Below are 576716 nucleotides of genomic sequence, written 5' to 3'. Positions count from 1 at the left end.
AAGTGGCCCTCTGTTAGGTCACTCAAGAAATCATTCCTTCATGTTAGACCCATGGTTTAAAAGCTGTGCTATAACTATAACACAGAGACATACCATGTTCCTCATAACAGTTTGTGTAAATATTAATCACAAATATGTGTTAATCTGACTTGCTTTCTTGTAGAAGAAATCTGCCTCATGTAGTTTGGTGAATAGACTTTTGTGTTTTCTATATTTATTAGAAGGCATTCAGTGCTAATTAGCCCTGGGATGTGCGATGTACTAACTGAGAAACCTCTGAGCCTAAGCAAAGTTCACTTCCCAGGTAACAATGGCCTGTCCTCTCACACTTGGATTTAACAGGACCAGGTATGCAGGTGAGAGGTGTGGTTCTAAGCAGGATCGAGGCCTAGCACTCTTTAGAACAGGAGTCAGAAACTTGCAGCCCTAGGACCACATGGGGCTGTTAGTCTTAATTTCAAAAGGTATCTGCAGCTAATCAGTTCAAGTCTAGAAACAGCAGCCTGTCCCTCCCCTGGCAGCCTGCCCATAAGCTGAAGTGGGGGGAGGTAGCATAAAGACCAAGGGAGGGGGGGAAATAGCATAACAGAGAAACAGGATGGTTCCAGGGGTCTTCTTGGTTGATGGAGCATTTGGTTTAAAAGGACATGGAGAGATGGAGCATAATTGCTGTAAACCGCCCAGAGAGCTTCGGCTATGGGGCTGTATATAAATGTAATAGATAAATAAATAAATATTGAGACATCCTGGCATGCGAGCTCCATTTTGTTTTTTCTTTATTGCATTACTATGGGACAGCTTTACCTGATTGTAGCAGCCACACGTGGTGGTGGCTGTTTTCTGTTATGTCTTAATTTGTTTTTAAATAAACTTTTTCAAAACAAAAAAAAAGGTGGCCCCACCCAGTGTTGACTTTGCCCTCACTCAATATTAGTATACGTCGGGGGGGGGAGGTTGTTCTCCCCTTCTTTTAGAAATTCACTGGAAATTGACTTGCTGAATCGGGCCAAAAGTCCACTTGAGCCAGCATTCTGTTTCCCAGGGGATCGTCGCTGGTGCTCCCATTCTGTGTTGAAATAGTAACTTGCAATGCGATGATAGAGCAACAGTGTCACAAAACCACTTTAACAGGTGAAAATGCAAGGGAAGCATCTCCCCGGAATGACTTTTGAACTATGGTGCGGATTGGCCCCAAAGGCATGGTAATGCCAATATGTAACGGAAGAGCAAGTCATCCATCGTGGAAAGCAGGCTGGGGTGCCCAGGGTTACCAACGTAGGTCCAGAAGTGAGCGGAAAAGAAAGTGGGGGCACTTCTGGGTGCGAGACAAAAGGTCTAATACAGCAGAATGTAAAGGGAAATGTAAGTTGGAGACACTCCACTCGCCACATTGTGTACATCATTTGGAAATGGTGTGGCCATTACTTATTTCTGCTTTGATCCCTGCATTAGAGTAACTGATTGCAGGACCAAATAGGGGAGGAGGATGGATGAATGAACCGCTGCAGGACAAATCTCTATGACTTGGATCTGTAAAAGCAGGGATGGGAAGGGCCTTGGTTCGGTGGCAGAGCATCTGCTTTCCATGCAGCAGGTCCCAGGTTCAAGCCACAGCATCTCAAGATGAGGGTAGGAATGTCTCCTGGGCTGCAACCTGTTGCCATCAGTGTGGTGCCCAGCCTTTCCCAGCCTTTGGGTCTCCAGATGTTGCTGGACTACAGTTCCCATAATTCCTGACCATTGGCCATGCTGTCTGGGGCTGATGAGAGTTGTAGTCCAGCAACATGGGGGGGGGGGAAACCAACAGTTGGGAAAGGCTGGTGTAGACAATACTGAGCTAGATTGAAAAATGGTTGAAGTCAGTATAAGGCACCTCCCTATGCTCCAGATGGCATTGGACTACAACTCCCATCATCCTTGACCATTGGCCATGCAGGCTGGGGATGATACGAGCTACAGTCCAAGAACATCTGGAGGGCCATAGGTTCCCCATCCTTGTGTTAAAGCAACAATCACAGTTTTCAGGTCAAGTGTTGGCAACCCCACTGGCTCAGCCACATTGGCTCCCTAGTGCTCTGCACAAGCATTTCATGAGGTATCAAAAGAATCAGGAGTGTTTCTGTTTCTTGCCATTGGGATGGAGCGGGTAAGAGAAGATGCCTTTCATTCTTTGGGTTCTGTTTTATTATTGAATGGAACCCTCATTTTACAGCAACTCCAGAGGAAGTTGTTCTTTGGAATGTTTGGTGTGCAGCATAGACTAGTCCCCAGGCGGACTCTGTAAAAAACTGCCAAGTTACTTCATATTCCTACACTATTGCTGTGTTTTTTAAAAAGTGCTCAGCCTGGCTTGGCAGTGTGCCAGTGCCGAAGTTGCTGCTGCTGCAATAAACTATAGAAGTATGAAAGGACAACATTTCCGTCTCTTTTGGCTGCTGAAGTTGAAGAAGGGAAGTGGGGGCTAACCCTCCCTCCCCAAATAAGCAAGGGGTGCACATGGGCTTTCCCGTCAGTTCAGATTATGGGCCGGAGCCAGAGTTCTGAGGCTGGGGGTAGCACTTTGTAGGTGGAAGCCCCACCTGCATTAGTAAGCTTTCCAGCGGTTTATAAGCCTGTCTGGAAATGCCCGCTGCCTCCCGGCAACTGCTCTAGCTTAGCAATCCGATCTCCTGGCAGTGGTGTAGATGATATCACCCCAATCAAGGGCTTAAAAGAAAGCTAAGCAACTGTGCGACTCACGTGTCCGGCAGGAGTGTATGTGTGCGTGCGCGTGCTCGTGGGGAGCTGTTAGAGATAAGGGTAGAACTACAGACACTGGCGCCATTGAACATGAGATAACGAGACAAAACAAGCACCTTTTCCTCCTCTGTGCATGCCACCATAGGTTACGGCAGAACATGTAAAAAGATGCTGTAGTGGTTAGAAGTCTTTGTGCGCATCATGCTATTTCAGCGATCCTCATCTTGTATCTTTGGAGTGCAAAGCCACCTGGTGTTGTCCAGAGTTGAAGTTGAAACGTCCAGTTCGTTGTGTGTGTGTATGTATGTATATATATATATACATATATGTATGTGTGTGTGTGTATATATATATATATATATATATATATATATATATATAGACACACACACTGCAGTGGTAAAAGCTGGCTGGCTGTTCTGGGTCCAGGGGAGGAGCCGCTGTTGCTAAGGTAATGCTAAAACAAATATTGACTGACTGCCCTGGCTCGGCAGGCCCTGACAGTGTTGCCTTTGGGATAGAAAGAGGCCCATGGTTTTGTGCAGCTACCCTTTGACTCTTCCTTAGCAGGAGCGGTTGCAAAATATTTCTGAGCCCAACGTCTGCAAGATAAATGCCAATGTGAACTTACGAGGAGCTGACTTTGTGTGCAGACAACAATGGTAAAGTGAAGCTGGCCTTTAACTACAGTGAACTTGCTAGCTGCCATGCGTACAGTACAATTCTTCTATTTGCACTTGCATCGCTAGAGCATTGGGGCATAAACAAAAGGATAGGAAGCCAGCAATGCAGGCACCCACCAAATCTGGGTACCTTTTTGCACTCTTCTGCCATGTGGACCGTAGGGTCCACTTGTTTCATAGGTGTTCCTGTGGTGAGGGCAGGCAGTCAAGGACCACCTAGGCAAGGAGTGGGGAACCTATGGCTTCTCCAGATGTTGTTGGACTCCATCTCCTGTCAGCCCCAGCCAGTACGGCCAATGGCAAGGGAAGATGGGAGTTGGAATCCGACAGCATCTAGAGGGCCATACGTTCCTCATCTCTGATCTAGGCACTCAGTGCATAAGCCCTAATGGATCAGGCAAAAGGCCCATCTAGTCCCAGCATCCTGTCCTCACGGTGGCCAAGCAGATGCCTGGGGGTACCCACACACAGAAGCAAGTACAGGGGTGTGTGTGAGCAAGTGAGTGGAAGAACACTGGAAGCCGAGGCATACTCCTTTAAAACTGTCACCTTTGCATATTTGGTCTTCCCTCCGGCCCCTGCACATGCAGATAATTTTCCTTTGGTCTGATATGAAAAGTAGCAAAAATAAAAGTTTGTGAATAAGCCAAACCTGGTATGGCATTTAGCAGAAAAATTAACTTGCATTCATTCTGCCTGGAGATGAGTTGTCTTGTAAGCTGCATGTTTACACAATCTTTTGCCAGTCCGATAAAAGGTACCAGCCCTGCCCATGTTGTACCACACCCTTTGGGACCAAAGGTGCAACATCCTTCTGTAGCTACGGCAGCTAAATGTTTCAAAAACAAGGGACGTTATAAATCTGCCACATCTTATTTTGAGGAATTGTGTGAAGCTGAAATAAGGTATGTCCATTACTCTAAGGGTGCATTACAGTGAAGTGCTTTAAAATAGTGACCAAGCAGCACAGGGAATAAAGTGTTGGGCATCTACTGGGAAGGGAAATCTTATGATTGTGCTAAACAGTAAAGAAAAGGGCCCGGATTGAAAAACCCAATCTGCCCCATCCTGTGGAGGGCGATGCACATTTATCTGTCCTCACCACCCACTCACCACCCACACAGAGCACTAGTCCTGCCTACACCATTCCCACATCCATATGAGGATAGAACATCTGCGTAGGGCCTATGTGCATATGCCAAATATGGCATGGTTGATTAGTGGGCTTCCCACCCACAGAATTGGTTTGGATGATTTTGGCCTAAGTGTGTCAGCCGTATGCAGATGTTCTGTCCATGTAGGAGCAGTAAGCACTGGGTGGACTAGGCAGAGACCCACCCAGTTGGCCAGACGGGGAGGGGAAGATACATTTGGGGAGAAGGATAAGCATTGTCCAACACGGTCCAAATTCTTTGGCCAGACAGTCCAGTAAAGGAGTGTGATTCATATGGCCATTATACTTCTCCTCCCACACAGGAAATATATGCAGGGATGAAATTTCCCTGGGTGCTGTCCTGTAGTTCCCTGAAGTGTTCCGGGAAAACCCCTCAGCTGAACAGGAAGTACGGATGAAGAGGTTTTCTGGTAGTCATGGCCATGCTGGCTGGGGCTGATGGGAGTTGTAGTCTAAAACATCTGGAAGGCACCAGCTTGGGGAAGGCTGGTCTAGTTGCTGCAAGGGAGCTCACTTCCCAGTGAATGCCTTCCTTGCACATTTCATTCTACTCTTCAAATCTAGATTTTCTGGCTTAATGGTTTTGAATGTTTACTACAGAAATGTATCTCATTTATTTGTATAGTGTGTTTATTGGTAATCACTGAGCATTTACTATGTTTTTAAAGTATAAGTTGATGTTCAGTTGAACCTTCCCCTCCCATCTTGCAATGAAAAGTGAATGGAGGCCCTGCAGCAAGAGGAAATGTGAGGTGGCTTCATGCATGATCAATTTCCAGGGGAAGGACTGGTGGAGCATTTGCTTTGTATGCAGAAGGCCCCAGGTTCAATCTCCGGCATCTCCATGTAGGGTTGGGAGAGATCCCTGCCTGAAAACCTGGAGAGCTGCTGCCAGTCAGTGTAGACAGTATGAGCTAGATGGACCAATGATCTGACTTGCTTTAAGGCAGCTTTCTATGTTCTGCACACACATGTAGGAAACTTTGTGTTTTGCTTTGTGGTTATCCCACCTTTCAGCTCAAAAGACTTCCCTGTGTAAAGACAGCACATTACAAGACTGTAAAATGCATATAAAATTCTCACAGGATACTTAATAAATTTTTAAAAACCAGAACAGCCGCAAGAAGAGCAGGACACCAACCTTATGGAATGGAAAGACTTTGGCCTCCTTTCTAAAGGCTGAAATTGATGTAGCCAAGTGGGCCTTCCTGTGGAGCAATTCCTACAACATAGGGTCCATCACAGAAAAGGCCCTCATTGTAAAAATCAAGCTTCTGCACGATGGAGCTTGGAGCAGAGGCTAATTAGACAGGGGACCTATAACTGAGAAGGCATTCTGCAGATAAGGACATATAAGCCAGTGATCTGTTTGAATTTTTCTGTGTTCATGGACAGGGAGTGAAACTGTTTTGTAATTTACAAACTCCTGTTCCTGCAAAACTAAAATTGACATACACCTAATAGGACATACACCTCTTGGAGGCTGGGCCTGGCAACAAAGAGGTCTTCTGTATCTTTACAGGGGGAAGGGAGAATTCCATCTTGTGGTTTTTCTCATTACAGTGTTGCAAGAACACCTGCACTTGGCTGACTTTCTCTTCTAAAGATACAGGATCAGTCTCAGGCCATGAACCTGGCAACCCTAACACCTGAGAATCAAAGTTTTTATCAGTAAAAAGTAACAGTTTGAAGCCATCCTGAAGACATTCAGAACAAGAAAAGAGAGCCAATGCGGTAGTGGGGTTGGACCAGGGGTGTAGTCATCTAGTCATCATAGACCCATTATTTTTTGGGGAGCAGAGTCTCAGCCAGGTCCCTATGAATGAGCCAATCAGCATGAAAAGGGAGCATGTCAGCCATTGATAAGAGTTCTTGTCCTTTCGTGCTGATTGGAGCCAATCAGACTGAAAGGAGCTGAGTCAGCCACTGAGAAGGCTGTTCTCAGTAGCTAACACACACCCTCCCCTTTCATGCTGACTGACTCCTAGGGGCATTTGTTGTAGTGGAGCATGGGCTTGGAAGACAACAGAGAGAGCATGGGAGATGAAGGAAATTGGAAAGGGGGCGTGGCTATGACTATCATGAAGGGACCCTGCACTTCTGAATTTGCCACTACACTACTGGGTTGGACTGAGTGTTGGACTAGAATCAGGGAGATCAGGGTGCAAATCCCCACTCAGCCATGAAGCTCACTGGGTGACCTTGAATCAGTCGTTATGGACTACAACTCCCATCAGCATTGGCCAGATGGCCATTGATCAGGGTTATAGCAATCTTTATTGCTTAGTCCAAAGACCATTGCAGACAAGAACTAAATACAAAACATTAAGACATTAAATGACTTTCATACAAAGTCAATAATCACAATTATATTAATAAAATTAATAAATAAAACATATGTCTTAAAATAGAGCTTTACAGGCAGAGCAGTTAAACAGGAAATGATATTTGACATTTAATACTATGTCAGAAAGCCTTTTATGCACTTTATGCTAGGGAAAGTTGACTAAAGCATTAAATTTCAGTCTTGATTTTAAGAACTTCCACTTGTATTGGCAGATCGCTGCCTCTTTTAAATCTGCCCCTTTTGTAAGTTTATTTATTTTATTTAATTTTTACAGTCAACCGACCACAATACAATATACAATATTTACATAAGACTACTTGGTAACAGAGCTATGGCAGACATCAAGCAATACGATAGATTAAATGCAATACACTATCATACAGGGTCTGTTCACTATGGGCAAGTTCAAGAATTTGGTTACTTGAGCAGTAATTGCTTTATCAGAACCCTCTAAGAGAACAGTCAAAAGAGCCTCCGGGGAACAACCTGGGAGGGATTGCAAAATGGGGTATAAAAGATCTTTTCTGGCCCCATCATAATATCTACAGTTAAACAGGACATGTAAGACCGACTCCACATCAGCCATCACAGGGGCAGTATCTATTATTCCTCAGGGTTTTATCATATCTGCCCTCCAAAAGTTTAGAGGGTAGGGCATTGAATAGGGCCAAAGAGAATGCCCTCCTGTACTTGGGTACAGATAACCAGCTTAAATAGTGCATCCCGTCTTTACAAGGGAAACCTGTTAGACCCAGTGAACGAGGGGATCAGGAGGATTGATCAGGGTTGAAGGGAGTTGTAGTTCAAAACATCTGGAGGGCATCTCATTGGCTTTTCCTATCTTAAACCTTTGACTGCCAGAAAAGGAAAGGGAGTGATGTATTGCCATTACCGATCTGCACCTTGGTGAACTTTTTGTAACATTTCATACTGGCAACAATCACATTAAATTCTGCTCTACCAAGCCTTTGATTTCATTACAGCCACCACCACCATCACTGTTCGGCTTCTGCATCCCCAATCTTTCTGCCTGTTTGTGGCCCTCATTATCCATTTAGCTTCCCCCTTGACTAATCCACAGTTCAAAATAACACACGAGATACACCCAGCAAATTATTGTGCAGTTGGGAACATCTTGCTAACATCATCCTGACAAAAATAATTCAAGGATATGATTTAGTATGCCTACCTGCAAAGATAACTAACAGTGCAATCCTGTACATGTCTACTGAGAAATAAGCCCTATTCAGTTCAGTGAGATTTACTCCAAGGTAAGTGAGTTTTTGTTTACAGCCTAAATCAGATATTGCCAATTAAAATCTCATTGCCTGTGCGACAACCACTGTATTGTCTATTATCTGTAGAAGTTAAAACGTTTTTGAAATCCTCCGTTAACTATTGCCACAGATAGGAGTTGCATAGTCTCAGGATTCTCCTTCGCCTTGGATAATGTCACCTCCAAAAATTATTAGTCAGTCAGAAAGTAATCTACCAAATCAAGTAGCTAGGTTTTGCTTAAGTAAGTATTCTGAGACATGCAAGACACTGGGATGTTCTTTAATGATAGATATCCATCAGCTCCTGCTGTTTTTCTTCTCTGTAATCACCTTGAAAATGAGGCTTCACCTCCCCCCCAATTTCTGTAGATTATTGCCAGTGATGCATCTGTCTTCCATAATAATTTTTGAATTTAACTACAGCACTACAGGAAGAGCTGTACCACAGCAGAGGAGTAGCATGATCAAGGTGTTGAAGTGACTCCCCTATGAGAAAAGGTTGCAGCATTTGAGGCTTTTTTGTTTAGAGAAAAGGCGAGTCAGAGGTGATATGATAGAAGTGCATAAAATTATGCATGGCATGGAGAAAGTGGATAGAGAAAAGTTTTTCTCCCTCTCATAGCACTAGAACTCGTGTACATCCAATGAAGCTGAATGTTGGAAGATTCAGGACAGACAAAAGAAAGTACTTCTTCACATAGTTAAACTATGGAATTTGCTCCCACAAGAGGCAATGATGGCCACCAACTTGCATGGCTCTAAAAGAGGATTGGACACATTTTATTTTTTATTTTTATTATTATTACATTTATATCCAAGGAGCTCAAGGTGGCATACATAGTTCTCCTCCCTCTTCATTTTATCCTCACAACCACCCTGTGAGGTAGGTTAGGCTGAGAGACTATGACTGGCCCAAGGTCACCCAGGAAGCTTCATGGCCGAGTGAGGATTTGAATCTTGGTCTCCCAGGTCCTAGTCCAACACTCTAACCACTACACCACACACGGCAGATAACAGTATCTAAGATTACTAGCCATGATGGCTATGCTCTTCCTCCACAGTCATAGGCAGTGTTCTTCCAAATACCAGTTACTGGAAACTGCAGGGGAGGAGAGTGCTGTTGCACTCAGGTCCTGCTTGTGGGCTTCCCATCGGCATCTGGTTGGCCATTGGGAGAACAGGATATCGACTAGATGGGCCATTGGCCTGATCCAGAAGGCTCTTCTTGTGTTCTTATGAGTACACGTTTTCCATCCAAAAGGTCCCAGGTTCAATCCTGTCATCTCCAAGCAGGGCTCGGAAGGACACTTCCCTTAAACTCTGGCGAGCTGCTGCCAGTCTGTATCAGCAACACTGAGCTAGATGGACCATCTGTCTGACTCAATATAAGGCAGCTTCCTATGTTCCTAGTAATAATGTTCATAACAACACATAGCACTGCGGTTCACAAGTTACTGCTGCTTCTTTGTCAATGAAATAGCTGCTTTTGAAAGACCAGCTGCATGTCGGTTTAATGCAATATCACTAGCACCTTCCTATAATGAAAGAGTCAATAACAGCTCTTCTTTTTGTTCACATTCATCAATCTATATCTTCACCACCTGATGCCTTCTTTTAAAGCTAAGGCAAACAGGATTAGGATTGTTTTTTTAAAGAAATTAGGTAGCTAAAGCCAATCTACCATGTTTGCATGTAACACCCCCATCCTACAAACAAGGTTAATCTTCCTGGGAAATATTTTGTATGTAGTCTCTCTTGTACTCAGGGAGGATGCTTTCACATTTCTCCATTGTATTGTGGTTGAAACTGACCTGCTATGTTCTAATGGATGCAGAAGTACCAAGGGAACTGCTTGTATATAGTTTCTCTGGACCAGCCTTCCTTTACCTGATGCCTTCCAGATGTTTGGACTACAACTCCCATTAGCCCCAGCCTGCATGGCCAATGACAGAGGAAATGGGAGTTGCAATCCAGAACATCTGGAGGGCATCAGGTTGGGAGAGCTTACTCCAGACCGTCACTTAATCTGGCCACCACTAACATGCTGCTCATCCAGATTCATTGTACTTTCAAATAACTGTGAAATCACACCGAGGTTTGACCCATGTGCATGAGAACTGTGGCTAAGTCCCACCCCTGACCAATACCTATACGGATTGGGTGTCTGAAGGTATGGAATAGGATTCCCTCCATGCTTGTGCTATGGCTTTGGAATTCCCATCTCCAAAAGGCCCACTAGGCAACAACATTGTACAGTATTAGATCGCATGTTATATTTATTTATTTATTTGTTGGTTGGTTGGTTTTATTAATTTTATATTCCACCATTCCTTCCAAATGAGTTAGAAAAAAATCTGAAAAACAATTCCAATCCAGATGCAGATGTATATTAAAGTTTTTTTATTCTACCTAGGTTTTTAGCTCACTTCTACTTTGAGAATGCAAGACAGTTGTTGTTTGTTTTAATTTATTACCCGCCCTTCACCCTGAGTTCTCAAGGGTGGGTTACAACAGTTTTAAATATATCCTTAAAAACAATTAAAAACAACTTAAAACCACAAACATCACATGTTTCTTAATTACTACGTTTTATGTTTGGGAATTTTAGTTGTTATTTTAAATTATGATTTTGTTAGTATTAACTTAAGTATTATATTATAATATGCTCTTAGGTAGAAAAGTGTTCTTGAAAATGTGAAAGTAAATAATAAAATAACTCAAGGAAGTGACATCAACTGCCCACTGCACCAGAGATCTAGCTTCTGCAGAGTGACTGCAGAAAGGAAGAACCTAACAGACTGACAGCGCAATCTACACTTGTCTTCTCAGAAGTAAGTCCCATTGTGTTCAATGGGGCTCACTCCAAAATAAATAAGTATAGGATTGCAACCCGATTCATTGGGATCCATTAGATCAGCCTCCCCCAACCTGGGGCCTTCTAAATGTTCTGGACTACAACTCCCATCAGCCCCACCCATCACAGCAAAGCTGACTGGGACTGATGGGAGTTGTACTCCAAAACAACTGGAGGGCACCAGGTTGGGGAAGACAGGATAAGACAATCTAGTCCAGTTCATTATCCCATGATCAGAAATCCACGTGCAGAAATCCAGAGCACTTCAGAAACATTTCTCATTCCAAACACTGGGGTCCATCTACAAGAGCCTCACGCTCTTCTGTAAGTCAACTGAAAGGCTTCCTCACTAACGTGTGGAAGAGAGTGACCCTCCTGGGGATCTTAGCTTAGATAGAGACATAATAATCAAATGGAGGTTATGCCGCATATCCAGTTACAATGACCACATGCCTGACACTCAGCTTTCCTTGTTCACCCTTCTCTCTGGTACTATGTAAGTTCGCATTCCAGTAATGCCTACCCCTTTTTTGTATCAGCCACTCTCAAGCATCTCTCCACCCCACCCCTCTAAAGCGAGTTGGAGTTAATTATCATCCAGATATTCAGTTGGGGATTCACAAACAGTAATCCAACTATCATTTGCACAACTCATTTTGGACGTACCTCTGCAAAAAACAGGCATTTGCCCATGTCCATGCAGGCTTGTAAAATGTTCGTATTGAAAGTTAGTTTAGTCAGCTGGTGAAGTGAGTGAGCGGGGGCCTAAGGATGCATATTGATTTACTGCACACACACCCCATCTTTGTCCTCTCCATCTGAAGCAATTGCCTTATTTTGCCTCTTGTTTGAACCAGCTCTGGGCTAGAAGCGTGTTGTTGTTTTTTAAGTGAGTGCTGAGGAGTCTATGGGCCTATCCCTTGCTGCCTGCTATCCAGTGGAGTATTTACAGTATAACTCTGAATGAAGACCAGATATCCATTCCCAGAGAATCCCACACAGAAGATAATTCATAGGCTAATGCCAATGCTTAATGGTGATGTAAATGGGGGCATGTACGTCAGGGAATCTGGCTGCAATACTTTTGTCTCACAGTTAAATCTTGCCTGTAGCAATGGCAGTGGGGTCCTATCCTAGGCTACTGCTGTGGGTACTGAAGGCCCAGTACCATTGTGCTAATAACATGGACAGCCCATCTGCTACCTCCCTGTGACCAGAAATCTAGCGGACACAGTTACTGAAGCTGATGCAGTTCTCAGCCAGAGGCCTGCAAAGGATGGCCTCCAATTGCTGTCCACTTGGCAACAGGTCACATTCTAAAGAAAAATCTGCCGAGCAGCTATTGTGTTCTAGTCAAGCACCCTGGTTCCTCATAGAGCCCACAGCGACTGATTGGCACACGTGAGTTGCATATACCCGGCAATGTGCTCCTTCAAGTGCTCATGCAGCCCTAGGAAAGGTACGCCTTGTTTCCTCGCACACGGCTGCCAATTCCCTGAACTAATGCTCTATTTCTCCCTCATAACCCTCAGAGCTCTGTGTCTTGGAGCATCTGTTTCCTTTTCTATATTTAGCAGCACTTGCTGGCTTCCACATAGAGCTATGTTTTATGGTTGCTTCCCCCCCCCTTCAACCCAAGTCTGGACTTGGGGCAAAGATGGTTTTGCCAAGAGAGCCCTTTCCCCCCTCCTTTGGTCATTGGGTTTCTCACGAAATCACACAAAAAACAAGCCTTTCTGGAAGTGCCATCGTCCTGGAGCTCAGAAGGAATCAGGGCTGAGGTCAGGTCCTGCTTCCTCCTGTTAGATGTCTTGTCAACAAAGGTTGGCTTCTTCCTCTTCAGGTGTTGAAGCAGATAGCTGCCTCTGGCCCCTTCTAGGGGTGTCAGTTTGCATTGGCTCATCTCAGGCATTCTGGAAAGGGCGTTCTGCTCTGCTGCCACCATAAATTTCTTTTCCAACTTAGTGCAGCCAAGTAATATCACTAATGTGATATTATTATTATTAATAGTAATAATAATTTTCACACATACATACAACAATAAACACAGAACTTCATAGAATTTTATACGCAAGCAAAAGAAAAATGGAAAGAAACCTATCTGCCTGCAATGAGTTCACAATCTAAAATCAACAGTGGGGAAGACAGCAGAGGAAGGGAAGGTGGGTGGGACACAGAAGAATGGTTTGCTCCATTTGAATAGCAGACTCCTTGCAAGTGAAAACTGGGAGAGGGCTGAACAATACCTCAGGAAATGTTTGAAGAAAATTCAGAAGTATGATTGCTCCCCTGCAGTCTGAAGTGAAGCAGACCGGGAAGGACTCTGTCACATGAAGTTACTGAATATGTGCAGCTTGGCTGAGATGCACATTCAATTAATATTTTGTTCCATTAACATTTGTTCTGTATGCAGCTGGTGAGAGTTGAAGTACAAACAGTTGCCCTGTTCCTTTATAATGCGCCCACCACCACACTTTTGTTATGTCAATCCTACGCAAAATTCATGGGGTGTTTCTCATTCCCATACCAAATATCCCAGTCCTCTTAAACTAGGCGTGCAGTGACCAGTCACATCACATGTCAATGTGACTCCCCCTGGATTGTAAACAGATCAGGTTCCCCTGGCAGGGAATCTATGAAAGTCAGGCAAGTCTCTGCTTGAGGAGCCCTACAACTCTTGGCTTAAAGCAAACACAGCTATAGGTCAGGAGAGGCGGCAAGGGTCATGCTGAGGCCAAAAGCTTTTGTTTTTGTTTTTAGTCACCTCCAACCCCACCCTGAATGGTTGTATTTGCTGGAATCTTAGGTGACTCTGCTAAGTGGGCAATTTCAGGTGGGCCGTTACCCTTCTGAAATGTCTGCCCATCAGCCCACCTTGCCATTATGAATGCCCCTGCAACTGACTCATTAACCTCAAGAAAGCAAGAGGCTGAACTCACCCACTCCCTGCTGAGAGCGCTAATGGCATCTCCCTTGCCCTTTTGAGGAGATTTATGATGGGCAGACACACCCAATCACATTAAAGAAACACAGGGGTTTCAACCCGGAATCCACACTGAAATGTAAGAGGAGCCTTCTTCAGACACACAACTTCTGCACCACACATCTGAAACAGATGAGGTGGGCTGTGCGGAAGAAGGGAGACAGCTTAGGTAGCTGGGACAGGTGAATCCTTCCCTTAAGATCTGAGCTCAAAGGAAAGAAATCTCTAGTGAAGAATGAGACAAAGAGTGTTAGTCTTTACATTTATATCAAGCCTCACAAGCCTTATAACCGGGGAGTCTGAGTGTGTTTTAACATTTGTCCTTCATTCTAGTTAATGGCCAACGACAAACCTAATAAAACTAGTTGATGCAAGGGTTTCCCGCACATCATAGAATATCCCAGCAACTTAATCCTCTGTAATCCTTTGTCATAATTCAGTCCCACAGTGATGCAGTTTCTTGTCAACCAGCGATACAAAGTTGAGGGGGGGGGAGGATCCTGGTCTCCTCACTTTTCCCACCAGAGCTTTGCCATCAGTGCCTCTGCCAGACCCATGTGCAAGTCAGTTACTTTGTTATGTGCCACTGATGGGGAACTCCCTGTGCACGCCCCCTACAATGCCCTCACCATTCTTCCCAGCTGATCTCAAGACATCTGTCAGCCCATCATCATCGCCCTGAATAAATGGGTGACTCAGATCATGACATATGGAACAGCAAATCAAAGGCTGCTGGACAAAAAGGGAAGGTAATAAATCCTACCTCCAAGAGAGCAGGTGTTTTAAATGGTGTGAATGAATTGTATGACGGGGGGATGAATCCCACAACTGTGACGAGCATAGCTTTAGTCTGAATACAGCATATGAGTGTCTCTCTCAGGTGAACCTGAAGTCCTAATTCTGTTGTAAGAAGACTGTAGGGAAGAAAGTAGAAAACCAAAATGTTCTAGTTGGTATCTAGGAAACCTATTGAAATACATTATCCAAAGATGAGAAAGTTAAGGTAATCCCTTACATCATTATCAAATCCAATGAGCAGGGTCCTTAATATTTGGGTTAGATCAACCTTATGGGTTATGGAAATCCTCTGTAAGATGGCAAACTGTAGTGTAGGGCCCTGTTGTCTCCCAAATGGGTTTGTTGTCCGGTGTGCAGTACAGCCAAATGACCACACCCAGGTTGAAGGGTCCAACAAGCTTTATTTCTTTCTGGCCAGAAAGAGGTGCAAGGCGATTCGCAAAACAAGCACACCCCTTATGGGGGTGCTACACTTTTATACATTGCAAGCAAAAATTCATGGCACATTCTAATTGGCCCCTTAGTGCCAACCTGTCACCTTTCCGTTGGTCGTTCTTCTGACTATGCCCACCATCTCTTATGCACACGGCACATTAGTTTCTCCACCCATATCTGCATTCCAGTTAGCCATTACAGCAGCAGCTTACAAGCACGTATTTTACTGATAAGCTTCAGCAAGCATGTGACTTCTCTAGGCCTTGTAAAATTTAGTTTCTTTTTCGTTTTTTTTCTAAAAAACGCTGGCCCTGAGTCATCAGCCCCATCTGCCCTATACATTTAAAGCAGTGTTATACCACCTTAAAAAGTCATGACTTCCCCCATGGATTCCTGGGAACTGTAGTTCTTAAAGGATGCTGAAAGTTGTTAGGAGACACCCTTGTTCCTTTCACAGAACTACAATTCCCAGAGCTCCCTGGGAAGAGGGATTGATTGTTAAAGCACTGTGGGAATTGTAACTCTGCAAAGAGAATAAGGATCCCTCCTAAAAACACTCAGCATCCTTTACAAACTGCAGCTCCTAGGATTCTTTGGGGGGGAGCCATGCTTGTTAAAAGTGGTATGATACAGCTTTAAACGTGCAGTGCAGATGGGGCCTAGATCTTGATAATGGTGTTTTTTCCCTACTGGTACCCTGTATTTCAAGAGTGTCAATTGCAGGTAGGATGGCCAAGTCTTCACCAGAAGACAGGATGCAGTAACTATGCCACCTGCAAATGACTCCCTTGACCCTGTGTGGCATCCTGCTTACAGCAGAAAGCAGGGGGGAAAGTGTGGCTGAAGGGAGCAACTAAAAAAATGAAAGAAAAAAACAGGCCAGGAGGCGCACCCTCTCAGTGCCTCAAGAGCTTTTAAAGGGGTAGGCACCATCTCTGGGTGAAGGCCTGGCAATCTTCATTGCAGGGGGAATTCTGAATTTGCCCTATTGTTTTCATCTTCTCTTTTTTGCCTTACCCTGGGTGGGGTGGGGTGGCGGATGAGTCAGCCAGAGAGAGCCTTCCAGACTCCTTTCACCTGTCTGGGTGCATGAGGAGCAAAAAAAAAGCAGGAGTCTCCCTTCTCACTTGCCTATTCTTGCTTTTCCTTCCACTCCATATTTACAGTGCATTAAGAGGATTTTATTTTAACGTTCTTTTTGAAAAATGGGACTATGAGACTAACTTTCCTAATCCTACTGTTACCTCTTCCTAGATGGGGGACCCAAACTGCTTGACATTATATCCTCCTGTTGTCCCTGAATTATGAGTCTGGGCACATACAGAATTTTCTAGCCCTGAATGTAACACTGATTTGTTTTTTTAAGACTGAGCGCATGTATATATGCCACATGGGAGAGAGCTGCTTAGTTAGTTAAGAGGCATTCAGATCTGGCTTTGTGCTTTACATCTATTATTCACTTCCCTGGCAGTGTTTGAGTGTTTCGAAGCAAATGGTTATCTTCACCGTATGGGTCTCAGGAACAAGGTTCATGGTGGTGCCTGTTTTGATGCAGCAATGGCATCCATAATAACTGTTTCGATAGTCTTTTAATTTGAAGGTTTTACATGGCTAGCGAAGAATCTCTAACTAGTCACTGTACATTTTCACTTTCCATTCCTCCAAAGCCGCAGAGGTTAGATGTGCAGAATCCACATGTTTTGGTGATCTGTCCCCTGCTTGGTGTTCACTCGAAGGACTGTGAAGAGGATGTTTGGTTTGAAAATCCCTGCCCAGATGTGTACGTAGGAAGCTGCCTTATACCGAGTCAGACCCATTGAGCCATCTAGCTTGGTACTGTCTACTCTGTCTGGCAGCAGCTGTCCAGGATTTCAGGCAGGAGACATCCCCAGTCTTACTTGGAGACACCAGGGATTGAACCTGGGACCTTCTGCATGCAAGGCAGATGCTCTGCCCCTGAGCTATGGTCATTCCTCTAAGCCACAATACGTTGCATTAAAAGGCAGAGGAACATGCGGTAAAATCCTATAAATCTTTTCAGGGGTGAATATTGTGAAATGGCCAGAATTACCATGTCTAATAGAGCAGACATGGTAGCAGGGACATCCTATATGTGTGATACTATAATAACACTGTTGCTGATAATGGAGGAGAGTGAACAGGGTAGAAGAATATGCTGCATCAAGGGCCTTCAGGAGAGTCTTCATCCAGGCACCTTCAAGGTGTTTTGGACTACTCCTGTCAATTGGCCGGGGCTAATGGGAGTTGTAGGCCAAAACAATTAGAGGGAACCAGGTTGGTGAAAGCTTCTCCATACAAACCTGTTTTGCAAACAACTTTGCTATGAATAACCTTTCCTAAAGAAATCTCTTCATCAGCCCATTTTGAAAAACTTCCCAATATGAAATTTTAATCCATTACCCACTTTTCTGGGAGTAAAGCTGCAATGCTAATGCCAGATACCTGGGAGTAAACCCCACTGAATTCAGCTGGACTTACTTTTGAGTAGACATGGTTAGGATTATGCTGTAAATCAATGGGGGGACTTTTGAGTGAACATAGCAAAGGATTATGTTGTAAATTTTCTCTCCCCCTCCAGTTCTTTTTTTTTAAAGCAACTAGGCAGGGCTTACTTAGAATTATTATTAGAATGAGAATTTCTTACCCACCCTTCACCCAAAGGTCAGTGCTTTTATTTGGTAGAAAACTAATACTGATTTTTAAAAAAATGTTCTGCAATAACCAAGCGGTTTTGACAATAAACTATTATATAGGGTGTATGTATTTTTACATCTCCAGTGTGTGTGTGTGTGTGTATCTGGAATCTTTCCAACAATCCTGTGAGGTAGGGCTAGAAACCAAGGCAGCTCGCAACTAAATCCATTTAAAATCCAATAACCATAAAACAAGTATAAAACAGTTGCAAAACAGCTTAAAGTGATTCTGAATTTTGGGTTGGGTGAGTAAAGTTACTTATCATTTGAGGTTGCAGTCCTGTGCATGCTTTCCTGTTTAGATGAGCCCCACCAAATACATTGGGACTTGCTTCTGAGTAAACATACATAGGATTGCACTATAAATATCTTTACAGGTTGGGTAAATAATATTTCTTCATACTCTGTCTTGATATGTATCTGATTTCACACTATGGTTGTACACTATTATTTCCTCTATGTTTTAAGTGTGCCCTTCTTGGTTGGGTGGTCATGGTCCCCCTCTATTGTTTTCACCCTGAGTGGCAGATTAGGCTGAGAGTTTATGAATAGTCTATGGTCACCAAGTAAACTTTGTAGCTGATTTCCATTTTAAAAAATAAATAAAATGCAGGCAAAGTTTATGAAGTAATGCAGATCCACATAATACATTTAAAGCACATCCAACTAACATTTAAAGTGCATAACTTCCCCCAAAGAAGTATAGTATAGTTTCCCCCAAAGAAGTATAGTTTCCCTCTCACAGTTATAGTTCCCATCACCCTTAACAAACTACAATTCCCATGATTCTGTGGTGGGATTCATTTGCTTCAAATGTATGTTGAATATGCTTTAAATGCATGGTGTGGACCTAAGTATGCTGTGCATTCATGAGTGAATTGAAAAGAGCAATTTTAAAAGATAATTTTTAAACGGGAAGGGCTGTAGCTCAGTGGTAGGGCACATGCTTTGCATGCAAAGGTCCAAAATCCAATATCTGGAAAAGACTGTTGCCTGGAATCCTGGACAGCCAATGCTAGTCCGTGTCATCAGTACTGAGCTAGATAGTTCCAAATGGCCTGAGTCGATATAAGGCAGATTCCTTTGTTCCTAAAAGAGGAAAGAGACCCAAGGGCCACAGTGACTCTAACATTTACTCATGTATTTTACTTACAACATTTATATATCACTTTATTGTAAAAAAAAACCCTCAAAGCTGTTTACAGAAGGAATTAAAACAATAAAATTATTGGCAAAAAGAGATAAAAACAGGTATTCAAAAACATTCAAAATAATAAAACCAACAATGAGTTTAAAACAGATAAAAAACAATAGCTTCTACATACCTGGGTAGGCTAGCAGGTGTCAAAAAGAGTACAATGAAGGCTCCTGCCTAACATCAATAGGCAGAGAGTTCCAAAGTGTAGGTGCTGCCACACTACAGGATCGATTTCTTATAAGAGCAGAACAAGTATTATGTGGCACCCATAACATTGAAAGCACACCTTGAACTTGGCCTGGTAGCAAATTGACAACCAGTGCAGATTTCAGAACAGAGGTTATGTGCTGACAGGGTCTCACTCAGGTCAGCCATTGTGCACAGCATTGTGCACTAACTGCAGCCCCCAGGTCAGGTTGTGTTGCATGGGGATTTCTATTACCTTGGCTGACTGGCTGTCAGGTGTTTTCAATGTTGGTTTTTGGTGAGGAACCCTAACTGGTCATGGGATGCTGAGTTTTCTGCCTTACTCATAGGAATCTTGTTGTGGTTGGTATGGTATTGCATTTAGGAAATCAGCACTGTCTTTTTCTTTTCCTTTTTCTAATTGCATTTCATTTACCTTTATCCTCACTTCCTTACATCCTTAAAAGCAATAACAATGGTTCCATGCACTCAGCTTAACTCCCTTAAACCCACTGATGATGCACCTCTTTGTTTGAATGATGGTTTGTTTCTTGCCCAACAGTGGTAAAAGAGAATTCACACACTGGGAAGTGTGGCTTCAATTGCTGTTGTTTCCAAGCTACTGCCTGTGAAGGCCCCGCTCCATGACATCACTAGGGCCCCACCCCATGATATAACTAAGGCCCGCCCCTGAAATGTCAGGGTTTGGGATGCTTCTGGCCTGGCAACCCTAACAGAAAGAGATTTGCTCTTAACTTTCAGATGCTTCTGGAACTGGAAAAGAAAGGAAGCAAGCTTAAAAGTAGCAGTGCTTAGTGCATATGATCTGCTGGGCATGTTGTGTCACCTCCCATTATTATTATTGTTGTTGTTGTTGTTATTCCCTTTTGTCACATCTCATCTAGACAAAAAAGGACTGTTCTAGGAGCAAGGCTGTCTTAATGCCACAAGCTCTCTTGAACTGGTGCATGAAACAAACTAAAATGATTTTCTCATATACCATGCATGGTTGCCCAGTTTGCCCAGTACATGTTTTCTACAAACAAACAGTACTTAATGGATAGATAAACGTAACATTGGCTCTGAACAAGTGAATGAAATGAGTCCATGTCTAAAAATCATCTTATCCCTTACATACCCAGTCGGTCACCGCACTCTGCAAGTGAGGGCCTCCTGCGGATACCATGTCATTTAGATATCTGTTTTGCACAATATTTAAAAATGCAACCAGCACCATTTCCCATCTGAAGTGGTACAGTTGAGGAATGGTTTTGTCTTGTGCTTTTGAAGAATCTGTAAATTAACTCCAATAACCGTTTATCAAAACTACTTAGCATCTTATTTCATATATAACTGAATGTAGATGGTGGTGTTTCTGTTTTAAGAGGGCTGCCATGCTGGATATAAGGTAAAGACGGATGTAACATTCAAAGAGAAGTCATAGCAGGTATTTAACTCATGGTGTGAACTCACATTATAGATGCATATTATATCAAGATGCCGAGTCAGCTGTCAGTCTAGTCTCCCAGGCATCAGGTGGGCTGCCCAACCCTCCCTTTCAAATCTATTTATTATTCTTTATTGATATCAATACAAACACATTTATCTAACCATATTTCACATGCCTAACAATTCTGTATACTATCAGTTCTATCATGATGTTATACACAGTACAAACTTTAAATTCAAAAAATGCATTTCCTGTTTCCATTCTGAATTGGATTAGCCTTAAGGCAATGGTAAACCCCCTCTAAATACCACTTACCATGAAAACCCTATTCATAGGGTCACCATAAGTCGGAATCGACTTGAAGGCAGTCCATTTCATCCCCCCCCTCCATTCATAGGATAACCCACTCCTTTTTTAAAAACTGCCACATGTATGTTTATCTATGTATAAGTGCATCCTTGATTTTTAAAATAATATTTTAAAAACAATTGCAAAACTGCACCATGAATTTGAGGTGTGTGTATTGTAAGTGCCTTTTGTTGCAGACTTGCAGATGCGGGGAGTGTTGCTGCGCTCAGGTTCTGCTTATGGGCTTCCGATGGGCATCTGGTTGGCCACTGTGAGAACAGAATACTGGACTTGATGGGGCCTTGGCCTGATCCAGCAGGGCTCTTCTTATGTTTTATGTTTAACTCTTCCCCTGCACCCATCCTGAGCTTGACCCTGGAGAGGAAAAAGTATGTTTGTATTGGACATGGTGAGGGAACTCCCTACAGCTCTACCAATGTTATGTTTGTCTTCACTTGCAAATATATTTGCCCACTATGAGACATTGAACTTAGATTATTAATATAGTATTGAACTGGATGTCCTGGTCTCCACCACACATCTGCAGGCAGTTATATTTGTAATGCTAACTTTTTTTTAAGCAAATTAGATAAATATAGTTTCTTCACTTTCATTTGATAACCAGTTCCATTAGCCTCTTGAACTATTTTGTTGTCCTTTTCTGAAATTATTCTTCTCTGCTAATGCATCTTTGTATCAACAAAGCACTGAAAACTGGATATCCAGGTGCCAAGTTCTCCATCCCTTGCTCTGAGCTGCAAATAGAAATTATTCCGGGGCTGTTTAAAAAGTTTAGAGTTTAAAAAGCTACGACGTGGGAGACCAGGATTCGAATCCCCACACAGCCATGAAGCTCACTGGGTGACCTTGGGCCACTCACTGCCTCTCAGCCCCAGAGGAAGGAAATGGTAAACCCCCTTGGAATACCGCTTACCATGAAAACCCTATTCGTAGGGTCGCCATAAGTTGGAATCGACTTGAAGACAGTCCATTTCCATTTAGCATGGGTAGCACCAGAGTGCAAGGTGGCCAGAGTGAAGAAAACATAAGAAATGCTGTTTTGAGGATGTGGGTCACTGGTTGTAATGGGAAAATGCAGCTTTATCCCAAAGACATTCTACAAGGCAAAGCCTTTCCTTATCAGACTAGAGTCCACTGAGCTATGCAGGCTTCAAAATTTGGGATAGAGTGCCAAAGCTTTGAGCTTGGTTCCAAAGTAAGACAGCTCAATTGCAAATGTTGAAGAGCTACAGATGCAACTGAACTATGTGGGAAAAGGCTACCTCCCTGGGCACCAGCCTTTATTGTAGCAGGAGACTCTGATAGAGGTGAAGGGCTCTTATATGTCTTGCAAGCAAGCCCAGCCAAGAAGTGGAGGATTACTCTTCTCAGAATTGAAGGGGGTTGGACTTGATGGCCTTATAGGCCCCTTCCAACTCTGCTATTCTATGATTCTATGAAGGCCAGTCTAAGACATTTGGCTGCTTGAAGGAGAGACCCAAAGCCATGCCCCTACTCGGGCTAACATTTCAAAAAGCTTTGCTGCACCCTTTAGTCACCAGCTCCTGCCATCATCTATCCATCTCCATTCAGTATCCCGCTTGAAGCAAGTCACTTTGCCTTGCTTTATGGCAAGGCTGGCTCTCCCTTCTCACCCAGATATCCTAGTAGAACAGAGGCAGCCAACATGGTGTCCACCCGATGATGTTGGACTACAACTCCCATCATCCATGAATCTTGGCCATGCTGGCTGGGGCTGATGGGCATTATAGCCCAAGAACATCTGGAGGGCACCCCATTGACTATCCCCTGTCCTAAAAGGAAAGGAGGTGGGAACAAACTGAAGTATATAAAGAGAAGGCAATTCCTCTTCTTCATTGATGCATCCTGGACTAAAGGCCCGTTTCCATCCTCCTGAACAGGGTGTTTTCAGCCTCTCTGAAGGCTCACCATTTCAGTGTCTGTGCTGTACAAACCCCTATACCTCTTTTCACTTTTTTTGCTTGAGAGGTACAGTCAAAAATAGGGTGCACACCCATCCTGAAACAGAGATGCTGCTGCTGTCTTGGGTAGGGTGGCCAGTTATACATTGCAAAAAAGGGGTGGATTTATACCACCAAAAGAAATAACAGAGGCTTGAAATTTGCATAACATTTGCATATGGCAATTTGTAGTTGCAAATTTAGAAATAATTACTGTAATTCAAATATAAATACTAGACTTCTCACCGTAGTGGGGAAGGGACCAAGTGGCTTGTGTGTGCCGGCCCATTCTGCTGTCCAGTTGTTGCTAACTATCGATGGGCAATTTCCAGGCTCCTACTCTCCCTTTTTATAGTTCCTTATTTTTAAACCAAACTTGGACTGGGCAGCCTTCAAACATTCAAAATAGAGGACTGTTCTATATAAAGTAGGACACATGGACACCCTATAGAGTGGTGGCAGTGAGTAAAGTAGAATGGGGCCTGGTCCACTTTGCAGTCCTCAGCAGACCAATGAACACACAGGAATAAAGATATTCAAATGGATAATATGAATTTAAGCAAATGAGTCTGTAATTCCTATCACCATGGGTTCATTGCTCCCTCTTGCTGGCTTCTTGGGTCACTAGGCTGCACTGGTGCATTCAGACCCACTTGCTTGGACTCTGCTAGAGGTAGCCCTAAAGATAAGCAGGTGGAACTTCTTCTAAACAGACACCAGAAAAATGGGGTCAGCACCACTGGCAGGGAAGGAAGAAACGTCTTGTAACAGGGATATAAACATTATGAGAAAAAGCTTCACCACCTTGATTTCCTCATGTTAGGCTGCGGTTTAAGGCATAGGAGCAGGGAGAGGGGAAACGAATGGCAGACTGGGCTAAATGGAGTCACCAAGGAGCTCACATACCTACCAGAGAGGCTGCCTTATTTCTTAGTAGGGTGGACAGTCCTCAGCAGACCCTTGGGAGAGGCCCATAGCTCAGTAGCAGAGAGCCTGCTTTGCATGCAGAAGGTCCCAGGTTCAATCCCCATCATCTCTAGGTAGGGCTGTGGGAGAGACCCCTGCATGAAACCCTGGAGAGCTGCTGCCAGTCCGTGTAGACAGTACTGAGCTAGATGGACCAATGGATCTGATTCAGGATAAGACAGCTTCCTATGTTCCTGTGCCACCTTCAAATTGAGTGTTCTCTGACAGCCCTTCAAAAGAGAGCACTGTCCCCTATAATGCAGGGCACACGGCCACCTGACATCTTAGAACTACAGACACAGAGGCATATATACAAGTTTGTCATTTTATTAGCCCTTTTTGACAACACTTGCTTTATCGCTTCACACACTCCTAGCTTTGTGTCTGCTCCCCCTCTATATTCTGCTTCCAAGGTCTCTCCCTCTGTTCAGTATCTGCCCAGTGGATTATCTTTTCCTCAGATGCTGTAGTTTGCAATTTCCCAAGTTGAATCTGTTTTTCTTTATTCTCTACTCATTCTCCTAATCCCTCTCTAAGTCCCTATGTATTATTTCTCTGCCGACACCGGTGTCCCAAAAGCCCACTATGGTCTTCGGTGGATTTCATTAAGATACGGTGCTTGTTCTGACTTCTAAGGTGGGAACACATGAACAGGCTGGCACTACTGCCAAGCTTCATCATGGGACCTCACTTTACCTCTCCATCTTACCTCAGGGTCTTTGATGTTTCATAAAAAAACTTCCCTTGGGGGGGGTCATTTAGCTATTACCCAGCCCTCACATTTCAAGCTGATCAGAAAGGACATTGATGCGTGTGTGTGTGTGTGACAGAGAGAGAGAGAGAGAGAGAGAGAGAGAGTCTCAAATGCTTTGCTAAAGGCCAATTCACTTTCAACATAACTGCATATTTATAAGCTCAGCCTCAGTGGTAGTGATTACAGCCATTGTGTTGGTCTGCTCCATTGTAACTGTTTGCTGTCTCTAACCCTCTTGGAAAGTCATGGTAACATGGGTGGAGTGTGACATCACCACTCTCTACATGCATTCATCTTTTTTGTGGCTGTGCTGTTCCTTCTTATATCATTGTCTCTTCTTCCTGCTCCCCCATCACCCTCATGGTTGTTTCAACAGGCTTTATTGTAACTTCTGAACTATCAGATAACACCCCAGAATGCCTTGTGTGGGAAAATATGAGTTATTGGTAGGTTGTGCTCAGCAAAGCTGCTCAGCCAATCAGAACTGAGTTTCCTGGAAGAACCAAATTTACTTTCAGTCAGGGCCAGCAGAGGACTTTTTGCTGCCTGAGGTGAGGTGCAGGATGGGATAATGACACATTCACACCTGTCCTCACATTCCATGTACAGAAGCCAACTGGACTGACAGTTGGATCTTCCTTTAGTGCTGGCAGTCAGACAATGTCCTCCATCACCGTCCCTGAAGGCAGCAGACTTGCTCAGGTAACGCAGGGCAGGCTGCTTGGTGCGCATAGCTTTGTCCTCCAAAACCTGGCTGCTGCTTCCAGCTTTCCAGCATCTTCTACCAGAGGCAGATGTTTCACTCTACCTAACGGTAGGCCCATCCCTGCAAGTTTCAGCCACTCTAGAAAGGATTGTGTGAATTGTTGGTGACTGGAAGATCATGTGGATCATGTGCCTCCAATTTCATCTGAGCAGGTATTTCAACAGAGAACTGGTGCTCTCTCGAGGTATTTTCGAATATATATGTACCATCATGGAAAGGCAAATAGATGCAAATGCATGTGAAAGGCCACCTCCACCTGCATTCTTCCATATTGCTCATGCTCAGCCAAAAACAGTAATCTTCCTTGTTATATAAGGATGGTCTCAAGTTCTTGTCCTGGAAACCAGTGCTAGATCTGTTACCCCCAAAGTGTTTAAGGGTTTCTATTGTCCTGTTATTTTAGTAAGATATAAGCTTGGCTTGCAAAAGCTGTGTTAACATCAGGAAGCTTTCAAAGTATACATCCCATGAAATCTTCTGTGATTTGACAAGGAGCCACTGTTGACAACACCAGGAGTGAGTCTGGCTCCTCTGTATCACATGCATCTCAGTCTCTCCTGGGAGGTGTTCTATCCTTTCGGAAGGATGGAGGAAATGGACAAGGCTCCACCTCTTCCTTGTATAAATAAAATGCTGCTGAGCTCGCATCCTGGACAGCAGAACAACCAGATCCCAGAAGAAATGGTGACTTCATAGGCCGGTAACGTGTTTCCTTGCCAGCTGGGAAAGGAGCTTTCTATATCTCTGAAGGAATGGCTTGATTTTCCCCCTCCCCACACAATGACTTCCCCAGCTGTTGCCATCTTGGGGTGGGGAAATGATAGATTTCTGTCCCCAGGGGAAATATAGACTTCTCCTCCTCATTATGAGATCTACCTAGCAGTCAAGAACCTTTCTTTATGGGTGGGAGACTGCTTACTAAGTTCATAATATCTCTTCAAACATCATGTCAGTAAAGGGTTGAATAAAAACTCCTTTCAACTCTTAGCCTAGAACTAAATGCACTGGGATACGGTGTGAGTCAATCGACTTTGGACCTTTCCAGATACCCTCTCCCCCGCGCCAGCACCACTTACCCTGGTCTCTCAGGTCATAGCTCAACAGTCTAACCACTACACCACATTGGCTCTTGACTCACGACAATACCCGCAGGAAAACCATATTTTTATCAGCATCCATCCTGCAATATTGGGATGGTGGGTAAATGCAATTCCTCCCTTCCCCATACTAATGCGACTATTGGGAGCATAAGTACGGTGTGGATGGTAGTTGTGCCAAACGTTATAAGCACCTGTTGTTTAGTACCTATGACATCATGACTGTGATGACAGGAACCCCACTCTTACACACAGCTACTAGTGCCAGTTTGGGATGTCTGTTGCCCTGTCTTTCTGCCAATCCCATTTTGCTTTATTTTTCCGCTTAATTTCCCCACCCGTCCCTCTTTCAGAGAATAAGTATTTTCCCTTTGTAGCACTGGAATGCATATCGCCTTCAATATTTAAACAAAGAACCCCTCCTGTAGCAATCCTACCCTTCTATTTTGTTTAGAAAATACAGTACCATTGGTACTTAGATGGATGGAATGAATGCTAGTGATGTATTGAAGCGGGGGGAGGGGCTTTAAAAAAATGCCTTTAGAGAAGCCTTTGAAAACTAGTGTGCAGAGCCTGTAATCCATCCAGATCAGTTTTTCTTCTGTGTCCTGATTGGTCAGACCACACTGGTCCATCTATTTCAACAGGTTTCTGTATCAGTGGTTGATATCATATAATCTGAAAATAATGCCCTGCACAGATCTTACTTGTAAAACCCTCTTCTATTACTTATTCAATTTCCCTATACTGTCTCAAGCACACACACATCGCTAAATCCAGAATAACCTGAACAGACAGATTGCAGGTTGTCTGCTGATCTGCAGTATTAAACAGATGGTTGCAAGATTCTGATTGCTTATTTTGAATTAATTTACAACAAACATCAGTTGGTTCACTCTTTCGTTATTCAAAAATTGCCCCTCTACATTTTAAGGGGCAGTCTCTCCTCTTATTTATCCCTTTAATCTGTTTAGGGTGCAGTCCTATACACACTTACCAGGGCATAAGTTCCACTGAAAGTCAAGGAGTTTACTTCTGAGTAGACACATCTAAGATCCTACTGTTAAGTACACTTTTGTTAACAGTCAGTATGACTAAGGCTGCAATCCTAACCCCCTTACTCTGCTGAGAGTAAGCTCCATGGATTCAGTAGGACTTACTTTTGAGTAAACATGTTAGGCTTGCGATATAAAGTGTAAACTTTTTTTCCTCTTTCAGTGAACACTTTTGGGACTTTTACATAATCCTATATTAATCTGTGGGGTTTGTTGTACTTTCATTTCCATTGAAATAATGGGATTTTAGTCATTAGTAACATGTCCCATTGATTTCAATGGGACCCAAATTCAACTAACTTGATAAAGTTCCAGTCCTGTGTCTTTCAACCCCTCAGATTTATTCATTCAGCATTTTCTCCACAGCCACAATTTAAAAGGAGCCTATTTTTCATCCTTTGTGACTGGATGAACAAAAGATGATTAAAATGTGTTGAGATGTAAATTGTCTTGTCTGTGCTATGTGGTCTTCCAAATGCCTCCTAGGATTTGGGAGTAGGGCAGCAGTGGCTTCATTAGTTCTTCAATTATAGTTAGTCTCCCCAATGCTCAGACATGAAAGTAACATGACCAGATTTGTGGAGTTAGGTTTATTTGAAGCAGTTTAACTGTGGCACTTGGTAAAGAGCTTGTTTTTCTGACATTCATTAGGTGTCTTATATATGCTAGCTAGCCCATATTGGATTGTTGTTGTTGTTGTTGGATGATGATTTCTTAGGTCCAAATCTAACACAGATTTTGGCATTCTTAACTCGGATTGTGGCCTTAGATTGAATTGTGGCCTGATGTGTGTACATAGATATTTAAGGATGCATGTCTGTTATTCACACTTTACCTGTTTGTTACAGGAAACACAGGGGCATGTGCATTGCTAGGAGATGGCCCAGGGGGTCTGAGTCCTAGTTTTATTCCAGAGCCCAAGATTTCCTGCCCCATTCCCTCCCTTTTAAAAAATCTTTGCATATAATGCAGTTGGGCCGGTGTACAGCAACTGTAAAAAAAGTAAATTCCATGCTAGGTATCCTTAGGAAAGGTATTGAAAACAAAACTGCTATCATAATGCCATTGCACAAAACTATAGTGCAACCACATTTGGAATACTCTGTACAGTTCTGGTCACCTCACCTCAGAAAGGATATTGTAGAATTGGAAAAGGTTCAAAAAAGGGGAACCAAGATGATCAAGGGGCTGGAGCGACTTCCCTATGAGGAAAGGTTGCAGCATTTGAGGCTTTTTAGTGTAGAGGAAAGGCAAGTGAGAGGTGACATGATAGAAATTTATAAAGTTATGCATGGCATGGAAAGAGTAGATAGAGAGACATTTTTCTCCCTCTCTCATAGCACTAGTGGACATCCAATGAAGCTAAACGCTGGAAGAATCAGGACAGACAAAAGTACTTCTTCACACAGTGCATAGTTAAGCTATGGGACTGGCTCCCAGAGGAGGCAGTGATGGCCACCAACATGGACGGCTTTAAAAGAGGATTAGATACATTTATGGAGGATGATGGTGTCAAAGGCTACTAGCCACCATGGCTATGCTCTGCCTCCACAGCTGGAGGAAGTATGCTTCTGAATAGAAGTTGCTGGAAACAGCAGTGGAGGAGAGTGCTCTCATGATCAGATTTGTGGGCTTCCCATGGACATCTGCTTGGCCATCGCTGCTGGACTAGATGGGCCATTGGCCTGATACAGCAGGCGTTTCTCATGTTCTGTGCCACTCAGCACAGTGCTGCCAAGACTCAAGCCACCTGCCCTCTTAATTTCCCAGAGGCATGTATACATATAAATCAGCTTATGCAAACGTTATGTGAATTTGTGTCATGGATCTGTACCCTTTAAATATCTAGCAACCTATATGTAACGCTGGTATTCCTGTGGTAAACATACTTACGAGAGTAAAAGTATAGAATTATTGTATGATAGAAAACTCCGTGAGTCTGAAGTAATAAAATAAGGGCCTCTCCAGAGGAACTATTTATTGAACATTCTTCCCTATAAGCTTGCACAAAACTTACGCAGTGGTGAAACTGTCTGGTCTTTGTTCAGCATTTGTTCTGATTTATTTATTACATTTATTTATAAAAAGTATTTCTATACTGCCCTCTCACAAATTACCAGGGCAGTACACTGCACAGCACTATAAAACCATTTAAAAATCATGAAAAACAGTAATGAGCAATCATTAAGATGACTGGGTGCTCAAGAAAAATTTATATAACTGCAGAGGCCTGTCGGCATAAAGCCATCTTCAAGAGATGTCTGAAAGTCAAAAGTAAGGAAGCCTGCCGAATCTCTGCTGGAAGAGTGTTCCATAGCATGGGACTGGCAACACTACATTTGTTTCCCAGGGCAGTTGTAGGGCAATGAACATCACCCTGCATTCATCCTGATATGCTTGTAGGGTGTTTTACACATCTTTCTGGTAATCATTTGTCCATCCCACACTTTTCCATGTATTGCCCAGTCACTTTCCAAACCACAAAAAGTACGGGTTTATTTAAAAAGTAGATTTGTTGCACTAGGGTGAAACACTTAAAGCTAAAGTTCCACTTAAAGCTAAAGTTCCAGCATGCGCTTGATTCCCCCCCACAAATATCAACAGGCTGGAGCCAACCCAGCTCTCTCTGCAGACGACTGTGTTCTGTGTGGCTGTCTTTCCCAATGGTCATCGTGCCCCAGGCCTTCCTTTCTGTCAGTTGCAAATACTACCTTCTACTTTCCTTTCCTGCTGAGGAGCTGCGCCCTCTGTACTGAACTTATAAGAGCACACACTACTTCAGTGGGGCGGGGTGTGCCATTCCCTGTTCCTGTCTGAGTGGAGTCTGATTTTCCAGCTCCTCTTTCCTTTCATTGTTCTCTAGCCTGTGTCGTACTTTGAAAAGACCTGGATGTTCCTTCCTGTTCTGCTTTGGGATCTACCGTGGCCCATTGCTCCCTGCAGAGGGATGGCAGAGAGATGCTGGGCTGCCTGAGATCCAGCTGCTTTCCCAATATTTTTGGTAACAGTTCCCCTGGGGATATCTCTGTGTGTGGGGGGGGAGAGAGAGAGAGCATCCCATCTTCTCTCTTCCTGCTCCACTACCCCTCTCCTTCACAATTATTAGGCTTTGCAGAAGGTGCTGATGGAGAGTGAATCACATGGAGCAGCCTGCTGACATCTGTCTGTCCCCCCCCATCTTTAAAAACTTGATTCAGGTTGACTGGTCCCAACCCCCCTCCCCCATGAAAGCTGAAGGAGAAACAGGAATCACTCAGTAACATTACATCCTTTGTTAAGTCTTGTGGTGTAGTGGTTAAGGTGTTGGACTGCGACCTGGGAGACCACGGTTTGAATCCCCACACAGCCATGAAGCTCACTGGGTGACCTTGGGCCAGTCACTGCCTCTCAGCCTCATGAAAACCCTATTCATAGGGTCGCCATAAGTCGGAATCGACTTGAAGGCAGTACATTTACATTTTAAGCCTTTCTTGTAGTCAAGCAGCAAGTGTTCTATGTGGGTTCCTCTGGTCACCAACTGCTCCTCCTTCCCCACCACTTTTGAAAGCTTAGATAACAGAAAACAAATTTATCCATGCTCATAAATAATTTATGAAACATAGTACACAGATTATAGTTTATGTAAATATCTTGGACCAGGGAGGGAGGGAATTGTGGTGAACCGACTGGAACAGTAACTGTGTTCACAAAAACAAAGCATTCAGCAAGTTTTATTTATTTTATAATATTAGATTTATATTAAATTTATTGTCTCTGGTGCTATGCCAGTTTTGGTACAGTATGTCCACAAAGATGCAGATCTCCACTGAATTCTTTGTCCTACCCTAAAATATGATCATATAGGATATCCTTACTCTAGATGTGGTATTATATTAATAACCTGATAGGTAGTAGGTAGGAGCAGTATATCTGCACCGCGTACTCTTGAGTTTTTTATCTTGGTATCATCGCAGCATCCTGGAACATAGTATATCAGCCTAGATCATTGGGTTAGGACTGGAGATACCCAACTTATTATTACTATTGTTTTTTTTTCTGGTTCTCTTAAGTCACCTAACTGAGAATAAAATGGGGAAGAATCATGTACATCACCACTTTATTATCCTTGGAAGAAAAACAGTAAATATATTAGGGTTGCCAGGCTCAGGGCCTGAGACTGATCCTGTATCTTTAGGAGAAGAGAAAATCAGCCCAAGTGCAGGTGTTCTTGCAACACTGTAATGGGAAAAACCACAAGGTGAAATTCTCCCTTCCCCCTGCACAACTTTTAAAGATACAGAAGACCTCTTGGTTGCCAGGTCCAGCCTCCAAGAGGTCTTCTGTATTGTTAAAAGTTGTGCAGGGGGAAGGGAGAATTCCACCTTGTGGTTTTTCCCATTACAGTGTGCAAGAACACCTGCACTTGGCTGACTTTCTCATCTCCTAAAGATACAGGATCAGGATCAGCCCCTGAGCCTGGCAACTCTAATATATATGGGTGGATCGGTGAGTGGGTTGTAGCAGTAAGGTGGACATTCCATCAGCTCAAGGATTTATCATTGTGCAATGGAATGTTCTCCCCCTCTCCTCCCCTGTGCCCCCCCTAAATCTGTTCTGGGCATTCCCCAGACTTCTGGAGCAGATTTGGAGACAGTGCAACATGCACCCAGGGGTAAGTGGGGGGATGTCCCGTTGGCACACATTGTTGATTTTAATACACTTCTGCACAGCTAGCACTTCAAATCTTTTCTGGGTCCTTTTCTTTAGCACAGAGAGAGATGACCATTTGATTAACACAATACGTGCAGCCGGTTTTCTTCTGTCAAATATTTGATTTGGAGTTGTCAATCATATGAAGGTTGTTTCTTTCCTTGATGCTATCTTGCCTCTTCTGTATTCAATGTTTTGCTAAGTGTTGCTCTCTTCACATCTTTCTTGTTCCCCTTCCCGCCATGCCACGCTATACTCTTTTGCACACCTGCAGCAACCTCAAAGTACCGTAATGAGGCAATCTGCAATGCTGCTTTGCCTTCAAGCAATTAATTAATTATGTAATTAAAGTCAATATTACAGTATCTCTTCACAGGTGATATTTGAGTATACTTAATTAAGAGTTGCCTTTGAATATAAATACATGTAGATCTCTTTGTTGTGGTAGCTGGGGGTAGGGAGAAGAGGGGGAATTAGCTGTAACGCCTTGCTGAATCAAGAAAACACATGCGGCTTTACAACCCTGCCATCAGCACTGAGCACCCCAGTCAGAGCTACTAAAATCAGGTCTCAATCTGTGTTTATTGAAGTGGCTAAGTGTACAGATTCATGGATGAATTACTGTAGCCCTGAGGTGACTACAGTTCAGATTCTCCTGGAAGATAATGAGGGGGTAGGGCGGAGGGAAAAATAAGACTGTGCTGCAATCATTTTGAACGTCTTCCTCTTCAGCCCTTGTTTTGCATGCCTCTCGCTGTGGACAAGTGGCACGTAGCTGCAGGTATGGCCTGGGCAAGATTGAAAGGAACTCACTCCAGCAGCTAGTTTATTGGGCCAATAGAGCCACCTCCTCTTCTTCCCCCCCCCCTGCCCGCCCATCTGTTTGCCCAGAGCCTGTGTGAGCTGGAGTGGTTGGTACTCATAAAGGTCATCAGCAAAGACACGTGCCCTTTCTCATGAAACCTTTTGAATTAACTGCTTCCTGACAGCTAGGGTTGCCAGGCTCAGGGCCTGAGAATGATTCTGTATCGTTACAAGTTGTGCAGGAGGAAGGGAGAATTTCACCTTGTGGTTTTTCCCATTACAGTGTTGCAAGAAAACCTGCACTTGGCTGAATTTTCTCTTCTTTTAAAGATACAGGATCATTCTCAGGCCCTGAGCCTGGCAACCCTACTGACAGCTGGTGCCGTCCCTGCTGCTCCTGCTCCATAGATACACAAGTCAGCAACAACTCAGACTCAAGTGACTGTTGGTAAATACATAGAAACATAGGAAGCGGGAAACATAGGATGGTCCATTTAGCCCCAGTGTTGTCTATACTGACTGGCAGCAGCTGTCCAGGGTTTCAGATAGGAGGCTTTCCCAGCCCTCTGGAGAAGTCTGGGATTGAACCAGGTACGATTGAGCTATAGGACTTCCCACGAATACCACTGCATTGCCAGATCAGGGTGTCTTGGAGATGGGAAACAGCATGCGCTGTCCAGGACAACCACTAAGCACTGGATCTCGTCAAGTTTGCATTTTATTATATACGTACGTACTATGCTTATATCCTGCCTTTCCTCCAAGCTGTTTGTTGGAGTGTACATGGTTCTCTCTCTTCCCACTTTATCTTCACAACAACCCAGTGAGGTAGATTACGCTGAGAGTTCGTGGCTGACCCAAGATCACCCGATGAGCTTCATGACTGAGTAGGGATTCAAATCTGGATCTCCTAATATGACACTGTTATAACCACACCAGTTTTCATGTAGATCTCAGTGTGTTTTTCCTCTGACAAAAACAGAGTGAACAGAGCCAAAGGAAATCAGAGCTTCTTTGCTGTTAATTCTTGTATGCAGAAAGGGGGATTTCAGCAGGTGAAACTTTTTCCCATCCCTGCATGACTAATTGAAACCCCCTTTTTCTGTGTGATTCTTAAAGATACAGAAACTTCATTAAACTGATATTACCATTTAGAGAAGGTGGACTCAGAATGCATCACAAGCCCATTGCACATGTTCCATTGGAGGACCAGCTGATCTGTGGCTGAAACTGCTGGAGTAGAGTTGTGTACATCTCCCAAAGACTTAGTGAATTTTTCACCAACCAATCTTGGCTGGGGCTGATGGAAGTTTTAGTCCAAAACATGTGGAGAGTGGCAGGTTGACAAAGGCTGGACAAGATGACCTTCAGCAGACATGTTTGGGGAATGGGACTCTTAATATCACCATGCCGCACCAAGACTGTGGCTGTGCTATCAGCAGCCTGTTGTTTTAGAAGGCAAGATGTTCCATAGCCTGTTCAGTTAGGAATGGAGACCAATCTAGTACCAGAGTAGTTGCTGCAGACTCCATGCAGGCCCAGAGACAGAGATCTTCCAGAACCTGCAGCATCGCCTGCATGGTTAGTTGTGCACTAGCACTCATCATTTGATGTTAAAAAAAACACAAATTAAGCTTTCCAGTCTTTCAAACACCCACTTTAGCACCCCTGGTTGCAGGAATACTGGGGAAATGCTGCTTGCCCCTCTCTATAGCCCTCTACATTTGTGTATGCACCAAACATACCTGGTTTGGAACAAAATCCACACAGGAGGTGTTAAGCCAGCAGTGTCCCACAATGGTTTGCAATCAAAAACAAAAGGACTGGATGACTTAGGCTTGCTGTGCTTATTACCATCCCAGGCTCCAGAGAAGGCAGATAGAAGAAAAGGAGAGAATGGGGAATACATAGGCCCTGGACATGCTTGAAGACAGGGATGTCCCATCATCCCTGGCTATTGGCCATGTTGGCTAGGGCAGAAGAGAGTTGAAATCCAAAAACATCTGGAGGGCACAGTTTGCCCGTTTTTGCTTGAAGATCCCAGGGTTGCTTGAAGATCCCAGAAGGAGTCCTAGGGGGAAACAAAGTCCATAGGAAAAAATAGGGCTTTTCCCCTTTGACTATGACATGCAGTATTTTCAAGGGGCGTGCAGCCCACAGTGGATTCTGTAGTGATTGCAAGGGGTGGGAACATGTTAATGCTCTGCCTCCAGCCCAGGCAAGACAGGCATATTAAAAATAAGCCAGAGAGTTCAGGGAGGAGCTTGTAGATCAGCTAGGAATGGCCTGCACTGACACTCTTCAGAACCTCCTGCCAAGTTTTTTCCTGGCACACTCGTTACTCTTCTGGGAGCGCTGCCGTGTTTGTCTCTGGGATTGCTTGCAGCTCTCAATCCGTCTGAACTCCTCCCATGAGTCAAGTGTGGGCAGATTCACCCTGCCAGCCACCCTGATAAATCTGTCTTCAGAAAAGGCAGGAGCTGTTAACGTCTGCAAGGAGCCTCCGCCTGAGTTCTTGTCAGAGAGCAGAAACGTGGCCGGGGCTGGACTGCTTCTTTCCTAATCACACAAAGCATAGCGTGCCAGCCATGGGCAGGCCTTTTCCAAATGGCAGAACATTGTGCCCAAGCCGAACTTGACCCTGGTTTTCTCCTTATCTCCAGTGAAACTGTTATTAGTTAGTGGGGAAGAGAGAAACTGAAGGGCAGGGCCAGGGTATCTCTCCTCAGCACAGAATGGTATTTGTTTGGCACCAGCAACAGGCTAGTGTGGGGCATGGCAAGCAGATAGAAATGCGGAACTTTTGCAAATGTGTCTTAAGAAAAACACGTTCTCAGTTTGTCATCAAATATTTCAGTGGTGTGGATGTGTTTGCAACTCAGTAGCATCCAGTTTTCAGGAATGGATTCTGGTTGTTTTGCTCTCAAAAGAACTTTGCTCTCAGCTAGACTTGGATTCCTGCCCCCCCCCGCTAAGATCCTTCAACAATCTAAGCTCCTCCATCCCACCCCAAGACACTACCCACCCTCAACAATGCTGTGCGTGGGCAGTGCCAGGTTAGCCTTTGGGGCAGTTGGCAGGAGTGGAGTGTGACTCACTGAGCTGAGCGTGCCTACGCAGCGCCAACCAACAGCCCATTTTGCCCTGCCTATATGCCACACAGTGTGAAGCAAAAACATGCCTGCCTTTGGCAACGAAGCAATACTGTGAGAGAGGAGGTAAATAAGAGTTCGCCTTGGGAACTTGGGCAAAGTGCACGTGGCAATCTGTGGGCAAACGAGGGCATAGCCCAACTGCCAACACTGTAACACCTGGGCACAGCTCTTCCATGATGATAGAGAAACATGAACTACTACAAAAGCTCAGCAGCTGTGGGAATCAAATGCAACTATCCAGAAATACAGAGAGGGAATGCTCTGCAGGCTTGATGGCAATGGGACATGCAGAGCAGGGAGTGCTTTTAGCACCAAGAGAACATCATGCAGAACCCCATCCCCCTGCCTGCAAGGAATGGCCTTTCTGGCCTCCACATCCATGTGGCTGCAACAACACTCAGAATTACAGCGTCGTTTGGGTTTGTGATATAGGCTCTAGAGCAGCCTTTCCCAACCAGTGTGCCTCCAGATGTTATTGGACCACAATTCCCATCTTTCCTGACCATTGGCAATGCTGGCTGAGGCTGATGGGAGTTGTGGTCCAACAGCATCTGGAGGCACACTGGTTGGGAAAGGCTGCTCTAGTGGCTTTCTCAGCATCCAAAGAATGTCAGACTTTGTTTTTAAAAAGAACAACACGAATTTAGCCCTTGTGGTTGCTAAAACATGAGGGTGGGGACAGTCAATGTTTTCTAAAAGCTACAGAAGGCAAATGTGGAGCTGGTTACACTTTCTTAGGCCCAGGACTTGGGCAGCCATGGGGTGGAGAGTCAAGGCCCCTTCCCAACCTCCATTCAACTGGCATGCTGTTAAGGTCCATTTCTTTAACTGCTGCAGCCTCCACATCCTCTTTAACCTCTGAGTTGGCAACTAAGGGTGTGAGGGAGTTCCTCTCAGAGTCAGTGTGGCAAAATGGTTAGAGTGATTAGGACCTAGGAGACCAGGGTTCAAATCCTCACTCAGCCATGAAGCTCCCTGGATGACCTTGGGCCAGTTACTGTGTCTCAGCCTAACCTACCTCACAGGGTTGTTGTGAGGATAAAATTGGGAGGTGGAGGACCAAATGTTCTTTGGAGGAAAGGTGAGATATAAATGCAATACATAAACACATATTTTCATCCCACCTTTCAGCGCAAGTGCGCTGAGGGTGGCTACTATATCCAACCCTTCCCCCCACTCCATTTATTTTCACAGTCCTGTGATGTAGGTCAAGCTGAGTGATAATGACTTTCTCACGGTCACCCAGTGAACTTCATGGCTGAGTGGGGATTTGAACCTGGGTTTCCACAGTGCTAGGCTGGTACCTTAACCACTACACCACACACTGGCTTTCAACTTCCTGTTGCTGTTCTGTTCCCTAACATACTCTCTCCCCAAATGCAATGTTGTTTACCCCTCCCTCTCATCCACTGTTTGAGTCTTTACAAAAAAAAAGAAAGCTTCTTCAATCATATTTAATATATGAAAATTGGCAATAAAATCCTATGCATTTCTACTCAGAAGTAAGCCCCATCAGCCTTACTCACAGGTAAGTGTATATATGATAGATGGGGAACCTATGGCCATCTGGATGCTGTTGGACTCCAATTCCCATCAGCCCTAGCTAGCATAACCAATGACTAGGGATGATGGGAGCTAGAGTCCCACATCTGGAGGGCCACAGTTTCCTCATCCCTGGTGCATAAAACTGCAGCTTTTGCAAACATACCTAATTGATTTATTGCAAATTCTGGTTTTCTGACCCCAGAATTGGCTTTTTGGAAGAGCCCATTGCCTCTATATCCAAAGGGTGCTATATGGATGTCAGTAAAAGCCGGGCCAGAATAATTGCAGAATAGTCCCCATTCCCCACCAGCTGTCATTTTCCCCTGTCATATGTCACCATTTGATGGTTACAATACAAGACCCATCTCCCCATATGAAGCTGGTATACACTGGAATACTGTACCACAGTCACAGCAAGCAAGAGTATAATCCACCATATGCAGATGCACTGGACAGTTTGGGATTCCTGTTAGGCTTCTGGACTTTGGATGTGTATGATTTCTTTTTCTTGGCTTTCAGCCTGATGCTTTCTGACCAAGAGGGAATCTGGCTTGGATAGGGTTCAGACAGAGCTGGATAACTCGCTTTGGGAAGCTCGAGGCAACCAGCTGAGCCCTATGACGTCCCTTTTAAAGGGCAGGCCACCACATCACAGAACCCTGTGGGTCACTCACCGGAACACACATACAAGCCTCAAGCTCTGGAGCTGCTTCCCAGCGAGAGGCCAGCCTGGCCTTGTGGTCTTAGAGGGCAGCACCACACCTCTCAAATAGCAGAGCTGGGGGGAAATAACACGGTCAACAAAAGGCCCACACTGTGGCTCCTTGCCCCACACCCCAAAATATCTTTGTGGGAATCTGTTCATCACAGCAAGGTTTCAGACAGAGGAGGTCAGTGGGAGAGTAAAAGGGAGTATGTCTTGTTGTCCTGGGCCCTTCTCCTTGTGTTGTGGGGAACAGGGCAATAGAGAGTTTGGAAGTAAAAAGAAGGATGTGAACAACAGGAATGGTGTAGTGGTTAGAGTGACAAACTAGGACCTGGGAGACCAGAGTTCAAATCCCCACTCAGTCATGAAGCCCACTAGGCGAACGTGGGCCAGTCACTGCCTCTCAGCTTAATCTACTTCACAGGGTTGTTGGGACTGAGGATAAAATGGAGAGGGGGAGAACTTCGGCCACCTTGAGCTCCTTGGAAGAAAGGTGGTACATAAAGATAACAATTAATTACAGGCTGGAAGGGGTTGGTATGTGAAGAATAGCTTTCAGAGCCACAAATGTTTTTCTCCCTCATTTGAGCAGACATGAATTTCCACCAGAATAATTGTCCTTCAGACTTTTTGAGCTGGGCTCTGTCTCTCTTATTCTTTCTCTCTTGCTCACTCTTACGCACACACCTTTTATGGGTCCCTATTCTTAGCAATCTCTAATAGAGCATTCTTTAAATATACAACAGCACTTTACATTCTTAATTTTGTTCACTGAGGTCATTACTGTGCCGTAAAATTTCCATTTTACAGATTGGGCAACTGAGACAGAGAGACCACCCAGTGAGTTCAGGACTGAGCAGGGTTTTGATTCCAGCTCTCCAAGAGCAATTGGCTGAATTGCACAAGAACCCCCATAGCATATAAGCCACTGCTGAGACTGAATTCTGAAGTTCTGAAGCCTGGAAACAGACTTTCCTTTGCCCGCCTCCCCTGCCAATCCCAGTTAAATCCTTTGGCTGAAAGAATGTGAGAACAAATCCTCCTTGACTAGGAGGTTTGAAAGAGGGAAGCTAGGCCCTCCCTTTTTTTAACCCCCCCTTCCTACGTATCTGGAGCAGGGTGAGGAGGAGGAGTGGGAGGTGGACTCTCCACCATGGCCAGGCTGCGCTCCATGTCCTTGCTATTGTTGCAGACCATGACATCACTGTCCTTGGAGTTTCTTGAGCTCTTCGTCTGTTGTAAAGCAATGAAAGACAGATGGCAGTGGTGCTGGTGGGGGGAGAGACTGAGGCTTAGAAACCCAAAGATTCTTTTTCATATCTTTTGTGAGTCTGGCCCCTCTAGTTGGGAAAGGATCAAGCAGGCTATTGATCTGCCATTACAAATAACAAATTCATGAAGGATATGGCAGCGGCCCCTATTACCCACGATAGCTCAACAGAACCTCCATGTTCAGAGGCATTATACCTCTGAATAACTGATGATGGGGGACAAACAACAAGTTTTGGCCAGTATTTTCATGGCCTGATTGAAAATTTCCAAAGGTACCTGTCTGGCTGCTGTTGGAAGCAGAAGGTTAAACTGCTGGACAAATCTTGATCTTCTTGTGCAGCAGCTCCATGTCACTGTATGTTATGCATCTGATCCAAGCTCTCAAACAACCTCTGCTGCATGTTCTAAAACAGCTGTGCTCAGTACCGGATTTAGGAGCAAGCCAAGTAAACCATGGCTTAGGGCCTCACATTTTGAGGGGCCTCTAAATATGTTGGAGAACACTAAGATGTTTTATCATTGAAAGGGCCTCAGCAGCATCTCTTTATCTGGCCCTGGCTACGCTGCAGAGGTTTGCAGAATCTGCAGTGTGAGGTTAAGCCTCCTTTTGTACTGGGTTCCCCCATATCCATATCTGGCTCTTTCTTTCTTGGCTCTCCTTTGGCTGTTACTAGCTGTACTGGGAGGGGGAAATATGTGAGGCTGTACTTGCCATGTAACCCACTTTTTGTGCTCACACGAGAGTATTGGAAAAGGAAGGGGGAAGCACACGTGTGCTCTCTACTTGTTCCTTTTTCTCCATCCCTTTCAAATAAAAGGTACATGGCAGGTAGGTACCTTGGGAATGCATACATCCACGTGCACACACTTTTGTTTAAGGGATGGAGTCGTTGAATAGGGTACGCTTCCCTACACTTCAGGTTATTTGTTTATTTATTTGATTTATATCCTGCCTTTCTCCCAGTAGGAGCCCAGGGCGGCAAACAAAAGCACTAAAAGCACTTTAAAACATCATAAAAACAGACTTCAAAATATATGAAAACACAACAACCATTAAAAACCTATTAAAACAAAACATCTTGAAAACATATTTTAAAAAAGCTTTAAAAACATTTTTAAAAAGGAGGTTTAAAAATATATTAAAAAGCAATTCCAACACAGACACAGACTGGGATAAGGTCTCTACTTAAAAGGCCTGTTGAAAGAGGAAGGTCTTCAGTAAGCACTGAAAAGATAACAGAGATGGAGTTAGATTACAAGATAACCGGTTAGATTGGGCGAGCCTCCCGATTGTATTTGAGAAAAGTTAGGCTCTTTGTCAGAGGTTTGCGGCTGGGACCCTTCTCTGTGCCAAACTCCCACTGCTTCTATAAAGCCTTGAAAACGTACCTCCACCTCCTTGATGTGCTACTGTAGGGAGTCCATCAACCTGTGGATGATGCCTTTGAATTTTGGAACAGGCTCAGTATAGCATTGCCAACCATGCCTTTAATAGTTGTGCATAAGGGAGAATTTTTAACAGGCTCAGCTTCCCTATCCACCCCCACCCCCTAGAAGTGAGACCTACCAGTTCACACACACACCCTTCTGTGCTGTTTTTAAATACAAAGCCAGACTGTTGGTGAACCCCACCCTTCAAGTTGGACTGTTGCTCTTATTTTTTTTATGGAGTGCCTCTTGGGCAGGTTGATATGACTGTGGGGACTCCATGGTGAGAGGAAGGAGGACCAGGGTGGGAGGATGTGCAGTTCCACCCATCCTTGGGTGGGAGATAGCAACTTGGGTGAGAGCCAGATTGCTGTCTAGGACACTAGGACACCTGTGTGATTACTGGGTGGGATTACTGCTTTGATATTATATATGGTTCTGTCATTGAATGGTGTCATTGTCTCCTTGCAGTATGTTTTTAGTAGAGTGAAAGGAGGGATTGGTCATAGTGGTTGGTGATTGGGAGATATTGAAATGGTTTGTTGGATGGTGTGCTTATGGATGTTCATGAGGTGTGGGAGTAGAATGGGATGAGGAGAGGATATTGCATGATTTGTATAGTTGTAAGACAGAACTGAGGTGTGATATATGGGTGGCTGTTGCATACTGTGAGTTGTCAGGATGTGCTTTGGCAAGAGAGAGGGTGAAATGGATCCCTGACTCTTAACATGTTTTCAAAATGTGATGCTGTGTTTTAGCTTTTGGTGGATTTTATATTGTATTGTAGTTTTGTATTATATTTTAGTTTTTCAGTTTCCTTGCTTGTCATATAGTATTTGTTATTTATGTAAACTGCTTAGAGTCTGTTTTAGTATTAAGCACAGTGTATAAATACAATCATGAAAGCCAGTGTGGTGTAGTGGTTAAGGTGTTGGACTAGGGTTCGAATCCCCACACAGCCATGAAGCTCACTTGGTGACCTTGGGCCAGTCACTGCCTCTCAGCCTCAGAGGACGGCAATGGTAAACCCCCTCTGAACATCGCTTACCATGAAAACCCTATTCATTGGGTAGCCATAAGTCGGAATCAACTTGAAGGTAGTCCATAAATACAATGAAGTAAATAAAATATGGGAAATCCGGGGGGGGGACCAGAACCAGTACAGGTCTCGTGATCCTTACACTGCAGCATCATTGGACTTTCAGTACACGGCTCTGTGTGCAAAAGGAGACCATGTGATGCATCATTGTATCTCCCCTCCCTGCCCCTCTTTCAACCTCCCATAGGTTGGAATCGGATGTGTTCTGACGGTAATAATTGCGGGGTAAAAAATGACACCACAAATTATTAGCGTTTCTGCCACTGGAGGGAGCCCTTGCAATCTTGTTGCAAGAAGCCTGTCTATAGTGTTTCCTCGAACTGGGATGCCTCGTCCCTGAAATATGTGGCCAGTCATCATTTAGGGACCAGAAGCCAACCTTGTAGATTCAATAGGGACACACTGGTTGCATATTGACAGTGCAAGCTTTTGCATCTCTGTTCAGAAGGAAGCCCCATTCAGTTCAAGGTAAGTGTGTTTGGATTGCAGCCTTCAACTTCATTTTGAGCAAGTTTAACAATAGGAGGAGAGGGAGTGGCAGCAGGCAGGTTATTTTTACATCAGTGAGCCTCTCACATTTGCAGTTGTCCATCTCTCCTCAGCCTATTGTGCGAAGCTGGGTTTTGCTTGTTTGTTTTTCCTTTCCAAAGCTTCTCATACTGGGGCTGAGAGCTTGACAGTCAGTGGCACACTCTCCCACCCTAATTTCCTGGCCATTCAGTCCCGTCATTCTTCTGCTTTGTTCCATGTGTTCTACCCTGATGGAAATCGATGCCACAAGATCTTCTGTTGAAGGATATGGCAACACGGAACGAGAGAGATGTTATCTCTGTTCAAGAAATGTTCTCAGTATTTGATGTGCTCCCTGTCCAATGATAAAATGTGGGTGTGACAACTAGGATGAACATATCAAAAGAGGATAGGACTCTTGCACCTTTAATAGGCCAGTAGAAGGGGGAATTTCAACCGGTGTAGCTTATGCAAGATAAAGCTGCTAAAATTCTCTCTCCTACCCACCTATTAAAAGTGAAGGGCTCTGTTCTCTTTTGTATCTTGCCACCCTACTCTGCAGTGTGCTGAGAAGCAATCAGGAGCAAATGTAGTTGTTTTAGCAGAAGAGTAAGCTGTTCCCTTAAAAATTTATTGTATTTTGAACCAATTGAAATATCCAAGTAGTCTCCAAAAGGAACAGTGTAGAGTGCATTCAGGTAGTCACCAGCTTATTAAGTATTGCAACAGGCATATTGTTGTTCACTACTTTAAACTTTGCAAGAGTTTGTGTGCAAGTCCGTTAATATTAGCATATATTGACAGTGCTGCATAACAACAACGAAATTTTTAAAGCTACAGCTTAGCTCTTTACAAAAATGCAGTACTATATGTCCTATTTTTGCCTTCATCATCTTTGTAGAAATTTGTTCAGAATAAATGTAATAATTAAAATAGCTGATCTTGGTTTTTGTTTTGTTTCACCCAGCCTTGGCCGAGTCATTATTTCCATGTTAACTGATCCCTCAGGACCGGTGCAAGAATAATACAAATTATAAAGCGATTTGAATACTGAAAAAATGCATTTTATAATATAAAATAATATTTATAATATATTTTATCGACACTAGGTGCTATCCTTAGATTAAAAAAACCAAACACTACCCAATAATATTTATTATTTCTATAATTCTATAAATAACCATTTATATAACTTTATGTTTTTCATTCTTTTTAAAAGCCTTTCCTCCTCTCCAACCCCTTTTGAAAATTTCCCCCATTCCTCTCTCATTATATAAGGTCCTTGGAGTCATGGCATCTGGGTTCTGCCCTCAGATCTCTCCGCTAGACTTTTTTTCCTCTGAGATTTGAAGCAAACCATTTCATCTCTCCCCCCGCCCCCTGTCCCAATTAACCCATCAGTAAAATGAGGGCAAGTTCTGTGCTTTACTTTTCCATGAGGGACTTACATTTTAACTCATTAATTCATGTTTTATCAAGGATTTCCTTGATGGAAGGTCTCAGAAAAACTGTAGGCCCAAATACAAACAACCCTTTTCTAATACTGCTGGAAGCATTTAAATGACCGAGTATTAGAGCAGGTTTCAAGAATGGTATCATCTGTAGTGATGTGGCCTTAGGATGGTGTAGCCCAGATGTGGGGCACCTTTGGCTCTCCAGATGTTCCTGAATTACAATTCCCAACAACCCCAGCCAATGGCCAGGGATGATGGGAGTTGTAGTAGTTCAGCCAACGTCTGGAGGGCCCAAGTTTCCCCACAGGCCCTACCCCAGCCCTGCCCTGGATCTTCTCACCTGTTTTTTCATATCAGATGTCCACTGTTGTATTGAATAACTAAAAATAAATAAGAAAGCTCTGCCATGTCCAAGGCTGCCCACTAATGTGCAGGGTTACTGTCTGTATTTGCTTGTTTTTCTGAGGCTCTCTGACTAACATCTGAATGACACACAGAAATTCTACAGGCACAGCGTTTCCACTGCTGCTTCTCTGTGCTACTGAAAGCTGCACTTGCTGAATATCTGCATCATGCCATGCCATCTCGAGGGTACCCAATTCTGAACTTACAAGATCTGAACAGGGTGGTTCATGACAGATGCTCTTGGAGGTCGCTGATTCATAGGGTTGCCATAAGTCGCAGTCGACTTGGAGGCACATAACAACAACAAAGTCATGCCACTTTTAAAGTGATTGCCAACCCAACATCTATACCTTGCAACCTTTTGCCACTCTCTTTGCTGACTCTCTCCTGATTACCTATTAGGCAGCTGATGGTTACAGGGTCTTCTCAGCCTTGGGCCATCTAGTTTCTTCATCCCCACCTTATCCAGCCAATATATCTGTTTGCTGTCTGGCTGAGGCAGCCTGCCTCTCACTCTGTTGCAGGGATGGCCAACGATGGCCCTCCAGATGTTGAATTACAACTCCTGTCTTCCTTGACCATTGGCTATGCTGCCTGGGGCTGATAGAAATTGGAGTCCAACAACATCTCGTGGGCCACAGGCTCCCCACCCATGCATTGTTGCTTCCCTCCCCTGAAAAAGCACATGAGGAAGGGATCTTAAGCAAGCCAATCACTCTGCTAGAAGCCTTCCTTTTTTAAAAATCTGGGCTCTTGTGCCTTTGACAGCTGGGTGCTGAGCAGAAATTCAGATGATGACACTTTTCCCTTGCATTCATATTATCCTTATAGCCAATCCTGCATACTGGCAAACCTATGTATTAGGATCCAGATTGCTTATATGAAAACCTTCCCCATATAAAACCTCCTCAGTTTTTACCACCTTGGTTGCATTGCAAAATATCAGCTCCATCTCTCTTTAATGCCTTGGATGTGCATGAATAGAAAGGGGGAAATTCCCATCTTGCTCAAAGGAACCCGAAGGAGCAAATCCCCTGTGGAAGGACAGGACCGGCACATGAATGACTGCAGAACATTTTGAAGATGAAAAAGTCCTTAAAAAAACTAATTATTCTTATTCTGTTTAGACCTCCCCACTGCCAAGCAGACAATGTCAGCCAAGTTTGTCACGCACATTGTGCAATCAGCTTCTTAAATGGTTTTGCATTAATACACCTATTTACAAAACATTTTGATTAGCCCAAGGAAAGCACAATTACGCTGGTTTTCTTTTCAGCTGTATATTTGCATATATCAATGAGCCCACCTCTTGTTCAGCCTCCCTCATCTCTCGAGTGGGGGGTCCTGAAGCTTCCTCTCTATGCAGTGTATCTTTTATTCCAGCCAGCATCTTCCAGTCTGGATTTAGATGCAGCTGCCCATGGCTCCAGCCTCACCTTCTGTAGCATTCAAGTGCACGACACCTCAGTACTGAACAAACAAACTGTTTCTGCCCATAAGGAGAGCCCTGCTTGATCAGACTAAGTGGCCAGCATCTGGCCTACTGCCTCTGACAGTGGAGGCAGAGCATAGCCATAGTGGCTAGTAGCCATTGATAGCCTTATCCTCGCATGAACCGGCGCAGAGCAAGACAGAAGCTGGACTCCAAAGAACTGGAAGAAATCTGGATGCAGATCACACCAAATTCACAAAACTCTTTGCAGAAACTTTATAAGCTCCAATGAGGACTTGGGATGCAAGATATTTGCTGTGGATGGCACAAGTGCAGAAGCCTTAGGCCTTTCTTTATCACACCCTGATTCTCTTTACCTCTGCTCAACATAACTCAGTCTCTTAGTTTGAGATACTAGTGCCTCACTGCTTCTTCTACTCTTAATTTGGTTTTCTAGTGCAGTGCTAATCATAGAATCATAGAATAGTAGAGTTGGAAGGGGCCTGTAAGGCCATAAAGTCCAACCCCCTGCGCAATGCAGGATTCCAAATCAAAGCATTCCTGACAGATGGCTGTCCAGCTGCCTCTTGAATGCCTCCAGTGTCGGAGAGCCCACTACCTCTCTAGGTAATTGGTTCCATTGCCTTATGGCTTTGACAGTTAGGAAGCTTTTCCTGATGTCCAGTCGAAATCTGGCTTCCTGCAACTTGAGTCCATTATTCCGTGTCCTGCACTCTGGAACGATCAAGAAGAGATCCCGGCCCTCCTCTGTGTGACAATCTTTCATGTACTTGAAGAGTGCTATCATATCTCCCCTCAGTCTTCTCTTCTCCAGGCTGAACATGCCCAGTTCTTTCAGTCTCTCCTCATAGGGCTTGGTTTCTAGTCCCCTGATCATCCTTGTTGCCCTCCTCTGAACATGATATGTAAGGAACCTAATCAGATATGTAAGAAACATTCCAGAACAGGGCATACACTTTTTCTTCTGGATCATCCTATCACTGACTGTGAAGCCTGCTGCGGACACAGCCAATGCAATCTCACAATCACCTTCCTGTTTTGTAGAGAATTAGCACTGTGCGGATGTGTCCTTATTCATGTTGTTCTCTCTAGTTGCTACGAATATAAGAATTGCCTTGCTGGATGGACCAGACCAAAGGCCAGGCTAGTCCAGTATTCTTTCTATAAACAATGGCCAGACAGATGCCCATGGACAGCTCACGTATGCAGGATGCGATGGTGAAGACCGCCTCTGTTTTGTCTCCAGCAGTTAGCAATTAGAAAATATACTACTGCTTCTCTCCCTCCCTGCTCCTTTCCATCACTGAGACTCAGTGCTGTCATTCTCATCTGCACCTTCAGTCACATCTGCCATAGCTGGTCCTCCATCTCTGGAATTTCTTAAGACCATAAGGCAAAAGAAAGTACTTCTCCGTACCTTGCATAGTTAAACTAGGGAATCCACTCCCACAAGAGGTAGTGGTGGCCACCAACTTAAATGGCTTTAAAAGACAATTAGACAACTTCATGGAGGATAAGGCTATCAATGGCTACTAGCCACTATGGCTATGCTCTGCCTCCACTGTCAGAGGCAGTAGGCCAGATGCTGGCCACTTAGTCTGATCAAGCAGGGCTCTCCTTATGGGCAGAAACAGTTTGTTTGTTCAGTACTGAGGTGTCGTGCACTTGAATGCTACAGAAGGTGAGGCTGGAGCCATGGGCAGCTGCATCTAAATCCAGACTGGAAGCCTTAAAGGGTTTGCTCTCCAGTTCAGAAGGCCAGCAGCTGCAGCTGAATGCTGGAAAAACAGGGAGCCTGGCTCTGAAGAGCAGCCGGCAAAATATGCCACTCAGCTGAGCAGGCAAGATCAGGCAGCTAGGCAACTAATATTTATTCCAGGCCTGGCCCAACAGAGGCTTCATGTACTGGCTGCCAATTGCAGGATACAGTATTGCCTACATCTGTGTCCACCTGCACCTGAAGAAGGCACTGAGACCACACTAGTGTACCAGACTAGATTACAGTGGTAGAGCATGTGCTTTGCATGCAGAAGGTCCCGGGTTCAATTCCCAGCATCTCCAAGTAAGGCTGGGAGAAACCCCAGACTGAAACCCTGCAAAGCGGCTGATAGTCAGTATAGAGAGTATTGAGTGAGATGGGCCAATGGTCTGGCTCAGTGTCAGGCATCTTCCTATGTTCCTGTGAGGTAACCTAAGCTCCAGAACCCCTGATACAGATGCCTTCACACCTAGGATGACTTTCTGCTGTCACACAATCAGCATCAGTCCCCACAGTTTAAGAAGTGAGATGAAGAAACCGCCTGCCTTGTTTGTTGTGCCTATTCAAACAGGCTGTCCATTTGCTTCTACTGAAGCCTTCTAGAAGTAGGAGCAGCCAGAAGGCAATATGAGACCAGAAAGCAGAGTCTGAAAGAACCACAGAGGCCTGGATGACAGCAGGGGAAATGCTGAAGTAGCTTTTTCTTGTCAGTCTGAATTCTGTGTTTTAATGAAAGGTTGTTTCTCTGTGCATACTTAGACATCCAAGCTACATTTATCCTATGCATATTTACTCCAGAGCAATCCCCACTGAGCCCAGTTAGACTCACTCCCAGGTGATAGTGCAGCCTCAGATGTCTTCTCTGGAGCAGTACCAGTGTCCATCCTTTGGTTGTAGGCAAAACTGCAGTCTGCGTGCGCCACAGATTTATCCATAAGAGTATTTCATCCTTTTTCCAAGGTGAGCATTGACTGCTGCCGCCACTTTGAGAGGGGAAAAGGGGGAAAGAGAGAAACTGGCAACAGCCTACCCCAGTTGGTATACCTTTTCCTGCTGATTCCATCCATCCATCCATCCATCCATCCATCCATTTTTACCCAAAGTGGCCTACAGTCTTTAAAAACACAGTGATAAATTCCAGAAATAAAGAAGTAGAGAGCTACAACTAAAATAAACTCACCACAAGAGAGTGATGATGTGTGATTCTAAGCATTCCTCATAGTCAAACCCACTGAGGTGAATGAGATTTACTCCCTAATATCTGTGTTTAGGATTGCTACAGTATCAGGTTAATGTCTTAAACCTTGTGTAATATGGAACAGGGTCAACATGTCCACTTCACTGGGGAAGTGGGGGAAAAAGTCATGAAAGCTAGAGGCTGTATTCACAGCTAGAAAGCCAATGGTGTAACCAGAACTAACAAATGAATATAATATCTGCAATCCATCTCTCGCCCCATCGCTTTTCCTTGCCTCTCTTGGCAGCCTGGAATGTAGGTTCTGCAGATCTGCTTTTATTCCACTTTCACAGTGCATTGGAGAACAGATCTTCATTCTCAGTGGACTCTTTAGCATACCCTCTGTAAAAGTGACTAGTTAGAACTAGAACCAAGATGAAACAGCTCACTTATTTTAGAAGTTGACATTGACATGTGATTGAGTCATTATGTAGCACCGGAATGCTGTGGGATATTTTGCTGTCTTCTTGACCCACATGTCTAATATCAGAGGGTTGCCATTATATTTCCTTGTAGGCTAAATAGTATAATGTGATATTAATTACAGACATCATTGTACCCAATGGCTGCTGGAGCAAAAGGAGCAGTGATCTGATCTCCTCTCTCACCTCTTCGACCAGGACCTTTCATACAGGCTAAAAGATGTACCTTTGGGGGGGGGAGCTATAAAAAGGGGGGGGGCAGAAGAAAAGAAAGCTATGCTTTTTGGATAAAAATAGTTATGTACAAAAAATTGGCTCACCCCAACTTAAAACTAGTAATACTCCTTGTGCTTTCCTCTCATAAACGTCCATTCTTTTTTGTTTATTCCCTGATCCTTTACAAATGAATTCCTGAATAAATGCCCTTGTTGTTATGTGGAAGAAAAGAATTAAGTTGGCTTAACTGCATGGGAGAGAATTGAAACTGGTTTAGCTTGCATACTCAGTTTAGAAATGTGGGATGTTCTTCATTGTGGAGATTTCCTCAGACTCCATACTACCAAGAAAATGGAGGGCCTGGAGGTTGGGCAAGGTGAAAGGAATGTTGGGCAAGGTGAAAGGAATGTTGGGCAAATACAATGGCTACATTCACAACCTCTGGGCCCACCACCCCCTGCCTATGGAGCAAAAATGCCAGCCATCTGATCCGTAGGCTTTTCACTAGCAGTGGGTAAGTTGCAGGGAGGCGGAGGCAAACTGTCCCAGCTCTGCACTTTTCTGGGCACCAGACTATAAATGGGAGCATTCCTAGACAGGAATTGAAGGAAGATACTGACCCATTGCTCAGCAGCAATAGGGATAGAAGTGTTTGCCTCCTGGTTCTGTGAATGTTATGTAGTGTAGCCAATTGAACAAATTCCGGAGATGGGAATGGCTTGGCAACAGCTATGCTGGGAAAATGGGAAAATAAGAATGAAGCTAATAGTAAGCTGGTGCCCATGGAAACGGGTGCATGGAAGGCAATGCTAAAGGAGTTAGAAAGAAGAGGCTGAAGGGATGGGTCAGGCACTGTCCTGTGCCCAGCAAGGTTAGTCTGGAGGTCTTGGGAGATGGATGGATCACCCTCTTCTGCACGTAGATGGAGGGGATGCAAAAGGAAACCTCAAGCTCCTGTGTGCCAAACAGATTCAGGCATAGGAACCTAGGATTCCTTGTTACTTGTGGGAAGCTGAACCTGCTTTGCAGGATGACCACAGATCTGACCCTAGGACTATCTGAAAATGCAATGAAACTTATAAATGTATGTAAAATGAGAGAACGTGCACTGAGAATGTCTCCTTATCTCATATCCTATAGCAGATCCAGCGTGTATGATAGAAGTCACTCTGTCATTGCCCTATTTCTTAAAATCATATTTTAAAGTATTAGTTCCAAACTACTCTCAGATACAGGGTACCAGGCAAGGGGACTGTGTACATAGAGTGGCTTTTCTGATATCATTCAAACTGTGTGTAGACAACTTTCTGATTTAGAACCACCTGTTGTTTGTGGCCAGAGAACTTCTTCCCGTCTTCAAAGAACAGAGAGTTGCCGATTCCTACTGCAGCCATTGCAGAATGTTTACATGAAAATCTGTATTCACCATACTGATTCCAGTATTCATCAGTATCCTGAAATGACACACTTTTCTCTTTTTCTTCCCTCCTTTTTTTGGGTTATTTTTCTCTAGAACTCTTGGGATCGACTAAACGGCTGAATGTGAATTACCAGGATGTGGATGGGTATGTACTAGTCTGATTAAACAGTGGCAAAAATGTTGATGAGTTGGAGGCATTGATGGTGAACATGTTGCTGCACAAGGGATATAGACTTTACAGTGTTTGCCCCCTCCTTCCCCTTTGATTACAAGCCAGAGGCACTATGGGGCTTCTGTCCCCCTGCTTTGCCATTGCCTCCCTGTGTGATCTTGGACCAGTCACATCAAATTAGGAATTCAAAAGCCCAGACTAGAACAAGAAACCCAGTTCGTAAACCACTGCAAGACACTGACATTACTGAATACAGTTTGCATCACACTTTGCATCCAACTGAGGATTTTAGGACTGCAGCTGTAGGAAGGGCAGGGCTGAGTCATTTTCCTGTCTGAAGTGGAACAGCAAAGGGTTCACCTCCCCCTGTCCCCCAAGTCAAATTGCATAGCAATCTGGGCTATTTTGGCACCTGAGGCAGAAAATCCCACAAGCACCTCTCCTGGTATTAAAATATCATACTACCTTAAGTAACTAACCATGTGCTGCCCATTCATGACACACACTCCCAAATCAGCTGATTTAGGTGGTTCCTTCACTTTGCCAAATGGTTGGGCTGGCCCTGGCTGCAGGCACCTGCTCAGGGAGGCAATTGCTCCCTTGCTGCTCAGAAAGATATTCTCTGCTCACCCCACTCCTGGAAAAGTACAGTAGCTTCCCAGAACACTGACAAGCCATCACAGTGGATTAAGGTCATAGCAGGCATTAAAATTTAGCTTATGCTGCTTAACTAGTGGCAAACATTCCTATATTTCTCTTCCTATAGCAATGTTATTTCTTTCCCTCATTGTTACAAGTATAATGTATGCTCCCCGTTTATTGTCTTCCCACCCAGTCTGATTTCCCCCAGCCAATTATTGTAACAAGAACATGGTGTCCAACTCCCACAGATGGATGTTAAAGTGAATGGGGCTTTGTCAGACTTCAGGCCTGTGGGCAGAGTCCTAGCAGGAAGGGCAAGGATCACACTGGATTCTGAAACAAACGTCTGTACAAAGGGGCTATCCAAGAAATGTAGTCTAGAAACTTGTCACTATCTTATATCCAGAAGTTTCCATTCACACTAAATTGTAGAGACATGAATAATGCGGAACAGTTAAGCAGAAGGAAGGATATTATGGTGTGAAGATAATGGTAAACCAGGGTAACGAGCCAGTTGCTTATTAAACCTGGAGATCCAGTGTTGACAGAGGGAACAAATGGTGAAATGACATGTCATGGATGGCTCTTAAGGTGAATGTGGGAGGTATTCAGACTCTGGTCTATTCACCTGGGCATAGTAGTACTTCTGAGTAGACATGCATAGTATTAGGTGGTTTTGGCTGCAGAGTTCTGGCTGCCCCCAGATTTATTAAGGGTCCGTTAGTACTTTGGTATTTAATACGTAGAAAATGATATACCTATTGATGGCTATGGTGTCCTTTAATTCTTTCACTGGGTTTACTCCCATTGCTGCAAGTTTTCTATGGTTTAGGGCTGCAATGCTAAAAGACACTTACTAGGAAGTAATCCTCACCAAACACTGTGTGTGTGTGTGTCTTACTTCTGAGTAAAATGCATAGGGTTGCACTGCTAGATTATTTGGTTATGTTTTATTTATTTATTGTATAATGCCCCCTGGCCCACTGGAGGCCCTCAAGGAGACTCACCGTTAAAATATTGAGACATCAAATAATACAACAGTAAAAGCCACAAAAATAAAATAATAATAAACATCTGTATTCTGCTTCACATACATGATCTTAGTAATCCTTGCAAGAGCCCATTTATGTATGTATGTATGTTCAAATGCCTCTGCAGGGTTTAGCAGATGCTCCAGGATTTCTCCAGGTCCTTCACTTAGTCCTGGAACTGTTAAGCACTTGTTTCAAAAACTGATACTGCTAATCTGCCTGGCTAGCTTGCCAGTCATACCCCCGCCCCCCCCATTACTATGATCATGTCTCCAAAAAAAGGTGTTAGAAATTCCCATTCATACCAGTTAGTAATTGTCTAGAATCTATAGTGCCCTCCTTTGAACTTTCCCAGATATCAATCACCTGGGAAAGTTACAATGTCAAATGATTGACAGGTGGATGATCACTCCATGGTAAGTGGGGGAGATAAAGATCTGTACCGCCAGGCCAAAAAGGTTCCCCACCCTGGTCTAGATGTCTCCATGGGCAATTATCAAATATAGAACATTATGCCATATATAGGGCTGTTCTGTTTTCTTTTGCAGTGCTTTTTTTGCTTCCCCCCCTCCCTTGAACACCAGCAAGACAGCCAAGTGAGGCTGTTAGGGAGCGCTGCCCCTGTTGAATTTATGCCTGTTTAGCAGCTCTTATAGACAAAGGAGTTCTGTCTGGGAGAGACAGGATGGCAACCCTAAGTATGGGCCCTGAGGAGCTTAGCTGCAGCCTCATAGGATAGATATTTTGTTTTTATTGTTTGTTGTAATGAAACCACAGATTTTAACTGGGACTGGCAGGCTGCCGATAAGTGCTTTGGGTCTCACACGTGTTGCCTACCCCTGCTAGGCAAATGGCAATATAGTTTCCCTACCCTATTCATCAGCTCTCTTGGGGCCTGCCTCTTGGATGGGCACAGTGCCCTTTTAGAGCCTCCGGCCAGTCTCCTGGCTGTCAGGATCCATTCTTCCCACAGAGAGGTTACCGTGGGGATAATTGGAACATCCAGGCCCGCAGCAGAGGCACAGCATGAGCTGACTGCTAGCTGGCTGCCTGGGGCTAAGGAATAGACCTCCCCTGTGGGTCCTGTCATTATGCCTGCGTGAGGGGTGTTTCCCCTTGTACTTTGCCCTGAAGTGGCTGCTATTCACCCCTCATTCAGACCCCCTCCTATACGAGGTGAATGGGACAACTACTTCCAATCTGCTATGGCAGTCCCCTCAGAGTCTAGCAGTTCCAAGGGCTGGGCTCCAACACAAAACTTTCCCTGTACACTCTTTGAGCCTTGCTGGGGAGAATGTCCCTGCCTGGAAGGCTGCAAGCGAACTCTCCATTGCCCCGGGGTTTGCTTCCCTTGGGCTCTAAGCCTGCCCCAGTCCTTTTGAATGAATGAAATCGGGACTGAGCAAGGAGAAGGCGGGGAGCTGGTTGTTTGTGTGGGTGTGGGGAGGGAGAGAGACTGGATAAACAAGCCTCTTTCACAGGCCAGAAACACAGGGTCTATTCATTCTCACACACTCGGACAGTTGGAGAGACATGCTGGGAGAGAGACTGACATTGTCTCGGGAGGCTAGAGGAGGTGGGACAGGGGGGAGAGAGACGCCATGCCTGGGAATAGCTTGTCATCTATCCCCAGGCCAGAGACCACAGTGTTACGTTGGTTTTTTTTCTGTCTGCCGTTTCCGTCACTGTCCAAAATACAAGGCATCTCCAGCCCCTGTAAATTGTAAACCTCCCAGACTGACTCTTGCTCACGGGTCTTCTTGTGCTATGCCTAAATAAAGAGAAATGAAAGTGCCAGTCACACACCCATAGCATATTTTGGGGAGCAGCTCTAAAGAGGGCCTCTGTGCCTTTTAAGAGCTACGTGGCAGGGGGAACTTTGACACAGGCATCTTGTCGTTTTAGAATGGGGCAGTGATTAGAACAACTGTATCTGGGAACAACGACAACTTGTTTGTGAAAGGCTCTGGAATATCCGTGAGATGTATCAAGAGATAATTGGCACACATAGACTGCTTTTGATTACTACCCTATCAGTCAAAATCCCCGTAACTTCCCAGTCTTGGTTTGATAGGGAATGTAAGCTCAAGAAAAGAGTTGCACAAATTAACAAGGCAGATGAAGTGTATTGGCATTTGGAGAACTTTTCCTTAACAATCAAACAAACAGTAGAACTCTAAATGTTAAGCTGGGCATTGGTACGCCTAAAACACCCTGCTCTATTCCACTCCATGTCTTCCAAGATAAGGAATATAGGCTTGATTGCAGGCCAGACAAAGTGGGATATCAAGGAACAAATGAACAATTTGCTCAAAACCCATTGTTATTATTACTTTGTCTACTGCTTCATTGCTAAAGTAGCTTCTAAGCAGTTTACAAGTATAAAACTAATTACACAAAATATATTAGAGCCAACAGGAAATGATTCTGTGTCTCCCAGAACCATGGGCAAAGAACCTGCCTACCTTCAAAGGTACACACAGTGAAGTCTCCAAACAGAAGAGCAGATTTGTGAACTTCTGGTGTACTGGGAAATGTAAAAGATGGAGATGTGTTGTTAAGCATTTTAGGGTTGTCTGGCCAGTACTTGAAGGCGGCAAACAGCAGTTCACAAAGAACTGGGGTTGCCAGATGTTCCTTATTTTAAGCCATGCTTCTTATTTTAAAGGGCTGTTCCCTATTTTAGAAACTGACAGCAGATGTCTGTTACTTCAGAATATGTAGACTACTCTAAAGCTGTTTCTGCAGCTTCTTTCATGTTGGTTTAACAAACCTGGAAAGATACAAAAAGAGTCAGTGCTTGGGCTGACTGCAGTTATGTTAAAACTACAGAAGCTTGAATTACAGACAATGCCTCATCAAACAGAACACTCTGTATGTCAGAAAAGCTTACCTACTTTGGTACAATAGAGGTTGGGTCCAGCAAGGCATATCAACTTACATGTTTGATAGCTCTTATTTCCTCTGCCAAACATAACAACAGATGTCTATACCAAACCTTCAGAAGCAGCCCTGGGTGGAAGGGGCCACATTCGAAACACTGATCAGAGAAAGGAAACAGGGAAATCAAATCACAAGCTTTGCACCTTTTAACTGGAAGGCATTTGACAGACTGCCTTCTGGGACTGTAACTGAACAACCCTGAATGTGCGGGACCCTAGCCCCATTCAGCCTTGTTACTTTTCTTCTCATGCCTAAGGATGGTCCTTCTTCTGGACTGATTGTTTTCATGACCCTCCAAGAGCGGGGGGGGTGTGTGCTTAAGGACCATGTGGGAAAAATCAATAGAAACGATAGCAGTTGGCTCACTAAGGTAACTACCCCAGCTAAAATTCTTGGATGCAAATTCAGAGGACTAGGAGTGTTGTGGAAGCCATATTTAAAATTTATTTCCAGAGGGGAAGCCATTTTTGTCTTGTTGCATCAAAAATAACAGAGCGCCTTGTGGCACCTTAACAAGTGACCAGTTTATTAGGGCATAAGATTTCATGGCCTATGGTGTACTGAGGATAACACTTCATGCATCTGATAATGTGGACTTAATGAACGCTTATGCCAGGGATAACCTGTGGCCCTGTGGATGTTGCTGGACTATGATTCATATCAGCCCTAATCACTGGCCATGTTAGCAGGGGGTTATGGCTTATGCCATAATAATTATCTTTTAATCTTTAGGGTGCCACAAGACTCTTTTTGTTTTTTATTTACTATATTTATCTCCATCCCTTCCTCCAAGGAGCTCAGGGTGATGTATAGGGCTCCCCCACATTTTATATTCACCTAAGCCCATATGGTAGTTCAGGCTGACAGATATTGACTGGTCCAAGGTCACTGTCATCTGGAATGCTTCTGAGCAGAGTGGGGATTTGAACCTGGGTCTTCCAGGTCTTAGTCCAGGGGTTGCCAATGTTTTGGGGTTGATTGGCACATTTGCAAATCAGAGAAACTGCTGTGACACAAACCAACACCAAGCACACAACGTATTCTGTTGGCAACTTTGAAGTCTAATTGCAGCAGGACAAGGAGACTCTGTGGGTACCAGGAAAGACTTCTGTGGGCACATTTGTGCCCATGGGCACCACAGTCTAACATGCTAACTATTCCATCACACTGGCTCTTATGAGTTTACTGTAGCCAGAGCTTGGAAAAGTTACTTTTTTGAACTACAACTCCCATCAGCCCAATCCAGTGGCCATGCTGGCTGGGGCTGATGGGAGTTGTAGTTTTAAAAAAGTAACTTTTCCAAGCTCTGAGGGTGCCTAGGGGTGGGATCACATGTGAGTGGAGGCTAACCTCCGTATGTGGATACAGACATCCTGCTGTGAGCTTTCATGCCATTACTGTGTGGCTTTCATTTGTCCAAATTTGAGCCTAGAAGTGGCCAGCATGGCTCTGAACAGGGAGCAGAGATTGAGAGAGGGATGGGACTATAAACAAAGGAGTCGCTGGTGCTTCCTTCACCTAAGGATGCTTTCTCCCCCTCCCCAGGTTTTCAGCACTACACCATGCAGCCTTGGTTGGGAGCCTGGAGCTTATCTCCCTGCTGCTGGAGGCACAGGCTACTGTCAACATTAAGGACATCAATGGTAAGCTGGTTGTTTTGACTTCTCCCTGCACCCCCATCAAGGAGGACAAAGACCATCCTTGTTATTGTCCCAGCGGCCAGAGTGAGGGAATGACCTTATGCTAGCTTGCACTTCATGAAGGAAGCAGTGTCTTGTGCAAACAATATGCTGGGCTAGGGGCCTACCAGGGAAATAGAGCTGATTTATCTTTTAGTGTTGTAAGCAGGAGGCTGCCACTCCCATCACCTTCCCCAATTAGGAGCTATAATACGATTCTTCTTTACCAACGGAGGAAATTATATCCCGGCTGCTATAAGGCTTATTAAATTTAAAATTATTCCAATGCTGACTTATGGGGCTCCCGTCTGGTTCCCATACTATAAAGGGAAACTGGATGGAACAATACATTCCGCACTGAGATCTTTATTTGGAGTCCCTGGTTGTGTATCAGGAGCATCTTTATTGTTGGAAGCCGGGATGAATTCCTTGTCTTGCATATTATGGACACATACTATCTATTTCTGGATCCGCTGTTGTAAAGTATTATCTCCTGAATCTTACCTGTCCTGCTTTTTAAAAGACCCTTTCTCAAAAGAAACATGGAGAGGTAAGGTAATGGAAAAGTTATCACAGACGGGCCTCCATCCCCCCGAACTTTTAGCGATGGATTTCAATAAGGCCAGGGCGACGGTTAAACTTAGACTTACCGATATTGATAACCAGATCCTACTCAGTTTGACAAAAGGCCCTTGTTGCCTGAGGGCTCTGGGTATTAATATTGTTCCAAATTCAGAAGGGATGAAATACCAATATTGGTTAACGGTCCCCAAATATAGAACGGGCTTTCACATTAGCCCGTTTTAATGTGCTACCATCCAATTTTTTATCTGGCAGGTTTAAAAAAATTCCGAGTATGAATAGGTACTGTCTTTGTAATGACTCAGAAATTGAGACTATTTCTCATGTTTTATTTTCCTGTAAACTATATAACAAAATCAGAAAAGATCTTCTCCACCCAATTCTGTCAAAATACCCTGGACGATCCAATGATGCATTATTAATAACCCTTTTACAGGGTTACAATGAAAACATCACCCTAACTGTGGCCAAATTTATAAACTTGGCCATTCAGCAAAGGAAGAAATTAGGCTGTCTTTAATACAGAGGACCAAATATGAACTTGGCCCCGCAACTCTATTTGATAAACAATTTAATTTTAACCTAAATTTTATCCCATGGTGTATAGATGTTCTGGAGTTGGGCCTGTAGAGACAAACAGACTAACCTAGTTCCGTTATTGTATTGTTATTGTATTGTTATTGTCATCCTTACACTATATACAAGTAAGTTTTATATTCCTTGATACATTGTATTTTAATATTTTACGTTCGCATCCATGTATATATGTTATTCATTGGCTTAAAGGTCTGTTGACTTCAGAATAAACAATCAATCAATCACCTGCCCCAACAAGAATAATCTCCCTGCACTAAGCCCCTACCCCCAATGAGTGGTCAAAGGCCTAAGAACAAGCCTATCATTCTGTGTGATCAGCATCTTTGCCTTATTAGTCCCTCATTCTGTGGCATTATTATTATTATTAGTAGTAGTAGTAGTAGTCGTATTTATTATTATTATTGCCACCTTTTTCATATGCCTCAAGGTGATGTACTAACATACCATAAAAACAGCTAAAAATAGTTTTAAGAATAGTACAAAAACAACTGAAGATGAATTTAAACACAATACAAAATCAACCCCTAAGACCAAGACCTTTTCGATGGAAAAGCTTGTCAAAACAAAAATGTCTTCAGTTGTTTGCAGAAAGAACAAATGTGGGCCCCTGTATATCTCAGCAGGGATGCTGTTCCATAGAACAGGGGCAGCCCTGCTGAAAGCCCTGCTCTGAGTTACTGTGGAGGAGGCTTCTGAGATCTTTGGAACTTCTTGCAGAAGAAGCTCTCCTGCAGACTGCAGTGACCTACCAGGGATAAGGCAGTCTCTCAAGTAACCTGGTCCTGAGCTGTATGGGGCCTCATAGGTTAGTACCAAAACCTTGCACTTGGCCATAGCAGATTGGTAGTTCCCACATTATGTAGCCTGTCTCTGTCTCCCTGCAGGAATGCGCCCACTACACTATGCTGCCTGGCAAGGGAAGGTGGAGCCAGTGCGGTTGCTGCTCCGAGCAGCTGCTTCAGTCAATATGGCATCATTGGATGGGCAGATCCCACTGCACCTGTCAGCCCAATATGGCCACTATGAGGTGGTGAGTGGGGGCCATTTGGAAGGGAGGGAATGTGGCTTCTTTTTCCGGTCAGATCCAGACCATTCTAATCAGTCCCGAGGTCTTCTGTCATCTTTACCCTGGAGCCCTCATCATTTTCTCACGTGCCTACTGCACAATCCAAAACTTGCTGAAAATTGCACTGCAATACTACTGCGTTAACATGACTGCCCAGCACAAAGCATGGATGGGGTCTGGAGTTTCTGTTGGGAAGCGTAATGGATCACATTCAACCCCCTCCTGCCAGAATTTGTAGGGGAGGGAAGAGGATAAAAACGGCAGAATAATCACCTTGGTGTCAGAAGCAATAAGTATATGCATGGCACCTTATCCTGGGATAAACCCATGGGCAGAGCTGCACATATTTTGCAGATCAAATGCAGTTAATAAAAAGACAAGAAAAAGAAAGGCTGTACATCAAGAATATCTAAATTCTGGTGGCTACAACTGTGCAAATTTATTACATTTCATTATGTTCAGGAAACATGGAATAGCAGACATGAGAGGGACAAGAAATATGTAGCATTAAAGCCTTCAATTCCTGTTGGTTTTCTGAGCTTTCATCAGACATTGCCACATATTTTCAACTTCTCTGCACTATGAGGGCTAGAACCTTGCTTATTAATTTGTTGTAAAAAAATAGAACTTGAGATCTCTGGACACTTGGCACTGTGTCAGATACCAGATTCACAGTAAACTTGTAGATTTGAAGAATGTGAATCCTCAACAAGATTCTTACTATGTGGAGCAGATACCCCCCCTCCTGTGATGGGGAACAGAGAGAATCTAGGGAAGGGAGACAAGAGCCAATATTTATTTTGTATTAAATTAACCTTGGGAAGAACTGTCTGGGAGAGATTGGGAAAGCTTTGGGTTTGACCGATATGGATTAGACCAGCTGGCTGTAGGAGAAGCAGAGGCAGATAGCAGGCCCACTATGATCAGCAAACGGCTGTGTTTTGCTCCGGATTCCCAGCAGGACCCTCTTATAGGAGGGCTTTAAGTTCACTCCGAAAAGATCACAAGGAAGTGAGATATCCACCACGTGTAAAAGACCCAGCCTTTCCAGTTTCACTTTCTTTGTTTTTCCATGTTCCTGGCTATCCTACAGTCAGAGATGCTGCTCCAGCACCAATCCAACCCATGCCTTGTCAACAAAGCTAAGAAAACCCCCCTGGATCTGGCCTGTGAGTTTGGAAGGCTAAAGGTAAGCAGAAGCAGCCATAGCCACTACCTGCAAGAAAGCCATTCAAAGCAAAGAGTTGGTATCCAATGTTAGCCCTACTCAGAGTAGACCCATTGAAATTAATGGACCTGACTGTTCCTATTCATCTGCATTGCTGTCGTTACCACTGAAAACTGCTCTGGCACAGTAGGAGTCCCCACCACCACTGCCAGGAATGTATAAAGAGTTTTAACCATATTGTTCCATCTTGCCCTGTGGAACTTTCCTAAGCCAGCTTCACACTCCACCCTGTAAGCTGCTGCCATAGGAACATTCCAGATGTTAGGGTGGAACAATATTGTAGCTTGGGGATGGAGAACTTGTGGCTACAATGGGGCTACATCTCGTATCATTCACCGCTGTTGGCCATGCTGGCTGAGACTGATGGGAGTTGAAACCTAACAACACTGGGAGGGCCACAGATTCCCCGTTCCTGCTATAAATTCTTCATACATCCCTAGAAGCCTCATCCCCTGCCCCCGTGCCAGAAAATGACTTTCTGTGGCAATCCTGCTGCTGCAGGCACAGGCAAATGGGGCCCAGGAGTTTTGGAGAGAGACATCTTGGGTCAGGCCTTGTCATAAGATAACCTCTAAGAGTCTCCATTTGCACTGCACACATTCCCAAGTCTTTCTCCACCAAAACCTAGAGAGTGCCTGAGCCTGCTAATCCCTCCAGGCCGTGAAGGCAGAAGTAAGGGCAGCTGGGATAGAAGGCCTGGGATTCCGGCCTGGGATTCCAACCTGGCCATGCTGGGAGCTGCCAGTGGATTCCTGTCTCCAGTATTCAGGACAGGTGCAGAGAGGCTGCTCAGCATTCCTGGGGGGTGGGGAGCTTCCCCCTAACCTCACAAGAAGGATAAAAAATATACATGAACACGGGAGGGGGTTACTAGCTCGGGGGACCTGCACAAAAGGGAGGCAATGGAATGGCAATATTCTATTCTCATCCCAAAGCAGGGGGTGGCTTGAATGTCCATTTTTATAACAAATAGGCTATAAATAGGGTGATAAATCTCGAGTGATTGTGACACAGAATAGCACACACAGGCCTCTGGTACAGACTGCACTTTGTTTGTGTACGTATAGGTGTGTAAGTGTTCCCTATGGGTGAGGCCAGCTCAAATCCAAAGCCTCTCAAGGAGAAACTATTTTCACTGTAGCCACCTTTCCCAGTTAACAGCCCTGGGCCCACACTTGTACCCTCTCTTGGGCAGATAAAGCTGGCAGGGATGCAAGACCTATGGTGAAGCAGCTGAAGAAACTGGGCAGTTGTAGAAAGAGAGAACTGAGAAGATTGTGATAATGAGGATGACCCAAAAGGCACAGGACTGCTGCCTCTTTAAGAGCGCCAAAGCAGGCCAATAAATAGCAGGTGTCATCCCATCCACCTCACCTACTTTTTCCTTCTCTGCAATGCTGGAAAGGGTGGAATGGCTCCTCCAGAACACTTGTCTTCCCTGGAGGTCTTGAAGGAAGAGTAGGGAATATTTGGCCCATGATACTGTATTTGGCCCATGATACTGTTTTCCTCAAACCACGCCCACCTGCCCCATACCTGATGTCATATGTGACATCAGGTGTGGGGCAGGGAGAGCCATGGCTAGTTCCGCTGCTCCCTGCTGAGAGCAGGATTGAACTCCCTGTGCATCAGCTGATATATCAGGGATTCAATCATGCTTTGTTTGGTGCGCCAGAGAGTTCCCCAAGGGGAACTGTCTTGCACACCTGAACCCTGCAGAAAAGCAGGATTGAGCTCTCTGCACATCAGCTGATGCCCAGGGAGTTCAGTCCTGCTTGGTCACTTTTTCCCCTAATCCCTGCAGGCCAACAGGGTTGGACTGCCCACCTGTCAATCACCTCATGCCATTGTGATGTCAGATGATTGACAGCTTGGAGGTTATATCCACTTGCCAAAGGTGGTCTGGGGGGGATGGACTAGGCCAATCCCCCCCCATTCCTATCTTAAAGGGACAGAACCTTCATCCTTTCTGGAATATGGTCACCCTATGCTGGGGGTGGAAATCTAGGTACCCTCCAGATGCTTTTGGACTACAGCTCCCATCAGCCCCAGCCAGCATGCCAATAATTATGGATACAGTAGGGCCCCACTTTCCGGCGTTCCGCTTTCCGGCGTTCCGCTGATGCGGCGGCTTTCAATCGGGAAATTCTGTTTTAAAGCCGATTTTGCCGTTTTGTGGCATTTTGCTGCATTTTCACGCGGCACGACCCATTAAAGTCAATAGGTTCCTCTTTATGGCGATTTCCGCTTTACGGCAGGGGCCTGGTCCCTAACCCGTTGTATAAGCGGGGCCCTACTGTAATGGGACTTGTCTAACAACTCTGGAGGGCATCAGGTTCCCCATCCCTGCTGTCCAGCAACAGGCATTTTAAAATATGCAGATATTTGCTATGAGCAAGCTGATAACTCTTTGGCTTTCCTGCTCACACTGCAAGAAAACACAGGAGTCTTTACCAGAAGAGATTAGTTCATTTAAAGAAGATTACATGTAGCTACAAGAAATTAAAGTCACCACTTCCTCCCACCCTTCTCACAGAACTCTTACTCTTTTAATGGGAGAAAGTGAACAAGGGATGCTCCCTCCAGGCACAAAGTCATATAGGGAAACTCTTCACCAGCTGAGTGCATCTATCATATAACTGTTGAATTCACAGGAGCCATCTTATACAACCGTCAGGCCCAAAGGAAAAACAGTGGCAACTCTAAAGAAAGCAAGTTAATTGTTCTTACAAAATGCATGGAGTAAAATAAAGGTATAGCCATGGGGAAAGGTGCTTAAACACACATTTGTAGGAATGAGTAACAACAGAAGAGTGACAGGGACAGGGATTTCTGACCTTGCTGTGATATTTCACTGTACCTTTTAGATTGCCATCCTGTGTATACCTCCCAGGGAGTAAGCTCCATTGAGGGCTGGCCTCAACAGCTGGTGGTATACATGGGCAGCTGCTGTAGCCCCAAGTGGACTTATAGTTGATGCCTGCTCCTGCCCCCCAATTAAAAAAGACCAATTGCCCAACATTCTGAGCAGTGCTGTGTGGCTGGGTCTAGCTGCCATATTCATTTCCCACAAGGCCTCTGACACAGCAGCATTCCAGTGCATTGTGGGAATTTAGAAGGCAGCTAGACTTGGACATGCAGTGCTGCTTGAAGTATTGCTCAGTGTTGCCACCACCAAGTAAGCCTGAGGGGGTCCACCAGAGGTTACTTTGAGCAGAGTTCCCTCAAACCTGGAGCCACTGAACACATTGGGAGTTACTTCTGAGTAGCCATGTATAGCAGAAGTGGGGAACCTGTGGCCCTCCAGCTGTTGTTGGACTACAACTCCCATCAGTCCCAGCCAACAAAGCCAATGGTCAGGGATGATGGGAATTGTAGTCCAGCAACGTCTGGAGGTCCAAACTTTCCCCTTCCCTGATGTATAGGATTGTAGCCTTAATCATTAAATCTCATTCTAAGAGAGGGGCCAAGACAGAATGTGGACAGGATCAGGATGGTTTCTGAGATGTGACAGACCATTCTCCACTTAGGAACACAGGAAGCTGCCTTATACCGGGTCAGACTCTTTGCCCATCTAGACCATATCTCAGTGGCTCTCTGGCAGAGGTAGAGATGATGAGGGTAGCCTTTCCCATCACCTGCCGCCTGATCATTTTCGGCTGGAAGTGTCAGGGACAGAACCTGGGGAGCACCTTCTGCAAGCAAACGCATGTGCTCTGCCTCCGAACTGTGGGCTTTCCTTTTAATTCTGCGACATAGGGCAGAAAAGCTGGGAATATGTTATTCAACCTGCACTGCATGCTTGTTTACATACCCCTCTGCCTCCCTCTCATCTTTCCTTTACCTCACCCCCGCTCTTTGTCCAGGTGGCCCAGCTGCTTCTGAACAGCCACATGTGTGTGGCTCTGCTGGAGGGACAGTCCAAAGACACAAGTGACCCCAACTACACCACTCCTCTACATTTGGCAGCCAAGAATGGGCATAAAGAGATCATCAGGTAACTACATCTACCCAAGAGCACAGAACACAGGAAACTGCCTTATACAGGGTCAGACCAGCAGTCCATCTGGCTCATTGTTACCTTCACCAGTAGATTTCATCCTTTTCTGAACTAGGACCTCCCCCTTTAACCCAAACATGCATTTGGGGACCCATTTCTCTAGAGTTCTCAGCCTTAGCTGTAGGTGCTGGGGATTGAACCTGTGACCTTCTGCATGCAAAGCAGATGCGGTGCCACTGAGCTACAGCCCTTCCCCCAGAGTCGTCACAGTTTACTCCTGAACCGTCTATACACACTGTCTCTCTTGCATTCTGGGGGAAACAGCAACTGAATGACTTGATCTTTTAGCTGTAACTGTTCACCAAATTACCACTGATCAAGTGAAATCCCTATAGCAGTAAGGTTATACCATAGATTAGCACATGAAGCTAAACTACAGGGTGAATACACCCACTGTGTCCTTCTGCCATTTAATCCTTCTTGCAACACAGACAGCTCCTATATCTGCCTGCCACCCTCCTCCTTTTCCTCCTTCACCTCTCCAATGCCACATAGTAAGCATCATGACTTGGTTATTCAGTCTGGAGTAATCGGTCACATCTTTTGACGTGCTGGCGCTCATTGCTTATGTATCCTTGCCCAAACAGGCAACTTTTGAAAGCTGGAATTGAGATCAACAAACAGACAAAGACGGGGACCGCCTTGCATGAGGCAGCGCTGTATGGGAAGACTGAGGTGGTGCGCCTGCTGCTGCAAGTGAGACCAAAAGTAAAGCCGTAGTCAAGGACGGGAAGGGTTGCTTAGTGACCAAAGAGCTTTCACCCTTAGAGAGGCTGCAGGACTTGGAGCTGAGGTAGAAACAGAAAACATGGAGCAGGAATGAGAGCCCAGAGAGAAGACGTAGACCATCTGTGGGTCAGTTCTAGAAGGGAGCGCATGTGGAGCAGACGTTCAATAGCTGTGTCGCTTCAGGCAGGGAATGCTTGTGGGCAGGGGAATAATGCGGCCTACAGCTTGGTGTCATACAAGGCATTGGGGAGAAACTCCAATCTCTGGTTCGCTTCTAGTACGACAGGAAGGGGGTTCACACAACCCACCTGTCATGTGCTGAAAGCATGCATGAGGGGGTGTTAGCCTCACACAACCCTGTCGATGTGCACACCAGCTGTGTGTTCAGTGGTCATGTGAAGAGTTCCTGCATGATTCCTCTGTACACACGTGCATTAGTCTGCATGTATTATCCCTTCACATTGGTGCCCAGTATGTGGCCAGCAGTGTGTGTGATGTCAGCCTGCACATCATCCGGGATGAGATTAGCCAGCATGACCCTCTGACTGCCTCACATGTGTGACCTCCCCCCACAGAAGTAACTGCAAACAGTGTTACAAAACAGATGCAGCGGGCAATTCGTTTGTTTATAATTTCATTTGCACTTTTACTGTATGCAGTGCGTTACCATTCTGACCTTATGCAGACTTCTTTGTGAAGGAGGCTAATGATCAGCTGAGGCTGAGAGCATATAGCAAACCCAAGGCCTCCCTGGATTTTGAACCTGAGGTCTTGCCCACTCCATGACACCACTCCCTATGACTGGCCTAGTCTACTTTGCATTAGGAGCTCATCCTTTCCCAGACTGTGGGGAAGCAGCACTGGGTAAAGATAGGGCTGCATTTGCTCTCAAGGATTGTGGCTTTAAGAGGCTTCGAGAAATATCTAACCAGCACCTAGCACTGGCTTTAGCTGAGCAAAGTTCTCATGTGATGAAACCCAGCTCAGATTAAGAACAATTACCTTCAAGGTGCCCTCCTTCTAGCCCACAGTTGACTTTCTCTCTCTGGGTAGGGTGGCATCGATGTCAACATCCGTAACACCTACAACCAAACAGCCTTGGACATTGTGAACCAGTTCACCACTTCACATGCCAGCAAGGACATCAAGCAACTGCTGCGAGGTGAGCAGGCCGAAAAGTAGGCCCTGATGTGGGGAAAGTCACCTGGCACCATCTTAATAACCAGCAGTATGGTGCAAACTGGTCAAATGTATGTGGTTCTTGGTAGTGAAATCTCTTGGGGAAGGACAGTGTAGGTATTTGAGGTTTTCAACCTCACCTCTCTCACTGAATCCTAATATAAATAAACCTACTTTGCAAAGTTGGGGGGAGGGAGAAAAAGGCTGGCTGCAACAAGCAAGCATGTGCAGGCTGTGGGACATAGGAGGAATCAAGCACGCAGCAAGTAACATTGTCCTCTTCTCCTTTTTGCTCATTTTCCTGCCCATGCCTTGCCCCCTCTGTCGTCTTCCTCCTCCTCTCTTCCCACTACCCTTTGTCTTCAGAGGCATCAGGAATCCTGAAGGTCCGAGCTTTAAAGGATTTTTGGAACCTCCACGACCCAACTGCTCTCAATATCCGTGCTGGAGATACCATCACAGTAAGAGAGCTCCTGAAGCGTTCCACATGTGCAGCCCTTCTTCATCTGTGTTACAGGCTTTATGTGATCCCATGCAGGCTGCAGTGGCAAAAAAAAAAAAAAGGTGGTCTTAGGGCTGAGGAAGAAATTTGGTTCAGTTCTCAGTTGAACGTGAATCTGCAGAATTTGCTCTTCCCAAGCCAAGATGTGAGGGAGAAGATAGCTCTCCTTTGATATTTGCGCTTTTCCAAATATTGCAGTGCAGTTCTTCAATCAAAAACGTATACAAAAATGCATATATTAGAGGAAAGTGTGCATAAGAATGCATATATAGAGGTGAAAACAACATACAAAATAACATAAAATGCATTAGAGAAAAGTGTTTGCAAAAATAGGAGAAATGAGTATGAAAATGCTGATGAACTTTCATGAGGGCTTTAAAAAAAATAAAAAGCAGCACAAACTGGTGCAGGAATGTGGTGAACCAGACATACCATTAGAGAAATGAGAAACTGGGAGAAATCAAAACTGACAGATTCACATACGCAACAGAGAAGATTCACCAGATAATAGAAATGTCAGTGGATGGGGGAGATATAGCATATGAGCAGAGCTGTGTGTGTGCCACAATCCTGCAGGAGCACAGAAAAAATAAAAAAGCAAGTCTCTAGTCCTTATGCTGAAAAGTTTGGTCCAATCATCATAATGCTTTGCATTGAGTGTTCAAAGCACTTCACTTACATTAGTTTGCAATAATCCTTACAACAATCCTGTAAGTTGTAGGCCTTGCATTTATATTGTCATGTTGCAGATGGGGGACTTAGGGAGGAACAGAAGGAGTTACCTAACGCCACCTAGGTGAGATATGAACAGGGGGCTTCTTTCTTTGTATCTCAGTCACTTAATCACTATGCTACACACTAGCTCTGGAAAATACTGCTTTTGTCATGTGATTCCATTTAATGACCCCCCCATGGTCTTTTTGCACCTCCTGATTCTGCAGTCTTGTCCCACTGATCATGAGAACTCTTTTCCTGTCAGGTCCTGGAGCAGCATGCAGATGGACGCTGGAAGGGCCATATCCATGACGCTCAGAAGGGCACTGACCGAGTTGGTTACTTCCCTCCATCCATTGTAGAAGTCATCAGCAAGCGGACAGGTTGGCCCAGGGACACAGCTAGGGAGCTTTGTGGGAGACCAGAGATTTGATCAGAAGGAGGGGGGGTCAGGCAAAGGGAGTAGGCACACCTGTGATTCCATTTCCCAGTAAATCCCATTTGCTCAGTGTCTTCTCTCCCTTCAAAAACAATTCCTGCTCCCATGAGCTCCTCCTCTTCCTAACTTAGCAGCTCAGGACTATGACCTCCTTGCCTTTCGTTGCCTTCACAAGAGCAAAGGCAAAATAGCATGAGGTTCTTCAGGAACATGATTATTCAAGGCAAGAACTCCCTTCCACTCCAGTATTGTACAAGCACACTCCTGGCACAAGGGGAGGACCCCCCACTTTTTTCAGCAGAAGAAGGATCGCAAGAATGAAAATACCCAAAAGAGTTCCCTTCTGCTGTGCTTTCTGAAGAGGAGGATATGGAGGATTTGACAACTTTCACATGTACAAAAAGAATTCAGGAACAAAGGGGATGGAAACCTTTTTTTAAAAAATATAGGGAGTCCATTACTCCTGCTGCCTTCTCAGCAAGGGAAGAAGAGGAGTTGATATACTTTAATCAGAATGCATTAAAACTAAATCAACTGTTAATATTATGAACAACAGTGATGCTAGTAACTATTAATGTGAAGATGGCCTGTGGCAGCCTAGAAGAGGGGAGTCTGTATAGTTATAGGAAGTTGTAATCCTGGTGTACTTTCACGCCTTTCTTCCAAGAAGGGAGCAAGTATGTGTTCACATTCCACTTTAACCAGGGACAAATATAGAGCACCATTCATCAAAACGTATTGAGCTGTGGATACAGCTATATTGAGAGCCAGCCATATGGTCCACCCATGTAATTTCTGATTGGATGCAAATATATAATTCTCAACAGCCTGCAGATGGATGCTAGCGATGTCCAGTTCTCCTTGTAGATGTACATCCACTGCAGAGTCACTCCTTGATAAAATGTTCCATGTTCCTAAGGCACCTGAGGTTGGAGGTGGTTTTTAAGAGACTTGAAAGTTGTTTTAAGATATGCTTGATTCAGACAGCACATTTATTTTTTCCATGGCATGCATACAGAGGCACATGCACACACACATTTCTGTTGTCCCATTGTTGCCTCAAGCGGATGGAGCAACTCCCCTATGAGGAAAAGTTATGGCATTTGGGACATTTTAGTTTAGAGAAAAGATAAGTAAGAGTGGGCATGATAGAAGTGTACAAAATTAGGCATGGTGTAGAGAAAGTGGACAGAGAAAAGATTTTCTCCATCTCTCATAACACTAGAACTTGGCCGAATGTTGGAAGATTCAGGACAGACCAAAGTACTTCTTCACACATCATATAGTTAAACTATGGAATTTGCAATGATGGCCACCAATGTGGATGGCTTTCAAAGAGGACTAGACAAATTCATGCAGGAGAAGGCTATCAGTGGCTACTAACCCTGATGGCTATTCTCTACCTCCCCTGTCAGAGGCAGGATGCTTCTGAATGCCAGTGGCTGGAAACCGCAGGAGGGGAGAGTGCTGTTGCGCTCAGGCCCTGCTTGCAGGCTTCCCATGGGCACCTTGGAAGAACAGGATGTGAGAACAGGATACTGGACTCGATGGGCCACTGGTCTGATCCAGCAGCTTTTCTTATGTTCTTGTTTTCTTATGTTATCTGGTCAGACAGGTTCTGCAGTTTTTGGAAACAATAAAAAACCCTGCAAAGTATGTTTACAAGAGATGGACGTGAGATGAATATACACATCATAAGCTGTGGTTACTCTTTCAAGCTGCCTTCAGCTCTCCGAACGTTCTCCAGCTGTAGGCATTTGGGAATGGTGAAACTAAAGAATCGAGCAGAGCATTGCAGGAACCTAGTAAGAAAGGCCATTTCATAAGGAAGAGTCCTGTTATGTAGGCTAGAGAAGAGGTCCAGGGAAAGAACAAAAAATTTAAACGCACTGGAGTTCTGCATTTACCTCTCTGGCCCTGTTGCTAATGTTCATTCTAGTCTGCTGAATAACTCTGGGGGAAAGTCTAGCCAATGGATGAGCATCCCACATTCTGTCCCTCTGCATGTTTTAAGCTCACCAGCATCATTACCCCAACATGATTACACATGCTTCTTCAGCAGCTATGTTGCCCCCAGTCACAGCAGCCATCTCTATATAGCTCCCAGTCCTTTACAATGTCAGGAGGTGCCCACCCCATCCCCTTGCCATCACACACGCTCCATCCTGACCCGGGTGTTTTGTCTCTACATGCAGGCCTGACTCTTCCCCGCATGGTGCCCTTACACCAGTGCCAGAGCCTTGCCAAGGGCCAGCAGGTTGCCACTGCTACCCTTCACAGTGGGCTGCAGCCAAATACAGACGCCTCTCCACCCGTTTCGCCGCAGGCACCCCTCAGCCTACCTACAGCCTGTGCCCACCTCACCCTGACCAGGACAGCCCCAGCTCCTGAAAGCCCAGGTCAGGGGCACCGCTGGGTTGGGCAAGCATGCCCTCCATTCACTCTGCCTGGGAACGAGTGAGAGTGAACTCTGGGGCTGGGAGAGGAAGAGGAAAGAAGCAGCAGAGGGGAAAGGGATATGCTTTCAGCTGGGGGGAAGGTGGGGGGTGGAGGTGTATCAGATGTCTCACACATTTGTACCTCAATTAAACACCTTTCAAAGTCATGTTTGCTCTCTCACGCTGTATCTCTGTCTTACACACACATGTACACCTGCGATATATATATATATATATATATATATATATATAGGATTAGCACTAATATCACATACACCTGTCACAAGAGAGGGTGCATAACATATGCTCAGCTCCTGCCCCTTCCCACCTCTCCTCCCCATATCTATCCACCATTTATACTGGGGAGCAGACACTTACGCTTCCAGCCCTGCCCGTACTCACCTGCCGCTGATAAACCCTATCTAAAGGGCATGTGTTCATCCAGGTAATCCCTTCCTTTTGCACATACCTTGTGTGCGTTTTAGCACATCCAGGGCATATCTGTCGCAGGTGTCCAAACCTGGCCAAAATATATACATACTAAAGTACATCTCTGCCGTGGATCTTCTTCCATGCACATGTGCACACCTCTGCCATCGGGGTATGCTCTTTGCTACTCAAGCAGTACGCCTCACCACTGTGTACCCATGTGCCTGCCTGCGAGCAGTTATTGTGTCTTCCCATGATACCTTTCCCTTCCCCTCGGTCAGTCTTGTGTGAGAGGGACTGCTGTTGGACACTTCTTTATAAAAAGCCGAATGATTTCTCAAACATCCATTTGAATTTGGGGTGGGGGTGGGTAGAGGAGGGGCAGGATCACAATAACTGGACGTTGCTGGAGGAAAGAAGCCATTCCATGACTGAATTACTTCACCAGACCGGTGGTTGACCTCTCTTGGCAGAAAGGGAAGCCTGCTTGGATGCTCTGTGGCAAACCCTGCAGAGAAATCCCAGGCGTCTGAGCCAGAGGCCACGATGGTCTGCTAGTGCTGCCAGCAGATGCCCCTTAGCTTTGCCTGCTTGCTTACTGCTTGGTGGGCTGTTGGAGACTCTTCTCCCTCCTGATCACCCCACGCTGAAATCTCCTCTTTTCCTAAACAGCAGGCGATAGAAACAGCATAGGCAGCGAGAGCAGTATTGGCAGCATCCGGAGCGCTGGCAGCGGTCAGAGTGCTGAGGGCACCAACGGGCAAACCACTGGAATCGTCATTGAGAATGCGAAGGTAAAAAGGGACACTAATTTCCTTGCACACAAACATGAAGCCTGCTGCTCATTCCACCCCCTCCTTTCGCAGCCTGTCATGATCTCCTCCCACTCAGGCTGCCCTCCCTGATCCTTGTTAACTCCCATCCCTGGGACACATGTTCAGGCTCACTTAACGTGGATTATTTTCCTATAGATAGATGGTGAACATACATTCAACAACAAATATGAAATGAAGCACATTATTAGAGGTAACACACCTTTTCGGGCCAAAAAGATGAGAAGAGGGAGTAGTATCCCCCTTTAAAAAAAAAAAGGAACACAGTCCTGTTTCAGATTTCTCGGAGCCACAGGGGGCTGTGAGTTTGATCTGAGCTGCACTGGGTGCAAGGGTCAGACTTAACCCTTTATCAGGAGGCTGTTTCTCAAATCAACCCCCCCCAAAACAACAACAACAACAACCTGCTTTTACTCTCTTACTTTTTTACAGCTTGGGGCCACAAGTGCATGTTCTTTATTGCAGCAGCTTGAAAGGAGATTAGTTCTACATCTCTGCAGGTTCTCTGCTGGTGGAACGACTGTTCCCCTAGAGACTGTAGATCTCAGGGGTTTATCTGGGTGTGTTCAAAGGCAAAGCACTGTCTTTAGTCCACATGTAACTGAGAGGAGGGTGAGTAATCTTGCAGTCTTTGGGGAGGTGTGGTGCAGATAACTGTTACTGTACATCAGAAGCTGCCTTCTAGTGAGTCCACTCATTGGGTCCTTCTAGCTCCTGACAAGCAGTATTGCTGATGCTGACTGGCAGCAACTCTCCAGGGCTTCAGGCAGGGGACATTCCCAGCTGCACTTGAAGATCCCAGGGATTGGACCTTGACCCTCCTGTATGCAGAGCAGGTGCTCATCCATGGAATTGCAGCCCTTTCCCAAAGGGCCATTCTCCCTCCCCCCCTTCTCTCCCAGATCTTGAACATGATGTACATATCTGCACATGACCTGGCAGCCCAAGATGAATTTCACTTCTTCACAGGGAAGAGACGAAAACAACAGCTCTTCTGTGTTTACCTCTCGGAAGGCTGGAAATAGCCTGTGGGGGACACACATGTCTAGAACTCTCTTATATGGGTAGCAGGAGTTCCTGTGCCCAAACCCCAGGTATATAAGCATCATTGCTACCTTGAGCAGCTGTGTGGTACATTCAGTTGGTCAGGATTAAGCCACAACTGCATATAATCCCTGCATCCAAAAAGTTGAGCCGGGGTGTGTGTGTCACATTGTGCATCAAATTCATACCTCTCTGGTACAATTTTATTTCCGACCTCAATCTTCAGTCTTATTTTTTTAATTGCAGCCGCTTTTGCTGAGTGGTGAGGATCTGCAGCATTCTCACAATGGCCAGACAAATTCCATGATAGGTAAGAGGAGAGACAAAAGGGCTGGTTGGGGGATAAAAATGGGTGTTAAAGAGAAAACGGAGCAACTTTTAAAATGGCGAATGTCTGGAGGGGGCTGAGGTTTGCACAGCAGGGACAGCAAACAATTCATTCCAAAACAGCAAGGGTATGCTGAGAGGTGTGTTCCTGGTGTCTGCCCTTCAATTATGGAATGCCCTTCCCAAATACCTGTATGAAAAGATGCACAATGTTCCTCAACAGCAGGGTTAAGCAGGCGGGGGGGGGCAGGGATTGATCTTTAATATCTGTATAATTTATATATGAAACTGGGCGTTCAGTTTTACTGTAACATTTTTCACAGGCTGTGGTTACCAGCCCTGCACCCTTGAGAAGGCGCAGGATAGGAATTACACTAACATTAAATTTTATTTATTTATTTAATTTGTATCCCACCCTTCCTCCCAAAAGGAGTCTTGCGTTCATCTTTGGCTTAGCTGTGGCCCTCTCCGCTCTGGCCACAAATGCACCACTGCACAGTCTTCATTCATTCATTTGATAAGGCTGCTTTGCAACTCCCATTGAAACAAGCAAATGTTGTGCAGCTGGCAACAGGGCTCCATGGACAATTGTGTGCTGCTTTGATTCCATCTAAGGCTCTGACTCTGCTCTGGCTCCTTGCAGGGACACTGGCACACCAGAACCTCTCCAACTGTAACACCAGTGACAGGATCTTCTCCCACCAATATCTACGACCAGAGCAGCTTCTGGAAGGGAAGGTATTGGAATCAATCAGGCATCAGGCTGCTCCCTATGAAAGGGAATTCAGTTCAGATGGCAAATGTTTAAAATGATCCAGGCCCTGTCCAGCCCAGAGTTAGACACACTTTCTATTGAAATAAGTCACTGGATTTAAGCATGCCTCACTGATTGTGGCCCCTCTATATGTCCATCTTGATTTGGACAATGCATTTAGGATGACTTTGGGGGCAGCAGTTTGTCCATATCTGTTCACTGATTCAAGAGAACTTTTATTAGAGAACCATGATGACAACTGTACTGATGTAGTGTAAGGTTTATTCTTTAATCCAGGTCTGCACAAGTTAATCCATACCGAGCCAAACAACCAAGGGCTCAGGAAATTTCCCTTCTTTGCTGCCTTTTTGGGACTGCAGAAACAGGAAGTTTTGTAATGCATTTTGGTATGAGAAAAAGAAGAACAAATACAATAATACATAGAAGAACTAATGTTCAATTAAAATATTTATCACTGAAGAGTGAAAGAGTCGAAATAGACCTGAGAATGTTAGTAACCACTTTTATAATAATAAAAATGTTATCCACATATAGTAATTCAAAATCATAGGCAGTTTTATAGTAATTAAGGCTGAAATCCTATACACACTTAACATGGAAGTAAACCCCATTGAACCCAGTTTGAAGTTTGTTTATTCTTTAAGCATTGTTTATAATTTTACATCATTATTTAACATAATCAAACATAACCAAAATATCACATATACATCATAGAACATTAACAAAGTTAAATACTCAAAAATAATTCAGAATAAACTCATATTGGTTGGTGTTACAGTACATTTATGGAATTCAACTTTTAAAGCAAGGATACAGTGTTTTTATTTATAATTTTCAATATGCTGCTTATCTTACTTGTGCTTGCACAGTGTACTTTCTTTTTGGGTATGGGATAAGCCAGAAAAGAGAGGGGAAAACACCCACTTAAAGAAACCATATCCATTTATATGCTGACAAAGGAATGTTAAGGTTTACTTATAAGTAGGCATGTATAGGATTGCACAATAAGGGTTGTATGCAGCGTAGCATTAAAGAGATTGTTCCATCAGGCAAGCAGAAATGCTATTTCTAACCGAACAATCTCCACTCTCCTCCCCGAGTGCTGTTTTTGGGTTCTCCTGACCTTCTGGAGCAGATTTGGGGAGGGCACAGGGGGAGGGGGAATCCTTGCACTGACTTCTGCTAGCACAACGAGTTAGGTGACTATGACCCAGACTCTACAATAAGTTTGTTTTTTGGTTTTTAAAAGTGTTATTCTCATAAGGAGCAAAGAGATTCCAGTTAGAAACAGGGAGTTGTCAAGTACTTTCCAGGTTACAGCATGTGGCTCATGGACTGAGTTCAGCTTGGTGGGCCAAGTGGTCCTGCTTGAATAAGTTAACAGCAAAATGGTACATTTCATCCATGTTTACTTCTGTGCTTCTGTCCCTGGAAAACACAAGATCCAGCTAAAGGGCTCTGGGGAAGAAGATGGCTATGTACAAATGTGGGCTTTTGGGCATTAGGGAAATAATAGAAAGGTCTGGATAAGCAGGGCAGATCCAGCAGGCAGAGGGTCAGACATGAGCTGTAAACTTAAGCTGTAATACTAGCCTGCCTTACTGTTGTAAGGATGAGTTATTGATTGATTTGCTTGCTTTTTGGGGGAGAGGGTGTTATCCTACCTTTCTGCTTCAAATGGAACACTCAATGAGATCTTTATTATGTGGCTAGCTAAATTAAACAGATGAAACACCTTGACACTATAGAACTGTAGCATCTAAATCAGAGCTTGGAAAAGTTACTTTTTTGAACTACAACTCCCATCAGCCCAATCCAGTGGCAGTGCTGGCTGGGGCTGATGGGAGTTGTAGTTCAAAAAAGTAACTTTTCCAAGCTCTGATCTAAATATTAAGTAGTATTGTTTTTTCCATTATGTTTTGGTGCTCACATAGAATCAGTAGAATGCAATCCCGGTGAGAGAGTTGCCACAAGTACATAATGGGCTAGGGGGAAGATGAAAAGCACAGTGAGTTAAAGAGGGGGTTGCTGTGGTGCCAAGTTCAGGGCTGATGAATAAGCCCCCAATAAAGAGCATAAGCCAGTTGATAGCTGCCTTATTGAGACCACTCTATAAGGCCTAGGGTGCCTTTTCACTGAGCCCGAGATTCAGAAAACATACCAATCTTGGGGGGGGGGGAGCTCTTCCAAGGAGCTTCATTTGCATGTATTTTAGAAAATGCTATGATGAGATGGGCTTGTGCGATACATTCAGGATACATGAGCTCAAGTGCTCTATCACTATCTCTGCAAAGTGATTGCAGGAACGTATTGGCCCCTCCCAGCCCACACCTCTGCTCCATGAAGGACTTCTCTGTTTCCCCTTCTTAGGATGCTGAAGCCATTTACAACTGGCTGAGTGAATTCCAGTTGGAGTGCTACACGGCCAACTTCCTGAATGCAGGCTATGATGTGCCAACAATCAGTCGCATGACTCCGGAGGTAAGGCAGAGAAAGCAGAGGGGAGGAACTTTTTTTTGGCCATCAGCCATCCACACCATTATTACTTGGTGTTTTGTGAGGCCTTGCCCTCTCTTCTTAGGAGTGCCATTGCAGAACATGTGCTTCACATGATTTATCAGGCATCCTATGCAAGACTACATAGTATATATGCCTAGTAGTAGATTAATGAAGGCACTTGTGCCACTGTTTGTTTTAGGATCTTACAGCCATTGGGGTGACCAAGCCAGGCTACAGGAAGAAAATTTCCACTGAGATTGGGCAGCTCAGCATTGCCGAATGGCTCCCAAATTACATCCCTGTGAGTATGGAGCCTGTATGGCGAGAGCCTAAGGGAACCTACTGGTCAGCTACATCCCTGCCAGCCAATCAGAAGCAGGATGCAACCAGCACTACCTTGACTTGGCCCTTGAATTCAAGCTCCGTTTCTGCCATGACGTTTTTATGTTGTCTTGGTCAAGTCTTTGTTTCCCTGCTTCAGATGCCTACCTGTAAAATCTCCTTAGCATCCCATTGAATACAACCCTTAGCTAGGATCAAAGCCATCAGCACTACTCAGGCTTCCCTCACCCATTCTAAATTTCACAAGGAGCAACTTTCACCTGTCACAATGGCTGCTCTCAGTCTTTTCTGTCAGAGGGACACGTTGTTAACTAAATAATTGTATTCCATCCACTCTCCAAGGAGCACAGGATGCCATATGTAGTGTTCACCCACTACCAAATTTTATCCTCACAACAACCTTGCGAGGTAGGTTGCACTGAGATGTAGTGACGAGCCAAAGATTGCCCACAAATCATTCATTAATGAGCACCAGCTATTTCAGGTGGCTGTTGTAAGTCAATGTATGGAGTTGATGGCATGTAGAAACTGCTTCTTTCCGCTTGTAGGATACTCTTATGGATCCATCGATCTTCCAAAGACTCACTCAGACAACTATCTAGCCCAGGCTGTAGTGACTGGGAAAGCAATGGCGGAGAAGCCATAATTAGGAGCTCATCATGATTGTGCTGTTTTCTAGGATGACTTAATGGAGTGGCTCAGTGCCCTTGGACTGCCCCAGTACCACAAGAAGCTGGTGAACAACGGCTACGACTCCATTGGCATTGTGACAGATCTGACTTGGGAGGACTTGCAGGAGATTGGCATCAACAAACTTGGTGAGGAGCAAGGAGGGGATACCAGCAGGGAAGTGGGGACTCCTGGCTGCTTGTTTCAAGCCTGCCCCACACAGCCATGGCTGGGCCTGCATTGATGGCAAACTGCACCTGAAAGGGAATCCATACTATAGTCTCCCTTGCATCTCAACTCTGCAGACAAGGTTCATTTACCTAATGTTGTTGCATTTAGGGTGCCTCTTTAAATTGCACTGAGGCCATCCATAGACTATCCAGCTTGTAGTGCTTGGACATCCAACAGGTGACCTTTGAAATGCTTGAGGCAGCCAGTGCCAACCTGGCACCCTCTGCCTTGGACATCAGTGCCCTTCAGCTCCAGTCAGCACCGTTGAACTGGCTGGGGCTGATGGGAGCTGTAGACCAAATTTACCGTAGTGAAATGTGGAGTGAAAAGGTACTTGCCCTTTCTCTAAGCTCCTGCTTCTGTTCCTGGAGCATGGGAAAAGTGTGGTCTGGCCATGCGCTCTGTTGGTGCTGTTGAACATTTTCTACTCTAAGGGGACTCCTGCCCGCTGCTCTTAATAGAGCAGCTGTGAAGACTGCACAAGCTTCACCAGCCTGTCCCAGCCAAGTGGGAGAGTGAAGTCTCACTGCCTAATTTCAATGACTGAAAATACTGATATAGCCCCCCCATCCCATCCCACCCCACACAAACGAGAGCTATTTGGACCTGCACATGAGAAGGTAATTAACTCAAAGTGTGCTCACTGTTGGTTTGTTTCCCAAGGTCATTTATGTTGACTAGCATTTTTAGGTGATTACTCACCCTTGGAAACAGTGATGTGTTTATTTTTAAAATAGGCTGCCCATCCATTATGTTTCCTCCCACAAAGACAGCAATGTTCCCTTCCCCTTGCTAGGAAGGCACACTTGATTTTGGACTTGGGGTAAGGACCCTGCTCATCTTCCTCTATTTCATGGGAAAAGAAGCAATCTCAGCGATGTTGCATTTAGCCTCATCCTCCCCACCTTTCCCCTAAAAACCAGAGGGCAGGATCCACAGTAAAACCAGAGGGCATTTCCCTCCCCTTTCTAGGACTTTCCTTCCCAGCCTCTTTCATGGCCTGATCTGATGAAGAAGGACCTGTTCTCATGTGAGAAGATTAGACTGGCTCACTGCCAAAATGCAGCCCTTACAAAGAGGGGGAGAAAGGGGAGGGGAAGCTTGCCCCCTTCTTTGGAGGCAATCCTCAGGGTGGTATTTGGCTGTGAATCAAATTCCCAGGATCATTGGCTGCCTGTTTGGGCCAAGGGGAAGACAAGCCCCTCCATAAGTATTGCCAAAATATGCCTGCTGGCTCCCTGGCCAGCCACACTTAGACGTTATCAGGTAGGTTCAAGTTAGAAGTTATCAAGTGGGCTGCTCTCAAGACCTGCTTCAGCCAAATGGCCTGGTACCTTCCTCCTGTGGTCCGCTCCCTCCTTCGTGCCCTCCCCATCCACTTCTCTGCCTTCACCCTTTCTTCTTTTTCACTCAGCTTGTCCCATTGCCGTGTCCAGAATTTCAGAAAATGCCACTCCAGTTCTGTGGTCACCAATATATAAAATAAAAGGAGTACTGTAAATCCTTAAAGGTACCAAAACAAAGGATGGGAGAAAAAGTAGTTAAACAGGGCAGGAAAGAGATCTTACTATGAAGGTGCAGAGATGGCTCCTTGCCAGTCATGTGTCTCACAGTTCCTTTTGAACATGGAAGACCCTTGAAGCAAGGGACTGGGATCTGTGACCAAGAGAGCATCTTAGCACTCGAAACACAGTGGGACATAGTGCACTGCATGGTGAAGTCTATTTCTTGAACTCAGACCAAAAACTTAGCAAGACTGAAGCCAGTTTGAAAAACCTAAGCAAGCTGAGTTTGCATATCTGCAGTTTGTACCATTGGTTGTGATTGGAGAATTTTAGGCTTCCTGATCATTAGCACTTGTTTTGAATTTAAAAAATTACATTTATAACCTAATCTTCAAGGAGCTCAAGGTCGTGTTTACTCTTCTCCCAGGCATTTTAGCTTGTGTTTTTAAATTGCTTTTTAAAAAATGTGTTTTTAAATGTGTATTTTAAATTTGTTTGTAATGTTTTTAATTGTTGTAAACTGCCCAGAGAGCTTCAGCTATGGGGCGGTATACAAATGCAATAAATAAATAAAAATATATGGTTCCCTATACTCTTCCCATTTTGTTCTCCCAACATCCCTGTGAGATAGGTTAAGCTGAGACAAAAAACCTAGGCTAAGGTCACCCAAAGAGTTTCATGGGCAAGTGGGGCTTTGAACCTGGGTCTCCTAGTCTGACACACTCACCCTTTTCACTACTCTGGACTGTGCCTTCTCCTGTTTTAAGTCCTGGTAGAGTAATGCCTATATATTAGAAATGGGGTCTGCTCCCTTTAGTCTAGGGTATACACAATTGCCTGGACTAATATATGCTCTGCCTCCAAAGTACTGTGGCCTAAGAAGGTGAGACAAGACTTTGAGCTCTCCCTTAGCGCTTGGAGGCTGAGAGAGAAATGTTTGCCTACCGCAATCCCCGAGCTTAGTTTTTGCTTTTCTTGTGCCACCTGCAGGCCACCAAAAGAAGATCATGCTGGCTGTCAAGAAGCTGACTGACCTTCGCAAGAGCCTGAGCCAAGCTGACACCAGCACTCTCAGGCGCAAGATCCCTGGCGCCTTGGACATTGTCACCATTGAGTCTGTTGAGAATGGGGAGTGCCACTCTCCCCACACCCCCAAGATGACCACTTTCCAGGACAGCGAGCTGAGCTATGAGCTCCAGACAGCCATGTCCAATAGCTGCCAGGAGACTCTGACCATCAAGAGCACTCAGGGCATGTCACGAAGCCAAGAGAGCATTGGTGTGCGATCCAGGGGGTCAGGGCACTCCCAGGAGAATATGCTGTCCCAAAGCACCACCTCAAGCCGTTCTCAGGAGAGCTTAGGAAGTGGTGAAAGCAGCAGCAGCAGCAGCGGTGGACACTCTTCTACCCAGCCTTGCCTTGTGGAAAACCCCGCCAACCCCCAGCTTCGGCCCAACCCAGAGAGCTATGGGAAATTTATTCCGCAGATCAGCAGCCCAGATGGAATCAATGGCTATTCCAATGGTTGCACAGTAAGCCCTTTGAGGGAGAGAAATTTGCCCGAGGGGATGGATCAGTACCAGAGACCAAGTGCTCTGAAAGGGGATTTCCTCCCCCACACGGCTGCATCCGAGCCATCAAACCCACTACCAGCCACATCACCTTGCACATCGCCCCACATCGCCAGCAAGGGGACAGCCCCGTATGTCTTCATGTACCCCCATGTGTCATTGAAGTCCCAGCCACTGCCTTCATCTTCTGTGCCTGAGCAGGACAAGGGCCCTGCTCACTTCTCTGCCCAGAGGACCCTCCTGCAGTCGACAGCCCAGAAAGCTTTCTCCTATCTCCACTCACACTGTGGCCCTGTGGAGCCATCTCATGCACCCCCAAAGCCTGGAGCCGAGCAGCAAAGTGCTGAGGGCCTTAAGCACAAGAAGCGCTCACACAGCTTGAACCGCTACGCATTGTCTGATGGAGAGACCGAGGAGGAGGAGCCACCCACCAGCTCGGTGGGCTCTTACGCTACCCTGACCAGACGGCCTGGGCGGAGCCAGGTGCCACGGACACAGCCACCATCAGATGCAAAAGTCTTGCGCAGTCAATCCTTTGCTATCCGTGCCAGGAAGAAAGGCCCTCCACCCCCTCCTCCCAAACGCCTCAGCTCTGTCTCCAACACACAGGCTGTTCACGCAGAGTATGACCAGGGCCCAGAACCACAGAAAGGGTCCTTGCCGTCCCAGGACAGAGGAGATAGCCCTCGTGGCAGGGGTTGTCCTTTGAAAAATGTAGCAGCCACGCTTGAGGGGCCTGTTGCTGATGGGAGCCCAGCCAAGCCTCTAATGTCCGCAAAGCCCACAGGTCCTGGTCAGGAGGTGACCAGCAAGACAGGTCTACTCACTTCAGCTCAAGGAGACCCCAGCAGCACTGAAGCCATAAGTGGCAGAAGCCAGGCCTTTGAAAGCAACGCACCCAGGAGAAGAACATTTAGTGAACCCACAGTCACCATGACAGAGGCTTTGCGGAGCAGCCATGAGGACATCCGATCAGACACGGAGGAAGAGGCCCAGACAGGGAGAGATGACTGTGCCAAGTCCCCCTCTTCTTCCCAAAACAGCTCCAGTGAGTGCATTCCCTTTGCAGAAGAAGGCAACCTGACCATCAAACAGCGGCCAAAGCCCGTCGGGCAACTCAAAGCTGATGTCCCCACACCAGTCTCCGATCCTGTCCAAGCTCAGTCTGATGGAGAAGAGCAACATGGGGTCCCAGCCAAAGAGACCCCAGTGTTGGAATTCAATCTCACGGAGTCCGACACAGTCAAGAGGCGGCCCCGGTGCAAGGAGAGGGAGCCCCTACAGAATGTGTTGAAAGCATTTGGAGTGGCTGCTGCAGCCCCAGCCACCACAGCCCTGGCTCTGCAGTACGCCCAGGCTCAGACAGTCAGCATCAGTGGACCGTCACTGCACCCCACAGAGCCACAGCCTGCCGGAGACACTTTTGAGGACGACAGCATGGAATTCCAGATGGCAGAGATAGAGAAAAGCATCCTGTCTCTTGAAAGGGGGATCAAGAAGCCCCCCGTGTCTCTGAAACCCACCAGCCCAATGCCGATGCAGATGGAGAGGCATGGAGGATCGGTCCAGCTGAGGACACCAGCCACGGTGATTGGTAGGTAATGTTCAAAGTTGCAGTTTGGCTGCTGGACTGGGAGACTGTTAGCCGTTACTAACAGTCTGGGCAAGCAGACCAGTGGCAGGATCTGCCCTCCATGGCGTACTACTGACGTGCCTTTCCTGGAATCAGAAAGATTTTCAGTAGGGCTACATCTCCCCCTTTAAAGGCAGGAGATGCAGGCACATCAACAATGTGTCATCCTTTCCAGGGGGCAAGGCTGAGAAGTAATGTGGTGTTATTCCAGCTGCTCTTCAGGGCCGTGAAAGCTGGGAGAGAAGTAGGATGGCACCACATTGCTCCTTGTGGTTGGGGAGAGGGCACTGTAAGCTGAGGAGAAGGGCTCTGGGCTGATGGGCAATGGTGGCCAGGGCTGGAGAAGCAGAGGGGCTTTTCATCCACCATTTTCAAGGCTGCTCTAGTCTTACTCGGGGAGGAGGAGAGGTGGGGGGGGGAGAGAGATAGACCTGCTTCTATAGCCCCAGAGGGCAAGACAGCGTGCAGAGAACAGATGGCAATGGTGACAGCTGGAGGAAGGTGCTTCCCTGTAGCATGTGTGTTTCAAGCAGTCAACTCCATCCATTTCACAGCCTCAGGTAGGAAGAACCAGCCCTATTTTAGGACTAGTTTCCCCCCATAGAAATAAGGCATGGGAAGGTTGTCTAAGGGTAGCTGGCACCCTAGGTACTTCCACACTAGAGCCCTTTAGTGCTGCTTAAGCAGTGTTGGTTGGTTATTGTTTTTGAAGTTAATTTGTTGTGGAATTAAAATGGAAATCCACATAGAAGTTAATATAGACAATATTAATTAGCAATGTTCTTCCCTGTGGCCAAGATCCTCCTATAATCTCTACTCTCAGGTAAGTTCTGTTCAGCAAAAGGTCCCTGGCAATTTCAAGTAAAAATTTTGTAAGTTGCAGGTACAGTCCATTTTGTTGCCATTTTGGCTGGGGGACAGCATGGCCGTTTCTCCTTGAACAGTCGCTCTATGAATTGCTGCTCTATGCCACTTTTTGTACTCAGGAGGTCTTTACAGATTTCCTCTCTTTTTCAAAAATAAAATCTGTAACAATTTCACTACTAAGGAAATCAGTAATTGGTACTCCCTTGGTGAATTCTGACTTTTATACTATGTTTATGTATATGTTTATGTATATGGATATTGTTTTATGTATTTTGCTTTGTAAATTAATTTGATATGTTTTTATTGTACCTTGTGTATTCTATTGTAAACTGCTTTGAGATCTTTCAGATAGTAAGCGGTCTACAAATGGAAATAACAACAACAACAACAACAATAATAATAGAAACTGACCTGGGACAATTCTCAGAGCAGATACTCAAAGGAAATTGCTTACTGATCCCCCAGCTGGGTCAAGAGGAACTAATGAAAGGGCTGAACCTGCAAATGGGGTTTAAATTAAAGACACAGGAGTCTACATGGAAATTCCATTTCACAATATTACAATATTACAAAATATTACCACAAATCAGGCCTGAGGAACCAGGAATGGGGAGTGCAGAAAACATGGGAAGGCTATAATTTTGAAATGATGTCCTCTGGATGCTCTTTAAAACCCAAGTGAAGAAAGAATGGCAATTCCAGAGATAAGGGCTGGTGTGGAAGCACTCCATGATGACACTTGCAGGGTTAAAAAGGCATCATACCATAGATGCTTCTATTTGTTATTGTTGTTAGTATTGTGAAAGCAAAACAAAAGGTTAAAAAAAGGTCTAATGTGCTGTACTGGAGGATTTATTCAGCCCCAGCTATCATTACGTAGTTAGCCCCTCAACAGAATCACAATCTCTGTTTGAAGGAAAAGGGCAAAGTGCACAATTGACAATAAGGGTTAGAAAAAAGTTGGACAAAGATGTCCTCAAGAGTCACCAGTGATACAGATGCTGCAGGGAAAGGCAAAAACAAGAGAGGGCTAAGCAACAATCACCAAGCACTCCAGCCTGAAGAAAATTGATCATCTTGATCCTCACCTAATCCAAGCGATGGGATTGCAATTCTAGGCTCCAGGTTGGTTTAGCAGGGGACAATGTATTCCCAGTAAGCAGTGAGATACTAAGAAGTTGTTTACTATTTCTATGAGAGTGTGGAAGAGCCCTGAAATGTTAACACGAGGGATGTCTGCCGTTGCTGATCCAGCAGGCAGGCTGTGTGTAGGGGAGACTTAAACTGTGTTTTATATTTAACTATATGGGGCAAATGTTAGACTATCCAACATCAGGGTTTTTTTCCTTTCAGATGCCCCAGCCAAGCACACATCCATCGCCTCTACGAAGCTGGTATTTTCAGGGCCAAAAACCATCTACCAACAAGTCCAGCAGGACTCACGTAGCACAGTCGTTCCCTGGGCAACCGCAGAGACGGTTTCGGAAGTAACAGGTCCTTACCCTGTGAAACTGGGGCTGGGCAGCAAACCTGCCTTGAATATTGGGGTGCCCCTATCAGTGAGGCCTTTGTCTGCGTCTCCAGACATGACCCAGGCTCAGCAGAGACTGGAACAAACCAACTCATCTTTGGTATCCACACTTCAAGCTGCAGAAAAGAAAATCAACACAGAGGAGACTGACAGGTGAGGTATAGCTTGGACATGACGAGAGGGCAGGCAGGAGTCTGTCTCTGCCCTGAGCAAGGCATCTGCAGGGTTACCTTTCATGAGGCATTTTGGGGCCAGATACCCAAGTGCAGAACACAAGGTACCATATTCATTATGGAAAGGGCATGTACATATTTCAGACACAACTGCCTTGAACCAGCTAAGAAATATGTGCAAGTGGATTTCCACAGGTATTGCTCTAGCTGGATGGAGAACTGTTGGCCTGTGTGCATTGTTGTGTGAAACAGCATACATTACGTTGGAGTTAAGTTGAGCAAGAAAACGTCTTCAGAGCATGTTAAGAGTCTTTATTAAGACATTAAGGCCAGAGGCTTAAGAGTAAATATATGTAGAGATTCTTCTCACCCCCCTTCTGGTCCATCTCTCTCCATAGATAAACACGAAAGACAGCCTCTCAGCTCAGAGGCATAATTCAGAAGAACAACAACTCACATAGACTCTGTTACAACTTTCCCAGCTGTTATCAGATGGCTACCATAGCAACGGCCCTGGCCGTCCGTTCCCAGACAGGACATAGCCATAACTCCCCCTTAACCACAGTTACGTCTTCACACTTGCAGGCTTCATGGAAAACTACTAGAGACAGTAATGCCTACTGGTCACCAGCCCAACAGCCTCCCTTTTTTCCATTAAGACTGCAAAATACACATGAAATACATCTCCATAATACATAGTCATACAGTCATACATTTCTACAATACCTCTTGCAATACATTTCAGTACATTGCATTTTCAGTTCAGTACAGTTCAAAAGTATATCTCAGTACATAGCAGTACATTTCAGAACCTCTATTCACTCAAACTTTGGTTCATTCCAAGCCTTGTCACCAGTTTGCCAAATTTCTCCTCACACAAAGGCTTGGTCATTATGTCAGCCACCATGTTGTTAGTGTCACAAAACTTTAGGTTAACAAACCCCTGCTGCACACAATCCCTTACCAGTCAGCCTCTGAAGGATGCTCTACCTTCCAGCTTAAAATACTGACTGCATTACATATGTCTGGGCGAGACACCTTCACCAAATATTGCAATTTCCCTATTATGCGCCTGTACTTCTCAGGATCTGTACAAGGCGTCTCCTGCACATTCTGTTGGAAAGCCACAACCATTGGAGTCTTCACAACATTGCATTCTGTCATGTTGCATTCTTCTATGATCTGATTTATTTTACTTTCCTGACTCAATGTTATGCTTCCGTCTTCTGCACGCACAATATCCGTGCCTAAATAGTGTGTGACAGGCCCCAAATTCTTTGTGTCCACCTGCCTGCTCAGTTGCTCCCTTTGATCCCAAGGTTTTTCTGCAACTTTAATGCTTCTACTCAGAATTAACTGCTGTGTTTCTGGACACCAAACTTTGAAATATGCATTCTCTTGTGCTCTAGGTGCACGTTTGCCACGTCTCTTACCCTGTGGCTTGTAAACTCGGCTGCGATGCACTCTTTCAGGCATCAGCCTGACTGCATTACATGAATACTGTGGCTGTGTGCTTTTAACAGCTGTCTCTTTACAGCTCTGACAGTCATTCTCTTTCTGCCCCATTAAACTCAAGGCATTAGCACACTTCACACCCATGGTCATTTTAAACTGCCCTTGTGTCATGAAACCCTGACAGACAACATTTTCTCCTCTTTGCACCCAACATTTTCCTTTATCAAACCAGACTGAAAATTGACAACTCACCAGTTTGCCCACTGATAAAATATTATGAGCCAAGTCCGGAACAAACAAACAGTTTGTCATAATTCCAAGCTTGTCAAATTTAATCAGACCTTTAGCTTGCACAGATTTCCGTGATCCATCAGCAAGTAAAACAAAATCCTGCTCATCTGTAGACGTGTAAAACAGGCTCCTGTCTTTAATTAGTATATGGCTTGCTCCGCTGTCGACAATAAAGTTAATTTGTTCCAAGTCTTTAGACTTCTGTTTACAAACAAAGTTCACACTTCCTTGCTTCAAGCCTCCGTCCCTGGAGTTTCGCTTGATTGTACAACCTTTACGGAGATGCCCACAGGCCCCACAGGCAAAACAAGACTTCAGCCACTGTTGCTCCCGCTTGTTTTCCTGTCTGCTTTCGATAGCCTGCTCCGGTTCGGCACATTTCTCCTCCTGCTTCCTGACAGCTTCCACCGGCTGGGCTCTCTGCGCCTCCTGCCTCCGCTGCCATTCCTGGGACAAATCCTGCAACGCGTCCCACATCTTTTTAGCCGACGGCTCATCTCACACACACATCAGTTGAGAATCTGATAGAGCCAAGATTATAAACGCCTGCGCCCTCTGGTCTCGACGCTTCCAGGCCGCGGTCAGTACCGCTGGGGTTTTTTCCTCAATCACGTCCCATAAATCCTCTGTTATCAGCAAAGCCCTCATCCTTGGCTTCCAGCTGGCAAAATTCTTCTCATTAAGTCGTTCCATCGGCAAGCCTCCCCCAGACAGGTTTACAGCCATGTTGCTCACCTCCGTCTGGTTCAATCAATCAAGCTGCCTTCTCTGGAACTCCGTCTGCCTTTCAGACCAGCAACTTACTCCGGTGTAATGCGCTGTGGAGCGTAACCATCCTCTGCTACCACTGTTGGCCTGTGTGCGTTGTTGTGTGAAACAGCATACATTACATTGGAGTTAAGTTGAGCAAGAAAACGTCTTCAGAGCATGTTAAGAGTCTTTATTAAGACATTAAGGCCAGAGGCTTAAGAGTAAATACATGTAGAGATTCTTCTCACCCCCCTTCTGGTCCATCTCTCTCCATAGATAAACACGAAAGACAGCCTCTCAGCTCAGAGGCATAATTCAGAAGAACAACAACACACATAGACTCTGTTACAACTTTCCCAGCTGTTATCAGATGGCTACCATAGCAACGGCCCTGGCCGTCCGTTCCCAGACAGGACATAGCCATAACTCCCCCTTAACCACAGTTACGTCTTCACACTTGCAGGCTTCATGGAAAACTACTAGAGACAGTAATGCCTACTGGTCACCAGCCCAACACAAAGAGGCCTTGCTCATGTTCTTTCTTTATTCTCCCACAGCTCCAAAGCTCAAGAGGGCTTCCATCAATCCTCCCAATCTAAATAGTAATGAAACATAAGTAAATAAGCAAAGAAATGCTTCTGCAGGCAGTCAGTCATTCTGCAGCCTTGGAGCAAATGCAGTTCTCCTTGTCCCAGCTGTCCTCACCTCAGGTGATATGGGCCTATAGAGCAGGCCTGTATGGGGCTAGGCAGTCAGAGGGATGTAGGTTCCAGGCTATAAAAAACAATTGAAAATAATAACTAGTACCTTGTATTGGGCCAGGAAGCAGCTGCCTCAGAATGAGTTGGATTATGTTTCCATCTCCCAACCTCTACCAAAGAGGAGGCAGCAGCAGCATTCTACATGAATTGAAACTCCCAAGTCATCTTCAAGGGCAGCCCCATGTTACAGTAGTCAGTCCAAGAGATGACACAAACACAGATAAGCTTGTCAAGAAATCTTGTTTCCAGAAAGGGATGAAGCCAGTATAAGGTGCTTTTGGCAACCCCCAACCCTTAGCTGCGTGACAGTTAGGTGTTTGAGTTGCCTGTGGAGGCCCACTGATACTACTTTCCATTTAAAAGGAAAAAATGCATGGTTTACCAACACAGCCACCCAGAGGCAATGGCTTACTGATAGAGCACTGCTTTGTATGCCAAAGATCCCATGGCACTCGCAGGTCGGGTTAGGAAAGATTCCTGTCTGAAAGCCTGGAGTGCCACTGCCTGTCAGTGTAGACAACACTGAGCTAGATGGACCAATTGTCTGACTTCCTATGCACATTTGTCCCAATCACATATAAAAAGAATACCATTACACTCTCAAATGTAATTAATCAACATATGCAGTACTGCATATATATTGGTATTCCATTGTTTAGTACATTTCTACCACGCCATATGTTATCTGTATGTTTTGTTACCAGCTATTGTGTATGTCAATTTATTACATTTGAGAGTACAATATAAGGATTGTTTTTATATTTTGTTTATGAAATTTCTATCCCGCCTTTCCTCCCAAAAGAGTCCTGGGGCCTTACGTGACTGGGTCATAGAACATAGAATAGTAGAGTTGGAAGGGGTCTATAAGGCCATCGAGTCCAAACCCCTTAGGAGTCTTCTGTCTCTGGTTGTTACTGTTATAAAATAAGACCCCCTTTTGTGTATAAATGTATATCCTTTGTACATTTTGTGCTCCGATATCCATACTCAAGTGCAAAATATTGTGAGAAATGACCCTAAGGCAAACCCTCAAGTCATTCACCCGTTACAGTTTAGCTGTGCATTCCCCTCCTACGAGTCCTTCTCACACATGCTTCCTCCTCATGTGAACAGTGTCCTGTCCCATTGTTAAGCTAGGAGCTTAAAAAAAATTCAGCTGCGGCAACTGACGTGATCCAAGAAGTTCTAAAACAGATCATCTGTTGTGACTCACAAAAGTGGCAAACCATTCATGTGGCAGGAAAAGGAAGGGATATGGGACTGCATGTAGTGTGTGTGTGTGTGTGTGTGAAATGTCCCACCCTCACCCAAAAGGAGAGGGCTTGGGAAAGGCCTTCAGATATGGTAAGGGAGGTGTCAGTTGCAGTCTGAAACCCTGCATCCAAACTGAACCATTTCTCCTGCCTTTGCCTCCTCAGCAGTTATGAGAGAGCACACTCCACCAAGAACATCCTTGAAGACATCAGCAACATGTTTGATGACCTTGCAGAACAGTTGGATGCCATGTTGGACTGAGGATGGGCTTCCTTCTGTGATGAGACGGTGCTGCAGGTTCATCTTTCTGCCATGCCATTTATGAGAAGATAGCTCAGGAAGAAGTCCCACAACTACTTATGTACCAGCCTCCCCTTCCAGGCCCTTTACCATCTCGCCCACCTCACAGTCTGTCTCCAATTTGAGACAGATTTCTCTGAGTGTTCATTTCCAGCCACACTCCGGGGCCATTCCTCTGAGAGATGTGAACCAAGTGCATGAACCCACATTGACTTGGTTTTTCCATCAGGGCAACAGAAGCTTGGCAGGCCTCTATTAACACTGAGCACCCACTACAACATTAAGGCTAAAGAAGTTCTAATTGAAGACCTACCACTTTGGCAGCAGTTTAATGCTGGAGGCTACTGAGAGCCTCCCCTGAGCCCTGGCCTCCCTCCCACGCACATCTAGGCTTCTCTTAAAGAGCAGCCCGAGTCTTGTCATTTCAAATGATGCCAACTATGTGTCAGCTTCCCTAGGGCGGTGACAGCAGCAAAGTGGCTAAGCGCTCAATGAGGGCCAGCTGCCCCAAGGAAACAGGATTGGTAGCCTGGTAGCTAACAGAGCAAGGGAAAGCCTTGCTGCTTTTCCTAACATGTCAGCAGAGGAAGCACCGTGTAATCTGGGTGGATTTAAATCCCTCACAATGCCCCTTCTTCGCCTCTCCCTCCAAAAGCAGTTGGCACAGGCCATAGCTCCCAGATGAGCAAAATAAGCTCAACAACAACAGGTTTTTCAGGGGAACTGAAAACTACTTGACCTTCTTTCCCAAATACATTACCTCATGTGATGAATGAGATGGTGGAGAGGAGAGAAAGTTGTCTTCCATTTTTTTCCTTTCAATAGGATCTGGGAGGAAAAATGCTGATGGGTAGATAACAATGTATATCACCCTCTGCTGGCAAGTTTTATAAAGGGGTGATGAATATGCCAATTTGCTCTTCATAGTAGCAATATGAAAAGTGACTTTTCCTAGCTGCAAATATTCTTTCCTGCCCATTTTCCAGCAAGGAATAAAACACACTCAGCAGCAGATAGGCCCAGTGCAGTTTTATAAAAAATTGAACCTAACAGCATTTGGGCTACAGACAAAACTGCCTTCCAAGTCCACTCCTGATAATTTTTCCTGTCCAAAGTGAGCCCATAACCTCACCATCTCCTTGAAACTGAGCACAGCAGACAAAGGCCCAGCTGCAACCCTGTGACATGCCACTTCCTTCCTGGGAGCTGTCCTGCTTTGAAGCGCAGGATCTTGTGTGGCTGTAGCATCTATGTGAATATTGCCCACAATGGTCCCAACCTGTCAGCCTACAGAAACGTGACCAAGGAAAAGAAGAGAAAATAAAATTGTAACAATTAATGCTTACAGGCTGCCGACAGATTATAGCACACCAAGGACTTATATGGCTAAGGAGCACAGCTAAGCAGTAGAGCACATGCTTTGCATGCAGCAAGATCCATTCCTCAGCATCTTCAGGTAAGGATGGCAAATACTCCTGCCTGAAACCTTGGAGAGCCACTGCCAGGCAGCACAGACAATACTGAGCTAGATGGATCAGCGGTTGACTCTGGATAAGGCAGCTTCCTATGAGGTTTTATTTATTTTTTTAAAGTTAAGTCTAAAACGATGACAGTGTATAGCCCAGACTTCTGCCAGATTTACCTGCACTGGAGGCAGATTTGGCAACTCAGCTATGTTTCAAGATTAAGGCAAGAGATCCTCCAGTCATCACAGGGAAGGTCTCTACAGGAGGTTCTACTGTGCTTTAATTTCTTAGCGAAGCATGAAGTGGCAAGAATCGAGTCACTGCAAGGAGGTGAAATCCAAATGGGGACAAGAAAATGCAACAGGCTGGCAATATTTTGGCTCTACAATGGAGCTTATTAATGTCTTGGTTATATAGTTTCTCTTTATTTTTTGACTCTCTTTTTATCCATAGTGTCAAGTGAGTTAGTCATCCTCTATTTGATGACTAGTACTAATATATATATATGTATTTTTAAAAATAGCTGCAACCAGTGGCACTTTATAAAAAGGTTCTTTAAATCTTTTTAAAAAGAGGTTTTGGATTTCACACTAGCTGACTTGGGATGAGTCCATTTTTTCCACTGTTGATAAAACTGTAATTTTTTTAAAAAAAGAAGTGTATATATTTTGAAAATATGGATTTGTTATATATTTACTAACCAGATTTCTGTTGTATTTTAAGGTCTGGGGGAATGGAACCACATTACTGTCTGAGCCACTAGGGGGCAGTAAAATACTGTTTTTTTTACCACTAATGAGAGAATCCAGCATGTTTGTCTTTCCATTTTTTTTGTCTTTCAGAGAATTGCTTATTTTTTAAGAACTAGTTCTTTATTTTAAAGATATTGTATGCTGTGTAAATTATGTATGGATGCGATTGTGTCTAACCAACCTTGGCTATACCTACTACATGTAGCAGGAAATGGCCTAGGGAAATTAGTCCAGGCAAAACACCACCAGGCATTTTTTAAATCATCTGGCCTGTTTGTGTTAATCATGAATTCTTGTTCTCCACTAATATCAACTGCAACTTTATGGCATTAAACATTGGGAATTGTTTTCCCTTTTGCTGGCTGTACATGCCTTGCTGAGTATCCTTTTTTCAATCAGTTGTGTTCACCATATGTGTGTGTTATGTGTGTGTCACTATATATATAAAATTAGAGCTGTTACAAACTAAGGAAAGGTAACAAGTCATTTTGGTCACTAAATATCAACGCTCAATCAACATTTTGTACCCTGGGTATGGCTACACAAGTTCAAAAATATGAGCATCTCAAGGGGTGACATGTTTAAGTCTGGAAAACTTGATTTGTGCCCCTGAGAATACACAAATGCAGCCACAGGGAAAGGACTAGGGCCCTGCTTTCCAGTGTTTTAAAGAAAAGATACAAGAACCATTCATATCAGCTGAAATGTATGTAAACAAAGTATAAAGTGAGAATCAACCCTAATAGGTCCAGTTTGCTCTAAACAAAGGCTTAATGTGAATGTGCAGCTTGCTGCTGCATGCTGCCAATAAAGTCTTGCTCCACTCCTGCCCTGATCCTGCTGTGTTGTGGACAAAACAAACCAGAGTCCAGCCGATGGGGCAGTATTCAGCTGACACACAGTGCTTGCAGAAGTCAGTGTGAGGATTCCCACTAGCACAAGGGGATTTCCTCCCCTCCCCAAACCTGCTCTGGAGGGTCAGGAGAACCCCAGAACAGCACGTGGGGGAGGAGAGGGGAGACTGTTCCGTCTGGCAAGCAGAAATGCTAATGGAACACTCTCTTTAGTGCTACGCTGCATTCACCTATGGTTTGTTTCCCCTAACAAATCACGAGCAGTAAACCAAGAACAAAACTTGGTTATTGCTCATGGTTTATTTGCAGAGGAACAAACCACAACCCTGAGTTTGGATGTTATGGCAAGCCACACTCTTACTTGTTTTACCCACAGCACAACAGGAGTGGGACAGGAGCCCTCGGTGAACTTTTCAGGAGCATGCACAAGCATGCTGCACATGCACATTGAACCATAATTTGTTTTTAACTATGGTTTAATGTGACACGCGAACCAGGCCGTCTGGCAAAGACCAAAGTAATGTTAGTTACTATACTAGAATCTCCATTACTCCCAAAGTCCATTAGCAAAGTATATTGATTGACTGAACCCATTTTGGTTCTTGTCTGTCTCTCCCCTCAACTCAGCATGTAACTCCTTGTTAGTTGGAAGAAGGAAGCAGTATTTTGTCAAGAAAATGTTAGGTGGTGGGGAAAGGGAAACAGACTAATTTTACAGAAGGAAGAAAGATGTCACACAAACTCAAATATCTTTGCCAACATTATACAGTACAGTCACAAAGACATGGATAACGAAAGAGAGGGCTGGTAGCATAGTGGCTGGCAGTGCAATCCTATATGTCTACCCAGAAGAAAGCCCACCAAGTTCAATGGGAGTTACTCTCAGCCAAGTATGCACATCATTGAAGCCTGAGTCTGAACTGTGAGCCAAGAAGTCTCTGGTTCAAATCTCGCCTCAGCTATGAATTTAGTAGGTGGCCTTAGGCAAGCCGTCCCTCTCCTCTCCTTCCCCACCTGTAATATAGGGAGAAGAATTCTGGCCTACTTTATAGGACTGTTATAAGGATTACTGAGGTAATGCACATTACTAGGGGCTTCCCCCTTGTGTACTTGGCATGCCAACCGCTGCCCCAAGTCTCCAAGGCCTCCCCTCCCCCAGGTTGCCAAGGCAGCTCTCCTCTCCCAAGTTGCCAAGGCACCTCCCTTCCTCCCCCTCCCCTAGGTCACCCGGACACCTCCCCATTTCCCAGGTCACCAAAGTCACCCTCTCCTCTCTCACATGTTATGAAGGCAGCTCCTACCCCCTCAAAGGTCACCAAGGCACCTCCCCTGTCCCCACCTGGTCTCATGCTCTCCTTCCTCCTGGAGAAAAGGGAGTCCTTGCAGTAGCAACAGCGAGGCTTCCCATTCAGCAGCTCCATGGGTTGCCCAGGCTGCCACCTGCCGCCCACTCTCTCTGCTGCTCTCGCCTCAGCCTTGTCTAGCCGCCATCCTTTCTTCCCCCCACCACATGGCCTTGAGCAGAGTGTGGCTCAGTCACGTTGCAGTTTGCAGCCCCACCTGTCTGTGGCAAAGCAAACTGCAGCATGACTGTCGGAGGCTTACGAAAATACAGATATGGGAAGCAAGATTATTTTGCTTTCTACATCTCCTATCCTGCAGCCAGTGACATGAGTGACATCCTGAATGAAACGCGTGTGAGCAAGTGGGGCAGTCTGCCTCCATGCCTACCCCACTTGCTTCCTGAAGATAAACACGTCGTCTAAAAAAATGTACTGTATCAAAGACATTTATTGCCATTCATATCAGATGCTGTGTTCCTTTTTATACAATTTACAAGTTTTAATACAAATCTATTTTTTTACATACATCCCCAAAAATTTTTAGATAGAAAATATACACCATTTAAAAACAGTTTAATGGATGAAATTCATTCCTAAAGCCAAACCCCACACTTTTCTGAAGTCCTGGCTGGCCGAGGAGGAGGGGGGATGGGAGGAGAGCAAGGAAACGAGGCTTTTCAAGGGACAGCCATCAAAAAAGCTCATTCCTCATATTTTGACTTCAACTGAGTACAAATAAAGAGGGAAAGTGTGTATGAAGTGCAGGGAGGAGAATCATTGTCAACATGATCAACCATGATAGGCAAAAGTCTACAGAAAGTGCCTTGTCTACCAGGGCAACTGCCTGACTCAGTTTTCATTAGGTGTTAGGTGTTAGTTTAAAAACACCTAAGGAAAAATCGTGTGGCAAATATCTAGGACCCCCTCAACTGGCTCAGTACAAGGGGAGGACAAAAGCAATTGCTTAAATGTGGCTACAAAAAGTAAGAGAAATCTCTATTACCCAAAGGAAATCAGCCCCGTTTCCAAATATAGAATCCCTATCCAATCTCTGCCCAGCTTAGCCTGGGATCTGAGATCCAAGCTGGTTCCATGCCAAGCATCACTGCCTCAAGCTACAGATGCAAATCCTGCCCAACTGAAGCCAACACCAGTCCTGACACTGGAAGAGGACTGGGCTTGCTAGTAAAGAGGTGAGCCAGAGTACATTCCCCAAAGCTCATTGCCCCAGGGTGGGAACAGGGACACCACAACACATATCACACAAAGTGGGCAGGCAACAAACCTTGAGCTACAGGGTGGGAACAGCAATCATGAAAAGGGGAGGAAAAAGTGTTTCTACCTATTTCTAAACAATAGCCTCTTTTTAAAAGATTAAAATATGACTATTGGCTGAATTTCCAGTCAAAATCAGCTGGAGTCAGTATGCAGAACTTTGCCACGTGCAAAATCAGCTGGAGTCAGTATGCAGAACTTTGCCACGTGCAGAGGGACCTTAAGGAACATACTCTGACATTAGCAACAGACTGCACCAACCTTCCCCAACCTGGTGCCCTCTGGATGTTTTGGACTGCATCTATCAGCATGAGCCAGCATGGCTATACTGGTGGGGCTGATGGGAAGTTGTAATCCAAAACATCTGAAGGGCACCAGGTTGGGGAAGCATGTGCTACATGCTTCTTAAAACCTCCAGGTGTCCATTTGCTCTCCCCAGGCCTAAAACCTTTGATTTTTTTTTTTTTTACTTCAGCAAAGTAAAATGTCATTTTGTCCGCTGTGGAAGAAGAAAGTATTTCTCCCACCAAATGGTGGGTGCCCTTGGGTTCCACCACAAACAAGGATAGTTAATTTGCCTTCAACTTTCTTAAGAGGGTTTGGCTGGTTTACTAAATACCAAGCTATAGTGGGTCAATGCTTTTAAACTTATGTCGTATGAGACAAATTGGATTGTCTAGGCCAAAACCCTAGCAAGTAAAGCAGATCAGTCAATCCACATAATCCAAAATACTTACTCCAAAACAGCTTTTGCCTGAGCAACACATGTCCTATTATCTAAATGTGTTTGAGGGAGGGGAGTGAAAGGTCCTGCTTAGAAGGTAGCCGCTCCTGGTATTGCCCATAAATAGAGCAGAAGTTGGCCAGCAGAGGTAGTTCTGATTTCTTCCCACAAAAAGGGACATCCGAGTTTACTCACCATGACTAAAAGTGGCAGGTAAGCAAGAGGGTGGATTGAGGATGATGCCAATTCCCGCCAGTAAGTGGCAGCTTCACCCAGACTGGTTCCGTGTCTTTATGGAACAGAAAGTGGGATGTTGTGTTCTGTGCCCCAACTTAAGCAACCAGGTGTGAGCGGGGATGCTCCAAAAGAGCAGGGCAAATACAAGCCAAACTGGGCCCTAAACATTCCAGGTATAGCCCACGGATATGAGACAGGAGCAGATTATGTCCAGTCCCTCCTGCCATTCCCCATTCAAAGCAGCCAGGAAGAGGGTTGTTTGAAAACATAGCACTTTTTCATTGAAGAAAATGTGAAAGCACTCTCAATCACCCCAGACACGGGCCTGGCCCAGACTACTTAAGGGACAGTTTATCTTCCATGTCCATGTGAGCGCTCAAATCCTCATGATCTCCCAATCCCTGGTCACTCACAAGGTTTATCAAATAGCGAGCGAGTGGATGTGTAAGAGCAAAGACACAATCCGGCCCTTTTAGGTGCTCATGAGGTGCTCATGAAAGTGCAACTATCCCATCCCGAAAAGAATGTTCTCACTAGGGGTGAAGGGCCTGGCCTATCACTCTGTAACTGCACACTTTACATCCCAAAGGAATTTAATTGGAGGGGCTGCCTGCATAATCATCTCCGTATTGTTGCAAGCAAATCTCCAAGCTGTTCTTTGCGGCACACTGCAGTCCTGCTCAATCTTCACAAGAGGGTAGTCTCCCCACTCTGCATCAGGAGGAGAGGAAGCCCTTTGTGGGTCCCAGGGGCTGCAGGGGGGAGGGTGTGCCTCTGCAAGGCCAGTTAGCGGGGAAGGCTGCTCCTATTCCCTGGCGGAGGCAGGGACAAGAAGGGGGTGGAGGAATGTGCAGCACTTCCCCAAAACTGCCAGAGGCAAGCTGCATCACAATGCACCAACAGAGGAGACTGACAGAGAAGTCAGCAAGGCAAGAGGGAGGAAAACAAAGAAGCCAAACTATGAAGAGCTGAGAAACCATGATCAAATGAGAAGTCCTTGCAGACTGTGCTCTTGGATCCATGTCAACCTGCCAGATTCCAAGGCACTCCAAGGGAAGGAGGTACGACAATAAATAAAAAAAGGAATAGCAGCAGTCCACGTCCCACCAATGCCATCGTCACCAGGGCTCCCGATGCAGATGTCCCCTCCTAGAGGGTGGCCTCTATTGATCCACACCACCAGAGGGATTGACACATGAAGCTGCTTTGTCCCCCTCTCTCACCAAAGTGACAAGGCTGTGTGGGAAAGGAACGTGCAGCCCCCGGGCCTTCCAGGCACACCCTGTTCCAGGTCGGGATTAAAATGGGGAATTCATGCCCAGCTTGGTTTCAAACTGCAGCTTCTGCCTCTTCTGGTAACGTACTCGAACCCTGGGGGGGGGGGAGAAAAACGAGAAGCAGATAAAGAAAGTGCCAACAGCGTTGTAGTTCCTACTATCCCGCCCACCCTGCACATTTCTCAAAGAACTTCTAAGACCGAGTATGTTCACACAGAGATTTAATCCAATCCTTTCCGAGTTGTGGTCCAGGGAGCTTTGGGGGTCTTTGAAAGTTTGTCAGACAGGAAAGGCTTCTCCTCCTGCACCCTCCTATGGAGCAATTTCAGATGCATGCACAGTTCAAATGGAGTAACACCGAGGCCTAACGGCCTGGCTCACCCCCCCCTCCCCCCAGTGAACTGAGTTTCTGATCTAAAAGATGTCGCAGAACCCTCTGCAATACTGAGGAAATGTGAAAACCAAAGGTTCCACCAGTGGATAGGATTGTGTAGGTTTCAACCCTCTCTCTGCACTTGGACACCCTGCATAGTGAAGAATTTGACAAGGAGTCTGCCTTTCGAATATCTCTTTTTAAGAGCGAGAGCAAGAGATTACCAGCTATTATGGTTGTAGACCAGGGCGGGGAACCTGTGGCCTCTCTTGTTGTTGGACTCGCACGGCCAAGGATCAGGGATGATGGGATCTGGAGTCCAAAAACATTTGAAGATGTTGCAGACAATGGTTTACAGGTTGCATCGGTGGAAGGATGCCTTGGATGGAGAAGCATTGCCTTGAACTCTTCCCTTTCTGGTTCTCAGGGTCTTGCTACCTGCTGCCTTTTCCTTCTCATAGCCATTTATTACCCCACTCCATGCCAAAATATTTGTAATGTTGTGAAAGCTCCAGTCCTACTGTCAGAATAAATGACACTAAAGGAATGATGCAGGTTGTCATGGTTTTTTCCTTCTTCACAGCAACTGTTGACTTTTTTCTGTACAAGGTACGCTACTTTTTGCTCACAAAAGATACTAGATACCAGCCTCCAAAGAGCAGAGACCCAAAACATGCCTCAAGAAAGAAGATGCTTTTTATCAAATGTGAGATTTTGAGAAAGTGATCCATGATTTACTGAAAAGAAAATTCACTCCTGATTTAATTGATTGTTCCACCAAGTTCAATGGGGCTTATCCCCAAGTTAACTCGAATTGGTGTCTGGGTGGGGGAAGATGCCTGCAGCTGCAAAATAGACCACCTACGTTCTCCCGGTCCCTCTTACAATGAAAAATGCCTTAAAATGTTTCTTCCACGTTGCAAGCCTCATTTGCAACAGTTCCAGAAGCCAATGCAACGTTGGAAACAAGTGTTCTGCACAACGAAAGGAACATGTTTTTGGTAAGAAAAGTCAGGTTGCAGAATGCTTTCTTACACGGCAGGGCTCATTTGGTGCTGGCACCATGGTGGCTGTAAAGCAGCTCTTTCTCCTCCCCCTCAAATCAATATTCTGCTAATTAAAATACTCTCATCCTCCCAAGGAGAACAGTGGGATGGCCTATGGCTATTAGCTACAAAGGTTAAGAAAGCACCTCCATGTCCGGAGGCAATCTTCCCATATGCAAATGCCGAAGACAAACAAGATGGCATGGCTATTGTGAGTTATCACGACCTTGCCTGACCCAGCTACTGACATTTTATAGAGCCCCAAAACCATCTGGGGAAACAGCCAGAAAAACAGGCAGTCCTATGCATATTTCCCTGTTGCCGAGACAACAACTGAAGGGAACAGGTCAGAGAGGTGTCATCAGGTAGCAATTCTATCCTTCCTGGAATTCTTATTTAAATACCAGGAAGTTTGCTACATAGCACAGGAATGGTTAGCTCAGCTGTGGACCTGATGTCATCTATGACTTGCTCAGCTCCAATTGCCAGAGGGCCCTGGGGGTGTGATCAGGGCCTTTTAGTGTTAAAATAAAAAGGCGGGGGGAGGGGGAGGAATAAACCCATACAGCTATCTCCCTACATGTCCCAACTGTGAGCTTCCAGAGTCACATGGCCTGCTGTGTTGTAAGTGACAGTGGTGGACTAGCATGATCTTTGATTTGATCCAGCAAAGTATGCCATGTTCATAGTGGCAGTCTGCACCTTATATCCCACATGCTGTGGCTAAGAGGTGCTTCAGCATGGACCATTCACTCAGTGAGCCACATGTCTGTCTTAAACCTTCGTTGGCCTATTATGCTGCAGATGGGGCATGATCATAGCACTAGAGCATCAGATAAGGGCTTCTCTTGGATATCCTCCCTTTTCTGGGCAGAGGACCGTTTTTCACATCAGCTTCAAAATACCAATGTGGGAACAGAGAAAATGCCCTTATGTAAATGGACCTTGAAAATACTCAACCGTTGGTGCAGCACAGCACATTTAAGAGAATCATTTGTCAGCTGGGCAGTTCTGGTTCAAAATCTCACTTCAGTCATGAACTTGCTAGGTGGCCTCAGACCCTCTGTTCTCCATCTGTAACATGGGAATAATACTGGCCTGCCTTGTAAGGTTGTTGAGAGGATTATCAAGATCATGCAACACGAAGTGCTAAGAGAACTTTGGAAGTGTACTAGAGAGAGTGCTAGCAAGGCTACACAGCTGGGCTCCCTTACCTGATTTCATGGAGTTTGACAGTCTCATTGATGATCACAACAAGGATAAGGGAGAGCAAACCCAACAGCCAGCAGGCCATGGGAATGTCACCCATTTTGTAGGTCACAGGAGACTCAAGGTTCACCCAGAGCTTAAGGTCCAGGAGGGTCTGGATGACCTGGCCCAGCAGCCTGCCACAAAAAGAGAGCAACACTGGAAAAAAGCAACACATTCAGCCTTCCATCCCGGTACACGCTTTTGCATCCCATCAGCAACCAAAGTGGAACCTGCCAGCAAAACATAGCATGCACAAGTGGGCAGCATCCGCTAAACAGGTCAATTTTCTAACTGTACATTTTGGAAGTTTGGAGTGATTACAGACTCACAACAAGCAGCCAAGCCAGAGAGAGGTACAGTATCTGCACATATCAGAGCTAGAATGACACAGCACTGCGGAAATGCACAGAGAAAAATGGCTGAGGAATGACGCTGCCAGAGAAGAATTGCAAAAAGAAGAATGGATACAGGGAGATGAAACACTTCTGGGATCAAGCATCTACTTAGTTCCAGTTACTCAGAAGAATCAGGGAATAAGACTCACACAATGACAACTGCCAGGGTCCAACAGAAGTTAGTGAAGGGGCTTTTCCTCCACAGTGGTTTGGTACGGTGGACGTGGGTGACAGATATAAACACTGTGAAGAAAAACCAACACATGTTTTTTCTGTGCAGACCTGCTACAGACACACAGGGGACTTTGCACAAATACTCAAGAGTATGGTTGCTTTGAAGACTCATTGCCCTAAGAACAAATCTCAATGTCACCCTGCCGGGCTTTCAGCCAATGGTAAAAAAAAAAGCTCAGAGATGCTTCCAAAACCCAGAATATGCCACCATTGCTTGACAGCCCCTTCCTTCCTCAAAAGCCACACCCACTCCATCCTCAATCAGAACGATGCTACTTACAATTATCTAATGCCCCTTCTGAACTCTTCCTGACCATTTTTATGCAGTTAAACAGTTCAAGCTTGGGAAGACTAACCAAGTGACCAAACTGATCAAAAATTCGTTTTTTACTGTTTTACTGCATTTTGTTTTATTGCTGCCCTCAGTTGGGGCATGGACAAGGGTCCCCATCCCTGCTGTGTGCAATGTGTGGAAAGCAATAAGGAATGGAAAGCACTCACCAGTATGTAAGACAATCATTCCAGCAGTAAACTTTTGAGCCAGGAGAAGAATACTGGAAAATGTTCTAAACCAGTCACGGGGGCTTTCCGTACTACTGAAAAAGCAAACACAAGGCATCACACAAGGTCAAGGTTCAAGACATGGGTGAACCCCATCTGAAGAAATTGAATTTAAGAGGAACTAGTGAGCTATGAGTAAAATCAGGTGGGCTCTGCAATTCAGGCAAATTTCATTAGATTCCAAAGCCAAACCATGCCTTAGCTTAGTGCAGGTGTGGGGAACCTTTCACCCTACAGATGTTGCTGAACTACAATTCCCAATGGCCAGGGATGACAGGAGTTGTAGCACAGTACCATCTGGAGGGCCGAAGGTTCCTCACATCTGGCTTAGTGCAAATGAGAAAGTGCATGAGTTCCAGACCAAAGATTGCAGCTATTATACTCTTTCCCCTTTCCTGCTGTTGTCACACTACCCAGGGCTAAACCATGGTTTGGCTTAGTGTTACCTCCAAACCCGGGCTTGTAGTTTGTCTCACTCTAGACAAACCATGAGATGTAACCAAGAGGTTTTTTTGGTTTTGTTTTAATTACTTTATATTGTTCTGTTTGATTTACTGATGTTTTGTTTAATTTCTTTGTTAGCCTCCTGGAATTCATTTATAAAGATATTTATAAATTTGTACAACACACCATTAATTATGGGCTTTTAAAAAAAGAAACAAAGTTTCTAGTCCTTATCAGTGGAGGAAAACCTGAGAATATCTGGAAAGCTTCTCCTAAAGGATTAGAAACCAGAGTGGGACTCTTAGGGGCTACCAGAGGTCAACAACTTTGGCACACATTACAGCTGACTTCCTATGGTTCAAGAGTCCAAGCTACTCTGTCCTTACACACAGAGTAGGGGCAGAGTATACAAGCCTGTATTCCATTACTTTCCACTCTTAGACGAAACTACTAAAACAACTGTGCCACCCCTGCATAAAACATTAAAACGAGCTGTGTCAAACTATCCAAACGATCCCAACATACACTGCTGATCTACTAAAGCCTCTGCATTTGGAACCTTCAGTAGAGAACGGAACCCTGACTGTTCTTTACCTGCGCAGCATGATGGAGGAGCAGTCTGTGACATTCACACTGAAGGCAGATGAGTTGAAGTTTGCACAATAATCTTGCAGCATGTAACCAAAGCAAACCAAGCAGGAGCAGATGGTGAGGCTGAATTTCAGCAGGAAGCAGAACAGGAAGTAGTGCTGGGTCTGCAAAACAGTGCCGGGAAGACAAAGTTACTTACAAGCATCGGAAGGCAACGACTTGGTCCCACTGCTTCTGCCCAGGCCTCCAATTCGCCAGCTGCACTCACAGGGAAGACGGCCTGGTCAGCACCACCATGGAGCAAAAGGGAGACTCCTCCAGGACTGCTCCTTAGGCCCAGCGAGATGGTCACAGGGACACACGGCTGCTTCTGAACCAACTCTGCAACCCACCCACTTCCCTCCCAAAGTGCATCTACAGATCACAGGGACTGTTGTGTGGTACACTAGAGGATTACTGGATTACAGTAAAGATCACCAAATGAGGAACAGAGGTATACACTAAAGAAAAACAGAGAAAAAATGTACTAGAACAGTCTTTCCCATCCTTTGGGTCCCCAGATGTTGTTGGACTACAACTCCCATCAGCCTCAGCCAGCATGGCCAATAATCAGGAATGATGGGAATTGCAGCCCCGCAACATCTGGGGTCCCAAAGGTTGGGAAAGGGTATAGCAGAAGATCTGTGTTGATCACAGTGGTGGGGAACAAAGGCCTCTCTGTCTGGTCTTTCAGACTCAGCCAGCCACACCCCCTCTCCTCAGGCCCAATAGCGGTCAGTGGGTGGCAAGGTGGAGGGGAGTTGTGTACCTGGCTTCCGGGTGCTGAGCATCACTGCTGCTCACCAAGAGGGGGAGGGGAGGGGCAAAGTGCGGTGAGCTCCATGTGGTCACAATTGTGGCAGGATTGTTGGATTGGCTCCGCACCACTGTGCTGAGCTCCCAGTAAATTGCAGCAACATGCAGTAACCGGAAGCCCTGTGCGCCAGGCCATCCCACCTGCACCGCCCCACTAACCGCTACTGCTCTTGGCCACAGCCTTCAACGGCGGCGTTTCATATCCTCCTTGGGTATTTTTGCCTGGTGTTCCCTCTTGCTTGCCTGGATAGAGAATGGGGAGGGATGCGTGAGTGTGTGTAGAAACTAGCCTACTAGTACAAAGGTAAAATTCACACTGGTTGCTCTGCCCACTTTTGCCTCTGGTCTCACCCACCACTGGCATGTCTCCCCCCCCCCATGTTGCCCAAAAAGGAACATGGCTGAAAAAGGTTCCCTACTCTTGGTTTATCAAGGAAGAAGAATGAAGACAAATATACTGTTTTGATTGGCCAGGCAGATTATAGAACACCAATATGATTGGTGTCTTTCCCCCCCGATATTCCATTGGACACTGGGGTTCTGAAAGCACCACAACTGTAGTTGGAAGCTGGAGGTGGGGGGGAGGGTTGAAGGAAAAGGGACATATCATAGGGATGTAAAGGAAGGAACAATACACACCAAGGCCTGTGTCTCGTCTATTTAAAGGAAGGATAACATAAGGAATGAATGAGAGGACAGATTTGGCTATTTCATTTTGATTACCTGCTGAACTCCTTGACTTTGTGCAGCATTATACAAGTTGCTACATTTATTTTTTAAAACAGGATTAAATACACTGTTGTTTATCCAGGATGACCCGGACAAATTCAGTTCCTGTGTCCTTATTCTCACAGAGTGAACAGCTTCACAGCAAGCAACCAAGCTTACCTTACACTTGGCAATCCAGGGTAAGGGAAGAAAATTCCTCAAGTGTTGGCAGTAAGCCGGCAATACAGTCCCAGCAATAGACTTCCGACTCCCACAGAGGGAGGCCTCATACCTCGCACCAGAGTCCCAGAATTCTTGAGGTATGGTTCACAAATATTGTTCAAGGGACAAAGCAGGGAGGGCCCTCCTCTTCCTCTCCCAGCAATACCCAGTGGAAGTACCTGGAAACAGTATGGCTGACAAGCTGCTCATTGATTTACCCTTCTTGCCTCGAGCAGCAGTCATTCCAGGGCTACCTGCCGTTCCTCACACCTAACCTCTGTTAAAGGGGTGTGGGATTTCCTCCATCTGCTTTCTCTCTGCCTTACCTGCACTCACCATGGGACAGGGTGGAGGAAACGTAGAAGAATGCCTTATAATGAGTCAGACCATTGGTCCATCTAGCTCAGCATTGTCTACACTGACTGACAATAGCTCTCCAGGGTTTCAGGCAGGGGTCTCTGTGATGTTCCTATATTAATGTATATATGGTAAGTGTTAGTTGTTTAGAAGATACATGGTAAGTGGAGTGAAAGAGGAGGAGTGAATGGGCAGTAGAATGCAAGATGATTGGCTGAGTGTTTAAAATGGCTGAATGTATAAAAGGAAGAGTGAGAGTGGAATCTGGGGGGGAGAAGAGAACTGAGTGGGTTGCTTGGTGGGGTTTAGAGAGTTGTTTGCCAGGAGGGAGGTGGAGTTTGGATTAGTATTGAGTAAAACCATATGCTTATGTGCCTTAAGAAGAAATCTTGTTAATCTTGTTAGCTTTGTTATCTGTAATAAATACTTAATTTGGTTTACCAAAGGCCTGATCCTTGGCTGGGGTTTCACAGACCAGAAGGGAGGGTAAGGTAATGACCAAAGCTGAAGGGGAACTGTAACAAATGGTGGCAGCGGTGAAGAGAATAACAATACCAGTATTCAGAGTCTCTGGGAATACTAGTATTGGGACGTTACTGGTGGTTGCCTAGCAGGGGGATCTGTTGAGATCTGTGCTAGAGCGGGGAGAGAAACCATAAGAGAGAGCGGTCTGGACTGGTGGAGTCCCTGGTGGTGCCTAGTGACAGGCAGTAGCCACGAGCAGGTAGGAACCTGACAGGGAGAGCCAGGGAAGGGCGTCACAGTCTCCTCCAGCCCTTCTTGAAGATGCTGGGGACTGAACCTGGGACCTTCTACCAAACAAAAAGAAAGAAAAAGCTCTACTGCTGAGCTATGGACCAATGAGCTACAGAAGAGAAGGATTTGTGAACAGAACTCGCCTTTGCATAGCAAATTGGCCACAACAGTAAGAAAAGTATCTCAGTTGTGGAATGGAGTGCATGGGGCTTCCAGGTAAAAACCAACACCTTAAACTGAGCCTGGAAACAAATATATGACCAGCGCAGATTGAATACAAGCAGAGCAATACACCCAGTCCAATTAGTCACAGACAACAGGCTAACAGTGGCATTTTGCACCAAGGCAGCCCTATGTAGAACGAGTTACAGTAATCCAGTCTGGAGGGTACCAAAGCATGACTGACCATGGCCAGGTCAACCTTCTACAAGACAGAGCATAATGGCATACCAGCCAACACGTGGTAAAAGCGCACCCTGTCACTGACACCCCTTAGGCCTCCAGAAGGAGCAGCAGGGACAGCACAACCCCATCCACAGCAGGCTGTACACCTAAACCCAGATCAACTGATCACCCAAACCCAGTCAACCCATCTTATATGTATTCAGTTTTAGTTTGTTTCCTCATATCCAGTCCTTCACCACCACCAGACCTCAGTGCAGGGTTTCCATAGCTTTCCCAAGATCTAATGAAATAGACGGATAATAAGCTGACGAGATCCAGTTCTACCTCAGCCAAACTCTCCAGATGACACCACCAAGTGATCTCACATAGTTGTTAAAAAGCATGGTGAACAAGATGGAACGCTGGAGAACTGGTGGTTTTCTGTTTTTTAAATTGCAAATATTTGAGGGTTTTTTTGCTTGTTGGGTTTTTTTTAATGGCTTTTAAATTGTATTGTTTATACACAGAGAACATTAGTTATTGGGAGGCATACAAATCTTAATAAATGAAGCCAATGGTCATGGGACACAAAAGTCACCCACCAGCACTACCCTCTGCAACTAACCTCCCAGGAACAATTGGTGACACCGAAGTATGATGTACTGCCCTGGCCCTCTCCCTGCAAGAGGTTTCAGAAGGAAACTACGGCTGCTGCAGATGGTGTCAAATGCCACTGCCAAATCCAGGAGAATTAGCCAAGTCATACACTTCCCCCTTCCCACCTCCCAGTGTACATTGTGTGCCAGCTCCTGCCCCAAAATTAGACTAGAAGCCAGAACGGATCCAAAGTACTTCTTTGCACAGCGCATAGTTTAACTGTGGGATTCACTCCCACAAGAGGCAGTGATGGCCATGAACTTGGAAGTTCCTCCATGAGTTTGTCTAATCCTTTTTTAAAGCCATCCAAGTTGGTGCCCATAAGACTATCAGTGGCTACTAGCCATGATGGCTGTGCTCTGTCTCCACAGTCGGAGGAAGCATCTTCCAAATACCAGTTGCTGGAAACCGCAGGAGGGGAGAGTACTCTTGCACTCAGGTCCTGCTTGCGGGCTTCCCACCGCCATCTGGTTGGCCACTGTGTGAACAGGATGCTGGACTAGGTGGGCCACTAGCCTGATCCAGCAGGCTCTTCTTCTGTTCTTATGTTAATCAATTTCATCCAGGAAGACCTGGACATAGGTCACTACAAAAGGAGTCAAATCTTTTGGGGCCACGGGCACATTGGAAACCTGAGAAATCTTCGTGGGCACCACACACATACAAACACCAACAAACATTGAATCATACAAACTCTACTAGATGGAAGGAGGTGCTTGGGAGTGATTATGTCAACCAGTCAGATCATCTCCCAAGTTCCAGAGATCAGACGGCATATCGAGAGAATCAACAACAGTGCCAGTAGGACATTCACACAGAACCATCGGGAAGCCATTTGGATCCATCAGTCTTCAGGGATGAATCTTTCTAATAGGGACCCCTTGCCCTGGTTCATGTCTCCCTTAACACCTAGTTTCAGCCTATAGTTCACAGTAGACATATTAAACCAACAGAGAGCCTGTGTACTGCATAAATAATAGGTTCCCCTCCTCCCACCTAGTGCTCCACTTCTCTCAAAGGCACATTCCTTCTAACCCCACCCTCTCCATTTAACAACAGTAATAACCAAGCTCAGGTGATCTGTGCTGTGTGGAAGGAACCTGATAACTTACCCAGATCCCTTCCTACCCAACCCATGAGATACAGGCTCAGCTTCAAACAGGTCTAAGCCAAGGCTCTAAGGACAGGGTTCTAAACCAAATTAGACAGCATGTGTGTATACATTTAACATGCTTGATTTGTATTGTTTCAGTGGTGTGTGTGAGAGAGAGACAGACAGACAGAGACAGGATCAAGATCTCTTCTCACATTTAACATTCAACCAGTTGTCTAGTTGGCAGTAGGAAGAAAAAGAGAATTCAGAGAACTGAGCAGTAAGCAGATCCACAAGTTGGAGGCTAAAACCCAGTCGGCAAGCATATGGCAAAGAGAATGCGAACAAGATATCACACTAACCTCTGTTACATCACGATATTGCAGTCACTGGTGTTGTATGTTAGAAGCTGGTGAGAACATTATGTTAACAGCATGTGACATTTCCTCGCACCCCAGCTAACTCGCATTCAGCTGTAACCTTTTCTTACCTTTTTAGGAATTGATGTCAGGTTCTTCCCAGTTGCCATAGACATGATGGAACTATGAGGGGGCTTGCCCAGAAGGGACACACTTAAAGAAGAGACAAAATGAAAATTAGCCTGGGGATGGAACAGTCTAAAAAATTAGAATGTAACCACTGTGATCTTTGGCCTGCCTTGGATTCTCAGTGACTTGCTTCTAGAAACCATCACGGTCACGGTTGGGGAGAAGCCCTTTTCATAGTTTCTTCGCGCACTGTCAAGTCACTTTAGCCAGTTATTCGCATCATGACACACTTTGCCCCACTCTCTCCACATACACCTCCTCCATACTCAAAAGACTGCATAGGTCAAAGGCCAATGTTCAGCTTTTGTTCAACCATGTCTTATTACCCTGAATGGCAGATATAAGCCTTGCACTGGAGGTGGGAACCTGTGGCCCTCCAGAAGTTGCTGACTGCAACTCCCATCATTCCTCACCACTGGCCATGCTTGCCGGGGCAGATGGGAGCTGGAGTCCAACAACATCTGGAGGACCACAGGTTCCCCATCCTTGGTTTAGAAAGTGTTATGTCCAAACTGAGCCAGTGACTCATAGCAGGTTAACAAATGTTAACAAAATGAAATGAAAAATGGCATGAATTCTAAATGCACCTTTTGGATGTCAAGGAGTGCCTTTTCAGTGGGTCAGGAGAAGGGATTATGGCCACATTCATACCATACTTTTATTCTACTTTAAACAGTCATGGTTCCCCCCAAAGAATCCTGGGAAATGTAGTTTGTGAAGGATGCTGAGAGTTGTTAGGAGACCCCTAATTCCCCTCACAGAGCTACAGTTCTCAGGGTTCCCTGGGAAGAGGGATTGTTTGTTAGATCTCTCTGGGAACTATAGCTTGGGGGGGGATAGAGGTTTTCTAACAACTCTCAGCACCCTTCAGAAATTACATTTCCCAGGATTCTTTGGGGATTCTATGACTGTTTAAAGTGGAATAATAATGGAATAAACATATGGTGTGAATGTGGCCTCTGTCCTTTCCACAGTAGGCCATTAGCCTCCATTCATTCGGTCATTCTGCTACCTCACACCTCCCAGCTCTCCTCCTCCTCCTCCTCCTCCTCCTCCTCCAACATTTCAGTTCTCGCCAAGATAAATTGCCTTTATCTGAAAGTTTTCAACCAGGCAAGACAGCTTTGGGGGAGAATTAGAACTGTCAGCACCATCATCCCCTAGAAGTAAAGGGAGGACAGGACATAAAACAGGGCAGAGGGCAGAGTCTCAACTTCTTAAATAGCCCCTTTGAATAATGAAGTTAACTAGGCCTTTGTGGAATTTCTTGCCAACAGCTCCCACATGGAGGCTGTAATGGATAAAAACAACTCAGCACATCCATTGGCTTTTTTTTTTTTTTTGCCCATAGAGAGAATCTTTATGCCAGCACTAGCAGAAACGAACAGCGCAGGCATAGCACTCCCCACAATTAAGACTGATCCATATAGGCTCCTATGCATTATACCCATATGGAAACACTTCTAGCAACCTCCACTGGGGTAGCCAGAACATGAAAGTCAGGTATCTATCCCCCGTGTGGCCCCATTTTATGTTAGGAAAAGAAGCAGTGCTCCTGCAAACAGCCCCGAAGCAGGACATGCTTATGAATCACACAAAGATACCGTACTCACCTTAGCAATGGGTAGCAGAAGCAGGAAAGCCACAAAATGTCTGTGGTACTGAGAATGGGGGGCAGCTGCACCAGGCAAGAAAGGAACTAAGCAAAAGACAGCAAAAGGCACACCATCAGCAGCAGGACTGGAAGACCCAGGAATGTCCACCAGCAAGTCATCCCACCCATCTTGTTGAAACAAGATGACAGGTAGGAAAAAGAAGGAGCCCAGGGCAGGGGAGCTCGTGCCATTGGCTCCTGAAGGGACTGTGAGAGAGCTCACTTGTTCTACAATTTTGCACCTTTTTTTTTTGGTAAATTTTAAAATGGTAAAGTAAATTGGGTGCCTTGGCAAAAAAGGTAGTATATAAAAGGAAGAATCAACCAATAAGGAGCCAGCAAGGTAAGTTTCCAGCAGCTGCTACACACAGAACGTGGTGCACCAGCTGTACGAATTTACACAGGGATGGATGCCAGGAAAGGCTTTTGAGGAATTTTTGATTTCATCCCCTATGCCTGAAACTATGTGCAAGAGAGGAGAGAGAGCTGTAATCCACTGCGCTTCCCAGCAATAAGAGTTTTGTAAGTCAACAAAGTGTCCTGGAGGTCAGGAAGCCACCTAGGAGCAACTTTCTCTGAACAGTGCAGAATCAACTCTGCCTATAGCACAGGATTCCATTGCCTAGGCAGATTCCTACAAGCAGCTTTTCTTTTCTTTTTTCCAAAAGAGAAACATTCTGTTTGTTTTAAGAGGACTCCCCTAGCCCTCACAGTTAAATACAAGATAGGAAGCTCTGCTCAGTAGGTGGGCAGGAGAGAAAACAGTGTGAGAGCAGCCTCTGCTAAAAGCTTAGAGGGGAAAAAGTAGATCCTTCTAAGGATCAGGAATAGGATTATTGGCTTCCTGCACAATACCCTATCTCCAACCTCTGCCCCCAACTCACAGCCTCTTTGCCCTTATAGCCCAATGGCTCTGGTGATACACCCTCTCTATCTTTTACACTTCTTTAAGTTCAGCTTGAGAAAGATCAAAACTCTGGAAAACGTTTATTCTGAAAACCAGAATAACATTAGGAAAAGCTAGTACACCTTGCCGTCCATGCAGACACTATTCCAAATGAAGAATTTGGGGACTATAGATTTAGGATCACATTCAAAGATGTTCCAGTGCACACTTTGGATCTTAGCTAGGATCAGGGCAGCCTGCCATGATATAGGGATAATGAATACCCCTAGCAAATATACAAGTTAAGCAGTATTCTTTGAGTCCTTGTTCCTCTTAGATGTCTTGCAAGGTAAGCAGCCCTTTCTGCTATGCTATTCTGAATAACTCACCTGGATGATGACCAGAGCCAGCTGACACTGTAGGAGAAAGAGGAAGCACTTGCGAATGCCATACGTTGCATGTCGGGCCTAAAAGAAAGCATATATTAAAGGGATGGTATGCAAGGTATGAGGAAACAGGGACCACTCTTACGTTTTTGGGGATGATTACAGTAAATTAACCCACTTTGAAAGTTTCAATTGGGTTTTCTTTTTTAAAAGAAGAAAAGAATAAAGCAGGGGCATTCTATCCTGTCATACACCTTCTCAGCATCAAGAAGAAAAATAAGGGTTTTATTTAATCTAGAAGCCAAAAAAGATGCTAAAATGCTATTATCATATTTAAACGAGGGAGATTATTGGATGTCACAACAGCGTTACTATCGCCGCAAAAGAAAGGGAGCTTACCTGCTCTATGAGCCTGATGAGCCCAATAGCTTCTTCGGGATAAATAGACAGGGAGCAGCATAGGCTGTTCAGCTGGCCAGACAGCTGAAGAGGCGTGAGCTCATCGGAGATACGGGCCATGTTAGTGCTGGTGGCGTACCCAAACGTCTCCCAAGAGCAGCGGGAGGGATAAAGAGGATCCAGAGCTATGCTGTACAGACAATACTACACAGGTTAGAGGAAAACATAATGGGGAATAATAAGCCAGGTGTACCCAGCCAAATACTCTAGGGATACAACACTGATCTAAAATAAGGATGTGTCCCACAAAACGGATGGCTTTAAAAAAAAACCCTAGCAGATGACAGCTGGTACTGGTCCACAGATTACTTCCGGGTCATCCACAGCAAAGCAGCCAGCTCAGCTGACTGCTGCTGGGTGGAAAAAATGTTGTTTGCATATTCTAGAAGAAAGCCAGGTCAGATTGGACTGAAGAAAGAAATTCTAACCATAGATCATAACAAAAGAAAGGTACCAGAAAAATAGAAGTCCACCTATCTAGCAGTGAGGGGCATTGTAGCCTGATTCTATTATTTATTTGATAAATGTATAACCCACCTTTCCAAAATGAATTTGAGGCAGCTTACAGATAATATAAGACACATAAAAGCATAAAAGCACATACATCAAGGAATCAAATAAACTACATAAGCATAAAAGCAACAGTAGGCAAAACAATACAGATTGTTAAAAGATAGGACTAAAATATATAATGTACTCAGTTCTTTATCCTATGCCTTATACGCCCAGTGTGTTCAATGGAGCTTATTCCCAGGTACATCTGCATAGTAGGACTGAACAGACTGTAGCCAGAGCTGGGCCCTCATTGATCTAGGTGAAGGATCCAGTTTCAGCAGTTGCTGCCACAAAACTCTGCCCCCCCTGCCAACCTTCCCCTACTTTTCAAATTCCCCTGTGTTCATAAAGCAGTTTGGAGATTTGGTAAAAGAAATATTTAAATAAAAGTGCATTTGCTGCTGTTTTCAGAGAACAGAGAATACTAGGTGCAACATGTAAGCATTTGCATTTTAAGAAGTATGGAAGCAAAAGCAAGACAGCACAATGAGGGCCTAAGGAGCAGCAAGAACATCTCTGAGTCACAAGCAACACTAAGCTTTCTTTAATACAAAAAAAAAGCCCTAAGCCAAGCTGCCGGCCTCCCTGCCACCAAAATAATTCCCACAAAATCACCCTTCCATATTTCTTCAAGCAGACTCTGTATCATTCATTTAAACCCCTTTGAATTTCAAAAGGTGCTTTTAACAGAGCAAGCTTGATGGGTGAATAAAGCAATACTAGCTTGAGGGCTTCAAATGGTCTTCTCTGCTTTTATCTAAACTGATTCTGGCACCCACTGTGACCCGTTTACTTCTCTGCTTCACTAGAAGAAAAAAGATGATAAACTAAAGGAATGTCTTACAGGGGTGAAGTGGAATTGGTTTCACTGTAATCAGCTAACACACTTCCTCTTAAATCCAGAAATTATTGGTCAGGCAACAAGGGATCTTACATCATTTGAGAGATTAATGTTAGATGCACAGCATAATCCAAAAACATTGGTCTCCAGAATTTATTATTTATTATTAACTTTATATCCCACCCTTTCTCCCAGTAGGAGCCCAGGACGGCAAACAGAACACTAAAAATACTCTAAAGCATCTTAAAAACAGACTTCAAAAGCAATTCCAACACAGATGCACAGTTGGATGTCTCTACTTAAAAGGCTTGTTGAAAGAAGGAGGTCTTCAGTAGGCGCCAAAAAGATAACAGAGATGGCGCCTGTTTATATATCTATATTTAAGAAGAGAGAATTCCAAAGGGTAGGTGCCATTACACTAAAGGTCCATTTCCGTGGTGCAGAACTGACCTCCTAATAAGATGGTATCTGCAGGACGCCCTCACCCGCAGAGCATAGTGACCAGCTGGGTATATAAGGGGAAAGATGATCTTTCAGGTATCCTGGTCCCAAGCTGTATAGGGCTGTGTACAACAAAACCAGAACCTTGAACTTGGCCCGGTAGCTAATGGGCAGCCAATGCAATTCTTTCAGCAGCAGGAGGACATGTTGGCAATACCCTGCCCCAGTGAGCAGTTGAGCCTCCGCATTTTGCACCAGCTGCAGCTTCTGGACCAACCTCAAGGGTAGCCCCACATAGAACACATTACAGTAATCCAGCCTGGAGGTTACTAGTACATGGACAACAGTGGTCAGGCTATTGTTAACATCTTCCATGCGATCAACGTTGGGGGTCAAAATAATGTGGGACCATGAATTGGGCTTGACCACTGCAGATAAGAAATGGGCAGCTCTGTGGTTAAAAAGACCCTTTCACTCTCTATCAGCCCAAACAAGGGAAAACTCTCTTAAGGTCATCCACAGATGGTACATGTCCCTGGTCAAATTATCCAGGATTACAAGCTATACAAGTCCAGATTGCTGGAGGTTATGTGGTCATCTTGGAACTTATTTACATATGTGGTGGTTTTGCCCTTTAATACAAAATATTTGAGTGGCTGTATTTGTTGAAATCGTTCTAATTATGGGGCATTCCATTACTATGTTGCCGGAGCTAGCATTGTTAAATGTGTTTGAAGATTCTAATCAAGATGTGGTGTGTAAAGAATTAATTTTATTACTATTGCTGGCAGCATGTCTTGAAATCACCCATAAATGGCATACATTGGATGGACTCTCCTTAGATTCATGGTATGGTTGAGTATGGACAGTAGCACTGGCCGAGAAGCTAACTGCGCAGATCAGAAAAGCACAAGGTTGAACCAAGAAAGACACATTTGAACTTGTATGGTTTCCCTTCATTCAACTTATTAGTGACCATGATCTACGGAGCCATCCTCCCAGTACATATGGCCATTTATGGAGGACCACTTTGGGACAATTATTAATATTTTGTTTGCCAATTTCTTTTCTAGTTCTTGTATGACTAGATTTGTCTCTTTCCATGTTTCTTGTTTGTTGCTTGTATTTCTGCAAGTTATATAAAATGTTAATAAAAACATGTTAAAAAAAGAAGTATATCTTTTAGGACGGGGTAGGGAACCTGAAGCCCTCCAGATGCAGCTAGACTCCCAACTCCCATCCATTCCAGCCAGCATAGCCAACAGTCAGGGATGATGGGAGCTGTAATCCAGCAACATCTGAAGGGTCACAGGATCCCTCGCTGTGCTGTAGGAGACAGGGCTTACCAGTACAGCAGAAGGGTCTCATATGCCAAATCAAGGATTTGGACATGACCACCAAGAGCAAGTCCAACACTGAGCAAGGTGTTGTGCAAAGTAGTTGCATACAAAACATCTTTTCCCAATAATTAGTAAGTAGTGTGACAAAGGTTGCATTTAGAAAAGGATGCTCTATATACAACTAGTTTTTTAACCTGTCTCAATGTGGGATTTGATCTTGGTGACCTTATCCAAAGCCCTGAGATGTTTCCTCCATATCGATGCCCCTCTTTCTAATAAAACTATTGCAAGGGGATATTAGATAAAGAGTGGTAGTTTTCTACAGCATGAGTGCATATCCCAGGGAAAAACAAAGGAAAACAGGAGTGTTTTTAAAGTCTCTTTGGAACTTTGTATATGGATGCAACAACAAAGTCAATACAGAAGCCATCACAGAAATAGAATCAGGAATAAAAAATGATGTATGTGAAGACATCCTGAGTTCTTCAAAGCCACAGCATGGGTCCCAGCACATCTTACCTGATGTCACTCTGAAGGAAAAGGCAGTTGTTGCGCAAGTTGGCAGAGCTGCCCAGGCAGCAAGTGACCTCCCCATATTCCTGCATGATTTTGATCATCTCACACATGGCTAAAAGGGAACAGGAGAAAGGACTTAGCACACTGAGACACTTAAGCTGGATCTTCTAATCTCAGCAACAAAGAATGCAGTAGCCTGACCCCCACTTACTTTCTGGGGTGCAATCTGTAAACAGAGGAACAAGCAAAGGCACGTTATCAATGTTCTGCAGGTGGGGCCTCACCTGGTGGATTCCCCGTGGAAGTTTGGCCTGAAATGAAACAGGAATGCAATTAAACAAGTCCACGAGACTGTAGATGAGGGCAAGCTGACAGCAAGGACATGATCCTAGGATCAGATTCCCTGCAGATGGAGAGAAAAGGCCCTGCCCAATGCTAGAGGAATTGGGCTACGTTACAAGAAAGTGCAAACTGACCCTTGCCAGAAAGCATTTTGTTGCAATCAGCCACTGACCTGTTCTTAATCTTTCCAAACAAGCTAGTGTGCCTTTCCCAGATGTTACATAGCCAGCAATATAATGAACTCTAAACATCCAGTAATCTAGGAACTGCACTGGAAAGCAAAACCAGATTAAGGGCACAATCCTTTTTATAAATCAGAAACAAAATGGTTTTCCTTCATATAAACTACAAAGTCTGGCCATCCATTTAAAAAACTAATCCTTAAAAAGCAAGCAACTGACGTCTGGATTCTCAAACCTACTTTACTCTGAAATATGAAGGCAGTGGGAGTTGTTTCTGAGTAAAGACATTTATGATTACTGAAAAAGGTTACTGTGGGTCACTCAACAGTAACACTTAGAGGGGACCTGTAGTGTAGGATGGCACACCACCAGGAAAAGAGAAATGTTCAAATTAGGTGAGTAACAGGTTCAAATCCCATTGAGGATTCAAGGGCATTAAATTTACCTCTCTCTTTTTTGCTAGGAACTTTATAGAACTCAGTCACACCAGGATGAAGGATAAAAAAATAACCGTTGACTTTTTATGTTTGATTATTAGAACTGCATTATTGTTTCCTTATTTAAGTAAAAACACTGAGGTTGTATACTGTCTACTGTATATCACATAACAATTTCAATAATAATAAAAAATAGCCCTTTCCATAAGCATTCCTAAGATGCATAAAGGGGGTCAGCTTGAAAGGGAAAAACTGGATACTTCAAAGTAGCATCCAGGCCTCCGTGGATGACAATGTTACTCCTTTGCCCAAGACTTGCCCTATCCCACCCCTATTCTTCTGGTCTAAATGAGCTCATGGTACTGCTCTTTTCATCACCCTTCTTCTGAAGCACCATTTTAAGTACTAATCATTAACATTTCCCCCACAAAGATTACGTTACATTATCTTTTGTTTTTTCGTAAGTAAGGAATATGTAGCAATTTAGAACAAATTCCTTCGAAAGTGAACATTTTTTTTCTATTTTGTGTTATTTTCCCCCAGGCTTTTATTTTTGTGCATGTGTGATCTGTTAAAGAAAAACATGTAAAAATGTGCCCTCCACCAAAAAAACCCCCTGGAAGTAATGACCATAACTGGCATATCAGAGAATGTCAAAATTTGAAACATCCCCTATAGTGTGTGACCAGGTGGCTTGCTTGCACAAGTTTCATATACCCTACTCAGTTCACTGCGTGTCCTCTAAGCTCCTCTAAAATCCGTGGATTCTTTCATTAGCGGCAGTCAGTTTGGTGAGGCACAGCCATCCTGTAGTTTACCTGGAGAGGGGGTAGGGTGTTAGCAAGGCTGTGCAGATGCACCAACAGCCTTTCCGCCAGTGCATCCATGCAACTCCAACCTTGCCACTGCTCTGCCCCACCCCAGTCCTGTCCAGGTAAGCTGTAAGGATGCCAGCAAGAAGGGAGAGTGCTCTTGCACCCAGGTCCTGCTTATGGGCTTCCCATGGGCATCTGGTTGGCCACTGTGAGAACAAGATGTTGGACTAGATGGGCCATTGGCCTGATCCAGCAGGTTAATCTGATGTTCTTATGTTGCGTCTTAGGGAAGCAGCTCTGCCACACCACATGAGCCACCTCTGCATCCTTTAAACATAAAAAATGCCATCATAAACTGTATTCTCCCATTATATATGCTTGATCCATTGGGGGTGATTTAGTTAGTTGGAGGTGAAATAGTTAGACCTGCAATCCTATACACACTTATCTGGGAGTAAGTCACCTAAATGGTATTTACTTCTGAGTAGATATGCATAGGATTGAAAAGTAAATGGCCTTTGAAGATCCTCTCAGGTTTAAGATTGCAGAATGTCTACACACTGCCAGAAGAGCCTTCTCCCCATCCTGGATACCAAGCGGCCAAAAAAATCAAGCGGTTATGGAAGCAACAGCAGCCATAAGGTTCATTACTGGGAGATGCAGTCGACTGCTTGGGTCCCCAACTAGGATGTCCTCACGTCATTCTCACCCTATTGCAATCTTCCAGGAAGCTGGGGATGTCACTGTCTGTTGGCTGAAAGCTAATAAGGTCAGAGTGTCCTTCTTCCTCCATCAAGAGGAGCCCCTCTGCATCTTCTCGAGAGACTGTAAGGACAGAGAAGATCAGCACCATTAAGAGTCACACCATTCCAAGAGGAAACAAGTTGTTTAGTTATCCAACCATTAGTTGGCTGCCTTATGAACATAAAGCACTCCAAATGTTTCAGTTGTTAACGAGATCTCCTGGATTGCATCAAGTTTTGTACTTCCTCAGATGGCGGATCTGCAGATGCAGATTTGCAACAGGTAGATTCATTGTATTATTGATTTTTTTCCATAAACAAATTTAGTTTTGGGGTCATTACCATATATTTTCAGGATTTAGTCTTAGGACATATTCTCAATGAAAGAAATGCATCTGACAAGAATGTGAGGTAATAAGGGGTTTAAGAAAATTGCCATCCCTGCATAGTGTCCCTTTCTGTCTGGGAAGTACGAAACAAAATGCAATCCAGGAGATCTTGTTAACAACTGGAACATTTGGAGCACTTTATGTTTATTAGGCAGCTAATTAATGACTGGATAACTGAACAACTAGAATATTTATGTTTATGTAGCAGCTTATCACTGATTTATTATTCCTTCATGTTTTGATTCTTTTTTGCCTGAATTATCTAGACAAGTTCATATTAACAGCACTTTGTTCTTGCCTATTGGTTCCTGTATTTTCATCTTTTTTGCTCTTATATTGGAGATCTTCCTCTTTGTTTGGTTGTTCACACCATTCCAAGCCTCAAACCGCCAACACGAGGCACCCTCCACAAGACAGCCCTCTCACGTGGCATTGCAACAGCCTGGAAAAGCAAGCTTTTCTGCATGATCAGATCCCACACAATTTTCTCCTAAAATAAAAGGTGTTTTTAAGATGACTCATCTACCCAGAATCAGAAGCAACAGCTCAGAATTTATCTGAATTTTAAAAGCAGCATCTCTTCTGCCTCCTTCCTCCTGCCCCAGAAACGACCACAAAAAGAATGTATTACGTGGAAAGGTTGAAAATCAGGACAACCATATCCCAGAGATGATAAAAAACAAAGCAAATGTGATGGGCTGTAGCAAAACAAACTAGGATGGCAAGTTTATTTATGTATTTATGTATTTATTTATTTGATTTATATCCCACCCTTCCTCCCAGCAGGAGACCAGGGCGGCAAACAGAAACACTAAAAACACTTTAAAACATCATAAAAAGACCTTAAAATACATTAAAACAACGTTAAAAACATTTTTTTAAAAAAAGCTTTAAAAACATTTTTTTTAAAAAAAAGGGGTTAAAAACATATTATTAAAGAAAACATATTAAAAGCAATTCGCACTCAGACGCAGACTGGGATAGGTCTCAACCTAAAAGGCTTGTTGAAAGAGCAAAGTCTTCAAAAGGCGCCGAAAAGATAGCAGAGATGGCGCCTGCCTAATATTCAAGGGGAGGGAATTCCACAGGGTAGGTGCCGCCACACTAAAGGTCCGTTTCCTATATGGTGCAGAACGAACCTCCTGATAAGATGGTATCTGCAGGAGGAAGTTGGACAGAAGATGTGTGGCTCCTACATATAACTGGGCTTGCCTTCTTGCTTCCAAGAAGTGCTCCTGTGCCTTTAAGAGCTATACAGAATTCAATAGGCAAAGCCTTCCCCATTACTGCACTTCCAGGTTGGGAAGAATTTTGCCTGTTGAATGCCTGTCTATATCACATAGCTACAAGGCACAGGGCCCCTGCCCTCCTCCACTTGGCAATCCTACACACAGCAGACCAGTTAGGCACACAAATGTAATGCAAATATAGAGATGAAAAGCTCCTTTGAGGGCCACTTTGCTCAACTGCACAAGCAAGTAAAACATTATATTTTAATATTTCAGTGGGACAATATTTCATATTGTGCATGTTAATTACGGTGTATTTGTATTTTAACAAAGTTGTGCAATTAGTTTTTAAAAGTTTTGCAAACTGCTTAGATGCCATCTTGGCAAGTGGTATATAAATTTGATATTGATAATGATAATAATAATAATGCTCTTTGTTTTTGTTCTTGCTGGCCTGAGGCACTGGACCGAGTCAACTTACACTGAGCCAAGTAGCTAGTCTTCAGCAAGGTTTTATTACTGAGAAATATCTCAAATATTTCAAACTAAGAACACCTACCACAGAAAATCTAGTCTGCATTTGAGACTCATCTGTGATCACAACACACAGTTCCCATTTTAAATAAAAATACAGTTTAGGCAAACTGGCAATCTGACTCTGAAATACCCAGTGATCTATACTCAAATCAATGCTGAAAGAAAAGAAAGTATTAGTAGCACATTATGGTGTCCCTCTCTGAACAGCAACCATCTTGATTGCATGCCTGGCTTGAATACAGCTGGGTTTAGAAGTTAATAGAGGCAAAGTGGGACTGCCTACAGAACAGCCATCCTAAAGTTTGTCTTGCTTACTATACACCAAATGGATTTGGTTCAATCATCAAAGTGGATTTGCTTCAATCAGACACCTTCACGGCAGCCACCATTCCCCCAGAGCTATTCTCTCACCCTGATGCAGATCATCACGCAAGGAGCCTGCATGACTGGGGCTCGAAGGAGGGACTTCAGAACCAGGCACATCTCCATTGGGCGTTAAGGATATGTGGCAGTTCCAGCCAGTCTCAAGGCCCATCTTCTCAGCAAACACCTGCAGAGATGGACAGTAGAAGAGTTTGGAGAGATGACTACGGGTGCCTCTCGACTGTTACTATTCTGAAGGTGGAATACAGGTGCATACCGGAACCTTAGGCTTGCGCAATTAAAGTGGATTAAAGGGCTCTGTCACCCTAGTGCAACAAATCCACTTAAAAAACCCCAACAACTGGCTCTTTGCCGTTTAGAAAGAGACAGGGAAACGCATTCCAAAGTGCGGGATGTACAAATTACTAGTGGAAAGATGTATAAACACCCTGCAAGCAAATCAGGGAGAATGCAGGATGAATCAGAACAAATACTGAATAAGGACTGGTCAGAGGGTCTTTGCAGACTCTTTTTTTTTTGCAAGTGTATTCTGTAACATGTCATTGATGCAGTAATACTGCATCAGTGGTGGATTTGTACTGGACCGTCCACACATCATTCTGCTTCATTTGTAGTTCTGCGAAGTTTCCCCAATGTTTGTGCATTATTGCCATCTGGAAGGGCTCTTTTACGCAATATTTTGACCTTGTTTTTACTGTATTTTTAATTATTTTTATTATACATTTTTATCTGTTGTAAACCGCTTTGATGTTTTTTGAAATGAAATAGTGGCGTACACATGTTTATAAATATATAAATAAAATAAAATCAAAAGCGGGACTAACCACCACCACTACCATTTGAAAAGTTACAGGATTTCAGCAGGAAGCTTTGGGACATGCACAAGAACAAATCCTGCTAGACTAATTTTATCTCTCTCTTTTCTTTAATTGGGTAACCTCCCTTGTAGACTGTGGGAATGCTGTGGACATAATATATCCTGACTTCAGCAAAGCTTTGGACCAAGTGCCCCATGATATTCTGATTAGCAAACTAGCTGAATGTGGGCTGGATGGAACAACTATCAGGTGGATCCACAGGTGGCTACAGGATCATACTCAAAGAGTGCTTATCAATGGTTTCATCTCAAACTGGGAGGAAGTAATGAGTGGGGTACCACAGGGCTTGGTCTTGGGCCCAGTGCTCTTCAACACTTTTATTAACAACTTGGATAAGGAGGTACAGAGCATGCTTATCAAATTTACAGATGATACAATGTTGGGAGGGACAGCTAATACCCTGGAAGACAGAAACAAAACTCAAAGAGATCTTGATAGGCTGAAGCATTGGGCTGAAAACAACAGAATGATAATTAACAGGGATAAGTGTAAAGTTCTACACTTAGGAAAAAGAAACCAAATGCACAGTTATAAGATGAGGGATACTTGGCTCAGCAATACTACATGCGAGACGGATCTTGGGATTGTTGTTGATCACAAGCTGAATATGAACATAAAACATAAAAGGACAGGAATGGAGTCAGTCAAAGTCAGGATCATTCAGACCATGGTATTCCCAATCTCTATGTATGGATGTGAAAGTTGGACAGTGAAAATAACGTATAAGAGAAAAATCAACTTCTTTGAAATGTGGTGTTGGAGGAGAGCTTTGCGAATACCATGGACTGTGAAAAAGACAAATAATTGGGTGTTAGAACAAATTAAACCAGAACTGTCACTAGAAGCTAAAATGATGAAACTGAGGTTATCATACTTTGGACACATCATGAGAAGACAGGATTCACTAGAAAAGACAAGAATGCTGGGAAAAACAGAAGGGAGTAGAAAAAGAGGAAGGCCAAACAAGAGATGGATTGATTCCATAAAGGAAGCCACAGACCTGAACTTACAAGAACTGAACAGGGTGGTTCATGACAGATGCTCTTGGAGGTCACTGATTCATAGGGTCGCCATAAGTCGTAATCGACTTGAAGGCACATAACAACAACAAAAAATCAATCTTAGCCAAAGAATAAAATTTCTGGTTCACAAAATTTTCACAGATGTTGCCTACATGTTTCCAGTGTTGCTTCCTAATCACTGGAAACACCCCACCATCATTCACAACTACATAGATTTCTGCACACTTTCCACATCTTTGAATGGAATGCATTACAGTTTAATCCCCAGGAAAAAAAGCTGTTACATGAGTAGACTGAGCTTTTCTTGTTAGCTTCTTAATATATAGGTTGGGGATAACTTCTATTAAAATAAATCCAAAGGTGCATATGTTAACAGCCCTTCCCGAGAGACATCCCCAGGATTAACCAGCAGGCATTGGGAGCAACTACACCACTTCTGCTATTTCAAATGCTGAGCAGGACCACAAGCATGAAGTGCAGACCATTCTTACACTGAAATGATTATCTGTGGTATATAAGAGAGAGAGAGAGAGAGAGAGAGATCACTAAGTCACAGCCTCACATGAAGAGTGAATAACTACTGGGATGATCCATAGGTATACATTTTAAAATACAATACACATATCAAAACCAGGAATACTCTTGCAACCTTCATTATGTCAGAACCAGCCATAGGATGAATGGGATGGCTGTGCTTTTGATGTGGCCACTGCAGGAACAACATTATGAAATGGAATAGTAAAGCAAAAAGAAAACCTACCTTGCTCTTGAGCTCATCTTCGAGGGAGAAGTAGACAAAACGAATGCAGGCATTAACTAGTCCCTCAATGAGGCGAACAACATCTGACCGGGCCTGATACTGGGACGAGACCATTCCCATGAAGATCTGGCCACTCAGAGCCTGGATACAGTCCTCCTTCTCCATCACTTCCCCAATCCCTTCTTTGGGCATATGAAAAACAGGCATGTGTGTGGAAGCAGGCAGATACGCCAGAGATATATAGATACCCAGAGGAGTGCAGGGGGAAGGAACAGTCACAGGAAGAGAGAGACAAGAGAACAGATAGCGACACACCCATAAAAGAGGAAGAGATAGCAATAAAACCCCAAAGAACACAGCATAAGAGAGACGGAGGGGAGGGGGAGAGAAAACAAAAACAAAAAGATGCACATCAATTATAAGAAAAAAAGTGATCGAAATGGTGAGTTCTACTTAATGTATCCATGTTGAAAAACACTAAGGATCATTTTAATACATTAAGGCCTGATCTATACAGGCTGCAGAACGAGGTGATAGAATTCTCCCCACTTGAATAACGAAAGTCATCTCCAATACAACCTTCTGGGTGGTAGAGCAAACAGCAGCACTTCAGACTGCAGGTGAGGGATACCACTTTTAAACCCACCACACACACACACACAAGCTATCACATCTGGGAGAAAACTTCTAGCTCTGGGATGGGGAACCTGTGGCCCTCCAGGCATTGCTGGACTCCAACTCCTATCAGCCCCAGCCAGCAGGGCCTGATTATGGCAGCTGTAGCCCAGCAACATCTGGAGGGCCAAAGGCTCACCACCGCTGTTCTAGCCCATCCCTCTCTCCATTGTTGTAGTTTGCTAATTATCAGGAGCATTCAAAAATGTGATCCATCCCACTGGAGGTCTGAAGTCGCACAATCCATTCTACCTGCTCAGAATTCTCCTCCTTTGTTCTACTGCATTTTAGAGCTGGCTAGAGCAACTTTGGAACCTTGTTGTAATCTTTCCTTCCGTTAGATGCTCTGTAGCTCCATGAAACAGAGCAGCAGGGCCTCCATTTCAGATGGTGAACTTAAACATAGGGTGACTAAGAACAGATTCACATTTCATCTAACATTTTAATTTATGTGTAGATCAGGTGTTTTAGCAGATATACCACCCTACACACAGACAAAGTATCATTGTCCTCGCAAGGGTTTACATGAAGGAAAGCAAGAAGCAAGTTGAAGGATAGGAGAGTCCTATTACTCGTAGCACAGCATTAGCAAAGTTAGCAACAGAATGTGTGAGCGCACACACATACAGGAATGTCGGAATATTCTTAATCTTCATTTCTGTGTCGCTTGGCAAAAGCTCGAAATTGGTCCTCCAAAGCCTACTACTCTTAACCTTTTCTCGAGAAGCACCAACATTAACGTAGAATAAGCAAGTCGAGGTTGGAAGACAGGGTACTGTGTCTGCCCGCTGACAACTGGGTTGTCTAAATTAGTATTTCCTGATCTGCCCAAGGACGTTGGGCAGAAACTAATAAGCAGCAAGAAGGTGATCTGAAGAAGATGATCTAAAGAAGCTGGATCACATGAACCCAGTTTCTGAGGACAAGGGAGTCTATCCAAATATAATGTGTCAAAAATTTAGACAAGCCGGATTCTTCCACAACTGACGGGTCAGATGAAAACAAGGTTGAGATGTTGAAAAAGAATACAGAATTCCTGATTCAATGTGGAAATCAGGCTAATGGTATCCTTATGCAGTCAGTCACAGTGCCTTCCATATGAGGATAACCATGAAAACAAAGAAAAATTTATCTTGTAACAGATAATCTGCATAAGACAATTTCCAAAAAAGGGTTAATCATCAGTCAACACAGTAGTAAGTTTACCCCAATGTTTTATGTCGTAAAGGAAATGATCTAACGAACGTTCTCCATTTACAAGATAACATTTTGTTTTCATGGTTATCCTCATATGCAAGAACTGTGACTGTGCAAGGATCTCATTAGCCTGCTTTCCACATTGCATCATTTTGTGGCTCCCCATCTGTGGAATGCACTCCCCAGTGAGGTCCACCTGGCGCCTTCACTGACATCTTTTCAGCGCTATCTTTTGGATTTATCCTTTTCCCCAGACATCTGATAGACTGAGATATTTGTATTAGTATGCTGCCAAAGCTTTTTGTGGCTGTATGGGTGTATTGCTTATTTTATTATTTTGTTTTGACGGTACAATATATTTACTTTTGTTTTTAACAATGTTGTAAGCCGCTTCAAGACCTTTGGGTAACAAGCAACTAAATCTAATAAATAACAACACATTTTCATTGTTTGAGGCAAAGCTTCTACACCTGACAAGTGTGTTTTTCAATCCATTGGATTATATCCAATGTTGCTGTTCGGCTCGCACAGCAAACTTCCACTTGCACAATGGAACTTCCCCCTCCTTTCCTCTCCCTGTAGACCCCTATGCACCCTCAAATATTATCTAGAGGGTTGGGGGACCCTCTGGAGCAGGTTTTGGGGGTATGCAGAAAGAGGAGAGGAAGAGGAACTCCCATTGCGCAAGTGGAACTCTTCTTGCACAGAGTTGATAGAGCTCTCAAACTTCTCTTTTAAGATGTTGTCCTCTTTTTGTGTGTCAAGTTCCTGGAAGCCTGAATAATGAGGGGCTTGCTACAAGACAAAACAAACAGCAGTAAAAACAAAACAAAACTGGCAGAGCACTGCATTAGATGCATGTATGGAAGATCTGCAGCAGAGCCCTGTAGTGAAGGCACGTCACGTACCATCAGAGCTCCAGCTGTTCCTTCGGCTGCTCTGCTTGATGGGTGTAGTCCCAGGGAGATCGCAGGATGTGAAGATGGCATTCTGTCCAGGGACCTGCACTAGTTCAATGCACTTGCCATTGAGTTGGGAGGACAAGGCACAGTGCATGGGCTTGTAAGAAAAAGCGGAGCAATAACCCGAAAGACAGGCACGCTGGTAGAAATCCAACACTTTCTTCCTGAGAGCAAAGAAAAAAGGAAGAGATCATGACAAAGGCCATCAGAGGTATGTTATGCACAAAATAGTCTCAACATCTGAATACATCTGCCTAGAAAAACTACTGCGCAAGTCACGTTTTCATGAGCCGAACCATGTGAGCGAGAGAGACTTCTGTTCATTCCTGATCAGATATTTCAAGGCATTTTTTCCTTTTATATTAATGGTTCACAGATCTTGTGAACAAATCCCTTCCAACCCTTTAAAATGTTCACGTGTAATTTAAAATTTCTCAGCAATGACTCCATGCAATATGAAACAGAGAGCGAGATCTATGCTCTCATGTAATCTGAAGAGAAACGGATGTATTGGAACAGTCAGGGGAAGCATTTATCCATAAAACTAAACCTCAGACACCACTTTTTGGCAACACCCCTAAATAAGAGATAGGGAACCTCTCTGTGACCCTTCTGATGCTGACCACTGGGCCATTCCTGACCGCTGGGCCATGCTGGCTAAGGAAGATGGGAGATGGAAGTCCAACAACAGCTGAAGGGTGGCAGGTTCCCCATCCCTGCACTAAATGAACAAGAACTTGAAGGCTGTATCAACTAAAATCTATTCCTGTAAGTACCGGCAGCATCTTCCACCATACTGCTATGGTGTAAGCCCCAGTTCAAGGTCAGAAGCTGGGTGTCTATCAAACTAATGAATGAGAGGAGAATCTTGCTGGGCGGGGGAGAGGAAGGGGAGTACTCCTGCTGCAGGGGGGAAAATGGGTGTTTCCTTCCTTGAAATACAGAAGAAAACAAACCCCACTCCGCTGCTACGCAAATTCAGGAGGCATTCACTTTAGTGAGCCGGAAAGAGATCCAGACACTGTTGAATTTTTCCCTTTTAAAAAGGGCTACAAGAGTGCTCATACAGAGAACATCTCCACTAATGAACATTATGTGTGTACGTATGCGTGTGTGGGTGGGTGTATACTATATGAATGTACACACATAGATACATACACTCCTGCACTGCTGTACATTCTATATGGATAAGTGTGCAACATATGTTTGATATACGGGTGTGTGTGAGAAAGAATTACATATTGCGTACGTGTGTGTGTTCATATAGCATTTTAAAACCAATTGCAAACAATATTTGTGGTGAGGTATTTGCTATGGCCATTTAATTGGGGATAACTATCATAGGTCTTCTAAACACACACCGCTATTGCAGCAGCGCTCATGCTCTTGGGAGCTTGTTTGGGCTTTACAGAATATTACAAAAATCTGAAAAACCGGTTTGACACAAAAAGTGCAAGCGCATTTCGGAGAAAGCTCTACAATGCCGTCTCCATGTTTTGGAGAAGGTGGGATCTGTAAGCAGTCTAAACCTTCCTTTGCAGGAAGATCTCCGCAAGCGGGGCTGCATGACTCTGGACCTGCACACAGCCATGAGCAATCTTCAGACAAAACAAATGTTGCCTCAAGCACACAATCCAGGCAGAAATCTCTCCAGCAGTTCTTGTGTTTTGAAGCCAGTGGCTCGCACAGACATAAAGGTAAGGCTGCCTACCTGTCAGACCCAGAGAGTGGATAAATATCAGCGCCATCCCAGAAGTCCGTGCATGCCTCAAGGATGATGTCAGCAGTCCCATGGGAAAGCATCTGCTCGGTGCCTAGGAGAGAAAATTGGACCTATATCTCAACACTGAAAATTGTTTGCTAACAAGCTCATTTATTTTACAGATTTCTAACACTCCCATAGCCCACAGGCTCCTTGGTACATTTAATAATATGGCAAATGGTGAAAAACACATTTGAGGAAGGTGCTAAAAACAGTCCTTCTGTCAATGACAAAAATCTACCACAACAGAAGATCAACCACCAGGAGCTGGGAGATGGGCCAAACCCCATTTCCCCCCACAGATTATTATATCTTTGTCATATTATTCTGATTATGGCTATTATACAGCAACTAGCAAAATGACAAGTGAGCAGGATGGGGAGGGAGGAAAGAAGAAATATACTGCTGGAAGTGCAATTCATCTGTATTCTTCAGGGCACCTTTCAGATCAAGACAAAACCTCTCCCCCATTCCATGTCAGGTACACAAAACCCATATCCCAACAGTGGCTCCTCCTTGCTCCTTCCCAGCAGGGGTATCTCTTCTGAACACTGTGTCTCAATGGCAACGGTCAGACAATGTTAAGGTGAGGACCCTAAGAAGGAAGGCTCAAACCAATCTCTCTTCTTCTCCTCTCTCTCTAACATGGTAACTGCCTTCAGATAGATCTTCCCATGCTTTTGAAGGCGGGTGGATAGCAGCAGCTTTCTAGGGCCAGCAGTTATCCTGGAGAACCAGCTCCCTTTGCCTGTCTATATAAGCCCACCATCCTCTTGGTTATGCTGGAATGTGACAAAGATTAACTTGGTTTTTACATATGTTACCAGCTGCTGAAAGCCCCTTTAAGGCTTTACATGTCGAAAATAAATGGTCACAAAAAATTTACTCCTTCATCTGGACAGTCCTTCACACAGCCTGGAAACTTCCAAGGCAGGCATGGAACACAGATTTAGGCCTTTTAACTAAAAAGCAGGAGGAAATACAGAGAACAAGCTAATGTGATACATTCCCAAAGTATTGGTTCTAGGCAGCAACTAGAACAGGTGTGGGGAACCTTTGGCCCTCCAGGTGTTGCTGAAATACAAATCCAATCAGCTCCTACAAGCATGGCCAATGGCCAGGGATTATGGGAGTTGTAGTTCGGCATCATCTGAAGGGCCAAAAGTTGTTCTTGTTGTTGTTATTATTATCATTTATTATTTATTCCATTTATATACCGCCCAATAGCCGAAGCTCTCTGGGCTGTTTATAACAATTAAAAACACTAAAAACAAATATACAAATTTAAAAAACACGTTTTTAAAAAGCAATTTAAAAACACATGCTAAAATGCCTGGGAGAAGAGGAAAGTCTTGACCTGGTGCCGAAAAGATAACAGTGTTGACACCAGGAGCACCTCATCAGGGAGATCATTTCATAATTTGGGGGCCACCACTAAGAAGGCCCTCTCCCTTGTTGCCAGACTCCCAGCTTCCCTCCGAGTAGGCACCCGGAGGAGGGCCTTGCATGTGGATCATAGTGTACGGGTGGGTTCGTGCCGGGATAAGCGTTCCATCACGTATTGTGGTCCCAAGCCGTGTAAAGCTTTATAGGTTAAAACCAGCACCTTGAATCGAGCTCGGAAACATACAGGCAGCCAATGCAAGTGGGCCAGAATCAGTTTTATATGTTCGAACCGTCTGCTCCCTGTTACCAATCTGGCTGCTGCATTTTGCACAAGCTGCAGCTTCCGAACTGTCTTCAAAGGTAGCCCCATGTAGAGTGCATTGCAGTAATCTAACTTGGAGGTTACCAGAGCATAGACAACTGAAGCCAGGTTATCCCTGTCCAAATAGGGGCGTAGCTGGGCCACCAACCGAAGTTGGTAGAAGGCACTCCGTGCCACCGAGGCTACCTGAGCCTCAAGTGGCAGAGATGGTTTAGGAGAATCTCCAAGCTATGAACCTGCTCCTTCAGGGGGAGTGCAACCCCATCCAGGACAGGTTGGACATCTCCTATATTGTTTCATCGCTCTCAGCTCTGGGGTATACCATGGAGCTGTATGAGCTCTGCACAGGAGAGGGTGCTTAGGAGTAATCATGTCAACTGCCTGGTTCATTTCTATATTCCACAGTTCAACCAGGGTTTCGACAGGAGCGCTAGCCCTGTCAGCCTGAAAACTGCCCAGAGGTCTTCGGAAACCATCCGGATCCACTAGTCTCTGGGGTCAGACCACCCCTCAGAGGGGAAAAGCCGCTGTAAGTCTAAACTTCAGCAAGCAGTGATCTGTCCATGACAGAGGGAGTGTTGTTAAGCCCCACCCCATTCAGATCACCATCTCCATGTCCAGTTGCAAAAACCAAGTCTAGGATATGCCCTGCCCAATGGCATATTGGGACAGTCCCATAGTTGTCATGGAGACTATGAAATCCTGAGCCGCCCCGGATAAGGTGGCCTCAGCATGGATGTTGACATCCCCCAGAACCAACAGTCTGGGGGATCTCAACAGTACACCCAAGACCACCTCCGTCAGCTCAGCTAGGGAATCTGTTGGGCAGCAGGGTGGGCAGTATACCAACAGAATCCCCAGTCTGTCCCGCTGACCCAACACAAGGTGCAAACACTCCAGACAAGTAGTCACATGGACAGGGTGCTTGCAGAGGGAGATGGAACTTCTATAGACCACAGCAACCTCCCCTCCCCGACCCTCTGGTCTACCCTGATGCTGAACCAGGTACCCGCTGGGAGAGACTGACTCCTCCCTGCTCACCCACCCAGGTCTTGGTTATACATGCCAGATTGGCTGCCTCATCCACAATTAAATCATGAATGAGGGAGATCTTATTATGCACCGATCTGGCGTTTAGGAGCAGCATCCTGAGGTCTGAGAGCTGGCTGATAGGGCAACCAACAAACCTGCGGGTGTGGGAAGGACCAGAACAAGGCACAGTCGTTCCCCATGTCTGAACTAGAACAATCTCCCAAATTCCAACCTAAGGCCTCAGTTGAGACTAAAATCAGCCAGACACTGAGAAATAGCTCCTCTCCTCAGGAACCTTCACTTCAGTCATTGTTGATTTCACTATAATAGCATAGCAATATTTCTTCCTCCTGGTCTTGTTTACATTTTAGTACTACAGCCGCAAGTCCATTGCAGTTCCCCACAGAATACATATAAAGAGCCTGAATAAATTGGATAAGCTGCCATCCATATTGAGATCACAGAGGTTGTATGTTAACAGTCACACTTCTCATCACGTGCTAGTCAAAAGCCTGCCAGCCAGTAGCCTTACTGGTAGTGGTGTCTTTAACAAAAAGGCTGATCATGTGACTCAAAGGTGGTCTCCTTTTGGTGATGAATGAGAGTTTCCCAAGCATCGTCTCCTTCACCATCTCATCCGATGGCAGACGGTAGAGAGCCAAGTAGTTTTCCTGCTTGAAAAGCTCTTTGGCACCGGGTGTAAAGCCTGGGGGTGGGAGGGGGGAGAGAAAAAGTGTAATATGGGAGGGAGATACTGACAGATTAAAGGGAATACCAAGGAAGATAGGGCTGCTCTCCACATTCATCCCCATTCTCCTCTGGCTATTATTATTATGTAAAGGACAGCTTTGCCCCATATATCTCTGCCTGACAAACACACAAGGTGTGCTCAGTTTGTACTAGAAACTGGGTTTTTGGTGTTGCAGCTCCAGCCTTCTGGAATGAGGCATCAGCTGAAATCAGAGATGCACCTAGCGTCATGACATTTAGGCACCTACTGAAGATGTTGCTTAAAAAAGCTTTTCCTGCAGTGTGACCCAGCCATTTAATGGAATTTTAATTATATAATTGCAGAAATTATTTATTGTTATTGACAGTTTAATAGTTTGTGTTTTATCTCATTTGATCTTATACACCACTTAGATATAAACTGCTTCAACCTAGAAGCTAAATCTGTTAAATAAACCCCACCCCACCATTGAATAGGTGGTGCTATGCTAAATTCTGGATCTCCTGCATTTCTTGCAGCTGAAATGTTATCAGATATTCAATATCTAGAAAGCCATATGCAAATCACCTCCAGGAGCATAAGGGAATATCATTGGCTGGCAGCTGAGAGGCATTGCTTATTTGAGTGGCAGGTAAATATCTATGTATGGTAACCGTAAGAGAATTGTAAGTCTCTTCTGGAGGTGCTGCACTTGTACAACTCACAGCAGCTCTATGCAGGTCTGACACAGAGGAGCCAGTTCACACAAAGGACACTTCCTGGCCATGTGTCTAGCAGTGACCCACATAATCCTGCTAGCAACTGCATGGGGGACGCTGGATGTACAAAATAGCCAGGAGACAGAAAGGATCTCTTTTAATTGCATAGGAATCTCTCCATTTGATTTCTCTCTTTTTTTTCCCCCTCTGAATTTTCAAAACATTAGCAGGGAGATTATGTCACCTGCTTGGCTTCTATCAGTTCTTGGATGCAAAAAAAGACAAATGGAACAGAGCAGGCAGAGAGACTGCAAGTGCCAGTATACAAAATGTGCTGATTATGTAGGCATGGAAAGGCAGCAATCAATTTCCTTTGCTAGTTGTCTGCTCCCTGCCAACCCCGTCAATATTAGAACCACAAGCAAAGGACTCCAGAGAAGTGGCCAGAGGTCTCATCATTACAGGACGGACATTGACCCAACGGAGAAAGATTTACATACGACTTACAGAAGTGATCTAAGCTGCCTGTCTGCCCTTTCGTGCCTAACTGTTGTAAATCAATATTAGCTGGCTGGGACTAGGAATGACATGGTACAGTTCATAGTCCTAGTTTTGAGACAAGCAAAGCCAGAAGTGTGCTGTTTGCACACACTCTCTCTTTGGCCCTCACATGGACACTATTGCCCTTTGTCCTTTGGGAGTCCAAGAATCCAACAAAAAGCCAAGCAAGCTTTTCCTGCTAGTTTTGAGAAAGCTGAATCGCAAAACTCAGAAGAAATCAAGAGGAGACATTGCCTCTTAGACAATGAAGAGTGGCAGCTTCTGTCTTATACATGTAGCAGCTCTCATGCTAGCATTCCGGTTTCTGGACACTAGACACAACAAATTATTATTATTATTTAAAAGTTTATCCCGCCCTTCCTCCCAGAAGGAGCACAGGTGGCAAACAAGGAACAAAACATCAAAAATATCTTACAACAACCTAAAAACATCTTTAAAAAATATTTTAAAACATCTTAAAAAGCAATTCCAAAAAAGACACAGACTAGGATAAAGTCTCTCCTTAAAAGGCTTTTTGAAATAGGAAGGTCTTCAGTAGGTGCCAAAAAGTCAAGAGAGATGGCGCCTGTCTAATATTTAAGGGGAGGGAATTCCAAAGGGTAAGTGCCACAACACTAAAAGTCTGTCTCCTACGTTCTGTGGAACAGACCTCCTGATAAGATGGTTTCTGCAGGAGGCCCTCTCCTGTAAGTTTTATAGTCATATGTGAACTGTCTGGTTCATTAGTGTAAACCTGAAAATGATATACTAGCACACTGCAAAATTACAGTGGCCCTCCCAGTCCTGTGCCCCAGCTGCTCTTTCCATGTCTGTCATCCTTACCTATGAGCCTGGCCAGCTCACAAAGCCCCCAGGGCACATGAACAGGCAACACAGCATTGTGCGTCTCCTGCAAGGCGATGTTGCAGAGGTGGTCGGAGAAGCGGCACAGGCGTTCTGTCACGCTGGCATTGCACAGATTAAGCAGGACATTCAAGCCCAGGGGCTTCAGGGAGGTTAAGTGCATCTGCCAATTGGAATCATCAAACTGGATGCAGGAGGGATTCTGCTGGTCCTGAGACAGGCTAAGCATTTCCAAGTGGTAATCGCACACAAAGTCTTCAGCTTCACATGCCAATCCCTCGCTCTCACCCTCAACCTGGCTCAACGGTCAAAAAACACAGAGTCAGTTCTAATGGGATACACAAGGGGCTCTATTTACTTCATCACAGCTCAATATTATAGCCAAATGGCTGCAGCATTAGAGTTACGGTCTCAGCCTCTATTCTCCTTACATAGGGGAGAGGAGTTCATAAATGGTTAGCATAGAACTCCTAGACTACATCAGTGGTGGGGAACCTATAATGCTGCAGATATTGTTTGACTCTAACACCCATCAGCCCCAGTCAGCATGGCCAATGGTCAAGGATGATGGGAGCTGTAGTCCAGCAACATCTGTAGGGTTACAGGTTCCTACCCATGAGCTATAAACAGCCCTCAAAAATGTTCATTGTAACTGGCAAAATGCTGAAAAAACTTACCTTTCAATAACCTGCAATTTTCTAGCTCTCATGGCTATGGAAAGTTTTCTGAAGTGCAACAATAAGGAGAAAGGTGCAGAAATTTCAAAATAAATGGAAGCAACCCCCGAACTGAATTCTATTTGAAGACTGAACTATTTCTAATCCTCGCTCATTCTTTTGTCAGTCTTTAAAATTTAGAAAGCTCTGATGGTGTCATATTTCTCTGGAGAATAAAGGTGCCACATTGAGAACAAAGACATGGGGAGAATTTGCTTCCAGTGTTTGAAAGAAGGATTCCTAAGGTTTTTTTAAAAAAAGATTTAAATGAAACAGTAAATGGCAGATAATATTACTTAAATATCTTAACTAACTACTGACTGCTGGTTTTTGTGTGTCAAATGTGTTTTGCCCCACAGATTCAACACAGGCATGAGCACATTCTTTTATCCTCCATTGTCTTCTGCTATGCTCTGTATCCACAGAGCCTCTTTCCCTTCCAATTCTGTGCCTTACATCTCTGTGGTGCAAATGCCTGCTAATACAAACATTGTTTAAGCTAGAGCAACAGAGACACTCAAGACTGGGCTTTGCACACGCTCCGTCTTTGCTCTTCCACTAAGTGGCTCAAGGCCAAGCTGAACAACGGATAACCAAGACGCAGTTGATAGGTCAAGCACCCCTGCCTGCAGCATCTTTGATCTCTCAGGCCAGAAGCTGATGGTGGTGGAGACCAAAGCCCCATGTCCTTGAAGCCTCAGCATGCAAACACTTCCACCTCCCCCTAGACCCACCTACAAAGCAATCGTGTAGGGCGTAAAGCAGTCCCCACATGCCACTTTCTTCTTCTGACAAATATGCAGGCACAAGGCCTTAAATCTTACACCTAACCGTGTTGCCACTTGCAATATGATCCATGGTGCTTTGGGATAAACAAGCACTTCTAACTTACTCCTTATGCCCCACTGTGAGATATTTGATCTCCTAAGAAGAGCAGTTTTCAAATGTACTTATTCTTTTCCCTCTCTCCTCTCTTATCATCACATCTTATCTACCGATGTCTGCTTAGGAGACTAGGATGCCACCTTTGTCCTAAGCTGAGGGGAGCTCCTCCTCACATCTGAAGCTTCCGTCATGTCTTACCTGCACTAGCTCCTCCTCTCCCCCCTCGATGTCCTTGCTGAAGCTCACATTGGATCCTGAAGGGTGCTTGCTGCGGCCAGCTGGCTTCTTGTGAATTTGAGTCTCAGAAGATTTCGGGGTGTTGCTGGTGGACCACTCGGCCCTGTCTTGCTCATTGGTAATGTGAACCACATCTGACAAAGGCCCTGAGAGCAGAGCATCCCTTTCGTGGGGCTGTAATACAGCATAAGAAGAGGTAAGCAGAGAAGTAAAGGCAAGTTGAAACAAGAGAAGGACAACAACATTACTTAAAAACCTCATGGCACTGGAAGACTCATTTTATCCTTCCAGGTGAAGGGAAAACTGGCCCTTACTTCTCCTACATGCTCCAGAAGGGAGTTCTATTAAGAGAAAAGTTTTCAACACTCTCCTGCAAAGAAATCTACATAAACTTTAGACACTAACCACACTACAGAAAACAAAGCCTATTCTAGTAGGGCTTAGGTTAGGCCTTTGCGAATTCTCTTCCACGTGCCATGTTGAATAACCATCAGGAAGACAGTGTTCTCATCGCTTACTAGGACTGTGAACAGTCGCTGCACTTATCTTGTAAACATTTGAGTTTTACATGGAAACGTCATAGGCCATTTACCTTTCATGGCCTTTTGGCATTACGGGTAACAATTTACTTCCTTCTTACCCACAGACACATGGATAAATGGACCTTTAGTGTTGTGGCACTGACCCTTTGGAATTCCCTCCCCTTAAATATTAGACAGGCACCATCTCTGTTGCCTTTTCAGCACCTATTGAAGACCTTCTTCTTTCAACAAGCCTTTTAAGTAGAGCCCTTATCCCAGCCTGCATCAGTGCTGGAATTGTTTTCAGATTTTTTTAAAAGCATGTTTAAAGATTTGTTTTAAAATATGTTTTTAAACATGTTCTGTTTTAAAGACTTTTTAGTGGGGTTTTCTGCTGCCCTGGGCTCCTTCTGAGAGGGGAGGCAGGATATAAATTTAATAAATAATAATAATAAAGAGATTTATTTCATTTATATACATTTTGAGCCCTTCACCATGCAGCCACAAGGAAGGTTATATACTGCTTCAAAACAACAAGCAAACAGCTTCGTGCATAACAACACTAAACCATTAATTAGACTGTATCAAATAACAAGCAAACTGGCAGCATAGATTATACATAGATCAACCAACAGACAGACCCACCAATTGAGGGTAAACACGTCATGAAGTAGATTCCAGTACACAAAAGCTTAAGCAGCATTAAAGCTGCTAGACTTTAGTGTCACAGGACTCCTTGCCCCAGCTTTTACTGGATGGTACCGATTATCTAGATCCTTTTCAGCTGGATTTTTTTACTCGGGTTTCAGGACAGTCACCCAAGAGGGCATCTTGTGCCAGGAGATGGAGGTGAGAGAGTGAACCTCTCAATTCTCAGTGGCCTTTGCTATGATTTATCACAGTATCCTTCTGGGCACCTTGTGAAGATGGGCTTGAGGGAACACCATTTTAAAGAAGGTCTAACCTTTTATGGAGTGCTGAGGAACTGCCTTTGGCCACAGGATTTCATCTTGTTCCCTACACTTTTAAACATCAACATAAAGCTGTTGGGTGGAGATTTGAACTGAGAAGTAATCAATACAGTTACAACACCCAGCTCTAGATCTCCCCTCCCCTCCCCTAGAGAAGCAGCGGAGGTCTCAAATCATCACTGAGAGGGACTGGATAGATGGGAGAGAACAAACTGAATCTTAATCCAAAGAAGAAGAAAATAGTGTGTGCTGGTCTTCCTGACTCAGGAATAGATCTACAGTCTATTTTGAACAAGTTTTCCCTCCTCCCAAAGAACTGAGTTTGTAGCTTAAGTGTGCTCCTTGATCTGGTGCTGCTTTTAGAGGCTCAGGTGGTGGCAGTGGTGACTAAGAGTGCCTTTTACCAGCTACACCCGTTCCTGCAAATGTCAGACCTCATCATAAATCATTCATCATTTGGTAACCTCCAGATTATTCTCTGGTACAGGTCAGTTGGAGCACATTCATTCCACTTTGTCTAATCTGCCCATTTGTTTCTGGGCTCAATTCAAGATGCTGTTTTAATCTTTAAAGCCCTGAAAGATTGGGACCAGGGTATCTTAAGGATTGCCTTCTCACATGTGTGCCCCCAGGATGCTCTGTTCAACATCTGAGGTCCTCTTCAGTCATCCTTGACCAAATGAGGTCCAGCAGATGTGTACTAGAAGCAGGGCCTTCCTAGTGGTGATGCCAACTTTGTTGAATTCCCTTCCGAGGGAGGCTTGCCAGGTCCCAACACTGCATTTACTTTCAGATGCCAAATTCAAACCTGGTTAAGAAGGCTTTGGGGCCAATTTGATTTGGCTTATGTAAATATTATATCTGATTTATTGATTTGCCACACACTGTTTTTATTATTCTGACTGAAATGCATTCTTGTTTTGCCATATCATGGTTATTTTCTACTGTTCATTTTTATGTTTTAAGGGCATTGATTGTTTTGGGAGGGAGCCGCTTTTGAGTTGCTTCTTTCTTGTTACAAGAAAGCAAGGTGCAAATTTCTGAAATAAATAATGCTGGTAAATGTTTAATTTATGTACCACTTTTCAAAATTAAAAAATTACAAAGTGATTTAAAGTACAAAAGCAATGACATCCAATAAAACAAATCAATAAATGAAGTAAAATTAGAAAGCAGGCACGTGGCAGTTTACCAAAGGATAGACAAAGCAGACCAGTTTTAGTTAACTGAAATCTCAGTCAATGATGAGGCTGAGCACACCTCCTGGGGGAGAGCATTCATTCTACATTGGTGGGGCAACTACTGAGAAGGCCCTGCTCTTAGCAGATTCCAATATTGCATCACTAAAGGATGAAACGCTGAACAGGCATGGAAGGGTGAGGACTTATACAGAAATTGAGGAAAGAATCACGGCACAATTTCTTGACAAACCAGCTGCTGTGGCCCAAAGACCCGTATCTCACCTCTTCGTCCATGTCTGGGTGGCAGAAGGAACGTGTGGAGAGTTCATCTGTCAAGTCTTCATGGCTGCTATGAGGAGGTTCCACTTTACCACTAAAGAACAAAACCGTCTCTGGACTGGGATTAGGCCAGGACAGAATTCCTTGCTTATCCACACAGCAAAGCACCTAAAAACAGGCCCAAGATATTCCACAACACCCCAAAGACACACAAAAAACTATTGGCAAGACTGTGCATGAATCACTGAGGCAAATAAGTATCAGTCAAGTCATCTCAGCTTTCAAGCACCACGGAAAACAGAAGAAAGGCCCTTTTCAAGTATCTTCCCATCTCTGGAGACTTTCTTGAATGCTACAGAATACAGAGCTAACCTCCACAACATCTTAATGGCAGCTTAGTGTAGAGGAGCCACCATGTAATATTTTAAAGATAGGATGGTTAAGTGGCAAGCAGTGTCCCCAGTTTAGTGATAAGCCACCTAAGGCCAAGAAAGTTTAAAGCTGAAGACAGCAATATACGGCCTCGTAGATGCCCTTTATGATCCACTGCCATGAGCTTCCCAGGCTGCTCCACGTAGAACAGTCTACTGGAAACTGTCTATGCTTTGCACAGAAGTGGAGAATACTGCAAAAAAATGGGCAGAAGGTAGGACTCTTGAATTTTATTTAAAAAATTATTGTTCTTAATTTCATAAAAAACAAGGCCTACTTCAGTTTTATCTCAATTGATTTTAAAACAGAAAGCATTTATCACGTTTCTTCTATCTAGCAGAGACTATTGTCAAGTTGCTTAGAGCAAAGAACAGCTAGCTAATCCACATCCAGGTCGTAAGAGCTTGACCATGGCTGTAGCCGAAATCTGACTGCCTGTGTTGCAGAGCTCAGGTCAAGCTGAATGCATTATCTAAGCCACGAACTCAGAAATATCCAGCTAACATCACAGATGTCCTTGTGGGATTTAGAAGAATCTTTTCTACATAGGAACAGACGAAGCTGCCATACACGGAGTCAGGCAACTGATCCATCTCACTTAGTACTATCCATAAGGATTGGCAGCAGCTCTCCAGGGTTTCAGACAGAGGACATTCCCAGTCCTACCTGGAGATGCTGGGGATTGAACCTGGGACCTTCTGCATGCAAAGCAGACGCTCTGCCACTGAGCTGCGACCCTTCCTCTATAAAGGACACAACAAATCTAAACGAATGAACCCTGGCAGGAAGACCCTACAGCTGTCCAGAAAACTAGGATGCTAACTGTTAGATCTCTCCTTGCAATCATACTTACTGTGACAGATCCCAAGCTGTGAAGCAAGCTAGAGGTGAAGGTAAGGGTAGGAGACTTGCCCTTCAGAACCCGCAGGAAGTGGCTCCAGATACTTCGCATCATTTCCTGCCAGAAAAGGAATTGGACAAGTATGGATACAATAAGTGAGGGGAAACAGGCAAGGAGAAGTTTATGTAAATTATGAAATATGATCCATTTCCAGAAAAGACAGGACTACATGAAAATATGGTGCTTCACATTTCAGAAGGAAAGAAGGTACAGCCTGCTGTCCATAAACAAGAGATCTAATGTTGAAGAAACTTGCTAAGATGATCAATACATGGATTCTGCAAAAAGCACACGGCACAGGATTTCATTTATAAAGTCCGTTTTATGGATTTTCATTCTGTATTGTGTTTTTATTACTTAATTCTGTATTATGAACTGCTCAGAGAGCATTGCTAAGAAGCAATATAAAAATCTAAAATTGGAGACAAATTGGTGGAAAGACAGGGAATAACTTATTTTATGTATCTATTCATAACATTGTTCTACTACTTAATAGAACGTGTTTTTATTGCTTTTATGTAGACCAAACAGTAACATTTCCTAAAAACAAAATAAAAATAAAACTCAATCGTACATCACAGACCAAACTGAGCGGTGTACAAAACGATTAAAAACTAAGAGTCAGAGTCGAGGAAAGTTTGGGTAAAGATATAAATTTTTAAGAGGTGTTTAAACATCATTACTGTCTCTGCCTCATGCATTACTTGGGGGGCGGATTCCAAAGGGTAGGTGCAATCACCGGGAAGGCCACCTTTTGCACTGTCATCAAGTGACCATCTGCTGGTCACGGAATGACCAACAGGGTCTCACTGGAAGATCTTAAAGATTGGTCTGGCCTGTAGTGTGGGAGGCGGTCTGCAAGGTATCCTGGTCCCAAGATGTTTAGCGCTTCAAATGTCAACAAAGGGTAAAAAAGGCTTGCACTTGTCTCAGTAGCTAACAGACAGCCAATGCAGATCTACAGATCAGTTAAATGCTACAGATATAGGTTCAATTTAGGTTCAGTTTTGAGAAACTATTTTGAAGATTTACCAACCCGGGACAAAAAAATATGCACTGGAAGGGCAACCCCTATCATTCTTACTTTGCTAAAGATATGAAATCAAGGTATAAAATACGTCACAAATGACTTGCCAAGGTCAGCTGAATAAATTGGTTGCTCAGCTTGAGAGACTTCTGGAGTCCTACTGGGTCCTAGTTTCTCATTATGACAAATGCATTCCAAGGTTTTTAAAAAATCCTAACACGGCCCATTGTCAAGGTGCCTATGCAGGGATAGCCACTGCACAGATCCCTGAATAAGTTGTGCGATCTGATTTAATTTGATCTCACAAGTACAAATAGGGCATTGCTGTGTTGGTGATCTGAGAAACTGACCACTTCCTCAGGACAAAAACCACAGAAACTGATTGTGTTTTAACTTCAGACCAGTGGGACACTCCCATTTTACTTACCAATAGGGCAAGCAGAAGAAACAAAGGCTAAGAAGTTACACTTTGAAAGGTGAGCATTTCACTAACCCAGCCTTTCCCAACCAGTGTGCCTCCAGATGTTGTTGGACCACAATTCCCATCTCTCCTGACCATTGGCAATGCTGGCTGAGGCTGATGGGAGTTGTGGTCCAACAACATCTGGAGGCACACTGGTTGGGAAAGGCTGCTCTAACCCCTCATGCCCCATTTGCTTCCTACATGAGAGGAATCTTGTGCAGGGCAGGGCAATCAAAGATTAACATGGTAAAATTAATTTAAGTAGCAACAGCAACAATCATATTGGTTCTGATGAGGAACAACAGCAGGAGAAGGCTGTTGTCCTACTTGTGGTCTTCCCAGAGGCATCTTGTTGGTCACTGTAGGAGAAAATATGCTGGTCTACACAGGCCTTTGGTCTGATCCAGCAACGCTCTTCTTATGGTCTAATGGCAACGTTTTTTAGTAGCTTGCTTCCTTTGTATCCCACCCTGCTCTTCATATGGGTCTTCAACCCTTCTACTCAGCAGAGGAGAGACAGGCAGCTACTAGCTGGTTACTGACAGGCATGTCAAGGTTTGGGGTACACTTTTTTTAAAAGCAGAAATGCTAGATTTTTATGGCTGGAGAAGCAGAAACATGGCCCTGGCAGTATATATACACAAAATATTTATTATTTTATTTAATTATTCGTGAGATTTATATCCTGCCCTTCCTCCCAATAGGAACCCAGGGCAACAGTTTGGGATGTGGGTTTTTATTTTTAAACAGGATTAGCGATTATAGTAAATATTTTTGAATGCTTGGGATTAGCAGTGCCAGGGCTTTTGGTTACACCAACGGTTGGGGACAAAGAATCATCCTGCCCCAAACGGGTGTAGTATTTTCCCCACCCCCACAATCCTTGGTGTAGTCACCACTGAAGTCAATGGGCAACCCACACTTTTACTTGGTCCTGACTGAGGAAAGCAGCGAGTGCCACAAACAAATCCTTTTGATTTGGTTTGACTACATTATGTTTTTGGTGGGTGAGAGTGAAGCACAGACAAACTGCCTTCTTCATTTAAGTAAGACTCATTCCCATGAAGTTTGAGCACCTAAGAGAAAGAAACCGCAGAGAATGGTGGATGTACGCAGGTGGTCAAGCTGCTACCCCCTTAACTACAAAGCCAGACTTTAACATATAGACTCTGGGGCCTACTTAGAAATCCCAACTTGTTTGTTTTTCACTGTCTGGTTCCTTAGAAACACACAAACATTGTTTCCATTCTTCCCTTTCCCAATTTGATTTTGATGATGTATACAGCGTCATGTATTTTGATTATTCTTCCCATGGGCATCTGGTTGGCCACTGTGAGAACAGGATGCTGGACTAGATGGGCCATTGGCCTGTTCCAGCAAGCTCTTCTTATGTTACAGATATATATATAATATTCTGCTCAGATCCTGCCGATACTTACCACTCTCTCACAGTCAGCTATTTTCAGCCAGGGCAATCAATATAGGATTTGAAATACAGCTTGTTTAAACATTCTAGGCAACCGCAGAGTTAAATCACAAGGCTTTTTGTTCTCAGACAATCAAAGGGAATGGTGAACATCCTCTATTAAAAACAGCATGTGGGAAAGCTGTGCATCCAGCATGCAAAGCGCAACAGAGTAGCAAATGAAAGCGCCAACAAAGCAAGAGACATCAGCAACAGGAAATCAGCACAAGGGAGCAAGCAGATCACAAAGAGAAAGGATGGGGAGGATCTTACGGCGCTAAGCAACACCACAAGAACAGGATGCAAGACTGGTTAATAAAATAGTACCTGGGAAGATACCACCTCTGTGTAGCTGCTGAGTGTGTCCTCTGAGAACTTAGCCAGCTGCAGCAAGAGAACAGATTGGTTACTATCAAGGTGCTTAGAACTGATGCATGGGGAACATCCCCTTAGAAAATGCTTTTCACCAATGGGAGACATGGATGAGAAACAGGCTTAGCTCTGCAGGACTTGAACGGAATCCAGAATGCTACCTTGGCTATGTGTTTACAAGTCAAGAATTAAAACCCCCAAAGCACAGTCCTTTTCCCTTCAAGAGATGAAATCAGTGAAGGAAACTTGAGGTTCATCTTGAACTGATGTCTAGATGTAGAAGAAACAGCTTCTGACCAGATTTAGGTACATTTACCCAATTCAAAATGGTCAATAGAGGGCATGAAGACAGATTGGGATGTGTTGTGAGGAGGAACGTCAAGTTAGAAGGTGGCCCACAGGAAGGCTTGAAGAGGAAAGCAGGGAGCAGAATCATGCAGAGAGGGAGAACAAATAGCTCAAATCCAATCCACTAGGTGAAGAGAAGGCCAGGAAAGGACACGTGATCTAAGAGGCTAAAGAAGGAGAGGACCATACATGCTACATTCTAAATGGATTTGGAGGAAAAGAGATACAAGAAAGGATGCTACCCTAAGTCAAGATAGAACTGACTAAGACACAAATAAGTATTCAGGTGGCCAAGATGCAGAACTACATCTGATATTAAATCATGGAGGGGGGGAGAAGAACTGGCAGGATTTCATGGACTGTAGGACGCAGAAGGCAAACATGAACTGCGAATACGAGTGTGGTTGGCAGGGAGGATGGAGGCGCTGGCAACAAGGTGGGGGAAAGGAGAAGAGGAAGAGAAGGAGATCAAGCTGCACATGCCTGCAGCAAGTGATGGTGCTGGGGGGGATTGAAGAGGGCAGTGGATAGATGCAGAAGGTACACCTGGAGTGGTAGGAATCAACTGACAGATGAACCATCCACCCTTTTTCTCCCATCACACTGAAGATTAAAATGCCACTCCTATTATTCTTAGGCCCTACAGATTATGAGACACAAAATCTGGCTTCTTTACAGATATTAGACAATTATTATAAAACGTCTATAAAACAGCCCAAGTGCTGCTGATAGTTGGGAGAGGCAGGCAGGCAGGCACTCAGACTAACCAGCCATCTGCAACTCAACCCTTGGGGAGGAAATGAAGCCCAGCAGCTTGCCAATCAAGCCCTCCTACCACCTCTATTTTGCTCATTCCCAGAACCCAACTTGACCCATGTCAGTCCTGCTTCCCTATTCCTCTCTCTCTCTCTCTCTCTCTCTCTCTCTCTCTCTCTCTCTCTCTCACACACACACACACACACACACACCCTATGACAGTACTTCCACTTGTATCCACAACTGATCCAGCTTCAAAAGTTCACAGGGGAAAATGGCAAAACACAGGCCCAAAACATTTGTGTTTTTCAGACCTAGAAGACACTTGTGAATTCCCCTCCTGACTCAGAAGTCCAGAGTTGTCTTTACCCAGTCCATCCTCTCTTCCTTTTCCACGATGCTCTGTTGTTGCATTACCTACCAGGGAAGTGGGTGAAGTCTTGCTCATCTGGGCCAGGACTCTGGCTTCACCAAAGGCTGTAGCAATAATCCACAGGACAGGAAACAGCAGCGGCAGGATGGGCAAGACACCATTGACCTGAAAAGCCATTGCAGTTTCCCAGTTAGTACAACCACCACGTACAGCTGAAGATGTTCCATCACCTCCCCAACAGCACCAAAAAGAAAGAAAAGAAGAAGTCCCAACAGCAAGAACTGGTTGCTCGCAAGAACATTGTTATTGATACTCCCAAGATGTGTACAGCATTCTTGAGCACTGGACACATGTGCGTAGAAAACACACAGAGAGACAAATAAAGGAGAAGAGACAAGGCTAAAAAAAAGTTAAGATGAACAAAGGTCCAAACCTTATACCCAATATAAACCTACATGAAAAAATTAATCCATGCCATCTCTTTTTCTGAACATTAGCAATTAACACTGATAAATCTGGGCAGGCAAGAGGCCCAAGCCATGTGTCTACCATGGAGAAAATGATGTTCCAGCTCCCCATAGGTAGCATGTGGAACAAGAGTATGAATACATATACACTCAACAGTAAATACCAGAAAGCGTGTGACTTTTCTCATAAAGGGGTACTCACTATAGTTTGGAGAAAATAAAAACACAACCTTCTTTACCTGCAGCTGAAGCAGTATGTATTGCCAGGGGACTACTCCAGGAGCCATGAAAACAAAGCGTATAGCATTGGTGACCAGGAAACCAATCTGCCATTTAAGAAAAGGAGGTAGCATTAGAAGCCATTATGTCAGTCACCATGACAACAAAACTATCCCTCGAAAGATTACAGAAACACCTTCTGGTTGTTATTACATTAAAACAATTATGAGCCTCAATGGCTCAAAGCCAATGCCTAGTTTACTTTCAAATGTTTCCCGACAGTGATTAGGAAGCTGCATTATACCAAGTCAGACAACTGATATTTCTAGCTCAGCACTGCTACACTGACTGGCAGAAATTCTCCAGGGTTTCAGACAGGGGACACTCCCAGCCCTATCTGGAAATGCTAGGGGGTTAATATGAGACTTTGCAACGCAAAACATGTGCTCTGCGACTGTGCTGGAAATACAGGATAAAAGTCTAAATCTGTCCTCCTAAAGAGTGACCAAATTTTGGATGTAACAGAAGAGTTACAAGAATGCATTAATGAAAGGATTAATTACTACTTAGAGGCCTTATTTACAGTTAAAAATGGAAATGGACTGCCTTCAAGCAGGGCTGTGGAGTTGGTATGCCAAACCTTCGACTCTGACTCCGACTCTGACTCTATTTTTCCACTGTCCGACTCCGACTCCTCTATTTTTCTACTGTCCGACTCCGACTGCACCCAAAATTGCTTCTTGTCAATTAAAACTTATTTGGAAGTCAGAGTCGGTACATTTCTACCGACTCCGACTCCACCCAAAATTGCTCCTGACTCTGACTCCAACTCTGACTCCACCCAAAATTGCTCCTGACACCGACTCCATGACTCCGACTCCACAGCCCTGCCTTCAAGTCGATCTAATGGCAATCCTATGAATAGGGTTTTCATGGTAAGCGGTATTCAGAGGGGGTTTACCATTGCCTTCCTCTCAGGCTGAGAGGCAGTGACTGGCCCAAGGTCACCCAGTGAGCTTCATGGCTGTGGGGGATTCGAACCCTGGTCTCCCGGGTCAAAGCCCAACACCTTAACCACTACACCACACTGGATCTCATTTACAGTTAAGGGCTATACAAATTTTGTTACATCAAATTAAATAAACATTCTAATTTGCCTTTAGATTACCTAACTCTACATATCAACTGAAGTCTGAGAATGCAGGGCATGCCATTATCATCTTAGCTTGTGGCAGGCGAGGCTCCCTCCTCTCCATTAATCTTGTCAAGTTCTCTTCTGCACTCAAAACCAAAACATTTCCCATATTCAACAATTGAATACTGAGTACCAAAGACCTTCACGCTTCTAGCCAGAATGAATCAAGAATCCATTGCATGAGTTAGAACTGCTCACACCACAGGAAGGTGTAGCAAATGCAATGGTCCCAGCTACCTGGAGTCTTGCCACAAGCAGTAGCCCATCAATAGGACGTACCAGCACAATGGGAACGGCAAACTTGAGCATCACCGATTGTACTGTGAACCTCTCGTTATCCAGAGCAGTCACAGGACGTGACAAAGCCATGTCTAAACATAATCTGAAACAAAAGAGATTTACTGAGGATCTTACAAGGGTTCAACTATTTATTACTTTTTTATTACACTTCCCAATTTTATATATAAAATGTATAGAGACGGCAAACCACTATTACACAATTGGGACAGGACTGATATATTCAATTTCAAGTGATGATTTGTCAGATGACAGTACTAAAATATTGCGCAGCAGAGGTTTTATGACTATAATATGGTTAAACTGATCATAGACTGGACATATTTTATTTATTTATTATTTCAAATTTATAACCAGCCCATCCTCTCCAAAGGGAGCCCAGAGCAGCTCACAATAATAAAATTACATAAACAGCCACCTTACAACAGCACTATAACATATTACAGATAGTAGTTAAACCCAGCAGAGCAAGCATGTCATGAGACTATTGGCCCAAAGTCCCAATAATTTTTTTTAAGTGTTTACATGTTTTCTGGATACAGGCAAAAGGGGGGACTCCCTGATTTCCCTTAGGAGGGAGTTCCAAAGCCAGGGGAGCCACCACCAAGAATGCTCTGTCTCAAATGAATTCTTTATCCATTCTGCTATCTTAATGCAAACTTCAATAAAGGGCTGTCTTCACACTGGAAGCAGTATTGAACTTACCTGACATTGTCAATCACTGGCGTTTTAGTAACACAAAAGAGTCTGTACTGCTGTGGATTCTGAGGGCCCTTCTTCACCTCCCCATTTGGGGAGGGTGGAGGAGAAAAGGGGGGAAAGAGATCCCCTGGCTCCAGGACAATGTGCTCATCATCCTGTCAGAAAAATATGAGACAAGTTCTCCAAAAGCTGAATAAATGGGCAAACCCAGGGATCCTTTAGAGAGTCCTTTCTTCTTAAAGCAACTGACTTGGCAGCAACACGTCATTACCTATTGTACTAATTTCAGATTGACACAGCGCATCAGTTTGTAAGATTGCTTCTGAATATTAAACCCCATTTTGCACCCTACCTACCTACCTACCTCTTACCTAAATGGCAAGCTCACCTCCATTTACTTACCACTCTCTAGACAAGGGGGGCGCGCGCGACTTGTTGCCCTCCAGATATTGTTTGACTCTCTACTCCCACCAGCCCCAGCCACCATGGCCAAAGGTGAGGGATGCCAGGAGTTGCAGTCCAGCAACATCTGGAGGGCCACAGGCTGCCCACCTCTCCTCTAAACAAATTAAAATCCCCTTCAGTGTCTTCACCCCCCAACATCTCTAAAAGCACTACCCTTCTCCAGGAAGGACAGAGAGAACACAAAGCCGGAGAAACAAAAAAAGAAGGTGCTGACTGGTTGGATACCAGATTTCTACAGAGTATGAGGAGATGGAGAGCAATGGTTATTTGACATTTCTTTAAGTGAGATCTAAAATGTTAAAAACATCAGAATGTCTTTAAATATCAGGGAGAGGGGGACAGGTACAGCTTAGCTAGTTTTCTCCCTCTACAGTAGGGCCCCGCTTCTCAGTGCCCCACTTTTCGGTGTTCCGCTAATACAGCGCCAGTGGGGTGATCAGCTGGAGGGGGGGCTGGAGATCCCCACGCTCCAGCTGATCTCGCCGGAGGAGGGGAAGATCAGCTGTTGCGCGCTACAGCTGATCTTCTCCTCCTCAGGGTGATCAGACTCCCGCACTCCAGCTGATCGCGCCGGAGGAGGGGAAGATCAGTGGGTTAGGTTCCAGACCCCCGCGCTACAGCTGATCTGCTTTTCGGTGGTTTTCGCTTTTCGGCGGGGGTCTGGAACCTAACCTGCCATATGAGTGGGGCCCTACTGTACTTGAAAACCTGTTTGTAAGAGCGGTTCAGCCAAATAGGACTGAAGCAGATATACTGTACTTATTACATGTAAATGTTAAAGGTATACTTACGCAATACTTGTATCAGTTTAACTGTCACAGCTTCCCTCCTGCCCCCCTCAAAGAATCCTGAGAATCATTGTTTGATGAGAACATCAAGAATTGCTGATGAGCTTCCCTAACCTCTCACAGAACTACAATTCCCAAGTTTGCTCAAGAAAAGGACCAATAAGTTGGTTTCCTTTAAGTCTTTGGTATAGATATGCCCTTATATTGCAATGCCAGTACTGCCTTAGGTGGAACTTTGTTTTCTAAAAACAGTGAAATCCTTCTGCCGTTCCATTCATTTTATACTAAAAGCCAGGCGAAAGTAGCAACTGTTTTCTTTGTATTAGTTATCATTTCAGATAACAAGACCTTTTTGGGTAACCCTATTTGGAACAACCCAACTAGAGAAATAACATTCACAGGACTCAGATGCACCCCAAAATTTCAGTTCAGTTGTGGCTATTCTGGCTGGCACAATAGCCCCTTACAGGATGTATTTGCTATAGTTGTAGGTATAAAATAGTCCTATCATGATATAAATGTCTTAATTACCTCTCACAATACATATTCTCATGTGTACTGTATGACCTTGACCTATAATCTGGTTTCTCAGTTTCAGTGTTAAAAGCAGCCTCTAATTGTGGCTGAGTGCATAGTCTGTGCCTTATGCTGAAGCTCAGCTGATGTGTATTTGATCAGTCTCTTGGATGGGAGACCACTGGTTTCTAGCCCTCATGTTTCTAGCCCTCATGTTTATGAAGAAATTGAGGTTTTGTTTCCATTGAATTTGTTAAATGCTTAGGAACCAAATGAACACCTGAATAAGATTTCAGACATACATGGTTTGGGTCTTCCATATTTTGCACAGGTTTTTGCCTCTCATTAACATTCTCACTTTCAAATAACAGCTCTCACACACTTTACAACTCTTACAATACTTATTTCCCTGGTACAAAGAGGAAAGAAACGTGACTTACCTTAATCCCTCTGAGAGAAGTGAAGGATTCCTGCCCTGGCCTCAGCGCAACAACATCACCCTCTACTAACAAGCTGACTGGGAGATTGACAAGATGGCCATCCCTGTAGACCCAGTGGAGTGACCAGGAGGGGGCAAAGGGCATGTGAAGGTCAGGGTACATGGAGTTTGTCCAGTTCAACTCTTTGCCATCCTTCAAGGCATCTGAAAAGCAGATTAACAGGGAAATGAACGATGGTCACATATGCAGGGTGAGTGGGCTATGGGTGAGAAGGCCTATCCCCACAGTGGCAGGAATCCATTTGGGGCGCATCTTAATGAAAAATTAGACATTACATTAATTGCATGAATGCAATTTTAAAAAATGTAAATAGCTGCAAGGGAGGAGGGCTCGAGTAGCAGCGAGACATGGTGCTTTCAAATTAAGAACTTGCTTTTTCGGACAAGGTATAAGAACTAATGCAAAGTAAGCACTAAAAGTATGGATAGGATGTGGTTACACTTTTGCACAGGGCAGTAAAAAGGGGTAAAGATAGCAAAGAGGAAGAGGAGGGAAGAGGAGGCCTCACCATTTATTCTGCTGATGATGTTTCGGAGTCTTTTCTCAACTTCCCGGCGCTTTAACCTCTCTTGTCGTCCAATCAAGAAGAGATCAAGTAGCACCAAGAGGAAAAGCGCCAAGGCATTTACAATTTCAGAACCTTCACTGTTCAAAGCAAAACATCAGAGGTTGCAGGCAGCTGAAGAAAGGAATTACATATACAGTCCTACCAAATGCATGGCTGTCTTTACTACCCTCAATAGATCCTGTCAATCAAATCAAATCAAATTAAGAAGTCACTCTGCTGGCTTAAGCCAACAGACCATCCTCCTCCTCGTTATGAATCCACCACATGCTTAGATCTTCTATTTTGACAATTGGTGTTTTGTTTGCAATCACAAGCATTAAAAAATACTATCCATATTTATGATATTTTTTAAAAAATGATTGAATGTTAGTGGCTTTTAGGATCCTCTGTGGATGGAATATTGTAACCAATCAATGAATGAACAGCATACCTTCCATGTGGCTGGCTCCCATAACAGCATAATAATAGCAGCACTGTCAGCAGCATCAGGGATGCCCCTGGCCAATGGAAACAGGAGCAACGGTTGCCATGGTACAGAAAACTGGTCTTCCACACCTCCTACAAAAAACAGGAGGCTACATCAACCTAATGGAACCTAGGCTTTGTCAAAAGCAGACTACAAAAGAGCCAGAGGGTCACACAGGTTAATTCCACTAGGAATGAACGCCATCCATACAAGATAATCTCTGACACAATTCTCCATCATGTATAGGGCATATAGACTTCCAACTCACAATCACACTGAACACTGGAATATGCCAGTTTGCCAAGGAACAAAGAATCCAAAGTCCCACCAATGGTTCTGTGGCCTGGTCTGTTCCCACTAGGAAAGACTATTAGAGCGTGATGGTTCCTAGAACCACCACCGCTGTTGCTGCCTCCAACTTGGCGTACTCAGGTTAGAGGTGGACTGGCACCAGACAGGATGAGGAGAAGGGGACACGCCTCATTGTGCCAGGGCACACAGCTCAGCCTTCTTCTTTTCCCCTGATCTTGTGTTGCTGCCAGCTTTCCTCAACATCAGGAGGGCTGGCAGCACCATTGTCCCAACTCCAGGTGCCCATCCTAGCAGCAGACTTGCAGCCAAGTGCCACTTTCCAGCTTTCAGCAATGGGGAAATCTTGCTTTCCCTAATGATCTCCAATGTACACCCTCCTTCAAAACTTAATCTTTCACTTTACAAAGAACTGCATAACGTGTTCTTGAAAACAACTCACAAACATGGAGCAAAATGGCATGCACAGCTGCCAATGCTTACCTTCCAGGAAATCACCTTCTTTCTTTCCTTCTGGTGCCCCTCCAGAAGCAGAGATAGCTGGTCTCTCAGGATAGTCAGAGCTTTTGTTGTGGTCAGACCCAAATTTGCAGTCACCTCATCCTGGACAACAAAAGTTTTGCAGAGCCAATCTAGTATTTCTCCATAACATTTCCTAGCACCTTCTGTGCCCCCCAACCACAGACTGCTTAAGAACACCAACTATTTATTGATTTATTACATTGATATCCATTCCTTCCAGCACAGCAGGAAAATGGTGCAGGACAATATCTAGCAAATCCAATACACCTTTGCATGCCTGTCCTCACTTCGTCAAACATGAAAGAAAACTTTCCACAGCAACCATGTTGGGTCCTTTCAGGGTGGCTAATTCTTATTATGTGGAGTTTAATCTCACAAACAGTGAATACCTGCATGCACAATGCAAACAGTTCCTAGACAGCCCATTTTGGATCAAGCATGGGTATCGTACAAAGAAATGTCCACCATCCTGGAACAATATATCCCACCCTAATTGTATCATCCTCCTGTGCCACAGAAGCACACTCTTGCGTTATTATGCCCACTCAGGAAAGCACGGCCACAGCCACGTAAACCTGCATGCCCCTTTTCCTTCCGAATGCCTTTGGTGTTGCAGCTTGTTCCCTTCCACGGTGCAGTGCAAGCAAATGGTGCTCAAATAAAAGCTTGGCACCTGTTCCCCAACACTGCTTTTCCAGCCGAGCGGGTTAGGGCTGTTCCTCAAAGCTACAGATATTGTTACTTTCAAATAACCCTGTGGCAGAATCCACTAGGAAGCTCTCCTGCACAATCCCCCTTTTAACCAGGAGCTGCATGAAAGCACAGAAATACTCTTATGCAGCTCCTAATCGTTTCAGTGTGGGTTGCACTGGAGAAGTTCCCAGCAGATCGTGTCCCAGGTTCAATAGTGGGAAGGAGGGTGCTAGGCGCCACAAAAACAGCCACAAAAACAGCAGCTGAAGTCCTATTCTCACTGTTGAGGATATATGAAAAGAGCCTAGAGAGGTCTGCTATGGGTACTGGAAGGCAGTGTTTTAAATGAGGATGAGCCCTGGATTACTGGCAGCTACAGCTACTTCTAGGAAGGTGCTGATTATGCCTCTCCCCAGGAATTCTGATCTCCACACTGTAGTAGCGAAACCTTCCCTGCCAGGGATGGGTCAAGCTCAGATGTCAAATTATGAAAGGATCCTACACAGTCAGCACTCAAACAGTCCCACACCGCTTCTTAAGGCAATCTGTCTAAGGCTGCCATTCACCTATGACTCTCCCTGGATCGTTTCAGCTGCAAATTCCTCTGCAGCAAAATGAACATCTAAAAATAAGCAAACTCTCATGAAGCACAGGCAAGTCATGATAGTGCATCCCTGTCAGAACTAAGAATAAAACCTGACGTAATTCTCCTGCTGCTTGGCTGGTTTTAGGGACTAGAAAAAAACGGCTCCCTTGTTTCTGTCGGATGTGGACCAGATGACATCAACTCATGGCAAAACGTACGCTGCCCTCACTACCATCACAATCACCAGCATTAAAAAAAGAAAAGAAAATGGAACACATAAGCAGCATTCATTCCTGGCAGCGCACATTAATGCAAGCCTTGCAGGTTCTGTGATGGCAGGAGACATCTTTGCAGAGTTAACAGAATTCTTAGAGGGAGGAGAGAGAAAGAACTAAGACTGCATCTCTTTCCTTCTGAGGTTTTTCAAAAATTTTGCCAGCCGTATCTTAGGAAGAGGACTGCCTGGCTTCGGACAGAGGCTACATGATGCAGGGGCCCTATTCAAGCTCAATGACTCTCACTTTGGCCAATAATATATTGCACAAGGATTCAACAGTTGCTTCTAACTCAGAAGCTCCATCAGGCACCAGGATCTCCGAGTGGTTGCCACTGGGCCAAGTATCTAGAGCAGGGGTGGGGCAACCTTTGGCCTTCCAGATGTTGCTGAACTACTACTCCCATCAGCCCTAGCAAGCATGGTCAACAGCCAGGAATGATGGGAGTTGTGGTTCAGCAACATCTGGAGGACCAAAGATTCCCCACACCTGATCTAGACAAAAGAACAGAGAACATATACCCCTTCAGTTGTTGTTGGATGCCAACTTTCATCCACTCCAAACAGCAGGATTTGGACATTAAAGAAGATTCAATGTCAGTGGGACAGTGTGCAGATTACACTTCCTTATATTCTCCCAGGGCCAGATCTTTCCATTAGCACATCCACTTACATCTTGCCCACTTTTCCCTTGCAATATTTACTGAATAGTTTCAGTAAATTGCTGAATTTATTCTGGTAGCAGAATATGACGGCATCTGTAAATCGGACTGGGAATGTCCCCAATCTGAAAGTCTGAAGAACCACTGCCTGCCAGTGCAGACATTGCTGAGCTGGACAGGCCAATGGGCTGACTTAGCATAAGCCAGCTTTCTGTGTTAGCTTGTTTTTTAACTTACAAAGTTTTAAAAAAATCTTACATAATTTAAATCTTCACACATGGGTGACTTAGGGTTTCTTCACATATTATGGTAATTCACTAATAGGCAAAAAACGTTGCAGTTTAAGAAAGTACCTATAGCCCACAGACATTCCTATCAAACTTTAAAAAGCAGGGAAATTGGGTAGCTATAGTGAATGCACCAGGGGAGCAGGATACCTGACCTCTCTGAGATATTGTACTGCCCTACAAATTGGTCAAAATGCAAACACAATTTGGGTTGGTCTTTCACAGTCCAATCCACTTGCTGTGTAGCTTGGAAGAATTTGGTAACATGTGCCTCTGAGCATATGGTGAGTGGTGGCAACACTTGCAATCAGCCCAAATAATAGAAAGGAGGCATGTGCTATGCTGATCTAGTTTTAGAAGGGAGGAAGCAACATTATTAAGACAGTTGATAAAGTTCAGAAGGTCACTTTAAATATGTCTCGGAGAGCCCACTACCTCTCTAGGTATTTGGTTCCATTGTCATATGGCTCTAACAGTTAGGAGGTTTTTCCTGATGTCCAGCTGAAATCTGGCTTTCTGCAACTTGAGCCCATTGTGGGACAATCGAGAAAAGATTGTGGCCCTCCTCTATGTGACCACCTTTCATGTACTTGAAGAGTGCTATCATATCTCCCCTCAGTCTTCTCTTCTCCAGGCTAAACATGCCCAGTTATTTCAGTCTCTCCTCATAGGGCTTTGTTTCCAGTTGTTACTTCCGTGCAATCATGCTTAAAATAGGTAAAACTGACCATGGGAAGGAGGAAGGGGAGGGGAGGAAGGGAAAGGGGAAGGAGGGGATTGGAGGGGGATGGGGAAGGGGCAAAGGAAGGGGGAGGGGAGGGGCAAGAGGGAGGGGATAGGAAGGTGGGTTTGATCATTTGCATACTTTCTGAGTTTAATGGAATTTATTTCTGTGCAATCATGTTTGAAAATGGAAATGGACTGCCTTCACGTCGACCAGACTTATGGCGACCCTTTGAATAGGGTTTTCATGATAAATGGTATTCAGAGGTGGTTTTACCATTGCCTTCCTCTGAGACTGAGAGCCAGTGACTGGCCCAAGGTCACCCAGTGAGCTTCATGGTTGTGTGGGGATTCAAACCCTGGTCTCCAGGTCGTAGTCCAACACTGATCCAGGGGGGAGGGGGAGGAGATTGGATGGGTAGGCACTGGGCAGAAGGGAAGCCCCTTTCCTTTCCAAAAGGAAACCATTGTGAACAGTATCATTGCTTTTCAGCGTTTCCCCCACCTTTTTATTGTACAGCAGGCACATGTAGCCTCTCACCCACATTTAAACCAAAGCTGTCCCTAGCCACATCCACACCAGGCCTTTGTTTCACTTTGGACAGTCAAGGCTTCTCTCAAAGAATCCTGGGAAGTGTAGTTAGTGAAGGGTGCTGAGAGTTGCTAGGAGACACCCTGTTCCCTTCACAGACCTTCAATCAGAGTGGCTGACTGTTAAACCAGTCTGGCCACTGAAGCTCTACCAGTGGAATAGGAGTCTCCTCTCAGCATCCTTCACAAACTACACTTCCCAGGATTCTCTGAGGGAAACCATGACCGCCTCAAGTGAAATCAAAGTGTGGTGTGGGTGTGGCCCTCTGATTAGCCAAGCCAAGCAGCTGAGAGTCTGGCTTTTAGAACACTGACAGTTGGTTCTTACTGAGCATGCCCAACATTATAATTGGGTTCAAGCCAAAATTTCTTAAATTAATTAAAAATCAGCCAAGCATTTTTTAAACCTTTAAACTGCAGAAGATGAAGGTCAGAGTATGGGGCAAGGTCAGTATTAGGATTACAGGTACTCTGTGAACATAGCTGATTTTTAATGAATTTCAACAGATTATGAGAATTCTTGACAGAAAAAAGTCCAAAGGGGCTCTGGGTTTTTTCTCTCTTTCTTTTGAACTATCTATTCTCTCTGACTGTTTTGTGTATCGCCATGAAAATTTACAGGGTTGTTAAGCAAGCGTTTCTGAATTCAGGACTATAGGTTTTGTAAGGTTTTGTTTTGAAATGAGCTTAGGGGAAGCATCAGAATGGCATGGGGGGTATTTTCAATTTAACACTGTGGAATGTGAAAAATCCACGCTGGCTATAGTATACAGCTACTGTCGTGGCTGTGTAATAAAGGATTGTGTCTGTGTTTTGGGATGTATCCATGCTCCTCAAAAACATAAAAGACATACAGTTTTTAAGTCTGCAGAAACATTTCAGTCTGTGCAACAGGAACATTCTTGACGTGTATATAAGAGAGGTCTGGCTTTCACACATTATGTGGAACACTGCATGTTCATGCAGTAAACAAAAGAGTATCCACTAACTCCCACATGGGCATAAGGAGCTGAAGCAATTTTCTATTTTCCAACTACAATAAATCTCTCAAATTTTCTACTTGGAGGCTACAGAAATCCTCAGTTCTGACATGATCTCCAGCTAAAATACTCTGCAGAGGCAGTTGTCCTCTCTAAACCCTTTGGTAAGTGAAAAAAGTTAGTTTCTTCACTTTCAGGGGGATGACTAGAACACGACTATTCTCTATTAGCTTTCAAGTTCTCCTAACTAGTTTCCTTGAACAAGACAATGAGATAGCCCAAGCCCAAAGTGCAAACACAAACTTCATCTGAAGAAGGAACTTGCAGGTAGCTTTGGGTATCACCTTCCTTTCCATCATATTCCTGCATCAGACTTATTTTCTGATCCTTTGGACAGTGCCTTTCTTCCTCCTTGTCCTACTGATATCTATTAAGATGCAAGTGGAGAAAGCTAGTATCTTCAGCAGCCTCAACTTTTACAGATTGTATGTATAAAAGCTTTGAACAAAATATACCCTACAATAAACCAGTTAGCTCCTAAGGTGCCACAGCACTCTTTATCTTCCCCCCACCCCCACCCGCAGACATTGTTTATTACTCTAGCCTTAGTGGTTTTTGGCTTGGCAGCTAATTCTCCAGAGTCTGGATATAGCAGCAAATCTTCTACACAAAAATGCAAGGTAGCAGGGATTATAACTGAAAAGTAAAGTGGCGAGACAGCTCAGGATTGGTTCCCACATGAATTCAATAAGTTAGGAAGGAGAATGCTGAGTAGGGCAAGCAACTGTGTTCTCAGTACCGGTGTCTACTGCATAGTCTGTTTATTTTCCAACATGATAAGCAGTTGCTCATTCCACAGCACTAACGTTTGTCTTTTTCACTGAACAGATAATTTTGAGATTAAGTAAAACTAAACCAGACCATAGAGAAATGCATGACCACAGTGGAAGCACCAAGTGCTCTGCATGGCTTGCACAGCAAGCAACATCAATTTAGCCTGCAAGGCCATGTGTCTGCTTCTGTGTTGGAATTGCTTTTTAATATGTTTTTAAACCTTTTTGTTTTTAAAAACAATGTTTTTTAATCTTTTTTAAAGATGTCTTCAAAGCTTTTAAAAAAATGTTTTTAAAGTTGTTTTGTTTTAATGTATTTTAAAGTCTGCTTTTATGATGTTTTAAAGTGTTTTTAGTGCTTTTGTTTGCTGCCCTGGGAGGAAGGGCGGGAGACAAATTAAATAATAAATAAATAAATAAATAAATAATGTGTCATTCCATTGTAAGATCTTATAGCACATGTGTGTGTGTGTATTTGCACCAATATAGACACTTGCTAATGATAAAGAGCATGCCACCTGCCTCTTGCCACCTGCAAGAGTCACCTGCCTCAGACTGTTTGCAACCCTAATTTGCCAGAAAACAAGCAATGGTGCCTGTTGCCAGAACAGTAGCCTCTCAGGGCAACTCATAACATCAGAGTAACACCCACAGGCTGCGAGGTTATGCTGGCTGGTACAGCTGAGCGAGAAGGAACGGAGGAAATTAGGAACAGACAGTAGAAGGACATGTGGAAATCAAAACCAGAGGGATATGAAACCACCCTCTGTTGGTTCCCCTTTCATAGCTGCACACTCTAACGTTCAGAGACTCAATAACTTCTTACATTTGCAACAGAGGGGGAGGAGGAAAGCAGAGAAAAAAGGGTCTCTTGGTGACAAGAGTTTCCAAAAAGGCATGAAGAATAAGAAAGTTCAAATAGGGAGAAAGGAAAGGAGAGGGCTAACTATCATTAAAGAGTTTGTTAGTGAAAGCAATTCTGTTTCACATATTCCACCAACAGCCAATAAGCGCATTGTACACAAACAATAATGTGTAGACCAACTGTCTTACAAAAAGTTCATTTTCGTTTTCATACTTACTGCCCTACAACACATCTTTTTGCGTTTCCTATACAAATGCTCCTTCTCAGAATTGTAAATTTAATGTCCTTTTCGTAGCAACTCTCAACTTAGCAATATGAAACCAATTGGTAAACTGGATCCACTATGCTCAGGAAAAAAAGGGAGCAGGAAGGAGATGACATGAAGGAACCAGAGATGGATAATCTTAAAACAGGAACTAGACAGTAATGCAAAGTATGCAGGTTAAGCTCCATCTAGAAGATAATTAGAAGACACGCAACACCATCCAGTGCAGGTTTACTCTGAAGTCAGCCCTACCATATTCAGCGGGGGGGGGCTATCCCTAGTAACCATGTTCAGGATTGCAAGCAAAATTAACAAGGTGTTTAGGTGCACTGGTGTAATGGCACAAACCCATCATGCGTGTGAGTATTTATATTGAAAGGTTCCAGCAATAAAGGTGAATGTGCTACACAATGAACAGACTGAGACCAGAAACAAGCTTTTGAAGGCACATGGGAAGCTGCCGAGTCAGCCCATTGGGTTCATCTTCCTCAGTATTGCCTACACTGACTGGCAGTGGCTCCCCAGATTTTTAGACAGGGCTCTCTCCCAGCCCTACCTGGAGATGCCATCGGGGATTGAACCTGGGATCTTCTGCATGCAAGGCAGACGCTGTGCCACTGAGCTACTGAAATGGATTGAAGGTAGATTCATGAATGGGGAGGGGAAGCATTTCGCCTCACCAAATTCACTAACCAAACTTGCTGCCACAGCACGTGATGATGGTTGCTGGTTTTAAACAGGTTAGATGCATTTAAAGGAGGACAGGGTTTATCGCTAGCCAGGAGAGCTAAATGGAAATTCTAAGTTCAAAGACCACTAAAGATAGTTGCTGGAAACAAACAAGGGGACTGCTGTCTCTGTAGATCAGTGGCAGGGAACCCATTGCCCTCCTGATATTGTTTGAACTCTCATCAGACCCAGGCAGAATGGCCAGTCACCAGGGATTATGGGAAGCCCACAAGCAGAGCATAAAGGACAGGTCTTCAGCAGGAATGAGGAACCTGTGGCCTTCCAGAAGTTACAAGTGTTTCCAATCACTTAACGCTTTGCCCCTTGCATACAAATCTTCCACCTCTCCTTTCCTAAATCACAGCAAAAAGTTCGATTGGCTTTGATGCCAAACAAGGTTTGCTTTTAACTATTAATTATTTTAGCCAGCCAGTTTCAAATCCTGGCTATGAGCAAACCCGGTTAGCACTAACTATGGATAATACAAGTACAAACACCTTTTCCAATATAAATATATAATTTCTGCCAATAACCACTGAACACATAAGAAAACTTGCACTGTACAATGAATAAGATGTGAAGCTGTACAAGTGGAAGGCAGTAAAGATAAAAGGATGATTGATAAGCCCTAGCGTATGAGACGCAGCCCAAATTATATAGAGACACTGCCTATACACAAGAATCTCTCCAGAGGAGATTCTGCATTAATGTAAGAAAAATGGAAACCACATCTCTAAAAACAAATCTTGTTTTAACAATACCTCTAACTAATCTCTTCTGTTTACCCAGGTCTTTTCTGATGTATGGCTCAGAAAAGTATTTTTATACTGTTTATGGATGAGTTATGTTCACCACCTCGATACTTACCTTATTGTGTGTCATAAAAGCCTACAAATAAATAATCTGCTATGCATGTATTTCTGACACAGTCCTTGCAACATGGTTTGTATCCATCAGGGAGATTTCCATGCAAGAGGGGAAGCGCTGGAGAGAGGAAGAGGGACCACACAATCCTACAGTTAATAGTGATCCTTAACCAGGGTTAATGAATCAGGAGCATTACATTACAATGGGGTTTGTTAAAAGTTTACTTTGGCTCTCTTGAGAATCTCAAAGAAGCCATGGTTCTTCTGGAACAGAGGCATTCTGCAACTTCCCCCTATCTACCCATGGTCCATTTTCAGACTACACATGTCACAGAAGTCAAGGATGATCCAGATGTGATTTGGGATTGTGCAATTTGTCCCAATATGCAAGTTTACCACTTTATTTTTCAACAAGTTGCATGTCATCTGCTCAGTCGTGGTGACATGAATAGACTATTTTGATCATGTCTAATAGAGGAGAAAGCACTATTCATTTAGCACTGTTATTTTGTGCTCAATAAATCTATTACACAAGAAGCCCCTTTGAGACACAATAGATACATGGAAAGGAGTTACTTTGACAACTAACTCTCTCTCCCCCCCCCAGTGCCAGTTATGTAACCATCACCAAGGGAAAAGCACAGAACAATCAGATCCTTCTCCACTGTAAAATCAAACAGGTGTCACTTTCACCACAACACACAATCTCTCAGGGACATCATTTCATATTAGAAACTAAATGTAAAGACAGGGTTTGATCTTGGTCAAGAAGTGAGGGAGAGGGTCAGTGGGAAGTTTAACATGCCAAGGCACCAGAAGGATTTCTTTTTAAAAAGAACAGAACCAGCATTAAAATTTTAGGTACTAGCCCCGGTTGAGGGGCACTGTTGTTTTAAAAGAGATCAACATTCCTAAGCACCCGTATCACATTCTTGGGCTCTTGGGATTTTAGATTGTAAGCATGGCCAGCCTTGCAGTTGCTGCTGCATTGCCAGATAGATACAGTGTTCAGAGGAAGGGTTGCATAGACAAGATTAAGAGTAAAAGGCAAGCAAGGCAGGCTAATAGGCACACATATTTAATGACACTCGTGACATCCATGGTCATTTGTCATCCCTGTTCTATTCTACACATGCATGAGAAATTTGGTAGGGCCCAAATTTGGTAGGGCCCACATTTTAATGCAAAGCTATTTACTTTGCACTTCCTGAAACAATTTGCAAACCGAAATGCAGCTACCCGTCGAAATTTATACTTTGCTGAATTTTGCGATGCAGTTCTCCCAACCAAAAACGTGTACAAAATTGCACATGTTAGGGAGAAGTGGGCATAAACATGCATTTTGTTGTTGTTATATGCCTTCAAGTCAATTACGACTTATGGCAACCCTATGAATCAGTGACCTCCAATATCAAAATGCATATATTCATGAAAATTACAAAAATGTGTTATGTTAGGGGAAACTGCTTAAAAAAAATTATTTTTAAGAGAAAAGCCCACTAAAATGCTGACAAATTTTCATGAGAATTTTTTTAAAAGAAACCATAAACAGATGCAGAAACATGGCAAACTGAAGATTAGAAAAAATGAGAAACTGGAATAGACAGATCTGTCCATCCCATCCTGTTCTCTTGATCTTGTTACTGCTGTTTCCTCAACACACTTGTGTTACAAGAGAAACAAGCCAGAAGAAAATTAGCACAAAATCAGATTTCCTACCACAGGGACTTATATAGATTGCAATCAAGACTTCAGGCTCTTTTACCATTTTCCCCTTTCACCATCTGGAAGGGGTAAACATTATCCCTGGCTATATGTCGGGTTGGAGCCAATAGTGTTTTGGTTCATTCCAACTTGTGACGTATCTCCCCATGGGGGCTTTCGGTGGAAGTGGAAAGAAACAGAACATCAGTGGCAAGAATCTGCATGGTTGTGTCATGTGAACTCCACTCCACCATCAACACTGCCTGAACATGCACACCCAAGGGACTATCAGGGTACCAGACAAAATCCATACACATCTGAAACTTGGAGTAGATATGGGATGTGGGCATGCCCCAGGGGTCTTATGAATTTCAAAGAGGAAAAAAACCCCAAAAGAAACAACACCACAAGTTGCACAGGCAGGGCTACAGGGTACACTAAGCCTCATTACATCCTCATTATGGACAGCACATGTTTGCATTTAGCGTACAGAATATAGAAAGGTCAGCCTACAGTTATTAGACAATTGGCAGATCAGATGAATTATAGGATGGGTAGATAACCTGTGGCACAGGTGCCATAAAGTGCATACCTGAATAGGAGTAGGCAGAGTCTATAGACCAGGTTAATGGTATACACCATAGGCTGTACTGTACAGGCAGATTTCTTGTACTCTTGCTTGTGTCTCCAACGTTGCACTGTGCTTGCTTTCCCAGCAGAAAGACCAGCAGAAGCACATGGCAGGGTTGTAGCATGTGCTAGAGTTACCCTGCCTTATACTATCAATTTGGCATATGGCACATTTAACCAAAAAAACCTTGGCCGCAACTGAGCTAAAGAAGTCTATGGCAGACCATGTGTGGGCTCTATCTCAAATCGTTTGTACGGACCGTATCTGCAGCACTGCTCAAATCAATAACATCAGGCTTCATCCAGTTTCAGGAGCAAGCTGCAAAAGTAAACTGGGATTTCTCTCCGACAAGGAAGCTCTTTCTGCTCAGAGTCCTGGTAACTGCACAAGTTCCATTTTACGTGATGGTTCAAGTCTTCCCCACCTCTTAGGAATTACAGAACCTTTACATCTGGTGATTCCAACTTAGCAATGCAAACCAGATCTACAAATCTACACAGGGCTTGACCGTTTGCCGCGACTCTATATGAGCAAATCTTCTTCTGCACAACACTGTTTTTTTAGGATCATACAAAAGCAGAAAGCTGAATGCCAATAGCCAGGATGAGCCTCCTGGTACCAACAATGCAAACCTTAGCTTTTGCTTGCTCGCTTCATTTTGGGGTATTGGGAAAAGAGACAGCTCCTGCAGGCAATAGCATGCTGTGCAGCTTCCCTACTTTTTCCCTGCGGCCCTCCTTGCACCTGCAGATCACCCTGGGGCTGGATCGCTATGTAGCTAACATATGTGCCATGGGGATTGGTGTTTGCACTGTTTTTAAGACATGTTACATAATGTGATATTGAAGCATATATTATTCTACATATTTCCCTAACTCTGGAGAATAATATGGGACAGTAGGTAATTACACACACATACACCCACAGCTGACTGTAATCCTAGATTTATTAATCTGCAAGGATGGATCATTGCCACACTTGCTTCCCTTGAACATACTTGGCAATCTTCCAGATGCAGGAAATTTGGCACAGACAACGCCTACTAGTTTATGCCACAGCATAAACACCCACCCCCACTCCCAATTATACCAGTATGAGGGGGCACCTAGTGGTGCAATGCTCATACATGTATAAGAAACAGACAAATCTGAACCACTGAACAGACAGAAAGATTCACTATAGCTCGAACCATGACAGATCTATACACTGTACTTGGAGCCAAAACCCTCCCTATAGTAAAGCAAACCTACCAGAAAGGAAGAGATCCTCATTTCATCATATATATTCATTTAATGCAGCTCATCTGCCTTAAGCTGAGACACATATACAACCTTAGAAGCCTTTTGTACATGAACATGCAGGACAGGAGGGGAAAAGCCATCTTGAATTCAAATGTTAGAAAAAGATAAGAAAGCGCAAATAGTAAACTTACTTTGCCACTTTTGGCTTGCTGGGACATCCACAAATCTGTCTGCTTAAAAAGCATCTGGGCTAAGATTGCTGCACCCCTCTTGGAACCTTGAACAGCAACTTCCACTGCTGCTACCCAGAGAGAAGCAGAGAGCAATAGAGAGTGAGAGAGTGCGCAGAGCACAACGCTGCAGAAACAGACAGAGGGGGGGGGAACAGGCAGAGTGAAGCACCAAGCCACTGATTAATTCAGCCTGTTGCCAGTCAACTGCTGCATGCTGGATATGGGGTGAGAAGGGGAGGGATGAAAAAGAAAATATGAGCAAGTCTTTTAGGATCACACACCCCACTGGGTTCAGAAGGCTGCATTCAAAAGCCAGATAGCCCATAAAATATACCTGTATAGAAGGTATGCTCAAGCAAGAGATGATGCTAGCAGAGAACAGGCTAATACCTTTAGATCCTGGAAAACATATCATACTGCAAGGAAAAGCCAGCATTGGCCACAGCAGTGGAGGTACACTAAAAAGAAGGGAAAATGATCTTAGGAGCCAATAATGCCCACGAATGATCCTATACATGCAAAACAACATAAATCTAAAGCCCTCAGATGTCAAGCTGCACATTTCAAAAGCTCGTTATTTCAATAAAATTCTAGATGAAAACAAGGCCTGCAATTTGCTGAGTTACATTGGTATTTCTTGCTCTCTCCTGAGCAACCTCTTGCTCCCAGCAGGACTTCCCAGCAGTAATCAGGATGGAGAGCAGCAGCAGCAAGTCCCCTCTCTAAGCATCAAATATTTATTGCATCTCAGGAGGAGACTCCTGCAGAAGGTGCAGTGCAGGTTATTAATAGCAACCTATTGTGTCTGTGACTTGCCACTTATCCAGAGGTGGGCAGCAGCAGCAATACAGGAGGAGCAAGCAGAGGACACTGGGCCAGCAGAGACAAAGAGTTCAAAGCATATTAATGACAGGAGCTAGGTCAAGTCCATACCAGAGTTATTGGGGGGGGTATCTCTTTTTTTGAGGCTAAGATCCATGTTAAATCATGTCCCAAAAATACCTGTAAAAAGATAGGCCAAGCCTCTGTTATCTCTCCTTGGTTTAAAAGCCCGTGTGCTTCTTTTTTCATGAATCAGCATTTTGCCATGAATGAACAATTTGCAGGGCGCCCGCACGTTGAATGAAGAACAGCAACTCCTCCTGCCAAATTGTTTGCCTCTCTTTCTAGGAAAAGCCAAGAGGCATTTCAATTGGTTGCCTCCCCTATTCCTGATAACCTGAAAAAGGACGACAGGAGTTCTCTGCTGTTTTCAATGTTTAAATCCTTGCTTAGAAGAGCATGGGAAGAGTCAAAGGCATAGTAGAAACGGACAGAAAAAATAGCCCCTTTGTTCCTATGGCCCCAGAGAGCCTTTCTAACTCTTCCATTGTGCTGACCAGCTCCCAGCTAGGGCCCAAGACAGGTTTCTCTCTACTGCTGACCCTTCCCTTCACCTCCTAGTGCTTCTGAGCCACCACTTCCAAAGGGGTTGGGTCCCAAACCCAGCAAGAAACACAGACATTCTCAATCAGCTTTACAGTTCATTCCAGATGAAGAATCACAGCCAACTGCCTGAAAGGGACCATAAGGCATGTGCATGAGTACACCCACACAGGAGGAGGATTCCCTCATCCCACCCCCACTCCTGTTAATCATATGAGAACTGCAATTATAAGGATGAACTCTGATCCTTTTATTATCACTGCTGATTTGTATTAGCATTTTAAACTTAGAAATCCAATAGCACAGCATACATGTATTTCAAGGTCCATTCATATAGTGGAGAACCATCATAACAATATATCAAATAAAGAAAAAGATGGAGCTATTCCCATATTAAAAATTGCGTACAGGTTTCCAATTCAAAACAAGAGAGTATAAACTATCCCCCTAAACTCCCTATCCCTCCCTTCCCTGGCAATGGCATATGTGAAGGAAGGAAACATAATCGAGTAAATATATCCTTAAATATATCCTTAAATTATATATATAATGTGATGATAAAAAAACAAAAAGCATTCAGCCATAAAATGAACCAGCCCCATCAAATGGTGTTGTGTCTTGGGCAAAAGAACATACTAATGTTGTGCATTCCAAATGTTAGCATAATGAGCAGGTGGGGACCAACCATGATGTGCTTGGTGGACATATATTATGAAGGGGTACCAGGAGCCAATAAAACTGTCCTTAGAAGACCCCCTCACTTGTTGTGAACTCTGATCCTTTTCTTACACAGACCAAAAGTACTTCTTTCCAAAAATGTAATTTTTATATTATATAGATTTTACATTGTCAAAAAGGGGAGACCAATCATCACTGTTTTTTTATTTGTCCCAATAATCACGGATGCACCCTGCAATCTACTGTGTACTCAGTGAGGTTGATCCAATTATGTCTGCATGGCTCCTGCATTCTACCTTAAGAACTGCAGACCTGGAGGTAAAAACAAACAAAACCATTCCCTATTTTTTTCACTCTCTCCTGCGTTTTGAGTACACCTGATGAAGAATTTGGGAGAACTCGAAAGCTTACTCATAACTCTATGCCTTTCTGGTTGAACCTGATGAAGGTATTAGAATTCTGTGGCTTTGGGGTTTATTTTCTTATGGATCGAGAGCCAGTGTGGCATAGTGGTTAGAGTGTTGGACTATGACCTGGGAGACCAGGGTTCGAATCCCCACATAGCCATGAAGCTCACTGGGTGATCTTGGGCCAGTCACTGCCTCTCAGCCTGAGAGGGAGACAATGGTAAACCACCTCTGAATACCGCTTACCATGAAAACCCTATTCATCAGGTCACCATAAGTCGGGATCAACTTGAAGGTGGTCCATTTCCATTTTTTCTTATGGAACAACACGGTTGCTTTCTATTTTTTTGTTATTTCCCAGTAAACAATGTACATTTTGGGGGAACTGAACAAGATGTCCCAGCACAGTGGGAACTCAACTAGTGTAGGGGCTTTAAGACATCTGATTGGCAGTTCTTTAACAGGTAAAATTGTATCAGATTAAGCATACACAGCACTGCACAGCTTTCCATGCTTTGAACTGTCATGGTGGTTTTGCAGATGAGAAGGTCAAAAATATTTTATCCCTATATGTTTCTCAAGCTAGTAAGGAGCCAGTATGGTGTAATTGTTAAGAGTGTTAAACTCAAACTGGGGAGACACCAAGTCAAACTCCCACTCAGCCATGAGGTTTACTTTATGACAACGGTGGGGAACCTCCAGCCCATGTGCCAGGTGTCTGACCCGTGCAACCATGTTGGTTGAGCCATCCCCATCTGTCTTGCATCCAACAACAGACATTAACTCAGGTGTGGAGCAGTTAAAGATGCGCTGAGTTGAAGAGATGTTTGCAAGCACTGTTGATGACAGGACTGGCAGCACCTGCAACACCCTCTGCAAATGCGTTAGCTGCCCACCCAGTGTCATACAGCAGAGCTGGGGGATTGGATCTGACCAGTGGGCTGGATCATTGTATTCTTCACCCCACCCCCATAGGACAGGATTAACAGATGACTCATTTTTGTTCACGTGGTGTGAAATCAAAGGAGAACATAAAAGAAGTTATCTGAGGTGGTGTTCTTCCCATATTAGAAAGGAGGGGTTGTAGCTCACTGGCAGAACACATACTTTAAACGGATAACATCCCAAGTTCAGTTTCTGGTATCTCTGCAGCAGGGGCGGCTAACCTTGTCCCCAGAGCTTGATCTGCCCCCCCCTCCCCAAAGTATTTTTTTCCTCCCAAGACTCCACTGATTTTGGTGGTAGCAACTGGCAACAAAAAGGAAAAAATCAGACATGGCCCTGGGCTGGGCTGAAATGTTTAAATCTCTTTTCCTGGCAGAGTGCTTTAATGGGGATGCAAATTGCCCCCTCCCCAGTAATAATAATAATAATAATAATAATAATAATAATAATAAAATTTAATTTCTGTGTCGCCTATCTGGCCAATGGCCACTCTAGGTGACGTACAACAGTTAAAACACAGTAAGAAAAAATACAATGGTACAATATAAAAACAGTAGAAAAACAATACAGCAGCAGACAATGATATTAAAACAGGGTAGGAGGCAATTCAATCTAGTAATTAACCCTCCCCGGAGATCCCGAAGGCCTGTTGAAAGAGCCAGGTCTTTAAGGCTTTACGAAATGTATTTAGGGAAGAGGCGTGCCGGAGATCTTGTGGGAGGGAGTTCCAGAGGGTGGGGGCCGCCACTGAGAATGCCCTCTCTCTAGTACCCGCCAATCTAGCTGTTTTTGTCGGCGGGATTGAGAGAAGGCCCTGTGTGGCTGATCTTGTCGGGCGGCATAATTGGTGGCGTTGAAGGCGCTCCGTAAGATAAACTGGGCCGAGACCGTATAGCGATTTAACGGTTAATACCAACACCTTGAATTGGGCCCGGAAAACAATTGAAAGCCAGTGTAGATCGAACAACACTGGTGTGATGTGATCCCGGCGGCGACTATTCGTGAGTAGTCGAGCTGCCGCATTTTGTATAAGTTGTAGTTTCCGGACCGTTTTCAAGGGTAACCCCACGTAGAGCGCATTACAGTAATCCAAACGAGAGGTGACCAGGGCGTGTACTACCAGTGGGAGCTGATGAACAGGAAGGTAGGGTTGCAGCCTTCGTATGAGGTGTAGTTGATACCAGGCTGCCCGGCTCACTGCCGAAATCTGAGCCTCCATGGACAGCCTGGAATCAAGTACAACCCCAAGGCTGCGGACCTGGTCCTTCAGGGGTAAACTCACCCCATTGAACTTCAAGTCAACTTCTCCCAGCCTTCTTTTGTCCCCCACAAGCAGCACCTCGGTCTTATCAGGGTTCAGCTTCATCAGATCGATCATTTGATGAGTGGGGGAGTAGGCGATAACTCCCCTCCTCTGCTGATCTGCACAGATAAGCTGAGGAGGGGAGGCTGGTTGGGTTGGCCAAAGGTGAATGTGACCCTCAAGATAAAAAAAAAGGATAGCTGCCCACCCCAGGGTCAAAGGGCCTCTGCCTGGAAAAAAAACTTCTGTCTGAGATGCTGGAAACTCTGCTAGGCAGCGGATGACAATACAGAGCTAGATGGACAAAAAGTGAGACACTCCATGGTAGGCATTGTGAAAAACAGAAGAATCCTGACCTGGAACATCCATGGTGTGGCCAAAAAAACTCATCCACCCCTATTTTCAGAAATTAAAGTTCCTGCAGACAAAACTCTAAGTGGAAAGTTGAAGGAAAGGAAAGGTTTTTTGTGGTGCTGGTCACAAGAAAGAAGCCAGTGGGGAAGAGAGGGGAAAGGAGGAGGCAGCATCTTTCTCCAGGGCATTGTGTTTCCTAGACGACACACTCTTTAACTGCACAAAAGGAACAAAGTGTCTTGCACAGCACAGATTCTCCCCACCCACCCCCACTTGCCCAATACAATTCTGAGTAAGTAATTAAGCAGCTAAAAAACACCGCTACTTATTGTAACTGGGACACCACCAAAAAAAGGGAAACAACACTCCAGGGAGCCAGGACTGGAAAACTTTCATACTCTACAAAACATACACAAAAGCACAAAATTCAGCAGGTGGGCTGTTTACAGTAGTGCCACTGGACAGGTTTTTTTAAAAAAAATTGCCCTCACCATCTTGAATGAGCACGTGCTGACACCTCAGACTGTCAAGTCACAGGAAGTTCTCAGATATGGACATCATGAAGTAACAGAATAGAGCAGTCTTATTTTTTAAATCATAGGAAACACCTTTTTAACTTTGGCAAAATCTCCTTAACAGAATTTTCTCCTAGTTTTGCTTGGTAAAAAGCTCCGATTCATGACTGCATTACTGAGTGAATTACTATTTTTCCTAGAAAATGCCATGGAGAATAATCACTCCACAGTACAAAAACATTCCACTGGGGGGGGGGGGACACACACATAAGAACAGAAGAAGATCCCTGCTGAATCAGGCCAACGGTCCATTTAGTCCAGCATCCTGTTCTTACAGTGGCCAACCAGATCCCTTTGGAAAGCCGGCAAGAGGACCTGAGTGCAAGAGAGCTCTCCCATCCTGTGGTTTCCAACTGGTATTCAGAAGCACATCATCTGTGACCATGTAGGTAGGGCATAGTGTTCATGGCTAGTAGCCTCTGATAGCCTTATCCTCCATGAATTTGTCTAATCTTCTTTTAAAGCCATCAAAGTTGGTGGCCATCACTGCCTCTTGTGGGACTGAATTCATTAGTATAACTATAAGATGTGTGAAGAAGCACTTTCTTTTGTCTGTTCTAAATCTTCCAGTATTCAGCATCATTGGATGTCCATTGGTTCTAGTGCTATGATAGACGGATAAAAACTTTATCCACACCATAATTTTACACACCTCTATCATGTGCCCTCTTACTTGTCTATTCTCTAAACAAAAAAGCCCCAAATGTTGCACCATTTTCTCATAAGGGAGTTACCCCATCCCCTTGGTCATTTTGGTTGCCCTTTTCTTAACCTTTTCCAGCTAAAAAGCACATCGTATGCATAGGTACGGGAGGGAGGAAGAGAGGTTAAGAAAGAAGAGAAGAAAATCAGAGCCTATGTCTGAAGTGGCAGCTATCTCAAGGGGCCAGGGGCAGGGGAGGAGACCATTGATTGAAATAAAAGATGAAAGGACAGGAGAGATGTCTGGAGGGTTTAAGCCACTTCACTGCCACTTCACATTGCGAGTAGCATGCAAATAAAGGTATGAACTCTTGCAAGAGGCACAGCCCTGTATCGCTTTACATCTGTTCATAACTACATGATCCTGATAAGTGTCTGCATTGCATCAAATATTCCTGTGTGCAGTTTTCACAGAAGTACCTTGACATAGCTTACATTTGTGCAAGCAGCAGCCAATTGAGCACAGTACCACAGAGGGGGGCAGAAGAATATGAAACTGGGATGGATTGATCAAGAGCAAACAGAATGCAGCAGAACTGCAAGACCCAGAAACAACAATGTAAGGGAGGCAAAGCTGCAGCTTGGGGTGCTCAGTATAATAGACAAAAACAAAACAGATAGCGTTGCAGGTGCAAACAGGTAAATCTGTCCCAGAGCTACTGGCAAAAGACTTTCACTGAGGGCCTTACCTGACATTTGAAAGTCATTGGATCAATACTGTTCTCTTGATGTATTAACAGTGGGGGCTGGTTTATCCCCAGCCACACAACAGTGGAGGTTCACTCCGATGAAATTGCAGATGCTTTACTCCTCCCCAACTCCTGATATGCTGCCGGGAAACAAAACTTGGCTTCTGTTTGTTTCTCTCCAAACAAACCACAACCCTGGGTTCAAATGACACGCCATGCCAGACTATGGCTTGTTTCCCAGAAGGGGAAGAGGGAAGAACCTAATGTCTCTCTCCAGCTACAAAAGCAGCACCTGCTGAAGGGGCCAGAGACAGTGTGTGTGTATGTGTGCGTGAACCTGCTGCTCGGGATGTCTATAGACTACTGGGGTTTTGTTTTGTATTATATGTTATATTTTACTCTATGTTATATTTTAGTCTATGTACGCCGCCTAGAGTGGCCGTTAATTCGGCCAGATAGGCGGCCTAGAAATAAAATTTTATTATTATTATTATTATTATTATTTATATAAAAATAAGACAGTTTCATAACCCATGGTTAGAATCACAGACCTGGAATCTCAAAGATCATCTGGTTTCTAGTTCCCCTGCCAACACAGGAAATCCATGACTACAGCATCCATGATAGCGGCCATCCAGGCTTTGTGTTAAAAACCTCTAACAAAGAAAAATTCACTACCTTCTGAGTCAGACTGTTCTACTGTCAAACAGCTGTACCATCAGGAAATTCTCCCTAAAGTTTAGATAAAGTCTTTTTTCTTGTAATTTGAACCCACTGGTTCAGGTCCTACCCTGTGGAGCAATAGAAAACAATTTTGGTCCATCATATATGTAGCAGCCCTTCAAATACTTGAAGATGGCTGTCATATCATCTATAAACTGCCTCTTCTCCCTAGCTCCTTCAATCTTTGCTCACAGGACTTGGTCAAGAGGCCCCTCACTATCTTTGTCACACTGTTCCAGTGGTTCCCAAACTTTTTTCCCCCATGGATCACCTGATAATTGCTGAGAATCTTAGTGGTCCATGTAATGGATTTCCTGCCTGTTGTAGCAATTACTATGTGCTGTGCTAGATGTTGTATGACTTCTAATTGTATTTTTATGGTGTATTTCTTATATATTGCATTTTATTTTATTACCATTGTAAGTGTTCTTCACAGACATGCTGTGGGCCACCTAAATAAAGCTCATGGACCACTGGTGGGAACCCCTGATCTCAGTTTGGGAACCCCTGATCTCAGTTTGGGAACCCCTGATCTACTCTGAATGTTCCTATGTTCTTCTTAAACTGCACTGTCAAGAACTGGACACAATATTCCAGCCGAATTCTGACCAAAGCAGAATAGAGAGCTACTATTCCTTCCATATATGGAGCAAGAAATGCCAGACATTCAAGCTGGATTTAAAAAGGGAAGAGGCACCAGAGATCATATTGCAAACATACATTGGACAATGGAACAGATCAAGGAATTTCAGAAGAAAATCACCCTGTGCTTTACAGGGCTGTGGAGTCGGTACGCCAAACCTTCGACTCCGACTCTGACTCCTCTATTTTTCTACTGTCTGACTCCGACTCCGACTCCACCCAAAATTGCTTCCAACTCCACAGCCCTGGAAAGGGCTATAAATGTCTTTTTAAATTGGAAGCTCTCATAGGAGCATTTTTATCACTGCCTGAATATGCGCTGATCTTGGGATCACAGCATTTGTCTTCATCTGGGTCCTGTGTCATACACTGACACACAACATGTTTTCCATCTTGAGTTATGGTGAAATGCTCAACTACAGCTGACTTCATGGGAAGCTTCTTTGACATTCTGAATTTATATTTTAAAAAAATTGTCAATCAAAGTTTATTTTGAAGCCGGAGTCAGAGTCGGTACATTTCTACCGACTCCAACTCCACCCAAAACTGCTTCCGACTCCGACTCCACGACTCTGACTCCGACTCCACAGCCCTGGTGCTTTATAGATCACAGCAAAGCCTTTCACTGTGTAGATCATGAAAAACTATGGAATGCTTTAAAAAAAATGGGGGTGCCACATCATCTGATTGTCCTGATGCACAACCTATACTGGGGAAAAGAGGCTACTGTAAGGACAGAATATGGAGAAACCGATTGGTTCCCAATCAGAAAGGGTGTGAGATAGGGGTGTATTTTATCATCTTATTTGTTTAATCTATACGCAGAACATAAGAACATAAGAAGAGCCTGCTGGATCAGGCCAGTGGCCCATCTAGTCCAGCATCCTGTTCTCACAGTGGCCAACCAGGTGCCTGGGGGAAGCCTGCAAGCAGGACCCGAGTGCAAGAACACTCTCCCCTCCTGAGGCTTCCGGCAACTGGTTTTCAGAAGCATGCTGCCTCTGACTAGGGTGGCAGAGCACAGCCATCATGGCTAGTAGCCATTGATAGCCCTGTCCTCCATGAATTTGTCTAATCTTCTTTTAAAGCCGTCCAAGCTGGTGGCCATTACTGCATCTTGTGGGAGCAAATTCCATAGTTTAACTATGCGCTGAGTAAAGAAGTACTTCCTTTTGTCTGTCCTGAATCTTCCAACATTCAGCTTCTTTGAATGTCCACGAGTTCTAGTATTATGAGAGAGGGAGAAGAACTTTTCTCTGTCCACTTTCTCAATGCCATGCATAATTTTATACACTTCTATCATGTCTCCTCTGACCCGCCTTTTCTCTAAACTAAAAAGCCCCAAATGCTGCAACCTTTCCTCGTAAGGGAGTCGCTCCATCCCCTTGATCATTCTGGTTGCCCTCTTCTGAACCTTTTCTTTTTTTTTTTTTCAATAATTTTTATTCAGATTTTCATAAAACATACAAGACAAAATCATAAAACATTCAAAGACAAAAAACAAAATCAAAAATAGTTAAACAAAAAGAAAAAAAGAAAAAAACAAAAAAACAAAAACAAAAAAATAAAGAGTAAAATATTGACTTCCCATTTGTCAAAGATCAAATCAGTTATAAGTCTATAATATATAACAATCCTGTCTCTTAAGTCATATTATAAAATCACTTTCCTCCAGTAGTTATCTTACTTAATCATCAAATCTCATAAACATTACTTTATTCTTTCCACAAAAAGTCAAAGAGAGGTTTCAATTCTTTAAGAAATATATCTATCAATTTTTTTTCCAGATAAGCATATCGATTAATCCATCTCATTACTAATTATGATAATCTTATTGTCATAACCATAGTCAAAATAAACATTTCAATTAATCCATCACATCAGAATCTGTTAGGTTCAGTAATTTCAGTAGCCATTGTTCTATTATCCCTATTAGTTCCATTTTCCATCTTCCATCTTCAGTAGTCTTGTTAAGTCCAGTAATTTCAGTATCCAATCTTCCATTATCAGTATTCCATAATAATCTTGCTGTCAAAGCCATAGTCATATAGTAAGAGTCTGATGGGAATTACCTCTATCCCAAATATTTTCTTGCCATCCATTCTGAATAGGTTGCTGAAATACTGCTGTAAAATCATATCTCTGTTCTTTTTTTCAAAATACACTGGGTCATCTCTTGAAAGTTTTTCCATTGTCACATGGCTGCAGTTAATTCCATAGATTTTCTCTATATTGGGCTCCATCACATCATTCCAGTCCAGAAGATTATCCATGCCATTGATAACTTTATCTCTAGAATCTTCATTAATTTCTTCAGAGATAACATTGAGTTCCAAACAATAGATTTTATTTCTAAAGTCCATAGACTCCAGATCTTGTTCCTGTTCCACGTTTGTTCCAATCTCCGGGATCTCCTCTCTCACAGGGACCCCTGTTCCAGTCTCCAGGGTCTCCTCTCTCACAGGGACCCCTGTTCCAGTCTCCAGGGTCTCCTCTCTCACAAGGACCCCTATGTCTTTAATCTCCTGTGTCTCCAAACAATAGATTTTGTTTCTAAAGTCCATAGACTCCAAATCTTTTTCCTGTTCCACGTTTGTTCCAATCTCCGGGGTCTCCTCTCTCACAGGGACCCCTTCCAGGGTCACCTCTCTCACAGGGACCCCTATATCTTTAATCTCCTGCTTCATTTTACTCAATTCAATTTTCAGCTCCTTACAACCCTGTCGCAGGTTTTGTTTCGTTATCTCAATCTCATCCATTATTTTCTGAAACATAGTTATTTCCAGCTTCTCAGCCACTTTCTTAATTGCCATTTTAAAAGAAAAATATAGGAAAACCACTTCTTATTTCAGCAACAATTGGGTTAATACTCCAAACTTGGTGACATCACAGTATAAACAGAGCAGACAGCCTTATCTCTCCATGTTTAAGTAAACAAAATGCAGTTCGCAGGATCGAAACAATTAATGGCGGTCGTCAGAAAACAGATTCGTCAAAATAAAATAGACCAAAAAGAGAGTAGTCTCAGACAATATAATATTCTTCAAAATAAAAATCTGGAATAGAAATCCCTCTTCTGTGTATATCTTTAGAATGCAAATCCAGGACAGCTTTTTGCAACAAAAACAGAGATAAGCTATTAATTAGTGAGTAGCAGAGAGAAGTTATGGCTCCCCAGTGAGATGTCAAAAACCGATCAATCTGGCAAATCTCTTTTAAACAGCAACAATTTAAGTCAAGTAAAAGAAAAATATAGAAAGAAGGGTGCTTGCCTGTTAGTGCGTTCTCTCTTAGAAGATAAGATGAACGTTCGCTTTTCCAGATAGAGCTTGTTGTTAAAAATCCGTCCCACCTTCGTCGGCTGGACCTCGTCCCATAAATTAATGAGATCTGGTCGTCCCAACAAAAATAGGCTTTGAGGTTAATCTCTTCGTTTCTCCCTACCCGGGAGAAGTTTAATCAGTCAAAAAAAGAAAAAATCTGACTGATATATCTGAATAAGCTTCTTTTGAGGCAGGAGCCCGTCTCAAAAGCAGGCACAGGCTAAGTCACCCTTCCCGGAAGGTGGCCATTACTGCATCTTGTGGGAGCAAATTCCATAGTTTAACTATGCGCTGAGTAAAGAAGTACTTCCTTTTGTCTGTCCTGAATCTTCCAACATTCAGCTTCTTTGAATGTCCACGAGTTCTAGTATTATGAGAGAGGGAGAAGAACTTTTCTCTGTCCACTTTCTCAATGCCATGCATAATTTTATACACTTCTATCATGTCTCCTCTGACCCGCCTTTTCTCTAAACTAAAAAGCCCCAAATGCTGCAACCTTTCCTCGTAAGGGAGTCGCTCCATCCCCTTGATCATTCTGGTTGTCCTCTTCTGAACCTTTTCCAACTCTATAATATCCTTTTTGAGATGAGGCGACCAGAACTGTACACAGTATTCCAAATGCGGCCGCACCATAGATTTATACAACGGCATTATGATATCGGCTGTTTTATTTTCAATACCTTTCCTAATTATCGCTAGCATGGAATTTGCCTTTTTCACAGCTGCCGCACACTGGGTCGACATTTTCATCGTGCTGTCCACTACAACCCCGAGGTCTCTCTCCTGGTCGGTCACCGCCAGTTCAGACCCCATGAGCGTATATGTGAAATTCAGATTTTTTGCTCCAATATGCATAATTTTACACTTGTTTATATTGAATTGCATTTGCCATTTTTCTGCCCATTCACTCAGTTTGGAGAGGTCTTTTTGGAGCTCTTCGCAATCCCTTTTTGTTTTAACAACCCTGAACAATTTAGTGTCATCAGCAAACTTGGCCACTTCACTGCTCAGTCCTAATTCTAGGTCATTAATGAACAAGTTGAAAAGTACAGGTCCCAATACCGATCCTTGAGGGACTCCACTTTCTACAGCCCTCCATTGGGAGAACTGTCCGTTTATTCCTACTCTCTGCTTTCTGCTTTTTTGTTGTTGTTGTTGGTTTTTATGTTCTTAGCAATGTGCTCCTCAAATTCTTTTTTAGCATCCCTTATTGTCTTCTTGCATTTCTTTTGCCAGAGTTTGTGTTCTTTTTTATTTTCTTCATTTGGACAAGACTTCCATTTTCTGAAGGAAGACTTTTTGCCTCTAAGAGCTTCCTTGACTTTGCTCGTTAACCATGCTGGCATCTTCTTGGCCCTGGGGGTACCTTTTCTGGTCAGCGGTATGCACTCCAGTTGAGCTTCTAATATAGTGTTTTTAAACAACTTCCAAGCATTTTCGAGTGATGTGACCCTCTGGACTTTGTTTTTCAGCTTTCTTTTTACCAATCCCCTCATTTTTGTGAAGTTTCCTCTTTTGAAGTCAAATGTGACCGTGTTGGATTTTCTTGGCAATTGGCCAGTTACATGTATGTTTAATTTAATAGCACTGTGGTCACTGCTCCCAATCGGTTCAACAACACTTACATCTTGCACCAGGTCCCGGTCCCCACTGAGGATTAAGTCCAGGGTTGCCGTCCCTCTGGTCGGTTCCATGACCAACTGGTCTAGGGAATAGTCATTTAGAATATCTAGAAACTTTGCTTCTTTGTCATGACTGGAACACATATGCAGCCAGTCTATGTCCAGGTAGTTGAAGTCACCCATTACTACCACATTTCCTAGTTTGGATGCTTCCTCAATTTCATATCTCATCTCCAGGTCTCCCTGAGCATTTTGATCAGGGGGACGATAGATCGTTCCCAGTATTAAGTCCCTCCTGGGGCAGGGTATCACCACCCACAAAGATTCTGTGGAGGAGTCTGCCTCTTTTGGGGTTTCGAGCTTGCTGGATTCAATGCCTTCTTTCACGTATAGAGCGACTCCGCCACCAATACGTCTTTCCCTGTCCTTCCGATATAGTTTATATCCAGGGATAACCATATCCCACTGGTTTTCTCCATTCCACCAGGTCTCCGTTATGCTCACTATATCAATGCTCTCCTCTAAGACCAAGCACTCCAGTTCTCCCATCTTACATATAATACGGAAAGCGGGATTGGACGAAGATGAAGGAGGTGTGAAAATTGGAGGGAGAAATATCAATAATTTAAGATATGCAGATGATACCGTACTACTAGCAGAAACCAGTAATGATTTAAAACAAATGCTGATGAAAGTTAAAGAGGAAAGCACAAAAGCAGGACTACAGCTGAACGTCAAAAAGACTAATGTAATGACAACAGAAGATTTATGTAACTTTAAAGTTGACAACGAAGACACTGAATGTGTCAAAGATTATCAATACCTTGGCACAGTTATTAACCAAAATGGAGACAACAGTCAAGAAATCAGAAGAAGGTTAGGACTGGGGAGGGCAGCTATGCGAGAACTAGAAAAGGTCCTCAAATGCAAAGATGTATCACTGAACACTGAAGTCAGGATCATTCAGACCATGGTATTCCCAATCTCTATGTATGGATGTGAAAGTTGGACAGTGAAAAAAGCAGATAAGAGAAAAATCAACTCATTTGAAATGTGGCGTTGGAGGAGAGCTTTGTGCATACCATGGACTGTGAAAAAGACAAATAATTGGGTGTTAGAACAAATTAAACCAGAACTGTCACTAGAAGCTAAAATGATGAAACTGAGGTTATCCTACTTTGGACATATAATGAGGAGACATGATTCACTGGAAAAGACCATAATGCTGGGAAAAACAGAAGGAAGTAGAAAAAGAGGAAGGCCAAACAAGAGATGGATTGATTCCGTAAAGGAAGCCACAGACCTGAACTTACAAGATCTGAACAGGGTGGTTCATGACAGATGCTCTTGGAGGTCACTAACTCATAGGGTTGTCATAAGTTGTAATCGACTTGAAGGCATATAACAACAACAACATTACTCCTCAAAAGCTGGACACTACACTTAAGTTGATGCAATGACCCACTTCTTTTTTATAAACGGTGGAAAATTTCTGCCAGTGGCCATCCGTATATTTAAAACTAAAATAGTTCCTCTGATTCTTTTTGGGGCACCAATTTGGTTTCCATATTTCAAGGGTTCACTCGAAGGAATTCAATCCTTTTTCCTTAGGTCCATCTTTGGTGTCCCAAAATGTGTCTCTGGAGCCACCCTTAATTTAGAGGCTGGCCTCAATTCCCTAAAATGCTTAGCCTGGACTTATGCTATTCATCTCTGGCTTCGCTGCTGTCTGGTGCTTACTCACAGCTCCCTTACATCTCAGGCAATGAGAGATTCCGTGGGGTCATCTTGGTCAAAGACAGTGGTGAAAAAAGTTACTTCAGTAGGCCTCTCTCCTTTTGATCTCCTTTCTATGGATTTTGAAAGCGCCAAAGGGATTGTCAAACAGAGGCTAGTGGATATTGATAATCAAGAGCTCTCTGCAGCCACACAGGGTCCTTGTTCTCCCCACTCAATGGGTCTATCAGGTTTTCTTCACAAAGACGGGATGCCCTACCTAAGCTGGTTATTTATTCCCAAGTATAGGAGGGCATTCTCTTTGGCTCGATTTAATGTCCTACCCTCTAAACTTTTGGATGGCAGATATAAAAAAACTCCAAGAAACAACAGATGTTGCCCCTGTGATAATGACGAAATGGAGTCTATTTCACACATCCTGTTTAATTGTAGCTATTAGGAAGGGGCCACAAAAGACCTAATATACTCTATTATGCAGTCTTTCCCAGGCCATTCTGTTGAGTCCCTTTTGAATGTTTTACTTGAGGGTTCAGATAAGGCAATTACTGAGCAAGTGGCAAAATTCTTGAACTTGGCCATCCAGACTAGACCCTGTATGATTGTCAACGGTAATTAAATGAGTTGTTTATATAATTCAGTTTGTTGCTCGTTGTACCCTGTTTTAGCAAGTAAAATCCCAGCATTATGTTATATATTTGTGGTCAGTTGACTGTAAATAAAGATTGATGATGATGATGATGATGATGAATCTAGAATTGCATTAGCCTTTTTAGCCACTGCGTCACACTACGGACTCATGTTTAGCATGTGGGCTACAAGATCCTTTTTCACATGTACTGATGTCAAACCATTTGCCACCCATCCTGTATTTATACATCTGATTATTCCTACCAAAATGTAGACATGTACATCTCATCTCTGCTGAATTCATTTTGATAGTTCTGGCTCAGTTCTCCATCCTGTCAAAATCATTTTGAGCCCTGCTTTGAAGTTAGCTTGTTTCAAACAAAGCACAGTTAATGTTAACCCCTGTTTGTAAGTCCAGACAACATGTCCAGCCACCACTAAGCAAAAACCAGAAACAAAAGCTTCCAAAATCTCTATCAGTACCAGAGTTAAACTGGGAGGATAAACAGCAAAATTGGATTTGCTTACTATGTTGCAGCTGGTTTATATAACCCAGAGAGGGGAGTCTTAAACAGAATGAGGAATCAGAAGAGATAACTAGCCTGTTAAATTGAATTTCAGAGATTTCTGGATGACCTCTTAGATATTTGTTCTCTTGTTCTGCAATGTCTGCTTCGTAGCCAGAACTGGATGCCAAGGTGCACCACAACTGAGAAACAGTTATTCTCAGCCACTGTTGGCAATGGAACTGTGTGAATGGCAGAGACTAGACAATAGATCCCTTATCTTTCTAAGACTCAGGTTCTCTTGACAATGTAACTGTGCAGAGTGGGTTTCTTCAATCCCAACAAAACTGCCTGCACCATATTTATTGCCAACTTGAGGGAAGTGTTGTTGAGCTTTATGCTCATATATACTTTGATGGGAGGAGGAGGAGGAGGAGAAAAAGAACTGCCCAACTCCTCTAAAAAGGTTTTTAACTTTTAAAGTGCATTTGGTAAGGCAAATAATAATCAGCAAATTATCCTGAATTCTCAGTAAAAAACTAACATGTTAAAAAGGAGCAGATTTCCCCCATCCCTCTTGCCATCTGTGTCTCTGGTGGAAACAAAGATAGAAGAAACTCAGGTTAAATACATAAGTACATAAAAAGTAGAATGTCAGGAAGAAGACTAGTCTCTCAGGAACTGTTTTGTACATAGACAGAGGAGCATTCAGTCACATAATCCCCCGCCTCCAAGCTGAAGTGGGACAGGCCAGACACACCTCTCTCACTGCCTAACGAGGAGGTCAGGCTGAGTACAAAGGACCAAGAGTCAATGGCCAAGTTCATGTCATGCTAAACCATAGCTAAGCACAGTCTTCACCAACCAACGGTCTGGAAATTGCAGCCGGTACAAAATGCGGCGGCACGCCTGATAAAGCAGAGCCATCGCTGGGATCATATTACCCCAGTGTTGATCGATCTACACTGGTTACCAGTTGCTTACCGGGCCCAATTCAAGGTGTTGGTACTGACCTTTAAAACCCTATATGGTTTCGGCCCAGTTTATCTGAAGGAACGCCTCCAGTATCACCAATTATGCCACCTAACGAGATCAGCCTCACAAGACCTTCTCTCGGTCCCACCGCTGAAAACAGCTAGGCTGGTGCGGACCAGAGAGAGGGCATTTTCAATTGTGGCCCCCACCCTCTGGAACTCCCTTTTGACCTCCAACATGCCCCCTCCCTGATGGGTTTTTGCCGAGCCTTAAAGACCTGGCTATTCAGGCAGGCCTATGGGATTTTTGAGGGGGATTAGTTTTTATGGAATCTTAACTGAAGATGGTTTTAGTTGAATTGATGGTGATGTTGTGTTTTGCTGATTTATATATTATTTTATACTGTACTTGAATTGTTGTATTGTATTGTTGTACGTCGCCCAGAGTGTCCGTTAACTCGATGGGCGACTAATAAATAAAATTTTATTTATTATTTATTATTATTTATCCAGATGCTTTGGAATACAACTCCCATCAGCACCAGCCAGCATGACTAAATTATAGTTTAGCAAAAAATGTGAGTGCAGCCAATGAGGAAGGACCACAAGGCATACAAAGGGGAAGAAAACAAGTGAGGAGCCTACCTGAAGTTAATAATAGCAGCTGGATGGCAAGTGGGGTAAATGGCAGCAGAGACCATATGGCAAGCATGAGCATAGCAAGGTGGATCAGAAGTTAGTGGTCCGGCAATTTTTAAGCACCTTCATGGGAAGTTAGCCCATCTGACTAAAAACTAACCATGACTAAAATCAGTTTGGCATAAATAACTATGACTAAGGTGTGTTAAGAAAGGGTGAGGAGAATACACAATTCAGAGACCTTCTCCTCTCTTACCAACAGTTAAGGAACAGGGAGCATTGAAACCACACTGATATCCAGTAGCTTTTTCATGTTGTTGTTGTTATATGCCTTCAAGTTGATTATGACTTATGGCAACCCTATGAATCAGTGACCTCCAATAGCATCTGTTGTAAACCACCCTGTTTACCACCCTGTTCAGGCCTTGTAAGTTCAGGCTTCCTTGTAGCAACTCTATTGGTATGCCATCTGTTCCTGGTGATTTGTTTCTTCCAAGTATTTTAAGAGCAGCTTTTACCTCACATTCTAAAATTTCTGGTTCTTCATCACACGGTTCCTCCATGAATGAATCTGTCATCTTTGCATCTCTTTTATATGAATTCTTAAGTGTACTGCTTCCATCTTCCTTTTATTTCATCTTGGTCAGTCAGTGTTATTATTCAACATCCCTACTCTTGGTTTAAATTTCCCTTTAATCACTCTAATCCTCTGGAATAGGGCTTTTGTTCTACCCTTTTTGTTGTCCTCTTCTATTTCTAGACAATAACTATTGTAATAGTTCTCTTTGTAGTCTCTGTATTGTTACATTTAGGATTCTAACCGTATTTCTCTCTCCTTTTGCTTTCCTATTCTCTTCAACCATTTTAAGAGTTTCTTCAGTCATCCATTGAGGTCTTTCTCTCTTTTCAACTAGAGGTATTGTCTTTTTGCATTGTTCCCTGATAGTCTCTGACTTCACTCCATAGTTCTTCTGGCTCTCTGTCAACTAAGTTTAAAGCCTCAAATCTGTTCTTTATTTGATCTTTATATTCTTCTGGGATGTTATGTAAATTGTATTTTTTGGCATTATGATTGCTTTGTTGTTGTTCTTTAGCTTTTCTCTGATTTTCGATATTACCAGTTCATGATCTGTACTGCAGTCTGCTCTTGATCTTGTTTTTGCAATAAGTATGGAACTTCTCCATCTTCTGCTACCAATTACATTATATAATCAATTTGATTCCTATATTGACCATTTGGTGATGTCCACATGTACAGTCGGATTTTTGGTTGCTCAAAAAATGTGTTTGCGAGAAACAAATTATTGGCTTCACAGAATTCAGTAAGTCTTTCTCCTGCTTCATTTCTATCTCGGAATCAACTTGAAGGCAGTACACACAATACACACAAGGCCCATTTTCCCACAATTCCTAATTCTTCTCTGTTCCCTACCTTTGCATTCCAGTCCCCCATGATTACCAGAGCATCCTGTTTGGGTGTATGATCAATTTCTTCCTGTACTTCTGTGTAAAACCTCTCCAATCCTCTTCTGCATTTGCCATTGGAGCATAGACTTGGATGATAGTTATGTTAATTGGTTTCCCATTCATAGAATCATAGAATAGTAGAGTTGGAAGGGGCCTATAAGGCCATCAAGTCCAACCCCCTGCTCAATGCAGGAATCCAAATCAAAGCATTCCCGACAGATGGCTGTCCAGCTGCCTCTTGAATGCCTCCAGTGTCGGAGAGCCCACTACCTCTCTAGGTAATTGCTTCCATTGTCGTATAGATCTAACAGTTAGGAAGTTTTTCCTGACGTCCAGTCGAAATCTGGCTTCCTGCAACCTGAGCCCATTATTCCGTGTCCTGTACTCTGGGACGATCAAGAAGAGATCCCGGCCCTCCTCTATGTGACCACCTTTCATGTACTTGAAGAGTGCTATCATATCTCCCCTCAGTCTTCTCTTCTCCAGGCTAAACATGCCCAGTTATTTCAGTCTCTCCTCATAGGGCTTTGTTTCCAGTCCCCTGATCATCTTTGTTGCCCTCCTCTGAACCCGTTCCAGTTTGTCTGCATCCTTCTTGAAGTGCGGAGACCACAACTGGACGCAGTATTCAAGATGAGGCCTAACCAGTGCAGAATAGAGGAGAACTAGTACTTCACGCGATTTGGAAACTATACTGTACTTCTGTTAATACAGCCTAATATAGCATTTGCCTTTTTTGCAGCCACATCGCACTGTTGGCTCATATTCAGCTTGTGATCAACGACAATTCCAAAATCCTTCTCACGTGTCGTACTGCTGAGCCAAGTATCCCCCATCTTATAACTGTGCATTTGGTTTCTTTTTCCTAAGTGTAGAACTTTGCATTTATCCCTGTTGAATTTCATTCTGTTGTTTTCAGCCCAATGCTCCAGCCCATCAAGGTCCCTTTGAATTTTGTTTCTGTCTTCCGTGGTATTAGCTATGCTCCCCAACTTTGTATCATCTGCAAATCTGATAAGCATGCTTTGTACCTCCTCATCCAAGTTGTTAATAAAAATGTTAAAGAGCACTGGGCCCAGGTCCGAGCCCTGTGGTACCCCACTCGTTACTTCTGCCCAGTTTGAGAAGGAACCATTGATAAGCACTCTTTGAGTACGATTCTGGAGCCAACTGTGGATCCATCTGATAGTTGTTTCATCCAGCCCACATTTAGCTAGCTTGCTAATCAGAATATCTCATTGACATCACTTGCTCAGACCTTGCGTTATAGTTCCTAATTGCTTTTGCTACATCACTTCTCACTATTAAAGCAACTCCATTTCTTCTTAATTTCTCATTTCCTGCATAAAATATTTTGAAAATGTCCCATTCCCATCCATTTTAATTCACTCATGCCAAGTATCGTAATGTTGATAAGTTCCATTTCTTGCCTGACAATTTCTAACTTTCCCCGATTCATGCTTCTCACATTCCATGTTCCTATTGTGTATGTCATACAACTTCGGACTCTCCTTTAGCATCTGTGGCATCAGCCTCTGGGTTTCCTTTCAGCTTTGACCCAGCTGCGTCAGTCACAGCGCCACTTGTACTTGTCCTTTGTTCTTCCCCAGTAGCTCAGTGAATGCCTTCTGACCTGGAGGTCTCATCTGCCAGCACTATCTTGTGTTGCATTTTGGATACTCTGTTCATAGGGTTTTCATGGTAAGAGGTATTCAGAGGTGGTTTACCATTGCCTTCCTCTGAGTTTGGATGCATCTTAGTCTGGTGTCTCAGCTTTAACCATTCCGCCTTGGGTGCCCCTGCTAGGAGTCTAACCTCTTGGTCTAGACTCCTGACAGCATTGCTCTCAGCTTCTTCAACGCTCTCAACCCCCCACACCACATTAAGGTGTGCATCCTAGAGGGGAAGCTTTTTCATAGGCTAGAACAAATCCAATTTGCCAGGCTGCTTTGGCCAAAATACATACAAGGTCTTAAGGACTGAAATACTGGCCAGTGGTATTGCAAATTCCTTTTTTTTAAAAGTAGTAATGGTAAGCAACATGCCAGCTATGCATCCTCCCACACTCAAGTTGAAAAACAAGCCAAAAACAATCACAGGAAATAAAAGACCATTTTACACTTTATGCAGTAAACAGCATAACAGCCATGGCCCTATCAGGTTTCCTTAGGCACCTGCAAACAGATGTTTAAGGATGCACTTTTGTCATTCACAACTGCTGTGTTTGCTGTGGAAAACACAACTGCCATATGAAGCAGTCTCTCAAATTCTGACTTCCATTTCATGGAAATTGCTACAGAAAGCCTAAGTCACAAAAAGATGATACTTTTCAGTTGTTCCAAGAAAATGCCACCACTGTTTTAAGGTCATGAAAACATTTTACAACGAATAATAATTGCCATATGTCTCATGCTGATCAATACCAAAGTGGGTCATTCAGTTATTATTAGCACATTTTGTTAACTTTCTTGAAACATGTCGTATACAATACTGTTGTTAGGTTAGTAGGACAGAAGAACTACATTAATTCAATGGAAAAACTGTCCAGTATCCAGACAGAGAAACTGCACTACTGAAATTCCTCCATCCCTCATGATCTTGAAGTAAAAATCACACAGCTATGAGTAATACATATACCCATTAACACAATACACAGCACAGCATTTGGTCCATGTTTTGAGCCCATATACATGGCCAAATTCTCCAGGGTGAGATCTAGGACCCTGTGGTAGCTTGGCCATCTGTATCAACCTGCCAACAGGCAAGGAAATGTTTATCACACTTTAGATGTAAATGGGTCATAAAATGTGTGGTCAAACAATATCTGTATTTACCTTCTGAAAGGTAAGAATCTCAAGATTCCTTTTTTTTAAAGCTATAGAGCCTATCGTCCATCTTCCCCAATCTGGTATTTTCCGGATGTTACAGACCACAACTCCCATCAGTGCCAGGCAGCATGGCCAAGGGTCAAGGGCAGTGGGAGTCCAATAACATCTGTAGGACAACAAGTTGAGGAAGACTCTGACTGAAGGAACCACACGGGAGCAGAGCAATGGGCAGGGTTTCCATTAGTCAGCAATTTTTTGTCTCGGAGATCCCCATAATCCTCCAGCCCCTAGAGTTTGTTACTATCCTGATTTTTTTCCCCTTCCTGTTCCAGCCTGCTCACTTTCTTAACAGCAAGAACCGCCAGCGCTTGACACGAAGTGTGTTGAGCAATGAGGGCTGGCTTTCCAAAGGAAGGGACAGTGACATGGCAACAGTTTTAGCCACATCCTCTTTTGATGCACACAAACAAAGCTCTCACCACACTGCACAGTGAGACTGTGAATCTTACCAATGAGGAAAATGTCAGTGCCATGCTGTAATTTTCACCCCTCCAGCACACAGCTTTTTGCCTCTTGTCCCTAGCAAATGCCCTGTTATCACCACACACCTATTACAAGGGCCAAACAACATCTCGCTTTAAAAAACCAACAGCTATGGGTCAATTAAGACACACTGATAGTTGTATTCCCTCTTCAACTGACAATGGGCAGCAGGTGCGTTGCTCAGGGGTAAGCCATGCCTGTTCAAATCAGGCCATGCATCTGTCTCAACAGACCAATGGCAAACTAGATCAGACATCCAGCTAATAAGAGAATGTTACACTTTCACATTGCTATTCCCAAACACATTGTTCAGTCTGGCAATTCCAATGGTAGACCTAGAAATTGTATCTGGGCCCCCCAACGTGGATCCTGTGAGCACTATGGCACCCTCAGACATCCCCCTTGGCATTGGTTCCCTGCCTGTCCCAGTTTGTTTGTTTTTGAAAAGAGGCTTGCCAGGGAGGGGGGTTCTCTGGGTGTGCTCTTTATCTCTCTTCCTTTAAGAGCCAGCTGCTTTTAAGAATTCAGTTTGTAATACTGATGAGAAACCAGCTTGCTATTTGCACAAGGTATTTCAAGTTATTTATTCTAATCCCTTTTTTCCATTAATTTTGTTATGGTTTATTTTACCTAGTTAATAGCTCTGTTAAAATTTTCTTTGTTGAGTTTGTGTGTAATCAGTTTCAGTTTTTGGAAGATTTCTTGTGTTTATCTTTTATCATGTTTCTTTTTGGTTGTTCTTTCCTTATTTATTCTAGTATTTGGCCAGTATTATGCAGAGTGTTGTTTTGTTTACTTTGAATAGATATATGTATGTAGTTCTTTTTATATTTTAGAATTCACTCTGTAATTGATTTTAATCCTGTTTATATATATATATATTTGCAGGTTGCCATTGACAAAGGGTTGTGCCAACACCCAAAACGCATTGAGCTGCAATAAAAATTTCTCGCATTCTCTGCTCTCTGCTGGTTCTGCACCTTGAGGGTCTTCCTCTTCTTGGCTGGACTGTTTCTGGATGCTTCCCTCTTTGCTTTTTTGCAGGGAGGTGGGTTGCCTGTTTTGGGGAAGGTGTGTTGCCTCCTTTTTTTGTCTGTGTCCAAAAAGATTGGGGACCTCTAACTCTACATAATCTATACAAACAAGACAAACCATCCTAAAATGTGCATGCTTGGATCAAATTTAGCAAATTGTTTCCACATCCTACCAGCATTCCAAGTAAATTAATCACTCTGGAAAGATGTGAGTTAAGAAGCCATAGAAAAAGCATGAACAGTAAAGCTTCATTCCTAAACGCATGTTCAAAACAGGACTCTACTTGACCTCAAAAGTCTATTTCTAGCAACAATAGACAATCTGTCTTTAGATTTGTGTTTGTGAGCTCTTTTCTGAAGTAACAAATCCAGGAGAAGGTTTGTGAAACAAAAGGTTTTACTATGGATTTATTCTAGCATTTCTCCCTCATCTCCTGTTTTTCTCTGTGTTATTTTCTTTTAGCCACTCTATCGTGCACCACAATGTGAATGTCTCCACCACAAAGAATTGGGGTAAAGCACACATGAAGCTGGGCTGCTGAATTTCATACACACAAGTGTATTGGGGGTGTGTGTGTCACATTTGCCCACGTTCACATAGAGGAAGAACCATGTTAACTTAAGTACACATAGAGCCGGTCACATGTAATTGTCATCATTCCTGCAACAAGTGCACCATAGGCCCACAAAGAATTGTTGTGATCTCAGCATGTGGGCTAGTGTAAGTCCAAGCACAACTGAGCATAGAAAATTCTGAGACATCACCTCATTTGTGAACTGCCCCCAGTTACAAAACAATACTGTCATTTTCAGGTGTCCTATCTGTTTAGCATATCACTAAAAACAAATTATAAAAATCATTTCCAGCATCGCTGAGTGTGGATAAAAACTTGAGAAGTGTGAAGGAGGCTCAAAAGCAGCTTTTCAAAATTAGTAATTTCAGAGCTAATCTCATGGTTTTGAAAAGTTTTGGGACCTGCAACACAAACACACATTTTCATTGATCATCCTTAACAAGAATATAGCAAGATCTCAGTTAATTGATATCACTGCCAGACAAACAGCTACTTCAAGCAACATATACTGTAATCAAGTTCAAAAACTATGTCTCAAGAAGTTCAGCATATCCAGCAGTAATAATCCTTGGCATTCATCCTGTCCAGGAGAACATAATGTAAACTGTGTTACAGATAACTATTATTATTTTGTGTTTTTAAATTGCTTTTTAAAAATGTGTTTTTAAATTTGTATATTTGTTTTTAATGTTTTTAATTGTTGTAAACTGCCCAGAGAGCTTCGGTTATGGGGCGGTATACAAACCCAACTAAATAAATAAAATAAATAAATAAATGCAATCAATCAATCAATTAGATTTATATACTTCCCTTTCTCCCAGTAGGAGCCCAGGGCAGCAAACAAAAGCACTAAAAACACTTTAACACATCATAAAAACAGACTTTAAAAATATATTAAAACAAAACCACAATTAAAAACATATTAAAACATCTCTAAAAACTTTTTTAAACTTTAAAAACATCTATTTTTTAAAAAAAGGTTTAAAAACATTAAAAAGCAATTTCAACACAGAAGCAGACTGTGATAAGGCCTCTACTTAAAAGGCTTGTTGAAAAAGGAAGGTCTTCAGTAGGTGCCAGAAAGATAACAGAAATGGCGCTTGTCTAATACTTAAGGGGAGGAAATTCTACAGGGTAGATGCCACTGCACTAAAGGTCAGTTTCCTATGTTGTGTGGAACGGACCTCCTGATAAGATGGTATCTGCAGGAGGCCCTCACTTGCAGAGTGCAGTGATCGACTGGGTATATAAGGAATAAGGCAGTCTTTCAGGTATCCTGGTCCCGAGCTGTATAGGGCTTTGTACACCAAAGCTAGAACCTCGAACTTAGCCCGGTAGCTAATAGATAGCCAGTGCAATTCCTTTAGCAGTGGGGTGACATGTTGGCGATACTCTGCCCCAATGAGCAGACTTGTTGCCGCGTTTTGTACCACCTGCAGCTTCTGGACCAACCCCAAGGGTAGCCCTACACAGAACACATTACAGTAATCCAGCCTGGAAGTTACCAGTGCATGGACAACAGCAGTCAGGCTATCCCGGTCCAGAAATGGCCACAGCTGTCTTACCAGTTGAAGCTGGTAAAAAGCATTCCTAGCCACTGAGGTCACCTGAGCCTATAGCAACAAAGATAGATCCAGGAGCACCCATGGACTATAGACCTGCGTACAACCCCATCTAAAGCAGACAACTGACTAATTATCTGAACTCAGGAACCACCAATCCACAGCGTCTCCACCTTGCTAGGATTCATAGTCATATTGGCTCTCAGACAGCCCACCACCAAGTCCAGGCAGCGGTCCAGGGCTTGCGTACTGCTGACATCTCACCCCAAAACTCCTGATGACCACTCCCAAGGGCTTCATATAGATGTTAAACAGCATGGGGGACAAGATGGTACCCTGTGGCACCCCACAGCACAACTGCCAGGGGACCGAATGACAATCACCCAATGCTATTCTCTGAAAACAACCCTGGAGATAGGATTGGAACCACTGTAAAACAGTGCCTCCAATATCCATCTCTCCAAGTCGGCCCAGAAGGATACCATGGTCAATGGTATCAAAAGCCGCCGAGAGATCAAGAATAATAGGGTCACACTCCCCCTGTCCTTCTCCTGATAAAGTTCATCCATCAGGGCAACCAAGGCCGATTCAGTCCCGTAGCCAGGTCTGAACCTAGACTGGAATGGGTCAAGATAATCTGTTTCATCCAAGAGTACTTGCAATTGCTACGCCAAAACCCTCTCAATCAACTTCCCTAAAAAGGGGGTATTTGCAACTGGGCAGTAGTTGTTGCAAACCAATGGGTCCAGAGTGGGTTTTTTCAGAAGTGGTCGGATCACCACCTCTTTCCGGACAGTTGGAACAACTCCCTCCCACACCCTGAATCCACACCCTGGATCCACTCAATTAAACCCCCTCGGTACACTTTAATAAGCCAAGAAGGTCAAGGGTTAAGAGGATACATTGCTGGCTGCATCGTCGCGCACACCTTGTCACAGCATCAGGCTGCATCAACTGAAACTGATCCCAAGAAGCTGCAGCAGACATTGCACTGGACACCTCACTGGGGACTACAGTAGATGTGAAGGGGGCATCAAGACTGCTACAGAGATGAGCAACTTTACCCTCAAAGTGCCTTGCAAACAATTCACGTTGGCTTCTGAAGGGTCTAAAACTCCATTTCCTGGAGTTGATGTCAACAGAACCCTGACAATACAGAAAAGCTCCACTGGATGGCTACTGAGGATGCGATGGTGGCAGAGAAGTGGGCCTTCTTCGCCCCCCTCACCACCACACAGTAGGCACGGTTATGATGTTGCACTTTTGCCCAATCAGTCTCACAGCACACCTTTCACCACTTGCGCTCTAGCCGTCATCCAGCCTGTTTCACTGCCTTTAGTTCACTGTGTACCAAGGTGCAAACCAGGCTCCACAATGCCAGAGAGGGCACTTGGGGGCAACCGTGTCAAGAGCCCGATGTGTCTTGCTGTTCCACAGTGTGTCAAGGGCTTCAACAGGGTCGCTTGCTCTATCTACTGGGAACTCCCCCAGGGCATTCAGGAATCCAGTAGATTCCATTAGTCTCCGGGGGTGGACCATCTTAATCTGTCCATCACCCCTGCAGGGGAGAATTGGAGCCATCAGTCTAAACTTCACCAAGAAGTGATCTGACCATGACAATGGGGTGACATCCACCCACTCCCATCTCCAGACCACCCCTTCCTCCATCTGGAGCAAAAACCTGCCCTGTGCATCAGGCCAGTGACAACTTGAGACAGCCCCACAGTCGTCATGGAGGCCATGAAGTCCCAAGCCAGAACACTAGAGGCAGCCTCATCACGGACATTGAAATCACCCAGGACTATCGTTCTGGGCTCCTCCAATATCACAGCCAAGATAGCCTCCGCCAGCTCGGTCAGAGAAGCTGCCACGCAGCAGGGTGAACAGTACACCAGCAGTTTCCTGTCTCCTTGGCCCGACACCAGGTACAGGCCCTCACAGCCAGCTCCAAGACAGAGTGGTTTCCTGGTGACAGAGGCCTCTGTGAGAACTGGGAACAGTCAGACGCACTCAATATCTTTTACACAGGTATGACTACTTGCAAGTAACCTCCAAAGTTGTAAAAGGAAAGTAGTTAGAAAAACAATATATAATAAATATAAATCTAGTAATAATAGCATGGTTAACTTCTGATTTAATGCTACCGTTACATTCCTGAGCATACAGAACCACTTATTCATGATGATTTGTTCTTATGTTGATATCGGACCAAGTTATACGCAATCCCACTTTCAATACTGTTTCCTCCTGCAAAAGTTTTGGGGTGGACATACTGCTTCGTTTCCAATCAGTACATGTCCTGTAACTTTCTACTGAAATTCTGTAACTTTTTAATATCACAAATATAGGGGGGGGGGGTTTGCCCTGCTTTTGTTACATTATAGTGCAAGAGTGCCCCTCCAAACAGCAATAATGCAATAACACTGAGTAAGCATCATGGGGCAACTGGTAAAGTAGAATAATACATGGATGGCCCAGCATAAATCCAACACTAATGCACTCGTATGCATGACCCTGACTGGACCTCTAGTTTTAATTGTTTTAACTGCTGTTTTAACTGTTTTAATTGTTATGCTGTTGTAATGGGCTTGTTTATTGTACATTTTAATTATGGGTGTTTATTTTAATGTTTTGATTAAATTGTTTTATTGTGCATTTTAATTATCAGCCATATTTTTATAACTGGTTTTATACTCGTAAACCACTTAGAAGTCATTTTGACAAGTAAGCTGCATATAAAATAAATAATTATCATAACAACAACAATATTATTATTATTGTTTTGATGACATGTTGCAGAATATACCCACAAAAGAACACCAGCCTCGAGGGGCCCATAGTAAGACTGTGGATGAAGGAAGTGCAACATCCCCAGATAGCTGCCGCCTTTCGGCTTACATCCGATGACTGAGTTTGGCTTAGAAACGGAAGTCTCAAAAATGGGGTCCAATCCCAACAGTCTGCTGGGACTGGAACAGAGTAAACTGTGTCTGACAGAGACTCTAAGCATGGTGTGCTGGCAAAGACAGACAGTGGTCCATTTTAAATTCACTTGGACATTTGTTATTTAGTTTAATTTTTGTAAATTGTATTGCTTTTATTGATGTATTTTTATACTTGTGTTTATTTTTCTTTCTAAGCCGCCTTGAGGGCCTTTGGCCAAAAGGCAGGGTATAAATACATTTAATAATAATAATAACAACATTTTAAATCTACCCAGGGCAGCAGAAACCCTTGGTCTGTCCCCAGTTCTTCCTGAAGAAAAACTTGATGAAGTTGAATAGCTTTCCAGACTCTCACCAATGAAAGCCAATCTGATGAACAAGAACACTTGACTGCTCATCTTCTTCCAACTAAAATCAACCAGAAGCAAGGTCAAATAGATAGATTAATCAAGAACTACAGGAGATAAGACATGATCAGAGAACCTACCTGACACTTCTCCTTGGAGCCCATGGTTGCTCAATGGGCAGAGCATACCCAGAAAATCACAAGTACCACTCTGTGAGAAGCACCCTCTAGAAGTACCTTCTTCTAGATAAAGTATGAACCTCAGTGTACTTGAGTGGCACCATCTGTGGAAACAAAAGGGGGCAGGTGTAACTTTTTCCTTCATGACCTCTGTAAGGAAAGCACTCTGGAAAATTTAAGATCACAACTGATCTAGGGAGATGAGAAAACAGAAGATTCCAATTGCACCTAATTTTTTGCAACTCTTCCACCCCACCACTAAGTAGGGGTCATCAGTATTAACTGCTGAAAAAGCCAGTACCCCAGGCAGAATGAAATCCCCCTTAGGACAGAAGATTAATGCTTTGACACTTGACACTTTTTCTTGACACGTCCAGGAGAACTGCCAAGCTCAGCCTCTAAGCAAGAAGCCAGATTTCATCAGGTGCTTCAGAGACAAGCTCAAATGCCAGCCAGGAGGCATGTGATAGAGCTGCCTGTCACTAATGGCCATTCATCTTGTTATTTTTATCTCTGCCCAGAGCTCTGCCCAGATAATCTCCAATGGAGCCTGTAGTAATGACTCTTCCATTTTGTGAAGCAACCCATCAAATCCTCTTTGACAAGGTGGCTACACCACAAGGCTGACCACAAGGTTAACCCATCACTGGCCAGGCCAGAGGGTCTAAACAAAGGGGCCAGAGCAACAGTAAAGCACATTTCAGCACAGCTGGGATGAACCGAGTCTAGCTGGCAAGTTGTTTCTCCCAATTTGCATTTTGTGACTGTGGGTCAAATTCCAGTCATAGTCTCTGCCTGAATTGTAAATTTGCTAGATGTCAGAGCCTGACTCAAGTCTTTTGCCCGATACTACAGTCAGGGTTAAGATCTGGTCAATCTGCAAGAGCAATAGGACTTTTTAGAGTTACAAGACTGGTCTATAATTTCGCATGGAAGGTGGGTCCTAATTTAGCTACAGATTCTGCACGGCAACAACCCAAATGGACACATCCTTTTATCTATAAATGTATTAAGCATTTTTTTCCGGCCAGCCACCTAAAACAACTTAGAAAATGAAGAATACCAAAATACAAGAACATCATATCCTCACTAATAAAAACCATTAAAATAAAATATGCAAAAAGTACTCAAGTAGAAATCCAAATAGCATCAACAGTATCACCGAAATACAGAGACCCAAAAGAGACAAAGATAACATCTTATGCTATTGATGGGCTCAGACACTGATTTGTTCTTAAAAACAGGAGGATTCTAAGCAGGATTTCTAAAGGTTGGGGAGTCAGGCACCAATGCATAATCCTTTGCAGAATATTTTATATAAAAGCAAAATAAGTTTTTCAAACTCAATAAACAGCTATGTGGAAACTGGCACATAATTTATTAAAGATACAGAATTTAGTTTTTCATGATACAGGTTCATTTAGCATGAAGTACATACCACATGGACCATATTCAGCCCATCTGCTATACAGGCAGAGCCCTCAGTCATCTCTTAGCTATAGGCCTTCAGTCTGGCACATCCTCAGAATATGCCTTCAGTTTAAACTGTGCCTCCAATTTCCATTCTTAGAAATACAGGATGGGAAGGATTCTCACTAGCTTAAGCTTTCCCTGTCAGCCCAGTTCAGGAATAGAATACTGCATGAAGGTATTTTTCAGAACACAGCAGACAATAGCAAATGTGGCATGAAAGAAAGCATTTATGCTTTAGCATGAGTCTTGTTGAACTATTTCATGCTCTGCCTTTAACACAAGAATACTTGTAGCAGAAGAGAGGGGGGGATAATCTGTTTGGTGGTTTGTTTTTGTAAAAATAATGACAAAACGCCACACCTCCTCTCTAAAAAAGCCAAATTTAGAAAGCTTCAAAAAGACTTTGTTTAAAAAGGCAAGAAATGCTTGCAGCAAAATCAGAACAAAAATACCATACACACACACACACACACACAGATAAAAATGATGATCCAGCACAATCTTAGCTCTGAGCGATGGAGGCTTACTTCTGCGCTACTTGTTAGAGAAGGTCAAAAGGCAAGACAGCTGTGCAGGACAGAAACCTGGGTTGCATTGCATTGCAATGAGACATTCTGTCTCTGGCAGCAAGCTGTAATTTTATCGTAAAAGCAAATAATGCCTTCTGACCATCAACATTCAAACCATAACACCCAAAACTTTACCTCACACATCAAAGGTAAAGAACAAGCAATCCTAGTGACCCCCATTTTTCAGCTTCTAGCCAAAGGCCTACTCTACACAGCCTTCTGCTATCCAACAGCAAGTGGTTAAGTAATAAATGGAAGCTACATAATAAACCCCTTAGCGCTTACCTACACTTCGGTATATTGCTTTGTTTTGATATGGTTGACTTTTTCACTAGCACATTTGCCTTCAGCCAGTTATACCATGGAGCTGAGCTGAAATGTACAGGACAGATTTGCTCATGACTCAATTCTCCTAGATTTTATATAAAGAAAACATTCTATAAAAGCTGCAACAATTCAACCATTCTATTAGTACAATTGTGCTACATCAGGGATTGCTGATTGATTGGTCGACTGATTGATTGCAGGCCAGACTGAGCCCTCAAGGCAAACTTTCATCTTGTTCTGAGCTGCACAAGCAAATTTTTAATCAAGTTAGATGTATTACCCAGTTTCATTCAGAAGGAAAAGAGGAAGGATTTCAAGTTGGTCAGAAATAGGGATCTGTTCGGGGGCTAAGTAGCATCCGCTGGAGAGGTTTAAAAGAAAATTATCTAAATGATGCATTCCAAAATAAGATCACATTATATAAACTCTGCAAACTCCAAACAGGTTATTGGAAAGAGAAAAATGCTTTGGGCCTAGCCAGAGAACATTACTAAGGCTAGTATAGCCTTTCCACTATGGAGCCCCCAACACATACATGTCATTCAGTGGTCTGGTCTACAAGGATAGGCAGAAGATAGACTGGGATTTACTAGTAGGTCTCCGGGTGATTTGCAGTAGATCAGCAGGGATTTCCGACTCCCAATGACAATAGCAACAAAATGACACACACACCCCACTAAAATTAAGAAAGCTTGGGGTAAGCATGTGTGGATAGAAGGACTGTGAACTCTGTTCAATTCTGGTACTCAAAGCAAATTCTTGGGCTTGGGATTCTTTCAGTCTAAGCATCTCTACTTTACCCCAGGCTCTGGTTGGTGGATCTTAGCGTTCTAATAAAAATAAAAGTAGATCCCACAAGCCTGATGTCTGCCCATGATGCCCAATGAGATATCAAACTTAAAAAAAAACACAAAATAAATTGTTCAGTGCTAGCTTGGGCTGCAATCTTAATTCCTTAACTGGAAAGCCCCATTGAATTCAGTAGGACTTACTGCAGAGCAGACATGCATAGTATTGTGCTGCTGGTGCTTAATGTTGTTTACTATCCAGCCATGGTTGTAACCAGTGATAGTGTAAATTACGCACAGAAGCACTAACAATCCAATTAACTAATTGCATTTTGAAAAATGTGCCTACTAAGTTGAACTCCATCGAGATGAGTGGGAAGGTATGGTACCAATTACATTGTTGTGAACAATGTACTCTGTAATATGTTAAAAGGCGAACTTTAGGAATCGGTTTTCTGCATTATTTAGTCAAAAAAAGTTTAAGTATATATGCTCAGTTGGAAGAAGACACTTTAATATTTATTTGTAACTGTTTGTTGATTAAAAGCAGACTTTCTCTTAAATTTAAAAAGTAAGCTTTTGAATTCAGCTGAGCGCCAGAAAAAACTTGCACAAAGTGACATGGGGAACACACCTGCATCATTGTAAAACAGCCTTTCCCCAACCTGGTACCCTGGCTGGGGCTGATGAAGTTGTAGAACCACCAACATCTAGAGGGCATCAAGTTAGGGGAAGGCTGTTGTAAAGAATTGCTCAAATTATATATTTGAATGCAGGGAAAGGTACTGGAGCACGAGTACACAGCATCTTGCGCTGTATACACATGTTGCAGTGCTCCCTGTAAGTCTGTTTTGTAATCGATTGGGCAAAGTGCAGAACCTAGACACCTGAACACATATAAGACAGGGAAAGTCCTGTCTCAGTAACCTATTAGAATTCTTTGAGAGTGTCAACAAGCATATAGATAGAGGTGATCCAGTGGACATAGTGTACTTAGACTTTCAAAAAGCGTTTGACAAGGTACCTCACCAAAGGCTTCTGAGGAAGCTTAGCAGTCATGGAATAAGAGGAGAGGTCCTCTTATGGATAAGGAATTGGTTAAGAAGCAGAAAGCAGAGAGTAGGAATAAACGGACAGTTCTCCCAATGGAGGGCTGTAGAAAGTGGAGTCCCTCAAGGATCGGTACTGGGACCTGTACTTTTCAACTTGTTCATTAATGACCTAGAATTAGGACTGAGCAGTGAAGTGGCCAAGTTTGCTGACGACACTAAATTGTTCAGGGTTGTTAAAACAAAAAGGGATTGCGAAGAGCTACAAAAAGACCTCTCCAAACTGAGTGAATGGGCGGAAAAATGGCAAATGCAATTCAATATAAACAAGTGTAAAATTATGCATATTGGAGCAAAAAATCTTAATTTCACATATACGCTCATGGGGTCTGAACTGGCGGTGACCGACCAGGAGAGAGACCTCGGGGTTGTAGTGGACAGCACGATGAAAATGTCGACCCAGTGTGAGGCAGCTGTGAAAAAGGCAAATTCCATGCTAGCGATAATTAGGAAAGGTATTGAAAATAAAACAGCCGATATCATAATGCCGTTGTATAAATCTATGGTGCGGCCGCATTTGGAATACTGTGTACAGTTCTGGTCGCCTCATCTCAAAAAGGATATTATAGAGTTGGAAAAGGTTCAGAAGAGGGCAACCAGAATGATCAAGGGGATGGAGCGACTCCCTTACGAGGAAAGGTTGCAGCATTTGGGGCTTTTTAGTTTAGAGAAAAGGCGGGTCAGAGGAGACATGATAGAAGTGTATACAATTATGCATGGCATTGAGAAAGTGGATAGAGAAAAGTTCTTCTCCCTCTCTCATAATACTAGAACTCGTGGACATTCAAAGAAGCTGAATGTTGGAAGATTCAGGACAGACAAAAGGAAGTACTTCTTTACTCAGCGCATAGTTAAACTATGGAATTTGCTCCCACAAGATGCAGTAATGGCCACCAGCTTGGACGGCTTTAAAAGAAGATTAGACAAATTCATGGAGGACAGGGCTATCAATGGCTACTAGCCATGATGGCTGTGCTCTGCCACCCTAGTCAGAGGCAGCATGCTTCTGAAAACCAGTTGCCGGAAGCCTCAGGAGGGGAGAGTGTTCTTGCACTCGGGTCCTGCTTGCGGGCTTCCCCCAGGCACCTGGTTGGCCACTGTGAGAACAGGATGCTGGACTAGATGGGCCACTGGCCTGATCCAGCAGGCTCTTCTTATGTTCTTATGTTCTTATAAGGCCTTTACCGGGAAGAAAAATCCACGCAGGGGCAAGGAAGGACCTGCTAACACAAGCAAAGCGAGCGCTGTGTCTCTTCACTGCCACAAACAGGGCACAACGATACAGACAGAATTACAACAGCCTGGGCAAATAACGCCTTATCAGTCAGGCACAGTAATGACTTCTTAGTGCTACCAAGCTTGGGAGGAAGGCAGAGGGAGGTGCGCGAGTTGCAAGGTCTGCAGAAACTTCCTACTGCAAAGGCGCATGCCACTCCTGCAGGGTCTTGCCATCTGACTCAGACCCCCTCATATGTTGAAGAGTTCACAGCTCTGTAGATCTAGCCTCCAGCTTACATGTCTTGAGAAGGCGAGACGTTTTGAAAACAACTGCAAAGCAGATAAATAAACATACTTCTCCTCACCCCAGCCTCCAAAAGCACACAGCTTTCTCAGCTTTGAAATGCCTTCTTATCCTGGCTTCTCATTAAATCCTCATAGAAGGAGTGAGGGTATGAGGATATTTAAATTAGGGCAAATCAGAACGTAGGAGAGAAACCTGCCTCAAAGAACAGGGCAAAATCAACACAGTAACGTAATAATAGAACCTCCTTGTTTTTTCCACCCTGCCCAAAGAAATCTGTAGGCTACTTACCAGACCGAGGCTACAGTCTCCCTTCTTTTGTCTCTGGGGATATAAGCAGATCGTGGGGCCTTTCCCTTACAGCTCAAGAACTCCCGCAGGCAACCCTTGATTCCATTCCCCCAAACATATCTATAGCCACCATCGATGTTACTGGCAAAATAACCGGCTTTACTCTGAAGCATACATGTAACTTCAGGTACAGTTAAGTAAGCCTGGATTGGATTGGCTACATCCTCCTTCAGTTTCAGTACCTTAGCTGTGGTAGGTTAGTGTGGGGCAAAGAATGACGCTGGGCTTCCGCCCTTCTTTCTACTCTATCTGTGGACTGCAAACAGCGGCTAGTTTTAGGGATTGAAACAGGAGCTGTTGGTTGATCATTGAGACGTGGGGTTTTCTTAGGAGTAGATCTCAAATGGTGTGCCGCAGTCCCGTGCTGAGATCACTGGAAAAAATGCCCCCGTTATAGAAAATGTATTTTACAGCATAGATTCTCTTTCAGCTTTTGATATTCTATCATTATATGTATTTGGTTTTGGCATTATATTTACATAGCTGAAATTTTATGTTCATAAACTGGAAGTTATACATGGCATGACATGTTTAACTCTGGGTATTTTCTTTTCAACGCCTCACCCAAGCTCTTTTGCAAACTATTCACAATCCTTTTGCTATATGTATGTTTAAAATTTGGAAGAAATGGTAGAATAAGCTCTCACAGATTTGGTCGCCTTTACTACCATTAAGTTACTACCCACAACTGGATGATGGACTCAGTCTGCTGATTTACTCCAGGGACAAAAAGGGTTTATTTAGGCTGAAGGATTTTTATATTTACAACAACCTCATTTCTATAGAGCAAAACAAGATTACAATAGGGGTCACTAATCTGTCCTGGTCTGAGAATGTCAATTTAAGTACCTGTTGGCGAGTACAAATATTAAATCACATACTAATCAGCCTCTCACACGACTCTGAAGTTGGTTCCTAGTTCCCAGTTCCCAGTTCCTTATTTGCTTGAAAGTTCAAAACACTAAAAAAGAAGAAAAGTTGACAGCTACAGTAACTTCAAGCCAAACTTCACATGTCTCTGAACCCCAGGATATATGTTGGGGTACCCTGTATGATATATCACTGTGATCGGGGGACTCTCCCCGTCAAGAATAACAATATATTTATGCAATCAAAATCATCAGGCTTCTGATATTATAAAAAATACATAGTGATCTCATAAAATCATAAAAAAATAAGTAATTGGGGGTGCCCACCCCAAAATCTGCTCTGGACCAGGACAAATCATACACCCCATGAAAGGGGAGAGTGTCCTCTATGAGATGCCACTGCATCCCGCCTGGCCTAGAGCTTCTGCTGGGCGTAGGGCACCCTGGGAACCATCTATGCAACATCGAAACAGACAAAAACACACAGAAAAAAATAAGTAACTGGGGGTGCCCACCCCAAAATCTGCTCTGGTCCAGGACAACTCATACACCCCATGAAAGGGGAGGGTGTCCTCTATGAGATGCCACTGCGTCCTGCCTGGCCCAGAGCTTCTGCTGGGCTCAGGGCACAGAGAAGGGCATCTATGCAAAATCAAAGCAGACAAAAACATACAGGAAAAAATAAGTAACTGGGTGTGCCCACCCCAAAATCTGCTCTGGGCCAGGACAAATCATATACCCCAGGAAAGGTGAGGCTGTCCTCTATGAGATGCCAGTGCATCCCATCCGGCCCAGGTACAAAGTGGTAGGGATAACTTTCAATACTGGAAATCACTTTGTTTCTTTCCACAATCTGGGAAATGCAAGTGATTGGAACTTCTAGGATGGAATTAGGAAACTTCAAAACACAGGATGTAGTGATGTTTGTGCAACAGATGAGTTGTTCCAAGACTTCACAAAGAAAAATAGTACTCCAAGTCATATTGTAGCAATGAGGCTATAAAGGCCAAATAATAACGATGATTATGCATCCCGCCTGGCCCAGAGCTTCTGCTGGGCGCAGGGCACCCTGAGGACCATCTATGCAAAATCGAAACAGACAAAAACACGCAGAAAAAAATAAGTAATTGGGGTGCCCACCCCAAAATTTGCTCTGGGCCAGGACAACTCATACACCCCATGAAAGGGGAGGCTGTCCTCTACGAAATGCCACTGCGTCCAGCCTGGCCCAGAACTTCTGTTGGGCGCAGGGCACGGAGGAGGGCATATATGCAAAACCAAAGCAGAGAAAAATATACAGGAAAAAATAAGTGACTGGGGGTGCCCACTCCAAAATCTGCTCTGGGCCAGGACAAATCATACACCCTAGGAAAGGGGAGGGTGTCCTCTACGAGATGCCAGTGCATCCCACCTGGCCCAGAACTTCTGTTGGGCACAGGGCATGGATGAGGGCATCTATGCAAAATCAAAGCAGACAAAAACATACAGAAAAAAAAAAGTAACTGGGGGTGCCCACCCCAAAATCTGCTCTGGGCCAGGACAACTCATACACCCCAGGAAAGGGGAGGGTGTCCTCTACAAGATGCCACTGTGTCCCACCTGGCCCAGAGCTTCTACTTCACCCAGTGAGCTTCGAGCCCTGGTCTCCCAGGATGTAGTCCAACACCTTAACCACTATACCACACTGGCTCTCATACCTTGTGTTACATAGATGTTTTGCTTCTAGACTCATAATGGGTAAAGAAGCCCAAAGAGCTCCTTTATAGTAAATAATTGCTCAGAAACCTGAGCCAGTTACTCCTCCCAGGCTTACATTTACCATGAGTTTCGAGACATCAAGAAATTAAAGTATTCACCACAAGCACATTGCCAATGTGATGGACACATTGCCAAATAATATTTTCTGTATTATCAGAAGCAGCCCAACATTGGGCAGAGCAATCCGAACCCCACTTAGGCTGGGCTGGAGGGTGGTGGTGGATTAGTTGGAGGTATCCCTTTGCTCAGCTCTCTGGCTCAACTGGCCTTCCGTTGACACCACCCTCCCCCTTCTTCCCATCCAATGTGTGGATGGGAGTGCTGTTGGTGGCCTGCCCACCACCACTAGCCAGAGAAAGGCATGGGGTGTTCTGAGGGTGGGGAGGGGCTGTTGGATCCTGAGCTAGTCCCATTGCCATTGCATGATGGCATTGTCCCCTTCTCTTCTGCAGTGCTCTGCCACTCTGCAAAGCCTCACCAACAAGGAGGGGAGTTTGGATTGTGCCTCTACAAGTTAAGGGTTTGGGTCAACCTTTTATGCAAGGATGGTATATGCATTCAGTAGAGGTGGGAATGAGTTGGTAGAGTTCTGAAGTGAACAGACATCCAGGCCAGTATTTTTCTTGCATTTATTGTTCACTATTCCAATATTAATCTTTGAGCATTTCCTAAAGTATGTGCTTCGTCCTCCATGTATTCGTCAGATCCTGAAATCATAATTCAGGATTTCGATGGTGGTGGTTAATAAATGCTGAATTTGCACTAATGAAGTAGCCAGCTTTACTTGGTGATTAAAGACATCAGTAGATAAAAGGTGCAATTTAAACAACATTTTAAAACATAGAAAGACTCCTGTTATGAAAGTTAAGGAACGGGACAATGATCATCAAGAGCAACAGCTCAAGACTAATGGCACAAGTGATTGTACCATTTTAATGAGACAGAAGTCTTGCACAAAGAAAAAAAGGGAAATTAAGTCCTGAATTATGACAAATCACAGATCCTGACACAATTTTCTATAGCAGACAATACTAAAACAAGTGCTGGTCTGGGCATACCATTAAAAGAAATAATTTTATTTTTTATTTGTCTACTACTCCGAACATGCTTCTTCTTCACTGAAAGAATACAGTAGGGCCCCACTTTACAGCGCTTCGCTTTACAGCGCTTCGCTAATACAGCGGTCTCAATTAGACGCAGTTAGACGAAAGCCCCACTCATACTGCGCTTGTTCTGCTTTTATGGCGGTTTTCGGGCATCACGTGCCATTCTATTCAATGGGTTCCACTTTACAGTGGTTTTCGCTTTACAGCGGGGGTCCAGAACGTAACCCGCCATATGAGTGCTAAGAGTGACCTAGGAGAAGGGCTCATCCTGCTTTGCTTGCTTGCTCAATTGATTGATTGCAAAATGAAAAGTAACATTGACTTGTATGTATCATACACCTTTGTCCCATTCCTAAATGATGTTTCACAAGCTTGCTCTGCGTCTCTTTGAGAAATATCATTTAGGAATGCAACATAGGTATACATTCAATTGTGTTCAATATCTTTCATGTTGCTGTTCTTTTTGGTCTTTCCTTGCTGATTATCAGCAGGTGGGGGATCATGACAGCTTTATCTGCTTCATACTTTATGGGAGACAAAACACATGTCTCCTACGTGTGTCTGATTGGAAAGTGGGAGGAGTTTAGCATTCAGTCTCTAGTTCTGGCCCAAACAAGATCTATACTGTAAGGGATTGTTGAGAAACTTGCATGACTCTTGGGAACTGTTTTTACTGCTTGGAAAGGCCTGACTCTGAACTCTTTGAGAACCACTGATAAAGAACTCAGACCTAAATGACCAATCAGCTCGGAGTTTTGAAGTGATGTCATTCCCCAACGGCATGCTAGAATCTCTCTGAGGAGAGATCAAACATACGCTAAAGCTCCCTTCCTCAGATCAGACATACGCTAAAGCTCCCTTCCTCAGTTCCCTATCTCCCAGGCAAGTCTTGATTACATAGGAAGCTGCCGTATGTGACTGGCAGCAGCTCTCCAGGATTTCAGGCAGGGAGTCTCTCCCAGCTGTACCTGGAGGTGCTGGGACTGAACCTGGGATCTTCTGCATGTAAAGCATATGCTCTATCAAGCATCACTGCTGAACTATGCCCTTCCCCATTTATTCACAATATAGCTAATCAGTGTTAGGGAACAATAAAAAGACCTAATCCTTTTATTTTTAACAAATCACTGTTCTTAGGCCTACTAAACTTAAATGAGACTTACTGAGTATGCGCATGCTGAATTGGGCTACCAGTTTTGGTATTCCGTGTTTACATGGGATTACATCCTTCTTTCTCTGTATCTGCCATGCCTACTTTATTTCTAGACTGAGGTTGATAGTCAGATCATAGAGTTCTTCCTCTAACTTCCCTGAAGTATCTTCTGGTTCTGGCATTTAATCTTTAGATTGAAAGAAAAGTTATGTGTGCTGTATATGAATCACAAGCCTGTCTTCCTCCTATGTTTTCCTCAGCACTTTTAGTTAATACTTTTCCATGGCATGTATTCTGGAGGTTTAGATTTGTGCTTTTTTAGAAAAATGACCCTCAAATGTGGCAACCAGAAAAGCTGCTGCTTGAATAAATCAATAAATCACACCACCACATTAAAAAATTAACACGCACACTTCTGATTGAAGAAAATTATTTTTTAAGCCTGGATCTATTTGGTTGGAGATTAAAATAGCAAAAAGAAAGTAAGAATTGTGGGATTGTGCCACCAACAGTGGTGGGCATAGAATATATAAGAGCAAGATAGTACACTAATAAGGAAAGAAAAATGCATAAGAAAACTAACCCTTGGTCCGTGAGAAGCCATGCTCACAAGGATTTGTTTTTAAACTGTTTTATTAAGGAAACTGAAATGGAGATAAGAAGAGCTGGACAGATCAGGCCAATGGCCCATCTAGTCCAGCATCCTGGTCTCACAGTGGCCAACCAGTTGCCCATAAGGAACTTGCTGAAAAGGCTGTAGAAAATGTTTAGTATCAAAGCTGTGATTACATATAACAAAGCACTAGTGCCCACCTATGTACTCGTTCACATATTATTTTTATTTATGCACTACCTGTCAGAGAAAAGAAAACCCATTAAACATGGGGCTCATCCACATTGGAGTTTAATGTGGATTTGAAGCTGTTTATGCTTCAGGTTTTTTTGTCATTGCCCACATGATGTCATTGTCATCCGACTGGCAGCTTGTACTTTTTCTCTGTTAGATTCGGATTTTCTCAGTCTGGGGATAATCCAAAAAAGAAAGTAAATCCAGTATAAAACCATATGCTACCTGATGGTGGATGCAAGTGCACTGGGTAGGTAGTGTTTTTTTTACGTCTGTGGTGAAGTTTTGCTGGGTGCCTTCAATTGCCACACCCCCTACTCCCATTTTGTTTCTGCCAGCCCAAAAGAATAGATGCAGCACTCATTATGATGTTTTTAAAAAAACAGTTCTTCACAAAACTGCTGTAGTGCCAACAGCCGTATTAAAAATAAAAATAAAATTTGCTTTGTGCATGTGATTGAGCTTGAGCAGCACAGCCTTGGAGTGCAGGAGCTGGAGATGAGCCATCTTCCTGGTGATGATTATATAGTTTATTACAGGGATGTGACCAATTTTCAGTTAGGGCTCATCTACACAGTGGTTTAGTGTGTCCGTGTGGTCCTACTTGCATCCCCTTTTAATTTATATGGTTCACATGATGTTACTGGCAAGCAGAAGCTATCACACAGTTTCCCCCCTGTAAATCTGTACTAACCCAATCCGCTGATAATATGAACAGTTTAAAACAATAAAGCTCCACTCCACTCTACACATTTTTGCAGATGGTTTGCTTCAATGCTTTTTAGTGGGCGGGTGAATCTTCACTTTCAGCTACTCCCCTTTCTTCGCTCACTAACTCTCCCATGAATGCCATTTTGTTTCCAGTGATTTATCTAGCAACTTTTGACTATTCTGTCCTCCCTCCTTCACAGTTTGCTGCAGCCCTCTCTTCTTTCCTCCCTTTCTCCCCGAGCAAGCTTCCTTCATTCCTTTTGTTTCCTAAAAAATCTACAGTAGGGCCCCACTTATACGGCAGGTTAGGGACCAGACCCCCGCCGTAAAGTGAAAATCGCCGTAAAGCGGAACATCGATCAGCTGTAGTGCAGGGAGCTCCCCCCACAACAGCTGATTGATGTTCCACTTTTCTCCACCGCCTCCCTCGCTTGCCTGTTTGCTGCCAGATCGATGAAGCGCTCGCTAGCCCTCTGCCACCTCCCTTGCTTGTCCCCCCCACCAATGACAATCCCTCCTGCCCATTTGTTCGTTCACTTGCTTTTTTCCGCCTCCTCCCTCGCTTGCCTGTTTGCCGCCTGATCGATGAAGCACTCACTAGCCCTCCGCCGCCTCCCTCACTTGTCCCCCCCACCAATCACCCTCCCTCCTGCCCGTTCGTTTGCTCGCTCGCTTTTCTCCGCCGCCTCCCTCGCTTGTCCCCCCCTCCCACCCACCCCACTTGCACCCCACTTGCACCCCACTGTAATATAATACAGTACAGTACGTACAGTACTGTAATCTTAACCTTTGAATGTTTGGAAAATTACCAGAACAGAGACGCTGAATACACAAACGCTGAATCAGACTACACCGACAATACTGTATACAAAATGGCGCCCGATGCTCAGAGCTTGGAAACGTTCCTTGCTTCAACTACAACTCCCATCAGCCCAACTGTGGGAGGAAGGTTTTCAAGCTCTGATGATGCGCTCAGAGCATTGGGCACCATCAATTGCATCTTTGCGGTATGATGGAAAATAGCTGCAAAAACGAAACAAGCGCCGCAAATATGGGACAGGGTCATAATTCAAAACCGCCGCATAAATGAAGCGCTGTAAAGCGAATCGCCGTAAAGCGGGGCACTACTGTAAAGTGGATATTTTTAAAAAAGTCACCTCAAAAATTTGAGAAAATATCAATATCGGTATTGATATTTTAAGAAAATATTTATATTGGTATTGATTTTTTAAATCAATATTATGTTGATTTGTTTTTCCAGCAGGGAAAAGTTAACTCAGAAAAAGCAGCGGAGAAAGGGGGACAGATGACACCATGTCTTTTCAACCACCAAACTTTAGGAAGTGGGGGGCAGGAGGGAGTGGAAATACTGCTCAGATCAACAATATTTAACTGAGCAACCAGAGGGAGTAAAAATGTAAAATTAGAGGGTGGGGCCACAAGGAAACATCAACACAAATCCTTCCCAGAGGACTGCCTACTTGTGTGAATGGAGAACAACAGATTTGAAGCTACCATTGAGCACGAAGTATGGACCTTGCAAATCTATTACAATGGTAAAAGCTGTGTATTTGCTACGAAGAAATGCTCCCATGTGGATAAGTCCTTAGGAGTCAATCTGCAACATCCCAAAACAAAGCAGCACCTTCCCTTTCCTCTCTCAGAAATAGAAGGTTGCCCCTATCTACCTGGCCATTCTTTGTCCTTGTGAAGAGCTCCTTGGTGGACTGCTAGTGGGTTCATTCCTTCCTTTGGGTTCATACCTAAGGAGCTGGTGTATGTGTTCTCCAAAGTTGTCCTTTATAGTCAATTAATTCTTCCCAACTCATGCTTCTATGACTTAGTCATACATGAGTAATCTTAATGGAAATGAGTGTAGTTGCTTCTGAGTAAGTGTCAAGCTCCCTATTTTTTGAACAGTGTATGCAATCCTAGTAATGTTTACTTGGAAGTAAGTCCCATTGTATTCAATGGGGCTTACTCTCTAGTTAGTGTGTTTAGGACTGTAGCCTTAATTTACCATTTCTTTGGCTTTTATAAGATATTTTAATTGACTTCAGTGACACCTAAAGGAGAATAGCAGAACTAATTCAATTTTATTTAGAAATAAATTGGGAGAGTTGTCCTCATGTCAGAGACAAGGATATGATTTAAATGGGGCTACTAAGTCAGTTGAGTTTATAGTGTTTTCTATAAATTATGCTAGAAATCCATACTGCACACCAAAGGGAAAGTAAGTTTGACTTTGCCTATTTTCTATTTACTATGCTTCCAAGTTGAGGTGGAAAATAACCAACCAGTGCCTGCCCCTCCAGGTGTTCCCTGACACACAGGTTGATGTGGTCCTTATGCAACAGGCAAAAATATGAAGTTTCCCATGCACTTGATCTGGAACCTGTAGTTAGTGCAGAATGCTGCAGCACGGCTGCTGACAGGAGTGCAATACTGTCAGGATATTACCTCTCTCCTCAGAGATCTGCACTGGTTGCTGATTTGCTGCCGGGCCACGTTCAAGGTGGTACTATTAGTGCATAAGCCCTTAACAGCTTGGGACCAGTTTACACGTGGGATCACCTTACTCCATCGATAATCTCTCAATCGCTTCAATCAGTAAACTGGCATTGTTACAGGTGCTACATAATGCTACTTCTGTACTTGTAAGAAATCAGTCTTTTAGTGTTGGCAGCATCTACACCTTGGAATTCCCTGCCTATTGACATCAGGCAGGCAGATTTGCTGTACTCTTTCCATTAATTCATTAATTATTTTAATTTGTTGGTTGCCTCATACCCAATGGTCTCTAAGTGACTTACAACAGATTTTAAAACATACAGTATAAAAACTTAAAATTGAAATGAAATAAACTAGGACAGCACACCCCAAAGGCCTGAATGAAAAGGAGGAAGGTCTTTGTCTGGTGCCTAAAGAGGGATAAAGAAGGCACTAGGCATGCCTCCTTTGGGAGAGCATTCCACAACTGGGGAGCCACCACTGAAAAGGTCCGCTTTTGTGTTGCCACCTCCTGAGCCTCCCGCGGAGGTGGCACACGAAGAAGTGCCTCTGATGGTTAATGCAAGGCCTGGGTCAGTCCTTGAGATATTGGGGCCCTGAGCCACATCAGGCTTTATCAGTCAAAATGTGCACTTTGAATTGAGCCTGGAAACTAATTGGTACCCAGTTCAGCTGTGCCAGAATTGGTATTATATGTACCAACTGACCTACCCCAGTCAGCAATCTGGCCACCAAATTCTGCACTGGTTAGAGTTTCCAAACAGTATTAAAAGACAGTCCCACATGTAATGCATTGTAGTAGTCCAACCTAGAGATCACCAGAATATAGACAACAGAAGTTCGGCTATCCCTGTCCAGAGGGGCACAGCTGGGTCACCAGTCGAAGCTGATAGAAGGTACTCCGTGCCAGTGAGGCCACTTGAGCCTTGAGCAACAATAATGGATCCAGGTTAGGGTTACCAGGTGTCCAGGTTTTGGCCAGATTTTCTGGTTTTTGGGGGTCCCCTCCAGGTCTCTGGATAACTCACCTTAATCTCTGGACTCTCAGCTTCAATTAAAAAAAAATAAGTTTCTAGGTGGTCTGGTTCCCGAGACATACAGTAGGGCCCCACTTATATGGCGGGTTCCGTTCCGGACCTCAGCCGTAAAGCGGAAATCGCCGTAAAGCGGAACCCCATTGACTTTAATGGGGTGCATCGCGCAAAAATGCCGCAAAATGCCGCAAAATCGGCTTTAAAAGAGGGGAGGAAAGCCGCCACATTAGCAGAACGCCGGGAAGCGGAGCACCGGGAAGCGGGGCCCTACTGTACACCAAAACGTCAGCCGCCCCCCCGTGACTCTTTAACAGATCTGTTCTAGCAGCTCCTAGCTCTAACCCCACCCTTTCAAGATTGTAGCCAAGAGTGAAGCCAGGGTTGTGATTTGTTGACCCAGGCAGTGCCTAGACTTCATTGCAACATCAGAAAATGGTGGTTTTGAGATTTTCAGTTTGTTTGAGTAAGTAAGAATATGGCTTAAAGTTTTTTTTCTCTTGTGTTCAAGAGTCAGACCCTGGGCTGTTGGAGAGGGCAGTGCTTTGAAAACCTTCGCAATATGAAAGTATTGTTATGAGCATGGGGGGGGCTGGAATGGATGATTTCTGTGGGTCACCTTTCCAGCCTCTGATTTGGAATCCTATGCCTGGGAGGCTGGCTCTGCTAGCCAGATGAATCTCCTTTGTTAATCAAATAGAGTGGCTAGGTAGTTAATGGTCCTATTTAGTTGCCCCAGTAACTGGTGAAAGGGGCTGGGAAGATCCTTTTGTCATTTTAAACTCTACTGGAGGAGAGTCTCCCCCACACTCCTGGGCGGGGAGAAGTGTGTTTGGAGTTGGCAGTGTGTGTTCTGGAGAACTAGGGTGGCAGGCATGCGGAGAGGCTGGCTCCCTGCATCGTGGCGATAGGATGCCCCTGCACCTAGATGGAAAAGCTGGATATTAGACTGCTGATGCCTTGAACCCCTCCATCCTAAGCTCAGGTTGGAATGTGCGTACATAAATAAACCATATTTCATAAAGACACCGCAGTCTCCGCTGACCTTCTTCCCAAAGGAAACCAAACCCTGGATGGGCGCAGGGACCCCCTCAAATCTCACCGCTAGGAGATTGGGGGAGGCGCGCAACACTGGTGCTAGAAGTGGGATTGAGTTTCCTAGAAGAAGCCTTGGGAGCAAGGTGTGCCTGAGTCAAGATGGAGGGGAGAACAGCATTTCTCCTGGAACAGATGAAATTGATGTTCCAGCTGGACCAGCAGCAAAGGCAGAAAGAATGGCAGGAGGACCAGCAGCAAAGGCAACAGGAGCGGCAGGAGCATTGGAAACGAATGGGAGAGATATATGAAAGCATCTCTGGAGAGAAAAAGGAGACCCCATGTGAGGAGGTGAGAGCCCTGCCTGATCGGCCACTACAAGGGGTCGAGGGTGACCCAGGAGTCCAGCTGCAGAGCACCCAGATGGAGGTGGCTAAAGAGATCCAGAAAGTGGATGGGCAGCTGGAGGGAGTGGGCTGTAAGGAGTTGCAGTCAGTAGTGGAGGAAGAAGAAGTTTTGATTGTCCAGGAGCCTGCCAGGGGGGGAAACAGCAGAGAGCTGGAAGTGAAGCCCCAAGATTTGAAGGAGGACAGGCTGGAAAAAGAAGAGGAAGATGCCTTCGAAGAAAGTAAAATAGAGGCTGGAGAAGAGATGCTGCTGATAGATTTCTCTGCTCCCTGTGTGCCAGCTGTGGAAGAGAAAGTGCAGGAGGAAGAAAAAGCTTCAGACAAAGGTGAACTAGAGGCTGGAGAGGAGCTGCCAGCGCCTGGAGAAATGGCTGTGAAAGAAAAGGTGCAGCAGGAGAAACCTGAGAAGGGAGTTCAAGTCCAAGAGAAGCTCCCAGCGCCTGGAGAGATGGGTGAGATAAAATCCCCAAGTGACTTTGTCCCTTGGGTGCCCCATAATGGTCTTGTGGGGTGGGATGCAGCTCCTATGATGGGTGCAGTCCTTGGGCGAATTCCAGCGGTGAGAGGCACCCAGTACCCAGTGAGTTTGGAGGGTAAGAGACACTGGGAGGGTTTCCTGCCTCTGTTTGGGCCCATGTTTCATACTGGAGATTGTGAGGGAGGACAGAGAAGATTTCTTTCTGCCAGCCTGGGTGGACTAGGCCAGCTAATCTTTAAGAAGATCCCCCCGGATAAAGACTTGTGGCAGAACTTTGATTTGGCGTTTGGGGCAGGAGACCAAGTGGACTGGCTTGAAGACTTTTCCCAGAGCAGAGAGTGGCAAGAACATGGCTACAGCCTGCCATGTGCTGGGGAGGAAACAAATCTGTTCCTGGAAAGGAGTCCCAACCCCCTGCAGGCAGCAGCAGGGATCAGCTTGGACTGGGAACGCCATGAAGCCCCAAGACAAAGGGCCATGTTGGCAACCGCATGGCTTCGGGGTGGGGGTTGTGCTTATGGGACTGTGTAATGCTGTTGATTTGTGCCTTTCTGCATGCTGGTGGGGATATGAGCTGTTTAATGGTTTTTTAGGAATCATGCTGATAGGTTTTTTTTGTAATAAGATTTTAATGTTTAGGATTTGTTATTCTGTGACTTGGATTGTGGGTGTATGTACAACTGTTTGGGGGAGCAAGGAGTAAATGTACATGTGGTTGAGGGCATGCTTAAACATGTCAGGAACTCAGGCAACTGCCAAGTTATGAGGACTGGGTAAGCTGTTGGATGCAGAACTGTGACTGGGAGCTCCAAGAAAGAAGAGGAAGCCCAAAGAGAGAGTAATTAATGGAAAAAGGTGCTGTAAGGGAATGGACTGTTTTTGTACTTGTACGGAAATGAGACTGTAGAATGACTATGTTGTAATGATGTATATTGCAATGTCTTCCTAACCTGTATCTGTTATTTCTTTGTAGGAAAAGTTGTTATTCTGTTGTTTTTTTGCAGGTCTGGGACAGACCTCTTTCAGAGAAGGGTGTAGTGTTATGAGCAGGGGGGGGGCTGGAATGGATGATTTCTGTGGGTCACCTTTCCAGCCTCTGATTTGGAATCCTATGCCTGGGAGGCTGGCTCTGCTAGCCAGATGAATCTCCTTTGTTAATCAAATAGAGTGGCCAGGTAGTTAATGGGCCTGTTAATTGCCCCGGCAACTGGTGAAAGGGGCTGGGAAGATCCTTTTGTCATTTTAAACTGTACTGGAGGAGAGTCTCCCCCCCACTCCTGGGCAGGAAGAAGTGTGTTTGGAGTTGGCAGTGTGTGTTCTGGAGAACTAGGGTGGCAGGCATGCGGAGAGGCTGGCTCCCTGCATCGTGGCGATAGGATGCCCCTGCACCTAGATGGAAAAGCTGGATATTAGACTGCTGATGCCTTGAACCCCTCCATCCTAAGCTCAGGTTGGAATGTGTGTACATAAATAAACCATATTTCATAAAGACACCGCAGTCTCCGCTGGCCTTCTTCCCAAAGGAAACCAAACCCTGGATGGGCGCAGGGACCCCCTCAAATCTCACCGCTCGGAGATTGGGGGAGGCGCGCAACAGTATTTAATCCAATACTTGCTTTTCTGGGAGTAAAGCAATGCTAATCCCATGTACCTGGAGTAAACCCCATTGAATTCATTAGGATTTACTTTTGAGTAGACATGGTTAGGATTGTGTTGTAAATTAATGGGACTTTTGAGAAACATAACAAAGAATTGTGTTTGTGTTGTAAATATTTATCTCTGTGATGTTCCTATATTAATGTATATATGGTAAGTGTTGTTGTTTTAGAAGATACATGGTAAGTGGAGTGAAAGAGGAGGGGGAGTGAATGGGCAGTAGAATGCGAGATGATTGGCTGAGTGTTTAAAATGGCTGAATGTATAAAAGGAAGAGTGAGAGTGGAATCTGGGGGGGAGAAGAGAAAGAGGTGGATGTTGATAGGTGGATGTGGTGTGAATTTGAGAGAGTTGTTTGCCAGGAGAGCGTGAAGAAGGAGGGAGGTGGAGTTCGGATTAGTATTGAGTAAAACCATATGCTTATGTGCCTTAAGAAGAAATCTTGTTAATCTTGTTAGCTTTGTTATCTGTAATAAATACTTAATTTGGTTTACCAAAGGCCTGATCCTTGGCTGGGGTTTCACAGACCAGAAGGGAGGGTAAGGTAATGACCAAGGCTGAAGGGGAACTGTAACAAATGGTGGCAGCGGTGAAGAGAATAACAATACCAGTATTCAGAGTCTCTGGGAATACTAGTATTGGGACGTTACTGGTGGTTGCCTAGCAGGGGGATCTGTTGAGATCTGTGCTAGAGCGGATAGGTAAACCATAAGAGAGTGCGGTCCGGACTGGTGGAGTCCCTGGTGGTGCCTAGAGACAGGCAGTAACCACGAGCAGGTAGGAACCTGACAGGGAGAGCCAGGGAAGGACGCATCACAATCTCCCCCTCTAAACCTATTTTTAAAGCAGTTAGGCAGGGCTTACCTAGGTATCACAGTTTTTATTATGTAGGAAACTAATACTGATTTTTTAAAAATGTTCTGCAATGACCAACTGGTTTGACAATAAAATATTATATGGTGTATTTTTACATCTCCAAGTGTGTGTGTGTGTGTGTGTATGGAGTTTTTCCAAGAACCCTGTGAGGTAAGGTTGGTTTCCCCACCGTAAAGCGGAAATCGCCGTAAAGCGGAACCCCATTGAGTATAATGGGGCGCATCATGCAAAAATGATGTGAAAATGCCGCAAAAGCGGCATTAAAACGGGGAATGAAAGCTGCCACATTAGTGGAACGCCGGGAAGCGAAGCGCCGGGAAGTGGGGCCCTACTGTAAACAGTTGCAAAACAGCTTAAAGTGGCATGATTCTGAATTTTGGGTTGGTTGAATAAAGTTTATTTATTTATTTTTATTTATTTATTATTTGATTTATATCCCACCCTTCCTCCCAGTAAGGGCCCAGGGCAGCAAACAAAAGCACTAAAAACACTTTTAAAATCATAAAAACAGACTTTAAAATATATTAAAACAAAACAACTTTAAAAACATTTTAAAGCTTTAAAAACTTTTTTTAAAAATAAAAGGTTTAAAAACATATTAAAAAGCATTTCCAACACAGACACAGACTGGCATAAGGTCTCAACTTAAAAGGCTTGTTAAAAGAACAAGTTCCTTATCACTTGAGGCTGCAGTTTTCCCTGGTTGAGTAAGCCCCATTGAATACACTGGGACTTGCTTCTCAGTAAACAAACATAGGATTGCACTATAAATATCTTTACAGGTTGTGTAAATAATAAATATATTTGATAGTCATGCTGATATAAATATTTCTTCATATTGTGTCCCTTCAAAGGAAGGAAGCCTGAGACAATCCTAAAGAGTTAAGCCCCAGCTGATAGTTGAGCCATCAGCCTCAATTAACACATCATTGACTGGCAGCAGTAGCTGGGAGGAACAAGCCACACATATAAATTCAGAGCACCCTAGCGAGGGAGCCTGCTCCACCAGCTAGAGGGAGCCCCAGCTGACGAAGCGTCAAGGCGAGTTAGGCAGCGTCAAGGCTCCAGCTGACAAAGCATCAAGGCGAGTTAAGCAGCAGAGTGAGTTCGGCAGCAGGGCGAGGAGGCCAGGGCCCCCCACTCTGCCCGTCTGTTCCCTGACCTCAACTAAACCACAGTTTCTAACCCATTGACGTAATAAACATTAAACAAAACTATGCAGGTAAGAAGCCAGCAGGGGTGTGGGGGCTTTCCAGTGTTTTGCACCGCCTGCAGCATGTACGACTATCTGCCTGTTGGACAGAAGTCGTGGGTGTGCCCTCGGTGCAATGAGCTCCTGGGTCTCCGGGAACGACTTCATTTCCTTGAGGCCAAGGTGGCGGACCTGGAAAAGCTGAGAGAGGCAGAGAGGTGTGTGGAAGAGGCCTTCAGGGACGTTATAGCTGTGTCCCACTCCATTGATGATAGCTCTTCTGCTATCATGGAGAATGACGGTCTCAGGGAAGGAGAGCATCCAGCTGAGGAAGAGGGAAACGATCCCTTAGAAGGGACCCATTCCTTGAGGGATGAGCAGCTATCCTCTCGTGCCGAGGATATATCTCCAGGGGGTGGAGGGATCCTTGTAGTGGGTGATTCGATCATTAGGAACATAGACAGTGGGGTGTGTGATGGGCGTGTAGACCGCAAGGTGTTTTGCCTGCCTGGTGCGAAGGTTGCGGATATTGCCTGTCGTTTAGATAGTTTGGTAGACAGTGCTGGGGAGGAGTCAGTGGTCGTGGTGCACGTTGGCACCAACGACATGGGGAAATGCAGCCGTGAGGTCCTGGAAGCAAAATTTAGGTTGCTAGGTAGGATGCTGAAAGCCAGGACCTCCAATGTGGCTTTCTCTGAAATGCTACTGGTTCCACGCGCAGGACCAGCCAGCCAGGCACAGCTTTGCAATCTCAATGCGTGGATGAGACGATGGTGTCGGGTGGAAGGGTTTGGATTTGTTAGGCACTGGGGAACATTTTGGGACAAGCCGGGCCTGTACAAAAGGGACGGGCTCCACTTGAAAATTAAAAAGGTGGCAGAGCAGTTTTAAACTGACGGAGGGGGAAACCCCACAGGAGCTGAGGAAGGTCCGGTTCGGAATAAACCTCTCCCCTGGGATAAAGACCAAAGAAATTATGAAATTGTAAAAGGGGTAGGCCTAGAAGTAGGCATTGTGAGAGCAGGGGCACAGGATATAAATTCAGAAGAGCAAAATTACCACAGGCCTAACCACAAGTGCCAAAGACACTTGAAGAGAGACACTGCTTACAAGTGCCTGTACGCTAATGCTAGGAGCCTGCGAACCAAGATGGGAGAACTGGAGTGCTTGGTCTTAGAGGAGAGCATTGATATAGTGAGCATAACGGAGACCTAGTGGAATGGAGAAAACCAGTGGGATACGGTTATCCCTGGATATAAACTATATTGGAAGGACAGGGAAGAATGTATTGGTGGCGATGTCACTCAATACGTGAAAGAAGGCATTGAATCCAGCAAGCTTGAAACCCCAAAAGAGGCGGACTCCTCCACAGAATCGTTGTGGGTGGTGATACCATGCACCAGGAGTGATTTAATACTGGGAACGATCTATCATCCCCCTGATCAAAATGCTCAGGGAGAGCTGGAGATGAGATATGAAATTGAGGAAGCATCCAAACTAGGAAATGTAGTAATGGGTGACTTCAACTACCCGGACATAGACTGGCCGCATATGTGTTCCAGTCACGACAAAGAAGCAAAATTTCTAGATATTCTAAATGACTATGCCCTAGACCAGTTGGTCATGGAACCGACCAGAGGGACGGCAACCCTGGACTTAATCCTCAGTGGGGACCAGGACCTGGTGCGAGATGTAAGTGTTGTCGAACCGATTGGGAGCAGTGACCATAGTGCTATTAAATTAAACATACATGTAAATGGCCAATTGCCAAGAAAATCCAACACGGTCACATTTGACTTCAAAAGAGGAAACTTCACAAAAATGAGGGGATTGGTAAAAAGAAAGCTGAAAAACAAAGTCCAGAGGGTCACATCACTCGAAAATGCTTGGAAATTGTTTAAAAACACTATATTAGAAGCTCAACTGCAGTGCATACCGCAGATCAGAAAAGGTACCGCCAGGGCCAAGAAGATGCCAGCATGGTTAACGAGCAAAGTCAAGGAAGCTCTTAGAGGCAAAAAGTCCTCCTTCAGAAAATGGAAGTCTTGTCCGAATGAAGAAAATAAAAAAGAACACAAACTCTGGCAAAAGAAATGCAAGAAGACAATAAGGGATGCTAAAAAAGAATTTGAGGAGCACATTGCTAAGAACATAAAAACCAACAACAAAAAATTCTATAAATACATTCAAAGCAGGAGACCATCTAGGGAGGCGATCGGACCCTTGGATGATAAGGGAGTCAAAGGTGTACTAAAGAACGATAAGGAGATTGCAGAGAAGCTAAATGAATTCTTTGCATCTGTCTTCACAGTGGAAGATATAGGGCAGATCCCTGAACCTGAGCTAACATTTGCAGGAAGGGATTCTGAGGAACTGAGGCAAATAGTGGTAACGAGAGAGGACGTTCTAGGCTTAATGGACAATATAAAAACTGACAAATCACCAGGCCTGGATGGCATCCACCCGAGAGTTCTCAAAGAACTCAAATGTGAAATTGCTGATCTGCTAACTAAAATATGTAACTTGTCCCTCGGGTCCTCCTCCGTGCCTGAGGACTGGAAAGTGGCAAATGTAACGCCAATATTCAAAAAGGGATCCAGAGGGGATCCCGGAAATTACAGGCCAGTTAGCTTAACTTCTGTCCAGGAGAGAGACCTCGGGGTTGTAGTGGACAGCACGATGATAATGTCGATCCAGTGTACGGCAGCTGTGAAAAAGGCAAATTCCATGCTAGCAATAATTAGGAAAGGTATTGAAAATAAAACAGCCGATATCATAATGCCATTGTATAAATCTATGGTGCGGCCGCATTTGGAATACTGTGTACAGTTCTGGTCGCCTCATCTCAAAAAGGATATTATAGAGTTGGAAAAGGTTCAGAAGAGGGCAACCAGAATGATCAAGGGGATGGAGCGACTCCCTTACGAGGAAAGGTTGCAGCATTTGGGGCTTTTTAGTTTAGAGAAAAGGCGGGTCAGAGGAGACATGATAGAAGTGTATAAAATTATGCATGGCATTGAGAAAGTGGATAGAGAAAAGTTCTTCTCCCTCTCTCATAATACTAGAGTGGACATTCAAAGAAGCTGAATGTTGGAAGATTCAGGACAGACAAAAGGAAGTACTTCTTTACTCAGCGCATAGTTAAACTATGGAATTTGCTCCCACAAGATGCAATAATGGCCATCAGCTTGGATGGCTTTAAAAGAAGATTAGACAAATTCATGGAGGACAGGGCTATCAATGGCTACTAGCCGTGATGGCTGTGCTCTGCCACCCTAGTCAGAGGCAGCATGCTTCTGAAAACCAGTTGCCGGAAGCCTCAGGAGGGGAGAGTGTTCTTGCACTCGGGTCCTGCTTGCAGGCTTCCCCCAGGCACCTGGCTGGCCACTGTGAGAACCGGATGCTGGAGTAGATGGGCCACTGGCCTGATCCAGCAGGCTCTTCTTATGTTGTTTTGTTCTTAATAGGTATCCGATTTCACCCTATGGTTGTACAATACTTCATCTACATTTTAAGTGTGCCCTTCTTCCTTGGGTGGTCATGGTTCTCCATTGTTTTCATCCTGAGAGGCAGATAGGCTGAGAAATGGTGAGTAGCCCATGGTCACCCACTACACTTTATAGCTCATTTCCATTTTGAAAAATTGATTAAAACAATTTACATGCAGGCAAAATTTATTAAGTGGATCCACACAATACATTTAAAGCACATCCAACTCGCATTTAAAACGCATGATTTCCCCTAAAGAATCCTGGGAAGTGTCATTTCCCCCTCACAGTTATAGTTCTCACCACTCTTAACAAATTGCAGTTCCCATTATTCTGTGGTGGGATTCATGTGCTTCAAATGGGTGTTGAATGTGCTTTAAATGAATGGTGTGGATCTGCCCTAGGTATGATGTGCATTCAAGAGTGAATTGAAAAGAACAATGTTAAAAGATACTTTTTTAAATGGGGAAGGGTTGTAGCTCATTGGTAGGGCATATGCTTGCATGGAAAGGTCCAGAATTCAATTTCTGGAAAAGGGTATTGCCTGGAATCCTGGAGAGCCAATGCTAGTCCATGTCATTAGTACTGAGCTATGTGGTACCAAATGGCCTGAGTCAGTATAAGGCAGATTCCTTTGTTCCTAAAAGTGGAAAGAGACCCAAGGGCCACAGTGACTCCAAAATTTATTTATGTATTTTATTTACAACAATTATATACTGCTTTATTGTAAAAAAATCTCAAAGCGGTTTATAGAAAGAATTAAAACAATAAAATTATTGGCAAAAACAGTCAGACATGTATTTAAAAACATTCAAAATCATAAAACCAACAATGAGTTAAAAACAGATTTAAAAACACAATAGCTTCTACATGTGTGGATAGGCTTGCCTAAACAAAAATGATTTTGGCAGGTGCTGAAAAGAGGCATCTGCCTAATGTCAATAGGCAAGGAGTTCCAAAGCGTAGGTGCTGCCACTTTGTTGTTGTTGCTATGTGCCTTCAAGTCGATCTTGACTTAAGGCAACTCTATGAATCAGTGACCTCCAGTAGCATCTGTCATGAACCACCCTGTTCAGTTCTTGTAAGTTCAGGTCTGTGGCTTCCTTTATGGAATCAATCCATCTCTTGTTTAGTCTTACTCTTTTCCTACTCCCTGCTGTTTTTCCCAGCATTATTGTCTTTTCTAGTGAATCATGTCTTCTCATTATGTGTCCAAAGTATGATATTTGTCCGAAGTCAGAGGAAGGCAATGGTAAACCACCTCTGAATATCTCTTACCACAAAAACGCTATGAACAGAGTATCCCAAATGCTGCCACTTTACAGGACTGATTTCTTACAAGAGCAGAACAAGTACTATGCAGCATCCATAACATGGAAAGCACAGCTTGAACTTGGCCTGGTAGCAAATCAGCAACCAATGCAGATTTCAGAGCAGAGGTATTATGTACTGATAGGATCTCACTCATGTCAGCAATCATGCAGCATTCTGCATTAACTGACTGGCTGCCAGGATTTTTTTAGTTTTGGTTTTCGGTTATGAATCCTGACTGGTTGTGGGATGCTAAGTTGTCTGCCTTACTCATAGGAATCTTGTTGTGGTTGGTATCGTATTGCATTTAGGAAAGCATCACTGTCTTTTGTTTTTCATTTTCTGTTTGCATTTCATTTATCTTTAACCTCACTCCCTTACATTATTTATTTATTTATTTATTTATTATATTTCTATACCGCCCAATAGCCGTACCTCTCTGGGCAGTGCACAACATAAAAACATCCAATATACAAGTAAAAACATATATCAACGACTTAAAAACAATATACCAAAAATAGTAGAACATAATTAAACATATAAACAACTACAACACAAGCCTAAAAATATTAAAACGTATTAAATCAGTTAAAAGTATTAAGATGTTAAGAATTAAAATTACTAAAATATTAAGAGCGTAAGTGCAAATGTAGGTGTTACAATAGATGTTAAAAATGTTGTTAAAAAGCCTGGGAGAACAAAAAGGGTTTTACCTGGCACCGGAAGGACAGCAATGTTGGCGCCAGGCATACCTCATCAGGGAGAGAGTTCCATAGTTCGGGGGCCACCACAGAGAAAGCCCGTTTTCTTGTTGTCACCTTCCGGGCTTCTCTCTGGGTGGGCCCCCGAAGGAGGCCCTTCGATGTTGAATGCAGAGTACGGGTAGGTTCATATCGGGAGAGGCGTTCCACCAGGTATTGTGGTCCCAAGCCATGTAAGGCTTTATAAGTCAAAACCAGCACTTTGAATTGAGCCCGGAAGCATATAGGCAGCCAGTGCAAGCGAGCCAGAATCAGAATCCATAGCAGCAACAGCAGTGGTTGCATGTGCTCAGCCCCCTAAAACCCATTGATGATGCACCTTTTTGGTTGCATGGCAGTTTGTTTGTTGCCCAATAGTGGTAAAAGAGAATTCACATATTGGGAAGTGTGGCTGCAACCGTTGTTGCTTCCAAGCTGCTGCCTGTGAAGGTAGACTAAACCATGTGTGTTTTTTCTCTGTCAATTATTACTCACTGGAATTGGGTTGGCTGTCAAAGTGAGTTTATAGCAGCCCACAGGGTAGACAGAAAGGGTAGAGAATCTTCTTTCTCTTACTCATTTCTCAGACCTCTTTCTGAAGTGAAGGGTCAAATCCAGAGCTTGGAAAAGTTACTTTTTTGAACTATAACTCCCATCAGCCCCAGCCAGCATGGCCATTGGATTGGGCTGATGGGAGCTGTAGTTCAAAAAAGTAACTTTTCCAAGCTCCATCTGTAAAGAAGTTTGGAGCAGCCATGTTAAAAGATAAGGGCAGGGCATTGCAAGGCAGGGGGTTGCCAACCCTACTTGGATATGGATGTCTTTGCAGACGATCCCTTGTCAAGCTTCACCAACAGCACAATCCAAACTATATCTACTCAGAAGTAAGTCCTGTTGAGTTCTATGGGGCTTTGTCTCTTAGTAAGTGTGTTTAGAATTGCAGCCTTCAGGGGCATCCATCTTTACTCCCGAATGCTCCCATCTAACACCTCCACAACACTAGGCTCCAGTGGCCTTCTGGTGACTGACCTGGCCTGAAGGCACTTAAACCCTTCTTGCCGAAAGCAAGTAGGCTAGATTAAATGTTATCTACCCAAGCTCCATCTTTTAGCTAAGATTTCTATCTTAATTTCCAATCAGATTTTTTTTAATTGTATGCTTCAAACAACTGTGATTGATGCTTAATGTATAATATTAATGACTTCACTTGTGACATCACTAGGGCCCGCCCCTGAAATCTCAGGTTTGGGGATGCTTCTGACCTGGCAACCCTAATCCAGGTATACCCCCAAGCTACATACCCGCTCCTTCAGAGGGAGTGTAAACCTATCTAGAGCAGGCCACAACTCATCCTTCTGGTTTAGAGAACTATCCACTAACATTGCCTCAATCATGTGTGGATTAAGCTTCAGTTTATTGTTTATTGGCTGTCATCCAGTCCATTACTGCGTCAAGTACCTGCTTAAAACATGTTTAGGCAAGCTTATGTAGACATGTAGAAGTTAACATGTGTTTTAATAAATTTTAGCTTATTGTTGATTTTAATTAATTTCAAAAGTTTTAAAATACCTGTTTTAACTGTTTTATTGTTAATTTAATTTTTTTACAGCTTTGAGGTTTTATTATAATCAAGTGGTAAATCTTGTTCAATAAATAAACTAAATAAAAACCAGTAAATGAAAGATTTCCCCTCACTGAATTGCCATTTCAGAAAAAAGTATGCTTTTAAAAAGTCTGCTGATTTCTGACTGCTCAGCAATCTGGCCAATTGGTAGGAGTGAGGATATTTCAAATACTGTTTTGAGTAAACATGTATTGGACTGTGCTGAAAAATCACTGCATACTCTTTTGTTGTAACCATTCTAGTGAAGTAGGACTGAATCAAGTGAATTGATTTAGCCATGTTGAGATTGGGTAATGAACACACTTTTTCCAATTTAAGAAGAGTACATAATGGGCAAGATCCATTTTTAATGGCCAGTTTTACTCACTTGTTACAGCTTTAGAACTTGTTCTGATTGTCAACTCATTTCAGAACGAACATACTTTTTTTCTCATTGAACAATGTCTTAGCACTTGGATCTTGCCCATTTGCTTTACTATTTAGGTCTGAATCCCTCCAAGAGAGCCTAGAATTCAGTAGTACATCTTTTCCAAAGCCATTGAGGAAATCTTTGTGGAATGTGGAATTATTTCTCTAAGTGGGTGGAGAACTTGCTGAAGAGGCAGTTTTAAAAAATAAAAATGATATTTATAAAACATTTCTACACTGCCTTTTGGCTGTAAAAAGAGTCAATGCTATTAATGTAAATTAAATATTTGCCTTCAAATAAATTCTTCAGCACCACAGCACTTTCAGTGTTAATGGCAGTTCTATATAGGGTTGTTCTCTCAAATGCAGAGAGATGGTATCAGACCCTTAGCGAAACTTGGATTTCTTTGGTCAGAACTCTTCACTAGAACTCTTCACTCGCAGTAGGGAGAATGTGTCCAGCTTACTCTTTTGCATTGCATGGAAAGAGGTAACATAGCCAGTCATTGGAACTCAGCGTATCTTTTTTTGCAAAATATACTAGGATGGAAAGCAGGGAATCTGCATATATGCAGGATGCACTTGTAAGAACTGCATTGATCTGATACTTATTGGACAACGGTGGGCAGACTGCAGGTGCTTGCAGGAGCTACTTTGTTTTTTATTAGAACCCTGAGATCCACCAACTGGAATATGGTGTAAAACATATACAGCTGGAATTAAAGTATTATTCTCTGCACTCAGAAATTTGTTTTGAGTATCAGAACTGAACAAAACTTGTGGTCCTTCCATGCTAAAATACTCCATTTTCTTCATTTCAGTAGTCTTAATTTTGGACGGGGAATTGTTGCTATTTTCAAACAATTGGGAGTCAGAAGTCTTTGCTAATCTGCAAATCGCCCTGAGATCGACAGGTACACCCCTATTTACTTTCTGCCCCTCTGCTATAAAAGTAAAGGTAAAGGTGTCCCCGCACTTGTAGCGTGAGTTGTTTCCGACTCTTAGGGTGATGTCTTGCGACATTTACTAGGCAGACCGTATATATGGGGTGGGATTGCCAGTTTCTTCCCTGGCCTTTCTTTACCCCCCAGCATATGCCAGGTACTCATTTTACCGACCACCGGAGATTCGACTTCCTCCTTCCGTTGGAATTGAACTCCGGCCGTGAGCCGGCCGTGAGCAGAGCTTTTGGCTGCATTACCACTCTGCACCACGGAGGATCTTCTGCTATAGGGCTCCATAATTCAGATGTTACAAAACAGATTACTGAAATTTCTTTTTTAAATTGCTGAAAACAAGAAAGACGGTGAGAAAGAAACACATGCCATAAAAGGGAAGGGCTGAAACTCAGTGGTAGACCATATGTTGTGTCTGCATAAGGTCCCAGATTCATTTTCAGGAAGGGCTTGGAAACATTCCTGTCTGAAAACCAAGAACTGCTAGTTGTTATGGTATAGTGGACAATACCTAGCTACATGGATCAGTGGGATATATTTCTTTGGCGAGTGGCAACAAAAGAGAACCTTTTCAGTTGCAATCTCCCACCAATGGAATGCCCTCCCCAGTGAGGCCTACCTGGTGCCAACATTAACATCTTTCCAGCACCAGGTTAATACCCAAATCTTCTCCCAGGCATTTAATGGAATGCGTAAGTTTATCTTTGGCCCATATACTATTATTTTTATTTTTGCTGATATTTATATTATGCCTAGTGAGTATTGTGATTAATTGTGGATGGTTTTAATTGATTTTAAAAACTTGTACTCCCTATTTTTTTCTCTGAGTCGCCAAGAGACTGTATGAGATGGCAAAAAAAAAATCCAATTAATGCTAATAATCAGAGGGGTTTTTGGTTAAAAAAATGAGGCATTGGTACTCATAACTTGACAAAAAGAGGTGCAGGTACTTCATACCTGAGGGTACCACCATAAAAAAGCTCTTACAATAATAATAGCCTGACTTGTTATAAGGCAGCTTCCTTACTAACGCTTGTCCAATTCTCTCCCAGTGCAGGCAGCAAATAAACAAGACAAAACAATAAAGCTCCAATCCTATACGCCCATTAAACTAGGCAGGAACCTCCCAAAGAACCCAATTTCTGAGCAGTGGAAATGCTACGGATTCAAAAAGCCAGCGGCCGCGCATGCGCATTAACATTTTGGGGGCTCGGCCACAGAGCGTCCGGCCCTCCCACGGTCTCTGGTTTGCGTACGGCTGCGGGTTGCGCTTGCGCTTTTTCGAGGAGGAACGTCTCGTTCCGACTGGGTAGTAGCATCGCGAGAGCGGTTCGTGAGGGAAGTAGCGGAAGCTCTCCTGGGCGCTCCTGCTGGGGAGGAAGAAGCTTCCGAGCGGGGAAAGAAGAGGGGGCCGCTCCCAGCGGAACCCCAGCGGGCTTGCGGTGAGCTGGAGGTCCTGGGAGGTGGCGGAAGTGGAAAGGAGGCAGGGTGAACCATAACAAGGCACCGGAGCCGCCCTGGAGTCTCTTCGTTGCGGTTGACAAGGCGGGCGGCCCCTTCCCCTGTCCCGCCCCTGACTGTCAGTGGAGCTCTGGCCTGGCGCTCGCTCTCCTTGCCGTGGGGAGGGTGTTTGTTTGCGCGCGCCAGAGCTTTTAACTCCAGCGCAGCGTGTAATGAGCTGGGCTAGTTCTTGAGAAATGGTACAAACGGAGGGAGGCAGCGGTGGGGGGAATCCTTTCCGCCTTGGCCCAGCGATTATTGACTTACGCAGGGAACCAAGTCCCCAATTCATGACTGGGTTTTGAGGAGTGGGCTTTTGGTCGGGTGTCAAAAGGGGTGTTTTGCTGAATTCTTCACTGGATTTTGCTACGAAGGGAAAATGTTATAACGTGCGCTTTATATAAAAGCAGAAGTCGCACTAAAGTTTAGTGACTAAAAGATTAAAAAGTTGAGAGAGATAAGTATAAACTTTAACAGAATTCTTACGGTGAAGTCAGACCCTATGCCGAGTTGGACGTTTTCCCAAATAAATATACATAGGATTGCTGTGTTTTGCTGGGAGTCAGCCTTTTGAGAATCTCAAAGTTCGCTACTCGGCACAAGCAAGCCACAAAATGCTTTGAGAGCAAATGTAAGAGTCCATATTCCATTGGTGAAGAGCTATTTAGGTAATTAAGGCTGTAATCCAATACACACTTACCTGGGAGCAAGTCCCATTGAACTCAATGTAGCTTATTTCTGAGTAGACTTGCATTGGGTTGCAGCCTAAGAGGTGAACATCTGAGCCTGAAGAAAAATTTCTGTACAACTCCAACACTTGCTTCTGGTATTTTAAAAACCAGTTCCAGTAGAAGGTAGCGTTTCCCTGTGTTCTCTTTTCTCTGGGACCAATGTGGTTACTAAAAGCAGTGGGCTAGTGTTTCTTGGCATTATGTGCTGTTACGGGGATGCCCCAGTTTCTATGTCAAGTTGGTGGGCCAGGCTATTAGCGTCTCTGCTCTGTGTTTGGGATGGAGAAGATGATATCACCAAAAGTCTTTGTGCCAAAAGAGTGTCCCAGTTTCAGAAGCCTTCTCCACCTCAAGGTATTTGAATAGTCTTTCTCTGTTGTAGCTTCAGGGAAGAAGCAGCTAGCTTCCAGTCTCATATGATTGGACATTTCTTTTTCTTCTAAAAAAACTTCTATTTTAACAAGAAACAAACAAATACAACATCTCCAAAATACTGGAGAAAATGCAGGATATTGAATAGTTAACAAAATTAAAACAATCTTATATGAATAAGAATAAATGGCTCAGGTGGGGTTACAACTGTGATTGGACATTTTTGAATGTTTCCTGTAACTGTGTTCAGCCAGTTGTACAGTGTTACACACTTTACAAGTCCATGAAACCCATCTGCAGAAATATATAGACTATTCAAAGTTTACCAGGGGCAATCATTGTTCATATTTTGATGTGTCCAATAGAACATTTGATGTAAAGTGTTGCAAATACATTTTAGCCTATGTAACAGCACTTATGAGCTGGTCTATTTTAATTCTTTTTTGCATGTTGGGCAAAGGATGTGGCTAGTTTCTAAGGTAAAAATGTAACTATTTAGGAATTCCATCCCCCCCAAATAGTTCTAATCGTTCCTCCAAATGTTGTACTCCAACTTACATCAGCCCTAGCCAACATAGCCAATGGACAGGAATGATGGGAGCTTTCTCCCAACAATATGTGGAGGGCCGCAGATTTCCTACCACTGTTCTACTGGATATAGCTGTAGTGATATAATTGCTGGCCCTGTATTCTTCTTTTGCCAGCTAAAGAAATCAAATGGTGCCTTGAAAATAAATCCACAAAAGTTACTAGCAAATTTTAACTTTACATTCTTGCCCATATATGAGTCATTTTGCAGATCTCTGATGTGCTGAAAGAGGGAGAAAAAGTAGCTATTTACAAACCATGACTAAACATTTGTTCTGTTACTGGCACAAGGAGGAAATGAACCATAGATTTTACTGCTGTAGATTTTACAGAACTTCCCCAAATAGTAACAATGACTATCTGGTTCCCTAGAAAAATGATAGACTTTTATCACCTCTTAAGACCAGATCTCTCTGTAGCAGTTTTGTACAGAAGGTATAAGCATATGCTTATAAGCATGTGCATATGCTTAGTATTTATTGTAATTGCTCAGAGTTCTTCATGCATACAAATGGTGAAAATAAATACAGAGCCAGCAATTTCTGTCAGACAAAAACTGGTCTCTATTTGCTAAAACAGGCAGTTTCCTGCTTTTAGCATCTAGATCCTGTGTGGGACAAATAATGTTATTAATATGAGCACGTTTACATGATGAATATGCTATATCAACCTTTTTTTTTAACACTTGCCTAGTGTGGTGTAGTGGTTAAGGTGTTGAATTATGACCTGGGAGACCAGGGTTTGAATCCCCACACAACCATGAAGCTCACTGGGTGACCTTGGGCCAGTCACTGCCTCTCAGCCTCAGAGGAAGGCAATGGTAAACCTCCTCTGAATACAGCTTACCTTGAAACCCTATTCGTAGGGTTGCCATAAGTCAGGATCGACTTGAAGGCAGTCCATTTCCATTTCAGTCACTATAAGCATCTAGGGATTTCACTCAGTCAAATGAGCAGGCTACTAGAAGGCATTGCCTCCTCCCTGTCAAGAGGGCTAATGTTGAAGCCATGAAGCACTTTGTCCTTCCTCTAGCAGCGCACTGTTTTGCAATACTGAGCGTGCAGGCAATGAAGTTACCTCCTACACTTCCAGCATAGAAACAAAGAGAGCTGGTAGTGGAGCCTATGCTGTCCGCCTGCTGTATTTCTGTAGTAGACACGCAGCAAGTGAAACTCCTGTGCATCTGGCATGGTGGGTTGTTGGCAGAGCAGTTTGACACACACACACCCCGGGTTGGTTTCTGTTTTTGGACATGCAGGTAGGAGTTTTGCCTCCTGTGTTTCCAGTACAAAAATGAAGTTTGATGGTGACAGGATGGAGTGATGCATACTTCCACTGCCAGCCAGCTTTGTTTTTATTTAACAAAATTTATATACCGCTTACTCAGATTAAAGACCTAAGACAATTTGAAATACTTACTAAAAATACCAATGAAAACAAACATTAAAAAGTTACATAACTATAAAGTAACATTTATAATGGTAAAAAAAGTAGTTGAAAGCTTGGTTTAAATGAGCAAGATGGGATTTCATCTGCACATCTGGTATAGAAACAAGGCAGACTGGTGGAGAAAGAATGGAGCAATCCATGCCACTGCTGCCAGTCTGCATTTCGATGCTGAATGCATAGGACAGACAGCCCTTCTCTAAGAGACATCAGCTAGCTCTCTGTACATCTATGCTGACCACACAGGAGGTAAAGCGTCTTCCTGCATGCTAAGCAAAGAAACCCAAGTGGGCTGGTGAAGGAGGCACCTCTTCCTATTCCAATCTGCTGCATTTCTAGCTTGCAGATTTTTTAACTTCCCTGCATTTTTCTCATATGAGAGGCTTGTAAATGAGGGGCAGAGTGCTACATCCATCTTCCACCAACCCTTGTATGAGTAAAAAAAAATTGCAGGCTAGTAACTTTTGTGACTAATTAATAAGGCTGTACTATATACTATGATAGATGTAGTTATGTCAAAGATGTCCTTTATTATGTATTGTTTGTTTTTGTTAAGTAAATATGTCTCTGTGGTCTAACAAGCCTGAAAGACTCTAGGAATAATTCTAGAACAAAATGTTTTATCTCTTTTGATCTTGGAATTGTTTACTCAGTATCCACTAAATCAATATTCAGATAGGCTTAAATGTTGCAATATTTCCCTTGTGTTTAGTAATTTTGCTGGGTGTTTTCTATCAGTGTAGAAGCTTTTGATTCCCTTTTTTGCTGCTGCTTATTATATTCAGTTGTGCTGGTTTCATACTCATATGCTTTTTTGTAAAATGTCTAGATGTAAAAGCGGTGAAGTAAGACAGGTAATACAGCATGTAAAGAAAATGATAAAATTGAATCATTTTCTTGTATTTGAGTAACTTTTAGCATGGAATTCTGAAATAATTGCTTCCTTGTTTATTTGCCTTTCACTTGGCAGTTAGGCTTTTTTTCCTTCTCACAAAAGTGGATGATTTTAAAATATGTTCTTGATGTCAGGACAGTTAGAAATACTAATAGTTTGTCAAATAAAACCTCACTATGCTTTTCCATTCATAAATGTACATTAATGCTTAGCATTTAAATATTCAACACTAACAATTTGTGATGTGGTGGGTTGATCTATGATTGTTCATACATATTTATATTCATCAGCACTTAATACTCAGGTTATCAAATTGTGAACATGCATGTGCAAATCAGGTTGCAGACCTTGCAATGCTCACTGCCAGGTAATAAATGTTTTTCTCATGTCAAAGACTGAATCAGGATGAAATTGGACTAGTGCAGCATTATAGCCAAACTGATTGAGTTGATATATATAATCCGTCAAACAACAACAGGTGGTTGAATCAGTTGTAATGATGGAGAAGGGGTTGTGCCAATCCTACCCCTACTGTAGTTCCACCTTCCATCTAGCCCCTTCCACCTCTAGATTAATACATTTACTGTCCATCTGTATATGACAGGGTGGCTTGAGTTGTATGCCTGGCAAGTTATTTATATGAAAAAAATTACTTGTTCCAAGCAAGTGGCTAAGGACTGAGACGTTTGGGGGAACTTTTCCCCCCAGGATAATGCCCTCTTCATTTCCCAATTTAATCTTACTCACTGTACAGTGATTTCCCCAGAATTGTGCTTGAGAAATATATGAGCAAAATTTTATGAGGAAACTGTAGCCTCTTGTCAGGACATCTGTTAATTCTTGTAACATGTAATGTCTTGGTCAACTTCTGTTTCTTTCAAAATGTCATTGTTGCTGTCTATTGTACCAGCCCTAAGCCAATACAGCTGAAGAGTGACAAGTATGATATTAATACATCTATGGCTTTACTTTCTGTACACTGTTCTGTAGCAGCATCTCTGTGAATTCCTGTCTTGTGCTTATAGCTTACATCTCTTGTTAGTCACACTCTGTTTAGCTTTTCTGGTGCTGCTATAGTCTTGTCTTGCCTTATTGAGTGCAGTGTTAACATTAAGTATCCACCTGAAATAAGAGTGAGTAAAATTTTTGCAAATTGTTTTGTTCATTTTTTCTTACTGTCCCATAATTCTGTCAAGTCAACTCTTTGTTTGCAGCTGTTCTTAATGCTATGTATAGTGAATATTTTGCAGCTATGACTAGTTTGGATTGCTATCCTGCAGGCCAATCCCATTGAATTTAAGCATTTTGACTGCTCTTGTATTACTGTTTGTAGGGTAGTCATCAAGAAAGTTAAATGTTTTCAGTTTGGTGCTCTGATTGTGTATCATGTCTTATGTAGAAACGTTTCAAGCATTATGCTATTCTACATGCACAATTCACCAATGTTTTCAGCATCCCTAAATGAAATTGCCTGATGGCCAGTAGTAATCGCAAATTTCTGGCAGTCTCTTTGGCTCACATTGCCCAGCACAACGTGAGAAATCTCATCTTCCCCAAGAGTTCCCTGCACCACAAAGGCAGGAGAGGTTTTGTCATGCTGGGAAGAAAATACGGATTCTTTCCTGTTCAAGTTTTATGTCATGTATAGATAACTTGGGGGAAAGGAGGAAATAATATTTCACTTCACACTGAACTTTGAAACCATTCAGAACCAGTGAAAGAATAAGTGTATAATGGGAAGTTGGGGAGGGCAATGAGTGGCCACCACATATAATGTCTGGTCTTGGTAGCCAGACAAGATTTGTGGACTGGTGACTTTCAGGTTTCTTTGGTCTTTCATTTATAGAGTCCACAAATGCTGACTTGGCTTTCTAGCCAGACATTTATTTGTGATTACCTTCAATCTAATCTCTAGCATCCTCTGGCTCTACAGAGGGTTTGGGGTAGGGGTGGGGGGTCTTCTCTCATTTGTACAGGATATAGAGAACGTAAGAAACAGTGGGAGTTTCTCCTGCTGCTTGGAAGGTATCTGTTGTTTCTTGCTTGCTTGAGAACTTTAGGGGAAATTAATCCTCCAGAATGGGGCTGTACTGCTTGCCAGATGGCTGAGGGCACTTCCCGCAGTGAACTGGTGAGTAGTCTTGTGGACAACTTGTATAGAAGAGCTTTGAATGGTTGTTTAATAAGAATGTGTTTGCATGGATTGTATAGGTTGTCAAAGTGCCAGTGCAGTGTTGGAGATTGCAGAGGTGTCTCTTTTGTGCAAAATATGGTTGTTCATTTTCATATCCTATTTCTATCAAGTGTGTGTATAAACAGTGTTGCATCCAGTTAAGATTTATTGAAATAAAATGGACTTGGGGTATAGTCCTAAGTGTGCTTCCTTTTCAAAAACAATAGGGCTTCCTTACAAATAAATGGGATTACAGCTTGAAGCAGGTTGGACCCAGTCTTGGTCATAGAGTAGATCTATTGAAATAAATGGGATTTAAATTAAATCAATGACTAAGGCTGCAGTCCAATCCATGTCTACTCAGAAGTATGCTCCATTGGGTTCAGTGGGGACTCCCAGGTAAATGTGTATTGGATTGCAGCCTTAGTCTGGATCCAACCCATCATGTATAACTGTGTGTGTGCTTTAAGAAATACCTGATTGAGAGAATCCTCTTTATAGGTCTATTGAATGTCATGATTCCAAATGATTTTTGTTGAATTTTTGCTGTTTCTTATGGCTCCTTTGATTGAATGTTACAGTCCTCATTATAAACAATTAATTGGTTAAGTGTAATCTATTGCACACTTGTAATTAACTAAAAGGTGCCTAAACTAATTGGGCAGCAGATTTTTTCATAATAATTTTTTATGAAGGTCCTTTAAAGTGCTTGCCCTTCTATACTTTATCCTGAGTTATTTTCATTTTCTCTCACATAATACCTCTTGTAAGATGATGCTTGTTGTGACAAAACACATGCATAATCTAAAACAAAGTCTGTTCCTTGCTTTAGAACCATTATTTTTACCTACATGCAAATATAATTAACTAATTAATTAAAACTCAGTTAATTGACTAAGACTTGAAAAAACAATACTGTTTTAACTGTTGAAGAGGTATGACTATTGTTTCATTTTTAAACGTGTCTGTAAAGTACTGTATATTTGGGCACTTAGTGATCACTTCCTTGTGCTGCAATCCTGGGGAGAGCCTTTTTCTTTCAGTTTGCAAAGCCACAGCTTCTGTGATAGGTGGAGCTGCTAATAAGGTACATTGTCTCACTCTCTTCATTCATGCCCCCATAATGTGATTATTTTAAAAGTTCTAATGTTTATAAGGAAGCCACAGACCTGAACTTGCAAGATCTGAACAGGGTGGTTCATGACAGATGCTCTTGGAGGTCACCGATTCATAGGGTCACCATAAGTCGTAATGGACTTGAAGGCACATAACAATGTTTATATTTCTGTAAATGGGAGCACTTCCCTGTTAATAGTGCAGGAACACTCATTCAAACTTTTAAAAAAGTAACATCTTTGTTTTCTTTGAAAGATGTCTGCTGCCCCCCCAAATAACCCATTGTAGTGGTGGTGTGTTTAATTGTGTGAGTATAGATGAGGGGAAGTAGGAAATGTTTGCACTAATAAAAAAACACCTACCCTTTTATATGTGAAAGATCCTATTTTTTAACCAGGATTAGCATGAAACCCCTCCTATGTGGTTTATACAAACCCCAAGACAGCATTTTGCATGACATAAAAAATGGTGTTTCCCTAAGAAAAGACACTTCTTTTTTACCCCCAGTAATAAATGCAAGTGCTACTGAATGCTTATACTTTGAATTTCAAGTCTAACAATTTGATAGGTCAGATTGGCATCCTTTGTTCTTAAAATATCCACCACCACCCAGTTTCTTCTATTTCCAAAATATTGTATATTATAGAATATGCACCTGTTTAAAGGGTGTTTCTTATGCAGCTGTTCTTCTTCTCCAAATAATGACATGTAAGGATGACTTGTGACTGTTGTGAGATTGGAAGCAAACTATTTTGTCTTTGAAGACCATGGCCATGATTACAGCTGATATCAAGATGGGGAAGGATTATCTCCCCTCATTTTAGAGGAAGCTTTTTCTGGAAACTCCTATGTTCCTAGTTAAAAGTTACAGCCCAATCCGAAGTCTACCCGAAAGTAAAACAGTTCCTCCGCATTGGAACTTCACTCATGCATAGGATTGCAGATTTAGCCTAAACAGAAGAGAGGAATGCCACAACACACAGTGGCACAAAACCAGTTGTGAATAATACAGTATGAAGTGCCATGTGTGTGAAACTTTTTTTAAAAAAGAAACACTGCACACTTAAATGGTGATTGATCGCTACTTGGAAGTTTATATGGAACAAGAGAACTTTTTTTGTCAAGACTTAAAGAGTGACTTAAACGTTGCTCCTCACGTAGGGGAGTAAGCGGATGTTTCGTTAGGAAGACTCCTGGTCTTTGACTTCTGGAGGAGTCGGGTTATTTAGGTAAAAGATGCTCCCTCCGCAGTGAGTATCTTTCTTCTGTGCTGCCTGCGGTGAAGCGTAGAAGCCAGGCTTTGTGCGTCTGCTTCCCCTTGGAGGAGAAGGGCGAGTGCCGATCAGCAGCAGCTCTACAGACAGGAGAAAGGAGGAGAGAGGCTGCCTAGGGGCGTGAGGGGGCTGGTCTCTCTCTCTCTGTCTTTCATTCGTTTCGCCGGCTGGGAGTGGGGGGAGTCTGCGCCGTGTCCTTTTCTAGGCACTGCTATTGGCTGCAGCAAATGCCACTCGGCATTTCCTGGCTGCTCTAGAGAGAGAGAGAGAGAGAGAGAGAGAGACAGGCTGCGGAAAGAGGAAGCGGCAGAGTGGAGTGGAGCCGAGAGGAGGTAGGGGTTCAGGGCGCGGCCCCTGTCATTGATCCGGGCTACTTCCCTCAATGTTCCGTCTCCTTTCCTTCCTAGGGCGGATTGGCCCTCGCTGACTCCCCCCCCCGGTCTGGGCGAAGGACGGAGCCAGAAGTTGAGCAGAAAGGGCAGCACGAACGAGAGGGAGGGCTGAACCGGAGCCCCCGGAGGAGCTTCAGGGAGAACTCCTTTCCTATCCGCTCCCAACATTGCTGTCTAGGAGCGTCCCGAGCATGGAAGCCGTGGCCAAATACGATTTCAAAGCCACCGCAGACGATGAGCTCAGCTTCAAAAGGGGGGATATCCTTAAGGTAAGTGATGCACAAAGGAGCAGAGATTGCCCTCTTGAGGCTTTCTCTGGAAGCTCTATCGCATGACTGGTAACACTCTTCTCTCTCCCCCGAATCTGATTGCTCTGTTCAGTTTATACAGAAGTGCTTTTTGATAAGTTGACTTGGCTAGACTGCAGTTGTAGTAACACTGTAAATTTAGTGTGACTTAGTTTATGATTGTACATGTTAGTCTGCTTGTCCTCAGTTATTCCCTTGCCATACTTAAACCGCTTTCCCCTCTTCCTGGTTTACTAGTACCAAATCTGAAGAAAGTGAGGGCTGCTACCCTGATCCTATCTTGTATTCATTGGGTTTGCACAGAAATATTCTACTACTACCTAATACAATTCATGGTCTTCTGGTTTCATTATTTTCAACTATGTGTGTGTATGCATGTAGGTATGTGCTGCAACAGAAGATAGCACTTTATATGTCTGGTAAGCTCTATTCTACAAGAGTTTATACCACAATCTGTTTTAGGGTACCACAAGATACTTTTGTTGTTTTTTGCTACAACAGAGTAACTGAGCTACCCCTAGAGTTGGGTATATCACAGTTTGCCCTGTGCTCTTTGTTTGGAAGTACTGGGGCTGGGGAGTCTTAGACTTCTTAAAAATCAACGGTTTTCAGAACCAGTCTTGTAGGTTCACTTTCTTTAAAACAGGGGCTCCCAAACTGTCCATGGGCTTCATTCAGGTGGTCCACAGCATGTCTGTGAAGAACACTTACAATTTGAATTCTGTAGAATTCAAATTACAATAAAATACAATATATAAGAAATAAAGCTACAATAAAAATCCTGCAGTATCTAGCACAGCATGTTACAATTGCTGCAGCAGGCAGAAAATTCATTAAGTAGTCTACCAAGATCCTCAGTAATTTTCAAGTGATTGGGGGTGGGTGGGTTTAGAAACCACTGCTTTAGAACTAATGATTATGTATCTTGCCATTGGGTTATATAGGCTTTTACATCTGGATGACTGTGTTAAGTTTGTTTACTGGAAAGTTAATAGAATGATGGGAAGTTTCAGTTGAAAATCTAGGTGGATTTAGATTATCATGTGCTTGACCTTTGCATGGCTTGTAGTCCACAGTTATTGTAGTAACACATGAAGGTCCCAATCCTTCTGTAATGACTTACAGATAACAGAATATGAGTATATAATTGTATAAGAACCTGACAAAGACAGTATTATTTATTTTTATTGTATTATTTGTTTTTATTATATTAACAAAATGTTTTGTATTAACAAAACGTTTCATCTTCCGCCTTCATCAGCTGCTAACATACAAATGCTGTTACCAAGGTGGCAGTTACAGAGCTTTGAGGATGGAATGCTCAGAGGGGCTTCATTTGCAGAAGCTAAGTAGTGGTGGTACTGTCCTCCAGGTTCAGGCCATGTGGTGCCAATGTGTCCAGGGAGTAAATCCAAAAGTTCTCCCTTTTGGTCAATGCTGCTGGATCTGCTGGCATCTCTATCGCTGTAATGGAAAAGTCCAAGTGGTCATGTATATATGACCTTTCTGTGTAGCAGACTTCCACAGAAGCTGCCAATAAATAAACATGGATGTGCAGTAAGGATTTTTTTTAAAGCAAGGGTAACTGAAAAAGGCGATGGGGGATGATGATGTAAAATGGCCATTACCCCAGCCATAGATATTACTACTATGCATTATAAATTTACATTGATTAAATATTAGGAACACAGTGATTGGATGATGTATTGACAAGAGGCAGGGAGGAGTCAGGCTGGCCTGTCACTTGCTTTTGTTTACCCCTTGCTCACTTGCTTTCTGTTTTCATGGCAGGGTGAATAATAAATACTGGTACATTGAATGATTCAACCATGAATTACTTTCCTCATTTTATTGCATTCCTTACCAATGAAGTACAAGAGCTTTTTGTTAACAGATACCTGATTTTGAAGTGAGAAGATTTAAAAATACTTAAAAGTTAGTAAGGATACATCTTATTGCTTTGAAGTGGGGGACTAATATACATGATCACATTTTTGAAGAAAATGGAACCAAATGGTAGAAAAATAAAGATTCTGTGTTGAAGAGTTGCACAGTAAACCCTTCAAATTCCACTTTAATATGATTTTTGCTTCTGTACTGGGTATCATGGTATCTTTGTATTAGGTACCATGGCAAAGTTGCTTAGCTGTCTTCCTGAAGAGAATCCATCAAAGTCTCTCTCAATCTCATATTACATGGCTGCTTCTATTTAATTCTGCTGTAAATATGAATTTGGTCTCCACTTCATGCAATGTGAAAATAGGATTTTGCAGATCAAAAAGCTGGTGTAGTGAGTAGCAGACCTGAGTTCAAATCCTGACTCAGCCATGGTTTGGTCTCAAAATAACATAGGTTGGTTCAGTTCAGAGATAAGGCTCTTGCTTTAACCAGGTTGTTATGACAAAGCAGATCTCATTCTCATTCCAAACTGAACCTTTTGTCTGCTTCACTGACGCAGCAGATCAGCATTGCTTTTTTGCTGTGTTTTTATACCAGTCCCAGGAAGTGTAATAAAAATTAGACTACAAGCTAATACTGAGAGTTCAATATTTACTCCTGCATAATAAGAATTATTTTGATGTTGTATTTGAAGTGAAAACTATCCTGATGCTTAACAGTATATTTTTTCAGCTAGGTAGCCATGGTAAAACATGCATATTAGTCTGTGTAGTGTAGTTGAAGAGTTTGCATCCTTCATACAGTGCCTCTAGAAAGAAATGGCTGTTGAAACAGAACAACTTGGCTTTATTGATTCAGGTGAAAACTGAAATGAAACTTTAGTAAAGACAATGGGTTAGATCCAGAGAACATTAGCTGAACTTAGGCCCATAGAAAACAGTGGGATAAGTTAGTCATGAGTGTCATTACACTTAAGTGCATTTACTTTTTTCTTGGTGTGCTCGTCATGAAAATTACTGCACAAGAGAATTTTTTGTTTCAGGTTAGTGGAAAATTCACTTGAGTTCGGATCCTGGCAAGTAGTCTTCTGTGTAGTGGTTATATTTATTCCCCCCCCCAATCATTTCTCTTAAGCATGCCTTTGATGTCTGCCAAGAACAGTAAGGTATTTTGCATTTCATCAGTGAATACTTCCTCGCATCTGGAGGAAGGGGATTTTCAACTGGCCAACATATTTAGATTGTGACGGTATCTGGTGATCGGTACACTACACCTGATTATTAGCATATTCTTCCTTTACAAATTTTGCTGTTGGTGCTTTGACATAACCTGTGTGATAAGTCAGAAGATGGAAATTGTGAAAAGGAATAGAGAGAGTGATAAAAATGAATACATTTTTTTAAGAAGAGATTTATACTCTGCTTTTTTATGAAATTGATAAAAGTAGTTTACAGTATTTTGAAATACTCATTTTATGTTTGCAATATGGAAAAAATCCTTTTATTTCACCTTTGGCTACACTGGAGAAATATTAGTGAATACATGCTACTTCTGTATATTTGGCTTCCTTTGATGAATATTAGTGAAACTGTGATTTGTGTCTGACCAAACAGAATAATGGCATTCTTAAAATGCTCCCTTCAGAAATGGTAGGTTTGTATTTCTCTAAAAATGATTAGAGGGTTAGTCATGCCCTCCCACAGAGCCAGTGTGATGTAGTGGTTAAGGTGCTGGACTACGACCTGGGAGACCAGGGTTTGAATCCCCACATAGCCATGAAGATTACTGGGTGACCTTGGGCCAGTCACTGCCTCTCAGCCTCATGAAAAACCCTATTCATAGGGTCGCCATAAGTCAGAATCGACTTGAAGGCAGTATATTTACATTTTACATGCCCTCCCATGTTCTCTGAGGAGAGTAGGTGAATTTCATCTGAGTCCAGTCTGATTTTCAGCAGATAACTTGGCTATGATGTCATAGTGCCATTACTGCAATATACTCTTATATTCTGAACTTGATTGAGTAGCGTTTAAACTATATCCATTAGCCGTTTGTACATTAGTAACCTTATGGCTGTGTTCCAAAAATGAATGAAAATATTTAACCTTTGACTCAAAACTGTGTAAACCAGTTAAATATTGGCTCATAATGGTGTGTTAGAATATAGTTATGATACATCTTGTGTTTTGTTTCTGACTTTGAAGGTAGGCAGGATTTTACAGTTTTGTTGGGCTGGGTCTGTGGTACCGTACAATGTTTGTCTGGCAAGGAAAACAGAATTTTCTTTGCTTAACAGATAGTAAAGATACTATTTATGCCTTGTTTATGCAGGATGGCCTGTGGTTTCACCAAACTGCATTAAGCTGTACATGGCCTTGTACTTGATTTAAAACATTTATTTCTTGCCTTTCCTGCACTCAAGGTGGCTCACAATAATTAGACCCTCAAAATATCAGCCTCTTCATAAAAAAGTAAAACTCAAAACAATCAACTCTCCAACAGCTTTAAATACAATTTCTCATACATCATTTTCCAAATGCTTTTCTGAAGGGGTAGCTCTTAACAATATCTTATAAAAGCAGTCAGATGTTCTAGCTCTACCAGTCCTCCTATAACTCTGTAACACTAGGGCAACCACTGACAAAGCCCCGATTTCTGCTGATAATGCTGGAAATAGGAGCAAACCCAGGTTGCGAATATGCTCTGATAACCCAACAACCATCCACTAGACACAGGTAAAGATATTCCTTCCAAAGCTTCCAGCTCATTTCCTGTGTATATCCTGGATGTTGCTATATTTCAGGGAGAAAAATTGTGTTATACTTCCTCTTACAAGAGCCAGTATTCAGATGCCTGTTGATTCCACCCTTATCAGTGCTGATACGGCTATTTCATAACTTGAGTAATGGATGTTTTTCGTGATACATTTAGGATTCTCTGCTTACGCTTTGGTTCCTGTCTGCTGTAATTGGGATCACTCTATCTGTGTTAACTATAAGGCTTCAAGATGCTGTTCCTGAGAAAATGTAATGTATTTCTGGCAGATTTTTGTCCTGTTGGTCTCTGTGCCAGCTAGCTACTCTTCAAATGTAAAGTGTGCTGATACTTGCTTGTGGTGTGGCTTATGGTGAAGGAAGAGAGAAAATATGTGCTGATTCCATTGACTGATAAGGACAGACGTCCATCCTCTTATTTCCCCTGTTTTAGATACTGTGTGCCATCATGTAATAATATGTTTATTGTGAGTGAGAAGACCCATATGAACAGATGGCAGTCCTGCTATTATCTGAATAAATGCACTGCATTTTCACTACCCTACAAAATATCAGTAATGATAGCTTTATGTAGAGTACTTGGAAGATTTCTGATCTGATGGAGTTGATGGGTTGTGATCATTTACCCTGACAGCTGATGAAAGCTGATCAGTTATTGTCAAAAGGCATTTAAGAAGATGTGCTGTTAAGTTAACTGAACAGTATTAGTTTTTAAGGTCATTTGCAGCAAGTTTCCACTAGAGACTCCATTGGTTTGCACCTATTTTAGTGGCCTCTCGGGGGGGTATATTAAAGGTTAATCAATCTCACTGTTGAATATAAACTCATTCCTTGTGGGCTGAAGAGGGACTAGATGTGACTGTGCCATACTGGCCCCTTGGTTGGCTTAATTGAGTCCTTAAGGCTTTTTGCTATTCTACACTGACGTCAGCTAATCTTTTAAACTTTACAGACAAATGGTGTTCACATGACTGTTTTTCCACTAAGTTTGTTCTCTTCTTTAGATTAGACGTCAAACAGAATTGTGTGTTTCCAAAGAGCTGGTGCTGATGCTGCAGTTTCAGTTCCTGCATAAAATTTCTGATTTTTTTAGAAGAATATATTTGTGTGACATGAGATGGATGTGATGAGCAAAGGGCAGTAGGGCTTCCCATGTATGCATCCTTCTCCCACCGCTTGCATGGTATGACCTATGCTAGTTGTTACAGATTCATGTTCAGATTGGCAGCCTATTACACTTATTCTAACAGACCGGCATTAAACTCATTAAGACAAAATTAACGTGTTTTCCATTTTGCAAAGTTAAATCCCTATATTTAGTGAAGGCATTAGAATCATGCTACATGCTTTCCCCATGTAAAAAAGTTGTATAGAGCAGAAGTGGCTAACCTATGGCCCTTCAGCTGTCAAACTCCAACTTGCATCAACCCCAGTTAGCATGGGCAATGGTCAGGAATAGTGGGAAGTGTAGTCCAACAATATGTTTGTGTTCTGTCCAAGAAGTAATATTTGTTTAGTTTGGCTATGAGTGGATAGTATGACTGTCACTATATTAGTAGTATGAAGGAATTATAGAGTATTGTTCTAGGAGTCAGTGAACATTTTTAAATTTTGGCATGAGGAAACTAACAGGTCAAAGTTGTTCTTGTGCAGGAGACCAAATTGCTCAGTTGTGGGCCTTAGTGCCTTAATGGCAACTTGTCTGCACTCTTCAAAGTATATATGTAGCTGTATAGTAGTATTATGATTGAAAAAGCTTTTATGAATTTTTAGAAGTTATGGCATACTAAATAAAGGCGTTTGTCCTGCCCAGAGCCCAAGACACAAGACGGAGACGAGGCTTGGTTTAATTCTCGTTTTATTAGAGTGATGCTTACGTCCAAAGCAGTGCGCTTCATATACCTGTCTAGCTCACTACGTTCCCTTGCTAAGCTACCTAATTAGTCTCTGCAGTGTGTGGGGAGAGTCGAATCAGCACTGGAGCCTGGGTGGGCACCTGCTTAAGTAGGGAAGGTCTTCGCCCATAAACAACGGCTCCTCCGAAGTTCCACCCTCTCGAGGACCCTTTTCTTGCGCCGTCTCGCATGGGGTGAGGGGGGGCAAGCCTCTGATGGCCCATCTGACAGTGGGGCTTCAATAGGCGATGGCTTGACTTCAGGGAGCGGGAAGCTGGTTGGCTCGGAAGTTTTTGAAGTGCCAGGCGGGGGTTCCTGTGGGGGCGTGGTTGGCGTGCATGAGGGGTCGCTTCCAATGGCTCAGGCGAGGGGCTCGCAGGTAGAGTGGGAACTGCCTCGATGGGGGTCCTGGCCGAAGGAGTCTGTGGGCTGACTGCGCTCTCCCTTCCTTCAACACTCCCAGGGATCTCATCTTCATCTGACTCCTCTCCCTGAGCTAACTCCTGGTGTGCCTGGGGCACAACAGTGGTGTTTTTAGGATTTATCAGTCTTCACTGTGAAAATAGCAAAAGATTTTCGTATGGTCTTAATCCCCAAAATGTACCGTATGCACATGAAGGAAATTTGAGTTGGATATGTTTTTAGCTAGACATGCACACTTGTGTATTGGTTTTTCCTTAAATATCCTCATGACAGTTAGAGAAAGTATTTTAAGTATCTTCCTTGGAATAGGACTCTTGCATTAGTAAAAAGATATCTTCTTAAAATTTAATGAATAGAAGATAAGCAAAGAGAAATACTTATTATCAGCTGAACTCTTGAAGAGAACTTTTGGAAGAAGCAAGTAAGATCTGCAAACAGTTTCCTAAGTGAGAGCGAGCCTTCGATTTAGCATTTTTGAGATCCAAAGTGTAAAGCATTCTTAGTCTAGTACAGGGGCTGAATTCTATTTACAGTCCTCTTGGAAAATAGTTTTTGTTTCTTTATTAGTGGGCAACTATGTTAGTCCTCAAGGGCTATCAATGGAAACAGAACAGATTATATTTGGCTTCAGCTGGACAGGCTAACACATCAACTGGTCTATACCCAAAAGAGAGTAATGCTAAGTATGTGTAATGTGTGGTGCATTCTGGCCTTCTGCCTCCTTTAACAATTTAGGCTGCACGGGAAGGTTTGTACATGGTTCAAATGGTAATTGATATGCATTAGAACCATTGCAGTCTTCTTGTAGTTAAAATGAATTTTGGTTTCTTTAAAGCTCTGGCCAGTTTTTAAATTTAAATCTTAAATGTTGTGGGCCTTCAGGCCTTACTAAATTTGATAAACATTCATTTTGCCCACTGATCAAACACAATAGGAGTGAAGACACAAAGGGCACTTTAACCGGCACTTATCCCTCTCCCGGTGCCCTCCAAACTTATTAGGCACAATTGTGCCCAAGCATATAGTGATTTCTACATCACTCCTACTTTGGAAATAGAGATTTTATTGATCCACACTATCAGGAGCTCTTTAGTTTTCACATCATTTTTTACTTACTGTGTCTGCTGCCTTGTGGCTTAGAAGCTCCTTTCCCATAAACTCCCAGTTACATCTCACTATGGTTGCTAGCTATTTCTAGGCAGGTCAAGCTTCTGCTTCTCTGTATTTGAAGGGCTGTTTTGTATATTGCAGTATATACCCTCAGTTATAAGTGGTTCCTGATAGGTAGAATTTTAAGAGAATACACATGTATATTTTCTTCATTCTTAATTGCAGAGTGATCCAACATTCAGATATGTGGGATTTCGTAGTTAAGGCATTGGCTTCTGCACTCAAGTGAGGAAAATGAGGCTCAGATAACTTATGAGCCCAAGATCTACTCTTAATCTCTCTCTGTAGAAGGGTGAGGAGTATTGTTCAAACAAGCCCCCCCTCTCTCCCCCCCCATTGGGAAGCAGGATCAGGCATGTCAAGCTTATCTGGGGAGAGCCTGGAATACTTTCATACCAGGATGGGGGAACCTTTTTTAGCTTGAGGGCCACATTCCTTTCTGGTGGCCACATGCTGCTGATGGGCAGGACAGAAGCAAAAGTGAGCACTGCAGGGAATGTGAATTTTACCTGTTGTACAGTAGGCTACTGTCTTCACACTCACACATTGCTCTTGATCCTCCATCCAGGCGAGCAAGAAGTATTCTCGAAGTTCCATGGACACATTTCAGCTAGACAAAAATTCTCAAGGAAGGTGCAGAGTAGGACTGTTGAGGGGCATGGCTTAAGAGGATGTGTGACTTGGGGAGGTCCAAATAGAGAGCTTTGGAGGACCGCATTTGGCCTCTGTCCCTGAGGTTCTCCATTTCTGCTTTGTGCAGAGACCATTGTATCCAAGTACAAACTGTGTGTGGTGTTCTGATGATGGAGGAATGTTGTAACTTGCAACGACACAAGAATCCTAACATTTAATTGGTGAATGCTAGTTACTGCTGAAGTTCACCAAGAAGATACCATGACTTGGTAACCAAACATGTGTTCCTCTGAATTTAACATGATATGCTGGTAGAAGTCCCCCTTCTGTGAACCTGACAGTTGTAAAGTCTCACTTTAATTTTTTTCTTTATTCTATCTCTTCTATAGAATGGGAACTTCCAAAGACTGGGTGGTTTGCATGCTTGTTGTGTTGGGTCAGAGATCAAAGAAACTTGGTACACATATGTTAATCTACATCTCTGTTCTGTAGGGGTCTTTGCTCTTTCATTTCCTTGGCTGCTCTGCAGCTACTATCTCAAAACAGTGAACAATGACAGCTGTAAACAGGGAGGATAAAGTCAGTCATTTGCAGTTTCTCTGCATACCTAGAAACATGAGGAGCTTAGCTCAGAGAACATTTTTGCATTATGGAAGAAATTATTTAAACAGGCAAAACATGCTTCATTACAAATGCATGAGCAGTGCTGAAATTGCACTGGGGCCTAAGAATTGAGGCTACATTTCTGACCCACAGCTGATTCATTTGCATGCATATCATAAAGTAAGCTTATATGACTCATAAAATGTCTGTAAAATATTGGAACCCATCTTCAGAGTGCTTGACCCTGACAGTTGACTAGCAGTGACTCGGAACAACTTTGATATGCTTTGACGTTCTATAAAATGAAATGGAAGTTTACACATCTGATAGCATTTTTAAAATACTGTAAATGTGTCAGTGGCTGCATGGGCCTTCAAAAATGTACAGTGTCTTGATGGATAATTTACAGTATGGATTGATACTATGGCAACAGGTAAAGCAATGTTAGGAAACTGCATTTCTGTAGCATAATGAGGTTGAAAATTATACTGTTAGTGTCCTATGCTACTTAAATGAGGAATTCAATTTCAGTGGGAATCCTGGTGATACGTCTCGCATTTGCACTAGAATGTTACTACAAGTTTAAGTGTGTGTGTATATATGAAAGCTTGCCTGTGCAAGCACTTACCTTGGGGGCAGAGAAGGTTACTCTTGAGTTATATCTGAGTCACCAGATCTCAGTAATTATAGTAGATGATTTGGGTGTCCGACTGGGGTCTGAACAACTTTAGCAGGGTGAGTTTAATTTGATGTTAGTAGTTCTACTCATTTTTCAAAAACAACATGTCTGTGAAATTCAGTAGCTGAACACTGATTTCTTTTTTTTTACAAGGATGTTCTTTAAGAATCCCCAATTAACTTTCCCTCTGAGTAATATGGCAGAGGAATTACTCAGTTCAGTATATTCAAAATAGAAAACTGTATCTGAACTGCTTGATTAGACTCTCAAATTGGTTTCTAGTTTCAAAGCATATCAGGAATGAATAAAATAGAACTATGGTCATGGGAAACCTGTTCTCTTTATTGATAATGATAGTGCAGAGTTAGATTCTATATGACATATAGAAAACTTCTTGCAGTCTATCAGTCCTCCAGGTGTTGATCATAAAATGCCCTGTTCTGGAATTTCCCCCAAAACTTCAGAGGACAGTAGAACTACCAAGAGGGTTCCCTCTGCCAGTCTTGACACACAAGAGGGTCTGTAGGCAAGGAGGTGATCTTTCAGATATTTGGGGCCTAAGGATGACAAAGAACGTGTATTAAGCATTGCAAGTACTTTGGAAAATAACTATCACATGTTTTCAGTGTAGATCACACTTCAGTTACACAGATCAGACATGCGTTGCATGCGCTTTCAATGGCAGTCATACGCTGTTGCTAAAATATCTATTCTTGCTTTACACACACAATCTGGCTTGTGTAATTAATTTTCTCCATTCCCTGTGGTAGCCCCTAAGCTGTGGAATTCCTTCTGCATAGGTGCCTCTGGCACCTTGATTGTATAACTTTCATTGTATGCTGAAGACCTCTTAGTTTGTTTATTATTTATTAATTGATTTATATCCCACCCTTCCTCCCAGCAGGAGCCCAGGGAGACAAACAAAAACACTAAAAACACTTTAAAACATCATAAAAACAGATTTTAAAATACATCAAAAGAAAACACTATGTGGCCTTTGAGACCTGAGATGTATATTTTTAGAAGCAAACCTATTTTTTATTGTAAATTATTTTATCTTATTTTAATATTGTATTTCAATATTATTGTAACCCATCATGTCACAGATGAAAGGTGGGTGAGAAATCCTAATCATCATCCTTGCAACAGTGTTTTTTGTAAACTGCTTAGAAGTCTTTACATTCAAGCAGAATATAAATTTTATTAAGTAGAGGTAGTGTGCTATTATATCATTCACCTTGTAATGTTTTTGTTAGAACTGGAATAATGTGCCTAAAGCCACCCACAGTGTAATAGGACTGAGCTACCTGTACTTGTTCACTATGCTGAAAATTGTACTGATTTGAATAGGACCAACATTCAATATGACAGTGTGTAGGAAATCTACAGGTTGCATATCATGTCTGGTGCTATAAACAAAAGAAGTCATCCCTTAGTTACAGTCTTTTATCCTCTTCCTCCCCCTGCCCTCTCCAAATTCACCAAGGAAGTGTTTCTGTGCATGGAAGAGCCATCTAATTTGCAAATTATTATTTTTCTTGATACATCATTTTACAACTTGTATTATGGCCATTAAAAACAGCTGCTGATTCACATTGCATCCAGTACATTGTTATCCAGCACTACTTAAAATGGAATCAAGTCCAAATGCATTACACATAAGCCCTTACTATTTTGGTCCAGGCGCACTGTTTCTATATCATATCTTCTGTTTACTATACTATATTCCCCTCTAGCCTCCGTTGCTCTAAGGCTAACAACGCTAAGTAACAAAAGGTTGGTCCCTGTATAAGCATTGAATACTAGTCTCTTGTTACTCTTCATTAAAGCAGAAATGGGCTTCAGGCAGTCTCCGAAAAACATATATGTATTCTGTGCATTTTTAAAGTTTCAAGTCAGTTTCTTAAATATTTATCTTTTTCTATCGCAAAAACAGTATGGAAATATTAATGCCTAAAATGAGGTAGCAAACATCCCTCAAATCCATTGTGTTTGGCCTATAGAAAGTCCATACATTAAGATTCTTTTTTAAAAACAATTGTATTTTCTTATTAGAATGCAACAATTTTCAAATAATTTAGTCTTTCCTCTTATAGTGCAGAAAAATGTGTCCTGCTTAAGAGCCATAATGCAAAACCAACCAGCCTTTGTTTCCTCATAGAATGGCTATAAGGCCATCAAGTCCAACCCCCTGCACAATGCAGGAATCCAAATCAAAGCATTCCCAACAGATGGTTGTCCAGCTGCCTCTTGAATGCCTCCAGTGTCGGAGAGCCCACTATGTCTCTAGGTAATTGGTTCCATTGTCGTATGGCTCTAACAGTTGGGAAGTTTTTCCTGATGTCCAGTCGAAATCTGGCTTCCTGCAACTTGAGACCATTATTCCGTGTCCTGCACTCTGGAACAATCGAGAAGAGATCCCGGCCCCCTCTATGTGACAACCTTTCATGTGCTATCATATCTCCCCTCAGTCTTCTCTTCTCCAGGCTAAACATGCCCAGTTCTTTCAGTCTCTCCTCATAGAGCTTTGTTTCCAGTCCCCTGATCATCCTTGTTGCCCTCCTCTGAACCTGTTCCAGTTTGTCTGCATCCTTCTTGAAGTGCGGAGACCAGAACTGGATGCAGTATTGAAATGTACTCGAAAATGTACTCCTTTTTAAAGGCTGATTTTCTTTCCTATTTTTCCACCGAGATCTTGTTCTGTTAAAATGTATACCTCATTGAGAAATCAGCACAGTGTAACAAAGTGGATCACAATGCCTGAAGCTTCTACCACCCATACCTTCACCTGGTTTCCACACATTAGAACTTGCATTAGATTTAAAAAAACAAAAACCTTCAGAAAAATACTGCTGGGGATGGAGCAATATGTTAGTGGCCTGACATCACTAGTGCGTTTTTAAATATGGAAAGCTGGTGTTAGATGTCTTGCTTATTTAAATGGTTTTTTTGCATAAAGCTAACTGTTACGGAAAAGAATCAGATTACAGTCTTAAAGTGAAGCCTTTATAGAGTGACCAGCTTCCAGACAGCTGGTTGACACTTTGTTTAATTGAATAGCTGTATTTCTAATGAGGCTTTGTGGTGCTTGCTCTTAAAACTTTGGCAGAGCTTTCAAGTTATTTTGGATACCAAATACCAGATTAGATGCAACATATTTTTTATATGTTGGCTTTGTGGCGTTAGGGTGTTTCAAAGTTGATAGTTGTTACTTAAGTTGAAGCATGTATTCATTAATTACTTTTCCATATTACACAAATCTAAATTAATATGGCACTATGTGCATATATTTTTTCACAGTTGTCTGATCAGTAGTGAGGAAATTTACAGAGTGGCAGGGTGGTGGTGGTGGGAAGTAAGTGTGTGTGTGTGGGAGCATCTGGAGTCTTGAGATTTCAAAGACACATCTGTTTGGCCATTCATGTGAGCTACAGTCTGTAGATGATATATGGCCCACTACTGGCCTAGAATATTTATTTTGTTGGGTTGCTGCTATGACCCTACCTTGATCTTTGCATGAAAATATGAGTGGAGGAATTGGTTGTCGCCTGATTAAAATGTTCCACAAAGGAGAGTGAAGTATCCTACTGCTGCATAAATTATGTTGCACTGGCTTAGTTATTCTACAATAACATTTTTATTTGTACTTTTTAAATAGATTGTTGATGATTTACACAGAAAGAAAAAAGAGATGAGAGCAAATAAAGAAAATACTAATACAACCATAACAAGTAATAAAAAATGACAATAAACAGTCATTGTGTACATGTGTGAAGGGGGGGTAACAAGAGGTGAGGCGAGGGAACAAGAGGCGAGGACAGGATATATGATTTAATTGGTGGCCCAGAGTTGTTAGGCATCCATTATTTACACAAACAAGTCCTTATAGGGGATCCATATTTCTGAGAATTTTCCATCTCTTTTCTGCTTATGAAAAATCACTTTCTCTTAGGCGGCCAATTGTATCACGTCCTCTGTCCATTGCACAATTAGGGGAAACTATCTCCTTCTAATACTGAAGTGTTAAGCATTTGACCACCATGAGTATCTGCAGCTACCAGTCACGTCCCTCTGACAGATTCCAGAGGTTTGGTACATAATTCAATAAAATCTCAGGGATGTGTCTAAGACCCTATTTATTCTATAATAACTTGATCCTATGTATGATTAACTATTCTGTGGGTTGTCACTGCTCCTGTGAATTTAGTACCCAAGGTGCTATATTCTTCTGAGATCTTTGTGCTATATATTTTTGGAATTTGAGATTTAGCAAAATGGTAGGCTCTGTGAAAGCTTCATAGGATATGACAGCATGCAGATACATTGTACATTTGCATTTTAGCTTTCCCCTGTAATTATTTTCATTGTTCCCTTAACAGTGAGGGAGTACTTCTTTTTAATTTTAGAACATTACCCCATCCCCTTATACTACACTTCTTTTATTGGCTCTTCTAGCTTGTGACATCGACACAGTATCTCCTGGAGATGGTTTTACTTAGCCCCCTAAAATAGTGATGATTATGATTGGCTCAGTTAAGAGTTGCCTGTTTTTAATGCAAACTCAGTGTGTGGGTATGTTACATATGAATATTAACTTCCTGATAGGCTATTTGTTTGTCTATCTTTCATTCCATTGCATGTTACTGTGAAAGAGGAACCTAATGTGTAGGAAACACTGTGTGAGAGGCTTCTGAGGTCAGTCTTTAATATTCTTTTTTAAAATAATGATTTTAAAATCAACATTGAAATGGAAATGGACTGCCTTCAAGTCGATCCTGACTTATGGCGACCCTACGAATAGGGTTTTCATGGTAAGTGGTATTCAGAGGTGGTTTACCATTGCCTTCCTCTGAGGCTGAGAGGCAGTGACTGGCCCAAGGTCACCCAGTGAGCTTCATAGCTGTGTGGGGATTCAAACCCTGGTCTCCCAGGTCGTAGTCCAACACTTGGGCCAGTCACTGGCCAGTTCGGTCAACTTGAAGGAAGTCCATTTCCATTTTCAAACATAATTGCACAGAAGTAAATCCCATTGAACTCAAAAAGTATGCAAATGATCAAACTAGGGTTGCCAGGCCCAGCCTCCAAGAGGTCTTCTGTATCTTTAAAAGTTGTGCGGGGGGAAGGGAGAATTTCACCTTGTGGTTTTTCCCATTACGGTGTTGCAAGAAAACCTGTACTTGGCTGAATTTTCTCTTCTCTTAAAGATACAGAATCATTCTCAGGCCCTGAGCCTGGCAACCCTAGATCAAACCCACCCTCCCTTCTCCCTCCTATCTCCTTCCAGTTCCCTCTTTCCCCTTCCTCCTCCTCATTATCTTAAACATGATTGCACAGAAGTAAATACCATTGATCTCTGTAAGCTTGCAAATGATCAAACCTGCCCTCCTCTCCCCCTTCCTTTGCCCCCCTCCAATATGGTCCTTCTCCCTCCTCCTCCCCCATGGTCAGTTTTTCCTATCCTAACCATGATTGCATAGGAGTAAATCCCATTGAACTTAATAAGCATGCAAATGATCAGACCTGCTTTTCTCCTCTTTCCCCTCTCCTCTCCCTTCCTCCTCCCCCCCCTTACTTCTTCCTCCCCTGTCCACTCCAGCCCTCCCTCCCCCCCAGTCAGTTTTACCTATCCTAAGCATGACTGCACGGGAATAAATCGCACTGAACTCAATAAACATGCAAATGATCAAACCTGTCCTTCTCCTCCCCTCCCCATCCTGCCTGCTCCCATCCCAGTCCTTCCCTCTGCCTTTCCTTCCCTCCCTCCTCCTCTTCCTCCTCCTCCCCTCCCCATCCCCTGTGGTCAGTTTCACCTATCCTAAGCACGATTGCAGGGGAGTAAATCCCACTGAACTCAATAAGCATGCAGATGATCAATCCATTCTCAGCAAACTTGCACAGGATCCCATGTGCCTCTGAGCATATGGTGAGTGGTGGCAACACCTGCAATTAGCCCAAAGAATAGAAAGAAGAGATGTGCTGTGCTGATCTTGTTTTAGCAGGGAGGAAGCAACATTATTAAGACGATATAGTTCAGATGGTCACTTTGAATATGTCTGATTTACTTTGCAATTTTAGTGAAGTTTCCTATAGGAAATCATTTTCTTTTGCTTCTGTTACTGTGAATATAGGAAGTACAGCAACACTTTGCCAAATTTACACTAAAAAAACTCCAAACATAATTGTGGAATAATGACACTGATTTCTGCAGAATAGTCTGCAGTGGATCTCAGGAGTGTCTGTGTGCACAAGATTAAACAGTGGGAGGTGAAATATATTCTAGCAAAATTCTAGCTGTGCTCTATGTTTTTAATTGACCGTGCCCACCTTGCCTTATATGAAGTGGTTTAAACATAGCAGGCTGAAAACATGCATCCTCTTTTTTCCAACAGCTAGAGTCATTGCTGAAGTAGCAACATATTGGAATCAGTCTGATTTTACATCAAACTGCAGTTTCAGATTCAACTGTTAATGCACTCAAAATAGAAATAAGACATAACCTGCAATTTGAAATACAAAAAATGCTGTCTTCACCATCATATGACACTGACCAATAAAAAGGCTTTGAAATTAATAAAAATAAATTTGACACAGATTTCTAGCATGAATAATGAGGGAAATAAAATTGTCTAGCTTAGATTCTCTGTAGAAACATTAGTAACACAGGAAAAAAGCAAAGTGAGAACCCCAACAAACATACAAAAAATATAATTCTCCATCTTTGGAGATGGCAGGTATTGCCACCACTCACCATATGCTCAGAGGCACATGTTACCAAATTATTCAAAGCTACACAGGAAGTGGATTGGACTGTGAAGGACCAACCCAAATGGTGTTTGCATTTTGACCAATTTGTGGGGCAGTCCAATATCTCAGAGAGGAGGTCAGGTCTCCTGCTTCCCTGGTGCATTCACTATAGCTGCCCAATTTCCCTGCTTTTTCAAGTTTGATAGAAATATCTGTTGGCTGTAGGTACATTCTTAAACCTCAGCGTTTTTTTGCCTATTAGTGCATATATATTTGAGTGTTTGACAGTTGATAGATGAATAGGCATTGAGGGAGAGGGCTGGAGAATGTGGGGGGGATGAGGGAGTTGTAGAGGATTATATAGGCAGGTTATTAAATGACAATACAATAAAGACTGTTGGAATTGTATAAGTAAACAACTTATTTAGAAACCACATGCTTGAATCGTAAACAATTTTGCTTAAGAATCATCTGTTAAACAAATAATTGTTCTGTTTAAATATGCCTGGTTCTGGGCCAGCTATTACAAGAATACAAGGGTGGCAAAGCATAAGCAAAGGAGGAAACAGTATCAATGGTGGCAGCAAAGTTCCTGAGAAAATAAATGTAGCAGGTTACAGAGGACTAACCCAGGGCTGTTATCTTTGAGAGTCATAAAGATGGGGGGGATTTGAGGCTTGATTGGAAACTGGATGTAACAAGGGCTGGGGGAAACAGGCAGAGCTCCTAATAGCAGCTTTGTGGAAGAAATGGGAAACCACATCTCCCTCTTTTACAGATGGAGGGTTGGCACGGTGGTGACGTGACAAGGACAGATTCTGATCATATGAAAAATGAAAGTGTTGTCCAGTAAAGGAGCTTTTGACTATAGCATGTGCTGAGCTTTTTGCCTCTTTCAGTCATGTTTCTGAATAGACACAAGCCAGGGTGGGATAGTGGATTTAATTGTTGGATTTAGATTTGGAATACATCGAATTCCCATTCAGCCATTAATCTTGCTGAGCTGCTTTGGGTGAGTGTCTGTCTTACTGTTCTGCCTGCTTCAAACAATGGTTGCAGGAATAAAATGGGATATTACATATATACCTACTGGAGATCCATAGAGGAAGGGATACAAATGTGTTCTTTTGATAATGCAAAATGGCTATCCAGAAAACCTTTGGATTTCACCAATGTTAAACCCTGAATTTTAAACATATTACCTGACAATGTATCTTAATATAATTAATTGTAATTATATGCACACCCACACACCCATGCCCTAGGCATAAGAAAGCGCTGCCACAACATAAGGAGTGGAATCCAATGTTGCATGAGTGGACTTCTGCTTGTGTAACAGGACTTCACCTTCTTCAACTCTCTATAGCAGATGGAGGGGGCTATGGGAGGAGGAAAGACAAGTACATTACAGCAGGTAGTAAAAGACAACAGTTGCAGGAAGCCTTTCTGTGACAAACAGAACTCCCAAGATAACGAATTGCAGTGCAGACTGTTAATATGGCTTTAAGTTGGATTCCTGCATTGAGCAGGAGGTTGAACTCAATGGCCTTATAGGCCCCTTCCAACTACTGTTCTGATGGCAAAGAACTGCTGTCACTTCCTACTGGCGATGGTTGATTTATTAATTAAACAATTTACTCCTCCATTTAATTTAACAACAGGGCAGCTCACAGCAGTTACACAAATGCTACTAAGTTTAAAAAACAATGTAAAACACAGCAATAAGTAAAATACAAGCAGAGCGGGGAGGGGGAAAACGTTTCATTATGTGTTTTAAAATTGTTGTAACTTGCCCTGAGATCTCTGGGTGAAGGGCTGGTAATAAATTGTTTTTTTGTGTTTTAAAATTTGTATATTTGTTTTTATTGTTTTTAATTGCTGTAAACTGCCCAGAGAGCTTCGGCTATCGGGCGGTATATTAATCAATCAATCAATCAATTTAAAACCAGCTTAGATGGCTTGCTGAAAAGCTTGGGTTGGGTAGAAGAGAGCCAAAAGGGCAACAAATTTGGTAGCAGGCAATCCTCTCTGGGAATCATTCTATGTGTATCTTACACGCAACAAAATGTATGTCCATCGTATCATGTAACTCAACGTTTCAGTGCTAGAGTACAGATATAAATGGTCCTTTGAACAGGACAAAGAGTTCTAAAATATACAATACTTAATGTGTGGCTGGCAACTTAATTTCTATCTAGGCTAATAGGTGTGTTCATGATGAATCACACAAGCGCAAACTACACTACTTGGGCAACTCTGAAGTAGCTTTGCCATCAGCCACGAGCACCCTTAAATCTGTGCTATGAAATGGTTGATTGATAATAAAAAAGAACCGTCTGACCATCTGTTTGTGCATCTTGTGTATTAGCCTTATAAGTAATTTCTTTAACAGTCAACTTTCCTGTCAACATGTGTTTTTAAATTGTTTTTTTGTGTTTTAAAATTTGTATATTTGTTTTTAATGTTTTTAATTGCTATAAACCGCCCAGAGAGCTTCGGCTATGGGGCGGTATATAAATGTAATAAATAAATAAATAAACATTTGAATTGTAACTCATGGAAGCAAAGTATTACACTGTGTCATCTTAGCAGGCTGCATTAATAATTTGGTCGTGTTCTCCTCTCCCACTTTCTGTCTCTGTGCACAGGAGCCACCATGGTTCACAGTATCAATCTCAATGGATTGCCTTCAAGTCGATTCCGACTTATGGCGACCCTACAGTTAGGTTTTTCATGGTAAGCGGCATTCAGAGGGGGTTTACCATTGCCTTCCTCTGAGGCTGAGAGGCAATGACTGGCCCAAGGTCACCCAGTGAACTTCATGGCTATGTGGAGATTCGAACCCTGGTCTCCCAGGTCATAGTCCAACACCTTAACCACTACACCACACTGGCTCTCAAGGTTCACAGTATACACCCTACATTTTCTAAATACAAAGGACTCTGGACTGATTTGTGGTGCTCTTTTCTAATGATGTCTCTTCATTCTAATCCCAGCATTAGTAGGAATGGCAGAAGAATCTTACTTCTGACTGATGTTTGGGATAGAACTATACAAAGCCAGTGCAGGCTGAAATCTTCTATAGAGTCAGGTTTTTTAGCGTCCAGAAATCTTTATTTCAGCCTCATTTAAATGTAAGATGTCTTTTAATGAATAATATGTTAAGATAGACTACTGTAAATAGCCTTGGTGTATATTTTGAATTAATAATTTGTCCTATCCTCTTTCATCAAAAGACGTATTAATATACAGCTACATCTTCAAAGTTGTGGCAGTATGAAGGAAGATATATTTTGGCTACTGGCTAGGAAAGTAGTAGGCTACAATAGGACATTAGTTATGTTAAAATATCAACATTTCCCCCCTTTGGCATTTGAATTTGCAATATGAGATTAATTAATCAGTTCTCACTTGGAGCTGCCTTCCTCTTGCTGTTTGTTGATAAATGTTCAGTTAATTTATGCTTTGTTTAGATCCTCAGCTTTTCTTCATACTCTTTAACTTATAAGTTTAATTTTTAAATGCATAAAATCGGAGTTCAGCTTGGCATTTAGAACTAGATTCCGGGGATATGAATCATGATAGTTTTTACCATTCCCTGTATTATGTTATACTCCATCTTTCTGTCTTTTAAGGCCTAGTACAGATTAACAGTAGCTTGAGGGTTCAGAAGTGGCTTTAAATAGGGATTGCAGAGAATTTAGGAATGCACCTGGCCTCTTTAATTTGGGTTAGCAGTGCTTGCATATAATGCTGAACATGGCTAGAAGCTCAATGGGAAATTTGTGTGCAGAGTGTACTTTTGTTGCGCTTTTTGGAAAATTTTCTTAGCTACTTTGAATATCTCTATTTGGAGTGGAAAATGTGGGTTATGTATTTGTTATAAATAAAAAGTGCACATGATCTTATAGCCTGATTCTAGCTGAACACCAGTTTGTTGTACATCTGCACCAAGCTTAAGGGTAAAGCTTACTGGAAGTTCATGACTGTAGAATGAGAAATATTTTTTTATGGTTCAGAGCCACTATTGGATATGCCTTTATGCTCTTTTTGCAGTATTCATGTTTCTAACGTCTGAATTATGCTTTTCTACCCCAGTCATCATCTGCTGTAGTCCATAAGCAATAGGACAGTACCTTTCCATGCCTGTGATTTAAATGAGGCTGAAATAAAGGCTTCTGGACGCTAAAAAACCTGACTCTATAGAAGATTTCAGCCTGCACTGGCTTTGTATAGTTCTATCCCAAACATCAGTCAGAAGTAAGATTCTTCTGCCATTCCTACTAATGCTGGGATTAGAATGAAGAGACATCATTAGAAAAGAGCACCACAAATCAGTCCAGAGTCCTTTGTATTTAGAAAATGTAGGGTGTATACTGTGAACCTTGAGAGCCAGTGTGGTGTAGTGGTTAAGGTGTTGGACTATGACCTGATTTAAAAGAAAATAATGAATGGGTTCATTCTGTTGCAAATCCAGGATATTCATAAACCTCTTTCTAGTGCAAACAGGTATGGACAACACATTTCCTTGCATTAATCTCTTGTCCCTTGCCCATCTCCCTTCCTCTCTCTCCCCTTCAAAAATGAATTTAGATTATAGGCTGTAAGAATCATGGCAGGTAACTTAGTAATGCTTCTATAATTATTATGAGGCTTTGTTTAAAAAAATCCTCTGTATTCTATACTTGCCTTGCTATGTTTCAAAAGTTTCTATGTTAGCTTTTGTAATGTTTGACTGGCCATAATACTTTCCATCTTACATAAAATAATCTAACAAGATAAATGCGAGATTTTAAAGTGGATTGCACCTAGAGGTGCCCTATATAAAATAAAGATGGTTGGCCAAACAATTGTCTGAAGACACATGGTGCAGTTCTTCTGTAGGACTGGTACTTGAATCTGATGGGCAATCACATGGGAACAATATATAAGGTATTGTAAGCTGCTTAGAGGAAGAATAGGGTATAAGAGTAGTAAATTTGCCTAGAACTGCAAATCTAGAAATCTGAGTTTGCTCATGGAGAATTAATGTGCAACTGGAATGGGCCTGGAACTGTTCAAACACCCACTCTTTCTTGTTCCCACACCTGTGTACTTTTTCTCCTGCAGTCTTTGATGGATCACATCCAAAGTAGCATTTCTAATTCTCCAAAAGAAAGTTCAAGAAATATGCAAGAAATAGGTTTGAATTCTGTGTACTCGAATTCGGTAAGGCTGGCTCTGCTTGTCTGATCGTTCTCTTTGTAAATGTGCTGCTGGCATTGAGATGGTTTTTTTTCCTAATATTCCCTAACCTCCCCCCAAAAAACTCTTTTCCGGTCCTGAATGTTTTTCATAATACAGCCTCTCCATAGAGGCTATTTAAAACTACCTTCAAGGATCACCTGTTCTGTGCAGCCTGTGCTGGCCTGCAGCATGATAGAATTTCACAGTCGATAGCCTCTCTGCATTTTATGTTAGTACATATGAAGCAGTTTGCTGCACAGAGCAGGCATGGGACCTTAGGTCAAGCAGTCAAATGTGGCCCTTTAGGCCTCTGTGCTTGGCCCTTGGAACTCTCCTAAGGTATACCTCTACCCCTAGGTCACCCCCCTCACTGGCCCTGCTTCACACCCCAAGTGCTTTTGCCTGGCTGGAATGTGCCCTTGAACTCTGATAATGCCTCTTGCTTGTCTGGGTGGAAGACAGAGAGTGTGCAAGTGTGTGTAGAAACTAGCCTACTATACAGAGTTAATATTTACATTCATTGCTCGACCCACTTTTGCCTTTGGCCCCACCCACCACTGGCATGTGGCCCTCGGAAGGTTGCCCAGATGTGCCCTGCTCTAAAGTGACCCTGAACTGAAAGAAATTAAAAGGTAGACCTATAGAGTTCTAAGAAGCTGGACAGCATAGATATAAACATGCAAGAATAAAATTGTAATAGAGAAGCTCCTTTGAGGATGCAAATGAAATCATGTTACTTATGATCATTCTGTTAATCAATTTATATGCCATAATGGTTGTAAACATAGTATGAACAAGGGCAAAGGTTTGCTGCTGTGACAGAGCAGTTAACTTTAAATCAAGAGATTTATCCTTGTTTTGTCATAATTTTGGAACAAATTATTCAGCTACCCACCATTTAGTTGCCCTTCTTTCCATTTCTTGTTAAAAAATGGTGTCAATCTTATCTATCAGCTATAAAGCACCTCTGCATTTTATGATGAACCACAAATCTCAAAACAGAGAGCAGCCTGTCCTTGGCTTAAAATGGGCCAGTGCTACTGTTGACCTACATTTCACATGCATTTTAATAGTGAAAGCTGTTGCTGGCTGTTTTGGAGGCCTCCTTTGCTGCAATATTGTGGATAGCCATCAGTCCCATTTGTTTTCAGCCCTTGAGCAAGAAAGGAACTTCTCTGATTTATTTACAACTCCCAATTAATGTTGCCTTGGTGTTGTCTGTGTGGTGATGAGAGAGGTAGCTGGAGAAGGTCAGAAAAAGTAAAAAAGCTGAGCTTACATGTGTGCAGTTAATATAGTAATGAACTTGGATTAGAAGTAACCATGCAAATTCTGCACTTTGGTAAAGTTGGTATATGTAGTCTTCTCTTATTCTAGGACAAATGTTGCTGGTATTTGCCCAGTGTATGGTCTAATCTGCTTCTGTATGTATGGTCTTGTATTTAATATGATTTTATAGCTTCTAACATAAGGATTCATATTTAAATTGTATGAACTACTGAGCTTACTAGTGGGTTGTGAAATGATGGTATATAATCTTAATGTAACTTTGAAGCCAACTCTTCTTAAGAGAGACTTGAAATAAAATGGAAACAATATTAAGCCTGCTATCTCACATAGTGTGTCCAAATTAACAAAAAAAAAAAAACCAAAATCAAGGTTGTAACCAAGTTCTGCTCAGAGTAGACCTATTAAAATTATTGGACCTAAGTTAGTCATGCCCATTCATTTCAACAGGTCTACTTTGAGTAGGACTAGCAGTTGATGACAAGTCAGTCAGTAAAAATTAATGTGGATAAAAAATTCATTGTTATCCAACACAGATAGCATTGTTCTTTTAGCAAACTACAGACTTGTCACATAGATAAAGCTTAGTTTATGTTTTGTCTCCAGTGAAGAGAAAATTTGAAACAGACTTCTCTAACTGCTGGAGTGTAGGCAGGTACAGTAGGGTCCCACTTTACAGCGCTTCGCTTTACAGTGTTCTGCTAATACACCGGTTGTCAATTGCGGAAAGGCCCCGCTCCTACGGTGCTTGTTCCGCTTTTACGGCGGTTTTTGCTCGTTGCGCACCATTATCTTCAATGCGTTCCGCTTTACAGCGGTTTTCTCTTTACAGAACGTAACCTGCTGTATGAGTGGGGCCCTACTATAGTGAATTGGCTCTGGCTCACAAGCAGCTTGTGTTACAAACTGTGAAGGGTTTTAAAAGGAGCACAGTGGAAAAACCATGGGAGAGTTGTAAGATGGCAGTAGAGGCAACAGCTATGGGCGATGAAGCCCCACCACCAAAGGCTTTTACAGGGTAATTCCCCCTCGGCTGGAGGCTACAACGCATGGGAACGCACAGGAAATATGGGGGAGCCCCCCTCCTTCCTATGCTGCCTGCCTCGTATTTGACCTGGACCTGGACACCAGCTGGCGGTATGACCCAGGGATGCGACTTGATACTCCACCTACACCAGGCCACCGCCACCTCTCGTGGTGGAGAACGCCAAGCCTGTGGCCTTTCAGAAGGCCTGGTGCTACGGCCTGCCCTCGGGAGACGCCGCTTTGTTGTGATGATCTTTCGGCGGCTTCTGAGGGCCTGGAAGCGCCCCTGCAGTTGCCACCGTCCTACCATCTGGCCTTCCTCTACTTTGCCTTGATATCTGCTGCGCTTACACCCTGCCTGCTTCACCTCAGCTTCTTTGAGAAGAACTTCCCTGTTAGTTTCAACGTCGAGGGGCCTGTTTATCCCGCCCTTTTCCCTGTTGGAGCTGCTGGATGTTAAGATCAAGAGGAGATGCCACTTTTGATCTTGCAAATGGACTATCACCCACACTGGTTTCTATGCCAGGGTGGGAAGACTTACGCCAGGAGCTTCCATCTGAAGTTACACCTTTCAGACTATGCAGGCGAGAAGCCCTATTATTGAAACTCAGTTGCCTCTACCTTATTGTTTAGTTTTTACTGTTTAGCCCTTTGATGTTCTGATGTTTTATATGTTTTTGCTTTGTACGTCGCTCAGAGTGGCTGGGTAACCAGCCAGATAGGCGGCTAATAAATCGAATAAATAAATAAATAAAATAATAATAAAATAATTATGTGCAACACAGACTTGTATATCTGCACTGTTGGAATGAATGAGATCCTACTTTGTATTTATATGGATACACTAGGAGCGCTGCCCCTGCTCGCTTTGCTTGCCAACCCAACCTACCGTTGCTAAAGCCCCCCTTTCCCTCAGGTTGCTGAAGCTCTACTCCCTTTCCCATCCCCAGGCACATAACTCTTACAAAAATATTATATAGTAAGATGTAGCAATTGCAGTGCTGCTGCTTTTGATATAATAAAATTGAAAGAGGAAAAACTTGTACATGGTTAGTGTCTTGACCTTCTGACTTGGTCAAATTGTGCAGATGAGTTCTGAATAAAATTCAGGCCTCAGTTTCTCCCTTTGGAAAAGTTAGCAGAACATATTCATCACTTAAATGAATGCTTCCTTGTTGGCTTTGCAGTTGTACAGTTAACAGTGTTTTTCAGCTGCCTGTTCAAAAAATAATGCTGAGCATACTTCAGCCATCTTTTCACTACCTATAAGAAACCCTTGCCCCCCCTTTTTTTCCACACTCTCCATTCTCTTGTTTAGCTTCTGTAGGGGAAACCTCTGAAAAAAGGAATTACGCAAGGCAGTGTTTAGGCTGCTTTTCCTGAGCTGCAATTCCATGGCACACTTGATCTTCATTAATGACCATATGGCATGATTTCATGCTTGGATGTAAATTTAGTGTTTGGTGTATTACCCAGTCACGTGGAACAGACACCACTTTTGCTTGATTTCAGGAAGAAATGTCTCCGTTGAAATGTATGATATGGTGTGTGTTACTATGCGGGCAAAAAGAAATATAAATTTCTGTTGTATAAGCAATGAAAGATTTCTCATTGTGCCTACGTGGGTCTTCCTAGTTTGATCAGGCAATACATACTACTTCTGATTACCTCTTTGACCAAGTAACTGGCAAAACATGTTGATTTGCCTGGGGGGGAGGGCTAAACCTTGAAAAGCTGCTTATTCTCGGAAATTGGCCTGTTATCTCTGGAGCTTCTCCATTTGTTTTGGAATGGAGTGATTACGCAAGACCACAGCTGTATATGTGCGAGGCAGATTGTAGTAATCGTATTATTCTGATCTCATTCCGTTAAGTGTTCTAGGTTTAGAGATAACTCTTTGCTTAATTCTACAATAGCTGCAATAGTGGTAGCTGTAGGTAATAAAGTTAGCTTTTTCAAAATATACATTCAGGTAAATCACTCTGTTTTTTGCAGGCTCATGTTTATTGAATGTAAGCCCCATGTGTTCTAAATTCTGCTGGCTAAAACATCTCACAGTATGGGCGGACCTCATTTCAAGTGATGTTAAATATCTGGCTTTTGGAATATTCTGCTAATACAGTTCTGATTTAGCATTTTGCATGACTTGCTTAAAAATAAGTTAATGTAAACCAAAGTGTTTGAACTCAAATATACATGCTGATTTTTGGGAAGGGAGGAAGCTTGAGCAAACTCTTTCGAACATTGGTCTTAGTCGGTCAAGTGTATGAATCTGTAGATTGTCCTTCGTTTATAAAACACAGTCTTTTGATTGAGCCCTTATAAAGCAGGGAGAGAGCCAGTGTGGTGTAGTGGTTAAGGTGTTGGACCTGGGAGACCAGGGTTCAAATCCCCACACAGTCATGAAGTTCCCTGGGTGACCTTGGGTCAGTCACTGCCTCTCAGCCTCAGAGGAGGGCAATGGTAACCCCCCCCCTGAATACCGCTTACCATGAAAACCCTATTCATAGGGTCGCCATAAGTTGGAATTGACTTGAAGGCAGTCCATTTCATTTCAAAGCAGGGATAGCTAACTTTTTTTTCCAGCTTGAGGGTAACATTGATGGTCAGCTGCTCCTATGAGTGCCATATGCCAGTGTATACTTATGTGCATGTGCCCCCCAATACTGAAATAAAGATGCCCCCCCATTGCAGTGCTGTGATGAGGAGGGGCACTGTCTTTTGCTCTTCACAGTATCTGTGAAGAATAAAAGGCAACCTTTCTACTCCTCTCCAGCACAGTGCTGCAATGGGGAGGGAGATATTTCCTTCTTCCTGATCTTGCAAAGGCGCCTCTTCCCCTTTTGTACACTAGCAGGTCAGATTTGTTCAGGAAACAGGAAAGAGTGCTCCTTCCTGTTTCCTGAATGCTTCTGACAGTAATGGAAGCACATAAGAGGAAGAAGAGGAGGTTTTGCAAGGTCGTGAAGACGTGCCTCTGGAAGGTGTTTGATCAGTGTTAATTCCACATTTCGTTCCAAGTGGCTACTGGGTGTGGTGATGGGTATCTTGGTTTCAAGTGCACATGTTATTGCTGAGAATTCTTATCCTCATTAATTTTGAAAATGAATGCTAATCTCTTAAATGCAATACTGTAATAGTAGTTCTAGTAGGCAAGGGAGGCATTTGGATTACCAAACTTTGGAATAGAAAATAATGAATTTTAAGAATCTGTGTATCAAGTTCTAAACAAAGGTTTAACCTGAGGGGGTGCCAACTTGTCACCCATCGGTGCCATGATGCCTGCAAAGACCTTTAGTGGCACCCCATCAGGTAGCCCTCTTAGAAAGTTAAGGAGCAAATATGCAGGTAACCTTTTAAGTGATTTATGTGAAATGAGACAGCCTGGCTGCTCCTGCCTGTCAGTGTTAGCCATTGAGTGAAATCAGAACTATCACTGATGAGTGAGTTGTTTGGACACCAGGCAATAGGAACTCCTGGGGTCCTAAAGAGCTGCTCTTTTGCCTTCCCTTTTAGTGCACTTTTCCTGCTTCTGTCTTTTTCTCTAATCCTTGGAATCTCTATAGGTTGTCTTTCCTTTTTCCCTAGCAACCAGGATGCATCTTTCCTAGCTGGTGGGTCTCCTTAGATCAGGTAGTGCCTAGAAATTATTTTCTGTAACTATATAATAAGCGTGGATGGATGTTAAAGAATCCCTCTCCCTGCAAAATGCAAATGTGAAAACTTAACGAAGCTTCAGAAAGTCTCCCGCTTTGCAGTAGCTAAATACAAAGGACTCATTAAGAATTCACCTTATAGTCAGTATACAGTACAATGGTATACATGTCTACTCAGAAGTAAGTCTCCTTCATGGGGCTTACTTCCAGGTAAGCTTAGGGTTAGTATTGGGGGGGGGAACAGGGTTCTTGTTCCTTTAACAGTTGTACAGCAGCCAAAAATTCAACAGCTCAGGCCTTTTCTAGTATGGAAATACAATTATGGGAAAAGCTTCACCATGACTACTCTCTCATTTTGTGTTATGTCATGCCCCTGTGCTTGGCAGTCATTTGTTACTGGTGCCCCCACAGTTCTCTCAAAATTTAAAATGTGCCCACTAGTCCAAAAAGATTGGAGATCCCTGGTTTAAGAACTTTCAGTAGAAACTGGTGAGCTTCTTTCTTAACACCTATATTTATCCTTAAGCTGTATCAGATCTGTGAGTAATGCATGGCTGACATTGCCATGTAGACAGAGTATTATAGAAATAAGCATGGTTAAAAGACTGCAGAGGCCCATGTCACACTGGTTTATGAAAGTACTATACTATTCTGTATTATTTATTTGTTTATTTATTTGTTTATTTATACCCCGCTTTTCAGCCAAAGGCCTTCAAGGTGGCTTACAAAAAACACAAATATAAAAATGCGATATAAAATACATCAATAAAACAATGCAATTTACAAAATACAATTTACAAAAGTTAAATAACTACTCTTAGGCTAACAATGTAAAATGCACGACACATGATGGAAAAGGGACAGGGAAGAACAAGGAAAAAAGCACGATCTCAAATTACAGTTCTTATCATGACCAGCTGGAATGGAAGCAGGTAGCCTGATAGCATGGTGGCTACTGGAGAGGGCAAGTGCAGCTAGTCGCTAATTATTTGTTATAATAAATTTATCTGGTCTTGAATTCAGTAGCTGCCTTGGAGGAAAGCACCAGTGCTGTGCATCCCAGCTTTCAGATTTTCTTAAGGTTCTAGCATCAAAACAATTGACATTCAGAGTAGCCTGGAACATGCTGTTATTTTATTTATTTATTTATTTATTATTTATTAAATTTATATACCGCCCGACTAGCAATAGCTCTCTGGGCGGTGAACATAAAATAGCATAAAAATACAATGAATAACAAAATAATACTAAAATACAATCATCAATCCAATACAATAAACATTTTAAAAAGTAAATCAGTGTAACTTAAAATGCTTCAGAGAATAGGAAGGTTTTGACCTGGCGCCGGAAGGAGAGCAGAGTCGGCGCCAGGCGTACTTCCTCGGGGAGACTGTTCCATAGTTCGGGGGCCACCACTGAGAAGGCCCTAGATCTTGTCATCACCCTCCAGGTGATTTTCCCAGTAGGAGCTTTAAAAAAAAAGAGAGAGGTTGTAATGGAGGTACTCCTCCCTCCACCTGGAAAGCAATCAAGGTAGACAAGAAGAAGTGCAGCCGCTGCCTACCTAACAGGCCAGTCACAAAGGGGAAGAGGGAAGTGGGAAACACTTCTATTTTTAATCTTTCTCTGAAACTTGGCATACTTCTAATAAATAGCAAATTTGCAGAAGCCACAAGTTAGGTTATGGTTTCCATGAAATTCTGACCTGCTGTGGATTAACGTTGTATCATCTGAATGTTCTTGACCCTCTAAACTAGATTAGAGGTTTGTGCACACATTTGGTGTTGGTGTAACAAAAGGAGGCTGTGGTGTTTTGTATATAGGTAGCTGCAATTTGTTGCTAAGTGGTGCTCAGAGGAGGAAACAAGAACATACCAGGATATAATGCTGTCATAAATTGAAGAGTAAAGAAAAACTACTCATGGTAAATACCACAGAAATAGAGTATGTACTTATTAAGCCATAGCCTATTTACAAAATTGGACCTGAGGAGACATTCAGTATTAGAAGAACATATACCTTAACTAGGACATGTCTAAGTATGAACTGATAAATATTGTTCCCTGAATAAATGCTACCTTCCTCATTTTCGCTGTTCAATGGAGATTGTGCTTGAAATAAGGAAGGATGTTCTGTCTTCTGTTTCCTTGATAACATCCTGAGTGCTATAGCTAGTTATAAGAGGCTGGTGCTCTCAAACTGCTCACTGCACTCACAGTAAACTCAATTCTTTGTCTGTTAGAATGTTCTGCTTCCTTTTTTTTAAGAAACTGGGGGGGGTTGGGGGGAGCTCTTGGGATTTAATTTGTAACTATGATGAGGGTTCAACAGCTAAAAGTAAGTCTGTACTAAAAGGTTAATAAACTGGCACATGTGAGTGAAAGGAGAGAAAGCAATCAACCAATGAATGTCTTGTTGATTTGGTTTATAATGTCCAGAACAATGCATGTCTTTAAAGAGAAGCAGTCAAAACCTAAATGACTGGTTTTAATTTTTCCCAAGTGGTAGTTGCTAAAGTTTAGTAGATATTTAATTGTAAATTTCTTGTCTATTATAATCCTTCTCCAATATTGTTCTAGCATTCTGTACAGTGAACAAGGGCATTGTGTGTTCTTTATTATACAGCCACGACAGTGGCTGTATACTATAGCCAGAATGGATTTTTCGCATTCTACAGTGTTAAATTGAAAATACCCCCGCATGCCATTCTGATGCTTCCCATAAGCTCATTTCAAAACAAAACCTTACAAAACTTATAGTCCTGAACTCATAAACGCTTGTCTAACATCCCTCTAAATTTTCATGGCAATACACAAAGCAATGAGAGAGAATTGAGAGAGAGAGGAAAAAACCAGACCCCTTTTGGACTTTTTTCTGCCCATATGTCTCATAATTTGTTGAAATTAATTAAAAACCAGCCATGTTCACAGAGTACCTGTAATCCTATTACTGACCTTTCCCCATGCTCTGACCTTCATCTTCTGCAGTTTAAAAGTTTTAAAAAATGCCTACCTGATTTTTAATTAAAGAAATTTAGCATTGGAGTTGATGATAAGGCTGGGCATGCTCAGTAAGAACCAACTGCCAGTGTTCTAAAAGCCAGACTCAGAGCTGCTAGGCTTGTCTAATCGAAGCCACACCCACACCAGACCTTTATTTCATTTTAGACGGTCATGGCTTCCCCCAGAGAATCCTGGGAAGTGTAATTTGTGAAGGGTTCTGAGAGGAGACTCATATTCCCCTGACAGAGCTCCAGTGGCCAGAATAGTTTAACAGTCAGCTGCTCTGATTGAAGCTCTCTAAAGGGAACAGGACCTCTCCTAGTAACTCTCAGCACCCTTCACTAACTACACTTCCCAGGATTCTTTGGGAGAAGCCATGACTGTCTAAAGTGAAATAACAGTCTGGTGTGGATGTGGCCAGGGACAGCTTTGGTTTAAATTTGAGTGTGCCTGCTGTAGAATAAAAAGATGGGGGGAACCCTGGAAAATGATACTGTTCACAATATTTTCCTTTTGGAAAGGAAATAAGCTTCCCCTCTGCCCAGTGCCCACCCACCCAATCTCTTCCCCTCCCGCCCCCCCTCCCTCCTTCCTCCCCTTCTTGCCCCTTCCCCAGGTCAGTTTCATCTACCCTAAGCATGATTGCACAGGAGTAACTCCCATTGAACTCAAAAAGCATGCAAATGATTAAACCTGCCCTTCTTCCTCTCATCACCTTCCTTTTGCCCCTTCCCTTCCCCTTTCCCTTCCAGTCTCCTCCTTCCCCCTTCTCCTCCTTCCGCTCCCTTCTCCCCTCTCTTCCTCATTCCCTTTCCTCTCCCCTCCCCCATGGTTAATTTAACCTATCCTAACCATGATTGCATGGGAGTAAATCCTTCCTTCTTCCTCCTCCCCTGCCCATTCCAGCCATCCCTTCCCTTCCTTCATGGTCAGTTTTACCTATCCTAAGCATGCAAATTATCAAACCTGCCCTCCTCTTCCCCTCCCCTCCTGCCTATTCCCATCCCCCTCTTCCCCCTGCTCTTCCTTCTCCTCCCCTCCCCATCCCCCTGTGGTCTGTTTCACCTATCATAAGCTTGATTGCAGGGGGGTAAATCCCACTGAACTCAATAAGCATGCAAATGATCAATCCATTCTCAGCAAACTCGCACAGGATCCCATTTCTTACCTCCTGGATTAAAACACAGAGAAATTCACTAATAGACAAAAAAATCTTGCAGTTTAAGTGGTAAAGATTTTCTACCATATTGTAAAAGTTGGGAGCTTTTTCAAATAGTATAACTTTCCCACATTTGCAAAGTGCAGAATTAGTATTCGTAATCTGTGCCCTCCCCCCAACACATATCTAACTAATAGGCAAAAAACCTTGCGGTTTAAGAATGTACCTATAGCCAACATATATTTTTATCGGACTTTTAAAAGCTAGGGAAATTTGGCAGCTTTAGTGAATGCACCAGGGAAGCAGGAGACCTGACCTCGTCTCTGAGATATTGTACTGCCCTACAAATTAGTCAAATTGCAAACACAATTTGGGGTTGGCCTTTCACAGTCCAATCCACTTCCTGTGTAGCTTGGAAGAATTTGGTAACATACTTTGTATCTAGATCACAATCATAACAAGTCATTTACTCTGATCCTTTATGAAATAGAGAGCTTCTGGTATAGAGTACACCATTTAACACTCTCATTAAGTATTGCTAGGAATCGATTCTGTGATGCTTGGAATTATGCATATTGGAGCAAAAAATCTGAATTTCACATATACGCTCATGGGGTCTGAACTGGCGGTGACCGACCAGGAGAGAGACCTCGGGTTTGTAGTGGACAGCACGATGAAAATGTTGACCCAGTGTGCGGCAGCTGTGAAAAAGGCAAATTCCATGCTAGCGATAATTAGGAAAGGTATTGAAAATAAAACAGCCGATATCATAATGCCGTTGTATAAATCTATGGTGCAGCCGCATTTGGAATACTGTGTACAGTTCTGGTCGCCTCATCTCAAAAAGGATATTATAGAGTTGGAAAAGGTTCAGAAGAGGGCAACCAGAATGATCAAGGGGATGGAGCGACTCCCTTACGAGGAAAGGTTGCAGCATTTGGGGCTTTTTAGTTTAGAGAAAAGGCGGGTCAGAGGAGACATGATAGAAGTGTATAAAATTATGCATGGCATTGAGAAAGTGGATAGAGAAAAGTTCTTCTCCCTCTCTCATAATACTAGAACTCGTGGACATTCAAAGAAGCTGAATGTTGGAAGATTCAGGACAGACAAAAGGAAGTACTTCTTTACTCAGCGCATAGTTAAACTATGGAATTTGCTCCCACAAGATGCAGTAATGGCCACCAGCTTGGACGGCTTTAAAAGAAGATTAGACAAATTCATGGAGGACAGAGCTATCAATGGCTACTAGCCGTGATGGCTGTGCTGTGCCACCCTAGTCAGAGGCAGCATGCTTCTGAAAACCAGTTGCCGGAAGCCTCAGGAGGGGAGAGTGTTCTTGCACTCGGGTCCTACTTGCGGGCTTCCCCCAGGCACCTGGTTGGCCACTGTGAGAACAGGATGCTGGACTAGATGGGCCACTGGCCTGATCCAGCAGGCTCTTCTTATGTTCTTATGAATTCCCTTTATTTTTAATGTGATGTTTCACACAGGCTGCCTTCAGTGTAGGAAGAGAGGCTCCATACATGAGTGGCACTATGTGTAATCAAAGAGTTTGGGTCCAAACCTAACAGACTAATAAGTGTTTTTGATGCTGTCAGGATGATAACAAAATTAAATCAGATGATCCTGCTGTGGTGAATCTTGGGCAAACCAGAAAATATATTGGAGATTTTAGTGGGTCTTACAGCAAAAAGATTGGTTTGAAGAGCAAGATACCACTTAGTTTTGCATAACCTAAAAAGGAGTTTTCATAGCTAGTATCTGCATGAGTTCCTCCATAATTACAGTCCTGCCTTCTGACTTAACTTCTGCCTCCATGACCTTGTTGGGTGGCTTCAAGCACAGGGAGTTGTCCTCTATCTCAGGCATGGGAAACCTTTGGCTTGCATGCCAGATCAGGCCTGCCAGAACCTAATTTGGCCCATGAGGCTGTTTTGCCCCAGCCACATCCATCTGCCCCACATTTGATGTTATATAATGTTGGTTATGAAGCAGGTAAAGTTGTAGCTGGCAGGGACAATCCAGAGCCTGAGAATGTGCTCCCAGTTTTTCCTTTGCAAGAAGGGCTTCCATTCGACACCTCTTGCATTTGGTACTAAATGCAAGCCCCATTGCAATGGGTTCGTTCCCAAATGCAGCTATTCCTGTTGAAAGTGGGGCTTTCAGCACTGAATGCAAGGCTCACTGAGAGAATCTTCCTTTACAGCCCCTGCTTTAGATTTGAATCACTTGCATTGAACCTAATTATCTAGTTCACATCTCACAGTAAACTATAGTTTAAAACAAGACTGTGTATGCTGCTCAAAAGTTACTGTGGTATTCCTGCTGTTATTTATTATTTTATTGTTTATTATTTGATTTATATCCCGCCCTTCCTCCCAGCAGGAGCCCAGGGCGGCAAACAGAAGTGCTAAAAACACCTTAAAACATAATAAAAACAGATCTTAAAATACATTAAAACAAAACATTAAAAACATTTTTAAAAAGCTTTAAAAACATCTTTAAAAAAGGGTTAAAAACATTATTTAAAAAAACATATTAACAAGCAATTCTAACACAGACGCAGACTGGGATAGGTCTCAACTTAAAAGGCTTGTTGAAAGTCTTCAAAAGGCGCCGAAAAGATAGCAGAGATGGCGCATGCCTAATGTCACAAACACAGTAAGGCAGAATCTGACTTGTTTTGTATGAACCCCAGGCTCATGGTTTGTTCCTTGCCCAACCCAACCCAACCATGAGTGATAAACCAAGAACAAACTTTGCATACCACTCATGGTTTATTTGAGAGGAAACTGACCATAAACGTGGGTTTGTATGACACAGCAAGCCAGACTCTGGCTTGTTTTGTCTGTGGCACAGGGGAGGAGTACCCCAAGAACCTTTTTAGTAGGGTTCACCAGCACACTTGCTGTTCACACTAAACCATAGTTTGTTTTCAACTATGGTTTAATGTGGTGTGCAAACTGGGCTATTGTCAGGGCAGAGAACCTCTTGATATATTTTTTAAGCTATTACAGAAAGCTATCTCTTCTGTTTCCATGGAGACAGCTGGACTGGAATTGATGAGAGATCTTTTATCAAACTAGAAATCTGACAGGCTGCAGTTCTGAGCTCTCTAACTATTACTGTAATAGGAGGCTAGATACAAACTGAGGACAGCACATAGCAGTATTGGTTCAAGTGCTAAATATATCCTTCCTCACAAGCATAAATGTTCCAACATAAAAGAAATGGTTGCTTTACTTCCCATCAATTTGGCTAGATTAACCACTGTCTTCACTTTAAGCTCCATAGCGTCACTTAATGTCTTAACACCTACAAAGAAAATAAATGCTCTCTAGATTGATGACGTTTAATGTCTGGTTTCCAGATTTCTGCTGATGCCTTCAGCCAGCTCATCAAAATACAGGACTCTTCAATTTTTTAATCAGAATTTTAAACATTTCTATGTTTGCGGGTTCATATGACCTGTGCAATACGAAGCATGTGATAGCCATACATCATCTTGTGTATAGCATATAATCTTGAAAACCTGTAGCAGTGCATTTTTATAAGGAAGCTTTACTGTATTTTATTCTCTGTGTGGGAGAAATTGTGCAGGGTGTGACCTGTGTAGAGACCAGTGTTTGGTATACTATGTAAATCGGAGGGGGGGTCTCCAGGCCAATAATGGACCTTTATTGGTCCCATTTGGCTCCCAAGGCCATTTTCCCCAAACCACACCCAGCCACCCATGAGGTAATGACATTAATGATGTCTGTTGATAGACAGGAGAACAGGGTTTAATCCTGCAGGAAACAAGATCACACAGCCAAGGCAGCAGATTTAATCTCCGCTCATCAGATGAGCGGGAATTATATCCCTGTACAAAAGCATCCTTTGAAGCAGCTCTCCCGTGCAAACTACTTCAGAGAAGATTTGGAAAAGGCTTTAAGACACCTCCTGTGCTCCCATTTGCTCACGGTGTCTTAAAATCTTCTCCTGCACTTTCCTTCTAAGTCCCCCAAGATCAGGGGCTTAAAGTGGGAGGAGGGAGAGATCTGCTAAAGCCTCTTCCAAGTCTCTCCGTGCTTTCCTTTTAAGTCTCTGATTTGAAAGAGGCTTTTGTAAGTCTCTCCCTTTCCCTTGAATTCCCTGATGTTGGAGACTTAAAAGCGAAGCATAAGGGATTTTGACAGGTGGGCAGTCAATCATATAATATCATGTGATTAACAGGTGGGCAGACGTGCCCCCCTGTCAGATTTGGCTGTGAGGCAGATCCTGATAAGAACTAAAAAGGTTTCTTGACGTAAATATTAACAGGAGGTCTGAAAACATAAGTTACTGCAGTCAGCTAAATTTTGACAGATTTAAAATGAGTATATTTGGTGGACTTCAATCAGAGTTGTGCTCTCTGAAGGAGTATTTTGTGCTTGTGTCTTCATTGTTTGCAATCTTTGTTCCTCATCACTCTTCATTTTTCCCAACAGTCAATGTTGCTGTTCAAGAAAAAGGACCTCTTTAAATTTTTCTTGAAATCTATTGTGATTCTTAATTTGTAGAAGCAAAGTAACTAATAAGCAAAGCATTATAATTGGGTGACACCAGTCACTTTGATTGGAACACATTGATTTGATTTTGAAGAACTTGCCACATAGAAAGAAGGTTGGGCAGTGGAACTCTGGCTTCCCAAAAGTATACAGTACATGAATTGTACTACTTGCCCAACAATATATCATTTTCTGATGTAAGGAATAAAATGCAAGACAATCTCTATTCTGATTGTGATATTTACATAATATTTATTGTATATGTTCCTTTTTGTGTTGTAAAGTGTCCCTCACCCCAATTCTGAAAGAATGTGTATGTGAGGGGGAAGCGAACCAAGGGTGAGAATAAGCCATGTTTCTGTATAGTGCTTTTTTTTTTAAGCTGGAAAGGGAACTTTTCATGAAGGTGAGTTAGGGGCTACAAATGTGTGTGGAGTACTGTTTCTTAGCTGGGGAAATGCTGGAGCTCTTTTTTTCTTTCAATGAAAAACTAATGCACAAAAGAGCTTGAGCAATTTTAACAGGAAAAGAGGATCAGATACAAAGCTGAATGAAGGATACATTTTTTAAAAAAATCAGCTGGTAAAAGGCACTCCTAGCCACTGAGGTCATTTGGGCCTTTAGCAACAAAATGGATCCAGAAGCACCCCCAGACTACAAACTTGCTCTTTCAGAGGGAATACAACCCCATCTAAAGTAGGCAGTTGACCAATTATCCAGAGTCAGGAGCCACCTACCCACAGCACTCTGTCTTGCTAGGTTTCAGAGGCAGTGTATTGGCCTCATCCAGCCCACCACCAAGTCTAGGCACCGGTCCAGGGCTTACACGCCCTCTCCCATTTCAGATGTTACAGAGAAATAGAGTTGGGCATCATCAGTGTACTGTGACACCTCACCCCAGATCTCATGAAGACTGCTCCCAAGGGCTTCATATAGATGTTAAACAGCATTGGGGACAAAATGTGCTGTGGGGTGCAACAGAGTATCAACTGCCAGGGCCCCAAAAGACAATCCCCTAATGCTATTCTCGAAACCAACCCCGGAGATAGGATTAGAATTAGAACCACTGTAAAACGAATGAATGAATTCATTCATTCATTCACTGTAAAACAGTGCCTGCGATACCCATCTCACCAAGTCAACTCATAACATGGTGAATGGTATCAAAAGCTGCTGAGAGATCAATTAAGAATGACAGGGTCACACTCCCCCCCAATCCTTCTCCTGATAAAGGTCATTCATAAGGATGATCAAGGCCGATTCAGACCAATAACCAGGCCTGAACCCAGATTGGAATGGGTTAAGATAATCTATTTCATCCAAGAGTACTTGCAATTGCTGTGCCACAACCCTCTCGATCACCTTCCCTAAAAAGGGGGTATCTGCAACTGGTCAGTAGTTGTCACAAACCATTAGGTCCAAGTTTCACTTTTGTATAGATCATGTGATGGAGTCTGAAAGGTAACTGTGTCTGGCATTGTATGTGGCTGATATACCAGTTCCTTGTCCTTCTAGAATACAGAAGGCATGCCCTGTTTAACACAGTTAATTCCATATCTCATAGCGAGTGTTGGAATACAGCTTGACTTTGAAATGTCTTATTTACTTTAGTGAAAATATAGGTGGGTAACTTTATTAAAACACTAAATACAGAACTGACAAGTAGAGAGTGTGTGTTAATTATCCCACTGAATTATCTAACATAGAAGGCCAAGTCACTTCCTCTTCTGGTTCTGTCCACTTTAGAATAAGAGTGCTTGGAAACTAGCTGGCTGTCAGCCAAATAGGCTTATCAACATCATATTATCCAGAAATAGAACTTAGTGATTCTTTTTCCTCTCCCCTTCCCTCTCTCTTTCAGGTTTTGAATGAAGAATGTGATCAAAATTGGTACAAGGCAGAACTCAATGGCAAAGATGGCTTCATTCCCAAAAATTATATTGAAATGAAACCACATCCGTAAGTAAAACGTCACAGTTTCCATGTATGTCTAGCATGCTTGCTGCCTGTGTTATGGTGGGAAGGGTAAGGCCTTGAAAGAAGAGATTCCCACTATACATGCCTTTTTAAAATTCAGTATGGGGGTGACACAGAAGTGTTTCAGCAAACAATTTTTTAAAAAGATTAATACTAGCTATCATAAGACAAGGCTGACAAATGTAGTAGGCTGTTTATATAAAACCATGAAGTTAGTTTGTCAGAATAACATGGGTTCTTGGTGGGTATGACACTGCATTGGTGTAGAACAGGGGTGGGAAAAGTCCAGGTCAGTTATGCCCCCCCAAGGGGTCCAGTTTGGCCCATGAGGTCATTTCCCCCAAACCACACCCACCAGCTAACATCACTAGTCCCTTCAGATAGGGTTTTGCAGAAATGTTAAAGCAGCTGCTGCACTCCCATTTGCTAAAACAGGAGGGCAGGGACTGTCTTCAAGCCTTTTCCAAGTCTCTCCCCTTCCCCCATTAAGTTCCCAACATCAGGGACTGGAAGTGGGAGGGGGACTTGGAGAAGCCTTTGGGAGTCTCCTCCCCTCCTCCAAGTCCTCAATGTTGGGAACTTAATGGGGGGAGACTTGGAAAGTCTTTCCTTCTCTCCCTTCAGGTGGTGCGGGAAGGGAGAGAAGGAAGCCAACGGGATTCCCAAGCATCTGTTACTCCTGTGCAAAGTGCCAGAAAAAAACTGACTTTTTTCTGGTGATTCCTGGTGGCAGCAGTGGCAGGTGGTGGGGGGACAAAGGAGAGAGAGAAGCTGTTTTTCTCCCCTTCATCCCTCCCGGCTGGCAGTAGAAGGGAGAGAAGGAAGCCTGCTGCTGCTGTGCAAAGTTCCAGAAAGAACTTCCTTGCATAGCATGGGTGCTTGGAACCTGCAAGGGATTTTGACAAGTGGGCGTGGCCAGCCACCTGCCAATCACATGGTGTCATAATGACACCACATGATTGACATGCAGATGGCCATGTCCACCTGTCAAATTTGGCCCATGAGTCTGATTTTGAAAACGATCCAACCTGTGGAGCCAAAAGGTTTCCCGCCCGTGGTGTAGAAGAGTTGGGGGCCAAATTCAGGCAAAGCTCATTTGAAATTTCAGTAAATGTCAGTGCAGGAGAAATGTGTGTTTCAATAAAACTTTCATTCCATGAGAGCCATCAATACTCTGACCACATTATGGATGGCAGGGAGGCAATCAATGCAGGAATGTAAAGCTAATTGCAGAGCCAGTTGTTGACATTAGTAGCAACAAAGTGGATCATGTGAACTTTTGTTTCCATTCTGCATTCACTGTAAGTGTTGCAAAATCAGCAATAAAGCCCAGATAGTTGTTTTTTGTTGCAGTTTTGACTAGACAGGCTTCACCCTACATAACATTTGATTCTGCTGTAGTAACGGTCAGGCTTTAACTGTTCAGAAGGACGCCTGTGAGACATGCTATACACTTCATTGGTCTAAAATCCTTCCTTTCTGCCTTCTGTGATGAATTTTTTTCTTGGTAAACTTGTTGAAAATCTTGGTGTGTTCTTTACTAGCTGTGTGGTCCTGAGCAGTCAGTGGTTCCTTTAAAACATTACAGCTAGCAGCTTATGGAAGGTGTCCAGTTCTCTTCTTTTCAACTGAGTTTGAGCAACCATTCACTTTATTAAGTACTACATGGTCCCAATATTGAGAATATTTAGCGAAGCCAAGTTCCTATTTCACTAAGCTATGTATAAAAATTCTGTTGTTGGCAGAACCTGTAAATACAAAGCCTATGTTGAGAAATACACACAGGATTTTTTTTGTAAGATGTCAACCATGAAATCTTTTCACTGAAGAATAGTTCCAATGGAAATCTAATTTTGAAATACACCTTTGCCATTCATTCTTGATTGTTGCCACTTATTTTTTCCTCTTTTTGTGCTCTCAGCAAATGCTTCTAATTCTCCTAACCTGCAGGGTATCTTTAGTTCTTTTTTCCTTGCTGCCTTTTCCACTCATTGCCACTTTCTCACTTGTTGCCTTCTTGAAGAGAGCTAGCGTTAAGCAAAAGTGAAGTACCTGTCAGGAGTCTATGCAGGGGCAAGAACTAGGGGAGGACTTCATGCAAATCCTGTCATAGGCTTAATTTCAATACAGACTCATCAGCCAATTAAATAATTTTACTTTATTAATCATCATTCTTTCAAGCAGTTAATAAACTAGTTAAACTTATGTTTACCAAAACTACCCTTTTGAGACACTGAATGAAATTTAATAAATGTAGTTGAAGAAGAACCAAACCTTGGCTACAGCTCATGGTTAGTGAGGGGAGAGCTTAACCATGTCCTGGTTTTGGACAACTTGCTAAATCAAAACTTTGCTTAGCTTAGCATGGCCCAAGCAGTAAAAAGGACCAGGGAGAAGCAAAACAGCTGCGACCTCCTCTCCCGGAGCGCAAATGTTCACACTGTCTCACTTACTACCTAGACCTCTTCTAGTCATCTAGACCTAGTCATCCCTGAGGCCCTTTTCAGTAGTGATACCCCACTTGTCGAGTGCCCTCTCCATAAAGGCTGACCTCACAGCTACTTTGTGGTCCTTTTGGCACCAGGTGAAAAACTCTTTATTTTCCCATGTTTTTCATTTTAAAATCTTTTTGTGTTTTTTTTCAACTTTTGCTTTCATATTATCTCCTGTTTTTGTGTTATGCTGTTGCTGGTTTTATTCTGTTTTGGACTTTGTATTTTTCTTCTTTCTTATGGATATCTATAGCAATTGCCACTTGATAAGTATTGGAGGATTATAGATCTCTCACACCTTACCTCAGGGTAGGTCTGATTATTAGGAGGAATGGCTTTAATGCACTACAAATTAGTGTAGAGAGTTTTCATGTTAAAAGGATCTGAACACAGAATGCAATCAGTCCACTTCTTTTTTTACCACTGGTGAAGTGCAATATGTGGTTTTGAATTGGCTGACTTGTGTAATAAGCTTGCATAAATTACAACATATTGACATGTTTACATGCTGAATCTGAAACAAATTGAACTCTCCATAACATGGCTCCATGGTGACTGACCACAGACATGTTCAAAGGCTGTTTGATGGTGATTGGCTGAAATTGTGGTTGCTGAGTTTCTGAGCCAGAAGCCTAGGGCAATATATATATGTGGGACGAGAGTAATGAAACCTTGCTGAGACACTGGCTGTGAACCCCAGATCTGCATCTGCACCTAGGCTTTTGTTTTCATGCAGGAGTAGCTAATTATTTGGAATGCATGCAGGATTCATGCAGAGATCTGTACGTAAAGTGGGCTTGGGACCTTTGGATCACATCATGCTGCTTTTGTGTGAATTACTAATACATGTACAGAAACGTTCTGCTTCTGAAAGAATAAGCCATATTATGCAGCCAATATATAAACAAAATCTGCTTTGTGGCAATTCTTATACTGACAAGTGAAAGATGGAATCAGAAGATGAGCAGATACAGCTCTTTGTGACATAATGCTGGGAATCAGTCCACCAATCTGGCATACTTCCCATTGTCTTTGGCAAGAGCCAGATTTTTTTCTAACTCCTTAAGAAGTATGAGAAGAGTATGAGTTTTGGACGTGCCTTCCAATGGAAGGCACAGAGAGGCATTAACACATTTGGGCAGTGCTTTCTAGTGTTCAAAGCACTCAACGTGCATTATCTTCTTAGAATCTTTAATCTATTCTGGTTTGCTTAAAAGTTGAGTGTTTGTTTTCTAATGGAAATGCTTGCTGTCAGGAATCGGAAGTAAATGTTAGGTAGCTACAGATGATTTTAAAGGAGGAGGTTCCCCAAGAATGTGTGGTGTGTGGCCAGACTATTGACACAGACAAGGCGGTCCGAACACATAACACCGATTCTGGCCCGCTTGCATTGGCTGCCTATATGTTTCCGGGCGCGATTCAAAGTGCTGGTTTTAACCTATAAAGCCTTACATGGCTTGGGACCACACTACCTGATGGAACGCCTCTCCCGATATGAACCTACCCGTACACTGCGCTCAGCATCGAAGGCCCTCCTCCGGGTGCCTCCTCAGAGGGAGGTTCGGAGGATGACAACAAGAAAGAGGGCCTTCTCAGTGGTTGCCCCCGAATTGTGGAATGATCTTCCTGACGAGGCATGCCTGGCGCCAACATTACTATCCTTTCGGCACCAGGTTAAAACTTTCCTCTTCTTCCAGGCATTTTAGCATTTTAGTATTTAGTATTTTAATATGTGTTTTTGTCTGTCTTAAAATGTTTACAATTTTGAAATTTGGATGTAATTTTAAAATTGTTTAAATACGTGTTTTAATTGTAGATGGAAGTTTAGTTTGTACACCGCCCAGAGAGCTTTGGCTATGGGGCGGTATAGAAATTTAATAAAATAAATAAAATAAATAAATGTTGCTGCTAAAATTCTGTTGCCTCTGTTGCTACAACAGAAAGCTTTGGAAATGGCTCAGTGGACAGACATTGTGAAATTGACAGATTGGATTGATTTTTTTTATGAAGTGGTGTCCATTATATTCTGAAACATTATATTAAGAAAAGTCTGAAATTTTCTGAATTTTTATAAACCCCAATTTTTTTATTCCAATTTTTTCTTAATTTAAAAAAAATTAAGTGTAGTCTCTAATTGATTATGTCTGTCAGATTGTTTCTCAGCTATGAACATATCCAATCTTGCCTTTTTGGAGTTTGAATTATGCTTAATTTTCAACTATGTTTGTGCAGGTGGTTTTTTGGGAAGATCCCCCGAGCAAAGGCTGAGGAGATGTTGGGCAAACAGAGACATGACGGTGCCTTCCTCATAAGGGAGAGTGAGAGTGCTCCTGGGGACTTTTCCCTCTCGGTCAAGTAAGTATTGCATTATAGTTGGTTGATAAGCACATTCTGTACTTAAACTGCAGGTGAATTTAGCCTGTTGGAATTATTCTTATTTCTGCCACAAAATTTAGTCCTTATTTCCCTGACTACAAAACTTGGAACCTTTGGTGCAGTATTAGCAGTAACTTAACTATTGTAAGGAAGTGGGCTAGCTTGAATGGTTGTCAACAAGTGATATGGGATGTTTATTGGTTGGTCTGCTTCCTCTTGTTCTTCTGCCCCCAGCATGTATGTGCGTACACACACACACTATTGAGTAATTTTCCTTCTTTGAAACTCAAGCATTTTATTTTTCTGCTCTTGCTATTGGGATTGGTGACGTTGTTTTCAAATATACAGTCCTTCATTAATCCCCTAGGAAAACTATGGTTAACTGCAGTATTCTATACTCTTAAAATATTTTTTGTTCAGTATGTCAAAAAAAGTTTTGATTCAAAAGTAAGTAATGCATTTTTTAGGTCTTATGAATGCCCTTTTAGTTGCCAAACTGTTACTACTGCTGGTTTAACCATCTGAATCGCTCATCTCAGAAGGTATCCTTCAGCAACTTAGATATTTCCAAATAAGGTGCATTAGCCATCTTAGAGATCTCCTTTTGTAAATATGTTGTTTTCTGTAAATAAGAATAATTCTTAAAAGTTTGGCTACATGAATTGATAGTGTACAAATGGAAAACACATGCATTTTGTTGATTGCTTTTGCATAATTTGGTCCTTCCAAACTCTTCCATGCGAACTCCCAGAGACTCATTGTATGTGTTGGATATTTTCTTCACTGTTCAAGAGCATAGTAATTTGGTGCATTTGTTCTGGACTTTGTGAATAATCCTCAGAGTTAGCAGCTTCAAGTGTTTCTTTCAGTTTTCCTCTCATATATTGTAATAGGTAAACTTTGGCACAAATGAGAACCCCAAAATCTGGGAATTATCAAACCAAGATATTAATAGAATTTTCACTTCAAACTATAAAAGTAATACATTAGCATTGATCATCACGGACACATTCTGACTACTTGTAGCGCAGTACTGCCACCTGGCGTTCAAGAGTCCATTAAGTCTATATTTGCATACCACTGGCATAGGTACTGTTAGCTTAGGGCTGTGCACAGAATAAATATTCACTTAAGAACCTGTCTTGCTAGCTTAGATTCACATTGTGCTTCACTTCAGATCAAAGGCAAAGGACCAAGCCTTGGATGTCTTAACATATAATGTAAAGATATCCCTAGATATGTTCTCTGCAAAATTTCAGAAAGATAGATGCAGGGGTTTGGGAGTTATGCATGGGAAACAGTATTTACGGTCTTTTTTATTGTTTTATGCTCAGCTTTGCACCAAAGTCACAGAAAGTGAAAAGGTGATTATGTTCTTTCTGTATCTTTCTCAAAAAGATATAGATAGGAAACAAAATGAGAGTTCTAGAAAAGCCAATCTCTTTTTGGAAGCTAGAGCTGTCAGTTACAAAGCTACTGTCCCTTCCTCTGCCTCCCCCCTCCTCACTGTGTGGAGTTTCCTCAAGCTCTCTAAAAATAGTAACGTTATTTAAAAATACCTTAGAAACTGTCCCAAGGTTCCAAAGCCTTGGAGCCAGCCTGCTTCACTTTGGACCTCCTCTGAACCAATCAGTCTTGAATTCTGAGACAACCCAAATATCTTCATGGAGTGGATTTTTTTCCTTGGACTCATGCCTTGTCTGAAGCAATGCACAGCTCTAACTGTTAGCATACTTATGTACAAATAAATGTTTTCTTTAGCAACTGAAGACAATACCTGTCATATGTCTGGTATAAAAATTGGAAGAATAAATAAAAATCTGGGCACGTTCTCTCTTTTCTTAGATTTGGAAATGACGTGCAGCACTTCAAGGTGCTTCGAGATGGGGCTGGCAAGTATTTCCTCTGGGTGGTAAAGTTCAATTCTCTGAATGAGTTGGTAGACTATCACAGATCGACTTCTGTCTCCAGGAATCAGCAGATATTCCTTCGGGACATTGAGCAGGTGCCTCAGGTAAAGGAGAATGGATGGAGTTTTGTCCGATTTCCATCTCTGTAGTCTCAAAACTAACCTCAAGTGTGTTATATTCTTCAATAATGTGTGTAAATACCTGTTTAGTTTTGAGCGGATTTACCAAATGGAGGATAAATACAATTCTCGTATCTACTGTATATTTTAGAATGTTCTTTGTTCCCTATGCATTTGAGCACCTCTTAAGATATTGTAACCTGAGGTCAATGAACTAGTTTTTGTCTGTTTGGCTACAGTTGGATGCCATTTTGAATCAAGATGGCAGACTGAACCTTTCAAAACCACACTGACTTTAACCATTGATGCCAATTTTACTTTTTTCTGTTTCTTAGAATCCCTCCCTTCAATACAAGGCTTCTAGAATGTGGTATCCCAACCCGCAACTGTGTTGGAATTGCTTTTTAATATGTTTCTAAAGCTTTTTTAAAAATATATATTTTAAAGACGTTTTGTTTTAATATGTTTTTAAGGATGTCTTGTTTTAATATATTTTAAAGTTTGTTTTGGATGTCTTAAGAGTTGTTTTAGTGCATCTGTTTGCCGCCCTGGGCTTTGGCTCCTATTGGGAGGAAGGGCAAGATATAAATCTAATAAATAATAAATAATCCCTCTAACATGGTGAGGGGGTTGAGAGTATCGGAGCAGCTGAGAGCAATGCTGTCAGGAGTCTAGACCAAGAGGTTAGACTCCTAGCAGGGGCACCCAAGGCAGAATGGTCAAAGCTGAGACACCAGACTAAGATGCATTCAGACTCAGAGGAATGGTAAACCGCCTCCGAATACCTTTTACCATGAAAACCCTATGAATAGACTATCCAAAATGTAACATGAGATGGGGCTGGAAGATGAAACCCCCAGTTCAGAAGGCACTCGACGAGTTACTGGGGAAGAACAGTGGACAAGTACAACTAGTGCTGTGACTGATGACAAAACTGGGTCAAAGCTGAAAGGAAGCCCAGAGGCTGAAGTGCACAGATGTGAAAGGAGAATCCAGAGTTGTACAACGTACACAATAGGAACGTGGAATGTGAGAAGCATGAACCAGGGAAATTTAGAAATTGTCAAGCAAGAAATGGAATGTATCAATATTACAATACTTGGCATGGATGAATTAAAATGGATGGGAATGGGACACTTTCAGTCAGGCAACTACACAATATTTTATGCAGGAAATGATAAATTAAGAAGAAATGGGGCTGCTCTAATAGTGAGAAGTGATGTGGCAAAAGCAATTAGGAGCTATCACACAAGGTCTGAGCGAGTGATAGCAATGGGACTTAACAGGAAACCTATCAACATAACCTTCATCCATGTCTATGCTCCAATGGAAAACACAGAAGAAGAGGAAATGGAGAGATTTTATGAAGAAGCACAGGAAGAAATTGATCACACACCAAACAGGATGCTCTGATAATCATGGGGGACTGAAATGCAAAAGTAGGGAACAGGGAAGAACTAGGAATTGTGGGGAAATGGGGATTAGGAGATAGAAATGAAGCAGGGGAAAGACTTAAATTATTGGCTTCACAGAATTCATTGTTTCTTGCAAACAAATTTTTTGAGCAACAGAAAAGACGACTGTACGTGTGGACATCACCAAATGGTCAATATAGGAATCAAATTGATTATATAATTGGAAGCAGTAGATAGAGAAGTTCTATATTTTCTGTGAAAACAAAACCAGGAGCAGACTGTAGTACACATCATGAACTGGTAATATCAAAAACCAGAGTAAAACCAAAGAAGAACAAGCAATCATAATGCCAAAATACAATTTAAAGAACATCCCAGAAGAATTTAAAGATCAAATAAGGAACGGATTTGAGGCTTTAAACCTAGCTGATAGAGAACCAGAAGAACTATGGAGTGAGGTCAGAGACATTATCAGGGAAGAATGCAGAAAGACAATACCTCTAATTAAAAAGGACAACAGTGGATGACTGATGAAACTCTTAAAATGGTTAAAGAGAGAAGGAAAGCAAAAGGAAATAGAAACACGGTTAGAACCCCAAGTGCAACTACACAGCGACTAATACATAGGGACAAAGAACTATTACAACAGTCATTGTATAGAAATAGAAGAGGACAACAAAAAGGGTCCAACAAGAGCCCTATTCCAAAAGATTAGAGAAATCAAAGGGAAATTTAAACCAAGAGTAGGGATATTGAATAATCAACAAGGGAATACACTGAGACTGAGATGAAATAAAAGGAAGACTGAAGCAGTACACTGAAGAACTATATAAAAGATGCAAGGATGACAGATGCCTTCACAGAGGAACCATATGCTGAAGAACCAGAAATTTTAGAATGTGTGAAAGCTGCACTTAAACTACTTGGAAGAAACAAATCACCAGGAACAGATGGCATACCAGTTGAGCTGCTACAAGTTACTGAGACAGAATCTGTTCAACTTTTGACAAAAATTTGTCAGCAAATATGGAAAATAAAACAATGGCCCACAAACTAGAAGCAGTCAATATACATCCCAATTCCAAAGAAAGGGGATCCCAGGGAATGCAGTAATTATTGAACTATTGCCTAAATATCCCATGCAAGTAAAGTAATGCTCAAGATTCTATAGCAAATGCTTTTACCATATATGGAGCGAGAAATGCCAGATGTCCAAGCTGGATTTAGAAAGGGAAGAGGCACGAGAGATCATATTGCAAACATACGTTGGACAATGGAACGGACCAAGGAATTTCAGAAAAAAAACACCCTGTGCTTTATAGACTACAACAAAGCCTTTGACTGTGTAGATCACGCAAAGCTATGGAATGCTTTAAAAGAAATGGGGGTGCCACAGCATCTGATTGTTCTGATGCACAACCATACTCTAGACAAGAGGCTACTATAAGGACAGAAAATGGAGAAACCGACTAGTTCTCATTAGAAAGGGTGTGAGGCTGGTGTATTTTATCACCCCATTTGTTTAATCTATATGCAGAACATATCATACAGAAAGCAGGATTGGACTAAGATGAAGGAGGTGTGAAAATTGGAGGGAGACATATCAATAATTTAAGATATGCATATATCATACTCCTAGCAGAAATCAATAATGATCTGAAACGAATGCTGATAAAAGTTAAAGAGGAAAGCTCAAAAGCAGGACTACAGCTGAACGTCAAGAAGACTAAAATAATGACAACAGAATATTTATGTAACTTTAAAATTGACAATGAGGACATTAACCAAAATGGAGACAATAGTCATGAAATCAAGAAGGCTAGGACGGGAGGGCAGTGAAAAAAGCAGATAAGAGAAAAATCAACTCATTTGGACCACGAAAAAGACAAATAATTGGGTGTTAGAATAAATTAAATCAGAACTGTCACTAGAAGCTAAAATGATGAAACTGAGGTTATCATACTTTGAACACATAATGAGAAGACATGATTCACTAGAAAAGACAAAAATGCTGGGAAAAATAGAAGGGAGTAGAAAAAGAGGAAGACCAAACAAGAGTTTGTTTGTTTGTTTATTTATTTATTTATTATTTGACTTATATCCCGCCCTTCCTCCCAGCAGGAGCCCAGGGCGGCAAGAGTTGGATTGATTCCATAAAGGAAGCCACAGACCTGAACTTGCAAGATCTGAAAAGGGTGGTTTACAACAGATGCTACTGGAGGTTGCTGATTTATAGGTTCTCCATAAGTTGTACTTGACTTGAAGGCACATAACACACACACAAATAATAAATAAATAATACTTATTACAAAATAAAACAAAGACAATAAAATTTTATTTCAAGAATAGTTAACAGCAGCAACTTTAGTTATTGTAAACCGCCCAGAGAGCTTCGGCTATGGGACGGTATACAAGTTTAATTAATAAATAAATAAACACAGTCAATAATGTACAGCAGAAGAGTAAAATAAAAAGATCTCCATAGTGGGTTGCCCCATATCTCATCCTACACTGTTGCCTATGATCCCCTGATCCTCAGGAGAAGCTTTGCAGAGAATGCATTTGGGAGAACTGGGCAGGGAATTTCCTTGTGCAAGGCTTCTTTTTGTTCTCCCTAACATGGGCTGCAACAGAGTCTGCTTGAATGGGTGGTGTTTTTGTTAATTGCCTTGTGGCAAAAAGTATAAAAGCTGGCATGAAATGAAATTCTTGGAGGAGGCTGTTCAAAATATGAGGTGCTACATGAGATGCTACAACCAATAAAGTGCTATGGCTGCCCACCTATCTTCAAATGCTGGGAAGAGGAGCTGTACCTCTGAAAGTGGGCAAGTTCATGTGGTAGAAGGTTGCTCTTCACATTACCAAGTCTGGAGCCAACAACCAGCACTCTGCCTAGAAATGAACAGCCAGTATAGCTGCTCTGGATACTAAAGAAATTTGCAGTTGCATTTTGCAGTTTCTGAAAAGTTTTCAAAGACAGCCGTGCATATAATGCATCACAATAATCCACTGATAGTTAACATGGTACCCCTCAGAAGTTGTTGAAATACAGCTCCCATCAGCTCTAGCCAACATGGCCATTAGTCAAGATGATGGGAGTTGTAGTCCATGTTGGCTACCCCTCCAGTAGTTTTGTGTCTTGCTTGCCAGTGCATGCATAACTGGCTAGGGTCTCTGTCCAGGTAGTGCACCAGTCTTAATTGCTGGAAGGCACTGTGAGCCACAAGGGTTACTTGGGCCTTCAACGTCAATGCATTTATCAACACTCTTCAAACTGTGAACCTGGTTCTTTAGGGAAAGTGCAACCGTTCAGTCATACAAACCACCTGCTTACAGAAGTTCCTTCTTAGCTGAATTAATCTTCAATGTATTGTCCCTCACCCAGTCTATTATTAATCCCAAGCATCAATTTAGCACTTCACTGCCTCACCTGAATCCAATGAAAGGGAGAAGTTAAACTATGAGTAATCAGCATATTGATGGCAGATCACCCTAAATCTCTGAATGACCTCACACAGCAGCTTCATGTCGATTTTAAATAACATGGGGAACTACCTGGACCCTGTAGCATAAATATGATGTGGTTAAACAGTTTACTCCCAGGCCAGAACCTTCTTCTGGAAATCAGCTATCCAAATAGCAGAGCCACTGAAGCACAGTGCCCCAAGTCCCAGTCCACACAGCCTACTGAGAAGGACATCATGGTTGATGATATAGAAAGTTGCTGAAGGAGGTCCAGGAGAATGAGCAGGATCATGCTTCCCCTGCTCTTCTCCTAGCATAGATTATCTATCATGGTGATCAGAATGGCTTTCTAACCAAAACTGGACCTAAAAACAGTTAATGGATCCAGATGATTAGTTTCATTAGTGATCTGGATTTGGCAATCAGCTGGAGGAGGAAGGAGATATTAGTCAGCAGGGCTGTTGGATTATTTAAAAGAAATGCAATGACAAAGTAAACAAGAATATTTGGAATTTTGAATATTCTCAAAAGTACTGCTTTGATGTATTACATTTGATTTAATAAAAGACAGTACAAAACTGCTCTTTAAGATTGTGAAATTCACACAGAAGGGAGGGAGATGAAGAGGCTGCCAAGTGAAGACGTATTTTGTCAGTTTGAGTTTATATGAATATGCCCATTGCTATGAAATATTAGTTCTCTGTAAACGTAATATAAAATGGAGTACATTTGAATAGTTTTGTATATAGAGCAATAACTTGAAGCATGCCTAAACCACATTTTAGCATTAGAGTTAAGATGATAAAGAATTGATAAGTCACTACCAGGAAATGAGTATAAACTTTGCGTTTAGACACACTATATCTTTTAAGAACTGAAAAATGTAGCCTGCATTTTTTGCAAGGTATTTTTAATGACCATACTTTGATCAAATCTTAGCATGATGTTCACCATGAAATAAGTGAATCTGTGTCCACAAGCTGACAAGAACAAGTTAAATTTGTTGATGTATACGTTACATAAGATGTAAAAGTAGCCATGTTGGTCCATTAGAAAAGTCCCAAATTTCATACTAGGCCAAACAAAATGTCACAATATTGTGTATAAGCTTTCAAGTTCCCTGTAACTCCTCATCAGACTAGATGGCCAACAAAGCAGGTAGAGAGCAGGGAGGAATTGGCTGGTGTCTGGTTGGCCACTGTGAAAACAGGATGCTGGACTAGGTAGCCCACTGGCCTAATCCGGGAGGCTGTTCTTGTGTTCTTATTAGTGAAGCCATGGAGACTACATCTAGCAAGAGTCAAGATGGAATGTGGGAGGGAGGTAGCAGACATTTGTTAGGTGCTATGCAGTTTTTAGGTGACACCACTCTTCTGGGAAGGAGGAACATACTATGTCTGATTTCCCTTCTCTGGAAATACAAAAAGGCGGGTCTGTCCCCATTCTTATGTGAAACACACATATTCCTTGATAGGTAAAAAAAAGGACTAAGGAGAAACTAGGCAGTTTTTGTATTAACGCAAGTGTAGATAACTTTAGGTGATGCACGGATTTTAAATTCAATAGAAGCCTAATTGATAGCTTTACCTAGTACAAGTGTGAGGAACTGGATCTAGTCAGAGGGCTGGATTCTGAACTGACCCACCCATGGCAGAATGTGAACATTGGAGATGTTTAGAACATTAATAACTTCCGTTTCTTTTCTTTGGTCTGCAGCAACCCACATATGTTCAGGCTCTCTTTGATTTCGACCCTCAGGAGGAAGGTGAGCTGGGCTTTCGACGTGGAGACTTTATCCAGGTCCTTGACAATTCTGATCCTAACTGGTGGAAGGGAGCCTGCCATGGACAGACAGGCATGTTTCCACGCAACTACGTGACCCCAGTGAACCGGAACATCTAGAGCAAATTATGAAAGATTATTTAAGGAAACAGGAGAAACAGTACACATTCAGAATCTAAATGCAGCCAGTGAACTCCAGTCATCAGGCCATAAAATCTGAGTCACCTCTCTGCGTGAGGGGGAACACTTTTTTTTCCACTCAGTATGGAACTTTGTGGGGAGGGGACACGCTAAGGGTCCAACTTGTGCGCCAAAACTTACCTTTTTAAATTAAATAGTTATTAACACATTTCTTTGATTACTTCTAGGTGGCCCCTTTTGTTTACTCATTCTTTCTCCCCCAGTGCCGATACACCAGTTCATCAGTGCATGAAGTTTTAATGTTATATGAAGTCCATGCCATGCCATTCAAGGAAGAGGGAGACGCTCTGCTGGTGTTTGCTATTTATGCAGACAGCCTTCATGAAGGGACTGAGAAATGAACCAAATCCACAACCCAGTTTAAAAGCAAAACACACATACAAATGCCAATTTTATTTTTGCCTTCAGTATTTTGCCTGGGAAAGATAGGGTCTTAATTCTTCCTACATGCCCTTCCATCTGAAAAACCAACTGCTCCAGAGCAGAGGGAAGATGATGAGGGGCTTCACCCCCACAGATTGCAGGCTGTTTGGGAAATTACAGCCAGATCATGTTCCCATTAATCATGACAGCTTTTTATTTGTTTTAAGTGTGTGGTTGAGCACATTCTTCTATTTTTCCATTAGTGCCTTTTCCTCACTTCCTTATTTTCTTAAGTTAAAAAGGACAGTCCAGAGCTTTCAGATTTTTTCTGCTTTTATGTAAATATTTTAGGGATTGAATGGGAGGGATGTAGCTTTACTATTAAATACAAAGACCTCCATATGACAGATGGAGCTTTAAAATGTGTATAAGCATCTGATATTCTTTATTACTAGGTGGGGAAAGATATAAAATGTTCTATAAGAGGTAGGGCTAGGACCTGCAGTCAGGGGCCTTTGAGAAAAAAAAAGACTGCACCAGTATGACAAACGTGGCATATTGGATAAAGCTGCCATATGGTGGAGAATGAATATTCTTGGATGCCCTGTGAAATTTTCATTTCCCCCAAAATACTACAGGGAGGCTTACTTTACCTAGGGAATGTTTAAAGAAGATGCTTTGTGATAAGCAGCCCAGTTCCCCTTTGTAGCTGGCTGGGTCACAATTGCAGTCAGTAACTTCTTGTCAGAAAGCAGGAACTGGTGTCTTCAGCAATTCCCTATTTTCCCGTGCCAGTGTTACCATAGTTCCTTACTCCCAGCTTACAGCAGGCTGTGGAGGTCATTCCCTTGATAAAATTCATTAATGCCATTCCTAGTACAGGAAGAACAACCTGTAGAGCTCAGTGTGCCAATACACACCATATTTTATTTTACTGAGCTGCATAACAACAGATCCCAAAGCTATCACAGCTATCTTTTACGCCCAAATGGAGAAATTCCTGTGTTGGTGGGTGCCTTTTTATACTAAGTATTACAAGTGTGTTATTGCTGAGGTGGACTCTGCCTTACACTTCCATTTCTCCCAGCAGATGAAAGAAAAAGCTACCCTGTAGCCTATTAATTTCTCACCCATTCCTTGCTAGCTATCTTTTTTCTCCCCCTTCCCATACTTTCTTCTCTCTAAAATGATTGGAAAAGGAATTTATGACATTCTACACTTGGACCATTTGATTGTTTTCTTATTTTGGAATTGGTGTATATCATGCAGCCTTGCAGACATAATGTCTTGTGTGTATATATATTAAAAAATCAGTGTTTAAATAAAAAGGCCTATGTACGTAATCCTTTAACTCAGCAGCAGCATTTGGTAGATAGTAATTAACTGTGAATAATAAATATACAATTACTTCTTCACTTGAATATTGGTGTCTTTTTCTGTTAATAAACCATGAGCAAGTCTAAGGCTGCAATCCTCCTAGCCATCTCTACTCAGAAGTAAGTCCCACTGAATTCAATGGGGTTCCAGGTAAGTGGGATTAGAATTGCAGCCTAAATTGATAAATTGAAGATTCTGTGCCTTCAAATAATTTTTTACCTAGCCAAAACCTCACCTATTAATTTAGATTTCTACTATACCATAGGTTAAAGGTTGCTGACAACTAAAAGCTCAACATCCACAACAAACAAGACAGACATGTAAAATAGCACAATACTTTCCTCCAACCATAAGGTGCTGGCTGTAAATCTTGAATCACTTATAGAAGATATAGCCACAGATAACGCCTTTAAACTGTGTCCTGGCCTGTCATACTGGATGAATGGAGGGTATTCATTAAAGAGATTGTCCTGAAGCAGGTCTGTACCGACTATGATAGGGCATGGATGTTGTATCATAATACATTCAGTTACCATTGAGAATAATGGTTTCAGCCGGCAACTATCGCAAGCGCTCCCACTCCAAATGCATACATACACATTGACCCAGGATTTCTCTGATACAAATTTTTATACTATAAATATTCAACCAAATACTTTAATATGCAATGTTTAGTTTGATATTTATAGTAGAAAATCTGCCAGAAAAATATTTGAGTGACCCAATCCAGGGCCAGTTCCGGTTAAGTTGAAAGAACACAGAATTTGATAATGTGCTGCTGTTTGTTACTAGCCGTAAGCACTTATTCATGAATACAGTCTGATAAAAGCAAGCCAGATCATGAGCTCCTGACACTACCATCATTAACAAGATAAGCTATCAACTGGTTTGGTATCTGTAACTTAAGGCCATGATTTTTAAGCACGTTTTGGTGCTTATGCATGTAGTGCTCAACTTAATCGCTACTTCCCTGTAGAACAGCTCCTCACTGTATCAGAGGCTAATTCTGAAATACCTGTCGCTTTTGAGTAACTTGGGTGGATAAGGGAGAGAACTGCTTTTGGAAAGAGGGTACTTAAGCAGCTGTGCTGTGTTCATGAGGATCATCCACAGTCCTGTCCATCAGAATCCATGATCATCCTACATAAGAGCAGGTGGGGGGAAAGTGGCTGGACTTGTACAGTGGGTGTTGCCTTTTGTAAATCTTCAAAGTAGGAGCTAATATGTGTTATCCCACTAAATGGAGACAGCTTTTTCTCAGTAAATGTAATGACCTTGGGTTAAAAACTTCAACTGAATTGCCTTCTTTGGCAAGATGGCTTGGGTCTAATTATTTTTGCACCTTGCTTAAGTTTAAGACTTTCACACTTTTTCCTTAATCAGGAAGGCTGCTTATTGCAAAAAAAAAAGTGTTCTGTCCAATCTTTTTTTCACATGATGCTTCCATTCATTGTCATTAAGATATAGATCTCTTTGAGCCTGTTTGGTCTCAAACTAGGCAAAAAGTGTGTAAGTTACAGCCTCAAGTTGGTGCTGCAAAACATAGTTTGGAATGTATATTTGTAGAAGTATTCTGATTTTAGGCTGCAGTCTTAACCCCACTTACCTGAGAGTAAGCTCCATTGAATTCAATGGGACTTGCTTCTGAGTAGACATAATTAGTATTGCAGTCTTTTTTAAAAAAAAGTCCGAAAATTTTGCCAGAAGCCCTCACAGCCAGTGGAGCTATTGGCTATCTAAGTTCACTTGAGGAAAAAGGAGATCTCGTATGGAAAATAAAAAATTATTTTGAGCACACTTCCTGTTATCCCAGTGGCCTGTGGCTGATATGCTGTTTGTCTCTGTTTTGTTTGTAAATGGTGCTCAGATTTGCATTCAAAACTTCTTTTTGAGGCAAATATAGTCTCTCTAGCTGTCACATTACATCTAAGCTTCTCTTTAGGAAGGAAAATCTGCATATCTGCCTGCTGTGCTGATTTCTGGCAAGCCATCAGCCATCCAACGACATATGGCTCAAATTTTAAATTTTGCCTTTTGGTCAGCCTGTACATCAAAAGCTCTAAATTTAGCCAATGAGTAACCACAGCAACAAACTTGCTATATATCCTTCTCCAGCATTACAGCACTGTGTAGTACTGTTAGGCACAGAGTGAACCTTTATGGTATGGGCTATATATTTAAAATGCAATTTGATGCTTGTTTATATACTGCATGTTTTATTTATGAAATATCTGAGTAAGACTTGCCTCTTTTTGTAGTTCAGAAATACTGATTATCTTAGTTTCATTTTATGCCTTGCCATATGTGGTCTCTCCACCCCATCATTTATTGTATGGGGTGGGTGGGAAGGGGAGTGCTTAGGTGGCATTATTGTAGACATATGTAGTGAGCTCTGGAGATGGATGACATCAGCATGTAGAACACTGATAGAACCAGGAGGCAGAAACTTGCTCAAGTGTATTAATATTTTTTCTATTGATGTCAATCCTCAGCTGTGGGGATGGGGTTTATAAAAATGGTTTCTTTTATGTATATCCTGAAAAACTTAATAAAAAGTTTAAAAAAGAGAGAAAGTCCTCTTGCTGGTTCAGTGTGAACATGAAGACTTGACTGTACCATGAATTTTTAAAGGCAACAGTTTTAATTATACACTGAGAAAATGGCAGGGATGTGTGCATTAGAGCAGGGATGGGGGATTGGACTGCAACTCTCATCATACCTGACCATTGGCTAGTTGGGGCTGAGTCCAAGATCTGGAGAGCTACAGATTCCCATCCCTCCACTAGAGGATATGTCAAATTAACAAAGTAAAAACTACCCAAGTTGTGAATAGTTAAAATCCTTGCTAGCCATGAACTGGGTTGTGCCTTGGGTAAGTTGATCTCAAACTAAGGCGCCTTACATGGCACCTGTGAGGATAAAATGGTATAAACTCATATATATTCCCCATGAGCTCAGTGGAAGAGAGGAGTGCTGATGTGATAGAGTAATAATGAAACACAGATGGAGTCACACAAGGTTTACTTTGTGGCAGCAGGAGTAAATGTATCATTCCTTTCAGACTCACCACCAGATTTATCCAGTGTTTTTTTTTTAGTAGTTCTTTGGAGAGTTGATGAGTCCTGGGAAGCCCACTGTGACTCTCTTCCAAAAAAGTATTGCCGATAAAATGGGGCACATCCAGTCTGACTTGGATGTGAAACAGGACATTTATAACTCCCAAAACTCTGACTGGTCAGTTCTCTGTGGGTGGATTTCAGTAGGGGTAGCCTGAGGATATGGACAGGGAAAATTAAGAGATGTGGCCTGCCACCTTTCAGTCCATCCTTTGCCCATGGAGCTGATAAAATTTAGCTAAGATGAATGGCTGGTTGTGCCTGGGAGATAGTAAACACTGCTCTTGGATGGGCCAGCTAATGGCAAATCTTTCTTTTTTGGGGCAAGGTGTTCAAACAGGTGGTAGCTATCCAGTTCCAGGCATGCCTGTATTATGAGGATTTTTTATCCATTTCAATCTGGTATTCAGCCTGAGTTTGGAACTTCAATAGCTTTGGTGGATGACCTGCACCAGGAGTCATAGCTGTTGATTCTCCTAGACCTATTGCTGGCATTTGATTACCATAGTAGCCTTCTAGACCACCTGTCTGGATTTGAGGCACTGCTTGTGTAGTTGTTCCCCTACTGATTCCCTGGGTCAGTCAGTTCCAGAAAATTGTGCTGAGGGGACTATAGTTTGGGCAGAACTTGGAAGTAATTAGGAAAAATGATTTCTTTTTTGAGAAAAGAGTGGATAATTTATCTACATTTTGATTGTAATAGAATTAGAAGTTATTTTATTACTTTTGAGGTATAATTGTAATGTTTCCAGTATTACTTTTGGGCATTACTGGGAGGGGGGGGGAGCAGGGTAAGTCTTCTGCTCATCTGATTTGTGAATGAAAATCATGTGCCTCAAACTGGGCTTCTACGCAGAGTTGCTCTTCCCTCGTGCTCTGTGGGTGTTTAGGAGGTGATGAGGGAGGAGGTGGAGAGCAAAAAAGGGATGGAGTGGAGAGAAAAAGTGGTTAAAATGCACGGTGGTGGGGAATGAAGGCGAAAGGAGCTGGAGGGCAAGGATGTGGATGAAGGAGGCAGCAGGGGAATGGAAATGAAGCACTGTAGAAGTGAGAGATGATGGCATGTGTGTTAATACTATGTTTGCACTTGGTGTGCGAAGTGGCCTCCACTGCCCTCCCCAGCTATATTGCTGCATTAGCAATGTTTTAACTTTTTTGCACCCTAGGGGAAAATGTTTGCTTGAGCAGATGGGCCTTGGTAGCAGGGCAGGATCTAGAAGGTGCTGAGTGAGAGAAACAACACTTGCTAGCTGAGAGTGGTGGGGTTGCACTTGGTTTGGCCCACAAGGCTCTGAGTGGTGGTCTCTGCCTCCCGCCCCAATTCCCTTACCAGCGGAGAGACCACCACTGCTATCTTTTGGATTAAAAAAATTATTCCACTACCCTCTGTGGGTGTGTGTTTATTTTTAATGTTTTAGGCTGCTTAAAGTATGCAGCAGCCAAGGCCAGCACCTTGTAGGCACTCTAGTTTGGTTTTTTTAAAAGCAACTCAACTGTAATTGTAGTGATTACTTTTGAGTAACAGTAAAGTAATCAATTCCTTTCAGAACATTTGTAATTGTAATGGTAATTTATTCCTTTTTGGGGCCATGTAACAGCAATTGTACCTGATTCCTTTTTAAAAAGTATTATTTCAAGCTCTTAGTTTGTGGCTATGGTGTTCTACAAGGTTCCATAGTCTCCCCATGCTGTTCAGTATCAACAAGAAGCTACTAGACGATATCATCAGGGCAGAGCTTAGAAGTAATTAGTTACAAAAAACAAATTACTTGTAATTTATTACTTTGAGGAATGAGTGGGTAATTCCTTTACATTTATTTGTAATAGAATGAGGGGTAATTTTATTACTTTTGAGGAGTAATTGTAATGTTTCCAGCATTACTTGGGGGGAGAGCAGGGGAAGTCTTCTGCTCCTCTGATTTGTGGATAAAAATCATGTGCCTCGAACTGGGCTTCTGTGCAGCATCGCTCTTCCCTCATGCTCGGTGGGTGGGTAGGAGGCAATGAGGGAGGAGGTAGAGAGTGAGATGGGGTGGAGCGGAGAAAACAATTGTTTAAAAAAATGGATGGTGGTGGTGAAGAATGGAGTGGAGGGAAAAAGGAGCTGGAAGGCAAGAACATGGATAAAGGAAGAGAAGGAGGCAGCAGCAGAATGGAGATAAAGAACCGTGGAGGTGAAAGATGACATGTGTGAATGTGTACTGTGTTTGCACTTGGCATGCAAAGCGGCCTCCACCGCCCTCCTTGGCTACTTTGCTGTATTTGCATTTTGCATCTCAGAGGAAAATGTTTGCTTGGGTGGGTGTCCCTTAGTTGGTGGCAGGGCAGGGTCCAGGAGGTGGTTAAGTGAGAGAGATTATGCTGGCTGGCTGAGTGTGTGGTTGTGGGGGGGGGAGTTGCACTTGGTTTGACATGCAAAGATCAGAGTAGTGGCCTCTGCTTCCCTGCCTGCTTCCCTTACCAGCAGAGAGACCACCACTGCTATCTTATGGATAAAAAGAATTATTCTACTACCTCTGTATGTGTGTGTTTATTTTTAATGTTGTTTTAAGTGACTTAGTGTGCAGCAGCCAAGGCCAGCACTTTGTAGGCACTCTAGTTTTTTTAAAAGTAACGTAAGTGTAATTGCAGTGATTACTTTTGAGTAATGGTAAAGTAATCAATTATTTTCAGAACAATTGTAATTATAATGGTAATTTATTCCTTTTTGGGGCTATGTATCTGTAATTGTAATTTATTCCTTTTTAAAAGTAATTTCCAAGCTCTGCATCAGGGGGTTGGAGTTAGGTGCCTTCAATGTAGAGATGACACCTAGTTCTCCCTCTGTCACATTAGACCCAGGTGTTACTATGGATATCTTGAATTGATACCCAGAGCCAGTAATAGGCTGGATAAGAATTCATGAATTTAAGCTCAATTCAGATAAGATGGTGCTATTGGGAAATGATTTGTTGATCTAGGGGAGTGACATTCAGCCTGTTCTAGATGGGATTGCACTCCCACTTAAAGACCATATTTGCAGTTTGCAGATCAAGTGCTGCTTGATCCAATACCTTTACTATTTTGTTTGTTTGTTTACATATTAAATTTGTATCCTGTTCTTCCTCCAAGAAGGAGCCCAGGGCAGCAAACAAAAACACTAAAATACATTAAAAACAAAAGACTTTAAAACACAGTAAAACATAACATCTTTAAAAATTATTTTTAAAAAAATATTAAAAAACATCTCGACGTACTTCCAGCACAGACACAGACTAGGATCAGGTCTCTACTTAAAAGGCTTGTTGAAAGAGAAAAGTCTTCTGTAGGTGCCAAAAAGATAACAGAGATCATGCCTGTCTAATATTTAAGGGGAAGGAATTCCAAAGGGTAGGTGCCACAACACTAAAAGTGCACATCCTATCTAGTGCAGAACAGACCTCCTGATAAGATGGTATCTGCAGGAGGCCCTCACCTGCAGACCGCAGTGATTAACTGGATATATAAGGGGTAAGACAATCTTTCAGGTATCCTGGTTCCAAGCTGTATTGGGCTGTGTACACCAAAACCTGAACCTTGAATGTGGCCCAGTACCTAGTTCAATTATTTCAACAGTGGGGTAACATGTTGGTGATACCCTGCCTCCGTGAACAGTCACGCTGCTGTATTTTGCATCAGCTGCAGCTTCCAGACCAACCTCAAGGGCAGCCCCACATATTGCACATTACAGTAATCCAGACTGGAGGTTACCAGTGCATGCACAACAGTGGTCAGGTTATCCTGATCCAGAAATGGCCGCAGCTGATAAAAGGCACTCCTAGCCACTGAGGTAATCACCTGGGCTTCTAGCAACAAAGATGTATCCAGGAGCACCCCCAGATTACAACTGAGTTTCAGAGGGAGTATGACCCCATCCAAAGCAGGCAATTGACCAATTACTCAAACTTGGGAACCACCACCAGCCCACAGTGCCTCCATCTTGCTAGGATTCAGAGGCATTTATTGGCCCTTATCCAGCCCACCACTGAGTGCAGGCACTGTTCCAGGGCTTGCACAGCCTCTCCCGATTCAGATGTTACAGAGAAAGGGTTGGGTATCATCAGTGTACTGCTAACACCTTGCCCCAAAACTTCTGATGACCACTCCCAAGGACTTCATATAGATGTTAAACAACATTGGGGCAAGATGGTATCCTGCGGCACCCCACAGCACAACTGCCAGGGGCCTGAAAGACAATCACCCGGTGCTTTATGGATGCTCAAGTAGCTTCAGTAGCTTCCAGTGACTCTTGGTAGTTTGGGCTGGTACACCAGTTACACCCCTCCCTGGGGAGACATGATCGGGCCACAGTGATTTCTGGCAACATCCATGCTGGATGTTGTAATAGGGTTGCCCTTGGAGATGTACTGGAAATTGCAACTGGTTTGAAATGTAGTGGTCAAATTGCAAACCAGGATTGGGATTTGTGAACATAATATGCCAGTGTTGAGAGAGTGTCAAATACCTTAATGAAGAGTTAAATTCCAGGTGTTGGTTTTGCCCTTTAAAGATGGTCTAGGAGACATCACTCCCATTCATGTGAGCTTATCTATTAAAATCTTTGGAAGCTCTTCTCTGGGTGCTCCTGCCTTCTGAGGTTATGTGGGTGCCTACCAGAGAGGGGACTGTCTCAGTGGTGGCACCTGGATTGTGGAACTTCTGAGGCATGCCTTCTTGTCATTACAATAATTACTTTTGAGGTGTCAGGTGTCTTCTTGAGATTTTAAAGGCATTTCATTGCTTTGAGATGTTTTGTCCTTTCCTTTTAAAACCAGAACAGATTCTTTCTGATGTGTGTTTATCTGCTGTTTTAGGTTCTTTTTATGACGTTTAGAGGGATTTTTAAATTGTTGTATATCTTTGTTAGCTTTGTTAAAAACTGGAATATAATCTGGAAAAGCTCAATAAAATGCTATACAAAGAAAAACTGGGATGTAGATTATGAAAATAATCCTCATTTATTTTTATTTCCAATATTTAATAATATCCACCAGGACTTAGACTCCAGTGTTATAGCAGGTGAATCAAACGGGGTATCCAGAGAACAGCCTTGCCCCAATTTCTTGGATGAGTTTCAGTTGGTACAGCTTGAGGACGTTGACAAGGTGCTTGGACAGGTTCGTGCAACCACTTCTGTGCTGGATCCTTGCCCTTCTTGGCTAATAAAAGCTAGCAGGGATGGAATAGCCGGCTGGGCCAGGGAAGTGATTAATGCCTCTCTGCGAGAGGGGGTGGTCCCTGGCTGCCTGAAAGAGGCAGTAGTGAGACAACTCCTGAAGAGATCCTCCCTGGACCCAGAAAATCTTAATAATTATAGGCCGGTGGCAAATGTTCCATTCCTGGGCAAGGTCCTTGAAAGAGTGGTGGCAGGCCAGCTCCAGACACTCTTGGATGAGACCGATTATCTGGATCCATTTCAGTCGGGTTTCAGGCCTGGTTTTGGCACGGAAACAGCCTTGGTCACCCTGTATGATGACCTTTGTCAGGAGAGAGACAGGGGGAGTGCGACTCTGTTGATTCTTTTTGATCTCTCAGCGGCTTTCGATACCATCAACCATGGTATCCTTCTGGGAAGACTGGCTGAGTTGGGAGTGGGAGGGACTGCATGGCGGTGGTTCTGCTCCTACTTGGCAGGTCGGCTCCAGAGGTGGTGCTTGGGGATCATTGCTCGGCACCCTGGACTCTCCGCTATGGGGTTCTGCAGGGGTCAGTTCTGTCCCCCATGCTGTTCAGCATCTACATACTTACAGTGCATACTTAGGTAATCATGGGACTTGTCTGAGCTACCGTGCATAAAATCATGAACGTGGTGTTTCCAGCTACCCCACTACCTCCAGCCTTTGGAGGGCTTCCAAGAAGTGGCTGCAGGAGTGAGACTGCAAGTAACATAATGGGTGGGGTGTTTCTAGGAGCAAACCTGAAACTGTCTTAATTTCCTTTTATTTTTGCCATATTGCCAAGAGATGTAATGTGGCCTGCTAAAGAATGTAATGTACTTATAGTATTGAAAAGGGTCTTGTGTTTGCTGTGACATTTGTTACTGTTTTATTACTGCTGTTGTATTTTATTATGAAATTGTGTTTGTAATTGTTGTTTGCTTTTGTTGTAAGCCATTTTGAATACAATTTTTTTTGGTAAGTCGGTTTGACTTCCTTTTTGGAAAAAAGTGACTAATAATAATAATAATACATGAAACCGTTGGGTGTGGTCATCCAGAGCTTTGGAGTGCGTTGCCATCAGTATGCTGATGACACGCAGCTCTTTCTCCTTTTCATCTTCATCAGGTGAGGCTGTCAATGTGCTGAACCGCTGCCTGGCCGCGACAATGGACTGGATGAGGGTTAATAAACTGAGGCTCAATCCAGTCAAGACTGAGATGCTGCTAGTGGGTGGTTCTTCTGCCTGGATGGCGGATGTTCAGCCTGTCCTGGATTGGGTTGCACTTTCCCTGAAGGAGCAGGTTCATAGCTTGGGGCTTCTCCTAGAATCATCTCTGTCACTTGAGGCTCAGGTAGCCTCGGTGGCACGGAGTGCCTTCTACCAACTTCGGTTGGTGGCCCAGCTACGCCCCTATCTGGACAGGGATAACCTGGCTTCAGTTGTCCATGCTCTGGTAACCTCCAAGTTAGATTACTGCAATGCGTTCTATGTGGGGCTGCCTTTGAAGAAGGTTCGGAAACTGCAGCTTGTAGCGGCCAGATTGGTAATAGGAACCACATGGTTTGAACACATAAAACCGATTGTGGCCCGCTTGCATTGGCTGCCTGTATGTTTCCGAGCTCGATTCAAGGTGCTGGTTTTAGCCTATAAAGCCCTACATGGCTTAGGACCACAATATCTGATGGAACGCCTCTCCTGACACGAACCCACCCGTACACTACGCTCAACATCCAAGACCCTCCTCCGGGTGCCTACTTGGAGGGAAGCTGGGAGTCTGGCAACAAGGGAGAGGGCCTTCTCAGTGGTGGCCCCCAAATTATGGAATGATCTATGTGACGAGGTGCACCTGGCGCCAACACTGTTATCTTTTCGGCGCCAGGTCCTCTTCTCCCAGGCATTTTAGCATGTGTTTTTAAATTGGTTTTTAAAAATGTGTTTTTAAATTTGTATATTTGTTTTTAATGTTTTTAATTGTTGTAAACCGCCCAGACAGCTTCGGCTATGGGGTGGTATACAAGTGCAATAAAATAAATAAATAAATAAATATTTATACCCTGCTTTTCACCCTTGATGGTCACAAAGCGATTTACACAACAAATATTACAGTGATTTAAAACAAATTTAAGTAGCAGGTATGCTAAACATAAATTGTTGCAAGGGTGAGACTGTGCTGGGACCATCAAGGGGCAAGTTTTTCCACCTGCCTTCCCCCACCCCTCTGCCTGACCCTTATCAGGAGGAGCTGCAGACTGAGATATATTGCTGTTTTGCCCCCTGCTCTTAGTGACATTTTTCTGGGGACTGTCCTTTACCAAGATGATGACTGCTCTTTGTTTTTAGTTGTTGTTACTTTTTAGAAATGTTATAATTTTGTTGGTTTGAATTCTTGTAGATTGTGTTGTTTTGTTTTGTATTTTATGTTTTTCTATTTCTGTATGAGATGCCTTGGGGGCCTTTTTGGCCGAAAGGCGGCCTAGAAATAAATGCTAACATAACATAATACCTGACCTTAGCATGATAATTGGGACATTGATAATCAAAATAGCATATATCCAAATATGAGTTAATTATTTTTTGTGGTGAAATGGCTACCAATAATCCCCATTTAACCTCAGGATAAATTTAGTTCAAAGTGCTTCATTTCTAAATCTAACTATCTTTTTGAATTTTAATGATCTGAAGATAAGAAATAATGTCTGATTAATAACTGAACCACTGGGTCTGTCCAAAGGGTCTTGATACTTCAAGGACTTGAGGCACAGGCCCATGACACAAATCTGCATAAGTGCCTCTGGGCAAATTGAAGAGGTGGATGACTAGGGTCTTACTAGCACTGCTCTTTCCACCACACCCAGGCACCCTGTAAGCCAGTGCTAGTAGCCAACATGTTGCCATCCAGATATTGCTGGACTCCAACTCTCATAATCCCTGACTATTGGCCACCCTAGATGAGGCTGATGGGAGTTGGAGTCCCAACAACATCTGGAGGGCACCATTCCTGCTCTAAGTAAAATTTTAAACAAAGGGTTTTTTAAAGTAGGGGAAGGAGCAGACAATCTAGGGCCTGGTACAAAGGATCTAGACTCAGGCCCCTTGGGCCACACCCTAACAACACCCCTGGTCAGCCCATAAAGAAAATCATACTTTCCCTCATTTTAACCAATATCCATTCCGTTCTTTGTCACAGCTTTGATAACCCCCCAACACTATGTCACATTATGTGGTCCTGTCCTAAAGTTGCAACATTTTGGTTGGAGGTTGCCAGCTCTATCAACGTGATATTAGAAAAATATCCGATATCACTATTCTGTTGAATTACATCCAAACCCTATGGAATCTGACAGAGAGACAATGCATCTGGCTACGTGCCATAATGTTGGCTAAATGCTTCCCACTCCAGGACTGGAAAGAACTATAATCTCTTCAAGTCATGCAGTGGTTGGAGGGCATGACTCTGCTAGCTGCATACCAGAAAGTGACTTTTCAGAAGTGAGACAAGACAGAAGATCCTCAGACATATGGGCCCCATATACAGACATGTTTACTTAAGGCTGTATGAACAACACTCTGTAAGTTGGGTCAAGGAACTGAGGATACCCTCCCCTCTTTTTCTTACCCCCCACCATGTACACTAATAATTTATTATCTTCTCCATTTCCCTTTGTACTGCTTTTCTGCATAAGTATGTAACATGTCAACAATGAAATAAAAGCTAAATTACAAAACAAAAAACATCCTTTGACAATCCTTCCTTCATGGGTGAAATATGGGTGGCCCCACTACAGAATGGATGATGCATCAGCCCAGGGATAGGGAACCTGTGGCCCTCCTGATGTTGAACAACATCTGTCCTCAACTGTGATCCATGCTGGTTGAGCGTGGAGTCCAACAACTGGAGGGCCACTGGATCCCCATCTCTGCATTAAGCTGTGTGTGCACAGCATAATTTTCATTTGCAAATTCGTCATACCAAAAGATAAGAATGTATAGCTCTACAAGAAGACAGGTGCTATCATAGAATAACTACCAAACAATCGCTCCTGTGCAGTAACAGTGGTGGGTTACTGTTGGAACGGGCTTTGTTTCACTGTGCATCTTTTGAGTACTTTATTGTTTATGGTCAATAACCAGTCATACAAATACAAGTATTTAAATACAGAAAGGCAGAAGAATTACATATAAACAAATAAACAGATTGAATTATATAGCTTATATACAGACTTAAATAAATAAATAAAATAAAATCTAGTATACTAAAGTTAAGATGCATTAACCATCTGTTTCCTTATAGTACATGCTAAGGCACAAAATTTTGCCACTTTAAAAGGTATTTCATTTCTCAAATCTGAGAAGAAAGGAGGTATAAAACGTGTCAGATCTACCTGGTACATTTTTAAAAATTGGCGCAATATAAAAGGAACGAATGTCCTTGCAATATGTACAATGTAACAGGATGTGAGCAGGGCTGGCTCCAGGCATGCAGGGGCCCTTGGGCACCAGCCTGCCCCAGGGCCCTCCACTCCCCTTCCGTGATCCACGTCAGGAGCCGTGGATCACAGGACAGGAGCTTCTGAGCCGCCTGCGAGCTGCCCACCATCCCCCCGTTTCACCTACCTTTCTCTGCTGTTTTTTTGCGGCTGCGCAAACTGCATGCAGGGTTGCCATCAATGAAGATGGTGGCCGAGGCTTCTGTAAGGGGCTGAAGCCTCTGCCGCCATCTTGGTTGATGGCACGCACATGTGTGCATTGCTGCCATCAACCAAGATGGCAGCAGAGGCTTCAGCCCCTTATGGAAACCTCGGCCGCCATCTTTATTGATGGCAACCCTGCGTGCACTGCCAAAAACAGCAGCGAGAAAGGTAGGTGAAGCGGGGGGATGAGGGGGCTGATCGGAAGCTTCTCCTGTCCTGAGATCCGCGGCTCCTGCTGCGGATCGCGGAAGGGGAGCAGTGGGTCCCCCAGGGGCCTCTGTAACTCCAGGGGCCCTCAGGCCAGTGCCCCACCTGGCCACCCTTTAGAACTGGCCCTGGATGTGAGTGATTGATTCAACCTTGCCCGATTGACACGGGCAGATGAGTTGGGAATAGGGTTGCCAGGTCTCCGGTTTTCTGCCGGAGTCTCCAGCAAAAGGGGGCCGTCTCCGGCCTCCGGCAATACTTCCTTTAAACTGGAGAATCTCCGGCTTTTCATTGGCCCCCTCAGCCACGCATGCGTGATTGACACACGCATACGTTGGGCTGTGGCTGGCCGCTTTCCCGCCCTTTCTCAGTCAGGCAGCCGCAGGCAGGGACTAGAGACGAGGACTGAGCAGCCGCCGCCCCTGCAGGGACCCCTCCAGCAGCAGTCCCTGCCCGCTTCCGCCACCCACAGAAGTACAGGTGAGGGTGATGGGTGGAGGAGAGCGGTGGCAGTGGAGGCCAAGCTGGGCCGGCTCCTTCTTAGCCCCGGTCCAGAGCCAGTTCCCCTGGGGCTCAGCAGTCTCTGACTGGGGGGGGCCCATCGCAGCCGCTGCCACCCAGTGGCGCCCACAGCAGGAGGGGTGAAGCCACCGGCCGTCCTTTCCTGAGCAGGGGAACCGGCTCCCGGGCTAAGAAGGAGCTGGCCCTGGCCGGCCTCCACTCCTGCTGAGGCTGCCCGGCTGCGTGGGCCCCGTCTCCTAGCAACCGTGGCCGAGACAGGGCCCACGCGGCCGAGCAGCCTCAGCAGGAGCCGTGGAGGGCCGGCCGGGCCGGCTCCTTCTTAGCCCCGGAGCTCCTGCTCTGGAAAGGACAGCCAGCGGCTTCACCCCTCCTCCCTCTGGCTGGGGGGACCCATCGCGGCCGCGGCCGCCCAGCGGCGCCCACAGCAGGAGGGGTGAAGCGGCCAGGCGTCCTCGGGGCTAAGAAGGAGCTGGCCCCGTCCGGCGTCCACTGCTGCTATGGGTGGCAGGCTGGAGAGAGAGAGAGAAAGAGAGAGGCTGGAGAGAAAGAGAGACTAACTGTCCATAGATGGGAGTAAAGTAGGTACATCGGGCTAGTTCTAATGACTTGGCCATCTAAAATCTGTTTAGAGACGTCCTGTAAGTATTGCCATAAGCCTTTCCTCTCTCCTAGTTCTAGAGTAATGCTTAGAATATTTTTTTAAACCTGCATTTCCATTCATTTCTGTGCTTTGCAGTGTATTGGAGGAAGGCTATAGGTAACTTCTAAACTAGATTATTGTTGGCCACAGACTAAACCTTCAAATGCCAATAAAAACGCAGTATAATATAATAATTTGGGATTAAGATGTTGTGTTGAATACCTGTTGAATGGGGAAGCTGATCCCAAAACTTGGCATTTCTGTAACATCTAAAGCAAGTTGATGGCAATATAGTTGGTGTAAAAAGGTGACTTGCTGTTTTTAAACTTCCTGTAAGTGTATTCATTGGCCTGTTCTGTAAAAGTCTAAATAAAGGTAGCTTTATATACTATTTTCTGTATTCTGCATTTACTGTTAAATAAAAAGCCCTTTATACCTGTTATTCGCCTACCAAAACCAAATGGTCTGACACAAACTAGAATTTTCACTCCCAGCCATAATCATACATTGAAAAGACACCAGAAATCTCATGTTGTGTTTAATTACCCCTCAAAACATTTTAGTTGACCTCTCATACCTAACAGTGGAGTCATTAATCTATAGTATGTATCCTGAATGAGGCTTGGGAAGCGTTTGTGTGAAGGGGTATAGTTTTAAATGTGCAAAAATATTTTAACACTGATCTCCAATAAGGTGGTTTATTTGTTTTTTACCAGTGCCTTTTGAAAGTGTACAAGTTTCTTTATAGGTAGGGCTGCAAACATATTGGAAATCTTAATTTAATCATAGTTCCTAGGAAGCTGCCGTTTGTCCATCTAACTCCTGTCTACAGCAGTGTTCTTCAACCTTGGGTCCCCAGATGTTTGTTTATTTATTATTTGATTTATATCCTGCCCTTCCTCCTAGCAGGAGCCCGCCAGATGTTGTAGGACTACAACTCTCATCATCCCCAGCCAACTTGCTAATGGGTATGGATGATGGGACTTGTAGTCCAACAACATCTGCAGACTCAAGGCTTCATACCCAACAAGTAGTTGATGGTAGTTTTCCAGTGTTTCAAATAGGTTCTTAGCTGTACTGAGAGATACTGGAAACTGAACCTGGGCCCTTCTGCATTTAAAACGTGCTCTTGCTGAGCTTACAGCCCTACTCACCACCCCATCAGATTTTGCATATGGGTAAAAAACTTTCTGAAGCAAGAAGACTCCTTTTTAGGGGAAGCATATGTGTTGGAGTAGGCAGCCAGTCCCTTAATTGTCTCCCTGGGCTCCTGCGGGAGGAAGGGCAGGGTATAAATTAAGTAAATAATAGTTCATGGTAAGAAAAGGGGAATGTCTCTAAAGACTGCACTTGTCATCTTCAGTTTTTAGGTACTTGCATTAAATCTCTTAATCTGCTCATCTAGTTGGGTCACCTTTTTTAAGAAGTCAAACTGCATAGTCATGTAAAGAGAACAAGGCCAACTTTGTACAGTGGTGCTTATTCCCAGTAAGTGGGTGTAGAGTTGCAGGCTGAAGTATTTTTGCTGCATTAAACTTGAAAATACAATTTATTTTATTTATGTGTATTGTATCCCACTCATCATAGACCTCTAAGCAGCAACCAAATCTTAAAATCCATTAAGAGCAATTAAAACATATCCAGCAATGAGAACAGACAAAACAGCAGTAAACGTCATATACTCATAAAAGCCTGAGCAAAGAGGTGTGGTTTTTCCTGGTGCTGAAACGCCAATGTACTCTTGGATGTGGCTTAGTTTCCATTGGACAATGAGCCCCCAGTTCTCTAAGCTGTTTGGATGCACTATTCAAATGTTTTAAATGTACAAAGTAGAAAAAGAAATCCAAATAAAACTAAAGGATCAAAATTAGTTTTTAAAATTTGGGGGGATGTCTCACCTAAAAGGTGGCAGAAGGCAGGCCTTCCTAAAGTGGACTTTCCAAAGGCAGGGAACCACCACTACACAAAAAGCTTTCTTCATTTGCTACCTGCTGCACTACAAGCAGCAGAGGGATATGTGAAGAGGGAGGTGGATGGGCAGATGTCTCCAAGAGCATCTAACATGTTCTAGGTTGGATTTGGAGAGGGGGAAGGGCAGATAGTCTTATCAGCTTCAACTGGTGTGCATCAAACTTGTATGCCCACACCAGTATTAAGCTGGCAAATTCTAGGGTGTCCTTACAACAGACTGTTAAGATAGATTTGTTCTCATACTGGAAAGAGTGAATGCAGAAACACTGAGGTGATATTTTAGCCAGGAACTTTACTCCTCACACTTAGTCACTATGCTACCTTGTTCATCCCCCTCTTCACCCCTTTTCTGTCTTACTTTGGAAGTAGTCCTTACTTCCTTATTCCTCAGGCCCAATTTGCTACAGTAGGTTTTACTTCATCAGGAATGAGTTGCACACTGTTCAGTAGCGTCGGAATAACAGTTATAAAGCTGACTGATTGATTCCACATAAATACCAACCACCACCACCCATGAGAGTATGCTGCTGTCATTAAAATGACCAACAGGGTCCAGTCACAAGCATAGGTAGTTTTATATTAAAAGAAATTGTTATGTGCCTTCAAGTCAATTATGACTTATGGCGACCCTATGAATTAGTGACCAACAGCATCTGTCATGAACCACCCTGTTCAGATCTTCTAAGTTCAGGTCTGTGGCTTCCTTTATGGAATCAATCCATCTCTTAGTTTTTCCCAGCATTATTGTCTTTTCTAGTGAATCATGTCTTCTCATGATGTGTCCAAAGTATGATAACCCCAGTTTCATCATTTTAGCTTCTAGTGATGGTTCTGGTTTAATTTGTTCTGACACCCAATTATTTCTCTGTTTTGCCTAGAATGCCCTCCCTTGTCCTTAACATGGCTGCAACCATATCTACTCAGAAGTAACTCCTATTGAGTTCTATGGGGCTTAGTTCCTTAATAAACATGCTTACAGTTGCTGCCTTCAGGGGCATCCATCTGTGCTCTCATCTAACATCTCTGCAACACTAAGCTCCTTTCTTCCAATAATGGCCTGGCCTGAGCGTACGTAAACCCTTCTTGCCAGAAGCAAGTAAGCTAGATTAAATGTTCCCTAAAGGCGTTGAACTGTGACCTGGCAGACCAGGGTTCGAATCCCCACACAGCCATGAAGCTCACTGGGTGACCTTGGGCAGTCACTGCCTCTCAGACTCAGAGGAAGGCAATAGTAAACCACCTCTGTCTGAATACTGCTTACCATGAAGACCCTATCTGGGATCAACTTGAAGGCAGTCCATTTCCATTTTGCATCACCATAAGCTTGTGAGAAAGAATGACCTTGTCACTTCAGATGGACCTAGGAACACCCTATTTTAGGTAAGATTTCTATTTTAATCTCCAGAGAAATTTTTTTGAATGGTATGCTCCAAGCAACTGTGGTTGATACAATGTATCATGTTTAATGATGTCACTAGGGCCCGTCCTGTGATGTCACTAGGGCCCGCCCCGTGATGTCACTAGGGCCCACCCTGTGACATCACCAGGGCCCACCCCTGTGACATCACCAGGGCCCGCCCCCATTTTCTCAGGTTTTTGGATGGTTCCGACCTGGCAACCCTAGAACTAGCAGGACAAGAGTTTTTTGTTAGGACCTGTTGCAGCTCAAGGGCTAAATTCTGATATGCGCAGATGAATTTGTTGTGGTAATCTCATTGCAAAATTCAAAGGCCCCGTCAGATCTAAGAAACTTAGTACTTGTCTCAGCTAGCTTGTTAGACCATCTGACTCTTTTATGGTCACCAGCAGACTTAAAATCTGCCGACCTTATTTATTAAATGAATAGCCATGATTCTAATTTTAAATTTCAAAAGGATAGATAAATGATCACTATCCTGCCATGGCTCAACTTTAAAAAAGATCAAGCTGCCCAGCAAATTACGTGAGGTTAGAACATAATCAATTGTGCTGGCACCACGTTCTGACCAGGAAGCAAATTCTCCAGGGGAATCACCATAAGACGCTCCATTGAGAATAAATAGGTCGAGCTTAGACGTAAACTGGGCTAAATGACCCCCCCCCCCATTTAGTTGGCTATCTTTAGAGTGGCAGGGGGAAAATGAAGATCCTGTCTCATGTATAGGGAGTACTGCATTAAAGTGGGAATACAAGACATCAGAAGGGCCTATTCTAGCATTGAAATCACCTGCCACTGCTACTAGAGCATTAGGAAACAGGAGGAAAAGGTTAGATAAATATTCTTCAAAGGTAGACCAGTTTTCACTTCTCATAGGTTGAGTTCCAGGAACAATGACTGAATTTTTACAATGCAAGTCAAGGCCCATCGAACACATGAGTCTAATTTAGTTACTGTGGCCTAAAGCTTTGTAGAGACCGGGAGAGCCAGGCCTCCTTTAGCTCTTCCCCGCCTTTCCCCTGCAGTTGTCTGGAGATTGTTTGTAACAAACTCATCTATCTCCACTGAGGTTCGCACTCAAGTCTGTCAGAGCAGAATTATATCAAATTTATCTATATACTCTTTAAAGAGAGGATTTGACTTCTTAGAGGCCCAGCCAGCAACGTTCCATGAATGGAGCTTAATAGCACCATGGTGTAGTAACTGCCAATAAGGGTAGGTCTTAAGTACTTCTTCACGTGGCAGGGGGTTAAAAGGGTCTTCAGATAAGTTGTTCCATTGTTGCTCTGAAGTTTTGAGCAACTGCTGGTGCTCTGTTGGGTTACATACTTCCTCAAAATTGCCATGCAAAAGTAAACAAAATGATAGGTGTGAGAGATAGGAGTTGGTTTTGTTTTTACTCTTAGTTAACATGCCCCCTTTAAGTTAAACAATACAAACAAGTGGAACTCTGGCAAAAAAGAGGGAAGTGTGAACTTCTGGGGCAGCTGAGAAGGAATTCTACAACTGCTGACTTCTGTTTTAGGCCTCCGTTAAACTGCAGGTCTGTAAGAAAATAAAAGTTCATATTTTCCTTAACTGGCGTGTAAGTCTTTCTCCCTAAGTACAGACCAGTTTAGGGTAGGAAACTTGCACGACTACCTGAAAGGTGCCTATCCACTCGCTGCAACAAATGGTACACATATTTCACATCATGCATAAAGGAGGTATGTGAACTGATTGGCCCTCCAGATGTTGATGAACTACAGCTCTCATCAGCTCAAGCAAGCATGACCCATGGTCAGGGAAGACGCGAGTTGTAGTTCATCAACATCTGGAGGATGAAAGGTTCCCCACACCTGGTAGATGGTAATGCAGATGTTACATATCATAATGTGCAGTTTAGCCTTTTCTGTGACAGGGCTAAGTCATGCCTACAAATTATGCATCAGAATTTAAGGAATATAATTTTTAAAAAAATTCAAAAGTTGAACAAATGGAAAGGGCATGCTTTCTCTGGGTTGCCATCTGAGCTAGGGCTGCACCTGCCCAAATATTAAACTACAAAAAACACTCCAATAAACACTGAGATTTGGATGTAAAAGCAGCCAATCATACAACTTCTCTATGTGAAGATGTATACTGTACCCTTAAGATAAAAATAATATAATCGGAAATAATTTTTGTTTCCAAGGAAACTTGAGTCCAGCGCTCTATGATTGCTAAAATATAAACATGTCCAGAATAAATTACTTTGCCTTGCCCCCCCCCCCCGAAGAGCTTGAGAAGGCTGGGATGCGTGCACACATTATTTCGTTTCCCATATATGCCTCTCTTGTGGCATAGTGGTTAAGGTGTTGGGCCTGGGAGACCAGGGTTCAAATCCCCACACAGCCATGAAGCTCACTGGGTGACCTTGGGCCGGTCACTGCCTCTCAGCCTCCGAGGGAGGCAATGGTAAACCTCCTCTGAATACGATTAAGAGAGCCAGTGTGGTGTAGTGGTTAAGGTGTTGGACTACGACCTGGGAGACCAGGGTTCGAATCCACATACAGCCATGAAGCTCACTGGGTGACCTTGGGCCAGTCATTGCCTCTCAGCCTCATGAAAACCCTATTCATAAGGTCGCCATAACTCAGAATCGACTTGAAGGCAGTACGGTTACATTTCATGCCATCAAGGGTTTCTGTTCCAACTAGTTGAGGATCACATTCTAAGCCATTCCACATCCGGCAAGGTTTAAATGTGACAGGACTGTATGGTACCAAGTGAGATTGTCCTTCCGCTCGCCCTCCGATCTAATCCCTCCGCCCCGCGGTCTCTCTCGGTAAAAAAGGACTCTTGGATATTGTAGTCCACTGCGGACTACATTTCCCAGAAGGCCAAGCGGCTGTCATTCCATGCGAGGGCAGCGTGAGACTGTCTTTCAGAACCCGCCGGGTCTTTGGGAGGAGCCAGCTTGTGTCGTTGTGTGGCCTGCTATTGGCAGTTGCCCTTCTTTGCCGCCGGGAGAATCAGCCCGAGTGGTAGCGAGGGTCAGCCTACTCAAGGCAGGTGGGGTACCAAGGTTGCTGAAATAACTAAAAACAAATTAGTTTCCAGGACTTAACATTTTCCTTGAAGCCATGTCCTCTAGCTTGGAAGCTCTTTTCCCCTAATCGCGGATACGTGAGCTCTGGTGGTAGTTCTTCAGTGGTGCTGGGAATGAAGTCTGAACATGCTCAGATGCACCTCCTCCTAACACAAGCACCGCACTGCTTTTTTTGGGTGTGTGTGTGTAACTTAACAAGTTTTAGATTTTGAAGACGGGCAGAGATAATCTCTAGAGAAACCTTATGGTTGCAAATCCTGTATTACTTTCTGTAACATTCTTGATTTCTACATTTCATTATATGGTGCATTAAGCAGATATTTGCTGGTCGGTTGGTGTGTTCTTCGGGAGATCTATCTCACACTGAAACAATGGCAGGTAATGTAACTGTAATCCTATAAACTCTTACCTGGAAGTAAATACCATTTAGTTCATCGGGGCTTAAATGTGAGTACACAAGGACAGGATTGCATTTTATCAGTTCAGGGGCTTAAATGTGCGTACACAAGGACAGGTTTGCATTTTATCAGTTCAGTCTTATCTATGTCTACTCAGAGATGTAAACTCCTTTGAGTTCCGTGAGACTTATTCTTGGGAAAGTGCATAGGACTGCAGCCTAAAACCCTTTGGATTCCTCAGTCAACTTGATTCTTAAAGTGTAATGTGTACTTCAGAGTGTGTGTGCCATCTTATGTGTGACAAGGAGATAGGATAGTGGCCCTATCCCATCTCTGGATTCCCCGAACATCCACACATGGCATAACGTTTAAATGAGGTTGTGCATAGGCTTGGTTTGTGCAAACCATAACCCTCAAAATGTGTATGTTGTTACTGTGCATTTTGAACCTCAAACATGCAGATCTTATTTAAATACTACATTTGATGTGTGGTCAACATGACACTATCCTACACCCACCCACCCCTTGGTACCCTGTATAGTACCCTATACTCTTTGAGCCCTGGTGTGGGTTTTCTAGAAAATGTTGACTTGGAAAAATTTTCAGAAAAAAATCAAGTGCTTTAAGTCGTTTGGAATTTGATTCATCATGTTTTGATTTATATTTAGTAAACAGAACTAAAAGTATGTCATCTTAATGTTATGTGGATTATACATATTTCAGGTTTTCCCCCCTAGAAGCCAAAAGTATCAGGTAAATGTCATAGGCTGCAATCCAATATACACTTTACCTGGGAGTAAGTCCCATTGAACCCAATGGAGCTTGCTTTTGAGTAGATATGTACTGGATTGCAGCCATAGTCAAACATGGTCAAACATAGTCAAATTTTAAACAAGTGTAAAATTATGCATATTGAAGCAAAAAATCTGAATTTCACATATACGCTCATGGGGTCTGAACTGGCGGTGACCGACCAGGAGAGAGACCTCGGGGTTATAGTGGACAGCACAATGAAAATGTCGACCCAGTGTGCGGCAGCTGTGAAAAAGGCAAATTCTATGCTAGCTATAATTAGGAAAGGTATTGAAAATAAAACAGCCAATATCATGATGCTGTTGTATAAATCTATGGTGCGGCCGCATTTGGAATACTGTGTACAGTTCTGGTTGCCTCATCTCAAAAAGGATATTATAGAGTTGGAAAAGGTTCAGAAGAGGGCAACCAGAATGATCAAGGGGATGGAGCGACTCCCTTACGAGGAAAGGTTGCAGCATTTGGGGCTTTTTAGTTTAGAGAAAAGGCGGGTCAGAGGAGACATGATAGAAGTGTATAAAATTATGCATGGCATTGAGAAAGTGGATAGAGAAAAGTTCTTCTCCCTCTCTCATAATACTAGAACTCGTGGACATTCAAAGAAGCTGAATGTTGGAAGATTCAGGACAGACAAAAGGAAGTACTTCTTTACTCAGCGCATAGTTAAACTATGGTATTTGCTCCCACAAGTTGCAGTAATGGCCACCAGCTTGGACGGCTTTAAAAGAAGATTAGACAAATTCATGGAGGACAGGGCTATCAATGGCTACTAGCCATGATGGCTGTGCTCTGCCACCCTAGTCAGAGGCAGCATGCTTCTGAAAACCAGTTGCCAGAAGCCTCAGGAGGGGAGAGTGTTCTTGCACTCGGGTCCTGCTTGCAGGCTTTCCCCGGGCACCTGGTTGGCCACTGTGAGAACAGGATGCTGGACTAGATGGGCCACTGGCCTGATCCAGCAGGCTCTTCTTATGTTCTTATACGAAAAGACTTTATCTGAAATTATTTTTATTGGAATACTTGCAAATATAAGACATGGCAACTCAGTGACATACACTTAAAACACTTTTTATCTTATTTTAAAACACCCTATTTTAAAATATTTATGTTGTTTTAATTTTATGTGGAAAAAAATTAAAACACTGAAACAGTTAACATACGAACTGTGGCATGTCCCACGTGCTGCGCACTGCGCATAAGATACAGTACATGCATCCTTGGGATAGATAGACATCTGAAAAAAGTGAACTACAGCTTTGAAATGGTCAAGTTTGATTTGTATTGTAGCCATTTGTTACTAATTCATTTTATGCAACAATGCATGGTTAGAAATGGAAACTTTTCTGCCTTAAGGTCTGATCTAATCAGCTGGAATTCTTTCCTTGTCCTCAGTGTCATCAATGTCTCTGTGCCATAACATGTGCCAGGGTCTATGGGACTTTTGGTCCCAGGTCTTCAGAAAAATCAATAACACCAGAAATCAAAATGTTACCTATCAACCAATCCTCGCTTTATTATATGTACTTAAAAATGAAACCAAGGATTTGTGTTATAAGGAGCTGTTTATTTTTCTATTAGTTGCAGTCAGGATGCTTATACCTTAACACTGGGAACATACCAGGAATCTAACAATAGATATGTAGCGGACTTTTGTCCTGCAACTTGTTTTCCTCAAAAAGTTAACAGCTAATGTTAAAGCACATAATAATAAACAAGATCAAGACAGTTTTCATGAAATATGGTACTGTTTTGTTTCATACATAGGAGGGAAAAAGAAATCCACCTGCCGCTCATGGAATTGCATGGAGAGGTTTGATATATCTGGATGTTAAGGCAGACTGTAGTACTCTCCCTCCTGGACTGGCTAGACTGATAGTCTTCGCTTGATTTTAAATTGCTCTTCATTGGGAAGAGGGTTAGGGGTTATGATGGTCAATATGTTGTTGCTGTAATGTTTTTGTATTTTCTTATTTGAAAAGCAGTAAACATAATTAAAAAAAAATGTCATTGTCAACAGGAGTGGATGGATATCAAGGCTACCCATAGACCCTGGCAGGATGGTTGGTTATGACCCGGATTCCGAGTGCTCGTCTCTTTCAACCATAGAAATAGCAGCAGCAGGATCTGCATCTGGGTTTGTCACTCGGTCAATGATCAGCCCCTTTGATGTCCTAAAGATCCGTTTTCAGGTACTCTGCAGTTCATGTAACAGTTACCAGCCTTTGGGAGAGGGTAGTAAGCTGCAAGTCTAAATAAACCCATAACCTTTTTTCCAGACTGGTTCTGCCTTCTGATAATAGTGCAACCCTGTGCATATCCACTCAGAAATAAATTCCATTTTGTCAAATGAAGCTTACTGTCAAGTATGTGTGTACAGCAGGGGTCACCAATGTGGTACCCATGGACATTCCCCTTGATGCTTGCCAAAGCCCTCTAGCCTTCCTGGTTTTTAAAAAAGATTTTTTTTATTCTTCCAGGTGACTAGGAGCACTTCAAAGCGAAGCTCTTGCCTTCAGCCGCCATTTCCCAGAATGCCTCTGGACCCCGAGGTATTCTTAGGAAATGAAGGTAGTGGGATGCAGCAGGTCATGCTTTGCTCTGCTGTGCTCTCAGAAAAAAAGGAAAAGGGGCCTTGACGCTGCCTGGCAAACGTGGGGTGGTGAGCAGTAGGAACGACAGGGAAAGCTGGGAGCCAATGGGGAGGCTTTTGCTCCAGTTTATGCCCATTGGGACTGGTTGGCAGGAGAACAAGAGTGGGCGGAGCCAGAGCCCATGAGAGGCACAGCCAAGTAATTCTAGTTTTGTCCCCATCCTCCTCCCTGAAGAGTTCTTCAAGGGCAACGCTGAGAGCCAGGATCAGCTTCTGGACTAGTAAAAAGTAAAAAAGGCAGATGGGGGATGGCTGAGGGCACACTTTGACTGAGGGGGCAGTGTCCCATTCATCATAATGGACCAGCTTCCACTGCTCCTTCCTCTTGTTTGCTGTCAGGCTTCAGCTCATCTGTGGGGCTTGGCCCCGATGGAGGGTAACAGGGGAATGATTTGCAGTAGCCATCATCTAGTAGTGTGGGGGGGGGTGTCTTCGCAGTGTGGCTCAGAATGGAGCTCTGCAGTATTCTCTCCCCCTCCCCCCTTCTTTCAATAGCTAAGGTTTGATGGGACTGACCAGGTGAGGACGGAGGGAAAAGGAGGCTGTTGTGTGGTGCTGCTGGAAGAAAGGGAGATAGGTGGCAGCAGTTGCAGCATTGTCAGAGTGTGTGTGGGAAGCCCCTGGAAAGGGAGGGGGTAGCGAGGACGAGCAAGGAAAGATCCTTCCCATGCGCTTGTTAGTGGCCTAGTTGTATGCAGCTGCTGCTGCTGCTGCTCTCCTTTTTGCTTTTGTTGCACCAGCAGCTGTGGTGGCTTCTTTGAGAGATGCTGGACAAATGACATCCTAGGCAAGAAGGAGGAGGCGAGGTTTAGGAATATAAGGCATGGGGCTTGTTGATCTTGGCAAGCTGCATTGAAAAATAATGGAATTGAGAGGGGTGGGGTATGTGAGAGAGAAGATGGGATGGACAGAGCAAGGCTATATAGGCAGTAGTGTAGCAACAAATTCAGAAGTACAGGGTCCTTTCATAATAGTCGCTCCACACCCCTTCACAGTAATGCTTCCGTTTCCACTCCCTTGATCTCCCTGTCATCTCACGAGTCCAGACTCTACTGTAACAAACATATCTAGAAGCCGATCATCATGAAAAGGGAGGCTGTGTGTTAGCTACTGAGAAGACTCTTCTCAGTGGCTGACTCATCTCCTTCCCCTCTGAATGGCTCATACATGGGGACCTGGCTGGAACTCTGCTCCCAAAAAAGTAATGGGTCTACGACACCCCCCCCACAACCCTGGACAACTACACCCCTGTATATAGGTTTACTCATAAGTACGTTTTACTAATTGCAATGAGACTTGCTGTCATGTGAGCAGGTATAGGATTGCAGCCATAAAAGGGAATGGGGGGTTGATGAAGGCAGAAATTGATTGGTAGTAGTGAAGGGGGCTTGAAATAGAGAAGGTGGGGTGAGAGAGGGAGTAACTGAGTTAGTTGTGGATAGGTCTCTGAGGATAAGATTATCTTTTATCTAGCCAAGTTATCCTATACCAATCATCCAGTTTTATTCTATTCCTTTTATTGCATAGTTTTGTTACAGTAATTTAGATTTTCTCATATAGTTGTAGAAGTGTTTGTAAGTGCTTGGGGTTTTCAGTTATATTTGTGGTTTTATATGTAGGGGGAAAGGAGGGGTGTAATATCTATGGCAGAGCCATAGCTTCAGCTAGTGCAAAACGCAGCAGCCAGACTGCTGACGAGGACCAGCCGGTCAGCGCATATAACACCTGTTCTGGCCCGTTTGCACTGGCTACCTATTTGCTTCCGAGCCAGATTCAAGGTGCTGGTTTTGACCTATAAAGCCTTACACGGCGTGGGACCGCAGTATCTTGTGGAACGCCTCTCCCGCTATGAACCGACCCGGTCACTTCGCTCAGCGTCTAAGGCCCTCCTCCGGGTACCAACCCATCGGGAAGCCCGGAGGACAGTTACTCGATCTAGGGCCTTTTCTGTAGTGGCCCCCGAATTGTGGAATAGCCTCCCCGAAGAAATACGCCTGGCGCCGACGCTTCTATCTTTTCGGCGCCAGGTTAAGACCTGGCTATGCTCCCAGGCATTTTAAAGCGTTTAATGTTACAATTTTAAATCTCTTTGTTTCAGTTTATTTATTGTGATATTTTGTATTTCTGTACTTTTAATCTTTTGTACACCGCCCAGAGAGCTATTCGCTATGGGCGGTTTAAAAATGAAATAAAATAAATAAATAAATAAATACCTTGATCCAGACCAGGATTCCAGAATGCTCTGGGCCAGACATAGGCTAGTCCACCCCAGGACTTACAGAGAGTTCTGGAATGAAGAACAGCAGTCTGTATGTAACTGGGAGCAAGATACACTGAAATAAACCTCTGCATTTAACAACCATAGCCTTAGTCCAGGTTCTTATTTCTAAGAGACCTAGGTCTCTGGACTCATCATCTATATTGGGTCAAATAATATGATTTGGCCTTTGGGAGTAGACCCAACCTCTACTTTGTACTCAGTTTTTTTCTTTTTGACAAGTTGCTTGTTCTTTGTGACTAACCAGGCCCCATTTTGTGGTGGTGTCCATGGCAGTTCTTCACATTTCCAAATGTGCCCACAGGCCCCCAAAGATGGGGGACCCCTGGTGTCTGGGGATGCAACCTTGCTTTCCTTTTTTCCTGTACCATTCTTGAGGATTTAATCCTGCATAGTACATAAAGCAGCCTTTCCCAACCTTTGGGTCCCCAGATGTTGCTGGACCACAGTTCCCATCATTCCTTACCACTGGCCATGCTGGCTGGGGCTGATGGGAGTTGTAGTCCAACAACATCTGGAGACCCAAAGGTTGGGAAAGGCTGATGTAGAGTGATGTCCTACCCTACTTTGATTGCTTTCCAGCACAAACCTGTGCATGTTTAAGAGGAAGGAAGTTCCATTGAATTCAGTGTGACTTCCTCCCAAATGTATATAGGACTGCAGCCTTAGTAAGACACATGTTTGTTGGGCCAGAAACATGACGTTGATTTGTTTTGGGTCTTCAATTCTTGCTCAAGGGCTGAAGCAGTTTACTGTGCAAACATTAAAATGGAAAGCTAACTCTTTCCATTCTAACTCTTTCTGTTCTCTTTCAGCTTCAGATAGAGACATTTTCTCCCAGAAACCCACAGGCTAAGTATCATGGTATCTGGCAGGCCATTTGCAAGATTTTCCAGGAGGAAGGGCCATCAGCTTTCTGGAAGGGCCATGTTCCAGCTCAACTCCTCTCAGTCACTTTTGGGGCTGTTCAGGTAAGAACTGGGAAATGTTTTGGGTTGACATCTTCTCCAGTGGCTTCCTCAATAAGCTTATTTTGTTATAGCTGCCTTTTGCTTATCTCTCCCAAGTACTGATTTCACTTTTCTAAGGGTCGGTTTGCCAGAGCTAGAATGTTGACTCAAGATGTTTGAGCTCAAGTGGCGGGTGGGGGAACCATGTATAGCAAAGAATGTGCTCTCTTGTCATCTGGGCTTCTTTTGTACTTTCTGACCATGGGCAAAGCAGTTATAACACTATTGTGTAGAAGGAATCATGAAAAATGGAAATGGACTGCCTTCAAGTTGATTCCAACTTATGGCGACCCTATGAATAGGGTTTTCATGGTAAGTGGTTTTCAGAGGGGGTTTACCATTGCCTTCATCTGAGGCTGAGAGGCAGTGACTGGCCCAAGGTCACCCAGTGAGCTTCATGGCTCTGTGGGGATTCGAACCATGGTCTCCCAGGTCGTAGTTCAACACTCTAACCACTACGCCACACTGGCTCTCTCCCAGAAGGAATCATAAGGATCAGTTAATTCAAACTCCTCATACTTTCAGGGTAGTATCCATGCAGCACTCGTGCAAGAATGCTTATGCAATGGGAATTCCCCATTCCAGCCCCCTACAGCTCTCCAAAAGCTTCTCTTGAGGGTTAGGAAATCCTCTGCTTGATTTTTCTCCAATTCCGTGTGTTCCACTATAGTCCTGTCCCCCCATCCCAGGCTTTCTTAAAATAACGTTTTATTGATTTTTTTGCATGTGCAAAGTTTCAAGAAACAATAATGCAAACAGTCAGCCACCCTTCCTCTGATAATTTAATCCACGTTGTGTCCAGGCAAATGATGAACAATCGAAGATGTCATCCCTTCTTACATAAAGCAGATGCATGCACTTACTTATGGATATATCCGCCAACATACATACAAAGGGCAATATTCAGCTAAATAATTGTGTGAGAGTAGGGATTACCGCTAGCACAACAAAACTCCCCCATCACCACCATGCATGTCCTATGTTATCCCCAAATCTGCTCCAGAGGGTTGGAGGAAACCCCAGAACAGATTTAGGGAGTGCATGGGGGGGAGGAGAGGGAGAGAATGTTTATTTATTTATTGTATTTATATACCACCCCATAGCCGAAACTCTCTGAGCAGTTTACAGTATGTTCCGTTGTACAAGGAGAAATATCTGCCTTAGCACCACATTGAATATGACCCGAAAAGTAAGTAAATAAAGGAAGAGGGCAAAGAGGTTGAGAGGAAAGGGGTTTGGGAAAGGGGTGCCAGTGCCTTAGCTAGTGAGTTAGATATAAAAGTACTACCAACTAATTACCCTATTGTTCTAGGAATTGAGACATTTTCCCAACACATCTTTGTGACAAAATGCATTTTTCCCCTTCCAACAGTTAATAAGAGACAGTAAGTAAGTCTTCAACCCATTCCTCTTCATGAGGAGGTATAGAAGGCCCAGGCCGTTCATGAAGATCCCCTGACAATCAGGAGAGGCTTTTCAGGAGGTTGCAGTGGGGTGGAGAGGTGATGAAAATTACCCTTGCATGAGCTTTGCATTGGATGCAACCCTTGGGTCCTGTGGCTATATGGTGGTTTGGCACTCTGGCTGTGCTGTTGCTCTGATCTTTCCACTCTTCTCCCTTGGCTGCTGCAGTGTGAAAAGAGGAGGAACAGCCTGGATGCTGTACCATCTCGTTGGTTAGCATGCAGATGGACTTGCTGCTGGGCTCTAGAGTTCCTCTGTACTGCTTGATGATAAAGGAGTGCAAACAATGGTGCAGTTAGATAATTTTGGAGTCTGGACTTAATAAACCTATACTTCCTCCCCACCCCTTCCTTTAGGTGGCAATGTATCTAAGCTTGTTTCATCCCTTCCCATCACCATCACAGAAAAACATATATGATGTAACCTGATCCTGTGCAAATGTACTCACAATGAAGTTCCAATGTGTCCAGTAGAGCTTATAGATCTTATTCCAAAGTTAAGTGAATAAGATTCCATCTAAGAAACCCTGAGCTCTCGCAGACAGAAAGAGATGGGAGATGACAGACTAGAGAGAGAAAAAACTCACAAAGCCAGGCAGGTAGAAGTTTCTCCCTCTCCCATCACGCTTTACAATCGCTATATTCCCAGTGTGATAGAGCAAAAAACTACTGTTTGCCAAGGCAACCCTGACAGATAAAAAAGAGAGATACACAGCATGTTCAGTTTTTTGTTTTAGCCTCACTTAACTAATCATGACACCATCATAACTACAGGATTAACGTGGGCTTTGCGTCTTCAGACCCAATGCTAAAAACACATGCAGGTTGCAGAGTGCAGCCTGGATAAGCTTCCAGCCCCACCCACCCCGCCCCCACATTTGCAGAGGTCACTTGCACAACTTCACTGAAAATTGCCAGGAACTAGGGTTAACGGAAAATTCAGGGGCACAGTAGGTGGTGGTCCTGGGAACCAAGAAAAGACTGAAACAACCCAATTGTGGAAAAACTGCATAACCTACCCAGGGAATCCAGTGTCCAGCTGTGGTAGCTGGGTTGCAGTCTGGTGGTGGTGATGATACACAAGACATGTTGGTCCAAAATGTTACTCCTGTTCAGCTGCTTGTGCTGCTTCCGCCACCATCTCATGTGGGATGCAGCTAAAGTGGCATTAGAGCAAATGCATCTTTGAACCGCTTGTATTAAACAGAGATAATTTTTTTTAACAAAAATGTTTTTGTGACGTGTGCGAGGTGTACGGCCGGGATGGAGTGGAGGTGATAGGCGATAAGTTCCATCCTCTGCTATGTGGTGACAATTGCCTTTCTTGCCTAACCCAATTGTGTATATCTCTGGTTGTCTTTTCTATGCAAGTTCGTCAGCTTTGAATTTCTGACGAAGTTGGTGCACCACGGCACAACGTACCACGCCCGTGACTTCACAGTGCACTTTCTTTGTGGTGGGCTGTCTGCTTGTGCTGCCACTGTGACGGTTCAACCCCTTGACACGCTGCGTACCCGCTTGGCTGCCCAAGGTGAACCAAAGGTAAGAGATGTGTGAGAAGCCCCCAAGTCTGACTCCTCTACTGTGTGGCTACTTGACTGCCTTTCCAGTTAGTTCTGCTCCCACCAAGTTAGGCATTGTCCATACAGTGGTCTTGGAAGAGCACTGGGATTCTTGTATTTAATACATTAGTATGTAAGTGCTGAGCACAACACAAAAATTGCACCTTTCCTGTTGGAGAAGTTTCTGTGTAGCTGTGATAGGGGGAGGTGTCAAGGGCTGACAAAGGAATGGCCCTGGGGGATAGGGATGGGATCTGTTGGCCAGTGCAGGTTCGAAAGCATTCTGTAACAGGCTGGTATCAGTTCAGTTTTGTTCTTTGTCTGCTAGCTGCTGCTTTTACCGATCTGGAGTTTTTCCCTCACAAAAAATTATTGGTATTAATATGGATATGTTGAAAGGAAATAGCAATGTTTTGAAAGGAAATGTCAATAAATGAAAGGAAATATCGATAAAATTATCATTCTTAATATTGCTATTTTAGAGGTATTGATATTTTTGAAAATAGCCTCAGAAAATTGCTACATAAAACAATGATAGCGAATAAGTGAGTTAATGGAAAATTCACTGCCAAATCCAAACTGAATGGAATTCTAGCACATCCCTGCTGGGGGAGTCAGCCAAGGTGAGATTAGGTTGGTTCAGGGAAAGCTCTGTTAGAGGACTGGGTCTTGAGGAGAGCTTTGAAAACATAACAGGGAAGCAGCCTGAACAGAGTAAGGGAGAGCTGTTTCAAGGGCAGGTAGCAGAATAACAGGATCAGGAACTGAAGAATGAGACAAAGGATAAACAAGAGTTGAAGGGTGTAAGGAAAAACCTTAAAATGGCTTAAGATGAGGTTTTCTAATAGAACAATCTCATGCCATATAAGCCTGCCCGCTCATCTAATTTTGGAGAGGCACTCCTTCTGAGTTGTGTTTGAATTAGAGTCCATTTGCTTGAGGGGAAGAGCAGGGTCACACTCGCTGACCCCCCCCCTTGCCATGGCCCTGCTGCCATCTGCCACACTTTGGGGAGTGGAAGGTCTGAAGAAGTAGAGAGCCTGCTATATGCATGTGGCCTGCCTGTGTGTGATTTAGAACCCTAATTTGCACAGGGCTCTAAATTACATGTGGAGCCCACGCATGAAGAGCAGGGTCCCCACTTCAGATCATTTGTCCAACCACATATGAATGACAGGGTGAAGAGGCAGCAGGGGACCGAGACAGCACGCATAGCCCCACTTTTCACCTTTAACTGTGACACACAATGCCTGAAAAAGGATTGCCATCTTACCCAGCCTCTCAACTGGCTTCCCTTAGGCAGCACTGAGTAACCATGGAGAGCACCATTGATTGCCTTTCTGCTCTCTTCTGGAGCCAGTGGGGTAATTCCCGCAGGCACACTAGATTCTCATACAGCCTGCCTAAACAGCCCTCAAAAGCAACCATTGCTGTGTTACAAGGTCAGAGTGGGAGAAAAACTTTCAGGACGATTGAGCTGTAAAATGAGCTAGAAGGAATTAATCCATCTCAAGAGCCATTTTCAGAAGGACTTTCTCCTTCTGAAAAATGTTCAGGCTGGGACTAGACCTTGCTTGCTTTAAAAATAATTTTCTTTTTTACAGTAACTCTAGGGTTTTTAAGTCTGTGATTTTATATATATTAGTGAATAGGTTACAGCAATTTCTGATTTTGTTCTAATCTTATTCTAAACAGGGTAGACCCATTTTATATAAAACTAGACTAAGAGAAATGATTCAACTAGTTTCCTTTTTAAAGTGCTTATAATAAGCAGATCTGTTTCATGTTTTTGATAAGGTGGTGGCTTTTCCAGTAAGAACTGTTTTATAGAACCTTGTATTTGTCAGTTTTCCAGTTGTGGTTTATTGTGGCTTGCTGTAACACAGATGCTTTATAAGAAAAATTATGCAAACAGCTCAGGATTCAATTCTACTCTTCATAAAAAATGAAAAAGTAGGAAGTGGGGGTTGAGTGGGAATTGAATTATTACCATCAATTCCCTTGGTCTGAGGCTTGGTTTGCTCTTTGACCCAGAGAGAGCTGTGTTACATAGATCTGAAGTCTTATGCATGGATTCTCTGATTGTTCCATGGCTGGGCTCATCTGCTTGTCTTATGTTGTTCTTGCTTTTGGCTTGTGATACAGCTGGAGAGTGTTATACTCACTGGAAAGCCAGTCTCACTGAAATCAGTGGCACTTATTTCTCAGTAAGCACCATGACTAGAATTAGCCTGTATTGTTGTTCCTCATGGATAAATGCAACAAAAAATGAGGGGGTGGAGGGCAAAGCATGCATAAACCTGTAGGATATACTGTAGCTTTTGGCAAATATTTTATCTCTGGACCTGCCTCAGTTCTTTTGGGGGTTAGGACCCCTATATCTTTGGGCCTATGGGAATAGGAGGCAGATGGCATAGTATGTGTGGAAGATGTTTGCTCTGCCTGTCAATCAGAAATAAAATGTTCTTTTTAGAGCCAATGCTGGGCATGTTCAGAGACACAGTAATACCTCAATTAAGGAATCCTCCAGGAAGGAAGCTCCTTTTAATAAAGGCTTTTTTAAAGGTGAAACTGACCAGCTTTGCTTTGTTATGGATAAACTTTCAAGGCTGTGCCTTTGCTTTAAGGTGAAACTGACAAGTCTGTCTTTGCTTTGCTATCAGTAAACTGATAAGCCCCTGCCTTTACTTTGCTAGGGTGAAACTGATAAGCCTGTGTGTGTGCTTTGCATTAAAGAGATCTCTTGCTTTCTCCCAGGGCTGGAGAGGGAAGGATCCAATATGATTCACAGAAGGAGGGGATGGGGAGGGGAGGTGTGCCGGGTAGTCATCCTTTAAAGCCACTGTTGAAGCTGCCCCCACCATCTGTGAGTGGGTACCTCTGATACCAAGCTTTTTCAAAGCTGGGAGCTTTTTCAAATAGTATAACTTCCCCACATTTGCAAAGTGCGGAATTAGTATTAGTAATCGGTGACCTCCCCCCAACACATACCTAAATTGTGGACCCAGGGAACCTTCCTTCTGTCTCAAGAAACTGAAGCTTCTGGATTTAGAATAAGTTGTGCAAGTTAGTAGTTTATGGACATTGGCTTTTTATGGAAATATGCTCAATTTGCATGATAAATACTTCTGTCTTACTCTTTATAGAATTTAGGACTTATAGGTGCAAGGTTTAGTATGCTGCTTGCAAAGTCAGGTCAAGAGGATAAGGTAGAAAGATATGGCTGGAAATTTTAAGGTTTCCATAGATTGCTATGTGGGATATGTCCAGAAGTTCCACTCCCTTAGTTCTTGAGTTTTTTGTGGGCACTGCTTAAACCTGACTAATGCACTGATGCATGTAGAGCAATAAACATCACAGGCCTCTGTTGACTGGCCACATAAGGAAACATACTCACCAGTGACTTGTTTTAGATTTACAGGAACCTTCGCCATGCTATAGTAAGTGTGTACCAGAAAGAAGGGCTGCTGAGTTTTTATAAGGGGCTCACCCCTACCATCATTGCCATTGTCCCCTATGCTGGCTTCCAGTTTTCATTCTATAGTTTCCTGAAGAAAGTGTATGACTGGATCATTCCAAGTGAAGAAATGAAAACAGGTTAGTCCTGGGGATGGGAAAAGTGTTAGGTGAACTATCTGTGCTTCTGTGGAAACTCCTGCCCCCCCACCCCCCCACCTACCCACACATTGGTGCATTCTGTCACTGAGTAGTACATAGCTGTGCTTAGAGTGTTATTGTAGGGGCCCCTGCCGTCACTGCATGGTGAAAGTGCTTTGGGGTGGTATTCAACTAAATAGTTGTGCTAGCACAAGGATTAGTGCTACTGCAATAGGATTCCTCCCCTCCTGCCACACCATCCTCAAATCTACTGCGGAGAGTTGAGGGAATGCTCAGAACAGATTTAGGGGCCACATGGGGGGAGGAGAGAGGGTAAATGTTGTGTTGCGCAAGGAGAAATCTTTGCACTTTGCATTCCTCCTGGGACGAAGGGCGGGATATAAATTTAATAAAATAAAAAAATAAATAAGCAGTCTGCTTAATGTTGAACACAACCCTTTATAAATAATTAAGGATAATAACATTGGAAGCCTTTAATAAAAGTAACTCCCCTGTAATTCATTCCTGTCCTATGCCATCCAGTCTTCTGCTGTTACGTTTTCAAGTGCTGCAATAGCTTTCCTAATTAGGTGTTGTTTTCCTTGCCAAATAGTTAAGTTTACAGTTCTGAGACAAGTCGCTCACCTCCCAACTTCTCTGATTTTCAGGTAATGTTAAAAACTTTGTGTGCGGCAGCTGTGCTGGAGTCCTCAGCAAGACCTTCACTTATCCTTTTGACTTGTTCAAGAAAAGGCTGCAGGTGGCTGGCTTTGAGGAAGCCAGGGCAGCATTTGGGCAGGTGAGAGACATTTCAAATTGCAGGGACCTTTCTTTGTCTCTGCTGCCTCCTTGGTGTGTCTAATATAGACTACAAATTATCTATACCAGCTATGTAAATAGGATGTAAAATCTGAAATAACCTTGTCTTAATTATAAAAGGATGACCTATAACAGATCTTCTGAGTCATCCTGTGACACAAGCAGAGTGTGGTACTAAAAATAAAAATCCCACTGCTCTTTTGGGATGTAAGAACAAAATGGATTCATTGTAAATCTGGCTGGAAAATTGGTCTTATCCTCACTGGTCGAAAAAAGAGGGGAGGGAGCCCCAGAATGACAATAAAGGACGTGTGGAAATGTCAAAATGGTTTATTTACAAACATATATCTTAAAAAGTCTTTGTAAAAAGCCCAACGCGTTTCGGCTATCAGTGTGCAGCCTTCATCAGGGGCTAAGAAAAACAAACATAAAATAATATTACAGTATATTCTTGCTACAATATATATATCTTTTATACAGCAGTGATATGAACTTTATGGAAATTACAATCAATTTTTTTACTCACGTACCAATTACAGATTATCTCGATAAGATTCTTTTTAAAGTATTCTCAGAAAAGTGTTGTAGTCAGTGTTCCATTTATCTAGGCAAATCCTGCGAGAATGTTTTGACATTTCCACACATCCTTTTTTGTCATTCTGGGCCTCCCTCCCCTCTCTTTTCGAGCTTTGTTGGATGACCTCCACCTTTTTACCTCAGTTTCTAATCCTCACTGACCAGAGAACTATGTGACCAATAGTATACCCAGTAGATTTGTTACTTTTAAAGATTATTTTTCCCCTGACTGGCTGTTTCTTCACCTTCTTTTATAGGCAGTGTGCTTGTGTAGGTCAGTAAAACCCCCACTTGTGCTGGATGAAGCAAAATGAAGATTCACACACCATAACTCCATTCAGGCCACCTTTCAAACTGGCTTGGAGCATCAGAAACAAGCAGGCATGAGCCTTGGACTTGGATGCTCCCTCCTCCCCTTCCCTCCTCCTTAATGCATAAAGGATAGAGAATTAAAGCTTCCATTCACAATCAGGTCCTGGCTTGACATCCTAATCTGTTAATTTATGGTTTGTACAAACCATGGTTTCCAGTATTTGTATAAAATGGGAAGCTATGGTCTGTTACAAACTGTAAATGGAAGATTTAAATCTCCTCCCCTTGTGCATGAAGAAGGAGGAAGTGCGTAAGTAGGATCACCACAGCACGTGCGTGTAATGACAACCATGGCTTTTCATTACATCTAAATTAGGCCAGTTTGATCACCCTCTTTATTTCATGAGACAATAGTACATGGTCACCCCCACCCTTTGCAACAAAGCCACATTATCTGTGCTATGTGTTGGGCTGCATTTTAAAGCCACATTTACCAAATTTGCCGGTCCATGGTGATTGTTCCCTGAATCTTGTACCATGGATGTTAAATGACATCTTCCTGCTTCATTTACTCATTTTCCCTCTGCAGGAAAATATATGCATACATTTTCCTAGAAGGACTGATTTTTCTGCCGTGCCTCACTCCTCTCTCCTTTCCACAGGTGCGGACGTACAGCGGCCTAGTAGACTGTGCCCAACAGATTGCACGGGAGGAGGGAGCCAAGGGTTTCTTCAAGGGCCTCTCCCCAAGCTTGCTGAAGGCTGCCTTTGCAACGGGCTTCACCTTTTTCTGGTATGAGCTCTTCTGTAGCTTCCTGCATACCCTGAAGGACTCCAGTGGGTCAAAAAAGCAGGAAGGCTGATGTGAGCAAGAGGTGCTCTCTGCAGTGACTGTTGCAGAAACGTGATTCTGTCAGTCATGTAATTGTATTTGGGGGGTGGGGTATGTGTGGAGGGCTTTGCAGAGTGGGGGTAGTTGTCTCTTTGCCAAAGCCCAGAAAGCGCCTTACTGCTATGTTAGGCCTAAACAAAAGGAGCTGGCCTTCTGCAGTTTCTGTCAAGGGCATTACAGGCCTGCCCTCTCTGCCTACAGCTGCAATACTGCACACTTCCTGTCATGCCTCCCATGGAGCTGGCATTAACTCTGGGAGGCGGTCTACCAGTATCACTATTGAAGCCCTCCCACTTTAGCTAGGTTTCCTCAAATAATGGGGCATGTTCTTGCCCTACTGGCAAATCTCTTTCTGTTTTTCCATCCTCTCATGATTCAGGTTGCTTTAAATCAACCCCTAGCTGAATTGCGCACATCCTCTTAAACTCTCTCGGGACACAGGCTGCCCCCAGGTGCCCCTGCAGTTGACTTAGTCACCAGACAGGTTTCTCCATCATTGCCATTTTGCAGTGTTTATGGTAAACCAGAGCTATGGCAAACGTTGCTACAGGCATTCTCTTTGTAGTGTTGATGGGGTAGCTGTTGGCTACATGGATGCTTCAGCACAGGAAGCAAAACTGCCAATACAGTCTGGTTCATTAGGACCAGTGAGAAACTGCCCCACCGACCTCAGTCTGCCCTCAGCCAGCCCACACCTGCTTGCCTTCTTGCTTACAACCAGTTCGGGGGGTGGCACTGCCTTGTCAGCTTCTTCCTCCTTAGTCTCGGTGTTGCCACTGGCAACTCAGCAGGGAGGAGGAGGATGGGGACAAAACTAGAATTAGTTGGCTCTGCCTGTCACTGGTTCTGGCTCCGCCTACTGTTGGGCCTCTCTGCCTTCTGCCCTACCAGTCCTAATGGGCACCAGCCAGCATTGGAACTGCTGCAGCCTGTCATCAGTCCCTGACTGTCTTTGCCTCTTGCGAGAAGTCTTAGAGGCCATCATGATAATGTCAAAGTGCTTTATCAGTGATGGAACAAAATGCATAAAAATAAAAAAGTAACATAGTCCAAACCAAGGGAGGCCTGCAGAGTTGTCTCAAGGAACATCCAGCTGGCAATTCTGAAGAAGAGTGGATGTGCATCCACTGCCGACCAGTCTTCTGTGCCAGCAGTTCTATTGGTGCTAGTGTTTCCCATATATGCACATATTTTTATCACCCACCCAAACTGCTGATGTGGCCAGTATAGTTTTGCAGTGAGCCCACAAACAAGGTACCAATTTTTTTCTTTTTTGCAGACCTGACTCCTGCACTTTTACTTTAATGCACAAGTGCTGAACCTAAAAATGTGGGAAGTTGCCTTCTGGACATAACCTAAGTCTTTTAGTTTAGAACAATAATGAAGAAAATGCCTGGTGACACTAATATTAGCCAATTTTTATTGTGTGTTTGATCAATATTTTCATGACTGCTCTAAAATAAATTTTATCTCCTAGCAGATCATCTCAAGCACAGGTTTTTAGCACAAGTAAAATAGCTACTTTCTAGCAGGCTACCCCAATCTAATATTTAGCAAACAAAGAGCTAAACTAAACTGGACCATTTGTCTGGTTGAACTTGCCTAGTCTTATAAATGAAGAGACTGGCAAGGAAACCCAACGTGGAAACAGGTCCGTGCAATTCTATACATGTAAACTTGGAAGTAGGTCCCACTATGTTCAGTGGGATTTGCTCCAGGTAACTGTATTTAGGACTACAGCCTTAGAGTACATCCAGAGTACTGGGATGTTGAAGATTGGTGCTGTACTCTTGAAGGAGAGAATCCATTTGCTGATCTGTTGGTAATTTTATTGGTCTGCTGGTGGCTGCTCTGTATTCTTCATTAAATATATAGTAGCATTTAGGCATATTGATTTGCTTTAAAGCTCTATTTTTATAAACTGAATGTACTAATTCATTTTGCTTGCTGTGAAAGGATACAGGGTCAGGGGCAAGAAGCGTTTTTGTTTGTTTTAGTTTAGGCACCTGTCTGTAACAAGACACTGTAACAGGGCTGGCTAACATGTGGTCCTTCAGATATTGTCATCCCTGACTATCAGCTATGCTGACCGAAGCTGATGGGAGTTTGAGTCTGGCAGCATCTGGAGGATCATAGGTTAGCCACCCTGTGCTACAGTATAAGCGGAACGGGCACTACAGAAGCCTGCCTCAGCAGTTTGGGAAAGGGAGAGAAAAATGTCCCTGCAGCCTCACAAATTAGGAGCTGGCTAGACTGGGGTCTGATGCAAACCACCCGGCCCTTGTGTCAGGTAGACTTTCCATCCTGTCATCTCCTCTCACAATGGGGGCCTCTCATGTTCATCCACGCCGCCAACTTAAAGAAGACAGTGGATGAAAATGTGCTCATGTTCCTATCTGCTGAGGTGCAAGATAGATGTAAGCAAGACAAAGATTTAAAAATAAAGAGTGTTTATTTTCACTGGCATATTAAACAAACTCTCATACAATCTTCAGAGCTAACAGGATGGATCAGTAAAGCTGTTTTTGTATCGCTTAGGAGGACAGAAGTTAGAAATGGGAATGGTTGTTTCAGTCACCTACTTTTTGGCTACTAGAAGGGATTCTTTCTCATTATTTCTGTTGTTTATTTTTCATTTATTTCCAGCAACTGTTTGTTAGAGAGTTTGGCTGTACAACCTTTGAGTTACATTCACCAAGAACAAAGGTTGTTTTTACTTCCTGAAATGTTTACATTGGGCAGGCTGATTCTGTCACTAGCTGCCCATGCACCCTTTTGCTATCAAAGATCTGGGCTGGCAAGTTGACTCAAGCTCCTTTGTAACACTCGCTCAGGGAGGAACAAGTTGTTATAGGTCAAATAAGGGGATTGGGAACACATAATGGTAATGTGGGAAGTAGCATTTGCAGAGGAGTGTCAGAGGGTGGAAGATGTTTAACCCTTCTGCCTCCCTGCTGATTCTCCCCCCCCCCAGAAGCTTTTTTTCATTTCTCTCCCACCTCCAGGCAAGCTCTGAGATTGGAAATAACACTCACAGAAATATTTGCCTAATGGGAGAAGTTGCATGGGAGAGAATTGGTGGAGGGAAGGTGAGCCACCACCAGCACTGCTCACTGGTTGTCCCATGCAGCTGTTACCCCCCCCCCCCGCCTCATACATTGCCTTGTCAACATGCAGTATCATGCAGTTTTGCTTCAGTGTGGCTTTGGATGCTAATGAAGAAGCCAGCCAAAAATCACAGTTACTTTTGCCTTCAGATGGTGTCATTTCTTGTAATGTTAAGGGGAACTTGCACATTTCCCCCCATATTCAAATGCTTAGGCTTCTGAATATGGAGATGCATGCATATTCCCATGCTCTGTGGTCAGATGCGCCAGCTGCCTTTGCATCAAAGATTTGCACAACTGACCATAGGGTACTTCAGTAATATCCAAAAACACTGTTATAGTTCTGATGTGGCAAAAGCAATCTCAGTAAGGAGGTTCTGAAGGGCCATTTGGTTCAGTGGCCAATGTGTATCTCTAGGGCAGCCTTTCCCAACCAGTGTGCTTCCAGATGTTGTTGGACCACAATTCCCATCCCTCCTGACCATTGGCAATGCTGGCTGATGGGTGTTGTGGGCCAACAACATCTGGAGGCACACTGGTTGGGAAAGGCTGCTCTAGGGTTCATGAATATGAGGGTTCTATCCTGAAGTAATCCTGTGTCCTGCAGCTCATCCTCCAAACCACTTGATGATATAGGCTAATTTTAATCTTGTGCCTTATCCCACCACCATTTTAATATGCACTTTACTATGCTGAGCCCTAAAGTCCAGCCGTTTATTGATGCCATAGCCTCAAGAGCTCAGCTCCCCCTCAAAAAAGGAAAATAAGTTGAAAGCTGGAGACATGGGCACCTGTCCTGTTAAGAATTCTGCTTGAAGTATCTCTAATGCATGCAGAGACAGTATGTTGACTTCCAATAGATGATATGGGGCGATATTCAGCTACAAGGTTGTGATACCACAATGGGATTTTCCCCCTCTCCTCCCTGTGCAGGATTGGACTATCCCCAAATCTTCTCTGGAGGGATGGGAAAACCCCAGAATATATTTAGAGGGCACACGGGGGCAAGGAAGAGATGGAAGATCATTCCATTGCACAAGGAGAAATCCTTGAGCTGACAGAACAAGCCGCTTAACGCTATGTTGAATACAACCCACGATCTTGAGTTGCAAATCTAGGATTGTACATCTCAGAATGCTTGCGGACTGAGCTCTGTGTTTGTGCATGCAGGTGCACAAGACACAAATGTTTCAGGATCAATTATTGAGAAGTGTTTTTCCCCCCAACTCCTGTTGTTACATCAAAACTTAATATATTACATTTGTATTATTCATATATATTTTTTCAAGATCAGGACTATTAGGATTTGGATCAGCCTCAGTTTTTCATCCTGTATGGAGCATGTGCTGCTCTTTGAAGAAAGATAATAAATATATTTGACATAAATCTGTCCAGCTACTTTTTGTGTGTGACTACTATCAATCATCTCTTGTTTTAAGAAGTCCAGTAAAGAAGCACCTTGCTAGCATTTTTTTCCTTCTCACTGCTCATAACCTGGCTTTGGAAGGACTAGGCCACTCACAGGTATTCTGAAACGAAAGGTTGATTTATACACACAAGTATATTTTAGAAGCTGCACAATCAATATGTGCTGTATTTTGGGAATCCATTACTAAATACAAAGTGTATCACATGACATGTCCTTGGTAATTCAGAATTAGAGTGTAGATTGGACAAAAATAGCCCAGGCTCTACTTTTTAATAGCAACTTAATGCAGGAATAAGCAGATGAAGCTCTTCACAGCATTGAGATGAATGTTATTACTGGCTGCGATCTGCACAACAAGCTGCTGTTAAAACTGCACACAGAGGCAGGGAATGCTTAAAAAGCACCTCCAGGGTGCGGTGAAAATAACAGCACTAGTTAGGTGATAATTAGTTGGATTCCCGTAGAAACAGAATATCATGTGACAGTCGTTTAAAAAAATATTTTTGTTCTAAGAAATAACAAAGCATCAAAATTTATACCCTTCCCCTATAGGAGTTTGAAATACATAACTTTAAAACTCTGCATTTAACGTGGCAATAGTTGATTTGTTTCAAAGTTCACAGTTGAATTCAAAAGGGAGTGCTGTTGTCACACAGAAGCGGAACAGTGCTATGCTCACTTTTTTTTGTCTTGCAAGCTGTGGTGTCTTAATTAGATCAGCATAAGCTGGGTCAGTCCAGGAGGGATGAAGTGCTATTAAAACAACAGATGGCTGACCTAATTAGAGCAGACAGTAGTACTGGGTGATTTTACCCCCGCTGTCAAAAACAAGGCCTAAGTGCTATCCAGCAAGGCAGAACTTATGCTGTTTTCATGTCAAGTGTTTTGCTCATGGGAAGGTTGTTGACAGAATAAGTTGGAAGCGATCTCAAGTAGCCTAAACAGTGTGCTCTCCATTGGAGGTAAGTTGACTAATGCATGGGATGGGCGTGGCTAATGGGTGAAGGAACCTGTTTCCTTTTGGCAGTGTGTGCTATAAGGAAGCAAAGCATCTGCTGCCGAAGTTAAGGGACAAAGTACTGCTGGTTCACGAAGGTAAGTGTGAGCATATAGTCTTTCAACTGTTTTTGCCCTTTATGAGCAGAGATGGAGAATCTGTGGCCCTCCCAATGTTATTGGACTCCAACTCTCATCAGTCCTAGCCAGGATGACCACTGGTCAGGGAGTCTGAGAGTTATAGCCCAACAGCATCAGGAGGATGACAGGTTCCCCATCCCTGATTTTGAGCACAAGGCACTTTCTTATGTTGGGTCAGGATACTCTTCCATCTAGCCAAGTGATGGCTGGGGTCATTTCCATATCCTAGCAGAGGTGCCAGAGATAGAACTGGGACCTGCTGCACCTAGGGCATATGCAGTACCATTGTACTACTGCTGTGTCCACCCTACCCTTCTCCAGTATCACCTGTTGCAGAATTTCCATCTTCAAAAGGGACATCATTGTCTCAGGATAGGAATTTTGAGTTCCAGTTGCTCCTTAGAGTTACCAGTGCTCTAGTGTTTCGGGCCTGAGGAGCTATCTTACAGTACAAAGCACAACAACTGGCCCTGTAACTGTGTCCTCCTCCTTGGGGGCCATAAGGTAGTGGAGCAGGGAAGCTGCGATGGCATACGTTGAAAGGGAGAATGTGTGTGAAAGGGGATTTTAACAAGCCTCTAGACTAGAGAAAAGTAGCATACTTTATGGATGTTTTGTTGTTATGTGCTTTCATGGCGACCCTATATGCCAGCACCCAAATGCTTACTGAACAGAAAATTCTTGATAGACTGATCCCTGTATATCCAAAAATAGAGATCCTATATCCCTTGTCATCTACCTTACCTCATCTCCAAAGGTGAGAACACCTAGAAAAGGGCTGTGGATGACTCCAGTATCCAGGCTTATTCATATAGGAGCAGTTTAAACTTGCATACATCCAAGAGTGTTCCTTTAAGACAAGGAGGGCCTCCTGCTGTTGTTGGACTCCAACTCCCATCAGCCTTAGCCAGCATGGCCAACAGTCAGGGATGATGGAAGCTGTAGTCAAACAGCATCTGGTGGGCCAGCCTTGCTTTCACATTTGAAATGTCTCTTTCCTTCCTGAAATCTGAAGTGTCGCTCCTGGCATGAAAGACTTGCTTCTCCTGGAAATTCATTTAATGTGGTTTACATTTGTTGCGTGAATTCCACTGAGGGTGATGAGACTGAACATCTGAGTAGGGGTAGTTTTGTTCTGCTTATATCTCGGCCTCAGTGTTTCTCACTTGTGAAATATCAATATTAATCGATTGCTTTTGACCAGGTCTTTGTGCACTTCTACTCCTTGGTTTAGACAAATAGTTGGGTGTTAGAACAAATTAACCCAGAACTATCACTAGAAGCTAAAATGATGAAACTGAGGTTATACTTTGGATACATAATGAGAAGACATGATTCACTAGAAAAGACAGTAATGCTAGTAAAAACAGAAGGGAGTAGAAAAAGAGGAAGGCCAAACAAGAGATGGATTGATTCCATCAAGGAAGCCACAGACCTGAACTTACAAGATCTGAACAGGATGGTTCACGACAGATGCTGCTGGAGATCGCTGATTCATAGGGTCGCCATAAGTCGCAATCGACTTGAAGGCACATAACAACAACAAACTCCTTGGTTTTAAAGGTTTTGTGCTGTGGTGTGTAGTAGCTCAGCCGTAGATTTGCCCTTAAATATGGCAGGCTGCCCCAGCTGTATGAGTCATGGGTTGTAGTAGGTAATTGGTTCTGTCTTCTGAGACACCATTTCGGGTCTCACTCTTGCCCCCACATCCATTTTGCAGCTGGGTTGGATGGATTGGTGGAGATCTCATGTTTCTTGTAAAACATACACTCACAAAACAGAGGCCCCATTCACACCATGCAATTATTCCACTCATAAACTTATTCCATTTTAAACAGTCATGGCTTCCCCAAAAGAATCATGGGAAGTGTAGTTTTTGATGGGTGCTGAGACCCTTATTCCCCTGATAGAACTACAATTTCCAAAATTCTCCAGGAAGAGGGACTGTTACACCACTTTATAAATTGTAGCTTTGTGAAGGGAATAGAAGCCTCCCAACAATTCTCAGCACTCTCCACAAACTACACTTCCCAGGATTATTTCAGGGAAGCCATCCCTATTTAAAGTGGAATAATACTGTAGTGGAATAGCTGTATGCTGTAAATGTGGCCCGAGCAGATTTCCCCTAACAACCGGTTTTGAATCTTCCAGCAGGGGGCGCTGCCGCCCTGTCATAATCTCTCCTCCCCCTTGGCTCAGCGTGCTAGGAAATGACCTAAGAGGAAACTCTCCGGATTTGCCAGCAATGGAAAGAATCCGTCTTCCAGGAGTGTCCGCCTGATATCAAAAGCTGGTGAAAAGTAAGAGAACTGCAGCTAGGACTTTCTGCCTGCTCTGGCCAGCTGGACGCTTTTTGCTGGTGGCGGGGCGAATACACGAAGGATGCCCATCCTACATTTACACTCCATGCTTGAGTGCTTGCCTTTCATGCTGCTGCTGGTGCTCTTCTTGGCTGTGGGCTTTTTTGTGATCTACCTCCAACGACCCGAACCAGAGACCAAAACTAAGTAGGGAGGGGCTGGCTGGCTGGCTTGGGGGCTGCTATTTTCTTTCTCCCAAGTAAAGATGCAGCTTAAACTCCACTCCTGAAAGAGGAGGCATAAAACCCAAAGCAGGTTGGTGACATTTCAAAATCTCTCTTCTTTCTCAGGGCTGCTTTATTAGCCAGTTTCAGGGGGAAAAACATCTGCCTCTTCATATAAGAACATAAGAAGAGCCTGCTGGATCAGGCCAGTGGCCCATCTAGTCCAGCATCCTGTTCTCACAGTGGCCAACCAGGTGCCTGGGGGAAGCCCGCAAGCAGGACCCGAGTGCAAGAACACTCTCCCCTCCTGAGGCTTCCGGCAACTGGTTTTCAAAAGCATGCTGCCTCTGACTAGGGTGGCAGAGCACAGCCATCATGGCTAGTAGCCATTGATAGCCCTGTCCTCCATGAATTTGTCTAATCTTTTAAAGCCATCCAAGCTGGTGGCCATTACTGCAACTTGTGGGAGCAAATTCCATAGTTTAACTATGCGCTGAGTAAAGAAGTACTTCCTTTTGTCTGTCCTGAATCTTCCAACATTCAGCTTCTTTGAATGTCCACGAGTTCTAGTATTATGAGAGAGGGAGAAAAACTTTTCTCTATCCACTTTCTCAATGCCATGTATAATTTTATACACTTCTATCATGTCTCCTCTGACCCGCCTTTTCTCTAAACTAAAAAGCCCCAAATGCTGCAACCTTTCCTCATAAGGGAGTCGCTCCATCCCCTTGATCATTCTGGTTGCCCTCTTCTGAACCTTTTCCAACTCTATAATATCCTTTTTGAGATGTGGCAACCAGAACTGTACACAGTATTCCAAATGTGGCCGCACCATAGATTTATACAATGGCATTATGATATCGGCTGTTTTATTTTCAATTCCTTTCCTAATGATCCCTAGCATGGAATTTGCCTTTTTCACAGCTGCTGCACACTGGGTCGACATTTTCATCATGCTGTCCACTACAACCCCGAGGTCTCTCTCCTGGTCGGTCACCGCCAGTTCAGACCCCATGAGCGTATATGTGAAATTAAGATTTTTTGCTCCAATATGCATAATTTTACACTTGTTTATATTGAATTGCATTTGCCATTTTTCCGCCCATTCACTCAGTTTGGAGAGGTCTTTTTGGAGCTCTTCGCAATCCCTTTTTGTTTTAACAACCCTGAACAATTTAGTGTCGTCAGCAGACTTGGCCACTTCACTGCTCACTCCTAATTCTCCTCCTAATTCTAGGTCATTAATGAACAAGTTGAACATTAATGAACAGGTCCCAATACCGATCCTTGAGGGACTCCACTTTCTACAGCCCTCCATTGGGAGAACTGTCCGTTTATTCCTACTCTCTGCTTCTTAACCAATTCCTTATCCACAAGAGGACCTCTCCTCTTATTCCATGACTGCTAAGCTTCCTCAGAAGTCTTTGGTGAGGTACCTTGTCAAAGCTTTTTGAAAGTCTAAGTACACTATGTCCACTGGATCACCTCTATGGATGCAGCAACTCCACACGCACCCTTGCTGCTTTGGCCTTTTGTCTGGATTTAGCACAAGCAATCCTTCTGTGCGTGCCACCCCAAGTTCAGATGATGATGATGATGATTCTATCCCACCTTTCCTCTGAGGAGCTCAAAGTGCTATACATGGCTCTCCCCCCATTCTCCATTTTATCCTCACAACTCCGTGGGGAAGGTTAGGCTGAGAGGCAGACCGTTGTGGCACACAGTCAGACAACCAGCCCTTGGCAGGTTGTGTCCAAAATACACCCCCTTCCTATTCCTAGATTGTCTTGCATATTTGGCAGCTGTAAATCCTGTGCACGCAGTTGGGTGTTATAACTGTGTATGTACCTCTGCCACAAGCGTAGACGGGGCTGTGTGACAGGGAGTGCACACTCGGCCCAGGTAATCTTGGCAAACCTCTCTCTCAAGAAAAGGAGGATTGAGGGGATTGGGCATGCACATGTGGATGAGCCTTGCATGTGCACAAGGTCAGAATGCCCTCACTGCGTATACAGGACTTGTGGCCAGCAGTAGTATGAAGGAGCCCTATCTAACTCATGTATGCCTCCTGGAGAGGTTATGGTTGGGATCCCCTCCACAGTTTTTGAATACGTCACACTGAAATTGCCACAGGGTGACAATGTGACAAGAATGACAAGACCAAAAAGCAGCAACACCTTTATCCTGAATCATGGAGACTACTGGTTAACCACCTTTGAGACTTTTGCTGAGGCCTAGACTAGGCCTTATCCCTGGTCAGATCATTGTTCCACCTCTCCCAGTATTGTGTCTTCCAATCTTTTCCCAATGTGGTCCCTTCCAGATGTTTTGGATTACAACTGCCTTCAGCCCCAGCCAGCAGTGCCAAGGGCCAGGGAGGATGGGAACTGTAGTCTAAATAATCTGGAGGGAACCACTTTGGGAAAGTCTGGTATACTCTTAATTGGCAGCAGCTCTCTAGTATGAGAACCTTTCCCAGTCCTTGCTTGCTGAAATCCTTTTTAGCTGGAGATGCTTGGGATTGTGCCTAGGCTTTTCCCCTGAACTAGGGGCCCTGATGTGGCTAAGTTGGTATCTACATAAACTGGGCAGGTGTTAGTATGGCATTGATCTATTCACATTTTGACCAGGGCATAACACACATGGAAATCCAGTTTCTGTGTTTGCCAGAGCAATCCCCTTTTCACATGGTCAATGACAGTTGCCATGTACAGAAATTATTGCCCTTGAAACATTGATAATATTTATCTTCTGCGTATAATAACTACCGTTAACCATGCAGAGATGTTTGTGTAGCTGCCCTGGTCTGTGCAGAAATTGTACTATTAGGGAAGTAGTTTGGAACCCAGCTTGGTCTGACAACAACAGTGTCAAGGAGGACAGTTGCTGTCCCCCACTTGATATTTCATATTGTGTCATTACATTTCAGGAGCACACGTGGCCATATCTGCACTGTAACCCTAATAGAGAATATCTCTGTTCCACTTACAGAACTACAATTCCCAGAATTCCCTGGGCAGAGGGACTTATTGTTAAATCACTTGGGGGATTGTAGCTCTGTAAAGTGATATCATAGTGCTTTAAATGTAGAGTGCAGATGAGGCCCATATCTCAAGCCAATGTTCTGACGTGTACTGGCAGCTGATTTTCAGAAAAGAAAACGATTGCTCACCCAAGCAATGTTTTTGTATGAGTGGTATAACAGTGGACCTGTGAAGCCCTGTATGGATCCTTGTCTGTGAATTATAGAGTTGCAACATGATTCTCCAGTTCCTGGAGCCCAAGGAGTAGGTGTGCATGAGTTAGTCCCTCTGAAGTTCTGTGAGTAGATCAGTTGTGTGAACAGGGATTTTTGAAGAAGTCACTTGCAGGCATATCCGAGAAACTGGCTCGGAATTACTATGTGCATGCCAAAAGCACAAAAAGAAGTCTGCATTAATCTGATAATATTACTATACATATTTCACTGTCTGGTGGTGCTTCTTGGTCATCTTTGTCGCTGGTGGCCACTGAGGCTCAGAATCCCTTTCACCAGATTGGGTTCTGCACTAGCCATGACCCTATCTTCACAGAAGAATCTATTCTCTCTTATCCTTCAAATTAGACTGCTGCAAGGTGATGTACGTTCTGAAACTGTACTTAATTCAAGATACTGCTGCTAGATGACTAACTGGGACCAGGCCCGGTTTTAATCACATTATGCTACTGGTGATTCATCTATTTGCTCTGGCTCCTGGTCCATTCACAGCTCAATTCAGAGTGTTGGTTTTGACCTTTAAGGTCCTGCATAGTTTGAAGGACTGTCTCCATGTGTGCCTGCCCATATAGTAAGATAATGCAATGAAGAAGGCCATTCTCTGGGTGGTCCTGCCGTTGGAGGTTCAGCATACAGCTAACGGGGAGAAAGCCTTAGTGATGGCATCTGGTTGATGGAATGTTTCCCCTCACACAGCCTTTCCTCAGATTTACTTCATTGTCTTTTTCAGGGCTAGGTGAAGACTTGATTTACCCAGCCTTTTTAACTTAATCTGCCTTATCTCTGCTGAAGAATGTTTATTCTGCTTTTTGTTTCTGCAGTTTGTATCATGCGATGAGCAGTTCTTATTGTTCTGTTCTGTTGCTGTTGTTTACTTTGTAAGCAACCCTGGGGATTTTTTGAAGGGCAGGGTAAAATCCTCGTGATGATAATAAATAGCTGTCTGAATTATTAAATATTGATATATGCATAACAAACTTTTAAAAAAAAATTCTGCTCCCTTGTGTCATAACCATGAAAGTATTTAAGAGCAGGCCTTTGGACCATGCTGTATCTTGACCTTAGTCCCCACTAATCTGTGTGTAAATGCTCAAGTGGTGTCCCTGATGTCGTCATGCTTTGTCCATGGGCCATCCCCATCAGAAGGGTTGAATGACAGATGAGCTTGAACACTGAGATCAAGAAGGAGTTATGAGATATAACCAAGGACTGAGAGATGGGAAGGACTTGGTGCTTGAAGGGAGGCTCAAGACCTTTTGAATGACAGACGCTAATGGGGAACCCAATAGGATGGGAGCATAGTTACTCTCTTTTGCATACCCGCTCTCATCCTTTTGCATAGATTCCAGATTGCTAAGTCTTTGTCCTGGAACCATCCCTTGTTTTGTTATCTCACTTTTTTCCTGATTGCAGTGAAAACACATGTCACAGCTGTGGAATTCTGATGAGTGAGCAATGATGTGTTGGCCAGTTTTCAGTTCTGGGCTCACAAGTGGTGTGGCAGTTAATTTGGTCTGGCAGCGAACAGGGTGGGGAGGAAAGGCTGGATTTTTGGGGGGAGGAGGAGGAGGAGGTGCTTCCCTAAACTCTCAAATGGGACGAAATAGTGCAAAATCCCAATGTCCTTGTAGCTAGAACAGGTAGAATCCAGAGGGGGAAGCAGAAAGGCCATCCTCTTTGGAAGAGATTTTGCTCTAACATTTTCTTTGGTATGAAGGGGTTTAGTTTCATTTCAGGACTCCTTTCCTTCCCGACATAGTCAGTGTCTGATGTCTTATCTCCCCACAGTTACCACTAACTCAGCTGCTTCCCTGACCTAACACCACTGAAGGAGGGAGAGAGATGGGAGACACAGGCAAAGAAGAGTATAAAATACACTCGTTTGATACCAAGATTCAGCAGCTACTCAAAACAGCCCTCAAAGGTTAGCATCTCTCTCTTTCACTCCCTGTTTCTTCCCTCTTCCCTCTCTCCCCTCCCTGTCCACACGAATGAAGCATAATTCACTGGAGAGACTGCTGAATTTGAAGATGTTGGGGGCCTTCTAACATCATGAAGGGTTCTGTGCTCTGATTTGAATTTATTATTTGATTTTTATAATAATAAATATAATAAAATTTTATTTGTTAGTCGCCCATCTGTCTGGCTTAACAGACACTCTGGGCGACTTACACAATATAAAATACAATTTAAAACATATTCATACAACAGTCACCATATTAAACAACAATACATCTAAACCACCCGTTAGTAATACAACATAATAGCCTAACCCACTCCAGAAATCCCGTAGGCCTGCCTGAATAACAAGGTCTTTAAGGCTCGACGAAAAGCCATCAGGGAGGACGCATGTCGAAGGTCAAAAGGAAGCAAGTTCCAGAGGGTGGGTGCCACGACTGAGAAGGCCCTCTCTCCGGTCCGCACCAGCCTAGCTGTTTTCACCGGTGGGACCGAGAGAAGGTCTTGTGAGGCCGATCTTGTTTGGCGGCATATTTGGTGATACTGGAGGCGTTCCTTCAGATAAACTGGGCCAAAACCGTTTAGCGTTTTAAAGGTTAATACCAACACCTTGAATTGGGCCCGGTATACAACTGGCAACCAGTGTAGCTCCATCAACACTGGGGTGACATGATCCCGGCGACGGCTTTGCTTTATTAAGCGTGCCTCCGCATTCTGTACCAGCTGCAATTTCCGGACCGTCTCCAAGGGTAACCCCACGTAGAGCGCATTACAGTAGTCTAATCGAGAGGAGACCAGGGCATGTATCACTCGTGGAAGCAGATGTATAGGAAGGTAGGGTCGTAGCCTCTGTACCAGATGAAGTTGGTACCAGGCTGCCCGACTTACTGCAGATACCTGGGGCTCCATGGACAATTGAGAGTCCAAAATGACCCCCAGGCTGCGGACCTGGTCCTTTAGGGGCAATCTCACCCCATTAAACACCAGGTCAAAGTTTCCCAACCTTCCCTTATCCCCCACCAGTAACACTTCGGTCTTGTCCCTTCCTTCCTCCCAGTAGGAGCCCATTCTTCTTCAGAGATGCTACTCTGGAGGTCTTGCCTTCAGAGGTTTTAGGGGTGGCAACTAGAGCCTATTCTGAGATATCCCAGTTGTGAAATACCCGCCTCAGAGACACACATTTGGGACCTACTTCCTTGAGTTTGAAACACAAGGCTAGGAGAGTTCTGTTTTTCCAAGCTTCTAATCATTTATGTCATAGGCACGTAAGAAGCTGCCTTATACCAAGTCAAGCCATCAGACCATCTAACTCAGCTTTGTCTACACTGATTGGTATCAGCTCTCCAAGATTTCAGAAGCAGGGTGTCTTTCCCAGCCCTTCCTGGAGATGCTTGGAATTGAGTCAAGGACATTCTGCATACAAAGCAGAAACTCTACCACTGATCTATGGCCCTTCCCCAATGTCTTGGTCCTCTGTGGATGTTTTATGCCTTCTGTTTTAGTATAGAGTTTAAAACTGTGATTGTTGTTACTTTGTTTTACTTTGGGGTGTTTGTTTTGGAGTGGATAGAGCAAGTTCCTATTCCATCTCCCAGTGACATAAATCAATTTAATATCTAGTCTTCCAACAGAGGATGTATTGGATATTACACTGTTAAGAACTGATTTAAATGTTTGGCAAGATAATGTCTCCTGCTGCATTCTTGACTTCAGGTGAGACCAGGCAGGTTTGTACCAACAGCCGCTGTTACACTGTGATAAGGCATGCACATGGCTGTCCCAGTTCAGCCTTCAGCATAGAGAGCAGATTCTTGGCAGCTTTGAGGAAGTGAGACAGATATAGAAGATTACTATTGAGACAGAGCCCATAGACCCCAGATGGCACCTGACTTGCAGTTGTATAGAGCAGCTTTCCCAACCTGTTGCCCTGCAGATGTTCCTGGACTACAACTCACATCATCCCTGACCATTGGCCACGCTGGGTGGGGCTGATGGGAGTTGTAGTCCAAAAACATCTGGAGGGCAGTAGATTGGGGAAGCCTGGTATAGAGGATCAGTTCCCAAACATTGAATGGATAAGAACAGATTAGGGAATGTTTGAAGCAACAAGCTAAGATATAGGCAGCGAAGCTGCATGCATCATTCCTGGGAAATGCAAAAAGCACAAGGTGGCACACAGAGTAAAAACCAGAAAGAAAGGGGTACATTTTGGGTAACAAGGTGGAGTAGGATGCATTGGAAGCATCAGGTATGTCCTCTTCTGAAGTTACCTGTTTGCAGGTGTGAAAGAGTTCATTTGGCACAGAGCCCATGGTTGGGGAGCGGGCAGGGCTTGGCTCCTCCTTTGAGCAGCAGTAATGCATCCTCCAGGCGGCTCAAGCCACTGGGCATCTCAGCTGTCTTGGATTCTCCAAGGGGTCTCAGTGTCTGCCTGTGGGGAAACTGATGGGACTAGCCTGCAGCATATCGGGAGGAGGCTGGCAGGCAGAGGCGTCTTCCCTTTTATGGGGGGGGGGGGGAGGGAGCAGTTTGTGGATTGCTCCTCTGAATGTTGCAGGCAAGCTTGTGGATGATTCCTCTCCTCTAGGTTTTCAGAGCAAACCATTTTGTCTTGCATTACATTTGTCTTACTTTTTTTTTTGCTTTAAAAAAAATTACATGAAAAGCAGCACCTACATGTTTTAAGTACCTAAATAAATGTAAACTGATTTTGCAACTGGTTAACTGTTAGTGTTTCTTCCAGAGTTTCCTGGGAATTGTGTCTAATGAGGGTGCTGAAAATACTTTGTTAGAATTCTTAGGCTCTTTGTTGGAATTCCAGGTCCCAACTTTCCTTTTCTGGGATCAATGAAACTGAATTAAATATAACACAACTCAGTTATGGAATCAGCTGTGTGGTCTTTAGCATATCGATCACTTCTTGGTCTCAGGTTTCTCCTGTCTTGGAAATGGAATAGCAAATGCTCTTCCTTACAGAAGATTTGGGATGAGGAAAGGTTTGTACATCACCATTCCTATGGAGACAGTTTTGATCCATGAAGTAAACATCCAGCAAAAAATCAAGGAATCTAGTGATGAAGTATCATTGCACAATTTAAAACAAATCCAGCGTGATGCAAATATATCTGTTTTAAGCCTCTGTTTTAAGCCACTATTGAGAGTGTTATACCTTTTCTTCTATAGACCCCAGCAGTGTAGATCTGGAGAAAGTGGCCAATGTAATTGTGGACCAATCCCTCAAAGACTCTGTATTCAGCAAAGAAGCCGGGCGCATATGCTACACCATCATCCAGGTGGGAGGCTAAGCAGCCATGTTTTGAAAACTCATACTGTTTGTTCAGCACTGTCAACCATGTGCAGTTACTCTGCAAAATCTATTTGTATATAAATAATACAATTTTCAATTTGTTTTGTTTATTTAAAACAATTCTAAGCAGTGCACAAACAATCAACATAAAACAATAAACAATATAAAAATAGAAATCCAGTGATACAGGATCCAGCCTCAGGGAAAGCCTGCAGAAAAAGATGTCTTTGCTAGACATCTGAAGCAAGTAATTGATGATGCTTCACATAAGGCAGAGGAAAAGACATTCCAAAGTGTAGGGACAACAGCAGAAATTTACCCTTTTGGGATTGCCACTCTCTGATATTGCGTTAAATTTCTCTAGATGATCTAAGTGATCTTATCAGTCCATACTTGGGCAAGCGGTCCTTCAGGTAACCTAGTCCCAAGTTGTTCGGGGCTTTTATGTGTTTATAATAAGACCTTAAACTTGGCCCAGCAGCTAATGCTGCTGCAAGTGATTAAAAAAAAATCATATCCCACTATCTCCTAGTCAGTTAGCTGATCCTCCAGGTATTAGTAGTCCCCAAAGTGCAAAACTGTTATAAACCTTTAAAAAACATGAATTATGACTAGAAATCATGAGATTTGAAAACAGTCTTCTATAATTTGCCTTCTGCGTATGGTACCTTTCCAATGGGATGCCATCATGTCTTCAATATTATGCTCTCTACTATGAGAGCTCAAAACTTGTTTTACAATGTAAAGTGAGGTCTTAAATATTTTCTAAAAAGATTTTTGTTTAGATGTCCCAGTCCTCTCTTTTGCTGGCTCCCTCTGTTCTATATTTCCATTGTGGCTGATAGAAGGATAAGACATAGGTGGGTGAGGTCAGGGGGAGGAGATGACTTGTATCGTTGATGAAAAAAATAGTTAAAGCAAGAACCTAACTTTAAATAAAATTATATATATAATATACATGAGTTGTGTATCTCTACTCACAGAAGGCTTTTCAATCCAGTGGACACTTCTGTGAATGGATGGGGAAGTGATTTTGGCTTATTCCTCTTCCCTCTTGTTGATTCCCTGTTCCCTCCCAAATCTACTCCAGAAGGCTGGAGAACTCTCCATAGGAGGTAGTGCAAGGGGCTGCAGAAGAAAGGGAAAACTTGCAGGAATCACTTCCTTTTTCTTTGCAGAAGCCTTCACTGGAGCAAAGAACCTTCCATAAGTGGAGGGATACATATGTGCGTGCACATGTGCACACACACTCACTCACTGATATTACACACACCCATACACACATCTTCTCTCTCCCATATATATACATCCACTCTCTGACACACACACTCACATATTCACACACACATATATCTATATACACTTTATCTCATTCTCACAGACTCACACACGTGTTTGTGTGCGTGTATATATATATGTTATCGATATACAAAAGGAGCCTGTAGGTTGCATAAAAGCCGTTCTAGATGTGCATGTTGTTCATCTTGGCTGTACCACCAGCCGTGCTTCCTTTCCTGCAGATGGAGCTTGGTTGGCCTGCCCTGCTGAATATTTTGGGTATCCAGCCCAGCTGAGAGGGTAAGCAGGTGAATCTATCCCTTCAATCACAGACCAGATGCGGTGAGCAAAACTCATGAGAGATCCAACTCAGTTTTGCCTCCCTCTAACCTTTTTTGCCCCTAGAGTCTCCTTTGTCATGCCAGGTCTTTTTCTGCACAGTGGTGGGTTCTGAAGCATGAGAGAGAGAAAGAGATCAGCAAGACAGCCTGCTGCTGCAGCAGCTGCGATTGCACACACGCCATCCTTCTGGGCTTCACATCTTTATCTTTGTCACAGGCGGAGAGCAAACAGGTGGGCCAGAGTGTCTTTCGGCGGGGCCTCCTCAACAGACTTCAGCAGGAGTATAAGAACCGGGATGAACTGCGAGCCCGTTCCCTCCAGGCCTGGATCTGCTATGTCACTTTTATCTGTAACGTCTTTGACTACCTGAGGGTAAGGTAACTTTGCTGACAATAAATGTTCTCTTTGCCTCAATGGGCACTATTTAGCTAATGTGCTCTGCCAATGCAAGGATTTCCAAATGCGCAACAGGACTTCCCCCCTCTCCTCCTCTTGTGTGCACCCTGCTGCCTTCTGAAATCTGCTTTGGAAGGTTGGGGGAACCCCTAGAACAGATGTAGGGTGCATGGGGGGAAGTCCCTTTGCACAAGCGGAAATCCTTGCACTGATGGGACCAAAGTACTACAACCCAAATATCTCCAGACCAACCTTCAGAGTCAGTATGGGACCCAGACCCAGGACTGGTTCATGTGTTACTCTCATAACTGAGGGAATATGTTTATTTGTTTGCTTTGTTTTAGGTGTTTCTACACTGCTATTCAATCATATTCCCAGGGTGGTTTTACAAGAGATAACAATAAAGGTGTAAATACAAGCAAACTATAATAAAAAGTCCATAAAATTGCAAAAGCAACATAAAGCCGTGAATACAATTAAAACTGTATCTAAATAGCTTGGGGAAATGAAAAGGTCTTTGCCTGGCACCAAAAGGTAAGCACCCAGCAAACCTCTTTGGGAAGTGTGTTCCACAACTGGGGCACCACAACAGAGCAGGCCCTCTCGCTTTTAGCCCCCCACCTCGCCTTAAATGGTTGAGGCACCCACAGGAAGCCCTCCACTGAGGATCTTCATCCAAATAAATGTTATTGACTTTGCTTCTCTGTGTTTTGGAATGCTGGAGAAGGAAACTAATTTGCTACTACCAGCTTCTGCCAACAGGTAGAAGGTCTTACTGTGCTTTGCCCTGTACTCCAGAGAGGAAAAGAAGGGCCTGTGTTGTCCTTGACAGCACCTGATGACACTCCTAGCTTAGGTTAAGGCTGTTGCACATCACTCAGGCTGGTACCAGCAGCCTTTGCCTACAAAGGGAAAGTAGATTGTGATATACCACAACTTTTAACAATACTGAGGATGAGGAGGTGACTCCCTCTCTAGTAACAAAGGATGTTCCTGGCATTATTTGTCACTTGTGTAGGAATTCTCCGTGCAATCCAAAGGGTTCCTACAGCCAGCTAGTCTAGATGTTGTAGCAGGACATCTTACAGAACTGGCCTGCCATGGGGATTCATTCATGTGCAGTTTGGCCCTTACTGTTGTCTAGATCAGATTTACTGTTTTGAATAAATGTAGAATTTATTTATTTTGTGGCTCTGCTAGGGGAAGCTACTGTTGCTGATTTTATTTATTTATTTATTTATTTTTTAAAAAGCAAAAATAACAAAGCATCCTTTGGCACTGTCAAGAATAGTATAGCTTAAATTTTGCCTTATTTGGGCATTCGAACAACACGTGGGGCAAAGTGTATAGAAGGCATGGATGTGCATGCACCAGCCCCAACCCAAACTCCTCAGACCCAAGAGGAATGTCTGAGCTCCTGAATGCACAGAGGCATCTAACTGTGTTCTGCTGAATGCAGCCAGAAGCCCCTTTCAGACCTTTGCACTCAATGCATGAAGATCTTCTGCGGGGATGGCGATATTGGGAGCAGGCCTTGCACGTATGGTCCCTTTGCTTTCTTCATGAGTTTACTCAGAATGCCTGAAGAGTTTTGAAGGCAAGAATCTGCTTCATCAGGTGCCTTATAACCATGCATCTGATGCAGAACGGCTGTAAGCCATGCCACAGTATACTTGTGGTAGCCTTTAAGGTGCCACAGAAGCTTCTAGTTGTTCTTATTTCAACAGGGTTAACACAGCTAGTCTTCTGGAATTTTTACACCCCCCCCCCAAAAAAAGAGGCAGGGAGCATTTAACAATTCACTAATGATTCTAAACTTCAATTGACAAGTCCATCTGCCCATTAACAGGTCAACAACATGCCTATGATGGCATTGGTGAACCCAGTTTACGATTGCCTACTCCAACTGGCACAGCCAGATAGCCTGCAGAAAGAGGAAGAGGTGAGTGCCCTGGAGACACAACAGAGACAAGAACAGTTTGCCCTGTGAGAATGCAGCTGTGAAAGAATATTGAAAGATGGACAAGGTATAGGGCAGAGGCGAGGAACTTTTTTTTCAGCCTGAGGGCTGCATTCCCTTCTGGGCAACCTTCTGGGGGCCACATGCCAGTGTGGGTGGGGGCAGAGGCAAAAGTCAGCAGAACACTGAATGTAAATTTTCCCTTTGTTTAGGAGGCTAGTTTCTACACACACTCTCTGACACCCCTCTCTATGCTCCATCCAGGCAAACAATAGGCATTGTCAGAGTTCAAAGGCACATTCCAGCCAGACAAAAACATTCAAGGAGGCGCAAAGCAGGGCTGGTGAGGAGGTGTGACCAGAGGAAAGTTCCAAGGGCCAGACAGAGAGAGCCACATTTGCACCTGGGTCTGAGATTCCCCACTCCTGCTATAGGGCTTTAGCTGCAGAATCTTTAGGGGAAGCTCTAAGAGAGCCAAGTAGCCTGGGTAGTAACATAAGGCAGCTTAGGACCAGCTGAAGTTGGAGGTAGTGGCTATTGTGGGATGTGAAGGGAATTGCTTAACAAAGTACTGCTGCTGCTTCAGTCCCAATTCTAAGGCATAGTTACTGTTGTGCTCTACCTCTCAAAACGGCATATGACACCAATCAGACTCCACCCCTTTTTACTCTAAAACCTGATCAGATCAGCTGGAGTGCATTTTTTTTTAATTCAACTTCAGACAGATTTCTCAACTGACTGGTAGATCAACCCATATGCCTTCCAGGTGTGACCAATAGAAACACTTTGCTGCAGGCTCAGGCAGAGACAGTGACTGGCCCAACACTTTGCTATGGGTGGTCCTGAAAGGTCTGAAGTCAGCAGTGGGGAAAGGAGGTGTGTCCAGCTGAGGACAGAGTCACTTCAAAACAGAGCCAGAAAAACCATTCTTGCTGCCTACAGCCTATGTCACAATACTGCTGAAAACACCTAAAGCCTTTCAAGGCTGGAAATGGAGGCACCTACTAGGTCCTAGGACTGCTTTCTCAAATACTTTACCTGCTGCTGACTTTGGAGTGGTTGACCTATGGGATCACTAGAGTTTTCTTCAGGAATTTTGCAATATGATTGCAAAATAGCTTCTCTGGTTTGATAATTGGTGATTGGTCATTTTTATGTCAGAAAATGGGATCCCATCCAAGTTATTGTGTTATCCAGGCTAAATTCCCCTTAATCTTTTAAGTGCTCTTTTGTGATTTTTTTTAAAGGGATTGCTGCTCACACTAATTAAGGTGGAGAAACATGGTTATGAGAATGTGTCGTTAAACATTGGCTATTTTTAATCGTTCATTAAATAACCCTGAAAGGAGTTAACGAGTTTTTTTAAACTAAAGGAGCAAGGAACAATCTTCTGGAGAACATTTATACAGATTGCAGAATTTCAGGTAGATTTAGGAGAATAAATGCAGAGGGTGGTATTAATTAGTGTGGAAGACAAAACGGATCTTGAGGCCATACTCTCACAAACCGGGAGAAAGGTGAAGAAGTGTAAGCCAAAGGCAAGTAGGCCTACACTGATGTGAGAGCCCATTCTAGTGAGTGAATCAGCCTTTTTTAAATGAACAACAGGTTACATTGCTCCATGCTGTTGGGTGATTTTTTTGCAGCTGAACACTCTTAGTATATTTGTTTCATTTTAGTGGATTTTTATTGCATTATCCCAGTAAAATCTCTGCAGGACTTCTTTTATGTAAAGCGATATACAGGCATACCCCGCTTTAACGTTCGCAGTGGGACCGGAGAGAATACTTTAAGTGAAAATCTACTTTAAGTGAAGCAATTGTCTTCACTTGTACTGCACGCAATCACCACTAGATGGCAGCGGCGTCATGCCAATAAAGTATACATTATTGCGAAGCACGCAAACGTTAAGCTGGGTATGGTGGCGTATGGAGCATGTACGTTATAGCGAGGCAACGTTAAATGAAGCAACATTAAGCGGGGTATGCCTGTATATGTTGACTAGGAAGGCAACAGTAAACCCCCTCCGAATACCCCTTACCACAAAAACCTTATTCATGGGTCACCATAAGTAGGAATCGACTTGAAGGCAGTCTATTTACATTTTAAATCAAACTCAGTTGAGACCTCAGATGTATTGTAGTACTAAAGTTCAGTTTCAGATTCTATACAGGAAGTATATGTAATGTGTTCTTTTTGTTTTGAAAGAACAGACACGTGGTGCTTTGTAAGTGGTTAATTATTATGCAGGTAGGAAGGTTTTGAACAGTCAGATGTATATTTAGCACACACAATCTTTCCAGAGGCTGCTAGTCACTTGCTGGTCCATACTCAAAGACTTGGAACCGAAACAGTTCCGTATTCTTTGCATTGACACCACCTCAAGTTTGCTTCCCTTCCTCTGTTACACTGGAACATAGGAAGCCTTCTACTGAATCAGGCCATTGGTCCCTCTAGCTCAGGATCATCTACACTGACTGGCAGCAGCTCTCCAGGGTTTCAAACAGGGAGTCTCTCCCAGCCCTGCCTGATGTTGGGGATAGATTGTACCTGGGATCTTCTGCATGCAATCACTGAGCTACGACCCCTTCCCGTTGTTTCCTCTGTCAAATTTTGATTGGAAGCTTCCATCCTCTGTAAAGTGCCATGCACAATAGCACTATAAAATACTTTTTTTGTATGATTAAAAAGTACCTACTTTCTCATCTTCCTTCTCTTCTGATTTAGTGATGCCAGCGTAAGTTCATGCAGCAGACAATACTCCCCCTTTACAAAACTGGATTCTTACAGAAGCATTTTTATTTCCTTCCATTAAGGTTGACTGTCTTGTGCTGCAGCTGCACCGCATTGGTGAACAGCTTGAGAAGATGAACACCCAAAGGATGGATGAGCTCTTTTCCCTCCTGCGAGATGGTTTCCTGCTGCAGGAGGGTCTTACCTCCCTTTCCCAGCTGCTCCTGCTTGAGATCATTGAGTTTCGGGCCGCCGACTGGAAAATGACACATGCAGCCCAGAAGTACTATTACAGTGAGGTTGCAGATTGAGCAGTTGGTTGCTTGCACCGGCTCATGCTGCCCAGAGGCAGAGTTTGTATTTCTGCTCTGACTCGCTGCACCAGCAAACTTCACATAACAAAAAGCTACAATTATTTTTAATGCCTCCCCCCACCAGCACTTTTTGTACATAGAACATATAACTTGCTCCCTTGATAGTTCTCATGCGGTATTTAAAATTGGGGAGCTGGGAGGGGTACAAAAAATGGTCGCATTTTGCCACTGCTGCTCCCATTGTATTGCACTAAATAGGGAACTGTATTAATCACTGTTGCAAACTGGACTGGCATTTGACACAGGGTTGTTCTCTCTTAGGGCTTTCTTTTATATGCTCCATTTTAATGTATGCAACCTAAAAACAAAAAGGCAATGGTTTAAAACCAGCCTGATGATAATCTTGTTTACTCTAAAAGCACAAGCACTAAGAATCTGTCTTTCTCTCCAGCTTGCATGTGGCAGTTTGTTATTTTACGATCTCTTCCTTAGCTGATCTCAGTTTGCCCTTTGGTTGAGGGAAGGCGATTCTGTAATCAAAGCACAATTTCCATTTCAATTTGCTGCCTTGTAACCCCCTTATAATGCTTTCAGCAGTCCCATTTGCTCTACTGGCCGTCACTATGACACAAGTTGTGTCAGAACAACTTTACCACTGTTCTGAAATCAAAGAAAAATGCTTCATTCATGTGCTTGTTTTCTTTCCAGTAACAACCAACAACAGAGAATTCCACATTTTTGCCATACTCACTACTTCTGTGTTGTTGTTTTTAAAAAGCCAGAGTGGAAATACTTTTGTAACAGATTATTAGATTAAAAATAATATGCATTGTTTCCACAAATGGCTTAACTGGAAAGGCAAGGAGTGCCGCCCCTGTGCTTTGCCACAGGAAAATAAGACACCTGAAAGCGGAAGTAAGCGTAGGGCACGTATTTCACTAATAGCTGGTTCAGGACTGAACTACTTTAGAATGTTCCCCGATGCAATTAAACACCCTCCCCAAACACAGAAAAGTAGCATGGCAGGGCAAGGCAGCTCTTCAATTTGCCATGCTAACATTGCATAAGCAAGGCATTTTTGATGGACAGCATTCAGTTGTCTCACCCAACTAACAGAAGTGGGACAGTCCTAGGAGAGCCTCTTATGTTGCTTGCTTGTCACTTAACTTGGAAGTAAATGCTATCAAAATGAAGGGGCCTTATTTCCAATAAAATTTCCAAGGATTGAGAGAGGGGCAGCCTCTTTCTGCTTCTTGCAGAATAACAGCCCTGTTTAATTTGCTTACATTTTTAGATTCTTAAGGAGCTACATAATACTAGTACCCAGGGTCAGTCAATGAAGCTAAGTAGTGGGCAATTCAGGACAGACTTCTTTACACAGTGCATAAATTATGGAATTCCAGCCAAAAGATGTGCCAACATGGATGGCTTTGTGAGGGGGTTAAACAAATTAATGGAGGATAAGGTTACCAATGGTTACTAGTCATGATGGCTATTTACTGCCTCTGAATACCAATTGCAGGGGAACACAAGTAGGGAGAGTGTTGTTGCACTCGTGTTTTTCTTGTGGGTTGCCCATAGGCATCTGGTTGGCTACTGAGGGAACAGAATGCTGGACTGCATAGGCTTGTGGTCTGATCCAGCAGGGAACTTCTTATGTACATAATGATCTGCTGAGATCTGGGGGGAAATTTCATGGCTATGGTGTAGCTTAGTCATAGAGTATTGTAAACACTGATGCCCAGCTATTGGCCCCAGGAGTGGTCCTTAATGCTTTTGAAAAGGCACGCTGGAGTTTGTGGATGCCAACTTAGACTTCAGCAGCATTTTCTTTTTAATAAGATGCTATCATGAGTAGATTGATCCTTCCGTAGCTGCAAGAAGATACTACGCAAATACTTTACAATCTGCAGCCCCCAGTATGCTCTTACTCCTTTCCTCTCCACTACTGGCCAACTCAGGTATATCTAACAACTAAAGGCAGTGCCTTCTGTCTATAGGAGGTGTTAAGCCAACACACTGTTCCAAAGCCTCTTACCACAGCAGAATTGTTCCCTTGAGAACACGTACCTAGAAACTGATTTTGTAACTTTTATACAACAGCAACTTTGAACTACAGTATTGTATATTTCTGTTAAGAAAGTTGGTTCTCTTTGGAACTTTAAAAAATAAATGTTTTACACTTCTGCATATACTCTTTTGTTGCCTTCCATCAAGTAGCCATACTAGACAAGAAGCTACTTTATGGCAGGGTTATATATAGTCACTTGGCTGGTTGCCTATGGCCATCAAGAATTGTCTCATGACCAGGTAAAGAAAGTTTCACAAAAATTAGTTGGTTTTTTCTTTCAGGCCCAAATTGGCTACAGGTATTACGGAGTCTGGGAAACTAGTCAAAAAAAGAGAAAATGACTACTAGCTTATGTGAATTTGTTTGCAAGACTGCTTTATGGTGTATATGGAGACCATTCTTTGTAAAGGAACAAGTGGCAGTGTTTAACCATGAGAACATTTGCTATGAGTGTCAACAATGGGGCTGCAATTTATTTATACATTATAATCATTTATAGAGCTCTTATGTGCTAAGAGTTTTGCAATCCTTATCGCCAGCATTCTCAAAACAAATTTGAACAGCAGGGCATTTGCACCCCATTCTACAGATGAAAGTGTTAAGAGATCAGCAAGCCACAGTTTAGATGCAATGTGAACGCATCTACCCACTAGGTTATACTAGCTTTCAGCTGTCTAATTGATATACTATGTATAGATACAGTAATTTGCACTTCTACAGTATTAGCTTCCTTGGCCTTGTCGTGCATGTTCATCACTTGATGACCGCAACATCAAGTGATGGCTTGCATGATTAAATGAGCCATCATAGATAAAATACTGGAATGGAACTTTTAAGCACATGATGGATAGATAGGCATGTGTAAATCAGGCCAAATAAAGGCTATTCATACAGTATTTCAAAGTTAACCCCCCTTTCAATGAGGTATCAGTTTTAACTTAGATGTTTGTTCACCCTCACATGCCAGTGTCAACCCATGGCACAAAAGCATTGCAGAGAGGAAAACAATTCACAAGAGATACAGGGGAAAAGCATCAGAATGTGCTTTCCATCTTTACCATTGTTAATGTTCAGTTTGGTTCTACTTCAATCTAGAGTGCTGCCAAGACACTGCTAAGAAATACAAAATCACAACTTGTCTCTTACAATCCTCTGAAGATTGAAAATTAAGAAGGTCATTCTGCATCATGAACAAACCCTCTGTCTTGAAAGGGCCTGAAATGCTACACAGAGCAACCAAAATGCATATATGTATGTCCTGTATTGACCAGGTCATGTGAAAATGAAGTAACCTGAACTTTTAGCTGATGCAAGTCAGAAAGTTGAGACATTTTATTTCAGCTAAGATTTTCTTTAGATCATTTCTTTTTCAAAGAGCCAGTTGAAAAATGGGCCATAGCCCTCCCAAGCTGGTGATATACAAAGAAAGGAATATGGAATAAATCTGCTTTCCCTGTTTTGTAACAAAGTCTCAGCCACCATATGCTGCAGCGGCCATTCTCTACCACCACCGAAAGTGAGCAAAGGCCCTGTTAGCCTCAGCCATCTTATGCATCTCATGCTTTTTCCTTATGATTGGCCCTTCATTGTTTAAGGCCGCCAGAAGCTCTTGGGAAAGTTTTTCATGCATTAATGTCCGCCTGTGTTTCTTTTCCCTGCATTCGGTAATCATCCACTTCATGGCTAAAAAGCGCCGCCGGTTATCTGACAAAGGGGTTGGGACCTGCAAGAGGCAAAAAAACACACACACCCCAACAGGGATGAACATAACTTTATATTAAATTCATTTAGCACAGAATTAGGAATGCTTAAATACCCTGCATACATTTATTTCGGTTTCAAAACTGTTGCATATTTTTGGACAACTATTGTAGTGGAAAAGTCAAGGCTGCCAAGACTGAGAGCAGAAGTTACAAAAACAAAATGGTTGACGGTAACCCAACAGAGCTGGTCTAAGACATTTTGCTGCCTGAGGCACAGCAGGACATGATTCCCTCCCCGCAAAGTTAAACTGCATTGTATCCTAGGCTAGCGAAGTTATTTTGGCACCCAAGGCAGGAAATCCCACAAGCACCTTTTCCCCTCTTGGTGTTAATAATAAAATAGCTAACAATTGGCTACCCTTTTATGATATCCAAAATCAGCTCTTAGAGGCAGCCACCTCACTCTGCCTAATTATAGCCCTGTGATTTCTGTCCCTATCCTGCACCCTGTGGTTGCTGAGCCTTAAAGGGATACTGCCCAGCCACACCCATTTTTTTAGCAACCTCATAAGCTTTTCAAACTGAAACCTGAAAAATTCTCAGGATGTTTCAAGCTCGTGTGTATGTAGAACATTACAGACCTGTAATACACACATCTGCAAACCACTAGAGATCTTTCAATACAACTTCAAAATGACTCAAAAGAAAAATGATGTGGCCCATTATACTATGGAATTGCTGTCAAAATCAATTAAATCTGTGCTACAAGTAAAGGATATCTTGTTTGACTCCCAACTGCAGCAGAGCATACTCTAAAACTGGATACATAGATAGAAGTTGAAGTGCCTTCCCTGCCGATTTTCAGTTCAGTGGAAATCTGGACTACTGGGGTTTCTTAATGCTAATCCACAATGAACATAGTGGTTCCACCTTTGGGGAAAAGATAAGCCAACCAGTCAGGGTTGTGCTAGATCAGGTGTGGAGAACCTTTGGCCTTCCAGGTGTTGCTGAACTACAGCTCCTATCAGCCCCAGCAGCAAGCATGGCCAATGGCCAGGAATGATGGGAGTTGTAGTTCAGGAACACCTGGAAGGCCAAAGCTTCCCTACACCTGCCAAAGATAGTTTTAGTTTTTAATATTGCTTACCTGGTAGGTTTTGCCTCCTTTCTGGATATTAGTCACCCCAATGACAGGCTGACAGTTGCTTAGGGCCTGGTGGAAGATGGTGTATGGATTACATTCAATGCTTCCTTTTTCCTTCTCTTCTGCTTTATAGTACTTCTCGAGTTGCGTCCTCTTAATGGTTTCTAAAGTCTTAATAGTAAACAAATGTAAAAATAAGAGCCCCCATTCCGTTCTGTGAAGAACTCAGTTAGCAACAGGATTTGCACAACCACAGAATGAAGTTACCCTTGCTCATGCATCCCAGTCAGTGTAACCTAAGTGTTTCACTTTGAGGACTTTTTCTGCTAAGACTGCAATTTATAAACAAATTTCCTTCAAGACTACTGGAAATCTGACCCAGACTTGCTGAAGTCTTAGAGCCACTAATAGATTATATCTGCAGCATTTTACCCCAAGCGTCTTTACCTCAAGGGCCCTTAAAGAAAGCTGAAAGTTCCTGATTTGCACTACATTTAAGGCTGAGAGAGAAATTTCACAATGTGACGCACAACTGCAGGCCTGCAAAGTACTTCCCCTCTTTATAAGAATAAATGACAGAAGCTACATATGGTTTGTGATACGAGAGAATTTGGCATTCTGTTTGCAAGGCCTCTAACAGAAGGAAGATGGCAGATGAAAGAGATATGGAGATGCAGAACATGAGGACAATGATGAAATGACTAAAACAGGGACAGGCACTTTCTATACATGGCCTTTAAACTCTTTGTCACAGTGGCAATAATGGGAGGGAGGGCAGTAACCTGAAACATTAATTTCTTACCTGATTCATGATGGATCTGGCCAAAATTTTATTCCCTCCCTTCATCATCATACTAGTGAATTTGCTGTAATGACAAATACAAATGTGATTGCACTGGCATTCCTGGTATCATCGCCACAACATAAAATCCCCCCACTCTGCCATTACACATATCAACCATGATGGCATTTTCAGAGTTTGGGGGGAACAGTACCAGTTTCTCAAAATCTGCTTTGAATCCACCTGCTGCATTCCTAGAGAGGAAGACCAGTAACTGCAATTTTGTGAGTGGCAGTTTGCTGGAGAGCTATCAGCTTCTGCCACTGAGTGCTGTTGCTTGTGGGAGGGGGATGTAACATCCTTACTGATGCATTGCAACAGGGCATCACAAGGCAGCAGCTGAAGCTGTTTCCTCAGCATCATGCAGGCATGTGGCTGCTGAGTGGGGCAGCAGCAACCAATGCAGAAACAGGTCGTGACATCTCCTCATCCTCCATGAACCTCTATGCTTCAGCTGCCACACAATGCCCTCTGGTAAAGGTGTCAGAAACTCCTTCCTTGTGTAGTGGTGCTTGGTGGTAAAGGAAAACCTCCCCACAAGCCACCAAAACCTATAGCCCTAAGTGGCAAAGAACAGAAGCACTGTCAAAGAGGGTCAGAGCACAGTTCAGACCTAGCATCCAGTCTCCGACAGCAGCCAGCAGATGCATACAAAATCGGGGATAGAAAAAGTTATAGAGAAAGTGTTGTCACTGCAAATTATTCTTGCATCCCTGCCCTGCTTTGTGTTTCAGAGCAAAACCTGGGAGGTGAAAAACCTCTCAAGGAATATTACTTGTGTTGAAGATAAAAGTATGAAAAGCTCTTGGGTGTTCTAGATTGGTCCACATTAAAATAAATTACTACATAATAAGCCCCAGTACTTCAGGACATCTTAATGCTGTACCTCCTGGCTATTTCTAGTAATTGTTGTTAATATTTCTACCCAATATACTTTGGCCAACTAAATTAGTCCATGAAATCAATGAGATTTCTTTAAGTGGTAAACATAGGTGTAAAGACTAAATTTAGTCATGTATGACAGCATTCAGACCTGATCAGTGGATCATAAAATACAGAGCTGCTGACATTGGAAAGGGCGGCTTTTATAGGTCGGACTGTTTTGAGTTCCCATTCATTTTTTTCCTCCTCCGATAGTAGTTCTGGAGGTTTACGATACACTTCTTTGTTCACTTCTGGCTCAAGGTAAATAGGACTGTATCGGCTGCATCTGACCTGAGTCAACCTACAAAGGACATGAAAAGCAGAAAAAGAATATAAATCCCTTCCCATACCCAAATCTGTAACCTAAGATCATGTATTATACAGCCACTCTCGTGGCTGTATACTATAGTCAGAGTGGATTTTTCACATTCCACAATGTTAAATTGAAAATACCCCCATGCCGTTCTGATGCTTCCCATAAGCTCATTTCAAAACAAAACCTTACAAAACTTATAGTCTTGAACTCAGAAACGCTTGCTTAACAACCCTTTCAATTTTCATGGCGATACAAAAAACAGTCAGAGAGAATAGAGAGTTCAAAGTCTAAAAAGAGAGAAAAAAAACCCAGAGCTCTTTTGGACTTTTTTCTGCCAGAGTTCTCATAATCTGTTGAAATTCATTAAAAAGCAGCCATGTTCACAGAGTACCTGTAATCCTGTTAATGACCTTGCCCCATACTCTGACCTTCATCTTCTGCAGTTTAAAAGTTAAAAAAATGCCTGGTTGATTTTTAATTAATTTAATAAATTTTGCCTTGAACCCAATTATAATGTCGGGCATGCTCAGTAAGAACCAACTGTCAGTGTTCTAAATGCCAGACTCTCAGCTGCTGGGCTTGCCTAATCAGAGGGCCATACCCACACCAGACTTTGATTTCAGTGAGACAGTCATGGCTTCCCTCAAAGAATGCTGGGAAGTGTAGTTTGTGAAGGGGGCTGAGAGGAGACTCCTATTCCACTGACAGAGCTCCAGTGGCCAGACTGGTTTAACAGTCAGCCACTCTGACTGAAGGTCTATGAGGGGAACAGGGCGCCTCCTAGCAACTCTCAGCACCCTTCACTAACTACACTTCCCAGGATTCTTTGAGAGAAGCCATGACTGTCCAAAGTGAAATAACTTTGCCTGGAAGGCGCAGCCCCTTGCTGAGATTAAAAGCAGCCAAAAGCTTAAACAGCCCCGCCCCTCGCTCAGGAAGGAAGCCTGAGAGAATACTAAAGAGTTAAGCCCCAGCTGATAGCCATCAGACTCAAGTAACACATCATTGGCTGGCAGCAGTAGCTGGGAGGAACCAGCCACACATATAAAGTCAGAGCACCCTAGCGAGGGAGCCTGCTCCACGAGCTAGAGGGAGCCCCAGCTGACGAAGCGTCAAGGAGAGTTAAGCAGCAGAGCGAGTTCGGCAGCAGGGCGAGGAGGCCAGGGCCCCCCACTCTGCCCGTCTGTTCCCTGACCTCAACTAAACCGCAGTCTCCAACCCATCGACGTAATAAACCTTAAACAAAACTATGCAGGTAAGAAGCCAGCAGGGGTGTGGGGGCTTTCCAGTGTTTTGCACCGCCTGCAGCATGTACGACTATCTGCCTGTTGGACAGAAGTCGTGGGTGTGCTCTCGGTGCAATGAGCTCCTGGCTCTCCGGGAACGACTTCATTTCCTTGAGGCCAAGGTGGCAGACCTGGAAAAGCTGAGAGAGGCAGAGAGGTGTGTGGAGCAGGCCTTCAGGGACGTTATAGCTGTGTCCCACTCCAACGATGATAGCTTTCCTGCTATCATGGACAATGATGATCTTGGGGAAGGAGAGCATCCAGCTGAGGAAGAGGGAAACGATCCCTTAGAAGGGACCCATTCCTTGGGGGATGAGCAGCTATCCTCTCGTGCCGAGGATATATCTCCAGGGGGTGGAGGGATCCTTGTAGTGGGTGATTCGATCATTAGGAACATAGACAGTGGGGTGTGTGATGGGCGTGTAGACCGCAAGGTGTTTTGCCTGCCTGGTGCGAAGGTTGCGGATATCGCCCGTCGTTTAGATAGTTTGGTAGACAGTGCTGGGAAGGAGTCAGTGGTCGTGGTGCACGTTGGCACCAACGACATGGGGAAATGCAGCCGTGAGGTCCTGGAAGCAAAATTTAGGTTGCTAGGTAGGATGCTGAAAGCCAGGACCTCCAAGGTGGCTTTGTCTGAAATGCTACCGGTTCCACACGCAGGACCAGCCAGACAGGCCCAGCTTCGCAGTCTCAATGCGTGGATGAGACGATGGTGTCGGGTGGAAGGGTTTGGATTTGTTAGGCACTGGGGAACATTTTGGGACAAGCCGGGCCTGTACAAAAGGGACGGGCTCCACTTGAACCAGAATGGAACCAGACTGCTGGCACTTAAAATTAAAAAGGTGGCAGAGCAGCTTTTAAACTGACTGAGGGGGGAAACCCGACAGGAGCTGAGAAAGGTCCGGTTCGGAATAAACCTCCCCCCTGGGATAAAAACCAAAGAAATGATGAAATTTTAAAAGGGGTAGGCCTAGAAGTAGGCATTGTGAGAGCAGGGGCACAGGATATAAATTCAGAAGAGCAAAATTACCACAGGCCTAACCACAAGTGCCAAAGACACTTGAAGAGAGACACTGCTTACAAGTGCCTGTACGCTAATGCTAGGAGCCTGCAAACCAAGATGGGAGAACTGGAGTGCTTGGTCTTAGAGGAGAGCATTGATATAGTGAGCATAACGGAGACCTGGTGGAATGGAGAAAACCAGTGGGATACGGTTATCCCTGGATATAAACTATATCGGAAGGACAGGGAAGGACGTATTGGTGGCGGAGTCGCTCTATACGTGAAAGAAGGCATTGAATCCAGCAAGCTCGAAACCCCAAAAGAGGCAGACTCCTCCACAGAATCGTTGTGGGTGGTGATACCATGCCCCAGGAGGGACGTAATACTGGGAACGATCTATCGTCCCCCTGATCAAAATGCTCAGGGAGACCTTGAGATGAGATACGAAATTGAGGAAGCATCCAAACTAGGAAATGTGGTAGTAATGGGTGACTTCAACTACCCGGACATAGACTGGCTGCATATGTGTTCCAGTCATGACAAAGAAGCAAAGTTTCTAGATATTCTAAATGACTATTCCCTAGATCAGTTGGTCATGGAACCGACCAGAGGGACGGCAACCCTGGACTTAATCCTCAGTGGGGACCGGGACCTGGTGCGAGATGTAAGTGTTGTTGAACCGATTGGGAGCAGTGACCACAGTGCTATTAAATTAAACATACATGTAAATGGCCAATTGCCAAGAAAATCCAACACGGTCACATTTGACTTCAAAAGAGGAAACTTCACAAAAATGAGGGGATTGGTAAAAAGAAAGCTGAAAAACAAAGTCCAGAGGGTCACATCACTCGAAAATGCTTGGAAGTTGTTTAAAAACACTATATTAGAAGCTCAACTGGAGTGCATACCGCAGATCAGAAAAGGTACCGCCAGGGCCAAGAAGATGCCAGCATGGTTAACGAGCAAAGTCAAGGAAGCTCTTAGAGGCAAAAAGTCTTCCTTCAAAAAATGGAAGTCTTGTCCAAATGAAGAAAATAAAAAAGAACACAAACTCTGGCAAAAGAAATGCAAGAAGACAATAAGGGATGCTAAAAAAGAATTTGAGGAGCACATTGCTAACAACATAAAAACCAACAACAAAAAATTCTATAAATACATTCAAAGCAGGAGACCATCTAGGGAGGCGATTGGACCCTTGGATGATAAGGGAGTCAAAGGTGTACTAAAGAACGATAAGGAGATTGCAGAGAAGCTAAATGAATTCTTTGCATCTGTCAGTGGAAGATATAGGGCAGATCCCTGAACCTGAACTAACATTTGCAGGAAGGGATTCTGAGGAACTGAGACAAATAGTGGTAACGAGAGAGGAAGTTCTAAGCTTAATGGACAATATAAAAACTGACAAATCACCGGGCCCGGATGGCATCCACCCGAGAGTTCTCAAAGAACTCAAAGGTGAAATTGCTGATCTGCTAACTAAAATATGTAACTTGTCCCTTGGGTCCTCCTCCGTGCCTGAGGACTGGAAAGTGGCAAATGTAGCGCCAATCTTCAAAAAGGGATCCAGAGGGGATCCCGGAAATTACAGGCCAGTTAGCTTAACTTCTGTCCCTGGAAAACTGGTAGAAAGTATTATTAAAGCTAGATTAACTAAGCACATAGAAGAACAAGCCTTGCTGAAGCAGAGCCAGCATGGCTTCTGCAAGGGAAAGTCCTGTCTCAGTAACCTATTAGAATTCTTTGAGACTGTCAACAAGCATATAGATAGAGGTGATCCAGTGGACATAGTGTACTTAGACTTTCAAAAAGCGTTTGACAAGGTACCTCACCAAAGGCTTCTGAGGAAGCTTAGCAGTCATGGAATAAGAGGAGAGGTCCTCTTGTGGATAAGAAATTGGTTAAGAAGCAGAAAGCAGAGAGTAGGAATCAACGGACAGTTCTCCCAATGGAGGGCTGTAGAAAGTGGAGTCCCTCAAGGATCGGTATTGGGACCTGTACTTTTCAACTTGTTCATTAATGACCTAGAATTAGGAGTGAGCAGTGAAGTGGCCAAGTTTGCTGATGACACTAAATTGTTCAGGGTTGTTAAAACAAAAAGGGATTGCGAAGAGCTCCAAAAAGACCTCTCCAAACTGAGTGAATGGGCAGAAAAATGGCAAATGCAATTCAATATAAACAAGTGTAAAATTATGCATATTGGAGCAAAAAATCTGAATTTCACATATACGCTCATGGGGTCTGAACTGGCGGTGACCGACCAGGAGAGAGACCTCGGGGTTGTAGTGGACAGCACGATGAAAATGTCGACCCAGTGTGCGGCAGCTGTGAAAAAGGCAAATTCCATGCTAGCGATAATTAGGAAAGGTATTGAAAATAAAACAGCCGATATCATAATGCCGTTGTATAAATCTATGGTGCGGCCGCATTTGGAATACTGTGTACAGTTCTGGTCGCCTCATCTCAAAAAGGATATTATAGAGTTGGAAAAGGTTCAGAAGAGGACAACCAGAATGATCAAGGGGATGGAGCGACTCCCTTACGAGGAAAGGTTGCAGCATTTGGGGCTTTTTAGTTTAGAGAAAAGGCGGGTCAGAGGAGACATGATAGAAGTGTATAAAATTATGCATGGCATTGAGAAAGTGGATAGAGAAAAGTTCTTCTCCCTCTCTCATAATACTAGAACTCGTGGACATTCAAAGAAGCTGAATGTTGGAAGATTCAGGACAGACAAAAGGAAGTACTGCTTTACTCAGCGCATAGTTAAACTATGGAATTTGCTCCCACAAGATGCAGTAATGGCCACCAGCTTGGACGGCTTTAAAAGAAGATTAGACAAATTCATGGAGGACAGGGCTATCAATGGCTACTAGCCATGATGGCTGTGCTCTGCCACCCTAGTCAGAGGCAGCATGCTTCTGAAAACCAGTTGCCGGAAGCCTCAGGAGGGGAGAGTGTTCTTGCACTCGGGTCCTGCTTGCGGGCTTCCCCCAGGCACCTGGTTGGCCACTGTGAGAACAGGATGCTGTACTAGATGGGCCACTGGCCTGATCCAGCAGGCTCTTCTTATGTTCTTATGTTCTTAAAGGCCTGGTGTTGATATCACCAGGGACAGCTTTGGTTTAAATTTGGGTGGGAGGCTGCATGTGCCTTCTGTAGAATAAAAAGGTGGGGGAAACGCTGAAAAGCAATGATAATGTTCACAATGAAAGGAAAGGGCTTTCCCTTCTGCCCAGTGCCCACCCACCCAATCTCCTCCCCTCCCCCAGGTCAGTGTTGGACTATGACCTGGGAGACCAGGGTTTGAATCCTCACACAGCCATGAAGCTCACTGGGTGGCCTTGGGCCAGTCACTGCCTCTCGGCCTCAGAGAAAGGCAATGGTAAAACCACCTCTGAATACCATTTACCATGAAAACCCTATTCAAAAGGTCACTATAAGTCCAGTCTACTTGAAAGCAGTCCATTTCCATTTTCAAACATGTTTGCACACAAATAAATCCCATTGAACTCAAAAAGTATACAAATGATCAAACCCACCCTCCCTTCTCCTCCCTCCTATCCCCTCCCTCTTGACCCTTCCCCTTCCTTTGCCCCTCTCTCCCATCCCCATCCCCTTCCTCCTCCCCATGGTCAGTTTTACCTATCTTAAGCATGATTGCACAGAACTAAATACCACTGAGCTCTATAAGCATGCAAATGATCAAACCTGCCCTCCCTTCCCCCTTCCTTTGCCTCCCTCCAATATGCTCCTTTCCTTTCCCCCTCCTCCTCCCCCATGGTCAGTTTTTCTAGCCTAACCATGATTGCATAAGAGTAAATCCCATTGAACTCAATAAGCATGCAAATGATCAGACCTGCTTTTCCCCTCCTGCCCCTCTCCTCTCCCTTCCTCCTCCTCTGCCCACTCCAGCCCTCCCTTCCTCCCCCCCCCCCCGGTCAGTTTTACCTATCCTAAACATGATTGCACAGGAGTAAATAGCACTGAACTCAATAAACATGCAAATGATCAAACCTGTCCTTCTCCCCTCCCTCTCCTGCCTGCTCCCATCCCAGTCATCCCCTCTGCCTTGCCCTTCCTCCCCTCCCTCCTCCTCCTCCTCCCCCCCATCCCCTGTGGTCAGTTTCACCTTTCCTAAGTATGATTGCAAGGGAGTAAATCCCACTGAACTCAATAAGCATGTATCCTCTCTGAGATATTGTACTGCCCTACAAATTGGTCAAAATGCAAACACAATTTGGGTTGGTCTTTCACAGTCCAATCCACTTGCTGTGTAGCTTGGAAGAATTTGGTAACATGTGCCTCTGAGCATATGGTGAGTGGTGGCAACACCTGATATCAGCCCAAATAATAGAAAGAAGACATGCTGTGTTGGTCTTGTTTTAGCAGGGAGGAAGCAACATTATTAAGACAGTTGATATAGTTCAGATGGTCACTTTAAATATGTCTGTTTTACTTTGCAATTTTGGTGACGTTTCCTATAGGAAATCATTTTCTTTTGTTTCTATTTCTGTGAATATGTGAAGTACAGCAACACTTTGCAAAATTTACACTAAAAAACCTCCAAACATAATTGTGGAATAAGGGCACTGACTTCTGCAGAATAGTCTCCAGTGGACCTGAGGAGTGTCTCAATTTGCACAAGATAAAACAGTGGGAAGTGAAATATATTCTAGCAAAATTCTAGGTGTGCTCTATGTTTTTAATTGACCGTGCCCACCTCGCCTTAAAGTGGTTTAAACATAGCAGGCTGAAAACATGCATCCCCTTTTTTCCAAGAGCTAGAGTCATTGCTGAAGTAGCAACATATTGTAATCAGTCTGATTTTACATCAAACTGCAGTTTCAGATTCCACTGTTAATGCACCCAAAATAGAAATAGTACATAACCTCCAATTTGAAACACAAAAACATGCTGTCTTCACCATCATATGACACTGACCAATAAAAAGGCTTTGAAATTAATAAAAATAAATTTGACACAGATTTCTAGGATGAATAATGAGGGAAATAAAATTTTCTAGATTAGATTCTCTGTAGAAACATTAGTAACACAGGAAAGAAGCAAAGTAAGAAGAACACCAACAAACATACAAAAATATAATTCTCCATCTTTGGAGATGGCAGGTGTTGCCACCACTCACCATATGCTCAGAGGCACATGTTACCAAATTCTTCCAAACTACACAGCAAGTGGATTGGACTGTGAAAGACCAACCCAAATGGTGTTTGCATTTTGACCAATTTGTAGGGCAGTCCAATATCTCAGAGAGGAGTTCAGGTCTCCTGCTCCCCTGGTGCATTCACTATAGCTGCCCAATTTCCCTGCTTTTTAAAGTTTGATAGAAATAGCTGTGGGCTATAGGTACGTTCTTAAACCGCAAGGTTTTTTGCCTGTTAGTGAATCATACTTTCAATCATATTCAGAGTTAGACACCAAAAAGTCCACTCACTACAATGGGCTCAGACATACTGTACCTACTTTTGCATAGGATCAGACAGTTCAGTGTCGTATTTTCTATCAGGATAGTTAAAGTGTAGTTACAGGCAGATTTTCTCAACCTTTTCTATGCATGTTTTGGCTGATTATATTCCATGTGACATTGTTAGGATGGAATAAAGAGGAAGATAGTTATCTCAATGTGAAATGTACTGATAAGATCTTAAGTGAGTAACTTCCTTAGCATAATAAACTACACAACTGTGTGCTAGTCAGTGTCCTTGGTTTGCATAATGTATCCTAGATACTCCAATCTACAGAGCCTGCATTCCCATTTCCAGACATCCATCCATTTACTACAAGGAGATAGATAACTCACAGAGTTATTCCTTTTCCTTCCTAAAGGAGAGACATTGCTGGCCCACCATACAACTCTTAAAAGCAAGTAACACACCAATTTAAACAGTTTTCTAAAGGATGGCTGTCAACTTTTGGAGGGCTTTTTTCCACACTGAAAACAGATACGATCATGAATTAAACGTCTTAAATTTCTAGGCTATACAAAATAACATTTAAATCACAAGAGGTGAACCGTTACCTCTCCCATATACATTCCTATACTTTAACTGACATCTTATATGTACCTCTGTGTATACTATAGTTGTACCCCTCCGTATTGCAGTTAATTCTCTAACTTCTAGACAAATATTTCACAAATAAGGGCCGCTGGAACTGTAGTGCTTAGAAGCGACAACGCTAAGCGAATTGTAATTCTTCACGGTCAAAATCATACCACCCCGTCTGCATTCTACATTTATCAGTCTAAATAACTGCAGCCCCTCTTTCTTACCCGGGCAACCAGACCTTCCAGGGGCCACACAGCCGTTGTCTCACTGCCCCGAGCTTCTCCACCAAGGGGGCAGCCATCTTGCTTCTGTCCTCAGGACCCCGTTGAGAGCTGTCAAAGCTACTGCCTGAATCAGCACGCTTTGCTTTCCCCCCCCCTGTATTTGTAGCAGGCTTCTGCATAGGAACCTTTTACGTGCCAGACTTTGTACTCGGTAAGACACTGAGAGAGAGACGTTATTGTTCTTTTGTTAATATTATAGAAACTTTTTTGCTCGCTTCTTCTTCAGGCGGTGTAAACAGGCTGCTCTTATTTGTGTTAAGAAAACTAGCAAGGCGCAAACGTGGAGAAAGCGTCGATTGCACGGAATGATTGCAATTGCAGCCTGTTTCACTACAGCGAACTGCACCAAACAAATGCAGACCCACTAAGTTCAGCATATCACTAGTAAAAAAATGAAAAGAAAGCCCAACGGCCTGTTTGCAGGACACGTCTGGTTCGTCGCTGTGGAAAACATAGATCCAGCAGGACTCTGTGTACTTATGGAATTCAAACAGGACACCGAACCCCATCCTGGATAAGCCTTTGACGGCCACAAGGCCTTTGTGCGCTGCGCTACCGGGTCTGACGGATACAACATCTAAACTGCAAGGAAATTTAGCAATGGGATTGGCAGTCCAACAGAGAGGGGAGTCTGTCCCATACCATATGTAGGCTTACGCTGCGATAAATCTCTTAGCCCTTAGGGTGCCACAAGACTCCTTGTTGTTTTTATCACATGGTCAAGGAATCCCGGCTATGTTTGCGATGGGACATGGGGGGCGTCCTGTTTGACCTACATAGGAAGAAGCTGTGATGGGTGTGTGGGAAGATTTCCACACACAGCATTTAGAAAAGTTCTTTTGATTCGCTCGAGGCAAGATACGACCTGAGAAGTTGGAATGAGGAATAATACTGATGATGATGATAACAGTAACAATAAGAAGAATCGAATAGATCTCCAGATCAATTTTTTTAAAAGCCGAGAGTGTGAGCACAGGACACCGTAAGGGAATGCTGCAGAAAGATGAGCCGCCGACCGTATTTTCTTTTCCTTTCTTCTCCCCACCCTCGGCTGGGCTGAGCCCGGCTGCGCCGTAGCCTAAGCGGAGGGCGGAGCCTCCAGGCAGGCCGGCCGGCAACATGGCGGAGGCGGAAGGGGAAAGCCTGGAGTCCTGGCTGAGTGAGTAACCCCCTGTCCTCTCCCCTTCCGCCGAGAAAGAGGGGTGGTAGCATGACCCTCCCCTCCTTTCGGTGTTGGGAAAGCAAGTGGTGGGGTGGGCGAGACCCTGGAACCCGGTGGTGGGGACAGGGGAAATGAACGCACTGCCGGAGAGGAGCGTGAATGGGGCAATGACACCCGAAGGGGAAGGTCTTGTAGCGAGAGCGGGTAAAGGAAACTGGAGACGGTGGTGGGACAGAGCTGTGTAGGAAAAAGACACCTTGGGCAGAGAAGGGCAACTGTGGGCTGTAGGCCAGAAGCTAAAGCCAGAAGGACCGGACGCAAAGGCAGGTCGGGCTTCTCTTCCCCTAACAAGTGTCTGGACGAGAAATTTGGGCAGGTGCCGCTTTTTTTGACTAACCGGCCTGGCCGACGTTTCATTTTTTATACAGTTATTAGAAGCAAAAAAAGCCCCTGCTGACTATTGCTACGTTGGTCCGCTCTACCATTGGCTTTCACCTTCCTCTGCCCAGTCTGTGCTTTTAGCCTTTCACCATCTCCCATTTATAGTGGCCTCATCCAGACCGTCCTTCTGGTGTCCCTGCTGCTATAGGCACACCTTATTCCCAGTGCGTCTAGTTCTTGCTGCCCACTCTATGCCAGGGATGGAGAACCTGTGGACCTCTAGATGCTGTTGGAATTGGACTCCAGTTCCCATCAGCCTCAGGCAGCATAGCTAATGGTGAAGGATGATGGGAGCTGTAGTCCAGCAACTTCTGGAAGGCTATAGGTTTTCCACCCCTGTTCTGAGCCCATATCGTAGCCTCTCATTTCCTGTTCGCTCTCTTTTTCGTACATAACAGGAGATTCTCTTGACTTCAAAATATTAGGCGTTTAATGAGCCTTTCATTTGACTTGGGGGATGGAAATCCATTTGTTGCATTCTACTTTCCTTACTCCACCACTACCCATTTAAGGCATCTCCATGTCTCTGTTGTCAGTATCTGTCTATGCATACCTTTGGACATGTACAAAGCGTACAGGTAGTGTACTGTTTAGAATGATAGATTACGATAGAGGACACCCTGTTCAAATTCCCACTCATCCATGAAGCTTCCCTGGGTGACCTTGGGCCAGTCAATATCTCTTAGCCTAACTTACCTCAGAGTGCTGTTGTGTGGATAAAATATGGAGGAGAACCATGTACACCACCTTGAGCCCTTTGGAGGAAAGGTGAGATATAAATGTTGATATTGTTAGATAGCTTTGTGGTTATTTGAAAAGACTGCACAGCTTTCCCAGACCTTACTTTCCAAGTCTCCTCTATAAAGATGATACTCTACAAGGGAAAATTATGGAAACTTTAGCCAAAGCAGCCTACTGTTAGGTATGAACCAGAAAGTCCCTAGTTCAAAGTTCACTTCAGCCATGAACTTACTAGGTGTCCTTAGGAAAGCTATTGTCTCATAGTCATAGCATCATGTCTGTAATATGGGAATAACACTTGCCTACCTTATAGGATGGTTGTATGGATGACTCAGATGTTTGTGACATTCACTGAAGAATAAAAATGTGCTACATTTTAGCTGTGTTCCCTCTCTTGTCACTTGTGTGTTCCCAGTCTGTGGCCATATCACATCTACCCACTTCTTCTCCACCTTAATGTTGTTATAATATTTCATAATTGGTAATTAGCTATACAGTAATAGTCATTTCCTGTGTGTAAATGGAACACTTATGTACTTCTTTATAGCACCCAGTGTGTTGTAATGTGCTTTGGTTACAAACTATCGCAGCTTTTTATTTATTTATTACTTTTATATCCCACCTTTCTTTCAAGAAGCTCAAAGTGGCATATGTGGTTCTCCCCTCCCTGTTCTTTTCTCACAACAACCTGTCAGGTAGGTCAGATTGAAGGACAATGACTGACCCAAGATCACCCAGTGAATTTCATGGAGGGATTTGAATCTGGGTCTCCTTAGTCTAGTCCAGCACACCAACCCCTGCACCACATTAGCTACCTAGCGTGGCTAGTCTGGCTGCCTATGTACCCCAGACCATGCTATAATTTTGTCTGTAGGGGCCCTATACTGTGTAGGGCTATCTCTCAGTTCCTGACAGAGTTCTCATGGTACAATACCGTCACTGATAATTTCCCTTGTTTCTGATCATGTCCAGATGGTTTCCCCCCGCATTTAGTTTGTGTGGGACAAGATTGCCATGTCTCTGACTTGTAATCATCCCCTTTTTTCTTCGTTCTCTCCATCCACTCATTTGTTGCTTCTCCTCAGTGCTGAATCTGTCTCTGCCCGGACTGTTCCATCTTGCTCACTTCCTGGCCATTTCCTCATTTCTGAGTGCCAATTACAGCTCCTAAACACTTCCAGAAAAAATGCACCAAAGAAAGGTATCCCAACGGTTGTCTCCACATGGAGCTGGGCATTAGCCCTTGTGTTTTGCCCACTGCAAATAAATGAGCTAATTCTCCAATATGGATCCAGAAGAAAAGGGTGCACTTGAAAGAGCAATGCACTCAAACTGAGACATCTAAGCAGAATCCTAGAGCTGCAATTACAGTGGACACAGACGGCCTGAAGTCTGGCCCCATTAATGGGTGATTCATTTGGAAAAGAAGGAAGGTCATGTAATTCTGTGTGCATTCCCCTCCTCTTCTAAATAACTGGTTCCTTAGCTATAAAAAACATGACTCTTTCCCCCACCTTTTCTGCCAGTTTACATTCTCGGGTCTTTCTAAATAAACTGTATTCTGGTTTATTGTTCAGTCTATACCAAAACTACCGTATCCTTCCATTAATGTTTTACGTTACATTATTCATTCATTCATTCATTGGCGATCACTCGTGGCCAAGTAAGATTGTCTTCCAAGATAAGGTCTTTAGCAGTGGGTCTGTAAGTGACTGTGGAGGCCAATTCTGGATCCACACAACCTCCCACAGTGAGGACATAGGTTTCCAGATGGAAGATGGTCTCGATGAGGATTTGTTTGACATGCCTTCCGCTTAGCTCATTTGTCCCATTCGCCCTGTATTTGTGCTTCTTCAAAGTCCACAGCACCTTTGATAATAGCCAACCTCCATTTGGGACATTCATGGGCCAAGACTTCCCAGTTGTCGATGTTCATGTCACATTTTTTTAGATTCGCTTTAAGAACATCTTTAAACCTCTTTTGCTGTCCACCGATGTTCCGTTTTCCATTCTTAAGTTGGGAGTAAAGGAGCTGCTTTGGAAGACAGTGATTAAGAACATAAGAAGAGCCTGCTGGATCAGGCCAGTGGCCCATCTAGTCCAGCATCCTGTTCTCACAGTGGCCAACCAGGTGCCTGGGGGAAGCCCACAAGCAGGACCTGAGTGCAAGAACGCTCTCCTCTCCTGAGGCTTCTGGCAACTCGTTTTTCAGAAGCATGCTGCCTCTGACTAGGGTGGCAGAGCACAGCCATCATGGCTAGTTGCCATTGATAGCTCTGTCCTCCATGAATTTGTCTAGTCTTCTTTTAAAGTCATCCAAGCTGGTGGCCATTACTGCGTCTTGTGGGAGCAAATTCCGTAGTTTAACTATGCACTGAGTAAAGAAGTACTTCCTTTTGTCTGTTCTGAATCTTCCAACATTCAGCTTCTTTGAATGTCCACAAGTTCTTGTATTATGAGAGAGGGAGAAGAACTTTTCTCTATCCACTTTCTCAATGCCATGCATAATTTTATACACTTCTATCATGCCTCCTCTGACCCGCCTTTTCTCTAAACTAAAAAGCCCCAAATGCTGCAACCTTTCCTCGTAAGGGAGTCGCTCCATCCCCTTGATCATTCTGGTTGCCCTCTTCTGAACCTTTTCCAACTCTATAATATCCTTTTTGAGATGAGGTGACCAGAACTGTACACAGTATTCCAAATGTGGCCGCACCATAGATTTATACAACGGCATTATGATATCGGCTGTTTTATTTTCAATACCTTTCCTAATTATCGCTAGCATGGAACTTGCCTTTTTCACAGCTGCCACACACTGGGTCAACATTTTCATCGTGCTGTCCACTACAACCCGAGGTCTCTCTCCCGGTCGGTCACCGCCAGTTCAGACCACATGAGCGTATATGTGGGATTCAGATTTTTTGCTCCAACATGCATAATTTTACACTTGTTTATATTGAATTGCATTTCCATTTTTCCGCCCATTCACTCAGTTTGGAGAGGTCTTTTTGGAGCTCTTCGCAATCCCTTTTTGTTTTAACAACCCTGAACAATTTAGTATCATCAGCAAACTTGGCCACTTCACTGCTCACTCCTAATTCTAGGTCATTAATGAACAAGTTGAAAAGTACAGGTCCCAATACCGATCCTTGAGGGACTCCACTTTCTACAGCCCTCCATTGGGAGAACTGTCCATTTATTCCTACTCTCTGCTTTCTGCTTCTTAACCAATTCCTTATCCGCAAGAGGACCTCTCCTCTTATTCCATGACTGCTAAGCTTCCTCAGAAGCTTCCTTAGGCATTTGAACAACATGGCCAGTCCAGTGAAGTTGATGTTGAAGGATCATTGTTTCAACACTGGTAGTCTTTGCTTCTTTCAAAACGCTAACATTAGTCCGTCTGTCTTCCCAAGTAATTTGCAGAATTTTCCGGAGGCAACGTTGGTGGAATCTTTCAAGAAATTGGGAGTGGCGTTTCTAAATGGTCCATGTTTCACAGGCATACAGTAAGGTCAGTAGTACAATGGCTTTGTAAATAAGCATTTTGGTCTCCCTGCGAATATCCCGATCCTCGAACACTCTACACTTCATTTGGGAGAATACAGCACTTGCAGAGCTCAGACGATGTTGAATTTCAGCATCAATGTCAGCTTTTACAGAGAGATGGCTGCCTAGATAGGGGAAGTGATCAACTTTCTCCAACATCACACCATTAAGCTGGATTGATGGTGCTACAGAGGGACTAGTTCGCACCTGTTGATGAAGCACTTTGATTTTTTTAATATTGAGAGCCCAAGCTTTCCATATGCTTCTGCAAAGACATTTAGGATAGTTTGAAGATCTTTCTCTGAATGTGCAGAGACTACATTATCATCAGCATATTGAAGTTCTATGACAGAGGTTGACATTACCTTACTTTTTGCTTTCAGCCTACTGAGATTAAAAAGCTTTCCATCTGTTCAATATATGATTTCCACACCAGTAGGAAGTTTCCCTTCAATAAGGTGTAGAATCATAGCAATGAAGATAGCAAATAAGGTAGGAGCAATGACACGTCCCTGTTTTATGCCTGATCCGACTCTGAATGGATCACTCTGAAAGCCATTGTTGTCCAAAATTGTTGCTGTCATGTTGTCATGAAGAAGTTGCAAAATATTCACAAATTTATCGGGACATCCAGTTTTCAGAAGGATGGTCCAGAGTGCGGTTTGATTCACAGTGTCAAAGGCCTTAGTTAGATCAATAAACGCCATATATAAAGGTCGATTCTGCTCCCGGCATTTTTCTTAAAGCTGTTGTGCAGTGAAGATCGTGTCCACTGTCCCCCTGGAAGGGCGGAAACCATTTTGAGATTCGGGGAGGGCATCCTCTGAGATCAGCAGGAGGCAATTTGCGAGGATCCTTGCAAGGATTTTACCTGCGGTAGCAAGAAGAAAGATACCTCCATAGTTCCCACAATCTGTTCTATCACCCTTCTTAAAAAGGGTGATAACTATGGCGTCCCTAAAGTCTTCCAGGATCTCCTCCCTCATCCAGATTTTTTCGATGAGCTTATGAAGTTGTTGTGTAAGTTCAGGCCCACCTTCTTTAAAGACTTCAGCAGGAATCCCATCAGGTCCACTAGCTTTGTTGTTCTTCATTTGATGGATGGCTTCACTGACTTCATCCAAATTAGGGCATACTGCAAGCTTGTCTCTAGTTTGTTGTTGTGGAATTTGCGAGAAGACCTCATCAGCCACGATAGAGTTACAATTAAGGAGGTCGTGGTAATGCTCTTTCCAGCGCAGTGCAATAGACTTTTTATCCTTAAGAAGTTTGCTACCATCCATTGAACGTAAGGGATTTGTACCGTAATTTGTTGGTCCATAGCTGGCTTTTGTGGCATTAGAAAAGCCCCGTGCATTGTGAGTATCTGCAAAGTGCTGGATTTCTTGGGCTTTCTTTATCCACCAGGCGTTCTTAAGTTCTCTAGTTCTTTGGACCTCAGCCTTTGCACTGGTATAGATTTTTTTCTTAGCAGCACAGTTAATGTCTTTCTGCCATATCTGGAAAGCTTTTCTTGTCAATGATATGTTCAAACTCACTATCTTTTTCATCAAACCAATCCTGATGTTTCTTAGTTTGGTATCCAACAGTTTGTTCACATGCTGCAATAATGTATGTCTTCAGTTTAATCCAGTGTTCCTCGACATTTTCAGGGAGTTCCGTCGGTAGATGTTTCTTGAGAGTTGTTCGAAAGCAAGCTCACTTAATAGGACCTTGAAGGGCGTGGATGTTTATTTTACACCTTGGTTTTCTTCCTTGGAGCCTACATCGAGCAACAATATTAATGGCCATAGCGGATCAAATTAATTGGTGATCTTTCCAGCAGTCATCAGCACTCGTCATGGCCCTAGTGAGGAGTACATCATGACGATCTCTGGCACGGATAATCAGGTGGTCCAGGAGATGCCAGTGTTTTGACCGAGGGTGCTTCCATGATGTTTTAAATTTATTTTTCTGACGAAAGAGTGTGTTTGTAATTACAAGATTATGCTCTGCACATTTAGTCAGAAGTAGAATGCCATTCAGGTTGCTATTGCTAACTCCTTCTTTCCCAATGGTTTCTGGCCATTACGTTATAGAATAGATTCTAAAGAGGGGTGACAAATGTTTCTCAAGTCTAGAAGCATAAGAAGAGCCCTGCATCATCAGGCCAAAGGCCTGTCTAGTCCAGCATTCTGTTTCCCATAGTGGCCAACCAGATGTTTCTTGGGGAGCCCACAAGCAAGGCCTGAAGACAAGAGCCCTTTCCCTTTGCTCTTCCTTGGCAATTGGTACTCAGAGGCACACTCCTTCTGATCCTGGAGTTGATATATAGCCATCATGACTAATAGTCATTAATCCTACATGAAAAAAACTCTCGCTAAATAAATTGGTCGTGGTTTTGACATCAATAATAATAATAATAATTTTTATTTTAAAATGTTCAGAATGTTTCACATACATTATATCAGTGATCCTTCCAACAATTCCAATGAGATAAGTCAATGTTGTCATCCGCATATTGGGGGTGAGGGGACTGATACTGAGATAATTACTTGCCTAAGGCCACCTAGCAAGTGCATGGCCGGGGTGAAATTTGAACGGTGGACTTCTTTAATACACAGCCTCTTGGCCACTTCACTTCACTAGCCCTTTCATACATTGATTCAAGGACATCTGTTAAAGGTGATCATTTTTAAACATACTTTTGTTAAAATGATGTTGCTGTGTTGGACAGGGCATAGAATAGGAATGGGGAAACCTACTGCCCCCCAGATGTTATTGGACTCTTACCTCCCATCAGCTCCCAGCTTGCATGGCCATGCATGATGGGAATTGAAGTGCAACAACATCTGGAGGGCACTGGGTTCCCCCTCCCTGGCATAAGAGGTGCACTGCAGAAGGGCAATACCATTTGCTGGATCATCATCAGAAAAAGAGAAGTCAAGACTCGAGTTTTAAAGGACTCTGCTTCAGAAAAATTATTCTGTTTCATTAACAAAAGTGGGCCAATAAAATATAAAACTGGACCATATTGCTGCTTATCTTACTACATTTAACTAAGGTTATTAATCTCACTGGGTGACCTTAATCTCACTGTTTCTCAGCCTAAAGTTCCTCGCAGAGTTGTTGTGAGGATAAAATGGGAAGAGTAGAGCCCTGAACCATGTATGCCACCCTGAGCTCTTTGGAGGGAGGAGTATAGATGAAATATATAATAAACATAATAAATGAATCACAGAAGTCATGGAAAGGCCTGGGAAATCACCCAATATTATGTAATCCTGTTTGAACTACTTTTTATAAACTGGGGAAGGAGCGATTTGTTCAGCATAATGGGGAACACATTGTGAGCTAGTGGGCTAGCAATAATTTGCCTGATTTTATTTATATGGTGTAGCATGGATATGTTAAATACCAGGCTGTGTCCTAGTGAGCATTTAGCTCTTCTTTTCTGAAACATCTTGTGAAATAGCTAGTGTGCTCCTAGTTATTAAAGCTTTTTTTGAGACTGAGAACTCTATTCATGCTTGAATTTGAACTGTAAATACATATGCCCACAAAGCCATTGCTGTCAAACGAAGATTTACAGGCTGTGAACACACTAGTCGCCAGATTAAAGCGTTTCTATTAGCCACACCTGGAGGGGGAACGGGTTGATCTACTGATCAGTTTCAAAATTGCTTTGAAACTGATTTTTGTTTTCAAAAAAGCACTGAAGCTGCTCCCACCACGTATTACAGTAAAAAGGGGCGAGGTTTGACTAGTGTCGTATGTCCCCATTTTCAAAAGAGAGGTGGAGACACACTGGAACTAGCAGAAGAGTGAGTGTGTTTCTATCCTAATTTGCATACAAGTTATACCATTATAGTGCATTTTTGACTACTCAAAGATTTAACCACTTTGCTCATAATAATGGAGCAGATGATGAGGCTTTTCTAGACATCATAAGTCATGGAAATATGTGTTGAGAGCTGGTCACTTATGCATATTCAACACATGCGGGTGATGGCTTGTATGTGTAAATGAAAAACCACAGGTAGATTGTTCATATCAGTTCAGGAAAAATACTCTGAAGTAGAATCTGTTCACACACATTTGGCTGTGATATGAAGTATTGGAGTAATGAAGTGCTGTGTTAACATGACTGGGTTTTATTGCTATTGGGTTGCTGCTTTGGGCTCAGTTATTTTGGAGATCTTAAGTTTGTTTGATTTCATTTCAGTTTCTAATCATGTTTGTAAACTGCCTTGAATGGTTAGTAACCTGGAACAAAATTTTTTTAAATAAAAAGTGTGTGTAAGTCAGTGTTGTTCACTGCTCTCATACTGTCGAGCATACTTCCACAACCTTGAGGGTTACAAACATATTTTTAATCTATTTACAACATTTGTGTTGACATTAGCAGTCAGCTATTGGTCCTAGTTGCTAATAAAGATATGACTGATTTCAAAATCACTCCAGTTTAACATTATAAAATAGGTTTTGTGGATATCACATTACAAAAACATCACCTGACACAAGCTCTATTGTTTTAAAGCAGATGTGGGCAATCTGTGGCTCTCCAGATGTTGTTTGACTTCAACTCCCATCAGCATGACCAATGCCTAGGGCTGATGGTGTTATACTCTGACGACATTGGGAGGGCCACAGGTTCCCTAACCTTGTTTTAAGGGATTTCTTCAACATGGTTTTCCTTAAGTATGGTCTGCTAGGTGGACCACAGGTCATCCACATTTTCTCCACATGACATGCCAGGCAGGATAAGATAGGCCTACAATTCATTTTCAGAGGTTGCCGTCCACTCTTTTCCATGGCAATCCACCCCGTATAGATTAGTAGTTTGGAGTACAAGGTTTATCATAGCCAAGAGGAGAAGAAATAGCACCTGATGTCTGATTTTTCGAAATGTGGATGCTAGCAGTCAAAGATAAATTAAATGGCTGTGGCATGTTTGGGGCACATTGGGGGCACAGAATAAGCACATTGTGATTCTGGGGATCCATCCACTCTCATGGTTATGGCAAGGGGGATCTCTTCCTGCCCAAATGGGTACACTTTGCAACTGTCTGCCCAGCTTTCATCTTGCTGATGTGCTCCAGCCCTGCTTCTCTTCTTCAGGGACAGCAGGAGGGAACACAACTCTGCCACACACCCATTATCTCTCTCCCCAGAAAGCAATGAGGCCCTTGTTTCCAGAAGCAGCTTCTACCCACCCTCACCCCTTCACAGGGATGTCGGCCAGCCTCCTGTGTCCCTATTCTGCCCTGCCCCTTATTTCTCAAAACTCATAACATTTTCATAGATTATGAAGTGGGTAGAACACACAAAAATGTGTAATTTTTATTTACTGTTGTCACTGGAAAGGGATTGTATTAAAAGATGGGTACTGTATTTTTCTATGCTGGCCACTGATGTGCCTTCTGGTTCCCTGCCACTGTCCTTACCACTAAATCCCAGGAATTCAGTTTCTGAGTCTTCTTCCGTTAGAGTTTTTTCTGCGTTCCTCTAAAGAAATATGATTTATTACCATATTTCAGCTCCAAAAAAGCATGTACAGTGCATGTTGTGAGTCTCTAGCACTGTAAAGGTAACTATTTTAGGGGTAGTCAGTGTGGTGTCTTCAAGTTGTTGTTGGCCTCTAACTCCCATCAGCTCTAGGAAGCATGTCCAGTGGTCAGGAATGATGGAAACTGTAGCCCAGCAACATATAGAAGGCTTCATGGTGGTTACCCCTGATGTATTTGATTTCTGAGGGGCAAACAAATTTGTGACATTTGAATGGGGAAGAAATTGGTTTAGTGTTGATATGTTTGCCGCCCTAGGCTCCTTTGGAGGAAGTGTGGGATATAAATTTTAATAATAATAATAATAATAATTAATAATAATACAACCACCCACCAGTTAGGCAATCTTCACTGGGCTATCAGGAAGCCCTGCAGGAGAAATAAGAGAAAGCAAAATAGAAACCTAAAATGCATAGATGGAATACTGGGCTTCAAGTAAGTACTAGAAGGGACCCAGTGTACTCCAATAGCACTGCCCCCCAAAAGTAATACTTAAGAAATCCTTGTTGCAGGTTTGCACTGCGAGTGTTAAACGGAGGGGGGGGGGAGAGAAGAAGCTCTTTGGTTTTTAACAAACAGTGCTGGTGCTCTCCAAAGTACATGACATCCTGATTCCAAATACTAGGGCATGAACTTTCCCCATATGGCTGCAACACCTGTATAGTCTCTGCACACATGCCAGGCCCCCTTTCTCCATAACAACTTGGTACACAGAGTTCCTGAGCATGTGTGTCGAAGTGGGAAGGATTAAAACAGAGTTCATATGGGTCCTATGGAGATCCTGTGACACTGCACCCCCATGGAAAAGAACACATGGATGTACATTCAGCAGGGCTTTTATTGAAACAATGGGATTTACCCGTAATGTATTATGGGCCATCATGTGGCCCATCTTTGCATTAGGCTCCAGGGAGAAAATTCATAAGTAATTAGGTTTTGTGGCCTAAATTTCCTTTTTCTTGTTTCATTTCCCTAATTATGTCTCCTTATAAAAGTTCTACCTATGGATTCTTTTCAACCGTTACACAGATCTCACTTTATCACCAGGTGGTTACTACTTAATGTGCCTTTGCTTCATTAACACCAAGGGACGTAACTGACTTTAAACCCTTTGAGCAGAGCCCATGTCTGTTGTGCTATGTACTTAAAGAGCCCAGCAACAGCCTGTATTGTCCACTGTCCAAACAAATACCTATGGAAGAAGGTTCACGAGCAGGACACGAGCAAAATAGCCCACTCCCCCCCCCTGTGACTGGTATTCAGAGGCATGGTGCCTCTGATCCTGGAGGTAAGTATGCAGCTATTGTGACTAGTACCCATTGGTAGCCCTATCCTCCTTGAATTTTTCTAATCCCCTTTACAGTTGTTGGGCAGAGCCATCTAAGCTTCCCCACACCTTGTGCTGAGCTGGGGCAGGGGGAATGTGTTGGAGTTCTCTCAGCTGAGCTGACTTCCTGCAGCTGTCACTGCCAAAGCCCCAGCCACTGGTGCAGCACTCACCCTTCTGCCTGCCTAACAGGTGAGTGAGAGTGCCACCAGCAGGATGGGCACCAGTGGCAGCCAACAGAAGGCCTTGGAATGGGGTGTTCCAGAGGCACAGAGAGGGATGGATAGAGCTGGCCCAGAATCAGTTGGGTCCCAAGCCAGTCTCATGCTGTTGTGTTATACAGCATTAGATCCAATTAGATTAGATCTGATGTGGGCCAGATCACTGCACCAGCTCCAGGCAGGTACAGCAATCTTACTGCCCCCCCCTTCATCCCAGCTGCCGTGTGTGGCAGGGCTGCAGATGCACAGGTGACCTCACCTGCCAGCAGAGAGGAGAGGCTAAGATTGCAGCCTTTGTTGATGGCCATTGCCACATCTTGTGGTAACAAAGTCTGTTGCTTAACTATGTGCAAAGAAGTACTTCCTTTTATCTGTCCTGGCTTTCCCATTCAGATTTTTTGGATGGCCCCAGTATTGGAGAGAGAGAAACATCTCTCTGTCCAACTTCTTCACACTAGGCATAATTTTATACACACCTGAAATTAAGGTTGGACATAAACATTTTCAGAATCAAATATTTGGTTTTGTGTGTGTTCGTGTAACATTGTGCAGATACACATGAAGCATGTCATGAATTACTTGCCACTTAGCCAAAGTATGTGAGACATATCTTTAGCTTTTTATCCCTCAATTTCACCACTTTCCTGTTAAAAAAAACTATCCAATTGTTGAATATGATTTCTATTAATGTATTAAGAATATTCAATGACACATGACCTCTTCCTTTTTTATTATCCCCAGAGGCAGTTATTCACTGAATATCTATGATGTATGAAGGAAATGTTTAAGTGAAAGAGCAGAGAATAATCACTTATGAAAGCTGATGAAGGTTTAGCTGGAAGGTCACTTGAAACTAAATATACTCAGGGAACAATTCCGCAGAGCCTCTACTAAGTAGTGGGTTTTGAACAAAGACAGGGTTTTTTAAGGAAAAAGTCTGAAACTGTTCATGTTTTCCCCAGTCATAGTAGGGAGGATTCATCCTTGTCACCAATTTTCTGCCTTCAAATGAGACACAAGCATAATCACAGAGAGCCATATAGCCTTCTGCTTCTGTCCTGATATTGCAATGGGATACATGATGACCCATCAACATCCTCTCCCCTTCTGCATCTGGCTTTTGGGAGGTAAACAAAAACAATGCTCTTTGACAGAGCTTGTATTCCTGCCTTTACCAGAAAGCAATGGTTAAGAATGGAATGCTCAGTTGCTCCACACAACCAGCTCCCTTTGAACTGAGCATTCTGTGTTGTTTCTGTAGCTGAGCCATCTCTAACGCATTAGGTATTATCTATAAATGTAGCACTTAATCTGTTAGAGAGTTTGCCCCAGAACTTGGGGGGAGGGGGACATGACAACGTAAAGTGGCAAAGAGCAGGTGGGTGTGACACAATTAATCTATGGAGAACAGGAATATCTGAGGCTTGTTAGGATATGTCTCTTCAGACAGAGGGACAGTGTCCTGACTTGTATATAGGCATACCCCGCTTTAACATACGCAATGGGACTGGAGCGTGTATGTAAAGTGAAAATGTACTTAAAGTGGAGCAATTATCTATGCATGTACTGCATTGCAATCGCCACTAGATGGCAGCGGCGTCATGCCATTAAGTGTCCGTAATTGCGAAGCACACGTACGTTAAGCAGGGTATGGTGGCGTATGGAGCATGTACGTTATAGCGAGGCGACGTTAAGTGAAGCGACGTTAAGCGGGGTATGCCTGTACTGAGTTAGGAGGACTGAACCTGTAAGATGGTGTTGCTCTTTATTGTTACATGAAGTATATATGGTCTGCAGGTACTTCCCATATATAAGAGAAGCCCTGTTCAAGTGTGTGGTTCTCCCCCCATACGTTTAAAATCACATTAGGGGGAGAGTGGGGGGGGTGCTGCAGAGCATCACCTTCCCATTGTTTACAGCCCTACATGAGATGAAGGGCAGACATCTGCAGCGGGAAGCCTCCTCTTCTTGTGGTGGCTCCCCATATGAGTTGGAATTAGGGGAGGGGGACGCTTTCTTCTCCAGACAGTGGGCCTAGTTAAGATTTCCAAACAATTTGCTCATTGTGCTGCTTTGTTCTTAGTTAATCATTACTTGTTTGTATTTGCTGCCTTTGTAATACAGTGCAGACACACATTGCCTTATTCCTAGAATGAACAGTAGTCCATTCTCTCACATTTTGCCCTCGTCAGTTTTGGTTCAAAAATTAGGTCTAATCAGGTGCCTTCATGGCAGACATCCTAGTGTGAAGTCTTTGAGCTGATTTATCTTGAGTAAATGAAACATGAAACGTAAACCTGTTTTGATACCTTGGATTTTCTGCCGTCTGCTGCTTTCACAACTGGAATGCATCCAAGAAGCAGGACTTGGGAGTAATAAATGGTGACTCCTGTTCTCAGTGAGTAAACAGCACTGTCTACCACAGTAGAGCCTACTGTGACGCAAGGATGCAAACTCTGCTCAAGGGAACCTTGGAATTCCACAGAAGCTTCTCAGGGGCTCTTCAATGTGAAGATCACTCATGGCAAAAATGCTTTCCTGAAAGACAACATCTTTACTGCTGCTGACCATCCAGTGCAATATGCTGCTGCAGGAAAACGCTGGGTGTGTTCTAGGGCACATTCTCAGTTCAAGCGGGGCAACAGTACCCCATGCAAACTGCGTGTGTGATTTTAGAACATGCCCCCTGAACCCTCAGCGACATGCAGGGCTGCCATAGCAGATCTATGCAGATGAGCCAGTGTGGGAAGGATTCTCTGAAGAGAGAAAATGTGAAAACCACTGTACACAAGAACAAGACATTCAGGTCCCAGCTGTTAAGCATATGAGAGATGACCGACACTAAAATGTCAGAGATGTTTTCATGTGTAAGATCTCTGCAAAATAGTTTAAAAGGCAAAGAGGAGCACACCTGTCTTAAAACCCTTCTAATCAGAAAAAGATATGCAGAAGCTAACATTGTTTTAATTATTTTCTACGAACTGTTATATATTTAAGGACCTAGTTCTGAAACGGTTTATTTGTGAATACATTTTAAAAGAATAGCCATGTTAGTCTGGGGCAGCGAGAAGAGAAAAAGTATGTGGCCCTCAAGAGATGAGATGGCTTATTTATTGTGGTGGGAGCTTCCATAGGCAATGCCGTTCCTCATCAAGCACATGAAAGTGTAGATGTACTGAAATCAGAACCTTCATGTTTCTGAATAGCAGTTGCTGGAAAATGCAGGAGGGGAGGGTGCTCTTGCACTCATGTCCTGCTTGCAGGCTTCCCACAGGCCTCTGGTTGGCCACAGGCCTGATCCAGCAAGCTCTTATGCCCATATGCCCCTTCTTAAATGCCATTGGAATCAGTGGGGGAGGAGTGCTTCACTTTGGCTGGTTTGCACCCTTGATTATGAAGCAGTTACAGACATTACCTTTGATCTTTGGTACATTATAAACTGTGTCAGATGCTCTGAGGTTTTTAACAACTTCCTTGCTTAGTTCATGTGCACTTTCCAGTGAAAAAAAATTAACTGCCCATGGCTCCTGCTGGGAGAAAGGGCAGGATATAAATCAAATAATAAATAAATAAACTGTGGATCTGCCAGTTTATATGAGAAATTGGCAAAATCTGAAGCAAAGTGGCAAATGAGGGACTATAAATGGCTGTTTACTTCATTTTCTAGAGACCAGTTTTGTAATGTGTTCTCCATACTGAGCTGTCTTTCTGCCAGTTTGATGACTTTTAGCATTTGATACTCAGATTGAGCAGATGTGTGCTGAAGCCGAGGAATGTGCTTTAGATCCTAGCCAATTTCAGAACATGTTTTTATTAAAGGGGGGAAAGATGGCAGAGTATATTAATGCTCAAGCCCTACCCTGTCCCGAAGGGTATGTATGCATCTTGGATTAACACACTTGTGCTTCTTTTCACCAGATAAAGCTACCAATCCTCTGAATAGGCAAGAAGACTGGGAGTATATCATTGGCTTCTGTGATCAGATCAACAAAGAACTTGAAGGGTGTGTGTCCAATATCATTCAAGCTGCATCACAAGGTTTTATAGAAAAAGTAATTTTAAAGAAACTTGGGGGGTTTGATGCTTAGTTTAATGTGATTTGCTTATCTGATATGTAGTTCTTGCTTTGGATAGGTCTCAATAGTGTGCATTCTTCTAAAACATGAAAACATTGCAAGGTAGATCTGAGTATAGATAGGATATATTTTAGTTTGTGACAAATCAATCAATCAACATGCTAGGGCTAAGTGTCGCTCATAAACTAGGGGGCAGGCAGAAGGTAGATCGGGACCTACTGACAGATCTCCATGTGATTTGCAGTAGATCAGCAAGAGTTGCCAACTCCCAGTAGTTTAACAGCAGCAATGCCAAAAGACTTTTTTCTCAAGAAAGGTTAGTGGTGGGGGGAACAGAAAGGTTCTGTGTGCAAGCTCCATTTATGGTATTGAAAAACAAATTTCTGGGCTGAGTCTGTGCCCAGTTCTATGTCCTCCTCCCTGAGCCGCTGTGTTGCATTTAGCTCCAGGTGCTAGACCTCAGGGTAAGGAGGTCTCACAAACCTATAGTGTGCCAGTCTCCATTGTAACCCTTTAATCATTTTCTGATTCTGACTGCTTTTGGAATACAAGGAATGTCAGTTCACTTCTTCAGGTTTCAGTCCTCAAAATGGACGTAATTGCAACTGCACCATTCATACAAGGCTTTTATATTTCTAAAACAATGTGCAGTTTTTCATAACTTGCATTTGTCATAATACTTCTGTGAGAATGGGAAGTACTGCTTTTTCCATGTTGAGGAACTAAGGGTCAAAGAAAATTACAATTACCCTGGATTACACAGCCGATGTTGAGATTCCTCTAGGTGTCAGATGAATGAGTTCCATGTTGCCAGTTTGCTGAATAATATACTAGAACAATGTTGAGGACAGAATAATTCTTGCTAGTAAAGGGGTTTGAGAGTATAGAAGTGTCATTTGTTGTTTACTTATTGCATTATTTTATGTGGATCATAAAATGGGCAGCTGACACCCCAGAGGTCACTTTGTGTGGATTATTTTGTTTCACATGGGGGGGGCAGCATCCTAAAATACTGGAAGTTTCAGCTTTCAGTTTTTTAGCCCTTATGCTTACAGAGAAAACCTTGAAAACTGTGGCTGCAGCATGTGCATTGACAGCTGTGAAATTGGAATCCTTGGCACTAACCAAACCCTGTTTACCCCTGGCTCTATTTTCCGCCCCTGCCTCTGTGTCAGTTTCTAGATTGCAAGCCCCTTGGGGGCATGATCTATTCTGTCTTCTCATTCTTTGTAAAACATTATTTATGTGGATAGCACTATAGAAATAAATAAATAAATAATTTCAGTCCACAGATAGCTGTGAGATTGCTGGCTCATAAAATCCAATCGCCACAGGAATGGGAAGCAGTCCAGGCCTTGACAGTAAGTGTTGTTTATTTCTGTTTTTAAATGCTGTGAACCACAAACTTGGAATAGTCAGATGGCTAGATTTGCACCACTGTGTGCTGGGGTCCATACAGATAGTCCACTCTGTAGACTTGGCACCCAATTGCAGGGGCCAATTGGCACAATAGCAATCCCTCTTCCCTTCCCTGCACATGAAGTCATCTGCCTAGGCACAGTGTTCCTGTAAAAAGCAGTAGAGTTCTCATTAAGTAGGACAAATGGACAGGCAAATGTTTAAATAGTCAGAAGAAAATATCTAACAGCTGGTTTCTTGGGAGCCTTACCTTTTGTTAAGCCCTGACGGCGCAAGTCATATTTGGAAGTTCATGGGTAACCTGTGACTCCTTTGATATAGGCTGGGGAACTCACCTCTGTACTGGATCCTTGCCCCTCTTGGCTAGTGAAAGCTGGCAGGGTTGGAACAGCCGGCTGGGCCAGGGAAGTGATAAATGCCTCCTTGAGAGATGGAGTGGTCCCTAGTTGCTTTAAAGAGGCAGTAGCGAGACCACTCCTGAAGAAACCTTCCCTGGACCCAGATAATTTGAACAACTATAGACCGGTAGCGAATGTTCCATTCCTGGGCAAGGTCTAAGAACGGGTGGTTGCCAGCCAGCTCCAGGTGCTCTTGGATGAAACCGATTATCTAGATCCGTTTCAATCCGGTTTTAGACCCGGTTTTGGCACTGAAACAGCCTTGGTTGCCCTGTATGATGACCTATGTCGGGAGAGGGACAGAGGGAGTGTTACTCTGTTGATTCTCCTTGATCTCTCAGCTGCTTTTGATACCATCGACCATGGTATCCTTCTGGAGAGGTTCACGGAGTTGGGAGTTGGAGGTACTGCTTGGCAGTGGCTCCGCTCCTACTTGGTGGATCGTCTCCAGAGGGTACGGCTTGGGGAGCATGGATCGATACCCTGGACTCTCCATTGTGGAGTCCCGCAGGGATCGGTCTTGTCCCCTATGCTTTTTAACATCTACATGAAGCCGCTAGGTGCGGTCATCAGGAGTTTTGGAGTGCGTTGTCACCAGTATGCTGATGACACGCAACTCTATTTCTCCTTTTCATCTTCTTCAGGTGAGGCTGTTAATGTGCTGAACCACTGCCTGGCCGCGATAATGGACTGGATGAGAGCTAATAAACTGAGGCTCAATCCTGACAAGACTGAGACATTGTTGGTGAGTGCCTTCTCTGACCAGATGGTGGATGTTCAACCTGTTCTAGATGGGGTTACACTCCCCCTGAAGGAACAGGTTCGTAGCTTGGGGGTTCTTTTCGATCCATTCCTGTCTCTCGAGGCACAGGTGGCCTCGGTGGCACGAAATGCGTTCTACCACCTTCGGTTGGTAGCCCAGCTACGTCCCTATCTGGAAAGCGACGACCTCGCCTCAGTTGTCCATGCTCTGGTAACCTCTAGATTGGATTACTGCAATGCGCTGTATGTGGGGCTGCCTTTGAAGACAGTTCGGAAACTACAGCTAGTGCAAAACGCAGCAGCTAGACTGCTGACGAGGACTAGGCGGTCTGCACATATAACACCTGCTCTGGCTCGTTTGCACTGGCTACCTATCTGTTTCCGGGCCAAATTCAAAGTGCTAGTTTTGACTTATAAAGCCTTACACGGCGCGGGACCACAATACCTAGCGGAACGCCTCTCCCGATATGAACCTACCCGTTCACTACGTTCAACATCTAAGGCCCTCCTCCGAGTTCTGACTCACAGAGAGGCTCGGAGGGTCGTAACAAGATCTAGGGGCTTTTCAGTGGCTGCCCCCGAATTATGGAACAGACTCCCCGATGAGGTCCGCCTGGCGCCTACACTTCTATCTTTTCGGCGCCAGGTGAAAACCTTTTTATTCTCCCAGGCATTTTAATCTATCTTTTAAGCTTTTAACGTATATTAGGTTGTTTATTGTTTTAATATTTATGCTCTACTGTTTTTGTGATTTTATTGTATTTTATCCTATGTTGTGCACCGCCCTGAGAGCCTTTGGGCTGTGGGCGATATATAAATCGAATAAAATAAAATAAAAATAAATAATTCAGGTAGGTCTATCTTGATACTTGGATTTATATTGTGTGTGTGCATTTGTTTGATTGCAGGTGCTGGAAGCTTGCATGAAGAACTGTGGGCAGAGATTTCATAATGAAGTCGGGAAGTTTCGTTTTTTAAATGAGTTAATTAAAGTTGTGTCTCCGAAGGTTAGTATGAAGTTTGCTTTTCCTGCACTTGTATGTGTGTCTAGCTTGCTCAAATCCATACAACATGTTGTTGTTCATGCAGATTCCTCTTGGATAAGATGGACTGCCAATAAATAAATAACAACACCATACTTTCAAAAGTTCCTAACGCTATCCAGACCATTTCATTAGGTGGGGGATAATGTCCAACATGTTTAAATAGACAAGAATGCTGTGCAGATAGGAAATGTACCAAAATATAATTCAGATTTACAAGGGATTTTAACCTTCTGTGCTTTCTGACCTGGGGGTAAGACCAATTCAACTCAATGAGACTTAATTCTGAATAGACATGCATAATCAAGGTTCAGATACTATAAACCACCTGAGCAGAGATGTGAAAGCCCAGGAAAAAAAACAGAAAAAGCAGTGTTTTTCCCCATCTCCCTCTCTCCATTTTTTCCTCTCTTTTTAAATTTTTTTTTGGAAAACCTCCCATAAAAATCAGGAAAAGCTGTGCGGTTTTTTTCAAAATTTTCAGTTTTTTTCCCCTGGACCTTCACATCTCTATACCTGAGTCTGTTTGGGATGTATATAAAAACATCACCACCAAAATGTATGAGTTTTTAGTCTCATAGCCCTCACATTCTCTGAAGAGATTGTTGGGAAATAGTTTTTGATGTTCTGATCAGCATTTTCAGTTTCTTGATGAACTTACAAGTAATTGTTTCTGACTAGAGATTACATCTCTCAGGCCAGGACAGAAACTACTTTTGTAGCTCACATAACAAATGGATCAAAGTAGATTCTTTTATCTGAAGGCAGAGAAATCTACATCTTTTACCTTCTTGGCTATTCTTGCAGTACCTGGGAGACAGAGTGTCGGAGAAGGTCAAAACCAAAATAATTGAGCTGCTGTATAGCTGGACGGTGGCCTTGCCAGATGAGTCCAAAATCAAAGATGCCTACTACATGTTGAAAAGACAAGGTGGAAAAAAGTTTCATCTTCAGCCATTCATACTCCTTAAGTTGTTATTAGGTGGTACTTTGTAATTTTGTGACATCAAAGGTAGTAGCTTTAGCTTACCCAGGCAGAGGACTAATTTAATCAGTAGACTGAATTGCACCTTATCTTTTCTGCCCATTGCAAAATCTTATGTACTGTGGAGAGTTCAGTATTGTGATGATTATAGCTCTGACTGTCCTATTTCATTACCATTGATTTCATCTTTGCTCCTCACTCTTAATGCTTGTTGTGAGGTCACAAGATATCAGGATCAGGCAAATAGCAGAATCCAGGGTAAGCTCACAGACTCAAGGGTAGAAATGGGCTTGCAAGAGAGGAAGCATGTCTTTAAAGACAATAACATCCCATAGTGAGTTACAGAGGTTCAGTTACAGATAGAAAAGTCCATTGTAGCCTGTCAGTAGGTGAGCTGGCTCCTGCCACTCAGCAAGAACAAAATTCAGAACAATGTTTGTTTTTTGTCTGCTAATTGCAAAATACATTGTAGTCTTTACTGAGCTCCTGGGATAGTAGTGCATTAAGAGCACCATTTTCAGGTAGCATCCTCTAGTTCAAGATTCAGATGCCTTTAATATGATAGAGTTTGCTATTCTTTTGTACAGGCAACTTGCATTGAACAAACAAGTCCAGAGAGTGTACCTATAAAGAGTGACATAGTTTCCCCCCCTACTTTCAGGCATTGTTCTGGGTGACCCTGTCATTCCTGTGGAGAGAACCCTAATCCCTTCACCACCACCCCGTCCCAAAAACCCTGTGTTTGATGATGAAGAGAAATCCAAGGTAAAGCTAATGGTAAAAATAAGAACTGTCAATCTTCGAACTTGGCAACAGCCACTCTTCTCTTCTAGGGCTTGACATGGGATAGCGAATACAAAGAATAACTGACTCAGTCCCCTCTTCAATCTACAGTTTGCTATAATTAAAACAATGTTCAAGGTTCCAAAGTTTTGCCTAGTTCTTGTTTCTCATGAGTTTTGTAACACAACAATTTAAGCTTTGAAAGTTTTCACAAATTCTTTTGTATTTTACAAAATGTGTTCTATTCCTTGCTGTCCCTTGTTTTGAGGACAGAGAAGGCTTGTCCCTTCTGAATATAGAGGAGCACACAGCTGAAGACCTCATGAATACTTGCTTGAGTTTAGCAAACCATTAACTTCATTTAAATTTCTCTTTCTGTTTGCGAAAAGCAAAACTAAAGTAATGAAGTGGGAGCATGTAAAGGTCTTTAAATGATGAAAAAAAATTAAGCAGAAAGGAAGTAGGAGAAAGTCTTCCTTGAAGAAAATGTAAGGCATGTTATGGATGTATGTGAATTGTAGAAGGTGATGATATTTGTAAATAATAGTAATAACTGATATTTGTACATTACTTTCCCTAAGTACTTAAAAGCTTCATTTTCATTACCTCAGTCATCATAACAATCCTATAAGTAAACCACTATTATCATCCCTGTTTACAGATGAGAGAGAGAGAGTTGTTAAAGTGCTTTAAGACTGGGAATTTAATAAGCATTTAACTAGCTTGGACAGGTGGAAGTTTTAGGAGGATGCAATTTAGGGCTTTGTAATATACATGCTTTATTGGTGGCTATTTGGTTAATATTTTTTTCATTTATATATTGCTCTTTTATATTTTAGTTATTGCTTAGTTTGTATGTTTTCATCATTTCTATGCTTTGATTTAAATAAATATTTCCAGTTTATTTTATTTTTGGTCTGACTCTGGTCCCTTTCTGATTTGTCACTAGCTCATTGGATTGAAATTTAAGAACCTTTGCTTTCAAAAGTGACTTGCCTAGATCACTGGGCAAGTTAAGACCTGAACTGAGATTTGAATCAGAGGCTTAGTCAGGACTCATGCTGTTTAACTTCAGCTCTTATGCACGCATAAATACTATTGCTGTAGACTGTTGCTGTCTTGGAAGAGGATGGGCTAGAGGCGGGTGTCAAATGGATACTCTAAAGCTGAGATAAGCTATTTAAAGTCCACTTTTTTGTCCTAATCCACTTGCTAAATGAAACGCAGCCGCAGTTGTCATAGAAGGCCTCCACGCCTACCATGCTGAGATTGGAGGAGACTAGTGGCAATTCAACATTGGTCTGGCCAACCCCAGTACTGATTCTGAGGTAGATATGATGATCTGCTATTAGCTTCCCCTGTCGTAGCACTGTCCTAAGCAAATTTACATTAACTATGTTCCAATAGCATCCATGGTTCTTGCTTTTGTGTAATATGTTCATGATCAGAGTGCTAAAAGTTAGAGCTGGATACTTCGAAGACAAATCAGAACTTTGTTAATGCAAGCATAAGGTATCAATTCCTCAAAGGAAAATCTGCAAAACCAGGAAAAGTTCAGTCACTCCTCAAACACTTTTCCTAAAAGTTTTTTTTCCTTTTTGCAGCTTTTAGCTAAACTGTTAAAAAGCAAAAATCCAGATGATTTGCAAGAGGCAAACAAGCTTATTAAATCTATGGTGAAAGAGGTGAGAATGAGCACAATAAATGTATCTGTAGAGGTGATAACTGCTTGGGGCTTGTTTTGTCATTGTAAGCATTTTCGAATCTCTTTGAGCCATTTCATTGGGCTGTATGATGTCAGAAAACCTGAATATCTTTGCTGTCTGTAAGCAATGCTTTGGTTTCTTTCATCAGCTAAACCAAGTTTTTATCAGGTTAGCATAGTAAGCTAAGACAGACCGCTCAAAGATTTATAGCTCTACTTTGCCTGGATTTACTTGGGGTTATTGGTTTTAATAGCGTCTGTTGCCTTGGGCCTACCTGCTCATTCTCCCACTAACTGCCCTACTCTTTGCAGAGTTAGGTCTGTTCCAGTCCACTGAAATCAGTGGGCTTAGATATGCCTAACTCTGCTCTGCTTAGGATGGGGTTGGGTTATACACCGGAAGGACTGAGGCTCCCCTTTCCTCTAGTTCCGTTTGCTGTCCCTGTTCTCGTATGGTATGGGATTCTGGTCTGCAATGCCCTTTGGTCATACACAGGTGTTGTGCAGTTTTACAGAGAAAAGTATGAAAGGTGCTTTGTAAATACGTGGGCAGCATTTCTTAAAGGCTCAGAGAATACAAGGGGGAGGAGAGGTGTCTGGTGGTTGAGGGTTAACTTGCTTCACTACAGGCAGACCAGATGCAAAGAAGGACAGATCTCCTGTTACCTTTCATAGTTATCTAGAAGAGAGAATTTTGGCAAGTACAGATTTTCTCACCCCTGCGCGTAGTGAGTTGCACCTGCCAAAATTGCCCTCTTTTCACATGGCTTCCTGCTTCTTACCAGGAACCTTAATTCCTTTTTCTCTGTTCACCTGCATTCTATCAAATGATGTACGTATGTCTTCCTCCTCTAGTTCCTCAATCCCTGTTAAAAAATTTCAAAATTGTTTCAAGAATTTTACCTTAAACAATGTAAAGTCGCCTAGACAGATCAAGTCAGAATATAGCCCTGTGCAAACTTACCTAGGAGTAAATCCCATTGAATTTAGTGGGTTTTATTACTATGTATTGAGATCTTCCTATTTTACATATGTATTCCCAAAGCCAAATTTTACTTCTCTGATAGCAGAATGTAGGATCTTTGTAGCCAGAATTCTACAGCCATGCATGATAAATAATCGGGCTTCTGGACTCTTCAAGCCAATTTTTCCCGGATTGTACTGGAAGGACAAAGGGAAGATTTATATTATTCTTTTGCTTTAAAACTTGAAGGATGAGGCACGAATACTGAAAGTAACAAAGCGCATGCATACCTTGGAGGAGGTAAACAACAATGTGAAATTGTTGAATGAGATGTTGGTTCACTACAGCAAAGAAGACTCTTCAGAGGCTGACAAAGAGCTAATGAAGGTGAGTGTGAGTTTTCTCCTGGTAAAATGTTCAGTGCTTGTTATTCTCTGGTTCTTTTGACTTCCATCTTCCAACGCAAAGGAATTTAATATCCCAACTTCCCATGTAAAAATAGCTGCCCACATCACTCAGGTAAGGAAATGGTAGTATCTCCACTTGAATGAATTGATTTTTTTTTATGAATGAGTAAATGAGGCATCAGTAAAAAGGCTTGTGAATGTCCCTTTTGGCTTACTGGCTCCTTTCTCCCACCCTTTCCCCCAGGAGCTCTACGATAGATGTGAAACCAAGAGGCGGACATTGTTCAAGCTGGCCAGTGAGACGGAAGATAATGACAGCAGTCTGGGTAAAATGGGAAGTTTTTCTTTGTTAAGAAGGAGAAAGGCGGGGGCCATGCTGGTTGCAACAGACTATGTTCCATGGACACCAGGAATTAACAGGGTTTTTTTATTTAAATATAACAGCATAGTAAAAGTACTTATGTTCCATAACATTTGGTCTCTAATAAACTCAGTCTTAATTATTCTTAATTGCAGGTGTTCATGGCCCATAGCAACAAGATGAAATGACAAGGGGCAGACTTTTTTGGGAGGAGCTTCGCATTAAGAAGCCTAAAGCCTGTATTTGCACATTTTTCTTGGACTTTACCTACCTGCCCTTCTACAGGATGAAATGCCATAAAATGTAGTGTGTGTGTCTCCATCCCCTTTCAGAATAAAACCTATATCCCTAAGTCACTCAAGTGCTTTACAAAGTTTAGCCAGATCTGAGGATTCAGTGAACAAAGCACAGAGTTGGTAAGGAGCAGGTTCCCATTAGCCACTCATTGCTCATCGGACTCTGTGTGCCTGTTAATGTTACTTTTATCCATAATTAAATCACTTTCTACCACCTCTTGTGGTACCGTTTCCTATTGGCTGGGGATGGGAAGAAGGCAAGTTTTATGCCAAAGGAATTGCACCCTACCGTGGCATTCCAGGCAAGTAAAATGAAGAAAATATGATGCTGATATATAATCCCATGTGGATGGAAGACTTGTGTGGGACTAAAGGATGAACGTTAATTACGTGCACATACAAAAAAAATGTTTATTTAAAAATTTCTGCCCACTTTTCTTTATAAAGAAATTCAAAGACCTTCGTAAAGTTACTAAAACATATTTTTGCATGATAGGTAATTAAAAACCTCTGTATCGCCTGTAATGTCAAATCTTTCATCCATGTTGTTCAGCCAGTGGTGTTGCTTAGCATACCATACGAACATGGGAAGCTGCCTTATGCCGTGTCAGACCATTGGGGCATCTAGCTCAGTATTGTCTGCACTGACTTGGCAGCAGCTCTCCAGGGTTTCAGACTGGGAGTCTCTCCCAGTCCTATCTGAAGATGTCAGGGATTGAACCTGGGGCCTTCTGCGTGCAAAGCTGGTGCTCTGCCACTGAACTATAGCCCTTGCCGTACCACCAAATCTTCCTTCATGTCATATATATGTATACAAACATTCTAAATTTTGATAGCAGAAACTGATGTGGCCACAGCTAGAGAAGCATATAACCACAGTACCTACAAGGGCAGTGCTGTTAGGGGTGGGTGGTTTTCTTTGTCATGGAAATGAATTAATCAAATGAATTGGTCACAGTCCTAGATTGAGAAAAGCATTACAGTACTGAGAATGAAATTATTTATGCCTGTGGTGCACTGTTTGTCTCTCTGTTACAGGAGATATCCTGCAAGCTAGTGACAACTTATCACGAGTAATAAATTCCTATAAAAGAATTATTGAGGGGCAAGTCATCAATGGTGAAGTAGATATGTCTGGGCTACCAACAACAGATGGTGAGTCAAGTCAATATCAAGTATCTTTTATTGTTTTAGCCAATGGCCATGACAATATAAAACATACAAGTAACATATTTGTAAATAATTATAAAACGTTGGATTTCGGTCCGGTTTACATGAATAAAACCCTGAAACTTTAAAAGAAGAAACTAAAATTTTCTACATTCATTTACATTAGAAGCATGATCAAATGAGCTCCCCGTTGCTTTAAAACTAGTGTGTCTAAGAAAAGCCATTCTGATCTTTGCTGTGGCTAATGCAAACAGAGCTACTCTGTAGGTGATAAAGTTGTCTGCATCTGCCTGCAGCCATCTGATCTTAAACTCATCTGGCTGGCTTTCTAGGGAAGTCAGAAGAGGAAGGATGAACTTGACCCTTGGAGAATTATATAAAGGGCAATATAAAATATAACGTTCCATGCCTTCAGTTTGTCCTGATCCACATATACACAAGCGATCTTTTGATGGCTTTTTTGTGTATCTACCAGCCAGATATTCAGTAGGCATCGACTGAAACCTGAGCTGAGTAAAAACGCGCCTTATAGGGAAGAAATTTAACTCCTGCAGATAAGTAGCTCTTTCTTTTTTTTTTTATATAGTTTTTATTCAAATTTTTCCAAAAAACAAACAAAACAGAGTAACAATACTACAACAAAAAAATAAAAATAAAATAGTTGACTTCCGATTTGTCACAGATCAGCTATAAGTATATAATATACATCAAACCTGTCCCTTAATATGTACATACAGAATCCCTTTTCTCCATAAGCTGTCTTAATTAATCATCAAATCCCAGTATCATCATTTTATTTTGATCTTTCGACAAAAAGTCTAAGAGAGGCTTCCAATCCTTAAGGAATGTATCTGTCGATTTTTCTCTAAGTAAACACGTCAATTTATCCATTTCTACTAAGTCCATTAATTTCAGTAGCCATTCTTCCATTGTTGGTATTGATTCCATTTTCCACTTTTGTGCATATAATAATCTTGCTGCCGTAATCATATATAATAATATTCTTCCATATTTCTTTTCTATTTGTTTATCCATAAAACCCAGTAAAAAAAATTCTGGTTTTGACTGAATATTTATCTTTAAAATTTTTTGCATCTTCCTACCTATCTGTGCCCAGAATAATTTCGCCTTTTTACATGACCACCACATATGATAAAAAGATCCTTCTTGTTGTTTACATTTCCAACAAACATTAGAGACATTACTATACATTTTTGACAGCTTTTCTGGAGTCATGTACCAACGGTACATCATTTTATAAAAATTTTCTTTAAGATTATAACATAATGTAAATTTCAAGCCTTTTTTCCACATATTTTCCCATTGATCCATTTGTATGTTATGACCAAAATTTTTTGCCCACTTTACCATGCACTCTTTTACTTGTTCTTCCTCCATATCCATTTTCAATAAAAGTTTATACATTTTTGCAATTATGTTTTCATCATTTGTATACAAACCTATTTCAAAATCAGATTTACTTATTTCAAACCCATACATTTTCTTGTCCATTTTATATCTTTCTAACAATTGTAAATAGGCAAACCAATGAAAACTATATCCTTCCTTTATCAATTGTTCTCTCTCTTTCATTGTGTATTCTCCATGTACATTTTCTAATAGTTCTTGATAAGTTAACCATTTCTCTTTTCCAGACATTTCTCTTCTATAAAACGCTTCTTGACTTGAGACACATAATGGTATTTTCGAATAAAACCTTGGTTTGTATCTATTCCATATTTTCAACAGAGAACGTCTTATAAAATGATTGTTAAAGTCTACGTTTACTTTTACTTTGTCATACCATAGATATCCATGCCATCCCCACTTCAGATTGTGGCCCTCCAAATCCAATAGTCTTTTATTCCTCAATAAGATCCATTCCTTTATCCAGACTAAACAGCAGGCAGCAAAATAAAGTCTCAAATTTGGTAATCCCAGTCCTCCTCTTTCTTTAGCGTCTTGAAGTAATTTAAATTTAACTCTTGGTTTTTTTCCTTGCCATACAAATTTAGAGATATCTTTTTGCCATTGTTTAAAAGGTAAATCAGAGGATATTACAGGTATTGTTTGAAACAAAAACATCATTCTCGGTAATACATTCATTTTTATCACAGATATTCTACCCATTAATGACAGTTGTAATTTATCCCATTTTAGCAAGTCTTTCTTAATCTCTGTCCATAATTTTTCGTAATTATTATGAAACAGCTTTGAGTTTTTATTTGTCATGATGATGCCTAGATATTTCAACTTTTTTTCTATTGTAAAATCTGTCTTGTCCATTAACTCTTTCTGTTCCCTTAAAGTTAAATTTTTCACCAACATCTTTGTTTTTTGATTGTTGATCTTAAATCCTGCTAACGGTCCAAATTCTTTTAATTTGTCCATCAATATATGAATTCCTTCCAAAGGGTTTTCTAGTACAATTATCAAATCATCAGCAAATGCTCTCAATTTATATTCTTCTTTTTTTATTTTTAATCCCGAAATCCTTTTATCTTGCCTTATATCTCTAAGCAGCACTTCTAAAACCAGAATAAATAAAAGGGGAGATAATGGACATCCCTGTCTTGTACCCTTTTGTATTTCACATGAATCCGTTAAGTCTCCATTAACAATTATCTGGGCCTTCTGTGATGTATAAATCGATCTGATCCATTTTATAAAGTTGTCTCCAAAATCCATTTGCTCCAAAACCTGGAACATAAATTTCCAATTCAAATTATCAAATGCTTTTTCAGCATCTAAAAAAATCAAAGCTGCTTGTTTATCATTTCGTTGTTCTAAATATTCCAACACATTCAAAACATTCCTGACGTTGTCACGTAATTGTCTTTTAGGTAAAAACCCTGATTGATCTTCCTGAATAAATTGTTGCAATATTATTTTCAATCTTTCAGCCAAAATCATTGTAAAAATTTTATAGTCATTATTCAGTAGAGATATTGGCCGATAATTTTTTGTTTTAGTTAAATCTTGGTCCTCTTTAGGTATTAATGTTATATTAGCATTTTTCCAACTATCCGGTATCTTTCCCTCTTGCAAAATAGAATTCATTGTAGACTGTAAGGGTAGCAAGAGTTCTTCCTCCAAACATTTATAATACATTGCAGATAGCCCATCTGGTCCTGGCGCCTTTCCTAATTTAATTTTATTTATAGCTTCAGATATCTCTCTTGACGTAATAGGGCCATTAATAACTTGTCTCTGAAAATCTGTGATTTTCGGCAAATTCTGTTTAGATAAATACTCTTCTATTTTTTCAGATGGAATTTCTTGACACTTATACAATGTTGAGTAATATTGATGAAAAATCTTTTTGATTTTTACATTATCTGTCAGCGTCTCATCTCCTTCTTGTATCTTTAAAATAATATTTTTTTGACGTTCTTTTCTTAATTTATATGCTAACCATTTCCCAGGTTTATTTGCAAATTCAAAAGTCCTTTGTTTAGCAAAATTTAATTTCCTTTCAATTTCTCTAACTGTCAACATTGATACTTGCTTCTGTAACATTTTAATTTGATTTACAATAGAAACTTTAGCTGGATTCTTTTTCAATTCTTCCTCTTTTTGTTTTATTTCTTCCAAAATTAATTGCATTTTCTGTTGTTTCTTTTTTTTTAATTCAGAATTACATTTAATAAAGTATCCCCTCATAAATGCCTTACTAGTATCCCAAACAATATTTTCACTTGTTCCTTTATATAAATTATATTCAAAGAACTCCTTTAATTTCTTCTTACATTCTTGTACTACTTTATCATTCTGTAATAAAGATTCATTTAGTCTCCATCTAAATCCAAGATTTTTTTTTTTTAAAGTTAATATCACAGGATTGTGGTCCGAAAAAGTTTTTGGTAATATATCCATTTTAAAAATATCCTTCGCTAAAATTTTTGACATCCAAATCATATCAATCCTCGAAAATGTTTTATGTCTTTCTGAAAAATAAGTAAATTCCTTTGCATTATCATTTATATATCTCCAGGTATCCACCAATTCTAAATGTTCCATGAGTTCAAAACAAATCTTCGGTAATTTACCTTGTGTCTCTTTGATATTTTTTTCAGAAAGCCTATCAATTTTTGGTGAGATTACCCCATTCCAGTCACCCATGACACACCAATGCTCATATGAAAACTCTGACAATTTTTCCATAAGTCCTGTATAAAACCTTGTTTTATCTTCATTGGGGGCATAAATACCCACTATCAAAATGTTTGTACCTTGTAAAGTAATTTCAACCCCCACAAATCTACCACTATCGTCCAATAATACCAATTTAGGAAGCAATTGTGGGTTAATATAGAGAACAACTCCATTTTTTTTTTTTGGTCCAGCTGAAATAAATTCTTCACCCAAATTTTTACAAATCAAATATTTGGAATCTTTCTTCTGAATATGAGTTTCTTGTAAACAAATTATATCCAATTTTAATTTTTTCAAATAATGAAACACTTTCTTTCTCTTCTGCGCGGTGTTGGCTCCATTTATATTCCAAGTTAGGTATTTGTAATCCATCATTAAGCGTGTATTTTAAAATTTGCCTGATGCTCCTTTTGATCCATCATCTTCCTTCCCCTCCTCTGCATATCCTTGTTGACTTTGTTTCCCAGGAACTATATCCATATCTTTGAGTTTATCTTCTTCCATATCTTTTGAAGCTTTTCTCAAGAAGTCCCTTGCTTTTTGAACAGTATTCAGTCTGTATTTCTGTTGTCTGAATGTAAAAATCACTCCTTCTGGAACGTCCCACCTAAATTGAATTTTGCATTGCTTAAGTTTTTCTGTAAGGAAAGCATATTCTTTTCTCTTACGTAAAAGTCTAATAGGAATTTCCTTCATCACCAGTATTTCCTTACCATCAATTTTAAAGGTATATTTAAAGTGTTGCTGTAAAACCATATCTCTGGTCGTCTTCTTTACGAAATGAACAAGCACATCTCTTGGAATTTTTTTCATTGTTGCATATCTGGAGTTAATTCTATAAACTTTGTCTATTTCAAATTCCATCCTATCTTCATTCAAGTCCAGAAATTTTACTAAAGCATTAACAATTTTATCTCTAATATCTTCACCTGTTTCCTCAGGGATTGCACGGAATCTCAAACAATGCTCTTTATTTCTCATTTCAGTCACAGCTAAATAGTCCAAATTTTTTTCTAGTTCCAGATTTAGTATATCTGTTCTATTCTCCAAGGTTTGTACCTTTTCTTTAGTATTTTTTGCATCTTCCTTTATTTGCCCAATTGTCCCTTTAATCTCATCCACTTGTGTTTTAATATAGTCTTTTATATCTGTCAATTCAGTTTTCATTTCCTGTTTCATTTCCTGTTTTATAGCATTAATCCCTTCCATTATTTTTTGAAACATTTCTGGGGGTATATCCTCTTCCTGTGTATCAATAGAACCTCTTCGCCCCTGGGCCTTGGTTGTTTTTTTAGTTGTCATTTTCAAAAAAAGGCCTTTAATTTCTAATATTAATCACTGTTTCAGAACCTAAGGGCAGTCTATTTCTTTTCTTTTTTTCCCTCCACCAAAAAGAAGAGTTAATATTCCAGGCCTATTATTGAAATCCAGCCAGCACAACACAGTCCTTATCTGCTTCCAAGAATGCAAAACAATTCTGGTTGCCAAGACTAAACAATTAGTAGCATATACGAGCAGCGGATTCATCCAACAAGAAATAGTCCAAAGAGAAAAATAGTCCAAAATATAATAATTACCTCTCATCCGTTTTTAAACTTTAAAAGTCCAAATTCAAGCCAGCTTTTTGTCGTAAAAAAAGTATATAAGTTGTTTATATTTTCTTTCTTCCTTAATTATATTTAAAAGAGAAAAAGTATGACTCACCCAGGTTTCTCAATTGCTGATTCATAAACAAATCCCTTTTATTGCAGTAATTTAAGCCGAATGATAAGGTTTAGGCAGAAGTGGGCTCGCTGGTTAAGAACGTTTTTTTTTGAGAGAAGAAAAAACGCTTCGCTTTATTCCAGTTCAGCTTGCGTGGAATTCCTGACTCCGTCTTCAGCCGATCGGCTTGCCTTCTTATCTCAGGAATTTCCTGATCAATTCCAGCCGCCGACAGCTCAACGAAGTCTTGTGGAAGATCTGATCGGTTCTCCTATACCTTGGAGAACATTTAAGCCAGTCCAAGATTCCTCTTGGCTGGCTTTTAACCTGAAAAAAGCTTCCTCTGAGGCAGAGCTCCCTCAGAGACAACCACCAGCCAGCACCACTTCCCGGAAGTGCAGATAAGTAGCTCTTTCATGGGCCAGTTTGATTTTAGCGTACCAAATGGCAGACTTACAGTTCTTTATATATTCAAGATCTTTTTGAGCGTCTTTACCAAAAACTAGATCCCGAATCTCATGTCCGGGTAAATCCTGCGTTATCACAGCTGAAGGGATCGAGTAACTGAGCATCAGGCCTCTACAAGATTGTGCCCAACCTTCTCGGTTTTGTAGTTCCAAGAAGCAAATTTTTGCTAAATGATGTTCTGGCATCACTGATAACTTTTTCCAATACGATATAATGGATTTGTGTATGCGTGCTTTTAGGGAAGGGAGGCCTACCTCACTCCTTAACAGTGCACCGGGTGTACCATGTGGTACAGATAGGAGCAGACGCAGAAACTTTTTTTTAATTACATCCAATTGGTCTCTGCAGTGTTCCCCCCAAATTGCAGCTCCATATAAAAGATGGGTGACAATCTTGGCCACAAAAATTTTCAACGTTGGTTCTACTAAACGGTAACCTACAGTATAATAAAGTTTCTTTATAGGCCCCAGTAAACGAGCAGCTGAAGATGTAATTGCCTCAAGATGGGTACGCCACAGGGTGTTTTCAGAAAAATGGAACCCCAGGTATTTAAATGAGCGGCATTGTTCTATTCTGTGCCCATCCAGAAACCATATATGCTGCTCATGCCTCTTAGCAAAAACAACTACTTTCATCTTATTATAATTAATAGATAATCCTTCATGCTTACAGTACGTTTCAAATCTGGTAAGCAATCTCCTCAGGCCCACACAAGTTAGTGAAATGAGGGCCATGTCATCTGCATAAAGCAGAACTGGGATCTTCTGTTTCCCAACGGCAGGAGGGAAGAAGGACGGGCCAAGAATTTCCTGTGTTATGTCATTTATATAAAGGTTGAATAGGAGTGGGGCCAAGATACAACCTTGCTTGACACCCCTTGAAGTGGGGATTGAATCAGAAAGAGAGCCTGCCCTACCAACTCGGATCCTAATATCGGTGTTAGAATAGAGCCGTTGTATGAGAAATAGTAGACGTCTATCCATTGAACTAGCCTCTAATTTTTCCCATAATCGCTGTCTATGGAATCGAAAGCAGATGATAAATCTATGAATGCAACGTATAGTTTTTTTTATGCATTATGTACATTTTTTTGGATTAAGTGGTTCAGAACAAAGCACTGATCAATTGTACTGAAACCCTTACGGAAGCCAGCCTGCATTGGGGATAAAAATTGTTGTTCTTCTGCCCAAAGTTCTAGTTTATCAAGAAGGTGTCGTGTGTATGTTTTAGCAGGGACATCAAGTAAACTTATTGGTTGATAATTTTGAGGGTCCCCCCGGTCCCCTTTCTTGTAAATTGGGATTACAATACTAGACATCCAACTCCGTGGCAATATTCCAGTTGTGTTAATTGATGTAAATAGCATTGCCAAAATTGGCGCCCACCACACTGGGTTTATGTGGAAAATTTCAGCTGGTAACATGTCCCAACCTGGGGCTTTGCCCAGGGTGAGCTTCGCAATAAGACCTTTTATTTCTGGTGAGTCACATATCTCAGGAGCCATCTCTTCCCTTCTGTTAAAAATCATGTTTTCAGATGTTAGATAATTTTGAAATTATATGCCACTTATAATGCATAAAGTACTTTATGATCCTTTGTTCTAAAGTGGCTTTATTATAGGTTTGATTTATTAGCCTTCTTAAGAGTAACAACTGTTCTGTCCTTCCCACCCTGTTCCAATCCCAAGGGCAAGAATTTAGCAGACTTTTACCCCAGCTTATTGGCTACAGAATTCTCCTAAACCATTCTAGGAAAAGCCTCCAAGAGGACAGCAGTGTCTTAAAGCAATCTGATGACACCATTTTATTTAGACAAGACAGTGCCATCCTAGAGAAATGGCCATTCTAAGATGGCTAGATCTATCTGTATGATACATACAACCTGCTTAAAAGGGAAGGGGGGAAGCACATTACGAGATCTGAACATGGATATTTCATGGTGCATGTTTTGCCCCTTAGAGATCCATTTGAATAAGGCCAGTTGTGACAAAATGAATTAGAGTTTTTTCATATAGGACCTCCACAGGTCAGCTTCATATATCAATAGTGCCACGAAGTGTGTTTGCCATCACATTAGCTTGTGGCAAAGAGCTACACTGAACCCTGGTACCCTGGCACAGGTACCTCTATGATACATATACCCAGAAATGGTTTATGGCAGGGGTCACCAGCCTTTTTGGACCACATTTCAAATTTTGAGAGTGCTAGGAGCACCAGTCACAAAATGGCTGCCATAGGGACTGCGGCATACCAAAAAATTGGAGAGTAATGGTGAAGTTTTTCCCTTAATTGTATTTCCATACTAGAAAAGGCTTGACCTGTTGAATTTCTGCTTGCCATCCAGCTGTTAAAGGGACAAGAACCCTGTTTTCCCCCAGAGCTAACCCTAAACCAAAGCTTAGGCTGCTATCCTGTAACCACTTACCTAGAAGTAACCCCCCCCCGAAATACAAAGAGACTTGCTTCTAAGTGGACATGTATACCATTGTTCTGTAAATTAACTATACAATGAATTCTTAATAAGTCCCTGGTCTTTAGTTCCTGCAAAGCAGGAGATAAGCCTAAGGATCTTTACAGTTTTCACATTTGCCTTTTGCAGGGAGAGGGATTATTTAACATTCATCCACTCTTTTTGTGCTGTAGTATTTGCAGAAAATAACTTCTAGGCACTACCTGATCTCAGGAAAACCCAGCACAAGAAAGATGCATCCTGGTTGCTAGGAAAAAAGGGACAACCTATGGAGAGAGATTCCAAGGAGTAGAAGAAAAAAAACAGAAGCAGGAAAAGCGTACTAAAAGAGACCTCGGGAATTCCTATTGCCTGGTGTTCAAACAACTCACTTATCAATCACAGCTCTAACTTCACTCATTGGCTAATAACTGACAAGCAGGAGCAGCCAGGCTGGCTCATTTCACATAAATTACTTAGAAGGGTACCTGCACATTTTGCTCCATAACTTTCTTTCTGAGAGGGCTAGAGACTTAATTATTTTTTTATGAAAGCTCAGATTCTGGGCTACCTGTTGGGGGCACCACTAAATGCCTTCGTAGGCACCATGGTGCTTATGGGTCACAGGTTGGCAACCCCTGATTTATATGTAAAATTAAGTACACATAGATATGCAATGTCTGACAAGACCTAGAGACGGATAAAGAAAAGAATAAATGGCCACAAATCTGATATCAAAAAGGAGAATATTCAGAAGTGAGTGGAAGAACACTCTAGCCTCCCACAACCGCTGCCCATGACCTTAAAGTGCACCGGTCCAGGGCTTCCATGGCCTCTCCCAGTTCAGATGTTACCGAGAAATAATACTGGGTATCATCAGCATAATGCTGACTCCTCACCCGAGATCTCTTAATAACCACTCCCAACAACTTCTTTGCATTGGCAACTAGATGTTACCATGCAGCACCCTACAGCATAACTGCCAGGGGGCCGAAAGACATTCACCCAATGCTATTATCTGAAACTTTCCCATTGTAAAACAGTGCCTCCGATACCCATCTTGATACCCATACACCAAGTCAGCTCAGAAAGATACCGTGGTGAATGGTATCAAAAGCCGCTGAGAGATCAAGTAAGAATAACAGGGTCACACTCCCCCATCCTTCTCCCAGATAAAAGTCATTATCAGGGCAACCAAGGCTGATTCAGTCCCATAACCAAATGGGTCAAGATAATCTGTTTCATCAGTACCTGAAATTGTTGCAATTATTATGGGAATCTCAGCCCAGTAAAAGCTGGCATTTCTAAGAGGAATCATTGTTTGTCCCAGTGGCAAAATAAGCGCCATCTAACATGAACTTACATTACAAAAGGCATGGCCAGTTCAGACCAGTTAGGCCATTGTTTAGAAGGCCTTAACTGGAGGATGCGTATTCAGAGACAATACAGAGAACGGGTCTCCATTCAAGGTTAACTGCAGGGGGCAAGACTCCCAGACATGGTAGATGGCACTGTCAAGCTACATCAGAATACAGGTGTTTATCACAGCACTATTAATGATGTTGGTGTTTGTTGTTATGTGCCTTCAAGTCGATCATGACTTATGGCGACCCTATGAATCAGCGACCTCCAGGAGCATCTGTCGTGAACCACCCTGTTCAGATCTTGTAAGTTCAAGTCTGTGGCTTCCTTTATGGAATCAACCCATCTCTTGTTTGGTCTTCCTCTTTTTCTACTCCCTTCTGTTTTTCCCAGCGTTATTGTCTTTTCTAGTGAATCATGTCTTCTCATTATGTATCCAAAGTATGATAACTCAGTTTCATCATTTTAGCTTCTTGATAGTTCTGGTTTAATTTGTTCTAATACCCAATTATTCATCTTTTTCGCAGTCCATGGTATGCACAAAGCTCTCCTCTCCTACAACACCACATTTCAAATGAGTTGATTTTTCTCTTATCTGCTTTTTTCACTGTCCAACTTTCATATCCATACATAGAGATCGGGAAGACCATGGTCTGAATGATCCTGACTTTAGTGTTCAGTGATACATCTTTGCATTTGAGAACCTTTTCTAGTTCTCTCATAGCTGCCCCCCCCGTCCTAGCCTTCTTCTGATTTCTTGACTATCGTCTCCATTTTGGTTAATGACTGTGCCAAGGGATTGATAATCCTTGACAAGCTCAGTGTCCTCGTGGTCGACTTTAAAGTTACATAAATCTTCTGTTGTCAAGTCCTGCTTTTGTGCTTTCCTCCTTAATTTTCATCAGCATTCATTTCAAATCATTACTGGTTTCTGCTAGTAGTATGGTATCGTCTGCATATCTCAAATTATTGATATTTCTCCTTCCAATTTTCACACCTTCATCTTGTTCCAATCCCGCTTTCCATATGATATGTTCTGTGTAGAGATTAAATAAATAGGGTGATAAAATACATCCCTGTCTCACACCCTTTCCAATTGGGAACCAGTCGGTTTCTCCATATTCTGTCCTTACAGTAGCCTCTTGTCCAGAGTATAGGTTGCACATTAGGACAATCAGATGCTGTGGCACCCCCATGTCTTTTAAAGTATTCCATAGTTTTTCATGATCTACACAATCAAAGGCTTTGCTGTAATCTATAAAGCACAGGGTGATTTTCTTCTGAAATTCCTTGGTCCATTCCATTATCCAACATATGTTTGCGATATGATCTCTGGTACCTCTTCCCTTTCTAAATCCAGTGTGGACGTCTGGCATTTCTCGCTCCATATATAGTAAGAGCCTTTGTTGTAGAGCATTACTTTACTTGCATGGGATATTAAGGCAATAGTTCGATAATTACTGCATTCCCTGCATGCCCGGCACCAGGTCATTCACAGAAAGAGAGAAGAGATAGGTGGAGCAGTCCCGCACAGTCTGTAGGGGGTGCTGAGAGCAGGAGGCCTGGGATAGGGTGGTGCCCAAGGGCCTAGCCATGCCTGGTGCCAGCCCTGAAAAAGTACTTTCCTTTACGATCTGGGAGAGAAGAAATTTCTCAAGAAATGGAAAAGATCTCCCAGTTCATACTGTCAACAGAAAGAATTGATTCATACAAGAATGCAGTGAAAAGTCTATTTTTAATGTAATGAAAATAGGAGAGGATTGTATATTCTCTTTTTTACATAGAGGTCTCCTTTAACAACATCTGAGCACACACACTCCTAGTTTCCCCTGCCTCCATTTCCCTCCCCTTTCCCTGTTGCCTCCCTTCTGCCCCAGTTTCTTTTATAAGTCTCTTGGGATAGGGTCTTGGACTGTGAAGCACCATGTGCATAGATAATGCCATGTAAATAATTAATAATACACTCTACCCTAGTGCAGTAGTTTCCCAAGAGAGGGACTAACCCTTTGGGTGAAATCTAACAGAGCCACAATGGGGCTTCTCCTTCCTCCTTCCCCCTGCAGCCCCTCACCCCAAAAATCTGCTCCAGAGATCAGAAACCAGAAGTCCCATTGCACACATGAAATTCTGATGCCCCTTGTGTGTACTTGGACACTATCCAAGGGTGCCTGTCAAGAAATTCAGATAAAGGTGGCCACTTTTCAGGACCTGAGTTTGTTGGGATAATGGTGTGCATGCTCATGAAGCTTGGAGGATTGAGAATTCATGTTAGATAGTTTACGAAACGATATCATGAAAAGTTTGAAAACTGATGCCTGGCATTACAACCACCATTGCCCTCCCGATAACAGAGCTCACTGTATAACTATCCTCTTGTTGGTATGCGTGCTTCTGCTCTGGCTTGTTGCATCCCTTGTCATCTTCTGTGTTCTCTCCTCATCACTGCAGGAAGTGATTCTGCCATTAACATCAGTATGCTCATTGACTTGGCGGGATTGGACATTTCTAGTACGCCACCGCCACCACCAATGCCTCCTACAGTGTTGACACCAGCACCAACATCAGCTCCAGCTCCGGCCTCATCAGAAATCCCCATCCTCCCGCCTCCTCCTCAGAACGTCGGTCACTCCCGGAGTCGTTCCTCCAGCCAGGCTGAAGTTACTCCCACTCAGCTGACTAGTGCAGCCAATTCCCTCTCCTTGCTTGATGAGGAACTGCTATGCTTAGGTAAGACAGGTGTGAACTGGAAGTGCTTGCTGTGGAAGGCACTGCCAGGTAGCTGCAGCAGTACATACAGGTTTGCCAGTATTGCTGCTGAGTGTCTCTGATGCCCAGACCACCACCCCCTTGCAAAAAAGAAAACAAATCTTTCTACTACTTGAGCTTCCTGGACGGAATTATCACTGCGAGTTACAGAGTGTGCCATGTGCAACCTTATCTATTCTTGGTATAGTACTGAATATGAGGTGGTTATTCATTAGCCTGGGAACATCATCTCGGAAGCTGCAGAACTTGGGCACCCCTCTGTCATGCCTAGATACAACTCCAGCTGGGAGCTCCCCTCCTTCTAGCTGCCATTGCTAAGGCCATCAAAGAGAAAAGCAGCAATACCCAAGTTTCCCTCCATCATGTAAATGTAATAAAATAAATAAATAAATAAATAAAATCATGCCTGGATTTAGCTCCAACTAGAAGCCTCCGCTATGCGTATGAAGCTAAATTATCCTGTGTTTGTATGACACTAATTATCTTTTGTAAGCTACCTTGGGAGGACATTGCCCTGAAAGGAGGCGTATAAATACTAAAGATAAATGAATGAATACCTCTAGTATGCAGACCTTGCTTACTGCTGCTTGTTACATAATAAATGCAATCTGTCTGCAGTTGGAGAATGGAACAAAATTAAGAAGCGAATCTATGAATTGGCCCGGTATGTGTCTTTCATCAAGTTCTTGTCAGTGGTGCTCCCCATTGGTGGAATGCTCTCCCCAGGGAGCATGCATGGCTGGTGCCATCACTCTCTGTCTTTAGGCACCAGACATTTATATATAAATGAGCATTCTTGGTTGTTTTTACTCTTTATACTTGTTTTCAGTGTTAGTTTCTGTAAGTCACTTTGAGTTCACCTTTCTGAAAAAAGCAACTTAGAAATGATGATGATGATGTTCCCAGCGAGTGGCTGAGCTGAATGCAGCAACTTCTCCTGTTGGGGAAAAGATGGTTTCATGGCTTAGAGAGAGAATGATTTCCCCAGGGCCACCCAGAGCTTAACTGAAGGGTGATTTGTACTCGCGTGGGTCTTTCTGATCTCAGTCCAACACTCTGCCCTCTATTTCACACTGGTTCTCATGGGAACTGCACCAGTGCACCTACTCAGATGTTTTCATATCTGTTCCTTCCATTCCCTAATCTTGAATCTTGTACCTAGGCCTGAATGATCCAGCTCCTGCTGCGGCAAAAGAATCTACCGAGAGCAGTCAGTGGAACATGTTCCAGGTACTTTGCTTTGTGTTAGTGGGTATACATTTACACTCCCAAGACGTTACACAGTTGGAAGGTCTCTGAGCCAGGGGATTGGTAATATATGTGAATCTGCCCCGGGCTAAACATTGTTTTCATTTTCTGGCTTGTGCTGTCATGAGGGGCGGCAGCAATAAAGACCAGCCTGCTTTTCCAAGTAGGTAGAAATCAGCCCCACCTATCCCATAACAGCTTCTCTAAGGAGTTAGGAGGCAAAGCCAGTCTGAAATGGGGTGATGTCTTTTGACCTTTAAAGCCCTTCGCAGCTTGTGACCGCAATATCTGAAGGATCACCTCTTCCCATATGTACCTGTCTGAGATGATTAATCCCCATTCTCCAAATGCCCCACAAGCTGAGATGCAAGAGGTGGCCCCTCATTTCCCCCCATTTATTTATTATTGCATTTCTATCCCACCTTTCCTCCAAGGAGCTCAAGGTGGCATATGTGGCTGTCCTTCCTCTCCATTTTATCCTTACAACAACCCTATGAGGTAGGTTCGGCTGAGAGACTGTGACTGGCCAAGGCCCAGAACCCTGGTCTCTCAGGTCCTAGTCCAACACTCCTACCACTATACCAAGCTGTACACTCATTTATGGAATGCTCTCCCCAGAGAGGCTTACTTGGTGCCTACTTTAATGTTTTTTAGGTGCCAAGCAAAACCTTTTTTTTATTCTCACAAGCTTTTAAAATCAAATACTTTTAACCCTGTGTGCTATGTTGAGTTTTAATGGGGCTGTCATCTCCCTTTCTGCAATTTTGTAATCTGCCATGGGATTATTAATATTTTAGCTTTCCTTTCTGTTTGAATTCTTTCTTACCGAATTCTGATTTTGTTGTTTTAAATTGTTCTTAACATTTTCTGTCTGTTGTTGAGATATCAACAGTTATTGGGCATCTGTTAAATAGAGTGAGTAACTAACTAAATAAATGAGAATCATAATGGGTGGGGAGTAAAATAGTTCTCAGTTTGTTTACAAACATTCATTTATCTATTTCCTCTGTTGCAGAATGAACCAGTGGATCTGGACTTCTTGAATCCAAAACCAGGTTCTGTTGCCTGCAACTCTGCAGTGAACCCTCTTCTTCCTGCAATGTCGCAGCCCATTTGTGGAACATCAGCATCTCTTGACTCTACATTCACGACTCCTCAACCTGCCCCTACCTCAGCCTCTTTCATATTCTCTGCTGGACCACCACTGGGCACTCCTAATACAGTGCCAGGTGCCCCTAGGTACCTTGGCTGTGCTATGGGAGGTACTGATCTGCACAAGATGGATCCAATAGCACATCTTCTGGATGAGAGCAAAGGGTGAGGTGTTTTTCTTCTCCCAGCTTGAAAATAATTGCTACTCTTACTCACGTTTTCCTCTCCCTCTTAGGTTAAAGACAGGGAATGGGGGAGGTTTCCTTACATCAGGAGTGGGAAACCTGTTGCTCTCCAGATGATGTTTGGCTTCAGTTCCCACCAGCCCCAGGCAAAATGGCCAGTGGTCAGGGATGAGAAGACCTGTAATCCAACACTTGGAGGGCCACTGATTCTCTACCCTTGCATTACATCAGCAGATATGAAGAAGTGTGGATAAGATTGAATAAATGGAAGCGCCTGCCCTAGGGCAGAAGATATTTGCATTTTTTCTAGCTCAGGGGGTTATGTTCCCTCTCATGCCCCGCGGGTCATGTTTGCCAGGTGGGTGTAGTCACCTCTCTCTCAATCACCTGGTATCACAACTGAAATCAAACCATGCAGGCGAAGGCACAGCATGCAAAGCGCCAACTCTCAGTTGACTGTTGGGTCTTCTGAAGACCTTCGCAAAGCACTCTGTAAGACCTGACAGTCTTTGCAGAGAACTTTGCACAGGGTTTTGCTAACACTGCAAGCCAGCTGACTGATGGTGCCTGTAACCCATTTTCAGCTGCAATAGGTCTCATATATGATATCAGGTATAGGGCTGGTGGGTGTCGCTTGGCCAAGATGGTCTTGTGGGACAAATGGAGAGACCTGTTGTACCTAATTAGGGCCTCAGGCTGGAGGCTTCCTACCCCATTCTAACTGCATTACGTGCTTAAAGTTCATTAAGAAATAATTTACGTGTTTGAAATTATAGTATATGTAGATAAATCATAATGCTTGGTACAACATAGATAAGAGCATATGGGATGACAGAACTTTATACTCCAGCACATTTAAGAGCAGTGTGGTGTAGTGGTTAGTGTTGGACTAGGACCTGAGAGACTACGGTTCAAATCCCCACTCAGCCAGGAAACTCACTGGGGGACCTTGGGCTAGTCACCGTCTCTCAGCCTGACCTACCTCATAGGATTGTTGTGAGGATAAAATCAGGAGGAGGAGAGCCATGTATGCTACCTTGAGCTTCTTGGAGGAAAGGTGGGCTATAAATCTAATATATATATAATACAAAGCACAGATTCATATAATTACTTTTGTAAACTACTGTAACCAGGTGGTGGTGATGGGGACATTTATTGTTCATCTGTATGACTTCTATGGAGTCTTACCATTGGAGGGGGGTGGGGATATTGAGCAATGGACAGAGAGACCAGTTACAGGTAATTGCAGCCCTATTTTGCCATTTCTTTGGATGTATATGTGGAACACATAACATTATGTCACAATAGGCCTAGTTGAGTTAAAATCAAACTAAATCTCAAAAACCAATGCTTGGGAGAAAGGTCTGAGATACTTAACATGACAACTTATCTCCAGGGCAATGACTTTTCACCTCATTTCGTGTTGCTACGATATCTCAATGTTTTGCCGCTGCAGACGAATCTTGGCATATTGGTACTCTGCTTCCCTAGTAATGCAGAATGCATTTATTCATTCATTCAGCACCATCAGTATGCATAGCATAGAACAAGACAGTGGTGGGCAGTGCTGAATTTTGAAATGACAATCATTATTTGTAACAGGGATCAGTAGTACAGAGCAAGAAAAAAAAGTAGGTACAGACTGGCTACTGGAAATGCTAAATTTTGATATTTGCCTTTGCTTGCTTTACTTTTTTTACCTATATTTGTTCTCCACTCTATTCCAGACCTTCACCTCAAGCAACTATAGGAGCCTCTGTGTTCCATGGAGGAGTTGCTTTACCTGCTGCTGCTTCTGCAACTCTGACATCAGCTTCAGGATTGCCAGTCGCGTCATCAGGAGTCCCTACAATCCCATACCCAAGTAGCTGCACTACAGGGTCAGGAAGCCCCCTCTTCCAGCCAGCCTTATTCCAGCAGCAAGGAGGTCCCCTGAAAGGACCTGAGATCTCTTTGGCCAATGTCCATGTTCCTCTGGAGTCCATTAAGCCCAGTAAGGCATCAAAAATCTTTTTAGTTCCTTCCCCCTGAGACTGGCTATGTGCGTTTCAGTTCATTAAAGTCTCTTTATTTTCATAACTTGGAGATACAGGAATAAATTATTTCCTTTTACTACCTGAGCTGTTGTCCTGAAGCAAGTCTTTTGCAAGTAGTGAGAGACAGGGATTTAGGAAATCTGCAGTACTGTACTGCATTCCCCATTATTTATTGTCATTTATTTATTTATTATTTGATTTATATCCCGCCCTTCCTCCCAGCAGGAGCCCAGGGCGGCAAACAAAAGCACTGAAAACACTTTAAAACATCATAAAAACAGAATTTAAAATACGTTAAAACAAAACATCTTTAAAAACATTTTTTAAAAAATCTTTCAAGACATCTTTAAAAAAGGTTAAAAACATATTGTTTAGAAAAAAGTTTTAAAAACATATTAAAAAGCAATTCCAACACAGACGCAGATTACACTCATACCCAAAGTAGGAGTGTCTCCCTTTGAGCGTGAAAAAGATCTTATGGTTAAAAGGGAAAGTGTTAGCCAGTGTTTGCTTAAAGTAGGGATGGGGAGGCTGTGGGCCCTTCAGCTGGTTTTGGACTCCGCTTCCATCAGTTGCAGGCAGCATGGCCAGTTGTCAGGGATGGTAGGAGTTGCAGTCCAATAACATCTGGAGGGCTGGAGGTTCCCTACCCCGGTATAAATGTTGGAACCCAAGGATACATCCTCTCTATTCTCACAGCTTTGTCACCTCACATTTTATTTTATTTTATTTATTTGTGGTATCTGATTGCAGCCCCATAACATACAGTACAGTTGTCTGCCCTTTGCCTTTGCCTCTGCTCACACATGTAATTCTTGCTTCCATGCAATGTGTCTGCTTAATGTTCCTTTTGCCATTCTATCCCTTTCAAAAGACACACACAACCTTTTATCACTAGAACAAATTTTATGCAGACTTGTCTCATTCACATAATATACTGTGGTGACACTAGCAGGATGTGGGGTTTAGACTACAGTGCAATATTTTAGATTCCTGAATACAGTTCAGCCCTGGGCAATGATCACATGCAAGAAAGGCCTATAATTAAGCTCTCAAGGATGGATTGGTATCTGGAGTGGACATCTCTCTTGAGCCAGGTCTGCCCCAGAGAGAAATACATACATATAAAAGGGCCTCCATACTTGCTTTTAGGAAAGATCTCATCAGAACTCACTGCAGCAAGCAACTTCTGTTCAGAATAGATGCTTTGAAACTTTTCTACTGAATTCTCCCAGCATCCCATGGGTAAGCCTGTGTATTCCCATGGCTTCAAATGTATTCTTGTGTCATGCTAACACCTTCTTCCCCTTGCAGGTAGTGCTATTCCTGTGACTGCTTATGACAAGAATGGTTTGCGTATCCTACTGCATTTTGCCAAGGAGTGTCCGCCTGGGCAGCCTGATGTGTTGGTTGTGGTGGTATCAATGTTAAATACAGCACCCCTTCCTATTAAGAACATTGTGCTACAAGCAGCAGTGCCAAAGGTAGGGGTACCAGGATGGTAATTCCCTAGCACCAATATGGGGAGACACCAAAATCCTCTTGTTTTTGGAGGAAGGAGGGATCAGAGCTTGCCATCTAGGGGATCCTGCTGGGTCTGGGGACTGAGCAAGAGGACACGACTTACTTTCCAGCTGATTCTAATGAGAAGCAACTTGTATACCACTTGCATGTTTTTGTTTTGTTTTTGCAATCAAGCAGTATATAAATTTTGTTAAATAAATAAATTAAGCCCCGGTCCCAAGCATCTTTGAATGGAATTAAATTCCACTGAATCAATGGGACTTACTTCCATGTAATGAGCTTAGAATGAAGGTGCCAATTAATGTCTCTCTCTCTCTGGCTCAGTCCACTAGACAAGTAATTATTTTTATGGTTTAGTCAGTGCTCAATAAATGTGTCCATTTCCCCAAATATGCTTGTGTTCAATAACACAACATCACTTTTCTGTTATTTGTGCACAAACCAATACTATCGAAGACTTTCTCCTTTGTTTTTTTACTTGCAGTCCATGAAAGTGAAGTTGCAGCCACCTTCGGGGACAGAGCTAGCTCCATTCAATCCTATCCAGCCACCAGCTGCTATCACCCAGGTCATGTTGCTGGCAAATCCTAGAAAGGTGAGGCAGCTTGTATTTCCAATTACTCCCATCTGTTCCTAAAGAATGGATGTTGCCATCAAGTTTCTACAAAACTATTTAGATGAAATCTTCTGTCTTTGCTCATTGTTGCCTTGAGCAGAGTGTGATTCTGCAGCAGACAGACCCTGTGCCCCGATATCGATGTTCGAAGGCAGTATATCATTGGGTCCCAAGCACGAGGTACCAACAACAGTGAATGGAGAAGGCCATCTCCTTTGGGCTTTTCTGGTGACCTTCCATAATCACCTGGCCAACTGCTGGCAGAAGACAAAATACTATGTTGTAGAATCAGACCACAAGTTAGCTCATGTTCTGAATTGGAAGTCACTATTCATTTGTGACTCCCAAAGGCAAAAAGAGTGGCACACATTTGGCGCTCTTGAATCTTTCTTGAAATCAGAGCAATGGGGCTGCTACATGTAGAATAAGAGGTGGAGAGACACATTGCTCACCATAGTTCTGTAATATATTGTATCAACAGATTACTCTTCTGTCTACTTTCATGCTTAGGGAACATGAAAGGATATTCATTGTTGGCTTTTCTTCTACATAATGCATTGCTGTCAACTTTAAAACTTTGTACTAAACTGGATATAGGATTTCTATGTTGTTCTTTCTCCAAGAATGTGATGCTCGAATTTGCAAAGTATGGATAAATAATTGCTAAACTCCGCTAGTGATCAGATAAGTCTTAATCCTTGTCCCCAGGATATTGCTCAGAGCTGTTGTCACATGCATCAAATGGCAAGCTGACAGCCTTCAGTCCATGCTCATCTCTTTTCTACTCTGTGTTGTATGCTGCATTACGTTGTTTTCCTTCTTCCTTGCAGGAAAGGGTGAGGCTGAGGTACCGACTGACTTTCGCACTAGGAGACCAGCCCAGCACAGAAGTGGGGGAGGTAGATCAGTTTCCCCCTGTTGAGCAATGGGGAAACTTATGACCCAGAGGCATCCCAAAGGGACTGGAATGAATGTGAAGTGGAAAGGGCGTAAGTGGTATCTGGCAGTGATATTGAGCGTTGTTTACATGTCCTGTCCACTCCACTTGTAGCTTTAGTCCAGAATGTTTCCTGCAGTCTGGAACATGAATGCCAAGCATGAACTTGTGTAGGCAACCAGGAATAGAGGCCTTGGATGGCTTCTTTACCTTCGCCAATCTGGTTCTATCTTCCACTTTGTTAAACTTGAAACCTGATCATTCTGGAGAGCTTTGCAAGCAGAAAGGGAGCACACCAGTATGCTCCCTCAGTGTTGGCCAGATGTCTACAAAGGGCTATGATGCCCTCCTAAGTTCCTTGGGGGCAGAGCCCTACAGATGTTCCTATGCTCAATTTTTTTACCTCCTTGGTGCCAGAACTAAGACAACCTGTAGGCTTGCTGAGCAATAACATAGGGTCCACAAGAGGAGTTTTCTGCCATGACTTGACACTTCATTTACTTTTGTAGGCAACATCTATCCCAAAAGCCAGCACAGCTCATACAGGTCAACAACAGCTGTGTATTTTGCACTTGTCACATGTGAACATAACACATGGCTGTGAAGCTGCTGCCTTTGATTTTATATTTCCAGCTGACTCTGCAATGTGTGCTTTCCTGGCAGCTGTTACATCTTATATGCACATGTCTCTATGGCAGTTTTTCCCCAGTGTTCAACAGTTGTATTCTGTTTTGAAGTAAAAACTGTGACAGTCAAAAAGGCACCGTTTCCATTGCTCAAAGGAAGAGGAGCATGAGGAGAAATGAGGGCATCCACTCTAGATGCAACTGTTAGTCAGGGTCAAAATGAAATGATGCAGCTGAGACCTTGATTCTTCTTTTGAAGGCAGTATTATTACTTAGGAATGTACAATGCATATAGAGCTGTAGGAAAACATCAGACCTGCAGCTAAGGGAAAAGAGAAGCCATGGCCATGCATGTGCTGGGTTGATTATACTCTATTTTATTCATTCCAAATATTAAGTGGTTAAGTGCAATTGTCTCCAGGAGGAGAGATCCCTGTGTTGAGGCACACAGACCTTTTAAAAGAGTAGTAGTATTCATAATCTGGCATATAAACCGTTAAGTGACTGTCACTGCTTTGAGTCTAGTAGTCGTTTCCTCCTTTCTACTGCAATTATTTTTTACCTAAAATATGCTTTCAAAAATGTTGAGCAGATAGCTTTTGTGAAATTATATATACCGTTGTCATGAACTAATAATCTTGCCTGGTTATGAACAGAAGGTTCTTTGGAAAATAAAATACTGAAGTAGGTTAAGAATGGCTAGAGGTGTAATATTCAGTACTCCTTGCTACGCTGTATAACTGGAGGTGGAAATCCTGCTAAAGCTCACTTAGTGACATTTTTAAAAAGCTGTTTTGCAAAGAACAGTTTGGATTTTGGGGATGCCTTATACTTAACACGGAACAATTGTCCCCTACAATGGCTTGAATAGCCACTGGGCTAAGGTTTTATAGACAGTACAAGGCAGTGTGCCAGGCTGCCAAAAGGTTCAATGTTTTGTGGAGAGTTCAGGTTTGTGTACATAGCTAGCAACTGTCTGTAAAGGGACAGTTATGATCCAGATGAACAAAAGGAGAGATTTGGAGGACAGCCATAGCTATGTTTCATTGATGAGAACAGGAGGGCATTTCTTCTAGCTGGTCCTTGCTAGTATTTTAGAGTCTCTGCTGTCATGTTTTTGCATAAGTCTGCCACAGCATATCCATAGGCTTCAATGCTATATAGCTTGCCTATAAGCAAGTCACTCTTTCTGACTGAGCAAACCAGAAAAAAGCACAAGTGCTTTCTGCTGAATGGCTTTCTCAATGTCAGTGCTGTTATACCCACATTGTATAAATCCAGCAGCAAGATTCCATAGCCTCACTGTGTGGAAATGTACTGTTACAAGCTTCAGAAGTTATTTATGAATGTTACTTGTTCATAGGCTGAAGTTGCAGCTTCCTACCAAACACTCAAGACTGTAAATATGTCTCAGAAGTACTTGTTCTTCTGCACGTTCAATAAAATTGCTTTCTCTACTCTGCTTCCACTTGCAGTCGCCTCATATTAAGAGGGCGTTTTTCTAATTCATAGGACTCAGCCACTCACTCTAGTTTCTTACTAACAATAGTCATAATATAGACAGATCCTTCAGCTGAACAAAGCAGAAACGTTCTGTGACTAAATACTCATGAGTTTAGGAAATGGGGGGCGTAAATATAAGTTGTACAGCAGCTCACAGACAGAATGAGGAGAAAGCAAGGATACTGGAAATAATTTTCAGTGCCTGTACATTAGAATTACAACTGCCTCCTGCAGAAGAAAAGTTTTAAAGACAATTTTTTCTCTCCAACTCTGGGTGAATGGAACAGACTTGGGTTGATTTTAAATGGTCAAATGGACTAGTTCTAGACCTTCATGATTAGGTCCATCAGGAGGTTGCTTTCCATAAGTTATCTTAAGTTGTTAAGTCTAAGACAGCAGAAGCTGAATTTCTGTTGAATTCATTGGAAAAGGGAATTACCTGTTCTACAGCTATATGTACAAATGACGATTTACAAGATAGGTGCAAACAATGACATTTATTCCTAGAAAAAACAGCCATGGTATGTACAGTAAGACAATGAGCAAAGTTTGTGAGCTGCTCTCATGATTCTTCCAATGTGCCTTCTTTCACAATGGCCCGGGCAAGGTTTCGTGCTAGAGCGAGTCTTAGTATTTCCACCTTCATTGTCTCAGCATCATCCTATAAACAAAAATCAGACAGCATATCCTGGATTTTACTTTCCTTCTCTGGCTTTTCATAATGTCCTCTACAGACAACAAATGCATATTTTACAACAAACAGATAGTCCCAACAAAAACTTGGCCACACTTAAGACTCCTAGGACAAATTTTCTATTCAAAGCTACATCAGCCATTATAAAGATGAGCTAGAAGATACGTACTTGAAATTTTTTTTTAGCAATTTGTATTAAAGGTTCAAATTATAAGTTTTTAAAAAACTACATATATTTATTCTACTATATTATGTGGCTTTCTGAAATGGAAATGGACTACCTTTAAGTTGATTCCCACTTATGGCGACCCTATGAACAGGGTTTTCATGGTAAGTGGTATTCAGAGATGGTTTACCATTGCCTTCCTCTGAGGCTGAGAGGCAGTGACTGGCCCAAGGTCACCCAGTGAGCTTCATGGCTGTGTGGGGATTCGAACCCTGGTCTCCCAGGTCGTAGTCCAACACTCTGACCGCTACACCACACTGGCTCTCATGTGGCTTTCTACCACACTTTATATTTGAGCTGATTTCAGATTCATAATCAGAAAAATACGCAACTGCAATATTAATCCAATATTACCGGTCCTACACTTGACATTGTGTGTGTCAGGCAAGTGGGCAGACTAGTTGGTGAAATTGGGGAGGTCTGGTGGGCCAGATTAGGCATATGGCTGGAGGCTCCCCATATTGAAATATTCTAATCTACTGTCATTTAAATTGGTATTTCCTGCATGAACCTCCAGACAGCTCATTTTTCTGGCATCCGGAAAGGAACAGCTTCCATTTGGTATGTATTCAGCACATGGAAGTATCTGTGCTATGAATACAAATGCACGAAACAGCATTGCATGTGAAACTGAGTCTCTCTGGGTTTCTTTTCCCCAAATGGTCAGTGATGTTCCAGCCTGCTAAAAATGGGCACACATAATGCAACTTGCTCTGAGTTCCTCTGTTACTTTACTACTTCCAGGCCCAAAATTCTTTTCATTGAAAGTCCTCTCAGGCTAGGAGGATCAGTGCATGTTTCCTCTGCTGTTTCCTTCTTTTCTCAAACTGCATCACAGGTGAGAGAAAACTCAGCAATTCCTCTAAGCCCTCTGCACTTGTCAAAGGGCTAAAGGAAGAGACAGAGGCTGCATTCACATATCATGGTAAAACATAGCTAACTGTTTACAGTGAACATGTAAATAGCTTTTGCTTTGCTGCTCCTCTAGCAAGAGCAACAAACCATATGTTAAGGACAAATTAGGGATTCTGATTTGTTTCGCACCAAAACAATCCAGGATATGAATGCAAGGTCTGGGAACAGGATTACCTGGAGCTTTTGTTTTTTTGATTCTGCTGCTGTCACATCTTCCAGACATTTCATCAGTTCATATGTCTGATCAGCAGAGAATATAACCTAGAAGAAAGTAGCAGTTACCATCATACAATTGCAATTTCTCCCAACATCTCTCAGAGGTGCACTTCCAAGCCTCAACTCTGTCTGTGGCAGGTCATAGCATAACGCATAAAAGGTGTAACCTCAGCGACCACTGGAGAGAAAAAGCTGAAATGAGTTTCTATACTGTGTACACCCTTTGGGTCTCTCTGCCTAGTTGTGGCGTTTAGGAAAAGTCTGGTATAGTATCCATGAAAGCTGGAAGGCCCTGTTGCATCTTGACAGCTAGGTGCTGTAGGTGAGAGCCAGATCGGATTGATTTCTGTAGACTACCATTTCTATTATCCCAAACTGAAAAGGATTTAGACTTAGCCAGCTTGCTGGAAAACAGCCCCCTGAGAAATGGGCAAAAGTCTCAAGGGAAATCATACACTGCACCATTTCAGAGCAAGCATCAAGGTTAACTGAATCCATCTGCAGCAAGACTAAGCTCTTAACAGTAATGAGCCTTTTTAATAAAAAAAGCAGATAATGAAAGTGGAAGATTACACATCCATCTCCCCTATGAACTCTGTAATTGCTAAAATTCCATCTAGAGTGCCCTTGACAGCTAATCTGCTGTCATTGTTTGAATCTTCTCAACAATAGGTCAGTTGTGCTTTTACTGAAAGCTATTTAGAACCACAGAAACATATTCTTTCCCATCCAGTTATTAGTCTTTCCAGAAACAGAGGGCATTCCTTAAACAACCAGCACGGGCCAGTAATCTATTCTTCAGAAATATCTTGCCTCTTTCTGCTCCAGGAGTGGAAGTGCATCAGTCAACAGGGTCATCCAGAAGGAGCAAGGAGCAATACGAGCTGTCATCAACATTAACAGCAGCTTAGCTGCTGCAAGGAACTGCTTCTCACCATACATCCGATGAAATTCCCGGTACTTCCCTATATCCAAATATAAAACCAGCCCTGTCATATTTGCAGCATACCACATGTTGACTTGTAAAGCCATTTCTCAGTCTTCAATCCATAAAAACTGCATTAGGACTACCTAGCATTTGTGTCATTAGATAAACTGAAATTAGTGAAGGCAATCCAGTGAAAGTCAGCAGCAACCAACAACTACCAGAAAAAAATAGTTAAGTCCCATTCATATCAATAGGACAAATCATGATTAACTGATACTGGATTATGTCCATAATGCAGAGCAGGCTTCACCAACCTGGTGCCCTCCAGATGTTTTGAACTACAACTCCCATCAGCCCCAGCAAGCCAAAATATCTGGAGGCCACCAGGTTGGCAAAGGCTGTTGTAGAAAGCAATAATTATATTTAGAGAAGTCTTTAAAAGTATTTGCAGTTATTTGTGCAAACTGGGACAGCTTGTAAAGTCCTGAAAATCTCAGCTTTTGTTTAGCAAGCAAAAGATCTTACCAAGACCTTACAGTTGTGGAGAACATAAAGAAAAACATGAAAACACGGGCAGAAATCCAGAGGGTAAAGGCTGTTTCTGTTCTCACTTACACACCCTGTCAACTTCAGCATTAAATACTATACTTCTGCACCTAGTACATACACACTTTCACAGATTAATTTCTCCCATTTCCCCTCAAAGTGTCTTCAGGCTGAGAAAAAGGCTTTGGCTGTGTCATCTATCCATTTCTGTTCCATTTCTGTTAAAAAAGGAATGGCCCTGTTTTAATATTAATTCCCCTGAATGCTTGGAACCTCCACTGGGTGATCAATAAGGTAAACTTAATCCAATTCACCATCAAACTGGTGCAAAGCAAAAGGATCTATTCCTGTGGCTGTTTGAGCTGCAAGCTAGCAACTTTAGCGGTACTGCATCTGGAAACATTTGTTTCCTATGAAGGTTTCTTTAAAAACACAGATACCCTCTATGACATAAGGAGGAAACAGATTAGAAAGCCTGCCTATTTACTTAAGGATGAGTTACTGTTATGTCCTCAAGTGACGCATGACTATAGCAACTGGATTCATTGTTGATTGGTTCTAAGATGTGGAACTTTCATTTCAAGATGAGTTGCAGTCAAGTTTCCACTAGTAGCGGTGTCATCACAGGACATTCTTACACATCATACCATTCCTTTTAAAAACAGGCTATAAGAGTAGCTCTCACCAAGAAATGTCAGTCGATCACTAAGCAGCATGGATGGTCCCAAGTTGTCAATAAGGTCCAAGTCTGAAAAAGTGCCTCTTTCACAATACTCCTTCAGAAATCTAAGGGAAAGGATGGGTGGGAAGATTAGCATTCATAACAATCATTATGTACATACTGCTACTTCGTTTCAACAAGTCCTCCTCTTACCTGCAAATATAGAGATTAAACCAGCTATTATGAAGGGAATTGGCTTTTAGCATCTAGAACATGGTTTTCCCAAATGTCTAATAATCCAGTCACGTATCTTCCCCTGAATTAAAGTGAGAGGCACACTTCATTCTGACTCTTCATATTATTTTTTGGAAAACCTGGAAGGGTAGAAGTGTATATAATAACCCACCTTCAAAGGAGCCTCCCCCCTGCCCCCACGTTTCTTCATTTGTTTTCAATGTGCCTCCTGAATGGCGAAGCAGAGAATTTTTACAGAGATTTGGAAAAGACAGTTTCGTCTAAGGGCAGGTCATTCTGTTGTATCTCTGCACTGGGAATGACTGAATGAGCTAGTCACAGCCATGGCAAAATTATCCATCCCAAGCAGAGGCTGATTAGAAAGAGGCAAAGGCAGGGCAATGAACTGTGCAAAGAAACAGCAGGTGAGTCCTTTAGGCTCATAGGAGCCTTTAATTTTTTTTATTTTAAAAAAAATGATTAAATTTTTTAAAATACTTTTTAAATGATTTACAGGCTAGCCGTTGTAGCACAACTTGGAAATTATTGTCCAAGAATGTGCCCTTCCTATGAGGGTTTCTTTGTTATTAAATAGTAAGTGGCAGAATGGCATTCCAGAAAGCAACCCAGAGGTGGTAAGGCATCAACTACGGGATGACTATAGTCTTGTCTCTCTGCCTGACCAAGCCCCTTCAAGCAGGAGCAGGAAATTATTACCTTTAAAAGCTTTTTCTGTTTGCTTAACAAAAGCATTTCCCTCAAAGTGACAACTTGCAAATAGGCACTTGGATTTGCCATGAGAGACAGCACAGGACTGTGTGTCTCTATAAGTAGTTTCAGAGGAATTCCAGCCTCAAGCTACTTCCCACTTATTATTATTTATTACATTTATATCCCACCTTTCTTTCCATGATAGAAACCCAAGGCGGCTTACATATGGTTCCCAGGCGGTCTCGCATCCAGGCACTGACCAAACCTGACCCTGCTTAGCTTCAGCAGGGAGCTGGCCTCATGTGCCTTCAGACCATAGCCTGGGACCTTTTTAAAAGAGAGAGGAACCTGGGACTCTTTTAAAAGAGAGAAGACACCTCTTGCGTGTAGTATCTGAATGTTGATTGTCATTAGCATATTGGTCACAGGTATGTTACACCCTAGGAAGACTGGGACCCCAGTTTCTATAGTATGCATCACAGAACTACACTTTTCACAACTACACACGAGAGTACATGACTTCCATTAGAAGACAGAGCTACACAGTACTGGCACAATATCCAGTGGTGCTGTCTTGTATACACATTAATGGCAACACTAAAAAAATGCAACAGTGTTCCCCAAACAGCTGCTCTGTGTACCATTGTTGGCTTGTGGCAATGGGCATTATTAATACCTTTTGTCAGATATTATGAACTCTGTATCTTATCCCTCTTTGTGAGCATGAACAATCCACATCTTAACAGCCAAGATGCAAAAGCCAGTTCTGAATGAAGCTTTGTCATCCCAATAGCCAGATTATTAAAAAAAACAGATCTCCCTTACATTACTGAAGCTTGACAAAATGGCTCTCCTTATACAAGCCTACCTGTCTGATATGAGGGTAGCAAATGCAGCATCCTTTGCCCGGATGCTCCAGGACAGAGCAGAGCCAAGGCGATTGTTCCGGACAGCTTTCATGGCCATGATCTTACAGATACTACGAACTTGGAAGGAAAGAAAAGAGATACACTCAGTAATTGGAATTTATACTAGCATACTACTGTATTTTTTAAAAAATACAGGAATATTTACCTTGTTCATTCATCATTCTCTGTTCACAGATCCTCAGTACTTTGAGGGCTTTATGCTCTGTGTCGAGAGGGATCCGTTCAATATGATGCTCCAAGTATGCTCTACCATATTCTGGACAGTGGTCAAAATAGTCTACTGCAAGCTGCCACAAACTACAAAGGAAAAATACAAATGATCGAATAGCTCTTTTGGGGATGCAGTTCTCAAAGAATAACATTAGAAGCCCCTTCACTACAGCACTACAACACATTGGCCATGAGCCAGAAAGGTATCTACATACTTTCTGTGCATGCACTTGAACTCTTTCTAGATCTTCCTTTGCAGAAGCTGCCCTCATAGAACTACCAAGTTCACAAAGCAGCTTGAAGTAAGAACTTTTTAAAGAAGAAATTTAAAGGAGAACTTGTATCAGTGCATGAACATAGATCTCCCTTACATTACTGAAGCTTTTAAAAGTTTTTGCCCCCTTTTTAATTCTAGGGAGGTTAAAAAAAAGTAGCATGGGATTCTGTGGGAGCAGTTTCTAAAACGAAAAGTCTGCAAAAACAATGTAGATGTATGTGTGTTACCCTGAATCATGGTCCCTTGTCCATGCATAAAATCATGAGAACTGGAACTTTTAAAATTCTGACTTTCACTGGTTACATAATCTTATAAACATGGTAACATCCCATTCCCTAAAATACTCTGTGAATTCAGAAGCCACTGAAAAGTGTTTTTGTGGTACATGATTAAACCTTAAAATATAAAGTCAATAACCCCAATCCAAGGTATAGTTAATTGTATCTATGTCCCACTGAACAAATGAGACTCAAGTTAGTCATAATTAATTTGTGGCATTGACTTCAATGAGACTAAAGCTGGAACCCTAACCCCACCTACCTGGGAGTAAGTCCCAATGAATTCAATAAGACACTTCTGAGCAGACATTGATAGGATTGCGCTGTTAGTCACAATTAACTTTAACAGAAGCAGATATATTTAGGAGCCTGTCTCCTGAGTATTTGACCAATTAGACTTGATCACTCAGGCTGATTGATAACTATACCCAGGATCCCATATGAACTCAAGAAATTTGGATTAAGAAGTATCTTCAGCACACAAAAGTTAAACAATCCCTTTTTTTGCCTGGATTGCTCCTCTACTCTGGAATCCCTTATGCAAGGAACATCAAGAATTCTCACCAATCTGAAATGCAACATGCTCTACAAGCTGCTGGAAAGTAAAATGAGCATTTGCAAGTAAAACATTTTGGTGCTCAAGCCTAATATGAAGGCATACATGACAGAGCTCTTTGTGTTCTTGCAGCAGGGGAACCTTAGATTTTATTCTTTCCAAGAAGCCATTTGACGATAATGGCTATTCTAAATACTACCCTGGCCTCCTTTCTTTAAGATGGGAGAGAACACTGAAACAATTTAGTCCACCAAGCAGAATTCTGTTTCTCTTAAATAGTGTATTAGTGAAAATATATTTTAAATCTGTAAGAAGAAAGGCCAGGGTAAAACTTAGTTATCCGCAAATGACTTAAAGGACTGTTGTGACCTTACATAACCAGTTTCCTCATGTGTCAGAGTCATACTATTCTCCTGTTTTTTCCTTCAGAATAGCTCTTTTTCTTCTGCCTCACAATACTTTAATTTTAAAATAAGCAAGATCGCTACCTGTGATGGGAAAAGAGTCCAGAAGCATATTCCAGCAGGAGGTATTCACGCATATTGGAACCAAAACTGAAAGAAGAACACATTGTAGTAAACTTCCCAGTACCATGTAATAACGTCCATTAAATTTTGGGCCGCTTCAGCTACAATCTTTTTATTGTCAGACATCTCAAATCCCAGTCTCCTTCTGTGTCAACATTACTTCTGCATTGTTAAGAGGAGTTCACAAATGTTTCATATTCTACAAATAGTGACATGAGCTAAGACTAACCATTACTAAGAGACAGCTTCCATTCTGTGCCACGAGGGACATTTTTTTAAAAAAGGGGAATTATCTTCTCTCTCCTGGAGAACTCTAAAATCACTCAGACTGAAAGCTTAAGTGCAAGGCTGGGTTTATAGAGAAGGCTTCTGACGTTTTCTTCTTCCTTAGCTAAGTGACACAAGTCACACATCTACGGGAGAAGGAGCAATAGAGGCTTGGAGTACAGAGACCAAGCAACCCTTGTCTCCTTCACAGCCTGAGCAAGTTTCAGCTCCTCAGCCGTCTCTCAGTTAAGTAGGATAGGAACGTGTGGTCCTCCAGATACTGCTGGAGTCCAGCTCCCATCATCTCCAGGCAGCATGGCCAACAGTCAGGGATGGTGGTAGCTGTAGTTCAACAACAACTGGAGAGACACAGGCTTCCCATCCCTGCCTTTGGAGCCCACTCCCAGGAATGGAGCTACCTCCATCACAGGCTGAGCATATTCCAGCTGCTTGGTCCCACTCCCTTGCCACCAAGGTCCTCAGTGGAAGCTTCTGCTTAGTAGGCAGTAGCCAAAGTCTAATATTGGAGACGACCAAGGGAAAAATTGCCTAAACAATCCTGGTTCAATATGGACACCATGTTATGTATTATTATTAATAAATTAATTACAATTATTTATATCCCGCATTTCAGGATCCAAGCTTTCCCCAGAACCTTACAAGTAACACAGAATTACGTATTTTATAAACACAAAATATTAACTCATTAAAAATCATCAGGATCCTTTCCACAGGACACTTGATAGTAGATTGCCCTGGTGGCAAGGGGAGGAAGGGAAAGTCCAGCAGGACCCTCTCCTGGAATCCTATAAAGTGGGATACAAGTATTATAAATATGAACACATGAAGCTGCTTATACTAAGTCACTGCATTGGTTCATCTAGGCCAGAACTACGTACTCTGACTAGCAGCAACTCTCCAAGGTCTCAGGCAAAGGATTATTCTCATAACAGCTGCTAGCAGAGATCGTTTTAACAGGAGACACTAAGGATTGGACCTGGGACCTTCTCAATGCAAAGCATGTCCTTTACCAGTAGTGTAGCGGCAAATGTAGAAGTTCAGGGTACTCTATGACAGCCCCCTTCTAAGATTATACAACCTTCTAAGATTATACAATAAAATGAACTTTCAGTGTCTTACTTTGTATGGAATACATTTCCTTACTGATGCATTGCAACAATCAATGCAGATCTCCGTGTGTTGCCTTTCAGCTCGGTCTACTATTTTCTATGCAAATGTACTAAGATGCTGTAAGGTAAAAAAACTTCCTCTGCTGAGTTTTCCTTCTTGGTTGCCATACTAAGACTCAGAGTAACTACATTTGGGCAGAGCTTATGAGTGTTAGGAGGAAACTTAAGCATGGAAACTCCTGATCCTAACCTCTGGTGTTGGCTGCACCACACCCACCCACAGAGTTAGGCATATTCATTTGTGTTTCCCCTTACCATGAACAACACATACCTATACAACATCATTAAAAGCTAAATCACCATCACATACACACACTCCCCCCCCAATGTATTCTCTCTCTCTTTCCCTTCTCCTCCCTACTACTCTTGGCTTTGGACTGGAACAAAACCATACATCTTCCACCCCCCGTTTTTGCTGCTGGGTTGAGAATAAGATCCTTATTAAAACACACACACACACACACGAACTGGAAGCTGTGCAGCACAGAGAATAAGAGAACCTCCCTTTCAGCCCAAGATCTCCCCTCCCTTACTCCTTTTCCACTTCCCATTGCTTGCCATCATCATCTCCACACTCTTTAGTCCTTCCCACCCACACCTTCTTCCACAACAGATGTCCTTAGGAGCCAGTAAGCTCAAAAGAGGTATTTTGGTCACTGAGAAGACTCTTTTCAGTAGCTGCCCTGCTTGGTTTCACTCTGACCGGCTCCAATCAGCAGGAAAGGACACTGTAGACATAGGGACCCTACTTGGCCCCTGCTCCCAAAAAAAGTAAGGGGTCTGATACCCCCTGTGACCCTAGACTACTACAGCCATTTACCCCTGTGCTATGGTAACTGCTTCCAATGGAAGAAGAATAGCACACACTTTACTCTGTAGATGGAGTTAACCTCTGGCAGGAAGGCTTTTGCTATGGCTTCTTCCCTACTTTCCCCCTTGTAGCTTACATTGCTTACAGGAAGGGAAAACAAAAAGTGACTCAAGACAAGTCTGCACTTGTGACTTTTGTAACCTTCCCATATGACTTGGAATGCTTATACAGTAGAATGCTCCACATTCAAAACCCTGCCATTCTTTACTAACAACATGAACTGTTAGACACTCCAAGAAAAACAATCTCTCGTGAAAAGATCATAGTAGCTGTTGGACAGTATGCAGGAATACCAGACAATTATTTTGGGCAGAAAGTGAGTGCTTTATTCAAACAAAACTACAGTGAAAGTTTATAGTTTAACAATCCCATTGAGAGCATAACAAAGGCACATGGATTTATTTAGCAATATTCCCTCACACATACCACAGGAGTGCTGACAGCTATCACATAGTTTATGTGATAGCTATCAGCAGAATTTTAGTTTATTTTGTCATCAAAAGCTAGTATAATGGCCAAGAGTGATATGCTGGAAGTCTTCAGTTCAAATCTCACCTCAGTACATCAGATAATCTTAGGCAAGCTACTGATCTCTCAGCTTCAGTCCTACATCTGTAAAGTGAAAATAAAACTGGCCTATCTTACAGGACTGCTCTGGTATTATTGAGATAATGTAGTTGAAGCACTTCAACACTTTTAAAAATGCTACAAAAATGCTAAGCATTATTTTTAAAAAAGAATTTAAAACTACACAGCCTTTAAAACTAAGCAAAGGCATTTAAGAATCAATTCAGTTTTACATGTCAGTAACACTATACTTCCCCTATTGGCTTCTCTGCCAGCATGTTTGCCTTCCAACTGTCAGCCACCACAAGATTATCAGGGACCTTCTCAAGCACCATCACTCACAGGAATGTTTGGCCACTGATAATAAAACAACAACAAAACAAAGGACAGACAACTCACTAAAGGTTGTGAGATTGGAGGAGATTGCAGTGATCCAGTAGGTCTGTCAGATGGGCTACAAACCACCAGTTGCTCAGGGCAATGCTGCAGACATAAGGAGGGAATATAAAATTTTATTTTAACACACACGTTACTTTTTACTCTGAAAAATGACAAGCTTTCCCCACCCAATTTAACAACCATTATTACTTTTAATGGAACTACATTTTTCCGTGCATGTTCTTGCCACTAAGCTTTTAGCTTTAAAAGGCCTTCCTTCCTGTCTGCCCTTATTTTCCCACTACTGTATTTGCAAGAATTTATTTGTCCCTTAAAGTACTCATGATTCTAGACTTGAAGCTGACAGAATTCTGGTCAAATGATCTAAAACAAAAATGACAATCACCTGCATTCTTTAATCACTTGATGGATATCAAATTCAAAGGCTGCTAGCAAGATGCTATCTAAAGGCTCAGGGCTGCTTTCTCCTCCCAGGAACAGGTCCAGGCTGGACTGCAAAAATACACAAAGAGATAGGAGATACACAAAACGGAAGATCTGTGTGGCTACACCAGCTGTAGCTATGCTCTTGAAAGACACATGGCAGAAAGGATACACAAGAAGACTGAACAAAACATGGACTGAAACATGTGAAACAGAATAGCCTTCACTCTCTCAGTAAGAGTAGTCACAACATCTAGTAAAGAATTCTGCTACCACTGTTGGACCTATAGAAATGAAGCTAGTTGCTTGGATACAATCCAGCAGCTTCCTCGAGTAAGTTGCCCATTTATAGTCAGTAGCATTAGCCTTCCCAAGTCAGGACTAGCACAATTAGGAAATGGGATGAAGGCCCTGCTTCGGTAAGGTAGAGTTTGGCCCAATGTGTGACAAACTTTGGAAGATTTTCAAACTTTGCTTCTTAAAACCCCTCATGAGTACTGGTGGCAGGAGGGTCTGTTTTGGACACACCAGACGCACTTGTGCATTGCTCACACACAGTCCCTCTGGTACAGAAGCATCACTTCTTTCACCCACTGTCATGGGGAGCTAGAGGGTAAGGGATGGAGCAAGGGGGCATCATTATTGGCTGCTTTTTGGCTTGGGTGGCAGAAAGGCTGTGGATAGTTCTACTCTAAAAGTGGTATTTCCCAACTCACTTGTGCATAGAGATGGAGTTCCACATGCTTCACGGTAGGATGACAGTACAACAGCCGGGTTACCAAAAAATGGTACCAAGTAGTCATGAGGTCTTTCTTCTCTAAAATGGTGCTCTCATCACCCAATAGAATCTTGACAAAGAAGAAATAAACACCTTAAATGCTCCTTTCACAGACCCTATAAAACACTGATTGGGTATTTTGATCTCCAGGAAGTTCTATTTGCTTGGGTGACTTTAATACTTCATTAGTGCTAGCTCCAGAAGATCTGATCTGTACTGAACTTGATGTCCAATTAGCGTAGGTTCATTGGAGGTCCCTGGAGCACTGTCTAGTTTCAGCCTGTGGGATCAGGTTCAGTTATTGCAGCCTGAGGACACGGACAGAACATTTGTAGTGGTGAGGCCAACTATATGGCCTTCAGACCCTTGCCCATCACAGCTGGTGAAATCTAGGAGGAGGGGATTGATTGGGTGGGATCAGGGAGTGGTTAATGCCTCAGTATGTGACAGAGTTATGCCCGCCTTGAAAAATACAGTGGTACTACTCAAAGGGTTGGGAGCTAGAGACACTGCACTACAGTAGTTCCACTCCTATCTCCAGGACTGCTACCAGAAATAGCACTAGGGGACTTTTGCTTGACCCCATAGCATTTTATTTATTTATTATTACATTTCTATCCACCTTTTCTCCAAGGAACTGGTTCTCCATTTTATTCTCACAACAACCCTGTAAGGTAGGTTAGGCGGAGAGAATGTGACTGGCCCACAGTCACCCAGCAAGCTTCATGGCTGAGTGGGGATCTGAACACTGGTCTCCCAGGTCATAGTCCAACACTCTAACCACTACAGCACACTGGCTCTGTCTTGTAGGGTGTGGGATTCCACAGGGATCTATTCTGTCTCCTGTAATATTCAACATCTATAGGAAACTGATGGAAGCTGTCTTCCAGGAATCTCAAGCATGGTACCATCAGTCTTGCTTTCTCCACTCTATTTGAATCAGGAAAGGCTGTGAAGGTAAAGGACTGGTGCCTGGAAGTAGTGATAAGCTAGCTGGCTAGGGGCCAATATGCTGAATCTGAATCCTGAGAAGATGGAGATGCTGCTGGTGAGTGGTTCTCATTTCTGGGAATTAGATGAGCAACCTGCTGTGGGAGGGGCAGCAGAGGCTGCTACAGCTACATTAGCAGCACAACCTTTCAGTAGAGATCCTCACTTTAATGAACAGCCACAACTGTTACACGTTTCCGTGAATGTTCAGCTTTAAGAAGAACATTTCTATGATTTTATAGCTCAGGTCTCAGAGCCCTTCACTCCACCCAACTCCAATTCAATCCATCAAAAACACTTGGTCCTAGTCTTTTTGTTGGGTTTATTAATCTTATAAATGGGCAAAATCAAGTTATTGATGTATTGATGACATGCCCAAGATTATATATATGACAAAAAAGAAAACAGATCTAAAAGGTTCAGCTTTAAACATCTTCCTTTGAATGCTTCATGACAATAAACTCATATAAAACCTGTACCCAAACTTTAAACCCATCACTGATTCACCCACAACCCTTCATTTTTTGATCTTACATACCTTGCAAAGGGTTTCCATGTGGGGATTAGAAGCAAATGTCCCATCTTTTAGGAACCGTTGACATTCCTCATGCCAATGCTGCCATTTCAGCTCCATCTCTGTCAAAGTCTGGGTGTTGCTAGGCTGGAAAGAAATATATAAACATGCAATTTTGTTTCCTATTAAAAGATCTCTCTAAAATTGTACTTTTACACAACTGTCCATGAAAATAGAAAAAATGTCCCTTTTCACTGGATAAAACAAGCTGGAACTCCAAAACAGAAACTGTATCAGCAATCTTCTCTCTTGGAACAGAGCACTACAACAGGACAACTTTAGCTGACACCTCTGCCTACACTTACAAAGAATAAATTTTATTAACGTTAATGGAACTTCCTTTCACATACATATTTTCCTCACTATTGCATCTATTGTGGAAAAATAAAGATCATAGCTCAAGCCTAGAATCGACTCTCTCCTTGAAGGTTTACCAAAGGTATTTATAACAGAAACAAAATAAACTAATTTCCTACAACAACGAAACCAATATGAAAAAGATTGATCTAGTCCTCATTATTGCACCATAGTGCAGTGAAACAGCACATGATGCAGAAAGCCCCAGTTTCAATCAGTTGCATTTCCCTTTTGAAAAGATCTCAGGGAACATGGCTTGGAAAACCTCTATTGAAGACCTTGGAGAGTTCCTGCCAGAGTTCCTCAGTAGTACTGAGCTATATAAACCAATGGTCTGTCTCGGAATAAAGCAGCTCCATATGTTCAGAAAAACCCATATGAGCACCGGCCATGTAGAACTTTACCCAGGCCTTCACAGCTTCATAAACTAGAGTTGAAACCCTAATCAGGATTGTGTGATTTTGTTTTTACAATTTTTAAATGCATGTGTGTTTTTAGTCTTATGTACATTGCCCTGGGCTCTTCTGAGGAAGAGTGATAAATAAGACAACAAACAAACTGTATGAGAAAACCAGAGCCTACATACACAGAGAACAGGCATCTTCTTCATCAACTCATCCAAAATTTTGCACATGCTCACAGAAGTGGGATTAGTATTGGCTTCCTTAGACAGTAGTTGTCTGGCCTCATCCATCCGGCCTTGTAGCACAAAGATGGTTATCTGCAACAACAACAAAATCAAGATAGTTGCAGCAAAGTTATGCAATCAAACCTGTGAAATCACCTAAATATTAATACTAACACACAAAAGCCATTTTGGTATATAAATGAAGATACAAACCTATATACATATAGCAGCAGTGGCATATACAGTAACTTATAAAGAGAAAACATTCTAAACAAGGAGGACTATTCCATCCAAGCAGGCATATAAAACTCTATGGTGGCTGAAAGGCTTTTTTTTTAATTACAAAAGAGCACACTGCCATTATGCCCAACTGATCATGATATCTATTGTTAGGACACCACCAGTGATACTTGTGGCTTCACTATACTTTCTGGGTCAACATATATTGCAGCCACAAAGCTACAAACTACAGTCTTGCACTCAATCCACTGCACTTATTTTGCTGGGAAAAAGTCTTGCCGTATCAGACTACAAAAATTCTTGGTGTATAGAACTTCTAATTCACATTCATAGATGGCAAAAACATAACAGAGTCTTCCTTCCTCCGGACGATTCAGTTTGGTTTAAACTAAATCTCAGAGTTAGTGGACATTCACAGCAGTCCTTTATTCTGGATCCAACCAGACATCTTTCCAAGAAAAAAAAAACAAAGTACACGCACAAATGTTTCTGGATAAGAAAATTCATCACTGACCACATTCCAGAATTGTTCATGTTTTGCCGGACTTTTGCTCCTCAGAACTTCACAAACCATGTTGTCCACCTCACACACATGAAGACGAACCCAGTCAAGGAGGTGACACAGGAGAGGTCCAGCTAGAAAAATATATATTGATTTCTATAACCTCCCTGCTTTGTAGGAAGGGAAATCTTAGCTCTCTGGTTCTTATGACTGAGTGTGTGCACACATATTTGGGGTTAAGGAACTGTGCTTCCCCAAGCACCTGAAAAAGAAACATCAACTCAGAGCCTTGCATACTCTTCTCCTTTAACCTACCATGCAAGCCACCAGATGAGAATAAATGATGTTTGCTCTGCCTTGGCTACTATTCTTGGAGGAAGCTGCTCTTTTTTCACACTGGTGCTCTGTGGACAACTTCACACAAAATGAATTTCCTACGAGGAAGGTTATCAGGTCTGTTTACTGTAATGACCTCACATGTAACTAACTTGCTGGATATATATGCTATGGGAAACAATTCCCAATTGGTTCCTTCACCCTAACATGTAGGCTCATGACACAGGATGGTATTGTTTTGACCCATCCACAGCGAATACCCACGAGGCAAGGTGGTTCAGTGGTTGCAGCAGTATAGAAAGGTCCAAATGAGCAACTTGCTCTAACAAGGCTGGAGGGCTCCATCCAATCTATCCTTCCTAGGCTCCACCTCCCTGCCTGAAGACTGTGAATCCTTGACAGGCCAACCCCCTGGTCTGAAGGCAAGCACTTCTCCTCCTTTCTGAGGCATCCCACCCAGCATGTAAGGGGGTAGTGAAAGAAATCACTCTGAGGACCTTCCCTTGTATTTTTTCTTTTAAAAGATATCTGCATATGCATTTCTGCATTAGAAGCCTCATAACATAAAAGTATGCCATTTTGACTTCATTTTCACCTGGTGCCGCTTCAATGAACATGATTTCACAAAGATTCCAGATCAACTCCATCGCAGAGAGAATGGAGACCTGGGAAAGACAGACACCAAATTTAAAGGCAAAAGTCATTCTAACACTTTGAGCTTGGAGTCATCATAACATAATATTAAATAGAGCCCTCCTTGAACAGAGATAGCTTAGCTGCAGTTGTCCACACTCTGGTAACCTCAAGACTGGACTACTGTAATGCACTCTACATGGGGCTCCCCTTGAACACAGTTTGAAAGCTGCAACTGGTGCAGAATGCAGCAGCCATGATGCTGATGAGAACTACAGGCCGGGCACACATTACACCGGTTCTTAAAGACCTGTACAGGTTGCCAATATGCTTCCAAGCCCAGTTCAAAATACGCATAGTAACATGCAAAGCCCTAAATAACTTAGGCTCCAAATATCTGAAGGAGCACCTCTTCCCATATGGACCTCTCTGGGTGTTGAGATCTGCAGGGGAGGCCCTGCTGGCAAGTCATGCCATTATGTGAAGCTTGTGTGGCAAGGGTGTTTGAGAGGGAGTTTTCTGTAGTGGCCCCCAGATTATGGAATGTCCTCCCCTCTGAAGTGCATCTGGCCTCCACACTGTACACTTTCAAACTCAGGTCAAGATGCATCTGTTTGCACAGACATTTGAGGTAGAAGATGTTACATGGTTTATTTGCATTGAGCTGTATGTAACCAGCCCTGGGACTATAAATTACTGTAAATAAATAAATAAAAATCAACCATCCAATAGCCTAAAATTTGTCAAATGAGTTTTGCTGTGCATTCACACACACACGCTACTGAGTTTAAAGAATTTTGAGTCTACTTTTAGAAGAATTTGGATTCAAAAAGTTTTACATCTGAAGACAAATACAAGATAAGTCAGGGATCCATAAATTGGCTTGCTATGGTGAATGACCTTTCCCAGCATAAACTTGATACAATATTAACTTGGAACTGGTGATTCTTCCAGAATTGTGCTTGCTCTTTGTAGGTCTTTTGAGTACCTTAGCATGATTTTAGACAAGACTCCATCCATCTCGGGAGAGAGGCGGATTAGGTTGTGAGAATATGATTTGGCTGGCTACCAAGAACAGTCAACATTTGTGGTAACATATGAAAGAAAAGGTGGATAAATGTCAGAGTATTACTTCAGAAGATCTCATCACAGTCTATTAACATTTATCTGCTTCTACAGGGACTATATGCCTACTTTCCCATTTTAAAAAAGGGAGCTGGAATTAATTCTACATTTTAAGATTAAACTACGATAAGTAACATTCTATGTACAACTAGCCAAATTATGCATCACAGAGCATAATACTTGAAATACAACTTAGATCTCAGTTTATGCCCTGTTGGAATAGTTTGTACAGCCAGCTATCACAGTGCTTGTTCTTTCTGCAAAATTTCATCAGGGCTGTCGTCACAGGACCTAAATAAGCATTAGAAGCAAAAGCATATAACAAAAGCCAAACAGCTGTTTTTCCTAGGGAAAATCAGCTCCAGGAATGGGATTTGGAACGGTGGCTTTGAAGGAATACTTAAACCATCTCCACTCTAAATTCCCCCCAAGCCACTTCTCTCTGTCCTAGGTCTCTCCAAGGTGTCTCTCTTTGGACATACAGACACACACCCCTACATAGAACCCCACAGGTGGGAAAGCAGCTTGGGGAATGGGATTTGGAGTGAAGAAGTGGCAGCTGTGGGAAAAGTCAAATATCCCCCATTTCCTACTATTTATCCACTCCACCCCTCACAAAGCTGCTTTTTCTTAGGAAGAGGAACCAAGAATTTTTGCTATACGCATTTGTGCACAACATTTAGTTAGGCCATCAGTAATTAATGTTCAGAATCGGATGCAAGTTGCATGAGGATATGTTGAAGGAGACATCTATCACTAGAAGTTTCAGATGCAGAGGAGCTTGGATGGAATTAAGTTACTTTTGCTATTGGATCATAACAGTAGTCTTGTCTCATTGATACAAAATTAGATATGCCTAAGGAATAAAAGAGCACACATTTATTCAACAAGCCCCATTTAATTATTTCTAAGTAGTCCAGGGGTTCCCAAACAGTGATCCACGAGCTGTGTTCAGGTAGTCTGTGACATGCCCACATTCAATATTCATACTGATTTTTGATTGTAATTAGATTACAATTTGAAGTCTATGGAATGCAAAGTGTAACACAATATAAGAAGCAATAAAAATGCAACTAAAAACATACAGCACCTAGCATAGCATATTACAATTGCTCCAGCAGGCAGAAAAATAATTAAGTGATCTGCTAAAACCATCAACAATTTTCATGTAATCCATTTTCAAGTAGTTCATGGAGAAAAAAGTGGGAATCACTGAAGTAGACAACTGTGCTTATTGCAAATAGGAGCAATAATCTGGCTAATACCACAATAGAATCCAAACAGCTAAGTCATTAGAAAATATCAGTGCTGGAAAAATCTGTGAAAGATGCTAGCAAAAGGTCTATTTGTTTGTTTATTTTATATCCCACCCTTCCTCCCAGCAGGAGTCCATGTTATTCTCAAATGTGACAACAAAAATATTTAGGTTACCTGAGTACTGTGCTGTATGTGCATTACTGGGTCCCGTGTTGAAACTAAAAGGAAAAATACACAAGTCAGAGTTTCTTCCTTTTTCCCAATTCTGAGCCAAAATGATATTTATACCCCAGATCTACCATACTGTAGAGCGACTAGTACATTCTTCATTGTACTTAGTTAATTAACACTTTTATTAGCTATATTCAAAAGGCTCAAGTTCTTACTCCTATGCCAAGGCCACTGTCACCTCAATCATCTGAGTCCCAGTGGAATGATTTGTGGAGAAATCCTAGAATCCAAGCAATTTACAAGCTGACTTTTTATGAGAAATGGCTGTCGATAACAGTTCAATTTCATGAGCTATTCAGATTTTTAAAACTTTAATTTAATGAAATTTATAGACAAAAAACTCAGTTTACATAAAATAAATATGAAATTTATTAAAATACAGGTAAAATCAACAGAGAAAATCAACAGAATTTAAAAACCAAGTATACACTATGAATTTACATCTGTGGCTTGCCAAACAAAAGAATTAATATGGACTCAAGTCTACCAGGTTTCATATTACAGTGTAGGACAACTTACTAGCCATCTGATGTGAATCTTCCATGCAGGCTCTTATGACTGAGCGGTAGTTTTTGCTCACTCGAACCAACCTGACAAAAGTAGAAGAGTCTGATGAGAATGAGTTAAAAAAAAAATCTTACAAGCCCCTGAGCCAAACACCATGTGAAAAGAAGGCTAAATTAAATTTGCTCTTCGTTGCCACAGCTGTATCTCTAAGCATTATACTGGGGGTTTCATTCCTCCTGTAGGTCAGCAAATGAATGTGCATTCATAAACAATAACAGTAGGTACCAAAGAAAAAGATAAAGGTTCAGTTTAAATGGGAGTAAACATGCATAGGATTGTGCTACAAACCAAATAATGAATTGCTATAGATCCCTGACCCTGAATGGATAGCGTTACAACATCAAGACATTTAGATCACTTACTGGGCAGTCCTTGCCTTCCCAACTTTTTCTTTCTCATCTTTCTGAAGCCCGACGAAGATCCCATGTGATTCATTGAAAAGCTTCCTCAAAGTCTGAGAGTATACATCTTGATCTTTGCGAACAACGTAGACATAGGGACAACCAGGCCTTTTCTCTTTACACTCTGAAACAAACCACACAGAAATTTTAATACAACCAAACACTAATAGTTCACAATGGAAATAATTACCCACACTACAGATGCACATTCTAAAAAGAGTCATACAGAATCTGATTTGTACCCCTGAATGTTTTCTATATAATCAAAACAAAAATACAGTTAAATGTTTGCAGGACTGGAATCTACTGCAGTTCTACATTGACAGTGCATGAGAAACTTCTCTGTTTCATGAAGATTTTGTGTCAGGCCAGCAAGCATGTGAATGCTGTAATACTTATCATGGGATCTCTTTTCACCTTTATTGATCTGCTGAAGAAATCTTACATGCATTCTATGGAAACTCTAAAGGCTTGGTGAAGGGTTTTTTTTAGGATGCCCTCACAGTTGATGTGGAGTGTTACGCCAGGACTGCTGCGTCTTGTCATTGTTTCATACAATATGACTGCATGCGCTAGAACAGCCTTTCCCAACCTTTGGGTCCCCAGATGTTGCTGGACTACAACTCCCATCAGCCCCAGCCAGCATGGCCAATGGTCAGGAATTATGGGAACTGTAGTCCAGCAAGATCTGGGGACCCAAAGGTTGGGAAAGGCTGCGCTAGAACATGCCTAACACACCACTATATCTCTTCATGTTGCCATTGCTGATCATCTCATTGATGAGCTTTCTGATATCTCTCAGGTTTCCTGTGAACAATCTGAAAACCACTGCTACAAATAACTGAACAAGCTGCTGTTTAATTTATTACAATTTATCCCAGTGACCCATCAAAGAGTTCACATCCATGAATTCCCACATGGTTTCCAATCTAGGTACTGATCAGGTCCAGCTTACTTAGCTTCAGAAGAATAATTCCTTCCTATTTCCTGAGCTCTAAGACCTTCTTGCAATGGTGCTGAACCAGAGGGAGAAGTGGTGCCATTGCAAGGTAAGCTGAATCAGACACCCAGTTTTTGGAAGGGTTATTATTTATTTATATCCCGCCCTTCCTCCCAGCAGGAGCCCAGGGCAGCAAACAGAAGCACTAAAAACACATCAAAATGTCATAAAAACAGACCCTAAAATACACCAAAGCAAAACAACTTTCAAAACATCTTTTTAAAAGGGTTAAAAAACATATTGTTTTAAAAAAACATATTAAAAAGCAATTCCAACACAGACGCAGACTGGGATAGGCCTCAACTTAAAAGGCTTGTTGAAAGAGGAAAGTCTTCAAAAGGCGTCGAAAAGATAACAGAGATGTCTGCCTAATATTTAAGGGGAGGGAATTCTACAAGGTAGGTGCAGCCACACTAAAGGTCCGTTTCCTATGTTGTGCAGAATGAACCTCCTGATAAGATGGTATCTGCAGGAGGCCCTCATCTGCAGAGCGCAGTGATCAACTGGGTATTATAAGGGGTAAGACGGTCTTTCAGGTATCCTGGTCCCAAGCTATATAGGGCCTTGTACACCAAAACTAGAACCTTGAACTTAGCCCAGTAGCAAATGGGCAGCCAGTGCAATTCTTTCAGCAGCGGGATGACATGTTGGCGATACCCTGCCCCAGTGAGCAGTCTCGCCACCACATTTTGCACCAGCTGCAACTTCTGGACCAACCTCAAGAGCAGCCCCACATAGAGCGCATTACAGTAATCCAACCTGGAGGTTACCAGTGCATGGACAACAGTGGTCAGGCTATCCTGGTCCAGAAACGGCTGCAGCTGTCTTACCTGCTGAAGCTGGTAAAAGGCACTCCTAGCCACGAAGATCACCTGGGCCTCTAGCGACAAAGATGGGTCCAGGAGCACCTCCAGACTATGGACCTGCTCTTTCAGAGGGAGTATGACCCCATCCAAAGCAGGCAACTCCCAAGAGCTTCATATAGATGTTAAACAGCATGGGGGACAAGATGGTACCCTGTGGCACCCCACAGCACAACTGCCAGGGGGCCGAAAGACAGTCACCCAATGCTATTCTCTGAGAGCGACCTTGGAGATAGGATCGGAACTACTGTAAAACAGTGCCTCCAATACCCATCTCACCAAGTCGGCCCAGAAGGATACCATGGTCAATGGTATCAAAAGCCGCTGAGACATCAAGTAAGAAAACAGGGTCGCACTCCCCCTGTCCTTCTCCCAATAAAGTTCATCCATCAGGGCAACCAAGGCAGATTCAGTCACATAACCAGGCCTGAACCCAGACTGGGATGGGTCAAGATGTTTCATTCAAGAGTACCTGCAGCTGCTGCGCCACAACCCTCTCAATCGCCTTCCCTAGAAAGGGGGTATTTGCAACCGGTCAGTAGTTGTCACAAACCAATGGGTCCAGGGTGGGCTTTTTCAGGAGTGGTCAGATCACCGCCTCTTTCAGGGCAGCTGGAACCACTCCCTCCTGCAATGATGCATTGACCACTCCCTGGATCCACTTGGTCAAACCCCCTTGGCAAGCTTTAATAAGCCAAGAAGGGCAAGGGTCAAGAGGACACACTGCTGGCTGCATCATCGCAAGCACCTTGTCTACGTCATCAGTATGCATCAACTGAAACCGTTCCCAAGAAGTTGCAGCAGACATTGCACTGGACACCTCACTGGGGACTACAGTAGATGTGGAGGGGGCATCAAGACTGCTACGGAGGCGAGCAACTTTACCCTCAAAGTGCCTTGCAAACAATTCACAGTGGGCCTCCGAAGGGTCTAAAACTCCATTTCCTGGAGTTGATGTCAACAGACCCCTGACAATACGGAAAAGCTTCACCAGATGGCTACTTGAGGATGTGATGGAGGCAGAGAAGTGGGCCTTCTTCACCGCACTCACTGCCACACAGTAGGCACCGTTATGATGTTTTACTGGTGCCCGATCAGCTTCACAGCACGTCTTTCGCCACTTGCGCTCTAGCCGTTGTCTAGCCTGTTTCATTGCCCTTAGCTCACTGGTGTACCAAGGTGCAAACCGGTTGACTGGCTCCCCACAGGATTACAATGGGAACAGTCTTTTTCCCTCCTAAAAACATTTTAAATATATATATTTTAATTGCCAAATTATTAAGGTCTTGGGAGCCTAGATCTGGCCCATGGGCCGCAGATTAGCCACCCCTGCCTGAAAGCATATAGGCCAGGAATGGAGAACCTCAGACCCGGAAGGCAAATATGGTCTTCCAGGCATTTCTATCTGGCCCTGGGGACTCTTCCCAGGCCACCTCTCTCTGCCCAGGTCACATCTCCTCTGCTTTGTTTTACCTCCGGCTCTGCTCACCACTGGCCCTCGGAGCTTGCCTATAACAGAATGTGGCCCTTGGACTGAAAAAGGCTCCTCAGCTCTTGAACCAAATAAAGCTGTGAATGCATTACACAGATGTACCCAAGTGTTTTGAGGCTGGAGGTTGAAATTCACTAATACACTGAAAGTTCAGTAGTATGACAAGGATTTTAATGTACATCAATGTGCTAGCTGTGAAGACATGCAAGAGGACCAGTTAGCAATTCAACTTCGAAGCACAAAGAAATGGCAAGAATAGTTGAATGCCAAAATACTTGTAAAAATTACTGAAAAATTAAGTAATAATCAGATACTGATTAACCAATAATCCCTGTAAAATTAATAATACCTTCTGAAACCATAAATAACTGAAAATCTCTATTTCTATGTCATTCTTTTCTCTCTCTCACTTTATTCTAATTAATCTCTCTTCCATAACTGATTCTAACGAACTTTTCTATCTTGGGACACTCCTGTCCATCACATGCAAATCCCTCATCACCACTCTGAAAGGGCTAAGGCAGAAAAAGGAACATTTTCAGCCCAAGGGCAGCATTCTTCTCTGAACAACCTTTCGTGGGTCGCATACCACTGATAGGTGGGGCTAGGGCAAAAGTAAGCCAAGCAAAACATGTTAATTGTATCTTTGTACACATGCTCACACATTCCTTTCTATTCTCCATCAAGGAAAGCAAGAAGCATTATTAGAGTTCAAGGACATGTTCCTCAAGGGAAAAACATCCCTGGGCTAAGGCATTATACCACTTTGCGTGGATCTATTTATTCTCATGAATTCATCAAAAACATGCACATTAGTAACAGAGGTTGCCAACCTGTTGATCCAAACAGTGTTTCACAGACCAGCATCTCCCCAGGTCCCCACTCAAAACATAACTGCTTCTTGTCAGAATTCACTTCTGGAATCAGCTGTTTAAAAGAAGGGAGAGAATTACAACAAGCAAACATGGTAATATTAATGAAATCAAAAGATGTTTAAATTTTTTACTATGTATAAGTACGGAAATTACATACACTGACAGCAGCAAAAGCTGGAATGAACAGAGTAACCCTATTCAGATGGGTATCTCACAAGTTCTATTAATTAACAAAAACTCACAAGTTCAATCAACATCTATGTGGGGCCGAGCCCACCAGCCCACCCTGACGTTGCACATTTTATCTTGCCTTGCTCTGCAACATCCACACTTACAGCAGAAATATCTGCAGAGAAGAAGCCATTGTGAATACAGTTGAACACATGAATACTTCCTCTCTGCAGATGTTCACACTATACACATGGATGTCAGAGGGCAGGCAAGCTAGCATGTACTGTGTTAGGGCAAGATGAGTTGCCACAGCCCCTCTCACATACCGATTGAATGTGTGGGCATTATAGTTGCAAAGAGAGCTAAACATTCCTTCCCCATCCCAGCATAAAATTATTTCCCTGTGTCTTCCATCTCTCATCATCTGCCAACACTTGACCCCATCTCTCCTAAAATTATCAAATGTCCAACAGAGCACAATCCGCACTATACACTCATCCACAACTCAAGAGCCGATACTCAGTGTTAATGGGCTTGTGTAAAATGTCCACCTAGATTTTGTCTTTTATTTGCCTAGGCTTAGTACGACACTCAAAAGTAAGAACCAGGTTGCTTTCGCCGCTGCTCTATTCTCATGGAAAACTAGAGACAATTCCTTACTATTCAGCTTTGTATGAATTAGTACCTTGATATCTGGGGTATGCACAAAACTGTCCCATAGAATGAGCAGCAAAAAGAACCCCTTGAAGAATTCATGAGCTAATTGTATATACATAATATAATATTCTATAAGCAAAATAAGTAACAGCTTTTATATGACTATCATCGCCACTTTAGATATAGAGAGCTATGATACCCTTTTGTAAAAGTTGGGCAGGTAGAGACTTACACTCAGAGATCTCTATATCATATCCTGTAGTAGGGTTGCCAGGTCTCCGGTTTTCTGCCGGAGTCTCCAGCAAAAGGGGGCCGTCTCCGGCCTCCGGCAATACTTCCTTTAAACTGGAGAATCTCCGGCTTTTCATTGGCCCCCTCAGCCACGCATGCGTGATTGACACACGCATACGTTGGGCTGTGGCTGGCCGCTTTCCCGCCCTTTCTCAGTCAGGCAGCCGCAGGCAGGGACTAGAGACGAGGACTGAGCAGCCGCCGCCCCTGCAGGGACCCCTCCAGCAGCAGTCCCTGCCCGCTTCCGCCACCCACAGAAGTACAGGTGAGGGTGATGGGTGGAGGCGAGCGGTGGCAGTGGAGGCCAGGCTGGGCCGGGTCCTTCTTAGCCCCGGTCCGGAGCCAGTTCCCCTGGGGCTCAGCAGTCTCTGGCTGGGGGGGGGCCTCGCAGCCGCTGCCACCCAGTGGCGCCCACAGCAGGAGGGGTGAAGCCACCGGCCGTCCTTTCCTGAGCAGGGGAACCGGCTCCCGGGCTAAGAAGGAGCTGGCCCTGGCCGGCCTCCACTCCTGCTGAGGCTGCCCGGCCGCGTGGGCCCCGTCTCCTAGCAACCGTGGCCGAGACAGGGCCCACGCGGCCGAGCAGCCTCAGCAGGAGCCGTGGAGGGCCGGCCGGGCCGGCTCCTTCTTAGCCCCAGAGCTCCTGCTCCGGAAAGGACGGCCGGCGGCTTCACCCCTCCTCCCTCTGGCTGGGGGGGCCATCGCGGCCACTGCCACCCAGCGGCGCCCACAGCAGGAGGGGTGAAGCCACCGGCCGTCCTTTCCTGAGCAGGGGAACCGGCTCCGGGGCTAAGAAGGAGCCAGCCCTGGCCGGCCTCCACTCCTGCTGAGGCTGCCCGGCCGCGTGGGCCCCGTCTCCTAGCAACCGCTGCCGAGACAGGGCCCACGCGGCCGGGCAGCCTCAGCAGGAGCCGTGGAGGGCAGGCCGGGCCGGCTCCTTGTTAGCCCCGGAGCTCCTGCTCTGGAAAGGACGGCCGGCGGCTTCACCCCTCCTCCCTCTGGCTGGGGGGACCCATCGCGGCCGCGGCCGCCCAGTGGCGCCCACAGCAGGAGGGGTGAAGCGGCCAGGCGTCCTCGGGGCTAAGAAGGAGCTGGCCCCGTCCGGCGTCCACTGCTGCTATGGGTGGCAGGCTGGAGAGAGAGAGAGAAAGAGAGAGGCTGGAGAGAAAGAGAGACTAACTGTCCATAGATGGGAGTAAAGTAGGTACATCGGGCTAGTTCTAATGACTTGGCCATCTAAAATCTGTTTAGAGACGTCCTGTAAGTATTGCCATAAGCCTTTCCTCTCTCCTAGTTCTAGAGTAATGCTTAGAATATTTTTTTAAACCTGCATTTCCATTCATTTCTGTGCTTTGCAGTGTATTGGAGGAAGGCTATAGGTAACTTCTAAACTAGATTATTGTTGGCCACAGACTAAACCTTCAAATGCCAATAAAAACGCAGTATAATATAATAATTTGGGATTAAGATGTTGTGTTGAATACCTGTTGAATGGGGAAGCTGATCCCAAAACTTGGCATTTCTGTAACATCTAAAGCAAGTTGATGGCAATATAGTTGGTGTAAAAAGGTGACTTGCTGTTTTTAAACTTCCTGTAAGTGTATTCATTGGCCTGTTCTGTAAAAGTCTAAATAAAGGTAGCTTTATATACTATTTTCTGTATTCTGCATTTACTGTTAAATAAAAAGCCCTTTATACCTGTTATTCGCCTACCAAAACCAAATGGTCTGACACAAACTAGAATTTTCACTCCCAGCCATAATCATACATTGAAAAGACACCAGAAATCTCATGTTGTGTTTAATTAGCCAACTTGCTAATGGGTATGGATGATGGGACTTGTAGTCCAACAACATCTGCAGACTCAAGGCTTCATACCCAACAAGTAGTTGATGGTAGTTTTCCAGTGTTTCAAATAGGTTCTTAGCTGTACTGAGAGATACTGGAAACTGAACCTGGGCCCTTCTGCATTTAAAACGTGCTCTTGCTGAGCTTACAGCCCTACTCACCACCCCATCAGATTTTGCATATGGGTAAAAAACTTTCTGAAGCAAGAAGACTCCTTTTTAGGGGAAGCATATGTGTTGGAGTAGGCAGCCAGTCCCTTAATTGTCTCCCTGGGCTCCTGCGGGAGGAAGGGCAGGGTATAAATTAAGTAAATAATAGTTCATGGTAAGAAAAGGGGAATGTCTCTAAAGACTGCACTTGTCATCTTCAGTTTTTAGGTACTTGCATTAAATCTCTTAATCTGCTCATCTAGTTGGGTCACCTTTTTTAAGAAGTCAAACTGCATAGTCATGTAAAGAGAACAAGGCCAACTTTGTACAGTGGTGCTTATTCCCAGTAAGTGGGTGTAGAGTTGCAGGCTGAAGTATTTTTGCTGCATTAAACTTGAAAATACAATTTATTTTATTTATGTGTATTGTATCCCACTCATCATAGACCTCTAAGCAGCAACCAAATCTTAAAATCCATTAAGAGCAATTAAAACATATCCAGCAATGAGAACAGACAAAACAGCAGTAAACGTCATATACTCATAAAAGCCTGAGCAAAGAGGTGTGGTTTTTCCTGGTGCTGAAACGCCAATGTACTCTTGGATGTGGCTTAGTTTCCATTGGACAATGAGCCCCCAGTTCTCTAAGCTGTTTGGATGCACTATTCAAATGTTTTAAATGTACAAAGTAGAAAAAGAAATCCAAATAAAACTAAAGGATCAAAATTAGTTTTTAAAATTTGGGGGGATGTCTCACCTAAAAGGTGGCAGAAGGCAGGCCTTCCTAAAGTGGACTTTCCAAAGGCAGGGAACCACCACTACACAAAAAGCTTTCTTCATTTGCTACCTGCTGCACTACAAGCAGCAGAGGGATATGTGAAGAGGGAGGTGGATGGGCAGATGTCTCCAAGAGCATCTAACATGTTCTAGGTTGGATTTGGAGAGGGGGAAGGGCAGATAGTCTTATCAGCTTCAACTGGTGTGCATCAAACTTGTATGCCCACACCAGTATTAAGCTGGCAAATTCTAGGGTGTCCTTACAACAGACTGTTAAGATAGATTTGTTCTCATACTGGAAAGAGTGAATGCAGAAACACTGAGGTGATATTTTAGCCAGGAACTTTACTCCTCACACTTAGTCACTATGCTACCTTGTTCATCCCCCTCTTCACCCCTTTTCTGTCTTACTTTGGAAGTAGTCCTTACTTCCTTATTCCTCAGGCCCAATTTGCTACAGTAGGTTTTACTTCATCAGGAATGAGTTGCACACTGTTCAGTAGCGTCGGAATAACAGTTATAAAGCTGACTGATTGATTCCACATAAATACCAACCACCACCACCCATGAGAGTATGCTGCTGTCATTAAAATGACCAACAGGGTCCAGTCACAAGCATAGGTAGTTTTATATTAAAAGAAATTGTTATGTGCCTTCAAGTCAATTATGACTTATGGCGACCCTATGAATTAGTGACCAACAGCATCTGTCATGAACCACCCTGTTCAGTTCTTCTAAGTTCAGGTCTGTGGCTTCCTTTATGGAATCAATCCATCTCTTAGTTTTTCCCAGCATTATTGTCTTTTCTAGTGAATCATGTCTTCTCATGATGTGTCCAAAGTATGATAACCCCAGTTTCATCATTTTAGCTTCTAGTGATGGTTCTGGTTTAATTTGTTCTGACACCCAATTATTTCTCTGTTTTGCCTAGAATGCCCTCCCTTGTCCTTAACATGGCTGCAACCATATCTACTCAGAAGTAACTCCTATTGAGTTCTATGGGGCTTAGTTCCTTAATAAACATGCTTACAGTTGCTGCCTTCAGGGGCATCCATCTGTGCTCCCATCTAACATCTCTGCAACACTAAGCTCCTTTCTTCCAATAATGGCCTGGCCTGAGCGTACGTAAACCCTTCTTGCCAGAAGCAAGTAAGCTAGATTAAATGTTCCCTAAAGGCGTTGAACTGTGACCTGGCAGACCAGGGTTCGAATCCCCACACAGCCATGAAGCTCACTGGGTGACCTTGGGCAGTCACTGCCTCTCAGACTCAGAGGAAGGCAATAGTAAACCACCTCTGTCTGAATACTGCTTACCATGAAGACCCTATCTGGGATCAACTTGAAGGCAGTCCATTTCCATTTTGCATCACCATAAGCTTGTGAGAAAGAATGACCTTGTCACTTCAGATGGACCTAGGAACACCCTATTTTAGGTAAGATTTCTATTTTAATCTCCAGAGAAATTTTTTTGAATGGTATGCTCCAAGCAACTGTGGTTGATACAATGTATCATGTTTAATGATGTCACTAGGGCCCGCCCCGTGATGTCACTAGGGCCCACCCTGTGACATCTCCAGGGCCCACCCCTGTGACATCACCAGGGCCCACCCCCATTTTCTCAGGTTTTTGGATGGTTCCGACCTGGCAACCCTATCCTGTAGCTACAAAGATTTTGAGACCATTTGCACAAAGCACAATTCTAACCCAATTCATCAAGGAAATTTTCTAGCAGTACAACTTAAAAGTTGAAATCTAATACATAAATCGAATGAACGAACAAACTGCAGACAAAGCTTAATGCTGTGTCGCTCCACAGAAACGTGTTTTTGTTTCTTTCATCCAATCTGAAGAGATCTATGTAATGTAAAACTTTGCATATCACATTGCCTTGTAGAGTGCAGGTGGTAGGGCAGGAATGGGAATCTGTGGCCCTCTAAATGTTCTTGGATACCACATCCCCATCAGTCTCATCCAGCATGGCCAATGGCCAGGGATGACGGGAGTTGTGGCCTCTAGATGCTGCTGGGTTACTGTGGGGAACAACACTCTTAGCCTCTGCCACTGGCCAGGAGGCCAAACACTACTGGGAGATTGCGCTCCCAGCCTCCCCAGAGAACCAGCTTGACCCCATTCATTGGCTAGAGAAGAAGCCACTGCAGAGAGCTTGCTTCTCCTCTCCCTTCCAAAACCAACACCCCAGCTGCCAGTTGTCCTCAGACTACAGACCTGAAAGAAGGCCCACTCTGGACAGCGGCCCACCAGTTTGGACTTCGTTTGCTTGTTTGTATTTTTAGTTTGTTAAGTGCTTCCTTGGAGATAAGCGGATGAAAATGTGAAGTATAAATCTTTAAAACTGATAAAATAAATAATAGCAAACTCGTGTGGTGTAGTAGTTAGCATCAGGCTAGTAACGGGGAGACCGCTCCCTCTTCAGCCACGAAGCTCAGTGAGCGATGTTGGGCCGTCCATCATACTACCTCCTAGCCAAATCTACCTCACAGGGTTGTTATAACTCTGAGGATAAAAACAGGAAAGGGAAAACTATGGATACTGCCTTAAGCAGAAAAAAGGCGGGATAAAAAATAATAAAACAAACTTTGGCTCGTCCTGTTGCCTTATTGTCTCTGCTCACTTTGCAGCTGAGGTGGTGAAAGAGGTTTGCTTAGGCCAACATCGAATTCCTGATTTCGGTTAATCTTAATATAATCTTTTGTGGTAAAATCTTTCAGTGGAAAACCAAATCAAGGTCTTCAATTCTGACAGCAAGCGGCAGCCAGACTCCCGCCCCCGCGTTTCTGACTGTTGCGGTCCCCCCGAAGAAAAAACCAGAGAGAAGGATCACGATAACGCACTGTAACCATAGGTTCCACGTCCAGCTCCTCCATGTCACCCAGCCAAGCAAGGCACAAACTCCCGCAACTCGCTCCCTGCTCTCCTGCAGCAGGCGCTTCCTCAGCTCTCTACCGAGGCCGGGCATTCCCAGCCAATAGTCGTGCTTCACACGCAGCCGCGAGCATGCGAACGCCAGGACCCCGCTTTCCCCTTCTCCACCCCTAGAGATAGGAAATTGTAGAAATTGTATCTGTTGAACGTTTACGAACAGAGCGCGAACTTCGTGGCTCCTTTATACCTTTTCCTCCTCGGAGCGGAAGTGAGAGCTGCCCATAGAACATTAGAGAAACGTTTGGAACAGTTGTAATTGGTTAGTAGCGTGTCCCCGATCCCTAGTATAAAGTAGTAACAAATTTGGGGATTATTCATCCTGTTCTTAGCTCAGGGATTATTTCAGGGTGGGGGAGGAATGAATTAAAAACAGTAATTAAAAAAAGTTCTGCAAATGTCAACAGGTCATATATATCAATATAGTCCGTTATCCCCATAGCTGAGGGAAAGGGGCTAATAATAATCCTGCAAGGTAATCCGCAGGTTGAACTTGGAGCCGATTCAGGCTTAGGTTTCTATCCAAAAATCTCTCCAAACTAAACATGGGGTGCAGCAAACGTTAGCCTATTTAAATTATCCCCGCAGATCCTCCGAGGCAAAATCTAGTGCAGAAGCTCAGTACTCCATCGACTTGCATGCAAACGTGTTTGAAAACTCTTTGGGTGGTATTCAGTGATAGTCCTTCTCAGAGCAGATCCAGAGAACTCGATAAACATGACTAAGGCTGCAATCCATTACCACTTACCTGGGAGTAAGTCCCATTGAACCCAATGGATCATACGTCTGACTAGAGCGCAGCCTAACAGGTTCATTCATTTCAAGATGTCTACTCTGAGAAGGATTTAATTGAATACAATCTTTTAAATTTTTTTCACAATTTTTATCCAAAATAAGAACTCAGTCAGAAAAACCAAGAACTCCTGCCTTTGCTATTAACCTATTTTTTTAGAGGGGAGGGGAGGACACGCTGCCCAATCACAGGCATGCCTAACCCCTCAGATTTCTCCATTATTTTCTGTGTGACTCTCTCCCACCCGGGGTCAAAAAAAAAAACACGTCGAAAGCACCCCGCTGGTCTATCTACCTGTGTAACTCTCATTAATAAATCTACGTTCCTCCTCCCCGAATAGGCATGTTTGCTTCCCCGCCTCTGTGGGCTGTCTTCCAAACTGCCTGTGTGATTTAAAAGCTGTCTTCAAACCCCTAAAACCCGATTCTGTCTGGTTGCTCCTTATAGTACCGTCTTCCAAAGGAGAGGAAGCTGGGAAGGGTTTGGGTTTAAGACACCCTGCTGTGCTCGACGCTGATTCAGATGGGGGGGGGGAAGGGGTTGACTTGGCGGGAAACTATGTAAGTGGTTGAGATAGCACCGTGGGGTGGGGCTACTTGACTGTTTGCAGTTGTGTTGGTTGCTTTATAAGAAGCGCTGCCAGAACAGTTTGTTCTTTCTTATCTGCCTCCAAATTGGCTACGACTTATGGCGACCCTATAAATCTGTGACCTCCAACAGCATCTGCCATGAACCACCCTGTTCAGATCTTGTAAGTTCAGGTCTGTGGCTTCCTTTATGGAATCAATCCATCTCTTGTTTGGCCTTCCTCTTTTTCTACTTCCTTCTGTTTTTCCAAGCATTATTAACTTTACTAATGAATCATGTCTTCTCATTATGTGCCCAAAGTATGGTAACCTCAGTTTCATCATTTTAGCTTCTAGTGACAGTTCTGGTTTAATTTGTTCTAGCACCCAATTATTTGTCTTTTTTGCAGTCCGTGGTATACACAAAGCTCTTCTCCAACACCACATTTCAAACGAGTTGATTTTTCTCTTAACAGCTTTTTTCGCTGTCCAACTCTCACATCCGTACATAGAGATTGGAAATAACACGGTCTGAATGATCCTGACTTTAGTGTTCAGTGATACATCTTTACATTTGAGGAACTTTTCTAGTTCTCTCACAGCTGCCCTCCCCAGTCCTAGCCTTCTTCTGATTTCTTGACTATTGTCTCCATTTTGGTTAATGATTGTGCTGAGGTATTGATAATCCTTGACAAGTTCAATGTCCTCATTGTCAGCTGTAAAGTTGCATAAATCTTCTGTTGTCATTACTTTAGTTTTTTTGACGTTCAGCTGAAGTCCTGCTTTTGTGCTTTCTTCTTGAACTTTTAGCAGCATTTGTTTCAAATCATTACTGGTTTCTGCTAGTAGTATGGTATTGTCCGCGTTTCTTAAATTATTCATATTCCTCCCTCCAATTTTCACACCTCCTTTATCTTGGTCCAATCCTGCTTTCCGTATGATATGTTCTGCGTACACATTAAATAAACAGGGAGATAAAATACACTCCTGTCTCACACCCTTTCGGTTTCTCCATATTGTCCTTACAGTAGCCTCTTGTCCAGAGTATAGGTTGCACATCAGGACAATCAGATGCTGTGACACCCCCATTAAAGCATTCCATAGTTTTTCATGATCTACACAGTCAAAGGCTTTGCTGTACTCTATAAAGCACAGGGTGATTTTCTTCTGAAATTCCTTGGTCTGTTCCATTATCCAACGTATGTTTGCGATATGATCTCTGGTACCTCTTCCCTTTCTAATTCCAGCTTGGACGTCTGGCATTTCTCGCTCCATATATGGCAAGAGCCTTTGTTGTAGAATCTTGAGCATTACTTTACTTGCATGGGATATTAAGGCAATAGTTTGATAATTACTGCATTCCCTGGAATCCCCTTTCTTTGGAATTGGGATGTATACGGAATGCTTCCAGTCTGTGGGCCATTGTTTAGTTTTCTATATTTCTTGACAGATTTTTACTCAAAATTTGGACTGATTCAGTCTCAGTAGCTTGTAGCAACTCTGTTGGTATGCCATCTGTTCCTGGTGATTTGTTTCTTCCAAGTATTTTAAGAGCAGCTTTCACCTCGCATTCTAAAATTTATTATTATTATTATTAACTTTATTTATACCCCGCCGTTTTTCCAAATTGGAACTCACGGCGGCTTCCACATAAAAAACAGATACAATTAAAACCTACCAAAGTTAAAAGCATATAATACATACATAAATAAATATAGACAGATATAATTAAAAAATGAACTCTAATTTAAAATAGCATTAAACTGTTTCAGATAATTAAAAACTATACTCATAAAATCAGAATAATTAAAAAATAAACAAGCCAGAACAATATAACCTCCTTTTGGGCCTATCCTTAGCCACCTTCAGAATCAAAGGCTTGCTGAAATAAGAAAGTTTTTACCTGTTGACAAAAGGACTGCAGGGAAGAGGCCATTCTTATCTCCTTAGGTAGGGAATTCCAAAGCCTAGGGGCAGCCACCGAGAAGGCCCTATCTCGTATCCTCACTAGTTGTACTTGTGCGGATGAAGGTATTGAAAGAAGGGCCTCTCCTGAGGATCTCAGGGCCTGGACAGGCACATAGAGGGCGATGCGGTCTGACAAATAGCCTGGACCCAAGCTGTGTAGGGCTTTATAGGTCAGCACCAGCACTTTGAATTGTGTCCGGAAACAAACTGGCAGCCAGTGGAGCTTTTTTAACAGGGGAGTTGTATGGTCCCTGTAATCAGCCCCAGTTAACATTCTGGCTGCAGCACGTTGTACCAGCTGAAGTTTCCGAGCAGTCTTCAGAGGCAGCCCCACGTAGAGCGCGTTACAGTAATCTAAACGGGATGTGACTAAGGCATGTGTCACCGTGGCCAGATCGGACAGGTCAAGGAACGGGCGCAGTTGGCGCACTAATCTCAAATGTGCAAAAGCCCTCCTGGCCGCTGCAGAAACCTGGGAATCCAAATTTAAAGCTGAGTCCAGGAGGACACCCAAACTACGGACCTGTGTCTTCAGGGGGAGTATAACCCCATCCAGCACAGGCTGTATCCCTATTCCCTGATCTCCCTTACGACTGACCAGGACCACCTCTGTCTTGTCTGGATTAAGCCTCAATTTGTTCATCCTCATCCAATCCACCACTGATGACAGACACCAGTTTAAAACCAAGACAGCTTCCTTGGAAGAAGGTGGAAAGGAGAAATAGAGTTGGGTGTCATCAGCATACTGGTGGCACCAAACTCCAAACGCCCGAACAACCTCTCCCAGCGGTTTCATGTAGATGTTAAATAACATAGGAGACAAAACTGAACCCTGAGGGACTCCACAGGCCAACGGCCAAGGAGTCGAACATGAGTCCCCCAATACCACCTTCTGGGTTTGCCCCTCCAGGAATGACCGGAGCCACTGCAAAACAGCGTTCCCAAGTCCCATCCCAGCTAGGCGGTCCAGGAGGATACCATGGTCGATGGTATCGAAAGCCACTGAGAGGTCCAGCAGAACCAACAGGGACACACTCCCCCTGTCCAGTTCTCTGCGTAGGTCATCCACCAAGGCGACCAAAGCCGTCTCCGTCCCATACCCAGGCCTGAAACCAGATTGAAATGGATCGAGATACTCCATTTCATCCAGGAATCTCTGGAGCTGGGAGGCCACCACACGCTCTATTACCTTACTCAAAAATGGAATATTGGACACTGGCCGGTAGTTATCCATGTTTAAGGGGTCCAGGGAGGGTTTTTTCAATAAAGGTCTCACAACTGCCTCCTTTAGGCACCTTGGAATTCTGCCTTGTTGTAAGGAGGCGTTGACCACTCCTTTCACCCACTCAGCCAGTCCCTCTCTGGCCTTTTTTATAAGCCAGGAAGGGCAAGGGTCCAGCAGACATGTGATGGCTCTCACCTCTCCAAGGATCCTGTCCACATCCTTAGGCTGCACAAATTGAAAAGAATCCATCAATATTGGACAGGCAGGTGCCAAAGTTACATCCCCTGAGACTGTATCAATCCTAGCATCTAAGTCAGAGTGAATCTGAGCGACTTTACCCGCAAAATGTTGTGCAAACTCTTGACAGCGGGTTGTTGAGTAGTGTATATTATCCTCTCAGCGGTCCGAATGTAAAAGACCCCTAACCACTTGAAACAGCTCCGCTGAACGACTCCCCGCAGATGCAATGGCAGCAGAGAAAAAAAAATTCTTTGCTGTCCGTACTGCCACGGAGTAAGCCTTCAAATAGGCTGTAGCCCGTGTTCGGTCATACTCGCTCCGAGTCTTCCGCCAGCGTCGCTCTAGTCTCTGTCTTATTTGCTTCATCACTGCCAGCTCCTTGGTGAACCAAGGGGCAGGTTTGGCTCCACTACGTGAGAGGAGATGCTCAGGAGCGATCGTGTCCACTGCCCTGGCCATTTCCTCATTCCAGAGGTCAACCAGGGCTTTGACAGGATCGCCTGCCAAGGTGGCAGGAAAATCCCCAAGAGTCCTCAGGAACCTATCTGGGTCCATCAGGCTCCAGGGGCAGACCATCCTAATCGGTCCCCCACCCTTGCAGAGGTTCTGAGTCCTAGTGAGTCTAAACCCAACCAGGTAGTGATCTGTCCATGACAAAGGAGCCAAAAAAAGATCCTCCACACCAAGATCACCATCATCCTTCTCCACACAGAAAACAAGATCCAAAGTGTGACCAGCAGCATGAGTGGGACCAGTTACTACTTGAGACAGACCCATGGTTGTCATGGAGGCCATGAAGTCCTGAGCCACTCCTGACAGGGCGGCCTCAGCTTGGATGTTGAAGTTCCCCAGCACCACAAGCTGCGGGGACTCCAACAACAACCCCGAGACCACCCCGGTTAGCTCAGGAGCAGCGGGGTGGGCGGTACACCAACAAAATCCCTATTCTGTCCTGGCCGCTCAGCTTCAAATACACACACTCGAATCCAGAACACTGCAGGACAGGACACCTGGTCAGGGAGATGGTATCTCGGTAGATCACTGCAACGCTTCCTCCCCGCCCCCCAGGTCTCGCCTGCTGCTGCACCGAGAAATCTGATGGGCAGAGCTGAGAGAGATTACACCCCCCCCAGCTTCATCCAACCAGGTCTCAGTAATACAGGCCAGGTCGGCGTGCTCATCCAGGATCAAGTCCTGAATGGCCGTTGTTTTACCATTCACCAACCTGGCATTCATGAGCAGCAATTTCAACCCAGGGGGACTGACACCGTGGCTATCCAGGTTATTTGAGTGGGGAGACAGCTTGGGGGCAACCAACGTCCTGTTGCATATCCCTCTCACCCGATAACATCGCTGTCCCCCCACACCGTATCTCCCTCTGCCCTCTATGGTACTAATGGGAGCCACCTGGATCCCCCTCCCTGACCTACTATGAGGGAAGCACATCCTGCTGTTATAAGAAAACCGAAAGCCTTGAAATAGGTCATCTTTGGACCGAGGCTCTGGAGAAGGGGTACTATCTTGAACCTTCCTAAGGGCAGGGTCAATTTCTGGTTCTTCATCATATGGTTCCTCCATCCTGGAATCTCTTTTATAGAGTTCTTCAGTGTATTGCTTCCATCTTCCTTTTATTTCAGTCAGTGTGTTCCCCTGTGGATTATTCAACATTCCTACTCTTGGTTTAAATTTCCCTTTCATTTCTCTAATCTTTTGGAACAGGGCTCTTGTTCTACCCTTTTTGTTGTCCTCTTCTATTTCTATACAGTAACTATTGTAATAGTTCTCTTTGTCCCTATGTACTAGTCGCTGTATTGAACAGAGAAGACCTAGGAATTGTGTGAAAATGGGGCTTAGGAAATGGAAATGAAGCAGGAGAAAGATTTATTGAATTCCGTGAAGCCATTAATTTGTTTCTTGCAAATACATCTTTTGAGCAACCGAAAAGATGACTGTACACGTGGACATCACCAAATGGTTAATTATAGGACTCAAATTGATTATATAATTGGTAGCAGAAGATGGAGAAGTCCCATGCTTTCTGCGAAAGCAAGACCAGGAGCAGACTGTGGTACAGATCATGAACTAGTCATATCAAAAATCAGAGTAAAGCTAAAGAAGAAGAACAGAGCAATCATAATGCCAAAATACAATTTAAATAACATCCCAGAAGCATATAAAGATCAAATAAGGAACCGATTTGAGGCTTTAAACTTAGTTGACAGAGAACCAGAAGAACTATGGAGTGAAGTCAGAGACATTAACAGAATGCAAAAAAAAATACCTCTAGTTAAAAAGAGAGAAAGACCTCAATGGGTGACTGAAGAAAATCTTAAAATGGTTAAAGAGAGAAGGAAAGCAAAAGCAAGAGGAGATAGACACACGGTTAGAACCCTAAATGCAACAATAAAACCAATAGTACATAGGGACAAAAAACTGTTACAATAATTATTGTATAGAAATAGAAGAGGACAACAAAAAGGGAAGAACAAGAGCCCTATTCCAAAAGATTACAGAAATTAAAGGGAAATTTAAATCAAGGGTAGGGATGTTGAATAATCAACAGGGAAACACACTGACTGACTGAGATGAAATAAAAGGAAGATGGAAGCAATACACTGAAGAACTCTATAAAGGAGATGCCAGGATGACAGATTCATTCATGGAGGAACCATATGATGAAGAACCAGAAATTTTAGAATGTGGGGTGAAAGCAGCTCTTAAAATACTTGGAAGAAACAAGCAGAGCTTGGAAAAGTTACTTTTTTGAACTACAACTCCATCAGCCCTGGCCAGCATAGCCACTGGATTGGGCTGATGGGAGTTGTAGTTCAAAAAAAGTAACTTTTCCAAGCTCTGGAAACAAGTCACCAGGAACAGATGGCATACCAGTAGAGTTGCTACAAGCTACTGAGACTGAATCTGTCCAAATTTTGACAAAAAATTGTCAAGAAATATGGAAAATAAAACAATGGGCCACAAACTGGAAGCATTCAATATACATCTCAATTCCGAAGAAAGGGGATCCCAGGGAATGCAATAATTGAGCTATTGCCTTAATATCCCATGCAAGTAAAGTAATGCTCAAGATTCTACAATAAAGCCTGTTACCATATATGGAGTGAGAAATGCCAGACATCCAAGCTGGATTCAGAAAGGAAAGATGCACCAGAGATCATATCGCAAACATACGTTGGATAATGGAACAGACCAAGGAATTTCAGAAGAAAATCACCCTGTGCTTTATAGATTACAGCAAAGCCTTTGATTATGTAGATCATGAAAAACTATGGAATGCTTTAAAAGAAATGGGGGTGACTCAGCATCTGATTGTTCTGATGCGCAACCTATACTCTAGACAAGGACAGAACATGGAGAAACCGACTGGTTCCCATCAGAAAGGGTGCGAGACAGGGGTGTATTTTATCACCCTATTTGTTTAATCTATATGTAGAACATATACAGAAAGCGGGATTGGAATAAGATGAAGGTGGTGTGAAAAATGGAGGGAGACATATCAATAATTTAAGATATGCAGACGATATACTACTAGCAGAAATCAATAATGATCTGAAACGAATGTTGATAAAAGTTAAACAGGAAAGCACAAATGCAGGACTACAGCTGAACGTCAAGAAGACTAAAGTAATGAGAACAGAATATGTAACTTTAAAATTGACAATGAGGATTATCAATACCTTGGCACAGTCATTAACCAAAATGGAGACAATAGTCAAGAAATCAGAAGAAAGCTAGGACTGGGGAGGGCTGCTGAGAGAACTAGAAAAGATCCTCAAATGCAAAGATGTATCACTGAACAGTAAAGTCAGACTCATTCAGACCATGGTATTCCCGATCTGTATGAATGGATGTTGAAGTTGGACAGTGAAAAAAGTGGATAAGAGAAGAATCATCTCATTTGAAATATGGTGTTGGAGGAGAGCTTTGAGCATACCATGGACCGCTAAAAAAGACAATTGGGTGTTAGAACAAATTAAACCAGAACTATCACTAGAAGTTAAAATGATGAAACTGAAGTTATCATACTTTGGACACATAATGAGAAGGCATGATTCCCTAGAAAAGACAATAATGCTGGGAGAAACAAGGGAGTAGAAAAAGAGGAAGGCCAAACAAGAGATGGATTGATTCCATAAAGGAAGCCACAGACCTGAACTTACAAGATCTGAACAGGGTGGTTCACGACAGATGCTATTGGAGGTCGCTAATTCATAGGGTCACCATAAGTAGTGATCAGCTTGAAGGCACAGAACAAGAAGATTCAGGCATGTCCAAAGTAATTAATTCGTCACACAGTACATAATTAACTAATGGAACCTATTATAATAGCCAAGAGTTTAGTTTAGGAGTTTTTTAAAAAAGCATTACACAAATTAATGGAAGATAGGTCTATCAAAGGCCATAATAAACCATGAAACCTCCATGTTCAAAGGTAGTATAGCTCTCATTTCAAGCTGCTGGGACAAAACAGCAGGTGATTATCACAGGAGATGCCTTTTTTGTGAGCTTCCAAAGGCATTTGATTTACAGTAGGGCCCCGCTTTACAGCAATTCGCTAATGCGGCGGCTTTCAATTAGGGAAAGTCCCCGCATTAAGGCGCTTGTTCCGTTTTTACGGCAGTTTTTTTCCATTGCACGCCATTTTGATGTCATTTTTGCGTGACGCGTCCCATTATCGTTGATGGGTTTCGCTTTACAGCGATTTCCGCTTTACAGTGCAGGTCCGGAACAGAACCCACCGTATGAGTGGGGCCCTACTGTATCTGTCAATGCACTTTTTATGTTACTTTTGCTGAGCTGAGTCTATTAATAAAAGAATCTGTGTAAGGAGCAATATAGCTGAGGGCATTTCTTTTACAAATTATTTGTTGCTTCCTGGAATTTTTGACACAAGGTCATAATCTGAACTAGCCGGGCATTTCTGACTGAAAAATCAGTTACACACCTGTCATAATTTTAAATATGGCTCTAGAAATTTAAAAGCAGCCTACAGGTTAGTTCATTAAGCTTTTATTTTGTCTTCATCTCAGAGAAGTTTATTCAGGCTCATAGTAAACGTAGAACTGCCAGACTTAAGTTAGTCACGAATGAAAGTCCCATTTATTTTAATGGAAATTAAGATCAACTAACCGTCTGAATGTAACCAATAGTCTCTTTTGCCCTTTGAGTTTGCAAGTTAACGAGAACAGTGTAGTTCATACCCATCATTAAACTATAGTTTAAAATAAAGTATATTTTAATGTGCACAAGTGCTTTGCTCTTCCCCCATTCCTGACCATGGTGTGCAGGGAAGGAAGCAAACCTGAAACAAGCCAGTTTCTGGCTTGTTATGACATGCAAATCTGGGCTTCTGTGAGCTTGTGGTTGGTTTCTTCTAAATAACCCCTCCATCATGCCTGGAGACACGTCCAGATGAGAGTCTTTGAAACTAAGGCTTTGGAAAAACAGAAAGTCCAGGTAGTCTAATTAACCATATCTGAAAGGGAGGGCTGTTCATATTCCAAAACCTTTCTGTCATTAGAACAAGTACAAACATTGGACCATAAAAAGCAGGAGGTGGAGCCTGGGTGGAGGAGATATAAAGGGATTACAACATTAGTAGATAGGCACAGCTGCAGTATGGATCATAGGCAGATGGGTAAAAGGAAGCTCATTGGGGGGCCTGGACTGGAAGCATTGCATGTAGATTATACTGTAAATCATTCAAAAAAACAATGTTCCTGCTATGTCTAAAGTTAAATTATCCTGTTATGTGCATGAAATGAATTATTTTTTGTAAACCACTTTGGGAGGGTAAGGCTTTTCTTATGTTTGCCACTTCCTACAGGAGAAGAGGTAAGTATTTACTCAGTGACTGCATTCCCCAACACCCTGTGATGCAGGGAGAGGCTGATGCAAGGGCACTTGAGGAGCACTCAAGAGCCGCCACTCTATCACTTTCTCACAGACACTTACTATGCATCCAGATCCAGGGACCTGGTGTTCCAACTTGCTGAGTGTTACTGGTTATTCACTCTCCCCTTTTGCTCTCCACAGCAACACACCACGGCCAGGAGCAGTGACTAGAGGACTTCCGACTTTTTCCCTCTAGGGTTGCTAAACCTATTTGTTCCAGATAGGCTCCTGTACCTTTGCAAGCTCCATGGCAGACAGTTACACAATAGGTGAAGGTGTACCTACTACGGAAATAGAGCTATGAGGGCACTTGTTACTTTGCTATATTTTATACAGCTTTCAAAGACAGAGGAGACCTGCTGTGGTAACTGGTTGGCAGCCCTCCCATACATGTGTACTTTGATTTTCAGAATGCACTTCATCTCTGATATTATTTGATATACTCTTTAACTGTATAATGTGTGTAGTTTCTTTGTTGCTAGGGGATACCTTCCTCTCACCCTAGTTCAATCTCACTTCAGATGACAGAAGACTTAAAGACTGGAGGTTGTTGGAACCTTGTTGCTACCAGGGTTCCTGGTGAGTGACCACTTTACTCTGTTTGCTCTCAGAGAACACAAATGGGATGGATAATGCTACCATGATACAGTCAGTTCGTAGTGGGGAGCAAGATGAACAGTGAGGCCTGCTGAGATTATAACTGGCCTGTCATGTGAAACAGCATAGGTTTCCAGGAGGAGAGGTGGGCAAAAATGGCTGAGTTGCTAAGGCTGCAATCCAACACACACTTACCAGAAGCCCCATTGAACCCAATGGAGCTTACTTCTGAGTAGAATCATAGAGTTGGAAGGGGCCTTGTAGGCCATTGAGTCCAACCCCCTGCTCACAGCAGGAAATCCACAGCTAGAGCATCTCCCGCAGATCTGCTTGAAGACATCCAGCGAAGGGGATCCCACCACCTCCCTAGGCAGTCGGTTCCATTGCCGAACCGCCCTTACTGTCAAGAAGTTCCTTCTAATATCCAATCTGAATCTACGCTCCTGCAACTTAAAACCATTAGACCTAGTCCTACCCTCTGGGGCAGCAGAGAACAAATCTGTACCCTCATCTATGTGACAGCCCTTCAGGTACTTAAAGAGTGCAATCATATCACCCCTCAGCCTTCTCTTCACCAGACTGAACATGCCAAGTTCCTTCAACCTTTCCTCATAAGACTTGTTCTCCATACCGGCTATCATCCTCGTCGCCCTCTTCTGAACCCGCTCTAACTTGTCTATATCTTTCTTAAAATGAGGCACCCAGAACTGAACGCAGTATTCCAGATGAGGTCTGACCAATGCAGAATATAGTGGGACTATTACTTCCCTCGACCTGGAAACTATAGCTCTGTTTATGCAGCCCAAAACCGCGTTTGCCTTTTTTGCCGCAGCATCACACTGCTGGGTCATGTTCAACTTGCGATCCACTACAATTCCAAGGTCCTCACACGCACTACTGCTAAGCCGGGTATTTCCCATCCTGTACCCGTGCATTTTGTTTTTGTGGCCTAAATGCAGAATCCTGCATTTGTCTTTATTGAATGTCATTTTATTAATTTCAGCCCAATTTTCTAGTCTATCCAGGTCCCTTTGGATTTTATTCCTGTCTTCCATTGTGTTAGCTATCCCTCCCAGTTTCGTATCATCCGCAAACTTCATAAGGCTTCCCTCCACCCCATCATCTAAGTCATTGATAAAAATGTTGAAGAGTATCGGCCCCAGGACAGAACCCTGTGGCACTCCACTCAAGACCTCCTTCCAGTCCGAAGCAGAGCCACCGACGACCACTCTTTGAGTAGACGTATATTTGATTGCAGCCTATGGCACGAGACACTCTCAGGTGTGGTGGTGTGGGGATGTCCCATCCCAGCGGGTGGTTACATCTTGAATTTGAATCTGGGATGTTCTACTTGTGAATTCTGAGGTGTCCCTCCAGGCAGGTGACAGCTGGGAGATGACAAATTAACCCACGCTGTCTGCCTCCTGTCTACTGCTGTAGCTGAGTGTGTAGGGACCTGCTCTGAGGAACATGCAATGGGTTTGAGTCCTAGGAGTTATTTTTTTGCCTCTGATATTGCTATTGCCTGCCAAGCATGCAGAAGGTGAACAGAACCTTTTTTCTCCAGTTCCCATGGTGGGACTTGAACTTGCATCTCATTGCATTGAACTTGCATGCTCTTGAGTGTGTGGCTCTGGCTTTCCTAGTTCCTTTTAGTGTCTGTTCTCTGACATTTTTATTCTGCTAACAAATGTTCCTGTGCTTATCCTATGTGTAGTAATGCTTGGTGTGGAACAATAACATGAGAGCAGTTGGATGACAGCAGACTATTCTGATGTTTGTAGTATTAAAAATGTTGGATGTCAAAGGTGTACATTTTTGCATTTTATTGTGCATTCACCATCTTACATATTCAGGACTTTTGATAAATTAAGACATTTTTTCTTAAGTGTAATAACTTCTATATCCCTTTCCCACTTTATCTTCTCCTAAATGTAATAATAAATAAAATAAAGGCTGGATTCAAATACTATAGTCAAGGATTTTACAGAGCATAACTATGGAAGTTTTGAAGAATGTGGGGTTTTTCTTTCTTTTTGGGGGGGGTGCTGTAAGGAAGGCAGGAAATTGGCAAAAAAAAACATGTTACTGCAAATCTAACTGCTCTTTTAATTTGATATCTCATCTATCTACAACCATAGCAAGTCCAAAGCTGATATATGGGGAGCTATGTGTTATTTGTGCATGGGAATTCATGTAGTAGTAATTAATTTCAGTTGGAACTTTAAAATAGAAATAGTTTTGAAATTTATTTTTAAATAAAGCAGGTGTTGCAGTTGAAATAGATATTCCATTACTGTGATGATTTTCAAGTTTTCTGCTTACTAACCGAGAACTAGTTGCACAACAACCCACCAGCCAAGAAACCCTTTCATACATGCTATAGAACATTATTGCAAAGCAATCTAATATATTTTACAGCACACAGTCAGTCAACATGGAGAACTGATTGGCCTGCTGCTGGGCTCCAAGTGAAACAAGAATGCCCTCAACATTTCCCTGTAATTGCACTATCCAAGGAAGATTAGCAATAGTGAAGAAGTTATCTTTCAGGAAAACTTGTCTGCCATTATTGATCTGCTCATCAAGGAGTCTTAATAAATTCCTGAGGAATCAAAGTGGAAGCCTTTGTCCTACAAGGATTTTTTTGCACGTGTGGTGAGTTTAAAGCAAGCTTATGATAACATAATTCACCTGTTGCTCATGTTGGAGGACATGTAAATATCCCTTTCTTAAAATGTCCATGGTAGGCTTATTCCAGAATCAGTTGATTTCCCTTTCTGATCTGATTTCCCCAGATCGAAGTGAGTTGTTCTGAAAAGTTAAATAAATAATCAGTGAATACTAGCAAAGTTTAGAGGTGCAGCTTCCACATAAGAAGGAAATCTGTTATTTTGTAACATTTAATTAGCAGTTAGGTACAGTTCAGTATCAGTGCAACAAGGGTTTACTTTATGCATGCTTTACAATTTATTTAGCGGGATACATGAGACATATTTGAGTTGGTACAAGAGAACTTCAGCTAATATCTGGGAAAGCGGAGTATAGTGATGTCCAATTGGACAGGGATAAAATGGTTATGCATAGAAATCCAGGATGTGGCTAGTCCATTCACCAAATTAATAGGAACAATTAAAAGGCAAAGAGATGTGCTATATAGTAAACCTATGTAATTAATACGTTCTGTTGGATGCATGATAAGTTGTATGAAAGGGCAAATTAGCTAGGTGGAGACCTCTGCTGTCTTGCAGGCCCGGCGGCCATTTTGAAAAGACAATACTCTCTTCACGAGCAAGAGCAATGTTCGCTGCGCCCAGCGGGGTGCGCGCACGTTGGGCAGGGGCGCGGACGACGCCCCTGGGTGCGCGCACGCACGGATACTTGTCCCTCCCTTCGCCATTCTTTTCCGAGTTATGTAACGACGCTGCGCGCTCTCGCAGGCTAAGGCCCAATGGCGATGAGATTGAAGGGGGAGGGGAAGGTAGTACGTGCGCGCTCTCGCAGGCTGAGGCGCGGCCCCGCGACAGTGCGTGCGCGCTCACTCGTCCCCTCCCCCAGTCTTTCTGTCTCGGCCGTCGCGGTCGCTTTTTCACCTTTCCGTCCCCCCACTTGCTGTGAGGTGCTCGGAGCGGACCGGCCCCCGTTGACTTGCCATGGCTGACGAGAAGCCCAAGGTGAGCGTAGGAAAGGGAGTGGAAACCGGCATGTAGGGGAAGGAGGGAGCGCAGCGTTGGCTCTGCCGCGCCGGTTCTTGCGCGCCATTTTCCTCCCCTCCCCCCGGTCTTAATCCGATTTCCTTCCAGAGGGAGGGAGGAAAGGGGATGACCTCTCGAGGGACAAGGAATTCGTTTTTCCCTATAATGGGGAGCTTTCTTTGCTCCACGAAGGGATGGTTGTGTCGCTTTCCGCGGAACAGCCTCTCTCCTTTTTGTTTCCTCCTCCCTTTAGAAGAAAAAGAAATAGGCGCTAGTCCCTCATGTGTTGGGCGCCGTCCGCAGCCCCGTTGACGGGGCGTGGGGCTGTTAGAAAGGCCTCTTTGTGTTGCTTCCTTCCCGGCCGCCCTACGCGCTGAGTAGTCCGGCAGCAGGTAACCAACCCCTCTCCCTCTCTCCTCTTCCCGCGGAGGCAATTGACCCGCTGGTGGTCTGGCGTCTCCTCTTCCTTCCTCTTACATCTCGTTTCAAATGCGACTTTGGAGGCGCCAAAATCTTGGCTGCTCCAAAGACCCTTCCTCTCTAGCACTCTGCAGGGTCTCCTGCCGCCGCTTAAGTCGGTCGAGTGAAGTTTTTTATTTAAAGGGGGCGAGGATTTTTATGGAGTTTGCTCTCTGTGTGAGTGAGTGCTGTGCTGTGGGAGAGGTCAGCGTTGTGGAGTCGTGTGTATTTTCTAGGCGCTCTGGAAAGCCCTGTAGTGTGAGGGTCATGTGGATTCTGTACTGATGTGATGGCTTGTGTATGGGCAAATAATAGGTGTATTGGAGGTAAGCATAGGGAACATCAGTGTGGAGTTTTCCCTAAGATAAACTTAATGGGATGGACATAGTCATGGATTTGGTACAGGTGCTCGGTGTTCCATGAGACTCTGGTCTTGTGGTATCCTGAAACGAGATATTCTTATGTTAAATGATGCCATTCATCTCTCCACCCCTGGATAGCTTACAATATAGTGTGTAGTAGCCTTATCCAGCCACAGACTTGAAGTTGCTACATATGTTTTGAAAATAGTATATATGCCTGCAGAGTTACTTCCCATTGTGTAGTTTGTTAAAAGTTCAAGAGCTCAGTCTTAAGGGGCCTTCATGCTTCCTGTGAACTCACTGAAACTGTTTTTTAAAAATCCTTTAAATGAGAGAAGATAAGCAAATTTTAAGAGGTATTTCTCTTTTCTTTATTTATTACATTTATATCCAATGTTTCCTCCAAAGAACTCAAGGTGTACAAGGTTCTCAGCCTTTCCCATCTCATCCTCATAACAGCCCTGTGAGGTAGGTTATACTGAGAGACAGTAACTGGTCCAAGAGTATCTAGTGAGCTTCATGGCTGAGAGGGTTTGAACCCTGGACTCAAATCCAGGGTTAGTATAACACTGTAACCACTACATCAGTAAATGTGTGTTTTCTGGTGGAATTATTTTTTAAAAGGAGAAGTAGTTCTATGAGCTCATCATGTGAAAGGAGCAGGATGAAACAAGAACAGAGGTGTTAGGGTGCTGTGCTTCAAAGTTGTGTACATAAATACGTTAGAACAATAACTTAATGCTTGGCTTAGTTTAAATAAAGCAAGAGAGGTACAGTATTGGTAATTATCAGGTTTGCAGCTAAAGCTCCTAGAATAGCTGTAGCTTTCCTAAGAAGAATAAAATTAACTATTGTGCTCTTCACAGCTGCATGCTGCTGCTGCTGCCTTAACCTTTAAAACTCTTTTCCCCTGTAGAAAATCAGGAGGACTTTGTCTTATAAATGTGCAGCGTTTTACAGTGCTAGTCGATTTTACTGGGTGACTTACCATGCAGTCCTATGAATGCCTAGGTAGGTAAGCCCCATTGAGTTCACTGGTGCTTACTTCCAGGTAGGTGTATGTAGAATTATGACCTTAATAAAGTTTGTTAATCCCAGTCTTGCAATATATTGTTGTGAATCTTGTGTGGTAGATAAATGAAGAGAGCTTGTATGTTTAATTCAAAACACAAAAGCATGGAATTGTTGCAATGATCTTATTGACCCGTCTACCATGGACCATTGTTACTTGATAACAACTCACTAGAACCACTTACTAGTGAATGGTAGTTTTCAAATGGAGAGCTTCAGGGTCTAGGTCTTCAAGACTGAGGATGTGATAATGTACATTGAATTTGAGGACTCATTACCAGATTACTCCAGATTACTTGCCTTTAAATTCATGCTGCCTTTTGTCCCTTACAGGAAGGAGTGAAGACTGAAAATAATGACCACATTAATCTGAAGGTTGCAGGGCAAGATGGATCTGTGGTGCAATTTAAGATTAAAAGGCATACACCACTTAGCAAACTAATGAAAGCCTATTGTGAGCGACAGGTGAGAAGGCTGTATGAATATCCAAACAAACATTTTGAGGCATATTTATGCCTATTGATACGTTTCTAAAGCATATTAACCCTATGATAAACATGTAAAATTGTATGTGTAATGGAAGTGCATCCTGCTATAATCTTCATCATTCTTAAGGGAAAGTGATACAATAAAAACTCAGTTCAGCTTGCTCCATGACTCCCACCTATTTAAAAGAAAAATGCTATGTTCCTCTTTGAAGATTCCAGTCTGATGAAGGAGGCAGAAGCCCCCAGGAGAAAGCATGTCTAGACCTTTTAATGCTGGTGATAGGTAACCTTAACTTTTATGGTATTTGTTTTTGTATCTTGTTTGGCGTAATTTTATTATAGTAAGTTGAGATAGCAGCAAAGTGATACCTGTTGTTGGAATTGAAATGAGTTTTGTTTTGTTTTGGGACAGTAAAGCAGCATGTCCATCTTATGGTCTGTTTTCCCACACCTTTCCGGCTTGGAAATAAATCTACAAAAGGTGCATACTTCCACATTGGGTTAAAAGTCTTAAGACTATCATGTCCCAATAAGTAAAAATGGGAATAATTTCCATATTTCCAAAGTGACATTGGAATGTTATCACTAATACTTTGCATTAAGCATTTGAATACTTCGGGGCCATGTACGTGTCAGGGTAACATTTAGGGAATCTCCGAAGTTTACTGCCACTTATTAATGTGGTTAGGGCATAGCACTTATATTTACAACATTTAAATGTGGTGCTTGCAAGTTGTGAGGAATAGCTGTCCTACCAGGTTTCCACTGAAGGGCTGTGGACAGGTTTCATCCTAAGGGATTGTGCCAAGCTAAGAACTTGCCTTGCAGTTCCTTCTTATACATTGTGCTATGGCTATACCATATAGTGGAAGAGGTGACTTCTCTTTCTAAGCTAGCTCTGTCCTTTGCAGTAGGTTGTGTCATAACTTAGACTGATGGTCAGGCATAATTTTTGGATGAAAAAAATCTCTTGGTGATTCTGGGGCTACTCTAAGCACAGTGTAATAGATGTTCATAGAATTGTTGAGGAACAGGAACATGGCAGCTTTCCAACTTAACTCTTGCCCTAAAGAAAGCTATTCCATATGCAAACATTCCTAAGTACTAAAAGTGTAAGAAACTATGAGGCTGAGATGTAGTATTTCACTTGGGCAAGGAAAGAACTTAGGAAAATGATCAGGCAGGATCACTGATCCATTAGATCAAGCAGGTACATTATGATGCATGGCACAATGCCAGGGGTCCACAAGTAATGCTTGCCATAGCAAGCACTAGCTCCAGTGCCTCAGAAGCACAGTGAGACAGCAGGGACAATCCCTTGTCTGTTTCTCTATTTCTGAGCTTGGAAGGAGAAATTGAGCTATTTTGTGTTTTGCTGAGCCTTACAAGTGTCTTGGAAGCACTGCACAGCAAGGATGGATTCCATAGCTGAGATTGTCCCCAACTTGCAATGTATTTCAGAGGTGCTACAAGGTACATCAGTGTGATGTCGAAGACGAAATTTAGTCCCATCATGCAGGGGTGGGCCAGCAGGCTGGAACATTGTTTCCCACCCCACCCCAGTGGGCCAGGTTTGGCAAGTGGACAGGGCTGTCAACCTGTCAGTCGCCTGATGTCACAGTGATGTCAGGTGACCTGTTTTTGCCCCTGCAGTTTGAAATCAAACTGTTTGAGTGAAAGGATGGCACTTTGCAAGCCCTGACGATCAGTTGATTTTCAACATTTATAAATTGCTGTGCATGGGGCTTTGTAAAACCCCTTTCAGTCCAGCCACACCTGTACCTGCCCCACACTTTATGTTCAGGATGTCAGGTGTAGGGCAGGCATGGCTTGGCTAAAATGATTTTTGTGGGTCAAATGGGGAAAAAGGTATATCCAGTGCTGCCATATTAGAAGGTGGGCACAGTCCTGGTGACTACATACTTTGGCTGGAGAGAACAGTGGATGTGGGACAGTGTTTTTTAAAATCCATATTATCCCGTCTTCCCTATAAGAATCTCTTCCCAGCCTCAAATACGATTTATTTATTTATCTGACAAAACTTACGTGCTGCTTTACAGGACAAAACCTCTAAGCGATATATGTAAAGCAGTATAAAATGTTCATTAAAAATATGCTGATCATGTGAGAAACCTGGCTGAGCTTCAGCCTAAGAAAATCCTGAAGCTGGAAGTAACATAATTGGGGTGAATTACAATATGTTATGAGTTAGGGATTTCTACTCATGGTTAATTGTGTCTGTTCAGGTAGTTAATAGCAGCCTTAAAAGTACAGAGCAAAGTAGAATGGGCTAAATTGGGCACAGAATGGTTTGGGTTTGTATGGGCTTAGTCATGGTAGTCTATTTTTCCTCTGGACTAGCTGCGAGTAAGGACCAATTCACACCCTTTCAAGATATTTATTTATTGAATTTATTAGTCGCCCATCTGTCTGGCTGTCCAGCCACTCTGGGCGACATACAACATAGGCATACAATACGTAGGCATTAAAAATCTAAAAACAATAAAGATAAAATCTAACCCACCCCAAAAGCTAGCGATGCTTGTACATAAGGTTACTAACTCACATTCATATTGTCACAAAAACATATCCAAAGAATAAGGTATACTAAAAATTATGCATATTCTTCAGGATGTACAGCCTAATAGGATCAGTTGCATAACGTTTCAAGATACCTAGCCCAAGTAACCTTTTGGCAGGCAAACATTACCTTCTGCTTTGGTAGTTGAAGCTTACTAGTATCCAGAATGATGGCATAAACCAAAAGAAACAGAGAAAACAAGTGGACGTAAGTGAGAAGACAAGTTTAAATTTAATATGCAGCCTTTAACTCTTACTAAAAAATCGTTTTATTGTGCTTGTAGAATTCATATGTAAATGCAGAAACAGCTGTTTCGGTCAGATATTTGAAATGTAGTACAATAGTCAGAGAGAGTTACTCCTGTTAAAGGGAAAGCAAGCTTTCCAGTAACTATATCTGGTAAGATTGCAGTCCTTCTGAGACTTGCCACCCCAAATGAAGGTTAACTTCCAGTTGCTTAAATCTGTGGTTCCAAAGCATTGCTTCTGGCCTTGAAGATTTATCTGATGTTATAACATCTCCTAAATGCTACCAGCGGGGCACTGCTGAACACCCTTACTAGATAAACATAACACTTAAATTGACATTATTAAGTATTAGATTTAGTACACTTCTTGTAAATGCAGAACTAGGACACAATAATGGGAAAATAAGTAGGATAGTGTGGTAGCTGTTTGACTCAACTGAATAGTATCTTCGCCTGTTGCTTATTTTTCTTTTTATTTATGTAGGGTTTGTCAATGAGGCAAATCAGATTCCGGTTTGATGGGCAGCCAATCAATGAAACAGATACACCTGCACAGGTAAAAATAGCTGCTAAACTTCCTGCTGGAGTGAAAATGGAAAACAAGAATACAAATTTGAGCAATGAAATTATTTAATACCAGATCTAATGCATAATGTTGATATAGTAGGTAGATGATGCTGATTTAGAACTAACGCTATTGAATATTTAATTGCTAATTATATTTTTAGACTTCATTTCTAATTTTTTGACAATCAAGTCCTCAAAGCAGTTTGTAGCATATTAAAAGTACTATATGAACTTTACCCAGTTCTCCCTCTGCCATCCTAATACCTTATCCTTCATTGGTAGTGTTGGCCTTCTTAATTTTATCCCTCTCTAGTAATAAAATATTGTTTTGAATTTGCCATCGTGACAAATGAATAGTAGGATTCTTTTGTAATAACTATAAAAAATACACCTAAGTTTACTGTAATTAATTCTGGAAATCAATCCCTATTGGCTTGGATTGAAAGGTACCTTGTGTATGTGGAATGGCACTTCCGCTCGTGCAAGATGGCTGTTCCTGAATTCTGCCAATTTCTCCATCCTACTGCTGTCTCTCCCCCCCCCCCCCGGTGCCTTATCCTGTGCCATTTGGGGAGGGGGTCTCTTGGTCCTCAGGAATGGCTTTTGAGAGGCACAGGAGAGGATGTATTGGAGAGGTTGAACTGGGAATGGCCAATTGTGCAAACTATGTTCCATTTGTGCTTCTGTGGATCCAATCCATTCTGGCAGGTCCTACAGAATTTAGTAGTTTATAACAGGAACCTTGTTTTCTAGTATAGTTGGGCCTATTGAGTTTACTGGGTAAAAGTAAAAAAGAAAAGCTTGGTATAGGAAAATAATTGCCAGATTTACATTAGCAGAGTTAGTGTTAACCGCCACAGAGTTCTGTTTAAAAGTAATGAAAAATACCAAAATGTTCAGGTTGTGTCATTTGTCATACTTTGAGTTGATTTTTAAATCTTTTGAATGCAGTTGGAAATGGAGGATGAAGATACAATTGACGTGTTCCAGCAGCAGACAGGAGGAGTCTACTAAAAGAGAACCAAACTTCCTTTCCCACAGACAACACATTCACAATTAGAAAAACGAGACTTAGTTCAGCCACATCTTGACTACTGCAGTATAGCTTTCTCTCTCCTTTGATTTCTTTTCCTATTCCTTCTATTGTACATAAAGTAACTGGTGTATGTGCACAGACATGCATATTTTTTTTAACTAAATGGCCAATGGTATGTTTTGATCAACATCATATGGCAATGGGGTAGTAAAAACAAACTGGTCTGTGAAAATGCCCCATTCCTCCGTGGCATGCTCCTTTAACTTTTATCTTTATATTCCAGTAAGTTATTTTGCTCTCATTGTTGAAAAACAAAAACCTTGCATACCTTATTTGATTGGATAATTTCAATGTTTTTCTTTTTTCGTTGTACAACCAAGGACGATTTTATAACTTTTTTGTACGTAGCTGTTACATGTAGAGCAATCTGTCTTTAAGTAGGGGTAAATTACTCTAAACAAAAATATGATCTTGGATAGTTTTCCCTTCAAGTAAAGCGTCTTGTTGTTTAAATAAACTTCTTGTTTAAAATAAACAAGCTTATTTTTCTATGTTGTGACCAATCAGCTGCCATGGCGGACACAGAATCCACTAGTTACTTGCTGCTGTTTCATTAAGTTGCTTACCCAGTTATTGTGCTGCTTTCTACTGCCCAGAGGAGAGAGAAAAATTGCCAGCCTTGTACTGGGAGCCTTGGCAAGAATTACCAAAGTTCCTAATATAAATAGGCAGATAAAAAGGTTATGTTTATGTTTCTTTAATTCCAAAAACTTACACAAGTAACCCAATTTGTATGCACCTTTATATTGGCGTATGATTGGGAGGCTGTTTTGGGAAAGTAAGATCAAACCATAATGTGGGTTATCTGATCAAGTTCTCCCATGGGCTTTTAGTTATTAGCATCCCCACACAGCTGCTTTGAAGACTGGGTAGTTGGGTGGGATGTTTAACCTTTTTCTCACTTTTAGTTTCCTGTTCTAAATTGCACCTCATCCGTCTATCAGCTTTGTGGGGAGATACACTAAAAGACAGAGGCTCTGTGAGTAGGTGGTTCCCATGTCTGGAAAACAGGCAAATTGCCAGTTCTGGATGGGGTTGCAGTCCCTTTGAAGGAGCAGGTATGTAGCTTGGGGGTACTGCTGGATGCATCTTTGTCATTAGGGGCCTGAGTAACCTCTGTGGTTAGGAGTGCCTTGTACCAGCTTCATCTGTTATGATAGCTTTGGTCATATTTGGATAGGGATAGTCTGGCCACTAGTCCATGCATTGGTAAACCTCTAGATTGGATTGCTTAAAGTGATCTGTAAGGAGCTACCTTTGGGCTTGGTCTGGAAGCTCCAGCTAATACAGAATGCAGTGACTAGACTGCTGTTCAGGCGATGAACAGCATGTAACACCTCTGCTTCTAGCTGTCCATATGCTACCACGCAAGATTCAAGGCTCTTGTGTTAATATACAAAACTCTACAACTAACCTTAAACACTGTCTGAGCACTTTATGCCACCTCGATCATTGAGATCACCTGGAGGAGCACTGTTAGTTGTCTTCCATGTAGCAGAGGCCTGATTGGCCTTAACTAGCAGTTGGGCATTTAGTGTTGCCACTCTCGTGCTGTAGAATACTGTTCCAGCAGAGATTCAGTAGGCATCCTCACTATTACTTTGCAGTGTTTCCTGAAGACTTTTTTAATGCTGCCTATGCAGCTGTTTAAACTTTTTTGAGTGGCCACTCTGTGGCTCTCCAGATGCTGCTGAACTACAGCTCCCATCAGTCTCAGCCAACACAGCTCATGGTCAGGGATGATGGGAGCTGTAGTCCAGCAGCATCTGGAGAGCCACAGAGTGGCCACCCCTGGATTAGCCAGTCAATTTAATGATTATTTTGAATTTTTATGGTATTTTATGTTTTGTTGTATAGGTTGTACACTGCCTTGATTTTTTATGAGTTGGTGGAATATAAGTGTTCCTATAAATAAATAAAACTAGCTTCGGGGGGGCGATTTAGATTGTAGAAATGGCACTGGGGAAGGAGATGTTTAACTCCTTTTCTCCCATGTCGTTTCCCCAACTGCATGGGACTAATAAATCAGTTTTAAAAAATTAAGAAATCGTAATCATGGATCTCTGATGTGACATCCAGTTTGGCCTGCCTTCGATGTTTTAATTGCAGAATGTAATCCATAAATTGCAAAGCATTTATAAACTGCAGTTAAGATGTATAAACAAGGACAAAATTACTATATTCTTAGAGGGACCAGAAGCTACATTTTTAAGATAAGAATCTCTCAAATGTATTCTATCTTACACATTTCCTCATTAAAACTGCTCTCAAGGAGAACAGTATCTTAAGTTGTCATGGAATGGGGATGTAGACACGGTGTTTCAGTCTGTCATGTAATCCATTATGTTAATACAGCAGCATTGGGGTTCTAGGATTAGTGTGAAGGCCCAACCAGTGCCATGACTAGTCTGAGAAGATGTGTGTGCAGAAACAGGCATATATACAGTTGCCTCCCTACTCTTGCCACAACTCTGCTGCAGCAAGACAGTAAAGTTGCTCTTGTTGCCATGTGGGGCCTCAAAGGAGCCATAGAAGCTGGTGCAAAATTGTCATTCTAAGGTCATAGTCATGACAGAGGTACGGTATCTAGTTCAGAGCTGTTGGGCATAGGATTGGACATTAATTGCAAATAGCATCTCTTTTTCTGTTAAAAATCAGTTCATAGCATTGAGCTGCTTGAGAGAAGATGGAAGGAGAGGCAGAAGAGAGGCTTTGGCATCAGTTGTCAAGATTTGAGTTCATCACATAAGGCTGGAATCCAAAATAAGAATTTCTTAATAATGGAATTGTTCAAAAAACTTTTTTTCATTTGAGGAGGTTCTGTCGCCATCCCTTGTAGTGTTTATTCACCTGATAGTATGTAGGAATTTTATTAGAAGTATTTTAAAATAAGGCAATCTGAAGGAATTTATTGGAATGTTTTAATATAATTACATTGTGTAATAGTTTGAAATTAGCTCCTTGTTGAGTTAAGTGAGCATATCTGCATTTCAGAAATTTTATTTTTATACTGCCTTTCTAAAAACCACCAAAGGCAGTATACAACAAATAAAAAATATCATGAAAAAGTACAAATACTGTTATTAAAATATTTAAAAGGCTAAATTAAAATGTCTTTTCTATTTTCTAAATACAGTGGAGATCAATTGTTACATATGCACAAAAGAAAATATGTAAGGGAGAGGTGTGTGTTTTTTTAAAAAAACCCATCTGCTTCAAAGATCTAAATCTCTTTACCATGGTCTGGGGAGTTTCAGAAGGATGGAAATATATCTTTGTGTGAGCAGCAATGGAGCATTCACTGGTAGAAAATACTGGGTTCATGGAGACTTCTATTTATTTTTCTACTTGATCATCTGCGATCAAGCATCTACAATTACCAGTTTCTAGACTGATTCCCATGAGCACAGGAGGTAAATGTATGGGAAACAATGGGTTTTCACTTTCTCTCAGCCAAACTGAGTTACTGTCAAAGGGATGTGGGCTTTCTGATGTCTTGGGGTTCTTAATGCAATTTTTCATCTCCCAGTTAACGAACATATTAATCATGGTGTATACAGATAATTATGGGAAATAGCTAATGGTCTATAGTGTAAATAAACTTCTGAGAGACACCAAAAACTCTTTAATTTTGAAAGAAGCTGCCTACTCAATTGCTGTAACATGGGGTTGGCTATTTTCAAAATGAGTATCGTGTTGAGTAGGACCAATGTGTGTAATTAAAGGCAAACTTTGGTGTCATGAAAGCATGGGATAGTGTGGGGATTGTATGTGTTGCTCTTTTTGCCCTGTCCCAAGAGTAAGAGACTAGTGAATTACATGACAAGGCACAGAAGTAAAGGATGCCAAAGAGGGTAATTATCTCAAGACAATGTACATGAAATAACAATCTTTCAGGGAGTGTAGACTGGGTTAGATGTTTTGACTGGGGATTTCAGGTCCTTCCTCCTTATTTACCTGTACCGAGACAACCATGACTTCACACCTAACAACTGTTGTATTAAATTCTTCTTCATTGAATGACATTCAACCGAGAAATTATTTTTCTGATCTATTTCTCGATTTGGAAAAGTGAACAGAAATACTGCTTTCAACAGCAGTACTGAGGGTCAAGGGTTGTCTATGAATGTGGGGAAGAAACTACATAGTATTGTTTGATGCCTCTGCTTAAAGTAACTTCACACTGATTTTGCTAGCATTGTGTTGGAGAGTTATACTTGAGAACAGCATCTTTTAACAGTTCTGCTACTAGAAAAGTAAATGATGCACTTCCTTTGTATTTGGTGCTGTTATGTCAGATCATAGCATAACAAACTTGAAGCAGGGCTATCAACAGTCTGCAAAGATTTATTCAGACATGCAGTTGTTCTCTTCTGTTGTATGCTGTTGTATGTGTAGCTGCAGACTTCCTCCGGTGTTTTGCAGTGAAAGCTTATTTAGTTTTAAAATTTATTTTACTTAATATATGCACATGTTCACTCTCTCAAGCTTCTAAACATACTAGATATACTAGAAACCCACAGCTCTGGGAGGGGGAATGAGTAGTAAATCTGTAACGCTGAGAAGTATTACTTTTATAATCAATTAATAGTAAGCAAGATGCTACTCCCTATTCAGCTGCTTTCTCCTTTCAAAGCATCAACTTCAGAGTCCATCCTGCTATTAGGCAGGGTGAGCCACCTCAGGCAGCTGACTTTGGGTGTCATAAAAGAGCAGAAAATTGTTTAATATTGCATTTTTACTGCCAGAGCAGGTGAGAGGCACTTGTGAAATTTTCTGCTTCAGCTTCCAGAATAACTTGGCCAGCCTTGGGTTCTATGCACCGTGAGGGGTGTGTGAGAGAGAGACCCTATTTGCTGCTTGCTCTGCAAAAGATCTTCTGCCATCCCCTATTGCCACTGCATTTCTCCTGGAGCAAAGCTGGAGGCACGTTAGGAGAATCCTGCTCATCTAAAACATCTGATGTTTAAATACTTAGCACGCTTAAATATATAAAAAGAGTTTTACAAAGCAGCTGCTGGAGCCTACACTTAGTGGAAGGTCAAGCACCATGCTGTGTCTCATTCCCACTTCTGTTTCTTCGGCGGAAAACTGCTTATTTCATGGTTAGTCATGCTGACTACAAGAGCAATTTCGTCAGTTTTCCCCCTTGTCTGCCCCTCTTCTTGCCCATCGTAGTTAGCATACACCACAATAGCAATCATATATGATACCATGGTATTGCATCCTTCTATTTTGATTCCCCCCCCCTTTCATGAATGTTAGTATCGCACAGTTCAATTGTGTTTTGGAGGCGCGAAGCTAAGGGGCGATAATGATCTGAGGCATTGTGTTGAAGTAACTTGCTGGTGATGTGCCGCGTGGTTGTGTAACTTGAAAGCGCAAGGCGATACGTTTCGTATATTGTGTTAAACCTAGTTTTAGGCATTGTATGAAATGTAGGGTTTATGTCAGGTTCCGGAGTCAGACTGCTCTATACTGCGGGTTTGCTGCTATGCCACTCCCTATGAAGGGATCCCCTTAAACTGCTATTTCATAAGAAAGGCTAAGGACGTTGTTATTGCCTCATGTGTAGTCCAGCCAATCCCAACTCACTTACCTTGAGTGGCAGCCACACTGTTAAATCATAAAGGGGATGAGCAGCAAGAACAACCAATAACTGCAAAGTAAAAGTATCCCTCGTCCAGTCTTATTTAAGCAGTGGAGGAGAGTACTGGTCTCTGACACTTGGAGGCGGAACAATATCTGGAGTGACACAAGGCTGGCAAATAAGATTGGGAGATCGGATTTGAACTGTCCAATGAAATGACCCAAGGCATGACGGGTATAAAAGGAGCTGCCTACACCGGGTGGCTTTTGCAGTTGTCGCCGGCAGTAGTGGAGTGAGGAGGTGCGGGAATATCATCTTCCGCTTGCCTCTTACTGGGGCGGTTTCCACATTCCAGTTCTTCCCCGCCATGACCACCACGACCACCTACAAGGGGATGGATCCCAGCGGTCGAAGCAGTTCCAGGTTCGTCTGGGATCTGTTTAAACCGTTTTCCAGAGAGAAGCGGGGGAAGGGGAAGAGAACTCTTCATTTAAACAAAAAAAAAACCCCCACGCTTCCGATTCTTTAAATTTCCTTTTTCTTCCTCGGCATGTGCGAGGAAGGGAGAGGGTGAACCGTTACCGGGTAAAATCCCGTTCCTGTGGCGTTGGGGGAGGCGTCGGTGGTCCTCACTCTCAGCGGCTGAAAGGAGGAAGGAGGGGTGTTATATCGGAATCTACGCACTACGTGTCTGCTCCCCCCGGCCGCTTTTTGTAATGTGGGGAGACACGCGGTGGCCTGTTGTTACTCGGCGGCATCTGCGTGGAGGTTCACATCCACGCCGCCCAGATGCGTCTCCGGCGAGCGAGAGCGGCCGTCGCCTTCTCTTTTATGTCTGTAAGGATGCCCAAAAGACAGGCGCGGTGTCGGCCATTCTCCGTTGTTGGAGGGGGATCGGCGATGCTCCTTTCTCCGAAGGCCTCAGTCGGTTTCCGGACCTGTGGCATATTTATTGTCACTTTCTTGCCCCCCCCCCCTTCCCTTTGTACATTACGACAGCCGGGAGGAAGCGCTGTCCCTGCTTCTTGGCTTCGGAGTTGCTCCGCGCTGGGAAATGGAGAAAGGACACACCATATTGCTTTGGGAGCTTTTAACAGACTAATCTTGGGGGAGGGTGTTGTGTGTTTGTGAAGAGCCCTCCCCGTCTTTTTACTTTTAAAGATTCGCCACGAGGCTAGTGCTTGGACTAGTTTTGAGCTGTCGGCTTTCCGCCGTGTATAAGATCTTTGGGGCTTGTAAGAGCGGGGCCGCACCCAGCGAGGAACCTGCTAGGGGGCCGCTGCGCCTTGTGCCTGCCCACAGGCCTTTTTCCTTTCTCCTTCCCCAAGAAACAGCTGCCTGGGGTGGGGTGGGGTGGGGTGCGGGGGCAGGCTCCAAGGCTCAGTGGAGTCTTAACTCCCTCAGCAGCCAGCCTGATCAGCGTGTCTGCTCCCCAGCCTAACAAAGGCGGCATCTACCCCTCCCCGACCAACTCAGCAGCTGGATTAGGTGCTCTCAGAGGCTGTTTGCGTCACCCTTGACACCGTTTGTTGGCCTCCCTTTTTGCCTCTCTTGTATATCTTGATAGCGAGTGCCTTAATCTGGCATGGTTTCCGCGAGTGATTCCTCTCACTGGGTGGGGCTTGAGCACACTTCTATTGTCTGGCATCTTTGACTATCTCTACCTGTTAACTCAAGGCTTAGAAGCTTTGAATATGTCAGCAATTTCTCCTATCCTCTGAAAAGCTGTTCCCAGCTTAGTCCAACTTCTGCATGTCACTGGAATCTCAAGGAAGGCTGGATCTTGGAAGGAGTGAAGGTCTATTAAGCTTGTTGTGTACTGTTGCTTTAAACGGTTTGGATCTTAAGAAGCAGGTTTCAGTGCTGCTACTTTGAGGATCTTTTGTACTGGTCAGCACCCTGCAGTGTTGCATTGGTTGTTCTTAGGGTTACAAGGGGAGCATGGGGTGGGGTTGGGGGGGATAACTGGATCTTTTTCAAAAGGCAGTTTGAAGAAATGTCTTGTCTTGGAACAAAGGAACTTGGTAGGGGTTGAATGACTTCATTTGCCTTGCAAGATCAAGACGGGTCAAGCCAGTCCTATGATTGGGAATCCAGAGGCTCCAAGCTCTGCTGGTGGCAGCTCTGTGGCAACCAAAACACCTTCCATTCATGTATGGAGAAGGGGGACATAAAAAGCCTGGCAGGTGGAGTAATTGTTTTCTCAGCCTCTTTGCTCCCATTGGAGCCAATAGGAGAGGAATTAACTACACCCCTTTCTGTTCTAGTGTTGTCCTGGGGTGAGGAACCTTCTTCAGCCCAAGGGTTGCATTCCCTCCAGGCAATCTTCTGGCAGGTGAGCAGCAGGTATGGCAGCCAATAAAGGACCATCATAGTACAAGGACACAGCCCAGCCAAGCAAAAGCACTGGAAGAGGGGGCAGGGCTGGTTAGGGTGTGCTGTTGGGAGAGTCCTGATGGCCTTATAGGGAGGCCCCCTTTGGTCCCTGGGCCCTTGCAGATTTTCAGAATGTCCATAAATTGGGTTCACAATCCAGTGTATATGCTGCAATCCATGCCCTGTCCATGACTGCGCCCCATTTTGGGATATGCACTGGCAACTCTGCCAGCAGAGCTGCTTAGCCAGCACTTTGGCATTTCCATGGGTGTGTTTTTGATGGGAGGCAGCAGTTGCTCATTTCCAGTGTTCTTCACAGCCTTTCACATCATCTGAAGATCCCCTCAGCTGACAAACCAATGAGCATAGAATTGCACCCTAAATGGCTGTATTACCGAAGGAGGAAACAAAGATCTGTGTTCTATAACAAAAATAACTTAAGTTACATGCCTTTGATATAAAGATGCCACAGCAAGCTTTCAAAGCCATTAAGTAATGGTTTTGAAATTGACTTCTTCCTAACTATACAAAATGTCACAAGAGATTTGTGTAGGGATGTATGTTTATGTATTTGTGTAGGGATATCTCTTAAGTTCCTTCTAGCTGGAGGAAATTCTATAGTATGCTGTATTTATATACCACTTTTGCTAGTTTATGAATTCCATGGCACACACCATGGTGCAGTAGAAAGGTGTATCTGGTCTTCCAGATGTTGTCGACTACAGCTCCTGTTACTTCTCTTGCTGGCTGGGGCTGATGGGAGATGGAAATGGACAGCCTTCAAGTCAATTCTGACTTATGGCGACCCTATGAATAGGGTTTTCATGGTAAACAGTATTCAGAGGGTGGTTACCATTGCCTTCCTCTGAGGCTGAGAGGCAGTGACTGGCCCAAGGTCACCCAGTGAGTTTCATGGCTATGTGGGGATTTGAACCCTGGTGTCCCAGGTCATAGCCCAACACCTTAACCACTACACCACACTGGCTCTGTAATAGGAGTTGAAGTCCAGCTTTATCTTGAGGGCTGCAGAGTGCCCACCCCTGCATTAGACTACTTTCTTGAAGTGTGATGTCAAGCAGCAATCAGTGCTGTTGTTTTTTGGGGGAGATGAGATGTTGTGAGAGGGCAAATATGAGTGATGCCGATGGGATCTCTAGGGCACAAACAAGGCTATACTCAAACGATTCTTTTGTAAAATGCAAGCACTTTTTTCACAGAAAGAACCTTCTGAATTATGAGGACATGTTAAAATTCTGTTTGCCCTACTTAAAACTTGGCTTCTGGGAGCTCAGGCATTTGCTTGTTAGTTAGTTTATTAGATTTATATCCCACCCTTTCTCCCAGTTGGAGCCCACGGCGATGGAGCTTTTTGTTAAAGGCTCAACTCTGAAAGAGTGATGGACCGTGCATAGAACTACCTCATATTATTTTTGAATGCACTTGTTTAGATACCTCTGTTGAATAAGAATGGCCTCCAGGCAACAAGGTTGGGAACTTTTATTACAGCTTTTTCTTTGCATACACCCTTCCTTTATACCATAAATGACTGATCTAGTATGCAGAGGCAGGTTCTTCTTTGTGAGACAGTAACTGTTATGGGCTTAGTCAATATTGTCTCCCAAAACAGCTTGTAATTAAATCCACTAAAAGGTGTAGTTAGGGATGTGTGGAGGTGTTCATGGCAGTCTTTCCTGGTCACTGGTACTTGCTGCCCTACTCACAGTACCAGCCCCTTGCCTCCAGACCAAAGGAGCATAAAGGAAGTGCAAATGCACTCTGGAACTAGGGGATGGCAAAGATCCCAACCCACAGAAGCAGCCCTTTCCTTCCTCCTTCAGCTTTGTCACGGTGACTGCTGAGTCCTTTTCACTTCAGCATAAAATGTTCATGCATAAAAAGGACTTTCGTATTGGAATGTATGCTTTTGGCAGCTGCCCATGAGTGAAGATCCTATATACATGTTGCAAGAAAAATGGTGGTGGATACCTGGATTTCCATCCAGAAATGACTTCCTTTAGGAATGATGCCTGTAGGATTCCTTCCAGTGTTTGCGTTGAGTGCATTCTGTACACTCAAAATGGGGGTTCCAGTCGCCTGCCAGCTGTTAAGCCCTGTTAAGGAAGATGGTTCTTAATTTTAATTTTGGTTTCTCTTTCATTTAATTCAGGAAAAAGACATAAAATGTGGATGACTTCCAAATTACCTGAAGTTGGATTGGATTTTTAATAATGCAACTCACATATGAACCAAAATCATACTTTGCCACATTCATGTATTTGCTACTTAATTGCAACAGTTGCCTTGATGAAACTGACTGTTAATTGTTGGGAGGTACAGCTTTTCTGTCTTGAAGTTTGCTCTTGGCTATGTGCTCAGAGTGTTCTTAAATGTATCTAAAACACTTTTATACAGTAGGTATGCTGAACTTCCACAAAATTGCAACATTTGATCTTTCTGAAGCATCTAGTTAGAAATTTGTGTACGAGGCAAATCCAAATGACAGAGGACTCAAACAGACTTTGGCAGTGTTTATGATGTTTTGCAGACTGGTGTGGTGGATTGGCAACATCTAGGTAGAAGACCCTGGCAAAAAAGATGTGCTAGAAGAATTCCCATTTCTTAGGTTAATAGGGATGTTTACAGATTGTTTGTGATATAGCCGAGTCGTGGAGTCCGAGTCAGAAGCAATTTTGGGTGGAGTCGGAGTTGGTAGAAATGTTCCGACTCTGGCTTCAAAATAAATTTTGATTGACAAATTTTTTAAAATATAAATTCATAATGTCAAAGAGCTTCTCATGAAGTCAGCTGTAGTTGAGCATTTCACCATAACTCAAGATGGAAAACATTTTGTGTGTAAGTGTATGACACAGGACCCAGATGAAGAAAAATGCTGTGATGCCAAGATCAGCGCATATTCAGGCAGCGATAAAAATGCTGCTACGAGAGCTTCCAATTTAAAAAGACATTTACAGCCCTTTCCAGGGCTGTGGAGTTGGAAGCAATTTTGGGTGGAGTCGGAGTCGGACAGTAGAAAAATAGAGGAGTCGGAGTCGAAGGTTTGGCGTACCGACACCACAGCCCTGCCTGTATGTTTATCAGTGGCACTATGTCCAGAGCTTAACATCTGAAGTACACTAAACCATATCTAACATCTAGTTCAAAAGAGCTCTGACTACAGTGCTATACTCCTTAATGCACTGTTCCACATTGCAAGGCTAGCAGTCTTTAATTGTGCTGAAGTCAGGTATACCTACGGCATGATGTGTTGCTTATTGATCCATGGATCTATGGCGTGTTATCAGAACAGTATGACAATTAGAAATAACTTCAATTTCTGATCCTTTAACTTTCCTTCAGTCTGACCTTGTTCTTCTATGCTTCCTTCTCACAGTTACTGGGAACCTCTCTGTTAGAAAGTCCTTCAGTATACTTTGAAAACAGTTAGACTGACTTGATTCTCTGCCCGCATACAACTTTTAAAATCTTTCTTGTTTATGAGTGGGGCAACTGGTTGAGAATTCCAATTACTTTGAAAGTGCTTTTAGAGGTAAAAGGGTCTGGTGGCTAAAGTGTTCAGTATCATCCTTAAAAGAGATGTCTTGATGTCATTGTGTGATCATCTCTAATCACTAAATTGCAAATGAGCGCCTCATGTCATCTCAGTTGAATGAAAGAGAATTGATGAGTTCTTGGCCACTTCTTTTTATTCATGTGTGAAACACAACCAGCTGGTTTGAAATGGGCTAAAGGTGTACCATGTCTTATAGGTTTATTTCATCATGTTGCATCAAGGTTACACTGTAGACTAGAATGCTGTAAACATAACTTTTGTGTCCCTTTATAGGGTCCTTCGTCCACCTGGTGGTGGTTCCAATTTCAACTTGGGATTTGATTTGCCCAAAGAGCAGCAAGGAACAAGAAAGAACAAGATGGCATCCAGTATCTTTGGGACTCCAGAAGAGAATCCACCCTCCTGGGCTAGGTCAACAGGTAATTAAATAATAATGGGGAGCCCCTGCTTGAATATCTGGATTTGGATTTAGGGACTGTGCTTCTTGACCTTGTTTTGGAGCTATAAAATAGTCTTTGCCAGTCAATGAAAGCATCGCTGGAGAGAAGATAACTTTCAATTTAGGGCTTGTCCATACTTGAGCAGTGCTGATGGGTGGAGAGCATGAACTACTTCTCCCTCTATTGGGAGAAGCCCTGAGATTATAGGGTATTGGTGCAACATATGGCAGTAGTAATAGATATTGAGCCATTGTCTGCTTCAGCCAATATCATTTATGATCCCTTGGCACAGGGGCAAGTTCTAGCCTGTATGCATGCAGACTCTGATGACCCAGTCTGTACCACACCAGTGGCCATGCCAGGTACAGATTATCTGCATGTAAGAATTGGAGAAATGTTAATGGCATTGTAGTGGAAAATGAGTGAATAAATATTTATGTTAATGTAAGCTGTTTTTAGAATGTCTGTGAAGCGTTCAGCGAACTTTTCCTATAAATGAAGAAAACTGCATAAAGTTTGGAAATGGAATAGGTCAAATGGTAACTGCTGGGACAAAACACTTGTGCTAAGCTAAAATGCTAGCAGATGCTTAACATTCAGAAACACTTTATATAGGGTGGCCTTAGATTGTGCTGGTTAAAGTGTGTGTTAAGCAGGTACAAAAAATGGGTAGGTTAGATGCCTTTGCTTAGAAATACATGATTTTATTACTGTGGGTATTTGCTTTATATACATATTACAGTGACAATTTATTCACAGCACCTAAGTCCAATGATGTCAATGAAAGTTCTGAAGTACCTGAGTCACGAAGGAAAAACTCTTCTGATGCCAACTCTGGTGACTGTGTAGACCCAAAGGTAAGAGCTGCTCTCCTTTTCAGTTGCAAATATTAAAATGGTAACAGAAAGGTGGCTTTGCTGTCTTATTCTGTTACCTTCCTTCTTAAGAGTAATTTTACCAAGATTTTCCTACTCCTTGATAGATTCAATTTCAAGCAAAACTGCTGCTCTGAAAATACTGCTTTTGCTTGCCACCTGAAGGTGGGCTCAGGTGACCCTGATAGCATAGCAGCTTGCAGTCCTTGGTGGGAGTGGTAGGCGAGCCTGCCTCCTATTGAAGGGTACCTTTTGTGCTGGTTCACATTGTTGTGACTTCAGTAGATGTGCGTGTGTTTAGGGGTTCCTCTAATTTGAATAGGGTGGATCATTTGCATGATGGTGCTTTTTTGAAGCTAAGTTAACATAGGTAAACTGCCCCCGAAGTTTGGTTTATATACCAGATCATTAGTAATCAAAGGTTGGCCTGTGCTAGAGATGCTTCGCTGCCTACTAGCATGGTTTCATCCTGTTGCTCAAATAACAGTAGAGTGATACATATTTTGTTATAGGCCTCTAAGCTTTCTTTGGGTGTACATGGTGCTAAACTAATTTATCCACAGAAATCACTTTTTGAAGTATTAGAGTTTTGTATTTTACTTTGCAGATAGCTCTTGATTAATATGACAAGTAGGTGAACCTTGCTTATGTTCAGATTTTCCTCTCAACGCTTTATGGTATAACAGTCTTTTATTTGCCCAATATTTGCGTGTTGATTTTCACACTTGCAGAGGAGCTTGTGTCCATGTGTGTTTATCTGTTTACTGCAGAATTAAAATGTGTAGGTGAGCCTACATGCACCTAATTCAGCCCATGTAGACCCCTATGCAAACATGAAATAGGGGTTGGCCAGCTCAGTTGCAATCCCCAAAGTGTATACATTCCAAACACTTGCATAGACTCTGGTTTCTGGAATCTCTCTACAACAATAAATAGTAAAAACATTTATTTAAAAGAGGTTTGAGATCTTCAGGATTCAGAGCAATCCAATAGGATTGCATTAGCTAACATATCTTAAAGTTTGGCTATAGCTGTGCAGTTTCTAGACATTGGTCTAGAAGAACAGCCTTTCCCAACCAGTGTGCCTCCAGATGTTGTTGGACCACAATTCCCATCTTTCCTGACCTTTGGCAATGCTGGCTGAGGCTGATGGGAGTTGTGGTCTAACATCTGGAGGCACACTGGTTGGGAAAGGCTGGTCTAGAATTTTGCAGTGTGTTTGAATCTACCTCTGTAGTCTAGCATGCTTTTTTCTGAATTAAATTGGTCTGAGGTGGCTTCCAGGCAACCTCTTTGTTGGGCATTAATCCTGATTGGTTTTGTACAAAATTTGTGCAGAGGTTATTCAATGGCAATGGCAAATGGTAGTTATCCCACACTTTACAGTGCTTTTTCCCCATTACGTATTGCAAAAAAGTCCAGTTTTCATCTGTAAGAGCAGCGTACTTGCATCCTGGGAGGTTGTGAAGGTGCACTATATTGCACCAAGGACATATACCAGCATCTGTTTGAATAGATAAGATACATGCTCAGAAGTGCTAAAGTGTGGAAGCGACCTAAGAATAATGTTTGGTGATATGTAAGAATAAGAACATCCAGCCCTCCAGAAACCACCTCTGGTATGTGTTTAATGGTCTGTTATGGGAGCACCTTCAAGGGTAGGTTATTCTACGTGGGAAGTGATTGAATAATCCAGGCACTCTTGATGCAGCAGAATTTCCAGCACCTGTAGAGGCTGACTAGAAAGAGGCAGGGCCAAATCAGTAAAACATGCGGCCACACAATAGACAGCTTCTTCTCTCTGTGAGTATTCAAGGCTTACATACTCCTAGTTTCTTTTTTTTGGTAGGGGACAGCAGTTCCCTCCTCGTATGCTAGTGTGCCTCAACACAGAGATTGGAAATGAATGGTCTTACAAAGTGGAAAATGCATGTCCATTATGACTGAGTTTTCATAAATCTCAAGACTACATTCACTGTGTCAGGTTTCTGCTATTGATAAATCTGCCTACTTTTGTTGGCTCAGCTACAGAAGTAATATTCGCTAGCTGGTGGTAACGAAGAAGCGGAAATAACAGACTTTTTTATTATTATTGCAGGGCGGAGAAGCTGAAGCTCCTGGTAAGTACTCCCTCCCTTTTTCTCTAAAGAAACTTGCTTTCCAGCTTGGGGAGGGGGGTGCACTGAATCAATATGAGATCTATATTTGAGGTCTTAAAGGATAAATGTGGATTTTACAAGGACCAGGATGAGTTTTGAGGACAGATGTCTTTATATTGAAGAACTGTCTGTCAACTCTCTAGCCCCTTGGTCTTGCACAAGGCTGCCCCTTGGACTAGTTCACACATGAATAAATGCAGAAAATTTGATTCTCTGTGTACATGGGGTATGGGTTTCGGGTGCTCCTGCCACCAAACGTAATATGTGGATTGGGGTGTGGGGTTGTTTTTTTTGCAAATGTGAGGAACTATTAAAAGTGAAGCAAGCGGGAGGCTTCCATGAGCCCAACTTATTACCACTGAGTGTTCATTTTACTTCCAGTTACGTTTAGGTAATAAAGCGAGTTAGTCTTTATGAAGCTAAGCTTTCCAGACCTGTCACTTGTAAAGGCATAGCTCTGAGACTTTTAAGGGTCCTGAGCTCTCTGAGAAGGCTGCATGTGAATGTGTGGTGTGACTAATGGATTTTACCCAAAAACCTACACTTGAGCTTTCCAGCTTAGGTAGTCCTTCTTCTGATACTGCAGTACTCTTATTTGTGGTGGTTGAACAGCTAATGGCATGAGAAATGCCCACTACCATGTGAAGAGGCTGCTGGCAATACTAAAGCAGCCCAAAGTCAGCACACTTGTTTGCGGAAGAAATGGAGTGGATAGAATTGAATAAGTCCAGTTCAAGCAGAACAGGTATTTGTGATGCTTAATGTCATGTGCACATGGGTATCTTTTATCAGCTGTGAAATAGAACGCCTTTCTTCTGCTAGGCAGCTGTCATTATTCACTTAATCTCTCTCTATAGGCTTTTTGTAGACCTTTGCCTTCTCTTAGCTCTCTTTTTACATGCTTGAAATGGCTTTCTAAGATGACTGATCTTCAGAATTTCAGCAGAGAGCCTTAGCTGCCTCCTCTGTCTAGTGCACACCAAACATAGCTAATCTCAATCTCCCTGTGTTTGGTGAAGAATGTTTCTCATTGAGATGGATACAGTTTTTTTTCATCTTGCGGTTAATCGTCCAGAAATCTGCCAGTTGAAGTAGATTTTTGAGTCAAGGTCAGAAAGACAACCTGACCGAAGAATCACAAGACAAATCCCAACTCGACAAACTCCCATTTAAAACCCATACATGCATTATATCATTACAGTCCAAGAACGGGATTGTAACATGCTACAAGAAGAGCAAACCTCATGCCACTGGCAGTTAGGGAACTAGATCTCGGGTAGCTAAAATGGGGCCCTCCAGATGGACTGCAACTCCCATCATGTTGGCCATCAGCCATGCTAACTATAGCCACAAAAACATATGAAGGGAACCTACCCCTCCTTTAAATAGTTGGATTTCAGTGTGAGGTTGGACTTCCAAAGATTGGTGGATGGAATGGGGAGGGAACCTCTTCTAATCCAAACAAGGTGCATGCAGGGAGAAGCCTGGGCAATACCATGTCACCCTGCCCTTTTATATTTATGAATCTGGATACACTGTTTTCCCTCCCCAAAGTGTTGTGATATGCGCTGGGTCCCAAAACAGGTTGCCTCTTTTCTCAGGTGTTCTTTCTGTCTTGGGCTAAAGATGAAATGAGGACTGCCAGAAGTTGTTCTGTCCTTGCAGTTGAGTTTCAAGTAGCTACGATGTTTTGGGAAGGCTCCCCAAAACACAATTTGAGAATTTTGAGGTCCTGTCCTCTTACCACATGTTGAACATGAACTGCACAGATTATGGGCTGTATTCAATGAGCATGTTGTGCTAACGGAAGCCAGCACAAGGGTTCGGCTAGTGCAATAGGACTTCCCACTTCCTTCCTTCCATACCCTCCCCAAATCTACTCTAGTGGGTTGCGAGAACCCCCAGAACACTGTGCAGGGGAGGAGAGGGAAGACTGTTCTGTCAGGCAAGCAGAAATGCTAGTGCTGATGGAACAGTCTCCTTGGCATTACATTGATACAACCCTATGTGCTTCATACCACCATGGAAAGAAGTGAACTCCTCATGAAGGGCATCTGCAATTGACATAAGCAAAGGAGAAAACTTGATTGATGCAGGCAACTTCTAAAGAAAATTGATCTTGTTTCTACTGATGCTTAGCTTGTATGGTAACAATCATGTTTCTAAAATAGTGTGTTCCCAAGAACTGGGATTAAGAATGCCTTCTTTGCATTTCACACGGCCTCCCTCCTGAACAGGAAACTATACAAGTTCCACCCACTTCCCCAAGCCAGATTGTTGCCCTGGGCTCCTGCTGGGAGGAAGGGCGGGATATAAATCAAATAATAAATAAATAATAAAAATTTCTACTTATTACCAGTTTCTTAAACCTTCTAGTAAGCTTGGAGTACTGGTGAGAAATGAAAATAGAAAGAGAACAGGCTCCACTGCTTATGGTACAAAACTTTTTTTATTTTAGTTCTACACATTTCAGAGTGAAATACTCCTCCAGGAGCTTGAAAAAGTTTGCATGTTCTTTACATTCAGAAGCACCTTGCTCTGAAAATCTGAACTTAAGAATCACCTTTGAACAAATTATAAGGCAAAAAAGAAAATGTTGCCTCATGAGTTGTTCAGGTTTTCAGAACAAGGTTCTTCTGAATGTAAAGAACTTGCAAACTTTTCAGGCTCCTGGAGGAGTATTTCACTCCAAAACGAGAAGAATAGAGCTAAGATAAAACTCTTGTGCTAGTAAGCACGGGAGTCTGTTCTCCTTTCTGCTTTGATTCTTTGTGGTGCTTTTTCCCATCTCCCCACGTGGACTGGCAAGAGAGGCAGGTTCTTGTCTTGTTGGCAGCCAAGGCTTGGTTAAGGAAAGAAGCAACAGGAAGAACACCTGGTTTCTTCAAACTACAGCACATGTGAAGAGCCCCTTGGAGGCTGCCAGGAACCCTTCTCACCGGAGGGCAAGGAGCACTCTACCCTGCCAGCTGGTGAGTGGAATTGTAGACATCTGCTTCCAAGTCTAAAGTCTGAGCAGATGAGTATTCTGAGGGGAGAAATGTATTTACCAAACAGCATTGATAATACCCATAGCTACGTATGGTCAGATAGGTGTAGCTATACAAGTGATTAGCCACTGAATTCCTTAGCTCTCTTGGATTCCTAGAATAAATAGCAGGATGCAAGGTCACCTGGGAATCAGAACATGATGCATGAGAGCTAGTTTCAAAAGTGGTTGCAGGGCAGGTTAGCCATTATGCCGTTTAAGGATAACTTGTTGACAGCTGAGTAGCAAGATAGCATCTGCCTATAAACAGGTTGTTTATATATGAAATGGTCCCAAGGTGGGCTCTCCAGCTACTTAACATTTTTTACTTAAACTGGAAACTGTGTGCTCTGTACAGAATTGTCAGTTGAAATGTATTGGGTGAGAATTCTGAAGAACCTTGACATGTGTTTACATGACCATTATAACATGGGCAGTTAGTATAACTTCCGTCTTTGAGGTATTTGCAAGCTGGCTCTTGGTCAGTCTGAGATAGGTAGGATTACTACTAGGATCTGGAAGATGAAGCAACATTGGACTGTAGTGTTATATGCTGGCTATACTGTCCAAAGGAACAAAGGCGAAGTCTGGAATTATGCATGCCTACTTCATAGAAGTAACTGATTATTCTGAGTATTGGACAATATAGCAGTCAAGGAACATGAATTGTTGGCCTCAGCAATCCTCAATTTTTGTGAAATTAGTAGTATACATCTTAAAACTGTCACAGTACATTACTTCTGAGGAATTTGGGCTATGTTTAAAAACTACCAACTGAACCTTTTTTGATCTTGCTCAGAGCTTAAGAGCAGCCATTCTAGAAACAAGCAGCAATGGTAGCTAAGACACTTTCCAGTACAAAGATTATTGAAAAAGTTTGAAAATTGCAAGCAGCTGTCGCGTGGAAACTAAGCTAACTTTTAAAAAAATCTAATTTGATTTCTCTTCCTGGAAATGTATTGGTATTAGTACAATGAATTGTTTGTACTTAGGCAGGTAGGAGTTACTGAGCAAAGCATTTCTCTTATTCTAGCCACGCTGCAAGACTGAACAAGAATAGTCTAATTCAATGCATATGCAGGAATTCTATCCATGTAGCCAGTCATTAGTGTGTTGGCTAGGTTGTAATGACCAGGCTTGGCAAATTGTTCATTTCAAAGCTTTGGTTGAAACATCTGAGAAAGCTGCTTACCAAGGAGTTTCTACACTATCTGATTAGGTGATTAGGATATATGGTGTACCTAGTTCTCCGGCCAAACTAGCACATCAAGTGCTGTTAGACATGCTGCCTACATTCAGTTTCACAACATTAATAGTGTGTTCTGCCAATGCTGAATATGCTTACCATAAACAGGTGCTTGAATTAAGCAAATTGTTAGATGTGATAATAAGGATGCTTGTACAATGAATATTCACCAGCACGTTCAACAGAAGGATGCATATGCATAACGTGGATTGATTGTGATGCACTTCCCTTGCTAAATTGGATGGCTTAGATGGAGTTTTTTCCCCTTTTTAAAATTACATTTTTATTGTAAGAGACAGAAAGAAAAACAGTACCACCCTGAGCTCCTTTGGGAAGAAGAATGGAATATAAATTTAATAAATGATATTTTATTTATTTAAAATATTTCTATCCCGCCCTTCTACCCTATAATAGGGCACTCAGGGCGGCTTACAAAAATAAAATCAAACACGTACATAATAATATTGTAAACATTAAACTCACAAAAACATTAAAATTAATTAAAATACATAAAATACTATAGATATAGATATATATACACATATGTATATGCACACACACACACACACACACACACACATACGTAATTGTGATTAACCAAATTACGTATATATATATACGTAATTGTGATTGTGATTAACCAAACAGAGGTTTTTATTATATTAACAAAATGTTTCAGCTTCCGCCTTCATCAGCTGCCAACATACAAATGCTGTTACCAAGGTGGCAGTTATAGAGCTTTGAGGATGGAATGCTCAGAGGGGCTTCCTTTGCAGAAGCTAAGTAGTGGTGGTACGGTCCTCCAGGTTCAGGCCATGTGGTGCCAATGTGTCCAGGGAGTAAATCCAAAAGTCCTCCCTTTTGGTCAATGCTGCTGGATCTGCTGGCATCTCTATTGCTGTAATGGAAAAGTCCAACAGGCTGTGACCCTCGATGTTAAAATGATTTCAACTGGTTGCTCCACTTTTTTTGTCAAAATTGCCGACTTGTGGTTCCTGAAGCACATGCGTAGGTCAGTTGTGGTCTTTCCTATGTATTGGATATGACATCCTGGTCTTCTGCACTCGATGATGTAAACTATATTGCAGGACCTGCAGGTGATGTTCTGTTTGATGTAATATGTCCTGCCTGTCCTAGTGCTTGTAAAAGTGGCTGTCTCCAATGTGTCCACAGAGTAAATCCAAAAGTTCTCCCTTTCGGTCAATGAGTGGGGTTCTGATTGTTGCTTTCAAAACTGTCTGATAAAACAAACTGATAATGGCTCTGTCAGGACACTGGAATACATCAGAGTTAGATGGAGTTCTTGATGGGTCAAAACCAGCCACCTTACTCTGGGCAGTTGGTAAATCTTGGAAATATTTATACAAAACGGGGATTTGCTCTGTTCTGGCTTCTATATTTGAAAGAACTTGTCCTTTGCTGTGCAAGGTGTAGCTCAGGAATGGGAAACCTGTGGCCCTTCAGATGTTGCTGGAATCCCAGCTACCATCAGCCCCAGCCAGTCTGGCTAATGATCAGGGATAGTGGGAGTTGTAGTTCAACGTCATCCAAAGGCAACAGGTTTCCCTTTTATGCTATAGAAGAACAGAATGGTTACACCATGGAACTTTCTCATGTGCAGTCCTGTATAAATCAGATGAAGCCCACAAAAGATGCAACCCCAGACAAGTATATTTGCTGGGTGGAGCTGTTAGGCAGCAGTTTTCCCCTCTCCTATTGTTTAAGTCTTATGGAGCATAATCCAGCATAACTTTGATACTTGGAGTCTGAAGCAGGGATACTAGCACAGGTAGCGGATAGGACACAAGACAGCTGGGCTAATGAGACTCCCATTTGCCTTCCCCAACCAAGTGCCCTCCGTCCCACTCCCAACTCCATCATCCCTGATCATTGGCCATGCTGGGTGGGACTGATGAAAGTTGGAGTCTAGCATGTGGGAGGCGCTTCAGGTTGAGGAAGGCAACTGTAGGTGTTCAAGCACAAACAAACCTTTTAAGTTTCCTACAAACAATGGTAGGTGCTCAGCTGAGAGAGAATAATTCTGTTTCCACATGATCATTGCTTTTCTTTTCTTCTAGAAAACACAGAAGTTGAAATTGAAACTGCCTCGGGCCTGAGTGAAGAAAAGCCCCTGCCGGCTGCACCTGTCCCTAGTCCAGTAACCCCAGCACCTGCACCATCTAGGAGAAATCCACCTGGTGGAAAGTCCAGCTTAGTCCTTGGTTAAACTTGATCCTCTCTTGCTCCTTCTAACTACTTGGAACTCATGTCTCTCATCTTTGTTTTCCCTCCATGCTTGTGAACTGCACAACTTGAGCCTGACTGTACATCTCAAACTGTCATTAAAGAAGCACTTTATGTACTTCATCTTTTTTAAAGGAAGTTTTTTTCAACTTCTGTCTTGTCTCCCTTGGGTCTACTGGAAGTGGAATGTGTAATTTCTTTTCCTAGTGGTAGACGTAGAGCAGTGGCATTCCTCTGCAGCCCATGGCTGATGGAAAGGTTACTAAGGTATATAGTAGTGTATCATAAACTAGGCTGGTTGGTTCTGAGTGTGCTAGGTGGCATTTTGTCATGAAATTTGTAGAAACCCCTTAGTGGGCTTAGAAGGGTTGAAAGTCCAGAGTTGCACAGATCAGAAGACAGTTGACAAATGTACTCCCTCTCACTTTCCTACCCATTGCTGCAAAACATACCAGTTGGTTATCCAAGGAATCATGCAATAACTGGTAAATATCTGAAGCCCTGTTGCGTGTTACAGAACAATAACAGCCGTGGTGCTAGTGATTACCATGCTGCCTTTAACAAGAAGAAACTTGGTTCAGGCATGACAAGATGGGACCAGTGCCAAATAACAGGGCTAGTGATGTGAGATGCTGTTCTGTTGCCCCAGTATCAGGCCCAACCTTAAGTGAAGGTGGAACGGATCTTAACAAAAGTAAGTATTGGGTAGAGGAAGCTTCTCTTTAAGAGTCCAAGCGACTCTAGTGCTATGCATGATCATGCTGGTGCTTGACCATGAGGTGAGAATCTCATCCTTCTAAATGTGTGTTGTATCTTGATAAAGCTGGATTGTTGCTTAAATAAATAATATAGAAATTTTGAAGTGGTGTTGGAGCTTTATTTTCAGGGCCTATTTGGTATGTTGCCTACTCATCACTCGAATAATTCCTATGTGGAATCCAGAAAAAATCTAAAACAACTTGGGTAATTTCTTAAACCATTTCCCGTATACATTTCCTATACAAGCAAGCATTGCTCTAATGATGTTGGCATACTAGTTTGCTGCTAATTAGTGCCATGATACTAGAAAGTTATGCACATCTCATGTTTTTTTGTACTACACTGTAGTAACTACAGAATTATATCTGCTTAAAAGGTTGTGGGGAGCGGAGTAGGAATACAGTGTTGATAGCTTTTGTCTGGCTTTTTGTACACATTAAGGAATACTGAAGATCTCTTACTCAAAAGAGTAGAATTTTCTAGAAATGGCTAGTAGTTACTGAACAGAGCGATGTTCCATGAAATAAGTGAATGTTTAGTCAATATTGGGTACTGTTGGTACTTTCTAGGTTGAATATTTAGAATGTTTTAAAGAAGATAAAGTGGTGGTCCTTAACTCCATGGACAATATATAAAGAAAGGGATGGAAAAGGAACAAGATTTTATTCATTTATGGTGGGGATGGGAAAAGGAAGTTAAAAATATTGGAGAATGGTGTTTGGGTTAATTGGAAAAACACATGAAACATACAGAAATACATACCACAGATGTTATGTTTTAAAGGAATTTGTAATAGGTTGATGATAAACAAAAATAGTCACTAGATCATAGAGAGAGCTGGATAAAATCCAGTACTCATGACTTGCCAGTTCCTGGGTCTTCTAGGAAGCCTGCAGTTTAAAAAAAAAAGTACACTCGTGCTCAGTTGTATCCATTTATTTCTTGTGGTTGGTTTTTAAATGAAGAATGAGGGTTTTAACTTGGTTTCAGTTTTTAAGTGTAGACTTAAAAATAGGATAGGTTTGTATCCTTGATTTAATTTCAAATAACTTGATTTAAATTGGCCTATTAAAAAGCATTTCCATTTTTTTACATTAGTGTAAATGCCATTTTACACTAAAAAAGTATTTTTTATGTTAGTGTAAATGCCATTTTAATGTATGCATTGTAGCCCCGTACAAGGATCTTTCCACCTCAAAACATAATACATTTGATATTACTTGCAGCATAAAATGCTTAAGGCACCCTACAACCTAAATGAGAATAAAAGTAAGATACAATTATCAAAATAATAAATGGATTCAAATTAAAATGCCAGGAGAATTAAAACCTAGCTAATCAGTAGAGTAAATGGCTGCCTAAAAAGTTCTTTATGGGGATGCTGAGTTTTACAGACTAGATCATTGGTCCATCTACCTCAGTACTAGCTATACTGACTGGAAGCAGGTTCCAAGCTATGGTTTCCAAGCCCTGTTGAGCGATGCTTAACACTGAAGCTGGTTTCCAGCATCTTTTGCAAGCCAATCATGTGCTCGTCCATTAACCTATGGTTCCTTTATACAGTGACAAAAGGCCTCGGAAGAAGGCCCCCTCCTGTCTCTGAACCAAACCTATATTGGATGGTGGGATGTGAAGAAGAGTCTCTTCAGTGGATCTTAAGGAGCACAAACACTCGTATCCAGTCCAAAGTTGTTTAGGGCTTAGAGGGAAAGCTGAAGTTTCTAGACACTTCAAGGCTTCAAGCCTATATTGCAGTACTGCAGATGTGATTTAACTTTGGCATGTGTCACCAAGGCCAGATCTGTCTTTTCTAGGATAAGCTGCAACTGGGACACCAGCCTTCGTTGGGCAATGGCACCCTTGGATATCCAGGTTCAGGACTGGATCCAGGAGCACCCCCAGACTGCAAACCTGAGTTGTCAGATGAGGGAGTGCCGGATTGACAGCTTTACTAATTAGAAAGGAGCACTTCTGTCTTGTCTAAATTAAGCTTCAGCTTGTTCATCCTTGTACAGTTTCATTACAACCGTCAAGCACTGGATCAGTACCTTGATAACCTCCCTACAATATGATGGACAGAGGAGAGAGTTGGGTGGTGGTTGCATATGGTGACAGCCCTCCAAATCATTTGATTACCTCTCCCAGTAGTTTCATGTAGAAGTTAGACAGCATGGGAATGACAACATGAAATCCTGTGGCATACCACATGACAATGGTCAAGGAGTTGCAGGAGTCCTCAGCACCACCATCTGGAACCACCCCACCAAGAAGGACCATAACCAGGGGCAGTTTCTATGCCTTATCAGTGTTTGAGTTCACATGTCTTGACATTCTTATGAAATCAGCCTTTACCACCATGGTGCCTCCAGATGTGTTGGACTATAATTCCCATCAGCCTCACCAGCTGAGCAGAGTTGTAGTCCAACACATCTGGATGGTATCAGGTTGGCAAAGGCTGTGTTAAACCATTGTTAGCTGGCTGTCCACTTTTAAGATATTGGAAACTACTGCAACCCAATGATGGAAGAAAGTGTTTTGCATTAATTGACTAGAAGCAGACTAGTGCATTACACATTACCATTGTGTAATATGCCCTAGATCGGGGTTCCCAAACTACGATCCGTGGACTGCCAGTGGTCTGCGGTATGTCCATGAAATATGCATACTGATTTTTTACTGTATGTTTATTTTTTTAATTATATTGTATTTAATTGCAGTACAACTTGAATTCTATGGAATGCAGATTGTAATATAATGCAATATAAGAAAAAGCAAAAACAATTTAAAATCATACAGTATTTAGTACAATGCATTATAATTACTACAATAGGGGAAAAAATCAATAAGTGGTCTACCAAGACTTTCAACAATTTTCAAGTAGTCCATGGGGGGGGGGAAGCTTGGGAACCACTGGCCTAGATAAAATGCCAGCTACCTATCGAATATCACAAGAAAAAATAAGTAGATCATTTTCTTAAAGTCTGCTGACCTCTAATGGTGAGAGGCGGGGTCTCTGCCATGCTCTGCTGCATGTCTGACTTTGACCTTGGCGGGATGACCATTTTAACACAAATATGCACATTAGTGTAGAAAAATCCTACAAAATGATGAGGAAGATGATGATGATGCTATCCTGGATTGGGCTCTCATTTTAAGGTGGTTTACAGAGCAATCCAACTGCCAGGCAGCCAGCAGAGGAGGGCGGGATCCTTCTCCCATTTGGGAGCCACCAGCCCGGCTGAACACAAGCTCCATTGAGAGCCATGTACATGAGCCAGCCGGAAGGCACTGGCTCTGGCCAGTAGGCCTCCTGGGTAGTAAGAGCTCCCTGTAGGCCATAAAGGAATTTAAAAATTTTTTTCACTCTGCCGGCCTTTTGGGGGTGGGGTCTGAATGCCCCCCCTGTGGCTCAGCCCCTGCCATGCCTCTGGAATGCCCCTTTTTAGGTCTTCTGCCGGGCTGGCTGTCCCCGACGGACCCCTGGCAGTGCCAGGAGGCTCCTAGCAGAGCCACATCTCCGTCACAGCAGAGGGCTCGTGCCAGCAGAGCCTGGCGGAGCCTGGCACAGCTGGGAGCCTCCCAGCACTGTTGGACATCTGCAGCATCCAGTTCACCCCAGCCTGGCAGAAAGGTGAGTTGGATTGCACCCTGAGTCATTGGGATGGGGTCTATGCTTTATCTAGGAGTAACTGGCACCATTATAATGCTACAGTGTGGTGGTAGAATTCATGCCTTTGGGGCAGTAGAACAGTGAACTGGATAACCTGAGGAATTTTGTTGTTATTATTATTTATTAAATTTATATCCCACTTTATGGCCAAAAGGGCCCTCAAGGCAGCTTATAAAAAACACGAACATAACAATACATCAATAGAACATTACATCAATAAAATAATACAATTCTCAAAATTAAATAGCAGTTCTCAAAATTAAATAACATTATTAAAAGCAAATTATTGAGCAAGTGTTACTTTAAGTACTTGTATATACATGCATTTTAGCTTTCTTTGGCACAGTCTAAGGTGGTCTTTGGCCTTCATATATAGATGTTTTAAGTGCACATTCAGTCTAGCTAATAATGCTTTGTAGAGTTATGAGGCATAACCGATTCAGTCACCAAGATTGTTCTATGGAGTCATCTGCCATTTGATTTCTCCAGTGGCTGCCTCTTTTTAAATGAACTTTTTAATCTTCTCAATGATCTTAACACAGTAATGCAAATGCTGGGTGAGGGCAGCTGTGGCTATAGATTAATCTGTTGGGATGTCTTATCTTTCTGCTTTCATTCAAGCTAAATTAACAAACTGACAGGATTGTAAAGATGAAATGAGATGGTGGGTTTTATGGGAAATAAGATGGTTTTGAAGGTTCACTTACTTTTGACAGCAGCTCATCTCTCATTCTCTTCCTCCTTTATATACACTATTTACCAAGCTCAGGTAGCATATAAAAAATGTAAAGCCATGTTTATAACTGCCAAAGCAGTCCCCTGTAAATTGAGTAGATCTGGGGCTTGCTCAAATGCATTAAATTAAAGGTGGCCTGATCCTCCCATAGAAATGGGCCTGTGCTAGCCTACATTTTGCACTAAAGTGGTATTGCTGAACAAATACTAGAAGGAGGTGACTGCAAGCATCTCCAAACATATTACAGCACATTTCTGTATTACTCTAATGCAAGTAGATTTTTCCACTTTACACTATTGAGGTAAGGTTCAGGAGAGTTGAGACAATTTTTATTTTATTTTATATCCCACCTTTTCTTCCAGAAGGAGCTCGGGTCAAAGCCGAAAGGAAGCCCAGAGGCTGATGCGCACAGATGTGAAAGGAGAGTCCGGAGTTGTACGCCGCACACAATAGGAACATGGAATGTGAGAAGCATGAACCAGGAAAAGTTAGAAATGGTCAAGCAAGAAATGGAACGTGTCAACATTACACTACTTGGTATGAGTGAATTAAAATGGATGGGAATGGGACATTTTCAATCGGGCAACTACAAAATATTTTATGCAGGAAATGAGAAATTAAGAAGAAATGGGATTGCTTTAATAGTGAGAAGTGACGTAGCAAAAACAATTAAGACTTATAACGCAAAGTCTGAGCAACTTACATCAATGAGATTTGACGGGAAACCTATTAACATAACCAACATCCAAGTCTAAGCTCCAATGGCAAATACAGAAGAAGAGGAATTGGAGAGATTTTACGCAGAAGTACAGGAAGAAATTGATCACGCACCCAAACAAGATGTGCTGATAATCATGGAGGACTGGAATGCAAAAGTAGGGAACGGAAGAACTAGAAATTGTGGGGAAATGAGGCTTAGGAGATAGAAATAAAACAGGAGAAAGACTTATTGAAATCTGTGAAGCCAATAATTTGTTTCTTGCAAACACATTTTTTGAGCAACCGGAAAGACGGATGTACATGTGGACATCACCAAATGGTCAATATAGGAATCAAATCCATTATATAATTGGTAGCAGAAGATGGAGAAGTTCCATAATTTCTGCAAAAACAAGACCAGGAGCAGACTGCGGTACAGATCATTAACTGGTCATATAAAAAATCAGAGTAAAGCTAAAGAACAACAAAGCAATCATAATGCCAAAATACAATTTAAATAACATCCCAGAAAAATACAAAGATCAAATAAGGAACAGCTTTGAGGCTTTAAACTTAGTTGACAGAGAACCAGAAGAACTATGAAATGAAGTCAGACATTGTCAGGGAAGAATGCAAAAAGACAATACTCATTAAAAAGAGAGAAAGACCTCAATGGATGACTGAAGAAACTCTTAAAATGGTTCATGAGAGAAGGAAAGCAAAAGCAAGAGGAGATAGACTTTCTTGGATCGTTCTTTGTCTGGTTCCTCTCCCTTGACCTTACCGGCATGGGTGACCCTGCTGGGAGTACATGGCTCCTGACAGCATCGCTCACAGGGTTCATTGGAACACACAAACCCACTCACCACTACAAGGTGACGATCAAGATATAGGGGAGGGAGCATTCAAGTATGGGATTTTTCCATAGCTATCAAACTATAGTTTGTACAGTCCAAAAGTGGTACAGTCCAAAAAAGATACTGCATATTTAATTCAATAGTAAGCATTATACACACAAGCCAACATACTCTTTAATTCATTCAAGTTGAAGCATTAAGGGATACAAACTTGCTTTTAACACAATTGTGGAAGTTCTGGAGATGTTGAGGAATTATGATATCGCCAGATATAGTGAGCACAGCCCCAGTATGCCAGAGAAGGGAAACTAAGACACAATCCTTCATTAGAAAAATAGCATTTCAAAGTACCTTTTAAAGCTCTTTAAACCACCTTTATCTTAACCATAGTGAAGTTACTCTGAGTGGTATGACCATGCTATGGTCTGTGGTCAGTGCCTGGATGGGAGACCACCTGGGAACCATATGTAAGCTGCTTTGGGTTTCTATCATGAAAACAAAGGCGGGGGTATAAATGTAATAATATGTGAACAAAGTTGTACTTCGTATTTTTTTAAGTGCTTGGTGCAATTTGTATTAACAGTCAGATATTTTTCTTTATGGGGCCAGCACACTCTCTTTTTTCGCTATCAAATAGGCTTGGAAAGAGTGAGAGAGAGAGGCATCCAGTGAGGTATCTACTCACTTGACCATCCAAGCTCTACCCTGAATGAAACTGGTAAGAGTTTCAGACATCTAAAAGCTACATCAGCAAAGAGTCTTGTGGTACCTTCAAGATTAACACACTTTGTTAAGAGAGCTTTCGCAGACTGCAGTCTACTTCATCAGGTGCATGAAGTATAATCCTCAGTTGCAGATATAGATATACATAGTAGTAAGGGGAGGGAGAGTAGTAAGCAGGGAGTTCACAGGGAAATTAGATGCTAAAAGTTCAGATAGTGACAATTCAAATACAAATTTATACCAGATACTTTAAATTTTAGTTAATAATGGTCTTTTATCTTCTGATATATTTTAAATCTGGTATTGTAATTTTTTAAATTGTAAGTTGCTTTGAGACCATTTTTGTAGCAATGACTAATGATAATATTACAAATAAAGATAAGCACAGTTGCCCTTTACAACAGCAGTGATAGGTGATAAAACAATCAATTTGGCATTGCTGAGTTAATTAACTCAAAACTCATTGTCTGTCTCTCCATTCCAGAGCCCAAATAAAGAGAGTTTATCTTTTTAATGAATTGTAATTCAGCAGTTTCCTGCTGGAGCTGCCCTTTAAAATACTTTTGTTCAAGTATAGCCAAATAGCTTATAGGCCAAGTTAATTATTTTATCACCCATCATTGCATTATATTCCCTTCTGACCTCACTGCTTACTACTCCTATACCACCATGTATGTAAATCTACAACTGAAGTTTGCACTTCATTCTTCCAATGTGGACTTTAGTCCATAATAACATTGGATAGTCTTTATGGTGTCACAAGACTCTGGTGATTTTGCTGTAATAGCCTAACTAAAACCTGTTACATCTAGAATTAGAACTTATTTACACAGAGACAGGCATTTTTGTCTGTCTGAAAGGTTTGAGCAAACAAACAAAACACTAGCTTTTAGCACTGGTTAAAACAATGTGGCAGGAGAGAGCATTTCTGTGATCAAAGATGCACATGTGCCTATTGTAAGTAGGGTCTATCCTATCTAATTGTCTATTTTTTAATGTGGGCATTCATTTCATAGAATCATGGAGTTGGAGGGGTCCTATAAGGCCACTGAATCCACCCCCCAGCTCAATGCAAGAATCCAAGTTAAAGCACACCCTACAAGTGGCTGGTCCAGCTATACTGCTCTAACAGGAAGTTTTTTCTGATGTTCAGCTGAATCTGGCTTCCTATAACTTGAATTTCACTTTCTGAAACAAACAAAAAATCTGACATGTGTGAAAATTCCTGCCTCTTCTCTGCCTTTTGGAGCAATTGAAACCTCAGCTGTCAATGTGATGTAACTACCAAACATATATTGCAGATTTTTTAAAAATAGTACATTTATAGCCTGCCTCTGTGAATTCAAGGTGATGTACATGGGGCTGCTAGGTAGTCTCCCATCCAGGCGTTGACTAGACCAACACCTGCTTCACCAAGGTGGTTGCATCATGTAGCCTCAGACCATCCTAAAAACAACACAGTCACTTGTAGGGACCTCCTTCCCTGAAGAAAAAAACCCATGGACTAAAGTAATAGTTTGCATTTTTGATTTAATGGAAATAGTGGTTTTGAAGTATGAATGGCAGTTTCTCTTACAGCCAGTCAATGTTCTGCAAAAAGAAAACAAAAAGCTGGAGGTGTGGGGGAGGAGTTATACACATGCCATTAGTTAAACAAAAAAGAATGCCATATGTTAATTTCTAGGTTCAAATCGCTACTAAGTGATTTATCGTGTAACAGCAGAATAGTTTTTACCTTCTTCATAAGCAAATCTTGACATCATCAACATAAAAAAGAACCACACCTGTGCTATTAATGATTTAAACAACTTGATTCCCTTTTCAACTGAGAATTCTCAGAACAAAGAACATAGTAAAACAAATGTTTTATCTTTATAACCTATTTTGAAGAACAAATGTCTAAATTAGAACTACTAGGAACAAGTCATCACCATGAGAGCAAACCCTAACTGTAAAAAAGCCTGCATGGATAAAACAGACTTAGGCTGCAATCCAAACCTTTTTGTACTTGTGGGTGGAGTGGGATGGGGCAGAGGTGTCAGAGAACTCTGTTCCACCTGCCAAACATGTGGGCCAAAGTGCTCCCATGAGGATCCCCACCATCACCAGCCCACAGAAAGCCCCGAATCAAGCCATTCCGGTGGTGAAGGGCTGAACTGACCCAAAATCTGCTGGATCCCAAGCCAACTCCTCTGCTATCACTTGATTTGCCTCCTGACCCACCACCAGCCCTAGCAGGCACATGCAGCAGGATTGTGGATTCAGTAGTAACCTTGCAACTCTATTAAACCTCTCTGCTCCCTGGCCAGGGTATGGGTTGCAGGACAAATGTCCTGCTTCAGAAAGCAGTATTACTTGACTTTATACACGGTGTGTGGATTTGAACGTTAAAATGGTTCTTGAACCCTTCTCGAGAGCCAGTGTGGCATAATAGTTGGAGTGTTGGACAACGACCTGGGAGACCAGGGTTTGAATCCCCACACAGCCATGAAGCTCACTGGGTGGCCTTGGGCCAGTCACTGCCTCTCAGCCTCAGAGGACAACAATGGTAAACCCCCTCTGAATACCGCTTACCATGAAAACCCTATTCATAGGGTCGCCATAAGTCAGAATCAACTTGAAGGCAGTCCATTTCCATTTTGAACCCTTCTCAGGGGAAGGACATTTCTTCTAGGTTTCTCAATGGTAAGTTGAATCTTAAGTATTGAATAAGCTCTGTTTGGAGCATCACAGTAAGAAGTGTAATTCTATGAATCTGTTTTAGGTTAAGATAGCCAGCGTGTACGAGTCATCAGGCTTCTTTCTGGGGCTGGATCCCATTCCGGGAGCTGTTGAAGCCATGCAAGAGATGGCCCAAATGCCCAAGTAAGGACCATCTAAAACACATAATATTTTGGGATTAGCCCACGTGATTTTGTTTAGTGACTAATAATGCCATGTCATTTCAGCACAGAAGTTTTTATTTGTACAAGCCCTCTGCGGAAATATGAATACTGCGTTCCAGAGAAGGTGGGCAATTGTTAGGCTTCCCCCACTCTTCCTCTGTTCAGCTTGTTTTCTCCGACGTTACGTAATGCAAACCACCCACCAGATTCTTTACTTCTCCTTTTCCCTCATCTCCAATACCAAAGGCCAATCTGCTTGGGGCTCTGTTGACTTCCCTACCATGCCAATGAATTAGCTGCTGTGATGTGACAGAAAGGCTGGTCTGCCTTGACCCATGAAGCTGAGTTTTTAAGTGGTTATCCTCTCACCTATGGTAGTATTCCATGGGCTGTTCAATGATACCTTGCAGGCACAAATCAGTTGAACGCTGTAAGCCTTTTGATGGCAAGGGACCAAATATATTTGCTGATTATAAAATAGTCTCCTGAAATGCAGGAACCTCCTGAAATGCACCCATATGTTTATTCAATACACCTAAACCAGAACTTTCCCTTCTTTAAAAGGGGTATAAGCTTTGTAGAATGAAGGCTTTCCCATCTCATTTTGAAATCTGGAACCAGTGACCTGATCTTTTCTATGGTACCACTTCTACTATTTTAAAGAGACATAAGCCTAATTCTACTTCAGTGTGCCATTCACCCTTGATGAGGCATGCATAACATACATTTCTGTGAGCTATAGCCCACTTTGTCAGATTATGAAGAAAATGGTCTCCTAAGTTGATATTCAGCTGATATAGATGGAAAGAGACACCTTTTCTTCTTGAGTTCACAGTATAATCATTATGGTTCTGGGGGTTGGACTCAATGGCCTTGTAAGTCCCTTCTAACTCTACTATTCTATGATTCTATCCATCAATCAAAATAATCAAGACAGTAACATTATTAGAATGTTACTGTTATATTAGAATAGGAACTTATCCTAACTCTGCTTGAATTAAGTTATTAGAACATGAACAGTCAAAAGGACAAGACAATGCAAGAAACAAAAATAAGAGTGTGACAATGCTATGAAGAGTATAATGAAACTGCAGTCCTTTGCACAGTAACATACATGACTTGAAGCTGCAATCCTAAACACACGACTAGGGAGTGAGCCCCATTCATCACAGTGGGACTTACTTCTGAGTAAATGTGCATAGGATTGTACTGTGAATCTTATATAAAACAGAAGAGCAAACAAACCTATTGCTATATTTTGCATTTTCTTGGTCCTTTGGCCTTGTTTAGTTAAAGACATCCCCCCCTTTTCTATGAACAAGAACTGTGAGAATCTTTGCATTGAGTTGGATGACAAAAATGTATAATGAAAGAAAGAACTATATTAACAAGCATTTCCACCTTCTACGTTATGGGTCTCCAGATCCTGAAGGAAGCCAACAGCTTCTGCTCTAGGAGCCAGATTAACAAAGCAATTTCATGCATACTTACTCGGATGTACACCCCATTGCATTCAGTGAGGTTTATTCCCAAGTATCTAAGTACAGGATTGTATCCTAGGCAACTTGCAAAATGAAGAAGTATCTTTGAAAGTTTGTATAAAGCATGTCTACTCCAACCCTCCTGTTGAAATTAGATATTGAGTTAGATATCCTGCCATGGAGAATTTTGGGGTTTTTTGGGGGGGGGTTGTAAAAAGGCTATAATTAACATTCATTTAACACTGGTCTTTTCTCACCTGACGGTACAGCTGGGTGAAAAAGCACTTGGGTCCCAAATTTGTGGAGCGATTAATTCTGACCAGAGATAAGACAATTGTGTCAGCAGATGCGCTCTTTGATGACAAGGACACTGTTAAAGGTACAAGAATGCTAGGTGTGCTTTTCACATCAAAGTTTTATCATTGCTCAGGTGACGAAACGGTTGATCTTGCGAGTTCCCATTCTGATTCTTCTCAGGTGTTGAGCCTAACCCACGCTGGGAGCACATCTTGTTCTCTTGTTGTCATAACAAGCATCTAAAGCTGCAGCCCCCACGAAGGAGACTGCAGTCTTGGGCTGATGACTGGAGGGCAATACTGGAGAGCAAACGCTCCAAATGATGACTAAAGAGAGGGGCATGCACTTCAACTGGCAATGAAAGTGACATGTGACACCAGCTGATAAGTAAACCCCACTGGAAAGAAGCATACGGTCACCCATCAGCTGACCCAGATGAAAAAGATGTCCTTTTGCAAGAGAACAGTATTTTGTCCTGATTAAACTTGGATTATGCAGTTATTAAAATGATAAATCCCTATGTGGACTCTTTGTCATGTGTGTAAATAGATAAAGCTGCAAGCAATCAGTAGTTAGTGCATGCAGGGCCAAAAAAGGATGGGTAGGGACTTCAGAGCACTAAGAATTTAGGGTAAAATTATCTACTGCCTCCCCTCCTTTTCATTTTGCTACTTAAAGGGGGGGGGAAACCACTTCGTTTGGGGGCACAACCCATGGCCCTCCAGATATTCCAACTTTCATCAGCCTGAGCCAGTATGGTCAATGGTCAGGAATGATGGGAGTTGGAGTCTAACAATAATTGGAGGGCAGCAGGTTCCCCACCTGTATGATGTGTCCTCCTATAGCCACTCCATGTCACAGCCACTACAATAGCTATTAGGGCCCTCTGGCAGTTATTTACATCTCCAGATGAGTTTTTTATTGTTATTTGCATTCTTATAAACCACAAGGTCACAGAAAATATAGCAAGGCAGTGTACAACATAAAATAATATACAATAGTAAAACCATCAACATTTTAATAAAAACTGGATGGTTAAAAAATCACATGTCAAAGGCATGTCTGAACAATACATTTTTAAAAGACATCTGAAAGAAAGCAGGGATGACTCCTGCCAAATTTCTATTGGCAAGGAGTTCCACTTTCATTCCAATAGAATGAAGGACATACTTAAGGTCCAGTCCAAATTCTCACCCCTGCCAGCAACGCTTTGTAGAATGGTTGGGGCCACTGCTCCATCTATAGCCCTGCCGCTTACTGTGGCGGGGGGGGGGGTCAGGTCTGACCTAGAACCACTCACTGTGCTAGCTGCAGGCTGGTACAGCATTTGGCCCAGATTAACCCTGATGCCACTGCATGATAATGTGAGACTGGCTTAGGATCCAGTGGATCCTGGGCTGGCTCAGCCCTGCCCCCTCCTCAACCTTGGAAATGCTTCATTTCAGGGCTTTGTGTTAGCTCCTACCGGTGGGCTACCCACCTGATAGAGAGAAGTCTGGCTTAGCCAGGAGAACTGGGCAGAGGACACCTCCACCAAATCCAACCCCCAGTTCAGCCCAGTGTTAAGGTCAGTTTAGATTGCTCTGTGGATGCAACTGGGTGCCAAAATACTTCAGGAACCCCTAAAATAACTGTGTCAGGTGTCTGCCCTGCAGTGCTTCATAGTTCCCCAACAATCATTTTTAAAGCAAAGTTTCTGGAACAGTTTTCTCACCTTAGAGACAGTTTTTCCCCCAACATGAAAAAGTGTTGCTTCTCATGCAAGGAAAATCTTTCTGGCTGCTCACTGAGCTGCATTAATCCTTTGGCAGCGGGATCCCTAAAGCCGTGTGCTTAGTCAGATTCCTGGCCTCCTCTATCTGAAGAGGAGTGCAGTAATCTTCAAGGAAGACAGTGGCCAGGTTTTGTAGCCTCCGGTTAGCTGAGAGGGAGAAACGCAGCATGCACTCGACCACGGGAAGAGCTGTGATCTGTTGGCGAGACTGGGGGGTGGTCAAGTACATTAGAGTAGTGACCGCAGACATCACGGTCTCCTCATTGGAGCTGGAGAGGGAACTGACTACAGCTGCTACACCATTTGCCTCCAAGATATAGTCTTTGTTGATTTTGTCCAGGCAGAGGTTACAAAGGCCACCTAAAATAAAAGAGAGAATGAGATAGTAAAGACAGTAAGTGGCTTTTTGTCTGTCTCATATTTATAGTTTCTTCCTTATGGTTAAAGAAGTTTTGAGGCAGGTAGGTCAAAAGTAGGTCTTTCCCTGTGTAGTTTGTGCGCTCACTTCTGTGGGATGTAAGTACTAAACCTAGTCAGAAGTGGCTGTTAAATTTATCTTCACTTTGCATCCATTTAAAAACATTACTGCTCCTTGTTTGCTTGCAGTAAGCACAAGGACTCTAACATTATGGGGCCTGTGGGCACGTGTCTGTCTTGCAGATGTCACAAAATGGTAGCTGTGGTAGCGTGGCCTGTCAGAAAATGTCAGCCACATAGAAAATACTTTTGTTCTTTAGGAAAAACAAAATCCTAGCATTGTTTCCAGGCGATTATTTATGGAGGGTTTGAAGGGCTGGATGTGGGCTAACACTTCCCAGACAAGACAGAAGTATTGCTGGTCAAAAGCTGCGCCAGGGATAGAGCTAAAACCTGTATAGGGTTACACTCCCCTTAAAGGATCAGGTCCAGTTTGGAAGTAATCCTGGATCCTCCCCTGCTGCTTGTGTATCAGCGGTAGCCAGGAGTGCTCTTGGCCAACTCAAACTGGTCTACCAGCTTCACCCATTCCTAGAAGCAGTTGACTTGGCCACAGTGACACATGCGTTGGTGACATTGAGGCTTGATTACTGTAACACTCTATGTGGGGCTGCCTTTGAAAACGGTTCGGAAAATACAGTTGATTCAAAATGCAGCAGCCAGAATGTTAACTGGATCATGGTGTGAGACTCATATCAACCCTGTCCTTTATTGACTCTACTGGCTCCCAATTTGTTTCTGGCCTCAGTTCAAAGTGTAGGCTTTGATCTTTAAAACCCTAAATGGCCTTGGACCAATGTACCGGAGGGACCACAGACGCGCATATGTACCTGCCCACGATTGAAGATCAGATGCCTCTGGTCTCCTCTACATGCCTGGAATGAAAGATGTTAGACTGGCAGGCACGTGGGAGACAGCCTTTTCAGCTGTGGCCACCAAGCTCTGGAACACCCTACCCCAAAAAGCCTGCTCTGCTCCCTTCCTGATGGTGTTTTCGAGACTTCTGAAAACCATCTTGTTCCAGAGAGCCTCTGGGAGGGACTGAAGCTACAGCCTGTAACTGATTTTATGTTTTCCCCCTTTTTAGTTTTTTACCTCTTTAGCCCCCTTTTAATATCACTCCTCTTGATTTGTTAACTGTATTTTATGTATTTTTATGTATTTTTATGGGTTTGTGTTTTATTTACTTTGTATGATGGCACTGTGAGCTGCCCTGAGTGTCCCACTGTAGGGTAGAAGGGCAGGATAGAAATATTTTAAATAAACAAATATTTGAAAGAATAACAATAAAGTCGCTAGAGCAGTAGTCAGGAGTGTCAACAAGGTTTTCTGGGCCCAGTACGCCAGTATCCCAGTATGGGATATAAATCTAGTAAATAAATAAATAATATCTTAAAATGTTGTGTTGACGCGTTTGCCACCCTAAGCTTCTTCAAGAGGAAGGGCGAGATATAAATTAAATAAATAAATAAATGATATGGACCACAACCCATTGGTAAGGACCAGGTTTGCTACCATGTAATCTGTGAAGCAAGCTGAGACATGCTCAGGCTGCAACCCTATGCACACTTTACCGGAAAAGGCCAGGGAACACAGTGGGACTTCCTCTCTAGTAAGAATGTGTCGGGATCGTGCTGCTGGATTCTCATCTAACACCCAATCTTAGGCAGCCACAACATTACAGCCTTACCACACTAATTCGGAATAACTTGCCCTGCCAGGTTCTTTCCCTGTTGACAATCATGAACAAGGATTAGAGAATCCTCAATAAACAGCATAGAGAAAAACAGACAAAGCCACCTTTCACACACACTCATGAAATGACACACTGATTGGCCAGTTGTTAAAGGGGGCAACTAATCTGCATTAAGTGAGAACAGCAGCTCACCTGCCCCCACCCCCAAACACATCCTTGTCCAGGGTTAGCCAGAGAGCAGAAGTTTGCTTTACATTTCAGCCGAGTGAGAGCACAGCTGCCCCAGTAGAAGGTAATTCTTAAGATAAGCTTAAGGAAGTTCACAGAAGGAAATCCTTTCATTCCCTCGGCTGCTATCTTACATACACACACCAAAAGACCTCTGTAGAGGGTTCAGGAGATCCTCCTGAACAATGGGAAATGGGGAACAGGAGCTGCTTTGAGTGGGGGGCAGTGCGCAAAGTGGAAACATGTTTTTCTGCAATCTTTTAAAAGTTACTGTATCTTAGGAACCAAGCCTGATTTGAGTTGATTCCTCTCCTCACACCTGCTCCCTATAACTAATTCACTGCTCAGGAGAGCCCCCAATCCTGTAGAGAGGCTTTTTAGTGGAGATTGAGGTGGCTACATGGGGGAGAAAGAAAACTTCCCTTCTGTGACCTTCCTTCAGTTGGCCTATCTTAGGATTCAAGTCAATAGGATGAGACCGTTAATATTATCGTTGAGCAGAAAACAATTCATCAGCAGGCAGAAGACAAACTTCTCATTCTTCAGTCCTGACAGTGGCAGGTTGGAATATGCATATTCTTTTGGAATATAGAGACAATTGTAAGCCAAGTGGTAACTTACCAGAGTGTGGATTTAGCCACTAGGAAAGCCAGTCATGTGTACTGTTCTGCCAAATAGAGAGTAAAATCCTACCACACTTCTCCACCTGATCAGAAATCTGGAGAAGCAGCTACCTGATGCTGCAATACAGATGACTGGGTACCAAGAGGGTACATTCATTAGACTGTGGTAAGTTAAAGGGATGGTAGCATCCACCTTTTATTGAGCATTTTTTTTGGAAATCATGAAATCCATGCAAAAGCTGGGGACATGGAAAGGCAGCTTACAAAAGGACAATTGTATACACAGAAGGAACTTTATGATTTCAAACAATTTACAGAATAATCCACACGCAACACTTCCACTCCAGCCCCTGCTGATCTTCCCTTTACCTGTCCACCTGTGACCCATTTCTGTCATGCCTGTCCACCAAACTCCTTTCCAGGCCTTGTGCCTCCGCCCTGATTCTACCTCTCCTTAGATGAGCCTTTCCCAAACTTTGGGTCTCCAGATGTTGCTGGACTATAACTCCCATCATTCCTGACCATTCGCCACGCTAGCTGGGTTGATGGGAGTTGTAGTCCAACAACATCTGGGGACCCAATGTTGGGAAAGGCTGCCTTAGATGATAAGACTCTTCAGTCTGTGAAACTTTGCTGCAACTATGGAAAGATTTTGGCATTTGAACAGCACGTCTCTTTCACAGATTTACATTGTCTTGACTTTTTGTTCTCCAAAGCCCTTCATATCTGCATGACAGGTGGTAATTCAGCAGGTCCGAGAGCCAGATCTCCGCTCAGTGGAGGAGCTGCTGCTTCCTCTCCCTCTGACAGCCACAGCAATGGTTACTAGAGGGCGGGGGACTCTCAGCAGGAACTGCGAACAGGCCCGAGTGCTGCTTCCTCCCTCATAATAAAAAAATTCTACTTAAATATTCAAATTCTATAACCAGAATAGTTCATAAACATTACACACATTTGTAAAAAAAAATGGGTTGCCACTTACAAAACGGGCTTCATAAGAATTTGAAAGCTGTTGACAAAGGGCAGGGAGGGAAGATCAAGCAAGAGACACAGTGGGCTGGAAACTGTTGCAGAGTTGACTGGTTCATTGTTGCAATACTAGTTTAACTATTTTGGCACTGTGCCATAGGTTCCTCTTTACTACAAATGCAGCTTAACAAAGTTTTCTGTAAAAATGTGTGGAAGAAAAGCCTAGTCCAGGTGTGGGGAACCTTTGACACTCCAGATGTTGATGAACTATAAAACCCATCATCCCTGGCCACTGGCTGTGCTTACTGGGGCTGATGAGAGTTGTTCAGCAACATCTAGAGGCCCAAAGGTTCCCCACACCTGGACTAAGCTATCTAGCATATGTACAATTGCAAAACTCTCTGATTGCAATAATCTCCCTTGTTTTCATTCTGAAAAACCCTTCCTGTTGTTTTCCCAACCAAAGCATTCATCCTAATCCCACAACACTAGAAGACACAGTGCCACTGTTAAGTGCAGTAGCCTCTGCATAAGAGAATGTTCCACTCTATCCCTTCTAAGTGTCCTTCATTCTTAAAACCTGTCCTTCCTGCTCTTATTGGCTCTGCAGTGTCCCACCTGCTCCTTCAGCTCTTCATACTTGAGAGCAAGTAGACCTTTCCAGGATGTGGGATGCCCTGTGCATTACAGGACCCTTGGAAAGCATGGGGGCTAACTGTACTGTTCACAACTTCTGGAAATAAAATTAATCACTTGCTAAACTATTTTGGATGCTGGATTCTCTACATGGTGTCACCAAATAGCCTAATAATACAAGTGAACAATTATTTCCACATTGCGTGGATCAATGTGTTTATATTTCGGGGTGTTTTCTTAACAAGTGATACTGTAATAAAGGGAGAGAAAACCTGTTGCCCTCTAGATGTTGCTGGACTACACTCATCCATGACCATTGGCCATCCTGGCTGGGGCTGACAGAAGTTGGGAATCCAGATGGCGATGGAGAGCTGGAGGTCCCCCACCTTGGCTATAGTAACTGCTCCTTTCCTAAGATTACTGCAGTGATTCCCAACCTTTATGAGTATGGGACCTCCTTTGTAAGCTCAAAAATTTTGTGACACCACACCCCCCCACGCTAATTGTAATTTTAGTCTCTGTTAATTGAAAAAAAGGTGCATGACAAAATCACATATCCAAATATCCCTTTTCAGATAGGGAGGTGTTGCTTTCTTTTCTTAATGCAAAGGTCCAATCAAATTGGTATCTCCCTCACACACACACACACACACAGAGTCTGAACATGTACAGTCCTGTCTCCTAACACCAGTGGGTTACAGTGTTGGACTAAGAACCAGGTTCAAATCCCCACTCAGCCATGAAGTCCACTCAGTGACCTTGGGCCAGACACAATCTCTCAGCCTGACCTATCTCACAGGGTGGGTGTAAGGATAAAATGGAAAAGCAGGAGGACTATATGCACTACCCTGAGCAACTTGGAGGAAAGGTGGGATATAAATGCAATAATAATTAAATAGATACATTTCTGCTGCAGTACCAGGATCCCAGCCAGCCAACCTGCTGACATTTAAATAAGAAAAGTAATCAAGAAGCAGCAATGTGGTGATGATAGAGATGCTAGATTGTGCACTGCAGACAACAGGGTAGAGAGATTGAGTAGGGGGGTTAGTGCCTTTAGGCCTTGGGATAATCATCAGAACTGATGACTTGCTTAGCGTGCACTTGGAGAATGAGAGGGGAGCAGAAGGCAGAGCAGTGCGTGCACACACAGAAATGTATCTGCACCTCCTGCAAGCATCTGCATTGGGCATGTGAGGGGGGGGAACCCTCAACTGCCACAGTGTCTTGGACAGAGAGACTGGGGGGACGGAGTGTAGGTGGAAGAAAAGGGGGACACTGACAGACACGCTTAGCCTCAAAGATGGGGGGCAAGCAAGTCCTGAGCTTCTTCACTGCTTCTAAGCTGTCTGGGCCGAATGGGCGGCCTCACAAATAAGAATAAAAGGAGGTGGCAGCGAAGCAGCAGCCAAGAAAGGCAGGCAGGCTGGCTGCAAGGAAGGAAGGGGGAAAACAGCCTTTCCTTGCAGCCTTGCTTCTTTTTGCGTCACAAAAAGCCCTCTCCTCTTGTTCTGGGCAAGGGCAACAGCAGCAGCGGCAGTGCAAGGAGACAGAAGTCAGTGATAGTAATCCCTTCTCTTTCCTGGTAGCTCTGCCCTCAGCCTCCTTCGGCATCTGCCATGTATTTTATAGGCAGACACCTGCCCTCGGTGTGCCTGAAAGATGTTCTGGCGCTTCAGCAAAAGTCCTCCCCTCTCGTTTGGAGCAAGGGGGAGGTATAATCTACAGTGGCAGTAGGGACCAGCATCCAGGGAGTGCAGATCTTTTTTAAAAAATTAATAAATAACTCATTTCTTTATTGTTTGCGGGGGGGGGGCGGATTACTTCATGGCCCCCCTGGAGGTCATGGCCCCCGGTTGGGAACCACTGGATTACAGTTTTCTCTGGCTGCCCTAAGCAGCTCTGTTCTAATTGTGAAGCTGTTACTTTGCTCCAGTGAAGGATGGAGATTTTAATAATAATGATGTTTAGTATTTATACAGTGCTGTAGCGTTCAAAGTATTTCACATACATTTTCTTAGTAATCTTGCTTACACACTCATTGTAAGATAGGTCAATATTAGATGGAGAGGTCTGAGGCTGAGATGAGAGAGGTTTACTTAAGATCACTGACTGCAACCTTATACCCACTTACCTGGAAGTTAGCTCCACTGAACAGTGGGACTTAGTTCTGAGTAGAAATGTACCAGATTGCACTGTCAGTGAGTTAGCTGAGGCAAGTTCTGTAGTGAGGCCTTCTCAGTCTACAGTCCTAACCACCGCAATATACCAGCACAGCAGTATGTTACTGGGAAGATGGGTAAAAATTGCTTTGAGCTGAAACAGTTAGTTGTCTTTGACCTCACTCTTTTACACTGACCAACTTTATGGCTTTTCTGCTCCTAAAGTGATGTGGGACTATTATTTCAAATGCAGAGGCCAACATCCTAAAATCTCCTATGTTCTAGGAGCTTTTAGAAATCCGTTTAAATCGTGGTAAGTATCAACCTTAAATCCAAGCTTTACCAAGTGCAAATTCTACAAGGGTTTCATTGTCCTCTGTCAGCATATCCAGGAACAGGTCCAAGACTCTGAGCTGCCGCAGATATTCATAGTTCTTGGGATCGTAAGCAAAGTTTGCTAGATTGGCCAGCACCTGCTCCTTGGCTTCTGCAATGTAATAAAACAACTTTTGAGATGAGGAAATCAACTGAGATGGGCAAGGCATCTCTAAATCCAGAACAAAAGCAGCTAGTGGCCAATAAATTATACTTACCAGAGCTCTCGGTCACCTGGAACTCAGTGACTAGGGCTTGCAGGTATTCAAGGCGACCCAGACCTAGCAGGTCCTTCTGGTTTTGGGACATAGTGCTGGATAAAAAGACAGTTTCATCTGAAATAATATTCTGGAGGCTATACTACCAATGCAGGAGGGCTGAAACATTCTAATACATATTTCTTCATTTTCTATCCCAATTTCTTTATAATGTTCAGCCTCTTATTGGAGCTATAAGATTATAACTTCAAGCTAAGAATTCAATATGAGCTGTGTGCAAACTTTACATAGAGGACAATACTACTCCTTAACAATGACTTTGACATCTCCTTTCCAAAGGATTATAACATTGGGGTAATTCCAGTAGATTTCACCAGATCTGAATACAAACGGTTGCAGCAACCACCCCCTGCTGAAAGTATCTGGACTGATATGATTACTTAAGGGAATATTAGGGTTGTGGGTTTTCTAGCTTTATTCTTGGACTGGAGCAGGCTTCCCAAATTCATTTCGCTTTTGTCAGGACCAAGCTATGATTATCTTCCCAAATGTGGAAATCCCACCAACTCAAGGCAGTTCTTTCAAACGTCTGTAGAATCAAATCCTCTTTTCACCTGGAAACAACAAACTTAAACTTTACATTTCAAATCTCGGCATATAGCATTCAAGCTTTCTACACTGCCATAATCTAGTGACTAACTCCCTATTAACGTCCATCAGTGTTTAAAAACATGGTTTATAAGTGCTGGTTCTGGACAACTCTAGGTTCTCACAGAGGCTGCAATCCAATACAAGTCTACTCAGAAGTAAGTTCCATTGGATTCAATTGGACTTACTCCCAAGTAAATGTGTATTGGATTGCAGCCTGAGGAAGAAACCATTTGACATAAAATATTTTCTAATCATGACTAGACTTCTCACCTATTCTCAGAATTACAGCTAAAATTCCTGCCCATTTCTCCAACAGCCTTGAAAAAAACAAAAACTACCATTCTCTTTTAAATATTAACTAAATGGGGATTTGGATGACATGCAGGATACAAAAATGCAATGTATGTTACACCATCTAGTATTCCTACTCTTTTACTTCTTCATCACATATTACTATGATAAGGTTCTAATGGCCCCAGCAGAGTAGAATAGCCGGTGTAACTAGAACACGCTGCCATAGCAGAACAGCCCTTTGTGTGTGTGGGGGGGGAAGAGCCCCCAAAGCACCACTTCTTCAATATTCGCCATACTTAATATTCAGTTTAATGACCCCCATGACACAATGCCCCCACCCTCCTCCTAGGGTGATTCCATCATGGGGAAACCCCCTTATGATGGATAAGGTTCCTATATTTATCCTGGCAGACTTTTTGACAGATCACAAGCAAGCATCCTAGTGTGCAAATATAATATTGCCCCAAACTTCACCAGAATTTCTGCTTGCAACACATAAGAAATGACTTCTTGAATCTGAGCAGTTTATTTTCAGGGATGGGAACCCTGTGGCGCTCCAGATGCTGTTACACTCCAATTCCCATCAGTCCTAGTCAGCATGATCAATAGACAAAGATTATGGGAGATGGGAGTCCAACTTCATCTGGAGTAATAAATGTGTACCCTGCTTTTTAAGAGTTTCTCTCCCCAAAGCAGTTTGCATTAATTACTAAAATACAAATATTACAAAAATTAAATATTTTTTTTCAAAATTCAACCCATCACTAGTTTATCAAACACAGAGGTTGCCCATCCCTGCCCAGCCAAATGCCACTGATCTCTCACAAGCAGGGCATGAAGATGGGCCTTCCTTTGCTGTTTGTCCCCAGCATATTGAATACAGAGTTATATACTGCATCTAAACATGGAGGTTTCTAGCCATCCTGGCTAATAGTCAGTGATAGACCCATCCTTTTTATTAAATTTTGATCCTTTAGAATGCCATCTAAATCAGCATCAGCCACCACTTTTTCTGGCAGCGAGTTCCATAAATTAATTGCCTGATGTGAGGCAGGGGGAAGTGTTTTCTCTTACCATTCCTTAATCTCCTGCCAATCAATTTCACTGGATAACCCAGCTTCCATTTTGTATGGGGAAAAGAGAGAGAAATCCCTCTTTGTTTAATCTATAGGAGCCACGTCAAAACAAACAAACCTATGATAACATTCATATACCACACGAATGGGGCACCTGTGGCCCAGGAGCCAAATACACCCTCTCCCTTAGGTCTTTCTATCTAGCCTCTCTCCTCAGGACACATCCCCTCTCTTATCACACCCCTTCTTCCTAGGCCACGCCCATCACCGGCCCTACTTCACATCTTCCTCAAGAGCTCTTTCCTTGAACTCTGATACTTCTTGCTTACTTGGAGAATCAAAAGGGTTGTGTGTGTAGAAACCAGCCTGCTGTACAAATGTAGCATTCACATTTGTTCCTTCCACTTTTGCTTCTGACCTCGCCCGCTACTAGCATATGGCCCCTGGAAGGTTGCGCAGAAGAGAATGCGGCCCTTTGTTGAAACAGATTCCACTTATCTGGCCATAGAAATCTCCATTAAGGGGGAAATGAATGTCTATTGCTTTCCCCACCCACCTTGTTACCTGCTATCCTGGGGTCTTTTGCGCTCACACTTCACTCTTTAAGCCAACCTGTATCAAAATTTTGGAGTAAGGAAATCCTCGTACAAGAAATACAAAATAAACAAAGACCATCAAACAAGATCTCGTCACTTATGAAACCGGAAGTTGTTTAAGGAAGGCAGAAGAACCGCTGCAATGGTAATACCATAGATCACAATTACTAGCTCGGCGATAGATGAATACGGAAGTCCTAAAGAGGTGGGCGTGTTTTGCTGTCGTCCCTCCTCCGCGCCCAAGTCCGTTCCAGCCATGGCGGGCCTCTCCTCCAAGAAGCAGCTGTCTAAGCCTTTGTTGTTTGGAAGCATTTTCTGTGCTTTGGCGATCGCCTTCGTGTACAGGTGGCGTGCGAGGGCCGACGGTGGGACGGGCAAGAGGAGTCCCTTTTCAAAGGGAGGAGCCGAAGGAGGCTTGTGTCGGGGTGGGGGTGGGGGTGCCGTTGTTGAGGTTGGAAAGAATGTGCTTAGGCTAGTAAACCTCTCCAGCGCTCTGGCTTTAAGAGCGACGATTTAAAGGTTGCGTGACCCTAGTCTCCCTTACCTGGGAGTAATGTAAGCATGCATAGGATTGCGCTGTAAAATGTTCCTATCAATACTCTTGCAAAATCCTTATTATGAACTCCACAGAGCGACAAGAGACAAAAACAAGCATTGTGACGCCTTTAAACAAGATTTATTGCGATACGAACTTTGCTGGGTTAGATTTTCCTCCTATTACGTGGCTGTGGGCTTTAATCCATGAAAGGGTGTGCCACAATTAACCTGTTGGTCCTTCTGTGTGTCTGTCTGTCTGCCTGTCTGTGTTTGCTGTAACAGACTATAGCTGCAATCCAACACAAACTTGTTTAGGTTATTTATTTACTTCTGGGTAAACATGCTTAAGATTATGTTATAAACATGGGGGGCCCTCTGGAGTTTTCCCAAAGCTTTCCATCCCACACATACAGCTCTTCGTTGACTGTTACTCAATGTAATTGTGAATAGAAAATTTTGTTAGTATCATTTCAGAGTATTTTTCTGTGCATGGTCTCTTGATGTATCGGGCTTATCTTCTAAAACAAAAAGGAGCATATATAGTATTTTATGTGATGAGTGGCAGTATCAGTCAAGCTTTGTTTAGGGACAGTTGAGCAGCAAGATCAGATTTTGGGCTGCTCGATTTGCTGAACTCTCTTATGTGTCTCTGTTTACTACAGACATCGTTTTTTCCCTGACATAGAGGAGCTGCGAGCTCATGAATATCAGTATTATGAGGAGAAACGCCAGGAGGTGCTGCAGAGACGCCAGCAGCAGTTGTCTGAGCTGTCACATAAGAAACCTGCTTCCTAATTGGCTTTTACTGCTGAGAAAGGACTGAGACTTGACTAAATGGACTGGATGGTGATTCTCGCACACCATGGGCACTTAGGGGGTTTCAGCCTAGGACTGCTCAGTAGAGTTGAGTGATTCACATCCTAATTAGAGAGTTCTTGGGAGAGAGTATGGCTTGTCCACAGGAAGAAGGATTTGAGAGTGAGGGAACCTAAGATTCTTGGTTCTTCCATTGATTTCTTGTGTGACTTTTAGCATTCAATTTAACACAAGTAGCCTTGCCGTGACTTAAAAAATTGATCATGTTTTGGTGAATCTTGGCTGCCCTAAACATTCCACATATGAGTTGTGTGGATGTAAGTTTTCTTGGGAATCTTCTAGCTGCTGTGTAAATGTATCCCTGTCTTCAGAAATATTTCACAGCTGTATAGAATTGTTGCTGCCTGTGCAGAAGCTGCTAGGCCACTGTTCAGATAAACTACAATCCATTTCCAGTATATGTCTATTTAATCACCAACTATATGGTACACAATTTTAATTTTGAAACTTGAATGAATTCTTGTAGTTGAATTACAGTTATGAAAAAGTGATTGGATCAAGCTATCCATTTTCCCCACAATGATATTACACAACTTCTTTGTAATTGCATGAAGTTCTGAATTTATTATTGTTTTCTCCTTTACATTTTAGCACAAAAAAGTGACAGCCAATGCCTAATTATCATTATGAAGAAAATAGTTCAGGAAGGTCCATAAGCACGCTGTACTCCCCTTCACAATTCCAAATATTGTGCTTCATAAAAATGATACAGGTTGTGTAAACTTACATAGACATACATAGACATACTTACAGTATAATCCTCTATAAACTTATTGAGCATAGAAAACTAAAATATGCGTGGTAGTAGGTAATAGTAGTCATGAAAGAGATACCAAATCTGTTGCCTCCATGATGCATATGTGTAATACATACTGGTGATATCTGATTATTTGTTGGGAAGCTTTTTTTTTGTACTTTTGCTGATGTTACTGAGATGCAGGTCCTGTTAAAATAGAGTCTTTTGATACCTTAAAAACTAGCAGGTTTATTATGGCATGAATTTATGTGGCACCTGAATCCACTTTGTCAGATGCATGAGGTGTTGTCATTTCGCAGACAGATATTACATATATAGATAGATATAAACAAACATGGTTTGGGGGAGAATATAAACATGGACACAAAATGTAAGAATCTTATCTATTATGATACTGTGTAAAACTGAAAATGAATACATAAGTGCATCATGTATGTTGTTGTTATGTGCCTCCAAGTCGACTGCGACTTATGGCGACCCTATGAATCAGCGACCTCCAAGAGCATCTGTCATGAACCACCCTGTTCAGATCTTGTAAGTTCAGGTCTGTGGCTTCCTTTATGGAATCAATCCATCTCTTGTTTGGCCTTCCTCTTTTTCTACTCCCTTCTGTTTTTCCCAGCATGATTATCTTTTCTAATGAATCATGTCTTCTCATGATGTGTCCAAAGTATGATAACCTCAGTTTCATCATTTTAGCTTCTAGTGATAGCATCATGTATACCTAAGTATTAAAATGCAATTTCCTTGCTTTTCCATTTCTTTACAATGTTAGATAAAGTAAAGTGCGCTGTGCAAGGAGCTCAAGCTCAGAGATGGTATTCCTCTGAATGCCAGTTGCAGGAGGGTAGAGAGGATACAGCAGAGGACTTCTCCTAAGCATGTGGTTGGTTATTGTTGGGAACTAAAAGCTGAACTAGATGGGCGTTTGGTCTAATCAAGTAGAAAGATGTGGAGAGAGGAAAGATGGCATCCTCAGCAGTAACAGCTCTTTTTAGAGCTCTGGGAAGGTTTTAATTCAAATTGTCTTTAATTCTATGTACTCCCTTATCTTGCCCTTGAAGTTTGGAGCTTTGATATGTCTGGAGCCTGGGAGTTTGTTTTGGGGGTCTGACAGATTTGCTGCTATCTTTTTTAAACCGCAAGCTGCTATCTTTTTTTTTTTACACTGTAAGCTAATGCTGGCTGTTGAGACTCTTGGAAGCTCAGCGTTCTACTCTTCCCTCAGTGGTCTGGAGGGCTGAGAGGCTCTTCCTACTCGAAGTTCTACTGGAGAATATCTATCAGAGCTCCGGAGAAAGATTGGAAAGGCTGCTATTTTTATTTTAGCAGCTGTTCACTATACTCATACGATAGAGTGAGCTTGATGAGGAAAAGGGGGGAGAGTAAAGGGGGAGAGCAAAGCGGGTCTCCCTCTTTCCATCAAAGTGAAAGAAAACTGATTCACAGCTGTACAGTCTAATCCAGTAGAACTGCTCTTATGTATAAGGAGTGTGAGCAGTGGGACAGTGATGGAAGAGGAGGCTGGCAAGCAGGGACCCAACAGACCAGGAAGATCAAGCTCCATTGAAATGAATGAGGGCTAAACAGGAGCACTGCTGTTCTCTTGCAATTCTTCATCAGACCACTCCCAGCAGTTTGTACCCCAAATAAAGAGTGATAAATGATGAAGAACGCTGGAATTAAATTAGTTAGCATCAGCAAATAAGGAAGAACAGATTTCTCATAAATGTGTAATTTCTACCCAGCTAACTTTGTACATGGAAAAAAAATATGGGCTTTGATCTGGAACGGAAGGCAGCATTGGGGAAATTGCCTTGTGTCTAATTTAGATCAGATGGATGATATCGCCAGAGTGGTGTTGACCTTATCCAATAGGCTGTAGTATAGGCAGTTAATCAAGGGCTCCGCACAAGTTTATTTTATTTATTATTTTATTTATATCCCACCCTTTCTCCCAGCAGGAGCCCAGGGTGGCAAACAAAAGCACTAAAAACACTTTAAAACATCATAAAAACAGATGTTAAAATACATTAAAACAAAACATCTTAAAAAAAATTTTTTTGAAAGCTTTCAAGACATCTTTTAAAAAAAGGATTAGAACATGGTTTTTAAAAACAGTTTTTAAAACATTAAAAAGCAATTCCAGCACAGACGCAGACTGGGATAAGGTCTCAATTTAAAAGGCTTGTTGAAAGAGGAAGGTCTTCAATAGGTGCCGAAAAGATAACAGAGATGGCGTCTGTCTAATATTTAAGGGGAGGGAATTCCAGAGGGTAGCTGCCGCCACACTAAAGGTCCATTTCCTATATTGTGCCGAACTGACCTCCTGATAAGATGGTATCTGCAGGATGCCCTCACCTGCAGAGTGCAGTGATCGACTGGGTATATAAGGAATAAGACAGTCTTTCAGGTATGCTGGTCCCAAGCTGTATAGGGCTTTGTACACCAAGACTAGAACCCTGAACTTGGCCCGGTAGCAAATGGGCAGCCAGTGCAATTCTTTCAGTAGCGGAGTGTGATGTTCCTATATTAATGTATATATGGTAAGTGTTGTTGTTTAGAAGATACATGGTAAGTGGAGTGAAAGAGGAGGGGGAGTGAATGGGCAGTAGAATGCTAGATGATTGGCTGAGTGTTTAAAATGGCTGAACGTATAAAAGGAAGAGTGAGAGTGGAATCGGGGGGGGAGAAGAGAAAGAGTGGGTTGCTTGGTGGGGTTTGAGAGAGTTGTTTGCCAGGAGAGAGTGGAGAAGGAGGGGGGTGGAGTTCGGATTAGTATTGAGTAAAACCATATGCTTATGTGCCTTAAGAAGAAATCTTGTTAATCTTGTTAGCTTTGTTATCTTTAATAAATACTTAATTTGGTTTACCAAAGGCCTGATCCTTGGCTGGGGTTTCACAGACCAGAAGGGAGGGTAAGGTAATGACCAAGGCTGAAGGGGAACTGTAACAAATGGTGGCAGCGGTGAAGAGAATAACAATACCAGTATTCAGAGTCTCTGGGAATACTAGTATTAGGACGTGACTGGTGGTTGCCTAGCAGGGGGATCTGTTGAGATCTGTGCTAGAGCGGGGAGAGAAACAATAAAATAAAGGACAGTCCGGACTGGTGGAGTCCCTGCTGGTGCCTAGAGACAGGCAGTAACCACGAGCAGGTAGGAACCTGACAGGGAGAGCCAGGGAAGGGCATCACATGTGGTGGTAGCGGTGGGATACGAACAACAGAGAATCCAGATACGAATACTAGAGAATCCAGAACAGTGGTGTGGCAAACAGAAATAACAAAACAAGATTTCTTGTGAGAGTGACTGGCAAAGTGTGTGTGGCAAAGAGTGAGTGAACTCAAACACCATGGCTGAATATATAAAAATGAAAAGAGAGGAGCTGGTGGAGAAGAGCATAACATTCAATTTACCTCATGAGGGTAAAGGGGTAGATGAATTGAGGGTAGCACTTATAGGATTTGCTACTGCCCAGCAAAAACAACCTGTCAGAGAAGAGACCCCAGAAGGATACTTAAGCAATCCCGCTTATATAGAGTACTTGAAAGAGAAGTTAAGATGGGAGGCTGAGGAAAAAGACAAGCAGAGGGAGTTGGTAGCTGAGAGATTGAGGATGGAAGCTGAGAGATTGAGGATGGAAGGTGCAGAGAAGGAAAAACAGAGGGAGTTGGAAATTGAGAGAATGAGATTGGGGTTTGAGGAGAGGGAGAAGCAACGAGCATTGGATGCTGAATTACAAGTAGAAAAGTTAAAATTTGATAGAGAGAAATTTCACTCTGAGGAGACAAGGAAAGACAGAGATGGAGCAAAAATAAAAATTACTCCAAAGAACTTTGCTGTCTATGAGCCTGGTCAGGATCTTCAAATTTACCTCAGCACCTTTGAAAAAGCAGCTCAGTTGTGGGGGCTACCTGAAGATAAATACATGCAGTATTTATCAAACCTGATTAAAGGGGAATTGGCTGAGGTATACCAATATTTCCCCTCAGACAGGCCCGTCACCTATGCTGAATTCAAAGAAGCAGTGTTTAAAAGATTCAGACTGGGGCCTGATTATTTTAGAAAGCTTTTCAGAAACTGCCAGATACAGACAGGGAGGTCTTTCGTGGAGCTGGGGGCAAAACTGATGGACATATTTGGGAAATGGCTGACAAGTGCAAAAGCTCAGTCTGTGGAGGAGGTGAAAAACCTCATGATACTGGATCAATTATACCATCAGTTACCACCAGAAATAAGGCTCCTGGTCAAAGACTGTTCCCCTACATCGGTGCAGGAGGCCGCAGAGATGGCGGATCACTTCGCCTCCAACAGAACTGGCTGGGTGGGAAAAACATCAAGAGATTTTAAACCCAGACCATATAATGCTGGCAGAAGGGATGTGGTACCACAGAGAGTGAGTCCTCCAGTAAAATCTGAAGGGCACAGGACACCCCAGAGTGGATCTGTGTACCCTAAAAGTGAGGAGAAATTATGCTACAAATGTGGTAGACCGGGGCACCTACGTTTTCAATGTGAGGTTGCCAACCCCATTAGTAATCCTGCTCAGACAAGGGCAGTGAAAACAGAGCCCAAGGCTTTAGAAACAGCGAAAAAGGTTCAGTTCTGCCAGATAAACTGGACAGAAGTAACAGACCTTGATTCAAGTCTGAGAGAGGAAGTGAGTGTACAAGGGGCAAATTATTGGGCATTGCTTGATACTGGTGCCGCTCAGACATTACTGAGGCCAGATTTAATAAAATCTGAGGTAATATTACCTCAGGAAACTGTGACTATCCAAGGAGTGAGGGGTCAACCAGAAAGTTTGCCTGTGGCCCTGGTGGAAATTACTTGGAGAGGCCGAGAGGACCGATATAAAGTAGGCATTAATGCCCAGCAACAAGAACCAGTAATACTGGGAAGAGATGTAATGGGAGCCCAAGGAAAGATATATGTAGTGACCAGACAGCAAATTGGCAGAGAAAAAGAAGCCATATTAAGGGGGGCTGAAACAAACAGGGTGGAATCTGTTAACCAGCCTCAGGTCACCATAGCAACCACTAGCAGGCCTGCTGAAGGAGACAAACTGTATCAAGTGGTCTCTGATAAGAAAGAAGCAGAGCAATTCAGGGAAGAGCTGCATAAAGATATAAGTTTGAAGCAGATAAAGGAACAAGCTCTGACCCAACAGATTCCTTTCACTGACAAACTGAGGAATCAAGTTGTGTGTGAGAATGGGATTTTATATAGACTGTGGATGCCCGCTGAGAGAAAGGATGAATGTGAACCAGTGAAGCAATTGATAGTACCTAGCAAATACAGAACCAGATTGCTAGAGGTAGCCCACGATGTCCCATGTGCAGGACATCTTGGAATAAAAAAGACCAAGAGGAGATTGGCGGCACATTATTATTGGCCAAATATCTCCAAGGATGTAAAACAACATTGTCTATCTTGTGGAATATGCCAAAAGGTGGGAAAGAGTGGAGTAAAGACTAAGGCACCCTTAAAGCCCCTTCCTATAATTGGACAACCCTTTTATAGAGTGGGAATAGATTTGGTGGGCCCTTTTTCCAAACCCACAAGGCATGGCAAGAAATATCTATTGGTGGTGGTGGATTTTGCCACCAGGTACCCAGACGCAGAAGCACTAAGATCTGTAGAAGCCCCTGTAGTGGCAGAGGCTTTATTAAAAATCTTTATGAGGCTGGGTTTCCCTCATGAAGTGCTGACGGATCAAGGCAGTGTATTCATGGGAGAAGTGATGCAATGTATGTGGAAATGTTGTGGTCTAAAACATCTAAAGACCACTACTTACCATCCCGCCACTAATGGGTTAACAGAGAGATTCAATGGCGTTTTGAAGGGCATGATCAGAAGCTATGTTCAAGATCACCCACAAGACTGGGATGAACGTTTGGGATGCTTCTTATTTGCATATAGAGAAGTCCCTCAAGAGTCAACAGGCTTCTCACCCTTTGAACTCATGTTCACTAGAAAAGTGAGGGGACCTTTGGAACTATTAAAAAAATTCATGGGAAGGAACCCTGGGAGAGTACAAAACTTCTGTAGTAGATTTTGTATTGGAATTCCGCAATAAATTAACATCAATGATGGAGGTGGTGGAAAAGAATTTGAGTCAAGCACAGGAGAAGCAACGTTACTGGTATGACAGAACAGCCAGGGAACGTGTGTATGATGTGGGAGATATGGTTATGGCGTTCATACCCAGGAAACATGACAAATTACAGGCTAACTGGGAAGGACCATATACCATCAGAGAAAGGCTTGACACAGTGACGTATGTAATCACCACAGACTAATTAAACAAAAGCAAAGTGGTTCATGTAAATATGTTAAAGCCTTACCATACCAGGGATGCACAGGTGTTGCAAGTTACCTTATTCCCTGAGGGAAGTGGGCCTGAATTTCCAGATTTGGTACAGGAAAGCAAAGACAAAGGAGGGGTAGATCAAGTGGAATGATCAGAGGAGGTGAAGGAGAAAGTAAAAGAAGAGATTCTGAGAGTTTTGAAAACCTATAGGAATCTCTTTAGCAACAAACCTGGCCGAACCAGTATAGTTATACATTCCATTGATACTGGAGATCATGCCCCAATCAGATCTGTTCCGTACCGTGTGAATGGGAAAGTTTTGAATGAGATCAAAAAGGAGGTGGAAGATATGCTGGAATTAGGAGTGATCAGGGAATCCATCAGTCCCTGGGCCTCAAGTATTGTCCTGGTTCCGAAAAAAGATGGAACGACCAGGTTTTGCATTGATTATCGGCTAATCAATAAAATTACTGTCCCAGATGCGTATCCTATGCCTAGGGTAGACGCAATGTTAGAGTTATTGGGGGCAGCAACCATTATCTCTACACTAGATCTCTGTAAAGGATTTTGGCAAACGGAACTAGACGAGCAATCCAGAGCCAAAACTGCCTTCAGTACACCAGATGGGTTATATGAGTTTGTGACCTTACCCATGGGACTAAGGAACTCACCAAGTTCATTTCAGAGGCTAATCAATACTGTGTTGCGAGGCATGTCAGATTTTGCAGTGGCCTATATCGATGACGTGGCCATTTTTAGCAAGTCGGTGCCTGAGCATGTCCAACACCTGACAACAGTATTGGAGGCCTTAAGAAAAGCAGGCCTCACAATAAAAGCTAAGAAATGCCAGTTTGGAGTAAAGGAAGTAATCTATTTAGGACATAAGGTGGGGAGTGGGAAAATCACCCCCTTATGGAGCAAGGTGGAGGCAATACAAGCGTGGCCGATCCCCTTAACCAAAAAACAAGTAAGGGCATTTCTGGGTGTGGCTGGATTTTATAGGAAGTTTGTGAGAAATTTTGGGGAAATAGCAACCCCCTTGCATGAATTAACCAAGAAGAAGTGTTCTGAGCGTGTGGTATGGACGGATGAATGTCAGAAGGCTTTTGATCTGCTGAAGCAAGCCTTGTGCCAAGGACCCATATTAATAGCACCAGACTATGAGCAACCATTCATCGTGGCTACAGATGCGTCAGACCTGGCGCTGGGAGTCGTCTTGCTGCAGGAGAGAGAAGGCACCAGACATCCAGTGGCGTATCTGAGTCGCAAGTTGACACCGAGGGAGAAAAACTATTTGTCGGTCCAGAAGGAGTGCCTAGCGGTCGTGTGGGGACTGAACAAGTTGCGCCCATACGTGTGGGGACAAAGATTCACAGTGACTACGGATCATCGGGCCTTGTTATGGTTGCAGACTATGAAAAACCATAACACTATGGTGCAGAGGTGGTCCTGGGCCCTACAGGACTATCAAGTGGACTTCCAGTTCATAAAAGGCAAGGACAATGTACTGGCCGATGGACTTTCCAGGCAAGTGGCTGGGACTGCAGTGACGTGACAGACGGAGGAACAAAGAAAGACATTTTCCCCATAGAGACTTTTATTTGTTAACGCGACGTATAAATCCTGGAACAGGAATAATACTCTGCTGTTGTTTTAAGGGGGGGGAAATGTGATGTTCCTATATTAATGTATATATGGTAAGTGTTGTTGTTTAGAGGATACATGGTAAGTGGAGTGAAAGAGGAGGGGGAGTGAATGGGCAGTAGAATGCTAGAAGATTGGCTGAGTGTTTAAAATGGCTGAACGTATAAAAGGAAGAGTGAGAGTGGAATCTGGGGGGGAGAAGAGAAAGAGTGGGTTGCTTGGTGGGGTTTGAGAGAGTTGTTTGCCAGGAGAGAGTGGAGAAGGAGGGGGGTGGAGTTCGGATTAGTATTGAGTAAAACCATATGCTTATGTGCCTTAAGAAGAAATCTTGTTAATCTTGTTAGCTTTGTTATCTTTAATAAATACTTAATTTGGTTTACCAAAGGCCTGATCCTTGGCTGGGGTTTCACAGACCAGAAGGGAGGGTAAGGTAATGACCAAGGCTGAAGAGGAACTGTAACAAATGGTGGCAGCGGTGAAGAGAATAACAATACCAGTATTCAGAGTCTCTGGGAATACTAGTATTAGGACGTGACTGGTGGTTGCCTAGCAGGGGGATCTGTTGAGATCTGTGCTAGAGCGGGGAGAGAAACAATAAAATAAAGGACAGTCCGGACTGGTGGAGTCCCTGGTGGTGCCTAGAGACAGGCAGTAACCACGAGCAGGTAGGAACCTGACAGGGAGAGCCAGGGAAGGGCGTCACAAGTGACATGTTGATGATACCCTGCCCCAGTGAGCAGTCTCACCGCCGCATTTTGCACCAGCTGCAGTTTCCGGACCAACCTCAAGGGCAGCCCCACATAGAGCGCATTACAGTAATCCAACCTGGAGCTTACCAGTGCGTGGACAACAGTGGTCAGGCTATCCCGGTCCAGAAACGGCCACAGCTGTCTTACCAGCGCCCCAGGAGAAGGTTGGACAAGGATCAGTGTGCCAAGTGCCTCAAGAAAGGACACTGGGCCAAGGATTGCAAAAGTGAAGAGAGACAGAAACCCATAACCCCCCTTCTTCCGGCCTTTGCTGAGGATGACTCTGAATGAAGGTGGTCGGGCGTACAAGGTAGCGATCCGGGGGAGCCACTTATTCCCATCATGGTGGCTAACCAAAAAGTAAGAGCCCTTGTTGATACCGGAGCTACCTATTCTATGCTTCCAGGGGCGGCACCCCACCACTTGAGCCCCAATTACAGAACTATTTTAGGAGTAACGGGGAATAAACAAAGATTACCCCTAACAAAAGCAATAGGAATACAAGCAGGAAGACAGACCTTTAAGCATCGCTTCCTTGTTTCAGAGCAATGCCCTCTACCCATTTTAGGTAGGGATGTCCTGGCAAAGCTACAAGCCACCATTTCGTTTAAGAAACATTGCCTTATTGTCACCATTCCTAAGGAAATGGAAGCTGCATACCAGATGGCAGTGTTGTACCAGAGAGATGAACGCCCTATTCATACTAACGATGAGGATCTAAGAAGAAATAAGAACATAAACCCTATAGTGTGGGCTGCGGAAGGGAACCCAGCCAGAGCTAAATTTGCTGAGCCTGTAAGTGTCCGCCTAAAACCAGGAGCAAAGCCCACCCCTGTTAAACAATTTCCATTAAGAAAAGATGTGTGGGAAGGCCTCACTGTGCTCATCCAGCAGTTCCTTAAAGACGAATGGATACGCCCGGCCACATCCCCCCATAATACTCCAATATTTGGAATCAAGAAGCCAGGCCAGCCAGGCAAATACAGGTTTTTGCAAGACTTGCGCGTTATTAACAAGCAAGTGCAAGAGGATGTCCCTGTAGTTCCTAACCCACATACACTTCTCTCTGGAGTTCCAGCTGAGGCAACAGTATTTACTGTGATAGACTTAAAAGATGCCTTTTTCAGCATTCCTATACACCCTGAGAGCCAAGATTTGTTTGCCTTTACTTGGGAAAACCCCCGAACTGGGCAAGCTTCCCAAATGACCTGGCAAGTCTTGCCCCAAGGATATGTGGGCAGTCCTTCGGAATTCACTAAGGCCTTGAGAAAGGACCTAGAGGAATGGCACCAGCGACCAAAGGAGACTGTCCTTTTGGTTTACGTTGATGACCTTTTGATATGTAGCCAAAATAAACCTTCCTGTGAGCAGGATTCTGTTTCGTTGCTTAACCACTTGGCCGAAAAAGGATATCGCGCCAGTCACCAGAAAATACAGTGGTGCCAAAGTGAAGTTAAATACCTAGGGTATAAGATATCCCACCATGGCAGAACGCTGTCCCCTGAACGAAAGGAAGCAATCTGTAGCTTGGACCCCCCCAGAAACGTAAAAGAATTACGCACAATATTAGGACTATTTGGGTTCTGCAGGCCATGGATTCCTGAATACGCCAGAATAGTGCAGCCTCTTTATAAAGCATTGGAAGCTGAACAGACAAAAGAGACTTGGCGTTGGACCAAAGAGCAACAGCATGCCTTCCAAGTGCTTAAAACTTTGTTAACTCAAGCGCCTGTGCTTGCATTGCCAGATGGCAACAAGCCATACTGCCTTTATATCTCAGAAAACAAAGGAGTAGCGGCTGGAGTGTTAACACAGAAGTGGGGGCCCAAACAGAGACCTGTAGGATACTATTCCGCGAAATTAGACCCTGTAGCTCAAGGATGGCCTGCTTGCTTAAGAATCTTGGCAGCTGCTTCCATCTTACTCAAAAAGGCTGACAAAATCATGGTCGGAAGCCCAGTTGAAGTTCTGGGACCGCACGATTTAAGGAAAATAATGGGAGCTGATGCAGCCAAAGTTTTAAGCCCTAGCCGTTTAACCATGTTTGAACAGCAGCTTCTTGGAAGGCAGGGAATCACTCTTAGCACCTGCAATACGCTAAACCCTGCGACCCTGATGCCCCAACCAGGACAGTTGTTGCACAATTGTGAGCATGCCCTTGAAATTGCCACGAAACCCCGAAATGACCTCTCTGACTTGCCACTTCCCGATGCCCATGAAGTTTTTATTGACGGCAGTAGCAGAGTAGTGGAAGGCCGCAGGAGAACCGGATTTGCCATAATAGAGGGAAACCAAACATTATCCAGTGGAAGATTGCCAGACAGCTATTCCGCCCAGCAAGCTGAATTGACTGCACTCGAGAAAGCCCTTTCGCTGTTTGAGGGGCAGAGGGTCAATATTTACACAGACAGCAAATATGGTTTCAATGTGATTCACGCCTTTGCGATGATATGGAAAGAGAGGGGTTTCATAAATAGCGTGGGAAAAACTATTGAACACTTGGACATTATAAAGAGACTTTTAAAAGCTGTCACTCTCCCTCAAAAGGTAGCTGTAATACACATTCTGGCACACGGCAGAGAAAAGGAAAAGAAACTAAGGGAGGGGAATAATTTGGCTGATCAAGCGGCAAAGAAAGCAGCTCTCTCTGAAAGAAGCCCCACAGTTGCTCTCCAGCTCACCCCTTTAGAGGTTCTAAAACCTTATTATTCACCTGCTGAAGCAGAGGATGCTGCAGCCAAAGGAGCATCTCTGACACCGGAAGGGTGGTGGAAATTGCTAACAGGGCAAATCATAGTACCACGGCCCCTCCTAAGACAAGTTGTATTGGCAGCACATCAAAACACGCACCTAGGGGGAAGTGCCCTAGGAGATTTGTTAGTCAGACAAATAATGGCACCAGGACTTTATGTTGAAACGGCACGGGCAGCAGCGCAGTGTACCATATGTGCTGCCACCAATCAAAAGGGGCCAACTGCACCCGCGCCAATGGGAGGCCGCCCTTGGGCATATTACCCATTTCAGAGACTTCAGATTGACTTTTCAGAGCTTCCTAGGAAGAACGGATACAAGTACCTCCTTGTAATAGTAGATCAGCTGTCCGGATGGATAGAGGCCTACCCCACAAGGCGAGCTACTGCAGCAGTAGTGGCTAAAATACTGATGAAAGAAATTTTCCCCCGATATTCCCTACCTGAGACAATAGACTCTGACAGAGGGACGCACTTTGTTTCGGAAGTGGTTCAACAACTCCAAAGGCCCCTCGGATTCCAATGGCGCCTTCATACGGCATGGAGGCCACAATCAGCTGGGCAAGTAGAGAGGGCTAACAGATCTTTGAAAGCCACGCTAACCAAGCTTTGCCAAGAGACTGGACAAAATTGGGTAAATGCCCTGCCTATGGCATTGACAATTTTTCGTTGCACTCCCAGGGGACAGACCAAGTTAACCCCATTTGAAGTTTTATTTGGGAGACCGCCAGTACTGGCAGCTCTCAAGACTCAGCCTCTTGAAATAAACCAAATAGTGGGAGATGCTGTGATCAAAGAATATGTTATTGCCCTGCAGTCTGTTCTTTCTAAACTCTATAGATACTCCCAAGAGTTCCAGAGATTGCCACTGGACGCCGCCATTCATCCCTTCAGACCAGGAGATTGGGTCCAGATCAGGACGTGGAAGAAGGAAACGCTCCAGCCCGAGTGGAGCCAACCGGTCCAGGTGCTGTTGACCACGGATGCAGCACTAAAGATTGACGGCAAGGCCAAGTGGATCCACCATACCAGGGTCAAGAAAGCAGCCGCACCTATCGAGGTGCAGGAGCCAGAGACGGGAATAGCCAAGGATTCCCCAACAGGTGAGGGGCGGAAGAAGACCCCTGAAGAAAAGTGGCTTTCGCAGACAGTACCGGGTCTGGGCCTGAAGTTACGTCTCCGCAGAACGCCCCAAACTTAGTTATTGATCCTGCTGCTCAGAATATAGTTAATCCATACTACATATGCATTGCCATTATTATAGCATGTATGCTTTTTATTATGTTGCTTTATCTTGCATTTTACTTCCGGCATGGGCGCGTCCCTTGACCGGGAATGAGTCCTTAACACAAACTAACACCTTCCTAAAGCTGGTACAGGAGGTGGTTAGCCAGTTCAAACTCACTAGCTGTTGGGTGTGCTCCCCCTTGCAGGTGCAGCACGGCCAAATTCCACTATATCCTCTTCCGCTTAACATACTGGAGTTGGCTGTGGATCGCCCAGCACACAACCAGACTTGGCCACGAGGGGACCAAGTGCAGGTCAAGAGAAGGAAAGGCTTATGGTGTTGGGAAAATCACGATGGCACAGGGCCCCTGTTGGGATATTCTTCTTGTTTTTATACACATAAGAGAGGCCCATGGCAAAAGTGGCCTGGGGGAATCCCTTGCCTTAATTTGCACTATAATAGTACCCACATCAATAAGACCAGATGCAATTGCACACCGCAAAGCATGAGGTACACGTTTCAGAGAAACCCCCCTTGTCATTGTGGCCATACAGGGCTTAATGACTATTGGCAATGGTATGGGTTAACCTTATGTCGTGCGAATGGCTGGACTACCAACATACCAGACCAAACCACTATGCTTAGGTGGTACAAAGGGGATCAACCCCAAGCTTGGTCTGAAGTGTATATAGCCTCTGACTCTTGGTACGCCAGAGCTCGGACGGGAAAGGGGATAGAAACCTGTGCCCCTACAGCCCCAGGAGTAACTAGATGCAATGCTAGTGGCCCTATATATACTGAGCCATTATTCATGAGCTGGTACTTTGTCCCACAACATGGTTTCCAATCTCATTTGAATGGGACTATGCAAGCCCATCATTCACAGATATGGCCCTTGGGTAAATGTGCACTTAAACACCATTGGTTTGTTTGCGGAACCACTGCGTATACATGCTTGCCCCCCGACTGGAGAGGAAGCTGTTACGTGGCGTACTTGATACCTAATATCAACGTTAAACCCAAGGGGCAGCACATTTTCAGGCCTTTATACACCAATACCAGAGACAAAAGGCATGCTTTACATGCTGGAAATCATAATTGGGGAAGTAAAGTCTGGACCCCCCAAGACTTGATTGATGGGTACAAACCATTAACATGGAGCTCTATTGGAATTGTTGGAGCTAGGTCTATGACAAATGGCCTGTTAAGGTTACAAGCTGTAGTTGAAGTGGTTACTAATGCCACTGGTGAAGCAATACGCACCTTAACACAAGAAACTGAGCAAATACGTAAAAGGCTGATTATCCACCAGCAAGGCCTCGACCTGCTCCTTGCCAGTTCAGGTGGGCTCTGCGCCACCTTAAACACGAGCGGTGAGTGCTGTGTTGAAATTGGAGATGAATCACAGGTAATTAATCAATTGGTAGACCATGCAGAAATCACGGCGTATGTGGGTGACCAGCAATGGAAGGGCCTAAGCTGGGATTGGCTTACCAGCTGGCTGCCAAACTGGGCCTGGCTGAAGCATCTCTTTGTTATTGGCTGCATTATATTTCTTATTCTTATGTGCTTACCATGTATCATATCCTGTGTATCTGGCATGCTTATTCGGGTCTTGAAAAGAAAGGCCCAGCTAATGATGTATCAGCAACTAGCCTTACATGAAATGCAAGGAGATTATACTGAAATGGCACCATCTCGTGAGGAGGTATGGAACCACACTGTTTATGCTCCCCAGTCAGTTATTACTGGAGAAGGAAACGTTTATGCCACCATTGATAATTAAGAAGATACTTTCTTATTTTAGGAATTAAGAAAGTATCTGAGGGGCAAATGTTGTAATGAGTTAAAATTAAAAATGTTATAGTGGAATAAAATCAAGTAATATTAAATGAAACATATGCTTGCCTCCCTTATGAAAAAGTACGGGAGTTTTTCCGCTTATCAGCTTCATTTGCAATTAAAAATGTTGTTCCCAGCTTACCGGACCAAAGGTCAAGGATAAAGGAAGTTTGGAGGGAGGACAGAGAAGTGGACCAGAATAGACAGATGCTGAGAAATCAAATAATGATGTATTTCTGATTAGCTATGCATTTCTAATGATATGTATGTGACGTACCTATAGCCTATAAATATGATGGATGTCAGCAATTCTGGAGAGTCACTTAAGGGTGGCCCTCCCTTTGCAAAGGCTCAATAAAGGCAAACATTTGCGGTACTCTGGTCTCGTCTCTATTCCTTATTGGCAACTTGGGGAATATAGAGTTCCTATCAGTCTGGCTTCCATTCAGGCTTGACTCCTTTTGTAACAACCATATACCATCAGAGAAAGGCTTGACACAGTGACGTATGTAATCACCACAGACTAATTAAACAAAAGCAAAGTGGTTCATGTAAATATGTTAAAGCCTTACCATACCAGGGATGCACAGGTGTTGCAAGTTACCTTATTCCCTGAGGGAAGTGGGCCTGAATTTCCAGATTTGGTACAGGAAAGCAAAGACAAAGGAGGGGTAGATCAAGTGGAATGATCAGAGGAGGTGAAGGAGGAAGTAAAAGAAGAGATTCTGAGAGTTTTGAAAACCTATAGGAATCTCTTTAGCAACAAACCTGGCCGAACCAGTATAGTTATACATTCCATTGATACTGGAGATCATGCCCCAATCAGATCTGTTCCGTACCGTGTGAATGGGAAAGTTTTGAATGAGATCAAAAAGGAGGTGGAAGATATGCTGGAATTAGGAGTGATCAGGGAATCCATCAGTCCCTGGGCCTCAAGTATTGTCCTGGTTCCGAAAAAAGATGGAACGACCAGGTTTTGCATTGATTATCGGCTAATCAATAAAATTACTGTCCCAGATGCATATCCTATGCCTAGGGTAGACGCAATGTTAGAGTTATTGGGGGCAGCAACCATTATCTCTACACTAGATCTCTGTAAAGGATTTTGGCAAACGGAACTAGACGAGCAATCCAGAGCCAAAACTGCCTTCAGTACACCAGATGGGTTATATGAGTTTGTGACCTTACCCATGGGACTAAGGAACTCACCAAGTTCATTTCAGAGGCTAATCAATACTGTGTTGCGAGGCATGTCAGATTTTGCAGTGGCCTATATCGATGACGTGGCCATTTTTAGCAAGTCGGTGCCTGAGCATGTCCAACACCTGACAACAGTATTGGAGGCCTTAAGAAAAGCAGGCCTCACAATAAAAGCTAAGAAATGCCAGTTTGGAGTAAAGGAAGTAATCTATTTAGGACATAAGGTGGGGAGTGGGAAAATCACCCCCTTATGGAGCAAGGTGGAGGCAATACAAGCGTGGCCGATCCCCTTAACCAAAAAACAAGTAAGGGCATTTCTGGGTGTGGCTGGATTTTATAGGAAGTTTGTGAGAAATTTTGGGGAAATAGCAACCCCCTTGCATGAATTAACCAAGAAGAAGTGTTCTGAGCGTGTGGTATGGACGGATGAATGTCAGAAGGCTTTTGATCTGCTGAAGCAAGCCTTGTGCCAAGGACCCATATTAATAGCACCAGACTATGAGCAACCATTCGTCGTGGCTACAGATGCGTCAGACCTGGCGCTGGGAGTCGTCTTGCTGCAGGAGAGAGAAGGCACCAGACATCCAGTGGCGTATCTGAGTCGCAAGTTGACGCCGAGGGAGAAAAACTATTTGTCGGTCCAGAAGGAGTGCCTAGCGGTCGTGTGGGGACTGAACAAGTTGCGCCCATACGTGTGGGGACAAAATTCACAGTGACTACGGATCATCGGGCCTTGTTATGGTTGCAGACTATGAAAAACCATAACACTATGGTGCAGAGGTGGTCCTGGGCCCTACAGGACTATCAAGTGGACTTCCAGTTCATAAAAGGCAAGGACAATGTACTGGCCGATGGACTTTCCAGGCAAGTGGCTGGGACTGCAGTGACGTGACAGACGGAGGAACAAAGAAAGACATTTTCCCCATAGAGACTTTTATTTGTTAACGCGACGTATAAATCCTGGAACAGGAATAATACTCTGCTGTTGTTTTAAGGGGGGGGAAATGTGATGTTCCTATATTAATGTATATATGGTAAGTGTTGTTGTTTAGAGGATACATGGTAAGTGGAGTGAAAGAGGAGGGGGAGTGAATGGGCAGTAGAATGCTAGAAGATTGGCTGAGTGTTTAAAATGGCTGAACGTATAAAAGGAAGAGTGAGAGTGGAATCTGGGGGGGAGAAGAGAAAGAGTGGGTTGCTTGGTGGGGTTTGAGAGAGTTGTTTGCCAGGAGAGAGTGGAGAAGGAGGGGGGTGGAGTTCGGATTAGTATTGAGTAAAACCATATGCTTATGTGCCTTAAGAAGAAATCTTGTTAATCTTGTTAGCTTTGTTATCTTTAATAAATACTTAATTTGGTTTACCAAAGGCCTGATCCTTGGCTGGGGTTTCACAGACCAGAAGGGAGGGTAAGGTAATGACCAAGGCTGAAGAGGAACTGTAACAAATGGTGGCAGCGGTGAAGAGAATAACAATACCAGTATTCAGAGTCTCTGGGAATACTAGTATTAGGACGTGACTGGTGGTTGCCTAGCAGGGGGATCTGTTGAGATCTGTGCTAGAGCGGGGAGAGAAACAATAAAATAAAGGACAGTCCGGACTGGTGGAGTCCCTGGTGGTGCCTAGAGACAGGCAGTAACCACGAGCAGGTAGGAACCTGACAGGGAGAGCCAGGGAAGGGCGTCACAAGTGACATGTTGATGATACCCTGCCCCAGTGAGCAGTCTCACCGCCGCATTTTGCACCAGCTGCAGTTTCCGGACCAACCTCAAGGGCAGCCCCACATAGAGCGCATTACAGTAATCCAACCTGGAGCTTACCAGTGCGTGGACAACAGTGGTCAGGCTATCCCGGTCCAGAAACGGCCGCAGCTGTCTTACCAGCTGAAGCTGGTGAAAGACACTGAGGTCACCTGGACCTCTAGTGACAAAGATGGATCCAGGAGCACTCCCAGACTATGGACCTGCTCTTTCAGAGGGAGTAAAACCCCATCCAAAGCAGGCAACTGACCAATTATCCGAACTCGGGAACCACCAACCCAAAGTGCCTCCGTCTTGCTAGGATTCAGACTCAGTTTATTGGCCCTCATCCAGCCCACCACTGAGTCCAGGCAGTGGTCCAGGGCTTGCATGGCCTCTCCCGCTTCAGATATTACACAGAAACAGAGCTGGGTATTATCAGCATACTGCTGACACCTCACCCCAAAGCTCCAAAGCTCCCAAGGGCTTCATATAGATGTTAAACAGCATGGGGAACAAGATGGTACCCTGCGCACCCCACAACACAACTGTCGGGGCCAAAAGACAATCACCCAATGCTATTCTCTGAAAACGATCTTGGAGGTAGGATTAGTACCACTGTAAAACAGTGCCTCCAATACCCATCTCACCAAGTTGGGTACCATGGTCAATGGTATCAAAAGCAACTGAGAGATCAAGTAAGAGTAACAGGGTCACACTCCCCCTGTCCTTCTCCCAATAAAGGTCATCCATAAGGGCAACCAAGGCCGATTCAGTCCCATAACCAGACGGATGGGTCAAGTTAATCTGTTCATCCTAGAGTACTTGTAATTGCTGCTCCACAACCCTCTCAATCACCTTCCCTAAGAAGGGGATATTTGCGACTGGTCAGTAATTGTCGCAGACTTGGTGTCATGGCCCCTTCAGAGGACTCGGAGGAAGAGGCAGAGTTGGCAGACCCAGGAGAAGGAACTAGTGGAACCCCTGAGGACACAACTCTGGCTCTTCCCCAGCTGGAGAATGTCCAGGACCTGGCTGAAGCCCCTCAATCGGATTCTGGGCATGAACAGGAGGCTCCCCTCCCCCCCACAGAAAGGAGACGCCAGCGAGTAGCACAGCAATGAAGAAAGAGGTCAGGTCATTTAAGAACAAGCAGCTCTGAGCAGCTGGGAGACTAATCACGGGCACCTGGCTTAGGGAGTCTGTTATAAAAGGCAGTTCATGGCTGCAGCAGACTGCTGACTATGTCGGTTGTGACCCCTCGCGTGTAACACCGTTGCTGGCCTCTAGACCTTTGGACTGGACCCCTGGCTTTCTGAACTCTGCTTCCCTACCTGGACAATGCTCTTGGACACTGCTACTGGTTAGTTTGTTTGTCAAGCCTTTCTTCTGCCAGCCGGCGTCTGTTATCAGCCTGGCCTTGACTGATTTATTGCTTAGCTAACTGCCGGCTGCTTCGTTGCTGCCCAGCCCCCAGCCCTGAAGCTGACACTTGGCCCGACACCAGGTGCAGGCCCTCACAGCCAGCTCCAAGACAGAGTGGTTTCCTGGTGACAGAGATGGAAGTTCTGTAGATCACAGCAACTCGTCCCCCACATCCCTACAGCCTGTGCTGGTGTTGCACTGAGTATCCAGGTGGGCAAAGCTGGATCAGCTCAGCTCCTCCCAGCTCACCCACCCAGGTCTCAGTAATGCACACCAAATTGGCACCTTATCCACGATCAGATCATGGATGAGTGTGGTCTTATTGTGTGCCGATCTGGTGTTAAACAGCAACATACACAGGCCTGTGGGCACAGCAGATGAGCAATGAGGAACCCATCCATGAGGGGAGTGGCAGCAAGGAACAAGGCGTAGATAGCCTAAGTTCTGAAACTCTGGCCTGTGGTTCACTGGTGATCTGTGAGGTCTCTTCAGGTGGTCTGCAGAAAGACTGTGGAACTGTCAAGAATATCTGCACTGCACCCAGTGCTTTATTTATTTATTTATTTAGGACAAAAGCTGGATTATTGAATAAACTAACAAGCCCATGATCCTGGGCCCTAGTCTGATGCTGGTGTAGTCTTCTCATTTTTCCCTAACACTTTGCCACTTATAGGGGCTCTTTTCAGTAGCCTGGCCTAGAGTCTCTTCTTTTCTCAATATGGTGCTGGTTTTGATGAAGGCGCTGGTGCTGAAGATAAAGTTGCTTCATGTTTCATCCAGAAGCATATTCATCGCGTTAGAAATGCAAGACTGTGGTTATTACAGTATGAATTATGTGCTTTGATTTGTAGAAGCAACAAAAGGTTTATTAATAGTGCAATTCTATATATGCTAACTTGAGCTCAATGGGGCTCACCTCTTGGTAACTGAGGCAATGGGCATTGGGATGCAAAGCACTTCTCTCAGTCAGGAGTAGGCTCTGCTTGGAACACAGGAGGCTCATACCCAGTCAGACCATTAATCCATCTAGCTCAGTACTGTCTACTCGCTGACTCTCCAGGGTTTCAGGCAGGGGACAGTCCCAGCCCTACCTGGAGGGGATTGAGCCTGGGACCTTCTGCATGCAAAGCAGATGCTCTGCTACAGAGCTACCCCTCTTCCCCTTGAGTAAGGAAGAGCCTACTCACAAGCAAAGGCCTACTGCGTGGTAGGGTAGAACAAAACATGGTAATGTAATGGAGAGCTTCCTTGAAGAGGTGGGAGGGAGAGGGAGCAATCTTTTTGTGTGTGCCATTTTTGGAGCAAGCTTGGTGATGAGAAGGTACGTTTCAGTTTCTTCTTGGGCAAACCATTAGCGTAGATTAGGAGGAAGGTCCCCAAAGTGAGGATGAGAACAATCTCACCTTTTCTGCACAGAGGTGAATCATAATGCTCCTCTTTATTTTAAAATGGGTAAGACTTTATATATATTGCTTAAGAAGTAATGGAACATTAATATTTTCTGTAGGAACATAGGAAGCTCTCTTGTACTGAGTCAGACTGCTTGTCCATAACGCACAGTATTATCTACACTGACTGGTAGCAGCCCTCCAGGGGGCTTTCCCAGCCTTACCTGGATTGAACCGGGAACTGACTGTATGGCCCACCACTGAGCTTGGCCACTTGTTACATCCCTAAGTGCCATAATCCCTACCTAGGTAGCGTAAAAATTGGATTATTATTTTTTGTCTCAGTGTCGTGCCATTTGATAAACCAGGCAGTCTTCTCTAAAAGTACTGTGCCTGTAATGCATTTGGGAAGAAAAAAAATAGTGACCGTGAAAGAAGGTCCTTGAGAGTGACTTTTTATTGGCTGGTTCCTCCAGGTTAGCTAGGTTTCAATGTTGTATAATAAAACTAGCTGTGTTTGTGTTACCTGACTTTTGAATTTAATTAAACCTTAATTCTTCTGCCTTCCTACCTAGAAAGTGTGAAGAAACCAGTTCTGCTAGGGCTGGGTGACTAAGCAGAACTTGCTTTTTATAATGCCATGACTATAAATCTAATTAAAGAAATCTTTGCGGCTTATTAGCATGCCTAACATATTATTTAAAACCTCAAACTGCTCTTCCAGCACTAGTGCTCGTGTAGGGTCTGTCCCACCAGGACAATAACCTGTTATCATGCAACAGAGAAAATGCTGGTTTTAAATCATTTGTGGGAGCACAGCTGTTGTATTCTAGGTTCTTGCTTAGAAAAAAAATCATCAATGTGAAACCAGGTTCAAACTCACAGATAATGTGGTCATAATAGTGAGGCAGGGAAAGAGAATTTACTGGTACACTGAGGTGGAAGTGGCAAATTGTAAGTCAATGCGAAACCACACACACACACAAACTAGTATTTTAAATTTACTTTCAGTGCAATCCTATGCATGTCTACCCAGAAGTAAATCCCACTGAGCTCAGTAGTTATTACTTCTCAATTACTACATAATTGCCATATATCTACCAATTTGTCCTGAATAGAGATGTGAAGGCCCGGAAAAAAAACGGAATTTTTTTGAAAAAAAGTTGGGTTTTTTTTTGTTTTTTTCCTAAGCCATTTTTGGTTTCTTTCCAAAAAATTGGGAAAAATGAAGAAAAAATGGATTATGGAATGATTTATTTTAGCATAATGAATTTTTTTTTTCATTGAATCTTGCCCCCCCCTTTTTTTCTCAGTTCTTTTTATGGGAATAGATACTTTATGTCTGCTTGACACTGTGGAGGACTAGTGGAGACATAAATCATTTTCTCTGTTATTAATGTTGATGGCTTCTTCTGGTTTTCTAAAATTGTTTTTTGCCTGCTCCTCATAAACTGGCAAAATGTAAGATGTTCCTTACAGTTCAGGATCTTGTAGATCCATTTGTTACCAAAAAAAAAGTAAAAAAATTTAAAAGTAAACTCAATTTGTAATAATTGTTTGAATAAAATGTACTTTTAATCTACCAAATGTGATAATTTTATGCCACACCAACTTGTACATAATTACATTTGTTGTGCCTGAAGTAACAAAGTGAATTTCAATCTGTAGAAAGCGCTAATATTGCATTTTTTTCCATTTTTCAAAAAAGAAAAAATCTGAAAAAAATGGAGAAAAACAGTTTTTTTCCTTGGCTTCAAAACTTCCAGAAATGTTATTTCTCTAGTTGTGAAGCCAGGAACATTAATACTCACCTTCCTAGCTAGAAGACTTAATGCAGCCATTGTCTACAGGAACAAAATAACAGTTGTAAATTGACAAGACAGGAAAGTCTAGAGCTCCTCTAGAATCAGTACTAGATTTAGTTTATCAGATTCCAATAAAAGTCACATCCCTGTCCCTCCTTTGCTAGCAATGTGGCTCCCACTATCAATTGCTGTGTAAAACCTTATTAATAGAGAAATACTTCAGCCCTTGCATCCAAAGAAATAGGGAATGGAGAAATCACAGGAAATCTAAAATACTGAGTCTAAAATTTATATTAAGTGATCATAAACAAAAAACAAATACCTAAAACAAAGCACATCTTGCTACTTAGCTTCTTTATTCGGAAAAGGATAGAAAAAACATAAGATTTGGTCCCTTCTCAAATGGTGTATTCTGAAAGAGGAAACCCCATTATGCATTTCTGAAGCAAGCACAAAGGTTGGTGTGTGTTACAATCCAACACTCTTACATCTGCTAATTTGTTTTTGTGTTTTCAGCTTTACAAAAGTTACTGAGGGCATTTAAATTAGAACAAGAAAGACTACACGTAAGTTTTCCAGCAACAATGCAACAATTTTGTTCAAGAACACATTGTAACAAACTGGCCATAGTCTTGAAACGGAGACATTGCAACCTGCTTTACAATAGTGACCTATATCCATGCCAATGTTCTAGTCCACTGTTAAATTCTTTAGGACAGGGATGGAAAACTTGTAGACCTCCAAAGGTGGGTGGATTACATCTCGCATCTTCCCTGACCATCGGCCATGCCATTTGGGGGTGGAGTGGGAGTTGGCACCCAGCAACATCTGGAGGACCACAGGTTCCTCACCTCTCTGATTTAGGTCTTTTTTTTTATAAAAAGTACTTCATTCAGTTTCTGCTATATAAACATAACTGCAGCATGGCGGTGTGAAATTAAATGATCCTGCGCCACTAGCAATTTGCACCTGATAAATCACGATTACTTTGAGATCCCTCTGTTCTGGATGCTTTGGAGTTCTAGTTGCTTGTATTCTACTTTTGAACCTGTTTTTATTGCTGTAGAGAGAAGCAGTAGATGCTCTGTGTGCCTGATGGCTTGTTGTGCTTTTTCTATAAAGAAGCCAATCTATCTAGAGATGCTTGGTAAAAGCTGCTGACCGGCAAAGGATAGATTTGGTTAAATAAAAACACACCTAAGTAAGAGAGTAAGTCCTTTTGAACTCAGTGGGATATATTTCAAGTAAAATGAGATCTGAGGTATTATGCCAAGGTCCATCTAGTTGCCAGCAGCAGCCCAGCAGGTGACTTTGAGACATTCAAAAGTAGGGCATGAAGGCAGCAGCCCTCCCCTATCACACACATCTGATAATTGGAGGTATACTGCCTGTAGACTACGGGCACTTCTAGATGGCCCATTTATTGAGCACACATTCTGATTTGTTTGCTGGGAGGTTAGATGATGATGTATCAAAGCAAGTGTTATTCCACACTTTCTGCTGCATTTCCTCATCACTTTCTTTATCACACAAAGTCTGATATTTTGGGGAAATAAGTTTGTTTGCCCGGCATCCCAATCAGCTATAACTGTGCAACCTGAATTTGCCAGTATGCGATTCTGAGCCTCACCTGAAAATAGGGACAGTCTACAAGCATCTTAAGAAGTGCCATTTAGTTCTCATGGATAATATATCCTTCATTAATTTGTCTAAAACCGTTTCAAAAGTGATCTAAGCTAGTAACATAAAACTGGGCTGTAAATATCTATACAGGTATGCACATTCTATTTTTTAAACAGCTCTCTTCCACTTTGGACAACATTCATAAATATTTGAATACAAATAATATGAGTCACTGCTATGTGTGAAAACAGCCAGTTAAAAAAAGCTTGTGAGCATTTAGAACCATGCTTGGGTGCATGCATGCTGAATTTACATGTTGGTCATATATTCTTAGACATGGCAAATCCTTTTACCACACAAAAGACTAGAAGCACAATCTAACCTCTGAGGTTCTGTTTGATATCTAACTACCAGGAATCTGTCAGCTCTTCACTGAGACAGCAGTGTCGGTGGGGGTGCAGGCAGGGCTGGAGATTCCTTGGTAATTGCCAGGCCGTAAGTCCTCAGCCAGCAGCTTGGCTATAAATCTGCCAGGCTAGCAAGGTGGAAGCAAGATAAAGGCAGAGGCCGTTCAAAGCTTACATTACATGCCAAGCCAGAAATCCAGAAGAGACGTCAGTGAAGGTCTGGGTCTAGTCTGCCGAGAGATCAGTCCAAGTCAAGGTTCAGGGGATAGGCAGACACACAGTGGTCACGCCTGACGTTGTAGTCAGCAACAAGCTGAAGCCAAGGTTTGACTTTTAAGGAGCAGGTTTGTCAGCAGGTGTGAGCCCTCAGCGTTTTGGCCTTAAGTGGACAGGCCTGCCCCTCTTCTGCCTGACCTTCTGCTGTCTACATTCTGCAGGTGAGGGGGGAGTATCCTGTTCCCTGGCTGCGTCTGGCTGAAGGGCTTCAGCTGTGTCTGGGGTGCTCTGCAGCTGAGGGGGAGAAGGAGCTGGGTTCTCAGGAGTTTCCTCCATTTCTCCTTCTGGGTCTGCTGCTGTTACTCCTGAGTCATCCTCGTCTGATGAGTCCTCTGACGGGGCCATGACAGAATCAATGGTGCACTATGGCTGATTGTATACAAGTGCCATATAATGCCCATCTGCAAGCGCTCACTTACATGCATCTCCACAATGCTCCCTTGTCCTAAATTAGCAGAAGAAATTGAACTTTGCTTTTAAATCTCCTTTAGTGGATTCTATGCCTGCCTGCTTTTTGCATCCTCATTGTAGATCAGGAATGGGGACCTGTGGCCCTCAAGATGATGCTGGACTGCAACTAGGGTTACCAGATGTCCAGTTTTCAGCTGGATACTCTGGCCTTGGGGGTCATCTCTGGGTGAGTCAGCTTACTCTCCGGACTCTCAGCTTTCATTTTTAAAAAATTAACTTTCTAGGACCTAGGTGGTCTGGTTCTCGAGATATACACCAAAACATTAGCTGCCCCCCCCCCGCAACTTATGTGAAATGATCTCTTATGTGAAATGATCTCTAACCCCGCCCTTTCAGGTTTGTAGTCAGTAAGTGAAGTCAGGATTGACAACGGATTTCTGGGCCTCCAGGCAGTTCTTACACTCCATTGCAAAGGCAGAAAACTATTGTTTTTTCCTGTGTTAAGTACCAAGTCTTTTTTTCTTTTGTGTTCACAAGTGAAATAAGTTTAAATTTTCCTGGGCTGTTGAAGATGGCAGTGAATTCAATAGGATTTACTTTTGAGTAGACATGGTTAGGATTGTGCTGTAAATTAATGGGACTTTTGAGTGAACATAGTAAAGAACTGTGTTTGTGTTGTAAATCTTTCTCACTCTCTCCAATCCTATTTTTAAAGCAATTAGGCAGGGTTTGCATAGATATCACTGCTTTTATTATGTAGGAAACGAATACTTTTTTAAAAAAATGTTCTGCAATGACCAACTCATTTGGACAATAAACTATTATATGGGGTCTATGTATTTTTAAATCTCCAGTGTGTGTGTGTATGGAGTCTTCCCAACAACCCTATGAGGTAGGATTGTTGATTGGAAACCAAGGCAGCTCACAACAAGAAATAAATCCCTTTAAAATCCAATAACCATAAAAACAAGTATAGACGCAAAACAGCTTAAACTGGCATGATTCTGAATTGTTGGTTGGGTGAGTGTTCCTTATCACTTGAAGCTGCAGTTCTGTGTGTGCTTCCCTGTTTGAGTAAGCCCCATTGAATACATTGAGACTTGCTTCTGAGTAAACAAACATAGGATTGCACTACAAATATTTTTACAGGTTGTGTAAATAATAAACATCTTTGACAGTCATGCTTATATATATATTTCTTCATTTAAAGCACATGACTTCCCCTAAAGAATCATGGGAAGTGTAGTTTCCCTCTCACAGTTATAGGTAACACCAGCCTTAACAAACTACAGTCCCCATGATTCTTTGGTGGGATTCATGTGCTTCAAATGTGTGTTGAATGTGCTTTAAATGAATAGTGTGGATCTGCCCTAGGTATGATATGCATTCATTTGTGAATAATTTTTTTTTTTTAAAGATACTTTTAAACACGGCTGTAGCTCAGTGGTAGGGTATATGCCTTGCATGCAAAGGTCCAAAATTCAATTTCTGGAAAAGACTATTGCCTGGAATCCTGGAGAGCCAGTGCTAGTCCATGTCATCAGTACTGAGCTAGATGGTATCAAATGGCCTGAGTCGGAATAAGGTAGATTCATTTGTTCCTAAAAGTGGAAAGAGACCCAAGGGACACAGTGATCCCAAAATTTATTTATGTATTTTATTTATAACATTTATATACCACTTTATTGTAAAAAACCTAAAAGTGGTTTACACAAGGAATTAAAACAATAAAATTATTGGCAAAGACAGGTATTTAAAATCATTCAAAATATAGCTTCTACATGCCGGGATAGGCTTGCCTAAACAAGGATGTTTTTAGCAGGTGCCAAAAAGAGTACAATGAAGGCGTCTGCCTAATGTCAATAGGCAGGGAGTTCCAAAGTGTAGTTGCTGTCACACTAAAGGACTGATTTCTTACAAGAGCAGAACAAGTACTATGTGGCACCCGTAGCATGGAAAGCACACCTTGAACTTGGCCTGGTAGCAAATCAGCAACCATTGCAGATTTTGGAGCAGAGGTATTATGTGCTGATAGGTTCTCACTCATGACAGCAATCGTGCCACAGCATTCTGCACTAACTTCAGCCCCTGGATCAGGTTGTGCTGCATGGGGATTTCTGTGACCTTGGCTGATTGGCTGCCAGGATTTTTTTAGTTTTAAGTTTTTGGTTAGGAATCCTGACTGGTTGTGGGAAGCTGAGTTTTCTGTCTTACTCATAGGAATTTTGTTGTGGTTGGTATGGTATTGCATTTAGGAAATCCACTGTCTTTTATTTTTATTTTTCTGTTTGCATTTCATTTACCTTTAACTTCACTCCCTTACATCCATAGAAGCAACAACAGTGGTTTCATGCACTCAGTTCAACCCCCTTAAACTCACTGATGATGCACCTTGTTGGTTGCCTGATGGTTTGTTTCTTGCCCAATAGTGGCAAAAGAGAATTCACATACTGGGAAGTGTGGCTGCAACTGTTGTTGTTCCCAAGCTGCTGCCTATGAAGGTAGATCAAAGCATGTGTGTTTTCTCTCTGTCAATTATTACTCACTCGACTTGGGTTGGCTGTCAAAGTGAGTTCATAGCAGCCCACAAGGTAGACAGAAAAGGGCAGAGTATCTTCTTACTCTTACTCATTTCGCAGACCTCTTTCGGAAGTAAAAGGTCAAATCTGTAAAGACGTTTGGAGCAGCCATGTTGAAAGGTACGGGCAGGGCATTGCAGGCAGGGAGTTGCCAACCCTACTTGGATATGGATCCCTAGTCAAACTTTACCAACAGCACAATCCAAACCATATCTACCCAGAAGTAAGTCCTGTTGAGTTCTATGGGGTTTAATAAGTGTGTTTAGAATTGCAGCCTTCGGGGCATCCATCTTTACTCCTGAGTGCTCCTATCTAACATCTCCACAACACTAGGCTCCTTCCTTCCTACGATGGCCTTCTGGTGACTGGCCTGGCCTGAGGGCATTTAACTCCTTCTTGCCAGAATCAAGTAGGCTAGTTTAAATGTTCCCTACCAAGGCTCTGTCTTTCAGCTAAGATTTCTATTTAATTTCCAATCAGAGAAATGTTTTTGGTTGAATTGTATGCTCCAAGCAACTGTGGTTGATGCTTAATGTATCATGCTTAATGGCATCATTTGGGCCCGCCCCGTGACATCACTTGGGCCCCTCCCCATGACATCACTATGATCTGCCCTTATGACATCACTGGGACCCACCCCTGAAATCTCAGGCTTTTGGATGCTTATGACCTGGCAACCCTAACTGCAACTCCTATCAGGCCTAGCCAGCATGGTTAATGGACTGGATGATCGGAGTTGTAATCTAAAAAATATATCTGGAGATCCACAGGTTCCCCACTCCTGGAGTGAAATGGATTAATACCCTGTCTGAAGAGAAGCCCCTCCCTAAGGAGAATAGTGGGAATAGCTCATCTACTCATCCATCCATTCTACTAGTTTTTGCTCCTGTGCATACATATAGTCCATCCATGAGGGAGTTTTGAGGGATTAATATAGAATTGTCAGGTCAGAGCCCTACAACTCTACGATTGTGGCAACCTTCTTATTTGCTCCTACTCCCAATGACCTCTCAAAGCTTTCTGTTTCTAAAAATGTGCAGCCTTTCCCAATAATTGGGTCCCCAGATGTTGTTGGACTACAACTCCCATCAGCCCCAGCCAGCATGGTCGATGATCAGGAATGATGGAAATTGTAGTCCAGCAACGTCTGGGGGCCCAAAAGTTGGGAAAGGATGTGCTAGAGTTCATAGCCAACAATATTCTGCCATTCGAAACCATCTCCAACTTGTATCCTTCAGAAAGCTGGTCAGTGTTTACAGAAAAATACCAGAATCAGAAGAACAGAATGTGAAAAGCAAGCAAGCAAATCAGAATTAAAACACAGTTGAGTTCCCGGTCAAACACTGCTATTTTAACAAGCCTAGGCCCAGTAGATCAAATTCACAAGATTTGGCAAAGCTAGCTGCAATTTTCCCAGCAAACTCAATAAGCATTGTGGGTCATTTCCAGGGCTGGTCTTACCATAAAGCAACATGAAGGTATCACTTTAGAAAGAAGATTCCAGACTGGAGTCTGGAATAACTACATATTCCTAACTACATATTTCTGCAGATCATTTAAAAAAAGAGAGACCTCCAGTCCAGAGCACGTATGCAGGTAAGGGTACCACTTCTCATTCTGCACATTTCTTTATACCAATGAATGTCTACATAGGTATCAGTTTACCCAATATAACATACTACTCTCATATAGCTTATACACCCCTTCTGAGTTGGCTCTATAGACTTGGGAAACCTACAATAGCAAGGAATCACCACTGGTGATTAGACTCAGCACGGATCTTGTGTTGGCATTTGCACATTTGTTCTGGTCTATACCTGAAGAATGGTTATTGGAAAACACAAAATGGCCGTCTCTTTTGATCAGCATCAGCTGTTCTTTACTGCAGCATATATTTCAAATGGGAATAAAAGGGATTTCAAGACACTACTGGCAAGTATATATAGGCACTTTGGAGCTGTTCCATTTTATTGTGATTTGTAGCTTCATATGGGAGTCTTTGTTATTCCTCCTGTCCCCCCAAAATACCACTGAAGCACAGAAATGACTCACTTTGGTTAGGAATATGTACAACCCCCCCCCATCCCAGACCTGGCTACTATACATGAGACAAGTAATATAGTCAAACAGCAACTGATTTGAGATTATGCTGCAGAAAAGAAAGACTTCATGTAACATTCAAGGAGCCCAGCAGTAAAACTCCATAACAAAGCACTCTTTCCTTGTGCTTGGAGAGAAGTCAGCCACTTGACTTCACTATGAACTTAAGTATGGCAAATGTGCCTGTCCAGAAACATTTTAAAGTCCTGTACAATTGTCTCTTGCCTTTCTGTACAGGGTCTATTGTAATGAATAACCCAGTGAGTGAAGAAGTCCTTCCAGTCTTGGAATATATCATGCAAACCTGATAATAAAAATGGTTATGCTTCAAGTAATACAGATGTTGCCACAGAACAAGGTCCCTCTTTGCCCCATGGCTTGCATCATGCACATTTTGTTTAAAGTGCTCTTCAGATTTCTGGATGGCTTTGGGCTCATACCCTTTGACCTGGATCTCTCATCTAGGAATCTGAGACCAGCAGAGCTGGACAGAAGGTCACAGCAGGGAGGAGGTGAGCACCAGGGAAAAGAGGCACTTGTTTTTCCCATCTGTTTCCAGATCTTTTTCACTTGTGAGAAATGCAACGTCCCTCCAGCTCCTCTGGACTCATATGCTTGTGATATAGATGACTGCAGGAGGGCCATTTTTGTCTGGCCCCAATTCAGTTGGCACTTCTGTGTATTTTCCCCTGGAGGGGTTCTCAGGGAGTGGCAGCTTATGAGTCTCTGTCAGTTTGTTCTTGGCTTCCATGGTGCAGAAGCTAAGACCCATGAAGAGAGCAGCTGATACCATGAAGAAGGCAGAAGCATAGAAGACATAACTAAAGTGGCCTGTAACATCCACAAGAAGACCTGGAACATAAAAGGTTCAAATCTCAGACAACGGCATGCAAAAGTACAACATTCAACATCTTAATATGATTCCTGTCTTCTCCAAACTGCTAACATGTACATATGGTCTCATCAACCACAGAACACAGCTGCCTCTTGTGGGGCCCCCTTCCCTCCTCTCCCCAGTCAAAAGGCATATCTACACTACAAACATCAACATTATACCAATGGCTGTCATGGCTCCCCTTCCCCACATTAATTCTAGGAATTGTGGTTTGGTGAGACTGCCAAGATCTGCTAGAGATCTGAACACCCCCGCTCCAAGAAGAACTGTAGTTTCCAGGATCCCTAGGGAGAGGGAATGACTGTCAAACCAGTTTTAGGTCTGTGGTAAAGAGATGACCTAAGTGTCTTTGGTCCTAGTAATGGTTCACTGCTACCATGATGTTGGCCACAACCAACAACTATCTCATCACTGTCCCATAGTCCAAGAAGCCCTTCTCTATGGGCCCCCTTCCACAAAATGTTTGGAGGATGACAGTGAGAATGGGCCTTTTCTGTGGTGGTCCCCTCAGCTGTGGAATGCCTCCCCTAGGGAGGTCTGCCTAGTACCAACTTTGTCATCCTTCCTTCCAGTGCCAGGAGAAGACATTTTTATTATTCCGGGCATTTGGACAGCAGTAATGAGGCTTTTGGTTGTTGTGTATTGTTGTTATTGTTGTTCATTCTTATGTAGGTGAGATGGTTATTTTATGGTGCATGACATCAGGTGATTGACAGGTGGGTTGTCCCACCTACCTGTCAAAGTTGGCCTACAGGGTGGGAGGGTGGGGAGATTGTGATCAAGCAGGTTTGAACTCCCTGAGCACCAGTTGATGAGCAGGGAGTTCAGTTCTGCTTTCAGCAGAGTTTGGGTGCATCAGCGAATTCTCTGCGGGGAACTTGCTGGTGCACCTGAACCAAGCAGGACTGAACTTCCTATACATCAGCTGATGCATGGGGAGTTCAGTCCTGTTTTTGGCATTGCATGTATGTCCTGCATTGTATGCTATTGTCACTGGAAATCACTGCGGAACTCCTGGCAGTGTGAAGCAATACATGAATTGAAGAACCCATCTCAATATACTTATGCCATAAGGTACAAGAGGTTTGGCTATCTACACATCTTATACAAGTTGTGGCATTTCCCAAGCTGCCAGTGTTATGAGCAACTGATGGGGCAATTAGGGGGTGTCAGCCCCCTCTAAAAAACACTTTCCAGGACCAATATAATTACATCACAAGATACAGAATGAAACAAGCAATATCTGTTGGTGGTACATAATACTGGACAGTCTAATCTGACTTTGGCGCTTATCTCCTTTCTGATGAGTCTAAAATGAGAACTGTTCATTACATCATAAGGTACATGGTTGAAACTCATATCATATGGTAGAGATCACCTTAAATATAGAATCTGACTGCTTTGCATAGGGCAATCCCAAGTCAGGCCATTTAATATGGTTCCATTGTGCTGACCGGCTAGAACTATGCACAATGGTTCTGAAATTATAAACTATCTTTGTAATAAAGTCAAACTAAAAGTTGTTTGTTTGCTGCTATAGGAAATACACTAGTGTTTATTAAAATTAAAGAAATATACTAGTATTTTTTAATCAGTAATGGAAATTTTGAAAACAATTACCATACAACCCCCAGAAAACCCAATACACACTCTACCCCTCTTAAACAGGGACATTGTTTCAGTAGCACTGAGGCTCACCTCCTCTTGTCACCATCTCAGCCCTTTTCTTGCACATCCTTTCACACTTCTTTTCAGCCTTCCCTTTTCCCTTTCAACACCTTCATTTTTTCTATCCCTTCAGGAGCTTTCCCTTTGTTTCTCCCCTCCCCCATCCCTTTTGTCCTTTAAGCTTCCCCTTTGTTCTTCTTTAATTCCACTTACTGCCTTTCCATTACTCAGGTTTATATTTCGCATGCCACATCTTATGGAACATGATCTCTCAAAGGGATACCCAGACAGCTGTAAGTTTCAGGGGTTCAGGTTCAGGATTTGGAATCATAAGAAACAAAGAAGAGCTCTGCTGGATCAGGCCAGTGGCCCATCTAGTCCAGCATCCTGTTCTCACAGTGGCCAGCCATATGCCCATGGCAAGCCCACAAGCAGGACCTGAGCACAAGAGCCCTCTCACCTCCTCCATTTTCCAGCAACTAGTATTCAGAAGCACACTGCCTCCGACAGTGGGGGTAGAACATATCAGGCCATTAATATCCTTCTCTTCCATGAATTTGTCTAATCCTCATTGAAAGCCATCCTAGTTGGTGGCCATCACTGCCTCTTGTGGGAGTGAATTCCATAGTTTAACTCTGCACTGTGTGAAGAAGAACTTTCTTTTGTCTGTCCTGAATCTTCCAACATTCAGCTTCATTGGATGCCCATGAGTTCTACTGTTATGAGACAGAGAGAAAAACTTCTCTGTCTACTTCCTCCACACCATGCATAATTTTATATAGTTCTGTTAAGTCACCTCTTACCTTTTCTCTAAACTAATCAAAAGCCTCAAATGCTATAACCTTTTCTCATAGGATAATCATTTTTGTTGGCCTTTTCTGAACCTTTCCCAACTCTAAACATCCTCTCTAAGGTGAGATTACCAGAATTGTACACAGTATTCCAAAAGTGATTGTACCACAGATTTGTATAACAGCATTGTATCAGCAGTTTTATTTTTAATTCCTTTCCTAATTATCCCTAGCATGGATTTTGCCTTTTTTGCAGCACACTAAGACGACATCTAATCTAAATACCCACTATGACCCCAAGGTCTTGTTGCTGGGCAGTCACCACCAGTTCAGACTCCATGAGCATAATTGTGAAATTATAAGATTTTCCCCCTGACATGCATCACTTTACACTTGTTTACATTGAATTGCATTTGCCATTTTACTGCCCATTCCTTTTGGAGCTCTTTGCAATCACTTTTTGTTTTAACTACCTGAACAATTTAGTATCATCAGCAAATTGGCCACATTTATTATTATTATTATTATTTCATACACATCCCAAGAGGATGTACAAAATGCAATAAAAACAGCTAAAACCCAGTTTAAAACAATACAGGAAATAGCAGCAGATCAAAAACCCTCATTGGTGCAGAGAGTACAAGGTGATTCAGTCAGCACTGGGTTAACAGGTCCCATGGTCTATGAGGCCCAGTCTAGGACTAGCACAAGCTGTGCAGTTCTGAATGGTTGGCTTCCTGTGCTTGCCAGAGAAGCGTCCAGGAAGAAATCATTTTCACAACTGTCACTGCAGCTCCATCTCCATCTCCATCTTTGTGCCTCCAGCTTTCTTGCGTTCTTATACTTCCAAATTCTTTCCCCAACTCCTAGCTCTTTTACTATCATTGTTAGACCTAGCATAATAATAAACAACAGGGGAACACACTGACTGACCGAGATGAAATAAAAGGAAGATGGAAGCAATACACTGAAGAACTCTATAAAAGAGATGCAAGGATGACAGATTCATTCATGGAGGAACCATATGATGAAGAACCAGACATTTTAGAATGTGAGGTGAAAGCTGCTCTTAATATACTTGGAAGAAACAAATCACCAGGAACAGATGGCATACCAATAGAGTTGCTACAAGCTACTGAGACTGAATCTGTCCAAATTTTGACAAAAATCTGTCAAGAAATATGGAAAACTAAACAATGGCCCGCAGACTGGAAGTGTTCAATATTGTAATGAGCATGGGGGTTGGGATGGATGATTTCTGTGGGTCCCCTTCCCAGCCTCTGATTTGGAATCCTATGCCTTGGGGCTGGCTCTGCTGGCCGGATGAATTTCCTTCCTTAAACAAATAGAGTGTCCAGGTAAAATAATGGGCCTATCAGTTGCCCAGCAATGGTGAATGGGCCAGGAAGACCCTTTTGTAATTGAAACTCTTCTGGAGAGCATCCCCCCCCTCCTGGATCCCAGCAGAGGCTTGTAGTCTTAGTGTGTCTGAAGAATTGCTGGGGACTGGAGACAGGCAGAGAGACTGGCTCTCTGCACCATGGCATTTGGGGTGCCTCCTGTAACCCTGATGGAAAAGCTGGATATTGGACTGCTGATGCCTTGAACCCCCTCCATCCTAAGCTCAGGTTGGAATGTGTGTAAATAAATAAACAATATTTCATAAAGACACTGCAGTCTCCGCTGACCTTCTTCCCAAAGGAAACCAAACCGTGGAGGAGCACAAGGACCCCAGAAATCTCACCGCTCGGAGATTGGGGAGGCGCACAACAATATATATCCCAATTCCAAAGAAAGGGGATCCCAGGAAATGCAGTAATTATCAAACTATTGCATATCCCATGCAAGTAAAGTAATGCTCAAGATTCTACAAGAAAGGCTCTTACCATATATGGAGTGAGAAATGCCAGACGTCCAAGCTGGATTTAGAAAGGGAAGAGGCACCAGAGATCATATCACAAACATACGTTGGATAATGGAAAGGAGCAAGGAATTTCAGAAGAAAATCACCCTGTGCTTTATAGATTACAGCAAAGCCTTTGACTGTACAGATCATGAAAAACTATGGAATGCTTTAAAAGAAATGGGGGTGCCACAGCATCTGATTGTCCTGATGCGCAACCTATACTCTGGACAAGAGGCTACTGTAAGGACAGAATATGGAGAAACCGATTGGTTCCCCATCGGAAAGGGTGTGAGACGGGAGTATTTTATTACCCTATTTATTTAATCTGTACGCAGAACATATCATACGGAAAGCGGGATTGGACCAAGATGAAGGAGGTGTGAAAACTGGAGGGAGAAATATCAATAATTTAAGATATGCAGATGATACCATACTACTAGCAGAAACCAGTAATGATTTGAAATGAATGCTGATGAAAGTTAAAGAGGAAAGCACAAAAGCAGGACTACAGCTGAATGTCAAACTAAAGTAATGACAACAGAAGATTTATGTAGCTTTAGAGCTGACAATGAGGACATTGAACTTGTCAAGGATTATCAATATCTCAGCACAGTCATTAACCAAAATGGAGACAATAGTCAAGAAATCAGAAGAAGGCTGGGACTGGGGAGGGCAGCTATGAGAGAACTAGAAAAGGTCCTCACATGCAAAGATGTATCACTGAACACTAAAGTCAGGATCATTCAGACCATGGTATTCCCGATCTCTATGTATGGATGTGAAAGTTGGACAGTGAAAAAGGTGGATAAGAGAAAAATCAACTCATTTGAAATGTGGTGCTGGAGGACAGCTTTATGCATACCATCGACTGCGAAAAAGACCAATAATTGGGTGTTAGAACAAATTAAACCAGAACTGTCACCAGAAGCTAAAATGATGAAACTGAGGCTATCATACTTTGGACACATAATGAGAAGACAGGATTCACTAGAAAAGACAGTAATGCTGGGAAGAACAGAAGGGAGTAGAAAAAGAGGAGGACCAAACAAGAGATGGATTAATTCCATAAAGGAAGCCACAGACCTGAACTTACAAGAACTGAACAGAGTAGTTCAGGACAGATGCTCTTGGAGGTCACTGATTCATAGGGTCGCCATAAATCGTAATCGACTTGGGCACATAACAACAACAAACTCACATCATCGGGGCCCTACTTTACTCCAATAGATGAGAGATTTCCCCGTTAATCTGTCCAATTATCAGGTTTGGTTGCATACATATAATTCTGCACCATTAGCCCTCTTCAGGCATTCTGCTTGTGGGTAAAGCCGACTAGGGTTGCCAGGTTCCTGGCCTGAGATTGATCCTGTATCTTTAGGAGAAGACAAAGTCAGCCAAGTGCAGGTGTTCTTGCAACCCTGTAATGAGAAAAACCACAAGATGGAATTCTCCCTTCCCCCTGCACAACTTTAAAGATACAGAAGACTTCTTGGTTGCCAGGCCCGGCCTCAAACAGGTCTTCTGTATCTTTAAAAGTTGGGCAGGAGGAAGTGAGAATTCCACCTTGTGGTTTTTCCCATTACCGTGTTGCAAGAACACATGCACTTGGCTGACTTTCTCTTCTCCTAAAGATACAGGATCAGGCCATGAACCTGGCAACCCTGAAGTGGACACATGAGTAGGGAGACAAGTGCATTATTCTCTGCCCTCCCCCCATCACCTGCAGTTGGAAGGTGAACTTCTGAAGCAGGGAGCCTCCTGTACTCATAGAGCCTCCTCGTATGTTTAAAAACCCTGAAAGGTTCAGTTAATTTGATGTTTCCTTCCTGGGGCCTCTGGCCTATTTTTATAAAGCCTGGCTTTTTATCTTCTGCATCATTGTTTTCTGAGCAAAGAATCAACTCTGTTTGACCTTAAAAAGGGGTGTGCGTATGTGAATTTGTTACATTTGCTTGCTCAATAGGGCCTTGAAACTGGCTCTCAAAAGGTTACCGGATACTGAAATCAGCCATCTGGCTACTTAAGCCCCAAGAAATCAGACTAGGACTGCCAGAGTGCCTTAAGGCTGATTCACACTATGTGGCCATTGTGTTTTCTGTGTGTACCCAAATGGTTGTTGCAGTGAATACAGTAATGTGAAAAGAAAAGAAAAGAAAGGATTTATGTCTGTAAACACAAATTACAGGAAGAAGCGAGCTGCACCATGGGGAAAAAATACAGAGGAAAATATCAGCATAGGCTCTCTAAAGGATTACTTTTATTCTTGGAAGTGATCTGGCCTCCTTTTCCTCTTCCTCAAGCATACAAAGTACAAAGGCAAAAATGTAAGGTTGGATCCAAGCCTCCCATAAACTGTCTTTTGCGGCCTATTGCCGAAATAAAACACAAACACCATTCATTGGGTTAAATCATGGGCCACTTTATTAAACGGAATCAATTAGAATAATGAACCTGCAGAGGGGAAATCAAGTGCGGGAGCATTCTGATGATCCAGGCAAAGCCTGCTTGCAGCCATAGGGCAACCAAACCCTTGCCTGAGCCCGGGGCTGCCCTGTGCCAGACCCCAGCTCAGGCCACACCCTGAAGATGTGTAGGGGGTCCAACCCGCATCACCGCCCCCCGGAGCCCTGAAACTCCGAGCGGATGAGGCACGTTGGCCCCAAAGGCGGCCCGTGTTCTGCCCCCCGGGCCGTATAGCCCTGAGCTGCAGGCCCCCGGACCGCCAATCGCCCCCAAAGGTGCCTAAAGGTGTCACCTAGCTGCCCTTTCCCTTTAAACCTTTTCCCGCACTTCTTTGCCACAAAAGGGGGACAAGCCTCTGCTTAGTCTCCCTTTACCCCACACCCAATAACCTCTGCAGGTTCATCAGGAAGATGCCATCGTTACCCCACAAACTGCATGTCCACGCCTTGCCCTCCATGTCTGACCACAGCAGACGACCCAAGGCTACCGAGGCCTCAACTGCATGTCCTCACATGCCTGCCACTGAGGGCCTTGCCCTTCCTGTCTGACCACAGCAGACGACCCGAGGCTATTGTGGCCTCAACTGCATGTCCTCACATGTCTTGCCCTTCAGTAACCAAGGTAATTCCCACCCAGGGGAATGACCACCACCCGCAGAACCTTCCGCCCTGAACCCTGCTGGAACGACATGGGTAGGAGACCATTCCAGCGCATACTCTGTCGGCCCAGCCACCAAACCGTGGCCCACCATCAGAGGCCCAGCTGTGAACCAATGTGCGTTTGCGGCCCCAAGGCCAGCCTATGAGATCATGCCATGGCTGCAGAGTAGGCTGCGCATCTGCTCCATCCCCGTCCAGTAACCTGCCAAAACAGAAACAATCGTGAACAGTTGGGTCCCGGACCTTCAGACTCGCCCCTGGGGTGAATGTATTCCATGCGCCCCCTACTTCCACCTCCCGACGGCCTGCACCTGCATATACCAAAACAAAATAGACCGTCCCAGGTAGGCAATTCCACTGCCGGGTAGGCAACCCCAATTCCGGAGGAGCATGACCCTCAAACCCCCATGGGTCCGCTCCCAGGCACTGCGACACTAGACCGAAACTTTATGAGGGAAGATCCCTCCCCCTGAATATCAGGCAACCAGGCCTATAGCTTCAGGCCAAAAACACTATGATGCCATCATGGGGAAGTGTCCAGTCCAGGGGAGGGTAAATAATGTGGAGTGACTCTTGTACCCCTGGTCTGCCTGGAAACAAACCTTGGACCCCAGGATGGCTCGAAGGGAAGTCTGACCTGGCCCCAAAACACCCCCACCCCCCATCCGGAAGGCTCCAAAATTGAGTGTGAGGGCCGCTACATGCAACTGCTGAGCTTTGAAGCATGATGGTCACAGAGCACCTCCCTGATCAACAATCTCTGGCGGGTCAGGTGAACATGGAGGATGAGGATAAGGGGTATGGGGGTGTGCATGGGCCAGCTGGCCAGCACATGACATATCCCAAGACATCTGAATGGTCCTAAAGGCCCCCTGCCAGCCTACCTTGCGACACACTGACAGACAAGCTTTACTCCTACCATCCGTGATGAATTCCAGGACGTGATTCATAGGAATAGGCCACACTTTGCATAGCCCCAGTCAGCCCCTAACTCCCAGGAATCCCCTCCTGCCCTGGCCATCTCTGACTCCCCTCCTCCATCTCCCAGTATGCGGTATGGGACTAGCAGAGTCGGTCCTTCCTCTACCTGAAACACCATTGACGCACTGCAGGAAAGGAGGGGGCCACACCGCAGGTTGGTGCATAAGGCAGCCAAAACCCTGAACCTGTGGTAAGGCTGTGAAATCCCTGTTATGGCACCATAAACCCCACCGCAGAAGGCCCCCAATACCTGAAGGGCAGAAAGCAAACACTTTCCCAGCCCCTGAAAACTCCAGGATCTTGATCTGCAACAGTTCAAGCTTTTCCCAGGCAGCCTGCAGCCTTGGGTCCAAAAGTCAATTTTAATACCCTGGAAGGTGAACACTGGGGCAGGATCCTCCATTTTCCCAGCTGCCTAAAGAACCCCCCAGTTCATAGCTATGCTATAAACTGTGCCATCAAGCGCTAACATGCACCCAAAGTCTGCCCTACCCGAGAACTGTAAATCATGAAAGTAGAGCCCCACCGCTTCTGGGGCCTCTCGTCTCCTGGCTGTCCCTTCCAAGAAGGGGCTGAAGTGCTCCATGCAAGAATACAGCAGCCCATAGGTAATGCTCTGCTGCATAGTTGACCTAAAAGGCAAAACACAGCAGCTCAAAATCCACCGTGTGTAACAGCTGGCAATGCTGGCAGATTAGCTGCCACACTTGCCCATAAGGCCTCTCTGCCACAGGTGCGCACTATATTGAATGAAGTGTAGTGCACTGTGCATAGCCTATCTGGTATGAAGCCATCACTGACTGACCCCACTTGTATGACGGATGGTGAATCAGGTAGACTTCGCCCACTGCCACTTTGGGCACTATACGGGGGGGGCATTGTGAGAGCAGAGGTAGGGGATGATGGGAAGGGGCCAATAACCCTGCCCAACGGTATGTCTTTATCAATTCTCCTCTGGACCAGTGCGTCCATACCTAAGACTGATTTAAGTTTGCTGGCCATAAGGGCAAGCCGGGGGCCACCGTATAGGATCCGGAAAAACTGCATAATAAAGAAAAACCTGCCTAATAAAACGAGTCTCCCCATAACTGGGCAGTCTGCAAGCAAGGTCCATAGCACCTCGAGCTTAGCTGGGAAGAGACACTTTTCTTGAGCAGCCTCTGCTGGGGGCTGCTTCCCACTCCTTTGAGGGGCCCTGGCCCCACATATCCTTCTAGCCTGTTGTTGTGCCTTTAATTGCAGGTTTGTATTCAGCAGTTATTAGATGGCATGGAGTTGAGCAATGTCATCTTCTAATGTCTGCAGATCAAATGACTCTTAAAAGCACAGGACTAGTGGCCTGTAAAAAAGGTGGCCACCTTATCCACAGACCAGTTTGTAAACTAGCTAAAGAGAAGATGCAAGCAAATGTGCAGCCTGCACATGATTGCTGAAAAGAATTCCATTATGTTTAAATAATTTACTCAGAATAAGATGAATTGGACCAATTCTATGCATACTTACTTATGAGAAAATCCCCCTGAGTATATCGTTACCTCTTCCCACGGGAGGGTGCATGTGATCGCACACATACAGCAGAATCCTATGTATGGTTACTCAGAATATCGCAGATTAAATGGGTTTTGGGACTGAGGTGTATGGGACTTAACTGATGGAAAGGTTTGTATATTTTTACTTGGGTTTTGAAGAACGTATTTGGGGAGGAGAAGCTTAACAGTGAAAAAGAGGGGATGAGTTCCCTTTGCATTTTTGGAGTTGAGGTAGTTTTGGAGGTGAGGTTGCAGCACTAACTGGGATCCTTACTGGCTCCTGCAGCCTCCTTTCTATCTCTGGCTGCCACCCGCCCTCCTCAAAAAGCCTCTGCTCTTTGTAATTACATAGCATTGCTCCCATCCAAATGGCCGCTATGTTATGACAGAGCATCTTTAGGGTATTCTGCACAAACAAGTAGCGGCCACGGCAGCAGGAGGGTGCGGGAGTGCAGGCAAATTTTGCCCCTCTCTGAACTTTCCTGGTTTGCAAAAACAGTGTGGAAGAGGAATGGCCTTCTCAGTACATCCCTTAATAAAAGCATCCCCACAGATGGCTGTCCGATGGCCCATTACCTCTCTGGGTAATTGGTAAATGAAAAGTAACATTTAATTTAAACTAAAAATAGACTTCAGTATCAAGAAAAGGAGTCTATTCCTATTTCACTTTCTGTAATGGGAAAGGGGACCCCAATAGAAGTATCTCCTGGCCCTAACTGGAGGCACTGAGGGCTGAACCTGGGAACCCTCTGCATGCAAAGCAAGTGATCTGTTACTGAGCTACAATCCTCCCTCTCCAGGGTCCGAGATCCCTGTAAATGGTAAAATAATCCTAGCAATAACAGCACATGAAGTGCATTGGCTCTGTTCCATTGTTGAGGCCTCTGCAAGCAGGTACAAGGTACATCCTTGTACAGGTACATCCTTGAGACATACACATGGGACATTTAGGTAGGATAAAATTCCCCTTCATGTAGCTGCCCCACTCAGTGCACCAAACACACACACACCACCCAGCTGTACCTGCGCTCCTACGGCCCAGGCTTTACCTGCGTTGCTACCACGCAGGCTTTACCCATGCAGCTACCGCCCAGGCTTTACCCGCGCAACCACCACCCAGGCTCTACCCGCGCAGCCACCTCCCAGGCTTTACCTGCGCAGCTACCGCCCAGGCTTTACCTGTGCTAGTACCGCCCAGGCTTTACCTGCGCTGCTACCGCCCAGGTTTTACCTGCGCTGCTACCGCCCAGGCTTTACCTGTGCAGCTACTGCCCGGGCTTTACCTGTGCAGCTTCCGCCCAGGCTCTACCTGTGCAGCTACTGCCCAGGCTTTACCTATGTTACCACCACCCCAGCTTTACCTATGCTACTATTCTGCTAAAGTCGGCGGTGGGGGCCTGAGGCCAGCTTGACCGTCCCTTAGCGCTAGCCTCCCCCCCCCCCAGCAAGAGCTCACAAAAACAAATTTAAATGTCCTGGCCTGAGTGCCTGTTGTGCCACTCCCAGGGTCGCTGCCGTGCCTCGCTGCCACGCCTCGCCGCCGCCACCGCTGCACGCAAAGGCCTGGCCTAAGGAAAGGCCAGGGGAAGCTCCACATGTGCTGAAGGCGCCACGCACGCTCTCTGAAGGCCTCGCCGCCGCCGCCGCCGCCATTAGGCCTCCTGCGGTCAGATGGCCTCACCACCGCCGGTCAGATGGCCTCACCACCGCCGTTGTGAGGCCTCAAGGCTGCCGAGCCGGGAGCCTCGCAGCAGTTGCCGGCGCTGGAAGGCCTCACAGCACTGCGGGCCTTGCCGCGCCAAAAAGCCTCACTGCCGCCAAAATTCAAAGGAGGGCGGGAGGCTGGTGGAGTGGCCTTAAATGGCCTTCAGCCGCCCCGCCTCCTTCCTGTGTGTCACGCTGGCGCGCCGGTGCGCCGTGTGCACACACACACACTCCTGATAGCGGCCTGGGCTTTGGATTCGGCCGCAAACTCGCCCCTTTGCCCAGAAGGTACCGGGCACGGAACGGGATTCTGCTCACAGAAAAAACACTTCCAGAACCCTTTTGCGGAAGGAGGGGAGGGGATTTTTCACTGATTCTCCATGCAACCCCCCAAAATCTAGAGCAGCCTTCCCCAACCTCCAGATGTTGTTCAACTGCAACTCCCATCATCCCTGACCACTAGCCCTGCTGGCTGTGGCTGATGGAGGTTGGAGTCCAAAATAACTGGAGAACACCTGATTGGGGAAGACTGATCTAGAGTAAGGGTAGCCAACATGGTGCCATGTAAAATTGAAGAGCAAACTACGTAGTTTCCAGCTGGTGTATTTGTCTTGGGTTTGAATTGATTTTGTGAATGTGCTGTTGTTTTAAATTGTTTTTCTATTTATAATTGTTTTTTAAATTGTGTTTATATATGCAATTGTTTTAACTGTTTTTATATATGCAACTGCTTTATATATGTTATTGCATTATAAATCACTTTGGAATGTCTCATGTGAAGTAATTAATGCATGACATTCATAATACATGAGAAGTGAAATAATAATAATAATAATAATAATAACAGCAGCAGCAGCAGCAGCCATAGCATATACTACCCCCTCTTTAAAAAGAAAGCAGTTTGGGAGGGGTGATTGAGACCAGAGAAGGAGCGAGGAGGGCACACAATCCTTTCTCTGCCTCATTGTTTCCAAAAGAGCCCAGAGACTTGCCTTCTTCACATCTGTCAAGAGAAACTGAATTACCCAGACCTGCACTGGGTTGGGATTATTTAGCAAGGCCTGAGGAAGTATGGGTGGTGTGATTAATGGAGCAGAATTGGAATAAAGGGTGAACAGAAAGGCAGGTGTTGAAAGCCTAAAGGAAAAGAAAAGCTGGAGGATAGACTGGGCTGCTGCTTCTGCCGAGTCTCTTGACAACCATGCTGACCAATGGAGTCTCTAAGGCAGCTGTGGGGAACATCTGGCCTGTAGGCCGGGTGTGTGTGTCTAATTTGGCCCACAAGGCCAAACCATGCCCACCCACTTATCAGCTGATGACATTAATGGCATCAGCTGATAGGTGGGAGGGCAGAGTTAAATCCTGCATTGGCTATGTGTACCTGTTCCCAGTAGGGAGCAGGCACACACAACCAAGGCAGTAGAATTTAACCCTCAATCATTAGCCAATGAACAAGGGTTAAATCCTGCTCAGTTTGGCAGGATTCCATGCAAACCTCTTCCTAATCCAGAAAGGGGTTTGCATCAGAATCCTGCAAAAATGCTGCAAACAGCACCCTGCAGATTCACAGCAGCCAGACAAATATCAATGTGGAGTGTTGGGGCAGGGAGAGAGAAAGAGCAAAGGGTGGGGATGATGAGGAAAGAGGAAGAAAAAGAGCGATAAGAGTGGCGAAGAAAGGAAGGTTGAAGAGTGCAGGGGAAGAGATTGGACTCAAGGCGGCAGCAGCAGGAAACGGTTGTCGTCATCTTCACAAAGGGCATGTCGAGCGGGGGTTAAATCCTGCTCAGTTTGGCTGCACATGCTTCCCAGGGAAAAGGGGAGAAATAATTGCTTTGTAAGCCCTGCTATCGGCACTTCCCAAAGACCTAAGCAAAGGGCTAGCAACATCCCTTGTGCTGGAGTTCCCAAGTGCCTACCAGCCAGCTAGTTGTTGGGCATTTAAGAATTCCATACAAAGGACACTGACAAGTGGGCGGGGCAACCCACCCATCAATCGCATGGCATCATAATAACACTGTGTGTTTGACAGGAGGCCAGCCCCACAAGGCTGATCCTGATAAATAATTTGGCCTGTGGAGCCAAAAAGGTTCCCCACCCCTGCTCTATGAAAACCACTCAGCCCTCGTGCCTGCCATTTCAAGGCTGTGGTAATTATTCCTGCAGGGAAGTCTACGACAGCTGCCAAATTCTATAACTACAGAATTCCCAAAGGCTCAGGTCCTATTCGCATCCTACCTGCAAGAGGGGGTCCAACGAGGATGGTCACACTCTCCAAGATGGTAAAGAGACCCAAGGCACTGGAGAATCTGTCCATTTCTACCACATCCATTAATACCTGGAACAGAAGTGCACCAATGACACTCATGGAGACGCTATAGACTAAACAGTAGAGGACAAGAATACTGTATTCAGCCGAGATTGCACAGATGAGGTTGCTCAGGCCATTGAGAAGGACAGCCACACTAAAGAGGTAGATCCGCCGGCCAGTGAAGATGCTGAGACCCGAGAGCAGGCCTGCCATTGGGCGCATGAATATGTTGATGAACCCAATGATGGAGATGAGGAGGGCTGCCTTACGCTCTTCCACTCCACTGAAAATGGCATAGGGCACCAGGTAGATGAGAGGAAGCACAAAACCCATCACCATCCAAGTCACTCCAATGGTGTAGATCTGGTAGCCTTTATTCTTGCAGAAGATGTCAAAAGCCAGGTACTTCTGTAGGGTCTGAAAGCAAGCAGCACACAGGGATGGAGGCAGATGCTCCTTATGATGCAATGTGTTTCCATTGGACAAATGTGCCCCTTCCGTTGACTGTTCAGGACAGGACTTCATTGATAGGGCAGGTGGCTGGACTGGGACTGGTCTCATCACAGCCCCACATACACAGCAGTTCAACAACACTCCCCCAAAGATGAGGAATGTGTTTCTCCAGCCCATCTCATCAAGCAAGTACTGAGAGATCAGTGGCCACAGTGTGAGGCCGATAGAGACACCTGTGGAGGCCAGAGCATTAGCCAATGCTCGCCGACGTATAAAATAGTAACCAAGCACGGTGACTCCAGCCTGGAAGCCAAAACATGATCCCATGCCTTCAAAGAAAGGAGAGATTAAAGAATATGAATTTGTAATGCTGGAGTTTGAGAAATACCTGTGTCTATGTGTGTGTGTATAATTTATAAAGCATATAAAATCAAGGACATTTATTACTACTACTACTACTGCTACTATTTATATCCTGCCCTTCCTCCCAGTAGGAGCCCAGTGTGGGAATTTAAGAGCACATTACATGTATTAGCTCAGTGTCCCTATAAGGCCAGGGCAACCAGTTAGGAAGGATGGAGGTAGACCATGCTTCCCACCCCAGTTTCAGACTACATGAGCTCATTTTTCAGGAGCATCTATATTTTACAGCAGCTCACTGGTTCCACATAATTAAAAACTATAACAAAAACAACAATCATGCACACAATCATGAATATTCCTATAATCATATCTATGAACATGCTTAAAAGGTGGCAAAAAATTACTTGCAATTTTCTGCAGTTAGACCAAAAAAAAATCACGTTGCAATGCCCACTATACAAAAATCTTATGAAAATGAAAGATTTATATTGTATTTATAGCCGGTCCTTCCTCCCATTGGGAGGAATATTTTCAAATATTATATACTATTATTACGCATCTAGACTGAAAAATATTATTAAATGGTATGATAAATCAAATCATCTTCCAGGACAGTTGTTGAGGAGATCTGTGTTGAAATCCCATTTCGATATATATGTGATCGGTTTATGAGAAAAAAATATGTCCAATTGACATTTATTAAGAAAAATAACGGGCGATATCTAATTGCTCCAGCAGCAGGTGTCTGCACATGAAAGAGGAGGGGAGGCAATTTTTGTTGATTCCCCATCCTCCAGTGATCTCCAGACCCTCCTTCAGTCTGTTCTGGAGGGCCCCCAAATGGCAGCAATCACCTCTCCTCTTCCATGAGTGGATGCCTCCACTGGTGCAACAGCACTGGGAACACTAAGGCTGCAATCCAATATACACTTACCCAGGAGTAAGTCCCACTGAACCCAATAGAGCTTACTTCTGAGTGGATATGTATTGGATTTGATATCGTCCAATGCATGTATAAGAGCTGTTATGGAGGTACTGGATGTAGTTTTAAGAGAGCACTTTAGGAATATATTTACTTTCTTCTTTTGTGCTTAATGAAAAAAAATCAGTTAGGTGGAAATCTGGAGATGTGAAAACAACATGAAGTTGTGAGCTTTATCGATATGGTAAATAGAGAGGCATGTTGGAGTAGAACAGAGACAGCTGAAAAGAAACTAGCTACTCTTTGGGGTCCAGTTTTACTACTAGAAATAATAGCTTGGGGAAATAGAACTCAGAAGCATTAGCATATCAGTTTCCTAATTCAGAGAACATGGTGTCCAAAATGTATTCCTAATAGGCAAAAAACCTTGCAGTTTAAGAACATACCTATAGCCCACAGCTATTTCTATCAGACTTTAAAAAGCAGGGAAATTGGGCAGCTACAGTGAATGCACCAGGGGAGTAGGAGTCCTGACCTCCTCTCTGAGATATTGGACTGCCCTACAAATTTGTCAAAATGCAAACACAATTTGGGTTGGTCTTTCACAGTCCAATCCACTTCCTGTGTAGCTTGGAAGAATTTGGTAACGTGCCTTTACATATGGTAGACCTACCAGAAAATAAACTTGCTTTGGAAAAAAAGTAACTATACATTTTATCTAATTTTCAGTTATAAAATATCACTGGACCCTCTCGTGATGGAAGTACATAAGTACATGTATATATGAATATTCAAATTAAAATTATATTTGAAAAAACACTATTTATTATAAACAATTAAATGGGTCTCTACCCTTGTTATGCCATTCCTTGGCTTAAAAAAAACCCCAAAAGGAGTGTGTGTGAGTAACTGGTGATTGACAACATTGCTATCATTATGAACTTTAAAAAGAACCCTCCAAATGCACTTTAAAATACATTGCTTTATGCTAATTCATTTGTGCATATAGATCCAAGAGACCTTTCCAAGTGTCTTACTGCACTCTATCACCTACTAAGATCTCTTTGCTTACCTGCTGAAATCTGAAATAGCATCCAACCCATAATTAATGCAGACCAGTATTATTATCTTATATAGCAGGTAGAAGGGATGGGTTTGTACTGGCTTGCCTAAAGCAGTCTAGCGAGATAAGATATGAACCAAGATCACAGTCCGTACACTTAGCCACTATGCTGTATCATCTTACACCACTTGCTGCTTGGATTCACATGATATAGGAGGAGAAACTGAGCCAGTTCACATGTAACACTAAGACAAACTATGGCTTAGCAAGAATGTGCAAGCCTGTAGGTTCCAGGAGAGAAGATTGCAGCCACTGCACCCATTCTCTGATCCTGCTGCTGCCGTGTTACCCAAGGCTAAGCCATCATTTGCCTTAGTGTTATGTCCAATCTGTCACTCCAGACAAACCACGAGGTGTGACCAAGGTTAGCTCTTGGTTTACCACTCGACTGAGACAGATAAACCATGAGCCCAGGTTCGGACGTAACACCAAGCTAAAGCATGGTTTAGCTCCAGGTAGCATGGCAGCAACAGGACCAGAGGAAGAATGCAGTGGCCACTATCTTCTGTCCAGGAACCTACACATTTGCTCATTTGTGCTAAGCCATGTTTTGAACTTTTAATGTGAACTGGGCAACTGTGTGAAACAAAACCAGAATGAAGCTCATACATACTGGCCCACTTTGACTATACTCACCAGTGATGAACCCAGCTGTTATGTAAAGATGGCTAATAGACTTGGAGAAAGCACTGGCAACCATGCCCACCCCACTGAGAAGGCCTCCTAACATCACCGTGGTCCTGCAGCCGAATCGTTCCACCAAAATGCTGCAAAGAGGCCCTAGAAAGTAAACATGAATATCAGAGCAGGAACTTCAGATGTGTAAGAAGTACTGTGGCTGGAACAGACAAAATATTAAGCCATGTGCCCCTGCCATGTAATAGTAGTTGTCAGCCACATAACTCAAGACTATGTTATGTAAAAACAACATTTGAAAGGGCAAGAAGATAATCCTGCCTCATTTTTTGAAGCTTCATTTTCAGAATATCAGCAACAGCAAATACTTGTGTCTACCTGCTAGTAAGTATATGCAGGAGGTCTACTCCAAGGTTAAAAAAATATGAGGATGGGGGGGAGGAGATAATGTGGATGCCATTTTGCATATAAACCATTCAGAAGACAAGCAAATATCATGAGAGTAAGAATCAGCAGCATTTACAGTGAGGGCAAGAGAGAACATGTGAACACAGCCTCAGGACATACAGTGTCGTGAACAAAGTGCTGGATTTCAGCATGGGAGATATAAGGAATAAGAAATAGATATGTTTGTAAATGAATATGAGCTCCTGGGATGGAGCTGGAGAGTAATCTGAATAAATACAGTTGTTTGGCAAGAGCTAAACAAACAAATGCAAAATATGCTCCTTAATTAGAAACAGGAAGGTTAGGTTAGGGTCTGTGAGCTGTCCTAAAGAAATTATTAGTAATGGGCACAATTGGATTACAAACTACCTGGACACATAATATCCACACTTGCATATTTAAGATACCATAGCTTTTTTTGGTTAACAGTGCCCCTCTAGTAATAGGAGTTTCTCCATAAGGAAGCAGTTTTAACTATATTCAGTTTTCCCTCAGGACATTTTTTTTCTCGCATGTTCTCTCAGGTCCACAGGAGGCAAACAGGAAGTGGGGTTTGCCCTTTTCATGTCTTTCTGAAATGGAAATGGACTGCCTTCAAGTCAATTCCGACTTATGGCGACCCTATGAATAGGGTTCTTATGGTAAGCTGTATTCAGAGGTGGTTTACCATTGCCTTCCTCTGAGGCTGAGAGGCAGTGACTGGCCCAAGGTCACCCAGTGAGCTTCATGGCTCTGTGGGGATTCGAACCCTAGTCTCCCAGGTCGTAGTCCAGCACCTTAACCACTACACCACACTGACTCTCGCATGTCTCTCTAAGTAGCTTAAATTACTAAATTTATGTGACCTTCCTCTGTGTTCTTGGTTTTTGTAAAGGTGACTATTTCTGAGGAAATAAATTTTGTTCCCAATCAAATTCTTCCCACCCACCCCGACATTCATTTGAAAAGTTTTATTTTTTCTTTTACTTTTATTTCTTGCCAAAGGCTATTTTCTGAAGCCAATAAGTTTCATTTGCATTTGGCCATTGCAAATGAACTCCCTCTCACATCACGGAGCTTTACAGGCTGCCCCTCTCCAACACACTAAGCAGCAGCACAATAGATGAGTGCCAACATATGAATGAAAACTTGGCTCAGGATTCCCCCTTATATAGATGAGCTCTGTGCACATTCATGCATGTAGGGTACCTCATTGTCCAGGGAGGCTATGGCTGGCAGGTACAATCCTGGTTTTACTCTCGTCATGTGAGGTGAAGGGGTTATCTGAATATTCCTGTGCCGCTTCTTTGGACTCCCTCAGCTTCACCAGACAAAGCTGCAATTTCGGTAGCATCTCTGTGGTTGCATAGATGAGATTGCAGGTTTTATCTCTGCTTTAAGATCTCCAATTTTTGCAGGCACACAAACTCACTGTCTGGCTGGCTGTTGACTTTGCTCTCAGGCTGCTAACTTTTGATTTAGACAATTCTGGTACCTGGGTGGGGCTCTGATGCACAATTGATTCTTGAGATCCAAACGGTAGACTAAAAGAATCATGGTCTGAAAGCTCTAATAAGATCTGCAGAGGGTGATGTCAGTTACCTTTGAGTATGACCTGGGAGACCTGGGTTCGAACCTCACACAGCCATGAAGCTCACTTGGTGACCTTGTCCAGTCACTGCCTCTCAGCCTCAGAGGAAGGCAATGGTAAACCACCTCTGAATACCGCTTACCATGAAAACCCTATTCATAGGGTCGCCATAAGTCAGAATCGACTTGAAGGCAGTCCATTTCCATTTTGTCTTCCTCTTGTGTTATAATTGTGTGAACAGAAAGTGGAAACATGGTCTGTGACTGGAAAGATCTTAGGGCCTCTCCAGATTTTATTATTATTATTATTATGCAGGTGTATTCTGCTACATGTCATTGACACAATAATAGTACATTAGTAGTAGATTTATACTGGACCATCCACACATCATTCTGCTTTATTAAATTGTTCTGTGACATTTCCCCAGTATTGCATTATTGCAGTCAAGTAGAACACTCTTACGCTATAATGCAGCAGAAGTGGGACAAAACAATACACAGGAACATTTGTGGCACAAAAAGATACAGTAGGGCCCCACTTATACGGCGGGTTCTGTTCTGGACCCCCGCCATAAAGCGGAAATCGCCGCAAAGCAGAACCCCATTGACTTTAATGGGGCGCATCATGCAAAAATGACATGAAAATGCCGCAAAAGCGGCTTTAAAAGAGGGGAGGAAAGCCACCGCATTAGCGGAACGCCGGGAAGCGGAGCGCCGGGAAGCGGGGCCCTACTGTACAGTGTTTCAGCAGGAGGTTACGTGGCATGCACTGATTGGAAACAAAGTACTATGTCCAACCCAAAACATTTGCTGGCACAAACTATACTGAAGGCGGGATCATGTAAAACCTCCCCAGTACCCTTGAGCACATATCATCATGAATGCATCATAAAAAGGACATTTGGTGGGGCCCTTAGGGTTATCAAGGGCCCTTTGACAGAGCTCCTGTACCTTTAACAGAAGGTTGTCACGCACCATAAATTCTGCCAGGCAGAAAGTGGCAACCTTAAAAGACAAGGAAGAGATCTCAGACTTGCTGCTAGTCATATATAGTACTGGAGTAGATGGGCCATCACCACCTCTTCATAAAGATGTTTTCACCATTAATTCTTACCTAATACCTGGATGAAGTAAGAATCGAAAATTGGCACAAGCCCTAAAGTTTAGGGTTGCTATCTCGCCTGGCTGTTCCTGAACCTAGAGGTTTGATATGAAAAAATTTCCAAATTATGGGTGCCTCCAGACTCTCAGTATTTTGTAGGAGGGATTCAAGTGTATACTGGAACTTGAGGTATACACAATTAAAGTGGATTAAAGGGCTTGATCGCCCTAGTGCAACAAATCCACTTTAAAAAAATAAGTGGACTTTTTGCAGGTTGGAAAGCAATGAGAACATGTGTTGAAAAGTGTGGGATGAAAGAATGACAAATGGGAAGCCAATAAACACCCAGCAAGCAAATTAGAATACATGCTCATTATCCTATAACCACCCCACATCAAATCATAATGACAACGCAATAAAGCTTGCTTAATCTTATCTTCATGTAAGCCTTGTGCAAGCAAGTCAGGATGAATTAAGTAAGTTGTCTGGAGGAGCCCTGTTTTTTATGAAACAGAGCTAAACTTGGCCACCTGCATATCAAAGCTCTGTAAAGGAGAAGGTCTGCTCACCCCCACCAATCTATATGGCCTCCTATATACCAGTGTGTAGTTTTTCCCTCATCAGGCTGCTGGTTCAGCTGAGGGGCCTCAATCGGGACAAATCAAACACCAGCCTGTTTCTTCCTGTGTGGCCTTTGAATCTACATGGCAGTGAATTTCCTAACTCAGGCATTCCCAGCACGGGTGTGCATGAAGTATAAGGTTCAACCCAAGGTGGCACCCCTCTCCTTTCCCCTAGTCCCATGCTGTTTACATAGCAAGCATAGGACAGATACACCCACAGACAAAAAATAATTAAAATTAGTCAGTACAAGGAAGGGTGAATGTTCAGGGGATGGGTGGATTGGTTTCAACTCTCACCTGAACTGATTTTTCTTTTAAAAAATGCAGATTTATAGAATAAAAAAACTATTTGATGTATTGGGAGGTTAGGCTAGGAGATAGTGACTGATCCAAGGTCACCTATTATGTGTTATAATGGCAAAGTGAAGAGTTGAGCGCTGGTCTTCCTGGTCCTATGGGCTGAAAGGTATCTCAAGTCTAGCTTCCCTACATGTGGAGGCACAGGATGGAACGGGAAAAGAGGTTTGTAAAATGAGAGGAAATGTGGTCCAGTTGATAGTGCTGGCCTCGGCTTGGAATGGGAAACCTGGGTGCGAAGTCTCTGGGCTGAATTCACTGGGTGGAGACTCTCCAAGACTCAGGCTGCAATCCAAACCCTGGCTGGGCAGCAGTGGGGCTCCTATTGCATCTTCAGCATCCCTACTCAGGAGGGCCAGGTGGATGGCAGTAGGGGCAGGGATCCTGCTGGCAGCACTTCCACCCACATGTTCAGCAGGCAGAACAGGGAGTTCTGCCCCAGTGGAGTGATGTTAGCAGGGCTGGGTGGAGAGACACCTCTGCTCAATCCAAGCTAGCCCAATGCAAAGAGGTGTAGATGGCAGTGCCCATCTTGCGTTTGCAAAGTGGGATTTACAGTGAGTTGTTCCTGACTGCTGAGCTAAAGACAAATAAAAGAATGATTATAATGTACTTGGCACATCTTTTGAATATTCTCATTGTTAATTCCCCGTTAATTCAGTGTTAGCATAATAAATGGGCACTGGATTTGGCATAACTCTCTGTTCTGCCCACTGAATGGGCAGGCTGAAGTGCATGGCAACTTGGGGAAAGCCCTAAAATAGGGGGTTCCAGGGGTAGAAGGGCTAATCTGGCCCCACTAGCATCACATGACAACATTGGGTCCAATCTGCTGCATCAGGCCCAAGATCCAGACCAGTGCAGCAAATTGCATGCCTCTCTGTCTTCCACCCCAGCTGGGGTGATCAGTAGGGCTGTAGGTAAGTAGTGGCCCTGTTACTCTGTTAAGTTCAGCTACTACCCAGATGGGATTTGGACCACAGCCTAACATAGGTTTGTCAACTGACCAGAATAAAACTGCCCTGGCCTGCTTCTGTGACTTCAATGGAAATATGATATATGGGAAGTACCAGGAATGCTGGTACTGGTCACCTGCAGATTTCAAAATACTCTCTGTTAAAGGCACAGGAGCAAACCAGTCCTTTTTTCTGGCTCATTGACAACTCTAGATTAACACAAAGCCAGAACAGACTTTCTTATACAACATTAATCTTTTATCCAGTTAAAAGCTCGACGTTGTACAAGAAAAAGAAGTCTATTCTGCTAAATATTCACTTTCTAGGCAACTCTGGAAACTGATTGGGATGTAGGACTTCCAACTATTTTTCCTGGCAGGGCTCTGTGCTAGCTGCTAGGTGTTAAAGACACAGCATCCTTGTCAGAAAAAAAAGTTGGCAATCCTAATCAAATTATACTTTGGAGAAATCCAAGTGTTTTCCCCCTGCTCAGCTCAATATTATCCTATTATATGATTAATCACCGTGACTGCTTAAAGCTGTCTTCCACCTAATCACTAGTTTATGTAAACCTCCTAGTCATGTGGACTATCAGAGTGTATATACAGAACAGGCTGAATTTACCCTGGGTGCAGCAACTACAGATAAACATGGCTAGGTAGCCTAAAAGTCCTTCTAGGGTTTTTTTTCTGGGCAAGGTTGTTCTGATTAAAGCAGGAATTAGTTACATTAATCTCTCATTTCCCTGTGATATCACTTCATTGCTCATTTATGATCATCCTCCTTTGCCTGAGGTGTAAAATAGATAGTAGCGAAAGGCACTTATTAGTACCTGACCTGAAGGAACACTAAGGTAATGACATTCTCAGGTGTACAAGACATGCTGTTGCAGTTATAAGGAGTCTTTTGAAGAGAGGTGAGGTATATTGCTAAAACCATGTCGTGCCTGGATCTTATCTGTTAACCATGATATAATTCCATTTATCCCATTGGTTGGGCCAAAGCCTCAAAAACATTTTAATAATCAGCTGTGTGGCTTAACAGAAAGACTTTTTACATGGAGTCTCTAGAACACAGAGCCATCCAATGAAGCTGAACGTTGGGAAGATTCGGGACATATATTTCTTCACACAGTGGATAAACTATTAAATTAACTCCCTCAGGATGTAATAACGGCCACCAGCTTGGGTGGTTTTAAAAGAGGATTTGATACATTTCATGGAGGATAAAGCTATGTTCTGCCTTCACTGTCAGAGGCAAAGGTCTCTGAATATCAGTTGCCGGGAATCACAAGTGGGGAGAATGCTAATGCACTCAGGATCTGTTTGTGGGCTTCCCAAAGGCATCTGGATGGCTATTGTGAGAAAACTAGATGATCTAGCAGGGCTGTTTGTATGTTTCCATAAAGCATTTGGCATGCCATCCTTGCAGTTGAATGGATAAAAGGAGCTGAAACAGACAAGCCTGTGCAGAGCAGAGAAAGCTGCAGAGATTATAAATTGTGTTGCCGCATATATTCTGGCAGGGCCACTGCCCCTTTAAGAGCTACAATTTCCTAATTACAACCCTTCCCCCTGCTCCTCATTCTTACTGAATTTTGTCATCTGTTTCTCCGTTGCATTAATTTTAAAACATCGGTGCTCATCTGGTGCAATTGTTTTAAATCACTGGTGCTCAGTCAGCTCTGCAGTTATACAATACATTCAGGCAACATGAGATTTTGCTTTGCCATCTGCTAATTCAACAATTCACCAGTTCTGTCCAGTAGCCAAAGATCATTTCTGTAACGTCCTTTTAGTATGTAGGGTGAGGTACCCACCAACCTGACCTTAATATCACTATTGGCCACTACACAAGATATGTAAAACAAAGATTTTTGTTCATCTGGTGTAGAACTGTCGTTCTCTGCCTCCTAGCCCATCCTAACTCCAAAAAAGGAGCAATCCCTGCAGGAAGCAGCAGTATGCACTGGCGTGTTCAGGAAATATTTTTGACAGGCTACCAGGTGGTGGACTGAGACAAGGTGGTTAAGGAGGAAGTGATGTCAAGGCCAGGAGGTGGTCTGAAGAGGACAAAATTCCACTAGTAGATTTCCTTAGTACAAGGTTATTCTTAAAATATGCTGACTGGTCACCTACCCGCCGCTCTCTGAATCTTTGAGAAGGACTGCAGCTCGGTAACAGAACACATGCTTTGCATTCAGAAGGTTCCTAGTTCAAGCCCAGGGCTGGAAAAGACACCTGTCTGAAACAGTGGAGAGCTGCTGTCAGTTAGCGTGTAGATATTACCAAGCAAGATGGACCACAGACTGACTGGATACAAGGCTGTTTCTTATGTTTTGAATAAGGAAGCTAACGGTAGTCAAATGACATCTTGTAGATAGTTTTGTTGCTTGATGGTTTACTGTGAGTTGCACTTCCCCTCGGGTGCCTTTTGAGAAGATAAGTTGATAAGTAAAAGCAAACACTCACCCCCTGCATGTAGCACAGCTGTCATGATGGAGGGAAACCATGATGTCTCACTGTTGCTAGCCTGGAAATCATACTGCAGATCCTTGAAGAAGACCCCAATGCAGGAAGGAAAACCCAGCGTTAGGCCTTGAACCAGCACTGTGGCTATTAAGACCACCCATGCCCATCCTCGATCCTGGACTTGGACGATCCTAGAGGCTGCCTCTTCTTCCTGGACCATTTTCCTTTGGAGCTTTTATTTTTCCTGAGCAAGCCTTATTAGAGGAAAACAAACAAATGAGAGCGAGGCAACAGCTGGTTCAGTTCAAAGATGACCAAAAAAAGAAGCTGCTGAAAAACACTCAATGTTGGAAGAAGAATGACCTGTGCTTCTCTAGAGAGCTTCTTAGTACTGTTCACAAGCTTCTGGAGTTACCAGCCTGCTTGGGAAAGAGCTGTCACCCCCTTTTATTTTGCAAGATTATAAATGCCTCTAGGTATAATATTAGACACACCTCCAGTGAGGAAAGAGCTAGCATTACTCAGCACTGGCCTCTTGCTAGTGTTCCCTTTCACCTGCTTACGGTCAATGGAGTCCCCTTGCTGCCTTGATCTAATGTCATAAAATTCTTGTGCCAACAGGAGAAGGCAATGCCATTAAATGTCAATTGTAGTGTAAAGTATATATAGCTCTGCTGAAAACTGAGTTGTAATGAGTGCTCTTGCACAGGCTTTTGTCTCAGTTGCCATATTTGCCCTTGAGTAGAATGGAAAGTACTAGATAGCTGTCTTTAACTTTCAAGTGGCAAAAAATATTCCAGGCCACTGCACACATTGGAACATCGGAAGATGACGTATACTGAGTCGTAACATTGACTCAGCTCAATACTGTCTGAACTGACGGGTAGCGGTTGTCCAGGGTTTCAGGCAGGGGTTTCTCCCAACATGTCCCAAAGCTGCCAGGCAATTGCAACAGACCTTCCCCTGTATGTTTCTATTCCCTGACCCACACAAACTAGCCAGTGTGGGTTTCTCACATGTATTTAGGGGAGCATGTACTGGGAGCAGTCTATTTTCCAACCCCTGAAATGCCACCAGAGATGGCAGTCATGCAAAGGTCCGTAGCTGAACTTCTTGATCCAGAAGAGATTTACGTTAGTAAAAACTGTGAGGTCCTTAAGCATTTTCGGGTTAGAAGTGGGAAGTTAAAATGATGCCACATCCCTGCCTCCCAGTCTGGACTGGAAGTTAATTTTTAATGCTACATAAATAAATTGAAGGCCAGAAGATGGTCACCCTCTATAGATTCTGCTGCCTGAAATGCCTGTTTCATGTTGTTTCATAGTAACACTGGTGCTGAACAAAGAACAGTGTGACCTCCCTGGAACTGCACTCCAGCTAGCTCCCAAGGCAGGGGCAGGAAAGCAGCTGAGGGTGCTATAAAGGCTGTTTTGAGCCTGAATGCCAGATCACATTTTTCCCTTGCTTTGCTGCAAAAAACTGGTTGGAGCACACATGCTCCTGGCCGTATCAAGACAGATATTTGTGCCCATCAATTGGCTCCTCTTGTGCAGTCTACCAGTAACGCAAGCTAGTAGTTACTCCTGCCCATTGACAGGGCAGGTTACAGGAGGATCAAAGCAATCCATTTCACTACCACAACCACACTTAATGGGTTACTGACCCTAAGTAGTTGCTCCACTTTTTAAAGAACCATACTTTATTTTGATATTAAATTTTATTTATATTTAATGTTTAAATACTATAGGGCTGCATGCACATGCACGCACACACAAATGTATGTCTTATGATATGTAAGATATAGCACAAGATGAATTATACATGCACCTATTTTTCAGGGAAGACAGATCCTTCAGACTGTTCCTAAAAGGTATCTTCCATGGCAATATGGGTATATTTAGCCTTCCTGCTCTACAGCTGTATATGTCTTACAACTGGTACTTAACATTTACATAGAAGTGTTCAAAGTGCTGATGTGTAGTAAAAATCTCAGGAATCTGTACAACAACCCTTTAAGAGAGTCCAGTGTTCTTATCCCCATACTGCAGATGAGAGACAGACTTGAATGTGGCTTGCCTAAAGCTACCTAATGAATTAAAGGCTAAGGCAAGATTTGAACCCAGGTTCACAGTTCTGGCTGTTAGCCAGTACTCGGTACACTACACAGCCTCTCTCAAGTCATAAGCATGTAACAGCTGTCTCTTTTTTCAAAAACCCAAGATGGGAACTTTAGAACATTTTGTTCAACCAAATGTGGTTCTTGGAGCTAGTTTTGTGACTGCCTGCCTTCGGTCCATGTGTGATCATAAAATATCTATCCAGCCAAGCACTGCATTTGTAGTATGAGAAAGAGACATAGGAGAGGTGGGTTTGTTTTGACACCCCACCGTTTTGGGGAGCAGCAGCGGCAATTTTGAAACAGAGCTTTGTTCTCAGGGCTTACCCCGAGAACCTCCTTGTCTTAATGACCCTGAGACGATTTATTTAAACTCTTACCTCTGGTGTGTCGACTGGGACGGGAGTGTTTAGGTTTCAGGCCAGGTGTCAGCCTATTTCTCCCAATGGAGGGAGCAGGAAGGTGGTGATATTTTCCCTCTCTTTTGAAAACAGGAAATCAGGTACAAGCACCACCGAACGAGCGTCCTTTGACGATGAAGCGAATCCCTAATGCACCTTAGGCATTGGTACATCCCCACCCCTACTTTCACACTGATCACCCTCCCGCCTCAACTCGGGATTGTGAAGGATCCCCGTAGGAAGTGAACGGCAATGGGTGGGATCTGAATTTAAGATACCCCCCCCCTTCTCAAAGTGATCTTGATCCGGTCTCCCAGCCGATCGACCTCTTCCTACCTGTTCACACCGGCCAGGCGGGGCTGCTAGTTCCGAGGGGAGCCCCGTGGCACCTTCTTTTCGCTCTCCCCCGCTCCTCTTCCTAGAAGGGCCGCCCGGGCTTCTTATTCTGTTTGCCGCGGCTGCTGCTTACGGAGGAGGAGGAGACTCGATGGCGGAGAGCCAAGAGCGTCGTTCACTGCGAGAGGAGCCCGGCGCGGGTTGAGGTCAAGCGAGGAGTCGGGGGGTGGCTCTTTAGGGTGGCTTGTATTCGTGTAAACCGGGTAGCGTGTGGGGTTAGATCATCCCAGATGATTACGCAGCCAGGAGCAAGGATAGCGTGTATCGAAACTGATTGGAATCTGGGCAAGGTTGCTTGCTTTTATAGTGGTTTATAGATCTGGTGTCTTGTACAGATCTGTTTTTATAAGAGGTACTGCCAAAACGGCTGTACTCTCGCTGGGATATTCGAATATGAAGTCCCATAAGACTCCCCCACCCCATTCTATGTTTGAACTATGTAAAACTTACATCAGAATATCAAAATCAGGCGTTATATATCATTATAATGGCTAGGATTCTGTATGCAAAGTCATGGAAAAGTAATTGGAAACCCTAACGAAACAGATCTTGGCAGAAAATTATGGAAATGGAAAAGGACTGCCTTCAAGTTGATCCCGACTTATGGCTACCCTATGAATAGGGTTTCATGGTAAGAGGTATTGCTTTACCATTGCCTCCCTCTGAGGCTAGTCCTCCCCAGCTGGCTAGGGCCTGCTCAGCTTGACACAGCTGCACAAGCCAGCCCCTTCCTTGTCCGCAACTGCCAGCTGGGGGGCAACTGGGCTCCTTGGGCCTATGCAGCTTGCCCACGGCTGCACAGGTGGCAGGGCATGTAACCCCTGAGCCACTCACTGTGGGGTGATCTTTAGCTGGCCCTTGACACCCAGGAAACACGAGCAGGAATTTGAACTCACAGACTCTGGACTCCCAGCAAGAAAAAGAAATGTTAGAGGAGCTATTGGTAAATGGTGTCTAGGAACTCAGTATGTAAAGAGAGAACTAAGAATTTCAGGGCAAGGTGTAGTTTTTATGTATTTATACGTTTTCTGTATTTATAAATGGAATGTTTAGGCAATCATTTCTTAAAATACTACAGCCTTATCTACTTGGTTATTTAGTAATATAATCCATCCTAAGATTTTTAGTACTCAATATATTAAATCTAATAATTAATTATTGAATGTATTGTAATTTATTGTAATAAGCTTATGAAATAAAGTATTTTTTAATTTTTTTAAAATATGTTTTTAGCGTTATTTCAGTGTCCTTGATTACACTGAGGTGGTAAATCTGTGCTTGTCTCATTTCAGGCTGCCGGCGGAGGTCACACACATATTTGTTACAAGCTTATCCCACCCTTCCTGCAATGAGCTCAGGCAGTTACCCCTCATTTTATCCTCACAACAACCCTGCAATGTAGGTCAGGTCTAAGATCACTCAGTGAAATGCATAACTGAGCAGAAGTTTGAACTCGGATCTCCATAGCCGTAGCCCAATTCTTCTATACCATACTGGGTGATGGAATGGTACTCCATGCCAAACAAAACTTTCTCTGTACATGGAAAACTGGCATGTCAGGATTCTAAGCTTGCCTTTTTCCAGGCCTTACATATTCTGTTGTGCAAGGATTTTGTGTATGCATGCAGTTGAACAACCCTAACTTTAAATGGTACAGCCCAGAAATAGATTATTTGCAGGAAGGGATTCTGCGGAACTGAGACAAATAGTGGTAACGAGAGAGGAAGTTCTAGGCTTAAGGGACAATATAAAAACTGACAAATCACCAGGCCCGGATGGCATCCACCCGAGAGTTCTCAAAGAACTCAAATGTGAAACTGCTGATCTGCTAACTAAAATATGTAACTTGTCCCTCGGGTCCTCCTCCATGCCTGAGGACTGGAAAGTGGCAAATGTAACGGCAATATTCAGAAAGGGATCCAGAGGGGATCCCAGAAATTACAGGCAAGTTAGCTTAACTTCTGTCCCTGGAAAACTGGTAGAAAGTATTATTAAAGATAGATTAACTAAACACATAGAAGAACAAGCCTTGCTGAAGCAGAGCCAGCATGGCTTCTGCAAGGGAAAGTCCTGTCTCAGTAACCTATTAGAATTCTTTGAGAGTGTCAACAAGCATATAGATAAAGGTAATCCAGTGGACATAGTGTACTTAGACTTTCAAAAAGCGTTTGACAAGGTACCTCACCAAAGACTTCTGAGGAAGCTTAGCAGTCATGGAATAAGAGGAGAGGTCCTCCTGTGGATAAGGAATTGGTTAAGAAGCAGAAAGCAGAGAGTAGGAATAAACGGAC

The 576716-nt window shown here is 43.1% G+C and overlaps 13 protein-coding genes and 1 long non-coding RNA gene across 37 annotated transcripts in view; 9 read left to right on the top strand and 5 right to left on the bottom strand.

The window, feature by feature from the left end:
* Window positions 1–93206, top strand: part of CASKIN2 (CASK interacting protein 2) — a 128536-nt gene extending 35330 nt beyond the window's left edge. Inside the window, exons 1-20 of one of the 6 annotated variants that reach the window (XM_061616160.1) lie at window positions 42901–42972; window positions 51474–51525; window positions 57714–57811; window positions 59911–60056; window positions 61186–61281; window positions 65187–65317; window positions 65968–66088; window positions 67163–67271; window positions 67655–67749; window positions 68770–68887; window positions 71139–71342; window positions 72483–72604; window positions 73934–73997; window positions 74658–74752; window positions 77160–77270; window positions 77488–77589; window positions 78310–78448; window positions 81026–83200; window positions 85460–85790; window positions 90486–93206. In XM_061616160.1, coding sequence (XP_061472144.1) covers window positions 59913–60056; window positions 61186–61281; window positions 65187–65317; window positions 65968–66088; window positions 67163–67271; window positions 67655–67749; window positions 68770–68887; window positions 71139–71342; window positions 72483–72604; window positions 73934–73997; window positions 74658–74752; window positions 77160–77270; window positions 77488–77589; window positions 78310–78448; window positions 81026–83200; window positions 85460–85790; window positions 90486–90582 — 4254 coding nt within the window. In that variant the 5' untranslated portion in view covers window positions 42901–42972; window positions 51474–51525; window positions 57714–57811; window positions 59911–59912 and the 3' untranslated portion in view covers window positions 90583–93206. Of the gene's footprint in view, window positions 1–42900; window positions 42973–51473; window positions 51526–57713; window positions 57812–59910; window positions 60057–61185; window positions 61282–65186; window positions 65318–65967; window positions 66089–67162; window positions 67272–67654; window positions 67750–68769; window positions 68888–71138; window positions 71343–72482; window positions 72605–73933; window positions 73998–74657; window positions 74753–77159; window positions 77271–77487; window positions 77590–78309; window positions 78449–81025; window positions 83201–85459; window positions 85791–90485 lie in introns of those variants that run through there. The other 5 variants (XM_061616157.1, XM_061616155.1, XM_061616158.1 and 2 more) reach the window with 5 other exon arrangements.
* A 2288-nt stretch (window positions 93207–95494) lies between these two features.
* Window positions 95495–199684, bottom strand: TMEM94 (transmembrane protein 94). Of its 5 annotated transcripts, XR_009761310.1 has the most exons (33): window positions 199523–199684; window positions 193405–193547; window positions 151891–152010; window positions 151063–151190; window positions 150573–150709; window positions 150005–150207; window positions 147799–147950; window positions 147076–147178; window positions 145622–145708; window positions 144964–145080; window positions 143394–143450; window positions 140064–140168; window positions 138782–138946; window positions 135788–136000; window positions 133968–134283; window positions 131689–131862; window positions 128366–128468; window positions 126601–126818; window positions 123821–124002; window positions 121188–121326; window positions 118588–118703; window positions 116314–116413; window positions 116106–116214; window positions 112350–112539; window positions 111954–112031; window positions 110638–110723; window positions 108967–109048; window positions 103448–103608; window positions 102350–102444; window positions 101764–101857; window positions 101183–101353; window positions 99147–99234; window positions 98559–98643 (listed from the first exon to the last, which is right to left on the bottom strand). XR_009761310.1 is itself a non-coding variant. In XM_061616150.1 (32 exons), exons 2-32 carry the CDS (start codon window positions 193426–193428, stop codon window positions 98571–98573), a joined length of 4098 nt encoding a protein of 1365 aa, XP_061472134.1. In that variant the 5' UTR covers window positions 193429–193547; window positions 199523–199684; the 3' UTR covers window positions 95495–98570. The 5 variants fall into 5 exon arrangements, 4 of the variants coding, with proteins under 4 accessions (XP_061472134.1, XP_061472136.1, XP_061472135.1 ...); XM_061616150.1 differs by lacking the exon at window positions 99147–99234 and having other exon boundaries at window positions 95495–98643; XM_061616152.1 differs by lacking the exon at window positions 99147–99234 and having other exon boundaries at window positions 95495–98643; window positions 102350–102441.
* Window positions 199685–225010: 25326 nt separating this feature from the next.
* Window positions 225011–288760, top strand: GRB2 (growth factor receptor bound protein 2). Of its 4 annotated transcripts, none has more exons than XM_061616146.1 (6): window positions 225011–225181; window positions 234242–234495; window positions 273101–273198; window positions 277941–278063; window positions 279930–280098; window positions 286710–288760. In XM_061616146.1, the coding sequence occupies exons 2-6, from the start codon at window positions 234418–234420 to the stop codon at window positions 286893–286895; spliced, it is 654 nt and encodes a 217-aa protein (XP_061472130.1). In that variant the 5' UTR covers window positions 225011–225181; window positions 234242–234417; the 3' UTR covers window positions 286896–288760. The 4 variants fall into 4 exon arrangements, with proteins under 4 accessions (XP_061472130.1, XP_061472133.1, XP_061472132.1 ...); XM_061616148.1 differs by lacking the exon at window positions 225011–225181 and adding an exon at window positions 225484–226324; XM_061616147.1 differs by lacking the exon at window positions 225011–225181 and adding an exon at window positions 234062–234166.
* A 20737-nt stretch (window positions 288761–309497) lies between these two features.
* On the top strand, window positions 309498–330377 carry SLC25A19 (solute carrier family 25 member 19). 2 transcript variants are annotated; one of them, XM_061616141.1, is made up of 8 exons: window positions 309498–309906; window positions 312754–312925; window positions 316480–316635; window positions 319509–319679; window positions 323113–323296; window positions 323965–324095; window positions 325666–325796; window positions 329936–330377. In XM_061616141.1, exons 2-8 carry the CDS (start codon window positions 312794–312796, stop codon window positions 329991–329993), a joined length of 963 nt encoding a protein of 320 aa, XP_061472125.1. In that variant the 5' UTR covers window positions 309498–309906; window positions 312754–312793; the 3' UTR covers window positions 329994–330377. The 2 variants fall into 2 exon arrangements, with proteins under 2 accessions (XP_061472125.1, XP_061472124.1); XM_061616140.1 differs by having other exon boundaries at window positions 325666–330377.
* A 3380-nt stretch (window positions 330378–333757) lies between these two features.
* Window positions 333758–351829, top strand: MIF4GD (MIF4G domain containing). Of its 2 annotated transcripts, none has more exons than XM_061616143.1 (6): window positions 333758–334183; window positions 339137–339272; window positions 342491–342600; window positions 344451–344606; window positions 346480–346572; window positions 349407–351829. In XM_061616143.1, exons 2-6 carry the CDS (start codon window positions 339191–339193, stop codon window positions 349632–349634), a joined length of 669 nt encoding a protein of 222 aa, XP_061472127.1. In that variant the 5' UTR covers window positions 333758–334183; window positions 339137–339190; the 3' UTR covers window positions 349635–351829. The 2 variants fall into 2 exon arrangements, with proteins under 2 accessions (XP_061472127.1, XP_061472128.1); XM_061616144.1 differs by having other exon boundaries at window positions 333762–333868.
* Window positions 351830–353025: 1196 nt separating this feature from the next.
* Window positions 353026–366284, bottom strand: MRPS7 (mitochondrial ribosomal protein S7). The gene is made up of 5 exons (XM_061616142.1): window positions 365211–366284; window positions 356430–356621; window positions 355358–355421; window positions 354559–354726; window positions 353026–353431 (listed from the first exon to the last, which is right to left on the bottom strand). The coding sequence occupies exons 1-5, from the start codon at window positions 365387–365389 to the stop codon at window positions 353210–353212; spliced, it is 825 nt and encodes a 274-aa protein (XP_061472126.1). The 5' UTR covers window positions 365390–366284; the 3' UTR covers window positions 353026–353209.
* Window positions 365416–415312, top strand: GGA3 (golgi associated, gamma adaptin ear containing, ARF binding protein 3). Of its 2 annotated transcripts, none has more exons than XM_061616139.1 (17): window positions 365416–366429; window positions 382173–382257; window positions 383616–383691; window positions 385818–385916; window positions 386760–386883; window positions 387599–387702; window positions 389325–389405; window positions 390639–390776; window positions 391041–391122; window positions 392492–392608; window positions 405209–405487; window positions 406689–406756; window positions 407790–408091; window positions 409839–410104; window positions 411462–411631; window positions 412156–412266; window positions 413118–415312. In XM_061616139.1, exons 1-17 carry the CDS (start codon window positions 366390–366392, stop codon window positions 413226–413228), a joined length of 2253 nt encoding a protein of 750 aa, XP_061472123.1. In that variant the 5' UTR covers window positions 365416–366389; the 3' UTR covers window positions 413229–415312. The 2 variants fall into 2 exon arrangements, with proteins under 2 accessions (XP_061472123.1, XP_061472122.1); XM_061616138.1 differs by lacking the exon at window positions 365416–366429 and adding an exon at window positions 366570–366636.
* A 523-nt stretch (window positions 415313–415835) lies between these two features.
* NUP85 (nucleoporin 85) lies at window positions 415836–447974 on the bottom strand. 3 transcript variants are annotated; one of them, XM_061616137.1, is made up of 19 exons: window positions 447900–447974; window positions 439786–439879; window positions 435559–435721; window positions 435149–435219; window positions 434573–434616; window positions 431979–432048; window positions 431060–431181; window positions 430264–430398; window positions 429285–429407; window positions 427695–427826; window positions 426941–427047; window positions 426556–426639; window positions 423223–423288; window positions 421559–421710; window positions 421353–421470; window positions 419564–419664; window positions 418218–418369; window positions 417363–417449; window positions 415836–416014 (listed from the first exon to the last, which is right to left on the bottom strand). In XM_061616137.1, exons 2-19 carry the CDS (start codon window positions 439817–439819, stop codon window positions 415916–415918), a joined length of 1860 nt encoding a protein of 619 aa, XP_061472121.1. In that variant the 5' UTR covers window positions 439820–439879; window positions 447900–447974; the 3' UTR covers window positions 415836–415915. The 3 variants fall into 3 exon arrangements, with proteins under 3 accessions (XP_061472121.1, XP_061472120.1, XP_061472119.1); XM_061616136.1 differs by lacking the exon at window positions 447900–447974 and adding an exon at window positions 447744–447871; XM_061616135.1 differs by lacking the exon at window positions 447900–447974 and adding an exon at window positions 446569–446819.
* Window positions 447975–461406: 13432 nt separating this feature from the next.
* Window positions 461407–469002, top strand: SUMO2 (small ubiquitin like modifier 2). The gene is made up of 4 exons (XM_061616134.1): window positions 461407–461632; window positions 463879–464010; window positions 467346–467417; window positions 468380–469002. The coding sequence occupies exons 1-4, from the start codon at window positions 461612–461614 to the stop codon at window positions 468440–468442; spliced, it is 288 nt and encodes a 95-aa protein (XP_061472118.1). The 5' UTR covers window positions 461407–461611; the 3' UTR covers window positions 468443–469002.
* A 5365-nt stretch (window positions 469003–474367) lies between these two features.
* JPT1 (Jupiter microtubule associated homolog 1) lies at window positions 474368–490911 on the top strand. Of its 2 annotated transcripts, XM_061616131.1 has the most exons (7): window positions 474740–474951; window positions 476172–476300; window positions 476382–476460; window positions 480335–480480; window positions 481261–481358; window positions 483475–483496; window positions 489888–490911. In XM_061616131.1, exons 1-7 carry the CDS (start codon window positions 474831–474833, stop codon window positions 490034–490036), a joined length of 744 nt encoding a protein of 247 aa, XP_061472115.1. In that variant the 5' UTR covers window positions 474740–474830; the 3' UTR covers window positions 490037–490911. The 2 variants fall into 2 exon arrangements, with proteins under 2 accessions (XP_061472117.1, XP_061472115.1); XM_061616133.1 differs by lacking the exons at window positions 474740–474951; window positions 476172–476300; window positions 476382–476460 and adding an exon at window positions 474368–474537.
* Window positions 490912–494233: 3322 nt separating this feature from the next.
* Window positions 494234–502671, top strand: NT5C (5', 3'-nucleotidase, cytosolic). The gene is made up of 5 exons (XM_061613376.1): window positions 494234–494443; window positions 500262–500362; window positions 500446–500505; window positions 502127–502242; window positions 502341–502671. Exons 1-5 carry the CDS (start codon window positions 494234–494236, stop codon window positions 502481–502483), a joined length of 630 nt encoding a protein of 209 aa, XP_061469360.1. The 3' UTR covers window positions 502484–502671.
* Window positions 502672–503028: 357 nt separating this feature from the next.
* On the bottom strand, window positions 503029–514158 carry ARMC7 (armadillo repeat containing 7). 4 transcript variants are annotated; one of them, XM_061616127.1, is made up of 4 exons: window positions 513338–513556; window positions 511319–511413; window positions 511069–511212; window positions 503029–504294 (listed from the first exon to the last, which is right to left on the bottom strand). In XM_061616127.1, exons 1-4 carry the CDS (start codon window positions 513385–513387, stop codon window positions 503957–503959), a joined length of 627 nt encoding a protein of 208 aa, XP_061472111.1. In that variant the 5' UTR covers window positions 513388–513556; the 3' UTR covers window positions 503029–503956. The 4 variants fall into 4 exon arrangements, with proteins under 4 accessions (XP_061472111.1, XP_061472113.1, XP_061472114.1 ...); XM_061616129.1 differs by lacking the exon at window positions 513338–513556 and adding an exon at window positions 513896–514158 and having other exon boundaries at window positions 503030–504294; XM_061616130.1 differs by lacking the exon at window positions 513338–513556 and adding an exon at window positions 513669–513801 and having other exon boundaries at window positions 503030–504294.
* LOC133379930 (uncharacterized) lies at window positions 514102–515801 on the top strand. The gene is made up of 2 exons (XR_009761309.1): window positions 514102–514280; window positions 515135–515801. It is a non-coding gene; the product is annotated as an uncharacterized LOC133379930 (long non-coding RNA).
* A 25899-nt stretch (window positions 515802–541700) lies between these two features.
* Window positions 541701–574679, bottom strand: SLC16A5 (solute carrier family 16 member 5). 3 transcript variants are annotated; one of them, XM_061616126.1, is made up of 5 exons: window positions 571513–571595; window positions 571180–571285; window positions 563988–564131; window positions 560418–561272; window positions 541701–546435 (listed from the first exon to the last, which is right to left on the bottom strand). In XM_061616126.1, exons 2-5 carry the CDS (start codon window positions 571238–571240, stop codon window positions 546191–546193), a joined length of 1305 nt encoding a protein of 434 aa, XP_061472110.1. In that variant the 5' UTR covers window positions 571241–571285; window positions 571513–571595; the 3' UTR covers window positions 541701–546190. The 3 variants fall into 3 exon arrangements, with proteins under 3 accessions (XP_061472110.1, XP_061472108.1, XP_061472109.1); XM_061616124.1 differs by lacking the exon at window positions 571180–571285 and adding an exon at window positions 574366–574679 and having other exon boundaries at window positions 541702–546435; window positions 571513–571766; XM_061616125.1 differs by lacking the exon at window positions 571180–571285 and adding an exon at window positions 574009–574179 and having other exon boundaries at window positions 541702–546435; window positions 571513–571766.
* Between the last annotated feature and the right edge of the window lie 2037 nt (window positions 574680–576716).

Source organism: Rhineura floridana, chromosome 3 (assembly GCF_030035675.1).
Source record: "Rhineura floridana isolate rRhiFlo1 chromosome 3, rRhiFlo1.hap2, whole genome shotgun sequence".
NCBI classification, from domain to species: domain Eukaryota; kingdom Metazoa; phylum Chordata; class Lepidosauria; order Squamata; family Rhineuridae; genus Rhineura; species Rhineura floridana.
Note: the sequence above shows the minus strand (reverse complement) of the source record. Positions and strands in the feature narration are given on the sequence as shown.

Excerpts from the sequence above, each read along its gene's own strand:
- TMEM94 (XM_061616150.1), bottom strand. The coding sequence starts at position 193,428 with ATGGGCTCCAAGGAGAAGTGTCAG. Across the intron at positions 147,179-147,798 it reads CCAGTGATTGACAATGTCAG|ATTATGTTTAGACATGGCTT; the intron begins GTAAGTTCAATA and ends CTTTTGTTTCAG. Across the intron at positions 145,709-147,075 it reads TTGCCGTTCCCATTGTGCTG|ATTGGTTTCCTGGTCACCAA; the intron begins GTACGTCCTATT and ends CTTAAATGGCAG.
- SLC16A5 (XM_061616124.1), bottom strand. The coding sequence starts at position 571,732 with ATGGTCCAGGAAGAAGAGGCAGCCTCTAGGATCGTCCAAGTCCAGGAT. Across the intron at positions 564,132-571,512 it reads AGCTGTGCTACATGCAGGGG|GGCCTCTTTGCAGCATTTTG; the intron begins GTGAGTGTTTGC and ends TTTACTTTCTAG. Across the intron at positions 561,273-563,987 it reads AACAGCTGGGTTCATCACTG|GCATGGGATCATGTTTTGGC; the intron begins GTGAGTATAGTC and ends CTTTCTTTGAAG.
- GRB2 (XM_061616146.1), top strand. The coding sequence starts at position 234,418 with ATGGAAGCCGTGGCCAAATACGATTTCAAAGCCACCGCAGACGATGAG. Across the intron at positions 278,064-279,929 it reads GACTTTTCCCTCTCGGTCAA|ATTTGGAAATGACGTGCAGC; the intron begins GTAAGTATTGCA and ends CTCTTTTCTTAG. Across the intron at positions 280,099-286,709 it reads ACATTGAGCAGGTGCCTCAG|CAACCCACATATGTTCAGGC; the intron begins GTAAAGGAGAAT and ends TTTGGTCTGCAG.
- SLC25A19 (XM_061616140.1), top strand. The coding sequence starts at position 312,794 with ATGGTTGGTTATGACCCGGATTCCGAGTGCTCGTCTCTTTCAACCATA. Across the intron at positions 316,636-319,508 it reads TCACTTTTGGGGCTGTTCAG|TTCGTCAGCTTTGAATTTCT; the intron begins GTAAGAACTGGG and ends TTTCTATGCAAG. Across the intron at positions 319,680-323,112 it reads CTGCCCAAGGTGAACCAAAG|ATTTACAGGAACCTTCGCCA; the intron begins GTAAGAGATGTG and ends GACTTGTTTTAG.
- JPT1 (XM_061616131.1), top strand. The coding sequence starts at position 474,831 with ATGTGGGGAGACACGCGGTGGCCTGTTGTTACTCGGCGGCATCTGCGT. Across the intron at positions 474,952-476,171 it reads TCGCCTTCTCTTTTATGTCT|ATCAAGACGGGTCAAGCCAG; the intron begins GTAAGGATGCCC and ends TTGCCTTGCAAG. Across the intron at positions 481,359-483,474 it reads GTGACTGTGTAGACCCAAAG|GGCGGAGAAGCTGAAGCTCC; the intron begins GTAAGAGCTGCT and ends TTATTATTGCAG.
- SUMO2 (XM_061616134.1), top strand. The coding sequence starts at position 461,612 with ATGGCTGACGAGAAGCCCAAG. Across the intron at positions 461,633-463,878 it reads TGGCTGACGAGAAGCCCAAG|GAAGGAGTGAAGACTGAAAA; the intron begins GTGAGCGTAGGA and ends TGTCCCTTACAG. Across the intron at positions 464,011-467,345 it reads AAGCCTATTGTGAGCGACAG|GGTTTGTCAATGAGGCAAAT; the intron begins GTGAGAAGGCTG and ends TTATTTATGTAG.
- NT5C (XM_061613376.1), top strand. The coding sequence starts at position 494,234 with ATGCCTCTGGAATGCCCCTTTTTAGGTCTTCTGCCGGGCTGGCTGTCC. Across the intron at positions 500,363-500,445 it reads GAGATGGCCCAAATGCCCAA|CACAGAAGTTTTTATTTGTA; the intron begins GTAAGGACCATC and ends ATGTCATTTCAG. Across the intron at positions 500,506-502,126 it reads GAATACTGCGTTCCAGAGAA|GTACAGCTGGGTGAAAAAGC; the intron begins GGTGGGCAATTG and ends TCTCACCTGACG.
- MRPS7 (XM_061616142.1), bottom strand. The coding sequence starts at position 365,389 with ATGCAGAAGCCTGCTACAAATACAGGGGGGGGGAAAGCAAAGCGTGCT. Across the intron at positions 355,422-356,429 it reads TTTTATGATCCACTGATCAG|CAAATTCACTAGTATGATGA; the intron begins GTCTGAATGCTG and ends TTGTCATTACAG. Across the intron at positions 353,432-354,558 it reads AAGGAGGCAAAACCTACCAG|GTCCCAACCCCTTTGTCAGA; the intron begins GTAAGCAATATT and ends TGCCTCTTGCAG.
- NUP85 (XM_061616135.1), bottom strand. The coding sequence starts at position 446,601 with ATGGAGGAGCTGGACGTGGAACCTATGGTTACA. Across the intron at positions 439,880-446,568 it reads ACGTGGAACCTATGGTTACA|CTGATTCCAGAAGTGAATTC; the intron begins GTGCGTTATCGT and ends TCTTTTAAACAG. Across the intron at positions 435,722-439,785 it reads AACACTGTTTGGATCAACAG|AGTGTAAAGAGAAAAGGCCT; the intron begins GTTGGCAACCTC and ends GGTTTGTTTCAG.
- GGA3 (XM_061616139.1), top strand. The coding sequence starts at position 366,390 with ATGGCGGAGGCGGAAGGGGAAAGCCTGGAGTCCTGGCTGA. Across the intron at positions 406,757-407,789 it reads GTCAGTGGAACATGTTCCAG|AATGAACCAGTGGATCTGGA; the intron begins GTACTTTGCTTT and ends CCTCTGTTGCAG. Across the intron at positions 412,267-413,117 it reads TGCTGGCAAATCCTAGAAAG|GAAAGGGTGAGGCTGAGGTA; the intron begins GTGAGGCAGCTT and ends TCTTCCTTGCAG.
- ARMC7 (XM_061616127.1), bottom strand. The coding sequence starts at position 513,387 with ATGGAAGCTGGGTTATCCAGTGAAATTGATTGGCAGGAGATTAAGGAA. Across the intron at positions 511,414-513,337 it reads TGGCAGGAGATTAAGGAATG|CACTATGTCCCAAAACCAGA; the intron begins GTAAGAGAAAAC and ends CTTTTTATCCAG. Across the intron at positions 504,295-511,068 it reads CCTTGTAGAATTTGCACTTG|GTGGCCTTTGTAACCTCTGC; the intron begins GTAAAGCTTGGA and ends CTTTTATTTTAG.
- MIF4GD (XM_061616143.1), top strand. The coding sequence starts at position 339,191 with ATGGGAGACACAGGCAAAGAAGAGTATAAAATACACTCGTTTGATACC. Across the intron at positions 339,273-342,490 it reads ACTCAAAACAGCCCTCAAAG|ACCCCAGCAGTGTAGATCTG; the intron begins GTTAGCATCTCT and ends TTTCTTCTATAG. Across the intron at positions 342,601-344,450 it reads TATGCTACACCATCATCCAG|GCGGAGAGCAAACAGGTGGG; the intron begins GTGGGAGGCTAA and ends TCTTTGTCACAG.